Source organism: Crocodylus siamensis, chromosome 2 (assembly GCF_052110815.1).
Source record: "Crocodylus siamensis isolate JL-2025a chromosome 2, ASM5211081v1, whole genome shotgun sequence".
Lineage (NCBI taxonomy): Eukaryota > Metazoa > Chordata > Crocodylia > Crocodylidae > Crocodylus > Crocodylus siamensis.
In genome coordinates, this window is record NC_143396.1 from 82,127,868 (window position 1) to 82,704,583 (window position 576,716).

General features: G+C 41.8%; 2 protein-coding genes and 2 long non-coding RNA genes across 8 annotated transcripts; 3 read left to right on the forward strand and 1 right to left on the reverse strand.

Moving 5' to 3' along the window:
* Window positions 1-44,877: 44,877 nt before the first annotated feature.
* LOC149870445 (uncharacterized) lies at window positions 44,878-65,923 on the forward strand. Its single transcript, XR_016440448.1, has 4 exons — window positions 44,878-45,044; window positions 54,486-54,551; window positions 58,547-58,786; window positions 63,686-65,923. It is a non-coding gene; the product is annotated as an uncharacterized LOC149870445 (long non-coding RNA).
* Window positions 65,924-81,493: 15,570 nt separating this feature from the next.
* Window positions 81,494-324,324, reverse strand: TLL1 (tolloid like 1). Of its 5 annotated transcripts, none has more exons than XM_090036240.1 (22): window positions 323,856-324,324; window positions 214,849-214,959; window positions 209,663-209,698; window positions 208,137-208,289; window positions 206,090-206,207; window positions 186,178-186,356; window positions 183,126-183,231; window positions 178,111-178,235; window positions 156,941-157,056; window positions 148,757-148,859; window positions 144,883-144,999; window positions 143,569-143,714; window positions 135,766-135,961; window positions 134,127-134,252; window positions 129,581-129,741; window positions 124,923-125,103; window positions 114,570-114,692; window positions 112,000-112,125; window positions 109,776-109,903; window positions 96,205-96,418; window positions 87,544-87,794; window positions 81,494-83,536 (listed from the first exon to the last, which is right to left on the reverse strand). In XM_090036240.1, the coding sequence occupies exons 1-22, from the start codon at window positions 323,995-323,997 to the stop codon at window positions 83,402-83,404; spliced, it is 3,093 nt and encodes a 1,030-aa protein (XP_089892366.1). In that variant the 5' UTR covers window positions 323,998-324,324; the 3' UTR covers window positions 81,494-83,401. The 5 variants fall into 5 exon arrangements, with proteins under 5 accessions (XP_089892366.1, XP_089892364.1, XP_089892369.1 ...); XM_090036238.1 differs by having other exon boundaries at window positions 209,618-209,698; window positions 323,856-324,323; XM_090036243.1 differs by having other exon boundaries at window positions 214,849-214,898; window positions 323,856-323,973.
* A 237-nt stretch (window positions 324,325-324,561) lies between these two features.
* LOC149870447 (uncharacterized) lies at window positions 324,562-328,098 on the forward strand. The gene is made up of 3 exons (XR_016440757.1): window positions 324,562-324,926; window positions 326,755-326,971; window positions 327,705-328,098. It is a non-coding gene; the product is annotated as an uncharacterized LOC149870447 (long non-coding RNA).
* Window positions 328,099-457,612: 129,514 nt separating this feature from the next.
* LOC149870448 (general transcription factor II-I repeat domain-containing protein 2B-like) lies at window positions 457,613-458,455 on the forward strand. Its single transcript, XM_090034513.1, has one exon. It carries the CDS (start codon window positions 457,613-457,615, stop codon window positions 458,453-458,455), a length of 843 nt encoding a protein of 280 aa, XP_089890639.1.
* The last annotated feature ends 118,261 nt before the right edge of the window (window positions 458,456-576,716 follow it).

Here is a 576,716-nt window from a genome sequence, read left to right on the forward strand (position 1 = left end):
GAGAACAGGTGGTGGGATTGCCTTGTATGACAAGAATGCATACAATTGTTCCCTGGTTCAGGAGGAAAAAGACAGAAAAGCAAAATTCATTTGGGTGCATTTACAATAGGTCAACTGCTAACAAGCAGAAGGTGCAAAGAAGGCAGTGCTACTCAACAGCTACTTTCCCTCAGTGTTCACAAAAAAAAAAACACAACCTGCAGTCAGGTACCTCAGGATTTATTTGGAGAAGAAAGGGAACAAGCTGAAGGATGAGATAACAAAAGAAATGGTCAGAGAGCTTTTGATGGGTCTGAATGGATTCAAGTCAGCAGGACTTTCATCCCAGGGTCCTGAAGGAACTGGCAGAGATTTCACAGCTCCTGGCAATGATCTTTATGAAGTCATGGGAGAGAGACAAGGTGCCAGAAGAATGGAAAGAGACCCACATAGTGCCCCTCTTTTAAAAAACAAACAAACAAGGACTCAGGGAGCTACAGACCAGTTAGCCTCACCTCAATACCTGGGAAGTTACTGCAGCATATTCTAAGAAATGCCATTTGGAAGCATCTGGAGAACAAGCAGCCAGCATGGATCTACAAAAAACAAATCACATCAAACAGACTTGATCTCCTCCTTTGACAAAGTAACTATTTGGGTGGTAGTAGGGAATACTGTAAAGTGCATGTGGACTTCAGCAAAGCTTTTGACAAGGTCCCACATGAAGTTCCATAAACAAATTGGAGAAATGTGGGCTAAATGAAACTACTATAAGGTGGATAGATAACTGTCACAATAACCACAAGCAAAGGGCCTAATATAATAATTATTATATTAAGAGGTCCACATCAGAATGGCAGGAGTTTTTTTCCTGGGCCCAGTGCTGTTCAATGTGTTCATTAAGAATTTGGATGTGGTAAAGACAGCTTTTTGGGGAATTTTTTTGGACAACATGGAACTATGAAGGCTTGTGAACATATTGGAGGATGGGAGTGCTATTCAGAAGGGTCTCAACAGATTGAAAAGGTGGGCTACAGCTAACAGGATAAAGTTCGATGTGGAGAAATGCAAGGTACACAAATATAATATGGGAGACTCTTGGCTGGATAGCAGCACTATGGAAAAAGGTCTGGTGGTCCTGGTCAATCACGGGCTCAATATTAGTCTGCATTGTGATGAAGCTGCACAAAATAAGAATGTGATTTTAGGATGCATCAACAAAAACATTAAGTGCAAGACATAGAAGGTGACAGTGCCTCTATATGGCATTGATTAGGCCTCATCTGGAGTATTTTGTGCAGTTCTGGGTCTAGAGATGGCCAGAGATGATCAAGGCTTGGGAAGCAAACCACAGAGGGAGAGGCTGAAGGAGCTAGGCATGTTCAGCTTAAGAGGGGACACGACAGTAGTCTTTAAATACTTGAAGTGCTGCCATAAAGAAGGAAAGCACTTTTGTTCTCTTGATGCAGAGAGGAGGACACACACCAAAGGCTTGTAGTTGCAGCAAATTAAGTATAGATTGGATATCAGGAAAAACTTCTACACTGTTAAAACAGAGAGGCAGTGGCATAAACTGCCTGTGGAAGTTGTGAAGTCTCCATTGCTAGATGTATTCAAGAAGACATTGGACATCTACTGGTCAGGGATTATCTACGTCAGGGGTCAGCACATTTTTGGGCTCAGTACCAAAAAACCCTGCAACCTTGACTTGTAAGATGTTGGAATGCTAGGGAGTGGATGGTGGGGGAGCTGTGAAGGGCCTGATTCTTGTTGAGATAGTACAGCCCCAGCCCCTTTCCCACCACCTGCCCCAAGGCATGTGTATATCCGCCACCTGCTGTGCACAGCTCTGGTTCCAGGACAGCTGTGACATACCAAGCAAAATGGCTTCATGTGCCATGCTCTGGTGGCACATGAGGGGTTTCTGACTCCTGATCTGGGTATAGCTATGTCTGTTATACTACAGATATTTCCCATGCTTCTAGACTTTGCTGGTTGCCACCCCCCCCCCACACACACACACACCTCCTTTATTTTCTACTCCATGTGTCAGAGTATTTTTAAGCCTCCCTTAGAGGCATTGGGTGTTGGCAACAGCCAGGGCTTGGAATTTTGACTGGAGTGCGTTAATGCTCCTGCTGGAAACAAAGATAAAGGTTCCTGGCTAGAGGGTCTTACCCCTCTGCTCAGGGTCAGATTGATCCCCCAGGAATTAATTTTACCCTAAGATCAAATTGGTATGGACTTTGAGGGTTTTTGTCTTCCTCTGCAGCAGGGGTCATGGGGTCCTTTACCCAGGATATATTGAGCTTTTATAGAAGCAGGACATTGCTTGCCATGGTTTCCCTGCTTTCCCTGTGTCAGGTTAGGGTGTTATGTCTGTATTGTGTCAGCATTGATGGTAATCTTGCATAGAATTTAGGTTATGGGTTGTATAGAATGGTTTGGATAGGGATGATCCTGTCTCAGGCAGGAGGTTAGACAGGATGACCTCTGTAGGCCCCTTCCAGCCCTACTTCTCTATGATTCTATGATTTCCTGGAGGGGCAAGGGAGCAGGGCATGCCACGATGCTGGAAGGTATCCCTGGGCCCTCAAACATTTGGGTTTGTGTTTAAGTATTCCTTCAATTGATTAGCACTTCAACCATGTCTGACGTGGTGATTTCCACCACATTGGCCATTTTTTAAAAGGTTGAAGTTCTGTGAACACTTGCAAACGAAGCATTTAAACCAGTAGAACCGTGATTCCACCAGTTGAAATGTAATATTTATATTCATATTTCAACGTGCTACTTTACCCTGTCTTCTGCCAATAGGAAAAATGAAGAGGACTTCAGAGAGGGATTTAAGAATCTCAGTTCTCAGTATGTTAGGCTGGAGTGTGTGATAAGCCTTGAAGAACAATATATAATAAAAACAGTCAGAAAGAGGGGAAAGATAGGTACGGGAAAACATTTGTGTAAGGTCAGCATAGCACTGAGGTGATACTTGAATGTTTTTCAAGAGATAAATCCCCATAGTAGATCTTTTGTTAAAAGATAAAGACAGAGATAAAATGGGAGAGGGGGAGGGGGAGCAGAAGAAAACAAAGAATAGAGTCATGGTGACCTTAGCGGAGAGTAAGTACATATAGATTGATCTATATATAGATCTAGATAGATAGATAAAACTAGACCTATAGATAGATCTATATTAGTGTATTGGGGTAAGTGCACTTACAGCAATGAATCTATATTAGTGTATTGGGGTAAGTGCACTTAGAGCAACTCTGATATATCTACATCTAGATATAACAGAGTTTGTTTTCATTTTATCAGGAAATTAATAAAGTGTACGTACACCAATATCACAGTGAGATCACAGATGGACATAAAGTGAGATGGCATGGGAAAGTCTATGGAAAATCTTTATGTCGGGGACCAGCCCCAAGGTCACGGTGGGCCGAGGGTTCGGATTGGATCAGGCAGGATTAGCGGCGAGGAGTCTGAGCGGTATGGGACATGTGTGGTTTCAAAAACAGATAACTTTTATTTTCACTTACGCTACAAGATGATGACGCGTAGGTAGCAGACTTGCTTGTTCAGTTACAGTATTGACAAACAAACAAATAAACAAAGGTGTCTGTCGGTTCATGGGGTTCCCTAGCCGAGCCCTTGCTTTCTAGCCCAGAGGTTAGGTGCAGCTGCCCGACTCCATAGTCCCAGAACTGGTTGACAGCTCATAAAAGGGAACAACGAACAACTGTAACGCGTCATCGGTGATGGATGAACGACGAACCAGGTAAGGTGAATGGTCGATGGGATGAACGAGGAGAGAATGTAGGTGAAGCTGAGTCGGTGATAACAATGCCGAGGATAAGCCGGGTGCGTACTCAGTGAGGTTGGAATAAAGGTCAGTACCAGGTAAACAATCTGAAGATGAAATCGATCAGTCGAAGATAAGCTGTAAAGCCACAGCACGGAGAGACCAGCGGAGCCTTGGCAGATGAACCAGGGCTCTAGGCCTAGGAGGCTCTCCTGAGGAGCAGTCTCTGCAGCTGCAGTCTCTGCTCTCAGGTCGGGTCTGGTCTCCCCCCGTGGGCGGGTTCTTACAAGCCTTAAATATAATTTTTGTGGCCAATCAGGTAACTCTCTTCACAGAAATTTCTGGTCGAATAAGACTGAGCATGCTCAGGGTGTCAGTTTAGATTGCCTCATGGCAGAGCCATGATTGACAAACCAGAGGTCGCACAGGGGACACGTGCTGGGCATGCTTGTCCGCCCTCTGGGGATTTTCCATGGCCTGTCTATGCACGTCAACACTTTAACTCTGTTGTATCCAGCATTACATACAAATTTGGTTTTGACCCTTTACAAAAGCCTATATCAGAAAATCTTAATATGGAACTTTCTCATTAAAAATCTCAAGCTTTTACCACAGAAAGCAGTTGTTTTAACAGACATTTTCATTAAACTGAAAACCTGAAAACCCAATTTTCCATTAAAAAACAAACAAACAAAATTACATTTGTACTACCAGCCTCATCTAACAGAAAGAACTGACAAGAAGAAATGTTCTACAGAACAGAGAGCAGAGGACTGTGTCAGTACTTAAGTTTGTTCATGTATATTCCACTAAGCAGATGTGTAACCTTGTCATATCTGAGTTTACTTCCCCCCTCAGAGAATACCAAAGCACTTAGATATATAAATGAAAGCATTATGAACCAATCTTAAGGTCCATACTGCCTATTCTGAGGGATTTGGGGGTTTGGCCTCCTGCTCACTGTTGGTCTTGGTGTTCAAGCTGCACGTGGTCAGGGTGATCTGAGAGGCAGTTGCTCTCAGATGCAGTTGGAGTCATGTTCAGTGGTGACCATTCAGATAGGTTTAATGTCTTTCTGAGGACAGTAGCTAACAGGTCTGCATAGCAATCAGCCCAGCTCAGCAAAACTGCCCAGACAATGGTAAGCAACTCAATGCATGCACAGGCACCTGCTAAGCTGCTAAAAAAGGGCAAGAATTGCAACCCCTGTATTTTATAGCCTAGATGCTGCCACTACATGGAAAGGTTTTTCTCTCTGAGATGTCCCTCTTTACTTGTCTCTTGGCCAAGTCCACACATCTGCAGATCATTCCTTGCCAACTGCAGCTCCCCCCTTCCTTCCAAGTTCAGGCATCTAGAGGTGGCTTCCTGTTGAATTTGGGCTTTTCTAGCTCATTCCCTTACTGAATTTGGGTATATTGTTTATTCTTGCTGAGTATGGCTCTCCTCTTCTTATCTCTACTTAAGCAAGTTCTAACTTTGTACTCCCCAACTTCTTAAGCTATTGTTTCCTACTTTGAACGACTGTTTTCACTAACTGCATCTTTTATCAGGTCATCCAGGGGTCAGTGAAGCCTGTTACTCCCAAGGTCCTTTGTGGTGTCTAAGTTTAAATACAGTTTACTGTAAGTACAGCTGCGCTTAGTCAAAACTGCTACAAATATCAGCAAGCGTTTTCATCTCACTGAAAATGGAATTTAGTGAAAATTCATTACAGACTTTGGCCTAATAAAGTATTAGGCTTTTTAAATTCAAGCTATGTTTGCAATTTCCTGGTGAAATATGTTAAATAAAGAAAGAACAAAAAGAGGGAGCAGGGGAGTGAATGTCAAGTATGTTAGTACTATTTTAAGAGATTAGCCTCCAACAATCAGTATTAAAACATCATGGAAATTCTCTTTCCATTTTATCCTTTAAATATTGATCAAATAATAGCATAAAGGAATATGTCATTTCATTTACGTGTAGCCTGGGTGTACACGGGTTTGTACTCCCCTCTCCAATTCAGGGAATTACTGGCAGGGCAGTGTGCTGCGGAGGGACACAACAACCCAGCGGTTGCCTCAATCCCCTATAGAGTCAGGTCCAGTCAATTACTTAACTATATACAGATTTATTATTACAACAAAACCATTAAAGGGTAAGGACATAAATTATACATATAAGTACAAATTTACAGAACAATAAACCCTATACCATGTACACACACACACACACACACATATACACACAACCAATTATTATTTAAAAATACAGATGAACAATAGAACAACCCAGAACAAAGAATATTGATTGGGCAACCTTATAACTCTATTAATATACAAACTATTACTTCAACTTATTCACATAAACTATAAGGCATAGTCTACAAATATAACCAGCAGTCCTTAGACTACCTGGGTGCCTTCCAGGGCAGGGGCCCCATTCCCAAGGTACCACTACAGGAAAGGAGGTGGGGGGAAAGAAAAGGAGAGGGAGACCCCAAAGACTCCTAAGCTCCCCCACTATCACCCAGAAATGGCCCATGTGGTGCCCCTTCACAAACCTGGGGGTCCCTCCCCTGTGGGGATCCTGTCTCTAGGGCAACTTACTACTTCCACAGTCCCAGAGGGTTGCCTTCCATTCTCTAGGTCACGCTCTGTTCCCTGCTCCGCTTTCCTACCACCTGACTCTGCTGCCACCAGCCTGGCATAGGGGCACATGCACTGCTGTGTGTAGTGGGCGATTTGCCTTGTGCTCGAGGTTGGAGGCCTGGACAACCTTGTGCAGCACCGGGGCTTGGTCTGCTCCTGGACCCTCCGAGCAGCATCGTCTGCACTGAGCTGCTGGCCAGAGCCAACTCAAGTGGCTCCCAGGGTGTCTCAGATTCTGTGCAGTGCCTCCTGCACTGAGCTCCCAACCTCATGCTGAGGGTTGTGGATCTGAGCCACCCAAGGGGCTCCAAAGATCCTGCTCCATGCACCAGCCTGTATACTGTGTCTTTGGCTGCACACCAGATGTTGAGGTGTGCTTCATGCAGCGCCGTGAGCTGGGCTGCACACTGAGAGCCTAACCACTGGAGCCGTCCACCACTCCCCACCAATAGAAGTCTTCAGGGACTCTTCCTGGGCTACTGCTTCACCCTGCTGAGCAGCTCTCCTCAGCTCTTCTAAGCCCTGCTCTTCTCTCTTCTCTGTCCACAGTGCATCTCCCCCATGCTGGACACACAGCTCCTTTTATACACTCCAGGACTCCAACCCTGAAGTCTTCCAGACCTAACAGTGTTGCAGTCTTCAATCAGGTCCAAAGGAGCTCTTCACCCCTTCCCCTCAGGAAATGGGTGTGCCTTTATTTCTCTTGCTGCCTCCTGATTGGTGGATGGGCTCCACCAATCAAAACAGCAGGAACTCAAGCCTGGTACTCAACCCAAGCTGTGAAAAGTAAACCCACTACATATGAAAAGTATGGAAGCAACTGAAGTGGCAACAGTGCTTTGTCTGCTACTACTACTGTGCTGAAGTTTTCTGCAATGGCAAGGTTTTTGTTTGTTTGTTTCTTTCTTTCTTTTTCCACAGGCAAGGTGTACAGCTATCTGATAAATGATGATACCTAGTTTAAATATATGCCACTCACTTCCAGACTGACTATCTGTAGAAGATAATGCTTCTAAACAAACTGGCTAGCAGATTTCCCATAAGGAAAGGTTGGGACAGCATCCCTCAGTTCCAGATGTACTGAAAAATAAATAGAGAGGTAATTAGTAAGGGTGTGTGAAACGTGCTGTATTCGATTCGAATTTGGTCCAAATCATAGAATCATAGAAGTAGGGTCGGAAGGGACCTTGTAGATCTTCAAGTCTGACCCCCCGCTTGGGCGGGAGAAAAAACTGACTCAAATGAGTCCAGCCAGGTAGTCATCAAGCCTCTTCTTAAAGATCCCTAGGGTAGAAGCCAGCACCACTTCCCTAGGAAGTTGGTTCCAGCTCCTAGCTGCCCTAACTGTGAAGTAGTTCTTGAAGATGTCTAATCTAAACCTACTCTCCAACAATTTGTGTCCATTGTTCCTTGTCATGCCAGGGGGCGCTAGGGGAAACAGTGTCTACCCCAAACCCTTCTGGTCCCCCCTAGTGAGTTTATAGACAGTGGGACACAAATCAGGGATAGTGATTTGATTCATTGATTTGGATTACTGTCCCCAATTTGATTTGGCCAAATCCAGATCTGAAGATTCGATGCCGATTCGAAGAATCAGCAATTCAGCCATAGACACAATTTATAATGCTTTTTCTACATACCTCAAGGTACCAGGCATGGCTCATGAACCTTGTGATGCTGGGGCAGATGGAGCATTCCACATTTAAAGCTGTGTCTATGGCTGAATTGCTGATTCTCTGAACCAGCATTGAATCTTCAGATTTGGATTTGGCTGAATCGAATTGAGACAGCGATCCAAATCAATGAATCAATCACCATCCCCGAAATCGGGCCAAATCTGAATCCAAATCAAATATGGCCCATTTTGCATACCCCTAGTAACTAGCTGTGATAGACAGAAGGCAAGGCAGAGTGCAGCCTTATAAACTTACTTGTTCATGTGCTTTTGGCATGAGCTTTTGTAGACTACAGCCTACGCTGTTATATGGTATGGACTTGCAGCTAGCAGGGGTTCTAAATAGAAAGAAATACATGCATCTGTGCCTTGCCTTCTGCAAACAAAGTGTCAGCTTAAAATAAGACATTCCTCAAAACAAATCAATCTAATAGGTTAGCAAATGCAAATATTTTGAATAAACTTGTTTATGAGTGAAAAGAAGCAACTTTAATGAGAAGAATTTTTTAGCACTCTAGGAAATTATGCACATTCATTTTCCCCAACTTTTTTTTTCCTTGGGGCTTATATGATTTTTTGCTGCCCTCATTCCAGGGGTCTTGCAGATCTTCTACTACAATCTTTCTTCTTAAAATATAGTGAAAAAATGTACAATAAAAATGAATGGGGTTTTTTGGGCAGAAAAATCATATTATTATACAACAAGACAGTGATACAAGGCAGAAACCTAGGAGAAGTAGCATATTCAAATCTTCAGTTAGCATCAATATTAAATAGGGCTTAATGTGCAGCTGTTTCTTTCAGCTTTAATTTAATTTTATTTTGGTTAGAGCAGACACTCCATAGCTGTAACCCCAAAATGCCATCTTTAATTATTATCTATTTATACTTTTTCCACTGCAGATGCCTGGTTTCAAATCAGTACCTTTTACATATTTGAAACAGTTACATTTTTTTCTCCCTTTCCCTCTGTTCTTCCTCCATTCCCAGAACTCATAGCCATTTTGGTGTGACATGCTAAATATTATATTTCAGATATAAGGTGCATGAAGCATTAAGACATCAGTCGTGAGCTGGAAATCCAGCACTAGCCAAACCATCAATGTTTACCCAAACTTTCGACCTATTTGTAGTGTGTAAGGATTAGACATGAGAGTTGTTAGTATGCAAGTCACAGTGATAGAAAGCTATGACTTAGTGTTCAGATACTCGTGGATACGCAACAATTATTTTGTTATTCTCATTAATTGATTGGTTTAATTGTAAAATAGTACTTTAAAGACACCTTCTGTGTTGTAATCTCTTTTCTTTGTTGCTTATTGTGTCAAAGAAACTCACTTCTATGGTTTTTTCCCCCTCCTAAACACCCATTCTCCCCCTCAATGATTTCACGCTTCTTTCAAGGAATTTAAACTTTTACTTCACTGAAATCAAAAGGAGTTTTGTCACTGATCTTAAACTTACCAAAATTTGGCCATATATGTTTTAACACAGACTGTAACGAAAGCCCTTTCAGCATAGAGTTTTTCCATATTGTAGTAGTACTAGCTCAGAACCAAATAACCACATGCATTGCTTAAAACCCAGAAAATAGATGGCACAAAAATGTTTAACCATTGCATACCAACTATAAGTATGGAAACCAAGCCAGCTGTTAGAACTGGTGTTCCCTCTAAGCTGTGTGGCATGCATGGTCGCACAGGTGCACCTGGCAGCATGGCATGAGCTTGCCTGAATGGCTGTGTATGCTGCACAGCTTAGACGGAACGCTAGTTAGAACCTGCATGATAATCATTTCACTATTGCTGAAATGAATTCCTATACGGAAAAGCAACCTAAAACGTATGCTTCAAATAAGCCCTTCTAAGTGGAATCTGAGTGGGTCATAGGCCTTGTTGCACAGATATTCTACTGTTCAACTTAATTCTAAAATAAAATTCCTTGTGTATCATTGTTTTGTTCCATTACGCAGAGCTAGGGGGTTTTGGTTGTGGCCGTGTTGGTCTAAGGACGTAAGCAGAAAAGGTTCTTTGAATAAATGTGATCTCTCTTATGGAAAAATTGATCTTTGCAAGCTTTCAGGCACAAACCTTTCTTCACGCATAGGGAGAGTTTGATGTTGTTTTGTGCTTTCCGGGATGGAATAGAAGCCAATATGCAAAATGCAGGTCTGTGAAAATGCAAACGTGTGGCAGTGAGGATCAGAAGCCATGGGAAACCATAGGTGTGAGACAGGTAGATTGGGGCAGGGAAAGAGTGGGGAATATGTAGCTGGTAAATGTATCACCTGGTGATATGTAGCTGGTAAAATGTAGAAAGGTTACCTGGGGTTATCAGATGGCAGGCAAGTTATAATGTGCCATAAATCCAATGTCTATATTTAGTCCATGTTTTTTTGGATTCAGTAGATCTATGAAGAGAAGTTCATAGGCTCATCTATGAAAGGTGTTTTGTAAATTCCCTTTGCAGATTAGAACTGAGAGGTCAGAGAGAGAGATTGTTTTTTTTGTGAGAAGTGTGCACGCACAGGTAATTGGGTATTTTTGTCTTTGATAGATTTTTGGTGTGTGTTCATTCTGGTAAGCAGTTGTTTAGTTTCTCCTACATATTTTTCATCACCTTGCCATGGAAGAGGAGTGGGGGAAGGAGAAGGGGGACAGAGGGGAAAGGGGGAAGGAGAAAGAGAGATGAGACGAGAGAGAGAGTGTGAAAAGGAGATAGAGAGAGAGGCAGATCTGGCACCAAATAGGTTCCCAAAATACATTAAGTGGCCCTCAATCTAAAATAATTGCCTACCCCTGCCATAAATACAATTTTGAACAGCAATTGGGCACCTACTTATAGGTAGTATAAACTATGAATGATATTAGTCCAAGACCAAAGGTTCATGATTTACCACACAGTTCATTGGGCTGGGCCCCACCAGAGACAACAGCATTTCAAGCCACAAGTGACACCACACCTCAGCACTAACCAGTATATATGTGTACTTCAGATGCCCACCATGTGCTAATTAGCCACCGCTCATGACTGAAACCAGTCATTCTTGTTATAAGTACTGGGATGCTTCAAAAATGTATATGCAATGAGGCACGGGGCAGCCTGATCCAGCTTCACCTTATAGTGGGCAGGGCCATATTATTCACATGCACCAGGCTGAGAGAGGGGCAAGAGAGGGATTCCAAATGAACTTTTCAGAACCCTGTTTGGTGACATTTGCCAGGAATTTCAGGCTGGTGAAGAAACAGGAACAAAATTGAAAATAGAAAGAAGTGGGAGTGAAAAGGAGGTCAAAATGTATGCAATAAAGTGGTTAACCATTTTAAGGAAAGTAAGCCTGATAAAAACTCCATATAATTTCTTTAATCAGGTTGCAAGTCTGGTTGGTAAAAGTCCTATGTTGACATAATGTATCTAATTGTTTTACAGCATTTCCCTTATTTCTTCATGACATTCTGATAAAAATAACACAACATAATTTATTAGAACCAAATTAAATGGATTAAAATTATTAACAAATAGATGTCAAAATATAATTGTAACGGAGAATTATCAAGCAGGGAGGTGTTGTTATCCTTGTAGACAGCATTAGTAAGATCATAATATGAATTCTATGTTTGCTTCTGGTGTCAACACAAGATATATGTTGAAAAAAAAGTGGGGAATGCTTATATGACTTAGAGGCCTGGAGAACATGTCCTATTAGACTTTAGAAGTTATGTTTAGTAAGTTTAGTAAGTTTTTATCTTGGAGAAATGAAAGCTTTCTGAAGTGCATGAGGAAGAAATATCTTACAATAGGGTAGAATATGTAGAAAAAGGCAGCACAAGATCAAATGGTTGGAAGCTAATGGTAGGCCAATTCTGATGGGAAATAAGCTACACGTTAAATGAGTAATTAGCCATCAAACTTACCGAGGAGCACAGTGGATTTACCATCACCTGAAGTCTTTGACTGAATGTTTTTCTAACAGCTATAACTGAAACAGAAATATGGGCTTGAACCAGAAATTACTGGAGACAGTCTATATTGATAGACCTTAAAGTTGCTGCCATTCAGTTCCACCTCTTCCTTGTCAATAAACTTCTTAAGTTTAAAGTTGCAACACGTAACACCATGATAACAAAAGGTGGAAGACATTGGTCCTGATTTCTCTTGTTGTACAAGTCATCCATGCCACTGCTGATGATCAGTGACTCTGTTCCTCCTGCCGTCCTGATCCCCATCACTCTCCCTAGATTTTCCAGGGCTTCTATATTGAGAGAGGCTGTTGCTCTTTGCTTCCCCCACACTACTTCCTTCTGGCTCAGCAGACCCTTTCATCTCCATTTCTGATGTACCGTTCCCCCCAGTGTCACTTCTCCCCTTTTCCATCTTCCCCTTTTCCACGACTGTGACAGCCTTTGTTTCTTCCTTTTCCCTAGCCATGGCTCTGCCCCTTTCCATTTCTTTAAAGCAGAATTTGCTTCTCAGTCAAATCTCCAGGATTTCTTTCTCTACTTCTGGTTTCATGCTTGTGCTTCCACAGCCCTCCTCCTCTTCCCTCTCCTCCTCTAGTTGTTGTGCTGCTACCACAACACTCATTCCACCCGTTTCCACCCCTGATGTTTCTTCCACCAGTGTTTCCTCTCCCAAATCCATTATGACCTCCCCACCTGTTCTTCTCCTCACTCATCTGATAGAAGTCACTTCGAGGTCATGCTCTGTTAAAGAAAGAATCTGGGCATCTCTTTTGCATGTGCCCTTCCTCCTGACATACCTCACAGTTCAGCACTTCCAGGCATGCATGGGCTCTGTGCCCTTTTCCACCACACTGGTAGCAAATGCTTAGGCTACAATAGGCCATCAAATACCCTTCCTGCCTGCATTTGCTAGATTGATGGGGCTGCTCATGGTATACAACGTAGTCCTGGTGCCCTCCTATATGAATAACTGATGGCAGGTGCTGCACCTCTCCCAAACTCTCCTCCCTTAGAATCACTTGTGCCCAAAATGCCTCAGTTCACACATTATATTTGCCTCTCACTTTTTGCACAAGCAGCACTCTCTGGACTCTCTCCTCCAACCACCTCTCCACATCCATTTCCTCAAAGATGTCCGAATACAATTTGACAATGATCATTTGCTCCCTTGACTTTTGTTCAGCAGCAAAAATCAGTCCTTGCAGTTTGTAGTTTCTCCAGAACTGCTCATAGGACCCTCTGGGCCAGAAGGTGAAACCCCATGACCTCTCATTTGGGTAGACCGTCATGCATTGCAAGTACTCAGGGTTCACTTTCAAAATGTCAGTCAAAATCCAGTTGAAAAAGTCATACCTCCCCATGGTCTGTTTCTCCTGTGCTTTCTCCCTAGTCATTGTCACATATATCCTGAGCCTCGAAGTCTCTCTTGGTTCCTTGTTCCTGTCTTCCCAGCTCTGTTCACCTTCTTCTTCTGGATTCTGTCATCCAGCTCCCTCTCTCCATTCTTCTTCAGCATTCTTGTTCCTGCTGTTGCTTTCCCTGGTCTGGCTGCTCTCTGTTCTCCTGTCGCTCTTCTGGCTTGCTCTTTCCTGCACAGTTTCAGCTGCTTTCACTTTCATCTTCATGCATTGCTGCCCAAGCTGCCAGTCAGATTCCAGCTGTCAGTCCAAATCTCCATACTCATGACTCCATTCCACCTGGTCTCTCTTTTCTCCTTCTTCGATCTTTGGTTCTCTGCTCTCAGCTCACCAGCATCCACAGCTGTCAACATTTTGCAGCTCTGGTTCTGCCCCCTGGGTCATCAACAAAGGCTGCAGAGCAGAAGATGGGCTTCCACCTGGCTGCTACACTTGATCTGAGCCCACAAGAGGTGAAGAAACAATATGCTGATGAGAACCTACCACAAGGATAGCTGAGTGAAGCTCATCTGAATAAGATACGTGGCACAGTTCATTAAGCACAGTTCCTTTCACCACCAACACTTTTTCAAGATCATATTATGATCTTACTAATGCTGTCTACAAGGATAACAACACCTCCCTGCTTGATAATTCTCTGTTACAATTATATTTTGACATCTATTTGTTAATAATTTTAATCCATTTAATTTGGTTCTAATAAATTATGTTGTGTTATTTTTTATCAGAATGTCATGAAGAAATAAGGGAAATGCTGTAAAACAATTAGATACATTATGTCAACATAGGACTTTTACCAACCAGACTTGCAACCTGATTAAAGAAATTATATGGAGTTTTTATTAGGCTTACTTTCCTTAAAATCATGTGGATTAGCATTAATTATACTACCAACATTTAATTCTTTATACACTGCATACCACACCAGCCTATGATTTTCTTCTAAAATCCTTGATTGCCTATTTATGCTCACTGCATTTTCCCATTTGTTATATATTGATTAAAAATAATTACTACTTTCACATCTCTTATTACCCAGAATGTATTTTTTAAACAGAACATGACTAGTATGTGGTTGCAGAATTGTGGATTTTTTTTATATATATAATGCAGCATTGTTAAATGACTGAATTCTGAATTACTGCCTGAATTATATTTTGTTTGCAGGTAAGAAATGAAAGCATACAATAATGATTTTCATCGTCATTGACTGATTAATCTTTGTCCATTGGAAATCTAGTATAGAATGAAACCAAACTGATTGCAGTACTTTTTTTGTTAGAAAGTTATCACCTATGAACTTAGAAACTCCACAGGTATTTTACTAGTAACAATGTGAGATATCCAGGCCATCCTTAGATTGGTACCCCCTAACACTTTTTTCCTTCACTGTATAGATAGTTTTATGAAACACTGCTTAACTGGGCTCTTGTCTAATTTAGAGGTTTACAATAGACCATTACCATTAACCTATTTTGTGATTTGTCATATAGAATTTCATCCAGAAAAACTGCAGATTGTAGCTTTCTGACTTGTCATGACCTGTGAATGAACAGCAGTCTCTTCAATGTCAAGTGACACTCCCTCTCATTTGGTCCACTCTTTTTTCCCTTAAAAACATTATGTATACCAAACTGACATTCAAGAAATGTGATCAGAAAAATCCATTCTATAACATTTATTAGTAATAAATGAGCACTTCTAATTCCCCCTATTCATTTTTCAGACTTCTAGCAATGTCATACAGGCAAGTGAAGAATTTCTTCCTAGTCCTTTAATGCCTAGGGGTGTGTGTAGACAAAATGGGGCCCCTAAATTGAAGCAGTGGGTTTTAAAAAACACCACTTCAATTTAAGGCTGATTAAAGCCCTGTGTTGTGCACACACCCTGCTGATTTACCTGTTTCTCCAACAGGTAGAGCAGGGCGAGCTGCTGGTGGGTGAAGCAGTCCCTGGCATGCGGGGGGGAGGGGCTGGTGCTTCCCTCCATGGCAGTGATGGCCCTCCCTTGCCTAGACAGCACCTGCCCACAGGCACCCAGCTCAGGCAGTCCCTGGGGGGCACTGTAGCCACAGAGGGAAGCACTGGGCCCCTGCACAGCTCAGGCAGGCAGGCAGGCTCCATGGGGGGTGTGGAGGAGGTCAGGTTCTCCCTTTTCTTGGACAAAGCCTGCTTTCCCAGGCTGCTGTCAGGCTGCCTGCAGGGCTCCCTGCGGAGCCATAGAGCTGCACAGAGCTCAATGCTTCACTCTGCAGCTGTAGGGGCAGTAAACTAAGACTCCTCAAAGGAGTTCTAGTTTGCTGTGCCCCAAGTCATTTAAGGCGCATTACGCTGCTGAATTTTCTACAGCGGCTGGAATTAATGCGCAATATGCTGCCAAGGTGTGCAAACAGTGACACCATTAAAGCAATTCAAAAGCATTTAGCCCACTTTGAAATGGCATGCACACATGCCTCTCATTTCATCTACACACAGCCTAGGTTCCAGTCATTGTTGGACCATAAGAACAAAATCAGCCCATTTAACACCTCTACTTTGAAATGCAGGTTTTAAATCCTCCTGGCTACTCCAGCTCTAATCATTCACCTAGTGGATTGGTTCCCCTTCTACCATGTTGAAAATGCTCTAAGCCATGTATCCTTTTATGGAAAGTGGTCCAACACTGTATGACAACTCTCTGCTTTATATGACTTACCTTGTCAAAGGTTTGCACTCAGCATCTTCTGTCTGTCTTCCTCTCATAGAACAGAAGGATATTCCAGAAAATCACTTACACTTTCTCCCTTTCAGTTCCCTTGTAGCATCTGTGAAGCTGTAATGATCTCTGAAGCATCCTTGGAATCAAAGTAATTTATATCATTGTTTATCATTAAAAAACTGTGTGCTTTGGTTTAGTTTTCAGAATTTCACTCAATCTTTCAATGGCACGCTTTATTTGTATCTGGGAAGGTGCTGCATAGTCCTGTTGTCATTTTGAAATATGGATCCAGAAAGATATTCAAAGCTTGGGTGTGTTTGAGTCTATGGGGTTTATTTGGACCTAGAGGTAGCATGTTAAGTCTTCACTGACAATCAGAACTGGAGCTATACAGATACCTGCATGAATACAATAGAGCTCTGATCATTTTAAGTGGGTTGCAAGCCACCTGGAAAAATTAACAGCAGGTTTTCAAATTAAGGATGAGCCACTCAGCTTTTTACTGCAAAAGGCACTCCTTCTCCACTCAGCCAGAACTCATCACCTGTCCTGTACAGCTAATGAGAGAAGCAGCACCTTTTGAAATAAAAGTGCCACAGTAAGCAGTTGGAAGACCTCTACAATCTCATCCAGCTGTTTGTTGTGGCTATATATAGTCCCAGCTAGTAGGCAAATCCTCATCTTCACAGTAAGGAAACTAACCTGAAAAGTATTCAGGTTCTACAATATATAACCAGTCACAAATTTATTTTCAAAGTAAGGGGCTTGAGGAAATAGGTCATTAGTTTTCCTACTAAGCTAAAGTAGCAACTCATATTAGTGACACAAGAAACTTGGCATTCAGCTCTTCATAAAATACCAATGTACAGAAACAAGGCTAAATCTTTCATCAAGGTCTCAGTGTCTGGGAGGGAATTATATCTGAAACTTACCTGCTATGCCATTTCAGGATTCCACTATGAACCTGATAAAAAGACAAGGGGAACTTAGTAATAGACTGATTATCATTTAAAATTAAACTTTCAGTCATTTTGAAATACTATGTAGCTTTGGCATATATACATGAATATCTGAACTAATCTTTAGAAATAAAAGTGTAAATTAACTTTGCAAATCACCTTCCTATGGTATAGATTGAATGAGGTAATAATCTGGGGATTGCATTTGTCTTAATTTACATTAAAATTTGAAATAATTTTAAAATGTGGAGGATTAACTTAATCCCTGTTATAAGAGCTGAAAATTTTCATTGGGAACTTCCTTGTAATTATGTAGTTTAAAAAAAGCCCTCCATCCACTCTGTAATTTAAGTCTTTTGATGCCAATTTTTTAATTAAACTTTTTCAGTTTGGCCACACATATATGCAACCTAACACCTATCATGTCCTTCAAAATTCTCAGTTTTAGCATTCTTCCCATTTAGTGCATTTTCACTACCTTAAAAGTTAAAAGTCCAACCTTTGAACAAAAAGAGCAACTACTTTCCACATTTTCCATTGTCACACCCTGACAAAATTAAAACAAAGATGTTTTACTTACTTTTAGCTCACATTAAATGTGTTTAAATACTACAGTAATAATGTTGGTAGTTGGTCTCTTTCTATGACCAGGTAACAAAGAGCTTAGATAGGAAGGAGGAAGTCAATGTCATCTTCTTGGACTTCCAGAAGGCCTTCGACACAGTGTCTCACCCAATTCTGGTGGGCAAGCTGAGGGACTGCAGCATTGACTAATGCATGGTCACATGGGTGGCAAACTGGCTCCAGGGGTGAACCCAGAGGGTGGTGGTGGATGGGTCGATGTCAACCTGGGAGGGTGTGGGCAGCGGAGTCCCCCAAGGCTCGGTCCTTGGGCCGGTGCTGTTCAACATCTTCATTAGCAACCTGGACGAGGGTGTGGAGAGCACCGTTCAAGTTTGCTGATGACACCAAGCTGTGGGGTAAAGTGAATACACCGGCAGGTAGGGACCGCATCCAGGCAGACCTGGATAAGTTAGAGAACTGGGCAGATCTGAACAGGATGTGGTTCAACAAGGACAAGTGCAGGGTGCTGCACCTGGGAGAGGGAACCAGCATTATGGTTATAGGTTAGGGGCTGACCCCCTTGGCAGCACAGAGGCAGAGAGGGATCTTGGAGTCAGGATTGACTCCGGGATGAATATGAGTCACCAATGCGAGGAAGCAATAGGCAGAGCCAACCGCACCCTGTCGTGCATCAACAGGGGCATCGCTAACAGGTCCAGAGAGGTCTTGCTCCCCGCTCTATGTGGCGCTGGTCAGGCCACAGAAGTACTATGTCCAGTTCTGGGCGCTGCAATTCAAGAAGGATGTGGACAACCTGGAGAGGGTCCCGAGGAGGCCACTCATATGGTTGAGGGCCTCCGTGGCCAGCCCTATGAGGAGAGGCTGAGGGACCTGAATCTCTTCAGTCTCCGCAAGAGGAGACTGAGGGGGGATCTTGTGACTGCCTACAACTTTATCAGGGGCCACCAGCAGGGACTCGGGGAAAGTCTGTTCCTGGTGACCCCCCTTGGAGTCACCAGGAACAGTGGCCACAAGCTGAGGGAGGGTAGGTTTAGGTTAGATATTAGGAAGAACTACTTCACTGTAAGGGTGGCCAGAGCCTGGAATAGGCTTCCCAGGGAGGTGGTGCTCTCACCTTCCCTGGAAATCTTCAAGAGGAGACTGGATAGGCACCTGGCTGGGGTCTTATGACCCCTCCCACTCCCAGTGCTCCTTCCTGCCCATGGCAGGGGGTCGGACTAGATGATCTGTCTAGGTCCCTTCCGACCCATTGATTCTATGAATGTTTGTTTACACCATTTCTACCATTATTTTCTTTACTTCTATTTTTTCTTTGCTTTTGCTATATCTCACCCATTATATATAATTCATATTGTCACCAGAGTTACCATGGCAAATGTTTAGACCCATACCAATACAGCTCCTCATATCTTGCAGCAAAACATTTATTAGCTTTTTCTGTCTGGCAAGCCTGTGGTCCCTTGTATTATGTGGCCTGAATTTACAACTTCCAAACCTGGGCCTGCTTGCATAACAATTGAAAAATCATCTCTGCTAAAAATCATGTGACAAAACACACCAGTGGTCACTATAGGGCTAGAGACAAAAATTACTCATAAACTGGCATAAGTGATCAGAAACTGATCTAAACCTGTAACAGAACAGGAGTTCAGTGCACAGACTGGTTTTAAAATGGCAGAACCTGATTTAGGATATACCTAGATGGATGTAGTATCAAGATGTATTCAGTTTAGGTTACAACAGGCTATTGGATTTCTGTCCCAGATCCCCTCCCGACTCAAGTTAAGTTACACTATGCCAGTATGCCAGGGTGCTTTGGAATCACTGCTAGGCCACACTCCCAGGGCAGTGTGTTGGAACATGGCTCATGCTCTGCTGCTCCAGCCTAGCGCCCAGCTGACCCTGACCCTGGGCTGCCTGTCACACAGCCCAAAGTCAAAAAAAGCCCTTGCTTGCCCAACATGCAGCCTGCAGCTGGAGCTGGAGCTGGAGCTGCAGAGGTGGGGGATGGGGGAAGTCAACAATGGGCGCTTCCCACAGGGTCAAAGAAATCCCCAGCTTGGCCAGAGCTGGTGGGGAGGTGGATGGAGCTAACACAGAGCCTTCCCTTGGGATCTACACATGCCCTAGCTCAGCCAGCATGCAGCCCAGAGCTGGCAGGGAACCAACACGAAAGTTTCCCTCGGGTCAAAAAAAGCCCCTGCTCAACCAGCATGCAACCCACTCTGGAAATGTAGGACTTGGTGTTGGGGGGGAGGGTGTGCAGTGACAACAGGGTGTTGGGGCATGTGCCCCACAGCCAATCAGGGATGCTCCTGGCTCAGCAGAGCTCAGCTGCTCTTGGCAATATCCAGTGGAAGGTGTGTAGAAGTGTCCCTCGCCTTCTGGCCTTCGTCATCGCAGGCATCTGTTTTTCCCCAACCCCACTGAAGGAACATGAGTTCCCCTCTCTCCCAATCCAATCTATGCAGCTTAGAGAAACCCACATAGATAGGATCAATTTTCCCTGGGGCTTTTTGACTGTCTGTATTTAGCCTAGATGAACAGCATAAAACGAAATGGGGATGAGTAGTAAGTACATTAAAAGATTGATGAAACTTTATTAAAGAATTGTTCCTGTTAAAACAATAGAAGGATAGAGAGAGGCTTCTGAAAATGAAAAATGCATACAAAGTCTCCCTCTATCCCTCTGCCCTATGTTGCCTTTTTTTAACATCATAAATTGCTTAGAATCTGAATATAGTAGCATTGTAATGCAAAGATCCTCAGAGCCGTGTAGTAGCTCATATAAATTTGTACCACTTTAATGGACTTTAGTGAGAGCTACATGTACATACCCAAAGCTGGAATATTGGCTAGGTGCAGACATTCAAATACCCTGAGTTCGAATTCTTTTAAGTTACATGGTTTTCTGTAAGCAACATAATTTAAATAGGTACCAAACAGAATGTGTTCACCCTCTGGTGGGGTGGCCAATCTTAGACTGGGTTCCACCATTTTTAAGCCAGTTTCTGTGTGCTGTCGTTCTGGTCCATTGCAGGTATAGACTGGTTTTGTATGCCAAACTTCCCTTCTGTTACAGGTATAGACCAGTTTCGGATCATTTATACAGGTAAAAGTGCAATGCATGTACCTGGCCTCTATCTTCTTTACAGGTCTGGATGGGTCAATTAGAAAAACCAGTGCAGAATTTGTGAGTCCTGCCCTGAATAATGAATTCCCAATTTGGTATTTTAAACTCAAGATATGTAAAGTGAACTACTTCAAACATGTGTGCCTGGCCCTTGAACCATATTCGCACACTAGTGAATACCAACTCTCCTCCACCCTTTCTGTAGACCTGCTGAACTCCACACTCGGTATGAGGAGAGGAAACAAAGCTAATGAAGGTGCCAGCTTTAGGAGGCTGCACAAGCAGCAGTGTTCAACTCAACTTCTACTTTCACCCCTCCTTTCCTAGACTCATATCTGTCTGTCATTCTACCTCCTTAGCTCCTCCCCATGTCCAAATATCAGCTATGTGGCATATCTAACATTTGCTGGATTAGAGTTCTCCTTTATCTTAGCCTTCATTTGTGAAAAGGTTTTAGATGACATAAGGATAGGATAAACTAATAGAATCGTAGGGCTGGAATGGATTTCATTAGTCCTCTAGTCCAAGTCCCAGCACAGATGCAGAATGCTTGAACTTAATAGGCTTCATTTGTATCAACCTTGAAACAGATGGATTTGTCCACAGAATACTGGAGTAGCATTATAGCAAAATGTTTAGTCCACAAGGCTGAGTTCAAGCCTCAACTCTGTTAACCTTTTATTACATATGCAAGTTAAACTTCTTGCACATTCTACCACACACTAGTGGTAAAATAGGAGCAGTGTCATTTACACTGTCAAAATAGAAAGTATAATAATGATAACTAAACATGTCAGAGTAAATAGAGGAAGAGGCTGGGGTAACCAGATACAGGATAAGGAAATCAATATTTTTGTTACTGTTCTTGTTGTTCTATAGTGCCTGTGAATCCTATTTGAGGTCCAATATCCCATTGGTCTTGTGTGGTTTGTAAACAGGAACAAAAAAAGATGCTCCCTGATTCAGAGATCTTACAGCCTAAGCATAAAACAAGAGACAACAGATTGCTACAGACAAATTAACAGAGGAGTACAAGGAAAGAGTGAATTAACTTGATAGGCAGGGGTCTCAGCACATCAGGGGCTTCTGCCAAGTTTGGTGTAAGAAAGCTTTACGGAGGCATTTAAAAGAAGGTTATGAAGTGACTTTGCCAATCTCTATGGGATGCCTCTCCCAGACAGGAGGGAAAGGTGTGCTGCTTGAAAACGTAACAAGATGGAGATGCAGGCTGGCATCACAACATCAATGACATCAAAGAAAGAGAAGCCTCTCGTTTTATACTGAGTGCTTTTGGTGCAATGTAAATATGACTATAGAACTATTTCCTGCCACTGAAAGGAAAGTTTCTGCTTGACAAAATCCACCTCCCTGCTGTGTATCCTTTCTATTTTTATAAATAAACAAGAACATTTCTTATCCTGGTTAAATGTTCCTTCTCAAAGATTACATGTTCTTAACAGCATGTACAATACATTACTGATTGACTAAGAAATACGTTCACCTTCTACTTTGTAAGTCATTTTAAAAAAAACAACAAAAAACAGACTTTCTTTTCAGTTTGTAGCATACAGGGAAGCTTTCTTACTGTATTTTCTACCTCCTTGATTTTTTTTTCCTGCTATTTAACAAGGAAAAGGCTGAAGTACTGGTTCTCATTTATTCTGCTATTAGGCTACCCCCTCCCCTCGTCTGCTATGCACACATTTAACAAACAGCATATTTCTCAAGAGAATTAAATTTAATAGGCAAAAAGTACACAGTGCCACTGCTGAGCCCCACACACATTGAAGAGCTTGTGTTTAGACAATATCACCATTATCAATTAGCACTTTGACAATTAGCCAAGTACAGGACTCAGGCTTCCTGCAGTAGGTGATGCAGAACTTTCAATTAAATCTTTCCATTTCCCACAGCTCAGCAATGCATTAGTAATTCACTCAAGAAACTCTGGTGGCAGCAGCTATAGAAGCAAAGATATGGATTAGGTTTACTAATGAAAAGGTTAGTGTGCAAGGGAAAACTTCTGGGGAACAACAAAACAGGAAAACACACGCCAGAAATTACAGGAGTTTCTCATGGCACAAAGCTGGCTCTAAGATGTATGTGGGCCTTTGGAAACAAAACTAACCTGGGTAAAACTTATACCTCAACTTTACTTATAGTTCCCATGGGCAGGTCCCCATGTGCAGGGGCATACAGCTGGTGGTGCCACAAACTGCACATGGGAATGTGAAAATATGCACTATGTGCAGTGCAATGGCAAAATTTGCTAGCAAGGAAAAACTCTGGGAAAAAAGCGGGACAGAGTATGCATCAGTAGTGTGCGTTAGAACAAACAGGGCTGGCCATCCAGAGCTATGCTCTGGCAGCCAGCCAGGCTCTGTGCTGTCAGATCTGCACCCAGATACACCAGGACACCAGGTAATAGTGCTGGAGCCAGCACAAGTGGCCCCAGTCTCTCCTACCCCTACTCAAGACAATTTGCTGCGTGCTGAAGCATGCATGCAGGGGTGTAAGATGGGGCATAAAACAGCGGCACAAATTGTGCCACTGTTATTTGTGCCTATATAAGTTCACACCTTTGCACATGAGGACCCACCCCATGAGATCAATGCCATTATAGTCAACATACTTGCAAGTTCCTGGTTTGCATGGGCATATATGGTTATATGCACACAAAGAAGGCGTGTATTCTTCGACTGAATACATTAGCTTCTCCAGGGCCTGGCTGTCAGTTAATGTTACAGTAAACATTTTGCTGTGATCACCTTTTCTGCTGTTACAGTACAGCTAGTTTTGGTCCCTTGAGTAAGAGCCAAGGTGATGAGCCAAGGTGATGCTGCTCTTCAAGGCCTTTGCACACAACCCTAAGGTTATAAATGATTAGTAAGTACAAGGTCACCTTTCTGTTGTTTAATCTGGACATCAGGTCTGTGCATTCTATGGGGATTTAGCACACAATCTTCTTTTCTCATAAATAAAACAGTGATGGAGCCCTCAGGAAAAATGAAGTCGAGAAATATCCTGATTGAATTGGCTATCTCAGGTTCATTTCCTTGCCCTGGGATTTCCCTTGGCTGTCCTGGTGACCATTTGACCCTGCCTGTACCTGTGAAATCAGCCTTCTAAGGGAATGGGTCAATGAATATTTTTGTTCTTTTATTCTTCGTGTAACTTGAGATGTCTGGGCTTCCCAAACCTTTCTGATTACTATGAATATTACAAATACTAGCCCATCAGCAGCAAACCAATTATATACAGCCATTCATATTTTGTCTTTGGAATAGACTGGAATTTTTAATTGCAGGCATCATTTTACAGCTAAAAGTTTACTGATTCCACCAATTTGGGTAGCATACTGCTTTACTAAAAAGACTGGGTGGAGGACAGGAAAAAAAATAAAGGAATGCATACATCTCCCTATGTTTTTTGTGGTCTGCACTGTATTTATGCATCTCTTGTAAAACAAATTCATTGAGACATTTTCTGAGTGGTACAAAGATTAGATGAAGTGACACCATGGAATGGGCTTCCCACTGCAATATAATTAATTCAATAAGTAATATCAGTAGTGTTCTCCATGAAATGAGAGTACTTATGTTACAAGTTAATGACAAGCCCTTAAAAACTCTGGAAATGGAGCAAACAATTCCACTCATTCAAAAAGCTGTACTCCTGTACTATTCAAAATAGTTCTGTTTCTTTGGGCAAGCAGGCAGTTCATTTCCTGCCATATTCTATGTACACACAAAGGCACAAGCCACAAATCTGAGTCATAATACCACCACCAATAATAAATAAAGGTTAAAAAGGGTAATGTCAGTACCCTCAGTTCTCTATGCCTTCTCCACTGGCAACTTGTAACAACCAGACAACTGAATTAGAAACAAAAAAATTAAATGGGAAAACCCACCACCATGGAGAAGCCTGTTGTCAATGAGAAGGATGTTAGTGAAGTTGCAAAAAAGCTACAAAATCAGATGTTCCCAAGACTAGATCAGCTTCATAATCAGTGTAGAAAGTATCTGGAGTGCCTACAATATACGCTGGAATGATAAATACCAGAATTTTCTAAAAGAAAAACACATGCTGCCAAAATGTATGATATAAGATATCACATTTTGAAGCCAAAATTACCAGACATAAGCAAGCCAAAGGATTTGAGATCCATGACATGTATACCAAATACCAGCAAAAACTTTACTAACTTCTCAGTCAAAAAGATGAAACTAGCTACCAGAATTGTCTGATCACTGGAATAAAGTGTTTGCAATCAGACCTCAAAAGGAAGTAAGAAGGTACTATCAATTAACTGACAAAGCTTCCAAAACTAAATGCCTTGGGACACAGCAGCTATCATATACTCTTCCACACCACATAATGATGGACCTATCTAAATTGCAGTGAGAAAAAAGGATTTTTCTCACTTGCAGCATTGCAAGTGGTCCACTTGCAGCATTGTAGAGACAATTTTGTGGTCTTCTTGTAGCAGTCCCCCACCCTTTTGCTACTGATTGGCCAAGGGGCCCCAGCAGCCCTGCCCCTCACTGCTGATTGGTTGGTAGGAAAAATATGTGGCATAATTAAATAATAAAGTCTACAGAAACATCAAATAAAGTACTGCATTATTATAAATCTAAGTATTCAATTTAAAACTAAATTGAAATATATGTGTATGAATACACATTTATACACAATATGAATCGTAACTAATATCATCATAATGTATTACTAGTGTTCTACAAAAAGTGTAGTACTACTAAATAATGCTAGCCTTGATAGAAACAATTCAAGTGAGTTATTGAACACTAGCATGCAGCATTCACCAGCAGTTGCAGCTGACATCCTCTGTCTCTGTGGTGTGAACGCTTGCCTATACACTGATATTGCATGTTCTTGGTTGGAGTGCTTAAGCAGATTTTTGCCAAGTTGTAGAGTTGTGAAAACCTATTAGAAACAGACTTCCAAAACCCAGTTACAGTCACAGGCATCTGGCACTCTTTGACAAAGTTCATGTAAGCAGAACATTCCTTGTCACATTCTTTCTGCCATCTAGGGATTGATTTCACTACCTGAGGGCCAAAACTCAAAAAAGGCACCTGATTGGGGTAAAAAATGTGAACAAAAAAGGAGGAAGACATTTGTTTAAACTCTGGTAGTAGTGGCTGATCATACTTGTAGTATTGATTCAATTTCACAGCTATTGCCAGGAACAGTTCTTGTCTCCACTAGTTTTCACATTAACAGTTTGAAAGTTGTGATGCCATGGCTTCAGCCAACTTATCAAATCCAACAGCTTGTTGTGTGCTTGATGGCCTGCCAACATTCAAACTACATTTGAAGTACCATGAACTGGATCTCATTTTTAGCCACAACTTGATTTTCAATGTTGTCCTGTCTTAAGAAATTGCGTAGTTTAAGTATGCAGTCTGTGCTGGGTGTGTTTTCAAGCTCCTCGCACACAAATTTCTAGTAGTACTTCATATTTTTTTATCCGTTCCACCGACCGCACCCTCCAGCATAGGTTGGGCAACCCCTAGACTGAGCTCCCTCCACTCCCTTCCCCCACTCCTATTCTAAAGAGCTACAGGACTGACTCTTCAGCCTGGAAAAGCATAGGCTCAGGGGGGACCTGGTGGCTGACTATAAGTATATAAGGGGTGTGACACCAGGATCTGGAGGAATGCCTAAAGGATGACAAGGTCAAACTGTCACAAACTCCTCCATGACCATTTCAGGCTGGACAAAAGGAAGAACTTCTTTACTGTCCAAGCCCCCAAGGCCTGGAACAGACTGCCTCCAGAGGTGGTGCAAGCACCTACTCTGGACACCTTTAAGAGACATTTAGACGTTTATCTTGCTGGGATCCTGAATCTACATCACTAGCTCAGCCTCTCAGAAGCTTTCTCTCAAACCACATTCTCTATGGCTGCAGGGATTGCTGCACTTCCTTTGTATTCCAGTAAGCTTTAATTTTTTGGTTTTGGGGGGATGATGCTGCACAAAATCATGGGAAATGTCAGTTTCCGCAGTTTCTGCAAAAATCACAAAACCGTGATGTAAGTAGTTCCCTACACATAATTGACCAGACATCTGTGCTGTGAATGAAGGTCAAAAGAGCACTATTCATCAAGGTTTGCATTATAATAGATGGCAATATACAGTGCACGAAAGGGGAAAATCAGGTAAGCACCACAACTGGACCACAGAAATAAAAGCAATTTCCTACCTTGTGAAGTCACATATGACCTCAGTCAATACTGTCCATGAATTAAGGTCCAGATCATGCTGCCACAGATATATTTACAGTCTACCATATTCTGTGTGTGCACCAGAACATACACTGAACCTAGAATATAGCAATAGTAATAAAGGTATATTCTCTTTTCTATGAACTTTTATCTCCTTTAGCAATGATATATTTTACTTAAGTTTTCATTCAGGCAACTATATTGGTGAGATCTCCCATTTTGCCATCCATGTTGCCCCATGTTGCATTGTAACATGGAGCAGCAGGTGGCTATGAAGAACATGACTAATACAAGACTGCATATGTACAATTATACGATTGTGAAATGTTAACAATGGGCAGTATAGCAGGGCGAAGCAATAACTAATTCTGTTTGCTATGCTATTCTTTATTTCAATAGTCTTAATCTCCTAGTGGACTCCAAGATGAACCCGAGTCATCAGTGTGATGAAGTCATCAGCAAAGCTAACTGCACTTTGTCGTGCACCACCAGATGCATGACAAACAGAAGGAAGGAGGTGATACTTCCCCTCTATTGGGCACTGGTCAGACCGCAGTTGGAATACTGCGTCCAGTTTTGGGTGCTGCACTTCAAGAGGGATGTGGATAACCTGGAAAGAGTCTGGAGAAGGGCCACTCATCTGGTTAAGGGCTTGCAGGCCAAGCCCTATGAAGAGAGACTAAGGCACCTGGACCTCTTCAGCCTCTGCAAGAGAAGGTTGAGAGGAGACTTTGTGGCTGCCTATAAATTCATCATGGGGGGACAGAAGGAAACTGCTGAGACTCTACTCACCAAGGCACCCCTGGGGGTTACAAGAAATAATGGCCATAAGCTAGCAGGGAGCAGATTTAGACTGGACATTAGGAAGAACTTCTTCATGGTTAGAGTGGCCAAATCTGGAATGGGCTCCCAAGGGAGGTGATGCTCTTCCCTACCCTAGGGGTATTCAAGAGGAGGTTAGATAGGCATCTGGCTGGGGTCATCTGCCTATGCAGGGGGTCGGACTCGATCTATTGAGGTCCCTTCTGACCCTAACATCTATGAATCTATGGTTTTCTGCCTTAAGTACTGGATTGAGGTAAATCCCTGTATCATAGAAAACAAACATAATGAAAAAAGAAAAAAAATAACTATAGGAATCTGGCCATAGACCCTCCTAAGTATTCTGTTCTCCTAGCTGTTGTAGGTTCTTTTGGCTCAGCAACCAAATCCAAGTAAAACCTTATGGTAGAATTTTTCACTGTCATATCAGCAGCAGCAGCAATCTCTCACATTTGAGGATTATTGTCTTCCATGACTGTTGTATCTGTGGATCTGAAGATGACTGACAAGGCCTACCTAGGACTGACAGACTCTGTTGCAGTTCAGGCACATTTCCATGTGAGATGGATGGTTTTGGGTTCTTGGTTTGTCCGTGACAGTGTTTCTGCTGCTTCCATTTTTCTGTTTCCTGTTGTCATTATGAAGTCTCAGAGTACTGAGATCCTTGCAGCAGATGCTTCCTCCATTGAGGGTGGTCCTGGGCAATAGTCTCTCAAGAATTTATACCAACATTGCATTTTTTCAAGTTGACCTTGAAGACATACTTGAAGTGTTTCTCTTCCCTCCTCTTAAGCATCCATCTTGACTGAGCTGGGAGAATAAAACTTGCTTTAGGAGTCTGGAGTCAGACATCTGGATGACATGTCTGGCCAGTAAAGTTGATGTCAGATGATAAACACCTTGATGCTCATGGTGCTTGCTTGTGAGAAGATGTTGATGTTGGTGAGTTGTTGCTAATGTTGGTGCCTATTCATTAGATTCAAGGATCTTCCACAGGCAGCACTGATGGTACTTCTCCAGTGACTTGAGGTGTCTCCTATATGTTGTCTATATCTCAGCTCCATACAATAAGGTGGGGATCACAACTGCCTGATAAACCATGAGCTTAGTTTAGGATCTGATGTTGCAATCTTCAAACAACCATTTCCTCAGGTATCTGAAAGCTGAACTTGCAGTTACACTTGCCTGCTTCACAACAGTATGTAAGTGGTGGTTCTCAATAGTGAATTTAATCATAGATCCCTTTGAGGTTAAGGTGGGAGTTAAGCAAGGGTGCATCATCACTCCAGCACTCTTATCAATATTCCTTACTATAATGCTACACCTGACACCAGCAAGTTTTCAGCTGGAGGGGAGCTAAACTACTAAATGGATGGTAAACTGTTTAATCTCAGTAGATTCTGAGTCAAACCCAAGCCTATCCCAACCTCAGTCATTGAGCTCAGTATGCTGAAGATGCTGTAGCATGTGGTCACTCAGAAGCAGACCTTCAGGTGATCACCAGCATCTTTACCAAGGCATACAAGAAAATGGGGCTGATGTTTAATATTAATATACAGAAGACTAAGGTCTCCATTAACAAGCTCTTAATTAGCAGACACCAGCTCTGGCAATTCAGATTCAAGGTGAGACTCTGGAGAACACTGAATATTTCTCATACCTCAGAAACCATCTCTCACACAAGACTGACATTGATAAAGAAATCCAACATTGCCACTGTCATATATTATTACTCTGTCTTCCTTTGTGCTAAACTGTTCTACTGGAAGACCAAGAGCTGCTGTCCAGAAGACAAAAGTAAATACCTAAATAAACAGAAATGAGTACGTGTCAAATAGGCTAGTAAAAATGTAGTAGTCACAGATCTTGTTGCACTTGTTCCATTTCTAAAGACTCTTCAGTCTACTGACAGCTTGGGGAACTGTTCTTCCCTACAGAATAGAGCAGACAAACTCAATCTGCTTTTGAACTGGGGTGTAATATTTAGCCACTGTGGCTAAATATTCAAGAAGAGACTATATGTTCGAGACGAGACTTTTATCTATCTAGGTGTAATAGAAGACGTTCAGCACCTTCGTACATGAACATACAGCACATTTTATATCCAGCATATATTTTAAGCACGTTTATGTTCTGCTGGTCTGTTAGAAGTCCTTAAGTGACAATCAAGGTTACACACACTCATTCATTTAAAGCAGCATCGCAGTTAGCCAAGAAGTCAGAACTCTGGATTGGACAAACAAATCTAGCTCCGATTCTATATTGACCGTTTCTCGACCTACCTGCAAGGATACGCCTCTTTTGTTAGTATTGCAACAGGTTTGGCATTTGTTAATTGAAAATGCAATACATTCTATGTACATCCCTTAAGTATTGTTTTATAGCTAAGAATCAAATTATATCAGGCTTTCCTAAGAGTTACTTTAAATGCAGTGTAAAAGTAAGCTTGATCTATCATAAAATTACAATGCATATCAATAAGGAGAAATTATCACCAAATGAGTGGACCCTGTTTATACTATGTGATTCAAGCCAGTCTGCCTCCTTAGGTGAATTTCAAACAATTCTTATGTTAAGGGATATATTATTCATTTATCAGAGACTTGTTTTTTATTTACTCTTCGCAATAGAGTGTACTTTAAATCTGGAAATAGCTTTATTTTATTTACTTCCCTTCTTCAGCAATGGATTCTATTTATTTGTCCCATCCTCTTTTATTTGCTGAAATTAGGGCTGTGTGATGCTTTGGTTGCTGATTCGATTTGGTGGAGATTTGGCCAGATTCGGCAGCTGAATCTTTGAATCCGAATAGAATCAGGAGACCCTTTAATCTCTCCAAATTGAATTGAAACCCTCCAAATCAATTCAGAGAGAGTCAAAGAGATTTGATGATTCAGACGGACACAGCTTTAAATGGTTTTTCTACAGACCTCAAGATACCAGGTGACTTGTGAAAGCTGAGATGGTGGGGCAGTTGGAGTATCCCATGGGAGCACAGGCAGGTCCCCAGAGCACTCGGCAGCAGACCAGAAAGTGCACCAGAAGCACTTCCAGTCCACTGCCAGGCCCACTGTGGAGCATGCAGGGGGCCCTCTCCGCCCCCTGGCTTAGTGACTGGTACCTCCTGGGTCTGGGAGGGCACCCAGGGTCCCCCCTCGGCTGATCACCAAGCCGGAGCGGCATGGAGGGAACCCCCACATGCTTGGCAGTGGACCTGGAAGTGGACTGAAAATACTTCTGGTCTACTTCCGAGTCCACCACCGATCATGTGGAGTGCCCCCCTGCCCACACTCCTGTGGGATGCTTCACCCACCCCACCATCTCAGGGTTCATGAGCCACGCCTGGTACCTTGAGGTACATAGAAAAAATATTTAAAGCTGTGCCTCTGGCCAAATCACTGATTCTCTGAATCAGCATCGAATCTTCAGATTCAGATTCAGCTGAATCAAATCGGGACAGTGATCTGAACCGACTAATCAAATCACAGTCCCCTGAATCAGGCTGACTCCGAATCAAATACGGCCCACTTTGCACACCCCTACTGGAAGTATGATTTAGACTATTGTCCTCCTTTGTGTCCTGATGCGTATACCATTTGGTATCTCCACAAAAAGGAAGGAAATACATGTTTTGCAATGTATACATGCAGCTAAACTTCCTACTGATGACTATGATTATTCTGTTCAGAAAGTAATGGATCCAAGGCAGTACAGGCCCTGAAAAATATAATCAGAAAACAGTGTAATTTTAAATTGTATGTAATTTGGATGTTAAAATAGCATCCTTTATACTTGATGGCAGATACTAGTATTTGACCAAAGAAACTAGTACTACTAGCTGATGGTGGTATTTCCTTTTTAAGCAGTTATACATGCTAAAATAATTGCAGTATACACAGGAATTTTAAGTGGGCTGGAGTGGATTGGACTGAAAGCTCCTTAGTGCCATCTTGTCTAGGAATCTGCAAATAATTTTAAAAATAAAAGTCTATGTCTAGTCCAAAAATGGCTGACCTAACCAAGTAAAAATATACCCTCTGGCTTTTGCTTTGTGCACTCAGCTGGCTACATAAAATACAAACTACTTGCATGAACTGATTTTTTTGATGTTTTGAACCTACTGCTCAGAATCTACATCAGAAGAAAGATTAATTTAATTCACTGCAGCTAGTTATTGTTCAGGATAATTGCTACTGTGGAATAATACCTCTGGGATGTGCATGTAGAGATAGCTGTCTTTCTCTCTATGAATGCAATTCCTTAGCTTATACAGTAAAAGAAGGAAAAAGTTCTTAAATGACTAGATCATGAAACTTTAATTGTGAAAGAGTCATTCCAAATTAAAGGACCAGTCAAACAATTCACTGTGACCTCTGCTGCAATTTTGGTCAATACACATTATGTTACCATATTTGCTATTTTTGTTTGTGAAGATTAAGGAGCTGTTTTATCTGGTGACTACATCCCAAGGATCCTGAAAACTCAATTTTCCAGATGACAGTGGAGCATCTAACATAAAACATCACCCTGATCCTGCCTCTATTTTGGCTAAAGGTACCCTTATTTACATAGCTTTTCTTGTTTAGCGGGAAGCAAATGGTTCCCCAAGACAAGCATCCTACATATACATAAGAAAAAATATTGTTTTGCATTGCTCATTTCCTTTACTTAGCATCCATTCTAGAGGTACTGTCGACAGTTTTGCTTGCTTGAAATGTAACAAGATGGTACATTTAAATAACAATTGTGTGAGCTTGAAGCAACTCAGTGAGTAATTTAACTTCCCCTTTTTAGGGACTGAATGTGGACACCCACTTATTGAGAGTGACAAAAATCAGAAATCCCAAATGCTGGGACTTCTGAGGCAGTTAACTCAAAACTCTGCTTCTGAAGGAGAAGAATTTCCAAGGAAATACTAGTCAGATGACAGAACAAGGAGCAACAGTCTCAAGTTGTAGCAAGGAAAGTTTAAGTTAGATATTAGGAAGAATGTTCTCACAAGGAAGGTAGCAAAACACTGGAAAATGTTGCCCAGAGAGGTGGTGGAAGCTCCATCCTTAAAGGTTTTCAAAACCCAGCTAGACAAAGCTTTGGCTGGGATCATCTTGTTGGGGATGGTCCTACTTTGAGTAGGAGGTTGAACTAAATGACCTTCTGAGGTCCCTTCCAACCCTAACTTGCTATGATTCTATGCTGGTAATGCCCCGCCAAACATGGCTGAGAGAAGAACTAAAATATATCAGCTCGACACAGCAGATAAAACAACCAAAAACAAATTTGGAAAGGGAAATCAAGAAATTCCACAAAGAAGTGGAAGAAATAACAGGTTGTCTTAGCAGTCCAGAGGGAGATCAAAGAAGCTATTTTTTTTTTTCCAAAAGACAATACGCCAGTTTGTTTGAATTGGTGGCAGGACAAACTGCTTCCTATAACTATTCTTGCAGTAAAAGGATGAGGGTTGGAAGCAGGAGAGCCTCAAATGTTTTCTCAGTTCAACAGTAATCTGAGCAATCAGTAATGTTTGCTCAGATATGGAGTCCCTCCTTCAGGATAGGTGGGAGCCCACTCTGGTACATATGCTAGCCAACAAAGAAAGCTATTCATGTCCATGGAATTTCCTCCCCCTCAAAAACATTTTCAGTCTTAAAAAAAACTGTTGCTTAATGCATACCTCATAAAACCAAAGTTATTTCTCAAGTAAATTGAAGCATTGTTCCCCCAGTTCTGCCATCTACCATCTTATGCAAACACACTTAGAATGGTTACTCTAATACAGAACAATTGATACTATTCACCTATTAGTAGCCTCATTGATATTATGGTTTTTATTTCTTTTGTCTTTCTACAGTTATTCACTAAATGGCAATTTGAAGCTCAGCTTTTACCTTCCTTTAGTTCATGGAAGGCTCACCTTTGGCTTGCTGCCATAGGTGGCATGGGCAACCTCTGTGTATGGCATGCAGCAGACTGGGGTGGAGGACAGATAGCACAGTGGCAGATAGTACAGGGAGCAGAAAACAGAGCAGAAGATTGGGCAGAGAATACTTGGCAGGAAGCAGAAAGTAGAGCAGCCGATTGGGCACGGAAAGGGGCTCGCAGTGGCATTTCGGGAGATGTGGGACTAGTTTGCCAGTGCAAACACAGCAGCTCACAGTTCATAGCTGTTCTTTTTCCTCTAAAAGGAGATTAGCTTTAAAAGTGTTTGTGATCACAAAGATTAGGGCATCTTTGTGCCCATATAGATTAATTCCTTTCCAGTGTTATATATAGGTGGAATGGTCCTGATGCAAACTATGCTTCTAGGGAAAAAAATACATCTTATATTAAATGCTTACTCGGTGGTGTGTCAGTTGAGAAACAGTTTTTCAGGCTGAATAAAGTATAATTTAGCAGTGCCAAGAGATAGCCACATTATTTTCAGAAGGACAATAATGACATCTAGTGTAACAGAGCTGCATAGCAAGGTTTGAAATTTTCTTCCTGAAACCCATGCTATTTATTCTATTGCAGAGACTGATGGGGTACTAAAAAGCAACAAGCACAACTTTGTTGAGGGAAGATCATGCCTGATGCGCTTTGTGTCCTTGTACGACTAGGTAACTAACTATCTGGACAAGGGACACAAGGTTAACATCATCTATTTAGACTTCAGTAAAGCCTTTGACTCTATCTCCCACAGGATTCTTTCCAACAAACTGGAGGGTACTGGACTGGACCAGTTTACAGTGAAGTGGGTGGGCAACTGGCTTAATGGGATGGCCTCATCCTGGAGGGCCGTCTCCAGTGGTGTCCCCCAGGGATCGGTGCTTGAACCCATGCTATTCAATATATTCATCCATGACTTGATGAGGGGGTGAGAAGCTCAATGATTAAGTTTGCAGAAGATACCAAGTTGTGGGGAAACACAGGCACACCACAGCATAGGGCAAAGATTCCGGGTGACTTTGACAATCTGGATACATGGCAGAATGAAATCAGATGAGGCTTAACAGGGAGAAGTGCAAGGTCCTTCACCTAGATAAGGAGAACCCCCACCACAACTATACACTGGCACTAACTGGCACAGCATCTGAACAAGACCTGGAGTCATGAGTGCTGGAAGATGAATATGAGCCAACAGTGCAATGAGGCTGCTGGAAGGGCAAATAAAACTCTGGTGTACATCAGTTGATGTGTGGCCAATAGATCCAGGGAGGTGCTTCTCCCTCTCTACTCAGCATTGGTGAAGCCTCAGTTGGAGTACTGTGCCCAGTTATGGGCACCACACTTCAAGAAGGATGTGAATAAGTTCAAGAGAGTACAAAGAAGGGCCACCCATATGGTTAAGGGCATGGATGAGTCTCCCTATGAGGAGAGACTCCAGGAACTGGACCTGTTCAGTCTGAGTAAGAGAAAGCTGAGAAGTGACTTGATACCCACCTACAAGTCAGGGGGGAACATCAATAATGAGGAGTGCAATTTTTCAGGGGGGGCACCTCAGGGGAGGATGAGGACCAATGGGCATAAACTAATAGAATGTAAATTCAGGCTAGACATAAGGAAAACCTTTTTCTCTGTAAGGGTCCCAGCAAAGGTGGTGCAGTCACCCTCCTTGGAGGTATTCAAAATGCAGCTGGACTGGTACCTAGTTGAGCTCATCTGAGCCCAATAACTTCCTGCCCACAGTAGGAGTCTGGACTTAATGATCTTACAGGTCCCTTCTGGTTCTATGTTTCTATGATTCAAAGAAAATACTGCTGATGGTGGGTATTCAAGATATGATCTTAAAACACCTTTTTGACAGTGGATATAGAAACACAAGTATTAAAACTCCTTAGGCTTCTAAGAGAAAGGAAAGCTGAAAAAATGCAGGAGTAGATAGGACATTGACAACTAATGCACCCCATCATTCTTTGGGGGAACTCTCTATTATCCCCTACTCTCTCTCATAACCATTATTTATCATTTCCAATTTTTTTCTGAAAGGAAAACAAATTAAAAGCACTGTAGGTGGAATATCACAAGGAGAAACAGAGATCATTGCAAAGTAGTAGAATAAACATCTGGAAGCTGTGTTACCAGGAAAGGAGGACAAAATAGGGGGCACACCCCTATATATTCTACTACTAAACAGTTGAGAACCAAAAAGATCACTGCTGTGGGAAGTTTTTATCAAAAAAGACAATAGCTATTTCATCTGATGGTTAGCTGGTTTTGAAGACCTGTTAGTATCAATACAGGTAAGGAATGACTAGACAAAAACATACTCTGCTAAGTCACAAGATTAACGGCCACATGTAAGACCCATGTGAGAAACATATACATGGCATAGAAAGCCACCATCTGGAAAACACAGTGGTGTAGGAGACCACCACTGACACCTCACAGATAGGCTGAAAGAGGGAGAGGATATTGCACCTCAAGGAAGGGGAAGGACAGAGCTAGTAATGAAAAGAGTTTGTGGTTATAATGGTAAAATTACAGTTAAGTAATGTTGTAATGACAGGAGAACAGCTAAGGTCCAAAAAGGAACAAAATAGATACTAATAAAATCTGTGTTACATTGTCAGGCACAGTCTGGGATTTTAAATAAATTTACTCCAGTAAATTTACTTCTACCATCGCCACCATTAAAAATCATTTCTTATTCCAATTTCTTTAATAAGAAGTCAAAAAGAGTTAATATGTGAACCAGCTAAGGGAAGAAGGGAAATATTTAAACTGAAATGTCTGCTCAAACCTTTGGAACTTAGAGCCTTTTAAAGGGAGAAAAAATCCTTCTCTGATATGAAAGCCTTACTTAAAGCATCTGGAAACTAGAGCATTTGAGATGGAAAAAAGCAGAATTTATTAGTGATTTGCAGGTCTTGGGCAGGTGGAGGGAAATGCTACTAAAGATGGGGGGTTGGGGGTTTTTTGTTTGTTGGTTTGTTTTAGGAAAAGTTGCTTTAGTTGCTCTTGAGCTGGTACAAGTTGTGAACCCTTTTAAGGCAAAACACAATAAACACATTCAAAGGAGTGAAAGGAATAGCAAAGATTTAAAAAATGTAGCTTCTGCCTCTGTTGCCAATTTACACTTGTATCCTTGCTTTTGAAGAAAGATAGGTCCAGCATAGCGGCTTATTGCCTGCATTTACCATCATGGCTAGGGATTACACATAAACTGGTTTAAGTGATCCAAAACTGGATTAAACCTGTAACAGAACAGATGCTCAGCGCATATAAACCAGTTTGAAAATGGCTAAAACCACTTTGAGATAAACCTGGTTGAATGTAGTATCAGAGCTAACTGATTTGGGTCAAACTGGTTTATACAATGTCTGTTCCAGACCCCTTGCTGGTTTAAATCAGAGTCTCTCTGCATCCCGGCATGCTCTCTTGACTTGGCAGGGCTCTCTTCTCCACAGCAGGGCTGGCCCCTCCCTGGCCAGAGCTCCAGCAGAGACTTACAGGCACAGCAGGGTCTGCTGGCTTCTTTGTGCCCCCCTCCCTCCACCACCTCACCACTCACTGCTTAAGCAGGGATCCCTTCCTCCTTTCTGCTGCAGCACAGACCACAGCCAGCATGTGGTATGCTAGCTAATGCTATTTAAGGCTCCAGCAGAGACTACAGATTCAGCAGTGTCTGCCTGGCTTCTCCCTACCCTACCCTCTGCCCTGCTGCTCAAGCAGGAAATGCACCTCCACTCCTATCTCCCATAGAACAGACCCCAGCCCCATGGATCCTAGGCATGTGTTATGTTGCTAATGCCGAGAGGTGTCTGTGTCTCTCTCTCCAATTTCACTGGGGCAGGTAAACAAAAAACTGACCACTTAGGGCTTTTGGAGCTAATCAACATGTCAGTTGCTCAGCTGTTTAAGAAGTTTGAAGTAATAGAGAGGCTATTGTTTTGCTAATCAGGTGATAAAGACCACGATCACTATCATCCCCCAGCTGGTTTGCTTTCCTGTCAGTTTGCTGTAGAGAGTATGATGAAGCAGGGAGGGAGCTTGATACAGAGCTTTTCATCAACAGATGCATGTACTGCACCCTGCTCCCCCTTTGCCTCAGAGTTGCTGAGGGCTGGGGGCTGGCAACACTCCCACCCCTTGAACAGCCAGTGGGGAACAGCCTGGGACCATACAGGCAGACCTCCCTAATGGGAGTCCTACCGGGGCCTCCTCAGCTCAGCTCCCTGCAGAAGGGAAGAGAGGGCTGCTCTAGAGCCCCCTGGCTTCTAGCCTGAGCCACTGCAGGCATGTGCCTGAATTTCCTCAGTCCAGAGGGTATGTCTGTTCAGTTTCAAGCCAATTCAGCCTAGGCAGGGTAGGCTAACCTGCAAAGATTGAATCAATTCAGGCTCAAGCTTTTCGAATGTCTGTCCCTAGCTGTTTAAGTCATCGCTTTTAATTGCCTCTTGGACTCACAGCACTGATATGCAAGTTGAAGTTGTCTTGGCAGTTAAGCGAGACTCTGTTAGACAGAAAAGCAAAAGAAGAGAGACAGAAATAACACAATAACATGAGGTATAGGGTGGCACTAAAATCCAAGTCTTGCATCCTATGGAGTTAGCCACATGGATTTAGCACCAAAGTAATGGCAGTAAACCAAGCCTCAGAAGATCTGGGTTCAATTCTTTTCATGACTGGGCAAGTCACATAATCACTTTGTGCCTCATCCCTGCATTTCTAAGTTTTGGGACTGCACTCCCATTCCAACACCCTTGTCTTGTTTGTCAAACTCTTTAAAGCAGGGAATGTTTCTTATTATGTGTCTGTATAACAACTAACATAGACTGCAATTCCAGGCCCAGCTGGGGCTTTTACGCATTACTGTAATAGTCAAGATGAAATTTCAGGCTAGGTACAGTTAGTCAAAAAGCTTGAGGCTGAACCAATTCAGTCTTTACTGGTTAGTCTAAACTGCACAGATTAAATTGAAGCAGAAGTGAACAGACATTTACTTTTGATATAGGAAACACAGCCACAGGCCTGCAGTGACTCAGTCCAGAAACTGAGGGGTGCCAGAGCATTCCTCTTCCTGCTGCCCCCAAGGTCCCTGAGATTTGCAGTCCTGAATGACAGCAGCAGGACTCTGCAGGGTTGCTCATCCCTTTTCTTCCTATTTCCAGGTGCCTCTGGGATTTGTAGTCCACAGTTGCAGCCAGCAGTAAGTTTGAGCTGGGGAAGGGATGTTTAATGTCCCTCTTCCACGCCCCCCCCCCCCAGCCCGACACACACATATGCACACCCTGGCCCCAGACAGGGTTTGCCTGGAGGGGACAGTACCCCCTTGCAGACTGGGCTGCATGCCCAGGTGGGCTTCCCCCAGCCCCTTGTCAGCCAGCCCTCAATGCTATTAGGAAGCAGAGGAGCGGGGTAAGCCCTGCTCTCTGGAGCAGATAGCACAGCCCAGCCCAGGGCTGGAAAGCATGCTGAGATGCTGGGGGACTGTAATTTAACTTGAACCTGAAAGGGATCTGGGACAGAACTTTCATAAATTGGTTTGACCGAAGTCTGTTAAGTCTGATATACTACATTCAACCAGGTTTATCTTAACCCAATTTCAGCCATTTTGAAACTGGTTTATATGCACTGAGCTTCTGTTCTGTTACAGGTTTAAACCAGTTTCTGATCTCTTAAACCACTTTATGTGCAACTTCTATCCCTAGCCTTTATGACAGCAGAAAAACATTTCCAGATTTTTCATTCAAAGTGGCAATATAATTTTCCTTGCCAATTACTCAAAGTGAGGATGATCTGGGGCCTAGAGTTCATTTGAGCAGGTAGATCTAGATGGGTTGTATAAGCCACTGGCAGCAATGCTTCAGCAGAAGGAACTGGTTCATAAACTAGGGAACCTCTCTCTTCAGCCAATTGCTCAATCAGGTGCTCTGGGAAGAAAGAGAAGATCAGAGCTCCTTCCCGCCACTCATTTTTAACCTGATGTATTTTTTTTATTATTAGAATATCATGTCTACAGCTTTTCTATAAAGGTTGCAGTATCTCATGCATCTCCTTACCAAATACTCTCCAATATAAGTAACTCTGCTAGTGCCAGAGCACAGAAGCTACCCTTGCTTTTCCATTCAGTTCCCAGAACATAGGCAGCTTGGCCTCAACTGATGTACAGACAATGTGCCTAGTGTAAGGGTTCCTTGATCATTCTAAAATGCACTCCAGGCTAGCAAGAAACCCATGAGAAAAGTTATTATTTCTAGTGATACATGCCAATTTTGTCCAGTGCTCATGTTTTGTGAGAATCTCAGATATTAAGACTGTGTTAGTCTTGCCATCCTTATTTTGAATTCTTAATTATTTTACAACTGACAAAGCCATTATGTTATGACCTAGGTTATGAGAAAAGGACAGGGAAGTAACGAGAAGAATTGGATTTCAAAGTGTGGGTGCCCCTGGTGATTTGCCATCACCTGAGAAATAGGGAAATGAAGAAAGTAAACTGGAGAACTGAATGATGTAAGGTAATGAGGACAGAAGAGCAGTAACAGAAGCCATGTGAGGGAGTGATATTGCAAAGAGAAAAGGAAAACAAGGGATGCAAGAAAGTATGAGAAGGCAGGAACATTTATAAACCAGGGAAACAAAGGCAGTGGAAAAAAGGGAGACAAGGAACAAAAATATAGTGGGAAAATACACTGAAAAAAGGAGGACAAGAGACCCCAAGATACAAAGTAGTCAAGAAAGCAGAATAAAATAATGGAAGTAGGAGAGGATGAGAGAAAGGAAGGGACACATGATAGTTTTCATTGTTTAATGACAAAACATTGCAGTCAAATGTACATACATGTATGTACACTAGAATCCTCATCTCTGTTCAGGTCTCTACCCTTGCATAAGTGGGTTACAATGTAACAAAGGGACCTCAGAAAGTCAGGGTTGTAGTTCCCAAGCGCTGTAGAGGCTGCTGAAAGATTACTTTGTCAACACAAGCTCCAACACGGAGGAATGTTTGTTGGGTAGGAAGGGAAATTTTCAGTCATAAATAAAACTGTAAAATGATTTTAAAAGAGAGGAGAAAATCCGTCTTGAAAAATCGCAATAAATACAACAGATGAAGGGAGGGAAAAAACCACACTTTGACCTTGATGAATAGTGAGGGGTATATTAATGCCAAGAATAATGAGGTGAAAAATCCTTTTATGTTCAATGCTGTATTTCTTGTTTATGCTGCTTGCTTCTGCAGTTTTTATGCTGAGAGGAGTGTCCATCAAAGTTTTACCTTTCAGGCTAAAAACTTTCAGTTTACACCTCTGCCTAAACATGGTAAATTTGAAAAAAAAAAGTTAAATATTTTTAAAAGGGAAAGTGAAGAATGGCCCTGTCTTACTATATGAGGAATGCATGTTATTTTTTAATAGCTTTAAAAACAAAGCTGGGAAGGAAAATTGAAACTTTGGTGGTGCAAAACTGTCTTTGAAGTGATAGGCTCTTTGGTGTTCTAATTAAAACAGTTTAGGTAAGTGGTGCTCACCTTCCAGCCCTGATGATGAGCTGCACAGGGTCTGCTGGATGGATCTTGCTGGTGAGCTTGTTGCATGGACCAGGTCAATGTCAGGCCCCATGTGCTGGATCTGGCCACAGTGCAACCCCACATGCCAGCCCAGCCCCACACATGGGGCCATGTCCTCTATCTGTCTGGAAATTTGGCAGTGAGGAGTGATGGTGGCAGAGTTCATTAATGCAGGTTCCGGGGTTGGGGCAATTAATGCTGCCACCAATCCCCCATCACAAAATTTCCAGCTGCATAGGGAGCCCCATGGGCCACATGAGACAGCTCTGTAGGCTGGATTCAGGCTGCAGGCCAGAGGTTGAGCCCTACTGGTTTAGATTTTACTGAGTGATGAGCAGAGGTGTATTCAGAAGTTGTCTTGAAGTTGGTATTGGGACTGGGGGAAGAGAGATGCCCTCTGAGCAGTTTCATGACAAGATTTCTAGGTTTGATGAGTATGGAGTAGAAGTAGATGCTGAGACATGCTACATTTCCAAAGGGTGTATTTTTATCATGGGCTATCCAGCTTGTATTAGATATTCTGTTATAAAAACAGAAGTGAAGACATGGCATCCTAGTTTTATTCTGAGCTCAACCGTTGTATTGACTTACCTACCTATATAGCACTGAACACAACAAGTGCCTTGTCCCCACTTAGGATTTTCCAACATATTAATTATCTCACTGAAGAAACCTGACCTTTTTGCTGGTGAAGACAAAGCCTTAGTCAAGAACAGATTTATTTTTATTAGTGAATGTTATACAGGAAGTTACAAAGTTGAAAGTCAGAATCACAGAATCATAGAAAATTGGGGTTTAAAGAGACCTCAGAAAGTCATCTAGTCCAACCCCCTGCTCAAAGCAGGACCATCCCCAACTAGATCATCCCAGCCACAGCTTTGTCTAGCCAGGTCTTAAGAACCTCCAAGCGGTTTAGTGCACCACCTCTCTGGATAACCGGTTCCAGTGTTTAACCACCCTCCTAGTGAGAAAGTTTTTCCTAATATCTAACCTAAACGTCCTTCGCTGCAACTTGACACCATTGCTCCTTGTTCTGTTATCTGCCACCACTGAGAACAGCCCAGCTCCATCCTGTTTGGAACCGCCCTTCAGGTAGTTGAAGGCTGTTGTTAAATCCCTTCTCAGTTGTCTCTTCTCCAAACTGAATGAGCCCAGTTCTCTCAGCCTCTCCTCATGTGTTTCTGGTCACTAACTATTTGTGTTGCCCTCTGCTGGACTCTCTCCAATTTGTCCACATCCTTTCTGTAGTAGGAGTCCAAAACTGGACGCAGTCCTCCAGCTGTGGCCTCACCAGTGCTGAACAGAGGGAAATAATCACTTCCCTTCATTGACCTTGATTGATCTACATTGATCTAAGATCTCATTGATCTAAGCTAATCTTAGCCAAAAGGCCAAGAAGTGAAAGACTTGTGTTTGCTTGAAATACCCTACACTGTTAGGAAGCACTGATCCTCCTTCATAAAAATCCACTAGATCTTCCTGGCTCAGTGAAATGGATGGCCCATTATCTTATCTAAATATAAGGGGAAAGGGTAACTAGAAAGGATCTAAATTGTGGGCTGACCAGTCTTGCGGCCAGCTCAAAAATGTCTTACAAATCTGGGAAGAAATCTTGAATTACCTTCTTCTGAATGCCTTTACTAATAAAGATGCTACTCAATCAAACCCCAGTGTGAGCATAAATTATGACAGCACCATGTGCACTTGAAAATGCATAACCACAAACAGAAAGAAGAAAGCATTCTACAGACTGCAGGAGCCCTTAGTTCATTTTATTCCGTCATAAAGAAAGAACAACACATACATGTAATACCATATGTAAGCCATTAAGAATTCCTAAAGAACATAACAGTAAGGCTTCTTTCCACAGAGGCTGTCATGTACAACAAGATGGCTTTCTGTTTCTAGTGATCACTCATCTCAATAAACATAATGCAAAAATGGAAAGGGCCCAAAGATGAGTGCGTAAAGTAATACAGAGAAATGGGGAATTTTTTTTTTTACCTCAGGCGAGATATAAAAGATCAGAAGGGCTTAATCAAGACTAGATATTTCCTTTAATCTAAAGAGAAAAACCTATGGAGGAACTAGAAGACAGGAGGGTGATCCAGGCTGACCTGGACAGGCTCAGCAAATGGGCGGATGAGAACCTGATGGTGTTTAACACCGAAAAATGCAAGGTTCTCCACCTTGGGAGGAAAAACCTGCAGCATCCTTATAGGCTTGGCAGTGCTACACTGGTTAGCACTACAGATGGAAGGGACTTGGGGGTCATGATTGACCACAAGATGAACATGAGCCTCCAATGTGATGCTGCAGCTAGTAAAGCAACCAAAACGCTGGCTTGCATCCATGGATGCTTCTCAAGAAAATCCCAGGACGTCATTCTCCCCTTGGACTCGGCCTTGGTGAGGCCACAGCTGGAGTACTGCATCCAGTTTTGGGCTCCACAATTAAAAAAGGATGTGGAAAAGCTTGAGAGAGTCCAGAGAAGAGCCACACGCATGATCAGAGGACAGGAAAACAGACTGTATGACCCATGACTCTCTTTAGCCTGCAAAAGCGCAGGCTCAGGGGTGACCTGATGGCCACCTATAAGTTTATCAGGGGTGACCACCAGTATCTGGGGGAACGTTTGTTCACCAGAGTGCCCCAAGGGATGATGAGGTTGAACAGTCATAAACTACTGCAAGACCGATTCGGGCTGGACATGAGGAAGAATTTCTTTACTGTCCGAGCCCCCAAGGTCTGGAATAGCCTGTCATCGGAGGTGGTTCAAGCACCCACATTGAACACCTTCAAGAGTAAATCGGATGCTTATCTTGCTGGGACCCTATGACCCCAGCTGACTTCCTGTCCTTTGGATGGGGGGCTGGACTCGATGATCTCCCGAGGTCCCTTCCAGCCCTAATGTCTATGAAATCTATGAAACTAAAGAGATTGACAGAAGTATTCAAGTACATGAGAAAAATGGGGAGTTTCTCCCTGTGGTTTCATAATAAAAGAACAAAAGGATATTAATCAGAATTAACCTTAAAAAGGGCACTTGGGTAGTGTGAGTGTTAAAGCACATGGTTGACAGCCCAGAAGTTGCAAATTTGAGGCCATAGCAAAAGCACTCATGGTGGGGCACTGTCAGATGTCAATAAACTGGCAAATTTTGCTAAATACTTATCAAACAAGGACACAGAAAAGGAAATCCTTGAAAAGTCTGATCTAAACACAAAGAGATATTGGGAGCAAAAAAGCTAATAAACCTTTGGATTTTACTAGTCTGACAAGTTGGCCTCAATAGCTGTTAAAGACCTCTGTTCCAAGCCAGAAGACTCAAAGCACACTTCCTGCTTTTAACAAAGCAGTAAGTTATAAATCACAGGTTTAGCAAACCCCTGATAAGTGTTTCCTTCAGTTGTGTCCAAGGTTCCCTCCACACATGCTTGCCAGCTGGTCAGTAACCCTTCCTCTTAATCACAACCTTCCTGCTTCACAGAATTTTAAATTAAATCATCAGCATCCTTTTACTGAATTCACCACAGCAGCTGCCTTTCCCTGTTCCTGACTTGTGAAAGAGGCTCTCAGCAGGAAGCAAGGTGGACAGACAGAAACTTTGAATAGGAGCCACCACTTTCAATATGTGTAAGCCTTTATGATTTTTTTTCTTTTTTATACAACTGATTGTTTAAAACTTTAACTTTTCAGTCCAGCCGTGTCTAAGATTCCAACTTTTAAATGTAAGCTCTCTTATCAAGCTTGGAATGTGCTAATGGTGGAGGTTATCAACATCGCTGCCGCAGAGAATTCACAAAACCATTTTCATGTAATCTCTTTTTCATCCTTTGACATCTCTGCCTTTCTCCATACAAACCATGCTCACAACTAGAGAGCTTATTTAACTAGACGTGTTGTTTGATTCCTCTGTCATATCTCTTAGCTTAATGCCGTCTACTTCATTTCTGCCACAGATTCCTTATCCACAACCACATCATTTACTGTTGCAGCTACAGCCTCCTCAGATTTTTATGGGCTCCCCATATCTCATTTGGTCCTTTCCATTGTGCAGTACACAGCTTTGTGCAGCTAAATTCCAGAGCCTTTTTCCATTATTCTGATCCTACCACTCTCCTCCATGACTTTCTCTCTCCTTCATTAAATTTAATCTTCTCATCTCTTTGCAGAGCAATACAGCCCTGTAGCTCTGCTCATAGTTCCTTTGGTCTTCTGGCTTCACCTCTCACTTCTTGTTCACCTTCTTTTCTTTCCTTCCCTCATACTTTTTTCCATGCTGTCTCCTGTATCCAGACTAGTGTCCCTTTCTCCATGAAGCCTTAGAGAATATACATTGGAAAATATAATGAGGATCCTACTTTCCCTTCATATTTTTGGTCGTATTTTCAGTATTGTCCAAGAACAAAGGAGTATTCTGAGATACGCTCAAAATGGACTCTTTAAAAAAAAAAAAAAAAGACATTGCCACTTTTTGTCACTCTTGTTGTAGAGCAATGAACAGCATTTTATGTGCATTAATAATTCTGCTATAACTGAAACCATTACCGTTGAATCTCCATTATTTGAAGATTTTTGGTGCAGCTTAGATACAAACTTGGCTAGGATTTAGACAAGGGCTGTGTACACACATTCATATAATCTGGCAGAATTCTTGCAGGTTTGTTTTCCTAGCAGAAAAAAAAACTTTCCTGGAGATGTCTGAACAGACAGTTGAACGCTGAATCCCTGAAGAGTAGATTGCACTGATGACATAGTCTATTATTAACTTAAATGTCTATTAGTGGACTGAAAGCTTCAAATTAGAGCTGAAATAAACACACTTTATATTCATTTAGTTTTCATTTGACAAATACTACTTGTACTCAGATTACCTCCAGTCTAGCCATGACTATGGGGGAAAAAAGACTATGTATTAAGGTAGCTTTGTCCCCCTGGAGCAGCACAAAGTTGTCCCACCACTCTGCGAAATCAAGCTCTCAGAGTTTTAAAAGCAGTTTTAATCCATAAGTAAATACAGGATTTTTTTCTCAATGTAGTTGTTATAACCAGTTGTTTGTATCTGATGAAGGAAAATAAATTACTATTCAGAATAAGTGAAAGAAATAATTTAAAAGTGTGTCTATGAAACAAGATATATTTGTTCCAGTTTTGCAGATCCACTCATGCCCTATTCTGCTTTCACATGCTAACAGAACTCTGCTCATTTCCAGTAATTCTATTCTCCATCATTAAGAGAAATCTCAAATTTCACATTCAACATTCAATAAACTTGGAGGAGGGGAAGGGGAGAGGCAACTTTTCAAAAGTTGATTTGAGCATAATTTTTCACATATCATAATCTGACTGCTAGATGTTGCTTTCTATGTGCAAAGCACAATACAGAGGCATGAAAAAAATTGCGTGTCAAATATAAACATGAAAAATTGCAGTCTCCGGGCTTGTTTAAAGTACTTTGGAAGTTTGGGTAAGAAAATGTGTTTTAAAAAAAAAAACTTAACCCATATGCAAGAACGTGGTAGGCAACTATAATTTCATGGATGTTATTGTACCACATACCACATCCATTTGGTACACTTGAAGTAGCATTTGCCCCAAATAATACTGTTTCAGAAAAACCCTTATTAAAGTAATATTAATATCTCAAAATGACTGTTAAAAGCACGTGGATATTTATCTTACGGTTCTTTAAAATGATATGTTGATGACTGGGACTGGTGAGTTATTATATGCACACAGTAAGCCTAAAAAGAATAAAAGTAAGGAGAACAAGACAGGCAAAATAATCTGAATAATGTCTCTAGTAACCAATAATTCTGACACATTTGGTTATGTTTCTCATTCTCATCTAACCATAAGAAACTTGAATACATCTCATTCACTTAATAGGAACAGATGGATGCGTTATTCTTGAATATCATCTACAACAACAAATTGTATTCCAATCTCATTGACATACAGTTTGCATCATTTTTCATTTTGTTTGGTGCACATATTTTACAAAAAATGCCCACAAGAAGTAACAGTGGCATATTAAAAGCTACTTCAGGGAAAGGTCAGCCCTTCCCACCTGTTCCAGCTTTTATGAGTGTCCTCAATCTCTCGAAGCCTTTGGGCTGACTACTACAAACCCTGCAGAATAAACAAATGTTTCAATGTTGCAAAACCAAGAACACGCTTGGGTGCCCTAGTAATTTGCTCTGCTCCATTTATTTTTAAATCAAGTCAGGAAGGTCATCATCAACATGAAAAATGTGAACAAACCTTCATATCTTAAACAAACAACAAAGACATTTTCTGGGGATTTTTCCCTTTCTCTTCCTAACATTCTCTTTCTTTGGGTGCTTGTTTTCCTTCTTTTAAAACAAAGCAGAGTACATTTACTGGGTTTTAGTTGTGAATGGTCCAAAATATATATGGGCCTGATTGAAACTTCCAGATTCAACTACTCCAGAATTATGTATCTGGAACGTGGAAATCTGGCTTCACAAAAGCTAATGATAAAATTGTCATTCAGTTTAGCATAGTCAGGATTTCAATCCTAGATCCTGACACCTTTGACAAAACTACTGTTCCAAATAAGTACCCAAGGTGAAGCCTTGTATTAAATGCAGTTTAGGTCCCTAAAATCAAAGACAAATTATCTATGAGCTGGCTATCCTAGAGTTCTTCCTATCCTGGAGATGTAACTCTTTAGCTTCGCTTGTTCTCTTCCCAAGTCATCACCTCCAAAACTCAGTTCCTTGTCTTGAAGTATAGGAGTAAAGTTATTTTCTAAGTGTATGTGGAAAGGAAGTGAAAAAAAAACAAACGCATTTGTTTCCTCATCTGGATTGATTCTGGACACCAGCACCTTTTCCTTTCTCCATGACTCTTCCCAACTTTTCCTCTCTTTCTATCTATGGTGGAAAAAGAAGCAAAAAAAAGACAGAAGACAAGAATGTTCCCCAAGAGAAAGAAACTCTATTAATCAAAATGTCACTCAAACTCTGCACCCTGAGAGGTGGAGGATAGGGTATAGAGATAGCCAGTCACAGACCCTCCAGAATCAGTTCCTCATCTCTCAGACTCAAAACATTTAAGATCCACTCCATTGGACACATGGTCCCTTACCACTAAGCAGCTCTTTCTCATAATTGGTGTAATAATTAAAGTGGGGAAAGTGTTTCCTATTTTCAATTTTCCACAACTCATAAATATGTGAATAGATTGTCCCCAAAATAACTGCGCCAATGAAACAGGACCACTTTCAGACCCAAGGAGGAAAGTTTTAAAAGTGATGGAACATGAAAGCTACAAAAGAGCTCTATATCATTACATGGAGAGTGAACTATAAAAAGACAGTGATAGGATGTTGGGTGGCAGGCTATTTATTAGCACCTATTTATCCTGCGCAACTCAAAAGGTTAAGTCTCAAATGAACTATGCAAGACATTGCCAACAAAGTCTGACAAAACCTTTTATCTTCCCATCTATCATATCATCCATTCTGTACATGCCACAAATTATAAATATTATAGGCAGGTTTGGAGCTAGTAAGACCATCCCCTATAAACACTGCCTGTTGTTTTGTATTACAAAATCCATTTGCTAATATCTTTGCTAAACTTTGACTGTTTGGGAAGAATTTTTTCCTTTTGTCTACAAAATGCTTAGTCAATGCAAAAAGGAATAGCTTTAATAGCAGGGAGTAAAACAGTCCTGGCCCAGAATACTTTCTATTCTAAGGCTTAAACTATTTACTGTGTGTTTGAAGATTTGAGTTCAAAACTCTGTATACAGAGGAACATACTGTCTCCAGCATACTGGTCTAACCATGGAACTATTCAGGAAAAGTAGAAGGGGTATCACCACTAGCAGCAGCAGCAGTAGTTCTCTAGGTAGGGCCCAATCCAGTAGCTCAGGATGAGGCTCTCAGGCAAGATATGCAAGGGAATGCCTTGCGTGCGAATCCCAAAGTGTAGAAAGCTAGCTGCTCAGGATTTAGTTCTGAGCAACTTTTAGGTATCAAAGGCACATTAGTAATTGAAATGTAGGGACCTATAGACTTTAGATGATTCCAAGGTTAGGAGACATCTAAGCATGGGTTTTGTGCATCTAAATTTTGTACTAAGGCTCCTACAGAGGCAGTTTGTGTTTCTGTGGATCTGGCTTAATACCAGTAATATTCATCAAACATATTATTGAATGAGAAGCATAAAAAAGTAGGAACTCAATGATTCTGTCTTCAGAGGTGAATTTGAAAATGTGAACTGAATAAGGAACAGGGCCACACTTTAAACACCAAAGTGAAAATAAAATACCAAATACCTGCTTATGTACAAGAAATCCTAATTCTGACATTTCCTAACTTCTGAGAGTTTTATTTTGCCATCTTAATGCTTTGATGGTATTTTTTTTTTACATGATATACATTTATATTAGAAACCGGTTAATTCTTTAGAATCCTACCCTTCCTTGGAAGCACAGCAAAAGTATGGCAATGAGTTTCAAATATAACAAAAAAAAAAAATCATATTTTTTTCATTCATACTGTCCTCCAGATTTTAAAGTTTTTATGTTGAGACTGAAGGAATAGAAGGAAACCTATAGAAGGTGACATTAAAATGCCCCCCCCACCCCGTGGCTTTAAAATTACTACCTCTTCAAAGTTAAAGATTAGGAATATTAGCAAAAATCAATTAATGGACAGAAAGTAAGTGAGGGAACAAGTACATAATATATACAGTGTACTTTATATACTATATAGACAGGATAAGTTAAACATTCTTATTATACATTACAATTACATTCTTATGGTACAGTAAAGGATGATACATTCTAATTTGAACATGGCTTGAAATTTCATATTGTTGTGAAGGCCTTTAACAGCTGAACTGCAGCTTACCTAAAAGGCTTTAAGCCAAAGACAGTCTATTATAGTGTTGCCTATGGAGCAGCTTAGGACATTTAAGTGCTCTTCCTGGTATTCCTTCTGCTCTGAGGGAAGGCATGAGCGGTGCAGCCTATAGACTCAATTTAGTATAATACTCCCTGATGCATGGGCATAGCTACACCCTTGGCCTACAGTAGGGATGGACCTGTCACTCCAAATCCTACCCACTTTGTGTCAGGAGGTGAAGGGTGCAACCTCTGAACCACCCTCGGACTTCTGACATGGGTACTTCATGTAACAGGCAGCTTTAGCCATGTCAAACTAGTTGAGCTACATTTACTCCTAATTACAATTTTTCTTTAGGCACCACTGTCAAAATTGTATTATCATACCTAATTGACTGTGTCTGTTGTTAGGCTTCTGTAAGTTGGAGATGCACCTTTTTCAGCAAGATGCCTACAACGAGCTGAAAGTTAAGCAGTGGCACGTCTTCAAAAATATACATTTTAAATCCTGTGAACAAATGGACACCAACTATTCTCTCTTACACTCAAGCAGACCTTAACTTCAATTTGTTTGAAGAATAAATTTGATATTCAAGTGAGACAATGCTCCCTTCGTTATGTGAGCTATTAGAATATGGAGCTGTGAAAATGTGGGGAAGAGTGCTCCTGCTTTGCAAGTAAGCACTGCCACTTTTGTAACCATGCCATAAAAAAAATTGGGATCAAATTCTGCATTCCATTACTAATGCATGGCTTCATTCAAAGTTATTGAAATAAGACCTCTTCTCTTTCCTTTTTTAAAAAACCAATATCAAACCATTTATTTAAATATCACAGTCTTAAAGGAACTCCAGGCAACTTCAATATTTGCCCAATTACAATACTTAAAATATTGGAACAAAACTCCTTATTTATTCAGAAAGGAATGGAGGAATGATTTCCTCATAGGCAAATACACCATGTGATTAAAAGTGATCGGTATGAATATGCATCTTGATAACCAAGCTATTGAGCCAAATAAAAATTAGGTGTGACATGATGCGGTCTACTAGTCTTAAAATCTTACCATGCTGACTTGGAACAACTATTCAGTTCATTTACTACTGATGAAACTTTTTTCTTTCTAACCAGGTAGTTTTACTACAAAACATATTTTAATACATTTATTTTTATACGTTACTGTTATGCAAAGCCTTTTTATTTAACTAATAAAAATATATTTAAATGTTTGGAATTCTGATTTCCAGACAAAGAATCATAGAACCATAGAAATTAGTATTGGAAGGGACCTCAGGAGGTCATCTAGTACAACCTCCTGTTCAAAGCAGGGCTGTCTCCAACTAGATCATTCCAGCCAGGGCTTTGTTGAGTTAAAAACAAAGCCTTATAAAGCTCCAAGAATGGAGATTCCACCACCTCTCTAGGTAACTTATTCCAGTGCTTCCCCACCTTCCTAATGAGAAAGTTCTTTTCTAATATTCAACCTAAACCTCCCTTGCTGCAATGTGAGGCCATTGCTCCTTGTTCTATAAACTGTCACCACTGAGAAGTCCAGCTCCATCCTCTTTGGAACCATCCTTCAGGTAATTAAAGGCTGCTATCAAATCCCCCCTCAGTCTTCTCTTCTGCAGACTAAATAAGCCCAGTCCCCTCAGCCTCTCATCAAAAGTCTTATGCCCCAGCCCCCTAACCATTTTTTTGGTGCCCTCTGCTGGACTTTCTCCAACTTGTCCACATCTTTTCTACAGTGTAGGGCCCAAAACTGGACACAGTACCCTAGATGTGGCCTCACCAGTGCTGAATAGAGGGGAATAATTACTTTCCTTGATCTGCTAGCAAGGCTCCTACTAATGCAGCCCAGTGCGCTGCTAGCCTTCTTGGCAACAAAGCCACACCGATGACTCATATCCATCTTAGTGTCTACTCTAACCCCCAGGTCCTTTTCTGCAAAGCTGCTGCTTAGCCAGGTGGTCCCAAGCTTATACCAGTGCATGGGATTCTTCCATCCTAAGTGCATGACTTTGCATTTGTCCATATTGAACCTCATAAAATTTATTTTGGCCCAATCTCTCAATTTGTCTAGGTTACTCTGATTCCTATTCCTACCCTCCAGTGCATCTACTACACGCTCCAGCTTGGAGTCTTTCACAAACTCACTTAGGGTGCAATCTATCCCATCTTCTAGACTGTCAATGAAGATAATAAACAAAATCAGCCCTGAGACCGATCCTTGGGGCACTCCCCATTCAGTAAGGGGCCCATACTTTCCCTGCCCTTCCTCTTGTTGCTGACATACTTGTAGAAACCCTTCTTGTTACCCTTCACATCCATTGCTAGCTGCAAATCTAATTGCGCTTTGGCCTTCCTGATTTAATTCCTGCATGCCTGAGCAATGTTCTTATACTCCTCCCTAATCATCTGTCCAAGCTTCCACTTCTTGTAAGCTTCCTTTTTGTATTTAAGCTCTTTGAAGAGTTCTCTGCTCAAGCCTAGCTGTTCACCTGCCATATTTGCTCTTCTTCCTTCACTCTTAATAAGGTTTCTTTAAAATACAACCAGCTCTCCTGGACTCCATCCCCCTCAGACTGGCCTTCTAGGGGATCGAGCCCATCAGTTCCCTTACCAAGTCAAAGTCTGCTTTTCTGAAGTCCAGGGTCCATAGTATGCTGCTCTCCTTTCTTCCTTTTGTCAGTATCCTGAACTTGATCATCTCATGGTCACTGCTACCCACATTGCTATCCACTTCTATATCCCCCACTAATTCTTTACCATTTGTGAGCAGCAGAGCAAAAGGAAAATAGCTCCTAGTTGGTCTCTTTAACACTTGCACCAGGAAGTTGCCTCCAATGCTTTCCAAAAACTTTCTGGATTTCCTGTGCACTGTTGCATTGCCCTCCCACCAGATGTCAGGGTGATTGAAGGTCTCCATGAGACCAGGGCCTGTCATCTGGAAATGCCTGCTAGCTGTTTAAAGAAAGCCTCATTCACCACTTCCTCCTGGTCTGGTGGTCTGTAGCAGACCCCCACCATGACATCACCCTTGTTGTTCTCCCCTCTAACCTTAACCCAGAGACTTTCAGCAGGCCTATCTCCAGTTTCATACTGGAGCTCTGAGCAATCATATAGCTCTTTTTCATACAGCACAACCCCTCTTCCTCCTCTTCTCCCCTGCCTGTCCTTCCTGAACAGTTTATATCTATCCATGACAGTGCTCCAGTCATGTGAGCTATGCCACCAAGTCTCTGTTATTCCAATCACGTCAAAGTTCCTTAACCATGGGAGGACATCCAATTCCTCCTGCTTGTTTCCCAGGCTCCATGCATTTGTGTACAGACACCTGAGGTAACTAGCTGATTCTTCTTATTTTCTCATGTAGAATGAGGAGGCCTCCCCCTGTTGCTCCCTCTATCCTTGCACTTCCTTCAGGTCTCCCACTCCCCCACTTCCCTCAGGGCTTTGTTTTCCATGCCCCTGCAATCCTAATTTAAAAGTCTCCTCACAGGTTAGCAAGCCTGTTTGGAAAGATGCTTTTCCTTCTTGTTGTCAGCTGGATCCCATATCTTCCTAGCCATCCTTCTTCTTGCAACAACATCCCATGTTTGAAGAAGCTGAATCTCTGCTGGAAACACTACCTGCACAGCCATGCATTGATCTGCAGGATGTGTCTGCTCCTGCCTGGGCCCTTTCCCTTGACAGGAAGGATCGAGGGCACCACCTGTGCCCCCATCCCCTCTTCACCTTTCTAACCAGAGCCCTGTAGTCATTCTTGATTTGGTCAGGGTCACCCCTGGCAGTGTCATTGGTGTCCAGTCAAGTGAAGCTCATGAGAAGAGGTAAAGTATCAATAATCAATCATTTATTAAATGTATTATAATAAAAATGTAGAAATGAAGAAACTGAGAAAGGGTATGCTAAGCTGTAGACTTATGTAAATTAAGATTTATAGCCACAATTTATATCCTTCTAGTTTGCAAAGAAAGTAATTGTAAACTGGTTGTTACATTTTGTTGCAAATCAACTCATTTTAATGGTTAGCAACCAAAAAGAATCAATGTTTCTTCAGGAAAATAATTAATATAGAAATACTAAACAACATTAAACTCATTGATTTGAATTAAGATTTCCAATTTGTTGATTTCAATCATAATTACAACTGGTGAGTTAAAGCACTGAAATAGTACTTTTGTTTTGAAGAGCGAGGAGCAACCTCTAATTCTCAAGAATTTCAGCTACAAATGTTTGAGAATACTAATAAAACTGGTGAGTATCATAAATTCTGGCACAGTTTAAATCTCCCCCCACTTCCCAATACCTTTTCTATCTTTGCCATGCTTATGGGAGCTGGCTCTGTTAATAATTCTTAATCCAGATGGCCTTGCCAGCCGATCCGTGATGTGTTGAAAGTAAAATCCCTCAGCTACTACTTTAGCAACTTGCTCTGCTTTCCTGAAAATCCCTTGATTAACCCTGCCCCCATGGAAAACAATTAGACATAAACAAAAGGGCATTCAGGATAATTGGACACCATCCAATGCAGCCTCATGTAGAAATAGGAAGAAATAGCTGTATCAATTTTAAGACTAGCTGCCTCAAAGATGACAACAAAATGCTTGTTATCTGAAAGCTGTCAGCATAAATAATGAAGAGAAATGGGAAGTTATAGCACCCTCTGAAACTGGATTGGGTAATCTGTAGTCTTTCACTGCTAAGGAAGAAATGCATTCCAAAGTTATTTAAACAACACATGCAGCTTAAGCCCGATGTGATTATTTATGTATTTGTAATAGCATTACACGGAGGATTACGAGTTAAGTAGTTAACAGATGGAAGGGCTGCAAGTTCTTTTGTTAGAAACAGTTTAGTTATTCCTTCTCAACTTACAAAGGGAACACTTATTTAAAAAAAAAAAAAAAAAGACTTACCTCGGGCCTACCCTGTAGTCTCCTCAAGTCAAGCCAGAACTTTAGCATGCCTACCAAATATGTAAAAGTATACATACCAGAAACAAGCACCTTGGAACTGCTTAGAGGTTTTATTAAAAAGTTCATACCTTGACTTAAACCATCTCCACTGATGCCTATGGAAAAAAAATTTTACTGGCTTTCAATAAGCCTGTTTCATTTACATAAACATTTCCCATGTCAATTAAGACTTTTCATAGTTTCATAGTTTGTAGGGTCGGAAGGGACCTGAGCAGATCATCTAGTCTGACCCCCTGCCATGGCAGGAAAGAATACTGGGGTCAAATGACCCCAGCAAGATGTTCATCTAACCTCCTCTTAAACACCCCCAGGGTAAGAGCCTGCACCACTTCTCTTGGAAGCTGGTTCCAGATCCTAGCCGCCCTGACCGTGAAGTAGCACCTCCTGATATCTAACCTAAACCTACCCTCTGCCAGCCTGTGACCGTTATTCCTGGTCACTCCTGGCAGTGCTCAGGGGAACAGGGACTCCCCCAATGCCTGCTGATCCCCCCCCAACTAGTTTATAACAGGCCACAAGATCCCCCCTCAGCCTTCTCTTTTGGAGCCTGAACAGGTTCAGGTCCCGCAGCCTGTCCTCATAGGGCCTGCCTTGTTGTCCCCTGATCATACGAGTGGCCCTCCTCTGGACCCTCTCCATGCTGTCCACATCCCTCTTGAAGTGCGGCACCCAGAATTGGACACAATACTCCAGCTGCGGCCTGACCAGTGCCACGTAGAGGGGGAGGATCACCTCTTTGGATCTGCTCGAGATGCATCTGTGGATGCATGCCAAGGTGCGGTTGGCCTTCCTTACTGCCTCTCCACACTGCCGGCCCATGTGCATCTTGGAGTCAATGATAACCCCCAGATCCCTTTCCGCCTCTGTGCTGACATGAGGGGAGTTCCCTAACCTGTAGGTATGGTGCCGGTTGTTCCTCCCCAGGTGCATCACCTTGCACTTGTCTGTGTTGAAACCCACCCTATTCTCATCCGCCCACCCTTGTAACCTGTCTAGGTCTGATTGTAGCCTGTTGCATCCTTCCAATGTGCCCACGTCCCCCCACATCTTAGTGTCATCAGCAAATTTGAACAGGGTGCTTTTTACCCCCTCATCCAAATCGCTGATGAAGATGTTGAACAGCGCAGGCCCGAGGACCGAGCCCTGAGGAACCCCACTGCCCACGTCCTTCCAGGTTGAGAAGGACCCATCCACTACCACCCTCTGGGTGTGGCCCACCAGCCAGTTGGTGACCCATTTGACTGTGTGGGTATCTACACCACAGCCCCCCAGTTTCTTAATGAGAACAGGGTGAGAGACAGTGTCAAAAGCCTTCCGGAAGTCCAGGAAGATTATATCCACTGCTACCCCTGCGTCTAATGATCTGGTGATCTGATCGTAAAAGGCCACCAGGTTGGTCTGACAGGACCTTCCACTGATGAACCCATGTTGCTGGCCCCTAAGCATGCAGTTTCCTGCTGGCCCCTCCTGGATGTGTGCCAGCATTATTTTCTCGAACAGCTTGCCTAGGATCGAGGTGAGACTAACCGGCCTATAGTTTCCTGGGTCCTCCTTCCTGCCTTAAATTAATTGTATTTTAGAATAAACAGTTTACTGATGGGTTTTCCTTATAAGTGTGGATGTTTTCAGAGGGTAACCTCAGAGATTACATTTTTACTAAGAAGTCAATTACAATGTTGCTATTTCATATAATGAAAAATGAAAATTGCAGCTTTCAATTCTTCGAAAATCTCAATAAAAGTATCTTCTTCAAATAATTTCATTGAATTACATGGGAAGTAAATAATGGTACAAGAATGACTAAAAATAAGTGTGTTGGTAGATATAAGTAATAGTTCTTGGGATTATTCTGCAAGATAGCAGTGGTTTGTTCTAAACTGTGTGTGATGCTAGAGCATGTGAGATCAATATGAATCCTCCACCATATACATGCTTTGTGCTTGAATATGAGCCTGCAGCACACAGAATACAATTGCACGGAATGATTCTGAACAAAGTCTCAGTGCAGAGAAGCTAGGTGAATTTACAATTGTTTAAAAAGTTGTGAGAGCCAGATGATGAAAGATACCCAGAAATTATTCTTATACAGCTTTTGACAAATCTCAACCTTCAGTTTTTTACAGTGGATTTAAGAATCTGAAGGCAACGTTCTAACATTATATTACAGTTTCTTACACAGTTTTAAAAATATTCTTCCTCCTCTTCCCCCTCCTCCCTTGCCCCCTGCCTTTTTTAGTTTTTAGGAAAGTAAGTGTAAAGGAACAAACATAGGGAACACATAAAAGTAACTGCTCTTATAGGGAAAAAGGCTTCTCATATAGTTCTCAATGATATAGCTAAGCAAATGGCTCTCCAGAGAATTAGTTATTGCTTCACAAAGAAGGACCCATTGAATTTTGAAATTCTAAAATTACACGTTTACAAACAAAGCTAGTCATTATTACAGGAAATTAACTGCCTTCTTCCACTAACTATCTGCTTGACCTAGGAAAAATCCCCACCTATGCATGTATTGGGGATCTTGATGGAGAGAGATCTCTTAGGGCCATTGCTAGACTGAATTAATTCATACAAGAAAGACACTGCCAGATCCCCAAAAATGGTTCTATGGCTGCTAACTGCAATTCCCATTTTTCCCTGTCCTGAGCTGGAGGAGACTAAGGTATGTAGGCCTGAATCAGAACCATTATATCATTCACAGCAGAGATGGTTTTTACTCTGCAACCAAAGTATCCATATCCCAGCCCTTCCTGCCTCTATTATTTTGCATAGGCAAATAGATATCCATGGACATCTCATCACAAACATTTTTGAAAGACATGCTCACTGCTTTTTCTTTTTCAGTGAGAATATAGTGAAAGGAATCAGCTGGTTAAAGGGAGCCCAAGTCCAAAAGAATGCTGTTTTTAGTGACTTTCTTTATGGGAAAAATAGGCTGGAAGAAACTGAAGACAAGTTATTGCCTCTTCCCCCTATTTTCAATGCTGTCCTGCTTGCCACAGAAGAGATCCTATACAACATGATTAATGAATGTCTAGCAGGATATGTTCTGGAGCTCTTCAACAAATGACAGGTTACTTTGTGAGTATCAGGTGTTGTAGCACCACAGTGGCTACTGAGGCATGTAATTGCTGTACTGAAGTATGGCTATTGGAAAAATATTTCAATTTGTACCTGTGCACAGAAGGAAAATTAAAAGCAAAAACCAGTGCACACCGGATACTAGTCATGAACAATGGTCCTACTTTCTTTCTTCGTTCTTATCTCTTTCAGGGCAAGTACAGGTGCCAATTGCATTGGCTCTCAGCTGGGATTCCTGTACAATGACAAATGAGTGTCTCATGGTCACATACAGCCTATGTGAAGCACTGAGCCCCATCTGGATTTGATCAACACGTATGATGGACAGTGACTTCAGGGTTTTCTGTGATACTTTTGAACATTTGTAATGTTATATGATGGTTGTACCACTGCAGGAACACTAACTTGCCCAAAATCCTAACAGAAAATATTGTAAGTGGAGCACATGAATAGAAGCTACGTTTAGAACATTCCTGATTTTGCTCTATAGCTGATGACAGCATGGCTCCTGTATATTATTTGGAACAATGAGACCAGTTTGAAAATGCTGTCTCATAAGGGATGCTTGTGAGGACAGAGAAAGGAATAGGGGTGCAGACTGATCCAGCAATTGGGAAATAGCAAGGATGCAAAGCTGACTTGCAGGTCCCTAAAATAATTTGAGAGTCAAGACTCTCAGACATAACCAGATGTGGGCGGGAAAGCATTTTCAAGACTGAAAATCAGAATTAGTGCTTGCTTGGCAAGGTTATGATCAGTGTTATGGATATTGCTGGCAGTCTTCATGAAGTTAGGAATGAACCAACACGGACTGACCCTGTGCTGCAAAGTGAAGGAAACATAAAAACTTACATGTTCATTTATATGTGGCAGGCTGAAGAATCACCCTTAATGAAGAGAGTGTTTGGAGTTCAGGAGATCTATATACTCTCCCCAGCTTGACATGGATGCAGGGAAATAGTCCAAGCAGAGGAGACTAATTTGCACCTTTGAAAAGCCAGCCAAGAGCTAAATAATTCACCTACTTAGCAGAGGCAAACGAACAGTGATTCTGCCCCCAAAACAAAATTTTTACATTCTGCAGTGATTCAGAGTTGACATGCCAGCTAGCCATTGTCAGAATTTCTGCATTTTCTTTCAGTAATTATTCTTTAACAGCAAGGCCATCAACCAAATTCAGGCAGAGAAAAATAGTTTTAGGCAGGCTGGTTACCACTCCATGGTTATTAAGAAGATATGTCTTTTCTTTAGGCTTTCTCTAGTGACAGAGGTACTCCTGAAAGAGGTTGCTTTGTAACAGAGGTCATCTTGTGTTGCTGTTAGTGTCCATTAGCAGGAGTGGGTGGGAACATAACCAGGATGCTAAAAGGAATTTGGCTGACAAGCCAGCCTTTAGAAAGTAGCTTTGGCCAGATCATAAGTTCTCAGGATTTTTTAAGAGAAATCAGCCCCAGGGAAGGAAACACTGGGGCTCTACTAGCAGCCAGGTGGTGAGCGTGTGTTTAATACAGTTTTTGCAATATGTCATGCATTTAAAAACATCTTTCTTCAGCAGCCATTTCTTATCCTGCTGCTGTCCCAGTCTACATTATACTTAGCCAGAAGTTTGAGGACTTTTTTTTTTTATTAAAAGTTATCCTCTCAAGCACAGGCAGTAGATTCTCAACAGTTGTCCCATTACAACACTTAGTTGAACACTGGCCAAAATTGCTGCTTTGTGTGTAGGTGTAAGCAGATGTTTCACTCCATAACTAGTGTCTTTGAGACTTCTAATTAATTTTTCCTCTTCCTGTTGGATAGGATTTGTCATAGCCTCTCTCTCTCTTATCCATCCAAGAATATTAGAGAAGCAGCCCCTAAAGCATCCTGTCCAGCATAGTTCAAGCCTTCCAGAGGTATTCATCAGTCAGCTTTGAAAGGATGACAGCTTTGGTGATGGCAAGGGTATGACATAAGAATCCCGGCTGAGCCCTCTGAACCCTCACTCTAACTTTCCCTGCACCGGAAAATCAGTCCCCAACCCCTGTGGACTGGGGTAGAATTGCATGAGGGTGAACACATCCCCTAAAACTGCCTCATAGCATCCACCAAAAGCAGAAGAGTGTCCTATCATCTAGGACAAACACCACCTGGAGGACAGTAGGCCAAGCCTTACAGGAGCAACACAGTGCCTCTCTCTCAATATGCAAAGGAGTTGCAAGCATGAACTCCTAAAGGAACTGAAAGCTGTGGACTATATGAGTAATTCCTGGACAAGAGGAGCTGGCACTCACTAGGTGAATGTAGACTATTCAGAATGGAGTGGCCAGCCCCCCCGGTCACTCTGGCAAAGGCCATTGACTAATGTGGGCAACTCTGTAATGGTATCTATAGGAATCCACTGTTAATTTAGAGGCAAGATGTGTACAGCCCAAAACGCTGCCCAAAGCCAAGAAACACATCCAAGTGTACAGCTGCACAAATCAGAATCTTTCATTTTTACATACAAGACATTATGCTTTAAACAAACTCCCACCCAGCTCTTTTTATTCATCAATCTTCCCCTTACTGTCTAAGGGGCAGTTAAGCACACTTTGAACGCCAGGGGATGACTCTTGCAGAAAAGTAAGAAGAAGGAGAGAGTTCAATTATACAGATGAAAGGGGGAAAAAAGGGAAATTGTGTTGGCTAGGCAAACATTTCCCAATATAAGATCACAGATTATTCTCAGATTGTTGGACACACGAGTTAGTTGCCCCAAAGTAAGACATATGAATTTACTGTGAATGTAAATCAGCTTCTCTATGTTAAGGGCTTTTACCCCATAGTAAATGCAATGGAAACACAGCAAGCTACTTTGCATTTACAAGAGGATAAGAGCATAGGCAACTGGTGTCACCTGAGTCGGGGGGGGCATATGCCCCGCCGTGGCTGACAGCACTGAACAAGGGTGGGGGGGTCTCCCCTTGGCCAAATGCACTGACCAGGAAGCATGAGCGGCATTCCTGGAAGCAGCTGTAGTGCTCTGGGAAATGCCAGTGATGCTTCATCTGGCGCCCCCGCCCCCGTGCTCACAGGACGGGCACCAGTGGTCCTGCCTGCCCCCGCCACCCATTGCCTAAGCGGGAAGTGTTGCCTATCAGGGGGTACACCAGTGCTCTCAGGGGGTTCATATGTACCCCCTACATGTCACCGCTGGTTAAAAGCATACTTATAGCACTTAAAAGGGATTAGCAGATGCATAAATTCATACCCTAGCCAATTTCCTGGCAACTTGTGTGCTGTGATCATACCTTGACTCTACTAACATTCTAATATGTGCTTCTGCTTCTCGAAAATGAATTAGATTTTTTCCTTTTTGACATTTAAAGATTCACTGAATGTCAGAGATATTTATGATTTGATCTGGGATGCTGAATACAAGCAGATAAATACCCACAGAAGTTCTTCAATTCAGGAAAGATGCTGGAAGGCAGAGTTAAGGGTCAACTGTACAACCCATTAGACCTTAGCTCAGAATTGCACTTCTACAGCTGTAAAGCAACTGGGAGAACTGATTTCCTCACTATTCACAGAGACACAGAGTGTTCGACAGGCACATACATAGGGAAAAGAATTCTAAGAAACATGGACTATATATGAATTAGAGGAAATGAAAAACACAGAAGGGCCGTTCACAGTCTAAGTGAAGTGCAAACTAAACACTAAAAGGAAAAACAGTAATAAATCTTTAGATTAAATGAATAGTTGAAGGAAGGAATAAGAGTTAATAAATTACTAAATCTCTTGTTCTGCCATCTGGATTTGGAATGAAAGTTCTTCAGACAAGAACATAGATTTTTTTCTGAAAATTGGGTTTCAGTAAAATCATAGAAAGTCTGTCAGTGAGAAAAAATACATCACGTCTTTGTTTTGAAGATAATAATAGATATGCTGTATCTTGGGAGGCACAGGGAGTGAAAAGGAAAGGGGGAGGGCAACATTCTTAAAACAGAAAGTCAATTTTGAAATAAAACCTCAGGCTTGAGATTAATAATTATTTATTAATTTTGTGCGCATCTACATGTGCACTTTACTACAGAGTTGACTGATTAACTGTGCAGTAAAGCATCACTGTATCTATGTGTGCTAGTATTAGGGCACAGTAAATTGACTAACTCCTCCATAAAATGGTACTGTTGGGGATAGTACTATCTTACACTGGAGTCTGTTACTGCACTGAAATGCATATGTAAACAGTGATAGGGGCTGGCTGGAGCACAAGGGTGCTAAAGTGCTGCTGCACAGCTCCACACTTTAGCCCTCTTGTGCCCTAGCCCTTTCGCCACCCAATGCTGCTATTTGGAGCCCAGGGATGACTCCCTGAGCCTACTTCCAGCCCAGAGCTGCTCTACCCTGGGCTCAAACTGCTGCAGCCCTAAACCATGTGTAAATGCTGCGCCCAGGAGCAGTTAACTCTGGAGCAAACTGTGCTGGAGTTTATCATGTCACCTTAATGGCACATGTAGATGTACTCTTTGCTTCTTTGTCTATGTGCCAAAAACTACTGCTTTTTTATCACAGGAGCTTTAAAGAAAAAGTAGGGTGGCAAGGAAAGGCATAAGAGAGATTTCTTTTTTGAGCACCCATCAAAAAAATTTAAAAATAAATCCCTGCCAATGAATAGTCTCACACCAGGCAAACTAAAATACATTAATGAAAGAAATTACTGATTTTTTTTTTTACTGGCACATATGCAAATATGGAAGAATGAGCTCTTATAAAAAATTCACAAGGTCCAAGATTCAGTATTCCATTCTTTTAAATAAAGATTTTGAAGAGAGAAAGACTGGATACCCTGATGTCTAAAAGACATTTAATGATTGATTTTGTTGCCTGTTTTTGTTTGTTTTAGTCTGACTTCACCATGTCTGGTTTTCTTCAGTAAATTTGAAGAATGGCAGATACCCAGTATGGGAGTATCCCATGTAATTTATTCTTTACATATTTTGTTCCATTGTTAATATTCCCAAGATCCCTACAAACCATTTTTCTAGCTCTGGGGAATTGTTTAGTTTCTAGTTGGCTGCAATTTAACAACCAATGGCACATAGTGAATGTAAACTTAATGTCATATTTTTTAGATTAAATTTTCCTTTTAAGGGACAGAATCAAAGTTCCACATGAGCCCTGGGTTAATTCTACCACATATGGAAAAATGAGCCAACACCACCAGCTTACAACGAGCAGTATTTCTGCCATTGTTATCTACTTTATACACAGGAACAAGATACTTAAATTATTCTATTTAGTAACAGCATATATACTTGAAGCAGCACCTCCATAATATATTTGTAACTATTCTTTTTTCAGGACTTCTCCGGTGTTGTGCATCTCCTGGAATCACCTGAAGAACAGCCTTCAGAATAACCACAGTAGACTAGGGCTACACTCGTGGTGTTTGCAATTGTATTGCTAATGAGGAAGTTGGCAGCATATTATGAAATCCCTTTACTCATAGTTCGTGATAAATAATCATTTTAAACACTATAACTCAGAATTGACTTCCTTATGTAAATCATATGCTTTTAAAAAGATGACATATGGCCTTGGCACAGACCATCAGAGGGTGGAATATATTTGTTGCCTTCATAAGATCATCTAGGGAAGTTTGAATATGCTCAATTTAGGACAAATGTGAATAAGTATGTGATAATAAAGTTTGAGTTTTAAGTTCTGGCAGACTTTGCCACCTATTCATCAAAGCATAAAAGATTTAGAAAAAGGTGATATATAATGAATGTCTTGGGAAGAGAATGAAAAAAAAAAATAGTGTGTCTGCTTTCCAAAATCCTTCTGTAAAACTGAATGTCACTGCAGCTTTGTGGGAAGACAGCCCATGCAGGAAGGAGCATGAATGAGTACACTGGATTTTTTTTGACATTCCTAAAATAAATCCTGGTAAATTTTTCCCTGCTGCATAGTCACTAGGATGCTCTTTTTGAGTCCGACCTTAATATATTTGTATGCATTACTTATTTGAGTTTCACTAAACTACAATCACCATTTCAAGTTGCCAGCTTACTGGCAGTTCCCTGGTACAAAAATCTGTTTCTCTTCATGGCCCAGTTCTGGGCCATAACTTCCCAAGTACTTCCCTAGTACTTTAAGCACCCCTTTTACCAGAAGCACTGTGGATGCACAATACAAACAATAAATAACCCATGATCCTTCTTACTATACGTAAGTTCAGAATTGAGTCATTTTCCTAGTAGAACACAATAAATCTTTAAATAGCACAAGATATAGATAGATATAGACAATAATTATATGTGTGTGTACATTTCTCTGCTTCAGTTCCTTCATTCCTGAAATGTTCTTTGGGTTTCCTTAGAACCTTTAAAAAAATCCAGAAACCTCAACTTTTCCTCCCTCCTAAACATGGGGTCTCTTGTGGTCAGCTTTTCCTGTTCTCTCTTAAATTGCCGATAGAAGACACTATTGGTTTACCAGTTTTACCAGTGCCCCTTGTTTAATGACTCATTGATTAAATAACTGAAGTCCTACACAACTGCTCAGTTAACTCCCGATTCACTGTTCAGACCTTGGTTCCATTTTCACTCTTCAAGACATTGTTTGGATCATACCAATATCTTTGTCCCACAGCACTCCATTTCAACAGACAATCACCAAGCCTTAACAACCCTCATTATTAGCCCTTTGTCAGGTGTAAAAACATCTACTCCCTCCATATGGAGGAAGAAAACCTCAAAAAAACCCAACAAATGACTAGTTGTTTGCAATTTGATACGGCTATGTCCCCAGTATCAAACAGAATCAATAAAACATATGCAGACAGAATCCTAATCATCCTATCAGACTGTTTCAAAGTAAAAAGAGTCTTGCTGATGGGGAGAAAAGGTAGATTAGCTATTTAAAATGTCCATCAAATCTATGCCATATCAGAATACTAGAAGTGCAAGACTGACCTGTCATTAATAGCTTTTGCATGTATAAATATATGCAACCTATCAACTCTAGCTGGATTTTAATGTCAATTAGACAGCAGTTCAGCACATCTGTTAACTTGCATTACAGCACCTAATACAAAAAAAAGTTCCCCTACAAGTTAAACACTTCATACAATTCCTACAAAAAAAGGCAGAATAATCAGTCAAGCCTTGTGGTACGATACAGATTTCAAGAAAATGGATTCTCTTAGGACTGAAAGCGAGTTGCACAGAAATGGCCTGTCCACTCTTGAAGAGAGAGATCACAAAGAGAGGGGGAGAGATTGTATGTAAAGTACACTGGATCAAGGTAGTAAAAAGGCTTCCGTAGCTCAACATCTTGATTTACTAAATCCTTAAGTGCTTAAAGTTGAAAGGTGTGCATAACATTTATGCAAGGGCAGGACATGGTTATGCAAAAGTCATGTGCACTGAAACTTATATGACAAGAAAAAACAGAATGAAAACAGCAATGTGACGCTAATGAAATAAGATGAAGCCACAAACTGGCATAAAACTAACTTGTATTCAGTGAATCTATCTTGAAAACACTCTTTGAATCATACATCATTTTTTAAAAGCCCTTAGGGAAATAAACAGAAGAAATAAAGCCAAAAAAACCATGCTACCTACTGTAATTTTTGTTCAGGGTTAAGCCATTTTCTCTGTGTAAACAAAATCTTTCATTTCCCCAAACCCACTTGCATACAATTAAGTACAGCTGCACAGAAGAGATCATCTCACTCAAAGATATTTCTAATGGGGAAAATAAAACTAAGTTAAAAATCAAAACGCCAAATGCTTTTCTTTGTGGATTTTTAATTAATAAAAAAATCTGTCACAATACTAATTAACGAGAGGTGGAGATACAATACTGAAGACCCCTGAAAAAAACATAATTTGTTTCAGTATGCATGCCTGATTGTATGTTGCGATACATTTTACTGAAAACTTGCCCCAACTTTCTTCTCCTTATATATATATATATATATATATATATATATATATATATATATATATATATATATATATATATATATAAAAAAAAGGAAACCTAACCACAACATTTTAAGTATTCTCCGGCTGATCTGTTTTAGAACCATGAGTATTTAATGAGGGCCATAGGAGGCCTATATATAAGGTCTTCTTTCTGAAAAGACATCAGGCTCTAAGGGTATTGGCAATGGTAGACATTTTTCATTTGAACACTATTTCCAAAGACTATTTTTCACTTGAAACAATCCATCTCACTTAGGATGCACACAGCTGTTCTTCATTCAATGGCTTCCCCCCACCAAAGGGATTTTTGAGCATGCATTTGGGATATTTTCTATGATCGTAAAGCAATGAAAAGCATGACAAAAAGGGGAAAAAAGCTTCCTCTTGCTTTCTAGAATTGATAACATATTTAATATTTAATCACTGCTCTTACATTCTTTAGCTTTTTCTCAACAGCTCTTCTCCTCATTTTGAAATTCTCTTTTGACAATGTCAGCCTCCATTTGATAGTTTCATAGTTTCTAGGGTCAGAAGGGACCTGAGCAGATCATCTAGTCCGACCTGCGGCCTGACCAGTGCCGCATAGAGGGAGAGGATCACCTCCTTGGACCTACTCGAGATGCATCTGTGGATGCATGCCAAGGTGTGGTTGGCTTTCCTGACTGCCTCCCCACACTGCCGGCCCATGTTCATCTTGGAGTCAATGATGACCCCCAGATCCCTTTCCGCCTCCGTGCTGACAAGAGGGGAGTTCCCTAAACTGTAGGTATGGTGCCAGTTGTTCCTCCCGAGGTGCATCACCTTGCACTTGTCTGTGTTGAAACCCATCCTATTCTCGTCCTCCCACCCTTGTAACCTGTCTAGGTCTGATTGTAGCCTGTTGCATCCTTCCAATGTGCCCACGTCCTCCCACATCTTAGTGTCATCAGCAAATTTGAACAGGGTGCTTTTTACCCCATCCAAATCACTGATGAAGATGTTGAACAGCGCGGGCCCGAGGACCGAGCCCTGAGGAACCCCACTGCCCACGTCCTTCCAGGTTGAGAAGGACCCATCCACTACCACCCTCTGGGTGTGGCCCACCAGCCAGTTGGTGACCCATTTGACTGTGTGGGTATCTACACCACAGCCCCCCAGTTTCTTAATGAGAACAGGGTGAGAGACAGTGTCAAAAGCCTTCCGGAAGTCCAGGAAGATTATATCCACTGCTACCCCTGCATCTAATGATTTAGTGATCTGATCATAAAAGGCCACCAGGTTGGTCTGACAGGACCTGCCACTGATGAACCCATGTTGGTTGCCCCTAAGCATGCAGTCCCCTGCTGGCCTCTCCTGGATGTGTGCCAGCATTATTTTCTCGAACAGCTTGCCTAGGATCGAGGTGAGACTAACCGGCCTATAGTTTCCCAGGTCCTCCTTCCTGCCTTTTTTGAAGATGGGAACCACGCTGGCCCTCTTCCAGTCCTCCAGCACCACACCAGAACACCACGAGTGCTTGTAAAGCCGTGCAAGGGGACTTGCAATGACCTCCGCCAGTTCCTTTAGAACTCTAGGGTGGAGATCATCCAGGCCGGCTGACTTGAATACGTCCAACCCCTCCAGAAGCTCCCTAACTAAATCCTCGCTAACCCGTGGCCCAGGTGTGCCTCCCCCGGGACCCGAGGGGGGCCCAGCAGGGAGGTGGCTGTTCTGGTCCCTACTTAGGAAGACAGAGGCTAAGAAATCGTTAAACATGTTAGCTTTGCCGTCTGGTGTGACAACCAAGTTTCCTATGGCATCCTGCAAGGGCCCCACATTACCCGGGACCTTCTTTTTACCCCCTACGTATTTAAAAAAGGACTTCTTATTGTCCTTAATCTGGGAAGCTAGCCCCAGTTCCATCTCTGCCTTGGCCTTCCTAACTACCCCTCTACATCCCCGAGCAACTACAGAATAGTCCTCCCTGATGATGACCCCTTCTTTCCATTGGGTATAAGCCTCCTTTTTAGCAAGGAGACATTCCCGGATGCTTTTGGTGAGCCACGGAGGCTTGTGTGCTCTCCTGCTCCCTTTGAACCTCATTGGGATTACCTTCCTTTGGGCTTGGAGGATCGTCTCCTTAAGGAGCAACCACTCTCCTTGGACACCTGGCTCCCCTCCCCTCCCCTCCGGGACCTCAGCACTTCTCCAACTATCCTCCTTAGCTCGTTGAAGTCTGCCCTCCTAAAATCTAGGGCCGCTGCCTTACTGCATGCCTTTGCCACCTTGCACTGGATGGTGAATTCCAGCAGGCGGTGATCACTGTCGCCCAGGTGGTCGAGCACCCGCAATCCCCTCACCAGGTCATCACCCGTGGCCAGCACTAGGTCCAACAAGGCGTCCCCCCTGGTGGGGCTGTGCACCTCCTGGGTTAGATGGAGGTCCTGCACTCTGGCCAAGAACCTACATGAGCATTCAGACCTGGCTGACTGCTCTTCCCAGCAGATGTCCGGGAAATTCAGGTCCCCCATGAACCACATCCTTAGCCTTCACTACCTCTGTGAGCTGACCCAAGAACTCTTGGTCAAGCTCTTCTCCCTGGTTAGGAGGTCTGTAGTAGACTCCCACCGTTAAGTCCCGTTCCCCTCGACTGCCTTGTACTCTAACCCAAAGCACTTCAGAGTGCCCCTCCCCTGACTCTTTGCTAATTAATGAGGATGTGTATTCCTCCTGAATATAGATCACCACGCCCCCACCTCTCATTTTAAAGATATAACAAGAGAAATCCAAATAATGTATAACAGCAAAATATTAGAGACTAAAGAGTTGCTTTTTCTCTCCATTTCTTCTTTCAAAATCACTTGTTTTCAAATTTCAGATGAAAAAAATGACATAGTATATTCCCTAGTCAGACTCCTTTAGCCAGTGGAATATGTGCGATGTTTAAGAGAGGTGTCATAGGGTAAGCGCTTCCCTGTACATAGGATTCTTACTAATAAATGGAGCTACTTACAATAAACAGCTTCCTTCAAGAAAAACTCTGTTTCCAGTTGGTTACAATTTAACACCTTCAAGCATACAGTAAAGATAAACTTAATTCCATATGTTTAGGATACTCTCTGCCAGTTCAGCTGCAAAGCGCCTAACTTGAACTGGCCACTGATGATTTCAAGGTGCCCCTACAGCTGTTTAACAAAGGTACAACTCTTTTTTCCACATCTACACACCTGATAGCTGGCATAGAAAAGGTTGGAGGACAGAGTCATGTGGGTGTCTACTCTGTATAGAAAGTTATTTTCCTGCTGGGGATCCTCTTATGTCCGGTCTTAATGGCTTTAGAGCCGCTGGGTGTGTCTACATGAGAAACTTACTGCGCGTTAGCCTAATAACACTGTGGAGTAGCATGTCATGGCAAAAATGTGCTAATAGCCTGTTAACTGTACTAATAGCCTGCACAGTGTTATTAGGCTAGTGTGCAGTAAGCATCACTAAATAACTGCACCGACACGACTGAGCAGGAACTATTTACTGGACATTCATTTAGTAGTTCATTAAAGGAAGTACTAAACTAAATGCACAGTAATTAGGGCACATTAATGAACATGTAGATGCACCCACTGTGTACTAGTAGAGAAGGTTAAAGCTGCCTCAATGGTACAGAGCTATGCCAGCATATTATACCAAATGCTATTAACATTCATTGCCTCATACTTTTAATTACTTAAAGGAAACTGCATCCTATTTAAATAATACCACAAGCTAATATTCAGTGCTTAGATGGCAGTTGTTTCATTTGGAACCATGAATACAAATTTCAAGATGGATTAGCTATGGTATCTATGGGATATATATTGATGATATTTTATTCTTAGCTATTGATGCCCAATATATAAACATTGTATTGTTATCAGAACAAGTTTAATGTTTGAAAATTCTACAAACCAAAAGTGTCAAGCCATTATATATCATGAGAAATGCTTCCAGTGCATGTGAAACAATAACAATGCTTTGAAAGGGTGCAAACAAGCATTCACTGGACCTGGATTAGGTTTAGGCAGTTTAGTGTAAGCTGCCAAAACCTGAGTTGGGATTCTGTATGTGCGAGCATTTGCTGCTTGATGGGAGCAGACTTGGGCAGCCAGAGGTAAGCTGAGGGGGTTGACGGGTGGAGGTGTGGCATAATCAGGAAGGAGAAATAGCTTGGTCAGGGTCCTGGAGGTTAAAAAAGCACATCTCGGGAGAAGTGGTGAGTGCTTGGGCCCTCTCAGCACTGGGGCTGTCCTGTGAACATGTTCAGACATTCATTAGGCCAGGTTAACCCTCACTAGGTCACGTTAACCCTTTGCTGATCTAAAGTTAGTTCATTTCAAAGGTGAACACCATTTTTAGGGTGATCTAAGCCCTGTGAATGCTTGTACAATGTGGCATTTAGATCAGCCTAACCTTGGATAGGACAATCTAAATGTAATGGTTCTATATACCTAAAGGTGCTTTTATCTCCTACTTACCATATGGCCAGTTATTTTTATGGAGTTAATTCTGGTAACGTGTCTGATTTAATGGTATATGCTTGAAATATTTAAGAATGGAACATTCTGAAATTTCCCCGCAAATAGGTGGCAAGGTTCTTGGAGTAGAAGTGATATCTTTCATTAGACCAACCAAGTAAATAGCTTTAATTTATAACAATGCACTGAGAATTACTCTCCTAGAACACGAAAAAGAAAGAAAAAAAAGAGTAAACTAAGAGAAGAGGAATGTATACTTTATTCTGCTGTTCTCATTGAAAAGGTGTATATCTACAGGATTTCCTAAAAAGTGCTCTTAGACACCATTTTATAGCAAAAAGACTTTCCCCCTTGCTACAGTACAAATCTGAAGAGTTCTGGCAGATGCATCAGGCAGAAAGCTAGCATCTAGCACTCCTTTCTTTCTCTTTGCAACTCTTCTATAAATTCTTTTTAATCAGACATTCTTATATGGCCAAACAAACCTGGAAGCCTTTTCTTACTTTTTAATCAGACTCAGTAGAATATATTCTCCATTAGAACTTCCAGTTTGAACTCTTCGTGGGGCACACCATCACAGTAAAATTGAGTCCCTGCCCTAGAAAAAGAAATTAGCAAAATAAGATCCATACTACTTCCTTAAAATTAATCTTTTTTCCTGGTTCTAGACATTCTGAGACATCCAAGTACAGAATCTCACAGACAGCCCTGCTAGGAGAAAGAATAATGAACGAGTAATCTAAGCACAGAATTAAAAAATAAGGGATTTCAGATCTTGTACATTTTAGGGGAAAATGCATTAATGGTTAAGTAGTATGTATGTATGTGGAAAAACTTAAGTAGAAGAAAATAAAAATTACTTTGAGAAAACTGGGCCATAATATAATTAACTTATAATATTTACATATTTGAATGTTTATTTGTATTATGCAATACAAAGACCTTACTGAGACTAGGTCTATAGCAGTGACAGGCAGTTTCAGGGTCTTTCCTTTGAGAATAAAAATATTACTAAAAATTTTCTCAGCAAACTTTCAATGTGCTTATACATAAATATAATACAGATATGAACTTAAAAGGTGGAGTGTTTAGAAAATAGATTTTCAGCGCATGACAGCTGCAGTTATCGTAAGAACAGCTATTTACTAAGTCAAATCATAGGAACCTCGAGATCTGCATCTTGTCTCACACAGTAGCAAAGAGTTGATGCTAAAGGGGAAAAGTGACCAGGGCATGGCCAAAATTTCCACTCCTATCCAGTTCCCCTACCTGCTGTTCCTATCCCCGATTCTGATTCCAGTATTCAGAGGTTTATCCAAATACTTAAGTGGTTTATTCACTTATTAATGTCAATTAGTATGTAACTAAGACATCATATATAAAGCTAAAAATGTTCTTTAATGGAGAGATCCTCTTTATAACCTAAAATGGGGCATAGAAGCAGTGCAGGTGGGCAGCCCATTTTCCAAACATTTGTGAGCTCAGATCACCACCAAAGTGTGTAGATGAGTACATTATATACCAGAGGGCACATCCACACATGCAGGCATGTGTACTTGCAGCAGGTCAATTAGCAGTGGCACAAATTTATGCCAGAGATTTGTGCCTTAGCGCACATGCCTGAACATGCACTTTGGTGTGGGGCAAATTGTGCCACTTGGGACAAATTGACTTTGCCCACAGCTCCTCCTGGATCTTCAGCCAGAGGGAGCTAAAGGCTGGGGCCTCCCAACAGTAGCTCCATTCCAGCACCAGGACATGGGTCCAGCTGAAGCTGTCCCACCCAATTTTTGGCTTTGAGCAGTGCTGAGCCCAACCCTTACTGCTCTGCTTCTTGCACCTGTGCCAAGGCCCCAGCAATCTGCATGTCATTCCTGGGAAACCCTTGATTGGGGCTCAGGGACTGGGCAGGGCAAGTCTCTTCCAGGCCAGCCTCCCTTTGCACAAGCTGGTGTAGATGGTTGGGGCGGGGGGGGGGGGTCCAAGACCAGCTCTGGTGGCCTCTCCTACATGAAGTGCACTGTAATCCCCCACCCCCATCTCTCTTTCTCTCTGACACACACACACACTCCTGCTGCCACCCCTGGCCTATCACATGCACCCTAAGACTCTGCTGCCACCTCAATCCCCCTCAGCCCACCACCCACACCTGCTGCCATCTCCATCCCTTCCCCCAGCCCATCACACCCTCTGGGACCAGGAGCCCCCCCCCCGGCCACGGCTACATGTCCCAGCAACAGTATGGGCATGGGTCAGGACTGCAGTGTGGCAGTTGCTCCTACAGCTGTGGCTCCCACCAGCAGGTCCTGTCCCATCTTGCAGCTGGGCATGTGGGGGCTCAGATTTGTGAGGGCATGTGGGGTTTGGGATGGTGAAGGGGGGTGGGGGAGGTTGTGGAGGTTTGGGGGTTGATGTAGGGGTGGGTGTGGGATTTGTGAGGATGAGGTTTGTGGGGGGGTGGAGCTTGTGGGAAGGTTGTGGGGGTTGTGGGTGTGGGGTTTGTGGGTGGGTATGTGGGTAGGGGTGGGGGATTTGTGGGCATGGGGTTTGTGGGTGGATTGTGAGGGGGTTCATGGGTGTGGGGTTTGTGAGTGGGATTGTGGGTTAGATTGTGAGGGGTTCATGGGGGGACTGTGCAGGAGTGAGAGAGACTGTATGGGACGGGTGCGTCCCCTGCTTCCCCACCCCCCCACGGCACACAACCACCCGTCAGAGCAGCAGTAGCCAGCAAAGGGCCCTCCTGGCACTCACAGCCCATTGCAGGCAGAGCTCCCTGGCAGTGCATGGCACTGCCTGAGACCCAGGGGCTACATGTGGTACATGGAGCTGGCCAACCCTGCTGGTCCATGCCTTTAGGTAGGACTGTACTGGCTCCTGCCACCACCCAGGGCTCCTGGCACTGCAGACAGAAGCCATGCACCATCGAGCCAGGCCCGCTCCTGCCTCAATTTGACAGGCATATAGAGGTAAGAGCTGGCCTGGCCTGATGGTGCACAGCTCCTGCCTGCAGTACTGGGAGCCCTGGGAGGCAGTAGGAGCCAACTTGGTCCTGTCTGAAGGCATGCATCAATGGGCTGGGTTGGCTGTGTGCACCACATGTAGCTCCCAGGTCTCAGGCAACACGGTACACTGCCAGAGGACTCTGTCTGCAGTGAGCCATGAGTAATGTGAGGGCCCACTGCTGGGTGCTGCTGTTGTGGGGGTGGGGGACGGGATAGGAGACCCCCTCCAACAGTACCTCCCTACCCCCGCAGTCCCCGCACCCCCACATCTCTCCTTACTGGGGACCGAGCCTGGGTTCAGGCCACTGTTGCCAGCCTTGCCCCCCTTCTATTTCCTTCAGCACACTGAGGCAGCATGCTGGAGCACCAGAAGCATGCAGCAGGTATAGAGACACACTGGCTCGGTGCTAGAGCATCTCCTTGGGGGACCCAGCCTCCAGTTGCTTCAGGGCATGCTCTAGGAGCATTCCCTGAACTGCTTCTTTCTGCTTTTTCCTTTTGATAATGAGATTTCCTGGCATCAAACTTAGAATCTGCACTGCATATTTGCAGTGTAGGGAACATTTTTTCATTTGTGGTGTGCCTCCTGTGGTTTCTCAAACTGCTTTGAGATACCAGAACATGCATATGCTCACTCATGTGAACGTGGCCTAAGTGCCAATCTGACCAACCAAATGCAGGATTTGGCTAGCCCCTTATTTGGAAATGTGGTCCTACCTCCACCTGCAAACTTGTCACATCCTAAAAAGTGCTTTCAAAAAACTGATTTGTTGATGAAAATATATAGAACTCTTTTATTCATAGTTTCATAGTAGCTAGAGTCGGAAGGGACCTAGGTAGATCATCTAGTCCGACCCCCTGCCTTGGCAGGAAAGAGCACCGGGGTCAGATGACCCCGGCAATTCAATATCTTCATTATGTCACTCTCTTCACTGCCACCACATCACTGAATATTTCTAAGTGGGTAATAACAGAGATCTCAATTCGATCTTATGTTTATGACAAAGGCTATGGAAGGGAGTTTCCCTTATGAAAACTGTTTGTATAAAAATCATACACAACAGATATTACAAATATAAGGAGATGACTAAAATAGACATAAATTAAACAAGTTTCTATCCAAATTGCTCTTCATAGTAACTCAATCAGGACAAGCGCACTGTCATTAGCAATCATATACTAGCTAAATTTATTTCTGGAACATGTCTCGGATCATTTCTGGTTTTACCTAGGGCAGTAAATGCTTTTGAAACTTAACCAATTTCTCCTCACTTTAAACAGAAAAAACAGCCTTTTCAACAAGGGTTTCAATTAATTTATCAAATAGCATAACTATATATTTGATTACATTCAGCGATGGAAAGATCTCTTTAGGCAGGCAGTTCAGCTGTGCAAGATTCAGACTTTTTCCCTATTACCCAATATTTTGTACAACCTAGTGTTAAATGTCTGAAGTGATGGGGCTTACCCACTACCATCTCAGACACTGGAAATTTCAGCTTAAGTATGAACTAAGTGCATTTTTATTCCAAAATATATTTTCTTGGGATGCTTTAACCAATTCCATTCTTGGGATTCACACACTTCATAGCAGCTGAAGTGTACACAGCATCTCCTACTGCACATTCATTGTAACTCCTTGCCTCCATTTATTTTTATGGATTCTTGCAACGTGCCCTCAGAGTAACAAATCTAGCATAACCTAGGGTTTTTAGCACACTTTTGCATCTTGGAAACTCAATAGCTGAGTGAGCTATCAATGATACTTATTACTGCTATCTTGTGTTTTGGATGTACTCACTATTAGGGGTGTGCGAAGTGGGCAGTATTCAATTTGGATTTGGCCCAATTCAGGAGACAGCGATTCAATTCTGATTCAGATCACTGTCCTGATTCAATTCAGCCAAATCTGAAGATTTGATTCTGATTTAGAGAATCAGCAATTTGGTCATAGCCACAGCTTTACATGTTTTGCCTATGTACCCCAAGGTACCAGGCACAGCTCATGAACACTGAGGTGGTAGGGCAGATGGACCATCCCATGGGAGCGCAGGGGTTGGGTGTCCCCCAAGTGTTTGTACTTCTGGTCCACTTCCAGGTCCACTGCTGAGTGCATGGGGGACCCCCCCTCACCACTGGCTTGGTGATAGGCCACAGGGGACCCCAGGTGCCCCCCCCGACCAAGGAGGCACCAGTTGCCAAGTGGCAGGGGGTGTCCCCTGTGCTCTCCACAGCAGACCCAGAAGTGGACAGGAAGTACTTCTGGTCCAGTTCTGGGTCTGCTGCCAAGTGCATAGCCCCCACCCCCCGCACTCCCATGAGATGCTCCATCCACCCCACCATCTCAGCATTTATAAGTCTGGTACCTGGTACCTCAAGGTACATAGAAAAAACACAAAGCTGTTTCTATGGCTGTCATCAAATCTCTCCAAATCTCTTTGAATCAAATCAGAGGCTTCCAATTTGATTTGGAGAGATTAATGGGTCTCCTGATTAGATTCACATTCAGAAAGTCAGCTGCTGAATTGGGCCAAATCTCCTCCAAACTGAATCAACGACCAAAGCTTCACACAGCCTTTCTTGTCATGTCTTAAGTGATTTTTAAAATGCATATGAAAAGGAAATCATATAGGAAGAATAGCAGTATGCAACACAAGGAAAAATCATTAAAACTCACACACACAAATTGTCCTCCCTTAAATAAACAGGACCTGTTTTGTGGTAAGACTTGAGCTAAACAAGAGGGGTACAAGGGAAGGAAAAGACAGGGTGATGGTAACCAGTTGTTTAGACTGCCTCAAGAAGTTGAGATTTCAGCTCTTTGTTGTTTTCTTTATGTAGACCTTTTCAACCAGCTCTATTTGAATTATGCGTTGTGAGTGCAACACCTTGCTACCATCAGGAATTCAGAATTGTTGCCCAATATAAATGAGAAATTTGATTAAAATAGTTTCTTTGGTTTGATTAACTGATGTCTATGTTGAATTTGATACGTTTAATTTTTAAATTGGTATGACTTGGCTGCCTGTTTTTTATTAAAATTATCTTAATTACAAAATTCACAAAAGGCATACATTTTTCTCTATTTATATAGCAGCTAGGAGTTAAACCTGAGATCCCAAAGTAAAAAAAGTTGATGAATTATATTATGCCATTAATAAATGCTAGCAAGCAGGAAATTATTTAGGATAAGCTTTACTATTGTGTTTTGCTCCATAAAGATTGTGCTGTAAGGGATTTAGATCCTCAAAATGACCTGCACACAGATTGTTCTTAGGTTGCCTAGAGTTCATTGCAGTTCTGGAGATGATAATGTACTGACTAATCCATTTATCTAACTAATTACATAAGTCTTCCTTATCATAGATGGAAGCAATACAGTAGAAAGCATTTAATCATTATGAAAGATTAATTGGAGGATTAGCACATCTGCTGCACAAGAGTGTTTATTTTGCTGAGACTGATAATGAATGCATGTACTGTTTAAAATTAACTTCTAAAATACATCAGCCAAATTCCACCCTTCGTTATATCTGAAAGCCCTAGTGGCTTCAGTAAAAGTTAGAACCTTTGCTAGGGTATAACAGAGGGCAGAGCTTGGTTCACAGACATCTGTTGCTTTGTATGAATTTAGTATTTCTCTTTACTGCAGTATAATTATATTTTGAATCCTGCATACTGTGACTTTGCTTGGCTCATTCCTGTCATGTTTTCTGCTTACATTGCACCCTTCATTCTTGCATCCAATTTTACAAAATTGTAAGTGAAAAAATAGAGCAAGAACTTTTACTATAATCAGTTATTAACTTGTGCAACCTCACTGGCCTTTTATCACTCATTACTACAGAGTGGATTGTTATCCATGTTAAACCAAAGCTAGATAAAAGACAAGGGAAGGGTGGCACCTTAGTGTGTGTCCAGACAAGCATGCACTTGTGGCATACAGCACCACAGTCTTATTTGCAGCACCACAAATCACATGTGCCACACATGCAAGCATTCACCATGCTGCTAATTTGCAGTGTGGCAGGATTTTCTGATATCAGAAAATCCTAGTGTCTAAAAACCCACACCAGAAAAAAGCGGGGTGGCACATGTGAGGTACTGTGCACTGCCCGAAAACAGAGCTTGACAGCCAGAGACACACTCCAGCTGCCAGCCATACTCTGTATGCTGGATTGCTGCCACTGGAGCCCATGTCCTGGACCCAGCCTCCCATACCCCATCAGAGCAAATTGCTGTGCACCAGAGAGTGCATGCAAGAACATTTCCAGAGGACAAGTAGCAGCAGCACATGTATGTGCCGCTGCTTTTTGTCCCCAAGGAAACACATATGCACACTCATCTAGACATGTCCTTATAGACTAACTTCTATCAAAATGGAAAGTCTAATAAATAAAGTTAAGAAGCAGCCAAACTCTGGTGATTCTTGGTTAAAATGAGAAGATGAAGAACAGGCTGCAGGTGAGATCACCTATTTCAAGGGTTAGCACTGCATGCCTTCAAAGGCCAATAGCAATTTCTTCTATTGTATTAAAAAAAACAGAGGGTAGCCTTTGCTTTTCTAGCAAAGGGTGGTCCTCAGCATGTTTGCAACCAATTACTTACTTTGTTTGTAAAGATGTAAACTATCTGAAATAGAAAAATAATGTTATAAAAATATTAATAATCTGATGTCTTCTAACTCATCCTTAGTGCATGGTTCTCAGAACAATACAAGATCATAAGAAAACAGTGATGGAAGGGACTTCATAGGGTCATCTAGTGCAGCCCCTGCTCAAGGGAGGATCATCACTGACTAAACCACCCTACCCCATGTCCATCTAACCTGCTCTTGAAAACTTCCAAGAGCAGTTTGTACAATTGTATTGTACAATTTCTTTAAGTCACTTGCTTCAGTGCTTCACCACCTCTCACAGTCAGAAAGTTTTTCCTAATCTCCAACATAAGTTTCCCATGCTGAAGCTTGAGATTATTGATCTTAGTTCTGTCCTCTACAACCACAGAGAAAAGCCCATCTCCATAGAGATATACAATGAGCCCATCAGGTATTTGAAGACTGTTATCAAATCCTCCCCTCAGTCTTTTCTTCTCCAAGATAAATCACTCTAGTTCTTTCAGCCTTTCCTCATAAGTCTTGCTTCCCAGCTCCCTAATCCTTTTTGTTGCCTGAGCTGAACTCCTTCCAAACTGTATACGTCTTCAAGCATGGGGCCCAGAACTGGACAAAGGATTCCAGGTGAGGTCTCATATATTGCGAATAGAGCAGAAGAATAATTTCCCATGCTGTATAAGTAACACTCCTTTTAATACATCCCAGTACGTTGCTGGTTTTTTGGTTTTTTGCAGGGTTTTTTTGCACAGTAAGAGCACACTGTTGGCTCATATTCACCTTCAGGTCTACTGTAACCTCTTGGTCCTTCTCTGCAGTACTGTAGCCTAGTCACTTATTCCCCAGTCTGTATTTGTACATGCAATTATTCAGGCCCAAGTGCAGGACTTTGCACTGGTCTTTGTTGAAGCTCACCTGATTAACTGCAGATCATTCTCCAGTTTATTCTGGTCATTCTGGATCATAACCTTACTCTCTGGAGTACCTGCAACTCCAACCTACTTGGTGTTATCTGCATATTTGCTAAGCATGCACTCGATCCCATCACCCAAATCATTAATGAGTATATTAAACAGTACTGGACCCAGGACAGATCTTTGAGGAACTCCACTTGATATCTCTTCCTAACCAGACATTGGGCCCCCCAACTAGATGTTGAGATATACTCTAAGAAGCTGCAATATGGACAAAAAGACAAGCTGAGCACAGCATTTTATCCAAATCTACACAATATTTTGGTTTCAGCTGCTCCTTTGTAACTGAAGTAACAATGCTCTGAAATCAGTTGCCACTGACTTTTGTCCTTTTTCCATTATGAGGTTAAAAGTCTTTAAGGGATATAAATCTCTTACCTATCTGGACATGGTATTAGCTCAGTAGCATGGCCTATGGAACAGAATGGACCAATTGCAACTGCATTATGTTGGCCACTGGTAGGACAAGGCCCTGCTGTGCACATCAAATCCATTTAATACTAATCCATTTAATATTTCCTATAATTAATTATATTAGTTAACCTATTTTACCTACAAATCTCAAAGCATTTCACAAAATTGAGTACAAATGTTATCTCAACCTTACAGAGGGAATAACTGAGGTCAAAGGACTTACCTGAGATAACTGAGCTGGTGACAAGGCTGAGACTAAAATTTAGAGTGGTGATTTAGGGTAGAGAATCAGTGGAGATTTTGTCAATGATTTCAATAGTAGTAGGATTTAATTCTAGGTTTCCTAACACTTTTCACTGAAGCATTCACAGTACATTGTGAACGCTATTTTATACCTTTAAATACCACTTCAGCCATTTTGTAGATTTTTCTTTGAAGTCTTCCAAAAAGTTCACTACAATACATATTGTAGTTTTCAAGGTTTTATGGACAAAAATATAGTGTTTTTTAAAAACATTACTCATATTTCACTGTAAATATAAAGGACACTTTATCTCTGTAGCATGCGCCATGGAACAGAGAAACAGAAAACATTGAATAAGTAATTTTTGTAATGATTTTAAGCCAAAATGTCAAAGAATTATGAAGTGTTTCCATTTTGTTTAAATTAGTTTTCACAGCATACCACAAAAGTAGATAGAGTCACTGCATGAGAAGTTTTGGATAGCCAAAGTAACCACTGAAGATGAATTTTAATGTACCTTTACAAAGCCTAAGCACTTGGGCTCAATACTTGAAGAATAAAGACAGTACAAATCACTGTCAGTGAATATAGCAGCCCTTCTTTATGCTCAGTGCTGGAATACCAACTTCAGACCTACTGCAATGGGGGTGGAATAGAAGTCATTTATAGAGTGTACCTGCATGACAGCTCTGAGGGATTTGCCCTGGTGGTCTCTTCACTTGCGTCTTCAGCTTGGCTAGTCTATACTCTCTTCCTCAGCATGAAGCTGACTGGCCATTCTGACCATACATTTTTCATAGGAATGGGAGATTCATACATGAAAGGTCTTCTGTTTCCTACATGCACCTGGACAATCTTATTAAATAGTAATAACGGAGAGCCAAATTCTGTGGTCAGAATAAATATTAGTAGGAAATGGAGTACATTTACTAAGTGGAGGTAAAAGGATGAAATATTTTTCAGCGCAGTTTGGCTGAAAATTTTAAGGTGACACCAGAGCATAAAAGCCACTGAAAAAAGGGTAATGTGTCATGTTATATGGAAATAGTCCACAACCCTGTACCTTTTTACCTTCCCCAGGCACTCTCTAGCACTTTAAATATGCTATTGAAGGGTAAGTTTTCTTAAGCAGTGCTAGAATTAACATAAACTATGAAATTATATTGTGCATTAAAGTTAAAAAAGTTTTGTGCTACATCAAGTTTTATGATGGGATTTTGTAACCAAAGGATTTTGAGCAACAGTCTTTCCCTTATACAGTTTACGTCATTTGTTTCTTCCTGTTTATGTACCCTGAAAAACTGAAAGAAAATTATAGGGATGCAATATTATACAAGTCCAATTACATCCCCATGAGGAATATGATTCATTCTTTTGAACTTCATTTGCATACATAAGCTGGAAAGAAAAGGAATGATACAGAAATGTAAACTGGGTATTAATATAGCCAATGACACGCACACATCTATTTGGTTTATTTCAGTTAAAAAAACCCCAAAAATAAAAACAAAAAACAAACAAGAAAAAAACCCCAGATTTATTAGTGCCAGTGAATGTTCATAGTAAGGTAACAGAAACTAAGCTATTTTGAGTAGCAACCTACATCATAGGATATCAAAATAAAATTTCATTTTAACTTGGTTCTTGCTGACTAGAAGTCCTCATTGTCTGTGTATGAGACCGCTAAAGGAAAGTTGCTACAGTCGAACACGGTTCTGATAGAACTTGGCACATAAAGAAACAATTCAACATTTCATCCATACAGCACTTCCACCCTTCTAGAGCACTCATTCAAACATACTTACATAATGCATATACATCATGACTAAAACCATGTCTGGCTTAAAGCACATAGAATAGTTCATTCTAAAAGTAGCATATTTCTACATCAAAGCAGGTCAATGTATTTACAGCAGATGCTCTAACTCTGCAGATGGGTTTTGCTTGAAGTTCTCTTTCTTAGCATACATTAAAATGTTCAATTTGTCAAATTATTTATCAAATTAAAGATGTATCTACAGGAAGATCTGTTTGATCATGTGCAAGAATTCTAAGGCAATAGTAGTAGTTGTTCCACAGGACTAGTGCTGCCATTGCAATGATCTTTTCATAACACTTTTCGCTTAATAAGTCTTTATTCTTCAGATGCAGCCAGGCATAGTGAGACATTCATGATCCTTAAGTTGTTGGCTCAAAGGTCTAAACTTCTTGGTTTTGTTTTTTTGTTTTTAATGTTCATGGAATAGCACCATAGAAATTATCTTTCAACGACACATCCTGGGTTTTTGTATTGTTTTTATGGGGGTTTTTGCCATCACAGAAACTCTTATTCCCAGAAAACAAATGCTCCTGTTCTCTCAACTGTTTAGGAAGCCTTTCATTTCTTATCAGCTGAAACAGAGATATAGCTCCTTCATAAACTGGCCCAAAGAAATATAGGTTAGCAGCGGTTTCACTTTTACAACTGAAAATAAAATCAGTAAGTGGAGTTTCAGACGACTCTGATCACGATTATTTCTGTTTCCCAATGGACAAGCATTTTGTTATATAACAGGCTGATAAAATATGAACTCAGTCTCTTAGGTTCAGTGCAAGATAAGAGCACATCATCAGATATACCATACTTAATTAATAAACCCAATACTTTCATCCCTTTATGCTATCCAAATTCCAAGTATAATATGATGACGTATACAAACTTTCAGACATTTAAAGGTGTTAACACAAAAATGTTCTAAAGATCAATTATGTTTCAGAGATATGAGTTTTCCAGTTTCAACACACTGATAGGACGAATGAATTCCTAAAATTTACAGACCAACTTCAGAAGAGCCTCCCATTTCATAGCTTCATTTTTTTTTATCTTTGCATGCACTGTATCTTAGATACAAAGCCACAGCAATTAGTGTAAGATATAAAGACAGCATTTTGAGTATGTGACCTGAAGGAGCTTCTTTGTCTTCTAGACATCAGACAATTGTCAGAATGAAGAGCAGTCTGCAGGGTCACTTCCCCTGAATTTGGCTGATTGACTCTACAGGTATCTATGACAGATGTCAAACTATGAACAAAAGCTTTTATAGTCTCCCTGCAAGGATGCAATGCCCTTTCATCAGCTTTGTAGAGACAGTCAAGGATGGATTCCACACATTGTCATCATGTCCATTCCACTGGGATAGCTGAACGTTTCTTTGTGAACTGAGATGTTTCGGGTCTCATAAGATTTCCTTTCAACTGAACTCACGTAATATAAAATGTTTGTACTGATAAATTCCATCAAAAACAAACTAAACAAACATACACGTTTTCCTTTTTTCTATTATGTATTCTCTCTTCCTGTCTTATTTTCTGGAAATTAGGATCCTGCATTATTTTTTGATGTGAATGCTATCTTGGTATTTTATACTTTTGTATCGTATATGAAATCCTTTCTTGTTGATTGTATCATCCGTATGAAAGTGGAGTAAAACAGCATCCCCGGCTGAATAAATTTCTTCTGGGGGCTAAAATAAACAAGCAAATAAAATGTTTTTGTTTTTTTTCTTCCCCACACCAAGGTCTACTTGTTCTTGTTCAACCAAGACCTTTTCTTATGGGTATTTTATTTCTCATTAAACAATATAACTTAAATGTCAATGTGTCTAGAAATATCATCCATAGCTGACAGACAGTTTACTCCAACAGTTCAAGGTCTTGCTCTTACAATGCAAAAGTTAGAGGCACAACACTCATAAAAACATAAAACATTTTTAGAGGAATAATATAATATAAAATATAATCACATAGGACTGGCTATATTGGAATGGTTCCATAGTGTGCATTATCCACCATCACATCTTTGGCCAGAAAAAGTTATTTCAGAAGAAGGTGGAGGAAACCCAACAGCAAGTACAATTGAGAAAATCTCCTCCCACGTATAAAATACCTAATGAGGTCAGCCACATATTTTATAAACATATGCATAGAATATGGGGAGAAAGTAAGGAAAAGTGTCATAGGTCTTAATCACAGGAACTGTATGGTCTCCTGTTAGGAGTACAGGAAAACAGTGAATCAAGCAACAGTGAAGTTGGGAACCACAGAGAAGACGAAAGACATGTGTATACCTCTGAAGCAGCAAGTCCTGGCCAGGCACCCCCAAGTACACCCCATCCATCTACTCCTGACACACATGATCCAGACTAATGTTTATTTCTATAGCTGTTTTTGAAACCTTCCTCTTTTTAGGGGAGCATCTGAACTTCTGGGAGGCAGCCAATGCTGAAGCATCTTCACTGACATATTTCTGGATTTGGTGCATAAATATGGAAACCAAGGCACATTGATACCAGCAGACCAACCCCCAAATGCCTCTGAAATCTGCAAAAATGGTTTAAAATTAGGCTAAAGAGTCTGTCATTTTAAAATAAAATACCTTACTCTTCAGTAAAGAAAACTCATGGTAAGATAAATTTAAGGGCAGAAAAAATGTCATTTTAAACTGTTCTAAAAATGTTTTAAATCATTTTCTTAAACCAATTTTAATTATTCCTGTGATGATAGGTCAATTCAGTGGCTAGTGATCTCTTAAATGCTTCCACTGGCCCTTAAGATTTCTATGATAAAATTCTCAAATGGGAAAGAATGTATCTTCTTATAGCAGGTAATAGCAAGAATGGGTGAACTGATAGGCAAAAACCAAGAAGGATGTTAGCCAGATGCTAAAAAAGGCCATAATTATGATGTACCTGAGTTTATTTGTAAAGTTTACTCCTATTTAGTGTAAGGAAATTAGGCCCAGAGGTGTCACATAGTTGTGCCACTGCTACTTGTCCCAGGGAACATGTATGCACGCAAGCTCTAGTTAATGGCGAGTTGCCCCAGTCAGGGTAGGGGAGGCTAGGGCCACCACCTGGGTTGGCCCCACCAGCCTTATCTGGGGTCCTGGGGGTCTCCCAGGCATAGGAGGTGCGTAGTGGGGGCACATGCCCCCCTGAGACTGGCCACCACCAAAGCCACCACTGGCTGACGTGGGCAGCAGCATCTGCGGGAGGTCCCCACCACCACCAACACTGCCGGTGGCAGCTGTGGGCAGCCTCCACTCACTGCTCGCTGCTGCCAATACCGAAGCCGGTGGCTGCGGGTGGTGTCTGCTCACTGACATCAGTGGCTGTGGGTAGTCCCCACTTGCTGCCATGGTGCCCCTCCCAGTCTCAGGAGGCACCAGTTTTTCATGCTCCCAAGGGTCCAGCAGTAGCAATCTGGGTGCACAGGGCCTGCAGTGTGGCTCCAGCCAGCCAGATTCCAGTTTTGAGCAGTTCATATTGCCACCATGTGCACCACTGTTTTTTTCAGGTGTGGGTTGTTTTGACACTGGGATCTCCTGCTGTCAAAAAAAGCCTGCTCTGCTGCAAATCAGCATTGCAGCAAACACGTGCATGTGCAGTGTATTCAGTTTGCAGCTCCGCAGATGGGTCTGCAGCACTGCAAACCACATGTACACACTTGTCTGGATGCGCCCTGTGTTACAGTCCCATACCTTGCAGATCTCTCCCAGTTGTGTTGCTATTTAGTGTTCTTGAGACTGCAAGTTATTGTGGAGTCAACATCAGTTTACTGTTTGCCCTTCCCTACTGTAGTGCAGGTAATTTTTCTGTGGTGGTTTTGTATAAAGTCATACACACACACACACACACACACACAATATCAAGCGTAAAGAGCCATAGTTTAGGCTGAAGCGTTGGATGTATTGTCAAGACCCGCTAGATTTTATGAATCTGAATAAGATGTGTACATTTAATTCTAATAGCTTTTGATGACTATTTGCCTATTTCGTGTGTTTTTATAATAAGAAATACACATTTCAATAAAAGTATGCTTGTTTCAAGCTTATTTCAGATTTAAATTGAATAATGCCTAAGCATTTAGCATATTAGCAAACTTTTTAGTTTCATTTTAATTGGAGAAATAGAAGCATATGTTGTGTTATATGTAAGGACACGCTACACCATCTGCACCCCTCTTTTCAAAATCCTATATCTGCCCATGCCTCAGAAATTACTACATCTGGTCAGAGGAGAAATCATAGAAATCAGAGAGAAGTGGGTTGGAAGGGACCTCCATAGGTCATCTAGTCCAACACCCCCTGCCTGGGGCTGGATGATCCCTGTCCAATCCATGCTATACACATATAGTAAAAGTACCCTCAAACCCTGACACAACATAAGACATAACATCCTAACCTGCCACAGGTGAAGCAGGGGGACCATGGCAGCCAATATTCTGCTTCTGTAAATGGTTGTTAAAGAGATCCCAGGTAGAAGGCCAGGCCCCCTGCTACAGAGGCAGGCAAAAGCTCATGATACCCACCTCACCAATCTGAAAAGTATCATTGACCAGGAGGTAGCATAAGAATGATACTGTAGCCATAATGGTTCAGAAATTATGTGGGAGGCAAGGATTTTTTAGAGTGGTATCTTTTACTAGGTCAACTGTATAGCTGATATAGAGTTAGACAGGCTTCCCACTAAACAACAGACACCAAACCAAATGCAACCCTGTTCTAACTACAAATGCAAAACCTGGCAACATACCTCCACTGCCACCACACACTCACTCCCCTCAAAAACCTATCAGAATCCACTGATCATACATGTCTGTCACAGAATCTCATCCACATTCCTACATGTCCTATACATGTCTCATCAGTGCACCAAATGCCCTCATGGAAACTATCCACCAGAATAAACTATCACAGAAAAAAAATGTAAAGGACAGATGCAAACACTCCAGAACAACCACTCCTTTCTGACCCCACAATCCTTATATTCAAGGCAAATCTACAAAACAACTACAGAAGATGGGCTTGGAAACGGAAATTCATAACTTTGCTGAACACTGAAACATGTGGACTAAACACTGACAATGGCTTTATGGCTCACTGTAATCTACCTACTATATTTACTAATCTTCCTGCATTTCACAGGTAATAAAGACCCTTTTTGCCTTTTAAATGGTCTTGCTCTTCCACTGATTAGATTACCTACTCTGCTGTACTTTTCTTCTTTTGAAACACTCCTGATAATATCTTTGCCCCTACTTTACAGACTTTGTCTATTCCTTTAAGCAGACTGTTTTCATTTGCACATGGAGTTGTACACGTTATTATTTTATCTGATATTTAGCTAAAGCTGTGTCTGTTTCTATCCCAGACATGAAAAACTCAAGTTTATGCTTGAAAGCTTGTCTAACATCTCTCCTGACTACACAGTTGGTTCAGTAAAAGATATGACCAAAAAAACCTTTCACAAAGGCCAATATTTTTTGGTTGAAAATATTTCAATGGAAAAATTCTTAGTCACAGAAATATCTCTTTCCCTGATTTTGTTAAATACTTTTACTTATATATTTTTATAAACCTAAATTTTGGGTAAATTATTGGACAGTGTAACTATGATGATTTTTTTTTTTTAGTTTTGTATTTATTTATTTATTAGAGGGTAAAGAGAAGTTTCAGTAATTGACTACTTACCCCAGATCCACAAAATCGACCGAGTCTCATAGCTGTCGTATCATGGCCATCAAAGAGTTCAACATAGTCATAACCACAGTCTGCCTCTTCTTCTACTTCAAAAGTCTGAAAAGTTAACTCTACTCGATAGCCACGTTCTGACACCAGCAGCCACTCGCAATCCACTTGAACTGGATAATTATTATCACCAAACTGTGCATGAGAGTACAGATCTCTAGGCTTGGTTTCAGCTTTCAGTCGACCACCACACTCTGTAGGAACAACAACAACAAAAAAGAGAAATGAAAGACAAGCACAAGTAAACATTTCAGCACAATACTTTTCTTTGGGCTACTCACTGAATAAGGTACTACTTAATATGAATAAGTGTGGCTTATAATTTTATGATTTTTAAATAGTATGATGGGACACAAAAATACTGCCAATACAAGAGTCTCAAAATGCTCCAGAATGCATAGCTTTATTTCATTTAAATATTTTCTATAATTCATTTCCTATTAACAGTTTTAACCAAAAAAAGGGAAAGGACAGCAAACTTGTGAGGAATAATATAGTGAAAATGGTGTGATATCATGACATCATGAGACACAGAATGTCTTGCCTGTCAGTAATGGGATTTATTCAGCAAACAATGGGAAATGCCTCATTGATAATAACACAGTTTGTAGGAATCTGTTTCGGCTCCCATACTTCAAGAAAGATGTGGAGAGATTGGAAAGAGTTCAGCACAGATAAACAAAAATTAGGGCCTGGGAGGCAGGACTTATAGGAAAGGTTGAAAGAACAAGGGCTATAGTCTGGAGAAGAGAAGACTGTGGGGGATTTGATAACAATCTTCATATAGCTGAAGGGCAATTGTAAAGAGGAAGGAGATGGGCTATTCCTCTGTAGCGGTAGGGGACAGGATTATGAGCAAAGGCCCCAAGCTTCAGTAGATCAGAAGGAACTTTATGTCTAATGAGGTTGGTCAAGCATTGGCATAGACTACCTACAGAAACTGTGGAATCTCCATCTTTGGGAATTTTAAGAGCAAATTGGACAGTCAGCAATGATCCTGCCTTGAGCAGGGAGCTAGACTAGATGACCTTGTGACATCCCTTCCAGGCCTACTTTCCAACAATGTTCTAAGGACAGCTAAACCAGCTTAATCCTTTATTTCATTCCATTGTGTATTCCATTATTCTCACTATAAATCTCTATATGGGTTAATACAACTTTATTAAGAGGCATTCATTCATATTAGAGACTCAGTAACAAATTTGGTTTAAAAATTGGTTTAAATTGTATATATTTATTTTAATATTTTCCAAAACTCTATTTCAGAAATGATGAATTTCAAATCATGGAAATGAACATTAAAACCAATGTATTGGACTATAACCAGGTTGCTTAACAGAAGCAATAACTCCTGAAGATTTAAAAAACCCCAAAAGTCCAATTCACCACTCCCGTTGCAAATAGTTTAGCTACTATTGGTGATCATTTCCATTATGTTTAGCTTTCTATAAGAACTTAAAACTTCTACTGCATAAATGCTCTACATTAGTCACTTAAAGACATTATTCAAGGCCAGCTGTCAACAGATGGAAAATTGTATTTAGAACTATGTTTAAGGGGTGTGGGTGGGTGCTTTTCTTCTTCTTTACAACTAAGGAAACCTCAGTGAAAACATCAGAGTTTATTTTAGACGGTTGTTCTCTTCCTTGTTTCTCACCAAGAAATAGTCCTCTGCCTATGACACTTTTTCCACAGCAAGTGCAGATGGAACTAGCATCTGATATCTGTACACTCATAAGTTTATGTTAGGAATCAGTGAGGCTGTGTTATGTTTTTATATTGAGCTAAGCCAAATCCAACGATCCAAACACCTCTGAGCTATGTAAAAGAGAGGATCTGTATCTGAGCTTTGTGGATGAGGCCCAACTCTAAGACTGGCCAATTGTGATGTCATATGCTCAGCAGTCTGCATTCAGGTTGGAATTCATAACAGGAACTGCTGAATGCTTAAAATGGTGCCGTGCAGGATTCATAGATGTAAACCTAATAATACAGAAATGAGAAAGATCAAAGCAGCGGTATCACTAGGGAAGGTGACAGGGCAATTGCCTTCTGTGCAGACTTGGAAGATAGTGGGGGTGAAAAAAAAATCCAGCAACTGCTAGCAGATGTGTAATAGTGCTGGTGGTATGGTAGCAAGCAGACATGCTGCCCACAGGCATCTGGCCATGCCAATATGCTGCTTTATTTCTAATTGGCTTCACGACTTGGAGGCTGGATTTCTAATTTTGGATAAGATTTTGAAATTTTCTTAAAAAGCATGCATGGCTGACAAACTTGATATTCCCCCATAGCCCTCCGTAGCCACTCATTAGGCTCAATATGTTTGTATCTTTTTGTGCATTTTTTTCACTTTACAAATGTGTACAATCAACACCATAACATATGCAATCCATCACATACATTTATTTTGTTGCTGTTATTCTCATATACTAGCTTCTTCATTTTTTGTGAATTCAGTGATATATTTTCTTCTGACTGAAATATTCCCAGTTTTAAAGAGTCACATTCAGGACATAACACAGCCGTAAAAAGGAAAACTTTTAAGAACTTGCCTTGAGCATGCCTTGTTTGCTCCATACACACTATTATGTTTATGAGTTTAAAAGAGTGGTCCATCCATATTAACAGCTGCAGAAATTTTAAAGTTTACATATCAGGAAGATATTTTCACACTTGAAAAAGAGAACTGAAAACTGCTAAGTTATCTTGAGGAGTATGCAGGGCTTTTTTATTGGCAGTCATCCCAGTTTCAGTCAAGAGACTATATAGACACAATCTAAGTTTTTGTGAAAGTCGATTGAATTTAAGATCCTAAGAGTCTGAAGCTATAAACTATAAGGCAAACCTACTACCGGCCCGAAACTAATTAACCTGTCCCAAGTATGGTGGGGATGTAATTCCAATTATGAGACAGCCTGCCCAGAACAGCATAGCCCCCTTACAGGCAGCTCCAGTCAAACACAGTAAAAGTTTATCCTGAGACATGGCCAATATCACTTCTCAGGCTCTGTTAGAGGCTGAGAAGTTTTGTACAGGCTAAAAGGGGAAAAATATCTTAGCTCCTTCAAGGGCTAACTCTTAACCTTCCATTTCACATGGCTCTCTATCTAGTAATGGTCTTCTTTAACTGACCTGCTAGACAGAGATTACAGGCTAAGCCTATTGGTTTAACTACACCCAAGAAGAGGGCGCCAGCTCTTCTCCTGACAGAAAGCAGTTCTGTACCCTGAACAAAATCTCCCCAACTCTGGAGCAGAATGGGACCAGGTTTCTGAGCGTTGCTCTCAACGCTGTGTTACTTGCAACGTTCCCAGATTGAACTGGGCACTATGATTCTTTTTATGCTCCTCTCAGTAGCCCAGGAACCTGCAAAGGTGGTTAGGTTGTAAAATTCAAGTAGTCACAATGTTACAAGTGTTTAGTGCTGTTAATGATTCAATGCAAAGTACAGCATTGATAAGCCAGCATTGCACGTGGTTCAGACAAAGGGACCTCCTAAAGGAAGTGGGGAATGGGCTTGGGCCCCAGAATGTAAGGAGAAGATATCATTTAATCTCCTGCCATTTCATCCCATCTGACAGAAGGTCAGTGGGATGCCTGCAACAGAATTAAGACCAAATTAAGAGTGGAGGGATTAGGAGATTGATAGCAAATTTTCTCCTATATGGCAGAAATTATGGAGACAGGAAAATCTGTACTGTGTGAGTTATTGCTGGATAGTTTCCAGGTATGTTCTTTAATGAAGCTACAGGCTCAATAAACCATACTCCTAGTGTTTGTCTGCAGTCCCTGTAGGAGTGAGGCTTTTCACTTGGCCCATCTGAAAACTTTAGTCAAGAGCTCATCCATATTTGGGTCAGACCTGTGTTAGCAAAATTGGTTTGAAATATGTTTCAAAATCTATCCATTTTAATGCAATTAAAGCCATCTGTCCTGCCATATGAAATAATTAAAATAATTTAATAATAGCATTTACTATTATGTTAAAAGTATATTTTACTTTTTGAGGGTTATGAGCATTTGATATATGGCAAAAATTTGTCGGCATTATTCTCCTAATTATGGCGCACTAAAATAAATAAATAAAATATTATGCTTCATGCACAGAAATACATAATTTGAGACATTTTAGACTGACCCAGCGTTAAACTTTACTATAGTTTTATCTCTATAATCTAAATGTATTTAATTTAAATGAGAATTTCTGAGTTGGGATTCAAAGCCAAAAAGTGACACACTGCGAAATCATCTGAACCACAGAACCTGAGAGAGAGAGAGACAGAGAGAGAGAAAGACAGAGACAGAGAGAGAGAAAGAGAGAAAAGGCAGGCCAGCAATAGAATAAAAATGTGATCATGATTTAACAGACAAGATGACCTCACTGTTGAATGCTTAAAAATAATATTTAAACAATTTCAAATGTAGGGGATTATGATGTAGACTATAAACATTAAATGCATTAATTTTAGGTGAAAGACTTTTTTTTATGTTAGCTGCAGACATGGATTTAAAGACTCACTAAATAAATTAAAAATTGTAATCCTTTGGAATAGTTTAAGAACTGGAAGATACTTAGCCAGAGAAATACTATTCATTCTTTACGTGACTTCCAAAGTTTGACAAATGAAATTATTACAAGTAAAAATAAAATTCCTACTTTTTTGGAAACATGGTGTTAGCTCATACAGCTCAGAAAATCTGGGGGGAATGCAATGCACAGTGATGGAATTTTGGGCATAGCCTCTGGGGTCCATCCTTAAATTGAATCCATGAAGCTAAATGATTTTGTTGGTGCCAGGATGGAGGGGAATGAATATGTCAACTTTTCTCCCTGTGTCCTTGACCAGCTGTGCAGGGTTAGATGCATTCTAGTTTTTACTGTCACCTTGTACCCCTAAACTGAGTAATTATCATTGTTTATTTTTATTTCTGGAAATATATTTTTGAAAACTGCTAAATATTTTCATTAATGCAGTGCAGATAAAATATTTATTCAGTGACTATGCTTATAGCTAGATAACAATATCCTTATTCTGTACAGTATCTTTAACACTAAACACTTCATAACAAGAGTGACAAATAGCTTTACATTTTCTTTAAAAAATGTCGTGGAAAAACATGCATTGAATTATATGATCACAAGAATGGCTTTCTGTTTATCTTGCATTCAGAAAAAAAAAGAAGCAAATTTTATTTTTCAATGTTTCAAGAAAAATAATTCATTTACACTAAGGACATTTTTAAAGCCAAAGTATAGACCCCTATAAATATACATTTATAAGGGAAATTCCAGCAAACTGTTGGCTGTAACAATGAAAATGGTAATACTTAGGAGTACTCTGGGCACAGATTTTAACTTCTTCCATATAATATCTACTGCAGTTAAGTAAGTGGAAGGCTGACAATGATAAAGTCAGAAATGTTCTAACAGCTGTTTTTATCATCACTTTTGGCCTTTAATTGCTTAGTTATTTTAATGAGTACCTTTTATATCTAATTTTGTGAAAAGCATAAAGATATCAGATCATTGTGGTGAAGAAATCTGGAGCATAATACAGGCGTTTGCACACCAGGGCCTTTAACAGGATGGAAATGTAGACTAAATGACAGGGTGAAGAAACCTTTCATTTCCTAGGCTCAGACCACAAAGGGTGAAAAATAGGCTGGGTTCTGATCCGTGAAGTCTCTGCCAAAAGAAAATTAATCTAGCAACGTATTAAAGATTATGTACCAAAGACTAAAACGGAAAGATCTAGTTCGAATTTAAATATTTATGTACACTGAATTGTTAGTTGTAGACATATTTACTTTGAGCACTTTAGGCTATGTGAACACAGACCAAAAAAAATTACACATGCTGTAGCTCAAGATTATGCACTTTTTGTTTGTAAAACTTTACTATGGTAGAGATGATGATACCTACAGTGCCCCACACTGATATGGAAATTACAAAATAATGCATAAGTGAGAATATGCTGTACAAAGTGAGGACAGATATTATTACTACGTTTAAAACTTAGCAAAGATACTATTTTGTTCTACTGTCTAATGTTGTTGAATGACTCCACTTCTCTTTACACATACCATGCCTTGGAAATTGAAGTTATTAAAGTTGCCACTGGGGGTCACTATAAGTCAAGCAAATTCAAGATTCATGTTTCTAAAATAAAGCAGGTCTTAAGGAACCTTTTAATAAACTTTCAAAAATATTTTGAATGATAAATTATATAAACAAGGAGAGTAACTGCTACATCTGAAGATGATTCTTTTTCCCCAGAAAGTTTATGGATTTTAGCAAGGCTCTCAATATCGATTTGTGTGCGTTTACCTTTGCTTATCATCAGGGATCCTGGTTTTCACCAATTTAAAAAAAATCTCCAATTTTCAGTTAAAAAAAGTAACCCCAAATCCATATTTTTCCATGATTAAAATGATAAATCACACCCTCTCTCTCTCATTCATATATATATATGAGAGAGAGAGAGATCTCTAGAGATATATATCTATAGATCTGTATATCTAGAGAGATCTAGGCGGGGGAGAGAGAGAGATGTTTCATTTTAATCACGGAAAAATGTGAAGTTGGGGTTACTTTCTTTAACTGAAAATTGGAGATTTTTTTAAATCAGCGAAAACCAGGATCCCTGCTATCATTCTGTTCTGGCAACAGAGGAAATAGTATTAGTTGTTTAACCTATACCCCATATCCTATTTAAAAGTGAGAAGAGAAAAAACAGATAATATTGTGATATATCTAATCTTTAAGAATCTCCAGTACAAATAAAATTAGAAGTTATTGAATCTTTTCTAAACATAGCCACTGAAGCATCACCTCTAAATGTACTACTAAGGGTCTTCTTAGACATTACACTGTGAGCTGCACATATGTTGATCAGTGTTAGTGGTAGCAGTCACACTTGAGGACAGCAGGGGCCAGGAGGACCGAAAAGTAAGAATTCCCCCTCCCCCCTATTCTGGGCTTCTGTCCCAGGGTATCTCCAGTTCCACCCACCACCACTCCTGGGGCTCTCCCTGCTCCTTGGGGTTCCCCCCTCCCCTCCATCTCTCTGCTTACTTCTGGCTGTCCGCACTGTCTGTCCTAAGGGAAGCAAGCAAGGGAAGGTTGGCCAGCTGGCCTGCCTGGCTGCCACCATTGATCTTCTCCAGGCTGAGCCCAACCCAGAGAGCAACAGTAGGGGTGGCAGTGGCCAGGCAGGCAAGTTAATCTTTTCCTGCCTGATCCCCTTGACAGGGGAGATAGCCACAAGCAAAGGGGGTGCAGGTGGAGGGGTGTGGGGTTTCTTCTTCGTGTCTCTAATCCAACCTTTCTTTATGGCCTGCTCCCAATGTTCTGTACAGGCCACTGCTTCTGGTGTTGATGTTGCCAGATCTTGTGAGGAGCAGTGTGGTACCACAGGGAATCTCAGGAGATGATCCATGGTTTGCTGGGGGGGGGCAATGAGCAGGAATCTGGAATGCTGGGGAGGGTTGGGGGGGGGGGGGATTGGGCCTGATTCAGACCAGCAGGGGAGGGGGGGCAGGTTGCAAAAGATTAATCAAAGTATTTGAATACCCACTTACAATACAAAGGGGTCCACATCTCCATTCAAAATTTCCAAAGGGATCTGCACATCCATTTAAAAATTATAGGGGTCCGCAAATGAAAAAAGGTTGAAAAATCAATTCCTAGTGTGGCTACACCTTAATGTAACAGAAGCTGGGTGACACAGATCAGAGAAAATCCTGCCCTGGAGTGGCATAACTTTAAGCTGGCTAATGAGTGCTTAAAACTAGTTTCAGGTGTTAATGTGCAAACAGTCCAGGGGTTAAGACTGTCCAAAATTACCATGTAACAAGGCCCTAGACCAGGGGTCAGCAAGGCCATTTTGCTTGGCACACCACCACCAGCCTGGGGCTCTAAGCAGCTGCTGCCAGCCACGGAGCCCAGGCTGGTCCCAGCAGGTGGCTGGGAGGCTGCAAGCCCTGCTGCAAGCAGACCGGGCTCTGTGGGCTGGCTGCAACCGGGAGGCTGCAAACAGAGCAGCTGTTCTGGCATGTCGGCACTCCGGCATCTTCCAAGGTAGACACTGTGGTTTTTTCAGCACTCTGGCCAAAAAACGTTGCCTAACCCTGCCATAGACTGAAGATTCCTTTAAAATCTGTTTTCTAAATACAGAGACTTTCAAAATTAACAGTATGCCTTTGTTCAAGTTATTTGAACAGTGTCAAATAAGTCCTGCTCTTGCCATTGTCCTATTCTTGCTATTAGATGATCTTATTCCAAAGAAACCTATTTATTTATTTTACTTTCAGCTACATAATTAACATTAAAAATTCCAAATTTTTAAAAACAAAACAATCAAATATAAATGTGTTGGATGTTTTTTTAATGATAAAAATAGTTAGGCCTAGAATCCTGACAATGTTTCCTACATAATCAAGTTTAGATTTCTGTCTGCTGCCTTTAATTTTTTTTTTTTTAGATTAACTCATACCACACTTATTTATTAAATAATTCTGCTCACAAAGGGACAAAAATGAATGTCTGCATCTGAAACAGTTAAGAGAAGCTACCAGTAAATGACATCCTGCTTTTCTGACCTGTAGAGTGTGTGGCTTGGAAGCCTTTTCTCTGTACTGATGCATCAGAAACAAACCGAAGGAACATTTTGTTTCCAGTAGCAATGAGAGGATCTGGTATCTTATTGCCACATAAACGTCCCAGAATTGGTGACTTTTCAGTTTCTCCATCAAACACTTCCAAGTGGTCATAAGCACATTCCTGATGCTGCTCTATCTCAAACTCATTAAAGGTCTGGAAAAAAAAAGTTTAGTACTATTAAGATAAAGAATCCAATATACATTATTTTTTACACAATAACAAATGTCTTTTAAATATGCTTTCAACAGTCTGCAGTTAGTTAAGACAGCACATGTACTTGTGCTTCTGTTATAAAGCTTGGAATTTTGAATGACATGCTCATGCTGAGAAAGCCGAGTAATAATGAAGACAGTGAATTTTAAAGTTGGCAGGGAGCCCCTTCACATGAAAGGGATTAAAGCATTTATAGCCAATGAATATCCATGACAGAACAGAGCAAATCTGGAATACCGTGGTCGTTCCATTGAATTCATACAATTAGTTGACAGGATTATTCCATATTTCACAGAACATTCAAAACCAATCAGAAAGCAGAAAATCTATTGGTTCCTCTTAGAAGTGAGGCCCTGAAACATCTGTGAAACATACTGTGCTTTTATATATTTGCTTCTTCACTATTTGTAGGTAAAAACATACACAACATGGTCCTTTGAAAACTGTCATATAAACTCATTTTTATAATTACAGTATTATTGATATATAAGGCTGCACTCCACAAATGAAAACCATATTTCCTAAGGAAACTGGTCTGATAAAAAGGACAAAAAAGGGGTTTTGACTAACTTTGTAAATAAAACCCCAACATGACTCACTTTTAATTCCCCTCAATTTTCAGGGAGAAGAATTGTTGCAATGATCCAAACTTGATGATTGCAAGCTTTGCTTTCTTTTAGATCTATCTTAAGTTTAGTTTCCACACAATGGGTGCACGTACATGTGTGCTTTACTGCACAGTAGACTAAATTACTGCACTGTAAAGCATCAATGTCCACACGTGCACTGCAATTAGGGCACAGTAAATTCATTTACTCGAGTGTAGGATAGTCCTGTCAGACACAGGTACTATCCAAAGGTGAAGTAAATTACTATGCTTAAAGGCACTTGCAGATGGTGATGTTGGGATTAGTTTACTCCAGCTTAAATCGCACCAGAGTTCATTCAGCTGCATTAATTACATGTATAGATGCACCTGGTATTATTTATTCTAGTCTTTATCTGAATACGCAGAGACTCTTACAGCTCTTCCTAATGATGATGGAAGTTATGTATGAACACTGTGTTTATGAAAGATTCCAGATTCACAGTCCAGCAGAGTAAACTGTTTGTCCAGGATTTTAAAGGACTCAATTTTGGTACCCAAATGCATCCAACTTCATGAAAAATCAGGGAATTTTAAGTCTTTGGGTCTCATGGACAGATCTAATATTTTGAAAATGGGTTTGTAGTGGTGTATCATTGCATATAACACACATTTTTCTCCAGTTAGAAAGAAACTAGAAGATTTACTAATATACTAGAATCTCAGTGTTATATTATTAGTACAAGATCAAAACAAAAACAAATATAACTTCATTGGAAGGTGCACTAATTTACTGGTTTATATATTAAGATTAAAAACCACAACAAACTAGACAAAAATAGTCCAAAATGCTGTTTTGTTAGTCCTATAGTCTTTATGGTTAAAATTTTTATCTGTTAGTCAGATTCATAAAACGAAATCTAGCCTTCTCAAGCCTCCTGACAGTGCATCTAACACTTCACTGTCAATCATATCCACACCCAAGTTAATGTTCACTGGAGTTAATGTTACCATACCTGATTCAAGGTGTTCAGCTAGAACTAAAAAGAGTTTAGCTAGAACTAAACAGGGCTTTGAAATTGGAGAGAGATATTACCAGGAATAATTATCAGACAGCAACCTTGTGGAAGAAAGGATAATTTGATTAATGGTACATCAAGATCATTAAAACAGAGAGAAAGGGGCATTAACACCAGTAGAGAGATTAGCAGGAATCAGGTATATTAGAAGAAGCCATGAAGTCAGTTGACAACCTCACCATTGCCTGAACAGAAATGCTACTGCCTCTCTGGGGCAGTGAGTTTTAAAGTTTGGGTGGAGCAGGAATCAAAGGAGGATGCAACTGCACTACTGTACTCTCTATGGATCCACTATTGTTGGGTCCCATAAAATTAAAACATCCAAAATTACAAGCCACTTTTAAAATAACTAGGTCTACTGGTCTACAGTTATAGGAACTTGGGGAGCTTCATTTATAGCGGTCACCCAATTTAGAGGGATCACTTCTAGAAGCAAGAGGTAGTCCAGTCCACAGGTTTTCTTTGGCTTGTCGACTGGGACTGGCAACTAATATGTCACTTGAGGTCAATTAGACTCAAGTGCTTTGCCCTCATGTAAGCACTGAGAGGTCAAAACTCATATAAACCTGTCTTAACATTTGCACATTGAACCTACAATTGAAAGCTAATTCAATGTAAGTGATTTTTTAATAATCAATTTTATGGTTAAAATGTTATGCTATGATTAACATAATAAAAGCACTCTAAGAGTTAACAACTCCCAAAGCACTGAGGATTTCCAGCAAAGAGAGATGGAAGATTAAGAAGCAATATTTAAAAGGAATAAAACCAAACACAGTAAAATATTGAACAAACATAATAACTCTAGATTCCATCTTGTATACCAAAGCAAGTTTAATCGGCTGAATCCCTCATGGAAACCAGCCAATATAAAATGTGATGGTACTCAATATTAATAGCTGTCCAAAAGGAAATGCATATAGCTATAGCTACTGAAACTGAGAAAAGGCAAAGAAATTTCAAATGGTTCTGGTTCACAAAAAACTGAAGAGCAAAATGACGATGCCAGATACGCATTGTATTTTCAGGAAGCTTTCCAAGTAATGGAATGGAAGTACAGATCCCATAAAAACAACTGTTTAGTTATTTCTATTGCTACTCTTAGACCCTTTCTACACATTACAGGTATTGCACAATTAATTGGTTAATTGCATAATTATCTTGAGATCAGTTACACCTGCAAAGTACTTCCAATGCCATAAAAAGCTCCAACAGCTATAAAGTTAGACCTTGAAAATGTTTACCAACTTTCTGGCTGGTTGCTATCATGCTTTAATTTGCACGTGTAGCAGGGTCTGACCTACAGCTGGGAGCCCTGTCAGATGGGGGTCCCAGCTGCAACAGTGCACCATGTCCAGCAAAGGCTGGGAGCCTTCAGATAAGGGGACTATCAGCCCTACCAGCTTCTGACTCTCTCTCAGCAGCACCTGTAGCTGCTGGGACTCAGAGTTTGGCAGCTGTGGATGCTGGGTCCTGGAAGCATGCCTCTCAGTTCCAGGACCCAGCTGGGTCCCAGCAGCCAGGAGATGCAACTGCAGTCTCCCAGACCCAGGGGGTGGGGGCAGAAGGGGCAAGGCAGGAGCCTCTGGGGCTGGGAGATGACAGAAGCGTCAGACTTCCATCCTCAAGGGTGCATGAAGCCCCCAGGGCTAGATCACAGCTGCCATAATCTGTCAGGCCCAAGGATTTCATGCACCTACCCCTCAGGTCAAGGAAGCTGCATTTCCCAGCTGCAGGGGGAGCATGGGGTGACTCTGAAGCTGGGAGCCCCTCAATGGAGGAGACTACCAGATGTTAGAGCTTGCTGCTTGCCAATGTAGGGGGAGACTGGGATTAGGCTCCCCCTGCACTGGCAATAAGTTGCAATGGGATCTAATGCATGATTTCACTGTGACACCTCCTGCCAAGCTAGTGTGGCATGGCAAGAGGTGCAACTGTGTGTATGGTGCACTAAATCCCATTGTGCTTCTATCTGCAGTTTACAGTGGCCCTTAAACCTTAATCAAGTTCTAATTTTTATATGGCCAAATAAATGGCTGTCATTTGGACCACCAAAATATTCTATGGATTAAAAAAAAAAGGAGAAGCTGGAAGACAGGGTTAAATATAGTACTGAATATAGCCAATATGAAAGCCATTGGGAATAGAATATGTGATCTGAAGGCAGCCTCTAATCTTTAGTTCTGTTCCTAGTTTTAAAAGGAAATCTTCACTGCAGTTTATTCATCTCAAATGTCAGCAATTAAGAAATACTTTTTGCCAAGAATAAGGTGTGAAGGCTATTATTTTCAAAGTCTAAATTACCATTAGGATAATAAAGCTAGGACTCAACAATGGTTTTCTTTTTAAGGCACGTTATTTTGACATCTAAAATCACTGTTCTGTGCAAAGAGTATGCAAACAATTTCAAATCCATTTTAATAGTCATTAAACAATAGAATAGAACCAAGAAATTTAAGAAAAAAACAAGCCTTTGATATTAAACTATTTTAAACATTAAGCATTAAAACAAGTAATCTTTTTAAAACTAGTGTTGGAACATATTAGAAACTGGCTTATAGTCACATTCATAACATTCCCACATTTCCAGGGAAGGCTGGGAACACTGCTTTCCAGAAACATTTTTCATATGTAAGTTCAGTAATAAAAAATTAACATAAAAATGTTTCTTTTGCTTAATTTGAATCAAGATGAATATGGAATTTGATTCCGCTGATGGGTTGAGCATAATTATTTTAAATATTAATTTTTTACATTTTAATAATGTAATTCTAAAAGCAAAGCACCACAGCACAAAAGGATTATAATATTTATAGCTAATGAGCATTCATGATTAAACAGACCAAATCTGGAATATGATGGCTGTTCCATTGAATTTTAAATAAGTGTTCATTCTCTCTACTTCTTCTTTAGTAAGATGCATCTCTGGGTGCTTCGTCAGAAATAATCTCAAATTAAGCTTCATTTACACTAGTTTCCAAAACAGAAATGATGTAAGATAAGAACTATTTTAAAAAGCAGCAACATTATAAAAATAGTTTAAATATTGTTGATGTTGGGCAGAATTAAAAAGCCACACTCACCCAAGGAGTTAGGTACCTAAGTATTTATTCCTTAAAACCCTAAGAGGCACATAGCAGCAGTTCTAAGTATCCTATGTGCCAGTGGCAGTATGTAGGGCATGCACCCCATGTAGCCCCTGAAAGTGCTGGTATACCCCCTGACAAACCACGCTCCGCGCTTAGCTGATGGGTGGGGGGCTGGAGCGCCGGCGACCCCCCTGTGAGTGCTGGCTGGGGAGTAGGAGTGCCTGATGAAGCGCCGTAGCCACTTCAAGGTCAGCATGATCAGCCATGGGGATCCCCACTGCTGTCAGCAAGACTGGCCATAGGGGGATTCCTCCACAAGGTCACTGACTGGTGACTGTAGGGGGCACATGCCCCCCCCAACTAAGGTGGCACCAGTTGCCTATGCTACATGCCACCTCTAGTTTAAATATTGGGAAGAGATTTTTCTCTCAACAAGTCGGGGGGGAAAAAGGAGGTTATGTCTGCTTTAGACCTCCCCACTTCAGGATATAGGAGTACATGACCCAGGGGGAGGTATATGACCCAGGCAGGAACTGAACAGAAGTGCTGTAGAAGGGAGAAGGTTGGCAACAAACAGGGGGAGCAGTTTGCAGGCAGCTCACTGGTCAGTTCATGAGTCAGTTTGCCCCCTCCCCTGCTCCTTTGAGGAGGAGCCTTTATGCTTGGTGAGAAAAAGCAAGGAAAGAGGAACCTTTTGGGACCAGGGAAGAATAAACAGGCTAGTTTACAGGTTTACTTGGGAAGATGTGCTTGGAAGAAGGGCTGTAAGACAGAGAAGGCAGCTTAAGAGACCCATGGAAAAGGCTGGAGGATATTGCAATGCCAGAGCCACTGCCTCTGCTTGCACTTATGAGGTGTCTGTCCAGGCAGAACTGCTCACCATAGAGGCTTCCACCCAAGTCCAGGTTTGGCCTTGTGGAGATTGCTGCTTGCAAGGTCCTTCCGGTGACAGCTGGGTGGGGGAGTGCCTTCAAGGTGAGCAGTGCCTCCTGGTGGTATCTCTCAGGGAGTAGGCAAAAGAGCTACAGGAGGAGGTGGTGAGGCTCTGAAGCATCCTCCTCCATGAGGAACTGGTCAATTTGATGCTGGAGAAGACCTCCAGGACTGTGGAGGAAGAACTGTCAAAGGCAGCACTGGAGAAGGGAGAGAACATAGACTCTGAAGAAGGTGGAAGCTTGTGACCTCTCGCAGCAAGCAGAAATCTTTATTCCCACCTGCAGAAGTTCACCTGGAGAACAGATATGGAGCCCTAGCAACACAGGGGGAGAAGCACGTTCTATTGGTGGATGAGGACAGGCCAGACCTCCCCAAGGTGGGAAGGATCAAGACCACAACTACCAATAAGAAGTGATGGGTGGCAGTGGTTGAAGACTCTCTTCTGTGGGGGACAGAGGCATCCATCTGCTGGCCTTGCCTGGAGCCCGAATCTGAGATGTCATATTACAAGACTCATCCAGACCTCCCACTACCACCCCATACTGCTCATCATTGTGGGCACAAATGATACTGTCAGGGGAGACCCTGAGCGATCAAAAGTGACTACAGGGCTCTGGGGGCAAAGGTGAAGGGGATGGGGGCTCAGGATGCATTCTCCTTGATCCTTCTAGTTAAGGGGAAGGGTCCAGGCAGGAGCAAACACATCCTAAAGATCAATGAATGGCTGCACAGGTGGTGTCCCCAGCAGGGCTTTGACTTGTTTGATCATAGGATGATGTTCCAACAAGAAACATTCCTAGGAAGAGATAGGATCTATGTGCTCAATGCATTATTCTCCTCAGTCTTCACAGACAAGGTCAGCTCCCAACTACTGCACCTGGCAGCACTGTTTGGAGTGGAGGTGAGTAGCCAACAATGGTAAGAACAGGTTAGAAACCATTTTAAAAAGTTGGACATATACCAATCCAATTACAGACCAGTCAGCCTCACCTCAGTTGCTGGAAAACTCACGAAGCAGGTCCTCAATGAGTGCATTTCTAAGTACTTGGAGAAGAAGAAGGTGATCAGAAACAGTCAGCATGGATTCACCAAGGGCAAGTCATGCCTGACCAACCTGACTGCCTTGTATGATGAGATGTCTGGCTCTGTGAATGCAGGGAGACCAGTGGATGTGATATACCTTGACTTTAGCAAGGATTTTGATAGGGTCTCATACAACACTCTCACAGAGAAGCTCAGGAAGTATGAGCTGGATGAATGGACTGTAAGGTGAATAGAAAACTGCCTGGATAATCAGGCACAGAAGGTAGCAATCAATGGCTCTATATCTAGTTGACAGCCTGTATCAAGTAGTGACCTGGGGGGGCTGTGTCCTGGGGCCATTTTTGTTCAACATCTTCATCAATGACCTGGAAGATGAGATGGAGTGCACCCTAAGCAAGTCTGCAGATAACATCAAGCTGCAGGGAGTACTAGATATGCTGGAAGGTAGCGTTAGGTTTCAGAGACCAAAGGGAATCTCATGAGATTCAATAAGGATAAGTGCAAAGTCCTGCACTTAGGAAGGAAGAATCCCATGCACAGTAGAGACTAGGGACTGACTGGCTAAGCCGGAGCTCTGCAGAAAAGGACTTGGGAATTACAGTGGACAAGAGTTGAAGATAAGCCAACAGTGTGCCCTTGTTGCAAAAAAGTCTAATGGCATGCTGGGCTATATTGGTAGAGTGTTGCCAGCAGATCAAGGGGACTGATTATTCCTCTCTTTTCAGCATGGGTGAGGCCGCATCTGGAGCACAGTTTTGGGCCCCCCATTACAGAAAAGATGTGGACAAGTTCGAAAGAGTCCAACGGAGGGCAATGAAACACGCACACACAGACATGCACACATAGAAGCAGATGCATACAGATGCCCTGGCATGCGCACACAGATGAGCACACATGCACAGAGATGTACACACACACACACTCACGTGAAGATGCAGACACATACATATAGACACAGATGCAGACACAGACAGACAGACACACCCAGCCACATCCCTTCTCTTCCCAGGACCTCCCAACTCCCCCACTCTCCATCACACTGGGGCAGCCCCTTGCCCTCCTACCTCCCCCCACAGCTGCCCAGGTTCCCTCTTGCTCCTCTGGCCCCTGTTGCGCTGCCCAGAAGGGAGCTGCTGTCCTGCTGTGTCCCTGCAGCCATACACGTGCATGGCCTGAGCTGGCTCAGGCTGGGAGCCCCATGCCCCCTCATGTGGGTAGTGGTGCTGGGATGGGTGGCTCTGAAGGGTAAGGTGAATGCTGGGGGCCTCCCAGTGCCACTGCTAGCCTTGCTGCATTGCACAGCATGGCTCCTGGCCTGCCCCTCCTCACCCCCACTTCAGAAGGAACCTGGTTTCAAGTCTAACAGCCATTCTTCTGTAGCAGCAGTTCAGAACATCCGATTGTCATAGTTCATGTATTTGTGGTATTATTCTGTCTCAGCTTTGCTGAGGTCTTAAGTTTTGCAAAAAGGTGAAAAAAGTGTGCAACAGATAAATGCTACCTCTGCCTGAGTTTGGAACAGCTGGCAGAGGAAGAGCATTGAAAGTTTCATAGTTTCACAGTTTCATAGTGCTTAGGGTTGAAAGGGACCTAAACAGATCATCAGGTCTGGCCCCCTGCCCCAGGCAGGAATGGGTGCCACGGTCATATCACACCAGCCAAATATCTGTCCAGCCTCCTCTTGAAGACCCCCAAGGTAGGAGAGTACCACCTCACTTGGGAGCCCATTTCAGAGCCTGGCAGCTCTGACTGTAAAGTAATGTCTCCTGATGTCTAGCCTGAACCTTCTCTCTAACAATTTGTAGCCGTTATTCCTAGTAACCCCAGGTGGTGCCTGGGGGAACAGAGCCTCCCCCAATTCTCGCTGATTCTCCCTGGTGAGTTTGTAAATCGCCACCAGATCCCCTCTCAGCCTTCTCTTATGGAGACTGAATAGGTTCAGGCCCTTTAGCCTCTCCTCATAGGGCCTGCCCCACTGCCCCTTGGCCATACGAGTGGCCCTCCTCTGAACCCTCTCAATGCTAGCCACATCCCTCTTGAAGTGCGGTGCCCAGAACTGGATTTAGTACTCCAACTGCAACCTGACCAATGCTGCATATAGGGGAAGGATGAAACTATGAAATTGCTCCTTAATCCTAGGCACCTTTCTGGGACCAGACAGGAAAGAAGGACAACTAATGGCAGCCATCTCAAAAATGCTGGAGCTAGTAAATAATTACGCATGATCTTCACTCCATTATTAATTCCACGTAGCGTCTTCAGGTCAGTTAGTAAATTTGCAACCTACTTGCAAACCACTTCCTTTGCATCTTCCCTTTCATCTTGCTTAGTCAGGACAAGTATTTTAGAGAATTTGGCCCCAAATAGCTATAAAAAACCCCTTCTATTTACTGTTCATTTTATTGACAAAGTTTATTCTACATATTGTCTGGCCACTGAACAGTCAGTACTATCTGTAGTATTCTAATTAAGCACAAATATTTTGGTAGCCCTTATAGGGAGCTGGATGCACTGGGTATTTCAACCTCTCTCAGAAGTATCAAGTTGAAAAGCATATTAAAATTGCTCTCTCCCCCTCTCTGTGGTGCAAAGATATTTTCAAAGGCATTTTTTATTATTAGGACATAGAGTTCAAAAATTTCAGAGTGCATGTACATGCTTTCCTAGTCTCCTTGATTACACAGAATGCTTCAGTCTACTGTTACCAGGAAGAGTTTTTTCACTTATCATCAAACCTGAGAGCAGCCACAGGAAAAGATGAGGCACTGCACATTGAATGCAAAAATAATGCAGTTTCAGAACTCACTTTGTTTTCTTTCTAGTGTGCAGAAGTTTGTCCTTTCTGAGTTTCTTTAGGGTATGGTAAAAGTAGGAATAAAGTCAAACTTGATTTGGAAGCATAATAAGAAATATCTATATAAAATGGAAGTGTTGCATTATTAGTTGAATGCATTAATATACTGCCATATTCAATGTTCATGATTATTTTATTTCACAAGTGTGTTTACTGTATTAATGGATTGCATTCTTCCTCCATGCAAACATTTACAGTACTGAGCTTCCAGTGTCATAAATATCAACCCTCAAACATTTGACTTATTCTAAATGAGCATTCCACAATATTTAATTATCAGCCTTTCAAAAGGTCGTAAGAGTGTTAAGTGCCAAATTCCAATTACCTTTCAATGGATGAATGCTGAATGTTCTTAGGGTACAAATTTCTAAAATTGGAACAAACGGAAAAGACTTAAACTTCCCCTCCCCCCCTTCTTAGGGAAGAAAGAAAAATAATATTTCAATAAGGAAATTCAAATGCATAATTTTCCTACAGAGTTTATGAGCATTGAAAGGACTTTTATAAGAATACAGCTGTGCTTGTGGTTAGGTCTTGTACAAACAAAACAACATGGGAAGGGGTTCTTTTGTTGGAAGGAGCCAGCACAAACGCAATTCTCCTCATTTAAAACTACCCCATTCCACCCTGTGAATGGAGAGAAAATTTGCACAAGTACTACCCCCTTACTCTGTCCACGAGGCATAAATATTTTCTTATGGTGAATAGTTTAATAGACTTAAACCCACACCACCAATATCAACAAGTAGAGCCCAGTACACTCTGAGATGACAATATTTGGTGCTATTTGTCTTTTATTCCTGTTAAATTAGTCTGTTCTATTCTATTCTACAGCCTTTTTATGATTAGGAGCAATCAAGTCACTGGCAACTTACACAAGTCTAAATCCTGGAATATGTATGTAGAATGCTATCAGCAGGGATCTGGGTTTTCTGTTTCCCATGGAAAAATGGAGTAAAACATGGATTTCCCCCCTTACTGGATTAAAATGAAGATTTCTCATTTTAGCAGAGAAACCCACAGATTGTGAAATTTTATGAGCCCTCTGCAGGCTGGCAAAGTTACAATCTGCAAAGGGATGTGAGGGAATGGAAGGAGGGCGCTCAGGCAGGCAGCCTGGAGACAGCAGCTCCTGCAGGTAAGTGGGGGAACTGAGGCCCCCATAGGGAGGGAAACAGGGAGTTGACCAGGGCTGGGCTGGGTCAGTGGGGATTAGGATAGGGGTGTGGGTGGCTTGTTTAGGGGGCAGGGGTGGGGCTAGCTCCAGACTGCTGCACACATTCCCACGGGGCAGGCAGGACCTGCACCCCCCCGATCTGTGTTTCAGGTAGGGAGGGCACAAGCTGTTCAGGCTCCCACCCTGCTGCCCTCCTCCGAGGCCTCCACAGCCTGGTATGCATGACCCAACACTGCAGGGAATAGCTGAGCTGAACAGGAAAACTGTTTACTGCTGTGAGATCCATGCTGCCTTATTGATGCATCCCCTGTGTGCATGGGGCTGCAATGAGGGACACAACCCCACACTGCCGTCTCCACTGCCCCCACATGCACAGAGGATGTGTTGCCAGGGCAGCACTGAGCTTGCAGTGACAAGCAGCTTTCCTGTGCAGCTCCACTGTTCTCCGCAGTGCTCGGTAATGCCTGCTGGGCTGCAGAGGCCTTGAGGGAGGGCAGCAGGGCAGGAGCCCGAGGCCACTATGGGCAACCCACACCCGCCCCCACCCTGCACACAGATCTGGGGGGTGTAGCCCCCCCCGGCCCTCAGGACTGTGCACAGAGAAGGGGAGCCAGCCCTACCCCCTGCCCCCAGATGAGCCATCTGCACCCCACGTGGGTCCCCCTGCCCCACAGGAGTGTGCACAGCAGCAGGGAGCCAGGCCCACCCCTGCCTGAGCCCTCAGCAGGCATGGGGGTGGGAGAAGCCAGGCTAGTCTTCACTGCTGCAGCCACTGCCTTCTGTCAGGCACAGGAGATTTCAGGTCTGGCTCCATGAACCCATATCCCTGGCAGCTGTAGGTCCCTTCTGGCAGGGCAGGGGGGCAGGGGCTGTGAATGGGGGGTGAGGGGTACCAGCAAGGCTGGGGAAAGTGTGGGAGGGAGTGAGGGGCGCAAGCAGGACCATGGGGCTGTGGGGGGGAGGAAATGAGAGGCACAAGCAGAGCCATGGGGGGAGTGAAGGGCACCAGCAGGGCCAGGGAAGGGTGTGGGGGTCTTTTATTTTAATTACAGATTTGTGGTGAAGTTATCAGAAAATTTGTGGGGTTTTTTATATCAGGGAAAACCAGGATCCCTGGCTATCAGAGACTTCTGAGTATGTTACATGCTCTTTGTATAAAATATATTTAAATATGTGAACAAAAATACTCCCTTCCTTCCCAAATAGTCTGTTCTATTAAGACTGTAAACAAATAAGGACAAAGATTTTATTATACCTCTGTGCTTAGCCATAGGATCTTAATGTCAGTGTTCTTCTTCCCTGCTATTGTAAAATTAATGTTTATTGTTAGTGAAGATTTCTGGCAGAGCTTGGGCTGTAGGCTTATTACGTTACTGTTACCTTAGAATATTATATAAATTCTACCCTTAAAACATCTCCTCTGGTATTATTATTATTATCATCATCATCATCAAATGTACTATTGCAGTTAATTCTGAGTAGAGTCTTCAGTCCTGCTGTGGCCCATTTACTTAGCTGAGTAAAACAACTGGAGAAACAGAGTCCCTGAGAGTTCTGTAATTTGTCAGAGGATTACCCCTTACACATGCTGCAGAAGCTACTGCCTGAACACTTCCTTATTTACCAACCCTTAAATAAGGGTATATTGGGATTGGGAGAGCTCACAGCATGCAGAGCTGAGAAGATTTTAGACAGAAATGCATCATGGAGCCTACAGAGGCTACTATAACCTAAGTTTTGCAGGGGCCTTTTCAATCCCAAAAACATGCCAAGGAGGGTGCAAAGTAGCTAACAGACATCTTAGTTCCCCGCTTTCGAACTCAGGTTGTGATTTTGGTGTTCAACACCCTGAAGTCAAAAAACAATTCTAAGTCTATAACATTAGAGAATTCTGAGCACAGCTACAAAGAGCACTTACTCTGAGGATCTGGAATTTTAATGTGAATTGTGTATGTTTTTAAAACCATGAGAATAATGAAATATAAAACTCCAGATAAATCTTTGAACTAAAAAACAACTTTTAGCATTTTCATCTAAGTCACTGAATGTTCTTAGGCGTCTACTGATTACATTTCTTCTTATTCTTTAAAACACATTTTACAATGAATTATCTTATTTTAAAAATCAATCGGCTTTTGCTAAATGCTGCCACATTTAAGACCAAAAGCAACTGATATTTAACAACATTTAGTTACACATTCTAGAGGGAATAGTAAAAGCAGCAAAATCTGTAGAAATTATATGACAGTCCCACACAGATTCTGGTGGACCCTTGCTTTTAGGCTCTTTGCTAAACAGTATACACAGGATGCATAGGCAGTTAATTGTGCACCACATTTAAATGAATGGCTCCCATAATATTAAACAGGCGCTTTAGTCAGCAGTGGATAAAACTGAATTGTTTTAAAGGACCTATTTGACTGTTTCGTAATCAGTGAATGTAGTTCAACATGATTTTTCTATAACTGCCTTTCAGAACAATTGTTCCGTTAAGAAGGAGATTTGGTTAAAAAAAGATTTAGAGCAACTTACTAATTTCACTCTGTGACCAGGAGTAGCACTGATTTCCCATGTGCATTCCTTCCGACTTGGATACTTGTCTGGCCAGTTAGGACTTGTGATGATTCCATTTGGACTATGGATCTTCTGTTCACACTCAGCTGTGCCAAATAATGACAGTACCAGTTAGTTTGGAAATCTGTATTAAGATGTAACCAGAAAAGCAGGGTTTTTTAGGCCAGAAACTCATTAAATGGAAAGGATTTTCAGGAAGCTAACTAATCTCATCTTCAGTCCACTATCTTGTTCATCACCTTTGGCAAACACATTATGGAGATTAATCCAGTAATCCTTGTTTACTGATGGACATGAAGTTAACAGTGTTGTTTACAATGGATCACAGCACCTTATAAAAGCAAATAATATATATGGATAAGTCTAAACCATTTATCTAAATACAGTCGATATTTTGCCATTTCCTTTACTATGCCTTTGTCACAAAGTTCAAAAGGAAAATCCACAATAGAATTCCTATCAGAATATTTAATGGTATTTCTAACCTTTCATTAGGTTTTCTGTCTTCCCATAAAGCTATTATTAAATGATTTATTGAGACACTGAATGAACAATGACACTGAATTCTGGTTAGAAATGTGCTTTGTCACAGCTGAATTATCAGAAATGCCTCTACAAATAAATAAAACCATGAAGAATCTAAAAGACCCCAAGGATAAAACTGCCCCACCTGCTTTATCTCTCTTCTAATGTTCTCAAAACACTTTAGAAATATCAGAGATTTAAGCAGCACAATTACTCTGGAAGAAAGTAGGTATTAATCTTCCAAAATTACCGGTGAGACAACTGAATCACAGTTCATTAGCCATGTTGGTGTGCAGTCACCTGACTTGCAGAACTATCATCAACATATGGAACCACTCAGACGTAACAAAATTTTACCAAAAGGAAATCTCTGCATCTACCGATGAAGCCTAGGATGCTGTTATCTTTAAATCATTCTAAATCTGTGGAACGGTAGGCAGTGTCAAAGTTAGATTCAGAATTTCAGAGCAGTTGCAGGTTTAGGATTAGTGTCATTTCTGACTTGCACAACTGTGATTTGCCACTACTTGGCCTGGTGAGCAGGGGCCAGGACTCTACCCCTTCTTTGGAAGTGGAGCAAGGTGCGGTAATTATGGCAAAAGTAGGAAACCTGGGAAGGCATGCCTCTCTCGGGTCTATGCTCTCACTGCCCAGTGGCTCTGCTTCCAGTGCAGAGCTACTGGGAGTTAACCACAGAGATAGCATGAACTCAGGGAAAACATACTTCCCAGGAGGTTTGGTACTAGGCAGTACTCCCTACCCCACCCCACCATCCTCAAGAATAGCCACCTCTCCCCCAATTCTCCTGGCTAGAAGAGAGCCAAGTGCCACCCAGATGGGGGACAAAGGCTCTCTGAGGGGAGGGCAGTGCGCCTGACTCCCAGCCCAAGGTCCCAGAATAGGTCTCCTGGGCTCCTAGGAGCCAACAGTGTAGTGCCACGTGGGTTGGGGTCATACCTAATGTGGGTGGGTGGAATCTGGGATGGTGGAAAGCTTGCCATGGGTAGAGGGGCTGAGAGGCATGCATCCTGGGTTGCTGGATGACTTCAGATTCATCGCTATCTCTGTGGAGCAGACTAACAACACCCTAGTTAGAGTTAGGCAGAGCGGCTTAAAGATAACCCTCACCCAAAGTGGCATTACATTAAGTTGCACAGATGGGTACTTAGCACAGTTTAACACCCTTTAATGCATGGACTCCTTACTTAAGAGCCTTTAGAATAGTTTAAAGGTAGCCTGTAACACCACCCTAAGGTGCTGCCATCTGCCCTCAGCCTCCAGATTCATGGCATCTGACCATGACATTAAACACTTAATGTAAACAGGGGCTTTTATGTTTAACACTGCATAAAGGCACTATGCCTCAGCTACTTGAGACAAAATTAAAGTAGACCAGTCCTTGTTTACAGTGAGTACCCCTAACTTGTCAAGGTTGCATGCTAAAGTAACCTGATTTGTTAATCAAGGTATCCAGCCACATAGACAGGGCTCCTCTAGTCATCTTTGGGAAAGCCTGGAACAGAACACTTACCTCCCATTCTCTAATACTGTGCTTTAGCTACTTTTCTTTGTTCCTCACTTGCCTAGGAAAGATAGAAGATAACTGTCTAAGATAACTGCATTGCTTTATCTGCTATTCAAATACCCCAACACTTACCTTCTTTGCAATCGTGTTTGTTTTCATGTAGCACAAATCCATTGCGGCACTGACAAACATAGCTTCCTACAGTGTTGATGCATTCATGCTGGCAGCCACCATTGTCCTTAGAACACTCGTCCTTGTCTAAGAAATATACAACATGGTTCTGTGACCAGCACATCTATGCACAGTTTGTAGAAAAAAAAATTGCAAACCTTTATAGGAATGTTTAAGTCCAGATAAGGATAAACTAATTGCCATGCTTCTCATTACAGCAATATAATTGTACCCTTGGCTCTACCCATTCATTGTTCAACCTGAAAACTTGCACCATGACAGAGAAATTTGATTGGATATTTGATTCATTTATTGTTCTAGTCTTCAAAAAGGACAAAAAAGTGGCTTAAAACAAAAAGAAAAAAAAAAACTCTGTCAGTGTTTGTTCTTCCAACTGGATGTATTGATAAGAATGTCATCAGTATCTCAAGAATAGCTTTATTTCAGCAAACAAGGAGTTTTAATATCCTGTGTACTTCATATTGGCTTCTATGGTAGAAGGATGATGTAATAACAGTTCCATAGTTTAACAATAGTGATCAGGCCAAGCAAGGTTTCAGGCTCTGCACGCGTGGGTTATAAAAACATAAATTATTCAACAAAAACATTCTGAATAAGTTGATTTTTTTTTCCAGCAGAAAAACAAATACACTTCATTTTTAATGAACATGGACATTACCAAACACCTCAGAAGGCAAAATAGATTGTTAAGGAGCATACAGAAGAACCCAGTGTTAATTGTTTCAGGGAGATCTGCAGCTTAGCATACAGTTCTGTTTATTAATGAATAAACTTTTAAAAGAGCTTTGGGTGTGTTAGAAATAAAGCAGGGAATAGGAGAGGAAATATGAACTGCGTTTAACAGCTACCAAAATCATTACAAGGAAATAAGCCAAACTAGATTAACAGGCAGTCATTCCAGCAAAAGGCATCAGCTGCCACCACTCCTGTCATTCAGCTGTTGTAATTTTAGGTGGGGCAGGTCAATTAAATCAAAACTGGCAGACTGGTCCCGACACACACACATAATACCATATTGCACAAACTTCTGGCATTTTACCATGCGGGGATGGGGAAGCAGGTTATGGTTATAGAGGTAAGATTGATTCAGAGCATGCATCTGCTTTATCTTCCTGCTCCCTCCAATGTATTAATGGAAGTGTTGTATCATAATAAAATTAACATGCAATGGTTCAGATTTTGCTTGGTACGGTAGGGATTTCTACAGATACAAAAGTTTCCATGTACAATTTAGGTCTCTTGTTATTGCTTAACTCATATTATATTATTTCTTCCTACCTTTGCTGAAGTAATAGCACAGCAAAAGAAATCTGCTGTAAGAACTTGTACACATCAGAGCTTTACCCACCAACATGCAAGCAAAGTTTGACCAAATGACTTGTAAACTGTTCAATAAATGCAATTTGTACTTATAATACATTGGCTATACAGAAATAGGATGACGATGTAAATTTATAGGAAAATCTTGCAAGTCAAACCCAAGCTTCTACTGCATTTTCATATAAATCACACATCTGTTTGCACTGAGAATGCTCAAGCACTTCTTGCAGATGTAAACTGATCTGAACGTTAAGCAGCAGCTCAAAAAATGAAAATAGTTCAGAAAAATGCACATCCTAGGGTTTACATCTGTGATCATTTTGATTATGAAAGTAGTAAACATAACAGCTCCAAAGTATGCTATTTGCAGAACAATACAACCCAGGCAGTCAATATCATAAATCAATCTAAATTCAAACAAACATTTTAATCTTTCATATTTTCAAAAGCAAGCGCTAGTTAAGAAGGGGAGAGAGAAACACATGAGAAATTAGAAGACAATAGAAAATGAAACTCTACAGCTTTTTATCTTCTAAATATTAGTAGCTCTTTTCTATTAGAAAAAGAAATGGAAGGTTAAGAGCAATGCATTCAAAGTTAGACACTCCAATAAAGTTCAGTCAAACTAATCTAACTTGATAAATAAATAAAAGCCCTTTGCTTTTCCCCACCTGCCAAATTGTCTGAAAAAGAAACATTTGTATTAACATTAAATAAAGATGTATACTGTAGAATAATTTCTAAAGGGACAGGTGCCTTAAGAATGAGCATGTGCTGGACCCCTGCAGAGATCAACATTGTGCAAAACATTAATCACAAGGTAGGAGAAGTTCTGAAGCCTAGTGAAACTACAATGGAAATAATTATTTGCCCACAGTTAATGAAGGATGCATCGGTTGAACAAGCCTTACCCACATTTTACAAGTCACTATAGATTTTCCATCAGGTCTGTAGCCCAGTTTTAAAAAATTCAGGAAAAATTAGTCTATATTAGTTATAGAAACAAATGTTTTGCTGAGTAAAAACAAAACCATTTGTTACGCTGACAGATGGAAATCAGTCTCCCAGTTTTGAATGGATGCTTTCTTTATGTTGGGTCCCCCACCCTCTCCCCACAATATTCAGAACAGGGAAAGATCCATTCTTAACAAAATGTTAGATATAACCATTCAGAGGGCACGTGGTCATACCTCTGAGACTCTCAGAGGCCACCAGTCTGTGAATAATACGTACTCGGCCTGAAGAAACAACCTGTATCAAGTTCTTGCATGATTCAAAAACAAAAATTTTCTCTTTGCAGGAAGCTTTCTTGTCTGTGGGGAAAAAAATGTACCAGGATGGCACCAGAAGTGAATGTGTGCTCCAACACAAACCTGCTCAAGGGTAGAAACATTTCAGATTTTTCTCTTTAAACGCTCACTGAATAATCATCCACAATAGGACCCCAAGAAAAGTCATTTTAAAGTGCACTGAACGTAGTTACTGTTTTAAATAATCATGAAAATAATCATACTAATTTCAAACCACAAAAAATAGCCTTAGAGCTCATGATATATGGAATCATTTTAGCAACATGTAGTGCTTGGTGTTTAGTTTTCCTAACACTTACAAGCCTTATTTAAAGAAATGATTAGGGCTACTTTCAGGAAACCATCACTTTTTCTACAAAGAATGTTAAACATTGTTCCCCTCCTCCCTCCCTCCCGCCCCCCCAGAAGCAAGGTCATATTGCATGATTCAGAAGCCCACCATTCTCTACCATCTAAGTAGGTTAAAAACTAATTTATAGTTATACAACATTTGTTCTGCTATCAATCAAAAATCATCCTGAAACAGCCTCTGGTCCACCACATACAAATATACACAGATGTTCTTAGCTACATAAGTGTGCATTATGAAAATCTGGGTGGCAGTAGTGTAGTAAAGAGATAATAATGTATTATTAGAAAAAAATGGTCATGTTAATGGAATTCTGATTCATTTCTTCTGATCAACTAAAATGCACATTTCAGACCAAGTGTCCATCTTGGTTCTTTTTACAAGCCTCCACTTAGGTTTTAGTACGCACTCATTAAAACTATCATTCATGTTAGTCTTTGATATTAAGAGGTAGTTAGCCATATTAGTCTGAAGTCAGACAGAAGAAAAGCAGAAGAGCACCTTAGCGACTAACTTGTTCAGAAAGTAGCCTACTTTGTTAGAAGCTATGATGCTCCATTAGATGTATCCGATTAATTACCGTACTTAAGGGTGCATAGGTTGACACTGTGTATAGATCAAACCCCAGCTTTCTGATCTGAAAGGTAAGGATTTCCATAGGCACAGTGTATGTCAGAGCCAGGTCTGCTGCTTGGCTGGCATGGCCCCTTCCCATGTGAGCAGCGCTACCCACAGGGAACAAGGCCATGCCAGCCAAGCACTGAGACTGGCCAAGCCCAGCCCCATCCCAATCCCCATCCTCTACGAGTAGCACTGTGCTCGTAGAGGATGGAGCTGCTGAGAGAGTGGTGCTGCCAAGTGCTGAGCTGGTGCTGCTTGCAGGGAATGAGGCCACTCCATCCCCTGAGAGTGGCACAAGGCTTGGCATTTGGCAGCGCTACTTGTAGCAGACAGAGCCAGGCTTGAGGCTTGGTTGGCACGGCTGCATCCCCACTCGTAAGGGACACAGATGGGGCTGGGCTCAGTGCTCAGGTGATGTAGCCTCATCCCCTGCAACTGGCACCTTCAGCACCGCTCACAAGGGATAGGGACAAACCAGCCAAGTGCTGAACCCAGCCAAGCCCAGCCTCAGCCCCTATTTTTGATGTGGCATGTTATATAAGTTGAGTTTGATTTTTAAGACACAAAAATTGGCTTCAAAACTTGACTTACACACCCTGTGGGGCACACCTTGTGCTGCTGCTACTTGTCCCCAGGGAATGCTCATGCCACACACACACTGGTGCATGGCAGGTTATGCTGGGTAGGGTAGGAGAGGCTGGTGCCAGCAACTGTGGTGGCTGCAGCAGCCTTACCTGGAGTCCTAGGGGCCTCAGGAAGCTGCAGCTATGGCACTCCTGCAGCTGGGAACATGGTAAGCAGCCAGAGAGTGTGGCTACAGCTGGCCAGGCTCTGGTTTTGGTCAGCGTGCTGACAGCATTTGCACTACTGTGCTTTTTTATGGTGTGGGTCTCCCAGGGTCAAAAAAACTCTCCAGTGCTGCAAAGTAGCGGTGCAGGGCATGCCTACATATGCAGCATGTGGCTCCAGAGATGGGTCTGCTGCACCACATAATGCATGTCTGGATGCAATGTAAGGTGCCACCCTGCCCTGCCTTTTGCCAGTCTTTGATACTGAGAACTAACTATACAAAGATGAAATTCTATATTGGCACAATCCACAATGCCTGTATTCCTGGGTGGATAGTAACTTTGCAAGAATTGTTGAAGTGTTAGATTTGCCAAAATTGACTATATGAAATGTCTCATGCAGAAGGCACAGTCAATTATTTTTTAGACAATTTCTAGGAACATCAAGAGGGACACGGAGAACCTGGAGAGGGTCCAGAGGAGGGCCACCATATGGTTGAGGGCCTCCATGGCCAGCCCTATGAGGAGAGGCTGAGGGACCTGAATCTCTTCAGTCTCCACAAGAGGAGACTGAGGAGGGATCTTGTGGCTGCCTACAACCTTATTAGGGGTCACCAACAGAGACTCGGGGAAAATCTGTTCACCAGGGCCCCCCTTGGAGTCACCAGGAACAGTGACCACAAGCTGAGGGAGGATAGGTTTAGGTTAGATATTAGGAAGAACTACTTCACTGTAAGAGTGGCCAGAGCCTGGAATAGGCTTCCCAGAGAGGTGGTGCTCTCACCTTCCCTGGAAATCTTCAAGAGGAGACTGGATAGGCACCTGGCTGGGGTCTTATGACCCCTCCCACCCCCAGTGCTCATTCCTGCCCGTGGCGGGGGGGTCGGACTCGATGATGTGTCTAGGTCCCTTCCGACTCACTGATTCTATGATCATATTAAACAGACCGGTATCCTGTCTCCATCACTCCCCAAACCAAACACTAAACAGAAAATACTTGACCCAAAAGTTACCTACAAATCTTCCACAGAAATTGGCTTATGCCATAACAATTTAGGGACTATATCCTTTCCAAAGTCATTTCTAAGTTTTTACTATTCTAAAATTGTCTATTGCTATTAAATAAAAGTCCAAAAATTTTAATACTCCTTAACTTTACGCTGAGGCGATAATTTGTAGTAGTATGTTTTATAGGCTAATTATGGAAAAACATCAATTTGAATTTGCCATATTTCAAATTAACTGATCACTGGTGAATTTAAAAAGGAGTATAAGTCTTTAAGAAGTATTTCTCAAACAACTCATTTTGTATAAATTTATCATGTCTTTCCTGTTTACTCATCTATTCTCCAAGATCAACATCATCCATACCTTTCATCCTTGAAGGAATTGGGATGTTAAGCTTTGTAGTTTTGTTAATTTCTGGAAAGGAGATCTTATCCACTTACCTACATGCTTCATTAGATATATAGATTATGTGAAGCTGTAAAGCAAGGGCAAAGAGCCCTTTTTTACTCTTTAATAATCACATTGTATTTCGGCTACTGGACTGTCTAGCAGCTTCTATGAAAACCACGATTGGTAAAACTGAGGTGGTATTTCTTGCTTTTTTTCAGGGAGTATGATTATTATCTGTGAGACTGTTACAGAGCTTGTTCAGTTTGAGTTAACTTTAACCTGTACCTCTGCCTGGAGCTCAGTGTTTCACTGAGGGTTAGGATTGGTGATTATCGTTCCCATTTGAATGAATAATTCTGGCTGATGTAAACACCTTTTCTAGTCATATAAGAATTGGCATCTCCAAGTTATACTGCTGCAGCAAGGTCCTAATCTGGCTCCCTTCAAAATTCTAGAAGCTAAAAATATTGGAAAATATAGGTCCTTGTTTGCTCCCTTATATAATGCTTGGGAGCACATTATACCCAACTTTCTGCCAGAGGACATAAACCAATGTCTTCTTACTGAAATTTAAATCCTTCATAGCTCAGATTGCCTCCTGCCCTTGCTCCTATTCCAGCACCTATTGAACTTGGGTTCTACCAATATTGAGTTGGCAGGTTGCTAACTTTCATGGCTGAGCGACTTTGGTTATACAATTTCCTTCCAAGGGAAACTCAAAATAATATCTTAATTGTACTTATGGCATGTACCACCTTCCATTTATTCAGAACAGTTTATTTTTAAAAACGTCTTGGCTTCTCCCTTGTTTGGGTAAAGTACTGTGCTCTTGCTTAGCATTGCATGCACCTTTTGTTGGCATATGTATTGAAAGATGGATAGTTTGCTTCCCCATGGACTAAATGTTTTTGGTGGTTACAGACTGTATAATTAGGCTGGTTATGATTTAAGATCTTTTAATACATTTATTATGATTATTGTGTATATTCCTTAAATGTTTCCCAAGAGCTATTTAATACATTGAGAACCAGACATAAATTATGCTAGCATACTGTACTTTAACCTCTACTCTGCTAAACACTGTCTTGTAAGGCACAATTAAATAAGAAATACAGACCCAGATCCAAGTCAAATGATGAACAAATATCAGCTTCCAAAGGTCAAAATGAGTGCTGATAATTTCAGTCCATATTAAACTCCTGCTCCATGGATCAAAAGCATATGCTGCCCAGATCAAGGAATGTCTAGTGAGTTACCTGTCATTCCTTCTTTTAGCAGTAGTCTGAGTTGGGCAGCTAGGATTGTTGAACTACTCTGAGAACAAGGGAATGGCAAATTTGTTTTAACTAATTTCAAACAAGGGAATGGCAAACATCTCGGGCTCTAAAGTTTGATTCAGAGTTAAACAATATCTGGCTTTAGTTTTGCTTAGGAGAGCCTGTAAAAAAAAAAAAAAGGGGGGGGGGATAAAAATAGATCACATCAGAAGAAAACAATCCTAAATCACTATCTACACATGTGCCCATATTAGAGTGCAGTAAATTAACTCCACTATAAATAGTACTTGTCCTGGACAATACTATCCTATGGCGGAGTAATTTACACCACTACAACACACGTGCAGATGGTGACCAGGTCTGGATGAGAGAGTGGGGTGGGAGGTGCTGCCTGCCAGATAGTCCTGAACTATAGCACCTTTGTGCCCCAGCCAGCCCCTCTGCTGCCTGATGTTGGCACCCAGAGCCCAGAGGTGTTCTGAGGTGCCCCCTGCCAGCCAGGGGCTTCGCCACCCCAACTCAACATGCTGCATTCATGAGCACACATGGAAACGCTGTGCCTGGGAGAAATAAACTCTGGCACTGTCTGTACCAGAGTTTATTTCTTCACCCTAGTTGCACATGTAGATGATCCCAGAGACTATGAAAAAGGAGTTAAAAGAAATCTAATGAAAAATAAATGCATTATATAAGATATACAGAATACAAAATACTCATTTGGATTAGCCTAGCTTGTGACGGGTCAGAAATCACATCTACTCTTCCAAGGACACAATGCAGGTTTCCTAGCTAGAGACACATTTTAATTCAGATTCATTTCTTGGGTAAATTCCTGAAGATTTACTCCATAACAGACCATTAAGATTATGTGTAAACTACGTTAGTTTTCACACCTAGATAAGAAAAGAAAAAAGAAAAAAAGTAAAGCAGTCCCTGAAAATAATTTAACAAGGAAAAAAGGAAAAATAACAGTTCCTAAGGTTCGTAAGTCCTCTACTTACATTTCACGAACAACAACCCTACTCTCTTGATGATATAATCTAAGTTCTTTATAATACAAGACCAATTTGTAATATAAAAATCACTAGTAGTTTTAAAACATTTAAAATTCAAAGGTGTAAAAAATATTTCTTGAACACAATTCAGAATTTAAATTTTCAAACAGTCATTTTGAGGCTATGACTAATAAGAATATTGTAATTAATGTCAGGGCTACCCTTATTGATGGCTTAACTCCTTAGGTATCAAAACAATGGGCACATCCACACATGCAGGCACATGCGCTTGCAGCAGCTAAACAGGAGCGGCACAAATTTGTGCCAGGGATTTTTGCCTCATTAAACATGCCCAGATGTGCACTTCGTGTGTGGGGCAAGTTGTGCCAACTGTGCTGCCCTACCAATATAAAAACCTGCCCCTGTGCTGGCCCCTCATTAAAAATACCCAAAATAGTGTTCTTTCACTATTAAAATGAAATGCAACTATATAGAAAGAGATCAGTTGGGCAATGTTTTGATATATTTACAGATTTAAATCAATTTGGAAGCCTACTAGTGCCTCTATCATCATAAAATGGATTTTACATTGATATCTATACACTTTGGCATTTACTTTTGCTTTTTTTGTCATAGAAAAATCAGAGCTTCCCCTACCTCCTTCGCTCACCAGGATGTACGGCACTGAGCAGCACTGATATGTTAGTGCCCTGCCCCTGCCCCTCACAATCAGCCCACAGCATGCCCCACTCCTCAGTCCCCTCACTCCTGGCCCACAGCCCCTGCCTACCCCTACTAGCTCCCTCCCAGTCACAGTTCTGTCCCAGCACCAGAACATGAGTTCAACCGCAGCTGTCCCATCCGCTGCTTTGGGCTCTGAGCAGTGCCAGCCCTTGCTGTTCTGCTCCCTGCTCCATGCTATCCCTTGGAAACCCTTGATTGGGGATGAGGGACTGAGCTGGGCCCTTTCCTCCCAGGCCAGCCTCCTCCTGCACAGGCTGTTCTAGGAGGGCAGAGGGGCTCTAAACCTGGCTCTGGAGATCTTTCCTACCCTGAGCATTCCCCCACCCCAAACCCCATTTCTCTCTCACAACCCCCTGCCGCCACCTGCACCCTTCCCCCCATCACACTTCCCAAGTGATTTCTGGGATCAGGAGTCCCCCCAGGCTGGGGCCATGTGTCCCAGCACTGGTGTGAGCACAGGGCAGGGCTGCAGTGTGGCAGCTGCCCCTGCAGCCACTGCTCCCACCAGCAGTTCCCTTCCCATCCCATGTGGCTGGCTGGGCATGCAGGGTATGAGATTTGTGTGGGGGATGTAGGGTTTGTGGGTGTGAAGTTTGGGGGGGTATGGGGCTTGGGGTTTGTGGCTGTGTATGTGCGTGAATTGTGGGGGGAGTGTGGTTGTGAGGGGCTGCTCAGGAGGGGTGAGTCTACTGCCCCCCAAAAGGCACATCCCCCCTGCACAGCTCACTGACAGCTCCTCCCCACCCTTGCACGGTGCACATGCCCCTTCCACAACAGCAGCAGTCATCGGGTTGGTCAGAGCCCTCCTGGCACAGCCCCCCCATGATGCAGGGCAGTGCAAGACACCGCACCGTGACCCAAGCTGTCTGACACCCAGCGCTGCATGCGCAACATAACATGGGCCTGGCCTGGCCTGGGTCTATGCACCTTCGGGCAGGACCAGGCCCCTTGGGCTATCACCCAGGGCCTGGCACTGATTGCAGGGGCCACGTGTCATGCTGGGCCATGTCCTGCCTCCATGGATCCAGCCCAGCCTGATGGCACACGGGGCCTGTGGGAACAGGACCTGGCCCGGCATTAGACATAGTCCCTGGGAGTGGTGCCAGGCCCTGGGTTACAGCCCAAGTGTCTTGGTCTTGCCCGAAGGTGCACATCCCCACTCTGGGCCAGGCCAGGCCAGGGCGATGTGGCACAGGAAGTGCCAGGCAGCCCACACCACGCTGCAACGGGGTGGGGGGAGCTGTGCCAAGAGGGCACTGAGCACCCTGATGGCCGTTGCTGCTGTGGGATGGCTGTGGGCCCTGCAAGGGACAGGCAGGGAACCCAGCCCTCCACAGCTGCTACCCCAACACACACTGTCCCCCATACTCACACAGCCCCTGCTTCAGTCCCCTCCACCCCCACTCCCTACTTACCTAGGGGCAGAGCTGAGGTCCAGGTCGCTGCAGCCTGCACCACTCCTTGCCCCACACAGGCAGGCAGTGTGCTGCAGCACCGGGGCAAGGGGCAACCATAGAAATGCTCTGGCTGGCTACTAGAGCATCTCTTTGGAGGACCCCAGTCTCCGGGTGCACCTCAGGGCATGGTCCTGAACCGTGCCCTGCCCCGCTTTTTTTCTGTGGGTTTTTTGATACTTGGATTTCCAGGTATCAAATTTTAACCCCATGCTGCAAATATGCAGTGTGGGGAACATTATTTCATGTGCAATGTGCCTCTTGCAGCATCGGAAACTGGTTTGAAATGCTGCAAGAGGCACATGTGTTCTCATCTGGATGCACCCAATAAGGTTAAACTGGGAAACATGACTAATATATACCAACAGTGACTGTGCTCACTTTCACTCATGTAAGTAATCCTTTCTAATGTAACAGGTAGAATTATTGAGCTTGTGTATATAAAACAGGATTATTCACTGGTGGATGACACTCTTAAGCTGTATGCACATAGACATTTACTCTAGACATGCAGTTAAACTTAAAGCTTTACAATAATCTAAAATGATATTTTATAAGGAAAATAAAATCATTTGACTGCAAAGATACCATTTATACAAACCAGAAACTGATCTGAATGACTTTGCCCACAAGAATGTAATTACAAGCAAATACAATATATTTAAAGATTTCAAGAGGTAAAACACTTGCTAATTTTTTGTTTCCTTGTTTGGGAAACACCACTTCCTTTGCTCTTTCATCACTATTAGTATAAGCTATCTAAGGAGATACAAAAAAAACAAACTGCCTTTCAGGACTGCTACATTATAAGCATCTTATCCTTATAAATACAGCCTCAGATGGCTATTTTAACCACTTCATAAAAATTCTAGGCAATGTCATTTTATACAATACACTGCATCATACATTTAACTTGGTTGCAAAACTGTAGTCATTCATCATTTACTAGAGCAGAAATTTATTTCACTTAGACTTCTGCGCTATAACAAAATCGTAGTATTAATATATGCTAGGAAAACATTAAATGCTAAATATAACTAAATCTCTAGATTGCCAGAAGCTTAACTCTTAGAAAACTAGGGGTAAGATTCCAGATACTGTAACAAATTGTCTAGCGAAAGACGTTACACATAAACTGGTTTAAGTGATCAGAAATTGGTTTAAACCTGTAACAGAACAGATGTTCAGTGCATATAAACCAGTCTGAAAATGGCTGAAACCAGTTTATGCAATGTCCGCAGACCTCTTCCTGGTTTTAGTTAAACCAGAGTCCCCCAGCATCCCAGAGAGTTTGTAGCTCTGGGTAGGGCTCTCTGCTCCAGAGAACTGGGCTGGCTCCTCCCCTGCAGCTCTGACAGAGGCTGCAGGTATAGCAGTGTGTGCCTGGCTTTGCCCTGCTCCCCTTTCACCACTCGCTGCTCAAGAAGGGATTCCCCCCTCCCCTCTGCCTTACACAGACACCTCTCAGCACTAGCTAGCATACCACATGCTGGCTACAGTCTGTGCTATGAGAGACGGGACAAAGGCAGACAGGACAGTATTGGCACAGGGCTTTTTGGAGCTAATCAGCAGGTAGCTGGTAATGTCCCTCCATTCCTTCCTTGGTAAAAGTTGTTTAAAGAAGAGCTTGAACTAATGAGAGAGGCTTTGTTTTGTTTGATGGGCTGATAAATGTTAACGACTCCCTGTGTAACTCCCTGCTGTGTAACTAAATGCACTGTTATTAATTAGGGAGAACCCCTCCCTAATCAGAGCGTCCTGTAGGGGCCTGGCCACACCCCTCCCTCAGCTCAGCACTATGAAAGGGAAGGAAGGGCTGCTATGACGCCTCCAGCTTCTAGCCTGAGCCACTGCAGGCATGTGGCTGCATTTCTGGAATGAAGAGGGAATGTCTATCCACCTCCAAATTACTTCAAGCACTGCAGGTTAGACTAACCTGCAAAGATTGTATCAATCCAGGCTCAGGCTTTTTAAATTTCTGTCCCTAGCCCTTATTCTTAAATGAACCCGCACCAACCTAAGAATAATTCTATTGTTATCAATAGGGAACATCCTGCCACAAGAACAAATTATTATTATGTAGCCCTACGTACATACTTACTAAACCCCTCCCCCCCATATATCTGCTTATAGGCTTAACTTGACTCATGCAAGTAGTTCCACTGAGTCAATGATGCACATGTGCGGCTGGTGTAAACAGTTATAGCTACACTAAAGTCAGTGGAGTTATCACAGTTTCCATCAATGGATGATCTGTCTTGTACCAGTAAGATTAGCATATGATTAAACAAAAAAGGTAGTACTATAGAAATACAAATAAAAGTAGTATATCATTTGTATCACATTATGATTGGGATTAAAAAATAGAACAAAAATTGTGATAATGTTGGTCACACTTTGTGAGATTTTCCTATTATTGGCTTATGTTTCAATTCAAGACAATATAAGAAGAAAGAACAGCTATTTCTATTTTTTAATAGAAATTTTAAATGTTATAAGCAGAAGGAAAAAGGCATTTTATATTTATCACACATGAACAATATCCACTGCATCTAGACACTTTGTATTCAGAAGCATCTGTTAATACATAGGAGGGATTTTCAGTACCTGAAAAGAAATGGGCCTTGAAGCCTTTCTTTGAGACAGTGTTGTCAGATCTGAACTCAATTCTCATGTTGTTGTACTGTGATGTGATCACTTCAGGCACTTCCGTACCACAAAATTTACCATGCAGTTTAGAATCAGAAGAAAGGCCACTACGGATTTCCACATAATCATATTTGCAAACCTGAGAACAAAGATCTTTTTTTTAATCAAATGATCTTTCACTTAAAATGCATCATCTTTTATGTTACTTTGACATTAAGCCATCAATAAATAAAGTATTTAATAATATTATTAGCATCTTTTGCTGCAAATCTCAAATTCTTTTAGAGAGATTAGTGTTGATCTTATTGCAATATATTTGCAGGCACACTAAAACATATCTAGAAATTAGAAGTTTAAAAATTATGTCTTTTAGGACAAAGTTCATTCATACACACACACACACACACACACACACATATATAATCTAAATTTTAAAATGTTTAAGAATTCAGCCATTGAATTGAGAAGAAAAAAAGTAGTCTGAAGACATTGGGTTAAAACCTGTGAATGTCCACTTTGAAGAATAAAAACCGTCTTTCAGTTGATGAACAAGAATTCAAAAACTATAAACGTTAATATTGGACCCTATACCTCTAAACAAAATGTAATGCCTTTTATATGGAAATGGGACACACCAAGTTTATTTACTTATGAGAATATAAATCTTCAGTATTAATCCTAACACATTTTTTTTTAACAGTAGTGCATCTATAATGCAACAGGCTAATACATGCAATTTTCATTAAGCAGTTAAAAAAAAAAATCACCCCTTATGCAAGACCGACTCATGATAATACTTTCAGTGCATAATCCCTTGTCCATATAAAACCTTCCACCCAAAAAAAACTTCTAAGCTTCTTAAGCTCAACTATCAATCATTTAATCAAAAAATGCCCTGCTTGCCTGCAATTAATAGCTTAAGAGAAAACAGTAGCCTGAAGGATTCAGATAGGAAACAGATTGTGCATTAAATCTAAGTACACACATGCAAGATTATTTTGGTTTTTGTTGCTTATAAATTATTAATATACTTTTCCATGTTTCCCTATACTTTAATGCTTCCAAACTAATATTTGAAAAGTACTTATAATTAGAGATGTGGAAACACAGCTAATTCAGTCATGATTAGATGCAAGACTCTTAACAGAAACAATATTAACTTAACAGCTAAAGTTTATTTTTACTGATCTAGTTTTGAGCTAAATCTCATCTCAGTGCCATCGGATTTATAAATACAGGTTCCACTAATATTAATACATCTCAATATCCTTCTCTGTACAAAGATTATGTATTAAGGTGAATTGTGATGTTTTAGTGGGTTTTATTTTAAGTAGACCTTTATCCAAGTGTAGACTTTGTAGTTTAGTTTCCTTTATATAGCACCATATAAAACTTTGATAGAAGTACAAGCATATTAATTTTTTTATTAGCATAGTATTTACAGTTACTTGTAAATATAACCTAAGCCAATCTAAAAACTATTTATTCCACAAAAATAGTTTCCCAGTTTATGGAACCTCTCATAAAATGAATATGTATTTAGACCAAGGATGCTTAATACCTGGCCCACGGACAGATCCAGCGCCAGTGCCATGTCATCTAGTTTGCGACTCCAATGAGCCCATGAATTTGGCAGTTGGGGAACGTGACACCTGTTAAATGACTGGACCCATGGGAAAGTCTGGGCCCTTCACATGCCTTGACGGGGTTGGGAGGTTTTCAACAGCAAACTTGCCACTTGAGCAATCAGTTGCAGGCTTTCTGGCCCTACTGGCATCCTGTGACACAGGGCACCTTATGGACTGAGTTTGTAGCCTCCATCTGCACCTATAGCTATGCACATATCTTGCAGATTATATATGGCAGGGGTTGGCAACATTTTGGGACAGAGTGCCAAAAACACCTGCAACCTTGACTTGTAAGATGTTGGTGCACCGGGGTGGATGGGGAGCAGGGTGGAAACATGACAGGCCTGATCCTTATTGTGGCAGTGCAGCCCCAGCCCCTTCCCTGCTGTCTCCTCCAAGGGGCACACGCCAAGCAAAATGCCTTTGCTTATCACACGCTAATACCTATGCCAGGGGGTGCCTATCCATGGTATATGGTATAAATTTCAAGAGGCCACCCAGCTCTACTACAGTGCTTAGCCCCCTCAGCCCTCAAACCTTTGTTGGGGCTTCACCCTTTCCTTTGCCCCCTACCCTAGGCCCATTGACTTGGAACTCAGCTTCTGGGCCCTAGCCTCATCTTGCCCCTTTTCAGCCTCCAGGTCCTCAGCCCTGGTCTTGACCTTCTCAGGCTCTGGGTCCATAGCCCTGTCTTGCTCTCAGTTCCAGCCTCTGAGGTCACTGACCCAGGTAAGACTCTAAACTGGGTGTTCCTCAGGCACCCCTGTGGCCTCCATACTGCTCCTGTAGTAGACACATTGGGGCCTCCAGTTGTAAACTTAACTACAAAAAAATCCATACAAGCAGCCACTTTCAAACAAAAATCTCCACCACTCCAGGTAAAAGATATCTTGCCAGCGCTCCTCCCGTTGAAGCTATCACCTCTCAGAGTGGTTTGGTACCTGTTGGGTGGTCTCTTGCTGACCTTTTCTCCTGGGAGCTCTATTACCTGCAATGCACTGAGCCTGACTGACCTCCGCCTTCCAAGTGCTAGTTTTATATGCCCTGAAGCCCTGCCCCTTTTGGTCTGGTGACTCCCTAATCATGCAGAGGTTTTTCTTCTTTTGCCTAAGGGGCAGCTTGCCCCTCCCTGCTGCAAGCAGCTCAGCCACGCTGCTTGCAGCCTTTATCTTCAGGCTGTCTAGAAATCTACAACAGTATCCCAGCTAATCACTGTTCAGCTAGCCTTGGCCCAGCTGCCTGCCTATAGAGCCAGGCTAGCCTACTGTGTCTTCCCCTTAAGTAACACGGGCCTTTGGCTGCCAGAGGAATTGTATTTTCGTGTGTGTGTGTGTGTGTGTGTGTGTGTGTGTGTGTGTGTGTGTGTGTGTGTGTGTGTGTAATAGTTTTTGAAAATATGTTTGATTACTTCAGTCGAGACCCTGATTTAGCTGTACAAATTTCAGTACAAATAAAGATTAATGTTTTGCAAATGGTAATATTGGTGATGATATTTTAAACGTTTTATTGGTGGTGATATGTTGGACATTTTCAATCAATACGTGAAGCATACACAATTTAAGACGTCAGTAGTTTTCAGAAACAAATCTCTAAAATAGTGCCATAAACTCAAAGTCAGCCATTGAAGATTTACCTTTATTCTCCAATTTTATTCTGTGCCTTTTTTTGTGTCTATTTAAAATCTATGTTTACCTTGGGGGGAAAAACATGGAATTGTCTAACTTTCTGATCTACATGTGCAAAAACCTATTCGTGTACACAACTGAAATACTGAAACACACAAGTTTTTCATGCCTAGAATGAAAGCCAACAAACAAAATGTAGGGTTTTTTTTTTTCAAAATAAGGATATCATTTTCAAATAATAAAAATACAACTGAATGAAAATCACTGATTTCTCTCAAAGCTTAAAATATTATAGAGCTATTTGAAATAAATATAATTTTCAGGTAGTCAACCTGTAGAACATTACAAAAATGTTGAATGGAAATATTTTGTTCAAATGAGTATGGGGCAGTGGGGGACCTTTAATTAGAGTGGATCTAAGAGCCGCTCTAATTAAAGCATTCACAGCATCTCGTATATCAGTGTGCCCACATTTCAAAATGGTGTTGGGGGTGCTTTATCTAAAGCTTGTCAAGTGAGCTTTAGATAAAGTGCCCCAACTTTTAAATAAAGCACCCCTGCCACCATTTTGAAGTTCAGGGACACTGCTACATGAGATGCAGGAGGTTGCTGGAGCACAGTAATTCAAGTGGATCGGAGCAGCCTCACTGTTCATGTACAGGCACCAATTATGACCAAATGAAACTGAATGATTAAAGATGGCTGAATTGTTGCCTACAATAATATTAGAGTTGAGATATTATCATTTGTATAACATGTAAATATATTTTAGTAAACTATGTACTTTATAGATGAAGATGACATTTTTTCCTCTCAAGTATGCAGTACAGTTAATAATCTAGATTAACAGAGATTCAAAATATTCTGATGAGGTTAATTTCACAATTCAAGTAGTTCTCAACTTTAGGAAGTTTATTTTGATGTCCAGAATTTTTCTTTTTTATTTCATTCTATGGTGAATTATTATACTTCTTATACTACTCTAAAGTTTCTCTCTTTGCTTAATGTTCACACTCAATGTTAACAAGAATTTTTGCTTTTTCCTGAAGTCTCCAATTCAAAGTCTCATCAGCCATTTAGCTTGTTTAGTTTGTTGACAAGTCAGTTCCAGAAGAAAACATTTTTTAAGGCTTCCTTTAATAAGAACATACTTAGAAAAGAACAAAACCTTCCATTTTTATTCTAAAAGAATCTAGAAACAGTCCTCAAGTTCTGGTAAAATCAAAGAAAACAAGAATTTTGATGGAAAATGCCAGTATCCAAGGCAGTAATTGTTGTACGAGACAGTATCTACTTGTGAACAATCGTGCAACTGTTTACTATAGGATATTGTGTAAGTCACAGTTTGTGGTTGGTTACTTACTTCATTCCCTTCTAATTCGAAAAACTCAAACTTCATTGAAATTCTGTATTGAGTGGGAGCAACCACCTGCCACACACAGTTTTTGTTTGGAGGATATTCTTTGGGCCACCCTGGTGTGGTTATAGTTCCATTTAACTTTGTCAAAAGTCCTCCACAGGCAGCTGAAATGTAAAATAAAAAAAGGGAAAGCATCACTTATTTGCTGAAACCACATTTTCCTATGAGCAGAAGCATTTTTAAATAAAAGGTTCATCCCTGCCAGAAACAGGGCTCTACTGTACTGTGCATGATCTGAATACAAAGAAATACATAGTCTCTACCTTGAACGTCTTACAATCTGATGTAAAAAAGTGTGAATGAATTTCAGTGCTTCACAGCCACTTTATATCATAGACTCTGATTTCTCTTTCTTTTCAAATTCAGTCTTTAACCCTATTACTGTTGGCAGAGTTCGACTTCCTTCTCCTTTGAATATCACAGGATTATCAGAATATTCTTCCTTTCCCTTACTCCTTCTCCAAAATACCTTATCCAAAGTAGTCTTTTCTCCCTAGCTTATATAAATGTGCCTCTTCCTAACTGTAGTCCATCTTAGTTGCCCTTTACCCAGTGGTAGTAGCCAGATATTATTCATACATAAGAGTTAACTTTGTTAAAAATAAAAATATATCAATATAAACTTCCCAAATTCTATACTCTGTTATTCATGGTTCATTCTTAAATATTTGAATGGCCATTAGGCAATTTAAAAATGTTGTAAACACTAAAATCCTGAGTTTTTTTTAGAAGTGTATGTTGTTCTATTATTTGTCACTCATTTTCCTCTTTAAAAAAAAGCTATTTAGTCATATAGGAGAACAATATTATATCACCAAAAGTGCAACAGATAGTAGAGAATGAACAGTCTAAGTCAGTGAAGCCTAAGGGTATTCATCTGACAACCTGGCTTCATATTTTAAAAAGTCAAGGAGAGATGTTTAGTACTGCTCTGCTCCATCTATGGTACTCACAATGGCTGTGGTACTCTATTGGCATTACTAAGGCTGCTGATAGATATGAAAAATAAAAACCAAAACCTGCCTCATCCTTTACCAGTATGTTAGGTCAACTCGGCTCCGCAGCATCTATATATATCATGCACTTCAGAGGCGCTTTCGGGTGCTTTTATCTAAAGCTGATTCAATCAGCTATTATATAAAAGTGTCAAAAAAGCCCTGCTGAAGTGCATGATTTATACAGACATTGGGCAAGCTGGATCAAACACAATGCCTCTTCTGGGCATGCACGGTGCAATGTAGGGTGCATCTGCAGGCAGGTAAAGCTCAGGTACCTGCCCTGGGTTTGCAGATACCTAGAGGAAAATCTCTTTGTAAGGGATTTCCACCCATGCACTTGCAAACTGAGAGCGGGGAAATCACACTGGGGTCCCTCTGCAGATACACATCCCAAAGCCCTGACTTTCCCCACACCTCAGACATGTCTCTTAGGGGGATGGGCCTCAGTAGGCTGAAAACCAAGCCTGGCAATCCCAAGGCTTGAGGGGGTTGAATCTGCCCCTCAAACCCACAGAGCTCCTTCCCCCAGGCGTCAGGAGAGCCTGGGCAGCTTCACACAGCCCAAGTTCTTCTGCCATAAGCAGACAGATAAAGCGGCCAAATTTAATACCACTTTTTCTTGCAGTCACAAATTTAAGCACTTGTGGTATGACAGCAGGTATTTATATCTTTTTGCTCTCACTTTATACCACCACAAAATTTTTATGGCAGCACAAAGGTGATGTCTGTTTTCATCTAGTTTGTGCCAGTTCTCATAAGAACTGTGCCTCCAGCTAGTAAGCAAGTGGTAAGGTTCATAGGTTCACAGAAATTAGGGGCTGGAAGGGACCTCAGAGATCATCAGGTCCAGCCCCCCTGCTCCATGCAGGTAAGACTGCTGAGGTCAGATGACCCCAGCGAGGTGAGTGAGTATCCAGTCATCTTTTGAAAATCCCAGGGAAGATGACTGTACCACCTCTGGGGGGAGTCTATTCCAGATTACGGACACGTGAACTGTAAAGTAGTTTTTCCTAATGTCTGATCTGAAGCAACCCTCTATCACTTTATGACCATTATTCTTAGTCTTCTCCTGGGGTGCCTTGGTGAACAGGTGTTATCCTAGCCCCTGATGTTCATCCCTTATACTGTATGCTTAAAGGCTGCCAGCAAATCCCCCGATTCTTCTCTTTTCCAGGCTGAACAGCCCCAAGTCCCTCAGCCTCTCCTCATATGGTCTGCTCTCCAGACCTCTAATTATTCATGTGGCCCTCCTTTCAACTCGTTCCAGCTTCTTCACATGCCTCTTGAACTGCTGCACCCAGAACTGGACACAGTATTCCAGCTGAGGACTCACCAGTGCTGAGTAAAGCGGGAGGATGACATCTTTAGTCTTGCTGGCAATGCATTGGTTGATGCGTGCCACAATGCTATTCACTTTGCCAGCTATAGCATTGCACTGGTGACTTATGTTCATTTTATGGTTGATCATGACCCTCAGGTCCCTTTTGGCTGTGGTACTAGCTAATGTAGCACCACTCAGAAGTACTTCCTCCTAAATATCTTCCTTCCTCAAAGTCCCCTCTCCCTGCACAGGGTGGGCAGCTAGCTTTGGCCCAAGCTTTCTGCTCCAGCCAAGCAAAGAGGTGTGCTCTAGCACCTCCCAGCTTCTGGCCTTGGCAATTGCAGGCATGTGGCTGGATTTCTGGAATCAAAAGTGAACGTCTGTTCACTTTCTTGTTGTTTCAATCTACACAGTTTAGGACTAACCTGCAAAGATTAAATCAATTCAGCCTAAGGCGTTTTGACTGTCTGTACTTAGCCCTTGTCATAAGGAACTTTTGGAATACAGGCTCATTTTGATACACATTAAAAAAATTGAGAAAAAATCATGGTTTATGAACTACCAAATGTTTTCATTGTCAATGACCTAAAAGGAACTAAAATGCCTCATACATGCCTATTATTGTGGCAAGAAAAAGATGAGGGAACTAAACAGAAAATAACTGTTAAAACAGTGTCATAAATCTGTTCACATATCTAGAGAATTTAGAAATTGTAGTTTTAACTTCATGTAAAGGAAGTTGCACTTTTTCAGACATATTACAATATTCAGACAAAGATAAAATACAACACATTTGAATTGACTGGTGTTTCTGAACTCAATTCATATTATTCCTACTATTTTAATAAACAATAGTGCTGACCTTATATATTTTGATTTATATAAATATATTTTTTTTTATTTCCTTGTTTTTAATAGATAGTTTTGATGACAAATTATATTTTAAATAAGGGATCTTTTAAAAGAAAGTGTAGGTAGGAGCAAAGTTTAAAACCAAACATCAGAAACACATGGCAAACTACTGAATTTGGCAAATTAGTGCATGCAAACACATATCATAAATATATCATTATAACAATAAATAAATATTTCATGTAATTAGCACATGAAGCTTAGTTTTTATTTATTATGACACTCTGTAGTATATTAATGAACTAATGTCAGATAATTTTATAATAATAATGATGCCTTTGAAATATAATACCTCAATATATTGCTCTGTGAGTAAATCTTTGCTTACACATGGGAAAAGACTACACTGTTATGAAGTGAAATTACAGTGGATCAGTAAAGTACGAACTAGCCAGACTCCACTGTATATCATTGTACTGACGATAAAGCCTGAACAGGGTAAATTTACAATCAATGAATCAGACTATTATATATAGGCAGTAGTACATAATAGACATACTACTGTTTCCTAGCATGAAGCTATCTTACTGTTTTCCCAAGTAGATACTCATACCTAGACAAATTCCTGCTTAAATCACAGCACATGAAAAACATACTGTAAAATGTAATCTAGGACCTTAACAACTAGGTTAGGGACAGACATTACACATAAACTGGTTTAAGTGATCAGAAACTGATTTAAACCTGTAACAGAACAGATGCTCAGTGCATATAAACCACTTTGAAAATAACTGAAACTGGTTTGAGATAAACCTGGTTGAATGTTGTATCAGACTTAACTGATTTGGGTCAAACCGGTTTTGCAATGTCTGCCCCACACCCACTACTGGTTTAAGATGAACCAGACACCCCCAGCATCTCAGCATGCTCTCTGGCTGGAGCTCGACAGACACTGCGGGCTGCTTCCGCAGTAGAATCAACAGGCAGAATCAACAAGTAGCTGGTACTGTCCCTCTGTTGTTTTCTTAATTGGGTGATAAACACTGTTAACAACTCCCTGCTGGGCTAATTAGAGTTCCTGCCAGAGCCTGGCCATAGTTCTCAGCTCAGTCCTGTGGCAGGGAAGGGAGGGCTACTCTAGTGCCCTCCAGCTTCTAACCGGAGCCACTGCAGGCATGTGCCTGCATTTCTGGGATGTCTGTCTGGTTACAAAACTGATTTAGCCTAGCCAGGTTAGAGTAAGCTGCAAAGATTGAATCAATTCAGACTCAGGCTCAGATTTTTAATGTCTGTCCCTAGCCCTAGTGGCATACTGTACCTTCACAACTCTTTTTATCAGGTGCAAGTTCATACCCAGGATCACAAGCACACTGATAGCTGCCCAGAGTATTCACACACCGCTGTTCACAGCCTCCATTGTCAGGTTTGGCACATTCATCTTCCTCTATCAAGATAGAAAGGAATGGAAAAAGCTTAAGTAATAAGTCTTTACCTTTTTCACAGCTAACTAAATATCTCTCTAGCTTGTTGCATGCACACCATTGTAACTTGTACTAAATAACATATCATGTCTGCTGACTACAGTGTTTTTAAATTGTTATAGACCTGCAATGAGAAAATAAAGCTTATGTTCTCCTTTTTCACAACAATAGCAACTGACAGCTGCAGACCTCATTTATAAGCTTGCATTCAATAATTTAGGCTGCAGCAATCTAAAGGTTGTATAAAGTACTGAGAGAATGATTGGAAATCCACATCAGGGTCAGCTGAAGGGCACTTTATCTCCAACAGAATGAATTTGTACATTATCCTGTATTCATACTCAAAACCAGATTAATGGAATACTCAAATTCCAGGTTTTCATTCTCCTGATATTAAAAAGAACAAGATACAGCAGGAAAAAAGGAATACAATATTAACTCTTCTAGCTTTAAAATATGCTCATTATATTCAGGCCAAATATACCTGAGGTACAGAAATATGTCATTACACAGTGACAAACATGGAGAATGCTTTCTTCTGAAATTAAACAATATAACAAAAACAACCCTTTCTCTCCTACTTTTACATCTATAGCTTTCACTGTGCTAGTGCAGAGTTTAGACTGATGGTACAAGCTTAATTGTCACTAGCCCATTGTGACCACACAAGAGGATAAATGGCTGTCCCCTTACTTTTGTGCATGCACTTGCTGCACCATAGGCTGCCAAGTGGAGGGGAAGCCAGAGCCACATGCTTCACTTCCCCATCGTATCCAGGAAGGCAGGACAGGGTGCAGATTGGGTGGACCTTGCCACTATGCTTGCAGTGGGCTGACCAGTGTAGATGCATGTGGAATGACAACTGAAACATGCTAGACAAGGCACTGTCCCCCAAACCTCTTTGGAGTGTATGGAAGATATTAGGCATGTTTTACACATGCATTTAAGCATGCCTAAATTTGATACACATTCTCTTAATATGCATTAAGCAGGTTTACGCAGGTGTCTACATGTGCATGTATTAAAGCCCATTAGCGATGTCTGTGGACTGACTTGGGAATAAAGTTAGTCCCAAATCAGTCAACACACACAGCATTAATGTGCTTTAATGTATCTACATGGTTTGTTAATTTGCTTGAACTATTCTTGCCTAAATTTGATACCTGCATTTAATATCATTAACAGTTGTGGTAACTAAAATCAGCAGTAAGGGAAAAAGGGCAATGAGCAGCAGTGGCATTAACTCCCACCTTGCAAAAGTATACACAACTACAGTAATAATATGCAGGAAAAGGCCATGATGAATTAGGCAAATTCATTCTAATAGGAACAAAAATTAAAATTAATTTTAACTTGCACCCCTCCTAAGCTTTGTCTTTAATATCTATCATAGCATAACAGAATTTTTAAAAAATTCTTCTGCATTATGACTTGAGAGCCAGATTCCTCCTCCACAAACCCTATTTTAATAAATACCTTTAAAAAAGTTAGCAGCAAACCCTGCTTTGTTAACAGTTCCATCAGAAACAAACTTCATCCACAGGGTATTGGAGGTAGATCTAATATCATCTGGCTTATCATAGCCACAGAAATGGCCAATTAAAGGACTATTTTCACTGGTTCCATCTCGAACTTCTAAGTAGTCATAAGCACAGTTGTCATGTCTTTCAATCTGTAAAGACATCAAAAATATATTTTTAAACCATGGACATTACACATTCCTAAACACAAATCGCTTTCTGTTGATAACAGAATAAAAACTTTGATGAAGACTAGATCTCTGATCATGTTATGTAAAACTGCTTATTAATAATACTGTTTATTACTACATTGATTTTTTATAAGGAAAAGCATGATTTTAACATTAAAATATGATATAACAGCTCAGCTAAGATAAAGTATCCTTGGAATAGACAGTAAACAAAACTCTGTTTGTGAACCCCAAACGTTTGATCTAAATTCAATGGGAGGTCTCTATGCTTCTGTACATTTTAATGTGGAAGTCTAAAAAAATCAGGTGCTAGTTTTTAACAGACTAAGAAGTTTAAGTTTTATTGAGTTAAATATTAAATACATCATAATTTATAACATGTTCCTTTGTGTTGTTTATGTAGATACAAAATTAATGTATTTTATGCTCTCCCTCCATTTTCAAGGCAGTGCAAAATTTGTGTGGAAAATATATGTACTAAGGAGGGGATTAGGGAATGGATAATTAGTTTCAGGCCCCTTCACAGTGTGGGAAGGAGACTGGAATTAGAAATTCACTTCTAAAATGACTAGCAATGAAAGAAATAACTGAACTGATATTGAAATTGTCATTTCATTTTCAATCTGTTAAATGTCCCATTTATCCAAGTATTCAGATGATTAGCAGCATCAGAACTAGAGTTAGAATATGCAGTAAGAAAGGTCCAGATAATCTGGAGCACAGTCTTCCTAGTAATGGTTTGAACAGGAGTTGTGTGTATATAGCTAACATCATCAGAGGCATATGCCCAACTGAACATCCAAAAATCATAGAATCATAGAAAATTAAGGTTGGAAGGGACCTCAGGAGGTCATCCAGTCCAACCCCCTGCTCAAAGCAACTAGATCATCTAAGCCAAAGTTTGTCTAGCCAGGTCTTAAAAACCTCCAGGGATGAAGATTCCACAACCTCTCCAGGTAAACTGTTCCAGTACTTTCCTACCCTCCTTGTGAGGAAAATTTTCCTAATATCTAAACTAAACTTCCATTGCTGCAAATTGAGACCACTCCTCCTTGTTCTGTCACTGCCACCACAGAGAAGAGTCTAGATCCATCCTCTTGAAATCACATTGAAAACTGTTATTAAATCCCCTCTCAATCATCTCTTCTGCAAACCAAATAAGCCAAGTTCCCTCAGTCTCTCCTCTTAAATCACATGCCCCAGCCCTCAAACTGCTTTCATTGTCCTCTGCTAAACTTTCTTCAATTTGTCCAAACCCTTTCTGTAGTGGGGAGCCCTAAACTGAATACAGTACTCCAGATGTGCCCTAATCAATGCTGAATAGAGGGGAATAATCACCTCTCTCAATCTGCTGGCAATGCTCCTACCAGTGCAGCCCACTATGCCATTAGCCTTCTTGGCAACAAAGGCACACTGTTGGCTCATATTCAGCTCATAACCCCCAGGTCCTTTGCTACAGAGCTGCTGCTTAGTCAATCAGTCCCCAACCTGTACTGGTGCATGGGATTGTTCCATCCAAAGTACAGGACTTTGCACTTCTCCTTATTGAACCTCAAGACATTTCTTTTGATCCAATCCTCCAATTCGGCTAGGTCTCTCCGAATCCTAGCGCTATTCACCAGTGTATCTACTATTCCCCTCAGCTTTGTGTCACCTGAAAACTTACTGAGGATGCACTGCATCCTATCTTCCAGGTCAATGATGAAGATACTGAACAAGACAGACCTTAGGACTGGCCACTGGAGCACTGCACTTGATACCGGCTGCCCACTAACCAATGAGCCAGACACTTTTCTATACACTTTACAGTCCATTCATCCAAACTGTACTTCCTTAGCTTGTTTGCAAGAATGTTGTGGGAGACCATAGCAAAACCCTTGCTAAAGTCAAGATATAAATCCTATAAAATAACAGGCTTTAAGCTTTCTAAAGGGTATGTTTTAACCAGATCGCATCATATTCCAAATGTTAATATTAACCTTAGATTTTTGTCAATGATTACATTTAGTGTATGTACAACTTTTGCAAAATGTTATTAACACTGATACATAAAAAACCCACTGTTATAGTCAGATGTAGGGAGAAAAGTTCTATAAGCAATTGAAATCAATAGTATGATTGTAGGGTTTTCTTAACATCTTGGTTTTATTACAGCATAAAGGCATTTGACAAATCTTGTAATTTAACATCTTTTTCTGTGTTATTAGAACATTATTTGACTCAAAAAAGGGAGTTTAAATTTTTTTTTAATAGGCCAAATGCAGGTCTGAATTACATGTGCTCAACACACATTGAAAAATGCCTGAGTTTCCGTTCTAATGATCACTTGTCATTGTTGGCAGAGAAAGAAAGATAAAAATCTATTTTGGACAGTGGTAAATTGCTAAACATCTAAAAGTAAAAAAATCAACCAATTTATAAAGTGCTATTGATTTACACTAAAAAAAAAAAATCATGTAAGGTGATCACTTTACTATATTAATATTTTAGTTCAGTACTACTGCAAGTGATGCCAGTACTAACAATATTTAGAGATTAAGTAACAACACCCAAAAACATAAAAGAGGGGATAAATACAGCATTTTTGGAGAAGCAATAACTGATACTGAAATCTTTTGGCACCAAATAAGAGAGGATTTATTTGAAATGTTTTTTCCTAATCTGTACCTCAGACTTTTGGACATTATGATACTATGATATCTGGCAGTGCTGCTACACAAGAGTCTGCTACGATAGGCTGCAAAATTCTGTTTTGCTTCCCATTACAGGGTTTAAGAACCTATTTAAATTAGTACAATGATTCTTGCTGAGCTTAGTGGCAACTGGATTGGGGCTATAACTTTACTTATTAGAGAACTAAAAACCTCATTGTTTCAAATTACATGTGGGTGAAAAAAATCATGAAAACTGTTCACAAATAAAACACGCTTTTTAGAAACAAGGCTGTAACTGTGTTAGCAGTATAAATCATCTGTTGCTGAAGGCTCCTGAGGAAACCCAGAAGAGAAACATGACAGGACTGGGGTAAAGGAAAAAAAAAGCTAGAGAAATCCCTAAGATAGAGACATTTGCAGTAATAACCAGAAAGAACATGCAAGGTGAAATGATGTCAAGTGACTGTGGGAATTAGAGAAAGGGGCTGATGTGGCTCAGACCATGGCATCAGTGTCAGAAAATTCACTTTGCCTCATATACCAATATTAAAATAACCTATTGCATGCATTTACCCCATTCTTCTGACACCTTAAATCTCAAGAAGATCTAAAGAATAAGTGATATAAGCAGAGAACAAGTTCAGATCAGCTTTCTGACATACAATCCTTCTGTCATATAGAGAAGAGTAAAGATCAAGCATTCCAAGATTCCTAACTTTCCACCTTCACCTGCGGATTGTATCTAGCTTTGAAAGTATTGTATCCAGCCTCTGAAAGTTCTTCTGCATGTCAGAACAGCCAAATAAGTTTCCATTTGTTTTAACTATGCATAGGTTTGCTAAGGATAGCACAAAAATTTTCCTGTGGAAAAAAATTACACTGCATATTTGGAAAATTTTACTCTATGGACTAGTTTCCCTATTTGGAAAATAGGATAAAAATACTTGTAGCACTTTGCCCATATCACAGGAATGTTGTGGCTGTTAAATAATAATAATAATATAGCACTTTTCCCATGAAGTCTCAAAGCATTTTAAAAGGGAGTTCAGCATCATCATCACCATGGTATAAGGGCATTAGCAGAGCTAGCAATAGCAGTCAAAACCAAGTCTCAGTATAGTGCTCTATTGTGGGGCCACATTGATTTCATGTGTTTATTTATCAGCATGACCATATCAGGGCACATATACTATTAAAATACAGATTCCATTAAAAGCTAGACGATTACTACTAACTAGAGTAACAAATTTATCACATTATTTAGCATTTCCCTTTCAAATCACAAATAATGATAAAGGCATGTATTGTAAAGATGCATTTAAATGATGGTCAATGTATAATAATAACCTGTAACTACCATTAATCGCATACATTCTAATCTCATAGAACGCTTATAATTTTAGCATCTTGTGTGTTATATACTGTTTAGTGTAACAGGCTGGTAATGTCTGCCGTATCAGCTGATGGTAATCCCGAGGAAAAATTAGGTGGGGTTTATGGACTCACTGAGGCAAGCAACCTGTTTCTTGGAATGCCAAGAAAACAAAATCTCTAACTTTTCTGGACTAAAATAAAACTTTTCATAGGGTTTTCCCCCAAACATTAAATAAATAAGTAAATAAAAACCCCACAGAAACCTGCCAGAATACTTAATAGACTCATGGTGCAGCACTCAGCTGAGGTAACAGGGATCCAGTCCCAGTCTTCTCTTCTGTATTCACTTTGATTTAGGAAGAGCAGGGACTTGAACCTGGTTCTACTCATACCCCCTGCAAGTGCCCCAACAGTGGGATAAAGAGCATTTAGGGTTAGTAATGGGGGGGGGGAAACACACCCTGAATATCTGAAACCTTGAGAAAGGCATCATTTACATGTATGGTTCCATGGATAGCTGTAGCTTGTCAAAAAATTCTTGACCACCTTTACTTATTGCCTTATCTGAATTCATAAAGAAAGTAAGGAGCACACTGATCAGTCTTGATACAGGAAATCCACAGTCAGCTGTATTTCCAGAGAAGATTTGAACAGAATTTTATTCTGGACTGGAATTTTATTCTGGACTGGAATCCAGAACCTTGAGTTAGGCTCCCCAAACTATGGTGAGAGTTAGGCACTTCAGAATGGGATCAAAAAGCAACCAGGTATTCAGTTGGAAGATACCCATAGCTATTCAGTAGGACATTCTGATCAGAGGGGCTCAGTCTGGCCAAAGCCCCATCCATATTTCCTTACTCATATACCTGAATAAAACTTAAGTGACTTAGGTGACTTGCTTAAAAAATGGGGAAGGACTTAAAACTGGTCACTCACTTGAGTGAGTGCCTTGTGGTTACGACACTCGCTCAGGATGTGGGGTACATATGATTTGCTCTTTCCTCTGCCTTTAGAGAGTCAACTACTCTTCCTTTCCCATCTCTCTTTCTCCCTCCTGAGGATACACCAACATTGAACAAACATTGGGTAAAATATGTAAGCAGTCCTTGGAGTGGGGATGGGAATATAGGTCTCCATCCTTCCACACATGTGCATTAATCAGTAAGACAGAAAATCATATTCCTTCCTTCTCTCACAACGTCTCTTTTTTGCAGAGTGGAACAGTTTCAAAAGGAGGTTGAGGGAGTACCACTCTTTCCTTGACAAGACTCCATTCCAGAATAGCCTTTTGTCGTGTGTAGGACATCCTTGAAGGAGGTAAAAGATCCGTGTTCGAATACTACAGGAGGTGAGAAAATGGGACTCCCACATCTCGGGTGAGCATACTAACTATAAACCTATTTGATAAGTAGGGGCAACACCCCCACTACTTTTAAGAGAAAGAAGCAACCTCCACTGCATTTTTGTCTGTCACAGCGACCCAAAAAAGCATGTGTCAAGTCTCCTCTGAGAAAGCCTACTAGATTGAGCCCTTCAAAGGAGGTATTTCGAGGCATGCCTTTTTCTTTAATCCCAGTCAGGTTTAAACATGACTCCACTAGTGAGGAGGTGCTCAGTTCTGTTAAAATTAAGGTCCTTATAGGCATGAGTAGAAGCAGAAATTTAAGCCTGGGGAACAAGAAGAAAAAAAAATGCGTCTCCAGGGCTAGGTGGCAACTTTTCAAGATTTCAGGTTTTGACTCAGTTATCTCAGCCCCACATGGATGCCTCAATCTGTATTTCAGCCTGGCCTTACAGATATAAAAAGAATGTGCCTTTGGCTACAGATTTAATATAATTTTCTTAATTAGTAGTGGATACATATACATGCCTGAAACCTGACTGCCTGTCATTAGGAACAAAGTGAAAATAGGTGAGGAATTGCAACAAGCTCTTAACATGAGTACAGCTGTGAAGAGGGTTTTATTTGAAACAGAAGGGAATCCAGAATTCATTTAATTTCTTTGTTTCATCACTTATGTATCTTTATTTCTTTTCCCAAAACTTCCTGCATCAAACCCTTGAGCACATGAAGAAAGTAAAACAAAAATTCTTGAAACAAGAGGCAACACTAACCCCATAAATGGTTTGAGAAGCAATACTCTAAATAAAACCACTGACTTCTATATAGCTTATTTACTTTATACATAGTAAATATCTTGTCTTGGCTTTGTCTTGTCAAAACCAGCAAACTGATTCATCTTAGGTTATAATAAAAACCAAAATTGCCACTCTATCCCTTAGCATGACTATTGATAGAAAGGCTTTGCTTGACTGTATAGAATAATCTTGTGTAATACTTATACCATAGTGCTACCCTGATCCATACTAATAATAACAGACTTATAATTATAACTCTTCATTATTAGAAGGATATCATTAAGACTTGTACAGCTGCAGAAAATACAGACTGCTTAGAAGTGTTCAAAAGGCAGATATGGACATGTTAGTTTGGGTAACTGTGAATATCAGGCCACAGGAAACCTAACTGGTCTGTGAAAGGATCATTGGGGAAAAAAAGGGAAATCCTGGCCTTTGCAGTATGGGACCTTCATTTTAAGACATGGCAAAGATAAGGGGCTGCAGTTATGAAAACCTCTTCTTGGGTAAAGTTTATGTTCATCACTGCTGGTAAATTCACTCATGTAAGGCTTAACTCCAGTTCCACTCCACAAACTTGCAGCAGTTTTACAAGGTGTTACATGGTCTTATAGGCTGCAAGATCAGGATTATATAAGGATCATGAATATTGTATGTTGAAAAAAAAAAAAGATGATAAAGAAAGATGCATGTTGTTTTTAAAGTCAAGTCAATAATATTGTGAAATATTTGAACAAAAAACAAGTAGAAACAAGAGCATTACTCAATTTAACTGAAGCCTCCAAACTAGTATAGACACGATGCATAGGGGTTGTCTGAAATATCACTTGTCCTCGTTACAGGTAAGTTTACTGGCCTGTGTAATTCCATAGCAACACAGAGATGCATTCATACAGAGAGAGAAATACTTCATAGATATTAAAATTTGAATTGCCACAGTATTATTTCTCTAAACATGTGCTGCTAGACCACTTTTAAGGATCGGCTTTTTTAAAAAGAAAATCAGAGTACATAATACAGGCAGAAATAGTGGTTTATTTGCAGAAAGACAGCTCCCCCCCATCCCAACCTGCACAATTAGATTTAGGAAAGAAATAACAGCCCTTTTATTTAATGGATCCTTAAAGCAACCTAGCAGGACAGGATTATACATTTTGTGAAAAGAATCTATTGTCAGTGCTTAAACTTTCCAATTCAAATAGCACAGATAATATAAAACCCTTTTAATCTTCTTGAAAATTTCTGCAACAGGGAAGGTTTCAAGAACAGGAAAATTTGACTTCAGAGGTTATTTTTCTTACAGAATTCTTTGTTTCTTCATTGGTTTAATGAGGATTCCCTTAACATGCCACTGTCATTTATCCACTAGATGGTTTGCTGAGATCAGTTAAAAGGCTTTACCTCAAATGCCTGGAAGGTTAATCCGACATTGTAGTTCCCTGACACGGTTATTTTCCACACACATTCCTTCATTGGTCTGTAGTCATCAGGATAATTAGGAGACTGGATCTGGCCTTCATTTCTGTGGATCTCACCTCCACAAATTGCTGAGGAAAGCATAAAATTCAATCTAAGTATATGGTCGATACTGACATTTTTCCCTCTTGGGCTGATATTTTTTGTATTTGCTGTAAAGTTGGTGATGGGGTTATACTAGGAAAAATGCTACCAAGGTCAAATTGTTGAAACCAAGGTCAACTAAGCTACTGAACATTTTACAGGGAGTTTTTTAGGGGCTCTGTATTTTAAAACATTCATAAAGATCTTAAGAATATCAAAACAGTTACGCTATTGTACTTTTTATTTGCCTTTTACTACATCCTGATTTGGAACTTACCATAAGAAAAGAGAAGACTGAGGCAGAAGCTTCATTTTCTACAGTAATCTATGAGTATTTACCTGAGTCTGAGTCCAGTTAAACAACTAACATGAGTAGAGGTACACAAAAACATATGTTCAGAATCAGGACCTATAAACAAATTCATAGGGTCATAGAAAAGTAAGGGGCCTCTGGAGACTATCTAGTCCAAGTTCTGGCTTAAGGCAGGATCATCCCTATTCAAACCATCCCATACAAGTCTTTGTCTAATCTATTCCTAAAACTATACAATTGACCCTGTTGTACTGCAGACTCCATTAAAACTACAACATTTGCCACCAAATTTTTACCTTATAATAAATGGGTTCCATTTTATTTCATTGGGGTGATTCTAAACTTTTGCTACAGTACATGGAGGATAAACGCCAGATTTCTGAGAACAATGATACAGAACAATGCATATAAAATATTTTCTCTTCTTTAAACAGGATGCCCAACAAGAAATATGTAAAAACTGCTCTTCTCCAATATTCACATGAGATAGTGCTAACCATATTAAGGATTTACCAAAATATACGCAACACAACTGAACAAAGACAAATAAAAATGTCCTTATATGCTGTAATCTCCATGTAGAAATTTTGGCATGGGCTAAAGAACAGGACTCAAGAAAGCTAAAGTGAGTTTCAAATATGATGACTGATATCACTACAAAAGAAGATCTCTGTTATATAGTTATACTGACAATTAAAAAAGAATATTAAATTACTACTACAAAAATATTTCAATATTAAGAAATGTTTTCATATTAATGGTCCATAAGATATATATTAAAATATTTTTTCCTTATCTTTATCCATACAATTCTATCTTCTTTATTATTCAAAGTGACTTGCCTTCATAAACTGCTGCAAAACCTTTTCCTACCCAATTACTGCTGCTACGGAATTCTATCCACATCCTGCTGTCAGTAGATGCAAGGACTTCAGGCAGTTTATCACCACAGAACCTACCTAAAAACAAGCAACAAGTAAGTGCATTTTATATCAACTTTAAAGCCCCAGTCCTGCAAACACTTGTACACATTTATAAACAAGAGCTATCTGAATGCCTTCAATGGAATTACTCACATGCTTAAAGTTAAGCACACGTTTCTGCAGTTTAGTGCTTAAATATTAATATACCCTTCCCCTGATCTTATTATAATAGAATTATCTTTTATAATTCTTGGTTTCTTTTAGTATTAGGCCACCTTCAAAGCTCTTAAAGGGTTTGCCAAGGAGTATTGCATTTTACAGTTTCCATATTTATAAAGTTATTAATTTTAAAAGAGCAAAAGCAAGTATTATGCTGTCTGCAGTCACTTCAGCACTGTCCAACAACATAGCATGCAAGTGCAAAAAAGTTAAGAGACAAAATCACTAATTTTCCTTTCCACTCCTTCTGAGGAGTAGGTGCAATTTCTGTTTGATGGTTTTTATTTTATTCCTTTCTACGTTCCTTCCCCCCACTTATTACTATTGACTTGCATTTCCTTTTTTGTCCTGACTATACCTACTCCATCTCTTTTGTCCTTTTTTTTTTTGTTTACTGATTTTTTCTGTTGTCGTTGTGAGAACAGAAAGCTAAGAAGCTTTATCATATATTCTATAAGTCCTGAAGCAGATGTTCCACTACTAAACTGATAATCATTTATTCTTAATAGTGAAAGGTTCTTGTTTCTAGCCATAGTAGGTCATAAAATGCCAGTCTTTAAGTCCATCACTGTTCCAAGAATGAACATAATGCACAGTGGCGCATGACTGCAATGCCAAAGGACTGTGTTGGGAAGTAGTCCAAGGAGGCATGGCACACCTACTCCATGAACTTTATACCTCACAAAGATAAAATTAATGCTGGGCATATGTCAATAAATACACATGAGAGAGAGTTTATGGCATGCACTTAGTGCTGCACTGAAAAGGCACGTACACTGAATACTTTTGAAGGAGGAGGGTGTTCTGGAGACAAAGCAGATATCTTCATCGCAGTGTAATGTTAGACCTAAAGCTTTGCCAGAAGTGCCTCAGTTTTGATACAGTGGACTAAGTCATTACCTAGCTAATGCCTAAACCCTACCAGGGTATAAGGTAGAATAAGGCGTTCTTCCACTTATCTCCCCTGAGAGACCAAGTTCTGGTAGACATTCTGAGAGGAGTAACAATTCCAATTTGGTCAGATACAATGTTTATCTGACATACCTTAAATATAAAAAAGGTAAGGTTTGATATAGTAATTATCAAAGACTTTTCATTAGTGGCTAGGCCACAAATGATGTCAAAATCTGATATATGCTATTTATAAGACAGACATAAATACTGCTGTCATATATGTGGCAATGTAAATTATTATACACTGACATATATATGGATGTATTTGTATACATTTGTAAATATACACTCCGAGTAAGTAGTTCTGGGTATCAGTGCATCTGTTTCTACATATGTTTAATTACATCCAGTGAAATATACTAAAAACCATACATTAAATTTCAGTCAAATATCTGTGTCTAATTCCACAGTTAAAATTTGGTTTGAATTGTATTAGTTGAAAGAGCAAAAATGTAATGTCTCAGATTTCTTCTAGTTTAAAAACAACATTGTTCTATACTGGAATGTAGCCTGAACCAAAAGGCCAGGAGTGGAGGCATATACTATAGAGACTACTGGTCACAAAACTTGATATAAACTAAAAGTTCCTTTGTCCTAACAACAACAGAAAAGCTACAAACAAAGCTATGAAATAGAACTTTATATCTCCTATCCTAGTCAAAAGAAGTTCATTACCAATAATGCACACTGAGAGCACATGCTCTTCTGTGTTGGCAAAAAAGTATTCCTATATTTCTATCCCCAAACCTAACAGCTTAGTAAGTTAATATGCAGAAATACTGCAGTAGACATTTATTCTTAAAACATCTATTTTGCAGGTCTTCTTTTTCATATTTAAAGTATCTACTTAAGAACTTCTGTTTCCACTCATATATTTATACAAATTAGCCATAATTTGTGGACTAAATTACTGACTTGCAAGCAACTTTCATTGGGGTCAGGTCCATTATTACACAAACTAAAGTTGCTCTCCTGAAAAGCTAGAGACAGAGCTGTGAACCAGAACTTTATACCCACTCACAGGTGTAACAATCATGCACACTAGCAGCACGGTCTTAGGACAGGTTTATTTATCTATTTTAGATACTTCTGAAGGGCCAGATATAGACATTACTCTTTCACTGGTATAAGTGATCAAAAATCAGTCTACACCTGTAACAGAACAGAACTTTGGCACACGTAGACTGGCATAAAAATGGCAGAATCTGGTCTAAGATAGACCTGGATCAATGTACCCTCAAACTTAATTGATTTAGGTTAGATTAATGCATTGAACTTCTGTACCAGATCCCCTATCAATTCAGGTTAGGTTGCTGCCTGTCAGCACTCCAGGCTCCTTTGCAGGCCCCCGCTAGCCCTGTGCTCAGCTCCTCTGGCTGAGAGCCCAGCAGACTCTCCCTGGGCTGTCACAGAGCTGAATCAGTACAGACCCTTTCCTCAGCCTTGCCTCCAGGCAACTCTCAGCTGCAGGCAGGCAGAGGGTGGAGGTATGCTCACCTGTGCCCTGCAGCCTGGTTAGGCTCCAGCTTCATGGGATTGTGCCCAGTCACAGAGGCATGAGGGTTCCTGGATAGCTGTGAGGGAGCCCTGGGCACCTGTACACATACAGTGAGGCTGCTCTGACGTGCTGTAATTACAGCATGTTGCAGCAGACTCAATTAATCGAGTCTGCTGGAGCATAGTAATTGCTGTGCTCCAGCAGAATCCAGCATAATGTGCATCAGCATCCCTGTGCTTTAACTTAGTACGGGGACACTGACACATATAATGCTCCAGACACTTTAATTGGAACAACTTGTGGAGCCACTCTAATTAAAGCTCCACCCCCGCTCCCAGAGCACATGTATAAATGCCCCCTATGTTCCTGTTAGCAGGCACAGTCCCACAGAGCTGAAGGCAGAGCCCAACCAGGCTGCAGGATACTGGCAAGCACACCTTCCCCTGCTGCCTGCCTGCAGCTGACAGGTGCTTGTGGCTGACATGACATGGCAGTGAGTGGAGGCATGCTCAGCTGTGCCCTGCAGGCCATTTGGCCTCTGATTCTGCCTCCAGCTCCAGAGGGGTGTGCCCACTCATGAAGGAATGGGGGTCCCTGGATGGGTTCCTGCACACCCACCCAGGGACCTTCATTTCCCTGCGAGTAGGCACAGGTCCATGAAGCCAGAGCCCGACTCAGCTGCAGGGAATGTGCAAACATGCCTTCCCCCGCTGCCGTGTCATGTCAGCCACAGGCGCAGCAGGAGGAAATGTTTTTACATGTGCTCCATACCTGATCAGGAGTGGACCAGCCACTGGTGGTGCTCACCATTCTCCAGCTGCCCAGAGAGCCCATGGGACAGGCTGGGAGACATCTTGAGTGCCCCCAACCTACTGCCCTTAGCCAGTACAGGCAGCCTGCATGCCCCCCTGCCCCACCTCCAGGATATTCTCTTCACTCCCAATCTAACCTATGCTACTTACAGAAACCCACATGTTTGATCAATTCCGCCCTGGGCTTTTTGAACATCTGTACTTAGCCAAAAAAAGCAAAGATAGTGCAAGGATCAAGATAGGAATCTAGTTTTCATCTTGTAGCTGTACATTGAGGAAAAAAAACTGCAATGGGGAAACAGTTTCCTACCGAGCAGAGGTGATTTTCTCCAGTAGCCATCTCTTACTTCAATATAGTCATACCAGCAGAGACTGCTCTTGTACAGGTCCATTGTAGTAAAGTTTAACACAATCTGCAATGCAGAGGACAACAGCAGGCCATATAATTCAGTAAGCAGCATTGGAATAAGGTCAGGCTTACTGCCATTGCTACAAAACTGAAGCCACAAAGGTCGTGTTTAATGTTTTGCCAATCATTTAAGTAATATGTAAGTTCTCCTGAGCCATTTGCAATATTTGGGTTTTTTACAGTATTTTCTATCATAAATGGAAAAAGATGCAAGGGAATATTACATATTCTAAGTTAATGTTCCATGTTTAACACAAATTTAGGGGTTACCACTTTATCTTAATAGTTCCTGGGGGAAGGGAAATTATGACATCCAAATATGATAATGATACAATACAGCATACTACAGTAACATGTTATTCTAATGTATTATCTGATAAAACTATTAAAGGGATTTTGTTGGATGCTACTAATCCTTAAACACTGTTCCATTTATTGTACAGGGCTTTTGCTTGTTTGGGATATCTACAGCTATAACTGACATTCATAGATATAACAATGTCGTTTCCTCTTCCTTACTTTCAAAAATCATGTGTTATACATTGTTTGAGGGTATAAGCATGAGCAATGATGTGAAATCATCATGAATGAACTTTTAATAATGAATTTCTTATACAAAAATCAGAACTTTCTATATTACTGAAACTTTGGAACTTGTATTGTCCTATGCAGGCTGAAATCAGCTGAGTGCATTCATAAATAGACAATACCAGATCTGTTGCAAAAGCATTCTGATGCATACACAAAATTGTTTTTGGTTTTTGAATTTCCTTATGTTATAATGCGAGAGGCAAGGATTTCTTAGGGTGATATATTTTATTGGACCAGCTATGTAGTTGAAAAGTTACAAAAGCCTTTGAATGCAAGATAATCTCCATCAGCTGTCCCTGACAAAATGCCTTGCATTCAAAAGTTTGTCCAACTATATAGGTGGTCCAATAAAGGATGTCAGCCTAAGAAATCTTTGCCTCTTAACATAATTTCTGGACCACAGAATCATACAGAAGCAGGGCTGGAAGGAACCTCCAGAAGTCATCTAGTCCAACCCCCTGCCTGAGACAGGATCATTCCTATCCAAGCCAACCTAAGCAAACCATAATCTGCCATCAACCCTGACACAACACAGTCCTACCACCCTAATCTGCCACTGCTTGAGCCATGGCAGCCAATATCCTGCATCTATGAAATGGTGCGGACAACAGGCAAATATACAGTGTTGGTTTCACCAATAAGAACAAGATTGGCAGCCGAATGACCAAATTCCCCGTTGGCATTAACGAGTGCCTCGTGACTCTCCACCCCCAACTGACCAACAATTTATTTCCTACCATCATTAGTGCACATGTCCCAAAACTTTATGCCAAGAAGGAACAGAAAGAACAGTTTTATGCTGACTAATGTAATCCTGACTATCATTCCAAAAGAAGATAACACACATGTCATGAGTGGAGCCAATGCCTACTAGACCGATCACTGTTTAGTGAGATCAATCACATCCATTAGGGTTGTACTGAAACATTGAAAGCAACCCATCGTAGGAAGATTCTCACACAAATTTTGCTGAACTGACTGCTCCCTCTTGCAGAGAAAGTCCTTCCCAAGTCTCAGTCTGACTTCAGACCACTGAGAGGCACCATGGACATGATTTTTCCAGCCCAACAGCTCATGAAAAAATGCCAAGAACACCAGGAACTATATATGGTCTTTATCGATTTGACCAAAGCCTTCAACTCTGTTAACCATGAGGTTCTATGGAAGACTGAAGTTTGGCTGCCTAGGGAAATTTTTCACCATCCTAAGACTCTTTCATGACCAGATGACTGCCTCTATCCTGTGCAGTAGCTCTGCTACAGAGCTCTTTGCGATTCAAACTGGCGTCAATTAGGGCTGCGTGATTGCACCAATTTTGTTTTCCATCTTTCTTGCGGTCTTCAAGATGCTCATCCAAGATCATCTGCCACATTGCACCAGCACTAAGTACAGGATGGACAGCGACCTTTTCAATCTCTTCCACCTTCATGCCTCCAAAGTTACTTTGGCTTCAACTGTGGAACTTCAGTACACCGACGATTGTGTTGTCATTGCACATATAGAGGAAGACAACAAACGGCCTTTAACTGCTTCTCTCAGGCACACCAGTGTCTAAGACTGACCCTTAACATCAGAAAAACAAAGGTGCTTCACAAGCCTGCTCCAGGCCAATCAGCTCCCCTGGCAAAAATCCTCAATGATGGACAAGAGCTGGAGAATGTTGAACACTGCATACCTCAGGAGCCATCTCTCAAAAAAGGCCAATATTGATGAATAAATCCAGTATAGGGTCCAATGTGCCAGCTCTGCCTTCAAAAGACTGAATCATTGTGCGTTCAGTGATCACAACATCAGGACTTGAACAAAGCCCTACTATATAGGGCTGTAGCAATCCTAACTTTAGCCTATGACTGTGGAGCTTGGGTGACCTACAGGGACCACCTGAAAAGCCTGGAATGCCATCACCTGCGCTACTTCTGGAAGACCCCTGACAAAATGGGAGGATCATGACACAAATGCCAGTGTCCTTGCCACTGCTAACACCACTGGTAAAGAAGCATTGATTACTCAACATCAGCTGCAGTGGACAGGGCACTGTGTGTGCATACCTGATGTATATTTACCAAAACAACTGCTATATTCCCAACTCAGCCAAGGACAAGGGACACACAGGGGCTAAAGGAAAAGGAAATACTTCAAGGACACCCTCAAGGTGAACATTAACAAGTGTGGCATTGCCACCACAAATTCGGAAAAACTAGCCTGGGACTGGGCTACATAATGATGCCTTGTGAGAGATGGTACATCTTACTTTGAGGAAAAATGTCTCACCTTAGAGATAGAAAAATGACAGAAACGGAAAGAAAGGAAACAAGACTAAGAAATTCACGGTCTGACCTTCCCTTTAGCCAGCACCTGTGGTATCAGCCAGAGAGTCTAGAGCTCTAGAATTGGCTCTTTAGCCATCAGTGGACTCATTTATAACCCTTTACTTGACCTGTGGAAGTGATCATTCTTGACTGTGAGGGATCACTGATGCCAACTATTTGTCTGCATTGAACCATCACATCTACAACATCACTCTTAGACTACTTTATGCTATAATGTCATAACATACAGTTTCTCAATATAAGGAAGTTTAACTGAGCCTACATATTTACAGTCACAAGTTCATCTGTAGTTGGTCTCATTGTCTTAGTGTTCTGGTCCAGCGTATGCCTTCATCCGTATACTACCATCCTTGCAGTAGAGTCATTGAGAGTAACTGCACAGGAGTTGTAAATGACTGAAGCAGTCACTGCCAACATTCACTGGCTCATAGCCAATGCTTGCAACAATTACACTAGTAACATGCTACAGGCAACATCATACTTTGCTCTCCCTGTCAACTTCAGTTTTAACTTTTTAATTTCCTATAGCTGCCAACAGCACAAGAAGATGTCATGGGCAATTTGTTGTCTGCAAGGCATGGTTTGGGTACCATTGACCTAATGTTTAAGGAAGATTAAAATAAATTGCTATGTGTCTGTTTATCTGAATTTTATTTTATTGTGAACATAACACTCTCTGTGATGGATAAAAATAAAATCACAATCATGCCACAATGGCATTTACAACAGGAACAGTTATCAAGTAGTTGCAATATTTTAAAGTGGATTCAGTGATTCATGTGCTTTCATTAGCTTTGAATTTTCTCCTTTGCCCATTGTTTTAAGCTGAAAACTTTGTTATGAATATAAAACAAGACTGTGAACAGTTCTCTAACTATATACCTGCAACTTTTACTGAGTTCAGTGGAGATGTAGATACATAAATGAAGACAGAATCTCTTCATTTATGTCTCTAATCTGTAATAGGGAAAGCAGGTTCATTTGCCCTCTTACAACTGTATTCTAGTTAAAATATAACAAGTTTTTTCCTGACTATTCTTCTTTGTTCATTGTAGCTTGCCAAATACTTAATAAGACTGATCCTAAATTGAATTCTATAATACACTGCAACTTAAGACTTAGTGCTACAGGCCTCTGTCAGTTTAATTTTATTTTAATACTGGGTACCCCCAAAATTTAAATCTGTTTCTATAGCAGAAACATTTGCTATTGAGCAGTAATTTAAATTTCACACTGCAACACCGTATTCCCATGGAAGCCACTGTACCAGCTGTACGTGTCAGTTAAAACTGTTAAGGAACTTATTCTTTACTCCAGCTGTGTTGAGGAAATATAACACTATAATTGGAACAAAGGGCCCAAATAGTCACTTTATAGCTTTCTCCCATCATTCTTTCTGCTGTAATATAAGATTCTTTTAAAAAAATATATAACACTGTATTTAGCAACAAACCCCCAATTATAGAACTGAAAAAAGAAACAGATATTGTTCAAAATCTCATTGGTAGTAAACATATAGCTCAGTTGTCTGGCTATTCAGGCAGGATACGGGAAATCCAGCTTCAAGTAAGAGCATCAAACCAGGCAGACCAAGAACTTGAATCTGTTTTTTATCACAGCTGCAGTGAGTGCCCTAACATATGAGCTCTTGGGAGTCTGTTGTCTCTCGATTTTCACAAGAATTTTCAAGCATCATTTTAGTACCAGGGAGGACAAACATTTTTGGAAATCTCATAAACCATTGCCTATGCAGCTCTATTTTTCAATGCTGTAAACCTTAGGCACTGGTGGTAGAAAATTAGACAGGGACTCATTTAAAATACTCTTCTTCTGGCAAGAAAATGAAACAATGTTTTGCAAAACCGAACTAATTATACTGGTCATGCAAAAAGAATACTGTATTTTTAATTACTTTAGATGCATCCCTACACTGGGTAATACAAAACACTGCTGCAGGATGAGTGTCAAAAGGTATTTTCACAAAGCTCCCTTGCATGCTGTAGGAAATACATACCCCTGGCCCCTTTAACAAATATGGTAGTACTTTATGCAATCCTTCTGTATGGCAGTTTGAAAGTGGAGGCAAAATCTGTCTACTCTCCCATTCACCAGCTCTGGACTTCCTTAGTGTGCAGGGATAATAATAATTCTAGCATGCCTTATATCAGCTTTTTCTGCTTCTTCCACCCCTGTAAGGTCATGTAATAGAAGTGAGAATTTATCCTTAAATTATCAAAACTGCAAGCAAGAAATTGAATATTTTCACTCCAGGAAATTTGATATATTTGGAAAATACACAGCAGTTAAGTTTTATTTAGTTCTCTCATAAATTAGGAGTTGTGAGAAACCTGAGTTGTAATTATTTCAGAAACCATGATCCATAATTACAGAATATTAATTAAATTATAATGTAGACTTCAATCCTGAGCTGAAAGATCAGAGCAGACTGTTTTAAAACTACTTACAATTGTTCCTAAGCCTGCTACATAATCTTCTTTCTTTGCTTATGGAGACATTATTTTCACTGAAAGGTATAAGTTCATATTTTAAATGTTAATCTTCTCTTCATTTTTCCACTTTTACAAACTGAATTTTAATGTCCAGCAAATACAATCTTCATGGAAAGTAATTTTAAAAACAATCTCTGTTGTTTACTGTGATCATGAGAAAGGATTCAGGATGCATTTATACATGTGTAATTGAAAGAGATAAGTATTTTAACTTCTATTTACAAAATGCATGAGAGGACAAAGAGTCTTGTTATAGAAAATGTGCAGTATCAGAGCTCTGGCCTCTTAAAATGAGGTCTGGCTAGGAATTTTCCAAGTAAATATTGTTTTAATAGAAATAAAATATTTTCACCAGATAGTCACTGTTTTGACAGAGGTTTCATCACCAGAATTTCTCAAGTCAAACCCAGAGGGAAAGCAAAGTACACAGAACAGCCTAATGGTTAGTATTTTTACTTCCCTGATTCAGAGTGGGAATTTAAAATTTCAATGTCTCCTATTTTTTGGTGAAAAAGTCTTGAACCTGTCTCCTAATCTAGCAGTGCCTTAACCAATAAACTATAGAGTCTTTGGCTCTCAGAGTGAATATATATATTTTTTTTTTACACTGTTGAGCAATGCCAGCAGAAGAGAGATACTACCCAAGTAGGCAGTCAAGGCACTAACCTGAGATGTGGGTAACATGGTCCAAGTCTCTTGTTGCAGCAAGCAGACATGGGTCTGCCATATCCCTTAAAGTAAGCTCCCTGAACTCCAGGATTACTGACTATTCTTAAGTAGCACCCTGCTTTGTCATCAAGAATATCAAAATGAAGAAAGAAAAAAAAATGTGAACTCCTAAAATATCTGTAGGATTGAACAACCATCCAAGTTCTACTTACATTTCATATTCAGAATTACTGGCTATTGCATATCCAACTTTAAAAACTGGCATGCATCACCAGGGTGTTGTGTTTGGGTCTCATTACACTTCACACACATGTTTTTATGCTTCCTTTAGTTGAAGAGGCTGCAGTCCACTCCCTTTGACCTCTCTGTCCCTTACTCCTTCACAGAAATGTCTATTTGGTTTTAGGTCCCTAAGACCAAGGTGGTCTGTATATCTTAAGTACACTCTGTCCCAGAACCCCAACCTTGCGCACACTCTGTGTTTACAATTTATTTCTTCAGGGACATGTAATAATTGAAGTTAACAAATGCACAAATACTGCCAGGTGGAACTGTTCCACATGCCTCTGCTTCTAGAAAGTGTGTGTGGGACCAGATTGAGAAGCCTATTGCAAGAGATGTTCTTACCTGCATTATGGTTATTAGATAAACAGCAACAAATTCCCAAAGTAACACCCTAAAACCCATTGACTAAGAAGGCATCAGACAAGCACCATTGTTCTTATTTCCCCATACTACCGAGTTTCTGTGCTCAGGCACCTCTTAGGGGGACCAACCAGAAGAATAAGAATGCAAGTCACCCATGCATGCCGATTTCAGCTTCTGACTTTATGCTGAGGCTACCAATATGAGCATGTGAGCACATCTCTCTTCTTAGAATTGGACTGCAACCGTAAACTTATTTCATGTGAACTTCCACTGGATGGGAGTGAACTTGAGTTTCCAGTAACACAGGGCAAAGTCAAACCAGTTCATTAGCACACAGAGGTAGTAAGCTATGTTAGTTTGAAAACTGGCAGAAGGCAGGATAGATTTGTGTCTTAAGCCACGTGTAGACGAAACAAGAGGTGTGTATACACGACACTTTAAAGCGGGCTAAATGCTTCTGCACCACTTTAATAGTGTCAGTGGTTGCATGCCTTGGCAATGTATTGTGCCTTAATTCCAGCTGCTGTAGAAAATTCGGCAGCATAATGTACCTTAAATGACATGGGAGACAGCAAACTAAAATTCTTTCGAGGAGTTTTAGTTTGCTGCCCCTACAGCTGTGGAGTGAAGCACCCGGTTCTGTGCAGCTCCATAGCTCTGCAGCAAGCACTGTAGGCAGCCTGGCAGCAGCCCAGGAAAATAGGCTCTGCCCAAGAAAAGTGGCAAGTCTGATCTCTCCCACCCCCCTCCCCCAGAGCCTGCCTGCCTGCCTGAGCTGCGCAGGGGCCTGGTGCTTCCCTCCGCAGCTGTGGTGTCCCCCAGGACCACTTGAACCAGGTGCCTATGGGTGGGTGCTGTCTGGTGGGGAGGCATGGAGGGAAGCACCAGACCCTGCCCTGTAACCCAAGGACCACTCCACCTGCTGGCAGCTGACCCACCCCTCCCCACCACAGAGGCAGGTAAGTCAATGGGGTGTGTGCACAACATGGGGGTTTAATCAGCTCTAAATTGAAGTGGTGTTTTTTAAAACCATCTGCTTCAATTTAGGGCCCCTATTTCATCTACTCAAGACCTTATAGACTAACTAAATCAGTGTCATACAGCATAAGCTTTTATGCTATATGCCTCTGATTCAAGGTGAAAATCTACCCTGCCTTCTGCCTATATTTCATGATCAAATGCAAAGTCTGGATATTAGGATATAATCAATTTGTGATATTACGAAATCTTAAAAAAAACCCAAACCCCTAAATAAGGAGGAAAGAGTCTTAAAAAAAGGAAGAGGAGATGCTTGTATTTATTTCAGGAAAGGGGGTGCTAAAATAATGTTAAAATACCTTCTCCCCTGGAGTTACAGAGATTCTCCATATACAGTGGGTATAGGAAGGATAGCCATTTGGAAATCCTGGAGATGAAAAGTTGCCTGTAGATTCTTGCAGAGTTTCTCCACATGCTGCAAGAAACAAAATAGAGTAAAAATGGTAATTTCATGTGATTTACAAGGGGAAAAAAAAGAGTCTTCTTTAAAATACCTATGTAGAATTTATTTCACTTAATGCAGGCAGAATGAAAAATAGTTTGGCATGTTACAATGTATTCAAAGTAATGTTTATAAATATGTGCACCATGAATATTGTTTTTACACAAGATTTTTCCCCATGAACCCTTTAATTTACATGCTGCCTACTGACTTAACCAAAATTATAGCAGTCTTAAAAATGTAATTGCTGTCAGTCTGGCAGAAAATTATACACTGAACTTTATTTCCATAAGGGCTTAAAAGTTACCCTTAAGTCAAATCATTTAAAAAGAACTAACACAAAATGCAGGTATTCAGTGACTGACATGATAATAGAAATTAATCGTTAGTTGCATTCTATATTTTATGTCATCTAGTATCAAAGCTAAATTTGAACTGATAACACCCATTCATATTAGAATAGGAGATTTAAATCCTATTTTCAACAAAATTTCTCCTGCAAAATATGATTCTTGGACACATTAATAATGAAACAAAGAAAATGTAAAGTCCCCAGAATACCAAAGTCTTTGATACTTGATATTACTGAAGCCTTGATCGGTCATATCTTACCTGTCAATCATACTTCTAGCTGCTGGGTGACTAATTAATAATTCTTCTTTCCCACTGAGCTATATCACCATAAGCTGCTGCCATTCTCTACCTTAAAGATGATTTGACTAGATCTCCTACACCACAGTCACTCATCTTTATGACCTTCAATCAGCAAGTTGTCTTTGCTGATTTTTTAAGGTGTGATCTGATGGATATGAATTTGAGAATACTGCCCTGTGACTGGCAGGGTAATCAGACCTTCAATACTTTCAAATTACAGAGCTACAGCTGCTAGCAGGTAAATCACTGTATCATTAAAATCTCAATTAATTATAAATGACCTGGAAAATCTTCAGATAAAGGGGGAGATTGTGTATGTTGAAGATAATGCAGCTATATAGGTAGATGGCTGTCTTGTTAAAATGTGTCCAGCACTTAATCTGACAATTGAACTGTAGCATCCGGCTTAAGCTGAATTCAAGGTACTACGTGTGCTATCTGAAGCTTCAATGGTGATTGTGATGAAAAGAAAGAGATTGGTGCTTCATGGAAAATGGTCAGGCAATAGTGGCATGCTAATATATTCCTTACCAACCAAAAGGAAATACATTTTTACTGGCTTCATTGTGTTTTTATCTTTTTTTAATTTATGGCAATTATATCAAATGACATGTATACAAAAACTATTCAAGTGTTAACTACTTACATATGAGTCATTTCTAATGAAAATCCTACTCCCATAATTAACATAAGTTTATTTTTAACTCGGTAATGAATGAAAGCTCAAAGAAATTGCAGAGTACCATACTGGTTTTCCCTAATGCTGACCCCTATGAAACTAAAGCTGTATTGTAACTTTGCCTGAAGCATTTTAAAGCAACTTCAGAGTACAATAATAGTGTTACAAATGAGAAGAAACACAGCCAGAAAGAGGACATTCTGCATAAAAGAACCATGAGACAGTCAGGAGATCCATTAAAAGCAAAGGCCCTGCAGACTGTCCCTGGGCCTTACTGTTGCTACTCCACAAAAACTTCTCTTCTCTTCCAAGGTGCCCTCTATTGCATTACACTGCCAAGGCTCTTATTAGTTGTTACTCCATCTGGAAACTCTCTCAAAGGAGGGAAAGTGGTATTCTTGCATGATAGAGAGTACACATGAAAGGTAATACAGATTCAGAAAGTAATACCTTTACCATCCAATCTGTCTAGATGATTAGGTGGCCCTAATCAACACAATAACTAAGTATTCTTTCCACAAATTATTCATGAGATAGTTGGGAGGATAACATACGTGTTGCGTCTTCTGCCCTTTCTATCCAAAACCTCACAACTCTCCAGAATCTCTCACCAGTTGCAAACCGTGATCCTGTGAAACCCCCGTATAAATACAATGAGGCCCAGGAAGCAATCAATCATTTCTTTAATGCAAACAGGAATTTTCTATGGAAGACTCTCTGTCTTTTATAGTGAGTTACCAAACTGCATATTATTCACCTGAGAAACATACACAGCTCTCCTCCAATACATATTTCCTCAGTGAATCTAACAGTGCTAGTCTCTCCTGTTTTCTGTGTTTATTAATGCTATATACTATTAGCTTAAAGTGTTGTTAAGTTCATTTGAATGAATATATAACAGGACAAATAAAACTGAAAATACCCAAGTACAACTATACTTTGAAATAACCAATTATAGTGTTTATCAAATTACTAGCCAATTGCCCATTAGGAATTATGGGGGGGGGGGGGAGGGGGAGAGTGTGCGGGGATGGAGTCCCGCCCCCACCCCCCTCTGCACAAGCCCTCTTCCCCTTTACCTCCTGCTGCTTGGGGTCCGGGCCTGCTTCTCCCCTCCCCGTTGCAGCATGTTTTCTCCCCAAAAGGTAGGCGTGTTTTCTCTTCCAGGTTGCCTGAACTCATACCGCCATATGAGTTCAGCCAACCCTAGCTTGAAACTAGATTCATCAGGCGATGGGGATGCAGAGGTGCAGGGGGACACTTTGACATCAAGCCAGGTGACAAAAGCAGGAACAACCCAGGTAAGTGACAAGGGCCCAGACAAGCTTGAGAACAAGAATGCAGCACAAACACCCACAGGAGGTCTCAATTGTCTCTACACAAATGCTAGAGTATGTGGAATAAGCAGGAGGAACTTTCCCTCCTGCTAGCTAGCAAAAACCCAGACCTAGTTGGGTTTACAGAAACCTGATGCGATTCTACCCATGACTGGGCAGAAGACATTGAGAGCTATAGGTTGTATAGACAGGATAGAATAGGGAAAAAGTGGGGGGTGTAGCACTCTATGTTAAAGAGGAGTATGGTAATCAGTATGGGTTCAGAAGAGGAGCAAACTGAGGCGCTCTGGGTTAGAATGCAAGGGGTTCATGGGGAAAGGGACTTGATAGTGAGTGTCTACTACAGACCGCCTCACCAGGGAGATGAGCTGGACCTGGAATTTTAGGTCAGCTCACAGAGGCTGTAAGAACAAGGGATCTGGTTGGCATGGGTGACCTAAACTACCAAGACATCTGTTGGGAGGATCAGTCAGCCAGGTCTGAACATTCATGTAGGATTTTAGCCTGCATACAGGACCTCCAGCTAACCCAAGAGGTACACAATCCCACCAGAGGAAATGCCTTGCTGGACTTGGTCCTTGCCCTGGTGAGGGATCTGCAGGTGTTCGACTACCTAGATGTTAGCAACCATCATCTGCTGGAATTTACTATCCAGCGCAGAGTGCTGAAAACAAGCAGTAAAGCAAAAGTATTTGACTTCAGGAGGGCTGACTTGAATGAGCTGAGATTAGTAAGAGAGACACTGGGGACTTGGAGCCTCAATGAGATGGCCATCCAGGATGGGTGGTTGTTCCTTAAGGAGACAATCCTCTGAGCTCAGAGGGACTCAGTCCCAACATAAACCAAAAGGGTCAAGAGTGCTAAAAAGACCCCTTGGCTCAGTAAAGGCATCCACGAGGGCCTAAGGGTGAAGAAGGTGGCATACAATCAGTGGAAGCAAGGGGCTATCACCAAGAAGGATTACACGTCCGTTGCTCATGATTGCAGGGAGCCGGTTAGGAAAGCCAAGGCAGAGATGGAAAGAACTAGGGCTGGTGACCAGAATTAAGGACAACAAAAAGTCCTTCTTCAAATACATAGGAAGTAAGAAGGCACCAGGTAATGTGGGGCCCCTGCAGGACAGATCTGGCAACCTGGTGATTGCAGCAAAGGAAAAAGCTGATGTCTTCAATGGTTCTTTGCCTCCATATTTCTGAGCATGGACCAGAACATCTCCCCGACTAGGATTATGGACAGGCTCAAGGGACATGATGCCATGCCTAGGGTCAGGGACTATCTAGTTAGGGAACTCTTGGAGGGGCTGGATGTGTTTAAATCAGCAGGTCCAGATGCTCTTCATCCAAGGGTACTGGAGGAATTGGCAGAGCCCTTGGCATGGCTGTATGAACGCTCGTGGTACTCGGGCCAGGTCCCAGAGTACTGGAAAACGGCCAAGGTGATCCCCATTTACAAGAAGGGGAGAAGGGAGGACCCGGCTAACTATAGGGCAGTTGGTCTCATCTTGGTCCCTGGGAAGACCTTTGAGAAAATTCATAGTTTCATAGTTTCTAGGGTTGAAAGGGATCTGAGTAGATCATCTAGTCCAACCCCCTGCCATGGCAGGAAAGAGTACTGGAGTCAAACGACTCCAGCAAGGTGTTCATCTAACCTCCTCTTAAAAACCCCCAGGCTAGGAGCCTGCACCACTTCTCTTGGAAGTTGGTTCCAGACCCTAGCCGCCCTGACCGTGAAGTAGCGCCTCCTGATATCTAACCTAAACCTACCCTCTGCCAGCTTGTGACCGTTATTCCTGGTCACTCCTGGCAGTGCTCGGGGGAACAGGGACTCCCCCAATGCCTGCTGATCCCCTCTGACTAGTTTATAACAGGCCACTAAATCCCCCCTCAGCCTTCTCTTGTGGAAGCTGAACAGGTTCAGGTCCCGTAGCCTCTCCTCATAGGGCCTGCCCTGCTGTCCCCTGATCATGCGAGTGGCCCGCCTCTGGACCTTCTCCATGTTGTCCACACCCCTCTTGAAGTGCGGCGCCCAGAACTGGATGCAGTACTCCAGCTGCGGCCTGACCAGTGCCACATAGAGGGGGAGGATCACCTCTTTGGACCTGCTCAAGATGCATCTGTGGATGCCTGACAAGGTACAGTTGGCCTTCCTGACTGCTTCCCCACGCTGCCGGCCCATGTTCATCTTGGAGTCAATAATGACCCCAAGATCCTTTTCCGCCTCTGTGCTGACAAGAGGGGAGTTCCCCAACCTGTAGGTATGGTGCCGGTTATTCCACCCCAGGTGCATCACTGTGCACTTGTCTGTGTTGAATCCCATCCTATTCTCATCCGTCCACCCTTGTAACCTGTCCAGGTCCGATTGTAGCCTATTGCTTCCTTCTAGTGTGTCCACATCCCCCCACATCTTAGTGTCATCAGCAAATTTGAACAGGGTGCTTTTTACCCCCTTGTCCAAGTCACTGATGAAGATGTTGAACAGTGCGGGCCCGAGGACCGAGCCCTGCGGAACCCCACTGCCCACGTTCTACAAGGTTGAGTAGGACCCATCCACTACCACCCTCTGGGTGCAGCCCTCCAGCCAGGTGGCAACCCAATTGACTGTGTGGGCATCGACACCACAGTCCCCCAGTTTCTTAATGACAACGGGGTGAGAGACAGTGTCGAAAGCCTTCCAGAAGTCCAGGAGGACTATGTCCACTGCTACCCCTGCATCTAATGATTTAGTGATCTGATCGTAAAAGGCCACCAGGTTGGTCTGACAGGACCTGCCACTGATGAACCCGTGTTGGTTGCCCCTAAGCATGCAGTCCCCTGCAAGCCCCTCGTGGATGTATGCCAGAAAAATTTTCTCAAACAGCTTGCCTAGGATCGAGGTAAGACTAACTGGCCTATAGTTTCCCGGGTCCTACTTTTTCCCCTTTTTGAAGATGGGAACCACGTTGGCCCTCTTCCAGTCCTCCAGCACCACACCAGAGCACCACGAGTGCTCATAACGCCGTGCCAGGGGTCCTGCAATGACCTCAGCCAATTCCTTTAGAACTCTAGGGTGGAGATCGTCCGAGCCGGCTGACTTGAATATGTCCAGTCCCTCCAGAAGTTCCCTAGGTCGTTCCTCACTAACCCTTGGCCCAGGTGTGCCTGCCCTGGGGCCCGAGGGGAGCCCAGCAGGGAGGTGACTGTTCTGGTCCCTACTTAGGAAGACGGAGGCAAAGAAATCATTAAACATGTTACTTTGTCGTCTGGTGTGACGACCAAATTCCCCAACGCCTCCTGCAGGGGCCCCACATCACTCGGAATCTTCTTTCCCCTCCCCCTATGTATTTGAAGAAGGACTTACTATCCTTAATCCGGGAAGCTAGCCCTAATTCCATCTCTGCCTTGGCCCTCCTGACTGCTCCCCTACATCTCCAGTATAGTTATCAGGAAACACATCTGCAGAGGCCCAGCATGGGCGGTAATGCTCAGGGGCAACCAACATGGGTTCATTGTAGTAGGATCCTGCCTGACTAACCTTGTTTCCTTTTATGACCAGGTCACAAAGTACTTGGATGCAGGCATTGAGGTGGATGTTGTGGCAGAAGGCCAGCTCTGTTTCTCCCCCAAAACTCTGCTCTGTGACAATTTGGTTAGGATGGGCCCAGCAGAGGATACACACCTTACCCTATCTCTTTAGGTAACCTGAGCTGGATACATTCCTCAGGAAGGGGGGGAAACCTGCTCCCTCTGCCTATGTGACTGGCATCACATACCTGGGTGAGGGGCTTAGGCTACCTGGAGAGCTAAGAACTGCCAGTCTGCCCAGCAACTAGTGATTCATTTCAAATTGGCTGGCTGACAGCCAACAGGTGCTGGTCTCCATTGGACCAGGTAAACGAGATCACACGGGCTACATAAGTTAAGGACTGCCCAGGAGGAGGGGGCAGCAGCCATGAGGAAGACTCAGAGAGAGAGAAGAGCTGAACCATCTGAAACTTGCTCTCTCTCAAAATCCATTATCGAGGAACTGCCTGCCTCCAGAGGGAATCTCTGCCTGCCTCTGGATGATAGTTGGGAGTAAGCTACCTGAGATCTAACTAGATAGCTTGAAGTAACTCAGATGCATGATCAAAGGCTACCCATGCCAGTTTGCTCTATGGGATTTCTCTGATACTGCTCTACCTGTACCCTTTTCCAACCCTACCCCTTGTAACCAATAAATTTCTGCTTTGTACTTAGTGTGGGAAACATACTGGGTGTGGGTCTAGATCAGGAGTTAGCAACCTTTGGCATGCGTGCCAAGCATGGCACACAAGACTATTTTGCTTGGCACACCACTGCCAGCCCAAGCTCTAAGCGGCTGCCACCAGCTGCTGCCAGCTCCAGCATGTTGGCATGTTGGCAATGTCTACCTTCCAAGGTAGACCTTGTGTTTTTTTTGACACTCCGGCCAAAAAGCGTTGCCTACCCCTGGTCTAGATTATGCCTTGGGGTCCCCTTGGTTCGGCTGACTAAGGGAGACCACTACTTGTGCTTCCAACTGATAGAAGCACCCCCAAGTGCTTAAAGTGTGTCAAGTACCCTTGAGGGCTACTAGGCCTGTGTTTCCCAGGGTACACAGAGCCAGAATAAAGCCCAGCCCTGGGTGGTGGCACTGTTACTCCCAGGCTAGCAGGTGTGCTCAGGAAGGGGGTCAGCCAGATGTGAGGTACTCCCAGGGAGGCACTTAGAGCCTGGAAGGTGGTTGGGCACAGTGAGGTGGGTGGCTCAATGCAGGAGCGCCCCCTACTGGTCTGCCACAGATGTTATCTACCTGGACTTTAAGAAGGCCTTTGACACTGTTTCTCACCCTGTTCTCACAAAAAAAATTAGGCAACTGCAGTATTGATGCCTACAGAGTCAGATGGGTGGCAAATTGATGGTCACACCCAGAGAGTGGTGGTGGATAGGTCATTTTTGACCTGGAGGGATGTGGGTAGTGGAGTGCTCTAGGGCTCAGGCCTCAGGCCTGTGCTATTGAACACCTTTATCAGTGACTTGGAGGTGGGCATGGAAAGCACGCTGTCCAAATTTGCTGATGACACAAAGATATGGGGAGAAGTGAGCACACTGGAGGGACAGAATTCAACTAGATCTAGGCAGGCTATAGAAGTGCGTGGATGAGAATAGAATGGAATTCAGTGCAGACAAGTGCAAGGTGCTGCACTAAGGGAGAAGAAACCTGAAACATATCTATAGGCTCAGGAACACCCTTCTCAACAACGCTGTGGCTGAAAGTGATCTTGGAGTCATTGCTGACTCCAGGATGGACACAAGCTGCCAATACAATGAAGTGGTCGGGAAGGCTAACCACACCTTGTCATGATCTACAGCAGGCAGGGAGGTGATCCTTCCCCTCTATTTGGCCACAGTTGGAGTACTGCATCCAGTTCTGGGCACCACACTTCAAGAGGAATGTGACTAACCTTGAGAGGGTCCGGAGGAGGGCCACTCGCATGGTCAGGGGGCACCAGGCCAGGCCCTAAGAAGATACACTAAAGAGCCTGAATTTATTCAGCCTCCACAAGAGAAGACTGAGAGGGCATCTGGTAGCTGTCTATAAACTCACTAGGGGTGACCAAGGGAAAATAGGTGAGGTGCTGTTCCCCCAGGCACCGCCTGGGATAACAAGAATAACAGCCACAAGTTGATTGACAGTAGGTTCAGGGCAGACCCAGCAGCAGTCGGGGAACAGGAAGAGCAGGCTCGGAGCCAAAGCCAGGGAGGACAGGGGTTAGGGGAGGACAGGGCCTCGGCCCAAGTGGGGGAAGAAGGCCTGAGCCAGGGCAGAAGCCAGCCTGCTGCAGTGGTGGGGGGAAGCAGTGGTCCTGGCCTCCTCCCCTTCCCCCACCATCATTGTCACCGTGGCACGTCCACTATTCCCTCCACTTGCATGGGGCCCGTTCCTCCCCACACAGTCACCACCTCATCCCACATTGGGCCCTGCAAGCAGCAATGACAGAAGGGTGGAGGGGCAGCCCAAAGCCAGAGCCATGGCCTGCCCCCACCTCCCATGGCATACTGACTCCGCTTTGCCCCCCGCAAGCTGCGACTGCTGTCACCAGCAAGGAGTAAGGGGGCAGGGGGCAAGGCCAGCTCTGGTGGCCTCTCCTCCCACCCCTCTGCTCCATCACTGAAATCTGCAGGGAGCAGGGCTCCGTTGCCCCCATCCACTCTGTTGCCTCTGCCTCCAGGGAGGCCCCCACCTCTGTTGCTCCTGCCTCCATCATCACCATTGTGGTGGTGCTCCACTGCTGCCAGCTCCTGTTTGAATGCTTGTCTGCACTCTGATTGGCTATTTATGAGCCAATCAAAGTGCAAATAAAACATTATGGCCAAACATACAGACTTAGGTTTTTATAATATTAAAATGTATTAATCTACATCCATATCCATATGAATACACACACATGTATACACACATGTGTGTGTGTGTATACATATGGATGTCACATGATATTGATATTACATATCAATATTATCAGTATGTTGATGTATGGATCAAAATATCGAAATTTCAGCTTTGATTTCTGAATTTCTGATCCAAATTTCAGATTTGATTTTATTCTCTGTTCCATAAACATTAACATGGTGTAAGCAGAGAAAAGGGAACATAAAGTAACCTAAGCTTGATCCTGTAAATTCCCCTATAGGACAAAATCTCCAGCAGCATAAACCTGGCTGCCCCTGCAATTTTAACTACACCAGCCCAGACGGGTGAATACAGACACCAAACAGTGGGTTGAACCAAAATATCCCTATTAAAACATTCCAAAACGCAGGGTGAAGGGACAGGACAGAGTTTAAAACTAGATCCTTTCCAGTAAAAATTAATGCAATTGGAGTTTAAAACTACTGTCCTATGACATATCTCTCAGTAATTACAAGTGCAAGTGAAATCTTCTCATCTCCCAAGGAAAAAAAAATGATTAATTTATTTTCAGTTGCTTATCATATTATTTATTCATTTGATCATATTTTTCTCTGAAACCTGAATTAGTTTAATTATATAATAATGAATATGCTATAGGGGAAAGGCCAATCTGCATTCTATAGCCAAGCTGAGAGCTCCCCAGGGGCAGATCCAGGAGAATTGAACTGGTCCATGTGCACCTACCTTTGATTACTGATCCACCCATGGTTTAAAACCAACTGCCTGGGAGTGGCTGCAGCATTTCTAGTTGGGCAGTGCTGAGGGAGTCAAATGACTTCATTGCTCATTATAATCTACCTGATCCCTTCTAAACTCTTTATTCCAAAGGGGCTAACAACTTTCTCTTCTTTCCAATGGTCTTGATGTTCTACCAATCAAGCCATTCTTTGTTCTGCAATTCTGTTGTCTCTTAGCTGCTCCTGGGAATAATGTTCCTATTTCACAGCCCTGCAGATTATTCTTAACTTATTCCAATAAAGTTATATTTGTTTTTGCTTTAATCTTAAACTAAATCATACATCCTAGGCTTCTGACGTACTAGCAAAGCTTCTAATTTATTTTTAACTGGAGAAAAATGTGTTGTTTTACACATAGTTATAAACCTCACCCCCTTTTCAAAATTCTAGATCCACCCATGGTGCTTCCCACCCCCAAAATTATACATTATGGCAACATCCCTAAAGACACCCTGCAGGAGGAAGAGGACCATCTGGACCTATATAACATCCCATGTTAAAGAAGAGCAGTAATTCTATATGTCACTCAAATCAGGCTGAGCCCTTAAGCTCCCAGCTAGTTACCAGGGCTGCCCTTGATTGGGTAATAGTTGGGTACCCCTTGTTTAGAAGTGAATTTCTTTGCAATGGTTCAGTGGTTTTTGAAGCAGTTATTTAAAATTCTAGCACAAGAGAACTCAAGGGGTCTCTCTCCATAATTGAACTGCCAACAATTATATTATTTGTGATTAGGTTTATGAAATGGAGCACTATAAACAGTTTCATTGTGCGTCACAGTCCATTAGCAATGGGCTCCACTATTAAAAGGAAATGTGAATATATAATTAAATTTATAGCAACTTATTTACATTTCCTAAGAACCAATTTTAGCATATTTCATGCCAGAATAAACTAATTACCACCTCACTGTTATACACCTCTGCTTTTACTAAGATCATTTTTACTCCCTTGTTAAAGGTTAACACAGCTGGTATTTCCTCCATTGCCTAGCTTTTCTAAATGTTATGCCCTATATCATTTTCATTAAGATAGTCAAATAGTGGAAACAAAACTGCAGTTCTCCAGGTTTGGATTTGTAATAGCACTAATAGCAAACCAGAGACTTCTGTCAGTGTGTAGTGAGGAGGAGGAAATTATTTCTACTTCTGCCTTTTGAAGATCAGCAGTGTGTACAGATAGCATCTAGATATATGGACACGAAAACCTCCACATGTACCCTAGTGCACACACATATAAAGCAACTGCCTTCAGTTCAATTTGTTATCTGTTCATCCTTTGTATATACCACGTGTGAAATTTTTCTGACCAGACACAACTAAATCTTCACGTTCCACTGGTGTCTTTTGTTTTAAGTACAAAATAAATTTTTGAAGTTAGAAGGCTCAGATATTCAACAACATTTAAGCATCTAACTCCTAACTTCTCTATAAACACTGTATCAATGATCACTCACAATTTAGTAGGAGTTAAGCACCAAAATACCTTCAATCTGAATATTATTTACATGTACAAGACAGTGATAGTTGCTTTAAAGGTAGCTTATGCGGTGATATTTAAACTCCTGTTACAAAAAAACATGTTACTTAACCTATAGCCAACAGGCCATATCTAGCCAATAAAGCTATGTTATTTGGCCTGTGACTCTACCCATGGTCCATAAAGTTGGCGGTAGGGGAGCAGTTAATTGCTGTGGCTCTGGGAACTACAACAATGAATGCTGATACCACTCCCCCATCACAAAATTTACAGACCTGGAGGGGAGCCCCATGGGTCAAATTATGGGGCCTGCATTGGATTGGGCTGGAATGTGTGGAGTGATCCTGCATGCAGGGCCAATTTGGCATGTGATCCTGCACCAAGGGGCTGATTTGGTCCATCCTGGCATGCCATATGCAGGCGTGGACTAAACCAAAATGTTGGCTCTGGCTACAGACCAACACTGTGTGCCTACATTATGCAAAGGATCTGGACCACAGACTGGTTTTGCAGGGTCAGATAAGTTTGAGCACCACTTCACTTAACAATTCAACATTTGTCACAGCTACTACTTGAAGAACTGCAGTTACTTCCTTTTTATTTATCTAAAGAAACGCAACACCGCTATACAATGTAAGGGTATATAAAGGTTGATTTTTTATTGGTGATTGGTCAACTCAGATTTAAATAGTTTAGGTCTGAGAAATAGCAAGAATAATAACCTGAACTGAATCTGATATATGGAGGGTAATTTAGATGCTGTATTTAATCCTGCAGAGGTAAGGATCCAAAAATTAGGGAACGCCAAAATGAATTCATGTACAACCTTGTTTCATCTTCCTTGTACATAGGCATTGTGATAGAATCTTTAATTACAAAATCACATACAGTGTTTTTCCTATGAGAGTCCTACTTATGCAGTGCACAGGATAAACCATGCTTGCTGAATGGTTGTTATTCACTATTTCAATTTTATCCTTATCATTCAGTGTGGCCTCATTGCATTTTTATTGCATGTTACTTTAAATTTTGCTGTAGATACAATTATTATTTTCTATGACCTTTCTATGACATTTACTGTAGAACATGAATGGTTCACAAACATTAATCAACGTATCACTGCAATACCCCACGAGGTAAGATGATATTAAATATTTGAAAATAGGAACTTGTGGTACAACAAGATTAAAACTAAAATGTGTAGTGGACTAAGTCTGCATCATCAATCTGAGATGTCTGATTTTTGTTAACACCTTTAAAATACTTAAATGTTCAAATCTATGCTCCCGTTGACTTCAGTTACACCTCTGAGTGTTCCACAATTTACATATCATAACTCAGGTGTTTTGCATCAAGTACTTTACAAATAAAAGGGGAGGGAAGGCGGGGGTGTAGTTATGGGTTATTTGTTATATGGTTTCCCAAGTTCCTATAGGACCTTTGTCAGATACCCTTCTTCTAATGCCCCCTGGGTGGCTATTTTGTTTTAATGATGAAACCAGCCTTTATCTTCTTTCCTTACGTCCTACATGTAACTTCTACAACAAAAGAGGCAGAGGAATGGTACAGACAAACTCAGACACCACATAACTGTGAATAATTCCCAGACATCATGCAACCTAAGCATTGAATGTTAAGTAGCTTTGTGGGAATGGCACATGTGCAGTTTGCCACATCTGAGCTGTGTACATGAATAGCGCATGAATCTTGCAAGAATAATGCCACAGCTTCAAATATATCTCTATTAAACATGTGAGAAATGTGATCTTCTAGAGCCTTGGAACATGACCAAATTTGGAAAGTAGTTTTTATGAACATAGTAAAAGGCATCTTTCTGATGCTAAGCTGACCCACTTTGGCAAATGTCAAATTTCTGACTTCAGAAAATTAGGGTATTACATTTTTTCACTGAAATGTTTGCACAAATGTTTAGCATATACAAGACAGTCTCTTTTTCCTTCCCCCTTTCTTGGACATTGCTGAATAGTTTTATTGAAATCTTTCCAAATACTGTATTTGCTCAAACAGATGATGACCCTGATTACAAGATGATCCACACCAATAATTAGGTTATATATAAAGCAGAGAGCAAAGGGCTACCTGACTCCCCAGATTTTATTTTTTATATATGGAAAATTTATAAACTTGCTAAAATTTTCCTGGTATAAAATCTAATTATTGGAGGTTTGCCTTCATTTTGTCCCCCTGACACTGCTCCAGCAGGAAAAAATAAATCTGGGGAGTCAGGTAGCCCTTTGCTCTCTGCTTTCCCACAACTTTTTTTTCCTGGCAGCCCTTCCCTCTCTCCTTACTGTCAGACCCTGCTCTCCCTGACCACATGGAAACAAGGGACAAATTTAAAAACAATAACCTTGCAACTAAAGATGGAAGTAACAATCTGCATACAGCACAACCCTGCATTTTGTTTACCCAGAATCGATGCATGCTACCTTTTTTTGAAACTGCTGAAAGTTTTAACACAGGTACTCCATAAACACGCTCTTGAACAGCACTTTGGCACCTACTTATGTATAGGACAAACTATGCATGATATTACTCCAAAGCCAAAGGCTCATGATTTACCACACTGTTCATTGGGTCAAGCCACGGTGACCCCACAGCTCATCACTGCTCAGTATGGTTAAGTACAGACAATCAAAAAGCCAGAGGCTGAATCAGTTCAAACTAGGCAGGCTTCCTTTAAACTGTGTAGGTTGAAGCAAAAACCAACTCAACTGACATCCAGTTTTCAATTGGGAAAAGCAAGGGGTGGTCTGCACTGACCCAAGCCTGTAGGCGGGGAGTGCTAGAGGAGATCTCCCAGCCTGCTGGCCATTGCCAGCCCAGACAAGTGTCCCCAGACCTCTGCTGTCCCTCCACAGGGGGTTCAGGAGCCCCCAATCCAGGTGCCAGCCCATATTGGGGGAGCCCCCTGCCCAGGAGTTTCCCCCAGCCTGGGTTCTCCAGCCCCAGGTAGCCTTAAGGAGCACCTCCCCTTTCCCAACTACTGATTGCTTCAGCCGCTGATGCAGGAGCAAGGGAGATGGAGTCCTGCTGGCCAGGTGCCTGCTCCTGCAACCCAGCCTTGGGGGCTTTCTCCTCCCCCAGCCCAGGGACCCTTTGGAGCAACTAAGGCGAAACCAGCTGTGCAGGAGCAGGAGGATTTCCCTCCACTCCCTCAAGCTGTCTGAGACTGGCAGGGGCTGAGGCAAGGTTCTAAGCTAAGATTTGGGAAGGAAATAATTCCCTCAGCTCCTGGGGCTGCCCTGGGCTGGGGGGCTCTGGGCTGGGCAGGGGGGCAAAGCCCCCCCCCAGGTGGGGGCTCCCTGCTGTCCCCAGGCTGGGCTGCAGGGGCAGGCACCCGACTGGGAGGACTCCTTCTCTCTTCCTTCTGTAGCAGCCGTTCAAGCAATCAGCAGCTGGGAAGGGGGAGGAGGAAAGGGAGAAGGCTGAGAGGATCTGAACAGCCCACACCACATGGACTTTCCCTCCCTCCATGTGCTGTGTAGATCATGCCTAGCAGGCCCTGGGGGGTGGGGTCTATTCCCCTGTCCTCTCCCCCACCCCTGTTATCCCTATGGGCTGCCAAACACAGGCAGGAAGCAGGTTAAGGAGGAGAGGTGTGAGGCAGTCCCTGATCCACTGGAGCAGGCAGCATAGCCCAGGGCAGCAAAGTATCCTGGGATGCTGGGAGACTGAGCCAGGAAGGGATGTGGGACAGAAGTTCCATAAACCAGTTTGACCTAAATCAGTTAAGTCTGATACTCCATCCAACCTGGTTTTGGTTATTTTGAAAGTGGTTTATGTGTACTGAACTTCTGTTATGTTATAGGTTTAAACCAGTTTTTGATCACTTAAACCAGTTTGTGTAGGGCTGTGAGAAATGGCTATATTTTGATTTGGTTTCAGATTCAGCCATTTCAGAGGGAAAGTGATTTGTTTCAGGGTTTTGAATCACTGTTCTGGTTCAATTCGGCCAAATCTGTTTTGGAGTTTTGACGCCGTTTCGGTGATTCAACCATAGGCTATAATGGGGAATCACTAAAATGCATATAACTTTGTCATTTATTGCCTTATCTGAATGGAATTTGCAGGACTGGTAGCCCCTTCTAAGGGCATGGGGTCTGCCAAGTTTCAAGGAGATTGGTGCAGGGGTTCCTGTGAAACTGCACCTCAAACTGTAAAGCAAAACTCATATCACTTGCCAGCAGCACCAGCCACCTGTCATCCCAGGGATCCGGGACACAGATCCCAGGGCTGTTCCCCCTGAGAGGGTTGCAGGGCTGTGCCAGACTCCTCCCAGGGGGAATGGGCCCCCAGATCGGCACATGGGATGCCATCAGGCTGCCGCTGCCAGCTGGTGCTAGTGCCAGTGCCAGCACTGGGTTCTTTCCAGGCTCAGAGCAGGCTGCGCCAAGCAGACTTGGGTGCTGGCGCTGGACCCGCTGGCAGCAGCAACATACTGTCATCCTGCACGCAGATCCAGGGGCCCATGCCCCCTGGGAGGGCTTCGGGGCTGTGCCAGACTCCTCCCAAGGGGCATGGGCCTGGATCTGCATGCGGGATGACAGCAGGCTGCTGTCCCTCCCCCAGAGCACTGGGATTGGAAGGGACCTCAGGGACAGATCACAGACACTGGCCAGCTACAGCTGTCAATATCAGAGCACTCCTTCCCCCACTTTTTCCCCCTCCCTCTTCTTAGTTTCTGTTTCCCTGCAAGCCTGGCTCTGAAACTGCAAAATTTTCCAAAACGTTTTGGATGCTTTTGTTTAATTTCGGAGATGTTTTAGAACCTTCTTTTTAGTTTCAGATTTGATGTTTCGGGTGCTGAAATGGGCCGAAACACATCCAAGATAAAACAGCTGCCAAAGTTTCATGCAGCCCTAGTAACTTCTGTCCTTAACCTATGTGTGTGTACTTGAGATACCTGCCACAAAGGATCTATGTGCTAATTAGTTCCCACTCATGACTGGAATGCTCCAAAAATTTATATGCAGATGAGGCACAGGGCAACCTAGCCCAGCTTCACCTCATGGAAGGTGGGGGCCACACTAATCATGTGGGTCAGACTGAGAAAGGGGGTGACAGATGGATTCTGGGTGAGCTGTATGCAATTCTGTGCCTCATGATGAATTGGAAAAGAATCAGTAGTGGGGGGGCTATGCTTAACGGGCACTCCCATATATCTATGCTACCAGATGTGCTATGCTAGCCTATCCTTCCTTGGTTCCTGTCAGTATGTGTGCCCAATGTGGGCCATGCATTTTATAGTCATGCTCAGCATTGGCTGGTTTTAATCAGCTTCACAGTTAGTTTCCATTGCTGAGTGTACAAAGGCAGCAGTTTAATGACAGACAATGTATTTCGTGAGATTTCCTTGTATATGATTATAAGACAAGGGGCTTTCTTCCCCATGCTAATTGGGAGGAAAAACATTGTCTTGTATTCAAGTAAATATGGTAGCTTCGTCATGAAGCAGATGCCCAGCATGGATAACATGCGTCTGCATGGTTAAAAGTCAGCAAAGTAAAACCAACTGAAAACAGTGTCTTATAATGAGACGTGTCAGAAAACTTTAAACTATAGGTTAAACAACTGTCATTCAGTATTGTGTACCAAAGTTATTCTCAGTAATTTTTTTAAAGAAAACTATAAAGATTTAAGACAACAATTAAAATTGCCTAAGTAACATTTTAACTAACTGGGCCTAGCTTTTCTGTTTCTACGTGTTTATTTTGAGGGAAAGCCTTCCCCAGGGTTATTAGGTCACAGCCAGCATTCCCTCTAAGCTGTGTGCCATGCACGGCTGCACAGATGTGCTCATGCTGAGCTGCCACACACACCTACATGGCTGCATGCACCATACAGCTTAGAGGGCAGCCTCTCTTCCCCCCTCTCTACTATCTAATCTAAAGGACCAGACCTTAGGAGGAGTAGACACTTTTTTGTCACTGGCAGTGGAAAAAGGAAAAGCCTAGCTGGATTTCTTTGCCCTACACTCCCACTCCTCTATCCTCCAAGCTAGACCCTCCTAGACTCTGTACACTAGTGATGTCATGAGACTGTTCCTACTTCAAAGTCTTCAGATTGGTTATTTGCCCAACTGCTTCCCACTGTCTTTTCCTTTGCTGCCTGAATGCTCTACTGCCAAGCTTCCCTCTTTTCCATTTTTTCCTTGCCTCCTTTCTACACTTTTTTCCTGCTAATCCTACTCCTAAGTCTCCCTACTTTTCAGGGTCACTCTTCCCCACATTCATTTTCCCCACTTCCTTGTTCCATAATCAAATCTATAAAATAATACATTATCAATAAATAGAATTTGAAAGCCCAGGGCCTGCAGATGTGAGCAAAACAGAGTAAAAAGGACAAAGCTCTGCGTTTATTACCCTTTCCTCCCATTCTCAATATGAAATGTTATTCTAATATTAGAAGTAACAGTTCCAAATCAGTAACTGTTTCTGTTGACAGAGTTCATATTAGTCCACAAACCAAACTAAAAAGTAAAAGCAGATCAGACTCCTCTTCTATAAGCTTAACAGTCCTGGAACCTACCTCCTTGGTAAAAGGCAGGTCATTCTATCAGGTCACCCAGCCTTCCCTAAGCTCAAATATTTCTCTTGGCATATGTAACCTAGGGTATGACCACTTGTTCTGTCTAGCTAAAAAACTAGTGAGGCTCTACTGTTTTCCCACAGCCCAGACAAGCTAGAGAAAGAGAAACGCTCACCCAGCAAGTTTCTCAGGAACCTTCAGTGCACGTCCCTGCTCCTGATCATGATCCAATAAAAATGTACTTCATTCTCCACAGAAGCAGTATCTGACTTCCTGGATAGCCACTGTTTATATGAATTACTGAAGTTTGCCCCATATGGAAACTTCCATATGAAGAGTATTCAGAACTTGAAGATTTTTTTTATTAATCCCCAAAAGACAAGTGCATCCCACTGAAATAATTAATTAGTATTCCTCTGCTCTTAATACCAAAATATACAAACACAAACAGTACTAACAACAAAGAATACTGTTTTTCCATAGGCAGACAGTTTGATTAATATCTTCTCCCCAGGATAGGAAATAGAGAACACCTCCAAAAACAACAAAATATCCGGCCTTCAGAGTATGATGATCCCAAGCTATTTTTCACAAAATGGGAAGCTAAGTGTCACTCAAGTCTTAATACGCCTTATATGCTGCAGTGAAACACAATTTAGTCATCAAGTGCAAGCTTCTGAGAATTATTTTCTTTATAACTGGAAGTCCATTCTTGAAGACGGCTATGCGCTTTGGAAATTAAGGACTCTTACCTAACCAGATTTGCCAACCTGTAGAAATTGAACATTTTGAAATAAATAACAACACTGTTTTGTAATGTTGGGGCTGACCTGCCATACTTGCATGTATTATCTCACTCATTTTAATGTTACGAAGTCACATGAGTATAGGCTATAAACCAAGTTCTTTCATCTCAAAATTTGCAACTCTTATTAATTCAAACTATCTCCCCACTTCAATGTGTTTAATTCCATTAGTGCTTCCACAGGAGAAAAACATTATTTTCCAAAGTACAATACTATAAAACAGAAGCATTATACGTCATTGTGAAGCCAGGTCACTGGAAGAATCCTTGTAGAATAAAACATTCACAGAACTTCATAACTGTGAACTATTATGAAGAATATAAACAGATGACTTTCCCCTATGCATTTGTTTTCTAATTTGTTCAGGAGCCTGATATCTTTTTCACAAAATGATTGAAAAACCAGATGCACATCCGGCATATTATATGCAAGTACTACCTATTGCCAAAACATGATGAGCTGTTTACTTTACCCAATATGATTACAAAAATACTGATCAAACACACTAGATTACTGATTTTACAGACTAATTTCACCCTCAAGGTTTCTGTTATCAGCAAGAGTATGCAGTTCTTACAGAAGAATCAGATTTCTGTTCTGTACATTTTACTCTTTAGCAAACTATTGAGCAGTGTATTTATTCAAAGATTATATACAAAAATATTTTTAAATACTTTTAAAAGGCCATTTGGATTGCTTAAATAATTATATTTGATTATTAGATACCATTCTATTGGTTGACACATTGACATGCTCAGGATACATGGAAGAACTTCTTCCTAATTGATCAGATGTGTATGTAATAGTGTCCAGCATCTGATGACTCTGAAGTTTATTTAAATTCAATATTTATGAGGTATATTTATGCCAGTTTTGATGTGCTATGGGGCTGCAAGTGATTGAGCTGATACCAGTGATGCTATTGGAGTAACCATAGGTCAATGGTTCTCAAACTCTAGCCTATGGAACCATGTCATCCAGCCTGTGATATAATCTATCCCCACAGGTCCAGAAATTTGGCAGCAGGGTAGTGGTGTCAGTGTTAATTGCCATTCCTTTGCTGCCAAATTTCCAGCCCCATGAGGAGCCCCACAGGCTGGATAACATGGTTCTGCACACTAGATCACACTGGTGTGTGGTTGGGCCAGCACACTGGATTATACCTGTGGACCAACCCCACATGGCAACCCTGTGCCATTCATTCAATCCATGGGTCTAGAAGTTTGGTGACCACTGCCCTGGGCTTTTCTCTACCTCTTTACCCACTCCCAATGTCTATATTGATTAGATGGGTTAAAGAGTCCACCACATACTTGACTTAAATAGTTATCAAGTCAACTTTGTGTGGAATCGCATCCCTTCCAGTCCTTCAGTGGGGGCATGTTGATGGTGGCAGTCCAGATATGCAACACTCTAGCAAATTATGGCTGATAGAAGGCTAAGGGAGCAATCTGCTGGGTGTCCTACATCACCACTGCCTCCTATCTACATCCAGGAAGGGGAAGCCACTGTTTTACTGTGCCTCCTGTGCCTCTGCCCAACACCAGAGAAATGAGTAATTAAATTCCAAAGTTTCTAGTGAGCTATTTTGGATTTACATCAGCTCAGACAAGCAGTATATCCTTTACTTTAAACCATTTTAAAATGCTAGTGTCACTAGACTGATGACATCCAAATACTGATTGAAACAAATGTACAGTGTATGGATAAGTTTATAGCTTATCAGTGAATACCCAAATATAATACAAATAAGTCAGGTTATTTGTAGACCTGAGTTGTAATTTTTCAAATCCTGAAGTCAAAAATTGTCTAAAAGATTTAACTGTTCACTACACAACAATCTGCTTGTTGACAGATGTAATTTCCTCACTCCATTCAAACTTGTGTGGAACAAAAACTGTTCAGAATGATTTTCTGAACTTGTAGTACCAGTGGTAATGTACATTAAGTACGTTACCAGTAGTAATGTACATTAAGAATTTTTCATATCTCTAAACAGGGATCTGGTTTTAGACTACAATAGGTATATAGGAATTGACATAAAGGACTGTGTTGTTCTTTTTTGTCATTGAACAACACGAACAACAACAACAAAGCAAGAGTTGAAATGCTGCAGAAGTATACCTTTCTGGCAGCTTATCTGAACTTAAGTGCTTTGCATTCCGGAGTCCTCACCTACAACGTTTTTATGATCTGATTCTTGAATTGTTTACGTCACTTGCCAGCATGGAAACAGACTCATAAGCACCTGACTCAAAAGGTTTATTGTTTCATTTGCTTAATATAGTAAGCCATGCTTGCTGGGGTGTGCATGTATGTGTGTATTTGTGGTGCAATACCTGGACATCTATACAGCTTTCTTGCCTGTGCAATATCTCCTTTACTTAGACGAGTACGCTGACCAATGGCAGGTCGTATACCATTATCATCACGGGAAGGAAGAATAGTATCCAGAAACATGCCCCTATAACAAAAAAGAAAGACCCCCAAAACTTATAAGTTTTCCATCAATAAATAATCCTGGTATTTGTAATATAAAATATTCATTCATTCTGCAATATATAGTAATTAAGTTTACCATTATTATGAAGGCAATATTACCAAAAAAAAGAATGCAAAAGAAAAATTGTATGTCAGAAAAAAATGGCCAGTCATAACGATGATAACTGAAAATAGTCTTGTTTTAATATGCTAACACAACTACTTTTGGTTTTCTGACACCAACATTAAAGGCTTTTCTTATTAAAATGTAAAATGTAACAAAAAGTTAAAAAGTACTATTGTTTAGGCAGGCACGTGGCTAGGGTGGTTTAATTGGGGATGATCCTGCCTTGAGCAAGTGGCAGCAATAGAAATCCATGCTAACCTATTTGCCATCAGAAGAATTCTCAATTATATTAGTATAACAGAGAGCCTTTTTTGGTGAGAATAATGCTTAATTTAGAATTTGCCTGGCCTCAGGTGGTTAATATTTAAATAAATAATCTTTTTGAGTTGGGTATATTAATATTACATTAGTATTATAAACTACAGAAAAGTGGGTGTTGGCTCTTTAAGATAGAAATCTCTTTAAGATAAGAAACCCTTAAGTCTGAAACTTTTTTAAACCTATGTTTAGGTCATGTCAGTTAGCTCATTTCTATATGCTCTGCTTTATTTTTGATACTCATTTATAATTGCAAGACATGCACTGAATATTAAAATCTTGAACTGCCATTTATCCGTATGGGCTAGAATAATGAATATAGAGTAGAAATCTTAGTAGTCAGAGTTACACTTATGAATAGGGATAAACCATAATTTCTCAACCTGTGGTACGCATACCCCGGGGCATGCGAGACAGGCAGGGGGTACACAGGTACCCCAACACACTCTCTCTCACACCTTCTTTTCCTCTCTCTCATCCCTTCCTTCTTTCAAAACTACAGCAAAAAATTTGGTATACCACATACTGTGCGGTGCTTTAAGTTCCCCAGTAATAATTTGGCGTTCAGCCCTCCTAGCTTTAGCCAACATCACCTCTAGACCAGGTACATACTCAAGTTGTGCACCCCTGGTGTAAAAGGTGGCAACCCTACCCACACCAGATCAGACATCTGTCATATCACAGCCTTATATAGACAGCCCTTCTTCCAACATGCAGCACACATTAGTCTGTAAATCTAAAATCATCTGGAAAATTGAGTGTTGGGGTACTTATTAAAATTTTCAGAAGTTAGGGGGTACCTGCTACTTAAAAGGTTGAGAAACACTGTTTTAAACTATAAAGCTAGAGACAGACATTCAAAAATGCAGAATCTGAATTAATTCAAAATGTGCAGGTTAGTCTAACCTGCCCAAATTGAACCAATTTGCAAGTGAACAGACATTCCCTTTTGACTCAGGAAAAACACATGCCTGCAGTGGCTCAGGCCAGAAGCTGGTGGGAACTACATCATGCCCTCAGTTGCAGGGAAGCTGTGCTAGAGGCGGGGTGAGGGGGAACATGGCCAGGTCCCAGCAGTAACCTAAAGTGAACTGGCCAGGGAAGGGGTTTAATTGCCCCCTCCCTGTCCCACCAGCACAAACCCTGGGTGGGATCTGCCTGGTGCTCCCCCCTCATTGCTGCAGTGGCAGGGGCGAGGGAAGGGGTGTGCCTAGCCCCCTGCAGCAAAGGGGGTAGGGAGGGGGTTTATTCCATCCTCTGCCCCCTCAAGAGCGCAGCTAGGGTCTGCAGCTCCAGCTGCCACCGCTGCTGATCGCTCCCTGCATGGAGCAAGTGATGGTATAAGCCCCCTCCCTGCCCTCTTCACCAGATGCCAGAGGGAGCGGGGAAATAAATCTCCTCCCTGCCCCCTTCCCCTAAGGGGCCCATGCCCTGCCACTGGAGTAGTGAGGGGGAGTGACTCTCATGGGGCAGCAGCCCAGCAGCCCCTGTCATGGTACCCTGGGAGCACAAGCCTCTTCCTGGAGGGTGCTGTGCTGCATGCAGGACTGGGGTGGGCAGGGCTGCCACAGACTACATGGGGCATGGGATTTATTTCCCCCCTCTCTCTGGCATCTGGAAAAGGGGGCAGGTAGGGTACTTGTTCTGCCACTCACCCCACACAAAGAGAGATCAGCAGAGGTGGCAGACAGGGCTGGCAGACTCCAGCTGTGGTCCCTGGGGAGAGAGGGGACAGAGGGAAGAATTAACCCCCTCCCTGTCCCCTTTGCCTTAACAGGGCCGTGCCAGCCAGCATCTGGCGATGCCCCTATCTCTGCCACTGGAGTAACAAGGGGAGGGAGAGAGGAGGGAAGATAAAGTAGGATTTTTTTTTAACACCACAGGTGTGTCCTGAAGATGACCAAATGAATGTAATTAAAACTTGCAAAACAAGAAATCGTTCTTCTTCCAATACCCCTTAAATGCTGTGTACTTTGGGGACAGTGAAAGGCTATTAATAATCTTACTATTTCACTAATAGCCTTATCTGTTTGTGAATACTACCTCATGATCGATTTTGGTTTTTGTTATTTGTCCAAGAGTCTAATAACTAATAGTTGGCAAAGTTCAACAATTCATAGAGCACCTCCTTTGAAGTTAATGCAACCCTCGCCTGATATTGTGGGCTTCTTTAAATGGCATACCACAATATTGTTCCCATGGGCAGAATATACCTTCCTATAGTTTGTCAGCCTGGAGCCTGAGACGAAAACTAGAAACCAAATCTCCACAGAGTAGTCATTGCTACCTAGCCATCATTATTCTAGTCTATTTTATACAGATTCTTGTACCTTTTCAATGTAATGTCTGAGCCCCTTGCAATGATGCATTAGGTGATGTCACTAACAAAAATTAAATGTGGCTTCTTTTTTCTCATCCTCTTTCACAGGATACTGTTTTTGAAGATTTTTAACATAGATACTGTCCTGTGTTTATATTACAGCAGAGGTATAACCAGCAAGTTTTGCACTGGGCTGAGCCCTGCCGGAGAATGAGGTTTGGGGAAAAGGGGCTGGGTTCAAACCACCTCTGCATGAGGGACTAGAACCTGGGTCTCCTACTCCCTAGGCCAGGGGTTCCCAACCTTGGGTCATGACCCAAATGAGGTTCATGGGGGCACTGCCGGTGGCCCTGCACACAAAGGATGAGCCGCGCCACATGCCAGGAGCTCCCCCACTCCCCCCGCTGCCCTCCATTCCCAGGAGTGGGTCACAGCACAACAAGGTTGGGAACCACTGCCCTAGGCAATCTTCCAATTTTCAGGCCATTAGGCTAAAACACAGCAAGGCCTCTTCTTCCAGAGTTATAAAAACTCAATAATTGTAACTTTTCTGTGACTAAAGCCTTGGATCTTACCTGGCATTACATATATTCTATTCCCCTTAGGTGCCTGCAGCCTACTAAGCATATTATGTGGAGTTTAAACACGGCAATAATGCCAAAAAGTATAGTCACATGGCTGTGTAAAAGAGAAAGTATTTAACCCTAAGAAGGTAGAATGATTTATCCACAGGTCACATAGGAACTGGGCCTTGAACATAATTCTTAATGTACACATGAGCTTTACCCAAGTTTTTAATTGCCTTGGTAATATTTTTATAAGGTAGATAGCATCTGAACTACAAAGTAATGCAGTATGAAATATAATAAGTATTATGATTATTACTATATCTCCCCCTCACTTGCACACTGTAGTAAGACCGTATAAAGAAACAACCAGTTTAGCGGTGGTGTAGCAGCACTCTGAATCTTCTGAAAGTTTCAGAAGGAATCTTTGTATCATCCATATGTTCACAGTCAGGGAAACTGGCAACAGGGCAACCAATACTAACCAGCACAGGCCAGAGGAAGAACAACAGGAATCATGACTATGTTTCTAAGGACAGTAACAACATGTACAAACAGCGAAGAATGGACTTCAAACTCCATTCAGGTCAACTGGCTGCAGCCTTCTGCAATGTCCTCATTAAAAAGTTATATTTACCTGACGAGCATTTTTAATACTTTACATCAACATAAAGCGCAGACTTTATGAGCATATCCAGCTGAGTGTTCACGTGCATTTCCTACACAGTTGTGCCACTGCTACTTGTCCCTGGGGAACGCCTGTTCATGTGCACTATGGAGAACAGCAAGTTGCCCTGCATGGGGTAAGGGAGGCTGGGGCAAGCACCTAGGCTCACCACAACAGCCTTAGGCTCCTGGGGGCTCCAACAATGGTGATCCAAGCGTGTGCAGTCTGGCCAGCAGCCCAAGTGTGGCTCCATCTGGCCAGGTTCCAGGTTTGGATGGTGCATGCTTCTACCACATGTGCTGCCCCACTTCTTTGGTGCAGGTATTTTTTGACACTGAAATCTCCCAGTGTCAAAAAAACCTTCTGTGCTGCTAATTAGCAATGCAGCAAGCATCTGCATGTGTGGTGTGTGCAGTTTGCGGGGCCACAGCCAAGTCTACAGTGCCACAAACTGCATGTGTACGTTTGTCTGGACGCGTCCTAAATGTTGAAGCAGACTGCATCCTGATAGAAAAGTTCAAAATGCAAATAAAATTTAACTTATTTGATGCTTCTGGCTTTATTTATTTTTTATAGAAAAAGAGTTACAGAAAATATATGACTATCTTTATCTTAACATTAAATCTAAGTAACTGAAACAACAGAAAAAGAAGGCTTTGAGACTGAGAGGAAATTACGCAGTGTCTTTTAAAATAGAATCAACTTACTCTACTTGGTCCAATTAAAACAAAAGGTGTGTTTTGACTCCTGTTAGGAACACAAACTAGTGAGGGACTGTAATGTTTTAAAGTCATTCTGGAAATGTTATTGATAAAATTAGTATTCACGTGGAAGAATGGAATTAAAAGTCAAAAGGTATAACCTGAGACTCCAACCTTGAGAAAGTGTTCCTGGCATAGTGCATAATGCTGTCAAAATCATAGGGTTCCCCAAGGGAGTTAACCTCTCCTGGCTCCATCTTCAGGAAGTTGTATTCCTGACCTACAAGCAATTCATAAACAATATCTCAGATGAACCATGTGATAAAAAGGAAAAGAAAGAAAAATACCACCAACAGAGATACAATAATCATTCACAGACATTTTTAGTTTAGTGACTTCTAACCTCCAAAGTAGTTAAGTGCTTTTATTAATTATAGTGAACGAGGATGCATGAACTCCATAAACCCATGACTAGGTTATTTACATGTAATTTAGCCGTTTCATTTACATTGACACTATAAGCAATTAAGACATCATACACCAAAAATCAAGGTAAGTGTGGAGTCCACCACATTTACCAATTTAGCTATCAACTGCAAGAGTAATCTGATTGTACAAGACGGTTACCAGAATTATCTTATTTAAGTAGAAACTACCTTTTACAAAACTTATCTACTCACAACAGTAATTTGGTCCAGGTTCTAGTGGCCTGCACTACTAACTTCATGAAAATGCTTCAGCTTCAGAAGAGAATTGCAGCAATCTGTTTAAGAAAAGAGAAGCTGCCTTCCAGGCCTGAAATCCACCAGAGATCTGGTCCTCATTGGTATATAAACTGGCCCTTACTGAAGCCCCAAATCATACTGAAGTCCAGCCAAAGTTTTTTACTTTAATATTAAACATCAAACCACCAACTCTAGCCAAACCTGCAGCAGCTAAGAGAATGCTCTTAGAACATGTATCAATTTCACCCTGACAGAAATGCTTTCCTGTTGCCAATTAGTGATGGGCAAGGCCACATGACACCACAAGAAATGGTATTAACAAGCAAGTTCAAGCAAAAAACCATGGAGGTAGGATAGAAGCATGCAGGGTGGTTCACCTTTACCTGGGATGAAGCGAAATACTTATTTACATAAAGGGCAAGAAATTAGCAAACCACCTTGTGGCTTGTGAATCCATCAGAGGCAAACAGTAGTTGCTGAATCCAACAATGCTTAGCACACAGAAGAGTTCAAGGAAGTGTGTATGTGGAAGCCTTGGATACAGAAGATAGAGCCTAAACCACCCCCTACACCTCCAGACTGGGATCCAAACTAATGCCTAATACCTGTACATCCTGTCCAAAGTCCCATCTGAGGTGACATAGCTTTATTGTATCCCAAATGAATTTCTTTAAACATGAGTTTCATATTAAGAAACTATAAAATGTCTTAGGCGTACAGACTTGAACTCTTTTCAAATTAAATCAAGGTTATAGAGTCTAATACTGAAAATATAATTAGACCAATGTAGTCTAATGGTATTTTATATTATGTTTTGCAGTTTTAAGAATTATGATACTTAGGTTTTTGCTGCATCTAGACCATCTGGTAAAATAAAGCACCAAAAGGAAAATAAAACCCTGCTGTGCAAACATTGAGTAACTGGCTAAAAGAAAGTATTTCTAAAAATAAATAAAACTAGAAAAAACCATATGCTTAAATAGAAGTGTTATAGATTTTGTCCTGAGAAGTTATTCACTTCGTGGAATTCTAACATATTGGTTAAACACGTTGGTTTAAACCATTCTAACAGAATGGTTTAAATTTTACTTTCATAGTTATTTTCATAAAGAAGGGTTTAAAAGGGATTTAGGTTGCTTAAGTGCTACAATTTTCCATATAATATACACAGGATGTTTCTAACAACAGCAATCACTTTGTACCCTCACAAGTATTTAGCATTTGTTGAGAGGAAAAGGTAATTCATCAAAATCAAAAGAGTTCAAAGATGTAGTTTAATTACAAAGTTGAAAGCCATTCCATGCCTGCTTTCCTGCCAACATCACCAGCTGGCTCCATTGCGGCCTAGGTTTCAAGGTTCCCAGCTCATAGAGAGTACATCCGGTGGGCTGACCGGGAGACTGGCATGTTGAAATTTTGGTATTCCTAGTTCCTGAACTCTTAAGACAATTCCATAGCTCCCTTGGCAGCCTGCCTCAGGCAAAAACATCCATGTTCCTGGTGTCTGAAGGAGCTGGTAGCTTAGAAACCTTGGCAGTTCTGGCTTCTCAGACTTGAAACGACCACCTGAATCAAAGCTTCAAGCCAACCAGATGACATTAAATAAAACTGGGACCCAAACTGCCAGTCTTGTAGCTTCTCCACAGCTAGCTTGATCAGGGTCTGCTGCTCCAGGGCAAGTAACCAAGTAAAATGTTAGTACCAGTGTCATTTTCCAAGCTTCAATATAATTTTATTCATGTCTCATATAGGGTCAGGAATACAGTATTCTGACTAAAGTATGACAATGAAAAAGTCTGATGGCTCTTTTCCATAGCAATAGGAGTTTTTTCTTGAGTCTCTAAAGGCCATAAATAAAGATGTGCTCCCTCCTCTATGTTTATTTGATATTTACATGTTAGCTCTTGTCAACACCAGATGCAACTGCAACTTAGAAGTACTATATAATCAGTATATAGTTTTCAGTCACTCTGGAATCCATCCAGATAAGAGAAATGGTATAAATGAGTTAATTTCTGTTGTAATATTACAAGCTGAATTTAAGAAATAATAAAATTCTGAATGATAATTATTTTGGTTATGAATTATAAATTAACTAATGACAAGAGTCACCAAAAAGTATAAAAATGCAATCTTCAAGCCAAATCAAAAAGATCCATGAAAAGATCCATAGTCATCCAACCATTGGTCTGGCATGGTTAAGGCACATCAGTTTCTGTAGACAATGGCACATGAGGGATTGATGTACCTAGCATCACATTCAGTCACCTGTTTTGATTGGTTAGTTTGAATGATCAGCTACCCATTTACAACTGGGTTTGCTGAGAGTCCTTTTTGGTACAAATCCAAAGTTAAGCTCAACAATCATTCATCAGGAGCTTTAGCAAAGAAAGCCTTAACTTCACTACATTGTTTTACAATCATAAACAGACACATCAAAATGAACCTAACACTAGCAGAGATTTTTTTTAAATCTAAGAGTGCTTATCAAATTATCTCACCTGGCTGAATGTTTTCTCTAATGATGGTTACATGGTCATCTCGGTCAGGTCGTGTATGTTCGTGCCAAAAGCCTATCACATGACCCAGTTCATGAACAACTATTCCAAATTTATCACAGTTCTTGCCAATTGATATAGCCTGGGGGCCATTACCCCTTCGACCCACGTAAGAACAGCACCTGCAATGAGAATATAAACCAAGAGAAAAGGTTTTGTGATGTATGCACATATCAGTAAATTTACAGGAAAGCAACCTCCAGCCTGCTAGTGAATAACATTTAAACATTAGATCATCAATAATATACAATGCAGGATCAAGGCAGTTTTGCAAGCTTTACATTGTATCATTTAAATAAGATGAACATAGCATTTAGTAGTACTTAATAATGCACGTAAATTCCTGAAACAAATGTATTTATCCAAGGTCTTAATTGGTGTCATTTGTGGCCCATCAAACTGTTCTTTATGCCCCTGTGCCTGTCTGGAACAAAATAAGTTTCCAAATACATAGTACATTTCCAGAATAAATCATAAAACAGACTGTGATCTCTTGCACGGATGTCTTGAACATGAGACATGCCATCACCAGCTGAGCAGGTTAAGTGACTGGTACTTTGTTGCTGTCTTTGAACACCATATTCCCTCCCCTTCCCCAACCATTTCTGACTTTTTCTTTCCCTCTCTATTCCCTATAGATAAGTATAAGTTAAGCTAAGATGTAGGATAAGCTTTAACATTTTATTTTAGGTAGTAAGTTTTATTTTTCTCTTCCCTCTTCGCAAATAAGTTCCCTGCTATTTTGATATTGATGCCCACTGTTTTATAAGTGATAATTATTATGTTTGTACTGCTTTTATATTGTGTGATTACTGTTTTAGGCCTATATATGTAAGTTAGCATAAGTCATGTCAAGTTTCCATTTTGTATGTCAAGCCTCCATCTTGTATCCTCTGCCTGGGCATCCCCTGTGTTGCAACTGTATGATTCATGTGCCCTTCCCATGTAAATTGGTTCCCGGATGAATGAGAGTGATTGGGAATGATTGAAATACATTGGTAGCAGGCCTCTACTGAATGGCCTGTAATGACCAGGCCATCACCTCGCATTGATTCATCCAGGAACCATGGACCTCACCCAGGAACAGAGACAAGAACCCAGCATTTCAAAGACAAAAGACCTTGCAGAACCAGCAACTCTACCATAGTAGCCCACCATTACAGCCACCCGAAACTGCACATCCCTGCATGGAGCACACATGCTCAGTACACTGGGGGCTGACCCTTGCCTGGGCAGGCCTCCTGTCACTAAGATCACACAAGGTCTGCTCCTATAAAAAGGGCAGTGAAGACACCCTGTGGGACGCCCTCTCCATCTGGACCAGCACCATGCCACACCACCTATCCACCCAGAGGCCCTGCCGGCATCCCCCCTCTAGACAACACCTACTGGAGAAGGACCCCTTTTCAGCCTGGATAGGTAGCTATCACCTCCCACCCCCTCTTCAACCAAGGACTTGGACTCTGCTTCTCTTCCCTACCTGGACTGCAACCCTTCCACTGAGTCTCTTTCTCCTGCTGCCATTGTGAATGCATGTGTGTGTGCATGCACGCGCATGTGCCTGTGCATGTGAACCGATAACTTCATGAGGCTGTGTAGTGTGTTGTCTAATAAAACTGTTATTTGGACACCTAAGTCAGGTTTTGCTTTACTATGGTTTGGCCCTCCTCCAATCTCTGCTCCTTGCCTCTCTAATTTCTGTCTCATTTCTCCCTCTCCTGTTTCTGGCACACTACCACCTCCAACACCTGTCCTGAGCTCCTCTCTGCCTCTATGCCTCTAACCCCCCTGTTTCTTTGCCACTGTCTTATCCCCACTGCCTTTTCCTTTTCCCCTGAGCAACCAGGTTTCTGCCTCAGTTTCTTTCCTGGCTGTCTCCTCCTTGCCACCACTTACCTGCCCGCCCCCCCAATATCTCAGCTGTCTGCCTCAGTTTCCAGCCCCAGTCTACCTTAAGGAAACCTAAGCCTCAGTTCCTCAGCCAGCTTCTCTGTAGTCCACTGGTTTTAATCCCAGTTCTGGCAACTTTCACTCCCTACACTTTTACTCTCTCTCTCTCTCACCTGAATCTTCTCCCAGGTACCCCAAGCACACACATACACACTGTACCATCCAAGTTAGGAACTCACCTGTGTGTATGTGTAGGTGGGTTGTATGTGTGTTAACTGGTGTGTGTGTGTGTAATGCCATTGTATGCATAATATATGAATTAGTGATCTATGTCTAACTTTAGGGGTGTATAGTGTATGTGCTTGAATTGGTGATAGGTATGCATGTGCCTAGGCTGGTTTGGATGTGTATGTGCCTGAGTTAGTTTTGTGTGTGTGTGTGTGTGTGTGTGTGTGTGTGTGTGTGTACCTAATTCATTAGTGTGTTTGTATATGTTCAATTGTGTCACACCCTCCTGTCTAACAGCGCAATATTGAGATCCTGAGAGATGGCCTGATCCCACAGGGCAACAACAAGGGAGTGCTACCATCAAATTTTGAAAACTCCTCTCCCTTGTTTTCTGAGTAGGGACCTACTGAAAACTGTCACGGAGCGGGGCGCAAGAGTGGCCGTGATCTCTCTAGCGCCCCCTGCCATGCCAAGTAGGTGATTCAGCACCCTCTTTCTCGCCCGCCACATCTTGTTGTTATATGGTTCTAGAAGGGAGGCTGCCTCCTGTTGCCTTGGACACTGTGCTATGCTTATACTGTCCCCCTTTCCATATGGGGTGACCTGATGCACCCCAGCCTTATGGGCTCTGCGTGCCTCCAACCTCCCCTTTAGCACGCCCCAAACCTTGCAGATGTACCGGACGTTATCTGGTCAGTTTCCTGTATGCGCCCTTCACTGGTGACCCTGGGCTTATAGATTCATAGATTCATAGATGCTAGGGTCGGAAGGGACCTCAATAGATCGAGTCCGACCCCCTGCATAAGCAGGAAAGAGTGCTGGGCCTACATTACCCCAGCTAGATACACATCCAACCTTCTCTTGAATACCCCCAGGGTAGGGGAGAGCACCACCTCCCTTGGGAGCCCGTTCCAGACCTTGGCCACTCGAACTGTGAAGAAGTTCCTCCTAATATCCAATCTAAATCTGCTCTCCTCTAGCTTGTGGCCATTATTTCTTGTAACCCCCGGGGGCGCCTTGGTGAATAAATACTCACCAATTCCCTTCTGTGCCCCCCTGACGAACTTATAGGCAGCCACCAGGTCGCCTCTCAACCTTCTCTTGCGGAGGCTGAAAAGGTCCAGTTTCTCTAATCTCTCCTCGTAGGGCTTGGCCTGCAGGCCCTTAACCATACGAGTGGCCCTTCTCTGGACCCTCTCCAGGTTATCCGCATCCTTCTTGAAGTGCGGCGCCCAGAATTGCACGCAGTACTCCAGCTGCGGTCTGACCAGCGCCCGATAGAGGGGAAGTATCACCTCCTTGGACCTATTTGTCATGCATCTGCTGATGCACGATAAAGTGCCATTGGCTTTTCTGATGGTTTCGTCACACTGCCGACTCATGTTCATCTTGGAGTCCACTAGGACTCCAAGATCCCTTTCCACTTCCGTGCCACCCAGCAGGTCATTTCCTAGGCTGTAGGTGTGCTGGACATTCTTCCTCCCTAGATGCAGCACTTTGCATTTCTCCTTGTTGAACTGCATTCTGTTGTTTTCTGCCCACTTGTCTAACCTGTGCAGGTCTGCTTGCAGCTGTTCCCTGCCCTCCGGCGTGTCCACTTCGCCCCATAGCTTAGTGTCATCTGCAAACTTGGACAGAGTACATTTCACCCCCTCGTCCAAGTCGCTGATGAAGACATTAAAGAGTATCGGTCCAAGCACCGAGCCCTGCGGGACCCCACTGCCCACACTCTTCCAGGTCGAAACTGACCCATCCACCACAACTCTCTGGGTGCAACCCTCCAGCCAATTCTCCACCCACCAGACTGTGCAGTAATCCAAGTCACAGCCCCTTAACTTGTTCACCAGTATGGGGTGGGATACCGTATCAAAGGCCTTCCTGAAGTCCAAGTATACGACATCCACCCCTCCTCCTGCGTCGAGGCGTTTTGTGACCTGGTCATAAAAAGAGACTAGATTGGTCAGGCACGGTCTACCTGCCACGAACCCGTGCTGGTTTCCCCTCAGCTTGTAATGCAACCGGCACCCCTGGCCCCCAAAAACCTCATTGCCCCTTCTCAGGGCTGGGGTATTGTACCTTGAACTACAGTGCCCTCACCAGCACTTTGCACCTTGTCAGGGCTGGGGTAGTACACCCCTACTACGGTGCCCTAGTGGTTTCCCACCATTGTGGAGCCCTTCTGGGACTCTTCCCAAATGGGGATCAGGCGGCCCTCGCCTTACCTGGCCCCCTTGACCCCTTTCTCTGGGTCCTGCCCCCTGGGGCTTCTACCTACGCCCACGCTGGGCTTCCTCTCACTAAACGTGCCCTCCCCGGGCTCCTCAATCTGTTCACCCCTTCTGGGGCTGGGGTCTAGATGCCCCGCAATACAGCACCTCTTTCTGGTGCTGGGAGCACCCCACCTCCCTGGGGAGTTCCTGATGAGGCCTCCTCCACCCCTACAGCCTCACCCAGTCCTCCGGTATAACAATAACTAAACAGAACCATAAGCCAATCCGCTGTAATGCAACAATAAAGCCTCCTGGCTATAACATAGGATCTAGGCCCACCTGGCTCTCTTGCAAAGGCCTCCCAGTCAGGGTTCTCTCCACCCTTACCATGGTGCAGCCCCTTGGGTGTTCAGGCTGCACCACTCATCTCTGCTCTGCTTGGCTCTCCTGCAGAGCTCCTGTACCTCAGGCTGCCAGAAGGGAACTGCTGCTAGGCTTTGGCCTGGGCTGTTTATAAAGGCCCAGCCCTGCCCCCTTCTGGTCATGTGATCAGCCTGGCTGCTCCAGCAACCAACACCTGTGCTGTCTCAGGGAGCTTCAGCAGCCCTTATTCCTTCATAGGAACAGGGCACCCAAGTGCTCCTGTGACAAAAACATATCTGCCCTACTCTAACTCCACCCATTCACAAAAGAGACAACAGTGTACTGTAAAAATCCCCCCACATCTTCATGACTTCAGGAAGACAGGTAGCCAACATTTCCACTAGTTCTTCATGAGGCTACAGAGTGAAATACCACAGGGGCTCTGTAACAAATAATCCCTTCCAGTGAGCAAATAGTCAAATGCGTCTTTTTCACATCTAAAAACAAAATTTAGATGAGAAGCAAACAAACAAGCAAGAGGTAAAAGCACCAAACTACAGTAAATTCTGCTTGACTGAACTTATTTTAGACCTAATTAGACCTGATTTTAGACATATTAGACTGGATTCTTCCCTCATAAGTAAAAATCTACCTTTATACCATTGTAACGCTATTGCTATCGATTTCACTAGGACTATTCCTATATTGAAAACTAATCTCCTAATTAAGAGTTTTGCTAAACCACTCTCTAAAATATATCTGAAATGGAATTACAAAACCATTGTATATACATTTATTTCTTCAGACTTTTAAAGCCAGGCTTTACAATCTCTGTAAAACACCTTTCCCCTAAAAGGCTTAGATTTAGACAATAAACTACTCTTCTGTAACAGTCTTGCTGTATTCCTGACTTGATCCAAGTGGTGGCTGAAACTGCAAAGTCTTCTATCCCTAGCAGGAATGGTAAAGCTCTAAGTTTGGTCCCAACCCCTCAAATTTTTTTCCACATTTTCATAAACATGGGGATGAAAAGAGAGGGAGTGGCCTGAATAAGCAGAAAGGAGAGGAGAAGATATTTGCTATAGTCTATCTCTGGTACAAATCTTGCCAACATTCATCTAAATGTCATGATCACTCAAGTCCAGTTAGTTACCAGATAGGTTTGTTTTCATTTTGCTATGAAAACTCACATTACTTTATTAATTATGGTAACAAGGGTTTTAAAAATAGTAAATATTTTAGCGAAGCTTTTGAACATTCATCTAATATCTGTTAACATACAGAATAAAGCACACAAGAGAAATTAAAATTTGTAGAAAATGTGGAAATAGTTTTTAAAAAAGAGATGTGGAATTCCATAATGCCCCCACACTTGAATAAACAGAAGCAGAATATTTCTTTCTTTCCCTGGAGTTTTTTCTGAGCATGTGAAATATATAATGCAGCCCCCAAAAGTAATATATTAATACTTAGCAACTAATATATTAATAATGGTTCACCCAGAAATCAGGATGAATTTTCCTAGCAACCCCCTCTTGGATAAAGAATCTTGTTTATGGCGAGTTATAGTCTCTCAGATGGAAAGGATTTCTTCAATTGCTCACACATTCCATTCCTGTTTTCTGGCCCTTTCATGATTTCAATGTAAACTAATGGGAGTGAGCCCTTTTGTAGACTCTCACTATTTATTCAGAGGTATCTGCTTTGCTGAAATGACTGAAATGCCAATAATATTAAGTTCCTGAGCTAGCGAATGATTTCTTCTTTGTACTCTTGGGCTTCAGTCCTAGCATTTTTAGAAATACTTTGTAATTCTGTGTCCAGTTAAATGAAACAGGATTGTAAAAAAAGATCCTGGGTTTTCAAGATTAGGGACAGAAATTACACATTAACACAGTAACACAACAGAAGTTCAGCCAATATAAACCACTTTCAAAATGGTAATGGCCAAACCCATTACCAAAACTGGTTTAAGATAAACCTAGTTGGATGTAGTATCAGACTGAACTGGTTTAGGATAAAACCGTTTATTGAAATTCTGTGCAGATTCCCTCCAGTTTCAAGTTAACTCACAGTCCCTCAGCATCCCAGGATGCTTTGTAACTCCCCCACAAGTCCTCCTTCACAGTGCGCTAGCCCTGGCCCAAGCCATCTGCTCCAGCAGAGCAGTGAGGCCTGCTCTAGCACTCCCATGCTTCTGGCCTGGGCCACTGCAGGCATGTGGCTACATTTCTGGAATGAAAAGTGGATATCTGTTCACTTGTTTATTGGTTCAATCTATACAGTTAAGATTAACATAGGAAGATGGAATCAATTCAGACTTCAGGGTTTTTGACTGCCTGTACTTAGCCCAAAAGAACACAATTAGCTAGACAAGGACTTAAAAAAAAATACTACAAGCTTATCCAACAGCTGTACTTTCTGGATTCAACTTTTATATAGTAAAATCACACTTGGTCCTTAAGGAGGTCTATGTCACTGTGGAACATGCTCTTGTACTTTGTAAGTGTATACAATGGAGAACACTTGTGAAAGTATTATATATTGAAAAAAGACTAAGCTATCGGGGTCACAAACATTTTCCTCCTCATCTCTTTCAGTTTTTTGTGGCTACAAAGGGATGGGTTGTTTACGTTGTTAGTTTGTTTTGGATGTTTTGGTTATATTTTGTATTGTTTCATAGTTTCATAGTTTCTAGGGTCGGAAGGGACCTGAGCAGATCATCTAGTCCGACCCCCTGCCATGGCAGGAAAGAGTACTGGGGTCAAACAACCCCAGCAAGATGTTCATCTAACCTCCTCTTAAACACCCCCAGGGTAGGAGCCTGCACCACTTCTCTTGGAAGCTGGTTCCAGACCCTAGCTGGCCTGACCGTGGAGTAGCGCCTCCTGATATCTAACCTAAACCTACCCTCTGCCAGCTTGTGACCATTATTCCTGGTCACTCCTGGCAGTGCTTGGGGGAACAGTGACTCCCCCAATGCCTGCTGATCCCCCCTGACTAGTTTATAACAGGCCACAAGATCCCCCCTCAGCCTTCTCTTTTGGAGGCTGAACAGGCTCAGGTCCCATAGACTCTCCTCATAGGGCCTGCCCTGTTGTCCCCTGATCATACGATGTCTTTGTTTAATAGACTGGAAGTTAAAATAAAACATACACAGGTATGGTAGATAAATTCATATAAATTTTCTCAGCTTGTAAAACCTGTATTCAATAAATGTATTACTATTAAATAATAAGGATACATCTTGTCTAATAAATTCAGAGTAAAAAACTTATTGCAAGAATAAGGAAAAAACATTAGAACTGAACAACATGATGGTGGTTTTGGAAATTTTCTAATTCTTTTGAAAAAATTGCCAGATTACTATTATAATACAAGACCCTAAGGCTAGGTACAGACCTTCAAAAAGCCCAAGGGAGAATCAATCTAAGTTATGCGGTTTTCTGTAAGTGGCATCATTTAGATCAGTAGGGAACAGAATACACATTCACCCTTATGAGGTGGGGAGAGCAAATCTTAGACCAGGCTCCACAATTTTTAAACCAGTCTATGTGTGCCAAACTTTTCTTCTGTTATGGGTATCGAGTGGTTTCCAATTCCTTATACTGGTAAAAGTGCAATGCCTATACTTAGCCTAAACTGAATTTAAGATGACGGGCATAAATACACAACTATTTCTGTCCCAGAGTAATTTAATTCTTTTGTCTTTGGTTTGGATAATTATTTATTACCAATTCTTAGTTCACCATTATATAGATTTCATAGACATTAGGGCTGGAAGGGACCTCGGAAGATCGAGTCCAGCCCCCTGCCCAAAGGGCAGGAAGTCAGCTGGGGTCATAGGATTAAGCTGAGTTCATGGAGGGCTCCATGTGCATGAGTTGGTGTTTTCCTATTTCCCTTCTAAACAGCTTTCAGAAACCTCTTTTGTTCAAAGTCTTCCATGTTTCTCTTCAGAGTAGGAACATAAAAGCTGATCATGATCAAGATTCTGATCTAAAATTGTGTGTTACCAGTTGAGTGATCCAGGCCCATAAATTCATTTATAGTATCTGCTAACATTTTATATCAGGGTGAAAGAAAATGAGGAAAATATTTTCCCCATTTTCAAGTATCCTAAATTGTGCCCTAGATTATAGTGTCTATAGTATTAAAAGATATCAAAGCAGCAGCATATAGCAAAAATAAAACCAGAATCAGAATTTCGATTAATAGCAGGATTATCAGGTGCAAAAAGATTCCATTGTGAACCTCATCTTCATACACTTCCTGACAGTGTTTTGCTTTACATAATTTCAGAACATGCATCTTAGAGAATATGTATGAATGAAGGCTGTACAGAAAAATTGCAAATGTATTTAAAGTATTGTAGGCACTTTCCACATTCTGTTCTTTATCGGCACTTGCCCCTCACTGGGCATGTCTACACAAGACGTTTACTGCAGTTGCCTAGCAAGCTGCATGATAAATGTTTTGCATCTGTATGTGCAGTGCTATTAGGCCACAGGAAACTAATTCACTCTGCAGCCAGTTAGGACTTGTATTTACAAGTACTACCCCACTGTGGAATTTTTTACTCCACAGAAACACACATGTAAATGCTGGTGGGGCTAGCTGAGGCACAAAGGAGCTTCACTGCAGGCTAGCCCTGCATTTGGGCACCCTCGTACCCCATCCATCCCCCTCCACAGCATGTTCAGCTGATCAGAGCAGCCCCAAGCTGCAGGGCCAATTAACGCATACGCAAACTAGGTAGAAACCTAGGGCTTCAACTGAAGAAAAGGCCCAATTGCGCTTATTTTACACATTAAAATCACTAAGTGAAAAAAAATAGGGGTCCATGAGTTTGTTTGCTTAACACTAAAGGGTTATTCCAGCCCTGCCAGGCTAGCAGGCTAACCCCACCAGGCCCGTTGTCAGCTGGGGCTACTCCAAGCTGGCTCAACATGCTGCATAGGGGTTGGTTGGGGCACAAAGGTGTAGGACTAGCCAATAATGAAACATCTTCATGCCCCAGCCAGGCCCCCCAGCATCTACATATGCATTGCTGCTGAGTAAGACTCCACTGCAAGGTAGCACTTGTATTTACAAGTCCTAACCTGCTGTGGTGTTAATTAGTTTCCTCTGCCCTAACAACCCTGCACATATACACAAGATGTTTACTGAAGAGCTAATTACGCAATTCCACAGTAAACATCTCATATAGATGTGCCCAGTGTAAATGGTGTTGCCAGTACAAATGGCATGGCCAGGAGCAATGAACTCTGATGTGAAACGTGCCAGAGTTTATTGCTTTGTGTTAACTGCACATGTAGATTTCCCCACTCATGCTAATAGTAGTTGAGTTCCTGTAGTGGTTCATACACACATTCAGGTAGCCAGAGCACAACAGACTCACTGTAATAAAGGAGAGTTATTCACATTTGCAAACAACTACAACAAGTCCCTCATTTTGTAACAGTTTAAATACTTTTTTGCAAGCCTACAGTGATCCAGGCATTGTGTGGGGAATAAATTAATGTACAATTCAGAAAAACTTCTGGTAGATCAACAAAATACTCAGATAAGTAACTGAAGCCAGCCACTCTCCCTTCTTCCTCCCTTGGAAGTGTAGAGCACTGTGGGTTACTGAGGATCCTACCAACCGTCTATGCACCATTTATATCTGGACGGGCATTTCACATGACACTAGAAAACAGTGACATTTCTGCTTAAAAAGGCTAATGGATTGTGGTGGAAGGACAAGGTTCTTTTCTGCCACAAACTGCATGCTCACTCTTTGTGTCAGGAAAAAGGCACTTTCCCTGACAAGTATAATACCTATTCATGGTCTCTGACACAAAACTGAGAGAACTACTGAAAAGAAATTTGGATTTACATTATATTTAGAATAACAAAAAAATATATATGTAGTGCATCCTTATGGGGTGTATTTCATTGTTCTTCTCCACTTTTTAAGCTTATATCAGCCACATTGCAAGCAAATACATAAACAGGTGAATGAACGCTTCAAAGTATGGATCATATTTTAATGAAGTGGTAGTCTAGTGGACCATGGTTCCCTCCCATTCACATACTATTTATATGAAGATGTTTAGGAAGAAGAATAATACCCCAAAAGTTTTAGGTCTTTGTAGCTTTTCTGTAGTACTGTACGAATAGTTAACATTTGTGCTTAATTTACTCTTCATTTCCCCATGTATTCTGTTCCACTTTACTGCTCCAGAAGCTCTTCTGATGCTTCATTCCATTCTCATGCTTCCCACTCTCCCTGTCATCTTTTCCTGTTCCCCTAAACATCATGTCAGCTATGTATGCCCTTTTATATGACCCTTGGCTTTCGGTGGTAGCTTGCTGCTCCAGTCTCACTCATGATTCTGATCCTGGCTTATCCCTTAGTACAGACAGGTAGGCCTAATTCTACAGGACCTCTTGGGATGGGGGGGAATGACGACAGGCTAAGAGCTACAAGGCTGTTTAGCCTGGAAAAGCACAGGCTCAGGGGTGATCTGATGGCCACCTATAAGTTTATCAGGGGTGACCACCAGTATCTGGGGGAATGTTTGTTCACCAGAGCGCCCCAAGGGATGACGAGGTTGAATGGTCATAAACTCCTGCACGACCATTTCAGGCTGGACATAAGGAAGAATTTCTTTACTGTCCGAGCCTCCAAAGTCTGGAATAGCCTGCTGCCGGAGGTGGTTCAAGCACCTACATTGAACACCTTCAAGAGTAAATTGGATGCTTATCTTGCTGGGATCCTATGACCCCAGCTGACTTCCTGCCCTTCGGGGCTGGACTCTATGATCTTCCAAGGTCCCTTCCAGCCCTAATGTCTAGGAAACCTATGAAATCTATGAAGTTTCTTACCTGTTTCAGGGACTTTAAAAAAAACTTCCCTACTGCTGCTGCCATGGCATGGTTTGCCCATCCAGTTGGAGGGGGCGCAGGGGAGGAGTCTGGGAGTGACTGGTATGCCAGGACCAAACTGACACATGGCTCCAGACCCACTGGGAAACGGCTCAGCTCTCTAGCTACTGTTATTCCGTAAGATTTTTTTTTTCCCCACTTCAGGCTGCCTTTCAAGAACAGGGTATTATATACAGTAGTGCACTGTATGCAGGAAAATTTTGTTTTAGAGAAAAATGTATTTTTAGGAATAATAAAACACAGAGGGCGTGTCTACACAAGACGTCTGAATGCACAGTGGACTTTTCTACAGTACATTAGCACATTATGGCAAAAAACATGCCAATACACTAATACACACTAGAATTAGTCTACTGTGCATTAAGCATCACTAAGCATCATTAAGCATCAAAACCATTTGCCTTTACTACTGAGCATTAGCGCAGCTACTGTGCCTTTGTCTAGTACCACACACTCAAGGAACTAAATTTAATGCACAGTAGCAAGGGCACATTAATGAACATTTAGATGCACCCAGGGGCTGGAAATTTTAATTGGAGCTCAATCCTTTGACTAATGCATCACCAGTTTCATGCCTTACATCCCACTATCAATGACTTGCTCAAACCATAAGGGAATAGATTCAGCTACAGTCAATATCCTTCCCTGCTTTTTTTTTTTTTTTTTTAATCTGGCTGAAAGGGCATGAAGTAACCTTTCAAGATTCTGCATTATTACTTGGAAAAGGTCAGGCAATAGATGCACTCTGATTTCAAAACAATAAAACACCCAGCATAACACACAATCACCAAGAGACACAGTATCTTATTTTAAAAAGGTGAAAGTTAGAAGTGGAAAACAAAGTCTTGTTACCGCCTTTGACAAATATTAGTATGTAATAAAGAGTTGAAAGGTTTAGAATTTATACTACTACTGAAGTAGATTTCTACAGTATATTCCTTGATGTTCTGACTATTTGCTGCTGTTTCCATTAAAACCAGATAACATGGCTGTCAGTGGTCATTCAAAAGTCAGTAGTGATTTTGGGTGTCCAACCTGAGACAGAACACAGTACTTTTTGAAAGTTGCCTCCCTTGAAGCATTTCTAGTTGTATATATGTAACGAAAAGTCCAGGGACACTAGCTATTTGAAAGTCTTCGTGTGTGTGTGTGTGTGTGCGTGTGTGTGTGTGTGCATGTGTGTGCAGTGATTATCTTAAGTGTGTGCATACGTATTCACACACACACACACACACACACACACACACACACACACACACATATATACCCTATGATTCTATAGTAAAATTTTGTTTGCAGAATTGTTTTAAAACTATATTTTTTTAATTATTTACAGCACACCTCGGCGATATAGCAATCACGTGGGTCTACACATGATCGGCAGCTATGTTGCCAAAGTGGCACCATTACAGTGACATAACAGAGAAATCTAACCATGTTTCACGTGCACAGGCAATAACTACCCATATTGTGCCATGCTTTAGCATTTCCTTTTGGAAGTAGCAAACCTTGTGTAGACGCACCCTATGAGTACTAGATTGAGTTAAAGTATATCACATAGATCATGGATATTTTTTTTTTTTTTTTTTGCATTTAACAGAAAACTAGCAGTCACCAACAGTGATTCTTAAACTAACAAGAGTAGTATACTGTACTCTGGGTCATTAGGATTTACAGCCCTTAGCACTCTGCCAAGCTCACGTCAGATACATCCAATTAAGTGACAAGATTCTGATCAGTCAGACAACAGCATTTAGCCATAGGGTCAAGAACACTAAAGAAGTGATACATCAAAGGCATAGATTTGAAATACCTTTGCTGTGACCACATCTCTAGGTGTGCTTGGCTCAAGGCCCAGACATCTCTACAGCATGAGCACTTGTCATCCTCCTCAAACTGAGCCAACAGGCAGACTTTAAAGCTCCTGACCTCTTTAATCTTTATTGCACCAGACAGCAGTTGAAGACGAGCACTATTTATGAAACACTAATTCCATTTAATCAGCCTAGGTGATCAATAATGATGAGCAAAAAGAAACAATTGACAAGAATGAAGTAATCAGAGTATACACTACAGCTATTCCCAGGGAAATAGAGTCACATAGGGCCCTACAGATTTACTATAAAATGGTCCTTCAATTAATGAGGGGGAAGGGAGAAACAATAAAAATCAAAGCCATGGATTTTTTTAAAATAGCTTAACACCTCAAAATGTGATACATTAAGCACTTTATGGATTGATAAACAGCAACTTACTATAGCATTAACTGTATGTTTTTGTGAATGAAAATGGTGCAGAACTCTGCAAACCCACATTTTTAGTTCTGAGCTACCTAGAGGACAGCAATCCAATTCAAAACAGAAAAACTCACAGAAAAGCAATTTTGTTAATCAAGCTTCTGGTAAAAAAAAGACAGCTCACCCTTTAACAGCCATACTTACTTACTGGTAAAGTGGAAATTGGTTTTGCCCTCATAGAAATGAGGTTAGAAATAGGGTTCTGCCTCTGAGGACTTAATCAGGAACAAAATTGACAGGCAAATTGTTACTGGCTCCCTTTTCTACATTTGACTTTTGACAAAGATCTTGTAGTCACAAACATATTCTTTCCTTTCACATTTCAGTTTAGATTTACACTTACTATTTAGTTCCATTTGCAGTAGCTCTTTTATTTATTCCCAGATTAATGTCTAAAATGACATGGGAATAGACCTGGCAAGTATTTGTAGTAACCAATTTATTTGATTAATTTAAACCTTTCTATCATGCTCACAAATAGACTGGCCATTAATAAACTAAGTTTTCTTTTTCTCTGATAGCAGAATTGTGCTGTGAATACTTTACAAGAACTAAATTCAGCCTACTCATTGTTTAGAAGCTTCTCACAATGAGTATCCATTTGATTACTGAATATTCAAAGTTCACATTTTCAGCTACACATTTAATCACCTTAAAATACTGGGCCAGATTCTACTCTATCCATTAGGCACATAGTGGACTTAGGACTGAACTTTAAGCCTGCATCATGAAAAAATCCCCATTGACAAGGAGGAGGACCATGTACTTTTTTGCAATAACTCTTCCTCAGGAAGGAAGAGGAAAGAACTGCATGCTAGCACCTACGTCTACTTGTATGTCAAATCTGTGGAATAGAATCAGGCCTTTTGGTCTTAGCATATTTCTTGACTTAATTGTTTATCCTTATAAACTGCTCCTGTTTTAGCCATAAATAATTTGTATTAGAAAAAATATATATATTCAGTCTTCATTAACATTCAAACGATATCAACACAATTTTGCTTCTGAGCTGCAAATAAGAATAAGAACTTCTGAAAAGCAAAAGTAGGAGTATGGAGTATAGATATGACTGAACTGAAATGTAATTCAGAATTCACAGAAAAATTGAGGGAAAATTTTCTCCTGCTCTTCACCTACATACAGCTTCCACCAGTCCAAAAGTAAATAACGAAAGCTTCAATAACAATATATTTTTTTATTTCAGGATCAATTTCAATGTCATTACTAATATCAGAAAATATCCAGGTTTTCATTTGCCATTATTACAGCCTTTTTGAATTACTTGGTCATCTGCTTAAATCGACCATCATTTCCACTTACAAAAAGAAATAAAAACTAGTAAAATAATACCATTAAGCATAAATATATATTAAAGGCTAAATATAACTGTTTCACTCAGTTTTGAATTTTTGCTTGTAATACCTACTAAGCATATATTTATGTTAAACAGCTTTTTGAACATTTGGGGCTCATCCAGATGAGCGCTCATGTGCATTTCCCCAGGGGCAAAAAGCAACGGCAAATAGTTGTGCTTCTGCTACTTGTCCCTAGGGAAAGTCCCTGCACATGTGCTGTGGCATGCAGCATATTACCCTAGGTAAGGGCAGCACCTGAGCTGGTCCCACCAGCCTTACCAGAGGTTCTGGGGGCCTCCCATGGCTGCACTGGTGGCAATCTGAGCACACGGAGCCTGGCAGGTAGTCAAATTGTGGCTCTGGCTGGCCAGGCTCCAGTTCCGGGCAGTGCATGCCATGCCACTTTCATTTTTGCCTTTTTTTTTTTGATACTCAGAGTTTACTGTATCTAAATATGCCTCCATGTTGCAAATATGCAGCATGGAGAACCTATTCACACGCACCACATGCATTTTGTGGCAACTCAAAAACCTTAGAGGTGTCACAAAGCACACATCCACACTCTTCTGGATGTGCCCTTGGAATCTATACAGACCAGAAGCAGGACATGAAAGAGAACTGAGTTCTCTTAACTTCAGCCTCTTTGTCACACATTCATACAGATGAAAATCAACACTGATCGTTATAAATTATATAAAATGTGTCATAAAAAATACTTAAATGTTCTGATGAATAACCAAAAAAATGCCACAAAGTCAAATTAAAAACATGGTGTGATGCCAGAATATTGTGACTGTTCTATTTCAGATTCATCACATACAAGATTGGCTTGATCTTTTTCTCGGTATTACTTTTGTGAGCATGTGACCAAGTGCCATTTGGGGTAGCTGAGCCCTTTTGCAGCTTTCACATACAACACAATATAGTGATTAAGTCTCCAAGCTTCCAGATAAAAAGTTCCATATAACAAATATCAAGATTACAGCTAGCATCAAGAAACCATGAGCAACAAGCAGTCCTTTAAAGAATATTACTTAGTGCAGTAGGCAGCTAATGGTTGATGCAATATGCGTTGAATCTGTTCACAGATGATAATGTTGTGGGTGTTTAATATGCATTTGAAGTGGACATAAATATTATCGCCAATGGCCAATAACAACGTGTGTTGTTTTAGCAGTAGAAACATAAACCATGCATTGCAAATCAATACCATTTGTTTTACTTCTTGCAGCCAGTGATTACAAATGATCATCATATATCAATTACAGAATTTTAATTCTTCACTGTTTTGCTTTCCAGTTGCAATAACTGAATAAATGATATCCAGGTCTCTTCCTGAGGAGTGGGTTGACTAAATAACATACAAAGAAAAAGAATTATAGTGCTAAATTGAAACTAATAAAGCCTACTGATGAGGAAGGGTGGTATGATCAGTTGATAATCAAAACCAAAATGATTGTAAAATGAGAAACAAGTAGTAATCAAAGCTTTCAGTTACTCAGACATGAAAAAACAGAAAATATAAATAGAGATTAGGAAATTACAAAACTTTTAACTAAGTTTCTTAGAGTACTAAATAAGAGATGGAAAAGAATATTGATGAATATCGGCAGAGAAGCTGAGGAATCTGGCACATGGTAAATGGCATTAAATAAGATAAACAGTAAGAACAAAAGAAGAAAATGCAAAGAGCCAAAAAAATGCATATAAAAACCATGCACAGTGATGTTGGATACAACCCCTATAAATTTTCTAAAACCAAACAATTTATGTTTAATATATTCTGAATGAACCTACAACTTTTTTTTTTGTACTCTCAGCTCACTGTACAAGGTAAGGTGGAAGCTACTTTAATCCACAACTCCAAATTCATTTGGAAAAAGAGAAGGCCTAGAGAACGATGGGCATGAGAACTGAATAATAAGGTCTAAATTCTGTTTTCTCCTTTTTCTCCTGTTTTCTCAAAACTCTTTGGGACAGGAAATGTCTTTTTGTCCTGTCCTTGTACAGCGTGTATAGTACAATGGAGTTCACCTTATCCATGATTAGGGCTCCCGGCCCTCAATCCAGGATCCCAATTACTATGGCTCCAAACAAAAAATGACACCAGTGTGCTGACAAACTAACACAGCAGGTGCCATGGGAAAGGACTAACGTTGATTTCCTTTTGTCAGTCCCTGTGTGAAAAGTGAACACAGATGGTTTCATGTCACAGTTTTGGCTGTCCTTTCCGTGGAAAAACCTGTGTCAAACAGAAGATGAGAGTGGGTTTGTGCATACCGCTACTTATTTTTCCAGGAAGGCTATCCCCTTATTTATCTGGCAAAGTGACAACTTTCTTTACATAACTTATGGCTTGAAGTCTGTAAGGATCATTCATTGCAAATTCCTCACACCAATCTCATTTGGAATTTGTTCAGCATGCAGCAGCACTTTTGCTCATTCATTAGGGTAACTGGAAGCACACTGCAGCCTCCCTACACTCTTTACAATTACCTACTAAAAAATGATAGACTAGTTATGAACTGTTAGTGTTGGCTTAGAAATGTTTTAACAGGGCAGGCACTGGTAATATTCCAGCTTCATTCAACAAGTTACTGATGTCTCACAGCACCAACCTTTTTGGACTCCCATTTAGACTAGCAAATATTTTCCTCCTTTGCTATGGAAGGCTGTGGATTGTAAACCTCATTTCCTACAAAATTGATCTTTGTCCACATTTCACCATTTCTCAAATACACCTAAAATATTCATACTCACTCCAAGTGGGGTTTTGTTCTATTCTGGGATGGTATTTTTAATTTTGGAATTCCATTACTCTACAATTAGTTACAATTAGTATGTTAAACTTAGAGCTGGAAGGAACTTCAGGAGGTCATCTGTCCAACCTCATGCTCAAGACAGAATCACCCCTGACTAAACCATCCCAGGCAAGTCTCTCTCTAACTTGCAATTAAAAATTCCTAAGGATGCAGATTCCACAATCTCCATGGGTAGCCTAAGGGAGAACGTTTTTCCTAATATCCAACCTAAATTTCTCTTACTGCAATTTAAGACCATTGTTCCCTCTTCTGTCCTGTGTTTCCCCTGAGACTAGCCTATCAGGCTAGCAGGTAATTAGTGTTATTAAATTCCCCCTCAATCTTCTCTTCTCCAGATGAAAAACCCCCAGTTCTTTCAGCCTTTCCTTGTAGTTATGTCTCAGATCTCTAATCATTTTTGTTGCTTTCTGCACGAATTTTTGCTGAAATAATTTGACACATCCTTCTTGAAGTGCAGGGCTCAAAACTCAAAAAAAGTACTTCAGGTGAGACCCAGTACCAAAATAACTGATTCTGAATATAGAAGAAACATCACTTCCTTAAATTTGATTAATTTTAGTTAAAATAAGTTTTTCTTACAATATTTCTGGAACTTTGCCATTTCTCTCATGGCTTGAAAAATAAACATTCCAGAGAGTTTTGGAAAGGATATTTTAGGCATGTATGTCATACAAGATGCAACGGAGGATTTCAGCGAGACTACAGTCTTAATCTCATGTCCTCATTCCATCAGCATTAACCACTAGACAGTAGCATTGAATGGTAAGCATAGAAGGTAGGAAGGTAGCAAGCTGTACTCAAAATCCTGAAGAGTAACAACTGTGAAACTACATAGTTTGTCTACATGTTAAAAGGGGAATGTAAATTTCCTCAAAGTCTACCCAAAAAAAAAAAAAATTCAATACAAATCAGTCCTCTAGACGGAGAACGAAGTACATGTGTTAAGTTCACCGACTGATTTCTAAAGTCAAGAACTCTTCATCACAAACTGTGGTAAAATCAAGGACATTTGTGAACAGAAACATTTCTGTTCAGTGACTGATGAAGAGTCCTAATGATTAAGTAATAAAACCATTTTGTTCACTTTATACATCACTGACCTGGAAGAAGGAATGTGCAGAAAGGTCAGTAAGTTTGCTAATTAAACAAAACCAGAGTAAAGGCAGTCAATACAAAGGAAGAGTTAAAATTCATAATAATTAGGGTGGATTAGAAACAGAGGAGAAGTGTCTTATGTAATTCAGCCTGCAGACATGTGACATCAATAGGGTTAAGAATACATGAATAAACTATATGAAATGTTTAAGGTTTATATATCACAAGTACAAGAAAAATCCAAATGCAGCAGTAGAAAAATATTGAATATATGTATCATATCCACACATTTATTAGATGCATGTATTTTAAACTACAAAAATCCAGAAACACAATGACATCTTAATATTTTATACAAGGCAATTTATTAAAGATCAGACTGAAAAAAGAAAAGGAAGAATACAATTAAAATTCTTCTGGCCATCATGCACGTTTTTTTTCAAGAGCCAAAGGAGTAAATTTTTATTTACCAAATAACTAGAGCCAACTCAAACTTGCATGGGACTCAGACTCCACTGAGCCATTTAATACACTGTTTTGCTATAAAAAGTCAAGTTGAGCAAGAAATGATGCTTATTTAGAGAACTTTCAAAAGTGTTGTTTAATCACTGGCATTCACACCTACTGGGAATAAATGCTCCTTTGCACATGTTCCTACTTACCCACAAGGTCTGTATGTAAACACAATGTAGCTTTCTTCATCACTGCGTTCAATAAATGTAACACACGTGTGTTTTTCCCAGTGTCGCATTGCCTGTTTGAACATTGCTCGCTGGCTGCCTAGAAGAATTGTATGACATGAAATAGACAAGGTTTTTAAATTGACATCCTACTTCTTGGTATCTGACACTGATGCACACTCCCAGAAATGAGTTATTTTGAAAACAAAGAAAACTTTTAACTCTGGTTTTCAAAACTAAATGATACAGGAATTGGTTTTCAAATATTTTGCTTTGTAAACTTATATGCTTCTTTAAACCATATGAAAAAGACTTTTTTATTTCATTTTTTTTAAATCAGACCCGGATTTTACATTCAAAATCACTGAATGAAGAAACAGAGTGTTTGTAAAAGAAGGATATATCAGAAGATACATGCAAATATTTCCCACATTTAATCTTTTAAAGATTGAAGATTTTAATTTTTTATGCTTGGAATGCAGACTGCGCTTTAATAATCTATATACAGTTTGTGTTATTTATGTGAGGTATGTTCCTTTTTTACCTTAGTGCATATGACAGTAAAGTGTTAGTGAGAGACAATTCAGAGTACCCACCAAAAGGTTATGGATATTTGATAAGGGACTGCACTGTATGAAACGACTCCATTAAAATCAATGGAAGTTCAACACCGACCTCACTGAGATCAGAGTAAAACCCAATGCACTCTTGAAAACCCCATATTCTGTAGAATCAGTCCAACATAACAAAGACTACCTGGATAACAGATGTGCACAATTCCTCCCCCAACATCTCTCTACAGTGTCTAAACCCTGACCTCAGTGAACTAGATTGTGAGAAGACAGGTCACCATTCACTTTATTAAATCCTTACCCTCTTTGAGGCATTGCCAACAAGATTGCAAATTACAGTCAGTTGTGGTAGCAGGGGCTTTTTGCTTTGTTTTGTCCAATGGGAAGATTTTTAAACTAACAAAGCTTTAGAAACCCATCATATGGTAGTAATTTTTGGCCACTATAATTGGGTTGAATTCAAGTCAGTGCCTCAAGGATGAAAAAATTAACATGGTTCCTGTCTTCCCAATTTGTTTCATTTGCAAAAGCTTGGGGATTTACCTTTCACTATGAAAGGGGTGTGAAATTTCACATTACATGTTTTCATTTGTTTGTTCCACTTTCTTTTTGATCCTGCTTCTTCTAAAACAAAAGGTCATGTTCAGTATGGTGTTGTATAAATATCCATGCTGCAGGTTTGACCTTCAGTTCTCAGTTTTGCGGTGACTTATCTAAATTTCTGTGAGCCTTTCTTATATTTCTTTCCCAAAGCTCTTTTGGTTTTCTTTATTCCCTTCAGGCACAATTAAAAAGAACTTAGTGCATATCCAGTAGACATCATTTTCATTGTACTCTTGGCTTTATATTTATTCTTTTCCTTCTCATTATCCTATTCTTATTATTATTAAAATTTTCCCCTTCCACTATTTTACTGTTTATTTGTTTGCAGTTTTATTGGGTAATATTTATTTTGTACTTCTATTATACTGTATTTTTAAATCTTATTATTTTGAAATCATTCTTCCCTACAACTTTTTATAGTCCATAACTATTGTAAATATCTGCATATACTCTTAAAAGTGTAATATGTTACAGGAAAAATTAATTTGACCCAGTTTGTTGCCTGCAGCTAGGATTCACAGAAATTTTAATTCCTGAATTTAAAAGAATTGACCCTCAAATCACAAACATCAGTTATAACCATATACTACATACCCTACAGCAATTTAAACAGATTTATTTATACTCTGTTATTTGGGCTTTTACAACAAAACACAACAAAAATATCAAACAACGAAAAATGTGCTCTCCCTAAAATACAATAGCCTAAAAAGACTAAAAATCTTACTGATCCAAAGAAGCCTGATCCAGAGCCTCAGAAGGCAACAAAAACCATGCAACTGACTTGTGAGGACTGGGCCAGGGTCTTCGCAAACCTGCTGCATCAACTTCCCATTTTAAATCACATATCTTACCAGTAAAATTTCCACCAATTAGATATGGAATGACACCTCCTGGCCATACTCTCTCTGTCCGTGATGTAGCAGCCCTGGGATATCGATTTTTCTCATTTTTTCCTGAAAAATTTACATTTGCTCTTGCCTTACTTGTATTATTTTGCTCAAAGCCTGCAACGACATTTAAAATCCTGTATAAGACCAAAGAGATCACAAAGTAAAACATGTATTTTATGCTTTTATCCATTTTTCTTTATGCACTCTAATAACTGAGTCTAATTTTTACACATGCAATTTGTATTTTCAATGTGATATATAACAATAATTTATGTGTTTAGTTATGGAAAGACTCACCATCCTCAGTATAAGAATTTATACAAGACAGGACCAAAAAAACAAAGAAATACTTTATCACCCTTAATAGACTGCCAATATAATTGGTTCTAGATTATTTTAATTTGGCCAAAACACCTATATCTATGTTAAGCAAAAATAATTTAAAATTTCACTTCCCCAGAATAACTTCAATCTTTTGACATTAAACTCATAGTGTATAATTATATTTTAATATTCTTCAGGTGTTAGATTGCAAGATAAATGTAGACTCCATATAGATATATGTAGTATGTAATTATTATTGAATCGTCTGGTATGGCATGGACATCCTACCCTTATCAGCTGTTTAGGGTTAGAAGCAGGTACACATTTATACAAAACTGAGTGCCAATAACTATTACACAATTATTTTTGTAAAATTAAGGAAGAACCAAATTCTTATATCAAGAATACAGAGGTGCCACCACACGTTTGCAGTCAGTTGCTGTGCTGTGGCAAATCTTACAATAAATGCCATGATGTATGTACGCGCGCGTGCGCACATACACACACACACTTGTGATTAAAATATATTTTTATATATTTTCCTGAAAATGTGTTGGTTTTCACTGTATTAAAACTAATATACTGCATCAAACAGTGGATAAATTCATTCAGTATTAATATGGATTTCCAAGAAACAGCCTTCTGAATTTATACTAGAAAACATATGACTATTTTTCAAATGTTTTCAACTCAATGTAAGACATAAGTGTTCAAGAGGCAATGGCTTAGGGTCCCCAAAAATCTGCACCATTAGACATTATATGCAAGTTTCCATCAATGAATCAGACATGCAAACAGAGTATAGCAATCGCACTGGAAATGCATCACATTGATATTAGGTGAAATAATAATTATGAGTACTATTGTAATGAACATTCATGAAAAAATTTAAAACAAAGTATTTTATATTCCAAATATAGCCCTCAAAGTGCTTACACAAATATAACTACTCTAACAAAATGCAGATAGGCAAAAAGCTAATCTCTTCATTATTTTTGTTTTAATAATTTATAATAATACTTATATAGAATGGGTTTAAGGTGTTAAAGTACTATCATTATCAATGTTTTAACTTCACATTACATCAGGCAGCCTTCTAACTTAAACAGTGAAAATACCAGAGCCAAATCTTCTTATCTTGTCTATAAGCTGATAAAGGGCACCTCGTTTTTTTGACATCCCACGCTCTCCGAAGCCACCTTAAAAAAGAAGAAGAAATATTATGGAACTTAACAATACAATATGTTAAATACATAGTTAACATCTTATTGAGAAAGATTAGGAATTACCTTTTTGGAATTGCAATGTATCTTTAAGGAAGTTTAAAATTCTTTAATGACCCACATACAAATTCTTTAAGTATTCTTGACAATGAAACAAAACCACTTTGTAGATGAAAGATCTTCAGACTTACATTCCAGAATGCAAGCCAACATGTCTTTGTTATTCAGACATGTCATGACAATTACATCATCTAATTATTATTTGAAGCTTTTTTCTTCCTGGTGACCTTGGCATCCTCAGTGTCACATCGATTGACAGCTAGAAGCCCTGCTCTCTCAGAAATTTCCTGAATGCATACCACAATTTTTCCATTTCCAAAGAGGAAGGAGAGAGACTGTTACTACCCCAAGGTCATTACAAAAATTAGAAAAAGAACAGAAAAAAGGAAAAATGGTTGACTTTCTCCCAAAAGATACTGGGTGCTCCAGCTTTCTACTGTATATATGGTTAACGTGAATCTGCTGAATACTTCTTACAAATTAGTTTTGTGAATATAATCACAATCACTTTTAACAGGGTTAGTGAGAAAAAAAGAACACCATGATGTGCATTGAATACCTGGAATAGATAAAGTTGTTTCAGATAACTTTATAAAATACCTGTAAGTTCTTTTGTAAGAAGCAAAAATTACTACGAAACATTAGTGTTTTTAAGCTACTGTAATAGGAGAAGAATGGTAGGACTAAAAAGACTGCAGGACCCATAATTATCTGTAGGTGTGAATCCTCCAACATTTCCTCAAAGCCTTTCTCCTCCTAGATTTCTTTTTCAGAATAACAGTATAGTGACATTACTTATTAAGAGCAAATTTACTAAGTGGCAGTTTAAAAAGCAAATTAAAAACCAGACAACTCCATGTAAGGCAAGCAAGAAAGTGTGCCTGCTCAGTGAATAACACTGTGCCTAATTATTTGGATTATACTGTCACATAGCTGCTGGATCCCTTGAGAAAGATTTTCTAAATTTTTTAAAACATTTTAGGGAGATGAGGTAATACTCAATACATTCCTTCCCAAGAAGTTATTTGGTTAACCACAATATATTTTGTAAAACATACACATATTCTGTATTGCCTATTATCAATGCATTATATCTCATGTTAACATTTATTTTGTAAAATATTACATACACAGTAAAAGAATTCAGATAATTGTGAGAAAAAAAATCTTTAGAAAACAGAATCTATAGAAAACAGGCAAATGTCAAAAGAGACACCGTAAATCAGAGGAAGCCATGGTTTTATCATATTAGGAAGACATACCCCCTTAATTATTTACAAAATATTAAAATAGAAATAAGGAGCAAGTTTTCTACCAGATTGTTATTTTGTGTTAACACACACAATTTATTGCATTTAATGAGCAAAGGGCCTCCTCGAAGACAAGAAATAAATAAAAGGAACATAAACTTTTGGCAGACATGTTAATAAACTAGACATGGTAGCTTTCTTCCTGCTGCTGCTGCTGTTACTTTTACATTATGTGGATGCATTTTGTTTTATAGACAAAATAAAAGATCTGTGCCTCAAAAGGTCAATATCTAATATTGCAAATTCACATAAATAATCCTCATTGAAGTTCCATCATTTGAGTCCAGTTTGCAAAATCATGCCCTACATTTATTATTTGCAATGCAAGAGCCAGATCCTGCAACCAGTATCTTAGTAACTGAACTCCCAAACATATCATTTTCTTCTCATGAAAATCAAATGGTCTTCAGTGGAAATCTACACAGAAGCAACTATACTTAAGGAACGTAACTTGTGAATTCGGTCTGAAATTACGTTTTTTTCCTAATTGTGTCAACTATCTGCATCCACAGTAAAAATGGCAATTTTTTAAACAAAAAGTATAATTTGAGTTTAGATCAGGTGGTGATTTTTTTCCCCCTCTTTAATAATTACTTGTATTTTCTTTTCTTATCTACTGTGCCATGTTGTTTTATAAGTAGATGGTGGAAGAAAAAGGTATAAGCATTGGCTCTAATTTGGCATTGCATATAAATGTATGCTTAAATGTAAGCACTCACTCAAATGCCACTGAAATCAATGGGATTTACCTCTAGGTTTAAGTGTTTTGCTAAACTTGGGTCAAAGTACCAGTCTTTATAGTGTAAGTGCAATCAGAATTTTCAAGGTAAATACCCCAGCTATTAAAAAGGATCACTTCACTTGAGGACCAGTTTAAGTTCCATCGACTTCAGAAGCACTTATTTAAGGACTCTGCAGCCCAGACTGCCTTTCATTATTCTAAGCAGGGTCGGGGGCGTGTTTAAGCTGTGCTGTGCCAGGGAATATGCAAGAAGCAAAGTTTGTTTGGTGATATCTTTTATTGGACCAATATGTAATTAGGAGAGATGTTAGACAAGCTTTCAGGCATAAAATGTCCGTCAGTTTTTGGGAAAGATGCAGGTCTGGCCTAAACTATATATATATACACACACACACACATATATATATATACACACACACACATATATATATATATACACACACACACATATATATAAACCTTAGGTTGTATTTGCCTCTTTCCAGACCCAGGGATGGAATTTTCCCCTTTCCAGACCCAGGGATGGCATTTTGTACTTGATAACTTTTCTAACATTTGCTACTCAAAAACCACATTGTTCAAAGGTTCAAAGGCTATTTGGTAAGTCAGGCTGATGGAATATCTCTGAGAATTTTCTCACGTGTTAGGAATAATGCACATATCTCAATATGGGCAAAAAAAAATTAAATGATAAGACATCAAATACAAAAAAAAAAAAGCTTGAACAATGTAAAGTGCATCTCTGATAACCAACAGAAAGTATTGTCATAACTTTCAAAAAAAGAAATTTAAAAAGAAAAACAAAGCTCTTAAGGCCAAATAAATCACTCATCCACATTGACTTTAATGGGAAACTACTGACCTTGATTTCTTCATTTTGTCAGCAAAACTAGGGCCTGAAGTACTTCAAAGCAAATTAAAAGTATTTGTTTGAGAAAAATTCACTGACAATTAACATTTGAAATCCAATCTTGATCTAGAAAAGATCAAAGATGATCCTGCCTAGAACAAACAGGTAACGTAAAAAGTAGATAAAAGAAAATACTGGGGTAATAGAAAATATTTAAAATTACTAGATCTAATTACAAAGAAAAAAATGAAATGTAATTATAAGAACCAGTAGCAATTAAATGCAAAACTGCCATCTTCATTTGAAATAACCCTTCAGTCATATAATCTGTCAATTCACCCTGCTGTTGCAACATGTATAAGAAAACACGCAACTGAGGTTGGCTAGGTCAACAGGCAAATGGGGCTTACTAGAATGTATTTTATCTGAATAAAAGCAAATGTATATATTTGCTTGTTTTTCTATTTTATACCTTTGCTAAATTACTAGCCTTTTAAGAACTATATCCTACAAGAAGCACATATATAGGACGGCACCTAACAAAATAGGGAATTTAATTCTGATTGCAGCCTCTGCAACTACTGCGATATCTTTATTACTACCTGTCTAGTAAGTACATAGTTAAACCTACCCCTACCATTGAACACTGAAATTATGAATTTTAGAATGAGTGAACTGAAAAAACAGGGCACAAGGAATTTGCCATTAATGAACAATCTAGCATGCAAGTCATACTGTGAGTTGGTGGACTTAAATGACACAAGTTGTTTTGAGCAAGGGCATAACATGGTCCAGGCCAGCCATCAAGCAACCTTTACGTGACCCTGAGCAGGAGAAGGGCGGGGCCTGTGATTTTCATGGTATGTCTACATTGCCTCAATTCTATGCCAGGAAGTGCTACCACAAAGTTGTGCCTCTCATCACCCTACTACAAGCACATGCTCAAACTACTCTAAGGCCATTACATTGCCTCATTTTCAGAATTTGTAATGATCTAGAGTGTGGGCAGGGAGTACTTCAGGGCAGCACTCCTTGGTGTAATGCAGAGGTAGAGCAGACATGCCCATTGACTCATAGGGCCAAATTAGAATCAATCTTGTAGGCACCTCAAAAAGACTTTGACAAAATTTAGGCACCTAAGATACAAGACACAGGCCAGATCGACCCCACTGAAACAAGTGCAAATGAGGTAGGTACCTATGAACATGAGGTGTCTTATTTCCACCTAAAAAGATTCCAAGGACAGTAGATATGGACTATAGTGCATGCTCTCAAGGGACTGAGATAGGCCATCTAGGCCACTAACTCCCTCCTAGACTCTGTTGCTTCCTAACATCAGTGTGGGTTGCATCTAAGTTCACCTACATTCCTGATTCCCTAGGCATGGACAGAGCATAGCCGACAACTATTTAATTCTGAAAACAAGTAATGCATTATGAAACCCAGGTGGCAGATGAAAAAGGCAAATGCCCAATAGCCTCGTAGTTAAAGCACTCACCCAGAAAATGGAAGATCTTGGTTATCAGGTCCTCTTGTTCTGAGGAGTCTAAAATCTGCGTCCTCAGTTTAGAAGACTGGCCTCACCATAAAACTGTGGGTTAGTTTGACTAAGGGCACCACTCATCACTGGCAAAAGAACAAGAATCACAGGGCCAGAAGGATGCAAGCATGAGGAAAACTGATTTTGCAGCCTAGTGAGGAAGGTGCTCTCCTTAGGGGGGGGTATAACTTATATTCCTGTACCTGCTCCTAAAGATATTTTTGCTTTTTAGGTTAATGACCATCTAATATAAAATGCATAAAGGAATATGGTAGTGGGGATCAGAAATCAGTTCATTTGCAGAGAAGCTTTACACATTTGAATTGCTACATAAGATGGGTGAAAACTTGGCCCTATGTGAATAAAAGACACTGTTTTTATGTTCTATAAAAAGAACTTTTTTCAGAAGCTGCATAAAGCATAACGCATACATATGTTCCGTCTCTTATTGCACTTAGGAATCAAATTTCTTTGTTGTAGTTAAATGATTTTAAACTGTACTTAGATAATGTTAGATCTTTACATATATTTTACATACTTTCACATAAAAACCATTTTGTGAACAAATATGAAAAGGTTAAAATGAAATTAAAATCAAGTAAAATCAAGTAATAAGAATCATACCTGTGTTATGTCCAAGTCTTTCATTTGAATGCTGCGTAAGGTCAATTGTCCTGTCAATTTGAAAGATTTTTAAGTCTTCATCATCTAAGGCAATATCTCCCCAAAAGACAGCTTTAAACAAAAAAGAGCTGAATTTAATTAAAGAATTTACTTAAACATTAAAACCAATCTGAAGAATATATTGTGACTTCACAACTAATGGAAAAAATATATGCACATAAATGTTTTAAACTATTTATTTAGTAGGTCTGTGTGAAGCAGCTAGTATTTGCTTTGGATTCGGCTGATTTGGGGGACAGTGATTTGATTCAGTGATTCAAATCACTGTCCCAAATCAGTCTGGCTGAATCTGATTCACAGATTCAACCATTGCCGAATTGGCTGAATCTCCTAATTGGACAGGCTCCATCCCCCATCCGCTCTCACAGCCCTGTCACTGGCTGTCCCTCCTGGTTATTTAAGAAACTAAAAAAAAAAAACCTGGCATTCACTGGCTACTGCCAGGCAGGGGGGCAATCGCCACCGGCCTCCGCCATGTAAGGGGCTCTGCCATAAGCCCCCTGACCATTCTCCCAGCCCCACCCCAGCTGTCCCCCCCCAGCCCCAGCTCCCAGTTCTTAAAAAAAAAAAAAAGCAAAAGCCCCAAACACACCAGCTCCTGCCAGGCGGGGGGCAATCTCCGCTGCCCCACATTGCCTCATGCTGCCACAAGTGCCCAGAAGCCCTGATGGCCACTGCAGGAGCTGGTGAGACCAGGGCTTTATTTTTTTTTAATTTTTTTAAAAGAACCAGGAGCTGGGGCTGGGTAGGGCAGCCATTGAGGGATGGGATTGGGAGAGCGGGCAGGGAATGGGGACCCATGACAGAGCCCTCCACACAGCATGGGGCAGTGGAGATCTCCTCCCCACCTGCCAGCAGCCAGGGAGTGGGGGCTTTTTAAAAAAGCTGGGAGCTAGGGCCAGACAGGGCAGCCATGAGGGGGTGCTGGGAGAGTGGGCGGGGGTTAGGGGGCAGGGAGAGCAGGCAGGGGATGAGACCTGGCAGTCCCCTCCTCCCTCCTTGAGCCACCCCCTCCCCTTACTTACCAGCACGGAGTCCAGATCCAGCTCCCTGCAGTGGCGAGCAGGGACTGCCCGGATCTCTAATGTTCTCCGAATCTTTTCCAAATCGATTCAGAGAACTTCGAATTGATTTGGACCTTTTTATTGGTCTCCTAATTTGATTCAGATTTGGAGATTTGTTCAGCGAATTGGGCCAAAACTCCTATGAATTGAATCAGCACCCAAAACTTCACACAGCCATATTATTTAGTTTAAATAACAACCTAGAACATATTCATTTGTCCCAATATTTTCCCATTAATATTCCTATTCAGTGTAATCACACAAACAACACAGTAATGTATTAGCTAATCCCCAACAAATCCTTTGATTTTTTTTCTACATGTGAACATAACCCCCCTTCAAAAAAAAAAAAAAAAAAAAAACCTAAACCACTGTGAATTTAAGTAATCATTTTTCACAAAAATTACAATGTTCCAGATGATATTGTTAAAAACATATTCCTTTCCCATCACCTGTGGTCATGTTACTCCCCTGAGTGATTTCCTTCGCTGCCTTTTTCTTGCTTTAAGGATTATATTTTCCTTTGTTAATTCATGTTATGTTCACTGTTATTTAATCACATTTGTATTATATAAAGTTTTACTTATATATAGCTGGGGAAATCCTGTGGATTGCATAGCCATCCCCTATATTCATAGCACTTGTTTTGGAACACAAGGCCATAAGAAAGAAAAACTGCATTGTGGGCATGATTCATTCTCTTTTTTAAAAGAATGCCCACTTAGAGCAGAGATGGCTACCAATGCAGAGCATACCTGCCAGAAGTGGCACTAGAAGCCACTATGTATGACACACAAAACCTGGGCTCTCAGCAAAGGAAGGACTAGAATGGAGGCAACTTCTAGAGATGATGTCAAGAGTCACTGTGAAGAGTCAGGTTAATCCTTCCCTGGCCCTGCAGCCATTGCCAGTTCAGGAATTTGGATCCATATAAAACTGCAGTGGGGCCAGAAAAGGGAGGCAGTGACATTTCTCACAGCAGCGTCCTGCCCCCACTTCATGTAGCCAGAGGTTCAAGTCCTTCTGCTTCCATTCTAGCATCCAACAGGGTAAACCCCTGCGAGACAAGGAACCAAAGAGGCACCTAGGGAGGGCTGGGACTTAACTTATGACAAGCCTAACAAAAAGGTTAGTTAGCCATCACTGACTTAGACGAAGAATCATTATGCAACACATGTAGATATATATATTTGTGTGTGTGTGTGTAAATAAAAAAAATACACACACACACACACACACACACACACACACACACTAAATACACAAAAATAAATGCACATATACATACACACATTATATTTTTTTATTTATATATTATATATATGATATATATTTTATATGTCAGTTAATTTGCACGCATTGTTTTTACTACAACAAAAATAATAGATTAATTTTACTGTTGCAAAGAACTCAGACTGCAACAAGTCAGAATATGTTTAATACTAAGAATTCACCTTTGAAGTCTTTGAGTTAATCTTGTGAATCATGTCTGCACGCTCACCTGTGCAATTTTTCTGTGGCACTTTGTGGCATCCTTGAAAGGACCACCAAGTTAAGTATCCCTGATACATGCAATGTAAAGGCATAACGTCTTTACCAATTTAAAAAATATGAAATAAAAAATAAAGGGCAGTTAAGCCAAGCAATATAAACTAAAAAGTAGGGCTGTAAAATGATTTTAAAATCTGATCATGATTACTTGCATGATTAACAAAAATAGTCAAAATTAATCATGATTTTAAATCGCAGAGCTGACAACTCAAAATTATGCACTGAACTCAAAATTATACAAAATTATGCAGGTACTTTCTATGGTTGGAGAGCTGTTGATGTGTGTGTGGATTTTGAAGCTCAGGTGGGGGGAGCCCGCGGGTGGGGGGTCTGGAGCCCAGGCAGAGGGGATCCCCACACATTCTGGCAGGATGTGGGGTAGTGTGGGTCAGGAATGAGGTAGTAGCAGGGCACAGGCATATCATTGCCTCCCCATAATCATATTGCCACTTCCCCCCTGCCCACAGATGCCTTCTTTTTTGAAACTGAAAATATGGTAACCCTACAGGAATGCAGTCCAGCTGCATGTAGAACAGCACTTAGCATGTACGTCAGTGGAGGGGAAGGGATGGGGCACGAAGCAAAGGGGTGGGGGGCCAGATAGAGGCCCCATGGTGAGAAAGGTTGTGGGGCAGGGGCTGAGGTGAATGGGGTGAATGGGGCTCTGGGGCAGGGGCAGGTCGTGAAGTTACGGGAGGCTCATCCAGGGTCATGGTGGGGGTACAGCTCCCTGGAGCAGCACACAACTTTGGGGCAGGCATGGGGGAATATGCCCACCATATTTGCGTGTGCAGCAGAGGTGGGCTGCCCACTGCCGGCTCTGTGCCCTGCTGCCTTTGCCCTGGGAGTCATGTGATGTCATGCTGTGCCTCCAGTTGTTATGTGGGCTGGGGATGTGCAGCTTCTGGGGCAAAGGCAGCAGGGCACAGAGCCCCTGTCTGCCTTCCTCCATTGACAAATCTGGGGGGCATATTCCCCCCATGCCTTTCCTGGGGGTGTGCACAGTGGTGGGGAGTTGCACCCCCTCACACACCCCATGGCGCCATGACCTGCCCCAGCCCTGGGATCCCATTCACTGATCTGCACCTCCCACCCCTTCCCTCTCCCCCACCCCTTCCCCTCCACAGACTTACCTACTGATCACTTCTCTATATGTAGCCAGGCTGTGTTCCTGGCTGCATATATGCTGTGGCTGCTCATGTGTCTGTGCCTATGCCTATGCACATGCCCCCCTGTACTGCTGCAGCCCAGAGCCCATACCCAGGCTGCCCTGCAGGCCTCTGCACTACCACTGCTGCCCCACTGGGAGGTCAAGAGGCAATGGTGATGGCAGTAGAGTGGAGCCCAGGTACAGACTCCAAAACCACATCCGCCTTAACACATTAAAAAAATTAATGCAAAAACCAATTAGTGTGTTAAATGTGCACACTAATTGTGCATAATTGGCAGCCCCACTATAAAATGAAACACCTTTCTAGCAGTAAACCATTTCTTTTATAGTACTTAATTCAAAATTGGGAGCTCAAACAAAAGCCTCATCTTGGTGGCTCTGCAGGCATGGTGAATTACTTCTTTTATTCTTTAGGGAAAAAAATGCCAACATAGCCACTGTACAAGGTAGCAAGATGCAAATAAACTTAGTTAAAAATGTTTCATGACCTTATGAGTAATGTTTTTCTAAATATAAGCAGTTCTATATTTTCCATAAAAATATCAATAGTGTTCTGAAAACAGCAAGCATTTGGAATGTACTCAAATGCATTATCTGAACTATTCAGTCACTCCACACAGTTACTCTAAACATTTTCTTCCCAACAGTCACTAATTCAGCAGTAACATCCCATACAATTCATATCACCAGCAGCATACACTGTGAACAGGAATCATTTTCCCACTGCCCTCTTCCTGTGACTATGACCCACTACTGCAGTCCTATAGAATTATTTTTATCATTGTACTAGTAGGTTAGAGTAGTGGCAGTTCATGACGTTTCTCATACTGATTTTTGTGAAACCTTCCAACATCTACACCTTCACCAGAAATATATAATCACTACAATATATTACAAGAGGGGTAATATCTTTTTCTGACTGCAGATTCTATCCCCCAATATATTAATTCTTGAAGAAAAAGTTTTGCAGTGTCCTGAAGAGAAGGCGTCTCCTTCAATTAATCTACAGCCAAACGCTCAGTGAACTCATCAGAAACCTTGCTAAAAAATGTAAAGGATATAGCCAGTCCTTAGTAAAACCAACCAGAAACTTTCTACCGTAAATTTCTGGAAATTCAAGACCCGAGATACTGTGGAACCAATTCAGTATGCGTTTCCCTCCTTCAGTCTTAAGTGTCTTGGGGTTCAAAACTATCAGAACAAGGCAGATTGTATGCTTTCATATTGTAGAACACCAATCTCATTTTACAGATGGTGAGCCAAGGACTAATTAGCTGTAGTTGTAGTAGTAGTAGTTTATTTACAGCCTTCACTAAAACAAGACAGTTGGATTATGTGAACTATAAGGTCAGAGATCATGTGCTTAGTAGATAGAGGGTTAAGAATTCTGTCAACTCCTTTCTGAAACTACTGACAAAATAGACCTGTTTGGATACGTACACCCATTACTCCCAGGAAAAGATAACCTCTTTGAAGAAGAAAGCAAGAATCTGATAGCTAGATCATTTAACATTCCAAAACAAAAATTAAATGGGTGAAAGAGCCTTAAAAACAAGGCCAAAAATGGAAGACAGGGCAGTATGTGTACTGAAAGATTTTCTCAATTTACCCTAATTTCAGATCTTGTTTATCTGCTCTGCACAGAAAGGGGACTCTAAAAATTTGCTCTTTTCAACTAATCTGCTTGCTTCATGTGCAAACGTAATGCTGAAGTTAGATTTAGACAATAAACTAATATATTGCATCTGGAACAACTATGACAATAGAAAAAAATATTTCCTTCCACTATCTTGCATTACTAACACCTTTTTAATGTAATCAGTTTCCATAAGTTCAGCCAAACTCTCATATTTTGAAGAGAGATATAGTATCTGTTTGATAAAAGGAAGATCCTGATTGCATTAGATCTAGTGCAATATATCATTTATTTTTATGAAGTTTGGATTTAAGGCTGTACTTAGCCCTAATTCTTATTGTAAAAGAAAGTTTATATACTGTCTACACAAACCTGATTGATGGAGACCAGACACATACACACTTGATTGGTTGATGGGGCCAAGCATACACAAGTCCGTCTGATAAGGGTAGGCACAAACTAAACTTCCTCCATTAAAAGTCACGCTTTTCTGGCAGTGGAAAAGGGCTTGTGCACAGCTGCTGTTGGATAAGATATTCTTCATCAGCATATACATCCCCACATATCTTCATTTGGCCAATTGTTTTTTAAAAAAGCTTTAAAACACTGATGGAGTTAATACACACAAAGACTCTTTGTGAAGCAATTAGTTTCTATCAAAACCAGACTCAAATCCACAAAAGCAAAGAAAAAGCAAATTTAAGCAACCTGACAGAACAGGTCCTCTGTGCACAGACACATTTTAACAGTGCTGCACCTTACACATACCATCAGCCAGGTGCGTGAATGTTAATTTTGTCCAATTTTGTCTAAGCTATGTAGATTGAACTGATAAGCAAGTGAAGAGACATTCACTTTTGATTCAAGAAATGCAGCCACATGCCTGCAGTGGCCCTGGCCAGAAGCTAGAGGGCTGTAGAGCATGCTTCCCTGCTCAGCTAGACCACACAACTTGGGCCAAGGTTAGTCCATCCTCCTTGTGAGTTTTTGTAAGAGGAGCAAAGCATCCTGGGATGCTGGGGGACTGTGAGTGAACCTGAATTTGGAGGGGAACTTGAATCTGGGGCAGGAGTTCAATAAACTGATTTAACCTAAATCAGTTAAATTTGATACTACATCCACCCAGGTTTATCTTAAAACAATTTCCACCGTTTCTAAAATGGTTTATGTGCACTGAACTTCTGTTGCGTCACATATCTAAACTGGTTTTGATCACTTATACCAGATTGTGTAATTTCTGTCACTAGTTAAGGGGAACAGTTAACATTGTGACATGGGGTAGTAACCCCATGTGTTACATATGTGTGTACACACCATATTAATCAATACATAGGCCCAAAAAGACATAGAATACATGTTGCAGTTTAATCACAAGTTACAGCTCAAAATAGAATTTCAGCAACTGATTTTTATGAGGAATATTATGCAGGAGGTATAGTAAGCATGATGGCAGCCCCTTCCAGTATTAAAAATCCATGAATCTATAAACAGAATCAGCATTGGCAGTTTTCATCTGAATACCAAAACTACCTGATGTTAACCTTTTTTGTTATCATGTTGATATGTATGCGATCTATTATGTGGTAAATAAAAATAATGTATTATAATTCCTTCATTTTGTAACAAAAAACTGTATTTCTGATAATATGAATACCGAACTCTGTAAGGTTGTTGGTATTTGGCCCTTAAATAGACTTCAGTACACCAAAACTAACACTACCTTGGGACACTGCAATAGGCACACACTTAGCTACCAAGGACAGCTCTAAAAGGGTGGTACTGTTAAATTTCATTGCAACTTGACATGTGTTTGAACAAAACTAGATGCTGTCAGAACTGCTAGGTGAGCTAGCAAAACAGTGCACTCAGAAGGTTCTTATGTTCAAACAGTTATGCTGAAAACAGGATTACAGAAGCTGAAGTGGCCGTGTACCAAAAATACAACTAGCAATTCTCTCTCAAACAAGGCTATAAACAAATTACATTGCTAATGAAGGAAAAAAGTGCATAAATTGAAATGTAAATTATGATTGGCCCATGGGCATTTCTTTATTATAAAAAAAATATCCAGAAATTTGACAGGGGATTAGATTCCTAAATTATATTGAAAAAATGCCAGTGAGAGGATTAAAGACATTTTACAAGACATTTTAAAATCCTGATATCTGCTGAGTTAGTGTAGTGGTAGGAAGCAAAGGGAGCTTCTCATCATTTTACAGCAGCTGTGAAGGATTGTAACCTATTGTTCAGGGAAAGACAGGCTTCAAAAAATGATGTCTTGACCAGAGAACAGTCTGATTTTTAGGGGCATAATGAGGCTCCTCAATTCTATAACCCTATATATTAGGCAAGAGCCCATCATCAGAATTAGAAGACACTGGGCTCATCTACATGAGACACTAAACATGCAGTAGCCTAATAACATTGTGCAGTAGCGTATCAGGCAAAAACCACGCTAATAGCTACTGAGCAGTAAGTGTCATTAAAAACCCATGCGCTGGTGCTACTGCACAGTAGTATGAGTTACTGCACATTGACTTAGTACTTGGTTAGCCAAGTACTAAATTTAATGCGCAGTAACTATGGTGCATTAATGAATATGTAAATGCACCCACTAAGCATCTTGTAGGATGGGATGATAATCAGCAGATGCTAACCACAGCTAATAACTTTTTTCTTTCAAAGACAGCTAATGTCTTTGGCCACAAAGAGGTGTTCATTTTCAGTAGTGAAAATTTCTAAGAAATAGCTGAGAAATTTCCATTGACAGAAATAGTTTCAGGACAGGGAGCAATACCAACATTCAGCATTCAGACACTCCTTTCTCCTCCTCTCTGCACCATCCCCAGACCTGAGGAAGGTATGGAAAGCAGTAGTTGCTCTACTCCTCTCAGCTTCTGGAGAGTACATTGGTGTGGAAAGATGCCCAGTACCTTCTGCAGACTGGGGGAAGAAAACAGCTTCCTCTGTCCCACTCCCAGTCTCCAAGAACAGGGTAGAGGGAGCAATGGGACAAATTCAACCAACAAAGCAGTTCCTGGCCTAGGCAAGAGGTGGGGAGCACTGCCCTGCTGCTCCCTGCCCATGCCCTTCCAGACCAGGAGAGGGGAGAAGCTGGACAAAGCCCCCAGCTGACTCCCCAAACCAGGCAGTCCATAGTTCAGGAAAGAGGCAGGGAGCAGGGCAGATGCTGAAGGGTAGGGAAGCAGCAAGACTGCTCAGACTAGGGACCCAAGTTTGAGAAGCAAGTAAGTGGGCTTTGCTCCAATGGTCCTCAATGATCCAGAGGGGACTGGAGCAGTGGGCAAAGCTCCCCGTGTCTGCTCCTCTGACCAGGGACCCTAAGAAGCCTAAGAAGCAGACAGAGAGAAAGGACTGGCTACAACTCTCCTCTGCTCCTGGTCACCAAAAGCAGAGAACAGAGGGAACAGCAGGGCAAACCTCCTGCCCACTCCTCAAACTGGGGATCCTAGTTTGGTAAACAGATACAAGTCTTTAATGAAAAAATCAAATAAGCACTTGCAAAAATTAGTCTAAAATATTTGTCATTAATGAAAACATTATCTGAAAAACTAGCTGAAAAACCACAGTTTAACTTCATAGAGGTAGCAGGATACTTTATACAAGTTAGACAGTGAGGAATTTCAAGCATGCCATTCATTTTTAAACACAGTGGTAAGGAAATCTCCTTAGTTATTTAAATTACATAAGAAAAACCACCCATTAAGAATCCTTTTAACAACAACTAATCTTACTTCAATTTTCTCATTCAAATATCTCCATGGAACAACTTATAAACTTCAGTGCTTATAAAACTAGACCTTTGGCTACAGAACCATGAACAGTGATCAGTCTCTTATTTTTAACCATGCATCTTCATATACAGCGTCATGAAGCAGCTGTACAATGCACAATGCACAATGGATTAATATGGAATCAAAATGTTTATCAAGAAACTTGAGTTGACTCTAAAAAACTGATGCCAAATTTTACACAGGTAGACACTCACATATGAAATCTCATCAAACATACTAAGTCTAGCAAAACTCACCATCTTCATTTGTTCATTCTATGGTATGCCAGAGTAGAAAAAGGGAAGGGAAAAGTGGAAGCAGTGCTTTTAGTTTAACTAAAAAAAGTTAAGCTTTTAATCTCAGAATTTCCCCAAAAAACCATGCTGTCATTACTGGTGGTTATGTTTATATATAGCTAAGGATGTCAGGAAAACTAACAGATCCACTCTGAAGAGATAAGAGAGAATATTAAGAAAAGATATAGACTTAGTGTAACTATGTTACTCAGTGGCCATATCTACATGAGATATTGACTGGGCATGTCTACACATGCATTTACACTGGCTTAAATTTACTGTGCAGTAAGCAAGAATAGCCTGCCAGCTACATGTTCAGGGGTTAAAGTCCATTACCATTGTGTGTGTAGACTGACTAAAGATAGTTCCAAGTCAAGCCACATGGGCATGCACATGTAGATGCATGCTCATACTGCACAGTAATTTTGGTTACTGTGCAGTAAATGAGCATGTGTAGATTCACCCATGTGCAGTAGCCCAAGACTACTGTGCGGTAGTGTCACACAGCAGAACCCATGACAAGGTGCTGCTGTGCTGTAGTCTTGGGGCTCCTGCACAGTAGCATCACGAAAAAGCCATTTGTCAGTTCTACTGTGCAGTAACTCAGGTTAATGCACAGTCAGTTAGTACTTGTTTATACAAATAGTCAACTAAACGACTGTGCAGTTAATGACTGCACAGCCAGCATCTTGTATAGATGTGGCCAGTATTTTCCTGGACACAACCTGGGACTAGATTTTGTGGGTGTGTCCAGGGCAATGGAAACCCATAATCAAATACACAAAGCTATCAGCTGCATAAATAAAGTTTTCAAAACTAGCAAAAAAGATAAATAATAATTACTGAACAATCAAGTCAATGCACCAAAAAAATCTACAATATAATAATATTCCTGCATCAACTTTCTGTCAGCCACAAAGCAGCAGGAATGTGAAAAGAAACCATGGAAAAGATAGGAATCTTGTGGCTATTACAGGCCAGATAATAGCTATTTCTAGTTACATACAATACATTTAACAAGTCCAGGCATAATTCACTGTGAACTTGAATTGCCTCTTAGGATGGAAGCTTTTGGAACTCATTAGACTGAAATTAAAAAATTGCCTGAACTAAAATGTATAGGAAAAAAGGTTCCAAAGAAATTTGACATCAGGATAGTAAGAATTTGTCTGTGTCACTTAAATTAAGGAAGCAATGGGGGTTTATGCATTAAAGCATAACAAAAAACAATAAAGCATTAAAACCCATAATAATTTTAATATTGAATCTGGATTTTTAAAACTGTTTTAAAATCTATTCTAACCACAAATGTTTCAATTTAGTATTTTAGCAATCAAGCAATGGCTTTCTTAAAGCTAACTCAAATACTTACAGGGCTTGGCCTCAGATTAGATGAGTTTCCTTGCAGTTGTACTACTAGTAAAGGTCATCAACCTGAAGTTGAGTCAAAGCTATTTTAGTTCTTAAAATTACTGGATTCAAGACTGACTCTCTAATCGTCTTCTCAAGAGTGTAATTCCTGAGAAAAATCTATTAAGACAGTTTTCCTGTGCTTCTGTGAAACAAAACCATGCAGTCTGTAAAATTCAATTGTTTTCACCCTTGCAGTTTCACTTGCACATACTTTGTGTGCAATTACCTCAGGTCCAGTATTCAACTTTAAGTACATGCACACATAAAGCACTTTCTCTCACTCCTGTTCCTCCAGCTCCAAGGATCTGCCATTTCCTTTGACTCCTTCCTCCCTACTGATCTCACATACATTCTCCTCTACAGTTTCCTTTTCTATCCTGGTTCCCCACATTTACTTTCCTCTTTATTTCATTCACAGTTTACTACCCATTTCATTCTTCCTTCTCTCATAACACACTTCATCCATCTGTAACCCTCTGTGCCGCTTGCTCCCCATGGAATCTTGATTCAACATATTTTTTTAAGGTTGCTTACTAACACATAATTATCCTTTCATTCCCCATAGCCTCTTTCCCAGCACTATTATATTGTCCAGTCCTAAACCAATAAAGGATGATGCAAGGGACACCGTATTTGTGTCCCTGAGCATTGCTGACTTGAGACAATGGACAACTTAGCTCAGGACAGCCTTGATACAACTTTCAAATATTACTTGCCCATTATTGCCATAATGCTAAAGTCGGATATGGGCGTCTCATCACGTGAACAGTACTATGTGTTAGTGGTCAAATTGGTAAAGTCTTTTAGAGATAGAAGCAAAAATCAGAAATTTATTAAAGCATTTAAAATAACTACAAATATTGATCGTTAGGCAGGGATAAACACCAAGAACAGTTTTTTTCCAAAGAAAAGTTAATAGAAAAAGGAGACCTCCATGGGACCCAAAATGAATCTTCTCCTGTTATGGAGACTACAATTCATGCAACTGCCTGAAGGAGGAGGCTGTGTGGCCTATGGCATAGGGTACTAGACCGTGACCCTTGATAGCTGGGCTTTTCACCCAGTTTTGTGCTGAACTTCATTCAGCATTGCTGACCTTAGACAGGCCTTTTTCTACCATACAATTCAGTTTTCATATGGGTAAAATGAAAACAGTAATACTGAGGCCTCCACCCTTTTAAAATGATACTTTATGATCTATGAATGAAGAGCACTATGCAAGAGCTAGGGCGTGTGTAGACAAAATGGGGGCCCTAAATTGTGTGACAGCTGAAAATTATGTCTGTGTGATAAAGGTGTTTGCTGAAGGCTCTATGAAGATTAGACCAAGTTTTTTTTTCTGTCATTTGTTCAGATATTAAGGTATAAGTTGTTGCTAAGAGCCTAATTAAAGTCTAAGATGTAGTAAGGCCTCGTATGAAGTAAGACGTAGTGAATTTACCAAAGCCTTATAGAACTGATGGTAGGCCCTGTGGCATAGTTAAAATTAACCTTATCAGAAGAATGCAAGGCTTGTACTGCTATTGGTCAGTCTAAGGACAGTTGAAGTAAAAATAATCTGAATGGCTGTAAGTTATCAGCATAGTTCAGAAGTTATAAATTGCCTGGTACATCTGGAAATCATTTAGAAAGAAGATACAGCTCTGTGAAAGGAACTACTAATTAGCTGCTGACCTGGATCAGTGGGCCCATGGATCTCGAAGAGCCCAAGGACTGAATACCAGGGTCCCTCACAGTACCCCTTGGACAGCGCTGATTAGGGACGCCTGACTTCGCTGAGCTTTGTAGAAAGAGAAACTTGTCTTACATCAGGCAGAGGGGACTGCCGATAAGTTGCCAACGCAAATTATTATCGTCTGTCATTATCTGTCTTAATATACTACGCATAGTCATGTTTTTGTTAAGTCAATAAACCTTTCTTACCTTTCTACCCTCGACCACACTCTCAATCCCAAACCCTCTGCAGGTGGCTGGGACAAATTGAAGTGGTGGGTTTTTAAAAACACCACTTCAATTCAAGGACAATTAAACCCCTACATCTTACACAAACTTGACTTAACTGCCTCTCTGGTGGCAGGGAGGGAAGGGTGAGCTGCCAGTAGGTAGAGCAGTCCATGGGCTGCAGCAGGGGGGTTGGTGCTTCCCTTTGCAGCAGCAACAGCAGCAGCAGCAGCAGCAGCATGTCCCTCCCCAATGGCACCTGTCCACAGGCACCCAACTGGGGCAGTCCCAGGGGGCACCACAGCCAGAGGGGAAGCACTGGGCCCCCACACAGCTCAGGGAGACAAGCTTCTGGGGTGGGGGGGAAGGGAGGGAAGATTAGGCTCAACATTTTTTTCCCTCTCTTAGGCAGAGTCTGCCTTTCCAGGCTGCTGCCAGGTTGCCTGCAGGGCTTTTTGCAGAGCCCCTGAGCTGCACAAACCCCAGTGCTTTGCTCCGCAGCTGGTAGGGCAGCAAACTAAAACTCTTTGGAGGAGTTTTATTTTCCTGCGCCCCAAGTCATTTAAGGCACATTATGCCACCAAATATGCTACAGCAGCTGTAATTAATGCACAATATGCCATCAAGGCATGCAAACACTGACACCATTAAAGCAATGCAAAAGCATTTAGCCTACTTTAAAGTGCTGTGCACACCTGCCCCTATATATCAATACTATATTTATGGTCTCAGTGGCCTTTCCCTAAATGTGAAAGTCCCACAGAAGATCAGAGTTGCTATGCAGACAACCTTTGACCCTCAAACACCCATTAAAACAATGCATCCAGAGTATTCCTTTGGCAACAAATTCCTCACAATGTCAGGGTAATCAAGTTGGGAAAGCTTAAAAAAAGATAATACTATATAATATGTTTTGACTGCATCCACAAGGTCACATGCAGGACAATTCTTGTCCTTTCACAGTGTGCCCAAGTCCAGTTTCCAGACCACATGAAGGGCTCTAAAAAGTTGTCAGTTTTAGCTGAACTACACTGCAAACAGGGAAGAACTGACACACTATTGATCAACTCTGATTATGAAAATAATGGGGGTGAAATGACTAAGTAGACAGCAGTATTTGTAACAAAAATAATCATCCATATATATTAATGATTGCATGTATTGGCCTAACTAAAACCTTAAATATAAAAAAAGTTATCCTAAAATCGTATCTGCCAAAAGAAATAATGTTTCCTAAATTGACATTGATATTGAAATGAAATTAAATGAAACATTTTACAAGACTTTCTTCTGAGAAATATAATATTGTTTATTCCCCTTCCTTGTAGGGTTTTTTTTGAACATTTATTGCCAGGAAAAAATAAAAAACAGAAAGCTTCAGAAACAGCTGAGTGTAGATGGATCTGATTCTGGGTTGGGATGAGGAGACACTACCTTCTCATTACTTCAAATGATTAAAGGAATGAGAAAGAACACCACCTCTGGTACCTTCTGAATTTAAACAGCAAACCATAGGGTTTCACTGGAAGCAAGAGCATTGAGCATTTAAAAGTACTATGGAAACAGGTCATTCACCCTATTTCCTTATTGCGGGCCGTCAGCTCCATGGTCAGGTTTAGAGACTATTTATTTTACATGGGCACAGTAAAAGAAAAAGAACAAAAATGTAAGTATGCAAACTGCAAACAAATGAGCAAATAAATCCCAAAACCTGTGTTTTTTTTCTTCAGACCCTGGGAGGCATTACTCAGGCTCACTGCACCTCCTCCCTTCCCTTCGCTCCAGGAACATTTAACTCCCTCTCTGGGTCCACTCTCACCCAGGGGTCATCACCTGCAGCTGTTCCCAGCCTTCCAGCCAGGCACACTCCTAACTGTTTAGTACCTATAGTCTCAGGCTGAGCACCTCAACACATAAAAAAGGTGAGCATTAATTAAAACTAGTTTGGATATTAAAAAAAAATAAGTCCTTAAAGTATAACTAATAAAATAATAATAGAAAATAGCAAGTTCTTCAAAAACAGGCAAGAAGTAAAAATTATTTTTACTAAATATATGCTGTGATTAAATATTACTAAAATTCAGTTATGCAGATAAATATAACACTACACTGTATGTCACATGCAGTTCATTTATCCTAAATGTAACTAACAGAAAACCGCTGTAGCAAGGAACTGAACAGTTTCTCTTATCAGCATGTCTTACCCGCTAGTGACTACAATGACCACAGCTTATATACTCAAATCCAAGTTGGCTTAAAATAGCTAGTTTGGGGACGGCTACATTCAGGGCAAGGATATCAGTGCAAACTAACCATCCCTGAATTTCCCCAGCTTTCCAGAATGGGTTTGGCAGTCTGCTCAGATTTCCATGTCGCTATGGCCACATTGCTAGCATACCTCAAAGAAAGTTGAAGACTGTGGCTGTATGACCTGCAGTCGTTACAATATAGCCATATCTTCAAATCTACAGACTTTAACCACTAACTGAGATGAAGTTACCAGAAGTCACCACAGCCTTTGCCTAGTCCCGGTAAGAATGCTAGCTTTCCCCACATTTCCCACTATCGGACATTTCCCACTTTCTTCCTACCACCTTTTATTATATTTAATTGATGGATGCTGGAAGGTTGGTGACTGAACTGGGACAAGGTTGTCAGGCACTGTCTGTGATGTATGATTATGAAGATCCCTCTAGGCAAGATATATACCCTAACTTTTTATTTTGGGGGGCGGGGTGGCAGTATTAGACGCTTTCTGTGAGTGTGCTGCATTCAGATAAATTGAAGTGCTACAAAATGATTTATGACTTTCCAACTTTTACTTGTAAAGAAATCTCTGTAATGCAAAGATTGCCTTCATGAAAAAAGGGATCCCTGTGAAAGTACCTAACCAGTATAGGAGTTTTTCCTATACAAAGAGGTATTTTATTTAAAATCTTGCTCTTTATGAAAGTTGCCTTTTCTTTACTGAAGATATTTCTTTATGGCAACAGAAATTCTGATGCCCTCCTAATATTTTTGAGGAGGGAGCTAAATTAATTTTTTACTATATTTTCATTCTCATGGCAAATGTTTCTTCTAAAATAAATGTTTTTATGATGTTCAGATTTTTCTCAAAAAAAATCAACTTTCTCCACCATTTTTCATTTTCTTTGCTGCTTTCCAGTTCTCACATTCCTCTAGTAAGTAAAGAAAAGGGCCTTCAACAAAACACTGTCTACTTCCTTGAAAACAAAGATCTTAATTAAAGGCTAATCTCTACTCACCAATCTGCTGGACAGTTTCATAGGGAATTGGATCTTTGATGAAGATTTTCATTAGACTGCTCAGCCAATTCAGGCTAAACATTTCCACAAAGATCCTGATCTTCAATGAAATAACCATTTTTTTCAAGGATATTCACCAACCAACACTGCACAAATACATTGGATTAGTAAAATCTACTGTGCATGAACTGGGTTAGTCACCAGTTTTAAATATAAGGAACACTACTGGGAGCATGTTATTTTCTACCTAAACTGTCCAAAAAGATTTCTTCAATTCACACCAGAAAAGGAAATTAGCTAACAAAAAAATCCTTGTTCTCCTATAACCAACAATTGAAAGAAGAGAATTTGCTTATGATGAACTGTGAAAAAATGAACAAAATAATTATCCAGGGAGGCCCAGGTCCCTAAACTCTCACGGTACACTTTTCTCAGGCTTTCTACTGTCAGAAGTTTTTAAACAAAAGATGAACCAAAAATAAATAAATAAATAAATAAAAAATCACAAGACTTGAAATGGGACCTTTTCTTAGGGCTACTTGTTATTTGCTTAGAAATCACCAAATTATTGGAATACTCAGAGGATGGTATCACACATTTGTTAAACGAAAACATCTTAAATATGATCTAATTCCCACTCTTCCTTAAAATAGGCACATACTTCAAGTGGACTGCTGGGCTCAGTTTATAAGGTGGTTGGAGAAACAGCTCCACTTTAAACCCTAAGGGTGGCAACATAAAATATCCATATTAAGGGGACAGAAACACATTGCTAGCATTCTATCTATATAAAAAAGTAAGAACATCAATACAGTGAAAAAAAATTCTGAGATAAGTCCACCAGCTAGCTGGGTGGGTAAAATATTATGGTTTTCAGAGTGAAGTTAACCATGACATCCCAATTAGTCCTATATAAATAACATGATGTGATAATTCATATCTTCAATTAATTTTGAAACTTTACCACCTCAGTTGGCAGTCTTGAGGCTGGAGCCTGAAAAATGCCTTACTTTTGTCAGTAAGACCAGACTCCATGTGGATACATTTATTTTTCTGATTAAGAGAATAGGCTCTGCATAAAAAAGTTCTTGTATTTAAAACAAAATATTATTTTCAGATAAACTAAAACTACAGCAGGAATAAAAAACCACTTGTGCTTTAAGTTTTCCAAATACATGAAACAGCTGCTAATGCTGAGAGACAGACAAGGCAGCTGCTGCAAGGCTCACTTAGGATGCAAGATGCAGACATTTTTCATTAGCACAACCCCCCCCACCCCCCTGAAAACATCACCAAATCAATCAAACCAATGTCAAATCAAGTGTAACTAAACAATACAAGGTAAATGAGTAAATAAAAAGTTCTTAGTTATTGTTTTGTGGGCACAATGCTCATACTCAGCTATAAAAATGGGGAGGCATCTAATCTGTGTGGAATCTGAATAGAGTGTGGTGATCTATTTTCTAATACTACTTAAAACTGCAAAATTCAGAATTTCTCAGAGTTTCCAAAAATAGACTGTAGATCATTTAAATAAAATACTTTGTCTTATATGTAGTGCATAACCTAAACCATGTGTTCCCCAAGCCTAATATATTATTTGGCATTTTTAAAAATAATATTTGCATCACAAAACAATTGTCCAAAAAGCTAAAATGTGGCTGCAACATGTAACAGAGTATCATAAAATTTGTATTTTATCCTTTTTATAATTTTTACACATTTTTTCCCTTCCAACCTATATACAAGATACTATCCTTGTGCAAACCAGTCAATGAGATTTATAGTACAGTGAAGACTACATGAGATGATGCATGTGTAACTTATCAATGAATGACTGATTACAATTTCTTAAACTGTATTAGCAATACAACTTTATTAAATGTTTTAACAATCTCAATAAAGATGACTTCCCTGCATCAAAAACGAATACAGTCAGCTTGGCATTGTTACTGAAAGAAGGTAAAAATCTCCTTCTTTTGCTTGGCAACTTTCAGACTTTATTTTCCTTCTACCTAAAAGGCAAAACAGAAACTAGATATACACTTACATACAAATATATATACACATGTGCATTTTGCTCTGTCTCAAATATTTCTGTTCATGGCCAAAGGCATCACTAAATTCTTTGCGAGTTATTTCAGATATACGCAATTCTATTTGCTGACAACTATGAACTATAATTATGATGCATAATCAGAGAGGATAAAGAAGGTAAGATCACTGTCCCAAAGGAATTATAGAAAAAAAAAACTCTAGCAAGACAGTGGTGTGTGACTGCAAATAAGTTATGTTGGTGAATTCTTGTCTTCTTGGGGTCTTGGTCTGACACATTTTTGTGGAAATTGAGCAGACGGTTTAGGGCTGTAAATCCATGTTAACAATGTTAAGTAAAGTTGAGTTAGGCATCCACAGGCCAGGCAGCTGCAAAGTAGGAAATTACAAAGGCATTCTAAGAGGAAGAAACTTTAGTGTTTGCACCCTGACAGGTCACAAGTATACAAACTCTCATCAAGTAAACATAAATGTTAAAAAGAATGGATACCAAGGAAACAAAAGTGATCTGAAGTGGAAGTTGTGAAATGTTCATTTTTGAACAAAGACCAGCAGGACTACATTTGTATCAAGTGCTGGTTGGCCTATCTCTAAGAAAAGGCATAGAGGTTCTAACAGTAGCTGAAAGAACAAGAATGAACCAAGGAAATTAAATTAAATGAAGCATAATGAAAGAAACTATCAAGGACGTTACAAACTAAGATAATGGATGCGAGTTAAGAGCAGCAAAAGGAGGTGAAAGAATGTGGCAACTAGGAAGAACAGTAACCAAACAGAATGCAAATATTTATGGAACATTTTATTCTAACCACCAATGATAAGCATTCTAGTCTCAGAAGCAAAAGAGGTTCAAAAGCAGACCAGGAATTACTCTGGTTATTAGATGAGGGATCAAGGTAAGTGGAATGAAATGGAGCCACCAGCAAGAAAGAGACAACAAATAATACCCACTGGTGGAGGTAATCCTTCATTTTGGGCAAACTGGACAGAAACTTCTGACACTCAGATCTTAAAGTTGTTATCTCTGCAGTGCAAGGTGCAATGATTTCACAATAAGTGTATACAATATTCTCAATAATACTGAATAATTCTCATTTACTGTATTTACTCAAATAGAAGACAATGTTTCCTCATTAAATACATTATCTGTCACCAACCAGCTGTCAAAAACAGAATGCACCCAGTAATGGAAACCAACTATGAAACTGATTAAATGCAGCCAATACTGAGCATGCCTGTAAAACACATGGCCATATTGGGCAAACATATTGATGGGAACCTACCACAAGGAAAAGTTAATGCAACCCTTCTGATAAGATATGTGGTAGTGCCCTCATCTCACTCAGTCCTCCTCAGTGATGATTCTTTTTCCAAGTCGTTATAAATCACTGTATTAAATACAGTTTGACTTCTTCATTCCCACAGCTGAGCTGTGCCTTTCTTTCCCAATTCCAATGATTCCTGTTTCTTCACCAGCCTTAAATGTATGACAAACCCCACCAAATGAGGCCCCAAACAGTTCATCCAAAATCCCTCTGATGCCCCACCTCTCATCTTTTCTTTGCGCATGATTAGTGTGGCTCCAGCATCCATGAGGTGGAGCCAGACCAGGTTGCCCTGAGCCTCATCTGCATATAAATTTCTGGAGGATCCCAAGACTCATGACAAGAACACAGCAGGTGGTAATTCTCACATAAGTCCTCTGGTGGGAGAGGAAGGAGGGTGTATCTGAAGTATATACACATATTGATCAGTGCTGAGCTATGGGGGTCACCATGGTTTGAAACACTGTTGACTCTGCTGGGGCCCAGCCCAACAAACTATGTAGTAAATCACAAGCTGTTTTACTTTGGACTTCTATAATGTATAGTTTGTAAGTAGGTGTGAAAGTGCTGCCTAAAAATATGCTCATGAAATACCTCTGCTAAAACTTGCAGCAGCTTCAAAAACAGGTAAAATGCATCAATTGTAGATGAACCAAGTCTATCAGTACCCAAAATAATTTTCCTATATATAATTTACTATAAGTATTTTTTATTTCAAAGTCAGTAGCTGCATCTACACATGCACTTAAGCTGAATAAATAAACTCTGGAGCAGTTTGAGCCATAGTAAACTACTCCTGGGTACTGTGTCTACATGTGTGCCCTGAACAGCAGCAATTTGAGCTGGGGCAGAGCAGGCCCAGGTTGACTAGGAAAACGGCAGTTAACCCAAGGCTGTGGGTGGTGGCATCAGGTGGTGGAGGGGCTGGCTAGGGCATGAGGGTGTTGAAAGTGTAAAGCCATGTGGCTAACCATCAGGCAAGAGTCTGGCCCACAGCTGGCTGGGCTAACCAGGCACAATTTACACCCTGGTCAGCATCTACAATGTGTTTAATCACAGTAAATTACCCCAGCGTAAAATAGTACTGTCTGTGACAGTACCATTTTATATCAACATAAATCAGTTTACTGAGGCCTAATTCCGTTGCCCTTATAGACAGTGACACCTTATTCCACAGCTAATTAGTCTACTCTGCAGTAAAGTGCACATGTAGACATGGCTAGTGTTTTCAAGTTTGCCCCTCATTTCCATGTGTTCAGGGAGTGCAGGGTCTGACAGTAAGGGTGGAGGGAAAGAGGCTGTAGGAAGAAGAAGGGGACCACCTGACCCCCACAAAAGTTATTTTCCCTGCTGTAGCAGTGGAAGAGAAATGGATTCAAGGCAAACCTACATGAATTAGATTTTATACCTGAAAAGTTGTAACATATTTATAAATTTTCCATATATAGAATCTACTGATTGGGGGTTGTCTAATGTTCAAGTGCATATGGTATTTTAAACTTCAGAGAAACAAGATGCTATCTGGTGAAGGAAGGTGTGATTTACTACAGAATGGCTAGGGACAGACATTCAAAAAGCCTGATCCTGAATTGATTCACTTTTTGCAGATTAGTCTGAACTGTGAAGCTTAAACTGATTAATAACTGAACAGACATTCTCTGTTAAATTAGGAAATGCAGGCACATGCCTGCAGTGGCTCAAGCCAGAAGCCAAGGGACACTACAGTATGCTTCCAGCCACTGCCAAAGGGGAGGGAAGAGACATGCCCTCCAAGGCTCTCAGTGGAGTGGAGGGGGCATGGCCAGGCACCATCCAAAACTAGCAGGACCTGTGAGTGGTGGCGGGGAGCGGGGGGGGGAGCTGCTGCCAGACTGATGAATGGGGATGAGAAAATAACTCCTTTCTCTGAAGCAAGCATATGTTCCTTTCTCTGAACACAACAATTTGCAAAGCATACAACAGAGAACTACCAAAAATCCTCACCTAAGCTAAGATACAGCCCAGTAAAACACAGCAGACAACTTAGTTTAACTCAAAATGTAAAGCAGGAAGACAAGAGAAAGCCTTGCATAAGTCTTACTAATCCCAAAGGCAAAGTGTCTCCTTACAGCCAGGCATTCAGTAAGGCTTTGTTCAGGTTTTACAGGTTCTGCTTTATAATGTATAATGCTTTCTGCATTCTTTGGTCTGCAACTCCCAGCCAGAAGCTATCTGCAACTTCCCTTAACTCCATCTCCAGCACATGTGTGATGATTGTGAGGTCTTTGCCAATACTTTCCACCTCTCTCTCTGGTCCTGTGGGTCTTAGCTCTGGGCTCACAGGTGCAGGTCTTGCCTCTTTCGCCCCACCAGGACTGCTGTGGAATTAATCCCCTCCCTGGCTGCAGGCAAGCTGCTGGACAGAGGGAAGAATTAACTCTGTCTCTACCTGCCTGTCTGAAAGCCATGGAGGTCCTCAGGGGATGGGGAGAGGAGACAGAGGGAGGAATTTGCCTCAAAGGACATAGCAGGCCAGCATCTGGCCACACCTCACTCCTGCAGATGGGAGGGGCCAGCCCTGCTGTGGAGTAGAGAGCCCCACCCAGCCCAGAGAGCATACCAGGATGCTAGGGGTCTCTGATTTAACTTAAACCAGCAAGGGATCTGGGACAGACATTGCATAATTGAGCCAAATCAGTTAAGTCTGATACTACTACATTCAAGCAAGTTTATCTCAAACCAGTTTCATCCATTTTCAACCAGGTTTATGTGCACTGAAATTCTGTTCTGTTACAGGTTTAAACCAGTTTCTGATCATTTAAACCAGTTTATGTGTAATGTCTGTCCCTAGCCAGTTGGTTCAGGACTTAAGCAACACATTTCATGGCTCTTCTGGTGTCTTGTGTGACAGAAGTAATAAAAGCTGAAAGAGTTCCAGGTTGTCTGATTGATACAGGCATTTGGGACTGTAGCACAGAAAAATAAAAGTCTTCTGTGATTAGTAAAAGGGTGACAATAGCCAGAAATTTAAATGTGATTGTAGTAAGATATGGCTGCAGAAAAAACAAAGGTAATTTGGGGCACTGCACACAACAGATCATATCACGTAACACGGAGTTAATAGTCTCAACATGTTTTCCATCTACCACCCATACTATAATATATTTTATTCTAAGTCCTTCCTGGTTAGAAAGACATGGACAAATTGTAAGAAGTTGAAAGAAGAATATAATCCATTCCAAAGATAGAGTTACTTGGAGAATTAAGAGCTGAATACATTTAGTTTAGCTAAACAGACACTGAGCTAGGACATAACCACACGGTTTATTTAATTTCCTGGGATTCTGTGGCCATGTTTAAGTATAGGGTTGAAATGAATAGTTTTGATCATCTAAAGTTGAAAGGGGAAAATATCAGTCCAAATTCCTTCCATAACTATTGTTTACAAGAAATATATTTTAAAACTCCCAAATATTAATATTTGAACAATGCAAAAAGGCAAAAGTGGAAGCTAGATGGGATACTGAAGGAGTGGACATATAAGGAACATGATGCAAATAAGTAAAGGAAAAGGTAGATACAATATATAAAGAGAAACTTCTGGATAATAATTTTATTAGTGTTATTATTTCAAAACCAAAGACCCGCTAGCAGGAAAATTCAAGCCAAAATTGAATAAATCATCAGAAGATCTACTATAGGGTACAGGCAGGGTATATTTTAGATTAGAGATTATCAACTTGTTGAGTGCCTCAGTGAGATTACAAACAGCTGTTAGGAAATGACAACCAGCTCACCCTTCCTATGATGCTAAATAGGAATGGTTATATGGTTATTGGTTTGGAAACACTGCACATGGACAACCAGTGCACAACACCTAATAAGGTTTTCCCGTATTTAATTAACATGATTCAATTAAAATAACAGACCACATATTTTAAAAATATTTTCATTGAAACTTGTCATTAGAGTTCAATAGAGGGGAAAATTAACAATATTGATCATCAGTACCAACACAGATGGCTGTTCTTTTAAATAAATAAATAAATAAATAAATAAAAGGAAAATGTTGATAGTCACAGAGAAATGGAAATCATTTATTTAATTCTCCCTCAGTTTTAGGCAGTTTAAGCAGCTGCCTAAAACTCTCTCTAAAAGAGAGAATCCCTAAATAATCATTAAATGGAACCAAAGAATTATACAAAAGCCAAATGACACAGAAAGGAAAATGCATTTCTAAGGGATAATCTGGCATTCAAGATCACAGTTCTCATCCTAACACATGAAATAACTGTTGCCCTATTTACGCTGCATTAAATTTAGCCATGTAGAATTATTCAATGATATCTAAACAAAACCTTATGTTCACTTCAGAAAGTGATTTCTATTACCACTTAAAGCTTCTTCTTACAGTAACTTTTGTCGCATCCCTCACTTAAATAATTCCATATTACTTTTAAAAACATCATTCTACCACACTGACTTTAAAGAAAGGGCAAAGAAATCAACTCATAATAATGCTTTCTTGGCACTGGCCCTAGGCTTAATACTCAATTTTGGATCAGTGTAATTTTTTTTTTATCCCTGTCTGCATATTCAGCAGATGTTTCCAATATTATTTTCTTGTAACTGAGGCACAATTCTGATCTACATAGTTAAGTAGTTGAAGTATGAATGCTGTGTTCTGTATCATCCAATTTATGTTATGGTTAAAAATGGCATTGATGAATCCCATTCCTCAGAACTGTTTGGCTTGCTCATTCCTGATTACTGATAGATTTTTTTTTCCAACATTTGTAATGTAAGTCCACCTTCTCCCTCCCCCACCAGATCTTCCACTCCTGGAACTCTGCATAGCTACTCACTGGTTTTTGGACATGGATGATCAAAAAAGAAATCTTTTAAATTTTCTGATTTTTTTTTTCTTTTTATCCAGAAAATAGTAAACAAAAAACTGTTAGTCTGAAAAGCTACTGGGGTTTCTAAAGTCCAGTTCTGAATTAACCACAAGGGCTAAAAAATGAATGCTATACAAATCTCAGCTTTACTTAAATTTATAGCATTTATTCTTGCTTATTGTGGTTCAAAGGATCTCAAATCTTTAATTATATAATTATAGCATTTTGCCGCCTCTTCCATATACATTTCAATTCTGACCTCATTTTCAGTTTTGTTGCTTTCAAGAATCCTTACTTTGCTGCAACTGTTATAGTGTATTATCTGAAAACTTTGCAATCACAGTTTAAAAATGCTTTAGAGTGGTAAACCTCTCCTTTTCATTAGTAGATAGATTTCCCTTCCTGTTTAAGAAGAATTTACACACATTTTGTGTAGTCCATATTTACCTCCTTCCCGAGATTTGGCTTTGCATAGCATATAAAACATAGCCTAAGCTTTCTTACTGAATTTAGTTATGCCTATCAAAACCTTCTCAGTGCCAGACACCTAATGCTTCAACTTCTACTATATTATTGACATGTTGCTGCTAATAAGCTATGCCTGCCGCTCTCTCAGAGAAGCAGTTGCATTGAATTTTATGTGTATATAAAACTCCAGAGTGAATGAGCTCTGTGTCCTTAGGTAGGGTCTTAAGGTCTGTGACCATTTTAAAACCAAATATTAGAACTCAGCTGAGGTACTAAAACAAATGTAAAGAGAAAAGCTGTATGATAATCTGCATAGCCTGATTATGATTGTCACCTATTTTATTAAGATCTATTTACTGTATGACTAGTATATGACAGTTCAAGAATAGCCTATTTCATAAATGTATAGAATAAAGAAATCCATAGAAAAATCAAATCATAAGTAAAGCAGGGGAACCACAGCAGTTAATGTCCTGTTGCCATTAAATGTTGTCAATACACGCTCAACACATCCCAGGTAGAGGGCAATGCTCCCTGCTACTGAAGGCACAAACCCCCACAGTCCATATCAGTATGACCATGGGTTAAAATTCCTTCCTGACCCCAAAAATGGCAACTGGTCTGACCCTGAGTGGAGAGACAAGATCTTCTAGCCAAGAACTTCCAGCTTGGATCCCAGCAGAAGCACTGGCAAACCCCAGCGAAAGTCCCCAGCTTTGGCTATAGCCAACACTCAACACCTCTAGGGAAGCTTAAAAACATGTAGCAGAAAGGCAGAGGGAGCAGAGGCAACCAGCAAAGCCAAGAACCATGGGAAATACCCATGGTAGAAAATAAGCGTAGCTACACCTACATCATCCCTGAGCAGTGGCTGTCCATCCAGTTCTTGAACACCACCAGGGATGAAGAGTCCACAATTTACCTTGCCAATCTATTCCCAAGACTTACTCTCAAGTTAACCATCACCTTCACATCCTCCATCAGTTGCTCCCTGTTGTTCAGGACAAGGTCCAAGACGGATGATTCCCTAATGTATATTCTCCACTTTCTGAAAGAGAAAGTTGTCCTCCACACAAATTAGGAACTGGCTTCACACAATGTTTGGCTGCATTGTGCTTCCAACAGATATCCAGAAAACTGAATTCTCACATCAATACCATTCCATGGCTTTTTGATAAATTTGTCACCTGCATGCACCTCTTCTTCCTCATTAGGCAGCCTATAATATAATGTTGGAGCTTTATGGTGCCATGTCTTTCACTCTTTATCTTCACCCAAATGCATTCATTCTGCTTTGCTGTCTTCTTCCTCCTGAACCAAGGAACAACGTATGTGTTTTTGACGTGAAAGGCAACACTGCCACCTTCTCTCCTGTCCTTCTGAAACACAGTTTTTAATCCTTTATGTTCACATTCCAGTCATAAGAAGTGTCGCACCAGGTCTCAGTGACACCTATGACAGCGTACTTTTTTCCACAGGCTGAAGCTTCCAGCCCATCTTGTTTATTCCTCATATTTGGAAGATGGAAAGAAAGAAACAGCAGGGTCTCCAAAGGATCTGTGTTGGGACCAGTGCTATTTAATATTCGTTAATGATCTGGAAAAGGGGGAGAGTAGCAAGGTGGCCAAATTCGCAGACGACACAAAATTGTTCAAAGTGCTAAAAACCAGGGCCAATTCTGAGGAACTACAGAATGGTCTGACCTGATTGAGCAAGTGGGCAACTAAATAGCTGATGAAAATCAATATAGACAAGTGTAAAATGATGCACATGGAAAAAACTAACCCAAATTATACCTACACAATGATGGGCTCTACATTAATTATTACCACACAGAAAAGAGATCTGGGAGTCATTGTTGACAGTTCACTAAAAACATCAGCTCAGTGCTCAGCAGTCATCAAAAAGGCAAACCAAATGTTACAGGTTATTAAGAAGGGAATTGTAAATAAAACCATAAGTATCATTATGTCCCTTTATAAATTCATGATGTAGCCACACCTTGAATACCATGTCCAGTTTTGGTCCCCACATCTCAAAAAGAATATGGAACAACTAGAGAAGGTACAGAGAAAGACAACAAGGATGATTAGTGGTATGGAGGGGCTTCCATATGACAAGAGATTAAAGAGCATAGGCCTATTCAGTTTAGAAAAAAGATGTCCAAGGGGAAACATAATAAGTTTTTACAAAATTCTAAATTGGGAAGAGAAAGGAAATAGGGATTATTTACTATCCCTCACAATACAAGAACTAGGGGTCACAAAATGAAACTAGTAGGTAGTAAGTTTAAAACTAACAAGAAGAAGTCTTTTTCACATAGCACGTTATTAAAGTCATTGCCATAAGATGTTGTGGAAGACTGTTTAGCCAGATTCAGAAAAGGAATGGACAGATATTAATAACTATTGGGCATGGGAGTTAGGGGTATGGTCTCTAAATCAGAACTTCCTAGACCTTAATGCTGGAGGCTCCAAGTGAGAGGGGAACAGTGGAAAAAACACTAGTCAAACTCAGCTCACTCTCCCTTTCAACCACGTTCTGCCACTGCGACGCAGAATATTAGGTAAGATGGACTTATGGTCTGATCAAGCAAATGGCAATTCTGATGTAGATACCTGTCCTGGATGTGTATAGAAGGAAACATGGATCTTTGGGAGCCTCTACCTTGGTGCTTCTACCATGTCTACTGGGTAAGAAACATTTCCTATGCTGGCTCAGAATCAAGTTGTGGTAAAACCAAACCATCACGTAATACCCCTAAGGACAGTTCTGTGTAAGAATAAACAATGTTAATCACAGGAAGGTACAGTAAGTGAAAAATCAGATTATGAAGTAAATGTCCAATATGTTTTGTGTCTAAAACCCTCTCAGATGAATGAAAGTCAAGAAACATAAAGCAGTTCAGTCCCTAAAATATCTAAGGATACACTTACCCATAGAAGGCAACCAAAGCAAATCAATTAGAACAGCTGTTCTTAAAATAGGCTCCAAGCCCCAACCTCCAAATAATGAAGAACTTGGAAGATACCATTAGGTGCAATGCTGAACAGTACCACCTTAAATGAGAGGGTGGTCTTTATGTCAGGCTTCCTTGGAAAGACAAATAGAAGAAAAAAAGAGGAAAATCACTTATCGGAGGGAAGTATGAATGAATAATTGAGATCACTTAAAAATGTTTAAAAAAAAAAAAAAAGGAAATTTGTGTTGACTTCAAAAGACAGTTCAAGATAGTTATCTACCTCCCATACTAACACAACCTGAATAAAATATCAGGAGCAAAAAAACATTTTAAGGGCTTTTGTTTGTAATCTGGATAACATCAGATAAAAATAGCACCTGAAGAGCAAGACACAACTGCCTCTGTAACATCCTAGGAACTGTTTAAAGTCTGCAGAATGCCTTTCAGATTCATAAACCCTCCTGCAATGTTCAGTTTCTGAAATAAATGGTCAAATCCAAGTTTTGAGAACTGAAAATATCTTCCTGTACTCAGACGACTTAAATTAATTCCGTAATATATGAGAAGAACATATGAAAAGAGAAGACTGAGTTCAAAACTTTTTGAAAGGAGTCAGATCCCCTCCTTTGGTAGGAAATAAACAGTGATTTGTGAGACGCCATATTACTTCCCTGGGATATCTAAGTCAGTGAGGATGTGTGGAAGCCTCTCCCCCAGAAAATGAGTAATATAAACTGAAGGAGTTACAGGGCTCTGTAGATTCTATAAAAAGCCTGTACAAAATTTCACAGAGAGGGCAATGCCATTATGCCATCAAACTAATAGCAACTTCTTTGGTAGCAAGGAACACCAAACAACTTTTTTAAGTCACTAACAGAAGGACTTCTAAACCATGATGTGCTTTGTTTCTTAGATTTCTTTCATCCCTTCCTTCTGTGTGATGCTTCACAGTGTCCTCCCAGATTTGCACCAAACCAACTGATGAATATGGCAGGTGCAGAGTGGTTTTGGATGGTCACAATTAAATCAGAGGGAAACTGGGTATTTAGCTACAGAATGAGAATGTCTGGCTCCTTGTGGAGTCCCTCAATGCTTAAAATGCTTTTCAATAGGTAGATAATTCTCATGGACCATGGTGAAGCCATGGCTTCTCCCTCCCCTCTGTCTTACACAGACACATCTCAGCATTAGCTAAAATACCACATGCTGGCTATGGTCCATGCTGTGGGGGATGGGACAAAGGCAGACAGTACTGTGTCAGCTTAAGGCTTTTTGGAGCTAATCAACAGGTAGCTGGTAAGGTCCCTCCATTCCTTCCTTGTAAAAAGTTGTTTAAGAGCTTGAACTAATGAGAAAAGCTTTTGTTTTCTTAATGGGCTGATAAACACTGTGTTATCAATTTCCTGCTGTTCTGGTCAGAGCATCCTGCTGGGGCCTAGCCATCCCCTCCCCCTTCAGCTCAATACTATAGAAGTGAAGGAAGGCCCGCTCTAGCACCCCTCAGCTTCTAGCCTGAGCTACTTCAGGCATGTGCCTGCATTTCTTCAGTTCAGAGGGGATGTATGTGAGACACCAGACTTGCAACTTCTGGGTGTCAACCATGTGCCTTAGTGTCCACATCACCCAAAGACAGTTGATCCTTTTTCAGAGTGGACCGTATGCAGTAATTAGAAAATTAAACTGACCTTTGCTGCTTAAAAAAAAATAATCAGGAATGCATCCTCCATAGTGCATCAAGAACTGATACACAGATTCTCTGACACATTGAAGAAACTCATACGCCATCCCAGAAAGCTATGGAGAATTTAGAAGTGGGTTCCTACACCTTGTCATGAAAGACTGTCTAGGAGAAATTAGCTATAATGTCTTCACAACGTGCTACACTCTTTAACAGATAGTTTGCCCAAAACAGCCAACTTAACCTGGAGGGGGAACTATCATGAGACCTACTTTCATGAAGAGGCAGAGGAAAGCAGTGTCCAAGAGAAAAAAAACAACCGGAATTGGCCCTAGCCGCTAAACATCCCTTTGTCACACGTTAAGTCTCCTAAATGGCTCAGTAAAAGCCCCCATCCAAACTAAAATAAAAGTCACTTAAAAACAGACTTGAGAACTAATATAATTTAAAATATTAAGCTTTAAACATTAAAATTGCAGTCTATCATGTATTTGCTGATCCAGTGAACTTCAAATTCCTGGCACCTTTATGAATAAATTACAAATGACTTATAAATCATAACCTAAACACCATTAGCTATCAAACATAATGCCGTAAGATACCACACCAGTGCCAAAATCATAGTCAGTTGCACCACCATACTTCTAACAGTTATATAACTCCCATTTAAATAATTTTTTGCATCAAGTTGAGTTCTTACCTCTTGGGTGCATCTAGATGTGACATTATGGCGACGTACCATCAGCAGGCAAATACCGTGACACCGCAGCTGTCACCATAGCAACGTGCTCCCTCGTTATAATGTGTTACTATGGAGACATAATGCCTAAAAATAACCATGTGCGGTATGCAGGGTGCAGTACACGCTGTTACTATGTCATCTTTTAGTACTTCCAAAACAAAGTACTAATGACAGTACAAGAACAATGGCACCATAGAGACACATGTAGACATGACCCTTGATAGGTAAAATTTTATCCTTCATCTCTCAGTTTCAATTTTAACTTTCAGTCTTCTAAGGTAACAGTTGGCAGCTCTTTTTAGGCTGTGGGCCAGAATGACTTAGCTTGTGTCAGAAGTTCATGGGAAAGTAGCCACTAGGATTGAAATATTTCTTTCCACAGTGCTAAGCGGAAGGCACCAAAGCCTGTCACCACTGAATGCCTTTGATGCCCCATACCTACAGGCCAGATGAAATAGCTCAGTGGGCCAGATCTGGCCTGCAGGACATAGGTTGCTGACTCCTGTCCTGAAGTATAATTTAACCAAGAAATAAAAAAGCACCTCTATGTACCACATTCTTTGTACCACTCCTTTGAATTTGTTAATCACTGTCAAAAATACCTTTAATAATAGCAAGGAGATGACAGTGGTATAGTGACAGTGTATTTCTTACAACCTCTATTATCGGCTTTAGTTTGGTCTGATTTTTAACCCAAAATATAAGCAAGATATTGTCTGAACACAGTACATCAATGAAGCTTTTTCACTCCAATCTCTTGATCGCATAGGAACAAGAATTATACATAAACTAGTATAAGTGATTGGAAACCAGTTTAAACCTTTAGCAGAATGGAAGTTCAGTACACGTAGACCAGTTTCAAAATGGTAGAACCCAATTTAAGATAGACCTGGATGGAGGTAGTATCATATTGAATCAGTTTAGGTTAGACCGGTCTATAAAACCTCTGTTTCAGATTCCCTCCCAGCTCCAGCTAGGTCGCAGTACCTTGGAATCCCAGGATGCTTAGCAGTCCCCACAAAACCCACCCCTCAGGGTGGGTGGGCTAACCTCTAACAGTGCGCTTCTGCTCCAGCCAAGCTGGGGCATCCCTGCCCCTGGGCTGTCACAAAGTTGAGGCAGCAACGCCTCTGCTCCCCAGCCCATCTCACAGGGGGCATAGGGGCCAGCAAGAAGGGGAACAGAGCCCCTGGCCCCGGCCTCCCCACAGCTGGGATCTGTACAATGAGGAGGGCCCCCAGGAACAAGGGCCTTCCCCCCCCCCGCACCACAGCTCAGTTCTGCCACCACCTCAGGCCTGCCCTCCCAAATCCAGCCTCTCAGCTGCAGGGAGGGAGGGAGGGAGGGGGGAGGATGAAAACAAAGCCCCTTGCCCTTCCCCCAGAAGGGGTCTGCACAGCAGGGGGGTTCTCCCCCCCCCACCTACAGCCTGGATTTCTCCCCTACAGCTGGATAATCACCCTAGCCCCACCTGCATGCCAAACCCATCCTGTGGCAACTTTTGCCTTCCCAAAAGCCCAGTTGGGCTTCATTCTCACCACCCACCTACCTCCTCGTCTGCCTTCACCCCCGCAACCCCAACATGGCAGCCAGCTCTGGAAGCCTACAGCTGGACAAAGGGGAGGGTCTATAATGACAGTAGGGGATTGGAGGCATGTGCCCAACAGCCCATCAGGGATGGTCTTGCTCAGCTGGGCTTGCCTGATCTCGATAATATTCAGCACACTGGGAGGCATGCAAGAGCATTCCCTGCCTTCTGACCTGGCCAGTGCAGGCATTTGCCTGCCTCACTGCACCCCTTCCCCACCACCATCCACCCAAAGCAAACATGAGTTCCCTTTGCTCTGAATTCAATTTCCACAGCCTAGAGAAACCCACAACAGCTGGACTGATTTTACCTCAGGCCTTTTCACTGTCTACTTAACCATTGTGGCTTTGGCTGATCATGTTTTTCTCCTTCAGTGACTAGACCAAGAAAATGGTATCTTAGGCATTTTTCTGTCAAAGTCTAATCCTTATTTTTCAGAGATAAGAAATTCCTTTTTGATTTTTGGTGGAGACTTTATATCTTTCCTCACTGCTTTTGATGCACTTTTTCAAAACACTCTTGTTGTTTTCTCATTCTACGCCTCAGTATCTTTTATCTGTGTATCACTTCCTGGTTTGTATCTTCTGTGTGAAAGGCAATTTTATTTCTACTGGCACACTCATAATCAGCCCTCCTCCTATTTGAATGCCTATCTAGATCCTTTCAGCTCCCTGTCATTGACTGCTTCAGTCATCTAAACCTGCTTGGCTCTCAGATTCTTCCTCCTAATTATATTCATACTTTCATATGAAGAACTGCACTTCCACCTTCTGAAAATTTAACTCCTTTTTAAAAATACTGAATGAAACCATTAGTTCAGAAGGTGTTATGCAGCATAAGGAGAGCTTTGATGCACAGAAGGTGTATCTATATGTGTAAAGTGTTACTGCCTACACGTGCACTGGTAAAAAGGCTCCATGAACTAATTAACTCAGCAGTAAGATAGTACTATCTTACAGCAAAGTAAATTGCTGTACTGAAATGCACATGTAGATGCTGGCCATGGGAGTAAATTGTATCTGGTCATCCCAGCCAGCCAGGGACCTACTCTGCCCCAGCTCAAATTGCTGCTGTCCTGAGTACGTGTAGACTCTCTGCCCCGGAGCAGTTTACTCCAGCTCAATCTGCTCCAGAGTTTATTGTTTCACATTAAATGCACATATAGATGTACCAAGAGTGTAGCTTTCTCCCTCTAGTATTCCTGGCTTGCTGATAGCCTGTTATAGAGAAAATACAAAACATTGGTCAGAATTCATATTTGCCTTCTTATATGAGGTACAGCCTTACAGCACAGAGAAAGAACAGTCCTGATTCTTGAGTATGGAAACTACAATCACCATCCCTTCATTTTTCCATGCAAAGGCCAGGGAATTAGGCCATAGACAAATTGGAGCAATATTAGGCTTTGTGACAGTTTACTGTGGTAAGCATAGCTGTAGATCTTGGTGCAGGCTGAGCTGCAGCTCTATTCCCAGCAGACTGTTCAGGAACTGACTGCTTTTGCTTCCCCCTCTTTTTGGATGATGGGGGAAGGGGGAATTTTCCTTCAAGCAGGAACATAGTTTCATAGTTTCTAGGGTCGGAAGGGACCTGAGTAGATCATCTAGTCCGACTCCTGCCATGGCAGGAAACAATACTGGGGTCATAAAACCCCAGCAAGATGTTCATCCAACCTCCTCTTAAAAAACCCCAGGGTAGGAGCCAGGACCACCTCTCTTGGAAGTTGGTTCCAGATCCTAGCCGCCCTGACTGTGAAGTAGTGCTTCCTGATATCTAGCCTAAACCTGCCCTCTGCCAGCTTGTGACCGTTATTCCTGGTCACTCCTGGCAGTGCTCGGGGGAACAGTGACTCCCCCAATGCCCACTGATCCCCCCCGACTAGTTTATAACAGGCCACTAGATCCCCCCTCAGCCTTCTCTTTTGGAGGCTGAACACGTTCAGGTCCCGTAGCCTCTCCTCATAGGGCCTGCCCTACTGTCCCCTGATCATGTGAGTGGCCCTCCTCTGGACCCTCTCCATGCTGTCCACATCCCTCTTGAAGTGTGGCACCCAGAACTGGACGCAGTACTCCAGTTGTGGCCTGACCAGTGCCGCATAGAGGGGGAGGATCACCTCTTTGGACCTGCTCGAGATGCATCTGTGGATGCATGACAAGGTACGGGTGGCCTTCCTGACTGCTTTCCCACACTGCCGGCCCATGTTCATCTTGGAGTCAATTATGACTCCAAGATCCTTTTCCGCCTCCGTGCTGACAAGAGGGGAGTTCCCCAATCTGTAGGTATGGTGCCAGTTGTTCCTCCCCAGGTGCATCACCTTGTACTTGTCTGTGTTGAATGCCATCCTATTCACATCCGCCCACACTCGTAGCCTGTCTAAGTCTGATTGAAGCCTGATGCTACCTTCTAGTGTGCCCACATCCCCGTGTCATCAGCAAATTTGAACAGGGTGCTTTTTACCCCTTTGTCCAAATCACTGATGAAGGTGTTGAACAGTGAGGGCCTGAGGACCGAGCCCTGCGGAACATCACTGCCCACGTCCTTCCAGGTTGAGAAGGACCCATCCACTACCACCCTCTAGGTGCCGCCCTTCAGCCAGTTGGTGACCCATTTGGCTGTGTGGGTGTCTACACCACAGTCCCCCAGTTTCTTGATGAGAATGGGGTGAGAGACAGTGTCAAAAGCCTTCCGGAAGTCCAGGAAGACTATGCCCACTGCTACCCCTGCATCTAATGATTTGGTGATCTGATTGTTAAAGGCCACCAGGTTGGTCTGACAGGTCCTGCCACTGATGAACCCATGTTGGTTGCCCCTAAGCATGCAGTCCCCTGCTGGCCCCTCCTGGATGTGTGCCAGCATAATTTTCTCAAACAGCTTGCCTAGGATTGAGGTAAGACCAACTGGCCTATAGTTTCCTGGATCCTTCTTCCTCCCCTTTTAAAAGATTGGAACCACGTTGGCCAGTCCTCTGGGACCACACCAGAGCACGAGTGCTCATAGAACCGTGCCAGGGGTCCTGCAATAACCTCGGTCAATTCCTTAAGGACTCTAGGGTGGAGATCGTCTGGGCCGGCTGACAAACACGTCCAGCCCCTCCAGAAGCCCCCTAACTAGTTCCACACTAGCCTTTGGCCCAGGTGTGCCTCCCCTGGGGCCCAAGGGGGGCCCAGCAGGGAGGTGGCTGCTCTGGTCCCTACTTAGGAAGACGGAGGCAAAGAAATCGTTAAACATGTTAGCTTTGTCATCTGGTGCGACGACCAAATTTCCCAATGCGTCCTGCCCCACATTACCCGGGACCTTCTTTTTTCCCCCTATGTATTTAAAAAAGGACTTCTTATTGTCCTTAATCTGAGAAGCTAGTCCTAATTCCATCTTTGCCTTGGCCTTCCTAACTGCCCCCCTACAACTCCGAGCAACTGCAGAATAGTCATCCCTGGTGATGACCCCTTCCTTCCACTGGGTATACGCCTCCTTTTTAGCAAGGAGACCTTCTCGGATGTTTTTGGTGAGCCATGGAGGCCTGTGTGCTCTCCTGCTCCCTTTGATCCTTATTGGGATTACCTTCCTTTGTGCTTGGAAGATCGCCCCCTTAAGAAGCAACCACTCTCCTTGGACACCTGGCTCCCCTCCCCTCTGGGACCTCAGCGCATCCCCAACTATCCTCCTTAGCTCGCTGAAGTTTGTTCTTCTAAAGTCTAGGGCCACTACCTTACTGCATGCCCTTGCCACCTTGCGCTGGATGGTGAATTCCAGCAGGCAACGATCGCTGTCGCCCAAGTGGTCGAGCTCCCGCAGCCCCCTCACCAGGTCATCACCCATGGCCAGCACTAGGTCCAACAAGGCGTCCCCCCTGGTGGGGCTGTGCACCTCTTGGGTTAGATGGAGGTCCTACACTCTAAGAACCTACATGAGCGTTCAGACCTGGCTGACTGCTCCTCCCAGCAGATATCCGGGAAGTTCAGGTCCCCCATGACTACCACATTTTTAGCCTTCTCTACCCTCTGTGAGCTGACCTAAGAATTCCTCGTCATGCTCTACTTCCTGGTTGGGAGGTCTGTAGTAGACCCCCACCGTTAAATCTCTCACCCCTTGACTGCCTTGTACTCTAACCCAAAGCACCTCAGAGTGCCCCTCCTCTGACACCTTGCTAATTAACGAGGATGTGTATTCCTCCTTGATATAGAGTGCCATGCCCCCACCTCTCCTTCCTATCCTGTCCCTCCTGTACAACCTATAGCCCTTGACATTCACTGCCCAGTCATTTCTGTAGGCTGTGCACCATTTTTGTATCACTACAAGGGATGTGCACATTTGCCCTTCAACTTTCATAGTGGTCTTCACCCCTGCATAAAAGTTCTATTTGACTCATACCTTAGCAGTCCTAAACAAAAAAATCATCTACGTCATTGTGTTAAAGCCTTTCCTTTTAGCTTATTTTTTTACTTAGTCTTAGTCAAGACTTGGGTATGACTGGGCACAATAGTCACAATACCAAAACCTTGTATAACACAAACATAATATGGGAGAACTAGAAAAATAATGTTGTTTTTTTTTTTATAACATATGATCCAGTGTTATTCATTCCAGCAGAGAAGTACAAATATAACCTTTACTCCTACTCAGTATATTCTTTTTGAGTTGGCAAACTGATATTTCGTCTTTATTTGTTTTGAATGGTAGTGAAATTAACAAGAGTATTTTATCTTATTGATTTTACCTTTCATACAACTCCCAAAACATGACCATTGAGTTCGTGCAGACATGAATTATGAAACATTGCAAATGATAAACCTAATCACCCAAAACTAATACACCTGTTATTTTTTTCCCCAAGGCGATGTCAAGTTTTTCTTTGCTACCCCGCAAAAGGTAATCAAAGGTCAATGGCATATCTAATCAAATAGAAAGACTACTGGGGTCAAATAACCCAAGCAAGGTGCGAGTCCAGTCTCCTTTTAAAGATCTCCAAGGTAGGTGCCTGCACTGCCCCCACTGAGACTCTCTTTAGGTTAAAGAGGTTTTGCCATACCCAGTTAAATCAATTACCTATTTACTATTAATAACATTCACAAACATTCATAATCACCCTTTAGGTATGCAAAGTCTATTATCATATTCCTTCTCAGCCTTTCCTTCTCCACACCAAATATCCCCTTCTCTTTCAGCCTTTCCTGAACATTTAATATAGCTAGTAAAAGCAGTTCAAATCAGTTCAAATGAATAAAAATTGAGGCTAGAACATTTCATGTGTAAATAAGGTACATATTTATTACAAAGTTGATTATCCAATCGAACTGCTAATCAAAGTGCTTAGTTCCACACGATTCTTTAAATCAAGACTGCAAATCTTCCAAAAAGGTATGCATTAGCTCACCCATAATCTATTAAACTTAAAATATGAGTAACTACACAAAATTCAATGGCCTTTTTTCTTAAGGAAGCCAGGGCAGAATTCCAAAAAGGCAGCCAGCTCCAGTGGCCAGAGGAGCTACCAGTCTGACAGGAAAAGGCAGAGAAACAAATAAGTAATGAATCTAGTCCGATTTTGTAAACCATGACTATCCATTCAACTTGCATATCATATCCTTCCCCTACCTAATTCTAATCTATTCAGATTGCAAATTCATTGGGGAAGGGATTTTATTTTTAGATTTGATCTTATACACAGCATTGTCTTAAATATTAAACAGCAGATGAAGGTACAACCATTGAACCACACTGATAAAATTATCAATTGTGAGAATACTTAAGGCAAAGAAAGAATAAAGACCTACAGTACCAGATGTTGTAAAATCAGAGAGTATTAAGTTCCCCCTGGCCATCTAAATACATAAAACAAACACAAGTTAAAGGACTAGATACAAAATGGAAATAGAATGAATTATGGGATGGAACTATGTTTTATTTCATGGTTTATTTGTACAGGACAACAATTTAGGAGGACATAAATGAAAAAGAAAGAAAAGAGAAAGAAGAGAGGAAACAGAGAAAGGGCAGGTTAGAAAAGAAGAGGCGGAACAGGTATGTAATCAAAATTGTAGTGAAAGAAGCTAATTGGGAGAGAGATGGAGAAAGATCTGTCAAAACTACAAAGATATCTGAATGGCCTACTTTGGATGGCTTCCTCAGATGCTTCTAGCAAAGGTATAATCTGTCTGGCTGCAGTCTGAACTTTTTCCCATTGCCAAATGGTGTGAGCAGGGAGACCTCCCCAGTGTCCTACAGTCCACACAGCAAGGGGAAGAGAAACCTCCCCTGCACAGTTCCATGTTAAAGAAGGTGTCACAGGAATGGAAAGTATTGGTGGACCTTAATTTTCTTAATGATTTTCTTAATTTTCTTAATGCTTTGGTTAATCTGTAACTGCCCTGTGAAATAACGAATTTCATGGCCCATATTGTTTATTTAAAGTAATCTGGGACACTAACCTGCCTTACTCCTCACATATTACCTCACATCCAGAAAACTGGCTGGGTCATCAAGCTCAAAGTGTAGTCAATTGATGGCTCAATGCCTAGTAGACAGCTCTTATCAAGTGCAGTGCACCAGGGGTTAGTTCTAGGGTCAGCTTTGTTTAATAATCTCATTGATGACCAGGAAGATGGGACAGAGCATAATCTCATTAAGTTTGCAGGTAACACCAAGATGCGGGGCAGGACTAATATTCAGTGAAACCTAGACAAATTGAAGGATTGGACCAAAAGAAATACAATGGTGTTCAATAAGTAGTGCAAACTTTCAGAAAGGAAAGCTTGCACTTAGGATGGAACAATTCCATGTACTAGTACAGGCTGGGGACTCACTGGCTAAGCAACAACTGCAGAAAAAGATCTGGGGTTCATAGATTTCATAGACATTCAGGCTGGAAGGGACCCCAGAGGATCATTGAGTCCAGCACCCTGCCCCATGGGGCAGAAAGTCAGCAGGGATCATAGGATCCCAGCAAGATAAGCATCCAAATGTGTTTTGAAGGCATTCAAAGTGGGCACTTGAACCGTCTCAGGTAGCAGTCTTTTCCAAACCTTGGGGGCTCAGACAGTGAAGAAGCTCTTTCTTAGGTCCAGCCTGAATTGGTCACAGTGGAGTTTGTGACCGTTCGATCTTGTCATCCCTTGGGGCACTCTGGTGAACAGTCGTTCCCCCAGATCCTGATGAGCACCCCGATAAGCTTATAGGTGGCCACCAGATCACCTATGAGCCTGTGCTTTTCCAGGCTGAATAGCCCCATTGCTCTCAGCCTCTCATACAAAAGTCTGTTTTCCTGCCCTCTGATCATGCACCTGGCTCTCCTCCGCAACCTCTCAAGCTTCTCCACATCCTTTTTGAATTGCGGAACCCAAAACTGGATGCAATACTCCAGCTGCGGCCTCACCAAGGCCGAGTACACCTGGAGAATGACATCCCGGGATCTACTTAAGAAGCATCTATGGATGCAAGCTAGCATTTTGCTCACTTTATTAGCTGCAGCATCACACTGAAGGCTCATGTTCATCTTGTGGTCAACCATGACCCCCAAGTCCCTTTCATCTGTAGAGCTAAGCAGCATAGCACTACCGAGCCTATATGCATGGTGCAGGTTTTCCCTTCCAAGGTGGAAAAACTTGCATTTTTCAGTGTTGAACACCATCAGGTTCTCATCCACCTATTTCATGAGTCTTTCCAAATCCACCTGGATCACCCTCCTATCCTTAGGTATGGCTGCTTTACCCCAAAGTTTGGTGTCATCGGCAAACCTGGCCAGTCCGCTTCTGACACCAATGTCCACATCATTGATGTAATTGTTAAACAGTATAGGCCCTAGGACAGAGCCCTGTGGGACCCCACTGGTCATAGCACACCAAGATGATTGGCTCCCGCTGACCACCACCCTCTGGGTCCTACCACAGAACCAGTTCCCCAGCCAGCGGATCATGGTTACGTCAAGGCCGCACTTAGCCAGTTTAACCAAGAGGTGATCATGAGATACCAGATCGAAGTCTTTTTAAAAGTTGAGGTACATGACATTGATCTCTTCCCCTTTGTCCAGGTGATAGGTCACCTGGTCATAAAAGGAAATGAGATTGGTCAAGCAAGATCCACCTGCAACAAACCCATGCTGGCTATCCCTCAGGATATTGCCTTCAGCTAGTCTGTTAAGGATGGCCTTCTTAATAATCTTTTCCAAAACTTTCCCCAGGATAGAGGTCAGGCTGATGAGCCTGTAGTTTGCCGGATCTACTTTGCTCCCTTTCTTGAAGATAGGGACCACATTGGCCCTCTTCCAATCATCAGGCACTTCACCAGAGCACCAACAACTCTCAAAGATCAGGGCCAGCTGACTTGAAGCTGGTGTTCCTTCCTATCGAGGTGTTCCTTCATGAGGTCAGTTTCAATGGAGGGCAAGGAATCTCTCTCACCCAGGCCTCCCTGACACATAGTAGGAACAGCCATCCCATGGGGCTGATGGAAAACTGACGCAAAGTACCTATTTAGCAAGTTCACTTTTTCCTGGGCATCAATTGTCAGTTGCCCCATCTGGTTTAGCAGGGGTCCCATGTTGCCCTTGTTTTTCCTCTGGCTCCCCACATATCTAAAAAAGAACTTTTTATTTGCCTTGATATCTGTAGCTAGCTGGAGTTCCATTACAGCCTTGGCTTTCCTGATTTGCTGTTTGCAAGTCTGGGTTAGAGTGGATAAAAAGCTAGAAATAAGCCAACAGTGTGCCCTTGTTACAAAGACGGCTAACTGGGCTCCATTAGTAGGAATGTTGCCAGCAGATTGAGGGAAGTGATTATTCCTCTCTATTTGGCACTGTTGAGACCACAGCCAGAATACTGTGTTCAATTTTGTCCCCCTCCCCCCCACTACAGAAAGAATGTGGACAAACGGGAGAGAGTCAAGCGGAGGGCAACAATAATGGTTAGAGAGCTCAGGAACATGACTCAGGAGGAGAGGCTGAGGGAACTGGCTTATTTAATCTGGAGAAAAGAAGACTAAGGTGGGAACACTGACGTACCAGCCTTCAGCTACCTGAAGGGTGGTTACAAAGAGGATAGACCTAAACCATTCTCAGATATCACCATAGCAGATGGCAGAACAAGAAACAATGGTCTCAAGCTGCAGCAAGGGAAGTTTAGGTAGGATGTCAGGAAAAACTCTTTCATTAGGCGGGCAGTGAAACACTGGTACAGGCTACCCAGAAATGTTGTAGAATCTCTTCCCATAGAAGTTTCTATGACCCAGGTAGATAAAGCCTTGGTTGGGATAACATAGATGGGGATGCTTTGGGCAGGGGGTTGTACTAAATGACCTCCTGAGACATCTTCCAATTCTAATTTTCTAAAATTCTATGATGCTATTTGTGTCAGTAGTCTAGGCAACATGAGAATAAAACTTAATTTAATCTCTAGGACTGTGAGCCTTAACAAAATGTAAACATATATTCCCATAGTAAATAAGAAATTTACACAAATTATGCACCGTTTCATATATATCTGTAATTAGATGGCACCTATAATTTCCAGACAGTAAGTTTCTGGGGAAAAAGTCACATTTCTAAAGCTGCTAAGGCATCAAAATGTTGCATCAATATGTCAGCAGGTAAAGTATTACTAGAGGAGCATGGCTCAAGGTTGTTCTGCCAGAGGGGCAGGCTCTTTAAACCTTAGTACAGTGATTCTCAATCAGGCTGCCACAGCAGATCCTTTTAACAGTAACACAGAATGTCATGCAATATTAGCACTGTTAGGTGTATGAACACGTGATTCACAAGATAAACCCACAGTGCCTGTATACATGCCCAGTGACTACTCCAACATGTTCTAATTAGAACACATCAGAGCAGACTCAATTAATCAAGTCTCCTAGAGTGCTGTAATTAGGATGCTCCAGCATTCTTGCCATCATGTGTATTCAGTGACCCCATGCTTCAAAATGAGCTTTAGTTAAAGCTCCCCTGCCACCATTTTGAAGCATGGGACATGAATGAATACATGAGATGCTGTGGGCCTTTAATTAGAGTGGTTCCTGTGAGCCATTCAAATTAAATCGTCCCCACCCTGGAAAATGGGTAAAAATGCCCACAGATTTCAAATAGGATTTCATAGCATCAAAAGCATTCTGACCTCTTGGTGGTCTAAGTTCTTTACAACAGAAGAAATTCTCTATTATTTTTCCTTGGGTAAAACCTGAGAACTGGCATTTTCCTACAGGTGCCTTGAGTCTATAGAAGTTGATTAAGAACTACTTCTTTAATGTGTAAATTATTTTTAGTGGTGTTCTAGGGAGGGGTGGGGTGAAGAAAATATGTTGAGAGGCCAATGGATTTGTCACTGTTCAGACCATCTGATCATTCCCTTAGCCGAGAGGGGCTATTGAAAACTTAGGCTTCCAACATTAACCTCAAAACATTTCAACCAATGTTCCACAGCTCAAGAATAAAACCTAGTTCCAAACCCAAGGATCTATTATGAACAAAATCCACAGAAGAAAGTGCCTTATCAGCTTTACTGGCCATATTTTTAATAGTAAATTATTTAATAAAAATCAATCTGTGAAACTTATGTCTAACCAAAGAAACAGAAAGGCTGGAAGCTAGAAGTGGAGGTTTGGTTGTTTGATAGCATCACGAAAAAGAAATTCAGTGTAAAAAAATCTCTTTCTACAGCCTTGTTATCACCATTACAAACTGTTAGAATCCAGCCAGTACTAATACCAAGTTACTACAGGGGAAGAAACAAACTGATTTAACTCAGTAGACCCAGCAGACCATAAAAGATCAAAGACACTGACTGAAGATGGTACGGTGCCACAAACCAAAGTACTCTATAGCAGAGAGAGGTAGCAGAGGAGACCAAAACATTTATATAAGGTTACCATAAATGACAGCTCTACAAAACTCCTTTCTGAAGGCTTCCTTTCTTTCAGTCCAAGGAGCAACTGTAGTAGTAGTTAACTACCCAGCGGTTTCAGAAAACCCTTGGGTAGTTAAAAACAATACATGATAGCACTGTTTTTAACTATCCAAGAGCTTTCTGAAATGTTAGGAAGGTTGGAAATAGAGTCCACACCTGGAAAAGATAAAATTGCAAGATGTGACTGTTGTATCCATCTTGTATCCTGAAAGAAGCACAAGTCCTCTGTTTTCTTAGAAGAGGTCATCTTGAACAAGTAAACATTGAGGGACTCTTAGTATTACTTTGTATTGTATAAATTTCTTTTGTTAGCTTATAGAATTTGGTGGAACTACAGAGGGAAAACATCCTATTATATCTTCTACCTAATACAGAGGTGTACCAGAGGCTGCACCCTGGGTGTCAGCAGCAACTGGGACAGGAACAGTGGTAGCTGTTATTCTTCTACCCCTTTAACTGTGCTCCTGAGGATGGTGCCCCAGTCACCCATCCCTTATTACACTACTGACCTAATAAAAGTAAACAAAAACCAGAAAAAGCATAGAAGATGACATTGTCTCTGTGGGCAATACTCACCACTGAGCCACTGCTTAAGACTAAGCGGGCCTTTACTAGCTTCTGTGGTCTGTAGGGGAAAGAACTATATGGAGGAAGAGAAGTTCTTTTTCACTTCTTTGGATCTAGAAGTAAGATATCTGTTAGTTGGTACCTGTCCCCTACATGCATCGGAAGAACTCAGTATCACCCTTAGTCAGCACTGGTGGCAGCCGAACCACATAGAAACAGGTAGCACATTTCACAAGAAAAACTGACTGACATAAGATGTCACAATACCAGATCCACTTTTTAAACCAAAGTTTCAATACAACTGTTTTTAACATTCTTCTGCTGCTACACAATACATGCATACACTTATCTAAGGAGAGAAGATATTACTAAAACAAACTGCAAAATTTGTGCTTTAAAGCAGGGGTCAGCAACCTACAGCTCGCAAGCCAGAAGTGGTCTGCAAAGCCATTTGATCCAGCCTGCAGACATGTGGCGGCTTCCAACAGCAGTCACTCTCCCACACCACTGTGGGGAGAAGCACAAATGGTGAATGTTCTCCTAGTACCACCAAAGGAAAAAGAGGGAGCAGCAATAACTGGGTCCTAGCACTGCCCACCTATGACCCAAACTGAATCAGTCCAGCCTGCAACCTAAAAAAGTTGCCAACCACAGGTCTGGGGTATGTTCTTAACAATTATTTTAGTTTTATTTCTGCAAATTCTTCAGCACAACTATATGTTATTCTGCTATTCTGCAGAGCATATGATACATAGAAGCTTAAATTTGACAAACCATTTATTTAAGGAAACTGCAAATAGAATGATAGAAATCAGAGAAAATTAGGGTCATCTTTTTGCCACTGTCAGCTGCTCACCTTCTTCCCAACCTGTGCTGCCAAGTAAAGTAGTTTGGCAGCTGACTTGCCTGTGAAGACCAAGGTAAAATTGAGTATTTCAGCCTCTTCCTCATCATCTGCCATTAGGCTGCCTCCCCCATTCAGTAAGGGACCTACACTTTCCTTGACCTTCCTCTTGTTGCCGACATACTTGTAGAAACCCTTCTTGTTACCTTTCATGTCCCTTGCTAGCTGCAACTTCAATTGCGCTTTGACCTTCCTGATTTAATCTCTGCATGCCTAAGCAATATTCTTATATTCCTCCGTAATCACCTGTCAACCTTCCACTTTGTATAAGCTTCCTTTTTGTGTTTTAGCTCACCAAATAGTTATCTGCTAAATCAAGCTGGTTGCCTGCCATATTTGCTATTCTTCCTATACATTGGGAAGGTTTGTTCCTGCGTCCTCAGTAAGGGAGTTCTTTAAAATACAACCAACTATCCTGGACTTTTTTCCCCCCTCAGACTGGCCTCGCAGGGGATCTGGCCCATCAGTTCCCTAAAGGAGTCAAAGTCTCCTTTTTTCAAGTCCAGGGTCCATACTCTGCATATTCTTCCTTTTGTCTGGATCCTGAACTCAATCATCTCGTGGTCACCCCTGCCCAATTTGCTATCCACTACTACAACCCCCACCAGTTCCTCCCTATTTGTGAGCAGCAGGTCAAGAAAAGCCTGGCCCCTAGTTAGTCTCTTCAACACTTGCACCAGGAAGTTGTCTCCAACACTCTCCAAAAACTTCCTAGATTACCTATGTACTGCTGTATTGCCCTCCCAGGAGATGTCAGAGTGATTGAAGTCCCCCATGAGAACCAGGGCTTGTGATCTAGAAACTTGTGCTGGTTGTCTGAAGAAAGTCTCATCTACCTCAGCCTTCTGGTCAGGTGGTCTATAGCAGACATCCACCACAATGTAACCCTTGTTGTTCTCCCCTCTAACCTTAACACAGACTTTCAACAGGCCTATCTCCAGTTTAATACTGGAGCTTTGAGCAATCATACAGCTCTTCTCCATACACTGCAACTCCTTCTCCCTTGCCTGTTCTCTCTGAACAGTTTGTACCCATCCATAACAGTACTCCAGTCATTGCAAGATATCCCACCAAGTTTCTGTTATTCCAACAAAGCAAAATGGCAACATGCAACAGGAATAAGGAAAGTACAAGACTATGCTTACATCTCCTTGTCAGAGAAAAAAAAGAAGCAGCTTTTTAAAAAGAAGGTTCTTGACAGTAATTACCATATTTGCTTGTATACAATACGCAACTTTCCCCAAAAAGATCAGCCCCCCAAAACTGAGGTGCATATATCAAGTAGGAATGCTGATTTTCTGGCCAGGGTTTAAAATACTCTAGTTTGATTCCAGCTTACAGTGCAGCAGCTGTGCTATTGCTATCTAGTCAGGCTGTGTGAACTTTTGCTGGGTGTTTTGTTTCACAGCAGTGGCAGCCTCCTGTCATCCCATGCACACATCCAGGAACCTGCACCCCCGGGAGAAGTCTGGCACAGCCCCGCAGCCCTCCCAGGGGTACTGATCCCCAGATCTGTGCACAGGATGACAGGAGGCTGCCACTGCCGGCATGTGATACAAGTTTTCCTTTCAATTGTTTGAGGTGCAGTTTCCCAGAAACCTCTGTATCTATGTCTTTGAAACTTGGCAGGCATCATGCCCTCAGAAGGGGCTACCATCCCTGCAATTTTCATCTGACTCAGGCAAAAAATTACAAAGTTTTAGGCATTTTCATGATTCCCCATTATAGCCTATGAGCAAAACGTTGAAACACGTGTACACAGCGAAACTGTTTCAACGAAACAAAATGGAACAGCACTTTGAAACTAAACAAAATGATGAAATGAAAAACTGTCCCTTCAAAATGGTGAAACAGAAGTTGAAACAAAATGGTGCTGTTTCACACAGCCCTACTATCTTGGCAGCTGAGGGAATCAATTAACTTAATGGCTCATTGCTCTTCACTCTATAGTTGTTAAAAACAGTCTCTCCTTTTTAATCGTCTTGATGCTCCACTAGTCGAATTAGCCTTTTTTAGAGCAATTTTGCTATCTGCTACCTGCTCTTGGTCTCTGTTTCACAGCCTCTTTACCTCATACTCGTTATCTATTTAGCACAGACTTTTTAGCTCTTTTCAGAATCATAGATCCACTCATGGAATCTTTAACAGCAACTAAGGATTCAGCTTTAGTTATGAGTCACCTGAAGATTAGGCTTTGCCCCTCCTCTATGCAGCCTTAACTCTGAAAAAATTTCTTCCCTTTATTCTGCCTTTCAAAAACAAGGTGTGCATTATGTCTGGGGGTGCACTGTATGCATGCTATAGTATGCCAGCGGGAAAACTTGAGAGTAGGTATGAAATATAACAACGTTTAGTAGCAAATAGGTAAATGATTGCATGTTATCAGTAAATTTAGATAGCTTACAGTAAGCAACTCTCCCATGACAAAATCAATCATGTTAGTAGACATTTTAGCACTTAATCACATGCAAAGAACTAATATTAGGGGGCTGGACTTGATGAGGGGGCTAGACTCAATGATCTTCTGAGGTCTCTTCCAGCCCTAATGTCTATGAATACACAGGCATGATGATCTACTATACTGATTTCTGTTCCTTTTCTACTACTTCCAATCTATTTTACTAATTAAAGCATATTCTTTTATTTTTATTAAAGTATAATATGAACAGATTCAATTTGAATATCAATGACTAGAGTTAAGTAGCATAAAACTGAATGTAGCATTGCATTACACAAATTAAATGAGAAGGAATATAGTCCTCCCTGAAATATGTTTTAAAGAGTAAAATTTTTTCCATTGTTCCATGAAAGATTATTCACTAGTACCAATGTTTAGGATACACTTAATTAATTTTTCCTGTGCACACTTGCATATTTCTGTATACAATTTTAATAAAAATAACTATTAGTAGGATGAATGAACAAGAGTGTGTGACATTTCCAGCTAAGTGGCAGGATGCAGACTACCAGGAAGAGATAACTAACTCAATGGTAAGTGCCTGCAAAATGTAAGCAAGTTTGGCAGAACCCAATACTGTACTGCATTCGGGAAACTAGATAACAAAAGGTTGGCAATGTGCACTCTGCTCTTTAATAGAAAAGATTATATCAGATAAGCAAACAGCCAAATATTCACATCATGTCTTTCCTAACAATAACATGGACAGGAATACCTGGCAGTGCTAAAATTTCATGATATTTTGTTTGGAATAAAAGCTACTTTAAACATTTGTATGCTATGATGAACTTTTGTTTATTCAAAGTTAATTTAAAAAAAAAAAAAAAAAAAAAAAAGAAGAAATCCTCAACAAAACAGCCAGCACAACTAATTAAAAGTACTTTTTTAACAAAATCATTTACTTAGAAATGGCATATACACATCTTTCCATCTTAATATTTAAGTACTATCCATTGTTAAAAATGAAATAGTTTTATGAATAAAAATATTCTCCTTTGGCCAATAAAATTAAACTACTTTATTTGAGAAGCAGACATAGCAATAAGACCCTATATATAGCACTAAGCCTCCAAGCACGTCTATGGCAATATTCATTTTTCCATTTATTCCAAAATTTACTTTGTTTCATTGTGAATTTTAAATAGTACTTCTGGTATATTTGCAGCTTATTTATATATTTATTTGCAGCAAATATATATATATTTATATATATTTTTATATATATATTTGCAGCACTCTGATGCAGAATCTCTCCCCCAGATATCTCCCAAAGGATATTATATGCAGGTGGATAAGGTAAAAAGAAAACTAAGCGTGTTTACAGGCTGAAGCACTGCTACTTGTTCTGGGCACTTAATTTTCACTTATGTGCTAAGAAATAAAAATAATTATCCTGACTGCATATACAATTATATATTTTATAAAATACAGAGCTGCTATTTTCGTTACAACATTAAGTCTTTCCCCTTGCAAATCCGCTTTGTACTGAATAAGATGGGTGTCCTGTGGAATAAATAATACAGTATCAGATCATTAAAACTGAATTACGATGTATACAAGGGGATAGAAATAGGACCACACCAACTTTCAAGTCCACAGTTTTCCAATTTCAGTAAAATATCTTTAATATAGTTTTTTTTATATAATTTCCCAGACTTTAAAAAAAAGGTACATACAACTGTAACTATCTTCCATATCTACATCATGAGCAGGGTTTATACTTTGAAACTGCACCACTGCAACACAGATGTCTGGAAGCAGAAGAAAGCTGTTAGCCCAAAGGAGGGGAATGACCTCTGGCACTATGGGCTGGATGAAAGGTGATCCAGGAGGCATGGCTCAACTCATGTCTCTTTCTTCTTGTTGGACATGGGACTCATGACACACATTTATATGCCTAACAGAGGGGATAAAATGCTGGGGTCATATGCTAAGTTTATAGGCCTAACCCAGCTGTTTCTCTCTCTCCCAACTATTCCAGGACTTGTGGGAGTTCTTTTGGTCTTCTCATGATCCCACAAGTCATTACAGGGGTCTGATCAGAACTAGGAGGCAAGGCTGGCCTATCCTTCTTTCCTCTCACCCACTTTGCTATGTTGTAAAGTGTTCTGCTGTTTTGGTGGCCATATACGAACATCTTTTTACTATGTTTATATTCAGTTATTATTTGGGGAGGCTGCCACAATATTCAGGATGACAAAGAAACTCAACAAAGATAATTTTAACAGACTAAAAGTCAACTAAACCTGCATGGATTTTAGAGAGACAAAAGGAAAGGTATTCTTCCAGCCCCAGGGGTTTCTCTGCCAGATTCCAAAGGTCTGCTAAAAGCAAGAATGATATAACAGGTTCCCCAAAAAATCAGAAGAATGGTTAATACTAGGAAGTGCTAGGACACCTAAATACAGGTGTCACTATACACTCGGTTTATAATATGATATAAAATGCATTCTGGGACAAGACTGGGATGATTTCTTTAGATCTGCACTAAAGCAAAGATGGGGTTGAAGAATTAATATGGCACAAAGTAGGACACTTGAAAATCAAGGGATTTTACCTGGCATACTAAAAGACTTTACCCTGCATGTCAGCAGCTCAACATCAGACTAGGCCAGTAATGAATGAAAGGGGTTACTATTTAACGGCTACTTAGAAGTCTATAAGAATCGATTTTGCTAGGTTCAGTCCAATTTCCAGGAGATAAGTGTTCTCATAGGAGAGATTGGTACCTTACTGGTAATTTCAGCAGAGAGATATAAAAGGACAGCTGTTGAAATACCTTCTCTCCCTTTACCATACCAGCTTTAAAGGATCAGGAAAACTTCATAAATCTATGCCTATTCAATGGATACGTTTAGTTCAACCTTCTGATCCAGCAGTCTTACAATTTTAAAAAATAATATATTTTTAAACGTATATTTAATAACAACATAGGAAGATACCTAGATTGCTCCCCACCACAAAAATAAAATATTACTGGATTTATTTTTTTATAAAGTCCTATACTGAAGCATGTTTACTCACATTAATTAAATTTTCGGATGAGGTCAAATGCTTCAGAAATTGGATCCTTACTCATTTCACCTACTCCCCTTTTGTCAGTTTAATGTTCCTTTGCAGCAAGTCAGAAGGAGAAATAAAGAGATCTTGAGCCATTTAATGCTAATTAGAGTACTTTTCACTGCAGTTTTTAATAATATCTATATTCAAAAATACTATAAAATTATACACAGTATCATTACTTGTGTTCCCATATAAGTATACATCCTCTCCAAAAATGTTCTGAATTACATGCATGTTTCATAGTTTCTAGGGTCGGAAGGGACCTGAACAGATCATCTAGTCCGACCCCCTGCCATGGCAGGAAAGAGTACTGGGGTCAAACGACCCCAGCAAGGTGTTCATCTAACCTCCTCTTAAAGACCCCCAGGGTAGGAGCCTGCACCACTTCACTTGGAAGTTGGTTCCAGATCCTAGCCGCCCTGACTGTGAAGTAGCGCCTCCTGCTATCTAGCCTAAATCTACCCTCTGCCAGCTTGTGACCGTTATTCCCGGTCACTCCTGGCAGTGCTCAGGGGGAACAGTGACTCCCCCAATGCCTGCTGATCCCCCTGACTAGTTTATAACAGGCCACAAGATCCCCCCTCAGCCTTCTCTTTTGGAGGCTGAACACCCTCTCCTCAAAGGGCCTGCCCTGCTGTCCCCTGATCATGTGAGTGGCCCTCCTCTGGACCCTCTCCATGCTGTCCACATCCCTCTTGAAGTGTGGCGCCCAGAACTGGACGCAATACTCCAGCTGCGGCCTGACCAGTGCCGCGTAGAGGGGGAGGATCACCTCTTTGGACCTGCTCGAGATGCATCTGTGGATGTATGACATGTTAATAGAGTTCAAAATTAAAGTTTGGGGTTTTTTTAATTGTACTTGCTCTTAATTTACCTAGTGGATACTTAATAAAAATATTAAAATGGGTATAGGGGCAAAAACAATATTTCATAGACATTTTGGCTGGAAGGGACCCCAGAGGATCATTGAGTCCAGCCCCCGCCCCAGGGGCAGGAAATCAGCAGGAATCATAGGATCCCAGCAAGATAAGCATCCAAATGCGTCTTGAAGGCATTCAAACTGGGTGCTTGAACTGCCTCCGGTGACTGTCTATAACAAACCTTGGGGGCTTGGACAGCGAAGAAATTTTTTCTTATGTCCAGCCTGAATTGGTTGCAGCGAAGTTTGTGGCCATTCGACCTTGTCGTAACTTGGGGTGCTCTGGTGAACAATTGTTCCCCCAGATCCTGATAAGCACCCCTGATAAACTTATAGGTGGCCACCAGATCACCCCAAGCCTGCGCTTTTCCAGGCTGAAGAGTCCCATGGCTCTCAGCCTCTCATCATAAGGGCCTGTTTTCCTGACCTCTGATCATGTGTGGCTCTCCTCTGCACTCTCTCAAGCTTCTCCACATCCTTTTTGAATTGTGAAGCCCAAAACTGGATGCAATACTCCAGCTACACCCTCACCAAGGCTGAGTACAAAGGAAAAATGATGTCCTGGGATCTGCTTGAGAAGCATCTATGGATGCAAGCCAGAGTTCTGCTCACTTCAGTAGCTGCAGCATCACACTGAAGGCTCATGTTCATCTTGTGGTCAATCATGACCCCCAAGTCCCTTTCATCTGTAGTGCTAACCAGCATAGCATTACAGAGCCTATAAGCATGCTACAGGTTTTTCCTTCCAAGGTGGAGAACCTTGCATTTTTTGGTGTTGAACACCATCAGGGTCTCATCCGCCCATTTCATGAACCTGTCAAGATCCACCTGGATCAAACTCCTGTCCTCAGGTATGGATACTTTACCCAAGAGTTTGGTGTCGTCGGCTAATTTGGCCAGTCCACTTCTTCATTAATGATGTGGACATTGGTGTCAGATGTTAAACAGTATAGGCCCTACGACAGAGCCTTGTGGGACCCCACTGGTCACAGTGCACCAAGACGATTGGCTCTTGTCGACCACCACCCTCTGGGTCCTAACGCGGAGCCAATTCCCCAGCCAGTGGATCGTGGTGAGGTCAAGGTCGCAGTTAGCCAGTTTAGCCAAGAGGTTATTGTGGGATACCAGATCAAAGGCTTTTTTAAAGTCAAGATATACAACGCTGATCTCTTCCTCCTTGTCCAGGTGATAAGTTACCTGGTCAGAAAAGGAAATGAGATTGGTCAAGCAAGAGCTACCTGCAACAAACCCATGCTAGCTATCCCTCAGGATATTGCCTTCAGCTAGTCTGTTACAGATTACCTCCTTGATAATCTTTTCTAAGACCTTCCCCAGGATAGAGGTCAGGCTCATGGGCCTATAGTTTTCTGGATCTACTTTCCTCCCTTTCTTGAAAACAGGCACCACATTGGCCCTCTTCCAATCATCGGGCTCTTCACCAGAGCACCAAGAGCTCTCAAAGATCTGTGCCAGGGGCTGAGCTATGTTGCTCGCCAGCTCCCTGAATACCCTTGAGTGTAATCCATCAGAGCCAGCTGACTTGAAGGTATCCAGCCTGTCGAGGTGTTCCTTCATGAGGTCAGCTTTGATGGAGGGCAAGGAATCTCCCTCACCTGGGCCTCCCTGACCCATAGTGGGCAGGACCGTCCCAACAAGTCTATTCACCAGGGCCCCCCTTGGAGTCACTAGGAACAATGGCCACAAGCTGAGGGAGGATAGGTTTAGGTTAGATATTAGGAAGAACTACTTCACTGTAAGGGTGGCCAGAGCCTGGAATACGCTTCCCAGAGAGGTGGTGCTCTCACCTTCCCTGGAAATCTTCAAGAGGAGACTTGATAGGCACACGCTGGGATCTTATGACCCCTCCCATCCCCAGTGCTCATTCCTGCCCATGGCAGGGGGTGAGACTCGATGATCTGTCTAGGTCCCTTCCGACTCATTGATTCTATGATTCCATGGGACTGGTGAAAAACTGACGCAAAGTACCCATTTAGCAAATTTGTTTTTTCCTGGGCATCGGTTGTTAGTTGACCCATCTGGTTTAACAGGGGTTCAATGTTGCCCTTGCTTTTCCTCCAGTACCCTATGTATCCAAAAAAGGACTTTTTATTGTTCTTGATATTTGTAGCTAGCTGGAGTTCCATCATAGCCTTGGCTTTCCTGGTTTGCTCTCTGCAGGTCAGGACCAGAGCAGAGTATTCCTCCTTGGTAGTGGTTCCAGTCCTCCATCCTTTGTAGGCCTTCCTTGATATATACTATACTGTAATCAAAAATCTGAAGAATAATTTAGAATACCATGAAGTACATATTAAGTGCAACTGTTGTACACTGCTGACATCCCTGACAAAATCTTATGCTAAAAAGTGGGTGCATATTCCTCCTCATGGCCCTTTTGTAGCTCCATCTTAAGAGTTAAATAATGGTATATTACAATAGTAGATGCAATATTGCTGTTCAGGGGCTTGAAGACAGTAGAACAAAACTGCACTTAGGTGCTTAAATACACTTAATTGTCCTGCAGCTGTTATTTCCCTCTATCCTCCAATTCATTCAGACAAGACAAATGTGTTAAACTTCTTGAGTGAAAGTGACTGTAACTTGCTGCGTCTGTCCCAATCTCCCTTCTTAGGCTTTTCTAGTCACCCAGAACTAACCACAGTCCTCCGGGACAACAGTTTGCCCCGGCACCAGTTACTCAGACTACCAATGCTTCTCGCCTGCCACGTCTTTGATGGAATTTTAGTCTTGCGGATTGCTGTTACTGCCACCTCAATGGTGTCCTGCTAGGGCCACTAGTTAATGCTAGGACACTGGGGCTCCATCTCCCCTACACTCCACCTAGTGCCAACCCATTGTTTTTCTGGTATCGCACAGACAGAGTGTTTAACCAGTCGGTGCATTCATCCTCTCTTGTAGGTCCACTACTGTCCTTTCTCCACTCTCCATGGCCGTATTTCCACGTCTCCTCTCTAGGTAAGTGCACTGACTCCACTGAGTCAGTCCATGGGGGCAGCTCCCCACTCAGAACCTGCCACCAGCTGTCTCCCTTGTGATCTCCACCTTGGCCGCAGCCTTCCCTCACCTTCCAGTCCCCTCATCAGACTAGAACGCAGAGCTTTAATCTCTTCCCCCCTGCCCCTGCCAGCAAATTGGCACCAGCACGCAGTTACAAAGCGAATCCACGCTGGCACTGGCTTCTTTTCTGCGCCCCGTCTCCTGGCTCCTGTTGGCTGTGGCATGGGATGTTGCAGCGCTGCTGGTAGGTCTTGTGGCATGGTGAACCCATCACTTCCACCGTGCTCATAAGACGTGGCAGGCTTCATTGCCCCCAGTGGGGTTTGTGGCGGGGCAATACCATTCTTGCTGACCCATTCCCATGGCTCAGCATGTTGCTGGGTCACCAACAGTGCATGTAGCACAGTGCTCCTGCCTCCGCTGCCATGCTTCTGCAGTTCAGCATGCCGTGGTGTTGCTGGTGAGCTCTGTGCCATGGGGCTCTCACCATTGCCACTGGGTACCCTTGCCCCTGTCACAGTGACTTTGGATCATACTTATCAAAATCAATTCTTTTAAACAAAAAATTTTCTAAGTTTCCTAAATATGCTTTAGAGCTACGACCTTAACTATTCACATTAAAGATCACTTAGTACAGGACATACAGGGAAATGGAGTTGATATAAACACCAGACTTCACGTATGAATTTGCTGCATGATACTTCTCCACACTTCTCCCTTCCCATAGACAAGTTAGAGGCATTAGGAAGAAAGAGCAGCCTGCTGCAAGACGCTAGATCATCATTTGCCTTGGAAAGTACCATCCAACTCTTAGCTATCTTTAGAGAGTTTTATTGTTTTTGGCCATGAGTAACTTAAAGAGCAACTGATTATCAGACTTTTTTTACTGCATTCTACATGGAGAAATAAACTGACAATGGTTTTTCAGATTACTTCCATCTAAAAGGGACTGGAGAAACTTGTCTTCCTGCTTTCCCATACATATATAACTTCAGAATACTCATAACATATTTAGCTGCTGTAGGTCCAAGGATATTTCTGGAAGATTCTTCAAATCTCATGCAGAACTTTGATACCTTACTGAAGTCTACCTTATTAAGTCTACCTTCTTCTACATGATGAAGAGAAAAGATCTCTTAAAGCATTTCACTTCTCTCTACTTCACAAAAAATATCCTCAGATACTACTGATGAGGAGCATTCATCACACAAAGTTTTCCCAACTGTATGCCAGGGTCCTGGTTTCAAGTAGCAGAGCTAGCTTTGAAGACTTGAATCTAGACTAGATATGAAATTCATCATTCATAATCTTTAGCCACTGAAGGAGAAATTGCCTTTAAGAGTCTTCACCTAGATTCATGAGTGGAGAAAAAGTACAGATACTCAATAAGAAATAAAGATCTTGAAGAAAAGACAAACAGATGCTGCTATTTCCAATGGCAAATAGCCATATGCCATGAAGAAAAGCATACAACAGGGCTAGGGACAGGCATTCCAAAAGCCTGAGCCTGAATTGATTCAATCTTTGCAGGTTAGTTTTACCTGGCTGGGCTGAATCAGTTTTTAACCACATAGACATCCCCTGTAGACTGAAGAAAAGCAAGTACATGCCTTCAGTGGCTCAGGCTAGAAGCTGGGGGTGCTAGAGCAGCCCTCCCTTTCGTTCCATAGTGCTGAGCTGAGAGGGGACATGGCAAGGCCCCAGCAGGATGGTCTAATTAAGGAGCGGTCCTCCTGCCCTCACTGCTCCTGACCAGCCCAGCAGGAAGTTAATAACAGAGCATTTAGCACCCCATCAAGAAAACTAAAGCCTCTCTCACTAGTTCAAGCTCTTCTTAAACAACTTTTTCCAAGGAACAAATGGAGGGACATTACTAGCTGACCTGCTGATTAGCTCCAAAAAGCCCTAAGTGGACAGTGTCCTGTCTGCCTTACACAGACACCTCTCAGCATTTGCTAGCATACCACATGCTGGCTACGGTCAGTGCTGTGGGAAGGGGGCAGGGGGAATCCCTGCTCAAGTAGGGAGTGGGGGGGGGGAGCAAACAGAAGCCAGGCAGACCCTGCTGTGCCTCCCAACTGTGCCAGAGCTCCAGTCAGGGAGCAGGGGAACAGGGCCAGCCCATCTGCCTGTGGAACAGACAGCCCTGCCCAGAGCTGCAAATCATCAAGGATGCTGGGGGACTCTGGTTTAACTTAAAACAGCAAGGAGTCTGGGACAGACAGTGCATAAACTGCTTTGACCCAAATCTGTTACATCTGATACTACATTCAACCAGGTTTATCTCAAAATAGTTTCAGCCATTTTCACACTGGTTTATGTGCACTGAACATCTGCTCTGTTACAAGTTTAAACCACTTTCTGATTACATAAACCAGTTTGTGTGTAATGTCTGTCCTAAACCCAAAAGTCTGATACCTTATAAACGTCTGGAGCACTACAAAGTTGATAGAAATATTGAACAATTGGTTTTTTTCTGCTTCTTAGGATCCAGTTTTCAATTGTAAAACTTAAAAAACTTCAAAGGCAGACTTGAATTACACAGAATCAGTAAACAATCATCAAAAGCCATTATTTCAGTGAAAAAATAGCTGAGCACCAGCATCTCAGAACTGCTTCCACTTAACAGCTACAAAATGGAGAGGGATCAATAATGCTATTTCAGGCAACTTAACTAAAAACTAGTCAACTAAATCACAAGAAAGGAAGAAGCAAGCAAAAAAGGAAAAGAAAAGATGAAAACCTCAACCCAGGTTTGCTGTGCACTGAACTAGGAGGGCAGCGGGTGGAGGGGGTGAGGAACGGGTAAGGAGGGAGACACCTTAGATGAATTGAAGCTGTCCCCATGAGCAAAGAGAACGTAAAAATCCTCACCGCTAGCTATCTGGGTGATGTGGGAGAAGTTGCTAATACCAGACATACACATTAAGGGAATGCCAGTTTTAGGTGCAACTGACTTAAAATAGTGAAAAAAATTACTTTGCCTTCATACAGCTCAAAAAGTGTCAGAAGATGGTGTTCTATATGATGACTCATAAAAATAAGACCTATCTATGCATTTCTAATTCATCCATCATCATGGTACCTGGGCATTTGCATGAATATGCACAGGGTCTACTTCTTAAAATATTTCCCTACAAATAATATGGAACAATATAACACAAGGAAAAACATAATGATCACTTAGTTTTATTTGCTTGTTTATACGTATTTACCTTATTTAACATTTGTCATGACAGTGAATAATAAACTTACACAAAATTTCAAAAGATGAAGATATGATTTGGCTACAAAGATACATATAACCCTGTGTTCTGGATATAATCTTTATTTTACATTTCAGTGTGTTATATAAATAATAAAAGAATATACATTCCAAAATAATACAGGATTTAAGAAGAAGGCTTACGAAGAATTTAAAATACAAGCCTAAAATTAAAACTGTATTTCAGCTTTAAGCACAAGCAGAAAAGTAACAAAAAAAATATAAAGGGAAATGTATTTACACTAAATTCAGATGTTATATGTGAAATATTGTAAAGTAGGGTCATGCATAATAATCCTTGTCTTCATAGGAAAGTTTTGCCAGTTATTCCTGTAGTTCAACTGGTACAGCTATTCTAATATTATAAAAGCATTAGTCTGTCTGTCTGTCTGTCCATAACACTTTATTTGCACTCTGATTGGTTGTCTTAAACAATCTGAGTGCTCCACGAGTATTCTGGACAGGAGGTGGTGGCAACAGTGTGCTGGAGTGCCACCATGACAGTGGAGACCGAGTGGTCAGAGCAGGCAGGCACTGGCGGCACAGGGTGCTGGCCAAGGTAGGCAGAGGGGATGGGGGGGCAACCTTCCCTCCCATCCCTGCTCCTAGGAGCCCCCTTCCCCCCAACATTCCCAATGGGCAGTTGGCTGGTAATACCATAATCCTCTGTGGGGACCTGTTTAGTCCTATGTATTTGCACTCTATCAATGTAGAAGGGGATCTACCAGTAAATTAAAACAACTCCTAGTCTGTCAAGTGGAAGGTGGATGAAGATTACAGTAGGCATCCAATACCTCTTTGTGTTGGTATATGTGAGAAAGGGGAATCCACTGTTGATTTAAGCAGAGCCTAGAAATTAGGAACATAGAGTTTCTTTCTGGGTTCATTTCTAGCTGATTATAAATAAAGTTGTTTTGGTTCAGTTTCTGAAAAATGGGCATAACAGAATTAAATAGTTCTGAGGTGTATTGTGATGCCTAATTAACATTTACAAGATGTTCTAAGCTCCTTGAATGAAAATACATTATCTTGTGTAAGTGTAATTAGAGTGATTATGTCACACAGTCTCAGCTGGTACAACTCCAATTAATTTCAATTTGGAAAATATGAATAAGTAGCAACTTAACCTAGTTACTAAATTCCTAATTTGCCTATCAACAAGGAAAGAAGTAGTCACTCTCCCATCAACAGAATAAATATTTTCTACTGCCACATACTTATAGGTGAGAACAATTTAGTCTGAGTGGAAACTACCTTCAAAACTGTAATACTTCAAAGCAAACCACGAAAAAATTAGTATATAAGCTAGATTGGCCCCAGACCAGTAGACCAAAATTAAGTGTAAAAGCTAGAATCTGAAATACTTAATCCTCTTACATCTTTATTAATCCATTTTATTAAGAACAATGAGGTTTACACATAGCCATTTCCTTATAGACAGCAACTAGGAAAAAAGCTAGTATTTGATTTAAAATAGGCTCATTAAAACCACATTTTCGGGGAAGCGGGGGAATAACACCTATTTTCAATATTGCCTTAGGGAGCTAGGCTTAATCACATTTACTTAATCATCATTGTTAAGCTTGTTTAACAGTTCTTTTCCAACAACAAACATGTATTGTGAGAATCCTTAATTCAACAAAGTTGCAAAACACCAAGAAGAAACTAGTCAGGATGAAGTGCAAATAAACTACTACATAATTAGCAGAAATTCTGATGAAATTAGCTGACTTGCAGACTAGTAACACCTAAAACTCAAAAAGACAATGTTTTCATCCTAGCACCTTAAAGTGACAGGATATATTTAATATTAAAGCATGCAGGGGATTTCAAACAGCAAGGCGCTTACACAAAGAGATGTTTAATTGTAGACTGCCAGACAACACCAAAGAAAAAGAACACATGGTCATAAACATCAACAAACACAGAATCAAGGGCCCTAGAGTGGGCAGTAGGTTACATGTTAATACAACAAGAAACGCATTCAAGAGCAAATTAGAAAAATCATATGCCAATCAGGTACATTTCTATAGACTCTAAGTGGTTTGTTCTTCCTTTGATACGTTTTATTAAGTTCCATTAATGTCAGTAAGAAGTAGGCAGATAAAGGGGAAAAATAGCTCCTGAAAGGCAACTGTCAGTAGGACTCAGCCTGCCCACCAATTAGCAAAGAATGAGCACTGTGGTGGAGGCACCAGCTGTGAGGGAGAGAAGAGTTGAGAATATACATATATACACACAACCCAGAGAAAAATGGCAGTTCCCAGAACATGCATACAGTTTACCATGTCACTGGGGCCGAATCACACACACTGAAGGGTGAGCAAAAGAGAGCAGAGAAGAGACTGTCTGTAACACCTACAATAGAATAGGCAGTACATTAGAGAGACCAGAAACTAAAAACTGGTTAAATAGCAGAAAACAAGCTCTGCAAGTTTCCATTGTTTCAATTTCAGTGTTGATAAGGGTCAAAAATCAAGGAAAAATTCTTACTTTAAGCAATTATCTGTTCTGCAACAGGCAACTGGCAACATTTCCATCTATTGATATTTGATAACCTTTGATTATTTAATATGAAAGAAAACATAAATGAAAGTTTTGATTTGTTTAAGCCAAGTATATTAGAAAGGAAAGCAGATATTTTGCTTATTAAGAATTGATAAATATCTTCTCTTACTTATTCAAGATACCTATGAACTCAGATAGCAAGTTCCCAAACACTGAAGCCACCTAGAAATCATATATGGGTGTGTGCAACCATTACATTTAGGCTTGACCTAACTAGTTAGGTCACTCTAAATGCCACTCTGTGCAGACATCCAGGGAGGCTTAATCAGGCAAAAAACAGCTGTTCTCATTTAAAATTAGTTCCCCTGAGATAATGAACTAACTTAGATCAGGAACAAGTTAGCCCAATCTAGTTGTTGCATCCCTATGACACTTATACCAGGCAAGGAGACTAAAACACAGTTGTCCTAAACTATAAGTAAATGTATTGATCTTTAACAGATACAACTCTAAGCACAAAGATCAAAAGGCCTCTGGATCCCAACACAGTGAATGTTTGCACATGTTCAAATTTCAGCCACAGGGAAGGAAAAGCTCAGCTGCTCGCCTCAGGCCTAGGTCTTTACTCTTCCAATCCTTCCCCTCACACTGCCTGGGCTCTTTTTAGCCCAACTCTCCCACCCCCAGACAGACAACCCCTACCACAGACCTATCAACTCCTCCGCAGACCTGCCAGCTGCCCCCCAATCATGTCAACTCCCCAATAAACTAGCCCCTCTGCCTGCCCTAACTTGCTTACATTGGGTTCCCAGAGCAGCTCCCGGCACCAGCAAGCATCTTCACTCATTGCTCCCAATCTACAATCATATGGCTTACTTTAAGCCATGTAATCATAGACCAGATGCAGCAAATGTCTGCATGAGCCCAGTGCAGATTTATTTACCTACATACAAACAGATAGACAAGAGATGATCAGAGGTAAAATGTACCTCTGAGAAAAAATACTGTCCTTCAGCCATTCATTTCAAGTTCATCCCTCAGTGTACACTTCACTAGTGTTAGGAAGAGCAAAGGCCAGCATCTCTTCCCAGATGGAAACAATGGATCCTAACTTTTGACACACAGGTAGAAAGATAAACATAATATTTAGGAGTTCTTGTTACTTTTAGACTGTAATCAAGGGTAAATTTCATTCAAGCATGGCATATGTAGCAGTGTGATCCAAATTTATCTCTATTTAATTCTATCAATTGAATATTTATAGAGTATAAGTATAGAAACATGGCAATCAGCAGCCAAAAAATAAGACCCTTATTCTGTAGATGCTTCCTTGGAGTCTAGTGAGTCATAGTGGATAAATTTTACTATAACTTAACTAGCTAAAAATACTAGCTCTTTATGCTGACTATGCAAAACTAATTTGTATTTTTATAATATAGATTATTTTCTCTACACCATCTCTCTCCCTCTCCCCCCGCACACACACACCAATGAATACTGTGTTATTCATTGGCCCCACATCACTGACAGAAAAATTTATAGTTTGAAGCTCAATTTGTATATGGTTAAAATGTTATAACCACCTCTTGTTTTTCCTTTCTTAAATCATTTGAAGGATTTTAAATAGTTTGGCTATATCTGTACAAAATAATGGGTCAGATTTTAGCTGGTATAAATCACTACAGCTCTACTGGCTTCAATGGATTATTATAGAAGCTGACAGACTAAATCTGGGTATCCTAAATCTTAATTTAACAACTGTTACACATATGATACATGGAAGATAATGTGAACTTTATTTTATAAAGTATGTAAACTCTATTTTAATCTTACGTTATTCATTCTACAACTATATGAAAATAAACTCTGATCCTTCCAACACTGAGGCAGATGAGCATCCTAGTGAACTTAGCGTGAATTACCAGTTCCACTGAAGTCATTGCAATCCGTGATAAAACTCCCAGATGGCACCAGGATTTCATGCTCATAGTTGCTCATATGGTAGGTATTCATGAAATCAGACTTTTTCTGTATTGTGTATAATAACAAGGATTATAAATTCAAAGGAACTACCCATGGGAAGTAAATTACTCATATGCATAGTATTTGTATGCTTAAGACCTATTTACTAATTAAGACAATGCAACTAAATCAGCTGGTCAAAAATGGTAGAAAACTTTAAGTCATTATTTGCTTGTATCACATTGGATCTTAATAAATTTAACTGAAAAGAGTATTTTTTTTCTGCTCAAACAATAATGTAGGTTAATGGAAACTTGCTAACATCTTATCTTTATGTGCCCTTATTCATATGAATAGCAGCAAAAGCACTTCAACTGTAAAGAATTTAGATTTTTTTTTCAATTAAACTGGGTCAAACCTTTTTAATAACAAAAAAGTCTCACTGTAAAATAGTCTCACTAGGCAAAATAGCTTAGTGAGAGTCAGCCTTGTGCAATTTAAGGAATTAAATCTTTTGCTAATGCATACAGAATGTAGCTTTAATTTAGAACATGTGACCTTAGCCATAATATATAAAAGATTTCTTCGTATCCCAGTTATTTCAGCCTCAAACAACTTTGTGTCACAGGAACAAGCTGTTTTCAACAAATTCTATCCAACTGAGTAAAGCCCATTAAGATTTATTCATATTTTAAATACAGTAGAACACCTAGATTTCCTCTTCTACAGAGAAAGTGGGTCCTTGCTTCCACCCCCTGAAATTGTCTTTGATAAATATGTTCTCCTAAAACCCCAGTTTTGTGAGGCGTTCTTTGTAAACTGTACAAATTAATGCCATCTACTACTTAACAAATTTAAATCTCTGTAAAACTACTACCTATGTTATCCTATTCCTTTTTCTGTTAAACGAGGTCATCTCACTAGTATCAGTCATTCTTTCTCTCTGGATCTCTCCCAGAAAATGGGATGTCTATGCTAGTTGGTAGACAGTATGGTTGCTGGTGATGAAGCATGTCCAGGGGTTGTATTTCACAAAATCACCAAAAACTGACAAATGCTAAACACATTTCTTGCTGTAATTTACCTTTAGATGGTGCATGATGAGGTTGCCATTGCTCTTATCTGCTTAGCAAGAACTTCTGTATTCTAGGGGGGGGAAAAGTGTCTGTTAAGGCTTTTCAGAACTCTTTAGAGTTATTCGTTTCTCCAGGCTTACAGCACCCAGGAATAACATTTCAGTATGCGAAAAATAATCAGTATTTGGGCATTCACTTGTTTTCTCCATGCAGTGGATTATATTTAAATATATATTATGCAAACAAAATGTACAAATTATTTCCTTATATCTGCCCCTTTGGAAAATGCCTACCTACCTGTGACATAACCCAACTTTAATTAGTGTTCATTATTCTAGGCTCTTGTTGCTTTCCACTGTGTTGCATTTACTTGGATCTTCCACTTGACACATATATCAATAAAGGGTAAGTGACAAGTTTGTAAATCCAAACTGAGGAAAGTCAATTTGAGGGACATTTCCCTTCCTTTCTAATGCAACCTCCTCCTTTCAACCTTTACTCCATTGGCTGTTACTTTTAAGAGACCTCCTGCTTGAGAGAGATGCTTGCTGAAAGCAATAGAAGATTTAGAATCTGACACAATAGCCTGTTGTCTTCTCTACCACAGCAAGATGTATTAATTTAAATAAATTCCATTAGTTAATAAGACCTTCTTCTGTAGATGTTCTTAAGAGTATGGACAAAAGTGCACTGGGAGTAGTTTCAAAGCAGGAGGGAGAGCGGCTACTGGCACTTGGGAGTATGCAGTGGCTGCTGCATTGTTACAAGTTCATTTGCACAAGTCAGGAATGGTACCAATGTTGTCAAACTGTTCCAGCTTTAACTGTAGATGAAGCAGCAGTAACGTAACTATGAGGGAGGACAACTAGAAGGCTCCTTGGGGCACTGGGAGAAGGGGGAGGGGATGGGCACAAAAAATAACCACCACAGCAGCTGGTGGCCGACTGCACCGCTGCCCAACAGGCAGGGCTGTTCCATGTGCTGTTGCTGCCCAGGGTGCAGTCATGCTCTGTTACACTTCTGTGAAGACGCATTAAAAGTTGGAGCTGTTTTGCTACATGTATCACTCCTGTTCTGTGCACTCTTAACAACAATGTAACAACTGCTTCAGGGTCTAAAGCAACACCTCCCCTGCCCTTTTGAAACCACTCTAAACATATGCATGCCCATACCCCTATTATCAAATAAAAGTGACTCATGTCATTAGGCCAAAAGCTTAATGTAAATGAATATAAAGGGTGCTCAACCCCAAATAAGAGCATCTGTAACTATTTTCTTTAGTACATAGGCCTTTATGCAGCTGCAGTCTTAAAAAGGATCTAAGAATGGCATGAAAGCAAAATGCAATAAGTATAATTTATCTGAAACATGTTTCAGGTTAGATAGACTGCCCAGGATTTTCCTAACTACTCCCTCCTAACCAACTTGCCCTATTATTTACAACTGTTATGATTGCTAGATTTGCATGACAGAGAAGAAAACATTTTAATTCAGCAGGATACAGAATAAAGAGAAAAGCCATCTTTTTCCACTACACTGAAGCCGTGACAACTTAGGGGACCAGCAGCCAGATAAATTAAAAATTATCCAACATTTAGACAAACGAAAGAAAGGAAAGAAAAGAAAAAAGCCCACAATGTTAAAAAGGCATCATACAGCCAGAGATTCAAACAGGTCTAAAAGAGGTCTTGCCCATGCCTACATTTGTGAACAAAATAAACAAAAGGATTTCTTTGTGTAGGCAAGGTTCAAGTACCTACATAGCAGACTTTTTCCAATAACATTCTCCCATTCCTACATATGAAGATTTGGTTACTAGTGAACTTTTCACAATGCATACTCCTCTTACAATACCTTTGGGGGAGAATACAATTCACTGACACTGCATCCCACTTTAGGTCCTTCATAGACAGATCCCTAACAATCCCTGCACTGAAAGCTGTGGTTTCCTGTGGAACAAGAGTTAACACTATCATTGCCAACTACTGTGCAATCCTTTATAAGCAATTTTAATTAATCTATACATCTCTTAAGACTTTGTCTCCTAAGAACTCTCTCATTTCTACATCTCTTTCAGTATCACAAGCTCTTTCCCTTCAGATTGTTCCCTCTCTTTTTTCCTATCCCTTTGTAGCTTTCTACATTTTCCCTGTATTTTTGTATGATTGTATATAGTTTTAAGAGTGGCGTTTTTTTTTTAGGCCTGCCAGTTTTTCCCCGACTCTTTTCTTCTCCTGCTTTTATTTTCATCTCCTTTATACCATCTATGCTTTTGTTTACTTGTATTTCTTTTGGCATTTCTTCTGGTCTTTACACTTGCTATATTTATCTTTATTCTCTCTATTTCCTTTATTTACTATATTTCCTTTTCTCTGCAGTACATCACATGCTTAGCTCACTTGGAAGCAAGGGAAAAAGCCCACTAAGAAACAATGTATTAAGTAAAAGCCAAGGACAGATTTGAAATATGATTCAGCACCTCTGCAACAGACATATCTGAAAATCCCAATTTATAGCATAATTTTAGCGTGGGATAATCATGACTGTTACTAAAATCATGACTCTTCCTTCCTGGCCTGCTTCCTATCCTTATTCTTCTGCCTCTCTTGCAAACATTATTTAAGGGGCCACAGTCCTTCCCTCTGTGTATCGTACTATCAAAGTGAGAATGGAAAACAAAAATGGGGTTCAAAGAAGAGCTATATTTTTTTCTTCTGCCTTTTTCTGTAGAGTATCAAAGTATCTAATATCAGAGGTTCACCAGAGTATCTAAGTGTTCCAGAATTATGGCACAATTTTTACCTTTCTTGGTTCAGAATCTGACTGAAACCAAAGGAGAGGAAAGATTATCTAATGATTAGGATTTGGAAAGTTATTTGAAAATAGAGGATAATGCCTCAGACCTAGACACGTTATAATACGATCTGATGTGATTTTACACAATTATTCCTTTTTTAGCTCCTGTTAACCTGATTAAGTTCCAGTACTGAGCTAACCTAATGATATCAAACTAATGATATTTGTCTATTGCCATCTCCACATTGTCACTCATAGTTAGAAAAAAAGAGGACCAAAATATTTCTAGTCTTTTCTTCCAATATGCAAAATTGCATTAATACAAAATGTGCATTTCCCAATATCCATATCAGAGACTTAAGGAAGAATCCCAAGCAGAACTTAGTTCCTGATGGATACCTGAAACTCACTTACCTTGTTCACAGTTTTAGGTGAGCAGCAGGTCTCAGGAGCTGATCCCAACATTTCAAATCTCTTCAACATGGGGGGAAAAAAGCCTCATCTTAGAACTGAGTATGGGACTGTTCCAGCTAGCAGCTGTGGGGAGTGGTAGTTTACCTGGCTGATCTGGGTGCAGGGGGCACCCCAAAGCCACTCCTATCCCACACTGCAGGGAACAGCTGTGCAGGAAGCCATCCCAGCCAAGGACAACAGTGGTGATGCACAGGTTCCTCCTTCCAGCTCCTCTTCCCTGCCTACTCTACCGCCCTCAGCATCTCCTGTGTTGGCTAGGAGTCTACACTAGCAAAAAGAACCTGCACACTGCTACCACTGTCCCTGCACATATGTAGTGTATGGCAGAGCAGGTCAGGAGGGACTCAGAGGCTCCCTTTCATCCCATTCAGCCAGGGGTGAATTCAAGACTATCCTTCAATAAATTTATAACCATGTAGAGAATCCTAATTACTAGACACTGTCTTAATTTGAAGTCAACTTGGATTTAGGTTAATATGGTACTTGCCATTTTATTACTACTGGGTCAGATACAATGGCTACAAACTTTAGTCTATGCAAACAACCATACACTTACTTCAACGGGAGTTTGTCTGAGTACAGAAACAGTTTTGGGCTGATATTTATTTTATGTTCTGCCATAGCTGGGCACAGCACTTCATCGACAAAACATACTATCCCTGCCCTAAAGAGTTTAAAATATAGATTAGAACAGGCCAAGAGAACAAGCAGGAAAGGGGATTATCAAGAAAAGATTTTAAAATTCCTTGTTTTCACAATACATGTTTAACATTAGTGTGTTCATGCATGCATGTGATGCATTCACACATGTGCATGTGTGTGCACGTGCACATTCACAGAACAGGACAGCTGCATAATGTATGTCTGATCTTTAAGTAATTTTGGGAACATGGGATGCATTGTAGCAAGAACAGAGATATTTTAAGGACAGACACAGGAGAAAAAGATTCATTTGGAGAAAATAATCTTGAAATTTTGGGGTGAGTACAGTCAGTCAAAAAGCCCAAGGCTGAATTGATTCAGTCTTTGCAGATTAGTCTAAACTGCAAAGATTAAACCAATAAGCAAATGAACAGACATTCACTTTTGATTCAGGAAATGCAGCCACATATCTGCAGTGGCTCAAGCCAGAAGCCAGGGGGTGCCAGAACACAGCTCTCAGGCATAGCCAGCATGGACTGTATGTTCACTTTGTTTTCCTGCTGCCCAAAAGGTCTTTGGGATTTTCAGTCCACAATAACAACAGCAGGACTCTGCTGGGTTGCTCAGCACTTCCACTTCCTGCTTCCAGGTCCCTCTGTGATTGGTAGTCCACAGTTGCAGCCAGCACTAAGTAAACCAGCAGGGTAGGGCAGGGTCACTCTGTAATCAGGGAAAGGTGAGTTTGTCCCCACCTCTCTGGCCCCAGTTCCCAGCTGGGGTTTGCCAGGTCGTGGGGCAGTGAGCCAGCCAGTGAGGCCTGTGAGCTAACCCTCACTCCTCCAGCTAGGGAGCAGAGAGGCGGGGCCAGCCCTGCTCTCTGCAGCAGACAGCACAGCCCAGTCCAGGGCTGCAAAACATGCTGAGCTGCTGGGGGACTCTGATTTATCTTGAACCAGGAAGGGGCCTGGGACAGAAGTTTCTTAAACTAGTTAAGTCTGATACTACAGTCAACCAGGTTTATCTTAAACCAGTTTCACCCATTTTGAAACTGGTTTATGTGCACTGAACTTCTGTTCTGTTATAGGTTCAAACCAGTTTCTGATCACTTAAACTGGTTTATGTTTAACTTCTGTCCCTAGCCTTGAGCAACACTATTCTTCCCTTATTGGAGCGTCATTAAAAAGAAACAAACATATAATAAGTATCAAAGGTCAGCATTTGTAAAAGCAATCTTTTTTTAGCTCACTAAACTAACTGAAGAGCTACAATTAACATCAAATTTACAGGAATATATCATTTTCTCACTGCAACACTCTTTCTTATATTTGGTTGCATCATTACAGCACACAGTTCTTGAGCCAACTAAAATACTGTTTATTCTTTGCCCCAATATCTCAAAAAAAATGTTTCAGCCTTTCAAAAAGGTGTTATGTTTGTGGGTAGGAGTAGAGAGGTGGAAGAGTTTGTTTTAATTAAGTATACAGTAACAGTGACTTCTTTCACAGAAGTTTGCTTTTTAACCAAGAATTAGTATTGGAATGCAGCCACTGGAACTGTACAAATATTTTGCATTTATAGGACCAAATTTTCAAAATCAGCTTCTAATACTGAACCTAAAAAATGGTTACTATGATTTTATATACATGTAAGAACATCCACTTAATTATACAATGGACATCTGTCCATACAAATTGGGTACAAGCTATCAATGTGCATTTAATTTCTCATATTCAAGTATCCCTCTGCACAAACGCAGAATATTCTTTTTTCAGATGAAATATTATTTTGCAAGCTAAACTTGGCCAACAGAGTACATCCCATATTCCAAGAATTACACCACAAAAGTTGTAACTCCATTTCCATACTTGAATCTTTAAATGCTGTTCTTCGGTCCTTCACCTAAGTAGCTTCATTTGTTTCAGCAGCATTTCTTCACCTGGTAAATCCACTGCTGATAAATATCTCCTTAGAATGCCTTGGGTTCAGCCCAACCAGAAATATAAAGCTACCAATAGCAACTATCATTCTCTAATTTAAAAAAAAAGCAACACCCACAGACAGACTTCACAACCAGTGTATATCATTGTAAAATGATATTAAGTGTGTATCTGTAATGAAGGTAACAGGGAATATCATGAAGTTTTATACTGAGTCAAAATAAAAAGTATTTTACAGTTGCAAAAACACAATCGGTAACAGAGTGGGAAAAATATCATAAAGACAAATTATGGCTCTATAGAAGAAAATGGTGAAACTTCCATTGTATGGAGGAAGGATTGAGCATGTAATGTTCAATGACCCCTCACTAGTACTTCTGCTGATGTATTTGTCTAGAAGGAGCACTTAAAGCAGTAATAAAAGACAGCAAAGATATGCTGCTAACTTTTAAGCAAGGAGTTCCCCATAATGGTATCTAGGATTAAAGGGCAGGATTTTTCTTGTCCTCACCCTCCAACATTGATTATTTCCATTTTCTCTTCTAAAAGAAATTTAATTAATTCCAAAATCCACTAGCAGCCTGTGGAGGTCCCCCTCTTGGTGGGCTCTGTCCTTGGCAGTGTTTCCTCAAAGCAGCAGCAGTGCCAGTAGCAGATGGGTCACATTGCAGGACAGTAGTCCTGCAGGTAGAAATTGTGCAATAGAACAAATGCGGTATGATTGGCTGGGGGAAAAAAAGTTGCGGTAGAGTTGTGTACCTGGAAAATACAGCATCTCCAGTCAATGCTGGCAGTAACGAATTGAATGCAGAATTAGGGCAGGGAGCATGGTTTCTCATTCTTCTGTTGGGGTTCTGTCGGAGGAAGCCTAAAAGAAGCAGGTTCCAGACTATCTTGTAGAACAGATGCTTCAAACAACACACCCACTATCAGCCACCACAATGATAGTCATAATATTAGAAGTCTGGACTCTCAAGTACAGCAGGAGAAGATGTGAGCTACACATATTATTTTCTACTCATTGCAGCAGCTGACAGATCCATGTATGTGTGGAGACATCACGGTTATTCCCACATGCTGGGAAACAAAAGAAAAAAAAAAGAGTTCGATCCTCATGCGGCAGTGCCGTTAGATACACTTGCAGCTTGACAGCCACCTGAAACAGCTTAGTTCTAGTTTTAGAGAGCTATACAAATGTTAATAAGGCTAGTTAGTCAAAATGTTAGTCAAAGGGCTAAGACTGTAAACTATGCTGTACTTCCCTTCCCCAAATTCTTGTGTACTACAAGTGCATAACATCCTAAAATTTAATAGCTAGAGATGATCCTGTAACAAACTAGTTATAGTAATTGTTATCATTTTAGAAGAGTATGTGGGGAACTTTAGGATTCCTAACTTCTTTCTGCAGAAATGGGGCCAATTGATTATCAATCAATCAAATGGTATTACCCCATCACAGAAAGAAAAAGGGCTAAAGGCTGTAAGGCCTTTCCCCCACATGACGTATGGAGCACTAGGAATGATCTTGTTAAAAAGGGGGTAATATGGGTTCCAACAAGCTCATACATACAGAATATGCAGCAACAGTGGAATCAGAAAAAAAACATAGCTTGAAAGACACCAAGCTTATTAATGGGGTTAGCTGAACATCTTCCTTAAAGTATATAATCTGTTTATCCATTTTTTTTCTTTATTAAAATAAGTTTTAAAAGTTTACACAGGTTTACTTGCCATCACTTCATACACAACTGCTGTGAAGCTCAATGGAAGTTTTGTACAATAAGAAACACTAGTGTATTAAGTATCTTTCTACAACCGTCAAGCAAATTTTCACTGTGTCAGAAGCATACGTCAAAAAAGGTGAAAAAAAATGTATGCATGAATGGCATAGTAACTAAAGGAATTAAAAATACATTCATTCAGCAACAGGTTCTTTATGTTCTATTACATTTTTACCTTCAATTTATGCTTTATAGTAAGTTTATTATATAAAACTTTTCTATTCCCATCTTAAAGACAAACTTATTTTAAGATCATATAATGTCTTGTAGTAGTCAATTGCTAGTAGAAACTAAAATTGCAAACATTCAAAATTATAGAAAAATGTCAACTTAACTGTTCATAAGCTTTTCATATTTTCTCTCTATGAATAATTTAAGGACGGAGATTTATAGGTATGAACACTGGTGAAAAGAAAACCTTAAATCTGAATACCTAATGAAAGCAAATCTGCAAGGGCCTGAATATATATGCTGTTATCTGCAAAAATCATTCAATCAAGAAAAGAAAACAATACCACATAAGAATTAATTAATCAGCATATTATAAGTATTCCAGCAATTTGTGCACAAATCTGTAGAATACTTGCTTCTGAAGAATTTTACTAAATTCTTTAATATTTGTAATCCATTTCCTGACATCTCTTCAACATAAATATTTTACGTTTTTCAAACAAATTATCCATTGCAAAATTTTTGTTCATCTTTTGTGCAGAAGTGTTTCATTTTTAATTCAATACATTTTAAGATAATTAATTTCGACAGTTCTGGGTTAAGTCACCTTCAGTGAAAATAAAGACATGCAAAGGGTTTCCATCAGGGCTACTATCCATTTTGATCCTCCATGTGCGGGATAAAAAAATATAAATGTAAGATTTTGATGCAGATGCAATCTAAATCTGGGCTCCAAACTAGATGTCACTAAAGATTAGATAGAGTTTGTCCACTGACTTCATTTGATACTGAATGAGCCATAGTTAAGATTTTTTTTTAAAAAAAGAGCAAGATGGAACTTCCAAAAGACAAGATGGAAAAAAAACCTGTCAAGCTTGAGAGAGCAGAAATAGAAACAGGGCATGCCTATAAATTCTAAAAATAAGAAGACACCCCTGGTAATAACGGGGGGCAAATCTCATCAGTAAGTAGAATTATAAACGTCTATAAGATTTCCACCCTGTGCCGCCATATAGCACTTTTTTTTGCAAGTGAAATGGAGTATAAACTTTCTGACAAACAAAGTAACACAAAATGGAAAAAAAACCCCAAGAACAAAAACAAGTGCTGGAGTGGAACTTGTACACCTTGGAAAACAATACCAGACAATGCTGACAAAGGGAAAAACTGATATGTCAATCCAGTTTTGTAAAGTTAAGTAGTAGCTCTCAAATGAAAGCTATTTATCTGTTATTGTTTTATGGGGTGTGTGTTGTGCCAATAGCAAGCAAAAGTCACATCCACTCTTAAAAAACTTTAGCGTTGTTAAGAGTCAGACTTCTACTGCTGGGGCATAGGCTTCTAACAACCTTATGCCCTGAAGCAATGTGAGAAGTCATGTATTGCAGATTACTGCTGCTCTAAATGCAATGGTAACTTTTTGGGAAATATGTCTATGAAAAAACTGCTGGTCCAATACAGTCTTTCAAAGACTATTCAGGAATGTGATGTTGAAAAGTGCTTGCTCTGTAAAGAAATGGGTTTCCCCAAATCTCAGGTTGTTTAAAACAAAGTCAAAGACAGATCAGATTTTAGGGTTCTAGCCCAAGCAAAATCTAAAAGCATTAAGAATCGTTGTAGCTGAACAGGGGTCTGGATAAGAGTAAGAAGGATAGTAAGGAGAGAGAAATTCCTTAGAGCTGTTACCAATCACAGGTGCATCTACATGTGCAGTTTAATGCCGAGTTGACTGATTAGCTCTGCAGTAAAGCACCACTGTCCACATGCACACCAGTACTATGGCACAGTAACTTAATTAACTCCACGATGAGACAGTATTATGGGGAGCAGTACTATCTTATGGCAAAGTAATTAACTGCAATCAAAGACAATGACCGCTGGGTGGAAATCAGGTCCTCACCTTTTTATAGCTGGTCACATCCTGTTTCTGCAACCATTCGACTCTCTATTTCTCTGAGGGTTAGTAGGCTGGGGATACCTCTCTCCCCAACTTACCAGATGTTTTACATCTGGTAAAGTGCCCCAGTGCCTAGTGCCCAACTTCTTTAGCAGAAACTTCTCCCCCTCCCCAGTCCAGTTTTGCAGGGAATTTGAATCCCACTAGAACAAGTACCTGTGCAGGATACTTGCAACCAGGAAAGCCAACCATTAAGACTATTGGAGATGAAAAGTTAGAAGTAGATAGATAGCTCTCACAGTAAAGCCTTGGATGACATACAGCTTAAAAACAACCTAATGTTTCAATATTTTACACTGTATTGTAAAGCTAAATAAGTCAAACCAATTTGTTTCAGAGTTTGCTATCATTTACAACCATTGTCATGCAACTCAGTAGGTTCTGCAAGCATGTTTTCAGACACTTGTGCACAAAAAATATTTGATTGTTAAAAGTGGCCTTGATAATGTATCAGCAGTTTCTGCCCTCTTACAATACCAGCATGTGTGCACAAGTGCAATTTTGTAAAGAAGCTACATTTGAAAATGTAGCCTTCAAAAAATGTAGGTGTCTTGTTTCTTTTCAACTGTATCATTTTCCCCAAACACACATTTTTCTTATAAAATCTATATGACTACAGATTAGGCAGTAGTCTGGCACAATTACATGATATTAGCTTATACAAATATGGGATTTTGGTGGCACCCACATAATATACTTTGCTTTGAAAATGTGTCATCAAAATAAGGCACTGATATATTTATTTGGAAACATTTTTCATTTTTTTTATTATTAGACTGTCATATTTTGAATTTGGGTGAGCAGCTACAACTGGCAGCTTCTCTTTCTCTTGCAGTCATTTTGGCCTTATTCAAACTAATAGTGCAACAAAGCTCCAGGTCTGATTTTTTCAAATTGATATTAAGTCAACTTCCATTGACTTTTCACAATGCTGTAAGTAATATAAGAGAAGCTACTAATAAGAATATGTATGATTGCATTCTTTCTAAAAAATGGTTTAGAGGCAGTATATTTATGAAGCTAAATACGTTATACAATGTACTTGTCATTTTTATCAGGCATTTTCACTATTTACTTGCAGTCCTGTATGCCTTTTTTCACTATAACTAATTCCTACACCACAATCACATTTAAGTACAGTATTTGGAACAAAATAAAGACCTACTCTGTTTCCAGAAAAAATATGCATAATGCATACAGCAGAGAGATTTTAAAGACGTCTTCTTCAAACAGTAAAATGTCTGTAAGGCAGATTTTACTAATCTTATTTTAATAATGTTTGACTATTTTATACACCAATGAAATAGCTTGCAGACACCTCTCTCCAAGATATCAGGAATATCTGGTGACAGCAAATTCTCATTTTTCATTTATCTGACCAAATTTCACGTCTTCGTGATAAAAACGCAAATCTATGCCCTTCTGTTGTCTACAGATTATTTATCAACTGTTTCTACATAAACCTATACTGTAGCTATTTGTGCCAGAAGTCTCTAGGTTGTAAATCTCTTTCTGAGAATTGAGCCCTAAAGAGACTCATACAGCTAGATTGAAGCCTCACTTTGTAATAATATTATTCATTTGAACAGCATGGCTAGGGAAAAACATTACACATAAACCAGTTTAAGTGATCTGGTGTAAACCTTTAACAGAACAGATATTCAGTGCACATAAACCAGTCTGAAAATGGCTGAAACCAGCTGGAGATAAACCTGGTTGAATGTAGTATCAGACTTAACTGATTTGAGTCAAACGGGTTTATGCAATGTCTGTCCCAGACCCCTTGCCGGTTTAAGATAAATCAGACTCCCCCAGCATCCCATCATGCTCTTTTGGCTGGGCAGGGCTTTTTGTTCCATAGCAGGGCTGGTCCCTCCCATCTGCTCCCTAGCTGGAGCTCAGCAGAGACTGCAGGTTCAGCAGAGTCTGCCTGGCTTCCTCCTGCCCCCTCCCCCTTCACTGCTTGCTGGACGAGCAGGGATCCCCTCCCCACCTCCCTCTCTCCTATCTCCCACAGCATGGACCCCAGGCCCAGAGACCCGAAGCATGTGGTATGCTAGCTAATGCTGAGAGGTGTCTCTGTGTGCGAGTGTCTCCAATTTCACTGGACAGGAAGACAGAACAGTGACTGCTTGGGGCTTTTTTAAGCTAATTGCTGGTAACCTGCTTAAGAAGAGTTTGAACTAATGAAGAGAGGCTATTGTTTTGCTGATGAGGCAAACACCATTATCAGCTCCCTGCTGGCTTGCTTGCCTGTCAGTTTGCTGCAGACAGTATAAAGAAGCAGGGAGAGAGAGATTGAAAAGCTCCACATCATCAAAAGATGCATGCACTGCACTGGAATCCCCACTTCCCCACCCCTCCTTGTCTCAGAGCGCTACCATGGGGCTGGGGGCTGGCAACACTCCCACCCCTTGAGCAGCCAGTGGGAAAAAGCCTGGAATGGTGCAGACAGACCTCCTTAATCAGAGATCCTGCTGGGGCCTGGCTACAACCCCCTCAGCTCAGCTGCCTGCAGAAGGCTTCCTTCTAGCACCCTCCTCCCCCACTCCAGCATTTAGCCTGAGCCACTACAGGCCTGAATTTCCTCATTCCAGAGAGAATGCCTGTCCAGTTACAAACTAGTTCAACCTAGCCAGGTTAGACTAACCTGAAAGATTGAATCAATTCAGGCTCAGGCTTTTTGAATGTCTGTCCCTAGTGAAAGAGACATTTTACAATCAAGTATACGGATGTTTTTGTGTGATTTTTAAGTACCCTTATTCTAATCTGACTTAATCTAAAAAGCTTTAACAGACACAGAAGAAATAATATGTAGTTCAATTTATTCATGCAGCAATGCCCCTGCCCTCCATTAATGCTGACCTTGTGAAGGAACACCTTGAGAGGCTGGATACCTTCAAGTCAGCTGTTCCTGACAATCTATACCCCAGGGTACTCCAGGAGCTGGCAAGCATCATAGCCCAGCCTCTGGCACAGATCTTTGAAAACTCCTGGTGCTCTGGTGTAGTGCCCAACGACTGGAAGAAGGCCAATGTGGTGCCCATCTTCAAGAAAGGGAGGAAAGTGGATCCGGCAAACTATAGGCCCATCAGCCTGACTTCTATCCCGGGCAAGATCTTAGAAAAGTTTATTAAAGAGGCCATCCTTAATGGACTGGATGACGCCAAAATCCTAAGGGATAGCCATCACGGGTTTGTTGCAGGTAGGTCTTGCTTAACCAAACTCATTTCCTTCTACAACCAGGTGACCTATCACCTGGACAAGGGAGAAGAGATTGATGTCATACATCTTGACTTTAAAAAAGCTTTCGATCTGGTATCCCATGATCACCTCTTGGTCAATTGTCATGGTGCCCTGTGACCAGTGGGGTCCCCCAAGGCTCTGTCCTTGGCCCCATATTGTTCAACATCTTCATTAATGATGTGAACATTGGAGTCAGAAGCGGACTGGCCAAGTTCACCAAATGTTAGGGCAAGGCATACACACCAGAAGATAAGTGGGTGATCCAGGCTGACCTGGACAGGCTCAGCAAATGGGCAGATGAGAACCTGATGGTGTTTAACACCGAAAAATGCAAGGTTCTCCACCTGGGGAAGAAAAACCTGCAGCATCCCTATAGGCTCGGTAGTGCTACGCTGGCTAGCACTACGGAAGAAAGAGACTTGGGGGTCATCATTGACCACAAGATGAACATGAGCCTGCAGTGCGATGCTGCAGCTAGTAAAGTGACCAAAATGCTGGCTTACACCCATAGGTGCTTCTCAAGCAAATCCTGGGACGTCATTCTCCCCTTCTACTCGGCCCTGGTGAGGCTGCAGCTGCAGTACTGCGTCCAGTTTTGGGCTTCGCAAGCCAAAAAGGATGTAGAGAGCTTGAGAGAGTCCAGAGAAGAGCCATGCACATGATCAGAGGGCAGGAAAACAGACCTTACAAGAGGCTGAGAGCCATGGGGCTCTCCATCCAGGAAAAGCGCAGGCTCAGGGGTGATCTGGTGGCCACCTATAAGTTTATCAGGTGTGACCACCAGTATCTGGGGGAACGTTTGTTCACCAGAGCCCCCCAAGGGATGATGAGGTTGAACAGTCATAAACTACTACAAGAATGTTTCAGGCTGGACATAAGGAAGAACTTCTTTACTGTCCGAGCCCCCAAGGTCTGGAACAGTCTGCCATCAGAGGTGGTTCAAGCACCTACATTGAACACCTTCAGGAGCAAATTGGATGCTTATCTTGCTGGGATCCTATGACCCCAGGTGACTTCCTGCCCTTTGGATGGGGGGGCTGGACTCGATGATCTTCCGAGGTCCCTTCCAGCCCTAATGTCTATGAAATCTACGAAACGCAAAACATTTACACACATCAAAATTCTTGAAACTCTAGTCTTAACTTTCATACTGAATGCAAGCATCTTAACTCTCTTCTCATATCAAAATACCCACTTGTGACATAAGAATTCAAGCAAGTCATAACTAACAAAAAATACAAACGGAATTTGATGTTACACTGTAATTATATTACCATTGTATTAATGCCTAAATAAATCAAGTTTTAAGATGATGATTCTCTATATGCTTTCTCTTCATATAGCTTTGTTGAGCATGAAAAAAAATGGAAATACTATAGAACACATGCTACTCTTAAGCAAACTGGACTCTTGTAGAAACACAGAAGTCTACACTGAAGACAGTAGGAGTTCCGGGTGCTTCCAGTGAAACTGAATTTGGCCCTGCCTGCCTCTGTAAAACTTCATAGCATCATAGTGCTTAGGGTCAAAAGGGACCTAAACAGATCATCAGGTCTGAGCCCCTGCAGCGGGCAGGAATGGGTGCTGGGGTGATATCACCCCAGCCAAATATCTGTCCAGCTTCATCTCGAAGACCCCCAAGATAGGAGAGAGCACCACCCCACTTGGGATCCCATCCCAGAGCCTGGCAGCCCTAACTATTAAGTAAACTTATTCTAATTTATTCTTATTCCCTAACTTATTCTTGCTCCTTTGAATTGCAATGACATGAATAAAACAGTTACTTCATCTTTATAGCTCTACACTGCAGATGCTTTAATGCCACATTTTGTGTTATCTTCCCAGTTGTTGCCACATGTTATGCTATTCTTCCCACCTGTGGCATATTTGACAAAATTTATTTCCATGTCCACAGCTGAAAGCATAATATTGTTCTTATTCGTCCTTCAGCAGTTCTTTTAACTGCATGAATTATCAACTTCATAGCTTTAAAATTATATTCTTAAATATTTAAGTTCAAATAAGTTTCCCTTATCTCTTGCATATAAAGTATTTCTTCAAATACTAACCATGCAGACCAGTATGCTTAAAATGCAGGTACCATTTCCAGGAGGCTTCTTCCTCTGCTCATACACTTACATATACATACTGCATCTTGTTCATCATTTGAATCTTTGAACGTTCAGAAGCTTTAAGCAATGGCATGACTTTTTCACTCATAAGGTAATATATTGCTGGGGGGAAAATGACAGTATTGCCAGGTGAACTGTGCACATCATCATTCCCCCAGTAATATTGTCTAATCTTATACCTTTGTCACCTATGTTAGAGATTAATTCAAGCCAAGTTTCTGCACCTTCCTGTGCAACATTTTTGAATGAAGAGAAACAGACGTTAATTCCTCATTCAGTATCCCCATCAGTGGGAGCAGGTGGTAAGGAGTCAGGGGGCATGTCTACACATGCGATTTAATGTGCAGTAACCTATTTTATTATGCATTAAAGCATAGAGTAAAAAAGTGCTATTATGCTAATGCACAGTAAAATAGGATAATGAGCATTAACCATCATTTAAAAAGCAATCTCTGATTGATTTCCATCAGAAATTCATCACCACCCCTCCATCAGACACATCTCTTGAATACTCCAGCACCAACATCTCCTTTTTAGACACGATGATCACGATCCAGAATGGTAAAATACAGACCACAATATACAAGAAGCCCACAGACCAACATATATATCAGCACAGAACCACCAAATCACCCTAAACACATCAAGAAAGCTGTAATATACAGCCAAGCCCTCATATACTACCAAATTTGCACTGAAGAGGACACCCATGACAGCCACACCACAAATCTCAAAACGGCTTTCACTCAACAAGGACACTCTGCTAGAGAAATAGATCACACTTTTGAAAGAGCCACCTGGATACCACGTAAACAACTGCTGCAGTACAAAAAGAAAATCCCATGAATCGCACACCACTGGTTATGACATATCACCCCTCCTCCCTGGCATCTATATGGAAAATCCTCAAATAAATGCAATCCATACTAGAAGAAGACCCAATTCTTAAAGGGATCTTCCCAGAACCACCCATTCTAGCCTTTAAACAAGCACCAAACCTCATTAAACTCATCACCAGAGGCAAACTTCCTATGGCCCAAAACACACCAAATGGATCCAGACTATGCCATGGCAAGAAATGCAAAACCTGCCAACATGTGTTCAACACCCCCACAATTACTAAACCTCACAACAGCGCCATGAGAATTCCTGGATCTTACAGCTACACCTCCAGAAATATAATACATCTCATCCAATGCACCATATTCCCCAATGGAAAATATGTAGGAGAAACCAAACAACAACGGTGCACCAGAACACACGCACACTGGAAATCTATCAAGAGAAGAATACCCAATTACCGGAGGGGGCACATTTCTCACAAGAAAAATCACTCTCTCTCCAATCTCTTAATTCTAATCCTCAAAGGGAATTTACAAAACACCTTTCACAGACGAACCTATTAACTTCACTTCATCAACCTACTGGATATAAAAAATCATGGACTAAATATAGACATTGGATTAATGATACATTATAACCTGCCTGACATCCGATTCCCAAGGTAGCCTGTCTACTACCTACCAGGTACATTCATTCCCCTTCCCCCATCCCCCAATCTGTCTCTCACCCACTGACTTCTCAATTTACATCTTCACTGACTGCCTTCCTTGCATGCATACCAGCCTCTGGCTCCTTTACTATTCATTCCATCCAGGAAGAGCACACACCAACTGCAGATGCTTCCTCAGCCTGACAAAGGACGTTTGTGCCTGAAAGCTTGGTAAGAAAAACTTGTTTCCAACTATTTGAGTTGGTCCAATAAAAGATATCATATCTATGCAAAGAACCTAAAAAGCATGTATTTGTGAGCAGGGCAGTCTAATGCACATTAATTTAGTACCTCAGTCCACTTCTACACATGCTCCAGGGGTTGGGGGGCAGTGCTTTAGTTAGAGCGGCTCTTGGAACCACTCTAATTAAAGCAACACAGGATCTTGTTATCAGTATCCCTGCACTTCAAAATGGCAGTTGGGGCACTTGAACTAAATATAGTTTTTCATTTTGGATGCCATTGTGAAGCATGAGGATGCTGATACACAAGGTGTGGAGGCTGGCTGGAGCATGGCAATTACCATGCTTCAGCAGACTCTATTAATCCAACCATGCTCCAGCCAGCCTCCACGTCTTGTGTACAGGCACCATATCATCGTAGATACTAAATGTTATGTGAATTAGAAAAAGCACATTAATGTACATGCAGATGCTCCCAGGGTTGAGAAAACTTTCCTAAGAACTTAGCATAACTCTACTAGAAAAGAAGGTCAGCAAGGAAGCAGAATCCTTCTGGATCTAACTTCACTCTCCTAATGTGTCTTTTGCAATACAGTCCCACTAAAAGTACCTTAACAGAGTTACTTGAACTGAATGTTCGGTTCTGTGGTTTGACTTTGATTTCCAGCTGAGTTTTATTTACCACTAATGCTTGACTAATTTATTTACAGATGCTGAGAAAAGAGTTTTGGAAAGAGATATTCAGAAGGAGACCAGGTAAAAATTCTGCAGAAAGTATTAAGAAAAATTAAGTTCTTCTTAGAGGGGGTTTTTATCACACACATTTATTGCTAGTTATCTTAACCATAACATAAGAGCATAATATATTCTAAGAATATTTTCTTTAAATGCTTCATCACTGTTTCATAAAACAACCCGTATTATTTTTTATAATGCTAGAGCAATTTCTCTGATATAAAAATGCCATACTTTAGAATCATAAAAGATTGAACACAAGATTATGTGATGGATCTATAAAGTTGAAAATTCACTGGTCTCACTGAACTGAGATCCCTTCCTTGCTGTAAAACAAGACAAAGCAAAGCAGAAGAAAACCAATAAAAACAAAAACCCCTACTGTACCATGGGACACAAGACATTACAGCCCAGAGCCCTGAGGTATGATGGATGAACCTGCCTTCCCACCTCCCAAATCTCATTCTCTAGCAAGTTAAACTACATGAAGAACTCTCCAGACTCATGGGGGAGCTGCAGGATTTATCCCAAAGTACAGTGGGGAGCACAACTGACTGAATGCAGCCAAAAGGGTAATTCAACAACTTGCCAGCCAAGCAGGAAAGTATTCCCTTTCTTTTGCCATTCACTGAAGTCTACAAGGAAACTGAGACAGGAAGGCAGATAATAGGAGCATTCCTAATGATGTACCTTGGCTCTCAACTTAAAACAGTTCCTCTATGCTTAGCCTTGTTACACACCTCCTTTTTATACCATTCCCTGGAGTTAGGATAAATGGTCCACATTAATAGTGAAAAAGTATTTAAAATAGTAAATTGTGATTTTTGCGAGACAATTGTAAAAGAGTATATAAACAAACTATCTCAACTGCCACATGCAATTTTTATTTTAACTGCCTCATATAACCATGGAGTTCACAATTAATTCAGCAGTTACTGAACACAGTGGTATATTCCCCTGAAGATTAAGCTCTTAATCTCGGAAAATAAAATATTCTTAGTTTGAGGTCATTTAAGGAGTTGATGTGAGAGTCTCCCTTTGCAATACTAATATTTTTATTTCATAAATTCACAAACCACAGGAAAACTGGTTTCAAGGAAGATAAGAGATGACTGTGCTGCTGACATGCAGAAACACTCTAGACAACAATATCCTCTAGTAACTCCACTAACTCCGAAAATGCATAAGAGTGAATTTGGCAATCTTAAAACAGTCAGTGAATCAAATTCTTCCTCCACTTCAATTTCTGCTTCCAGTGACAGAGTTGTCTTAACGTGGTTAAGAGCAGCATAGGGCACTCTGTAGGATTTCAATGGCACAACTGGAAGGAGAACTTGTTCCACTATCTTGAACACCTGCAATGGGCAGCAACCTACAACCCTTTATTTATTATGTTAATACCTTCAAGTAATATTTGAAATATGATAAAATAATCAGTTTTAAGAAGCGTACTATTATGTTATAATGGGGGGGGGAATCTCTTTTCAGATCATTTCACAGCAAAAAACTCTTCTCCACAACTACACCCCAGTTCAACTATGGTACTCTGGAGCCATAGGCATACCATGGTTTGTGGTCTCCTATGGCCCTTCCTCTGGCAAGGTAGGAGAAGTAGTATGAAGTTGTCTGCTCCTCTTTTTGAAGTGGCTGAGGTGGGAACAGGGACCCTTTCGCACCGAATGCATCTGCTAGGTTGGGTGTACCAGATCAGCACTGCTATATTTACTAAACACCTCACAGGGAAATTTCTAGATGGTTGCTGTATTGTCTTAAAACTCAGGCAAATGACATTTCAACAGTTATACTCAAGGTCGCATCTTCAAAGTTTTCATCAAAACCACAAAAGTTAGTAAATTACACTTTAAAATAAATGAAGCAGTTATTTTGGTACAGTGCCATGATGCTAGTAGTATTAGGTATGAATCTACAATGTACCTGAATCCAACCTGATATACAAGCATGCTGTATGCAGAATGAGTAAGATGACAAATATTCAGCAGTTAACACATTAAAACTAAAACATACAAGTGCCATGCTACTAACACATTGGGTGCATCTACACATGACATTAATGCGATTCAATAAATGCCGGTGTATATCGTGCCAGATTTTATTGCACCTGGGTGCCCCATTCACATATGTAAACCCAGGGCACCCAGGAGCCCATAGTCTGCTATCAGTACTTAAGTTGGTTGGTTTACAGATGCTACACTCTGCTTTTCCCTGTCCCATCAGGAACCTAACTGGAGCACACTGATGTACAGGAATAAGCCTGTGCCCCCTTAGTGATTTTCTTGAAAGCTAGCTGTCAGCTAAGGAAGTTGTTTGAAGGAATAAGTTTAAAAATTAAGGAAAGCATGATTGGCAAAATAACTAAAAGGAATTAGAAAATATTAGCACATAGGTGTAGAAGCCCTGGGGTCAGCCTACCAGCCTGGGCCTGCTCTGACCTAGCTCAACATGCTGCAGAGTGGCTGACTGGGGCACAAGGGTGCCAGCAGGCAGCCCTGCACTGAAGCACCCTCATGTGCTAGCCAATCCCATCAGCGTCTACGTGTGCATTGTTGTGCACCAAAGAACACCGCCATAGGATAGTACTTGTGTTTGCAAGTATTAATCTATGGTGGAGTGAATTAGTTTACTGAAGCCAAATAGGGGTGTATGTGTAGATACTAAGACTTTACTGCCGTGCTAATTAGGCAGCACCATGACATGTAAACATCTCATGTAGATGTACCTATTGTGTAATTAAATGTTGAAATCTTTATTTTGATTTAGTTTAAAATAAGTTAATCTTACCTTAGCATGTGGATAAAAGAAAATTCATCAATCTCTGGCTATAATAAAAAGGCAAAGCAGCTCATAATTTTGGATAAATAGGATCAACTATCAGTGGGAAAAAACAAAACAAAACAAAAACAACTTCTAACTTTGCAAATAAGTCTGATTTAAACTGAAAGTCACAGATACTGACTACATTAGTGGTCCTCAACCTCTGGCCTGTGGTCCAGATCCAACCTGTAAGTCCAACCTGACTCAGCAGACTCCCACACATCCAGAAATTTGGCAGAAGTGGGTGGTAGCAATGTTAATTGCCGCTCCCCTGCTGCCACATTTCCAGATCTGTGCTGAGCCCCAAGTGCCAGATTGCATTAGCATGCTGGGTCACTGCAACCGGATCTGGATTATGCCCATGAACCAATCCCACACAGCAGTACTGTGCTTGATCTGGTCCATGGACCAGCTCCACACCACTCCTCTGGCCCACTGGGATGGAAGTTTGAACACCACTGGACTACATGTGCAATGAAGACTGCAGCATAGTGTAAACTATGCCAACTGTCTGTAAACTAGCCAACTTAAGTACTAATAGCAGACTTTCTATGGCAGTACAGAGCTCAGTGCAGGCTAACTGACTATGTGAAATATAAGATACCACTAGGAAAACGTCTATTTAGAATACAGAGCAAGGGACTCCATGCTGCCACAGCTACTTCATTTGTAGCTATTTTGGGTATCTCCAAATTATACTGTGGTCTGCAGTGTAGTCATATCTATTATTTGCTTCATACATCCAGGTTGTAGAACTACTTAGGAAAGCTCCCAATACAGAAAAGTTCGTCTTAGTCAAACAAGCCAACGAAAACAGTGTGTGTAGGTATCACATTGGTAGCAAGTTGGGGTGCTACACTCTGCTTTTCCCTGTCCCATCAGGAACCTAACTGGAGCACACTGATATATGGGAATAAGCCTGTGCCTCTTTAGTGATTTTCTTGAAAGCCAACTGTCAGCTAAGGAAGTTGTTTGAAGGAATAAGTTTAAAAATTAAGGCAAGCGTGATTGGCAAAATAACTAAAAGGAATTAGAAAATATTAGCACGTAGGTGTAGAAGGAAGTTGCTTTGTTCTTTCGCACATGTAAGTATCGTCTTAAATCTTGTCTAGATTTTTGCTGATTCTTATTTTTAGAAAAAAAGGAACAAATTCTTTGCTGGTGTAAACTGCCATAACTTCCCTGAAATCCATGACAGTTTGTCAGGTCAACTGAGCAGAGAATTTCGCCCAGCCTTTCTCCACACAGCCAACTTTGCTTTCTCTAGAAACCTTTTCACTTAGAATTCCATACTGTATTTATGTTAAATTTGTTGTTTTCCCTCATGGCCTTTAAACCGAGTCTTTTCATGTTCAGGAAAAATGTAAAAAATGGTTTACATTTTATAAGCGAGTCTTTCCAAATAATTCAGGAAGCCTTTGGAGTTCTTGCACATACCTAGACACAGTATGAATATCCTGAAAAGTCAGGATAAGCAGACTATATATGACTAAGAGTTTATATCATACTGCAAAGTAACCTAAAGAGTATTTGCCATTTTGATACAAAAATTAAGACAAAGAAGAATTTAACGACATTTAGCTAGCCCAAGCTAAAAAGTCACCATGAATGTTAATGGTCTCCCCCTCCCCCTATTACTGACTGAAACCACTGTAAAACATGTTTTTCCTCCAATCAGAGTTCTCTCTTTCATGAACCACATATGTGGCTGCACATATGCCAATTATGGTGGAAGTGGGTCTCAGCAGTTTGCCTCTATAATGCGGAGTAGGGCTGTCCAACTTCTGAGTGGTCAAGGAACCACACACCCCCCAGCCTCTGGCTGCATGCAGGCAGCTCCCACATGGTTTGTGATGGACACCCCTTTCCCACTACGCCAGCCAGTGCCCCTGCCTCCTGCACATGGCATCCCCCTACTACACCATGCCATGGTCATGCACTACCACACAGAGTCTTTGAATCCTCCAAGTCCCCTGACCACAGGCTACCTTGGCCACTCTACACCACACTGTGCCATCCCATCCCCATGAGTGGAGGCAAGCAGCAGAAACTAGGGGAGGGAGGAGGAGGTAACAACCCCAACAGCAGCAGCTGGAGTAACTGGGGCAGCATCTTCAGACCCACAAGCCCAGGAGCCATAACTTTACCCTTTGGCCACATGCCATCTACAGGGCACTGGCTGGACAGTCCTGGTACAGAGAATCTTATCTCACAGGCAACCTTTGTACCAGGTTTTGGTGCAGCGGGCTGTGGTTCAGGCACCAGACATGATTCATTATATTTGACATCCAAGCTAACTACTACCAGCTGAAGGTGAAATGAGACAAAATTTTCAAATTGGCCTCAGCCCAGTCTCTGAATCTGTATGTACCTTTTTTGTGAAAGATGTCATCTAGAAAGTCTGCATAAATTAAAATTCAAAATGTAGCCCACAAAAATTAAAATACTATATATCAGAGGATCCATGTGTTCTGGATGAAGACAAACTTATTTGCTCCCCTGAGGGTAACTCTTATACCGGTGATTCTCAACTAGTGTGCTTTGGCACCATGGGGTGTCTTGAGATCCTTTCAAGGATACTGTAGGGCACCACACAATTTTGACACTGTTAAGTGTGCAAACTTGAGTCACAATGAACCCAGAGAGTTAGATAGTTAGGCAAGGTTCTTTGGACCATCTAATAAAAGATATTGAATTTACCCAAAGAATGCTGCCTGCCTATGTCCTTAAACCAACATAGCTACAACCTCTACCTCTGAGATTTCAAATAGGAATTCACAGTGCTAACAGAAATCTTCATCACTGTGGTCTTTCTGGCTATGTACAGACAGTCAAGAAGCCCAAGGAGGAACTGCTCCAATCTTTGCAGGTTTCTCTAACTGATAGCTGAATGCACAGTCAATTTTCACTTGAGAAAGGCAGGTGGAGGCCTGCAGTGGCCCAGACCAGAAGGCAGAGGTGCTCAAGCACCATCTCCCAGCCTGCCAGCCATTGCTGAATCCAAACCAACCAGATGGGGGCCATTGCTGACTGGCTGCCCAGCACATACCTCCAACCCCCTGTTGTCCCCCTGTGGGGGGGGGGGGTGAAGGAGGGGGTTGCCAAGTGATGGCTCCCCTGAACCAGGCATCTGGCGATTGGTGGGGAGCCCCACACCTCAGGGGCTTCCTCTGGCCCAGCCCAGGGGCCCACAGCCTGGGGCTACCCTGCCATGGGGAGCCCCATGCCAAGAAAAAAAACCCTAGCACTCCCCTGCATGGCTGGGCAGTTGCTCAGCTCAGCTGCTGCCACAAGAGGGAGAAGGGCAATAAAACATTACCCTGGGCTGTGCTCCTGCCGTCTAACCTGGGTTCCCCCAGGCTGGGGCTGCCCTGCCCCATGGAGCTGAGAGCAATCCCCGCCTCCCCATCCCCTGCCGATCCAGGTGGTGAACGCCGTCTTCAGCACGGGGCTCAGTCCTGGGCGGGGGGACCCAGGCTGGGCCAGGCCAGGGACAGGTGGGAGTGGAGGGGAGTTTCTCCTTGGCTCCATGGGGCAGGGCAGCCTCAAGCTCGGGGATCCCAAGCTAGTCCAGAGGAAGCAATCTGAGACATGGGGCTCCCCCTGTGGCCCCATACCCAGCTGCACAGGCATGCACCCAAGCCAGGGATTGCCCCCCCCCCCCCCCACCTGCAGCAGTGGCAGAGACAAGCAGCCACTGAGCCACACTCGGGGGAGAGGAAGAGGAGGTATCCTTGGCTCAGTGGTCTGGGCTCAGCAGGAGGGCTCTGCTTCCCTTCCCCCACCTGCTACCCCACAGGATGACAAGTTCAGGCAGGATACAGTCTGGGGAGCAGAGGAAGAGGTTTTGTTGCCTCGGCTCTGTGACACCCTGTGGGCAGGGCCAGCTAGGCACTGGATAGGAGCAACTGAGTGAGCCGGCGATACTACTGACATAAATAAACATTTTTTTGTTTGTTTTGCATTTCACACGCATGCCTCTTCCCTGCTCTAGCCCTTGATGAGGAAGGTGGTAACCACCTTACATCCCCCCCTTGCCCACAGCTCCAACCTGCAGACCTGCTCTCCATGAGCCCGTACTGCCGTCCCAGGTGAATGGGGCAGACTGTCGCACAGACAGCAGTGCCGAGCATGTTTGGAGCCCAAGAGCATGCTGCTGCCTCAGTGCCAGCTGGTGCTGCACAGTTGAGCTCCCTTGGCTGCGGGAGAGAAGCCGCTTTTGCAAAAGTGCCCAGTGCCCAGCACAGCAGAATGTCCCTTGCATGGCGCCTTACCTGCCCATGTGCAGCGCAACGTCTCCGTGACAGCCCCAGTGTTCAGACCCCTGCTGCGTGCATGGTGTCCCCATGGCAGAGGCAGCAGCAGCAGGAGCCAGTAACAGTCCCTTTGCTGGTGAGCACAACACCCTGTGACCAGTCCCTAAAATACCTTCCCCCTCCCACTGCTTGCCAAGACCTGTAGTCTGTCACAGGCTTAGGTGGGCCACAGGGTGCAGGGACTAGATTACAATCACCAGGGTGCCCCAGGCACTCAGCCATAATTATCATCTGCAATAACCCCCAAAAGCCAAAAGCTGATAATGTCATCTTCCCTTTAATCGGTGCTGATCTGATAGCCAACCGATATATTGGTGCACCCCTAATTTGGGAAGAAATTCAATAGACCAGTCTAACACAGACTGATCAAATCTAATACTACATCCATCCAGATTTATCTTAAATCAGTTCACTAAATTTCTGTTCTGTTACAGGTTTAAATCAGTTTCTGATCAGTTATACCAGTCTGTGTGTAATTTCTGTCCCTAGCCTCTGAGTTCTTTGCTATGGAAGAATTGCTCTGTTGTCCTGTAGTCAAAATGAGTGAAGACTAAGTGCTGGTGCTTTCCAAGGAGTGCTTTTAGCCTAACAAGGGTGCCTCAAGCCTAAAAAGATTGAGAACCACTGTGCACATGTACATGCACACACACATCTCAGGAAAATTCCACTAGGAAAGATAGAGTATTTCCTTCACAGGCATCTTCCCTTTATGCCCCTTTTGTTTATGGGTGTTTCTTACCTAGCAAGAACCACAAAGTCTGATTATATTTAAGAAAGTGTTTGTAAGTAAGTACATAGGGAAGCAAACAGGAGCCTGAGAAAAACAGACTATCAGGCTAAGAGTAGGGTTTTGAAGTTAGTAGACTGTCATGCAAAATTACATCATGTCTGTGCTGCAACCTGGAGTTTTTGCAAACTGAGCCAAAAAGGAACGTTATATGTACTTACAAAATTACCCTATCTTCTGTTTCTCTCTTATTGTCTAACTTGAAAGACATGGAAAATGTATTATTCTTTCACCTATGAAATAGAGTGCAAATAAACAAACCTAGGTAATTTTCATATTTATCCCGCTTCTTAGGTATCTAAGAGCAACCCATCTTTTATTTGACTGCCAGTAGACTGAGGTAAGAAATTTCTTTATTTTGGTGTACTATACATTATTGAATCCAGTTGCAGTGTTCACCAAGTAATCAATAATGATGCATGATCTGGCGGATGGTATTACAAAATATACTGCCACAAGAGCCCAAATGGTAGTTGTTCTTTTCTGCCTATTCGTTTCTTGAAACTATACAGTTATCTAACCAAAGACACTTTATAAATATTAAAAACATTTCCCTAAGTAGTTCTTTTAGATAAATATTTCTGTATAACTACTTACAAAGAATAAAAAAGTAAAGGAACTGAAAATGCAATTGTAACAGCCTCCTCCACTGGCCATTCATAACACTGTACAACGAATAAAGTACTCAGCCATAACAAGAACATCTCTCAAAAGACCAAGAAAAGATTACAGTAATCTAAATTCAGACTTATGCTGGGGCTACTTGTAAGCAAAATGTGACACTCTCACAAGTTGCCGAATTACATTCACACCTCCATCCAGCAAGAAAGAACCTGGGATCACAAGGTCCAAAAATGTAAGATTTCATGATACACTTGCTTTCAGTGATGACAACTTTAGAAATATTTGGGCAGATCTCCAGCTGTCTTCATTAACGTGCCTGAAAAATGGGTGAGCACATGAATATTAATGAGCAATAGTTCAAATATACGCAAGTGAACAAGGCAGTAGTCTGCTCAATTAATATCGATCCAAAAAAAAAAAAAAAAAAAAATACAGAAAAGAAGCCCTATAACTTCAATGGGAGGCCGGTCTTCAGAAGCAGGTTATGGGGTCCTCCATAGCCAAAAAAAAACTTGTCACAACCTTTTGTATGCAAATTCAGAGTCCTACAAGAAAGCCTGACCTTTTTAAATTACTCAGTATTTCATTTCATAGATATTAGGGCCGGAAGGAACCCCATAAGATCATCAGATCCAGCCCCCTGCCCAAGGGGCGGTATTGCTTCCATACTATTTTCAATGTTAATTCATGTGGCATGCTCGTGCTTTTAAAGTTAACTATGTGTTTAAGTGTTTTGTCAAATTGTGACCCTGATGTGATATAAAATCCTAAATGCATTACATTGTGACCAGTGCAGGCCACAGGGCTAGTAGAAGGGCTAGAAATTCAAGGGAAGGGCAAGTGGGGGTGGAGCCTACAGCCTATATCTAGGGCACAGAGTCCCATGTGCTAGAAGAAAGGCTATGTTAACCCTGATACTGTTGCTTCCCCTATGACTGCTGCCACTACTGGCCTTGCCATCACCACTTGTCCTGCCCTTGCATTCAGATTCGGCCCCACAGACTGGACCTGGACGAGGGCGCAAGGTTAAGTGCGACACCCCTGCCTTAAAAAGCTAGATATGTGCACAGTGATCTTTGCAGATCCCTTATGAAATATTATTGCCTCTGGCATGTATTATAAGCATATGCAAGGGTTTCTAGACTTTGACATTCACTCCTTCAGCTTTGTCAAAACAGCTTACATTTGTTGATTTTCCAGGCAAACTGCAAGGTCCAAGATTTTGAGCAACTTTGGGAATAAGAACAACAAATTAAGATCAAATCCAATGTCCATCCATCCACTGTCTTATTTCTGATAGTAGCCAACAGCAGATGTTTCAGATAAAGAAAAAAGACCTAGGTAAGTAGGCACATGAGAAATTCTCTGCTCTTTATACAACTTCCAGTGCTGATCTCTTCTGGTTAGAGATTAGCTTAAACTCTAAAGCTTGAGGTTTGATATGCCTTCAAACATGTTTACTGTCACCACTTATAACAGCTCTGGGCATTCTTGATATTTATGGAAATGTCACGCTCCCTTTTGAATCTAGTCTCAACATGACCCTGAAGCAATAATTTTCTATCAAGATACAAGTTGCATTGGCTTTGAATATTTTCACTTTTCGATTTCATTGAATGTTGCCTTACTCTTCTGTCCTGCAGCAGAGAGAACAGAAGATTTTGATCTCTCTCCTCTACCTCATTCACTATTTTCTGTGCTTTTAACAAAGCTGCTGTTATTCATCTCTATTATAAATAATCCAAACATATTTTTCTTCTCTCTTTCTTCATGAGCCCCTGTCATTTTTACCACCTTTCTCTGAACTCCCCTCTCATCTTTGACGAGGTAGCTTCTTTTCCATCTTCTTGTGTAGAACCTTAGCAAAGGTCCAAATATATCTTTGCAGGTCTAAATAAATCATATCTATTGTATCTTCTGTATAAAATATATTCTTGGAATGGACAAAAAACATAAGGGACTAATGAAACAATTTTTCTATACAGAAACAGTGAAGGTTAGAGCATATCATATTATGATTTTCTAGGTGTTTTTCAAGCTACTCTTAATTATTGTTTCAACCAGTTTGTCAAGCATAGGCACACAGACTTCTGATCTGCAATTGCCTGGAACAGCAGCTATATGTAGCAGCTGTTTAGGGATTAAAAAGCCAATGATATTTTCTTTTAAAATATGTTTTTGTTAGCCAGTAATAGTACAGGGGAGTACTCTGGTATTTTGGTTTTGTGAAGATTATTCTATTGTATTTTTAATTTTTAGCCTATCCCCAGTCATTGGGACTTAGGGCACCTCAATACCTTTGAAGGAATAGGTCCTTGTTAGTACAGACTTTACTTCAATACTTAAACAGGGCCTGAAATTAAGTGATGTTAAGACACATTGTGTGTTTAAGTAAAGAACTAACGTACTTATCCAAGACCAGATTCTTATACAGTCAACAGTACATCAGTCAAGGGCAGGTCCACTGATTTCAAGAGAAGTTAATGGAGTAATCTAATTTGGCCCTCAATAGCTGTGTACATCTTGCTCAGTAACCCCCCGGCCACCAACACACACACACACACCAAAAAGAAGGAAAAAAGAGGGTTCTTACTCAAGTGAAAACTTTAATTTTTACTGGTTTTCACAAAATATGCTTCATTAGGGCATATAAATTTACTAAAAAACAGCTTCAGGATTTAACCCACAGTGTGTATTGGCTGAAACGTTCATGTTTTAGGAAAGAAATAACCTTTTCGTCAACGCTAAGGTATATTATATTTAAACACTAGCAGTAAAAGTATAAAATCACGGAAAAATGACTGAGTCTCTGGAATGCACTGATTCTGTCAGCCTCAACATATACCAGCTTCTCAGCTGCTGTTGATCCTTTCAAGAAAGGGTTAAGAGAGATCCCCCAACAATAAAACTCAAATAGTCTATTTTACCAGTTTGTATTGCAGTACCTTCCACTGCTTAGGAAAATACCTAATGGATTATTATTCATGGAAACATTTAAAAATTCATTACTTACTAGCTTAATTATTCCATAAATAACATTGAGCCAAAGCATAAATTGACAGAATCAACTGTGAGCAAGAAAAAACATTCAATATGATGGGTGGATACGAAAACAAAAATGTATGCAAATTTCTTATAAATGTAGCAGAATTTTACCAGATGGAGAAATTGGGCAGTTCATCATCATGTTCTCACACCCGCCGAGTTGTTCTAAAACTACCTTTCCTGAAACCAAATATAAGTGGCTTTTATAAGTAAACTACTTAAATAAATCTTGATGTTATGTAAGGACCATCTGAAATTCGTTTTCTTGATTATTTGAGGACATAATGTTGGAATATATATGGAGTTTTGCAACTTGGATGTCACTGCTGACATTACTATGCCATATTCCAAATTATGCTGTTTTGTATTGACTCACTTTCAGTAGGCAATAGGAAAACAATGCAGGTCCTGCTGGTTCACACAGAGAAAGAATTCTCATTAATTTCACTCCAGGATTTGGCCTTATTGATACCTAAAAGATTTTAAAATACTGTTCAACTGATTTCACTAACAAACTAAATTTTTGTTTGATCAGAATTAGCCATTAATTGGAGGATTACTTACTTTTATTCCTAATATTAGAATGTTTCCTTTAGCAGGAGTGATTAGTTTGCATTATTCCTTAAGCATATTCTGCTAATTCAGTGTCTGTCATGCATCATGTCTTCCCTAATCAGATATTTTAAACTACTACCTAAGACCCAACCCTTCAAAGACAGCCTCTCTTGGTAGAGTTCCACTGTCTTCATCTCAATGCAGTGATCAATCTGTGGAGTTCAATTTTATCAGGATTAGGGTCAATATTTGCCTTTAAGGCAGAAAAAGACCAGCGTTTTAAAGAGTTATATATTGTTTTGTTTTAATTGTATAGATGTTTTAAATAACCTTATTTCCTTTATTTTTGTATTTCTAGAAGTAATGTTTTGAGGTTTCTTTCCTGATTAGGCAAGATTTTCAATTACTATTATTTATTTTTTAAAGGACAGAATTTATCAATAACATGTCAGAATACTGACCTTTAAAAAAAACAAGTCTGAAAAACTGAATCCTCAAGAGGCATGAAAATACAGATACCTTGTCACAACTTAGAACTGACAGTGATAATCATGATGTGTGAAAAGTATTTTCTTTCCCCAGGTAGTGTCATTTTTTTTAAGTCTGGTTTATATCTATTTTGAAATTAAAACCTACATATAATTTACATATAACAAGCAACTGTCTTTAAAAATAGACAGTTCTAAGGTCTAATTCCAATAGGTGCTTCAAATGACACAAGAATTGTTGTTAAGACCATGTCTACATGTAAAGGATATAGAGAATCTCTCAAAACAGCCCTGAAACTTGTAAAATCAAAATTGTTGTAACATAATTTGCAATTGCCAAGGCTAACAAAAACATTTCAAAATCAATTTTTGGTCCTCTTGTCAACAGACTTAGTCTTATCATAAAGTGTGCAAAATAGCTGGTTAAATGCTGTGCATCCCCTGAGGCATCATTTTTCACATACCTCAAGAACAGCAGATTCCAGGAGCTATTTTAGAGCAAAATTGATATTTGGCTGTTTTAATCCTAATGATCTCCATTTCTGAATATTGAAGGAGAAAACCACAAACCAGCATTTTGGTAGGCTTTGCTCTGTGTGTACTATCTGCTTGTGCTCAAATGCTCACTGTTCTTGCACGTATCATGTATGTCTGAGGCTCAGAGCCATGTATTTACATAAACACTCAAAACTGAATCCTGCAAGCTTTTATGAATGCAAACAGTCTTGCTAAACTAAATAGGACCATTTGTACAGGTAGGGACTGTGTACATAAGATTTTGCAAGATGAAGCAGTCACTGAGATGTTCCCATCTGTATGGAAGCCCATTTTTACACATTTAGACACGCTACGTTTTCAGTGCCATGGTTGTCTATGTAAACAGAGGATTGCCCAATGATGATCTAAGTTTTTATATACAATGCCTTCATGATCCACCAATTTAAATTGAGTTAATTCTATCTATACAAAAAGACTGGGTACAGAATCAGGCTTCTGATATTTAGGGCCATATTTCCCAACCCCCATTGATTATTTTTGAAAAAAACTATATTATATATAGTAGAAGTCATTTTCAAGGTCTAATAACCAGCGATCCATGGATCAGCAGTCATTAGAGGTACACTGATACATCGGTTTGATATAGATACCAATATAAAAAACACTGGCTGTATCAGATATTGGCCCAATGAAGCCAATAATTTGGCTGACAAATGCTCGTGCTGTATGCAGCCCTCAGGCAGTAAGGAGCACAGCTGGCAGCGTGGAGAGCTGCTTCCAGCTGCTAAGTCCAGTGTGATGTAAGGGGAGAGGGAGGGAAGGGGCATGGGGGGGGAGATCAACTTTCCCCCATGTGGAGGGATGGGTCAAGGGCAGGCACTGCCCAGGTTGGGGGGGAGGGGGGGGGAGGGGGGAAGCTACTGCTGCCACTGCTTGCACCCTAGGACGGCCCGGGAGGGTGGTACCCACAGAGCTGCACAGGGCAAGGCAGGACTATTCTTGGCAGGGGCTGGGCTCAGAGCAGGCAATGGCAGCACTGGGAAGATGCTGCATCCACCTCAGATTTCACCACCAGTCTCTTCCCAGCTCAGCCCCAGCTCTTCCCAGCACATGGATGGAGGCAGGGCATTAAGCCGGGGCTGCACAGGGAAGCTGGTGATGGCAACACTGGGAGCAGAGCAGCGGCAAAATTTGAGGTGGATGCAATATCTTCCCAGTGCCACAAGCTCCCACTCTAAGCCCAGCCCCCGCCAACCCCAAGAAGAGCCTCACACAGCCCCAGCTGCAGCCTGCCCCACCCCGTGCAGATCCAGAGGTATATGCCACCACCCCCCATGCCCTCCCAGGGTGTAAGCAGAAGTGGGAGTCACCACTCACCGAGCCACACCCTGCCCCCTCCCTCACTACGTGGGGTGTTGATCTTCTCCCCCATGCTTCTTCCCTCCCCTTCCACCACACCAGACTTACCAGCTGGAGGCAGCTGTATCAGAAATCGGATCAGTATCAGCTGATAAGCCTCCTTAAATATCCACTATCGGTATTGGCCCCAAAAATCTCTATTGGTGCACCCCTAGCAGTCATCAAAATTGTTCTCACAGAGAAGGCTGGTCAATGAGGAAGAGGTACTAACTCCTCTTTCTTGTTTCCAGCTCCAGGTTCTTCATTGGAAAAAAAACAAGGTTATCAGGACTGTAAGCCAAACACCCAGTTCTAGGGAAGCAATGTTGCATAAGGGGTGGGGAAGGAAATTGCGAAAAGGGATGCTAACCTCAAACAGGAGAGGCGGAGCATGTCAAAGGAAACAAGGAGAAAAGAGGACAAGGTGTTTGGGCATCATTTACAGGGGGAAGTTGGAAGGGAAATCTGTAGAAAGGGACAGAAGGATCAGGCAAGAGGGAAGTTTGTGCAGGAGAGTAATGTGAGGGGGAGTAACAGAACAGATGGGAGGTGGATGTGAAATGAAGAGCAAACGTACACAATGTGATTAACTTTCTTAGGAAAGGAAAAAACATTTATTAAACCAAAAGACAGAGCTAAAAATACCAAAATACTTTCCTGGTATGACTTTTCTATGTAAGCAGTTGCTATAGTTGCAACAGGGATGCAAAACAAATGGGAAAGGAGGTTCTCTGCAGATGTACAATCTTGTATAGTTCTCTGTGGGACAAGACAGGCCTTCAAGAGGCTACCAGATGCTGTTTAAACTATAAGAAAGGTTAAGAACCCCTAACTTGGATTCTCTCCCCCACCAAAGAAACTAGAAAAGGAAGACAAATTAATAAGACTAAAGCAGACACCAAGCATCATTTTTTCCTCAAACAGGTTAAATAGATTTGCTCCTGCAATCCTTCACCTTGAAGTTCACTATGACACAATGTACCACAAATCATATTTTTCAGCAGTCTATAACTAAACTTTGAAAAAATAATGTTGGCTAAAGAATGAGCATTCAGTATCTCAACAAAGAAGATAATTTTCTTGTTTGTTTAGTTTAGTTATTGTTATAAACGGTTATGTGTATTCAAAAACAGCTATTCTTCTTCAGGAAATTCTCAGAGACCATCAAAACCACTAACTGGCCATTTCATTTTAGAACCTTTCTATGAACACCCCACAACAGTGAGAAGATCCTTCCATCCAAAAACAGCAAGTGGGACTGCCATGAGCTGATCAATACTATTCTGCTGTTTTCCAGGGGAAGAGGAAGAGCAATCTCAGGCATACCTCCAGGTCTGATCGCTGGATGTGGTGCAAGTTTTCTATAGCTAGCCCAGGGACCTTATCCAGCATTCCCTTAAACTTGTTTCACAGTGATGTAACACTGCTTGTTCCAATGGGCTAAGTATAGACCGTCAAAAAGCCTGAGGCTGAACAGCCTTTGCAGGTTAGTCTAAGCGGTGTAGACTGAACCAATAAGCAAGTAAACAGACATTCGCTCTTGATTCTAGAAATGCAGCCACATGCCTGCAGTGGCTCAGGCCAGAATGTTGGAGGTGCTACAGCATGCCTCCCTGATCAGCTGGAGCAGACAGCTTGAGCCAAGGTTAGGTTGACCATGCTGAGAGGGGGAATTTGCGGAGGAGGTGCAAAGTATCCTGGGATGCTGGTGGACTGAGTTAATGTGAATCTGCAGAAGAACTGAGACCAAACTTTCATAAACTGATTTAAACTAAATCAGTTCTGTCTAATACTACATCCATGAAGGTCTATCTTAAACCTGTTTCGATCATTTTGAAAATGATTTATGTGCACTGAACTTCTGTTGTGTTACAGATTTGAACTGGTTTCCACTTATACCAGTTTATGTATAATTTCTGTGGTTATACTGGTAACTAGTTATACCAGCTTATGTGCCAGCCACCTAGCCGTGGTGCCATTCTTGATTTGCACCAACAAAAGCATACTCAGTCAAGTCCTTAAGAAAAGTGATCTGAGACTAAGCTTTTTCAGGAATGTCACATAATAAAATGTTAAACCTAACATTTTAGCCTACCTTTCAAACAATACTGGTAGAAAAATGCACTGCTATGTAAGGGATGGAGAGAAATAAAGAGAAAGAGAGAACATATTTAGCAGAAGGTAGGGTAGAGATGCACCTTAAAGATTAACTGAATCAATGATGCATAAGCTTTTGCGAGCAACAGTTCACTCCTGCTAACACAGCTAACTGTGTTAGCTCTCTCCACTAACTACCTCTGTCCACTAATATGTCTGTAAATTGTTGCTGAGATACAACAACAATGCAACATTTCAGAAACAAATATTATTTTTAAAAGAAGATTTCTAATCAGTCGAACTTACCCTCAGGGCTAGGGACAGAAGTCACACATAAACCAGTTTAAGTCATCAGAAAAGCATTTAAAACCGTAATAGAATAGAAGTTCAATGCACATAAACCACGTTCAAAATGGCTGAAATGTAGACTTAACTCATTTGAGTCAATCTAGTTTATGAACCTTCTGTCCCAGTCCTGTTCCTGGTTCAAGGTAAATCACAATCCTCCAGCATCCCAGCATGTTTTGCAGCCCTGGGCTGGGCTGATCTATCAGCTCCAGCGCAGAAGGGTTGGGGTGGAAGCAGGGACTGCCCCCCAAGCAAACCCTGGCTAGGTTCTGGGGCCAGGGAGGGGGATTAGGTTAACCCCCCCTCCCACTAAGTACAGGACTGCCCTGCCTTGCTAAATTTACTGCTGGCTGTGACTGTGTACTACAATCCTAAAGGAACCTAGAACCAGGAAGAGAAAGTGATGACTATCCCTGCGGAGTCCTTCTGCCATGATTCTGGACTGCAAATCCCAGAAACCTCGGGGGCAGCAGGAAGAGGAAGCAAACACACAGCTAATGCTGGATACATGCCAGAGAGCCATATTCTAGCACCACCACTCACCCCCCCCCGACCCCCCGGCCTCTGACCTAAGCTGCTGCAGGCATGTGGCTGCTTTTCCTTAATCAAAAGTAAATGTGTGTTCCATTGTTTCTCAGTTTAATCTCTGAAGCTTAGACTAACCTGCAGAGACTGAATCCATTCAACCTGAGGCTTTTTGACTGTCTGTACTTAGCATAAAAGTCCAGATCAAAGTTAAGGCCCATGAATGAGACCAGGTGATTAAGCTTGCTATGGTTTCTACTGCCTCTGGTATATCTGGTCTCTGGATAAATAAAGGACTTTAGACTCTAATTCTATCTGGCCTGTTAGGAGCATTACATTTTCTAAATACAATATTTAAAATCGTGCTATATGGCACATCTCTCATAGTATTACATGGAATGAATCCTAACTGTATAAATTACAAAACGGATTCAAATGTGTGATCGGAAGTTTTAAAAAAAATCTTCAATTACCCAAGAGCATATTGGATTGTTTACAGTACTTGAAAAATAAAAAGACATATATGCCAGAACACAAAACACAACCCTGAAATAGTCTTCTATCCATACTTTGTTGCACAAACTAAAACAGAAAAGCAAAAAAAAAATCCATTCCTGTCACAGAAGGTTGATGATATGACTTCAGCAAATAAAAGTTAGATTGCAGATATACAGATGGCACTTTATAACAAAAGTAATCATATGCAACTCTTACATAGAGCTGTTCATGTTCAAACACTGCACAAACACTATACCATTATTAGTGAGGTAAGAAGCATTATTGTCTCCATCAACAAATTGGAGGATTGGACCAAAAGAAATCTCATGAGGTTCAAGAAGGACAAGTGCAAAGTCCTGCAGTTAGGATGGAACAATCCCATGCACCAGTACAGGCTGCGGTGTGACTGGCTGGACAGCAGGTCTGCAGAAAAGGACCTGGGGGTACAGTGCACAAAAAGCTGAATGAGCCAGCAGGGTGCTCTTGTTGCCAAGAAGGCTAATGGTATACTGGGTTGTATTAATAGGAGCGTTCCCAGTAGGTCAAGGGAAGTGATTAGTCCCCTCTATTCAGCACTGGTGAGGCCACATCTGGAGTGCCATGTTCAGTTTTGGGACCCCACTACAGAAAGGATGAGGACAAATTGGAGATAGTCCAGTGGAGGGCAGAAAGGATGTGAACATCCAATGGAAGGCAACAAAAATGGCTGGGGAACATGACTTGTGGGGAGATGCTAAGGGAACTGGGCTTATTTAGTTTGGAGAACAGAAGACTGAGGGAGAATTTAATCAACTTCAACTACCTGAAGGGTGATTTGAAAGATGATGGACCAATATTGTTCTCAGTGGTGGCTGATGACAGACCAAGGAGCAACAGTCTCAAGTTGCAGCAAGAGGAGATTTGGTTAGACATCAAAAAGAATTGTCTTACTAGGAGGTTAGTAAAACACTAGAACAGGCTACCCAGAGAGGTTGTGGACTCTCCCATCCTTGGAAGTTTTAAAGACCTGGTTAGACAAAGCCACGGTTAAGATGATCTAGTTGGGGATGGTTCTGCTTTGAGCAAGGGTTTGAACTAGATGACCTCCTGAGGTCCTTTCCAACCCTTAATTTTCTACAATTCTATGATTTCAAAAAGCTCAGCCACCTCCCAATAGTTTGCATGCCAAGATGGATACGGAACTGAACCATCTAGAAAGAGAGGTCATACTTTCAAAAGTAGCCTATAGACATGCTCCACTCACTCCAGCGCCAACTGGAAAAAAAATAAATAAATAAATAATTTGGTGTAGTAAGCGTATGTGGGGAATTTAAAGTAAACCCTGTACTGGAAGTTGATAAATACCCCTACCTCCAACTGAAGATATATTTGCCACAGTAGCATAGGGGCAGAGATTTAGCAAAACTGATTTAGCACAATCTTACTTACAGATGGAAGTAGAAGATTCAAAGGGTTACCATAAATATGTAAAAGGGGTTATACCAGTACAATAAATTAGTGTTTGATATTGCCTCCACTCCTGCTATATAACAACAAGCAATAGATCAACTGTTACAAGCCATTCCAAAAACACAACGTTATTTGGATGCCATTACTGTAGCTGATTAAAATGATGAATACCTGAGAAGTCTGAAGAGAGTATTAGAACATCTAGAAAAATATGAGTTGCAAGCAAATCATGCAAAATGCAATTTTTTCAGGAAGTCAGTTGCTTATTGTTCATGTTATTCATGTTCAAGTCTTCATATAAATCTCAAGAATAGATTAAAGCAGTTTTAGAAGTCCCACAGCCAAAAGATGTTTTACAACTTAGATCTTTTCTAGGATTTATTATTTAATATAAGAGGATTTTAGCAAACCTATCAGTGGTGGCGTATCCTTTAAAATTCCTTGCTGCAAATGGGTATGGTCACATTACTGTCAGAAATCTCTTACAAGCAAAGACTTTGGTGACATCACATAAGCCATTTGTTCATGTTCACGTTAACTCATCATTGCTTGTCAAGCTAGCATGTGATGCAACCAGAGCCAACTGTAAAAAATAATAAATAATTGGGACTGTTAAGTTATATCACATACTATGGTACTGAACGGTGCATAACATTTGCATTTTAAATCACAGTAGCAGAATGGAATTATGCACAGATGGACGAAAAAGCTTTAAGTCTGGTGTGTGGAATGAAGAAATGTAATCTATACCTACGTGGGAGAAAGTTTACCAACCCTTAGTCCAGATCACCAACCCTTAGTCCAGGGGTGGGCAAAATCTGGCCCGCGAGCTGCATCCGACCCACCAGCCCATTCTATCCAGCCTGAGGGGCCTCTAAACATTTTAGAAAATAAATTTTGATCTGCCCCTGGCTGCCTGTCAGAGATGGGAGGCAGCCAGCAGCAGCAGGACCCAGTGGGAGCCTGTGGCTGACCAGCAAGGGTGGCCTGGCTCCACCCCACTCTCAGCCCCCCCATCCCCCCTCCCACCCTCAGCCCCCAACTGGAAGCCTCTATGGCTTTTGGCCTCACAGCCCTGGAGCAGTTCCCCCCCTCCCTTCGTCCAAGTGAAAATTAAGGTAAGATTGGATGGAACAAGGTGGGGGGAACCACTGCAAACAGCCCAGCAGCCAGGAGCCCTGTGGTACTTCCTGGGACAGGCTAGAGCCAGAGCTGGAAGCAGCGGTGGGGGGGTGGGGGTAGAGGGAAGCGGCTGCAGCAGAAGAGCCATGAGAAGTGGCAGGGGCTTCTGGGAGTGGCATAGCAGCAGGGGAGGGGGGCTTCAGAGAGCAGCGTGGGAAGTGGCAGCAGCAAAGCAAGTGGAGGGGGCTGTGGGGAAGTGGTGGGGGCCACAACGAACAGTGGTCTGCAGGAAGTGGTCCAAGAAGCAGTGGGGGCTATGGGGAGCAGTGTGGGAAGCAGCAGGGGCCGCAGGGAGTGGTGGAAGCCACAGGGAGCAGCATGGCGAGGGGCAGGGGCTGCAGGAGCCACAGGGAGCAGCGCGCCAAGTGGTGGGGACTGCAGAGAGCAGCAGGAGCCATGGGGAATGGCACAGCAAGTGGCGGGGGAAGTGATGGGGACCACAGGGAATGGTGGGAGCCATGGATAGCAGTGCAGTGAGTGGCAGGAACCACGGGGAGCAGCAGGCAAGCATGCAGGAGGGAATCCAAGGAAACACAAGTAGCAGGTGGGAGCATGAAGCTCATGCAGGTGCCTTGAGGGCAGGGACCCAGGGTTGGGTAGCAGGAGCGCAGAGCCTGGGCACAGGGTCTGCCTGGCTGTGTCGCATGAGGCTCACATGCAGTCTGCTAGAGCCACCCACAATGGAGCCAGCAGCCTGGCCCCATCTCCCTTTCTCCCAATCACCCACCATAACCCCACACTCCCACTGTTCCCACCCCAACCACATACCCGACAACCACCTGCCATACCCACACCCCATCACATACACCCCTTTACTGCTCAGACACAACATATAGTAGGACTGCATTTTGAGCTATTATGAAGTCACCTCTACATAGACTTTTAAAACAAATAAATCAAATTGTAAATAAAATTAAAATAACTTATAGTAGAAGTTTTATTTTTTAGTATATAATTTGAGGGGGGTTCTGGTTTCAAGACTGCAGCACCCTTCATCCCAAAAGGAGTACTTCCAGGGCAGAAGGAGAGACTTCCAGTGGCAAAGGTCAGGAGCTAGGGCCAGGACTTCCAGTCCCAATATGGCAATCGGGGCAGGGCCGGTGTCAAGGGGCAGGGCAACCTATGAGGCCCTCAACAGCTCCCCAAAACTCAGTAAGTGGCACTTCACCCAAAATAATTGCCTGCCCCTGCCTTAGCCTCAATTTTTTGGTGAAGAAAGGAATGCCCAGGACAAGTGCAGCACATATGCAACAGTGGTCTCTCTTTTTGGTCGGTTACACCTATGACATAGTATACAAAAGAATGTAGGCACATGGAAATGCTGATGGATTCTCACTTACCTATAAGAACCTTCTGTAATTAGGGGTGCACTGATAGAGATTTTCTGGGCCAATACCAGTGGCTGATTTTTAAGGAGCCATATCAGCCAATACCTACCCAATTCTGATATGCAGCTGGGCAGCTTGAAAACCAGCGTTGGGCTGGTAAGTCCGGTGTGAGGGGAGGGGTTTGGGGAGGGAAGAGGCAGGGGGAACAGATTGAGGCCCCTACGGTAAGGGAGGGAGTGAGGCTGGGGCAGGGGCAGTCACTGCTCATCTGGGGCAGGGGGAAGTTGGCGTGGGCGGGAGCTGTGAGCACCTGGAAGCCCCACTGAGCAGTGCCTGCATCAGCCCCACTCCCTCCCTCCCCCTGGGGTCTCGATCTGCCCTCCCCACCCCCTTCCCCGACACCAGACTTACCAGCCAGATGCTGGTCTCCAAGCTGCTGGCCCCATGCATGCCGCAGCTGTGCACGTGCAGGAGGAATTAAATTGGCCACATTATCAGCCACATCAGGCAAAAAAAGCCAATTTCCGATGCTTTCAATTTTCCCTATATCGGTCCCAATCCAATATGGGAACGATGTATTTGTGCACCTCCATCTGTAATGGAAATAGAATCTACTGAAACTGTTAACTTATTTCAGCTGGAATATGCCCCAGTGACCTGCAGTATGATTGGGCAAGAAACCAAGAAATATCCCACGCTGGCACACACATGTATGAAGCTACCCTGAAAGGCTAGAAATATACAGACAGTCCTAATTTAGCATCCTTTTATGCACATAAAGAACTTGCTATACATCAAGTATGTCACATGGGGCAGGCGCAGGGGAGATTTGTCTTGTTATACCTAGCAAACTGCACACAAGAATTTTAGAAGAGCTATATGTAGGGTATCTAGGAGTTGTGAAAATGGAGGCATTAGCCAGAAACTTTGTATGGTGGCCAGTTATTGATCAACAATAGAACGCCTTGGGAAGAGAATGTATGGGATGCCAACACATATAGAAGATGACCAAACCGGCACCATTACACCCATGGGAATGACCATCCCTTCCCTGGCAATGGTTCTGTATTGATTCTGCAGGACCATTTTTAGGGTTGATGTACCTAATGGCAGTGCATGACTACTCCAAATGGCTGAACGTTTTCTGCATGAAAACCATTACAGCAGCAGACAGTAAAAACTGTGAAGCTATTTATAAAGGACAGGATTGCCAGAACAAGCTGTAACTGACAATGGCCCACAATTCAGTCTGGATGGTTCATGAGGAAAAAAGGCATCCAGCATATCACTTCTGCACCATACCATTTGTGGCTGCACCCAGCCACAAATCAGCTGGCTGAACAATTTTAAAGATGCCTTGCTTTCCATGAAAGAAGAGGAGGGGTCAGGACAGCAGACGATGGCCCTCTTTTTTGGTAAGATGTCAGAATGTAGTATGTGTTACAACAAATAAGATGCCAGGAATACGGTTTACGGGCCACAATCTCAGGTTACGATTGGACTTAACAGTAACAAGTTAGAAATTGCCAGATAATTCAGGCTATGACAAGGACCTCTCAACAACTACTTGCAGGCCAAGAGTTATCGGCCTGTGATTACCAGGGTTTAAAGAAATGGCAGCCTGCAGTTGTGACTGCACAAAACTGTTCCTTTGTCCTACGCAGTGCAAGTGACACCTAATATTGTTTGCCACCGTCACATCAACCAATTCTGAGATACAGGCATGAGTACTGAATAGAGCAGAGCAACAACAGCTGGAGCTCCATCAGCTTTGCAATCTACAGCAGCAAACTTAAATTCTACAAAGCTAAGTAGACAGGACTTAATAATGTTGAGCTACCTGCATCTATTAAGGAGACATCTGAATCAGACATGGATGAAGGCAGGCCATCTCCTCTGGACTATGTTCTAGGGAATGATAGCCATTACACAGAAAGGAAATGTAAACATGACCCCAACTTAGTACTCGGTGCAGCACATTCTCAGGAAAGTGATAAAAGAAAGTGATCGTGATTAGCCAGAAAAGAAACACAAGCCACTTAAGAAGACTACATTCTGTGTGTTAATCCACTGTGTGTTAAGTCATTTCTAAAGGTGGGGATAAGATGTGATACATGTGAATGTGTTGAATCTACATGGGTGAATCAAAAAATACTTTTTGTTCAATCTGCTAATGCCAATGCATGCATAGTTCTACTTCACGTTTACAATATATTCTGTATCTGCCAGTCTGGTAGCACACTTTCCTACACTTATGGCTGGCGTCATTAATTTATGAATACCTTAGACAAAGCTAACAGAACTGGGAATACCAACCAGGATTCTTCATCTTCCTACTTACATTACTAGACTGCCCCTCCTCCTACTTACTGTCTCTTATTCACATACCATTTTTAATAAAACACTGTCACATTTATTAACCCCACAAATAATCAACATGTGAAAATGATAACTATCTATTATTATTCTTTGAAGATTATTATTTCTTGCTGTGTTTATGGGCAAAACAAACAACCTCTTGGGTGCCCAAACCAAAGCAAGCCTTACATGTAGTTTTGGAATTATCAGTGAAAAGACTCATCATCTGAAAAAGCTAATTCTTCAAAACTGCAACTCGTTGTCAGAACACATGAAGTTTAATGCAACTTTCTTTGGGAAAGGCATCTTGGGTTCCAGATGGACTCTGGTGAAAATGAAAGCAAAACCCATTCCAGAAAATGGCACTTAGGTGGTATGTTAGAAACTTAGGTTCAAGTCCATACTACAAAAACAAAAACAACAACAACAATAATAAATACATACATACTATAGCTTTTCCCTGCCCACCTTTACCCTTACTGCAAGTCCTTAGAACTCTCTTAATGCATGTACCTATATTTCTAGGAAATCAGAAAATGCTATATTTTGCTTTATAGGAATTTTCGTGTGCCAGATACTAGCATTTAGTACCACATTAACAACCTAGTAAAACAACCTGCAAGCCAGAGTTACCTAAGACCCTAAACCAGCGATTCTGAATCAGGGTGCCTTGAGACCTTTTCAAGGATGTCACAAAGTGCCACGCTGTTAGATTTACAAACATGATTCACCAGATAAATCCAGAGATTTCAAACAGAAATTCATAGCTGGTCTTTCTGAGTTTTTTTGCAACAGAAAAACTGCACTGTTATTTTCCATAAGCAAAAAAATGAACACTAAGAGCTGACACTTTCCAAGGGATGCCTGAAATCTACCCAGGGGTGCCTTGAGTCTAAAAAGGTTGAGAAGCACTGCCTTAAACAGATTAATTAATAGTAACTTCTTTAAACACCATTCTCCATACTCCTTAGAAAGAAAGACTATTCAAATGTGTACAAGCACCCCTAAAATTCATAGTGACCACTGGGTAGTATGTTCTGGTAAATTCCTCCAAGCCATCCTTACTAGGATGTGCTCCCCTACCTGAAATGTAGTGCACATGACTTACTGAAGCTACAATTTGCTCCAGCTGGGAATCTGCCACATGACAGACTATGCATTAGAGCATAAACATTTTGGAAAGTCTCATATACATTCTATGGTATATACACTGAACAGTAACCTGCAGCATGGCAGCAAGGTAAGCAGATGATCTGGGGAAAAGCAGAATGGAAATGACTTTTCATACATGTAAGTCCACCTTGCATACGACTGCATCTGAGGGATTCTTACTTAACATAGAAGCTTTCTGGGACAAGTTAAGTCCCTGTAATCAGTATGCATTCCAGCTGAAAACTATTGTAAAATGTTTTTGCATAGAAGAACCTGATCTAAATCTCTTCACTCTTTACAGAAGGAACTCCCACATTTTTCATTCACCCTCTGTCCTTCAAATTACAATAGGTTACCAGACAGGCTTCTAAATCTATCTAAATCTCCTGAACACTTGAAAAACATTGTCTTGTAGGGTAAAATTAGTTTTATGGTGTTTCTTCATGCAGAACACTGGGTAGAAACTCATATATATCTAGTATAATTTTTCCTCATCCTGTAAATTTACATAAAATAATTGCAGACCCTCTGCACAGTCCCTGAAGGTCTAGCAAAAAAAGCTAACACTGACCTTAGCATACCAATTCTGTTGGCAGTGAATACATTTCCTAAATGGGGACCTCTCATGTCATCCTGTTGCTTCACATTTGGCACATCTAAACAAATCTGAGCATGAGAGTCTCACACTTCTATGTGCATAGTCTGTGTCACTGGTCCTCACATCAGACCCCAACACAATGACACATGGAAGTGAAGAACTCAACAGAAAGAAGGGAGATAGAATCAGACCAAGAGAGAACAAATGTTTACAATATAATTGTAAGAGGTACAGAGCACCTGTAATTACTCTTTAGCAACTAGGGGAACTGCAGACACTAGCTGTCTCAAAGTATAAATATGATCTTAGGGTTTGGGGAGAGTCAGATAATTACTCATCTGTAAGGAAGGATCTCCATCTTTCCTTATAACCCTCATGCATAGAACAAATCTAATGCGCAATGGCATATATATGATGCAGCTGGGATTTTGCAAAGCTAAAAGGGGCTTATTCAATGGACAGCATGGGGACTCATTAAGGCAAACAGGAACTTTAACATAGGTAAAGGTGTTGGGGGCTTACATATCACTTTGCTGTAGTTATCTGAGCACTTAGAAGAGAATAAGATCCTGCATAGGAGCATTACTCACTTCTAGTTAGTATAAGTGAAGAAGATTCACTCATGGCTGATCTTACACAAAATACTGAAATTAGACCAAATTAGTTGCCGCCTTCCTGCATTCTCAGAAGTAAAACAAAAGGGTGGAGAAACACATTCAATCAGGTCTCTTACATTCTTACCTTTTGTTCTTTCCTACACATTATATTTCCTTTCTTGAAGCAGATACATGCAAACATTTTTAAATGAAAAGTTTTGCACAAAGTAATTCAATAAATGTAGACAAAAGCACTACCTACAAACTAAACAAAGAAAATAAAAAAGAGGGGTAGAGATTCTCACTGCACCAGAAAACACCCAAAAAGCCCAAATAGGTGACAGATCAGAGACAACTTTTTGGGGAAGGAAAAAGAAAAAAATTAAGCTCCTTGCATGTTTTTAATGGGAGCAAATTAACAGTTTGCAGTTGTTTCTACTCTTTTTGAACTTGTGCATTCCTCAGTGGTAAGCAAAGAATACTTAGCAATTCACACTTAGGAAATGAATATTTTTGTGATTAGGAAAACGTAGCATCTGCATATTTGGCATATACGTTCACCACATTCTCCACAATAAATTAAACAAATATACATACACATACAGAAGACAGCCTTTGGCTGAACTACATTTCAGAGTAAAAAAATAACTAAGCTAATTAATGAACAGAAGACATCTACATAACTAAAGCGCTTGCTTTACACCAAGACTGTTATGAATGGACCACCAGTGCTTAGAGAAGCCAGCCCATGACAAATTTGGCCAGAAAAAAAAGTGACAACTACATTCACTGAAGTAACTGTCAACCTTTCATTTCCACCCAGGAGAACTTTTACAATCTTTTTTCTCTGATGCCTGAAGAAGGGTGTTTGTCCCTGAAAGCTTGCAATTAAAGATATTTTTTTCTTTTGCAAAAATCTAGTTGGTCTAATAAAAGATATCATCTCTACCATGGGTCCCAGTTGCTTTTTCTTCTAGAGCAATGCGGCTACAACCTGGATTCCTGGTCCCAAGGAAGTCAATGCAAGTTTTGCCATTACCATGAATGGATGCAGAACCAGACCCTCTGCCAAACCTATCAACCCAAAACCAATTTTTACAAACCAACAGAGACTCTAGAAAGGCAATTATTCCCTTGGCAAGGAAAATGTGTCAGGACAGTTTCACTCTCCTCCAACTGGAAATAAAGAGGATAATATTTCATTGTCTTAGACAAAGGCAATATAAACAGCCCTTAATACACTAGATAAGGCCACAAACGTTAGTCCAGGGGTGGGCAATTATTTTGGGCAGAGGACCGCTTACTGAGTTGTGGCAAGCCATCAAGGGCTGCATGACAGGCAGCAAGAGGCAGATAAATATTAATTTTCTAATTTTTTTAGGGGCCCCACAAGCCGGATAGAACGGCCTAGCGGGCCGGCCATCGGCCCCCGGGCCGCATTTTGCCCACCCCTGCGTTAGTCTGATGTGGTTTTAAATGCAATCCTGTGCTGGTCTCCCCCCTGTACCCACATGCACAAACTCAGAGTGGAGTTGAAAGTGTAACTCTTGTGTACAGAGTTGCTTAGTATTCATTTACATAGTTATATGAGCAGATAATTATACCAAGCATTGGGAAACCTGTCTGAAGCCAGTGCCCACTGGACCAAAGTCAACACAGCAAAAGAGATGCCAGGGTGCTGGAAGTCCAGCACAGTTGCAACGGAGACTGTCAAGTGGCATCCGAGGATGGGCCAAGGGGGGGGATCTCCAGGGCAAGCCAGGGAGCTAGAGACCCTCTGGAGAGCGGGCTGCTCTCTCAGGGCGAAGTGCTGCGAACTGAGTAAGTGGCCACGATTCAAGAAGCAGGTTGCAAGGGAAGGTGGCGGGGGGAGGAGGAGAGCTGGCAGAGGGAGAGGAGAGAAGGGGGGGGGGGCACAGGAACTCCTCTCACGTGGTGGCAGCACCCAGCACGTGCGAGCAGCAGCCGGGCTTGCGCGGGGCCGGGGCAGACCCCCGGCTCTCCCGCCTGCCCGGGGCCGCAGGAGGCCGCGGCGCTGCCCGGGCGGGGGAGCGGGGCACCGCGTCCCGCACGTTGCGGGCTCCGAGCACGACCGGCCCCGGCCGCGGCTTTGTGGGAGCGGCGAAGCAAGGTCCCCAAGTCCAAGTCCACTTGCTGCTGCCCCCGGGCCCCAGGGGAGCAGCAGGTGAGCTCCGGGGGGGAGCATCCCACTTACCGGCTTTACAAGGGTCCTTGTAATCGATCCCCTCGGCGGGGTCCTCCTCGCTCAGCCCGTACGGGTAGTCGTAGTCGGGGGGCAGCTCCCGGGCGCACGCCGTCCAGCCGGCCAGCCACAGGGCCACCCGCCAGCCCAGCATGTTGATGCTCCGGGGGGTGCGGGGATGCGGCGGGGCTCCTCCGGCCCCGGGAGGTAGCCGCGCTCCGCGGGTGGCAGCGGGAGAGGGCGGCTGCCTCCCCCCCTCGCACGACACAAGTTGCCGGGGGGCAGGCGGCGACCCCCCGCCTCTGTCAAGCGCCGGGGAGAAACTTTGGCGCTGCCCGCTGCCGCCAGGGCTCCGCGGCCGAGCCGTGTGCCGGCTGCCCGCCACCGCCCCCGCCGCGGGAAGGTGGAGCCGGGCTGCACATCAGCCAGGGGCAGCGAGAGGGAGAGCGAGCGCCGCCGCCGCCGCCGCCTCGGCCCCCTTCAACTCCGCGGCACCTGGAGCCGAGCCGGCAGCATGCTGCCCGCCGCCCCCGCCCCCGCCCGAGGGGCCGGCCCGGCCGCCCCCCGCTCCATGCCCCTGCCCCTGCCCCTGCTCCTGCGCCGGGGGAGCCCCGGGTGCTTTAAAGAGGGAAGGAGACGTCCATCGCTCGCCCGAGTCGCGCGGAAAATGAAAGCGAAGGAGGCTGGGGTTCGGGGGGGATCAAATATAAGGGGGGGGGCGGGGATCAAGCAATGAGAAAGCAACGCAGCGGCCGGCCGGGCTCTCCTGCCTTCGCGCGGAGCCGCTCCAAGGGTTAAGCTCTCCCCTGCAAAGTTTCCGGGGAAGCTGCGGCAGCCCCCGGCTTGTCCTGCCCCAGCTGGCGGCTGCTGCTGGGTTTGGGGGCCGTTGTCTTGTTTGGTTGGGGGTTTTTTTTTTCTAAGCCAGCAGCGGACCAGCGCGCAAAGCCGCCGCCGAGCAACCTGGGGCAGCGCGGCGAGCCGGCGGAGGGACAAAGCTCCCGCTCGCCCCCCGGCCCGGCCCGGCCCGGCCCCCCTGGAGGAATTCCGCTCTTGCACTAAAGCCTCAAACTGTTTCAAACCAAGGTGAGACTTTAGCAGCCCTCCTCCTCCTCTTACAAGTTTCCCTGGGAAGCGGGTGTGGTGGGGGGCGGGGAAGAGTAGGTAGCTGGGACTTGCTGCTGCTGCTCCGATTCCCTCCGGGTGTCACATTTAACACTGCCTTTTGAAGCCGCTGTGAAGTTGCCAAGCCTTTATTCGACATCAGAGCCTCCCCAGATCTGCTGTCCCCTGAGAACTTCCTAGACCCCTTCCTCTTCTTTGGCATGGGGGGAAGGGAAAAAAGGGAGAAGAGAGAGAGCCTAATCCTCATGACTGTGCCCACAGGCATCTACACCTCTAGGGCTGCAGCCAAGGGCAGCCTCATAATAAAATACAATCAGATTAGCCTGACCCCCATATACGCACTTCGTATTTCATTTTAGGAGACACCAAGCTTAACTATTTTGCATGCTGGGCATCAGGTTTCAGCTCTCCTGATTTCTGACATCCTCCCCCGCCCCACACACACAACTCCAGTGTTGAGGTGTGTGATCTGCCCTCACCCTGCTGCTTTCCATTTATGGTCTGAAGTGGCCTGAAGGTGGACATATGGAGAAGGGTGGCGGGGGAGGGAGGAATGAAGTGGAGTCGGTAGATGCGGTTGTTAAAGCCTCTGAAAGAGCTTGTAGTCTTCATCAGGGTTATTAATGTCTCTCCTGTCACCAAATCATCATGACTACTGGAACAGCGGGGGAAGGGAGTGTGTAGATAAGTCTAGCAGTTCATAACCCAGATTACGCCCTATTTTATCTAAATCCATCAGTGTGAGAGTCATTTACCTCCTCTAAAATGATTGCTGGCTGTTGCTGTGGTTCAAGACTAGCAATTAAATAACCTCACAGGTTAAAGGAATTCAAAGCGGGGAAGAGCTGGGCATTTCAGCTTGCTATCCAACACTATATTAGCATGTCATGCCTGAGATAAGGCCAGCCTTGTCAAAAAAAATGGTCTAAATTTTACCTGCCGAGTTTGAGAAATGCTCTGCCTTCTTTGCAGAAGTGCTGAGAGCCCACGGTTCAATATTTGATCCCAAGTGAGTCACCCCAAAGCTGAGACCCAAAATGAGAAAACTGTACTAAAATGAGGCAGAAGCGTTTCTTAAAAGAGGTAGTTTACCAGCATTTCAGTTGGCAGCTTGCAAATAGTATCATACATAGACTCACAAACAAGCCTGCAAAACTTAATGGACATGTCCCCCCTTTTCTTAATGTCGTTTCCATAACCAACAGTCCTAATAATTCTGAATACTTGCAACTGACTTCCAAGATGGATCAGATAACCCTCCTGTTAAAACCATCAGAAAAATGCTAACATAATGACCTGTCTACTTGTATGGTATATTGTACTGATAATCATTTGCCCGTATGTTGTCCTACAGTGGGAGTTTGTGTCTCTCAGCCCCAAACCTAACTTAACACTATTTTTGATATGCACAGATGTGATATTTTGATCTAAAGAAATTCACAGATCACTTGCTTAGTTTAAATCTTTGACTTCAGTTAGTTTATCACTGCATGAAATAGATTTTGTTGATTGATCTGTTAAGCAAATCTGGTTCTGTATACAGGAACATATATACCTACCTTTCCAGCATTAATTTTCCCTGAAGTGGTTATGGACAATGAACAAAATAGATCCTTATAAAACATACCTTTACAGACACATACTTGTATTAAAAGTAGTAGGATGTACCAGTTGTTTTTTAACCACAGAAGACAACTACAAAATATGATTCCAACATGCCAGTCTCCCGAGTGAGATGATTATTAAATGTTTGTTCTCTCTCTCTCTCTCTCTCTCTCTCTCTCTCCAGTAGGAGATTAACTCTCCCAGCAAGGTACACGCTGACGTCACCCTTAGCCTCCAGCCAGCAATCTGCCCCCGACCTCAGGATCACCATCAGCATCAAAACAGCATCAGCCATGGCAGGCTTCAAGACAGCTGGCCTTGCAGAACTCTGACCAAGATAAGGAGTCCCAAAGACAGTGCTGCGAAAGACAATAGAGGGGAACGCCACATAAATATATAAGGTGTGAACGTAAGCAGAGAATCAATTAAATGTGTTTTTACAAATTCAGGAAGAGATCTGTTTTGTGTTTCTGATCCAGAGTTGCTACAAATTAAATGAACTTTCAGATTTCAATATAGAGGCTCAGCAATTTATTGTCACTCTATACCATTTGGATGCAGTAGTATGAGTGTTGTAGGGGGAAAAAAACAAGCTAAGAATGCCTGCAACAGAAAGAAACTAGCACCTCCAACAGTCACTTAAAAAATTCTTGTTTTCATTAAAAAATATATTTTCCCCAGTCTCATTAATTAAATCACATCCTTTATGAATAAACTTCACAAAAGTGAAAGCTTTCCAGTATTCAGAGCTGGTCATATTCTTTCAGGTTGCAGAGTTTAATAAGATATGGGTAAGAATTTGTTTTTTCATCTCACACATTCATGTCTACCATTCCAAAATGCTCACAACTCTGACAGTCCATCTGACAACACAGTCAATCAAACTCCATCCTACGGCCGTTTCCAAAGAAACCAACACACAGCCAGAGAGACAGACTGCATAAGCTGGAAGGAAACCAACCAAAAGGAACACAACAGCAACACCAACAAAAAACCCAACGTGCATCATTTTTGCTTTCCCCCAAATTTCTGAATTCTTGAATAATTTATCATGAAATCAATATTGGAAACTGTTGTAATATACAAAACAAGTGGTAATGGCATATTTTTTTTTTCCATCTTGTCTCATTACAGGACTAACTTGAGGCGCTTCCACTCTCACAAAATGCATTAAACAAAAACATGCCTCACCAGTTATGGAACTCAAGTGTTTACACCTTCTCCTCATCCTTTGTCCATAAGACTCCTGCTTAGGATTTAGTCTTGCACTCTCTCCTATGTAGGTAGATCTCTATACTTTTACAGAATGCAATATGGTCTTTTTGAGAAGAATGAGATTACTCGTAAACTCTAAATTGAGCATATTCCTAAATCTTTGCATACACAAGGATCCTCCAGACTGGGATCTTGGCTGGAATTTTCAAGAGAGGCTAGAGGAACAAAATTCAGAGGATGGTAAACTGCTTCCCTTAATTTGAAAATCCCAGTACTTTTGAAGCAATACAAATAATAAATTATATTAAATGAATGTTGTTCTCTTATTTCTTCTTTCACTGATAAGACAGTGAGGTTGAAGGTAAAACAGCACTGCCACACAACAAACAAACACAGACATATATGCACATATAAACAAGAACTATACTTAAAGAACAATAAGGTTGCCAATTCAAGCATTCAAAAATAAGAAAATGCCAGAATTAAGATTACTCTCGTGTCCTTAATTTGCAACCCTCCAATTTCTGCACACAAGCCTTATGAAACAGTTTTTAATTCATGTTCACATGCAAGTTTTATACAGGACTCCTCTATATAGAATATATGGTACTCACTTGATGAATGGTTCTTCAATATTGTATTTTGTCTTCTCTTTATTGTGTGCTGCCTTCCCTTGTTCACTGCATAAATATTCATATACAGAATGACTTTCTTGTGAGCTGTTAAATGATCTTCATCCCTACTGTATTTGAATACTTTTCAAATATTAACCTAGTTTCATTATACAATTTTAGATGAGAGGATATTGTCCCTATAATACAGGTAGGGAATGGAAACAGGGATGAATTAAAAGTAACCACTAATTTTGGATAATTGGGAAACCTAGGCTTGAGTAAGAGATTTCAGCATTTATGGAGCCACATATATTATGAACGTAGCTCCCATTAATTTTTGCTGGCAATTTTGTCAGTTCACAGCTCAGCGTTTCTTTAAAATCATACTGAAGGGTTTCAGATCAGGCACCCAGATAATGAGAAGCGAATTAGTTAAAAGGTATAGTCTATGACTCAACTAAGAATTCTGTGGTACAAGAAAAGATAGAACCCAGGCCTGCTTTCCACCATTAAACTGTCCCTTTCTCTTCCTACAGTCACCTCCTTGTTTATCTCACACTTCTCAGTTTCTACAGCAAATGAGCATGGGGTCCCACAGGCAACATACCATCGGTTCATCTCCAGAACAGATTTATGCTGCTGAATGAAACAGGTTCTGTGGAAAAATGATTACACAAAGTTATAGATCATGAAGTTAAAGCTTCAAGATAATGCATACACATAAGGGAGTTAAGATGTCACACATCAACTATAATACTTGTATTTCCTAATTTTTTAGTTGACTGTCATTTTAGTATTTTAGAATCATAGAAAATTAGGATTGGAAGGGACCTCATGAGGTTATCTAATCCAACCTGCTGATCAAAGCAGGACCATACCCAACTATTTCATCCCAGCCAAGGCTTTGTCTACCCAGGTCTTAAAAGCCTCCAAGGATGGAGATTCCACAACCTCTCTGGGTGGCCCATTCCAGTGCTTTAATACCCTCAGTGCAAAAGTTTTTTATAATGTCTAACTTAAACTTCACTTGCCACACCTTGAAACCATTGCTCCTTGTTCTGTTATTTGCCAGCACTGAGAACAATCTAGCTCCATCTTCTTTGCAACCACCCCTCAGGTAGTTAAAGGCTCCTATTAAATCCCCTTCCAGTCTTCTTTTCTCCAAAAGCCCAGTTCCCTCAGCCTCTCCTCACAAGTCATGTTCCCCAACCCTTTAACCATTTTTGTTTCCCTCCACTGGACTCTCTCCAATTTGTCCTTTCTGTAGTGGTGGGCCCAAAATTGGACACAGTCTTCTAGCTGTGGCCTCACCCGTGCCAAACAGAGGAATAATCATTTCCCGCAATCTACTGGCAAAGGTCCTACACAAATTCAGTCCACTATGCCATTAGCTTTCTTGGCAACAAAGGCATATTTTTGGCTCATATTCAACTTATTGTCCACTGTAACCTCCAGATCCTTTTCTGCAGACCTGCTTTTTAGTCAGTCAGTCTCCAACCTGTACTGGTGCATGGGATTGTTTCATCTAAAGTGCAGGACTTTGCACTTCTCCTTATTGAAATTCATGAAATTTCTTTTGGTCGAATCCTACAATTTGTCTAGGTCTTTCTGAACCCTAGGCCTCCTCTCCAGCACATCTATTTACCCACCCAGCTTGGTGTCATCCTGACACCATTCCTGAGGGTGCACTCCAACATCTTCATCAACCATCTGGAAGACTGGATGAACAAAACCAGCCCCAGGACCGAACCATGGGGCACTCCACTTGATGCCACCTGCAAACTAGATATGGAGCCACTGATTACTATTCTTTGAGTCTGATGATCTAGCCAGTTTTCTACCTTACAGTTCATTCATCTGTCCCGTATTTCCTTAGCTGGCTTGTGAGAATGTTGTGGGAGATCATACCAAAAGCCTTGCTGAAATCAAGGTACACTCTCTCCACATGCATAGAGCCAGTCATCTCATCATAGAAGTCCATCAGATTGGTCAGGTATGACTGGCCCTTGGTGAACACATGCTGACTCTTCCTAATCACCCCCTTCTCCTTCAAGTGCTTAAAAATAAATTCCTTGAGGACTGCTCCCTGATTTTTCCAGGGACTGAGGTAAGGTTGACCAATCTATAGTTCCCTGAATCCTCCTCTTGCCCTTTCTTAAAGATGGGCACTGTATTTGCCTTTTTCCAATCATCAGAGACTTCTCCAGCCACCATGACTTTTCAAAGGTAATAGCCAGCAGCTCTGCAATCACATCAACCAATTCCCTCCGCATCTTCAGATGCATCCTGCCTGGCTCCATGGGTTTGTACACACACCATATTTACTCAGATATAAAATGAGGTCCCCCCACCCCGTCAGCATGGGGAAAAGTCCTTCATGTTATAACCACATGCAAAGTAGAGGGAGGGGGCAGGCAGCTGCCATAGCTCTGACTCTGGCCCTAACCTGGATCACAACCAGAGTCAGACCCACAGCAGTCCCCTCCCCTGCCTCTGCAGCTTCTGCCCTCCCCACCCGCCCACCCATTCCAGCACTGCTGCATGTCCAGGTAAGAACCGAGTTTCCATATGCAGTGGTCAAGAGCAGCTTGAACAACATCTGACAGTAAGGGCAGGAGGGTGGTGAGAAGAGAAGAGGCAGAGACTGGGGAGTTGACGGGGAAGGGTCAGAGGCTGAGGGAGGAGGGGCAGAAGCTGTGGAGAACTGGGGAGGGGGGAGTTCAGGTGGTGGCGGGGGGACAAGAAAGCTATAGAGGGAAAGAAGTGGATGAGACAGAGGGCCACCTGATACCCCCAGCCACTGTTTTCCCTGCTATAGCAGTGGGATTCAAGACATCCCTCCAATACCTATATTCTATATCTGGGAAGTTAAAACAATTTTTAAAATGTTCCACATATCGAATCTGATTATGGGAGGGTTCATCTTATATTCAGGGTTATTTTGTAATCAAGTAAATATGGTAGCCCCTCACCTGTTCTTTCACCACCATCTGCTGCTCACCTTCTCTCCAAACCGTGCTACCAGGTTCAGTCGTCTGGTATCTGACACTTCCTGTGAAAACTAAGGCAAAAAAGAATTTGAGTGCTTCAGCTTTTTCTGCATCATATATCAACTAGGTTGCCTCCCCGATTCAGTGAAGGACCCACATTTTTTCTGGTCTTCCTCTTCCCTACGTGAGTCAAAGTCTGTTTTCCTGAAGTCCAGGGTCCTAACTTTGCTGTTCTCTTCCTCCTTTTCCCCAGAATCCTGAACTCAATTATCTCATGGTCACTACTGCTCAAGTTGCTATCCACTATTATTTTCCCCACCAATTCTTCCTGGTTTGTGAGCAACAGATCAAAAAGAGCACTGCCTCTAATGGCCTCTCCAACACTGGCACCAGAAAGTTGACCCTAATACACTCCAAAAACTTCCTGGATTGCCCGTCCACTGCTGTATTTCCCTCCAAGCAGATGTCAAGGTGATTGAAGTCCCCCATGAGAACCAGGGCCTGTGACCTGGAAATTTCCACTAGCTGTTTGATGCCTCTTCCACCTCATCCTGCTGGTCTGGTGGTCTATAGCAGATACTCATGACAACATCACCTTTGTTGTTCTCCCATCTGACCCCAACCCAGAGACTTTCAACAGGCCTATCTCTAGTTTTAATGTCATTTTATGTACAGTTGCTAAGTTCTGAAAGAAAGGAAACTGAAAAAAAAAAAAATCACAAACACCATCATGTAGCTTCATACTGACATCCACACGATTCATCTCCAGGAGCTGAAATTTCAGATTTGCTAAGTACAGCTGTGCCACTTGAGCTAACAGAGAAACTGAAAGCTGGTGGGTAGCAGCTCTAAAAGGGGCAGAGATGGCCAGTATTTGCCAGCCACAGAGAAATGGCAGGAGCCAGAGTCTTGGTTCCATTCCAAGCTCCGGAGGTAGCATCCAGGGTGGGCACAGATTCATTGGCATATGCCTACCCATTTTGCCTCATTATCTTCAGCCTGTCCTTCTCCTACTCCTGGCTCCCCATCTATCAAGTCTCCTTATCTACTTGACACTGTTCTCATTCCAGTCCCAGTCTCCTTGTCCAGCAAATCTTAGTATCAGCCTTCAGGACTTACCACCAGCTCAGTCACTCACATTCAGCTCTTCATGCAGCTCTTCTCACCCCTCTACCCACCCTAGTCCATTCAGCTATAGCCGTGAACGCCACGTGTCTCCGGTGGCTGGGGGGGCACAGTGAGCTCCTGCAGGTGGCAGTCATGCTGTCAGAGGCAGGAGTGTGGTGGAGGTAAGTGGGGAGCTGCCACAGGCAGCCACAGTGCTGCCAGCAGCCAAGGCGGGGGACAGGAGTGGCAAGCGCTGACCAGTGGTCAGCGACCACCCACAAACACCACCGGTAGCAGCAGCAGCCAGCAGTGATCATGGACTGCTTACAGACACCACCAGCAGTGTCGGTGGCAAGGGGTGGGGTGGCAAGCAGCGACTACCTGCAGGCACTGCTGACAGTGTCAGCAGCGGCTTTTCGCAGGGGGTGCATCATCATGTTCAGAGGGTTCGGTTCGTGTGCACCCATGTGCACCCCCTACATGTCGCCAATGGCTTCAGCCTTCTCATCCAACCAGGTCCAGCATCCCACAACATAGTCCAACACCCATTCTCAGTTTTCCCTCTCTCCATTTTGCTAGCTTCCAGCACACACCTAGGCTCATAGCCCCAATCACCTCTCCTCCGTGTTCATTTCTTGTGCTCTTCCCACTCCTGTCAGAAAGCTTACTTTTGCATGTTCCCTGGCTCAACAGTGTGGGAAGAAGAACTGAGAGCACAGATGTGAATCTCTCCTCTCACTGCCAGGTGGCCAGACCTGGCTCTGCCATAGACAGCAGCCCAGACCTACAGTTACAGAGGAAGCTCTGCTCAACATGAGGTGGGAGCATGACTCTTGATGAAACTGAGTGGCTGAAATCTATTAAGTCCCTGCTGAACACCTGCAAAAGAATCTTTTGAAGGTTTGTGATTTGATGACACTGGGGCAGATTTTCACAAGGAATGAGATAAGAAATGGTACATGCTTGAAAAGCCATAAGGGCCTCCTTCAAAGTCTGATAGAGATGCTCAATGAAACTGTCACTAGCCATTTTTAACATAGACCAAAGTCTTCCTCTTTAACTTGCACTACAAATGATGATTTTACCAGCTAATATGAAAAAAACCCCGAACAAAACCCAAACACATGCACCACAGAAACAGGCAAAAGCAGACACCCAGCACAGAAGCCTCAGGAAAAATAGTTAAAGTTTAACTACTACTCAAGTTATAAGTAACTGGAAACACAGCCTTAAATGAGAAACGTCAGGCAATCTTAGTAATAGTAATAGCTGTTGCTAGTTGCTCTGCCTATAGGAATATGTATGTGTGCATATGTGCATGCAAATACCCAGAAGTGCTTATGCACCCCCCTCCCCATTTCATATCATTACAGAAACTGTAAGAGTAAACCTATGATTGCCTTTAAAACTTGTGTTAATGGTAAGACAAAACCAAACGAAAGGAAACAAAGCATAAAACAGATTCAGTTCAGTACAGATACCTAAATTAGAAACTGCCATTCTCTGGTGTTTGCTCAGCATCCCTGACCCTCATCAGGGAATAAATCAATTTGCAGCAGCTGTGGACAGCTATTTAAATCTAGGGCCAGAAGAGCTTAATTGGAGAATCACTGTTCAAAGTTAAAGGGGTCAGATGATGTTAAGTATACATTTGTCTGAAACAAACTCATAGGTCTACACTCCAAGTCATAGGAGGCATCCTGCTATGCTTATAGTTAATAAACAGTGTGCATAAGCCCTGATCTTTGCTGATTTGTGGCTCTTCATTCTGTTTCTGTCTCTGAAAAGAAATGCAGACTGCCAGATAAGGAAACTAAAACTAAATATTTGGCAAATGGATTTAATATGTTTAACAACAGCGGTTAGTAGCTGATATCTATTATTTTAATCTGACACAAACACACACAAGCCAATCCTTGCTTACCTAGAAGTGCACAGGACTAGTTGTAAGAGCAAGCAGGATTTAGCCCTCAAATTTTATCTGGACCCGTTTCCACTGAAGTCAATAGCAAAACTTCCACTCACCTAAATAGCAGCAATACCCTTTACTTTGTGAGTTTGGTAGGTTCTTTTCTGAATAAAATAAACATTCTTTTATTACTTGTAAAAATAGAGAACTAAAATGGTAACATGAATCATATTTCCTACTTGTATATCCCCAGCACTATAGTCCTTAAAATATATATATATATATTTAAGTTTTTCATTTAGATGGGGACAAAAATAAGTTTTGAAACCTGGTTCTAATAACAATTCTAATGTCATTAGTTCTAATATCTTTGTCCAACAATATCAATACTAAACTATTAAATGCCAAAATGTTAACCTTGACTAAGTCTGAACTGAAAAAACCTCCATGTTGTTAGCATTTAATTAGTACTTAATGATATACCACCTTCAAACACTTAATATATAATCTACAATACTACCAATAGTTTGAAGTAGTCACTGACAGCCTAATGGCTTAAATACAAAAAAACAGTTTGAGTCAACTTCACGCCTAGTCAAATTTTTGTGCAAATCATTTACAACATATGCTGAATTTTAGCATTTTCCCACAGAATATATAGGGCTTCAAATTCCCCCATTTGTGAAATATCAAGCATACAAACATCACTTACTAAATAATAATAATTATAGATCTGTTTCTGTTTTAACGAGGAAGATCTGCATCCTTTTACTTGCATTCATTAGCACCAAAAGGAATAGTTCTGTTGATTTCACTGAAGCTTTTTGCATAAATAAGTGATGTTTTAAATGAGCGAAGGCCTATTGAGAATAAGAAAATATATGGCATTACTGTGAGGCCTATCAGGGTTCTGTTAAGTGACCCCAGGATAACTTCAAATCAAATTGGTACAAAAAGACCACTGCTCTATGGAGTTATAATTTAAATTCTCTTCATCTCGTACCTATAAACAAGAACTGTTATTGGGCTGATTGGAAATAGACAAGGTCAGTCCTACCATATTGTCACATCTCTTAGAAAATTAAACTTAGAAAGCTATTATTTGGCAGGATAAAACCTATATTGGGCTTATACTAAGCAGCCATAACTTCCCTTCTTTTCCTGGGAGATGAGAATGCTCAGAACCTTGAGAATGGGATCCACTGTTTTAAGCAATATGCATTTAAGGGAAATCCTCTAACTTGGCTCATATGGCATCTCTCCATATTTGTCTACCCTTTTGGATATTAAAACAGATTATTAATACATTCTTTGTTAACAATTCTAAGATAGAAGGCTGGGCAAGGTAGCACCTTATACACCAATTCTTTCAGAGACATGAGCTTTTCATAAGGTATACCCTACATTGCCAGATTCTATAAATGCTATTCTAAGGCATGAACCTAACCAATGATGTAAAATATTTCCCACCAATAGATTTCATAGTTGGAAAAATTATTAATTAAAATACTCAAGGCAAAAATGAGGAAGGAAAGAATCTTTTAAACATAATCTGGCAGTGATGTATGGCATCAGGGAGATTTTCTCTCCAGCTGAATGAAGATGAAAACCTCAATATATGGGGAAGCTTTATTATAAACAAACCCTATATAAACAACAACCAAAAAAACCTCTCAAAATTCTGGGTCACTAAAAGTCACTCCTCAAGAAAGGAAGATTGCCTATTTTTTAATGGTTAAGAAAATTAGCCATACATATTATCAATATGGTTAGCAGTGTTGTTTTACCTGCTTTGATATTTACCTGAGGTTTCTTTACATTACATCTCTTCATTACAATCTCCTTCTGGCCTCAAATGCAGAAAAAATTACTTGGACACACAGTTGATTAATGAAAGTGGCGTGATGCCAGCAAGGTTTCAAAATGCAGTGTTAGGAGAATCTTGCTCCAGAAAAGCATCACGTGCATAAATGTACTTAAATGGTACTCCTTTTGGATCTGCAATGCTGTAAAAGCATGAATGATCATTTTACTCATAATATCAAGTTGCTCTTCAAAACTACTTCTATTGTAGTTATTACCGTTCTGTTTTGTTACTATAGACTGCTTTCCTGGATTGTGCAACATAAGCTTCTTTTACGAACTACTGATATGCCTGGTAGCAATAATTAATAACCTCGACCTGGAAGGATGTGGGCAGTGGGGTTCCGCAGGGCTCGGTCCTCGGGCCCGCACTGTTCAACATCTTCATCAGTGACTTGGATGAGGGGGTAGAAAGCACCCTGTTCAAGTTTGCTGATGACACTAAGATGTGGGGGGATGTGGGTGCACTAGAAGGGTGCAATAGGCTACAAGCTGACCTTGACAGGTTGCAACGGTGGGCGGAGGAGAATAGGATGGGGTTTAACACTGATAAGTGCAAGGTGTTGCACATGGGGAAGAAGAACCGGCACCACACTTACAGGTTGGGGAACTCTCCTCTTGCCAGCACGGAGACGGAAAAGGATCTTGGAGTCGTCATTGACTCCACGATGAACATGGGCCGGCAGTGTGGGGAGGCAGTCAAGAAGGCCAATCGTACCCTATCATGCATCCACAGATGCATCTCGAGCAGGTCCAGGGAGGTGATCCTCCCCCTCTATGCGGCACTGGTCAGGCCGCAGCTGGAGTACTGCGTCCAGTTCTGGGCGCCACACTTCAAGAGGGACGTGGACAATATGGAAAGAGTTCAGAGGAGGGCCACTCGTATGATCAGGGGTCAGCAGGGCAGGCCTTATGAGGATAGGCTACGGGACCTGAACCTGTTTAGCCTACACAAGAGAAGGCTAAGGGGGGACCTTGTGGCCTGCTACAAACTGGTCAGGGGGGATCAGCAGGTATTGGGGGAGTCCCTGTTCCCCCGTGCGCTGCCAGGAGTGACCAGGAATAACGGTCACAAACTGGCGGAGGGTAAGTTTAGATTAGATATTAGGAGGCGCTACTTCACAGTCAGGGTGGCTAGGGCCTGGAACCAGCTTCCAGGGGAAGTGGTGCAGGCTCCGAGCCTGGGGATTTTTAAAAGGAAGTTAGATGAGCACCTTGCCGGGGTCATCTGACCCCGGTGCTCTTTCCTGCTAAGGCAGGGGGTCGGACTAGATGATCTACCTAGGTCCCTTCCGACTCTAGCTACTATGAAACTATGAAACTATGTAGATAATATAACTTTGTACCCCAAAGGATGAATGCTTTTTCAGCCACCAAAGCAATCATTTTGTGCTATAAACCCAACTATGAATCAACTATTTCGTATAAATACATATTTTATAATAATTATACATATATTATCTATGTAGTATATGCATAAAGTTCACAAGTTGAGCCTAGTTCAGTAGCTATTCTATTGCGTGTAACTTCTACTTAATACACCTGCAGAACTGAGCCCATAGGTACCTAAACATGAGCCGGGAGGCTGACTTGATTAATCCAGTTCTGCTGGAACAGATGGTAACTACAGTGCTCCAATCAGCCTCCCTCCATGTCTCATGTATCAGCATCCCCATGCTTCAAAATGGTGCAGGGGTGCTTTAATTAAAGTTTGTTCTCTGCCCCCCCCCAAAGTACATGTAAAAACATTAGTTTTTAGTAAAGCTCAAGGAGAAATAGGGGTAGGAAAAAGCTTCTGTATGCTGACAGAACAAACAAGATAGAAGTTTCCGTATGGGGGGTGGGGAGAAACTGACGTAGGGTATAATAGTCAGATCGAGCGAAAACATTTACTCTTCTCTCACAATATTTGAACCAGGACAAACACAATAAAATTATTAGGAAGTGGATTTTAAAAACAAACCAAAGGAACTATGTTAGTTTGTTTTCACATAGTGTGCAATGAACTTGTGGAACTCATTGAGACGTGTAATTTAGCCAACTTCAAAAGACAATTGAAAAAACTCATCAAGGATAGGTCAATCACTGGGTATTAAACATTAACTTATGGTAATAACCCACAGAATAGGACTTCCTAGGCCTCTAAACCCTGGAAGCTGTAAGGGAAGAGAGTCAGGAACAGATCAGTCTGGTCAAGTCCTGCAGAAATGCTCTTCCTCTTAGCCAGTCTCTGCCACTGTGAAATACAGAATACTGCCTTCAATGAACCTGTGGTCTGACCTAATACTGTACTTCTTACATTCTTAAGCATTTTTTTTTAAGTTTGCTTTTCACCTTCCTACAAAATTAAATTTTTTTTGTGGTACTAGAGATGACAAAGAAATAGAGATAACTAATGTTAATAAAATATTCAAACGGTTATGGGCCCAGACCAAGACTGGAAATCCAAGCACTTCCAAAGATTTAATATTTTTTGCACTTGAGCTTATCATTCTGTCAAACAAAAATAAGAATAATAGAAAAAAAGTGTTGAAAAGAGACCATACAGGGTCATTTAGTAGCTTAGAGCAGGATCATCCTCATCTAAACCCTTCCAGTTTGTCTAACTTACTCCTATAAACTTCCAGTGATGGAAACAATCTAACTAAGAGATCTGTTCTGGTGTTTAACCACCCCCATAGTTAGAACATGTCTTCATGTATTAACAAAATCTTCTTTGTTGCAGCTTAAACCCATTTCTCCTGTCCCTGGTGGGTCTAGAGAAAAAATAATTGCTGTCTTCATTGTAACAACCCTTTTGTAGTCAAAATCCTATCAGATACCTCCTTTAGTATTTTCTTCTTTAGGAACAGTCCCAATTCCCAATTGCATAATCCCAATTCCTCCAGGTTTTTATCATATGTCATGTTTTGTAGACTTCTAATAATTTTTGTTACTCTCCAGTCTGCCCATATCTTTCTTAAAGAACTGGGCATAGTAATTTAGGTGGGGCCTCCTACAGCTTGACTAGAACAGCAGAATTATTTTCTATGGCCTATAAATGACACTCTTGTTAATACACGCCATAATATATGATTCAGGGATCAGATCCCAGGGATTCACTTAACTACTAAACTCCAAATGTATGTATCTGTTTATACTGAAAGTGAATCAAAACCAGAAAAACTTCCTTTTCATTCACTGTGATGATTAAGCAGCTATATTTAAGTGTAACCTTTCCTTACACTGCAATAATTAAAACACAATTGTACACTTGTATAACTATATTTGGTCCATTCCAGACATAAAACTTGTGTCTTAATGAATATTACAAGAACAAGACATGAGTTGCCAGTAGCATTTTACAAGACAGGCCACACACAAATGTGATCAGACATCATATCAGAAACTAATGCAAGATACTGTACATTCTAACATGAAATCCCAAATCTGACATGCATTACACAAGCTATATTCAAAGCAGAGAAGTTAAGACATATTCTTGCTGTTAGTGGATAACCTTGCGAATTCTGACACTCTTTAAATCATATTTAACCTGTAAAAAAAATCTCATATTCCTATTATACTTCTATCCACACATACAGATATGTTTAGATTGCTATTTTTCTCTTATCTCTCTTCGGAATCCAAGCTGTCTGTCACTGTTTTTTCACTTATGTTTAAAAATGAAAGTGAATGCAATTAGTTCATAATACCAAAATACATTTACTGAATATAATCATGGTGTACATTGATATTTAATTTAACTCAGAACAGGGTAATGTGATGTCTTTAGAAGATAAGAAAAAAAGAAAAAAAGGCCAATTGGTGAATTTGCATCTAGTTTTTCTTGTATGTTTTCCTCTCTATCCAGTACTTTCAACAGTCCCCATCACCACAACAACTAAGCAGTTGTTTCTCCAAGACATGAGAAAAGCAAGCTGAACTACACCTGTTTCTAAAATCTTGGTGCTGGAGCATAGAGGAAAAAAAATCAACAAAAGGTTTGTTTTAAAAGTAGTAAAACAGTAATATAAAACTAGTTTAATTTAAACTCTTTGAGAGTCTAAACTGAACATGTGTTTTAATATCAATACTTTAAAAGAAAAGTGTTTAGTTATCCAGCTAGTCAGATACTACACACTACATAGTGGAAGGACAAGCATGCTTTTCAGAAGTGCAGAAATAGCTACAGTGGCATCTTTGGAAATGACTTGTTTTTAAGAGAAAGACACTTGCAGTTATGAACCAAATGTGTCATTCATTTACAACAGTGTATGCTGCTAGTTTCTAAAAATGATATGGAAAATACGGAGTCTGGCCAAGTGTTAAATGCATTATTAAAATATATTCTCTTTCCTTTGTGTCAACCTCCGGCCTTTCCTATAGCAGATCTTCAGCATATTTGTTAAGAATTAGATGCTTTCCAAGATACAAGGCTAATATTATGCTTATTCTTGGCTTCAACTGGAACCCAATGCTACCAGGATATAAGGCAATATGTGGCCTTAATTTGTTTAGGAATTGCTGTCCTAATTTGTGTGCTTTCCAAGGAATACTCTTAATTTGCAAATGATTGCACTGAAGCTGATTTGCACAGAGTTTGGCATCTTTGTCCTTGCTGGCAGATTGATTTTTTGACATCCTGCGACCCCTAGTGAGAACCAAAGGTTGTCAACATCAGCAGGCTCTTCCCCTCTGGCCTCTGCGCCTATTGGACCTGCCAGAGGACTTCACAGGGAGCTGGCAAGCAGCGAGGTCCTTGCAATGCATTAACTATTTCCAGGTTACAGCTAGGAAACAGGCAACAAACGCACTTCAAGGATTCCCTTTTCTCCAATCCTAGACTGCAAGCCATATTTTCCACTGGTAAGATCAGGATTGATTCCATCAATATGAATCACATCATATCTGCTACAGACTGAGGCAAATGTTCAAAATGGAACAAAATTGCTCATGGATAGAAAACCACAACTGAAAATTTAAGCATTAAAAGTAAAAACAAAAGTAAAAATGTCCTTCAGTTACCATACTTGAACCAACTGCATATGTTTAGGATTTTTTTTCTTGATTATTACATATGCATACATTTGTATGGTCTAATATACATGCACAGCCATAGAAATACACATTGCATGCTGAGCATATATGGTTGCCTATACACACCACACACATGGGTTTAAAATTAATGTAGTTAAATCACTACGCACATATATCATATATACTCTGAGGTTTGGAAAAAATACTGAATTTGTCCCTGGACGAGTTGTGCCTGTGTTTGTCTTGGAACAGAAATATCTTGGCTTGGCATGTATTGTACACACATCAGCTTTCTAATGAGCGTTTAGTGAGTAGCTGAATGCACTGCTGCTTTTTTGCCATTGATTCAATGGTGCAATTGCAAGGTAACTGTTCATATTCACTTTGTGATGTCCTGGGATAAAGTGTTAGTACTTCTTACCCTATGAATCCTAGGATAGATCCCAGAATGGACACAGATATCTAAATAATTGAACTTTGTCCTGGGATCAAGGTTTATCCCAGGAAAAATGTGACATCTCTTTGTAGACTAAGCAACCTCATTAAAAGACCATTGTAAGAAACCAAATATTCACATGGCTAAAGGAAGTTTCAGAGGCATTTGTAGCCAGAAAGAGATACACAGTTTTGCAATCTATGGTATTTGGTGCACCAATTACCTGCTCAAAATCTGGACATCTACATTATTTGGGCATCTGAACAGTTTAACATTTTTTTATTTTGAAAGAAGCAGGAAGTGTCTGCCTCGTTTAATTTCTACAGTTAAAAAAATCTAAGGTTTCTTGCTCATCACTATAGGTTTAGGCACCTGTTTGAACTGTCTCTGCAGTCCCATTAAATAGCTCTGCAAACTTATACCACTAGCACTGTAACACTGTACAAGTCATTCAGAACACCACTATCTAACTGATAACTGCTTCGGGGGACATTTGAACCTGAATATGTGCCTATGCAAAAACTTTAGATCATATGCAGATATTACAGTCACCAAGAAGGCTCAAAGACATACTCCTAGAGGGCTCAAAGCCATGCTTCTCAACATCAAAATCACAGGCATCTATAAAAGGCAGCTGGTAGCTCCTTTAGCTATGAATTACAATAAGTATGACACATACACATCCTTGGGCACATGAGAAACAGAACAAACAAGCAAGACCTCTGTGAGGAATATTATTGGCACAGTCCCTTCTAGCATTATTCGCAATACTCCAAGGCTTGATTTGCTTAATGCAGGATGGGAGTAACTTCCCTTAGCTTCAGTTGGAAGTAATCATAAGTTGCAGCAGGAGAATACAGCCCTAGTTTTGCAAGTATGAAGCAGCAGAGCAGTCTCTCTTTCACTCTGTTCCCCTGCGAATTACAGGGAACTGTGATCTGAAGTCTTTTCAGAGGATGGGAAAAAATAGCCAACTGGATACATCTTTTAATAATGAATATAAAAAAGGAATCATGTACAATGCATGTTGATTATTCCAAGTCATTCGCTTTTTCTAATTGAGCATTTAAGAGAAAGTATGTTATTTTCCAGGAGAGAAGCCTCCGAGCTATCTGCTTTTTAAATAAAATTATGGTTAAGTGAAAATTTCTAAGGAGAAAGGCCAATGTTCTCTTCAATGAAGGTAATGGCTGAACTCTGACTGGGAGTGGACTTGAGCCAAGAATACAGAATCTTAAACCTCCTGCAGCAATGCAGCTTGCTTTCATGATGTGATTTCCCCTTTTGATTTGCAGATCTCTACACAGCAGACCTAAAGTCTAGTTTTATCCAATTCTAGTCTCCAGTTTTCTCTCACAACTAGAGTTGGATCTAAGTCATATCTGCAGCCAGAATGAGAGACTCAAAGAAAAATCCACTCTTTCAGATTTTGCATTTTATGTTGGATTTATTTCTATTTTGAACTTTCACAAACAAAATGTCTTTTAAGAGTTAGATAGTGATCCATGTTAGCCTGATGTCAGAGAGAAGGCAGGGTAGATTTGTACCTTACAGACAAGCTACACAGAGATGTATAGCAGGAGCTTTTGTGAGCCTGAGCTTACTATCAAATGCTGCTCACTGTTTCAGATGCTGGCTGCATCTACTCAAGATGCTGACTGCCCAGTAGCCCCACATGGCAAAAACTGTGACACAGTGCTATTGCGCAGTAGTCTTAATCTACTGTGCAGTCAGAGTCATGAAGAAGCCGTTCATTGGTGCTATTAGTATCTCAGGTTACTGTGCAGTCATTTAGTACTGGTTTATACCAGTATAAACTAGTACTAAAAATGACTGTGCAGTAACGACTGTGCAGTCAGTGTCTTGTGCAGACACGGCCACAGTGTCTCAAGAAGTGGGCTCAAGCTCATGAAAGATTATGCTACATCTCTTACTTATTTAGTTTATAGGGTGAAATTTTGAATTTCTCCTGAATTTCCTTTCACAAAAAACTGTGAAATGTCACCATTTATATCTATTACTTCCTCAAAAACCTTTAGTTCTCTTTTTACAGCTCTCAGATCTCCTTTATATGTACCCATTTTCTCACCTCCCTCAGCTATCCCACCAAGTTTTCTCTTTGAACAGTCAGTGATTTCCCAGTGACAAGCCAGAAAAAGGACAACTATCCGCTTTCTCTTGCAAAAGCCTTTATCTGAAAAGCTCTTTGCTAGTCATAATTCTTTGTATACATTTCAGACATTTATGTGAATAGATACATTCTCTTCTGCTTATTTCAGTCCAGTTTGACTGAAAGAAGGGGTTGATTTTTTAAAATCATCACAGCAAACATCCCAGCATGCATAGCACAGTGTTGATAAAATGACTATTCTGTCATCTTTATTAATACAAGGGGGCAATTTCAAAGAATTTTTTCTTCCACTTTGCTCAGAGTGTTAGGATTCATAGATTTCACAGATGCCATAGACATTAGGGCTGGAAGGGACCTCTGGAGATCATCAAGTCCAGCCCTCAGCCCCAGGGGCCAGAAGTCAGGTGGGGTCAAAGGATCCCAGCAGATAAACGTCCAAATGTCTTTTAAAGGAGTCCATAGTAGGTGCTTGCATCACCTTAGTAAATGGAAATTCCTACATCTATCTTCTGTAGAGAACAAAACCAGTATGGTTCTTATGCATGGGAACCCCCATGAAACAGAAATCTGTACATGCCCTGAATGCAAGCTTGGAGCTTTAGGACAAAGCTGGAAATGTGTAAAAAACCTTCCGTACAGAAGGCAACGATGACAATTCTATATGTTATTACAACCCTATCAACAGTATCATTTCCATTAGCACTGCTATTTCTGTCATTGAGTTAGGTGGAATACTTCATCCCACCCATCACAGGATACCTGAGCAAATCACATTTCATCTCAGGGAAAAACAAGATCCATAACGATAACTGGAATATTAATCTTCTGCCAAAGAAAACTTTTGTTGAAAGGAAATGATAAAGTGTTATTTTTAATAGCTATGAATCTGAATACACTAGATCGAGCCAATGATTGACCTGAGTAGATGGTAGTGAAATAATATTTTTTAAAGATTTTATATAACAAGCAACATTAGAATGTTGCTTTGCAATAATTCTTTACCTAGCCACAGAAAATATGCAAATTATAAATTGATATTTGCATATATTCTCTGTAGGTGTCAGCATTGCTTTACATTGCTATGTTGAATTGTGGTTTTTTCCCCATGTCAAAAAACATGCAATTGTTACATTTAGCAAATTAAAGGTAATTTTCTGCTGACAGTTTGTCATTTATTACATGTTTAAAAAACATTGGTGTCTATGCCATGTCCACTAGTAGTAAGTTGAGGGAAAAGAGAGAGGGAGCACATACGCATATTTTTTTTTAGTAATTAAATTCCATTTAAAATTATTTTCCATATAAAGTGTCTTATTTATCATTATAAACACAATGATGTAAAAGAATAGCAAGATACCAGCCTGGCTGAAGAGTGAACTTTCAATGGCTTGAAAGTTTGGGTTTTTTTAAAAAAGTCTCAGAAAAAAGTAGAAACTTGGTTTTTTGAGACCGAATATAAGGATATAGCAAATTAATATAAGTAGAAAAAAATCAAGAAGGCCAAGGCATAAGTAGAAATACAGTTAGCAAAGAACAAAACATGTTGGAAGTAAGAGGAAAACCAAGGGAAGTTTAGATCCCATATTGAATGGGGAAGGGAATCTAATTATGGATGATGTAGAGAAGGCTGAAGTATTTAATGTTGTTTTTATTTCAGTTTTAAAAACGTCATTGTTACATCATAAGCACAGTTAGCAGCAAAGATAAGGGAGTGGATGACTATTGAAGTTGAGAAGTGTCAGTTTAAAGTAGGGAAGTACCAGTTTAAAGATTACTTACACAAGCTGCAAATAAAATTCTTGGAGTATTCAGGGAATTGGCTAAGGTAATTGCAGAGCCAAACTTTTAGGAAAGAACAGAAATTACACACTGGTCAGTTTAAGATTGATATCTGGAAAGAATTCGGAGCATAATCGACAAGGAATCTATTTCTAAGACCCTAGAGGAGAATAAGATGATCAGGAACAGCCAACTCAGGTTTTTCGAAAGTAAGTCAAGTCTTACTAATTCATTTTTTTTTTATACAAAATGACAGGCTTCATGGATGGGGAGAGAGCAGGAGGTGTAACATACCTCAACTTCAAAAAGCCTTTTAGCACCATCTTCCATGATATTTTCACTAGAAAATTAAGAGGGGTAGTTAGCTGTGTTAACCTGAAGTCAGGCAGAATGGGGGGCAGGGTGGGACCTTGATGACTACTGGACTGGGAAAGGGTGGATCCAGAGGGGGTGCAATGGCATGACCGGACCCTGCACCTTTGTGGATTGGAGCACACTGCAGGAGCCTCCTGGGATTTTTTTATGTCCCTAATGCAGATGAAACTCTCTCTCCCGTCCTCTTGGTGCACAGAAGCACATTCTCTTCCCCTGCTCCCACACCAGCTGGGAAATGCAGCCACCCCTGCAATGCGGGGTGCTGCTCCTATACCCCGCTTTGGAAAATCATGACTCTTTCCTGGACCAGATATATCTAGAGTGATCTGTCTCCTGTTCAATGCCCTCCCTGGCACCCACCACTATTAGTTTAGAGCGTTAAAAGAAACATCTCCAATCATTCTGTTCAGTTCAATAGCCATGAGTAGATTTATTGTCCATGAATTTATGTAGTCCCTTTTTGAACCTGGCTATGTTATCTGCATCCACTGCCCAATCAATTCCACAAGTTAACTGTGTTGTGTAAAAAAAGTACTTTCTCTTGTTAGTTTTAAATCTGTCACCTACTAATTTCAGTAGGTGAATACTCTTGTTCAAGTATTCTGGGACTTGGTGAACAAGTTCCCAGTACACTTGGTTGAAAGCCCTCATGATTTTGTAGACCTCTATCACATCCCATCCCCCACCTCCCAAGAGTCGTGGACTTTCTAGTCTTTCCTGGTATGGCCACTGCTCCATACCCCTGATTGTTTGGGCTGACCTTCTCTATATCTTTTCCAATTTACTACATTCCTGTTCAGATATGGGAAGTACAGTCCTACTTGCTCCCATTATTCTTATCTCATTTTAAAATGTTGCCCAATTGGTTTATAATTTGATGGTCATTGATAACCAGGGACTATAATCCGTGACTCAAGGACTCCCTAATATTCCTATGACTTTGAAGTGTTGTAAAGGGGGTGGGGAGCATTACAATTTTGTCTTGTATATATTATTAATAGGGGACAGAATCCAAATGCAATCTGTGATTTATGACAATTGATTAAGGTCAGATTCGGCAACCCATTCACTGAACATATTGGGAGGAGGAGCAGGTCAGAGACATTTCACAGTAGTAGCCTCAGAATTTCTTTACACTGGAATTACCATTATTCTCTACAGGTGCCAAGCTGTGTACTGCAGGGAGACTCCACAATTTTGGCTGGCTCAGGACCAACATTTCAAATTTCTGAATTTCAGTTCAAATATAACTGTCACACTTGACCTATATTTGAATATGCATCTTATTTAGAAAATGTTATTTTTAAGTTTGTTTAGACTTGAAACATTTAACCTTTTTTTGTTCTCTCTCTGATAACTGTATCTATAAAATGTTATGAGCTGTACAGATTTATTTTTAGGTTCTCAGAAGTACTTAGAAGCTCCTATTAATGGTACAGTAGAACACTGAGTTTTCTGTGGCTGCAGAATCTTGTCTCTATCACAGATTTGCCCTTGGGCTAGAGCATAAACAAAAAAGTATTTATAGCCATCCCCGTACAAACACACTTGATCATTCAGAATGAAGGCAATGAATTACATGGTACTTTATGTATCTCTCCAGACTTGTTTCTAACATTACTGTCAAGAAGGCTGATGTCAACTAACCTATCACAATCTGTGCTCTTATATATCTGTGGTGAGGAATGGGGGATGATTATAATTGAGCCAGAAAGGTTAAATATTATTTTTGCTTTTATTTACTTGATTTTTTTTCCTTGTCTTGACAGATTTAGGAATATTCTCTCCCATTTAAATTATACTGGTCTTGCTGTTGTTGATGTAGAGTCACCAAACAGGAAAGTCAGAGAAACCACTTCTAATGGGTTTGGTCCAATTTGAAGTATTTTAAAGGGCCACAGAATGCTTTTTTTGATTCAAGAAGATGCTTACACAGTGGTCTCACAATAATAGATACCGGGGATCGAGAACACTAGCGTTAGATTATCTAATCTAACTAATATTTCAGTGCAGGGTTGCATTTTGTGCATATTTTTAATAGGTAGTTTGGGTTTTATTTTAAAGGTAGACTGAACTATAGTACAGTTGTTAAAGCTTAAAAGACACGGTCCCACTCATCTAGGGGATGAACTAAATCCCTTGACAGGTCTTTCCTAAATCTATTTTTTGTGCTTTAAATCCAGAGTCCTAGCTCAAGGCCAGGCAGTGATCTTTAGCTACAACCTACACTTGGGAGTGCAGTGTGGCTTTCCTGCAGTGGGAGACTCTGGCTGGATTTCTCACGGACTCAGCTGGACTTCCTCCCTGGTATCTCAGGGTGTGCACTGTGCATACTGCAGGGGCAGTTCTACTACACTTTCAATTTATGCTGAATACACCCTCCCTTCCATCCTATCCATGCTCAGCCAGCTTGGCCTTCCCTCGTTCCCCTTTAAGCACCTGGTATTAAGCACAACAGGACTGTACCTGCCCCTGTGCAGGGTTCAAAGTAACCAATCAAGGCTTGAAAATGACTTCCATTTGCACCTCAGACCTGGGTAATTTGGAAGAAAAAATGTTCACATTTGGGAAATCTCTCTTTACCCTTTACTTGAGTGTACTGCACAGTGACAATACAGTCTTGGTTAGGCTTCAGTGATGTTATTCCATATTTAGAGGGTAAGAGGATGTCAGGGAAAAAAAACACAAATGCATGCACTTGCTTGAATTACACTGAGAAGATAATGACTATGCCAGGTGTGAGAGGTATGTGTGAAAACAGATATAGGTTATATCTGAGGTGTTTGTTTTGGTTTTGTTTTTTAATTTCTTTAAGGCTCAATGTATGCTAGATAAAGTTTCTTTTCTATTCATTTGAAAGCCAAAGTTCTTTGTTGGTGTAGTTTGATACATGGTGGATTCTGCAGCAAGAAATATGAGTGTGCACTAAACGTTAAATATAATTGTTCGTAGCAATATAGGAAACCTGCAATTACAGTCAGTTCCCCTGGACTATGGTGTTCTGTAACCAACAATTTTGAAAACTAGCTTATCATGATTACTAAATGTATTCATTTGCTTAGTGATAATGTACATATAGTCGCCATATAAAAAAGGAAAGGAAGTTAAGATATTACAAACTCACATACTCAAAACCTCACATACCTCAATTTGACCCCTTTGTGCACCTGCATAATTTATACAGTCCTTAATTACATGATCACATGCTATCTTTTCTCACAGGACCCCAGCCTCATATATTGCCCTCTGCTCTTTCAGTTATTCAATAGGGTTTTTTTATTCTCATTGTCCAATCATTAGCCTCATGCCCTATTTACTGTACATTCTTTAAGCCCTGTTCTGAAAACAAAATAATTAACTTGTATATGGGCTTTCCTACAAAGCTCATCATTATAGTATGTGAACTATTTTTAACAATTAGTGAGTCTATTGAGGTTATATGCAGATGGGTAATTGGAACAAAGAAATTAAACTCAAAATTTTCCACTGATTTGGGGGCCCACTTGGAAGTGTCTATGTTGTGTCACTTTCATTTTTCATAGCAGAAATCATTTACTTCACCCACAGTTAACAGTGAAAAAATCAGACTAAAGTGTTTAAAGTTGGACCCTGCCAGAAAGTAAGGATTACACAAGTAGGGTGTGTCCACATAAGCATGCACGTGCCTCTTGCCCCGCCTCAAACCCCTTTGGGGTGGGGCAACAGGCATGTGCGGGAACAAAAAAGTGTTCCCTCACTACAAACCTGCAGCACGGAGAGAAAATTAGACCCCTGGATAGCCAGGGGTCTAAAAAAAACAAAGTATAAAAAAAGGGCACAGGACATGGTCCCTGACCATGCCCTGAGGCAACCAGAGGCTGGGTCCTCCGTAGAGATGCACTGGCTACCAGATCGTCTCTGTGGTTACCCCTCCCCCTGGTGCTGAAACACGTGGCTGGCCAGGCTGCGTGTTTCAGGATATACTGGTGAATAAGGGATTGGGGAGCTGGAGAAGGGGGAAAAGGACTTTGGGGGGGACCACTGACAACCCCACCCACTCTCCCAGCCACCCTGACCCCCGCCAGCCCCCCCGAGTCATAGATTTCATAGACATTAGGGCTGGAAGGGACCTCGGGAGATCATCGAGTCCAGCCCCCTGCCCAAAGGGCAGGAAGTCAGCTGGGGTCATAGGATCCCAGCAAGATAAGCATCCAATTTACTCTTGAAGGTGTTCAATGTAGGTGCTTGAACCACCTCCGCTGGCAGACTGTTCCAGACCTTGGGGCTTGGACAGTAAAGAAATTCTTCCTTATGTCCAGCCTGAAACGGTCTTGCAGGAGTTTGTCCCCCAAGCCCTGCCACGGACAGCCCCTCCCTCAGCCAGCCCCTCCAAGCCCTCCAAGCCCTCCAACCCCTGCCCTGTCTGGCCCTATTCCCCTCAAACCTCCCCATCCCTGCCCCCTCCTATACTTTAAAAAAAAACATAAAACCCGGCACTTACTGCAGCTGCCATCTGGCTGCCTGGGGACCCATCTGCACAGTGTGGAGCAGGCTGACATCCCCAGCATCCCCACCCTGAGCCCTCCTGCCCCTCTGCTGTCCTGTGCTGCCTGGGGTGCTCTGCCAGGAAGCCCTGGAGCCCCACCCCCACCCCTGCTTCTCAGGTAAGCAGAGGCACTATTTTTCTGTTCTTTTTCTGTTTTGTTTTTTTAAAGTGATGGTACCTTGGGTTGTGGGGGGTCACCTTGGGGGGCCTGGTGGTGCAAGTTCAGGGGTGAGGCTGGGTGGGGAAGCCAATGGGGGGTCTGGGGGAGTGGGGCAGTGGGGCTGGGTGGGGCAGCAATCAGGGGGCTGGGGTGGGGCATGTGGGCCTTGCGGGGGGGTGGTATCCCCTGTTGGAGGGGCGTATCCCTTGTGACAGTACTGAACCCCCTGTTGGGGTTCTGAAACCCTTTTGGGGGCTGAACCCTTTGTGTGGGGGCTGAATCCCATGCTGGGGGGTGTAGCCCTTGTTTGGGGGCTGAAACCCTTGTGTGGGGGCTGAACCCTGTGTTGCAGGGCCATAACCCTTGTGTAGGGGACCAATCCCTTGTGTGGGGGTCATCGCCTTGTGGGAGGGCTGCAAAATATGTATTTATGAATTCATGAAACCTGTATTTAGAGTTCACGTTCTTATTATGATAAGAGACTTGCTTTAACACTGTAGATATATCAATAAAACATTATCCAACTAATCACTATCTCTGTCTCACTCTCTCTCTCTTTATAGTGGTCTCTTTTTTTCCTTGTGGAGGAACATGGATTTAGGGGTATCTTACAGAGTGATTTTGGGATTTTTTTTTTTTTTTTAATCAGGGATTTTTCAGTTTGCCAATAGGGAACATCAGAATTCCTATTAGGGAGGCCAGTGGCAGGCCCCTGCCTGCTCAGAGCTGGCACCTTGGGCCCATCTGGCTGTGGCTGACCTCCTGGCCAAATGGGGCCAGGAGCACATGCTTTGATAGTTCAAAGCAGGCCACCACACCCAGAACATCTTCCAGGTGATAGCTGCCCAGATGGCCAGGCAAAGGCACACATAGCAGTAGTGCCGCACAAAGGCCAACCCTGTTACTGCAGCCCACTGGCAGCTGGCCTAGAGGGGCAGATGCCTCTACTGGCTCTGCAGTCCCCATCTGAGTCTGGCAGGTGGCAGCAGATCACAGCAAGGCAGCAGCCCCCACTGCCAGACTGCTGCAGTGGATAGAGCGTGCAGGGAACTCTCAGGGCTGCTTCAGCAGTCCAGCTGGCACAAGGGGTAGTGTCCACAGGTACCTTGGCTGGGCCTCAGAAGCTCCTGAGCTAGTAGCCCTGAGATACTTGCCAGGGCAGCTTTTTATACTGCTGGGGACAGCACAGGTGCTGGCCCCAGGCTCTAGCTCCCCCTGGCTGAAGTTCTGGGAGGAGCCAGACAGGGTTATTTTGCCCCTAGTGGCACAGTTTGCTCCACAATATGTCCAAGCATGTGTGCTGAGGCAAAAAGCCCTGGCTCAAATTTGCACCGCTTCTATTTGAGCTGCTGCAAGCACATGTTCTTGCATGTGTGGACGCGCCCATAATGATTAAGGTGCCCAGGTGAATTACTCAATAACAGATAGATATTCAGAGTCTGAGGCTGTAATAGAATCCAGTTATCTAGGAGAACATTTTTTTGCTTCAACCATGAGACTATTTTTTCTTGTCCCTTCATCCCACTTACCCTCCAACTTCTGCATCAAATGCGATGAGTCATTGTATCCGATTCCTTCCTTAAACACTTATCCTGGAACCCAGATGAAGCAGATTTTGTAGAAAAGTGAAGTATGTGATTGCATATTAATTATAATGTATATTCCCTACAAGTCTGAATTATGATGACACTAGCAAAATTAATTTTGGCATTTTATACCTTCTCAATGTCTGACTTTGCCAATTTTTGTACTTTTATTTTGTTTGTTACCTAGTGCAATCTTAAATGAACAAGCTAAAGAAAAAATTATTGTCTGGAACCATCCTGACTTCCACATCAGCAGAATTGTGACTAGAACTTTTTGGAAACATTTTGATATTTTGCTCTAACCTTTCTATCTAAAATGCTGATTTACTGAAACTGAAATGTTTCTGAATTTCAAGAAAATTGTCTTAAAATACAAAGCATAATTTTGATGGTTTCCTACCAATTCTCCTGCCAGGCTCCTCAGCAAGTACAGGCCAACAACCTGTGGCCTGCAAACTGCAGCCAAAACATGGATGTGGGTCTTTGGCAGCATTTGGCAGCAGGGGACTTTGGCTGCAGGGACTCTCCCCATGCTGCCATAGAGAGAAACAGAAGCAGTGGCCAAGTCCTAGTGCATCACCCACCTCTGATCCAGGGTAGGTCTTTTCAGCCCACCGCTTGAAAAGGTTCCCTACCCCTGTTATATGCTGCTTGGGAGTTTGGGCTTCCTACTTCCTAACTCCACAGTGGTTTACCTGACAAACTTACAACAAACATGAAATACCTAGGAGCCCCTCCTTACAGGTTTACAACTCCTCAAACTCATCAGTTAGGAAAGAAAAGTATTTCTGTTCCAAGAGAACTTCAAAACAAGAGAGGAAGGGTTCTTAACATACTTTCCCCCAGCCTTGTTCTCAGAAAAGGACAAATAATTTTTAATAAAAGTTTGGAAACAAATTCAGCCAGAGGCAAACACCTGGAATGGAAAGCTTCTAATGAAACAACTAAAGTTTAGAACATTGAAAGCAACTGAAAACAGGGTCTTAAAATACAGCATTTCAGACCAAGGGAAAACCTGAACAATGAATATCACTGCAAGAAGCACCTTTAATTCTATGTGGGTAGTTAATACTAAAATGGAGATAAACAAGGTTATGTAAAAAGAACTGGAACTTGACCCAGCTTGGTGTTTGTGAAGGCAAAAATGGTGGGGAAAAATTCTGCAATTAAGATGAATCATGTTAAAGGAAATAAACAGGTGAGAAATATATTAATAACATGGAGACAATATTGGCTGCAAACTGAGGATGAAAGCTTGATTAGTTCCTCCTACTACTAAAAGGCAATCATATCTTGACTGAAACAGATGCTGACTGACACTCACAACAATAATTTGAAGCATATGGTAGAGAAGAAAGCCATATGCAGCTGAAGCCTTAGGGGGAAGGTAGGGTGCAGATGCTCATGCTGTGCCAGGACACCAGCACTAGCAAGACTAGGAAAAAATGCTAAAGGACCTTTCATGCTCACAAGTGATCGTGGCCTCCGTTTTACTTCCATCCAAACAGTACTGTGTGAGTTCTCATTTTCAGCTAGCCCTTTTGCCTTCCTTAACCAGAGCTGAGAAGTCAGGATTCCTGTAGTCTTTTTTGTTACCTGCAGCTATTATAGTCACCCTTTGCATTATTTTTTCCATTCTACCCCAGTTCAAGAGCTGTACAGGGACAAGCAAAGGTACAGTCAAAGTGCAGTGAACTAGCTGGTATAGGATCCATTGGTGTCTTTAGAAAAAGAGACATAAGAAGCTGTTTTGGCACTGTTTAGGACAATACATATCTACCATGAGAATTATGTAGCTATGACCAGTCATATCAGCCACCTATCACTGAGTCCCTTTTGTATGGAAAAATGTAATTAATTATCTTCATTACCCCAATACCCATTACACATTTCAGGATATCAATCAAGAACCAATTTACAGGGAAGAATGCTACTTACTGTATCACCATTGCTAACTCAAGGATATGTGCAGGCATTATATTTAGACTGACATAACCAGGGTTAGGCCAACCTAAAGCCCAATTGAACAGGCATTCAGAGGGCTTAAGTCACCTGAAAAATTGCCCCTGAGTAGCTGCACTAGCTTGAGATGGAGTTAACCTGGTCTAAGAAAGGGTTAACCCAATCTCAAGAACACCTGTACGTATTTACGGAGAAGCCCATAGAGAGGCTATGAAAGTCCAGTCACTTGCCCCCACCCTGGAACTGCATTATTCCATCCCCTGACCCCGAGTGGACTATTTTTAGCCCCCCCCAACCCCCATACCCAGACTAACACCCATTCCCTGTGGACCCCTCCCAGACCCACCAACCCCTTTCCCCCCAACTGATGAGGTAGTTCCCACTGATCCCACCCACCCTCCCCTCACCCCAAATTACTTGCACTGGTTTCATCACACAAATCCTGGGAATGAAGAATGGCTGTCCAGTAAGCCAGTTAGACCTTGAAATAAGCCACCTAGATTGATTGCAGCAAATGCTGGTTCACACCCCAAATCGCTCAAAGACGTACTAATTGGTTCCAACCCTGGTTAGGTTCGACTATAATGTGTTAATATTACAAAGATTACAGTGTTTCCATGCAGTTAAAGCAATGCTAATTGCCTAAGGAAGTATGCTTATCAGAATATTTGCACATCTCATAGTTATCAACGTGGCTATTTCCCAAATAAGTATAAACATTGCATATTCTAATTTAAAAATAGCATAATTAGAGTTCAAACATACTTTTCCATACAAAAATAGGTCAAGATCACCTCCTATATAAGAATGCACAGCCACGGTAAAATACAGTCTGATACATGGGATATCTAAATATTGAGTCTGGGGCAAGGGCATTAATGTGATTGGGAACAATGGGGCTTTTTAGGCAAAGAGGATTTGAAATAAATGTTCCCAGCTTTGATGCACTTTTCCCATGCTTCAAGATATGACTAAAATCACTAAAGAATACAAAGGTTTCCATTGTTCTTTTTCTATAAAGCGGCTGATTCCCAGAAAGTGTCAATGTTCTAGTAATTGAGTACTGATTCTAGAAAATGGCAGAAGCAGGCTCAAATGAGTGTATAAGTCAAGCAAAAGATGAACATATCAGATGGATAAGAATATAATGGACAAATTTGTGATGGAGGGAAAGAATAAGAAATTTTGTTTTCCTAATAAGTTTGGGGATTTAAGGTGTTATTGGTCAGCATGGTCATTAATTTTCTGTTGTACTATACTTATGCTTGGATGCGTGTTTATTTTGAAAAAAATAAAATATTGTTTGAAAAAATAAGAGAATTCAAATGAATACATTGAATCCTGCAAACTGGTGTTTTACATTCACACCTGTATACAGAGCTGGTCTATGCATTTCTTGGCAATTTTGCACTTTCAGACCCCTTCAATTGTATAGATCTGTGACAGTAAAGGAAACTAAACTTCCTACAAACTTGTAGATCTCTAACTGGGAAGAAGTAAAATGCTAATATATTGAATTTCTTCACAAGACTTATTTCAAGCCCCATCAGTAGCTTGTTCTGGGGTCTTTCCATTTGGAAAGCTTGCCACAAAACCCCCTGCTGGTGATTTTTTGGAACCCTTTACTTTCTTCTATAGTAACATAGGTGTGCATTTATTCATGAAATATTTGAGATCACAGCTGTCTGGCAAACTTGAGAATGTCAGAAATGAACCAGCTGTCTTTATAGTTTATGGGTCTCTGCCATTTTATAAAGGCGGTTATACAATATAAACTCCTTCCTTTCATGGTTTGTATCACACTGCTAGTTTTAAATAGTTTCAAATAGCTACACACCCTTTACATTTCTAGTTTCAAAGCATAGGCACATCCCAGTTCTACCAAATGAGACACTAATTATCATATACCTAGAAATGTTGTCTCGTATCAGTATGCATCACAGGAGTTGACAACACCATCCATACAGTGAAGTTCTTTTCACCTGACTTAATTTAGCCTCACTGGTTATTCTAGGTACAGTCTTTTTGTTTGGGTTGGTTGCTACAACCTTAACCATAAAAGAGAACAGCAATATGAATAAAAGGATAGATACTGGAATACAGTTTATCTGCATGGTACTGGTAGCCAGAGTTCACAAAGAGAATGTGGGATCACAGCCCATTTTCTCTTCTGTGTTCAAGTATGGATGGAAGCCAAAAGGTAATGAGCTGAATGTCCTTTCCTGCATAAGACGTACTGCATTGTACAGATTCATTTGAACTTCCAGCAAGTTTGTAAAATGTGTATTTCATCATGGGCTTATTTTATAGGAGAGAGAACAATACATTTTATCCACAGTGTTAACAGGAGGAATAAAACCACTGAAATATATTTAGAGAGGAACAGCCAGGGACTACAGTCAAGGGCCCATTCTGCAAAGTGAAAGTAATAAGGGGTGATTAAATGCAATGCCCCACAGATGCAAAAAGTAGGATTAAGCTTCTATTTTCAATGGCTTCTCATTAGAGCTGCCATTTCAATGACTCCAACAGTAAGCTGGAGTCACAATAATTTAGCAGTTACTTCATTCCTAGTTAAACCACCCCACTGCAGCTTCTACTTACTATGGGACAGAAAAAGTATGCAAAACAGTTACAGCAGGCCAGCTGAGACATGGTCACAAGCAGCAAGTCTCAACCCTTTTAATTTGGTATGACTTTTTACATCTGTTCATACCCTTAGCTACCAAGTAGAACCAGTCTTCTTGCTTGCCAATCATATTTAGCATATTTATTATTTGACTGGGTCAACCAAGGCACTACAACCAGTTAACAGTCCACTGACTCAACACAGAAAAATAAATGCCACTTCATTTCCTTAGAACAACATGTATAAAATAAGAACACCAAACAGGTAAATTGTTCATAGATTCCACAAGTCAGAAATATGTTATACGGATAACAAGAATATATAGAGTTTTAACCATAAACTCTGAAAAGATATTAGAAGAGAGATAAACCTCCTTCTCTTTACTCTGGAGTGTTGTCCACAGAAACATCTCATATTAACCACAGCTACAGCTGTGATACTTGGTTAAAAGGATCACAGGTCTGATCCAATATGGCAATTCCTATATTTTCAGAAAAAAACAAAAGCCTCTGTACATAAGCTTTCTTTCAAAGTCCTTCGTCTGCTATCAGGGAATCTTTGTGGCACCTCTGCTGGCCCAGCTCCTGCTTCCAGTTTCTTCCATAAATGCCTGCCCTAACATGTATTGCTTTACAAAACAATTTCTGCATCCTAATACATCTATCAAACATTTGAGTTTAGGGAGCACAGTTACAGCTGTCTGAATAATTATTTCATTTGGTGACTGGACAAACAGAGACGCATTCATGTCATTTGATTTTAAAGTCAACACAAAAGGAAGCACTCCTGGAATACAGTCGGTGAATCAAGATAATTCATTTAGCTTTTAACTGTTTTTACTTGATCCAAAGTGAACTATTTTGTTTTTCCTTATGTTATTCTTAATAAAAGCAAAGGATTACATTCTGAAAACCAGGAAGGAGATGATGGTGCGTTCCCTTTTATACAATTTCAGAGTACTCACCTGGGTGTGTGATGCTTCTGTTCGGATTCCCTCTTGGCTAGAGGCAGGAAAAGAGTGCTCTAACCACCAGGCTATAAGCTACTTGGAAAGGAGGAAAGTGAACTTACACATTACACTTAGGCCATACTAAGGGCATTTAAAATGTAAGTGTCCACATGTTAAAGCTCACTACTAAGTGTTCTCTGAACATCTCCAAGTTACACCACTTCAGACAAGAATTAACTCTGATCTGTGCTAAGATGACTTCAATGTGCTCTACAGAGATAAAATGAGCAATATGCAGTCCTTCAATATCCCAGGATACATTGCTCCTTATCTCTTCCTCTACCCACAGCAGAAAAAGAGCCCAGCTGCCCTGACTTCTAGCCATGACTCTGCTCATCAGCCCTCTAGTGGCAAGTCATAGTGGAACAGGCAAGAAATAATTAACCCTTAACATGCAGCTACTCACAGCATGCTCCAACTTTAACACTGCTTAATATTCCATAAATTTAGTATGGTCTAAGTGTAACATATCACTTTACCTGCATGTGAGAGACCAAGATAATCACATCTGTAAAAGCTGTTACACTTCTTATACAATCCTTGAATATTCATTGAAGCAGGGACTACAGAGCCACTCTCTCACTTGCTAATACAATTTTTTTTTAAATAATCATCCTAAGTTTTTAGCCTGCATTCTTCCAAACCAGAAAAGCTTCAAACAGAAAAGCTTCACAAAAGCTCTTGTTGAAAGCAGGTGGTTAGAGCATTTGCCTGTGAGTGGGAGATGTTAGTTCAAATCCCGCCTCGAAAATCTGCCAGATTTTGGAGATCAAAGAAATAAACTTTGATCATGCACATCCCAGACAAGTGTCCTAACTACTTGCCTACTTCCTTGCAGAAATCATGAATCTGGTTTTAGAAATGCTGAAACAGTATGGATGATTTTGATTTTTTTCCTTTGGCAGAAAGTGTTTCCTAACTTTGACCCATATTTGTAAATAATTTGAAGTAAATGAAACTGTATTAAAAATAAAAATGATAATAATTTAGCCCTGCCTGCATTCATATTCATAGTCCTAGAAATGAGTATCACATTGCCATTCCTCTCCATCAGGCTACCTACTCTGGTTCAATTAATTAATATAAAGTATTCCCATATGGTCACCAGTGCATGATCACTCACCATTTTAGACAAACCTCATAAATATGTTGTATTTACACTAATGATTATTCACCCTTGGGATTCTTTCAAGGGTGATGGGGGGTGCCACACAGTGTTAGCATTGTTAGGTGTACCAACATGGTTCACAAGATAAACCCTGAGATTTCAAACAGGAATCCATAATATTAAAAACATTCTGACCTGTTGTGGTCTTTTGTGTTCTTTACAATAAAAAGTTCTGCTCTTTTATTTTTCTATCATAAAAAAAATGAGGTGAAAACTAAGATCTGGCATTTTCTGAGCAGTGCCTTCAGTCTAACAAGGGGCACCTTGAATCTAATGGAGGGGTGCCTCAAGTCTGAAGAGGCTGAGAACTACTGATTTATACGCACACTCTTACACATTAAAGAGTCTGTAATATCATACAATTAATGCATCAGAAATAGAACCTTTGCCCTTTAGCTACAGAAACATTGGAAGCTATCACCTGAGATGGAGAAGCTTTACTTGCTTTTGATTTCAATACTTTTATTCTCTTGTTAAACAAGGAAACAGAGGGTAGTAGGCTAACTGGAATAACACCCAGTATACTGTACATTTTGCATATGAAAATCTAAAACCAGGTTAAATTATTTGATACTCCAGGATGCATATAAAGTGACCAAGCATGTCCAAGCAGTCTACATTGTTTTCTAGAGGAAGAGGGGATGGGGGGAAGCAGTTGTCTTTATATCTCAATTCATGACATCCTTAGAAGCAGCTGGCTGGTCCCACTACAAAAAATCCTTCTGCTGTCTTGCAATCTGTGACACCATAGACTTTGATGATCAGTCATCAATCAGCCTGTACATCCAGGCAAAAAACCAAAAGCGCAGTTTATTACACTGGAATAGACTCTCAGGGAAGTGTTAGAAATTCCATCATCTGAGTCATTTTAAATTAGAGTGGACAAAACAATCAAGAATATACTATTGGAAATAGTCCTCACAGGGGAGGACAAAACAAGTCTTTCCATACCTCTATGAGTCAAGAATAATGGTAAACCAACCACTACACTTTTAAAACATTAAGAGCAAAATGTACGCTTAGGCTGGATGAATATTATTTTAGATAAAATAATAGCAAAAAAGTAAGAACAAATCACTCTTCATCTGACAGAGAAAGCGAGCAAATGAATACAATGTGTGCTTCCTGCACCTCCAGCCCCCTTCAAGAAAGCAACTTTAAATTATGACAATTTAAATTTACTGATTTAAATCATTTTGTTTTCTAAATTATTGTCCCTAGTAATCATAAAAAAATTATGGCAATGCAAAGACAACACCTGTTTGCACCCTAAGTCTGTCACTGGATGAAAACAGTGGAATGAGGTAGGTAAGGAGTTGATTGATTAAGAGAATAAGTTACTTCTCCAGGGTTTCAGCTGGAGAGGTCAAGAAGAGAAAGGTCAGAAAAATGCAATATCTGGTCAAAGGCTAAATATCCTAAGTGTCATGCCATGTCCCTGTTCCATAAGTGCTAAAGGCCTTATGGAGGCAAGATTTTTCTCTCCAAACTGTTAAAGGTTTTGAATAGAAAATAAAATTTTCAAGGAATAGTACAGTGGAATTTTGAAGCAGCTAAAGCTATTTGAAAAAATGGGCTCAAATTCAGGGCATAGTTTCAGGCACAATAAATAAATACATCAAAAATTTTGTTTCAATATGTTCCAAATGAAATGAAAACCTCATTTCTCATTTAAAACTCAACCTAAATGTTGGAATATGGTCATGAGGCTGTGTTTAGGATCCATCCCCTTACCCCTCCCCATACTTGTTCTCAGAAAGCTGGTATTTTTGAGAGCAGCCACTGGATACAACCACAGATCAGTCTCACCAGAGTATATCTGCATTTGGAGCTTGGAGGTGGCTGCGACATACTACTAAACTCTGAGGACTCTCTGCTAAACGATCTGTAGACATTCTGTTGTTTTCTTATGCATTTTTCCCCACAGTCCCCTATAAAGTTACACTGGTACATTTACACACAGCATCTAACAGCTTAATATACAGCAACTTCACACTCCTGACTGTTATTCTTGTATGATTAAGTAGCAGCTCAACAGCCACTATAGTAATCAAAAGTAATGGGATTGTAGCAAAAGAGTGTAGGTAAGTACCAATCATTGTAAACCCATCCTCTCTTTTTACTGATGATAACAGGGATTCTGTATTCATTAAATTTGACTGAGCTAAAAGGATGTCATTAGATGAGCTAGAACAGCCAGCCAGTATCTCAGCTTTATATCGCTATGCAGTATCAGTATCAAGGAAACCTTTTTTTTAAATACAGACCATGGCATAGCTTTGACTAGCTTGGATCACCATCACAGAACCAAACTAAGAGTGCTCAACAGGCAGTTACTACATTGGTCTACATGATCAAATGTGTAAAACAGTTCTTTGACTATACAATGATGAAAGAAAAGGATATGATAAGTTTAATACCCATCTTTCTCCTGGGCCCTCTTCTGCATTTTTATCTTGCATTTTCTAATTTGCAACAGTTTCATAATATTGCTTATAATCTCTCTTGGTTAAAAACTCTGGCTAATAGCCATAACCCTCTTTCCCCCCAAAAATAGTTTAAAGAAGTCTCAGAGTCACTATAAAAAATCAATTTCTAAATATTCCACCTTTTCGCTTTTATTCCTTAATCTAAAAAAGCAGCGGCTACTGTTGGCAGTGTTATTTTTCACTACTTTCATTCAACTTCAGAGAATTTACTGGCAAAATGAAACCCACAGTGTTACTAATGGCTCTTCACATACCTAGGGACTACATGTTTCGGGCACTGGAATGACTGTACTATTATCGTCTTGATAAAAGCAAATCTTCACAACTTAATCAAGATTAAAAGCACAAGACAAACTTCATAAATATTTATGATATGTTTATACAATCTTAGTTTATTGCCTTTAAGCCCAAGTAAGTAAAAAGTGCTCACGATGCCAATAGAAGTCTCTTCCTATTGTAGCTAGATATTTATTTTTACAAGAAGTTGCCTCACCTGCAACTGAAACGCAGACATGCCTGGGGTGGAAAATGGTGGCTATTTAATAGACTGCAGCATGGTATAACAATAGTTTAAGACACAAATTGACCACTATCAGACTCAGTTAAAACTGAAGGGGATGTTAAATACATTCCAGTTTGGATTAGTTTTATCACATGTATTTTAGAGGATAACATGGTACAAGAATCCATTTTTCACATCTCTTATGACAGTCTGATGCTTATGTATAATATTAGGAAAGTGTCCCGATTAACTGCAATTTAACATAGATAACAACCTATAGAATTATATTTTTGCCAAGACTATGTGTATTTCATCAATGAAGTTATTTTAAAAAAGTACCAACTAAATATGGGTGACAAATGGGAATTAAACAGGATATTAAGATTAGATTAAATGGATAGATCACTTAAATTACAGTTTAAACCTGAAGAGCAATAGTTATACTGTGGTCATCTTCATCATGACTTCTTACATCCTATTCAAATTACATTAAAGTTTTCAGACCAGTGAATTGTACGGCAATGCTTTAAAACCTCAGAAAAACAGACAGGTTAGGATAATCTCATTTTATGAGTGAATTTATGTAAAAAATGCTGTTTCTCTGAAGCAAAGATAAATAGTTTCCCAAATAAATTCCTCCCCTCCCACTAACACCATGCCCTGACTCCCATGGAGATTTAAACTCAGGACCTTCAGAACAGATGGCAAAGACCTTATCTCCTTTCCTATCACAGCATGAAGCAATGTAAGTGTCTGATAATGTGCTCACAGGGGAAAAAATGTTTCTTTAGCTGTCAATTTATCTAGATCCTTCAAACAGCTGTTTTTATTAGTGATCAAATTTAACTTTGATCTTTGTGAACTAATATACAGAACAGTTTGCATTGTATATCAGACATCATACCTTAACATAAATCATGTTTTGGTTTCATTACTTTGACCTGAATGCATTTTTTAAATATTTGGCACTTTTCTTCTCTGCTGAATTTGAGAAGTGTCTCTTTTAGTGTTACCTTTATATTGTTTCAATGGTCACTCTGCATTTCCTTTATTCCCATTTTCTTTTCATAATTATATTTTAATTATACTGTAGGCCTCTCACTGCTTTAGAACATACTTAAAAATGCACCCATCTTGAATGTAAACAGCTTAATTCTCCTGCTGCCCACAATCCCACAGCATTTTTTCTATGTTAATCTGCGAAACATTTACCCCAAAGATTACTAAAGCAAAAACATAATAAAACCTATTCTGAAAAACCTGTAACAAATGTTCAGATTAAACCCCCCCCAAAAAACCAGCTTTTATCTCTCAAGCAGAATCCTTCTCCTTTCCAAAATACTGAGATATTGGCCACTGCTATGCAGTTTCTCTTTCACTGTGGCCTGTTATTTCAATGCAAGTCTCAAAAGTAGGTATAGTCTCAAACAGTAGTGCATATTTCAAATTTGCTTTTAATATTCTCTTCTAAATGTATGCAGTTATAATTATTAGAAATCTTCCAAGACAGTGGAATTAAATGTGTATGTGCAAGGTGTTTTGAAGGGAACATTTTTAGTGACTTATTTTTAATTTGACTAAATATGATTATAGAGAAAATCTTTTAAAGTAGTAAAGAGCAAAAACACCATTTTTTACTTGCCAATAGCAATAGCAGGACCAGGCGAGGGGAGGGGGGAGGATGAGTGGGGTACCAGCTCCAGATGCAGATTGTTAGGGGTGCCAGAACCCCCCTCATCAGGAGGCTTGCCACAGCAGGGGCAGTCCTACACTGTTTGACCATAGGAGCCAGGCAGCAGAGTCCCCACCTAGCAATGCATGTAAGGGGTAGGGGAGAGCAGAATGGTGTCCCACCCCCTGCCCAGCAAATCTTTGCCACAGCAGGAGCAGCCCACCCAATAGCATATCTGGAGGGAAACAAATAGGGAATCAGGTTGCAGCTCCCAGGGAGCTTGTACCACTGGATTGATGCCATTGAAGCTACCCTTGTTGCAGCAGAAACAGAGATAGTGGCAACAGCTGACTTCAGTGTGTAGAAAGCCTGGGCAGGTAAGACTTCTTCTTATTCCCGCTGTCTATGGTGATTGACATAATGCCCCCAGCACTGAATGAGCTCACTATGCCTCTGATCAATAGGGATCTGATGACTATTATCTGGCCCACATGAAATGGATTAACAGGCTCACTCCTGTTCCTAACGAAAAACTAATTATATAACAAACCTCATAAAATTACTTCTAACTGTTCTCCTTGCTGGAATTCTCCAGGAGGCCATAGATATTCTCATTCTACAAAGCCAAGTAGCCAAATAAAGCCAATCCATTTTAAATAGTTCATTACATTTTCTTAAAACATTTTCTTCCAAATATATACAAGAGTATTGTTAGCAATGTTTTTGTTATTTGAACAGCAGGAGCAACTAGAGCCGTAGCTGAAGCATACAAAAATTGTTCTGACAGATGCACATTACTTCCAGAGATGACAAACGCAGCATCTACATCCACCCAACCACCCAACGGCCACCTGTCCAATCTAGCATATTTCTAGGGCTTCCCTTACAATAATTTCTCCATGTGTATTTAAATATGGGCATTCACCTGGTTAGGGCATTCACAATAAAAATAATCAGCAGAAAGCTTGGAGAATCCTCCCTTTTATACGTAGTCTGTTTTTTACAATATCTGAAATCTAATCAAAATAATTTCATGTACTTATAAAACTAAAGGGAACATTGTTGAGTAGACTAGGAGGTGAGAAGAATTAATTGATATCTCCATCACACAAACCTCTTTACTGTATTACTTAAATTATCTAAGTAACTGGCAGGAGGAAAAGCTCCTGTTTATGCGTAGCAACATTTTTTCTCTTGCTTGTGCCTACATAATCTCAAACCAGAGATCATTATGCCATTTCAGCCTATTACTTTCCCTGACAGTTCTTCCTCTTTTTCCTGTAGCACTGTTTCACTTTATACTCGCATCAAGCAGTCCCATTTTTACTAATCAACATAGGTTCTTATGGAATTCACACCTCCACAGAGGCCCAAAAATAGATCCAAGAAAGAAAAAAATCCATATGAACGAAATCCATCAGTTCCAAGTCCAACAAAGCCAATAAGTTCATCTGAGAACATGTTTGCATAGGATCCTATTTAAAAGCCCATTCAGTGCAAATAAATAGTTCAGAATCAGGAATGATTCTAGAAGACAAGGGATCACACCTCAGTGCAATGTAGAAATGTCCAAATTACTTTTAAACAAATTAGCTCAAAGTTAACCATGGTTGGAAGGAATTCAGCATGGGGTAATCTAGCCCTGTAGACAAACTGCATGACAAAGGTTTTACATAACCAAACTGTAACCTAAAGTTCTTGAACTGACAGACTGTAGACTTCCAAAACTATCAACAAAACTGTCTCAGAAATGTGGCGTACAGCCATGCTCTACCGCTGTTGCTGCTGCTGTTTTCCACAGTTTGGCATCTGGGTACTGAATGTGATTGACATGAAATAAAGACAATGTGGTGGCGATGGTGAATAGCAGTCTGTCATGTAGCTATTTTTACAAATGTTTTTAGAAAATTTTTGATCATGTGTAACTTTGGAGAAGGAATTAGCATAGGCTGCGGCTAGATGGCATGTTCTGAAGCAAACAGGGATGTTCTTACTTAGGACTATTATTTTAATGTCTCATTTGTGCTTGTTCTCACGTAAGTGCAGGGGCTCTATAGTGATGTTATACATATGGCCTCAGTTCCACTTTCTGCCTAATGCTTTAAATACTACTACTCCTCCTCCCCACTTTCCACCTTTAATGTACTATATAAACCTCATTAATCTCCACGGCAGTTTTATGTTTAAAGGAAGGCAGTACTGTTTTAGTTTTAACGATTAAACAGACAAGAAAAAGATGCAAAGGTCAGATCCCTCTGTGAGGTAAACAACACTGCTGGAAGTAGTGTGATTACACTAGGAATTAACGTGGCCCAGAGAAATGTATAAGATTATGTTAAAGAGTATCTACCAGGCGTAAAGCACTCTTTGGGGAACACCAGGGCGAAATGGTTTTTTAACACTATAAGAATTGTGAAAATTTGGCTCGTACTCTGATATGCCAGCTATAGCAGAAGGCCTAGAAACCAGGGTTTTGTAAAACACAGCTACCATACAGTACTCTGATAGCCACCTACAACTGTATCCACTTTTTAGTAAAAGTAAATGGATCCCCATACAATGTTATGAGGACCCAAGCACTAACAGGGAAGCCAGTTGGGTCCATGTAATCAACAGTGCATAATACAAAGATCTCCAAAGACATTAAAAAATTCTAAGGCCACTTGAATAGGCAGAAGGCTATCTCATCTTAATCTGACTGGGTGCAAAAGAAATGTTGCCAGTCCTGTGCCCAGATAGAAATGGAGCTATGAAACCCCAGAAGGACTAGAGGAACTTGAGCATAACTAACAGCTGTTCTAGTAATTCCCCAGCAAGATTAAGTGTATGCTGAGTCACTGTTGGATACCACAGTGTTGGATGTATCCACGCAGGTTTTGGAAATACTTGTTCTTATTATATAAATGAAGTATATACATGTTATTATACTGTAAATAAGACAGAGGTGCTAGTGGACAGTGCATTGAATCCGGGAGACCTGTGTTTTGTTCAAGATTCTGCCACAAAGCAGTATCGTTAGGCTGATCAATTTTCTTCATCTCAGTTTTCCCTATTTGTGAAATGGAGAGAATGCTATTCAGGAAAGAGAATAAATGCGAACCAGTGTCTCCTGGCTCTAACTCCCTTGTTAAGACCATTACAGCATTGTATCAGTAAGATACATTTTATACATTGGAAACATAGCTATTAAAGTAGGTCCCCTACTATAGTTTTAAGTAAAAAGAGTAATATTCTAGAACACGATTCTTGCAGAGGATGCAGGATGGAATGTAAAAAAAAAAAGCAAGACAAGTCCTCGATATTTTCTTAGAGATGCATGTGTTTCTGGCACTGGTTCAGCACCTGGTGTGGTCACCCCACTCGCCCCCCCCTTGCTATGGCACTGCACATCCCCCAACCACCTCTCCTCCCTCCCCTCACCCATAGCAGGTTCCCAGGACCTAGCACCCAGGCAACCCATCTCTCCCATAGCATGTCCCCACCAATGCTGCATCTAGGGGAAGGATCACCCCTCTGGACCTGCTTGTGATGCATCTGTAGATGCACGACAATGTATGGTTAGCCTTACTGACTGCTTCCTCGCATTGGCTCATGTTCATCCTGGAGTCAGCAATGACTCCAAGACCCCTGGATTCCATTCAGGCTGAGATCAGTTGGGTTGCATGAAGTTTTAGCTTAGGGTCACTGTAGTTTGCTATGCTGAAAATGGTATACCTGTTAAGATTTTACTAGTGTTCAAGGGAGTTCACTTATGTATGCAAAAACAGGTAAGAAACATGCAATATAGTGAAACACACTTAATATCCCTTCAAAGAGATTGCATGGGTTTGCCTTCATAAGTTAACCACAGTAGCTTCCTACTTACAAACTATGAAAGACTCATCCTCTTGAGGCTGGGGGGTATGGCGACTGCCTGTAGGCAGCAGTGGTTGTGTTGTCAGCAGGGGCATGGCAACGGCAAGCAGGGACCACCTGCAGATGGGTGACTTCAGCAGCGAGGGTGGGCTGAGTGGGGACCGCCCACAGGCAACTGCAGCAGTGTGGGCAGAGGGGAGGTGGCAGCGTCGCCAGTGGCTAATCTCAGAGGGGTCATGTGCCCTGTGTCCCCCTATGTGTTGCCTATGTTACAAGCAACATAAACAGTCAAAATATGTACTTAAAATAAAGAAGTTACTGATGGTTTTCTTTGTCTTGCTGTCCCCCAAAGTGTGAAATTGCTTGTTGCTAGTTGTATTTCTCTGATGATGCTATTTTTGGAGGTTCTACTTGTCTTTCAGCAGCTTGTCATAGAATGCAGTACAATCCTGATCAAAATTAACTCACACAGACAATATAACCTTCATGGTGGAGACATTCAGACATGATTTTTCAGGAGGGTACATATTACTCATTATAGAAAAGACATGTTTAAAAGGGCTGTGTTGCCTCGCCAACAACACAGATTCCACAGCCTTAACTAGATCTCCATATTATACTGCCTTGCCCATCTCTTGAACCTGGTGTTCTCTGATGGTTCCAGTCAGAATGATGAGAGATGACTGATTTTTGCATTGGCCCACTCATCAAAAAGACAATTCACATCCAAGGCTCTTTGAGTAGATATGATAGCTTTTATTAGACTGACTCAGTAGTTGGGAAAAAGTTTTTTGCAAGCTTTTGGGTGCAATCAGCCTTCTTCAGGCATAGGAAGTCTCTGCTGTTCTGAGCATCCAAGGAATGAAAGAAGCTAATTGTGTGACAGGATGTCAGCAAGAGTGTAAATAGGTGGAAATTAGGAGGAAAAAAAAGGTATGGAAGGGAGGGGAGAAACAAGGAAAAAGCCAAAGATAAGCAAGGGAAAGTTTTCCAAGGTAGATAAGAGAAAAGAGGCTGTCTGTGAAAAAGTAAATAGCTGGAAAAATTGCGTCAAAAAAAGGGATTTTTTTCAGCAATTTCCTTTTTCAGACAGTCTCTTTTCTACCTTGGGCCTTCCCACAGCTAGCGGCAAGGGTCAACCACTCCAGCAAAGGAGGATGCCCCACCCAACCCATCATTGGAGATGAGCCTAACTCTCCAAAAGCTGCGGGAGTCATGAGTCACCTGGGAAGGGGATTTCCACAAGGGAGGAGGAGCCCTCCCCACCGCGGACAATCAATGGAAAGCCCCTGACAAGAGGGGACGATTTGGCCTGGGACAGAGAGAGGAGTCTAGGACCCCGTATGTTAAGGGTGGTTTCCTGCTCATGGGCCTCTCCAAATGAGTAAACTAGGAGAGGGTAATAATGTTATGTTGGTTAACAGGATTCTTTCCCGAGTGCTATTTTTTCTTTGGACGCAGCTGCTGTGCCACTGGTGTGGTCTGTTTTCTTATGCCACTGGGATTCTGGTTGTAAACTCTGCATCCTTATTATTGTAACAGGAGAAGATTGTAAGCTTTTTTATATTTGAACTCATTTTATATGGGTTATCTGTCTGTCTATCTATCTATCTATCTATCTATCTATCAGGACTCATTTGATGTAACCTGATTGTGTATGTATAATTATTGTCCCATCATTGCCAGATATTCTTGTCATCGTTTTGTTGATTAATTTGTGTTTTATCATTAAGTGCTCTTTTGCTTGCTGCCTGGAAGGGGCCTGTCAAGGGGGACAGAGGCTGCAGACTAATCAGAAGGCTACAGAGGACTAGGTCTTTGCCTGAGTCAAGGGGTTAAGAAAAGCTGCTATCAGCTGTGAAAACCTATTTCTATGAATAACGTGTGTGTGTCTACAGATAGATATCTATAAACATATATATGCAAGTTCATAGTTGCAAGTTCTATATAATGCTGTATCATTAAATCTGTAAATAATTAAATATCACTGGGTGTTCTTGGTCTCTGATCTGCTCTGTAAGAAAAGGAGATGATCTGGCCTGCAGCTAGGCATCCACATGCCCCACAGTATACATGCACCCACTGAATCCCTTCAACTGGAGAGGGGGTACTTGCCATGTACCACCTGGGTTACATTTTGTTTTCCTAATTTCCACCTATTTACATTCTCACTGACATCCTGTCACACTTTGAGCTTCTTTCATTCCTTGGAGGCTCAGAACAGCAGAGACTTCTTATGCCTGAAGAAGGGTGATTGCACCCGAAAGCTTGCAGAGAACTTTTTTTCCAACTACTCAGTTAGTCTAAAACCTTCATGGCTACAACGCAAACCCCAATTCTCATCCAACATACTTAAGGTAGGAATTTTAGTGTAGCTTGTAGCAAAGCTGTTTTGTATTTCATTCCACACTGGCATATTCTTCAGCAGGGCCCACTCAAGTTTTTTGCTGCACTCAAAAGTAGGTTTCTAGTGTTCTAAGTAGGACAGGCATGTTGTGTAAAAATTGTCAAGTGCATTGTAAAGTTCTTCTTCCTTCATTTGCCCACCATCTATAAGAGACCTGCAGTAGGTTCTTTGTTTCTGTTGTGACGAATCTTTCTCTAAACCTCTATGCTGAAAGATCCTGCAGGGAATGTATCTTCAACATAATGTCTGTCACTGACAAATCATTTTTCTCTGTCACCTCTACAGTCTTATGAAACGTGGCCGCTTGTTTACTGGCAAAGGTAGGCCACAATTTAGTGCTAGGGTCATTAAAGACTTTCTTTAGTAGTGTGGGCATTTGTTTTGAGAAAGAAAATATGCTTTAAGCTCATTGAAAAATCAACAAAATTCTGTCCAACACTGGTTCCAGTGACCAGAATCGTGTGTTGCCATGCTCTAGTACTTTAAAATACTCGAGATGGACAAATAGGCAGAAGTCTTTCAGCATTTTGACATGTACAGTGTAAACATAAAAGTATTTATAAACCTTTGAGAGTTTGCTGTAAGTCCACGGGAAAACAGTTGAATGCAGTTTGGAAGTAGTTATGTACAATATGAGCACCTCAACCAATACCAAAAATCTATTTTTCTGGTTTGGCTTGGAGTTTTTGCCACAAATTTGGTTTTTTTCCAGCACATCTGGCACCAACAAAATTAACTCTGGTGTTGTCTGCACAAATTCCAACAAGCTTGGCACTAAGAGTACTTCTCAGCCACTGGCTGGAGAAATGTACACTGCACATCAGATGTTCCACCCAGTAGAAAAGAAAACTGGATAATTTTGTATGAACACTGCTAATTGGAGGAAAACAGTGTATAAGAACAAGAAATAGCATTTGCTCCTTTTTGATGCATCCACACTAAGTGTAATAAATAAACACTTCTTCAATCACAATGTACTGCTGTTGATAAAGGAGCTAATATGTTGCAAATTATTGCCTTAGATTTTGTGTGAGCAGATGAAAACATGGGTTGGTAGAGTTTCTTAATTACTTGTGATGTACAATCACTCAACCTGAAAATGTATCTGTGATGCACAGGATGATAAGCAAACAGACCCTCACTAGTAAAAATTTGATCCGTTTCTGTGTTTTGCTTAACAAAAAATTCTGAAACACTTGGAGTTCACATGTACTTCTTTTGTCCTCTTTGTGGTTTTCTTTGTCTCAAAATGCTGAGTAATGTCACAGTGGACACCAAGCCAAGAGCAACTGAAAAATGTGCTCCACAAGTCTGGCATACAACTTGACTGTTATCAGCGGCTGTGTTTTTGTTTGTTTTTTTAAAAAAACCTTAAATTGATTTTGTAGGTCTTCATTAGAGGACCATACCCATTTTTGTGACATTTTATACCAAACACTACTGATAACTTCAGTAACCTCATGCAGAGGAGCTGACAATGTATTGCATGTGCACTTCATGTTACCCCTCTTTTTTTTTTTATTCCTGTATCATTATCTGGAGCCTTTTTCTATTGCTTCGTACTTCTTTAGGAACTGCTCTGAGAAGCATTTGCTTCTCTCCAAATACTTACCTTTCAAATATTAACCAATCACCTCTTTTTAATAAAGTTTTACGTAGGTAACACAATATTATAAATTGTTGCTTACTTTGGGAACTTCTTAGCTCTGGCAATTTTCTCATAACCAAGAATGAATTCTCTTCCCCAGTAACACAGTCCCTTGTATTACTGTCTATACATTATGTGTGTTCAAATACAATACTTAGAGATAAATGTAGCATACCTCTCCTTTACTTGCTTTCTAATTGCAGCATACAGTTTCCCCAGAAAATTCTGGTCACCAAATGGTATCTCTTAAGATCTGCAGAGCTCTTAAGTGGAAGAATGGAAGTTCATTATTTATTAGAGGGAATGACTAGGTTCACTGTGAATACAGCTACATTACCCGTAATTCACAGGCCAAAAGCAGATTGCTGAGAGCAAATAAGAGGTCAGTTGGAGCCAGACTATAGATTTTCACAATTCATCATTATCAGCTTCTATTTTTCACATACTGTAAAATCCAGTGGATTATTTTGGGATTAGTTCTGGTAGTACTGTGAATATTATTTCATAGATTTCATAGATTTCATAGACATCAGGGCTGGAAGGGACCTTGGGAGATCATCGAGTCCAGCCCCCTGCCCAAAGGGCAGGAAGTCAGCTGGGGTCATAGGATCCCAGCAAGATAAGCATCCAGTTTACTCTTGAAGGTGTTCAATGTAGGTGCTTGAACCACCTCCGCTGGCAGACTGTTCCAGACCTTGGGGGCTCGGACAGTAAAGAAATTCTTCCTTATGTCCAGCCTGAAACGGTCTTGCAGGAGTTTGTGACGGTTCAACCTCGTCATCCCTTGGGGCGCTCTGGTGAACAGACGTTCCCCCAGATCCTGATGGTCACCCCTGATAAACTTATAGGTGGCCATCAGATCATCCCTGAGCCTGCGCTTTTCCAGGCTAAACAGTCCCATGGCTCTCAGCCTATCATCGTAAGATCTGTTTTCCTGACCTTTTGTTTATATCATTCTTTGGATAACATGTTTAAGGGCTGTAATGAAGAGAGGGCAAGGTTGCCTTAGCTCAAACAGTCTCAAAAAGGTTAAATGGTTGATTTCATCAAGAGCCAGTGTTCAAATGAGAAATGAATTCAGCAGGAGACTGACTTATTTTTAGGGCTCAGAATCACTTCACACTAACATCAAACTCTCACTGTCTGTCATAGGGCCAGGAACTCTGTCAGTAAAGAACAACTTCTTGACTTTAAAAAAGCTGACTTCAATAAGCTAAGGACGTTAGTGAATAATGCCCTACAGGATCATGGGCTGCAGGGAAAGAGTGTAGATGAAGAGTGCCTGCACCACTTCTGGAGGGAGTCTATTCCAGGCCTTGGAGGCTCAGACAGTAAAGAATTTTTTTCTTATATCCAGCCTAATACAGTCTTGGAGGAGTTTATGACCATTGGTCCTTGTTATCCCTTGGGTTGCTCTGGTGAACAGACTTTCCACCAGATCCTGATGTATACCCCTTATATACTTATAGGCAGCCACCAGGTCCCCCCCGGAGCCTGCACTTTTCCAGGCTGAAGAGTGCCATGGCTCTCAGCCTCTCTTCATAAGACCTATTCTCTTGCCCTCTGATCATGTGCCTGGCTGTTCTCTGGACTCTCTCAAGCTTCTTGAAATCCTTCTTGATGAGGGAGCCCAGAATTGGATGCAGTACTCCAGCTGTGGCCTCACCAAGGCCAAGTACAGCGGGAGGATGACATCCTGAGATTTACTTGAGAAGCATCTGTGGATGTAAGCCAGAGTCTGGTTTGCTTTACCAGCTGTGACATCACATTGGTGCCTCATGTTCATCTTCTAGCCAATTATTACCCCCAAGTCTCTTTCAGCTGTGGTGCTAGCGAGCGTAGCATTGCTGAGCCTATAAACATACTGTGGGGTTCCCCCCCCACTTCAAGGTGGAGTACCTTGCATTTATCCGTGTTGACTGTCATGAGATTTGTATCCACCTACTTACTAAGCTTATCCAAGTCAAACCTGGATCATTAGCCTATCCTCAGGTGTGGAGGCTATGCCCCAAAGATTAGTGTCATTGGCAAACTTGGCCAGTGTGCTTCTGACACCAATGTCCACATAGTTGATAAAGATGTTGAAGAGAACCAGTCCAAGGATAGAGCCTTGGGGGACACCACTGGTCACTGAGTGCCACAATGATTCACTACCACTGACTACTACTCTCTGGGTCTGACCTCAAAGCCAATTTCCGAGCCCTCGGACTATAGTGTAGCTGAGGCCACAATTGGCCACTTTTTCCATGAGGAGTTCATGGGACACTGGATCAAATGCTTTTTTAAAGTCCAGATATATGATGTCAATCTCTTCTCCCTTGTCCAGGTGGTATGTCACCTGGTAATAGAAGGAAATGAGATTGGTCAGGCAAGACCTACCCGTGACAAACCCGTGCTGGCTGTCCCTCAGGATGTTGCTCTCAGCCAGCTTATGAAGAAGGGTCTCTTTGATAATTTTCTCCAGAATCTTACTGGGATTGAGGGCAAACTTATTGGCCTGTAATTCCTGAGATCTACTTCCTGCCCTTTCTTGAAGAAGGGTACCACATTGGCGTTCTTCCAGTCTTCAGGTATTTCACCTGAGCACCACGAGTTTTCAAATATTTTTGCCAATGCTTGGGCTATGACACTTGCCAGCTCCTTGAGTACCCTAGGGTGTAATCTGTCAGGACCAGATGACTTGAAGGTGTCCAGCATCTGAAGGTGTTCCTTTACAAGGTCTGCACCAATGCTGGGTATAAATATGCGCTCACCCTGGCCGTCCTGCATCATGCTAGGCAGGATGGTCCCTTTGGGATGATGAAAGACTGACACAAAGTACCCATTAAGCAGGTTGGCTTTTTCCTGGGTGTCAGTTATGAGTTGTAACATTTGGTTCAGCAGGGTTCCAATGCTACCCTTGCTTTTTTCCAACTCCCTACATATCTGAAAAAGGACTTTTTATTATCCTTGATAAGTGAAGCCAGATGGAGTTTGGTTCCAGCCTTGGCTTTCCTGATCCTCTCCCTGCAGGCACGGACCTGTGCTGAGTACTCCTCCTTGGTGGTGATTCCAGCCTTCCAGCCTTTATAAGTCTCTCTTTTTAGGCATAGGAGGTGCTCAAGTTCCCTGCTGAGCCAAGGGGGTTGCTGTTGCCTTTTGCTACCCTTCCTCCTGGATGGAATGGCTATCCCTTGTGCTGTCAGGATCGCTCCCTTGAGGAGCAGCCACTCCTCTTGGATTCCTCTTCCTGTCGAGTCATGGTCCCTTAGGGCCTCAACAATGAGCCTCCTGAGCTTGTCAAAATCAGCTTTCCTAAAGTCAAGCACTTCTGTACTGCTGACTGACTTGCCAGCTTTGCAATGGATAGTAAAGGTGATCAGCTCGTGGTCACTATCACTCAGCTTTCCATTGATTCTTAGATCACTGACTAAATCTTCCCTTTTAGTCAGTACCAGGTCCAGCAACACTTTACCTCTTGTTGGCCTGTAGACTTCTTGAGTTATATAGAGCTCATCCACGCATGTGAAGAAGTTTTGCAACCCCTTGCATTTGGCCGAGTGCTCTTCCCATGAGATGTCCGGGTAGTTAAAGTCTCTCATGACAACCATGCACTGAGAGCATGCAGCCAGTTCCCTGGTGAATTCCTGGTCCAGCTCTTGTTTCTGATTAGGAGGTCTGTAGTAGACTCCCACCATGGTGTTCCCTGAGCCACATTCCCCACATATTTTAACCCAGAGGGACTCCAGTCATCCTCCTTGGGTGCCTATGTCAATTTGCAGGGACGTGTAGCTTTCCTTGACATGGAGAGCTACACCCCCACCCCTTTTATCTGCCCAGTCTCTCCTGTACAGGGTATAACCAGCTATACCTGTGGCCCAAGCATAGGTGGAGTCCCACCAGGTCTCTGATATCCCTATGAGATCATAGTATTTCTTGCTTAGAAGGAGGACCAGTTCCTCCTGTTTGTTTCCCAAGCTCCTGGCACTGGTGTACAGACTTATAAGTGTCCCATTAGAAGCCCTAGGTGTCTTCCTCACACTGCCAGGTAGACAACATTCCAGGGCTGGGGTAGGTGTGGATCCCCTTGGGTGCCCTAACCTGGTTGCTATGCAGTAGTTGCCTAGTGGGCTTGCATTGGTGGTTTTCTACCCATTCCCCAGTGGGCTTAGTTTAAATCCTGGTCGAACTGGTCAGCCATTCTGGCTGAGAAGATCCTCCTCCCCAGTGGAGTGGCAGAAAAAAAAAAGCAATGTTGGTGACTGAATTTAACTTACCACCCAAAATCAAGGACAATAAGAAGTCCTTCTATGGGTACGTAATCTGAAGAAAACCAGTGGAAACACAGGACCACTGCTCAGTGCATCTGGACATCTGGTCACCAGGGATCCTGGTTTTCTGTGATTTAAAAAAAAATTTAAATCACTAATGCTCTGATAAAAAATTGCAAATTCTCTGATTTTAAAAATCACAAAATCCATGGTTAAAATTAAATGCCCCCCACTGCCCTGCTGGTGTCCCTCACTTCCCCCCACAGCCCTCCATCCCTGCTTGTGCCCCTTGCCTCTGCCTCCCAGCCCTGCTGGAAGGGGTCCCCATCTGCCAGGGGTATGGGGCCAGGGACCCAGATCCACAGGCCCCTGCCCCCCAACAGATGCTACAGCAGGAGCACGTGCCGGCTCACCCCCTTCTGCCTGCCTGCTGCAGACTCAGGCAGGGCCAGCTCCCAGTGACAGCATGCACTCCTGGGGGCAGGAGCAAACCTGTGCCCCCAAGGTCTGTGGGGGTGATGGGGGCAGGGCGGGTGTACACTGCCCTCAAGCACATGAGAAGTTTGGCCAGGACAGTGTGGAGCTTGCAGCAGCAGGCAGCTTTCACACATGGCCCCACTGTGCCCTGCCACACCAGTCGCACACACTACACTCAAGAGGGCCTGGGGAGGGCAGCAGAGTTGGAAGCACAGCGTTTGCAACTCAGGGTTTGCAGCTAGCCAGGCACTCCGGCTGGGGGACGGGGTGTTTGCCATCTCCCTGCTTCAGGCCGGGGTGCCTGGCCGGCTACCAACCCCCCTCCCAGCCAGAAAGTGTCCAAGCTGGCTGGGGTCTGAGGGAGCAGGGGAGGCTGCAACCCCCCCCCGCCACCACCCTTCCAGCTGAAGTGCCTGGCAAGCCACAAAACTGCCCGCTCCCTCATCCCTCAGCCAGCTTGGGCACTCCAGTCAGGAGGTGGGGGTTTGCAGCTGGCTGGGAGCAGTGTGAGTTTGCAGCAGGCCAAGCACTCTGGCCAGGAGTAGGCAGGCTACAAACCCTCTCCTGGCCGGAGTGTCCAGCCAGGGAGTGCCCAAGCTGGCTGGGGGCTGAGGAAGTGAAGAGGTTTGCAGCCAGCCTCCCAGTTGGGAGCAGACAGGCTGCAAACCCCCTGCAAACCTCCCCACTTCTCAGCCCCTGGCCAGCTTCCCCATCCCCAGTCCAGTCCCACAGCCTCCAAGCCCCACTTACCTCCAGCAACAGGAGTGAGCCTGAAGCTGCCTCTGATAAGTCTGAGTGTTGGGGCCTGCACTTCCTACTCTCCCTTCCCCTCCCAGCAGGGTTGAGAGTTTCCCTGCCCCTTTTCCAAACAGGTCTTGTAGGGTGGAACTCAGCCAGCCTGCAGAGCTCTTTGCAAAAGGGGGAAATCCATGGGTTTATATTCTAAAAGGGAAAATCCGTGTTTTCTCTAATAAAAATGGGAAATTCATGGTTTTCTCTGCTTTTCTGTGAGAAATGGAAAACCTGGATCACTGGCACCAAGGAGAAAACTGAACTCCTGAATGAGTACTTTCCATCTGTATTCCACCAGTCTAAGAGTAATAGCCTGGCAAATGCAAATATGACACAGAATAGTCACAATAGGAATGATCACCTACCAACAGTCAATGTACAGCTGGTGAAAGAACAGCTAGAGAAGCTGAATATCTCTAAGTCATCAGGACCACATGAACTCCATCTGAGAGTGCTAAACGAACTAGCAGAAATCACAGGATGGCTGGTGAACTTCTTTGAGAGTTCCTCGTGCTCATGAGAGGCCCCAGAAGACTGGAAGAAGGCCAATGTTGTGCCCATCTTCAAGAAGGGGTGGAGAGAGGACCCAGAGAACTACAGCTGATCAGCCTGACCTCAATCCCTGGAAAAATCCTCAAAAAAATTCTCAAGGAGTCCAGATGTGATAAGCTAGTAGAAACCAAAATTCAGAATGACAGCCAGCATGGTTTTGTCATGGGTAGGTCATGTCTGACTAATCTTATCTCCTTCTATGACCAGGTTACTCACCACCTGGATAAGGGAGATGAGATTGACGTCATTTACTTGGACTTTAGCAAGGCCTTTGACTTGATGTCCCATGAGGCTCTCAAGGTAAAAGCAAAGGACTATGGGATCAATAATTCAACAGTCAGATGGATTGGAAACTGGCTGGGGGGGTCAGATCCAGACAGAACTAATAGATGGATCTGTGTTGACCTAGCAGAAGGTAGCCACTGGGGTTTGGTACTTTGACCAGTACTTTTCAACATCTTCATCAATGATGTGGATATGGCGGTGAAAAGCACACTGGAAAAGTTCACCAATGACACTAAGCTATGGGGAAGTGTTGCCATGCATTAGGATAGACGATCCAGGTGGATCTAGACAAATTTGTTAGATAGGTGGACCAGAACCAGATGCAGTCCAACACTGAGAAATGTAAAGTGCTCCATCTGGAGAGAAAAAGTCCACACTTAACAGAGTAAACAACACACTGGCGTGAATAAACAAATGCATCTCATGCAAAACTAAGGAAGTTATTCTCCCACTCTACGCAACATTGGTGAGGTCACAGTTGGAGTACTGCATCCAGTTCTCAGTGCCACACTTCAAGAAGGATGTGAAGAAGCTTGAGAGAGTCCAGAAAAGAGGCACTCATATGATTAAAGACCCAAAGAGCAAGCCATACAACGAAAGGCTGACAGATATGGGACTATTCAGCCTAGAAAAGAAAAGACTTTGGAGGGATTTGGTGGCAGCTTACAAATATATCATGGGTGAGCATCAGGGGCTAGGTAGACAACTATTCACCAAAGCACCCCAGGGAAAAACCAGGAGCAACAGTCATAAACTCCTAGAAGAAAGTTTCAGACTAGATATAAGGAAAATCTTCTTTACAGTTTGTGTGACCAAACTCTGGAATAGACTCCCAGTGGGAGTCTGTGATTAAAAAGGCACCTACCCTGGAGATCTTCAAAAAGAGACTGGACACACCTTGTTGGGTTTATTTGACCCCAGTAGTCTTTTCTGCTCAGATCAAGGGGGTTGGATCCAATGATCTCATAAGGTCCCTTCCAGTCCTAAACTTCTGTAACTGTGAAAGTCCAAATCTTCTGGACTTGAACACTGATGGAAGGAATTAAATAAAATTAAAATATCAAAACAGGAAGTATCCTCCATTGTAAAAATGATTGTTAAACAAAACAGGTATATTTTTGAAGCTTTATGCCCATCTAAATTTTAGAATTCTACAGTATTAGAATACAGCTGTGTGAATTCTAATCCTGTCATAATGACAGCCTGAGGGAAATTATTGAAGTTAGGCTTTAAAGGATACATCTTCCTGGATACTTGAATAAATTCAAATTTGATATACTAAAATTACTGAATTCACTTATTCAGAATGGGCCTTTTTAATAATAACATTTATAATCTTCCAGACACATCATTTTTCCTGCTTTGAGACTTTACTGTCTAAAATGTAACACTAAAAGAAATAAGGAACCCATGCTCAGTAACTACTTTCTAAAAATTAGCTAACTAGCATACTTCAAACTGCATCCTCCCTCCCCACCCCTGCCCTTGTTGTGGAATCCCAAAGAGGTGTTGGTGCTGTCTTATGCGTTGCCAGTGCCAAGTACATGAAGTTGCCCTGTTACACCTCCCTTAACTATTTTGATTTGTTTCAGACAAGTTTTGTTACAACTGAATGGTAACTTTCACTATGAGAATCACAATGTGTTCAATTAAATTACTGTGCATATGTATGTAGGCATACTCTGGTCTAGTCTTCAGTTATTTTGTTGGAGAATTTAAAGATATTTTTCATAGTTTACAGTCATTCTGGTACAGGAAGCTACTGGCTTTGCCTTTCTAGTTTTCTTCCAGTCATTTAAATTGACAATAATTAAAATATAAAAAGTTAGCAGTGGTTAACAGAACAGATGAAGTTGTCTGTCTTTGTGGTGGAAATATATTTTTAGTAGTTCTAGATTCAACACTGTTCTCTGTTACTACAACAATCCTTGCTGAAAGAGGGGAGAAGGACATGGGCTGATGAACTGCAGCTTCCATCATCAGAGAGCTCAGCCAGCCAGCCACATGGAATTTCTGGCTGCTTTTCTTAAATTAAAGGACATTAGTAACCATGTAAACCAATTTGCCTTTCTTCCCCCTCCTCTTCTAAAAATGGCAGGGAAGTAGCTTATTTTAATGACTAAATTCCATGGCAATCAAATACAAGACAAATTCTTGATTTCCTGTGTCTGTCATGTTGTCTCATGTAACCATGGTTATTCTTTGGGTATCTTCTAAAAGTATGTAGTGTCCAAGATGTAATAATTTTAATTTCATCCCAATATTTTTATTTTTTTCAGATGAAATTTCAACCCTGTCCTACCCATTGGGAGATTTGTCATTGACTTGATAGAGGTGGGAATGTTACACTTTCATACATGCAATGAGCACAAAATACAGCTTAGAAAGTAGACCTTCAGGCAATCATTGACATATTTACTGAGGCATACAAGAAAATGGGGCTGACGTGTAACATTCAGAAGACCAAAGTCCTCCATCAACAAGTTTTTAATGAGCAGTCCCCAGCTCTGGTAATTCAGATTCATGGTGAGACTTTGGAGAACATTAAGCATTTCCTGTACCTTGAAAGTCATCTCTCACAGAAGGCTGACACGAATGAAGAAATCCAACATTGCCTCAAATGTGCAAGTGCAGCCTTTGGATGCCTGAGAAAATGGGTGTTCAAAGATTGCGACGTCAGATCCAAAACCAAGCTTGTGGTTTATCAAGCAGTTGTAATCTCCACTTTACTGTATGGAGCTGAGACGTGGACAACATACAGAAGACATCTCAAACCCCTGGGGATGTACCATCGATGCTGCCTGTAGAAGATCCTTCAAATCCAGTAGAAAGACAGACACACCAATGTTATTATCCTCTCACAAGCAAACACCACAAGCATCAAGGTGATGATCATCCAACATGAACTTCACTGGGCCAGCCATGACATGCAGATATCTGGCTCCATATTCTCAAAGCAAGTTCTATTATCCTAGCTCAGTCAAGGCATATGGTCAACAGGATGGCAGAAAAAGCATTGCAAAGACATCCTCAAATGCAATATGAAAAAATGCAACATCAACATCAGCTTGTGGGAGACTCTTGGCCAGGCCTGCCCCAAATGAAGGAAGAGTCTACTGCAAGCATCTCAGTACTTTAAAATCTTATAACAACAGGAGACAGAAAAGGGGGAGTGACAGAAACAGTGTGTCACAGACTGAACCAAGAACTCAGAGCCATACACCTTGCACAGAAACACGTGCCCAAGCTGCAACAGAGTTTGTCAATCCTGGATAGGCCTCATCAGCCATCTTCAGACCCACAGATAAGACAATCATGGAAGACAATCCTCGACTGCAAAGGATTGTCAATGATGATGATGATGATGATGATACAAGTTATATCCCATTTTAGGGTCATATCTCACAGACTTATAGACATGACTAGCATCATACAGGAACAGTCCTGTTTGAGCCCAATGGAACTAATAATGTGCTGAAACATTTGGTAACTTCTAACACTAAAGAAGCATGGTCATAACATAGTCAACACACAGAAGTTACATTTTAGAAATTATTTCCATTATTTAAATTTAGCCTTGAAAATTAAAAGCTATGCAACCAGACAAAAGAATCATGCTTCTTGCTTGGTTGTTGCTGCAGATACTAGTAACATACTGCTTTTTTTCTACTTTCATCTACCTTACTAATGCCACTGGAGTTTTTCTTGAAATGTCAGGCCACTGGTCCTTATACTACTTTTATATATGTCAATAACACTTTGCAAGGTGGATCATTGTGGCTAGGTAGCCAAATGTCCTGATATGGTGCCACAAGCCATGAGTTTTAAACATCACTCTGAAGTTACACAGAAGATAGTTGCCAGTCAAAAAGGGTATACCTGGGGAACCAAAGGCAGCCAGACATGATTCTAGCCACATCTCTCCGTTGTGTGTCACTCACTATAGAAACTAGGATGCCTTAATCAAGCTAGCTCAATGGACCTTTTGACTCCACTGGAACCCTGACTTGGTAACCATGCCAAAAATAAATAAATAAATCAAGCCACGGGCTACATCTGGGGGGTGGAATTCTTACGCCTTTGAAGTCTAACAATACCAAGCATTCACACAATTTAAAATACATACCTTATCAACCTCTCCATGGCAAAGATCTAGTCTACGTGTCTTATATAATTCTCAGTTGTCAATCAGTTCCTCAGATCTTCAGGGTATGTTTCAAGACTGAGCAAATGATTTATAGGTAGCAACAAGCTGGAGTTACAAGATTCAGTGAGCTACATTCTGCATAATCAGGACCAGATTATTAGACTAGTAATTAGATTATTAGTAACCAAAAATCAGGATTATTGTCTTAATACAAGAGGCATTTAAAATGTCACTCACATGCTCATAGTTACAGTGTTTTGGGAGACTAGATAAGCTCACCAACTGGGCTGTATCCCAGTACTCAGTTCTCTTCACACTTCTTTACCTAGTTCATTCACACGGCTGCTTCCCTGAATTTTAAATCCTGGAATCACATGCTCAATGGGAAAGGCAGTTTACATGTACCATCTCAGTAGAGTTTTTTGTTAAGCAAAAGGATCTGGATTCCAAGAAAACACAGTGTGTGTCATGTGGAAGTGTTCTTGCCATGCTTTAACTGACAAAATTATTTAATTTTTAGTATTTGAATTTTTAAGACTTATAACACAAAATCCTAGTTACCCCTATCGTTCCCCTTTTTTATTTTATTCTGCTTCTTTTTGAACTTTTCCTTCACTGCTCATCCTCATTCTCTCTCTCACTCCCCCTTCCCCCCAGCTGAACTTTTAAATCAGAAAAAAAACAAATGAGTCACTTAAACCCTGCTTCTTCCAGCCTTTCCACCATTCATTCATTTATATGAGTTAATAACCAAAGAAATATTTGGGGGGGTTTTTAAAAAACTTTTGATCCAGAGAAAATACTTTTTTTTTTTTGCAACGTGTAGTTAACTTGTAGAATTCATTGCCACAGGGCATGGTAGAGACCTATCCAAGTTCATAAAAAGAGACTGAATAAATTCATGGGTGATTAGGAGGTAGATCTTTCTAGAGCTTTGTAATCCAGTGCTCTCCCTCTATAGCATCCACTTCTGCCAGTGTCAAAGAATTGCCACTGCCATTTGTCTGACCATATGGCACTTCTTATATTCTTATTTTCTAACAAAAAGATCACTTAGCTTGCAACCATGATAATTTTATGAGATTATACAGTAGGGGCACTGCCCTCCCTTACTATTGAAGATAATGGGAGTTCTACCATTGGCTGCCATGAAACCAGGATCTGACCCCAAGAACTGAAACTGAGGCACCGATTGTTTCCATATGCCACATTTTTGCCTTATGACAATAGCTTCAATCACTACCAATACAGACTAAACTTAAAATGGAAAAAAAAATCACCTAAAAGAGGACAGTTTCATCCCTCTACTACCAGCTACCCAAAGTATTTTGTCTGTCTAAATTATTAAACAGAAATATACAAATCAGTAGAAATAACTTAATTCATACTGAGCTGTATGTTGTTTATTGAGCAGTGACTTAGTACTGTTTATCTATTGAAAGCATAATCATAATTCTTTCATGAATTTACTTTATTAAATATTTTTTCTAAAGTGTGTAAGCTACAATGATATGACTAACAAAATGTAGTTCACTGTTATACCTCAGCTGTTCTCACCCAGTCCTATTTATCCTACAAATAATAGAAGTTATCTAGAAAGTCTGTATAAAAGCAAGAAAAAGAAATCCTTTTCAATACAAAGCTTGGTTTCAACTTTGCTATGAATATATATATTTTAAATGACTTTTGAGATGAGTGGTAGTGTGATGTTGTAGCCATGATGGTCTAAGAATCATGGAAGAGGCAAGGATTTCTTGTGATACGGTTGGAATAAAGTTAGACAAGCTTTCAGATGCAAGATTCCTGCTGACATGGACATGCATTATACAGGGAAGCACATACTGCATCTGTCTGGGCAAAGTGGTGACCTTTTCTGCTGAGTTAAGTGGAAAGGCTGACTTTCGCTTTGCTGTGTGGTTGGGCTGCACACCAACTTTGCTGAAAAGCAAAACAGTCCTTTTTTTTTTTTTTAAAGAAAAATAAATACTAGTTTGTATAGCTCCTGTTATGTATTAATTTCTTGTGTAAAGTTATGGGACTGCTTTGATTGTTGAAATGAATCTAAGAGGACTGATTTCATTGTTGGTTTGATGTCTATTGACATGGCAAGGGCTCATCACAGCTATGTCAAATAAAAGACACAGGGGCAGAAGATGATTCACTGTTTGCAACACAAGATCTACATGAGCTTGGCCGTTTGTTTCCCTGAGGACAAATAGCAGTGGCACTCCTCCACTGCTACTTGTCCTCAGGGAACGTCCATGTCACGCACGCTCTGGCCCGCTGCTGGTTACCCTGGGTGGGGAATTGTCCTGGTCCCAGTAGCCTTACCTGTGGTCCTGGGGGCCTCAGGCTGTAGCAGCTGCGATGCTTCTGCAGCTGGGAGCCTGGCCAGGCTCTGGTTTTGGGCAGTTTGTGCTGCCACCATGTGCGTCGCTTTGCTTCTTTTTGGCATGTTTTGCTTTTTGGGGGGTTTTTTGACCCTGGGATATTCTTTCAAGGTAGCAGCATGGGGAATGCCTGCATGTGTGGTATGTGACATCTGTGGTGCCACAAACCACACATCCACACTTGTCTGGACACAGCCAGGAATAGTATCTTCCGTGCAAATAATGCTCATGCCCATGATGTCTGTCTCAGGCTCTGGGCAAGCTGTCACATACTGGCAATCTCTTTAAATCCAATAAAGAAGTCTTTCTCTTATGAACAAGACATGTAATGCCTATGTGTTATGTTACTCTGGAGTACCATAGACACATTATATATACCTATAGATACTGATATAGATATCCCCCATTTCTATAAATCCAGATTGTTTACTTAACATTTCAGTGATTAAAACTATTGTTTTGGTACATAGTCTGAAACTTTTGCAGCTGTCTTTTTGTCTTCCCATACAGACTATGTACTACAAACAGACATGTGGATATAATTACTAAAATAAAGTGCAGATGGCCTGATTTATGCTAAATTATATGACATGCTAGGAACCCAAGACAGAATGCTGAGGGGGTTTCACAAATGTCACAGATATGACAATAGTATATTGAAAATCAGTTCTTCCTGACCTAATGTGATCTTAGCTTTCCCTTTTGTTTCTTGTAGAGTTCATTGCATTGTATTATTGCACAGTACAAAGAAAATATCTTGTACACTCAGCTAAATCCAATGGGAAATACCACTACAGAGTATAATCCCCAACCTATAAATGTATTTGTATCCAGGAAAGCACAGATCAAAAAAATAATTGTTAGAAAAGTTACTGAATTTACACCCAGTTTTCAGGGTTTTATGAGAAATGAATGGCCTAAAATATACAGTGATCTACTCAATCCACATCTGAAATTTTCCCCTTTGGACTCCCTACTTCTTTAACTGCTACAACTCTGCCACGAGTTACAAGTGCACACCTCTGTAGCCCAAGTGGCATGGTCCAAAATAATGTGGTTCTGTTTCTTACCTCCCCTGCATCCATTTGATGACAGGATAATTCCCACTAAATCACAATGGAATTTTACTCCTGACTTAAAGAATAAATCTCACTCATAATCAGGATCCCTGGATCAAATTATTTCCTGGAGTTCCTTTACAATAACAAAGTTATGCTAACAAAGATTTTAACCCTATCCGTTGTCTGTGAAGAAATACAGATAAAAAAAGTACAAGAGTTATGTCCTATGGGAAATTATAAATCTCCAAAAACAATAAAGCTGAACAATTTAGTTTATTCTTATTATTTCATAAATGCTATTCACTGGCTTTCCAAAACATTTTAGTCAGGGTACATGTATTCTATGATATAAAATCCTGCCTATGAGCACATCTAGCTTCAATTATAGGCCTTACAAAAAAGGCAATGCTCTTTTTACATGATGAAAATATTTCAACATATTTTAGCATATATTATTTTAACATACTAGCACTTTGAATCAGAATTTGATCCCCCTATAACATTAACACTATAAGTAACAACACTCTGAAGCCAGCTCCAGATATAAAAGATTTCTCTGCCCTTTGTAAAGAAGAAAAATAACGAAACGTATGAAGTAAAAAGTTTGAAAAAAGTCTGACTCTCTAAAGCAGAAAAACGTGTCCTGTTTTTCAAAGGATATCCCTTGTGCTGACAGTCTTCCATGGCTTGATCTTGCTAGTGTCAAGTCAAGAGAACCAAGCTGGCCAAAAAAAACTCAGCTGATATTGCATTTTAGCAGGTCACTAAGTTTTTTAGTGAAAGAGAGAGGCTGTGAAGCTGATACAGATGAGATACCTAATCTCGTGTTTATGTTCCACTTTGATAACATCATTTCAGTCTAACAGTAATAATGAAGAGTCAGGAAACTTAAAAAAAAATGAAAGAACAAAAAAAAAAGGATTATTTGACTGTCTTTTTGTTTACCAGATACAGATGAAAAGCTAAAGGGCCATGAAGCCTGAGAAAAAGTTTCTGAATCAATGAAAATGCAATATTTCAGGATGAAAATGATAAAGCACATACTAAGTAGTGGGTAAGAATTGTCTGGAGAAAGACATCCAGTTCAGCACATGAAATACCAAAAGTAGCAACAATATCAAGGGGGGAAAATGTTGCCTGCTCTTTTGTCATCAGCTGAACATAGCATTCACATTGGTCTTACTTTGTCCTTGCACTTATAATTTCACTTTGATCTAACTTAAGTTATACTTTAACAGAGGCATAGCAAAGCTTCTGGGTGCTCTGGACAGAGTGCCGACCATGGGTACGTATGGGCAAAGACTTCTCTAGCTTGCCCTGCACTGTGGTAGCAGCTCCTGTGGCTGTTTTCGCATATGCTCACACTGCTACAGCTGAAGAAGAGGTTCAGCCAGGGGTACCAGAATAGTCCTCTCCAGCCCCCTTTGGGAGTCTTTGCTACAGCAGATACAGACCTGCACTGTACAACCATAGAAGCTGGGCAGACCTATATCCCATAGTGAATGGGGGAAGGGGTTTTGCCGTGGTAGATGCAACTCCACACCCAGCTGAGTACCTGGGCATGGTGGGGAGGGAGTGAACAGGGCACCAGGGGCATCCCACAGCAAGCCCACACTGTGGGGCTCATGCAGCATAGGTACAGGGAGCGTGCCACTCAGCTGCAACATTCCTACTGCAGTCCCAACACTACAGAGCACAGGGCTAGCTAGCTTTTATGGCTGAGCAGTTCAGGGCTATGCCTGACATAACAAAGGCACCCAGGGTAGAGGGAGGGAGGAATTCTGGCACCCGCTTTAAGTCAATGCCCAGGGCAAGCGCCCAATTTGCCTTGCCCTTGTTACACTATTGAGTGTTAAGAAGAGGCTTGATAAATCAAACTAGAAATAATAGGCCTATCTAGAAAGCATGTTTTACTAGGTTTGTATCACATAGATTCCAACACTGATATTTTGCTAGTAAATAAGGACTTTATTTACTAGCAATATCCTTCATCTACCAGGATCCTGTAGACTGTGATGCTGCATGCTATACGAATGCTATACAGAATGTTACAGGGGTGTAGGTTGTAGCAGCATTGGTCTAAAGACATATACCAACAACTGTAAGGTTCTTTGGGTAAATCTGATATCTTTTATTAGACAAACTCAAATAGTTGGACAAATTCTTCTTAGCAAGCTTTCAAGTTTAAATACCCTTTGTCAGGCTAAGGAAGCATCTGCAGTTGGTGTGTGCTCTTCCTAGATGGCATGAATAGTAAAGAAGCCAGAAACTGGTATGCATGCAAGAAAGCCAGTTAGTGAAGATGTAAATTGAGGAGTCAAAAGTCAGAATGCTATTTACTCCAAGTTCAGACTTGTGCTGCTCCCATATCAAAATGGTATAGTTTTACTTCTGCATTTGAAATTCCAATTAAGTTATATCACTTCTTAAAAATACAAGGCTACACTTCCTTAACATTGCTGAAAATCAGGTTAGTTCTTTTTGATACCTGTTACACACTTACACTGGTATTAAAAGTTGCACAAAAATAAGCCAATATTTTCAAGCATGGAGTATGTGTACACCAGAAAATAAGGTGATGAAGCTGTTATAAAGGCATCCCACTAATGCACTCCTTCCTCAAGCATACTGGAAACAGACCTTGGGACTGAAGGACAGCCCTCCCAGCAGTTTTTCTGTATCATTTCCAGGCTAAGCGGCAGGGAAATGGGAGTTGGTGGATTCTGTGTGCTTCTTGGTGCCAGTCCCGAGACCACCACAGAATCATTCTAGTCATGTCTATAGTTTGGCACCTAAATATATGGCTAAGATTTCTAACGAGAGTGACTTGATTGTCAGAAGTACTAATTTCTACAACCCCCAGTAGCTTCAATAGACTGCATGAAGAAGCACAGCTGTGCAAGACTATGAGAGGCACTAAAGCAGGGGTGGGCAAATGCAGCCCAGGGGCTGGATGTGGCCCACCAGGCCATTCTATCCAGCCCACGGGACTCCTAAAAAATTTAGAAAATTAATATTTATCTGCCCTGGGCCGCCTGTCATACAGCCCTCAACGGCTTGCCAAAACGCAGTAAGTGGCCCTCTGCCCAAAATAATTGCCTGCCCCTGCACTAAAGTATCCATAGCTCTTATTAGTCCAATATACAGGGACTGACACTTGGTGATGAGCAATTTAACAAGTTTAATATAAATCGATGAACAGTTAGAGAGCCTAGTGAGAGCTTCTGAAATGACCAGTTTAAACCAAATGGACAGAGCTGAGCCTGTATGAAGCTCTCCTAACATCACCAGAGCTCTGTAGTATCATTTCCCTTGCAGAGCTAAGGACTTAGTCCCCAGTGAAGAGGAGAGAGACATTAACTGCAATCACAATTACACTGACTATTGTTCACCCCACCTTTAATCAATTACAGTTCAATTGGTTAAATCTGTGAAACAATTACATGACCATGTGCCTAATCTCACAGATTAACAGCTAAGGGTTGTAAACATGCCCAAACCCTGAATAATGTTTAACAAGTTATTTATAATTTATACTTGCTTTTAATTATGGTTTAGGTTTTATGCTGTTTCCTTGCTTAAATGCTTTGCCAAACATAAGGAAATTCTATTTTGAAGGCTTTTTGGCATTTTCTGTATATTTGCATGTGGCAGAATCAAATGTGGAAATATTAAATCCAGTCCTTATACAACAGATTTGTTTTGCTGATTTTCTGTACTGTTTAAGAATATTTGAGTTCCAAGAGTTCCCTTTTTACTGATTTAGACCTGGGTGACTACTGCAAAGAAAGTACTCAGAAACATGGATTATAATGAAAACCATGAATTCACCTCAAATTCATTTTTTACTCTTTTTATTTATTTTCAGAAAACATACAAGTTTTTGTTAGCAAGAACAAAAGTGGAAAACACATGTCTCATGAGTATTCATGCAAATCTGTGTTTGTACAAATGCTCATGCCTAGGAAATGGCTCTACAGGCATCTTGAAACCTCTTATTTTCTTCCTTAAGACAGTTTGTTAGAGAGTGTGACTACACACTCATTAGTGCCACATGCTTACTGTGCATTCTGTTTAGCCCCTATAATAACAGGTACTAACTGAATATGCAGTAACTGGTGCTACTGCTCATTTATTTATAATAATAATCAGGAGCACTGGTGCACAGGTTTTTTGTGATGCTAATGTGCAGCATACTTATGCGCATTACATGTTTTTTGCCATGATGTGCTTAATACACAGTAGAATTAGTCTACTGTGCATTTAGTGTTTCATGTAGCTGCTCACAAAGAGTGGGGGGGGGAAATAAATCAGACAATGAATAATAAACAGCAAAAATTAATACCTGAAAAGAACAGTTCAAAATATTTCTTGTCTGAACTATGGCCAGTCCATAGTTGATCCAAGGACTACATGTTTGTAGTTTACAGAGAGTAAGTTGCTACATAGGAAGATAGTAGATACTTTCCCATTACAACTGCTGTAGGAATATTATTAGATTAAAAATGAGAAGACAGGTGTGTTTAGAAGAGTTAGTTTCTATTAAGTAGTCCACACTACAGGCAACTGAAAACTCACTTTGGTTCACTAAGCTCTTCTAGGTTGAAAAATAACTTTAAAAATACTTAATATACTACTACATTTTTACAGACACTTCACGAAATGCAAAAAGAGCTGCTTTGACTAAATAAACTGTTTGCTGCAAATAATTTGCTGAGTACTTTTATGATAAGGATAAAAGTCCTTTAAAATTATTAATTTCCAACAAAGGAAAGTAAAAATGGCAAGATGATGACTGGGAGTGGCTCATGAAGCCTGGCACAGTCAAAAAGGTTCAATCCCTTTTGTTCAAAAATTAAAAGCTTCATTCTGTTTACAACCTGACATCTATTTCCAATGTTCTTGGAAGAATTGATGTTGAAAGCATTTATAAATATGCCTTTCATGTTATAATTACATATTATTTCAATGAAATATGGCATTTGGGAAAAGGAGGATTGACTCATATAATTCAATTACAAAAGGGGGGAAAAAACCTTTTCAAATAGGGTAAATGATCCCAGTTAACTCACAAAAGGAAGGAAACTCAGTGCTGAAACTCCATCCACATTGTGCCAACAAGGTAATACAACACACATGGTATGTAAATTCATGATCTATTGCAATACTTACATAAACAAGGTTGTTTTAACCCTACTCAAAAAATTAAAAAATATAAACTATAAATTGTCCTTGGATCCATATAGTCTTTACTACTTCAGTTCAATTAATAGAATATTATAAATAGTTGACCCAACTCTATCCATGTTTTTACGTGCATACATGTGGACCAATCCCATATAAATATCCTGATGCACCCACTTTTACTTATTTACTCTTTGTTAACTGTTATACTTTATTGTGCTACAGTAAGTGGGATAACCAGACTAAAAATCAGGAAAATTTAAAATACATTTTGAAGGTGGTTTATGTTTGGTAAAGGAGAACAAATATACTAATCATGAGCATCTATACTTTAAGTTTACTACTGTAAATTTAAGAACCAGACAAATCTAATTTAAAGAAAAAAAATCAAATACAAATTTATTCCCAGTGGAAGTTTAGTATGTATTCCAACGTAGAGCTGAGGCTAAAGGTTATTGCCAAGTTGTAATAAATGCCAGAACACAAGAATTAGTCATGCAATAGCTGACAGACCTTTAACTCTAGTGGCAGAGTTTGATACTCCCATAATTATTATGCTGTGTGTTGATTTCTAAGATGCTCACACTGATTGAAAAAGTTCCTTTTAGTCATTAAATTAATATAGCACCATTTTCCCCCACTCCAGAAAAACGTGCTTCCATACTGAGAGTTTCAAACTATGAAACTGAAGATCAAAGAATATTTTGTACTATATATGAATCCAGCATTTTGAAAGTGCTAGAAATGTTACACATATGTTCACAAGAATCTAATAAATCAAGTATTTATATGGAGTGCTTTAAAAAGAACAGGTATTATTAGGCACCTAATTGGTAGGTCTGAGTGCAGATTCAGGTACAGAATGTGCACATGTATCACTCATGAGCAAGTTTTGCTACTAATGCAGTATTCACCAGCATCACTAGGAATGCAAAAACAGTGTGTATGAAAAAAGGGATATGAAGTTTTACCTAGCTGTAGCAGTCAATCTTTGGAAAAAAATCTTCAGCCATTCCAGCCTCTCTTCTGATAGTCCACCTTCTTGTTTTAGTTTTTCTTTTTGATCTTATCATTTGAGTATTCCAACTGTAGTTATTGTGTACCTCCTGTTTACAGAGCTACACGTTTTAACATTACTATTAGAGACATTTTAACATTTCACATTTTAACATTCCACAATAGAAACCAGGCAAGTGACATTAATAATCCTGTATTGGTATGGTATGTCTGAATGGGACTTTTCAATCACTAAAATCTGATTCAAATATTCTTCTAATATTTTTTTACAAGCCAGTCTCTTTATATTCAAACACAAGCATATTACAAACTAGCCGTCTTTCAGTGGAGGATTATGGATGCTAGTGTCATCATTGTGAAATTTCATTACGTATAAACCTAGACAAGTAAAAATCTTTCATTTTACCAAATGCAGAATTAGAAGAATTCTTGACTCTTAATGCTACAGTAGCAAGCATTGAATACATCATACATGTTGACATATATTTTCTCTTTTCCCAGGGTCACCACACTTCTTTCATGCTTTGGGGCAATTTAGAGATGAATAGTAAATTTTGTTTAACAAAATCTACTCTTTTCAGCACTATAAGAAACCAAATGGTTCTAGCAGGCAGGACATTAGGGGTCTTCTACACATATATTATTTAAAGCACTACAACAAAATGTACCCTTTAAAAAAATTATTCTGATCTCTCCTATTGCTTTTAAAATGGTGGAATCTCCACTACAGTAAAATTAATATGGATTTACACTGGCAAATTTACTGGAAATCAAAGGCAAATTGGGCCGTAATAATAGAAATGCTCCTTTTTGCTGGCTTTTTGGTAATCATCAGCATGTTTCCAAAGTCAAAGAAAAAGTGTTAAAGGATTTACAGGTCACATGGGTGATTGGCAGTGCTGAAAAACATCATTAATTCATATTAGGCTCATACAATTGTCTTTTTTAAAAGCTAGACCAAATGAGGAAGACGATAAACCTTATCCAAACTCTGCTTTAGAACACATCTTACAAATGAGATTTCACTTACTGTCCTTTTTCTTGTGAGCCCCTAGATGAATCTGGTCTCTTCTTAATGTCATATTTTTAACTGATAATTGGTGTTTGGCCCCAACAAGGCCCAAAATGTTCAAATTATTCTTAGACAGTCACCAAAAAGTTAAGGAACTTGTACAGCTCTTTGAAGATCCCTTATTGCTAATTAGAACAGTTTGAGTCAGAACAAAAGGCTGATACTAGAGACAAAGCCAGGATTTCCTTATGGTTTCGACTTTCTGCTGAAGCCATTTTGTTATAGAACATTTAAAAAATCAAGTTTGTCTCCAATATTATATGGAACAACCTATGAACCATGCTGTAAGATAGAACACATGTACAGTTACGAAATATAGCATTTAAGTGTGTAATTTGTGTTTCACTCAAGCTTTTAATCTCCTCATTGTATTAATGTATGTGCATACACTTCTCTGCTTCCTACACAAATCTTGTGTCAAACTTGGACTCAGAGTTACCAAAATATACTTTTTAATAAAAATTCAAACAGTAAAAACCACAAGGAATAATAAGTTAAGGCAGCTACACATAACACAATGCTATATTGCTTAATAAGGGCAATGCCCCATTTCACTGTTTTTGTTAGAACTACTATACATTCCTAACACTTAAATAATATTCAGTACAAGAATGCCCTCTTTCACATCTGCATTCAGTTTAGTAAAATACCATTTCCAACAAAGAACAGAGAACAAATAAAACAAATCCAATGCATAACCTTAACTCTGACCACACTTTTTTATTATTTCCAAAATGTAATACTGGTCTGAATTACTATAAAAATATTTTATAATTTTTATATATCAGAACCATAAGGTGAACATTATTTCTGTAAAGAGCGGGACCAATAGTTTGTGGAGCTGTTTGTGGATAATGCAGACCTAATTTATTTATTACACAATATTAAAGCCAGGAAGCTTTAATGGGGCCATAATTCTATCTAGAGGCTCTGTTAACTACTCAAACCTACTCAAGCTTTGGTTTATGGCTTTACCAGAACCTCTCAATAGAATTATATGCCTCTAAGTCAGAGTTGTCTGTGTTATATACATTATATGTAATCTATTTTATTGAGCTGAAATATGTTACAACTGTATTTTATAATACAAGACAAGGCATGGGAAAGAGAGAGGGAGAAAGATATTCAGGCAAATAAACATTCTATGCAATATTCTTAAGAAAAGCAGATAGAACAGCAGCTTGCTTGCAGAATCTGCCAGCAAAATTGATGATAAACAATTCAATTCATTTTTCATTAGCAAGTCCTAATGGGGTAACTCAGAAGAATATTTACAACCATAGAATAAGGAGGGTAGAAGAAAGAAACCATTTTCCTTCATTCTGGCTTGCTTTAATTCATATTATACTTGCACTTTTGGCCAACTTATGACAAAGAGATTTAAAAATTAATATAGTTCCAAAATGTACTGCACACTACATTCTATCTTATGTTCTGAAAATAAAAATATATTGTAGCTAATAGAAAAAAAGTGAAATGTGTATCGCTTATATAAGAAATCCCAAAAGTAAACAAATACCTTTAAAAATGAAACAAATTTTATATTTTTTCATGAAGTACTTTTATGTATTATTTGTAAATTATTTCAGTTTTAAAAGTATAATTTTTTTCTTTAAAAATTCACATTAGTGCAATAAAAATGATAAAGTAAAAATATCAAACATAGAATAATATTTTTCTTCATGAATAGTAGAGAACGTTTTCAGAAAGTCAGTACAATATCATCTGGGGAAAATTATTTTAAGATAGTGAGTAAACATTTCACCTTTCCCCCTCATTACTTCTTTTGGCATAATGACGAACTCTTAAATTAGACATATGCTTTATGTGTAGTTTGGGGAAAGAGGAAAACATGCTAGGAGCTACCAAAAACTGCAGTCTATTGTCTCTTGAATGATATTATTTGAATCCAATAGTAGAATGAAATGTCATTACTGTGCAAGGTCAATAAAGATAATAGTATCTCTCTTGGACCCTGACCTGCAAGTTCTTAAGCACATATGAGATGTCAGTAAGACTTCTCATGTGGACCCAGTTATACAAGTAAAGCAGTAAATTTTTTTGAAAAAGTGACAGTGTAGCTTTGCAAGGAATAACTTGTGACTTTGTGTAGGTAGAACATTATGGTAGTGATTTTATGCCCTTGCATGCTATTGCTACTTCTGTGCATGTCATTAAATTATGAAATTTTGGAAAGACAGAAAATTACATGGCCAAACTGTATACATAGAGTCACTATCATTTAGTACCTAATAGAAGTCTCTACCTGTGGGAACCTAAAAGAAGACCATCTTACACAAAACTCCAAAGATTATTCTGTAGCACACTGTACATTGTACTTTTATCCTGAAAAAAAGAGTTGGCTGGAATTCCAAGTCCTAATTAGTGACTGGATATAGTCAAATCCACACATCTGACCTGCCCTAAGCTGTGAACAGATGGCTAACAATATTCTAGGAAATCTAAGTGGTTCTGATGATTTGTCAGATTTCCAAACTGCGGTGATAAATACTCCCTTGACACCTGCTGCAACTCTGACTTCCAGTCTTGAATGTTATTGACATTTATCTAAGGTAATTTTTTTTCCAGAATGGTTTTAGTAAAGGGTGTTTCATGTGTCTATTCAAAGAAATTCTTTGTCTTTAGTAAGCATGTGGAGAAATATAATTGTGAATTACAAAATTATAAAATAGAATTTTGGAAAATGTTTTTAAGACCCCAAGCAAATCTACAGTCAACTCAGCCTGAATTCCCTAAGAGATCTGTTGCAGTTACAAATTAAAACTCTTTGGCACTTTTCCAGGGAATACTTTATCTTCCCTGGGTGAATCATTATATTTGCTTGGTTTAGATTATACTGTGCATTAGGAGGATAATTGTAAAACGTCTTGGTCCCCCAATCTCACTCTACAAGTTAACATTCATCATAGCTGGAACTGGTATAATAATTTAAAAATATATATTTTTCCTGTTAGCTAACAATTGAAATGAGAAAATTATTTGTATCAATTTCACATAATTGTTCAGAGAAACAATGTATAGGCAATTTTCATGCCCCCGCCCCCCGTCCTCCCTCCCTGCTTATTAAAACAACAGGTTTATCTTTCCAATCATAAGTGAAGAGTTAGCACTGTAGGAGCTGACCCTGATCCTCTCTTTATACTCTGTGCTTAAAGGACATAAGCAGGAAATGGTTGGCTTGAGGACACAATGAAAGGAAACACAGAAGCAAAGGTTCACTGATAACATGTGATTTGAAGTCAGTGAGCACATTCAGTCAGTCATCCAGCTGCTCAGGCCAAAGTCTATAGAGCACTCTGCTGACTCCAACAAGACTATGTCATGAAAGCACGTGGAAGACTAACACTTGACATAGCAGGCGGGGGAGGCAAACTGGTTTCACACCACTAAATTCTGTGGCTTGGTTATTATTTTATGGCAGAAACAAGGAAAATTACACTGTTACTGGCATTTAATTTTATAAGATTTAATTGTGCTAAATTTAGAAGTGATGATGATGTAAAACAATGTAAATTACAGATCAGTTAATGGGTGCGTGTAGGTGTAATAGAGCTCAGGTCAATTTATGCAAAAAAAAATTTCAACACCCATAACCAGGGACAGATTTTCAAGAGTATTAAACACCTCTCCAGGCCACAAAGTATGAGGCTAATTTTTTATTAAGTATTTATCATACTAGATGCTGAGTTCTTTGGAAAATATGACTAGAAGGAATTAGAAGAAGGCATACAGTAAATATTATTTTCACTTATATCCTCTTATTAGTTGCCTAAACTTTTTCTGTACCCCAATCTCCAAGCCCTTTGCATTAAAACTAATTCAAGTAGACTCAGAGAACTAAATTTGAAGGAGATAAGCAAGAAATATAAGTTGCAAGTATATGTGACTTTAAATCTATGATGGTATATTTTACATACCAAAGAGTCACTCAACTGAATTTGACTTGTTTCTGGTTTTGGCCTGCAGTATCTTTCTGGGAAATATGCATTTCTTTCAAAGTCTATTCCAAACTTGTAAGAGTTATCATCCTCTGCATTTTTGAGGCAGAAGAGACCAGAAAGAAAACAGACTGATTTTTTTTAATGTGAGGTAATATACAGATTACAGATAAAAAAACTAGAATGTGGCATGTCAGGGGTTGGAGTTTTTTTTAATAAAGACATCTTTCACTGTAAAATGCCAAGTCATCAAAACCAGCCTATCATATTGGTGGCAATGAAGTTGAATTGATTTCTGAAGTCAAGGATGGAATTTCCAGTCAACACCAGAAAAAATCACCTTAGCATAGCCAACAGTCTGCTACGATGCGATTCAGATTCTCAGAGACTAGCTATCTCACTTTCCAAGTCATTAACAGATGCGCCCAGCAGTAGTATAAAGTAAGAGTGTTCTTTTTCAAGGGTAGCAGAGCCTGTCCTTGCAAAAATTAATATTCCCAAGTGTCTCCCTGCTTTAGAAGAGTTTTGAATCACGACCAAAAGGGATTTGGGGGTCTTGATTGACCACAAGATGAATATGAACTTCCAATGTGATGCTGTGGCTGGCAAAGCTAATCAATTTCTGGCATGCATCCACCAATGCATCTCAAGCAAAACCAGGGAAGCCATCCTCCTGATTTACTCAGCCCTAGTGAAACTGCAGCTGGAGTACTGCATCCAGTATTGGGCCACCCACTCCAGGAAGGCTGTGGAGAAGCTTGAGAGAGTCCAGAGGAGAGCCACTTGTATGATACAAGGCCTGGAGGGAAGGCCATACAAGGAGGGGCTGAGGGACCTGAGATTCTTCAGTCTGTAGAAGAGAAGGCTCAGGGGGGACTTGGTGGCAGCCTACAGTTATATAAAAGGGGTATATCAGGACCTGGGAGAACAGCTGTTCACCAGAGCTCCCCAAGGGATAGCAAGGTCTAACGGCCATAAACTCTAGGAAGGCCAATTTAGACTAGATATAAGAAAAAAGTTCTTTACAGTGCATGTGTCCAGGGTCTAGAACAAACTCCCTCCAGAGGTGGTGCAAGCACCTACTGTGGACTCTTTCAGAAAACAGGTGGATATATTTCTTGCTGGGGTCACTTGATCCCAGCTAACTTTCTACCTATGGCAGTGGGCCAGGACCTGACTCATGAGGTCCCTTCCAGCCCCTAATATCTGTGAAAGCTATGAAATCTATGAATGATCATATTTTCATTTCAATATGGAGAAAAAAATAATTTTTAAAACCAGAGGGGGCATTGTTTTGGGGTGTGTTTTTTTTCGTAAACCAACTTCTTATTTTCTGAGACCATAACAGGCAACCCAGTCTGAACTAATTGCCTAGTGTGCCACACCTTCCTGGGGCTTTGACTGGCAACTAGTCCCAGTAAGGACTCCAGATGGCCCCTTCTGGGCCTTCTGATTAGCTGCTGGGACAGTATCTTTTCTGTTTATCTTCAGTTATGGCAACAGGCTCCAGGCTAGCCAACAGTTCTGACTATAGTCTGCCTTGGTAAGCTTCCCTAGTTCTGTGCCCTTTGGCTTTCCTGGTTCCTAATACACATTGTCTTGTATTCTTGAACAGCGGTTTGTGGATTTTTCCCTTGGTTTTCGCAGTTTGGCATCTGATTCCTGCCCCTGCTAACATATGTTCCTGTTAACATATGTTTCGGATTCTGCCCCTGAATTTCGTTCTAGATCTGGTAACTTGGTTTCAGCCTCCTGAACCTTGACCCTGCCTGCATTCTGGATTCTGCCCTACGGTTTGCCCCTCATATCTGGTAACTTAGCTCCCAAATCCTGACTCAGCTCATGTTTTAGACTATACCCTTGACTCCTGTCTTCTCTCAGTAAACTAACTATGAGGCCAGCTCTCCTACGATTCAGTCAATTACACCACCCATTTTTAAGGATATTTTTCTTACACAACTTTTCTCCAATGTAAGTGAAATACCAGTAGAATACAATGTTCTTTTTCTCCTATGGTAGTGTAAAAGTGATGTTGTAGGCATGATGATCCAGAAATTATGTGAGAGACAAGGATTTCTTAAGGTAATATCTTTTATTGGGCCTACTATGTAGTTGTGATAAAGTTAGACAAGCTTTTGAATGGAAGCCATTCTTTGTCAGGTCTCTTTTTTCCTATAGCAATTCTATCACTGTACATATTGTAACAAGTAATAGCAATTTCAAAATAAAACCATTTTGTGTGCAATGCAATGAGTGGGAAACTACACAAAAGTGAGGAACAATGATGGCAGCATTGTCAAATGCACCCATCATCTGTGACTATCTAGAGGTATGATATAAATCCGGTAAATGATTATTGCATACAAAATGGTTTTGTATCAAAATTGTCATTACTTTCTGAAGCACCCTTGTGTGTCTACTGTTCCATCAAAACTTCATGAAAAATAAATGCTAGTATTGTGTGTGTCCAAAAAGGTCTTTAAGGCCACATCCAGATGAGCATGGCTGTACGGTATGTGGCACCCCAGACATGTCTGCTGAGCCATCTACCACACCTTCTGTTGATATCTAGGGATCAAAGAAACTTGTGGAAAAAAAAGCCAGTGGTGCACACGGTGGCAGTGTGCTCTGCTCAAAAAGAAGCCTGTCCATGTTACACCTCTCCTGTTTCCACGTTACACTTTTCCTGTGTCCACATTACAAAAATCACCATTAAGTTAATGTGGATACACCAACATGATTTAGCTATCAGCTGATTTTATCATTTTAGAGGTTTTATTCATGGTAATTTAAAACACCTCTAACATGTATTCTTTTTTCCATGATGGTTTTTTTATTTTTTTAAATTTTAAATGTAGATCTGACTTATGCCAGAAAATGGGATTTTCCCTGATTTGCAACAATTTCACCACTAGGTGCCACTTGGGTTCACTCGGTAATCCATTGCATTTTTATTGCAATGCTGTAACAAGACTCCAGGGCTAATGTTGCAATTTTTTACTGGTGATTTAATTCAAAGTTCAGATTAATGAAAAATACAACTTTTTTGGATTTCAAAAAAAATTGTTTCCCATGTTTGCATGCATTTCATGGCAAAGATCAAATTGATATGGGCCAGGCAGTTCAAAACTCAGGTGAATTGCAATTACTTTATTGGACTAGGTTTTGGTTGTAGCAGCATTGGTTTAATGACATAGGCAGAGCCCTGGAGTTTTAACCTTGGTGCAGTTTTTGTCTCCCTGCAATTCAGGAGCTATGGGCCAGGAGTGAGGAGGACCAACAGGGCTAGAAGAGTAGAGGTAAATGTAACCTGGGTGGTACTCAGATGAAGTACCCCTCTCCAATTGAAGGGATTTAGTAGGTGTTAGTGTGCTATGGGAGGGATAGCCACTTATGGGGAGCAGCTCTCCTCCTATCCTCTATAGAGTAGAGCTGAGACCAATTGGAACTTAACCATATATGGGTTTAATAGGAAACGAACAGGATAGAATATAAACATATATGTGGGGGACAAGGGGACCTGGGAGATAATGGTAGCCCTGCTCTGGGTAGGGAGGGAGAGAAACCAGAGGAGCAAAAGCAGCCACTAGTACTTGAGCCAAGAACTGACCAAAAAGCCTAGACCCGTTTCCCTTAGGAAACAACCGTCGATAGGAAAAATCCAAAACAGATCTACAACAGACATCTGAAATGTCAGTGTTCTTTTATGGCTTGTAGTAATCCCTGACATCATTCTCCTTGCACATATTCTGCCAGCTGTGGGAGAATATATACTGGAAGCATTTCAACTGAAATTGATAGAGTCACACATTTTTCTTGAAAATATATCTTTTTGAGGCCAACATTAGCATGATCTAATTACCAACAAAATCTTAATCCCGTGACAATTCTGATATGTGGACTGCTGTCATGAAAGGGCCTCCCCAGGGATGGCTGTGCTATCCCTCAGGCACCATGACCATGCCAGCTCCACCCTATGGGTGCCTACTAGTCTCGAGAGGCTGCCCTCAAGTTGCTGCTTGGTCACAGTCCTAACAGACTCCTCTAAACCCTGTGGGTTGCTGGATCCCCCCTGTTATTGTTCAGTTGTACCTCAGGGGCTCATATTTATGTTTTTGTTTAATCCGGTGGACTGGGCTGATGCTACTGGGGAGGAGGAGGCCTCATTGGGGCAAACTGCAGTGTGGAGAGCACAGTGCCGGAGGGGCAAAGCAACAGAGGGATGCAGAGAACCCAGCACCGGAGGGGCACAGTTACTGAGGCTAAGGATCCAGTGACAACAAGAGGCCAAACTAGACAGGCCTCATCACAAGAGACAATGTCTCAATGCCATCTGTGAGGCATGAAAGGGCAATGGAAAGGGGCAGTTTTGGAGTTACACACCTAACTATAAGGGTTGAGGGTATTGTAAGGCATCTCCTGAGTGTGGGACCCTGGAGGCCACACTTTGCAAACTTTAAAAGCGCCAATTTCTCTGTCAGCAATTGTAGCAAAACCCCCACTTTTTCTTTATATATATATATATGCATTCCCTTCCCTTCCCCAATTATTTCTGGCTTTTCTTTCTCTCCCTCTCTATTACCTATAGGCAAGCATAAGCGAGCTCAGATTTGGATAAGCTTTAACATTTTTATTTTGGTAGCAAGTTTTTAGTTTTGGATATCCACTGTATTATATTGTATCATTATTAGGTTTGTATTGATTTTTACTGTTGTATTATTATCATTTTTGCATTGATTTGTATTGTTTCATATGGCTATTGTGTGGTTTAGGCCTGTGTTTGTAAGTGAACCAAAGTAATGTCAAGTTTCCATTTTGTGTTCTTTGCCCGGGCACCCCTGTGTTGCAACTGTATGAGTCATGTATCCCTTCCATATAAATTGGTTCCCGGATGAATGAGAGTGATTGGGAATGATTGAAATACAAAGGTAGCAGGCCTCTACTGAGCTCAGGGGCTCATATTTGTACCTCAGGGGCTCATAAGTATATTGTTGAATGGCCTGTAATGACCAGGCCATCACCTCACATTGATTTATCCAGGAACCACAGACCTCACCCAGGAACAGAGACAAGAACCCAGCATTTGAAAGACAAAAGACCCTGCAGAACCAGCAACTCTACCATTATACCACACCATTGCAGACACCTGAAACTGCACATGCCTGCATGGAGTGCGCATGCTCAGTACGCCACGGGCTGACCCTTGCCTGGGCATGCCTCCTGTCCCTAGGGTCACATAGGGTCTGCCCCTATAAAAAGGGCAGTGAAGACACCCTGTGGGATGCCCTCTCCATCTGGACCAGCACCATGCCACACCACCTATCCACCCAGAGGCCCTGCCGGCGACCCCCCTCTAGATAACACCTGCTGAGCAAGGACCCCTTTCCAGCCTGGGTAGGTAGCTATCACCCTCCCACCCCCACTTCAACCAAGGACTTGGACTCTGCTTCTCTTCCCTACCTGGACTCCAGCCCCTCCATTGAGTCTCTTTCTCCTACTGCCATTGTGAGTGCTTGTGGGTGTATGTGTGCGCGTGTGTGTGAACCAATAATTTCATGGGGCTGTGTAGTGTGTTTTCTGTGTAATAAAACTGCTATTCAGACCCCTAAGTTGGGTTTTGCTTTACTATAGTTTGACCCTGCTCCAATCTCTGTTCCTCACCCCTCTATCTTCTGTTTCATTTCTCCCTCTCCTGCTTCTGGCTCACTACCACCTTCAACACCTGTCCTTAGCTCCTCTCTGCCTCCAACCCCCCTGTTTCTTTGCCATTGTCTTATCCCCACTGCCTTTTCCTTTCCCCTAAGCAACCAGGTTTCTGCCTCAGTTTCTTTCCTGCCTGTCTCCTCCTTGCCACCACTTATCTGCCTCCCCCCAAAGATCTCAGCTGTCTGCATCAGTTTCCAGCCCCAGTCTACCTTAAGTAAACCCAAGCCTCAGCTCCTCAGCCAGCTTCTCTGTAGTCCAGCAGTTCTAATCCTGGTTCTGGCAACTTTCCCTGCATTTTAACTCTTTCTTACCTAAATCTTCCCCCAAGTATCCCAGGTACCCCAAGCACACACATACACACTGTACGATCCAAGTTAGGAACTTACCTGTGTATATGTGTAGGTGAATTGTATGTATGTGAACTGGTATGTATATACATACACATACATGTGTGTATATATATAGATGTCTTGTGTGCATGATATACAAATAAGTGATCTGTGTCTAACTTTTGGGGTGTATAGTGTATGTGCTTGAATTGGTGATAGGTATCTGCCTAGGCTGGTTTGGATGTGCATCTCCCTGACCTGGTAGTGTGTGTGTGTATGCACCTTATTGATTTGTGTGTTTGTATATGTTCAATTGTGTCACACCCCCCTGTCTAACAGCGCACTATTGAGATCCTGAGAGTTGGCCTGACCCCACAGAGCAATACAATGTGTGCCTCCTATCCCCAGGTACTTTAGGAGCTCCTAAAGCCCATTAGTTTTAGTTCAGCAGCAGGACAAGCAACCAATTATCTCCATGGAGCTTTTCTGCATGAACTCCTTCCCCCCTGCCTACTGCCAGAGCACTAATTGCCTCCACCCCCAGCCCTGGGGCTTATATGGGCCCAGGGTCCCACTGTCTTCCAGTCAGCTGATTGGGTGCAGGTGCAGGCTAACTCCCTCATTAGCCTGCTGTGGAGTTTCTGCCTGGCTCCTAGGGCCCTCTCTGTAGGCAGTTTCTGCCCTTAGAGAAGCAGACATACCTTAGTGGTCTGTGACAACTGCACATAGGACAAGGGGGTAGGGCTAAGCAGAGAGCTCACTATGAAACAGTGTTCCTTACTGGCCCCACTCTACTCCTATTGAGTAGCATTGGTTGCAACTCTATTCTTACAGTTTACTTTGGTTGCATTGAATACCAACAAATTGTAGACAAGGTTCTTAAATAATTTAGGAAAAAAGCACATTGAGTTACTGTAGGTTAGTTTTTAAAAGCTACCTCATAAGATAATTTAAGATGACAGTAATGAATCAAGTTACTTCATGAAAGCCATATACAGATAAAAAAGGAAATATTTACAGAAAGACTCGCAGAATTTGAGAAGAACTGACTGGCAATATTTAAAGAGAAGAGTACTCAAGGCTTGTATAATACTAACTCATTAACTGTAACTGTTAGTCCCTTTTTCCTGTCTTGCATAATGACTTTCTCCCATCCATTAAAGCCGCTAGGTATGGAAAATCAGATGGACAATAAGAGAGACTGTTGCAGTGTTTTGTGTAGGAGGGTGTTTGTTGTTTAATAAATTTAGGCTTTGCCTCAACTCTGCATTTGCCTACATGTATCATTATCTCTTCTTATGGGTTTCTATTCATTTCCCTTTCTTTCCTTTGCTAGCATGTATCATTCCCTGACTTTCTCACTCACCATCATCAGTATTTCAAATAGCATCCCTGTTATAATGCATCAAGTTGTCTCTGTCTCCTGCTCCAGCAATTTTTACAACGTCAATGTTCTTTAAAGCATGACTTTAAATAGCTAATCTTCACTCTCCACATCCTTGAAATGTAGAACACAATCTCAAAGTTATGATCTGATCCTGGCTTTGCCAGGGCCATGGGAAGTCCATCAGTACCCTCTTTCCCTAAAATCTACTCAACTTCCACTCAGTGGGGTCCATTTTTTTTTGTTTGGTTGTTTTTGGGGGGGGGGGAGGGGTTGAAATGCTACACAAGTTGTTCCTGTCCCCAATACTAGGGTTTTTTATTGTTTCTGCTATCCTTGAAGGAGAAGATTCTGTGCTACTGTCCTAGACAGACATCCTCCATTTGCTACTTTATTCACATGTAACCCAGGTACACCCAGGGTTGTGCCCTATTCTCAACTGAATGGGATAGGTAGGCAGGAGTGGGTGCTGTGAGAGGGATGCCAGAATTTCAAGCAGATCCTTCCTTCCTCTATAAAGTTAGCCCAAGCCCAAAGTTCTTAACTATATACAATTTATTAAGTTATAATATACATAAACATAAAACTAAATATAATATAAATATATTTACACAGTGAACACTAACTAATAACTAAGGTCAAACCCTAAATAACACTATTTACAACATCACAATGCAACATTTCAATTGCAAAATATAAGGCACAAACATGAACAATCTTAATAACATTTATTCCTTAATATAGTCCCTGGCCCATGGCAAGAGATAGTCCCCATTCCAATGGGGTCCCTTGGGGGATGTTCAGGAAGCACCAGGGGCCCCTCCCCTTAGGGCCTTGACTAGGCAGGGGGCTGCTCACTCAGCCCCTTCTCTGGATTAGCCTGCCCTAAATGTCTTTCCCCTGTGGGACCCAAGAACCCAATGATTCACATCCCCTCAGGTGGTGGTGGTGAGGGTGCAGCTTGATGGGGGTCTCCTCTGCTGGATTGCCTCTCCAGGCCTCTCCCACACTGCTGGGTTCCTTGCCATCCTGTGCCCCACTCTGGGCACCAAGGGTTCAGCTCCTCTCAGCTGCTGGCTCCTGGGCCTTACGACATAGCACTACCATTTCCCCATGCCCTGGCTCAGCACTGAGGGCTTTCTTAGCACAGACCAGGCCCTTCAGGCTCCGGCCAGCTATCCTCATGCTGGGTGGCTAACCCAAGCAGCCTCTGCTGCTCCCTGGCTCCCAAGTCTTGGATCCATGCGCTGCCCTGTGCACCATGCGACCTGGCCACTTGCCAGGAGATGGGGCCTGAGCCACCTCACTGTGGCCCCCAGTGCCCTCCCAGGGTTGCAGGCTCAAGCCGCCGCTTGCAGCTTCCAAAGCCTGGGCTCTGCGCACTGAACCATGCACCCTGATGGGCCCAAGCAGTCTCACACTACTCCCAGAGCCAGGTCTCTGCTCACCGTCCCCGTGCACTGTCAGCAACGCGAGCAGTCTCACACCATTCCCAAGGCTGCTCCTCCAGTGGGAGCTTCAGGAGCCTTGGGCCTATTGCCCACTGAGGGAAAGCTCCCCAGCTTTTCTTGGCTCTGCTCTTCTTGAGTCCCTCACTGCATCTGCCCCTCATGCTGGGCATGCAGCTCCTTCATAACCTCCACCCTTGAAGTCTTCTGGACCTGACAGTTTGCAGTCTTCAATCAGGTCCAGAGGATCTCTTCCCCACTCCCCTCAGGGAAGAGGTGTGATTTTATTTCTCCTGCTGCCTCCTGATTGGTGGATGGGCTCCACCAATCAAAACAGCAGGATCTCAAGCCTGGGACTCAACCCAGCTCTGAAAGGTGAGCCTGCTACACAAAAAAGATTCCATTATCTGGATGCCTCAAAATCCCAGAAAAGCCACTGTGACAGACAAGCTCTATCAGTGCAGCTGTCAGGGTGTGGTGATGCAGTCACTCTGTCTCAGTTTCCCTGCATGTTCTTCAGCCCACATTTATTTTGGATGAGATCTGGCCCTTCAGCCTCCCTTCAAAGTTGCAAAGTTCCTTAGATAAATTCCTACAAAATCACAAAACAAACATCTTTGGCCCATTAGAGCTTACAGCCGCAGCCATGGCAGACTGCCCCACCTTCCAGCTTAACTCAGTCAGTTCAACAATCCTAGCTAAACCTTTTCCCCACTATCAAGAGGTTCAGACAAGCACAGTCCCCAGATATATTTCAGTCAGGTTTCTTCACTAAAAAGAAAGAACTGCCCTTTGCTGCTCTCCTCCTTTTATGCCTATTAGTTATGGCTTCAGCTATATAGTAATTTACATGTAATTTACACTGCATATTTGCAGTGCAGACTCTAAATTTGATACTTGAAAATCCCAGTATCAAAAAACCAAACAAAACACCACACTGGGAAAAAGCAGTGCAGGGTGCACTCCTGGAAAGTGCTGGGAAGCAACCAGAGGCTGGGTCTTCCAGAGGCCTGCTGCATGCCCCTGCTGCTCCAGAATGCTGAGGCAGTGTGCTGGAGGAAATAGTAGAGGGCCAAGGCTGGCAGCAAGAGCCTGGGTCCAGTCTGTGTCCCTGGTAAGTAGGGATGTGGGGATGGGGCACTGAGTGTGTGGGTGGCGGGACTGCTTGGAAAGGCTGGGTTCCCTACCCACACCCCCACACAGTGCACACCATGCCACCCAGGCCATCAGGGCACTCACAGACCACTCCTGGCAGAGTCTCTGGCAGTGCACAGCACCACCTGAAACCCAAGGGCTCCACATGATGCAGAGAACCAGCCTGGTCTGTAGGGCTGTGCAAGGTTTTGGACCATGCTTCAGATCTGGAGAAGCTTTGGACACTTTGACATCTGAAGCAGCATGTCCGGATCGAAGCACTGGCTTTGTTAGGCTTTCCAAAGCAGTTCAGAGCTTCCGACACACTTCAGAAAAGCTTCAGAGCTGCTTCAGAGATCCAGCCATAGGGTATAATTGGGAATCAATGAAATATCTATAACTTCGTTGCTTTTTGCCTGATTTGGATTAAATGTTCAGAGGTGGTAGCATCTGCTGAGAGCACGAAGCCTGCCAAGTATCAAGAAGATCAGTGCAGGGGTTTGGGAGGCACTGCACCCCAACCTCTTGAAAGCAAAACTTGTGTCACACCTATGTGTTACAACACAGGGGGGTGAAAACTGCAGGGTTGAAAACTACAAAATCACAGACTAAGGAGAGGAAGGAATCAATACAGACAATCAACTGTCCAAGACAGCCACAGTCAGTTGCACAAGCACCCATGTCACGAGTTGCGTCTGTCAGCAGCTAGAGGTGCAGGGCCCTAGAACCCCTGCACCCATCTCCTCGATAGCTGGCAGCCTTTGTGGCCATAGCAGGGGCCACCACCCTTGCGGTATTCAGCCCGCTCTGCCTTAACACACACAGGGTCATCCGTGTCACAAGTTTTGCCTGTCAGCAGCTTGAAGTGCAATTCCCCCCCAACCCCCTGAACCGATCTTATTGAAACTTGGCAGGCTTTGTGGCCTCTCAAGGGGCCACCACTCCTGCAGTTTTCACCCCACTGTAGTGTAATACATACATGTGACATGAGTTTTTCTTTCAAGAATTTGGGGTACAGTTCCCCCCAAACCCCTGCACTGATATTCTTGAAACTTGGCAGGACTCATGCTTTCAGCAGGGCTACCATTCCTGCAAGTTTCATCAAAATCAGACAAAAAACAACAAAGTTTTAGATATTCCATTGATTCCCCATTATACCCTATGGCCGGATCTCCGAGGTGGCTCTGAAGCTTCCTGCCTGCTGCCCTGCTGCTAAGTGCCTGGCTGGCACAAAAAAACTGGTTAATCACAGAAGGCAGGCAATTTCTTACAAAATGTGTTTCAAAATAAAAAATAGTTTAGTAAAGATCCCTCCCCCACTCATACATAGCATCAGGGTTCAAAGCTTGCCCTATAGATTGGTTTCTTCTCTGACAATCAAAATAATCAGAAATCTCTATTCCATCTGCACTAGGTCAGATCTAGGTCAGGCTGCCCATGAAACTTCATACAGCCTAAAAGTCACATGTAAGGAATTTTCATTCCTCATGCTATCAATAAATATAACGTCCAAAACATTTGAGTTTACTCAGGATCATTATCAGAGCTGTCAGTGAAGCAAAAATCTGTGAGCACTCATCTGTAAGACAGCTTACAGCCTTGTGCCAGCGAAAGGATGGCAGATTTGTGGAATGAGAACATGATACCAGTGAAGGGCTGAATCCATCTTGGCTGTTTGCCTTGAAGTCCAGGGGTCTCAATGAGAAGACAAGGGAGAGGGAGTAAATACTGTAAATACAAATTGTACTCTGCTTCTTTAGGACAAATCCTTTTGTTTTGTACTGCTGTGTTAATTTAATGTTCATTTCACTCCCTTGATTGGTTGCTGTGTACTCAGGTCCAGCAACTGCTCAAAAACCTGTCATGTATACCATTCTCAATATGTTAGTTCAACATGGGTATAGGCTCCTATGTGATTTAGATGGCATATTCTTTGTAGAAAAATATCTTTCTTCTAAAGGTGAGAGAGAGGAGTAGGATAGCCCAAAAAGTTCAACATGGAAAAAAGGATTCCTCAGCATGCTATTTGAAGTCTATTCTAGTTTCATAATGGGAAAAAGTTGTTCCCCTCTATGTGTTGCTTGGTTTCCTATGGGAAAGGGAGTCATGGATGCCAGATATATGTAGCACATGAGGCAAAGACAGAAGTCTGATTTCTCCATGTATCAGGCTTGTTCAGACCAGTTAAGGGTATAACAAATTGAACGTCAGTACAACTTGTAAAGAAAATGACCTTGGCAAACTCTGCTGAATGAGCCTCTTCGCAATGGGTGTAGTAGGAGCTCCCTTAATGTCTTTTGCCCTGGCACACCATGTCAGGAAATCTCATTTCCTTGCTTCGGAGAACTGCTAGGTTACAAGATTATATCCGCCATCCATTTCAGGCAAGATCTGCTTTTTTAATACAAAGAAAAGCTCATCATACATTGTAATCATGGTCACCCTTGGTATAAACTGCAGCTTTTATGCTAAAAACTGATCAACTCCTGGCAAACCTGAACAGTTGCAACTTCTATCCATATATTCAGACAAATAAGTACAACTAACTTTTATGTTTGTGTTTGCTGAAATGTAACCTAGGTTTAGTTCTCCAATCTCTGGCAAATTGTCAATGTAAACATCAGTTCTACAATGTTTGGGAATGTCTCTGTTAAAAGACTACCTGGATTAAATTTATTATTTAAATGTTTTTCTTCAAACCACCTACTATACTATCACAAATGAATGGACATAAAAGATTTGAAGAGTTAACCTCTATGTAGGATCAAATCAAAGGCAAGTCTAAATTCAAAGGCTAATGTAAGAAAGTCCTAAAGGATCAATTTTAGAACAAGTCTAGTAACTCTATATTATATAATCTCTCTCAAGAAATGCTATATTTATAGTGCATTGGTACCTGAAGTCCAGGCTGGGCCTCATCATGCAAGATGCTGACCAAACATCTCCCCTAAAGAGTTTGCAGTCAAAAAGAGAAGACATAACAGATGGATGACAAACATTTAGGCTAGGGATAATAGCTAGAAGAGACCCTCATCACAGATGTGCATTTCTTAACTGATCCATGGTACTGATCACAAGACACCTCCTGCATTGCCAGGTTGCAGTTTTCTGGCTGCACGCTGGCAGAAATAAGTTTTGAGTTGGAACAACATGTCCACTAATGTCAACCTTTTTTCATAAATACTGCCTGAATTGGGCCCAATGAATTCCTTTGATAGTTAAGTCTGAAGCAATATGCTTCCTATACTAAGGGTCTACAAGAGATGGACATAGAAGTAGTACAAATGTAGATTAAAACAGTCATGCCTGATAGCAGTGCTCTGAAGCATGCTAGTGCTGCTTTGTCTGGGCTACCTCCTACACAAGAAGTAATGTAACTATGTTCAGCTAGGCTAATTAGCACTGTGTTAACACTGTATGAGTGACTGTACCGATTAGCCCACTTCTGTATTAATTAGTTTACCCTGTGACAGGGTAAGCTTCCAGGTTTGGTGCTAGCACCAGCCTACCTCCTGTCTATGGGCAAGGCCTGTCATGCCTTGTTGGTAAGTCATAAAGATAGTACTTAGACAGAAGGCTGCCCATTTTGAACCCCTGGTGTCTAGGGGTGATATCCACAGCTCCAAACCTACCCTACACTGCAGCCCAAGCCTCTCAGATAGCACCCATGATTATAAATGCTCCAACCAGAATCTAGGCCAAACTCTACCCCATATTGGGCCTCTTCCATTCACTCACTCATTCTGCCCCCTCTCACAGGGCCTCTTTCTTTCCACTACTCTTCTAGGCCTCCTCCACTCTGCCCTACTGCCCAAGAGCAACCTTCAGGCCATCAGGCTTACTCTCACTCACTCTGGGCAATCAACCCCATAGCCCTCTGGGTGCCTCTTGCAACCCGGCTCACAAGTGACAGTCCATGCCTAACCCTAGGCTGAATCTAGCCACTGGCCGCTTTCCAGGCACTCGGCTCTTTCTGCCACCTCTTGGGGCCACTCTCCATCCCTCCTTAGGTGTCACCTCTATGCCCCTCCTGGTTCCATGCTGCCCCCTCTAGGGCTCCATACTGCCTCTTCTCCAGGACTAACTCTATAACCCTTCTGGGCTTGGAGTGTTATATCCCCAGGGCTCAGGTGCCTTTCTTTGAGCATGCCTGGCCCCATATTTTGTATAGTCTCCAGTATATAGTGGGGGTTGAGGTTTTAAGGTGGCCCTACCCACCTTTCACAAGGGAGGTAACTGGCCTGGCATTTCCTGGGCTCTCCCACATCACTATGAGCCCCACCAGGCCACCCTTCCCCAGCAGGGTGCAGTTTCAAGTCATACCCAGGACCAGAAACCTCCAAACCATCTCCTGTACCTCCTACCCTTACCTCCAAGGTGGTCCAGGAGCAGCTCAGCCTGATATTACCTCCTTGATTGCTCAACACATACTGCTGCCTTTCTGGCCTAAGTTTGAAATTGGCTGCCACAAGAAGCCACCTGACAGCTCCCTGCTCCAGCCCTTAAAGTGACAGGTACCAAAGGAACTCTGTTATATACCCATAGTACCATAAAATGTAGTTATATGGCTTCTTGCTTAGGACAGTACCTACCTGGAGCATCATGGTCTGGTTGAAGATGCTGTTCCTGGGCATGCTAAGTGTATCATATAGAAATGGTAGGATTTACATTTAAGGTACCTTCCTCCTCAAGTCATCCCAATGAAATCACTAAAACAACTATTAACAAAATTGAATCCACAAACATATGCTTTAAATATAACTGATAATGAAGAGGATGGGCTATTGGAAATGGAGACAGTTTTGATTGGAACCAAAAACCAAAATGAACTACTGGCAAAACTGAAATTGTCCATGATATTTTTATTGATCCAGCTGTTTTAAATGCAAAATTGCTAACAGTATAAGTAAGAAAAAGTTAGCAAATTATTAAATCTTTCAGTTTCAGTACATAGACATGTGTGGATCATGTGCCAACAATATGGCCCTCGTAGATATTTATTTTCTTAATTATGAGGGGTTATCATATTTTTGTATTTTAAAATCTAGCAAAACCCTATAATAATTTTGTTTTGCAAAAAAACCCTGCTATTTTCTGACTCTTTCTAGGGCTGCATTTCAAGGCTCGGGACATATTTGCACCAGTATTCATAAAGCCAGTGGTCTAATTCAGAACTGTTCTGTGAATATGATAATCTTCCACTTCTGGAAAGAAGCGAAGGAGGAAAAATAATCCCTCTAGTGGACTATTGGTATAGTAGGTTTGTGGACATCTGTCATGATCCACCAAGCAGGATGGCTGTTGAGACATAATAAAGCATGACCTATAATATATGGGCATATTCTGTAACCCTGAACATAAATAAGTGTTATTTAACATGGGAAAGGGCTTTAATATTTGAAAATAAAAAAATGAAGCATTAATAATAAAAGCAAAAGACAATACTATACCCATGGTAGCACTGTTAAACAGGGTTGATCAGATAAATGGACCAATAGCAATTAACAGAGAAAGCACTGTTGAAATCTAGACAGTTACAAAACCATTTGATCAGAGCTTCACCCTAATGGATAGAAATCATAGCAGCACTAGCCAACATCTCACTATTAAGCTGAAAGAATTCAGACATCTTTTTCTTTGTAGTGTTCAAAATACGGGTCTTAATTTTGTATCTGGAGTGCATCTCTGAAGTCAAGTCCTTGTAGCGTTAATTTCTGTGCAGATGAAATTACAATGCATGAGAAAACTTTTTTTGTTTATGTATCATTGAATTGGTTCTTGATTCATGTTACATTGGAATGATTTGTTTTGTCTTGTAGAGAATAATTTGAAGGGTCATTTACTAGATTTAAGGGATATTTATAAGGAAGTGACTACTGCGCCATCATTTTGCTGTTGTCTTTAGCGGATGGGCTAGAACAGCAAAGGAACAACCTTTTTTGACAGGAGTGCCATAAATTAGCCTCAGGTATCCAGGTTGTAGCCTTATTGGTCTAGAGAAAAAGGCAATCAGGACTCATAACTAGACCAACAAGATAAATTAGCCTTGCACCCTCCCTGAGTGCCATTCCAATTTCCTTCTCCTGCCTGATCTACTATTCTGCTTGCTGTTCCCTGCCTGTGCACCCTGCTCAATCTGCTGCTCTGTCTTCTGTTCCTTATCTTATCTGCCAATGTGCTGCCATCCCCTTCATAACCTGCAGTATGCTACACAAAGAGGGTGTCTCTGTCAGGGGAACATCACAATGAGCACACACATGTGGTTTGTAGCATGTGCACTGCTAATTTGCAGTGTGGTGGGGTTTTTTAACACCAGGAGATTCTGGGGTTAAAAAACAACAACAACAACAACAACAACACTGCTATAAAAAGTGGTGCAGCACATGCTGCCAGAAACAAAGCATGGCCAGTCAGAGCCATACTCTGGCTGCTGGCCAGGCTCTGAGCAGCTGGCTTGGTGCCACTGCTGCCCCAGAGACCCCCAGGGCCTAAGATAAGGGTGCTGGGGCCAGAACAGGTGCCTCTGTTGCTTGTCCCATCAGACATGCATGCCCCTGGATGTGCATGCTCCTTAGGGCATGCCCAAGTTGGCTACCTCTGTGCTACTGGAAGGGAATTCTGCTAATCGTCTTGCTAATCCTCCTTCAAGTCACAGCTCTGCTAGTGATTTGCTTTAACCTAGTATTTGGTCTAGTCCAAATCCTATTAAAACCAGATGGGGCACTTCCATTGAATGAGCTTTATCAAGTCACCCTGAGATCTTTAAGGGAAGAGGCAAATGTATGAGTGGGAAATAGGAGGAAAACTCAATATTATGCCATTCAAATATTCCCTTAACATCTGCAAACCATAGTTTCCATATCTGTTACATAGGAAAACAATGCTTAACCACACTGCAAAGTATTTTGCAAACTACAGATGAGAAGTGTGATACAAGTGCAGTATTTTTAGGACTAGCATTTTATTATTCCCTCTCTTCTGAATTTATAGTCAAGGACCTCCTATTTCTAATTATAGCAAAATCTAAACAGTATGAATAAAACCCCTTTAAAATAATAAACCAGGTTTAAAGGTTTCATTTGGTTACTTAATTTTAGATATGATCTCCTGGTCTTCACAACCTGAGTATCATAAATATCAAAATATCTGGCACATCCATCATAATCTGACATACGGGTGCAATTAAGTTATGAGGTTGCCAGCAGCAATTCAGGCTGGGTGGCAATATTAGACACTGTACAGCCAGGTCTGTAACTGTTTCATTTTTAAACTTGGAGTTCAAACCATTGTGTCAGCATTAATTCAGTCTTGATTACAGCACTGCTTGTACTGCTTTTATTGCCAACTTCACAGTTCTCCTGCTGACCTGAAATATTGGACTCCTACAATTTCAGAATTTTGGGTTCCCTTTGCTATTGTATACCTTGAAGAGCCAAGATATAGCCCTGTGTAGGGGGTGCAGTAAAACAGTGGGCAGTGGCTATTCATACCTTATTGAATTAGGTTCCTGCCAAATGCTACTTATGAATATAGGGTCAGTCAATTGATAGCTGGAAAATTACATTTCCCCAAGCTCTTGTTTGAAATATGTGTTTATTTGAAACCACTCCACAGGCGACCATTCAATCAAATATATTGGAATTGGAGAGTTATGCAAAAACATTGTCATGTTTTGCAAATTAAGTCAGAAAATCTGTCTTTAAAATTGCTTTCCTACAAAAGCAAAGTGATGGAGTTCATTTGTATCAGTACCACTTTGAAACTTGTGTCTAGAGTACAGAGTTGGTTTTGCAAACGAACATTTCTGTTAAAGAAAGATCAAGGAAAGGGTGGAGACACAAGATAAAAGTTCAAATTGAGTTTCCTGTGTCATAATGTAGTGCCACATTTCTAGTGAGATAATTACTGTGCTATCTGGGAGTGTATTCAACTGTTCCTATAAACTGGTGGAAGTTTACCAATTTAGTTTGAGCAGCTGGAAGCCCTACCTGTGGAACCCTGTACAGGCATTTAAGGGGCTAGCTGAATGCTCTGCAGATAGTCTGTGGTACTGACAGCACCCAGCCATGGAAGCTCAAAGCATGAAGGCCAGCATGTTTTGTAGGCTCCCTACTGCCCGAAGATAGGTGGCAGCATCTGAAGGCACAGGTCAGGGCTGACAGACTGTTGGCCCCAAAAAGCCATGGCCCCCTTCCCCAAAACACGTCCTCCCTCCCTCTCAGCAGTCAGGCTGTAGGATGGATATATTTTTTTGGAGTTTAGACCTCTCATTTTTTATTTGTCAGTTTTATTTGCTCTTAGCCTTGTGGCTTTCAATTTTCATGGGTATCAGCACAGCCTGGGAAGTGTGTTCACATACTGACTTTCTGACAGTTATATCAACTTAACTTTTTAAAAATCAACTTAACTGTCAGACTGTACACATATATGTAGAGCAGAGTTGACTTAAATGCAGAGCAAGATAATACACCTCCAAGGTATATTATCTTAAGTTGCATCAGTTAGCAGGGGGAGGGTTCAAAAGATGGCTGCCAATATATCAAGGAGCTGTACATATGTAAACTGCAACATGGATTCACTTAAATCAACTTAGTTAAGTCGACTTAGTTAAGTTGCTTTATTTTAAATCAACTTAAATGCATGTATGCATTCCTGGATACCAGGCAGTACCTCACCTTGAGTGAAAGTTACTTTCCCCAGTAGCTGGTTCAGCTTCTTCTCCCTGTGGATGGCCAGCTGTAGATAATGGCAATGACCCTCATGTTCTTGTGGTCCTGAGTAGTGTTACTTGCCAACTCAAGAATTTAAGCAGTCAAATAGTCCAGCTACATTGTTTTGTGTCATTTTCTTTTTTTAAACCAAATATGTAAATAAGTAAGTAAAACAGATTTCAGAAGTCCCTTCCAGTTATCTGCCAACCCAGCTATAAGAGTTAAAAATCACTCTGTATGTGTAGGACTGGATCTAGCCAGAGGTAATATATTGTTTTTTGTAGGATCATAATAAATCTCAAAGGTATCAGGGTAGGACCAGGGTTTGGAGGGGAGCCAGGAAAGTTCGGGGGGGGGGGGGGGAGGGAAAGATGGTTCCTGTTGGTGGTTGCAAAGGAGAGGGAGGATGTCAGTGGCCTTTATTCCTGGAGGGAGCCATGCTGTTTGGCTATGGGAGTGTGGGTCTGACAGTCCTTGCATACCTAAACAGTCTGGCTTCCATCAGAAATGAAGCACACTGACCCCTCTACTACTGACAGGAACTGACCCTTCAGATTGGGTTGATGGGTGGGGGTTGGGGGAGCCCTAGACAGGGGTAGGACAGAGCAGGCTTTGTTTGCGAGGAGGGTGGGTCAGAGGGGCTCTAGGAATGGTGAAGGTGGACCAGCCTGGAACCACTGAAGGGGAGGTAGGAGGTTCTATAAGTGGTGGGGTAGAGGCAGGGGCAGGTGAGATCCCAGGATGGGTGCTGGAAGGTTGTGTTCTCCCTCCAGTTCTGGGAGACAGCTGTACAGCTCCAGATCTGTGGAGAAGGGCTGGGATAATAAGGGTTTACTCTATGTTTGGCCAGAGCAGTGGAGTCCAGTTGAGCCGCAGACTTTCCTGGAGAGGTGCATGGAGCAATGAATGCACTTTGGGCTTCTCCCAGAGAGGTATGACATACACGCATTTGTTTTTCCAGTCCAGGAGATGACTTCTACCTCATGGGATAAAGTTGAAGTTTCTACTAGACTCACCATCTTTCGTCTGGCAGAAACTGTTCAAATGTTTTTGCATTTATGGTTTCTACCAATGGAACTGCAATTCAGCAAATAGACATCCTTGTTAGAAATCTCTCAATTTGAGGACTATCTCTATCGTGGTTCATTGATAGGCCTTGAGGTGACATAAGAGTCCATTTCTTGAGCCACAGACCTGTCTTCAGAAGTTGCAGGTATTTCTGCAGGAAAGAGTAGGTCATAAGCTAGGATTTCTCTCTTTTTTATTCATCTGTTCTCTCTTCTCTGCTTCAAAGGCAAAGCACTTCACCTTGGAACAGGCTGCCACTTGGTTGAGGTTCCAGTGCCATTGGAGTCGGTCAATAACCAGTTCCTTCCAGCTCTTGTAAGTCTTCTGTAGTCTGATTAAGTGAATAAATCTTTCATTAAGAAAATAATCAATTACTAGAAGAAAGGGAAATTAACATATCTCAGGACATAAGGATATCACCTTAGATGTTACCTCTGAGTGGCAGGTAAGGTTTGAACAAAGCCCATTGGACAAAGTGAATTGAAAACTCCACTGAAGAACTAACTGCATCATTGCAGTAGGTACTTCAGCACTGTTGTACGTATGTTGGACACAATAGTTATGTTACGGGCTTGACAGAATTTCAGTGGCACAGGTAAAACCCAAATGCTCTAGTAAAAATAGACAGGGCAGGAAAAGATAAATGGGTTAAAGAACTGGGATTCAAGTGAACAGTAAAGTCTAATGGGTGCACTTCTTCTCAAACATTTATCCCCACCTCCTGACAGGTGCCCCACCCCTTGCTCTGCCACTTGGTCACCAACTTTGGACCAGAAATCCTGCCCCATAACATGGTCTGTAAATGGGTTAAAGAACTGGGATTCAAGTGAACAGTAAAGACTAATGGGTGCACTTCTTGTCAAACTTTTATCCCCACCCCCTGACAGGTGCCCTGCCACTTGGCCGCTAACTTGGGACCAAAAGTCTTGCCCCATCACAAGGTCTATAACATCATAAGTCCCACCCTCTGGCTGCCATATTGGCCTCCGTGATGGTTCCATAATCCCCTGTCACCCTGTCACATGGTCTGTGACATCAGAGGTCCTATGCCTAGGTTGCCATGCTAGCCACCATGTTGGCCCCAGAATCCGCTGCTGCCCCATCACATGCCCTGTGACAGAATTCCCACCCCCTTGTCCATCATGTTGGCCCCAGAGTCCCCTGCCTCCTTGAATGCCCCATGACATTAAAAGTCCCACCTTCCTGACCCCTATATTGAGTGCCATGTTGGTCCCAGAAACCCCTTCTGCTCCATCACATGCCCCTGTGACATCAGAAGGTCTGCCCCTTGACTTGGAAACATGGCTCCTCAGGCTACACAGCCCACCCTGGGACCCCAAAACTTCAGCCCTCCTAGGCTGTGAGGCACAGGCTACTACTTGCCCCACCCCCTCAACTAATTGGTAGGGGGAGTTTCAGGGGCATTGAACTTTCCCCCAAAACAGCACCCAACACATCAAAGCAAATATAGGGGTGGGACCTAGGCTGGAAGTCCCTGGCATGCCTCTATTTCAAATCCTGTTGGGAAACCCTCCAAACCAGGCCCTATGTTTTCTGAGAACATGCACACAGAAGCAAATATGGATTCTTACATGACACCTGTAATGTAAGACACCTCATTCGTGCTTTACCACAAAGTGTTGGCATCTGCCTGCCAAGAAAACACTACTGAAGTGATAGTTTTGAGGAGGGGGAGATTAAGCAGAGTAGCCCCCTAATCCAGTGGTCACTTGAGATGACAGATGCCCAGATGCCCAGAGTGGATGCTGAGGATTCTGGAAAGGAGGAGTGCCTCATGGTGGACACCAAGGAAGAAGATGAAACAATTACAAGACCCCAGCTCTGTTGCCTGTGGATACCTCTGTGTGTTTTTCCTGCACCTCTATAACAAGGGACTATCATAGTTTCATAGTTTCATAGTAGCTAGAGTCGAAAGGGACCTAGGTAGATCATCTAGTCTGACCCCCTGCCTTGGCAGGAAAGAGCACCGGGGTCAGATGACCCCGGCAAGGTGCTCATCTAACTTCCTTTTAAAAATCCCCAGGCTAGGAGCCTGCACCACTTCCCCTGGAAGCCGGTTCCAGGCCCTAGCCGCCCTGACTGTGAAGTAGCGCCTCCTAATATCTAATCTAAACTTACCCTCCGCCAGCTTGTGACCGTTATTCCTGGTCACTCCTGGCAGCGCACGGGGGAACAGGGACTCCCCCAATACCTGCTGATCCCCCCTGACCAGTTTGTAGCAGGCCACAAGGTCCCCCCTTAACCTTCTCTTGTGGAGGCTAAACAGGTTCAGGTCCCGTAGCCTCTCCTCATAAGGCCTGCCCTGCTGACCCCTGATCATACGAGTGGCCCTCCTCTGGACTCTTTCCATATCGTCCACGTCCCTCTTGAAGTGTGGCGCCCAGAACTGGACGCAGTACTCCAGCTGCGGCCTGACCAGTGCCGCATAGAGGGGGAGGATCACCTCCCTGGACCTGCTCGAGATGCATCTGTGGATGCATGACAGGGTACGGTTGGCCTTCTTGACTGCCTCCCCACACTGCCGGCCCATGTTCATCGTGGAGTCAATGACGACTCCAAGATCCTTTTCCGTCTCCGTGCTGGCAAGAGGGGAGTTCCCCAACCTGTAAGTGTGGTGCCGGTTCTTCCTCCCCATGTGCAACACCTTGCACTTATCAGTGTTAAACCCCATCCTATTCTCCTCCGCCCACCGTTGCAACCTGTCAAGGTCAGCTTGTAGCCTATTGCACCCTTCTAGTGCACCCACATCCCCCCACATCTTAGTGTCATCAGCAAACTTGAACAGGGTGCTTTCTACCCCCTCATCCAAGTCACTGATGAAGATGTTGAACAGTGCGGGCCCGAGGACCGAGCCCTGCGGAACCCCACTGCCCACGTCCTTCCAGGTCGAGAAGAACCCATCCACTACCACCCTCTGGGTGCGGCCCTCCAACCAGTTGGCGACCCATTTGACCGTGTGGGCATCGACACCACAGTCTCCCAGCTTTTTGATGAGGACAGGGTGAGAGACAGTGTCGAAAGCCTTCCGGAAGTCCAGAAAGACTACATCCACAGCAACCCCTGCGTCTAATGATTTGGTGACCTGATCGTAAAAGGCCACCAGGTTGGTCTGACAAGACCTGCCACTGATGAACCCATGTTGGTTGCCCCTGAGCATGCATTCCCCCGCAAGGCCCTCCTGGATGTGTGCCAGGATAATTTTTTCAAAGAGCTTACCCGGGATTGAGGTAAGACTAACTGGCCTGTAATTTCCCGGGTCCTCTTTTTTTCCCTTTTTGAAGATAGGGACCACATTGGCCCTCTTCCAGTCCTCCGGCACCTCGCCAGAGCACCACGAGTGCTCATAGAGCCGCGCCAGGGGTCCCGCAATGACCTCGGCCAATTCCTGTAGAACCCTAGGGTGAAGATTGTCCGGACCAGCGGACTTGAACATGTCCAGCCTCTCCAGAAGTACCCTAACTAACTCCTCGCTAACCCCTGGCCCAGGCGTGTCTCTCCCGGGGCCCGAGGGGCGCCCAGCAGGGAGGTGGCTGAACTGGTCCCTACTTAGGAAGACAGAGGCAAAGAAATTGTTAAATATGTTAGCTTTGTCATCTGGCGTGACGACTAAGCTGCCCATCATGTCCTGCAGGGGCCCCACATTACCCGGGACCCTCTTTTTACCCCTATGTATTTGAAGAAGGACTTCTTATTGTCCTTAATCTGGGAAGCTAGTCCTATCTCCATCTCTGCCTTGGCCCTCCTGACTGCCCCCCTACATCCTCGGGCGACTGTAACATAGTCCTTCTTGGTGATGACCCCATCTCTCCATTGGGTGTATGCCTCCCTTTTAGCAAGGAGACATTCCCGGATGCTCTTAGTGAGCCATGGGGGTTTATGTGCCCTCCTGCTCCCTTTGACCCTTGTTGGGATTACCTTCCTTTGGGCATGGAGGATCGTCTCCTTAAGGAGCAACCACTCACCTTCGACATCTGATTCCCTTCCCCTCTGGGTCCTCAGCGCTTCCCCAACGGTCCTCCTTAGCTTGTTGAAGTCAGCCCTCCTAAAGTCTAGGGCTGTTGCCTTGCTGCAGCCCTTTGCCACCTTACGCTGGATGGTGAATTCCAGCAAGCGATGATCACTGTCTCCCAGGTGGCCCATCACCCGCAGCCCCCTCACCAGGTCATCACCCGTGGCCAGCACCAGGTCCAACAAGGCGTCTCCCCTGGTGGGACTGTGCACCTCCTGGGTTAGATGGAGGTCCTGCACTCTGGCTAAGAACCGACGTGAGCGATCAGACTTGGCTGACTGCTCCTCCCAGCAGATGTCTGGGAAGTTCAGGTCCCCCATGATGACCACATCCTTAGCCCTCACTGCCTCTGTGAGCTGACCTAAGAATTCCTGGTTGAGCTCTTCTCCCTGGTTGGGAGGTCTATAGTAGACTCCCACCGTTAAGTCTCTCTCCCCTGGACTGCCTTTTATCATTTGAACACATTTTAAAATTGTATTCCAGTGATTTAGTACAAAATGACCACATGGTGATGTGGTTTGTAAAAAGAAATACAAGTCTTTCCACGTGACTGGACTTGTTCACTTGCTCAAAACATGTTTCAACATGCCCAGACGTGTGTCTCTTGCAATGACTTCCACAAAAGTGTTATTTAAATAAAGAACCCCACTGTTAGGTTTAAAAAAAGAAATGTCTGTGTGTTTTTCTTTTACCCCATACCACTTTTTAAAAAAACCAACCCAATATGTAGACAAAATTTTGAAGCAGCTAGAATAGTTGATTGCAGGTGTAAAATTTTACATGGTGATCCACTTGCTTTTAGAGACAATCTTTTGTTCCTTTTGTGGTGAGGCTCGTGTTTGCAGCAGATGCTTTCAGGTTTTCCAGATGATCCCAATTTTCAGCACTGCCCATAATAAAAGGTGCTGCATTCAGCTCGGCTATGGCTTTCATAAAGATGCCCCAACCTTTAGGTTTTTCAGAAGTGTAGGTTGTAGGTGTGTTGATCTAAGGACATAGGCAGACAAAGAACCTTATCTGCAAACCTTCAGGTGGACATTTACCAGAAGTGGTGTGAGTCTGAGGGGTCCCCCAGACTACGTTGAGCATGTTAGAACCCTTGATAAGCATTCCTTTGTATATAAACCCCCTTGATCACCCCAAAAAGGAATATGCTTGCGCTGACTCTGTTTGCTGAGCAACACTTTAGCATTTTTTCCTGTATTGCATATGCACGTTAACCAACACTTCCTGAATGGTGGGGTCAGGATTCATTGGCTTTTCTAGAAGTTTTGCCATTCTAGGGGATTCTGTTCTGGCATAAACAGAGTTAATTTCCCTCTGTCTAGGTCATCCTGCTTCGCACGCATCAAGTATTTTTGAAGCACAGTGGCATACCATTTAGCTTTATCATATTTGGCTAAACCCTGGCTTTGGAGAATGTCCCTCAGTTCAGCATCCAATAAGCAGGTTGCCTCAGTTCTGATACCTTCCTGACTAGGCACCAGGTACACTTTTTCCACATATTCCCCACTGCTTAGTCAAAAGTCCCATGATCAGAGGGACAGCAAAACTTAACAGGGGTCCAATAAAAACCTCAGACTCTTTCACCAACTTTTGGTTTTTTTTAAGAGAGAGTCTTTTATTACTTAGGCTTTTTATGATTCCACGTTTCTTTTTCAGCACATGGATTTGGTGGGGTGTCAAAGGGATGTTTCCTTTATAGGTGTTCAGAGCAATTTCTGAAATGGCTGCTACTAAATCATCAGAAGCCGAGCAGAGTATAGTTTTCCTTTGCTGGGGGGAGGACTGAATAAGCAATTTTAAGACAGCTAAATTTCTCTTCGTGCTGTTAGACATGTTCCCCTTCTACAGGTTCAGAAGCTAAAAAAGAGCCCACTGCTACCTCATCTCTTTTTATTTCCACCCATTGCTTTTTTCAAAGTGTAAACTGCTGGCTGGTTAGAAGGGAAAAGCCCAGTGCTTAATCTAAAAGTCTCTGGGGTGGAAGTGTTTAAGTCTATCACCAGATACCCATAAGGTTTTTTAGTGGCCACCTCAAAAGGTTCTAAAAAGAATTGGGTCTTACCTGTGTACATCTGCCTTGCCAGGGATACCACCTATAACTTATACCTGGGATTTTAAAACAGAACTATGTATTTTGTGTTGAGGGTAATGGCACAACTCTTTTTCCCCTGACAAAAAGCATTCTGAACTATATACATGACCCTAAGATTCCTGTGATGTACGTACTTGGTAAAGGCTTTCTCTATTTCACAGAGGCCATCAAATCATCCACCACAACAATATTTACATTGTTCAGAGGAAACAAGTGATCATCATTAAGACTGTCCAGCAGTCCCTCCACGAATTTGATAAAAGGATATTTACAAAGAAATTCTTTATATAAAGGTTGCCAACAGCTATAGCACCACGTGATATTCTCAGGCATAACGGACAACAATCTATCAGCATTATTCAGAAGGTTTTTATAAAGTAACTTTTACCACAGTTGCTAGGCCCTGTAAGAATCACAGAAAGGGGATATTTCCAGCACATATCCATGATCAAAAACTGTAGAGTGGGCTGATAAAAATGACTGTGCGTACTTGTCAGAAACAACTTTCTGCATTTTCTTAAGTCTTGGTGTCTTCTTTTTTCCTGACAATAGAGAGCTGTTGTACTGCAATATGTTTAGGGGTGTCCACATTGGGGTTTGCTCTGTAATCTAGAATGAGATCTCTCAAGCTCTCAAAGTTGACCTTTCCATAGTTGGGCAAATTCAGGATAATCTGTTGACCTTCAGGCAGGCCTTTCCTCCTCACAATTTGTACCCATAGGTTTTTGGGCCTGCTCATGAATGATTGGTGCCTCCCACAACTGGGGGGCACCATGGCGGTTAGCTGTGAGCAGGGACTGGTGTTGGTGCTGGTAAGCAGGGACTGCCTACAGCTGCTGCCCATGGTGTCAGCACCAGGAGGGGGTGGCAGGAGAGTGGAGAGTGGTGGGTGGTGAGCAGGGACCACCCACAGACACCAGTGGTTATGTCAGCAGTGGGGGGGGGATGGTGACTACCCACAGAAGCCAGTGGTGGCTTCAGCAGTGGCCAATCTCAGGAGGGCGTGCCCCCCTACGCATTGCCTGTGGGCCTGCTGACACAAACTCTGATGTGTTCATCTGATGGGATCTCACCTGTGAGCTCATCTAAGTAATCACCTAGCAGAGGGTTCCAGTCTCCCTCATAGCTCACAAATACCACAGAGTCTGTCATGGTGCAGACACTGACCTTGCAACCTGCCTAGCAGCTCATAGAGCTCTACGTGCACATAAGCAGAGGGGAAACAGGCTATAAGGACGTTAGTGTTACCCGAGAGCATGTATTGCTCTTTGGCATGCTTCCAAGATATGCAGACTGTCTCATCATCAATAAAGTCACAAAAAGAAATGTGATAAGCAGAAGAAAAAAGATAGCCAAAGAGTACTTTGGGGTCTCTCACAATGACGGTGTTGGGGAGATATGTCTCTGGCTGAATTTGCCCCACAAAGAATTTAGAAACAATTTTGCTATTTGTCGCTTTGCAGGGTTGAGTTTAATATGCCCTGGGTGTAAAGTCACACCTTCCTTCTGTTTGACATCGGAAACATATTTGTTTTTTCTTTATCAGTATACGAGGTGGGGTACCCCAAGTCTTCCTGTTTCTGTCAGAGGTGCAGACCCTGTTTTATGTATTCCAAAAACAGGGTGTTAGTGGTTTTGGGAAACTGCCAGACTTTATAGATTTTAGCCACATTGTACTCCTTTTCAACAGCTTTGTTCCATTTTGGTGTGCGCCAATTGCACAAGAGGGACCTCGCCTCACCAGTGTGGGTGCAATTTGGCTGTCTTGTTTCCATGCAGATGTGGCACAGAGGGAACATAAGTTTCCCCTTCACTCTGATGGGCAGCACATGGAAAAAAAAAGGCCCTTGGAGGGTGCAATTTTACCTTGGCCAATCCAAAATAGTTCAATAGGGGGCTGAAATTGTCACAAATGATCTCAAGGTGTCCAACAAGTTATTCCTTTGGTTTGTTTACAAAGGGATAGAGGCTAGTAAAATCAAAATAGTGTATTTGTTCACCAGGGTTAATTTTGTAATATAGACAGATGGCATTAGTTCTTTCCCCAGAGGGAGCATCCATAGGCAGCAGAGAAGGGGGCAACCGGATTCTGCTTAAGAACTATGATTTCTAGGGCTGTGCAAAATTTCGGCAGCCATTTCATTTCAGAGATGTTTTGGCCCATTTTGGCACCTAAAACACTGAATCTGAAATGAAATGGCAGACTCTGAAACATCTACAATCGCAGCCTTCCTTTTTAAGTGCCAGGAGGCTGGGACCAGGCAGGGGATGAAGCCAGGCAGGACAGCCATGGAGGTTTCTCCCATAGTTCCCCGCACTGGAGCAGAGGCAGGCATAGCTGGAGGAGCCACAAAGCCTGCTCCCCCGCAACATGGCTGCCCTGCCCAGCCCCAGCCCCTGCCCAGCCCCAGCCTCCTGGCACTTCAAAAAAAACGAAAGCAGAATTTGGGTCTTCAGCAAAAAAGATGTGGAGAAGCTCAAGAGTGTACAGAGAAGAGCCACGCGCATGATCAGAGGTCAGGGAAACAGACCTTATGATGAAAGGCTGAAAGCCATGGGACTCTTCAGCCTGCAAAAGCACAGGCTCAGGGGTGATCTGGTGGCCACCTGTAAGTTTATTAGGGGTAACCACCAGTACCTGGGGGAACATCCATTCACCAGAGCGCCCCAAGGGATGACAAAGTCGAATGGTCACAAACTCCTCCATGACCATTTCTGGCTGGACATAAGGAAGAATTTCTTTACTGTCCAAACCCCCAAGGTTTGGACTGGACTGCCACCGGAGGTGTTTCAAGCACCTACTTTTAACACCTTCAAGAGACAATTGGATGTTTATCTTGCTGGGATCCTATGATCCCTGCTGACTTCCTGCCCCTAGGGCAGGGGGCTGGACTCGATGGTCTTCCACAGTCCCTTCCAGCCCTAATGTTTATGAAATCTATGACTATGGTTTATAATCACCACACCTTGAGCTAAATGTTTCTCAGTGAAGCACAGACAATCTATCAACTACCCCCATGCAATAATGACATTTAGAAAACATTTCTTACACAGCTCAGTACAAGTACCTGAGTTGTCCTGTTTATAGCTTCATCTGTCAAATCCACACACTCATGGCTTCCTTATACTGGTGAAGCTAGGAGACAGCTTATGCAGTCTTCAAAAAGTTTCTTTCTCAAGCAATATGCCAAAAAAAAACCATGAATAAAAGATTTCATGAGGCTTTTACGTTCCTGCCATGAAACAAGGCTATTCATTCAATCCCTAGTTGTCTTCCAAAGGCTGCAGCATCTTTTTCTTCATATGAAGCACCAAGCCTCTGTTTATCACAAAAATAGTTTCTCTTTTCTAATACAAGGGTTACAAATCTGTCTGGTGTCATTAGAATTGTTTCATCAAGCTGCAGAGAAATTTCAAAGGAAAAACTCTAGTTAACTACTGTTTAAAGTGTTCATAGCTAATTCCTTCCCTACCAGGGTCCCCTCAAACCCCTACCACCAACTCCCCTAAGGGCTCCCCTACCCACGGATCAAATCTCTCACCAGTGCCTCTGCTCCCTCAGAGACATCTTCTCTCTCAGCATCCAGCACATCTTCTCCAGAATCCTGAGCATCTGCTCTGGGTGTCTGGGCATCAGGCATCTCAAACAATCCTTGAATTAGGGAGTTACTCTCCTTAATCTCTCCCTCCTCAGAACTATTGCTATGGTAGCATTTTTTCAGAAGGCAGATGCCATCCCTTTGTGGTAAAGCATGAATGAGGGACCTTACAGGGGTCATGTAAGAATCCATGTTTGCTTCTGTCTGTATTAGCATGGTCTCAGAAAGCACAGGGCCTGGTTTGGAGGGTTTCCCAACAGGACTTGGAAAAGAGGTAGGCCAGGGACTTCCAGCCTAGGTCCCACCCCTATATTTGCTCTGATTGGTTCAGCATCATTCTGGGGGGAGGTCTAATGCCCTGGAAACCCCCTTCTCCTTCTTGAGGGGCAGGGCAAGTTGTTAGAAGGGTCACAACCCCTCACTACCTGATAGCCTATGCCTGTGCCTCGCAGCCTAGGGGGCTGAACTTCTGCAGCTTGAGGGGGTGGTGTTTCCCAGTCAAGAGGCAGACCTTCTGATGTCACAGGGACACGTGATGGGGCAGCAGGAGTTTCTGGGACCAAGATGGTGCCCAACATGGTAGCCAGGAGGGTGGGACTTCTGATGTCATTGTCATGTGATGAGGCAGGGGATTTGAGGGCCAACATGGTAGATGGTAGGGGGGACTTCTGATGTCACGGGGCTCAACATGGGGACTTCTGATGTCACTAGGATCAACATGGTGGCCGACACGACAGCCAGCATGGTGGCCTGGAAGTGGGACTTCTGATGTCACACACCATGTCATGGGGTGGCAGGGAATTATGGGACCATTAAGTAAGTCTAATTCTTCAGTTTCTCCACAAAATGGGGAAAAAAATCCTGAAATTCAACCACCAACAAAAAAAAAGACGCAGGCTCTTTATTCCATGTACCAAAGTCCCAAAAGAATAAATTCATTGTAATAAATAAGTGAGGTAATGTAAAAATTAATGCACTGTGGTAAGTGTTGGAAGACACAATCCTTACGGCAAAAGAAAGGCAGAAGGGCCTAGAAAAGAGTCACACGGTCTCAGCTTCCAGAAGGCATGATCTCATGAGATAAGGGCTAGATACGATGTCATAGATGAGAACAGGTTGTAACTTGTTATTACATATACACTCTTTTTCTTTCCTTTGTAATCTAAATTTTCTGCTAATTTTGCTAAAATATGAATTTGGTAAACATTCCTTTGTTTTGTATTCATGTGTTTCTTCTACTGTATTGGGCCTTATTGCAGCCTTATAAATAATGTAACATAAATGCAAATATTTTTACTTGATTGTGTTTCAAGGGTGTTGACTTTTGGCACAGTTCTTGAAGGCTTGTTACCAAGCACATTTGATGTAGGCGGGTCTGTTTGTTCTCACTACTTGGAGTAAGCAAGAGATTTTTTAAATACAGCTCCAAGCTGAAATCCTGGCCTCTTTAAGGTCACTGAAAAATTCATATGGACAGGCTATCACTTACCCTTATCACCACCGTGTTAACTAGAATATTTTTCAAATGAAAAACTGAGGTGCAAAGAAATCTAGTGATTTGCTCAAGATCACACAATACATGTGTGGAAAAGCCAGGAATTTAAGCTAATTTCTTAGTCCCAATTCAATATGTGAAGTATTCTTTGCCTTTTAGTAATAAACACCATTAATAAGCACATGTACCAGGGCAATGAGTATAGTATAGGAAATTACTATTACCAACTCTATACCAGAATTTCTGGACCCATTTCCCAAACACTAAAAACTTATGTATTGTTGTAACTCTGTCATTCTCCTTTAGCCTTAACCTCCTGTAGCAGGCTTGCCTTCTGGAGCTTGGGTTGAGTTCCAGGCTTGAAATCTGGCTGTTTTGGTTGGTAGAGCTCATCCCCCCAATCAGGAAGCAACAAGAGGAGTTCAGCCACGCCCCTTTCCTGAAGGGAGGGGGAGAGGAGTTCCCGTTCCCCCCACCGTGGACCTCATTGAAGACTGCAACACTCAGGTCCAAATTACTTCGGGGTGGAGCCCTGGAGCACATAAAAGGAGCTGTGTGCCCAGCATGAGGGAACCACATCCAGGAACGAGAAGAGAGAAGAGCGGGGCTTAGAAGAGCTGAGGAGAGCTGCTCAGCAGGGCAAAGCTGTAGCCCAGAAGTGCCCCTGAAGACTTCTATCAGTGGGGAACGGCAGACGGCTCCAGCAGCTAGGCTGTCTGTGTGCAGCACGGCACATGGCATCCAGAATTTGGGAGCTGCGTGAGGCAGCTCAGGTCTGCAACCTCTGGTGTGCAGCTAGAGACATGGTGCACAGTCTGGTGCACAGAGTAGGACCTTTGGAGTACTTGAGCAGCTCAGGTCCTCAACCCCCGGAACAAGGCTGGGAGCTCAGTGCAGAAGGTGCTGCATGGCGGGTCTAGAAGCGGACCAAGCCTAGTGCTACACGAGGCAGCCCAGGCCTCCAACCCATAGCAAAAGGTTGAGTCCAGAAAGCCAGATAGTGATCAGGCTACTGAGCCAGCCGACAGGGCTAAGCCAGAGGCCCCAGAAGCCCTGCATAGCGGACCCCTGTTCCAAGGGACAGCAACCCCACTGCAGGTGAGAGAGCAGCCTGGCGCAGAGGACAAGGACCACCCTCCAGGCCTGGGAGCCATGAGTTGCAGGGAAAAGAGGATTCCCACAAGGGAGGGGAGTCCCCACCCTGGTTAATTAAGGGCTCCTGAAAGGGGAGGTCCCACTGAGGGAGCCCCTCTAAAGTTACCAGCTTCTTTGTAGGGCTTGGGAAAAGCCCAAGGACATTGGGGTTTCCCCTTGGGATTGAGTTTATTTTGGGGGTTTATCTGTTTCAGATCAAATACTTACCTGTATCTGAAGCACTGGTATAAGGTTTTATGTCATTTATTCAGAAGGTATTGTTTATGATACTGGTTTAGATATCTTATAAATATATATATATATACACACATTGTACATATGGTTTATATCCATGTTCCTTTCCCTTTTGATAAGTTAATGGAACTTAACTATATACACATTTATTTACCTGACTGTCCAGGCCTGGTTCTATAGGGATGGAGGGAAACTGAGCAGTCTGCAGTTCCTACCCCACAGCACACCTGCCAGCTAACAATCCCCTTCAATTGGAGAAGGGGAGTATAAACCCAAGTTACCCAGGCTACATTTCTTTTAAACTTTTTTTATTTTAACATCTAAATGCCCAACTAACTTTGACTGAAAACTATTCATGTGTTTTTGTTTTCTGTTTTTTTGGTTTTTGATGTGTTTTTTGGGGGGGTGAGAGGTTCCAGTATATTCAAATAATATTTTAACTTCATACTTTTCTGTTGGAATAAAATATATTTAAAAACACAATAAAATTGTGATGCAGCCAGATCATTAGCAAACTATCCATTAAAATATCTGAAAGAAGACAGAAGCTGAGAAACAAGACAAAGGAAACTGGTATTTGAATATTTCTTTGAGTGACTGTATGACTAGTCCATCACAGTTCATTATTTATAGGTCATTTTCCTGTCAGCTATAGGATTTCTGGCCTTAATCATGTGCGTCAACAACACACACTTCCGAATAAAAACTTCCAACATGATGCAGATAATTCTGAATGGGACAATAGATGCATTTCACCATGCTTTCCCCACCTTTTTTCTCTGATTAGGCCAAACTATTTCCTGTTAACTCCTTGGTATTGACTACCTCTTGTTAGACTCAAAGTGCCCCTCAGATAATTCTAGCTCCTTGCTTTCATTCATTTAAAGAAAAATAATAGAGCATTTCTTCTGTTGCAAAGAACTCAGAAAAACTGCAAGATGTTAGAATGACTTTAACACTGTCTATTCCTATTTGAAATTTCTAGGTTTATCTTGTGAATTGTGTGTAGGTGTTTCTATACTTAACAGTGCTAATATTGTGTAGCATCTTTAAAAAAATTTCCAGGCACCCTGGTTGAGAATCACTTAAGTATAGGTAAGAAGAACTGGTAGAATAAAACTGTGTGAAAAAGAAGGCCAATTCTTCTATCAAAGAAGAAAATGTACATTTTTAACATGAGGTCCAGAGTGAGAGCCTATGCATTTTTCCTCTTCCATCAGTTCTGTAAGAGAAAGGAAATGTATAAGAATCACACCAGTATCGCTGGATTATACAATGCACTCTCAGAGACAGATCCAGGAAACATGCAGCAATGCAATTACATCCTTCAACCCTTGCTGCCTAGCTGTAGGTCAGCCCACCTCACACCTACCCTCCTATGTAACTTGGTTACTGAATGAATGGGGGTGCCTGAGAGACAATGAGTGTCTAAAAATAGCTCCCTCTGAATGACCAAACCATCAACACCAATACCTGGAGCAGAGAGCCAGGACATCCAGTGATATTTAACTATGTACAGTTGTAATGATACAAAATAATATAAAATGCACACGCGCGCACACACGCGCACACACACACACACACACACACATAAGTTATTTACAAACATAGGTTTACACCAGCAATAGCTCTTTCAACCCTGAACTCTGGCACAGGCCTATCCCCTGTGGCCTTCTGATTAGACTGCAGCCCCTGCCCCTTGACAGAGCCCTCTAGCAGCAGGCAAAGGAGCACTTAAGGATAAAACAAAGGTTAATTAACAGTTCAACAAAAGGAACAACAAGCAGTAATGGGACAATAATTGAACATACACAATCAGGTTAGAGTCACTAACACATATATAGATAACTAATGCAATAGATTCAAACATAAACAGCTTACAATCCTCTTGTATAGCAACAATAGGGATGCAATATTACAAACAGAATCCCAGTGGCATAAATAACCAGACCACAACTATTGGCACAGTAGCTGGGCCCTAAGAAGAAATGGCAACCCAGAGAAAGATCATATTACCTAATAGAACATCATTACCCTCTCCCAGGTCACTCAACTAGGAGGGGGCCTGTAACCATGACATCACCCTTAATAAACAGGGGCCCTAGACTCCCTCCTCTGCCCAGGGGTGAATCCTCCTCACTCCTCAGGGGCTTCTCTTTGACCCCCTGCAGTGAAGAAGGCCCCTCCTTCTCTGTGGGAATCCCCTTTTCGGGTGGAGAACTCATGAATCCCAGCATCCTCCCCCACTGAGGGTTGTTGTCCCTGTGGTTGCTGTTCCTGGCAGGAAGGCCTGAGCTGCCTTGTGCAGCCACCAGGGCCTACCAGCCCTCTATCAGCCTGCTGCGCACTGCTTTGTGCACCAGGATCTGTGCAACCTCATGCAGCCGCAGCAACCTGTCAACTCTATGGCCCTGTGCACTGATCCATGTACTGATAGCCCAGCTCCTGCCTTGTGCAGGGCTGGGGACCTGGGCTACCTCATGCAGCTGTGGTGACCTGTCAGCTCTAGGGCCCTATGCACCTACCCATGCACCAATGGCATAGCTACTGGCTCTTGCAAGGCTGGGGAATTGTGCTGCCTTGTGCAGCTGCAGTGACCCATTAGCTCTAGGGCCCCGTGCAATGATCTGTGTGCTGATGGCCTGGCTCCTGCCTCATGCAGGGCTGGGGATCTGCACTGCCTTGTGCGGTCCCTTCGAGCTTTCCACCAGCCCCATGCACCGCTCTGTGCACTGAGGAGGCTGGCCTCATGCAGGTTTGGAGACCCATGCTGCCTCAGGCAGCCGCCGAGGTTCTGTCCACTACCGTTTCCTCCGTGCACTGAGCTGTGCACTGTCACTCCTGCCTCATGCGAAGTTGGAGACCCATGCTGTCTCATGCAGCCACCGAGTTCCCATCTGCTCCCAGACCCTCCATGCACCGTTGTTGTGGCTCCCTCCATGGCAGGGCAGGAACTCCGCCGCTTGCTGCTCTCCATTCAGTGAAGGCATCTTCAGGGTGCTTGTGAGGCAACTGCTCTGCCCCGCTGGTCAGCTCCACCAGCTCTTCCCAGCCCTTCTTTGTCATCACTTGTTGAAGCTGCCCATGTGCTCAATACATAGGCTTTTATTCTCTCTGGAGGCTCTGCCCCCAGATTGGGGATGGACGAATCAGGAAGCTTGATGGGTTAGTTCCCTTTCAGGTCCTCTCTCTCACTTTGCCTCTGCATCAGGGTGGGGCTGCCTTCTTTCTGCCTTTCCCTGATTGGATTGGTTGCCTATATGCATTTACATATATAATGCCCTTTCCTTACAAATGACTAACAGCTTCCATCATTTCATTTAAAACCCCAGAGGTTACAGGAGCATAAACACTGCAAACTGCCTAAGAAACAAGTGTCTGTTTAAACCAAATGCTATCATCAGAAAGAATTACATTTCTTGAATTTAATTTCTATGAGCAAGTTTAGCCAACAAGATAGCTAGGCATTATGGCCATTAAAAGCAGGGGCCATAGTGAAACTGTTGGCAAGCCTTTAACACCCTACAGACCAGTAACTGTTTGTAACAATCTTAGAATAATGCTTAACTTGCTGGTTGTCTAAGAGTGTTGCAACACGCATTAGAATATGTACCTACAGCACAGACTTTTGCTGACATACAGCTGTGATACCTAACGGAATAGCTTTTCCATCAGAAGCCCCTACTGCAGACACAGTTATACTGGCAAAACTGAACCTTTAACTGGAAAGGCGTGTTTGGATTTGGGTTTGGAGTTTGGGTTTGGTTTTACTTGCAGGCACTGGTTTTACTATGCCAAAAAAAAAAAAAAAAAGGTTATGTTATACCAGTAGGAGTGCTGTGCTGGTATAACGTACCAAGATTTCTATCTGCAAAGTGCTCCTAGTGAGGATACCTCCCCAGTCTCTTTGGCTAGGCACAGACATTATATTTTTACTGATCTAAGTGACTGGAAACCAGTCTAAACCTGTAACAGAACAGGAGCTCAGTGCACATATACTGGTCTAAAAATGGCCGAACCCAGTCTATAGACCTGAATGGATGTGCCCTCACTACCAGGTCTTCCCTCAATTCAAGTTAGGTCACTGTCCGCCACCATCCTAGGCTCCCTTGCAGCTCCTTGCTAGCCCCCCCTAACAAATTAGCAGTGGTCCCATGCTTAGCTGCTCCTGCCTAGCACCCAGCAGGCTCAACCCCCAAACTGTCACAGAACTGAGTCAGCACAGACCCTTTCTAGCACAGACCCCTTCCCTAGCCCTGCCTCCTGCCACTGGCCAGCTGTCAGCTGTAGGCAGGCAGTGCAGAGACAGGGGTGGGGGGTTAAGGAGGCAGCTGTGTCCCTGATTAACCCCATCATAAAAAAACCCAGACAGAACTGATATTGAGGCCAAGAGAAACCCTGCAAGTGGGCACAGTATCAAGGAACCTGACTGAGCTGCCAGGCATAGGCAAGCATTCCCCTCTCCCTCTGCCACATCAGCTGTCAGCCCAGGGAGCCTGTGGGGCCTGCTGGGCGGCCTGCAGGAGTGCCCCTAAACGGCTGGCCTCTGCCAGTGTGGGCGCAACAGGCGAGCATGTGTTCTGCTTGCTACCAATCTAACCTATGCCACTTATAGAAAACTACATAACTTAGATTGATTCTGCCTTGGGCTTTTGAGTGTCTGTACTTAGCCTTTGTCAGAATAGATAGGTCAGTCTGTGCTGAAGAGAATCTGTTCTGCAAGGCAGGTCTAAAAGCTGCTTGTGATTTTCCTTTTTCAAGCCTTCCCCTCCAAAGCAGCAAATGCTTACTTTGTTGTACTACCTTGATATTGAACATCAGAAATGCTGATGAGAAACTTGAACTTATGTGCATGTATCTGTCTCCCTACACGTCAGCTTTATTTTAAGCACATATATATGTGGTAAGCTTTGAAAGCTTAGTAACTGTTGAAATCCGACAGGCCTGAAGGAAACTTCGCAGTCAAATACTCAAACAGAATTGTTTTACATAAATAAATGACAGAAATTTAAGCACAGTTTATTCAGGAGAAGGGTTTGACCACACAAGCACTTGAACATAACAATAGGTAAATGTTTATTTTAAAAGATTTATTTGGCTTCAGTAATTATTGAAAGAAATCTTGATAGCCATCAAAGAGCTTCATAAAAAATAATCGTGTAGATGTTGTATTAACCATTTCCTTTGGAAAAAATGTATTAGCTATAGAAAGTCTTTAAGTGAAAAGAAAGATGTGTACAATGTTGACTTCAGCTTTATTAATTTATTAAGTTGCAGTTTAAGACCAGGCTTTTTCCTTTATCCTTTTATCAAGTTGTGAATGGTTTTAAGATAGGAAGTGGTGATTCAGAATAAGAGCAGATTTACCTGCCAAGTATAGGACTGAACTGATGCAGCTCTGTAACTGCTTACAAACACGCTACAAAATTCAAACATGGATATGTGTTAAGAAAAAGCAATATATCATAATCAAGAACAGCAGTTTAAATGATTAAACAGTTTTCCCTTTGGAGCTGTATGATTAGAACTCATTCTAAACCCTGATCAACTTGGTGAATAATGCCAATTACTTTTCACTCAAAGATAATAAATTGTTTCCAATTGATGTCAAATTAAGGTCTAAAGTTAGAGATGACATCTCCAGTTCCTGAATACAGTGTTAATCCTCAAAGCAAGCAAGAAAGAATAACAGGATGTAGTATGCTGTTCATAAAGTGAGCTTTCCATCTAATTCTTCTGCTGTATTTCCCCGCTATTCAGGAGTGCTGGCAGAGGAAAACACTGTTTATTCACTGACTTCCATACTAAGGCCCTGCTTCAGGAAAGCATTCACATTCAGAAATCCACTTAAAAGCATGTGCTCTAAGCATATGATCAAATCCCATTTGGCTTAAGTGTATATTTAAATGCTTACTTGAATCAGACCTAAAAGACTAAAACTTGTCCGGCCTGCCCTTCTCACAAATTAGAACCCTCCCCTTTGTCTACCAAAATAGTCAATAGCAACAGCGCTGATGTTCAGTTTCTATGTTCCCTATCTGCCCTAGTGTGGGCATTAAAAACTAACACTATGGGCTTGTGAGAACATATACACACCAGTGGTTGTTGTTACAAGAACGTAGTTCTGGGATTCATAACACTAAAGGGGAATAACACTAGAGAGAAATACTCACATTTTTATGGAGTTCTCTACTACTTTTAACAAAATAAATATTTGCACTCATAGATTGTTTAATACTAAATTTTAGGTTTAAACTAAGTTGATAATTCTCCTTTAAATATGAAGGAAACAGAAAATAAAACCATTCACAGGATCTCATGGAATAGAACTGTTACTGATTCTTAATTCGGATATTTAAAAATATTAATTTAGAAAAGATAAACCTAAATTTAAAATATTTAACTCACATTTAGAAAGGTTTAAAAGCCCAGCTTGAGCCAAGAGCTAATGTTTTGATCTAGTCACAACTGAAAGGTTTACAGCCTACTTGGATTTACTAATGATGATAGTGAGTCTGTTATATTCTGGATCAAAGCCAGGTTATGTTTTTTTAACAACTGATTTTTTCATAACAAAGACTTTCTCCATCTAGGGGGAGAAAAAGGATTGTATACATTAGTGTCACTTTCAAGGACATATATACAAGGTTATATTGTTGTAGAGAAAAGTAATAACATAAGTAAAGCCATCAAAGTTAAACAGTAGTGGAGATCCAGTATGAAGTCATTCATTACAATTTCCTGAAGTCCTTGCTACCACACATAAAGCAAACTACAAATATGGACCATGGCTGTAACACAAACACTTCTCAGTGGGCAAGTCTACATGAGATGCTCACTGTGGATCTGCCTAAGTAGCTCTGCAGTAAAGTCTCTGTGTCTATATGTGAAGCTCTATTAGACTGCAGTAAACTGATTAGATCCCCTCTAGGTTAGTACTTGAAAATACAAATACTGTCGTGCGATGGAGTTCTTTGCTGTGCACAGGGCTGATGGGACTGCCTGTTAGCCCCGCACTGAAGCACCTTTGTGCCCCAGCCAGCCCCTCATAAGCCAAAGTTTATTGTTTTACATTAATTTCACATATAAACATGCCTAGTTATATGAATTGGACTTAATTGGCCTCATTAACGTTTATGAGCAAAACTCAACCCTAACATAAGTGGTAAGTTGCAAGAATTTCAAATGGAAATGCATATTTTCATACCAAAATGGAGTTATACAGATCTGAAAAAAGATTTGCGCCTATGAATCAAAATGGTCACAATGGGGACTTTGGCTAAGTTAGGCAGGAAGGGACTTGGACCTATGAATGGCCCTGAGCTGAGGGCATTTTCCAAAAATATTAACATTGCTACTTCTTCAGTGATAATCCTGATATAAATAAAAAAAGATAACAAGGCTGCTTCTTACTTCAGTGTTTCCCCAGTTTTTCACAATGAAAATTTGCTACTTGGTAGCTGCCAACTAAATTTGATTTTGTTAAACAATAATTTTCTTCTAAAAAAATACATACCATATTTTAAAACTAAATCCAGGGTCCTGGTCTGTGTCAAATTGTATTTTGTAACAGAAGCACAATCACAATTCTTGGCAATTTCTGGAAACAGCAATAGGATACCGTCCTTGAAGAAGGATAGGAAACATATCCTTTCACTACTGAAAAACTGACATTTTAAGTCCTTCATTCAGTACTTAAGGTAGGTAAACTGGGCATTTGGGTTGTGAGCTACATGCAGATAAATAATTCACTCTCATATAATAATTCAAGGATGCTATAGGGAGAAGAAGATGGTACCGATACTGCCTGGGAACAGGCAGGAGCTGGGAAAGGAAAAGAGAGCTCCCTGGGAGCCGCATTTCCAGAGTTACTGTTCTGTGAAGTTAGAGCAGCCCTGGAAGGAGGAAGAGACAGTGAAGGACCTGGATGAAGAAAAAAGGAATGACGCCACATGGCAAGGAACCCGGGAAGATGGGTGGGAAGGCTGCAGCAGCAGTGAACCCACACCCAGCTGGCCGAGGGGCTCGGAAGAATTACTCTAAGCCCAGAAGCTGAAGATGCACCACTGGGAACATGGCGCCAGATCAGGGACAACTTGAAAGAGAGTGAAGGGTAGTCAGGAGAAGTCAGCTGAACCCCTTCAGAAACAGGTAAACAACTTTTCCTTTTAATTTCTATGGCTTAAAGGGCGAGCCAAGCTGATGACTACAGAGAACTACAGGTTCTAGAGAGTGAACCTCTGACGTAGTTAGTCAGGTTAAAGGTGGAAGAATGCCCTCTGCATGATTTGTATATCCCTAAGAGAGGGTTGGCTTGAGCAACCACAGCCAAGAATGGGCTTCTACTCATTTAGTTGTATATACTTATTTATTTTTCATATTTTATTCCTATTTATTTTTCCTATTTTTGATAAAGACTGGACATTGTACTTACCTGAGGCTGATCAAGCTGTCTGTTAGCATTTGGAGATGTACATTTGTTACTCTAAGCAGGGAGAGATCCAAGGTACCTAGAGGGCAAAAGAAAAATAATTTAATCAACAAAAGAGAATTAATAAAGAGAGAGAGCACTGTGAGTTTTAATAATAAGAGCTGCAGAATTTTCAGTGTCACTGAGTTGTGTTACAAGACAGTTTGAAGATACAAGAGAAAACAACGTTGGTCCTTAGTGGTGTTTAAAATTCAACCCTCCCAATATAAATCCTTTTACATCAAGATGTGGCAGGGAAGAGTTGGTATCACCAGTAAGATAACCCTCTAACTGAATGTTTTTTGTTACTTGAGACCTAATCTTGAAGGCTGTGGCTAGCTATACCTTTGAAAAATTAGTCTGACAACCACACAGGTGCTTTATTGAGTTGGTGTAATAAAAGATATCAGATTTACTCAAAGAACCTTGTCTGCCTGTGTCCTTAGACCAACATGGTTACAACTTACACCCCTGTCACTCTCATATAAGTAGTTCTATCCATTTCAGGAGATTATTTTAATAGAGATGGCATAATCAGACTTAAAGACATCAAACCTGCAGGCACAATGGGATTGCTTTCCTGTGTAAAATGTGTTGGCAGTATTGGAGTCTATGACTGTAAATATTCATTCTAACATCCTTATCGCTCTTGCCTTGCTTTTCTCCGATTACGCTTCCCTCTGATCTTCTATATGCCAGAATGCAGGGAGCAAGGTATCAAGAGGTATCAAGGTTGCATAGGATAGATACAGGCAAAATTGATACAGAAATGAAAAGACTGAAATATAAGTAAAGCCATGAACCTGATGAAGCAAGCTGTGGCAACACTCTGTTCTACCCTACATCCATTGTCAAGCTGATAGCTGGAATCAAAGAAAAAGAAAAATTTCTGATTTTCTACACTAGTTCCAGTGTAGGTCTCTGCCTAACTTTCCAACAGATAAATTTATATAGGTTTACTAGCTACAGTTTAACACTTGAACATTTATATAAAAGTGGTTTTTGCTTTTCCTCAAAGGAATAGTGTTTGAGCCATCAGTCAAACTCATGTGAAAATGACATTTCAATAACACTTCTATTAATGAGCTTTGGTCCTACAAGTTGTAATATGGCATAGCACAAAAACTTAAATACCGTCTTGGTCCAGAGCAGGTCAATACAATGATAATCATGCAATTTTGTAATCACCTACTGTGTAAAGTAGATTTTTGACTAAATTCTGATACATAAAATTGGTGACCTTAGCACATTTTTATTGCTCCCTTCCAACATCACCTTTCATGGAAGAAATTAATACAATTTGTGTAAAATGTTAACCCTAATATACAAGAAAGGGTACTTACAGGGTTGCAATCCAGTAAAAATACTTTGCTGTCTAAGCAGTGGGCAGCTGCACAATGCATTAGGATGTGTTTGATCACGGACTTTTAGAATGCTAATGGCAAAACATCAGTGAAGAAAAGTGACTCCATCCCACCCTCTGCCAATATATCACTTCCACACCTTTTTAAAGAGGATATTTGTAAATTTACATCTGCTAACTACAGTAGTTACGATACCACAGCCAAGGTAACTCAATGTCATTACCCTAAAATTATATGCCGAAAACTCTTCAATCCTTCATCTTGAAGGATTAAACAGAGAACACCCAGGACAAACAAAAATCATCAAAAAATAGTAATTTGACATAAACGCTCAGGAAAAATAATACACTAATTCTAAAGAAGAACTCAGGAAACTGATACATACAAACAATCAAACTGTCAGTATCGTAATGGATAGACACATCATTAAACAAATGAATATGTGTTTTACAGCTCTATCTAGCATTTCCCCAATGTACTTTTTCCTAGATGAAAAATGAGTAGACAGATTTAATGACAACACTAAAGTAAATACTGTATAAAGCTACTCATTCCCCCCAGCAGACATGGTATTCACTGCTAAGTCTTTAAAAGTCTGCTGGTAAGCAATTCAAATGCCAGCTTGCAGTTTTGTGAAAGGTATGGAAATGAATTCTTCTACCTGGGTGCATCTACACGTTCATTAATGCACCTTAGATACTGCACATTGAGTTTAATACTTCCTTAATAAAGTATTAACTAGACGTGTAGTACCTAGAGTTACTGCACAGTAGTGCTGATGCATGGTTATTTAGTGACACTTACTATTAGCCTAGATAAACCTTTGGCTGGGAGGTTTAGACAGGAACGATCCTGAGAAATAGGGAAAGATGGTCTTCTAAGCTCCCTTCCAGCCCTATTTTTCTACAATTGGTCTATCTACCAATATTTCAAATCTCAGCCCTTGAGGTTCTGTATTGTTTCAATCCATAACCAGATGGCATTATGCTACACTGATCATTGGGAGGCACCCTTCAGTTACAGATAAGGGAGTTCTAAGTAACTCAGTAAAAGTGCATTTGGAATGCTGTTCTCTCCATGGACAAACTGGAACCTAATTATATAAATATTGGAGGAAATGACAACGTATTTCATATTTTTTGGATATCCTAAGTAGGATAACTACAGTGAATCCAAATTAGTTTTGGTATATCCTTTGAGGGAGGCAACTTATTGCCATGTTTCATAGATTTCATAGACATTAGGGCTGGAAGGGACCTCGGGAGATCATCGAGTCCAGCCCCCTGCCCAAAGGGCAGGAAGTCAGCTGGGGTCATAGGATCCCAGCAAGATAAGCATCCAATTTGCTCTTGAAGGTGTTCAATGTAGGTGCTTGAACCACCTCCACTGGCAGACTGTTCCAGACCCTGGGGGCTCGGACAGTAAAGAAATTCTTCCTTATATCCAGCCTGAAACAGTCTTGCAGGAGTTTGTGACGGTTCGACCTCGTCATCCCTTGGGGCGCTCTAGTGAACAGACGTTCCCCCAGATCCTGGTGGTCACCCCGATAAACTTATAGGTGGCCATCAGATCACCCCTGAACCTGCGCTTTTCCAGGCTAAAGAGTCCCATGGCTCTCAGCCTGTCATCGTAAGATCTGTTTTCTTGACCTCTGATCATGTGTGTGGCTCTCCACTGGACTCTCTCAAGCTTCTCCACATCCTTTTTGAATTGTGGAGCCCAAAACTGGACGCAGTACTCCAGCTGTGGCCTCACCAAGGCCGAGTACAAGGGGAGAATGATGTCCCGGGATTTGCTCGAGAAGCATCTATGGATGCACGCCAGCATTTTGGTTGCTTTACTAGCCGCAGCATCGCATTGGAGGCTCATGTTCATCTTGTGGTCAATGATGACCCCCAAGTCTCTTTCTTCTGTAGTGCTAACTAACGTAGCACTGCCGAGCCTATAAGGGTGCTGCAGGTTTTTCCTCCCAAGGTGGAGAACCTTGCATTTTTCGGTGTTAAACACCATGAGGTTCTCGTCTGCCCATTTGCTGAGCTTGTCCAGGTCAGCCTGGATCACCCGCCTATCTTCTGGAGTGGATGCTTTGCCCCAAAGTTTGGTGTCATCGGCGAACTTGGCCAGTCCACTCCTGACTCCAATGTCCACATCGTTAATGAAGATGTTGAACAGTATGGGTCCCAGGACAGAGCCTTGAGGGACCCCACTGGTCACAGGGCACCATGATGAGTGACTGCCATCAATCACAACCCTCTGGGTCCGACCACGAAGCCAATTTCCCGGCCAGCGGATCATGGTGGAGCCAAGGCCACAACTGGGCAGTTTGGCCAAGAGGTGATCATGGGATACCAGATCAAAGGCTTTTTTTAAATCAAGATATATGACATCAATCTCTTCTCCCTTGTCCAGGTGATAGGTCACCTGGTCATAGAAGGAAATGAGATTGGTCAAACAAGACCTACCTGCAACAAACCCATGCTGGCTGTCCCTTAGAATGTTAGCCTGGGCCAGTCCATCAAGGATGGCCTCCTTAATAAACTTTTCTAAGATCTTCCCCAGGATAGAAGTCAGGCTAATGGGCCTGTAGTTAGCCGGATCCACTCTCCTCCCTTTCTTGAAGATCGGCACCACATTGGCCTTCTTCCAGTCTTCTGGCACTACACCAGAGCGCCAGAAGTTTTCAAAGATCCGTGCCAGGGGCTAGGCTATGACGCTCGCCAGCTCCTTGAGTACCCTGGGGTGCAGATTGTCAGGGCCAGCTGACTTGAAGGTATCCAGCTTCTCAAGGTGTTCCTTCACGAGGTCAGCATTGATGGAGGGTAGGGGATCCCCCTCACCCAGATTTCCCTGTCCCATAGCAGGCATGGGCATCCTGTGTGACTGATGAAAGACTGACGCAAAGTACCTATTTAATAGGTTGGCTTTTTCCTGGGCGTCAGTTGTCAGTTGCCCCATCTGGTTTAGCAGGGGTCCAACATTGCCCTTGCTTTTCCTCCGGCTCCCCACATATCTGAAAAAGGACTTTTTATTGTCCTTGATGCCTGAAGCTAGTTGGAGTTCAGTTGCAGCCTTGGCTTTCCTGGTTTGGTCCCTGCAGGACCGGACCAGCGCAGAGTAATCCTCCTTGGAGGTGAAACCCATCCTCCATCCTTTGTAGGCTTTCCTTTTTAGCCACAGGAGGTCCGCTAGGTCTCTGGAGAGCCAGGGGGGCTGCTGTGCCTTCTTGCTGCCTTTCCTCCGTGTTGGAATAGATTTAGCTTGTGCACTGAGGATCGCTTCCTTGAGAAGCAACCACTCTTCTTGAACTCCCATCTCCCTGGGGTCATGGTCCCTGAGGGCCTGACCGACTAGCCTTTTGAGCTTGTCAAAGTCGGCTTTTCTGAAGTCAAGGACTTCTGTGTTGCTGACTGACTTGCCAGCTTTATGGCGGATGGTGAAGGTGATCAGCTCGTGGTCGCTGTCACCCAACTTCCCATCAATCACTAGGTCGCCGATTAGGTCATCCCCCGTAGCCAGTACCAGGTCAAGCAGCGCTTTGCCTCTCGTTGGCCCATAGACTTCTTGAGTCAGGTAGAGGTCATCCACTCATGAGAGAAAGCTTTGCGCCCGCTCAGATTTAGCTGAGTGATCTTCCCACGAGATGTCCAGGTAATTGAAGTCACCCATGACAACCAAGGTCCTGGAGCAAGCGGCCTCAGTCAGTTCCTGGGCGAACTCCTGGTCAAGCTCGGGACTTTGAGTGGGAGGTCTGTAGTAGACTCCCACCGTTGTGTCCCCTGTGCTGAATTCCCCACGAATTTTTACCCAGAGGGTCTCTAGCTGTCCATGCTGTTTGCCAACATCAGCTTGCAGGGACATGTAGCTTTCCTTCACATAGAGAGCTACACCCCCGCCCCTTTTGTCAACACAATCCCTCCTGTATAGGGTATAGCCCTCTATACCCGTGGTCCAGTCATAGGTGGAGTCCCACCAGGTCTCTGTTATCCCAATGACATCATATTTCTTTGCACTGAGCAGGAGGACGAGCTCATCCTGCTTGTTGCCCAGGCTCCTGGCATTAGTGTACAGGCAGGCAAGTGTGCCCTTGGGGGCTCTTGCCTTGCCCACAGATTGTGCCAGGGCTGGGGCAGGGGTGGTCTCCCTTAAGTGCCTTGGTCTGCTGGCTTTGCAAGGGTCGCTCAGCAGGCCAGCAGTGGCAGTAGTCACCCCATCCCCCAGCGGGCTTAGTTTAAAGCCCGGTGGAGCAGGTCAGCCAGCCTGGCTGAGAAGAGCCTCCTCCCCAGGGGAGAGAGGTGGAGGCCATCTCTTACCAGCAGCTCACTGCCTCTCTCACCAAAGAGCGAGCTGTGGTCATGGAAGCCAAAGCCTTCCCGATGACACCAGCTTTGCAGTCTTTGGTTCACTGCATGGATCCTCCTCTCCCTCCTCAGCCCGTAGCCCGAGACTGGGAGGATCGACGAAAACACCACCTGAGCTCCCAGACCCCTAAGCTCCACTCCCAACTCCTTGTAGTGCCTCATGACCTGGCTGGGGGTGCTCCGAGCCCTGTCTTTGGTGCCCACATGAATAAGGAGCATGGGGTAGTGGTCTGTGGGCCGGAGGAGCTGCGGGATCCTCTCCACAATGTCTCGGATGCAGGCCCCCAGGAAGCAGCAGACTTCCCGGGCTAAGGGGTCGGGGCGGCAGATTGCCCCCTCAGTGCCCCGCAGGATGGAGTCTCCCACAACAAACACCTTTCACTTTGACTTGGGGAGGGCGGGGCCAGTAGCTGTGGTTGAGCCTGGGTTTCCTGCAGGAGCCGGCAACTGAGCAGGTGTGAACCTGTTGCTAAGCCATGACCACCTTGGTCCATGCCCCTGACTGGGCAGAGCGGGAGGTCCCAGAGTCCTCCTTAGTCGCGGAGGGAGACGGAGCTCTCCCCTGCGGCTCCCGGGGGAGAAGGGCCTGGCAGTAGGAGTCTATCTCCTGCTCGCAGTCCCTGATGGCACGCAGTCTCTGGACTGTGACCTGGAGCTCCTCCAGCTGGCACGCCAGAGACCCCAATAGGGAGCAGACCCCGCATGGGGAGGTGGCCATGCTCCCGGGCCCCAGGGCCTGAAAAAGGGTCAGGCAGTCCCCGCAGCCAAGAGCCAGGGGCTCCGTCTGCGTGGAGCCCGGAACCATAGGCCCCGTCTGGGTGGCCATCTATGAGGTGCCCAATGGGGGTGCTGCAGAGCCCGAGGGGACCCTCAGGGTGTGGCGCGTGCCCATCCGTGTCATGCCTCTGGTAGGCTGGCTACGGCTGGTGCTGACTACTCTGGGGGGTCGCAGGCAGGGTCTCGTGCCCTCCCACACCCTCTCCTGCGCAAACTCCGCACTAACTCGAGCACCTGTTTATGCAGCCTGTTCGTGCGGCTCCGGTCGCGAGGCTCCCTGGGGGGCTGGGCCAAGTAGGGTCCTGGGCGGGGGCTTGACCCAGCTGGCACCAGGCAGTGGCCTTCTCCCAGGGAGCGAGGAGTTAACCCCTTCCCACCCTGAGCCCGCTTACCTCCGGCTGTGCTGGGGGTCGGTGGGGGGCTCTGCGGCTGCTGAGGGGTGTCTGGGGGGCTTCGGGGGAGCGGGGGCACAGCAGGCTTCACCTGCGCATCTCTCACCGCTCCGGAGCCTAACTGAGCCTTTTTTTTTTTTCCCCCCTGTTTGGCGGGCCCTTTTAAACTGCGTGCATGTGCAGTGGGCCTGCTGTCGGGGAACGCTGGTTTCTCAGGCCAGGGGGGCCCTGCCTGGGATTTGGGGGGCCCTGCCCTACAGGAGGGGGACTGGTGAGTACCCCACTCTTTCTCTTGTCACTCCCTGGGGGGCTGAGCCAAGTAGGGGCTTGGGCGGGGGCTTGACCCGGCCGGCACCAGGCAGCGGCCTCCTCCCAGGGAGCGAGGAGTTAACCCCTTCCCACCACGAGCCCGCTTACCTCCGGTTTTGCTGGGGGTCAGCGGGGGGCTCTGCGGCTGCTGAGGGGGTGTCTAGGGGGCTTCAGGGGAGCGGGGGCGCAGCGGGCTGGAATTATGGGGAACTGCAATCACACTAGAGGATAGGCTGAGGATTCAGACTGACCTGGACAAGCTCACAAGGTGGGTAGATCAAAACCTGATGACATTCAACACAGAGAAATGCAAGGTGTTCCACCTCAGGAGAAAGAACCCACATCATACTTAGAGGCTCAGCAGTGCTACACTCACTAGCACCACAACTGAAAGAGACTGTGGGGTCATGAATGATCACAGGATGAACATGAGCCACCAATGCAATGCCACAGCTCACAAAAAAAATAAAAGTCTGGCTTGCATCTACCAATTCATCTCAAGCAAGACCCACTTTACTTGCCCCTGGTGAGGCCACAGCTGGAGTACTGCATCCAATTCTGGGCTCCACACTTTAGAAAGGATGTGGAGAAGCTTGAGAGAATCTGGAGGAGAGCCATGTACATGATTAGAGGTCAAGAGAGCTGGCCTTATGAGAAGAGGCCGAGAGGCATGGGGTTGTTCAGCCTGGAGAATAAAAGGGTCAGGGGGCTTGGTGGCTGCCTATATATATGTAAGGGGTGTGTGTGCAAGAACCCAGGGCCATCCCTGGGGTGGGGGGTGGCAAATTAGGACAACTGTCCTGGGGCCTGCATACTGCTCGGGTCACCTCTGCAAGCACCTACTCTGGATTCAGTCAAGAAATGCCCGGAGGCACACCTTGCTGGGGTCATCTGAACCCAGCTGACTTTCCTATCCTTTAGGCAAGGGACTGGACCCGATAATCTCACGAGGTCCCTCTCAGCCCTAATGTCTATGAAATCTATAAAATCTATAAATAGAATGTTTATATGTTGACCTTGAATGCTAACTCTTTAAATACATACTGTATTTTCTTACGTACAAAACACACCTACTCCCCAAAATCAGTCCCACCAAAGTTGAGGTGCATGTATTTAACAGGGAAGCTGATATTCTGCTCAGGGTAGAAGCATCCTAATAATCCCTGGTCCAGAGTTCAGAAGTGGTCATGTTAGTATTCAGACATCTGAAGGAATCAATTGACTTAATGGCCCATTATTCTTAACCCCACATGTGTTAATGGCCATTTCTCCTTTTTAATGGTTTAGTGTTCCACTGACTAAGCTTTCTTAGGGTAATTTTGCTGATTGCTAATAGCTCTGGTTTACAACCTATTTCACGGACAAGGAGACTGTTTAGTTCTTTTCAAAATCCCAGATCCGGTCATGGAGACCAATCTTCAACAGCAGCTAGAGTTTCAGGGAGGGTGAATGAGCTTAAGATTAGACTCTTAAATTATTACAAAACCATAACTTTGCAAAAATCTTTTTTCCCCTTCATTCTGCCTCTCAAAAACAAGGTGCCTATTATGTTATATGCAAGAAAATATGGTATCTAGGCACCCTTATAAGTGTCTCATTTTTAGTGGTGAGCATCCACTGCACCCAATCTTAATTTGGTATGATAAGGAGAAGAAAGAATAGCATGCATCAGCATAACCTCACATTCAGCAAGCTGTTAGAATGAAAAAAGATAGCAAGAGAAGAAAAGACTCTAAAATAATGACTCAGCATCTTCCTTGTGCACTTTTCTAGGAAAACAGAGCTTTGCTTTAAGAGGCTGTCTGGCAGCAAGAGAGTTGAACCTTTCTGTTCACATCCTTACACCTCTGTAAACCAGACAGCATTTATCTAATTACATTATTTAAACCAGGAAGTTTCCAGTCAAATAAGTCATTTAACTTCTTGGGATTTTCTACTATGTTACAGTTAAACAAATACGTTGTTTTTGATTCCTAAATGATAACAAGTATGAAAACTGTTTTTAACTATTAATTACAAGTTACAACATTGGATTGGACCGGCTTTTGTAAAATTAGGATAGCTTGACTGAAACCACTGGAATTACATTACTGTTACAGGATTGGGTTCTTTAGCCAAACACAGGTTTTAGAGCTGAAATTCATCAATGCTCAAACCAAAATTCTTCAAAATACTTTCTTAACACAGATCTGAACTTAAAGGCAAGTCTCAAAATTAGTGAAGTAATTGAACTGGATTTATTCAAAACAGTGCACAGAAGCTGTCTCCTGAAGTATATACCATTATATACCATTCTGAAAATATATACCATTCTAATTTCATTATTAATTAGTAAACCAGTGGTGTCCAACCTTTTTGCCCAGGGGGTAGTGCCCAGTCCATCTGTGGGCTGGATCTGGCTAGTGGTCCCAAGCCAACTCCTGGGATGGGTGTGATGGGTACTATGCTGTTGTGTGGAGAAGTCTGGGGGGCAAGCCATGCCCAATGTGGCCCCACAGGGGCAACAGGGGAAAGCAGATTGACCTGATCCCATGGGGGAAAAGGGGCATGGCCCAGCCCAAACCCAGTCCCACAGTGGAAAGGGGGCATGGCCTGGCCCCAGCCTATCCCCATAGGGAGGCATGGCCCGGCCCCAACCTGGCTTCATAGTGGGGAAGGTGGCATAGTTCAGCCACAATCCAGAAGCAGGACGACAGGAAGTAGGCCAACCGTGTGAGGGAAGGGGGCACATGGAGGGCCTGGGGCTCAGAAAGCATGGCCATATTAATAGCCACTGTACAATACAATTCCCTACCACATTTCAAGACCCATAGGAATCCCCACACTCCAGATAAGATGGCACCATGGGCCACATTTGGCCACAGGCTGGAAGTTAAGCACCCCAGTAGCATTACTATTTGGGTGCATGACATTCTGCAGACACTTCAGCTCCCTCACTGCACATGCACCATGTCATGGGCTGTGCCACCCTTTCCTCGGTGTCATGAAGCATAAGCTGAGGGAAGAAGGGAGGGAGAGAGCCCTAGAGACCATGGCTGTGGCAGCAGCTATAGCAATAAAGCAAGCAGCAGCTGTGTTGGAGCCCAAAGGCCATATATTAATGTCTCAGGGGCCACATGTGGCCTACAGGAGTCCGGTTGGGCAGCCCTGATACTTGCTTGCCACAAACAACTTTATACTACATATAGAAAAGTAAGTTGGGAGGGTTGCTAATATTTGTATTCACTAATTGTTTTGAAAAGAGAATATCATGCAAAAAAATGGTCACATTAGGCTACCATTCTTAGAGTGAATTCAAATAATACTGATCTCATACGCTTTCCCATCAGAACTTAAGCAGGAACTATCCACAGACAGGACATACAGGGTGCCTGTACATGAGTGGGGAGGCTGCTCTGACATACTGTAATTAGATTCATAGACATCAGGGGCTGGAAGGGACCTTGCAAAATCAAGTTCAGCCCCCCTGCCATAGGCAGGAAGTCTGCTGGGGTCAAATGACCCCTGCAACATAAGCATCCAAACACCATTTGAATGAGTCCAGAGTAGGTGCTTGCACCACCTCTAGGGGAGTCTATTCCAGACCCAGGACACTTGGACCATAAAAAAAAATTTCCTTAAAAAAAAAGGTTGGGGGGGAATTACAGCACATTGGAGCAGACTCAGTTAATCAACTCTGCTGGAGCATGGTAATTACCATGCTCCAGCAGATTCCTGCATCTCTTGTATTAGCATCCCTGAACTTAAAAACAGTAGCAGTGACACTTAAACTAAAGCTCATTCAAGAAGCTTTAGTTTAAGCTACCCCACCACCATTTTTAAGCATGGGGATGCTGATACACAAAATGCTAAGGCACTTTAATTAGAGTGGCTCTTGGAGCAGCTCTAATTAAAGTGCTGCCCCCCCCAACCCCCAGAGCATGTGTAAGAGTGTCTAAAAAGCCTATTTTTTGCATCGGATTCAGACTGACTATTCAGCAGGAAGTCCCACTGCAATAGGGGCACAAACTTACAATCAAGCTGGAAAAAGTACCTATATCTCCCTGGACGCATCTACATGACAACAGCGATGTAGTGACATGCTAGGCACACTGTACAGTGACTATGGCAACATAGAGATAACGTGTCTACAGGTGATCGCAAGCTATGTCACTGTAGTGGCACACTTCCTGGTTATAACGCACCTCTACAGAAATGTAGCAGCAAAATTTAGCCATGCACTGCATGCACAGCACAGTAACCACCCATACTGCACCATGCTAAAGCACAGTGCAGAAGCAACATCACTGTATGGTGACATGTAGACACACCCCTGGAAAGTATAACAGCACACATAGCTGCTTAATCTCATGTTACACTAGTAGATTTTGTTTTAAGGAGCTTTCTACTAATGCGACTGAGTTTGCATTTATGGATATATGTGAGGGTATTTGCCTTCCTGAGCATATTTGTTTATCATATAGTGAAACTGAGTTTACCCTTCTGTATTCCAATTCCATAGAAAAGGGGATAAGAGACCGAAAAGGCCAGCCTCTCCTCTCTACATAACTCCCTAGAGGGTGAGAAAATCATGAATATCATACTTGATTTCCCTCAACTAGATACAGGAGAATTCTGTGGTGGCTATTCTCCAATTATATGTAGACCTGACTGCCTCAAAATGTAACTGAAGTTATTGGTTACAATATTGTTTGAATGAGACCTACAACAGGAAACGACAACATTATCTACATAAAAATACTTACATCTTTGTATGATAATTGCTGATCATTTACAATGATAATACAGTTGGAATGTTGTTGTAGCTGTAGTGATCCAGGAAATATGTAAGGCAAAAGTTTCTTTAGGGGTGATAAATATTTTTTGGCCTAACTGGATAGTGGGGAGAAATGTTCAACAAGCTTTTGGGGACAAGTGTCCTTTTTTTGGTCTGAGAAAGTATTCAGGTTGCACTTGCTTCTTTCTGTTGATAAAGACAGAAGACAGATCACAGCATTAAAGACATTAAACCTTTTCTGACAGAATGCTTTTCCCATGGAAAATGCCAGTTCACGGAAAATAAACTTTTCCTCAGAAAAGGATCGATTCCAACAAAATTCCAGAACCTGCCAGATTTTCTGTGATTCCTACTACTCAGCAGTCCACCCGATGTAGACTTGGGAACCTGGAGGTGAAAAAAGTCACAGCATAAAGTTACACATTACGCTTATATCACATTCCATTTGTAGAAAGTTAAGCAATGTTAAAGTTAGACTGTGCTGTGAGCAGTTGCACGTTAAGGGCTAATACCATTTCTTGCCTGCACACCTCTGACTTGCCACTGGAAACCTGGTAAGCATGGTGTGAGGGCGTGGGGCCTAGGAGTGGCCGTGTACTCCCTAGCGCCCCTTACCGTCACTCAAGGTGATTCAGCACCCTCTGGTTCTCGCCCGCCACGTCTTTGATGACAATTAGTTCAGATGGGAGGCTGCCTTTATCCCCTGGTGAACGGTGTGAGTATTACTACCCCTATTCCATATGGGGTGCCTCAGCGCATCCCTGCCTTAAGGGCAATGCGTGCCTCCTACCTCCCCTTCAGCATGCCCCAAGCCTCACAGCTGTTCTCTGGACGTTGTTTGGGTCCCTTGCCCATCGGCACCCTCTCCGGCACCCCTTGGGCTCGTCCTGCCCTGGTGCCCCTCTCTGGCACCCCCGGGCTTGTCATCCACCTGGCGCCCCTGAGGCTTGTTACTCCCCGGCGCCCCTCTCCAATCTACCTGGGCCTACCACGCCACTGGCACCCCTCAACCGGCGCCCCTGGGTCTGTCACACGCCTGCCGCCCCTTTACCGGCGCCCCTGGGCCAGTTAAGCAACCTGCACCCCACTACCGGCGCCCCTGGGCTTGCCGTGCCCGCGCCTCTCGCGCCCGCTGCCCCACTCTGGGGCCCTGTGCCGCGCCTCTCGCGCCCACTGCCCCACTCTGGGGCCCTGTGCCGCGCCTCTCGCGCCCGCTGCCCCACTCTGGGGCCCTGTGCCGCGCCTCTCGCGCCCGCTGCCCCACTCTGGGGCCCTGTGCCGCGCCTCTCGCGCCCGCTGCCCCACTCTGGGGCCCTGTGCCGCGCCTCTCGCGCCCGCTGCCCCACTCTGGGGCCCTGTGCCGCGCCTCTCGCGCCCGCTGCCCCACTCTGGGGCCCTGTGCCGTGCCTCTCGCGCCCGCTGCCCCACTCTGGGGCCCTGTGTCGCGCCTCTCGCGCCCGCTGCCCCACTCTGGGGCCCTGTGCCGCGCCTCTCACGCCTGCTGCCCCACTCTGGGGCCCTGTGCCGCCCTCACGGGCTGGAGTCCGAGACCCCGCTCACCACGCCTCTCCGGCGCAAACCGCGGTGCCCCACTGGCACCACTCACTGTGCCCCACTGGGCACCGGGAACCCCCAAGCTATTGGGGAGCCCCTGTGAGGCCTCCTTGCACCCCTACAGCCTCACCCGGTCCTCCAGTCTAAGGATGTCTAAACCATGAAGCCAAGTGGCTCTAACCCACACCAGAAGCCTACCGGCTTACAATAGAATCATAAGCCCCGAGCTTATGAACCCAGCTCCTCTCATTGCTGGCTCTCTCCTACCTCTCACATCATTGCAGCTGGCCAAACTGCCACCATTGACTCTGCTGCTCAGCTCTCCCGCAGAGCTGTGGCTCCTACGGCTGCAAGAGGGGAACTGTTGGTCAGGCTCCGGCCTGGGCTGTTTATAAAGGCCCAGCCCTGCCCCTTCTGGCCACCTGACCCGCCTGGTTGCCCTGGCAACCAGCATCTGAGCTGCCCTGGTGATTGGCAGCTCTGTCCATTTCAATCCCAGTCATGGGGCACCTACATGACCCCGTGACACATGGATATGGCTAGGAGCTGGGATGCCAGGTCTCCATCTCTGTTCTGGGTGGGAGGAAGGGGGGAGGTTGGAATAGCGCATCCTGGGATGCTGGAGGACTGCAAATTGCTCAGCTTATCTCCATGGAGCAGACTGAACACAAGCTAGGTAGCACAGCCCTGAGTTAACCCTTGGCTAAAGTGGCATGACTTTGAGATGCTCAGAAGGCACTTAGCATGAGTTAACAGGCTTTAATGTTCAGAGGATTGGATTTGGTCTAAGCATAACATATAACTTCACCCAGCTTCTCAGTAGCCAGGACTCCCAGCTTGGGGAGATCCCATTAGCTGGGAATCTATGAGAAATTAAAAATCAAACAAACAAATCCCAGCCTGTTTTGTTCCATTTCAGACTAGATTCTTGTCTTGGAATTTTCCATGGAATAGGAATTCCAGTTTCTGCTGAATACTACAAACATAGGACTATATAGATAAGGATGGATTTAGTCCTCTAAGAAATCTATGGGCCTGAAAGACAATTTTGTGAGGTTTCAAAAACAGTATCAAAGTCCTTAGAGAAAGATAAAACTTATATCCAAAATTTGTTCATGGTTGACTGTATTATAAACATTTCCCATTATTCAAAATGACAATATAACAAAGCCCCGTGGCCTAAATCCAGATTGAAGCTGCAATAAAAAGTCAATGTTTATATCAGTTCTTGATAAGCACATTACTCAAGGATTCTTGACAATGTGTAGGAACACAGAAATAGGGAGCTAATTCAATGCAGATTTTATTTTTAATCACTGTCCATCTGCTATATATCATAGCAGTTTTCCATATACATAATACTGTCCCCTTTTGCTTCAGGAAAAAAAAATTACATAATGCACTCAGTGTGATATAAATTGAACATGCAGTTAGATAAAAATAAAAAGATCAATATTATCATTTCCCACATATTTATATGGATCTAAAAGTAATAGTTCTTTCAAAACTGGAATAGACTTCAATATCTTAAATCTTAAATGTCTACAAGTTATTATAAACCTCACTGGCTTGGGAGATATCGATTCAATGTAATTTTGTGTGTGTTTTCATGAATAATGTATAAACGTCTTGAGCTGTAATAGGGTATCTCTGAAAAATATAAGTAAATATAAGAAATAAATACATATAAAAAGACACAGAATCTTGAAGTGCAAATTTGGCACTGAGTGCATTTCGGAGGTTAGACATACTGATACAAAATAATCGCAAAGGTATATATTTTATGCAATATGTGCCTTTAATTAACATTATTAGCCTTTAATTAAAAAAACAAACCAAAACAAAAAGCCCAAAACCTAGTGCCATCAGGAAGTTTTTGTGCTATAGACAATCGTAATATATACTCATGGAGGTCCCTTCGAACCCCAATTTTTCTATGAACCAATTATAATAGTAATGGTTTTTATAATATCTGTGTGAAGAAAACATCCTCTATGGGAATTAAATGTTTCAGTCAGCCTAAGTAGATTCAGACTACTTTGAGCACTAATGCATTTAATAAAATTCAGTGCAGTTACTTTATCTGCAGCTAACATGACTCCACATTCATTACTTAAATATTAGAGCTTTGAATACCTGTCCTACCTACCACAGGATGTATATCTATACAGTACGATGCAGTTTGAGTATATTTACTTGACACTGTCTCAGATAGAAGAACAAATAAGGTCAATGTAGCAAGACACTCCAAACAGGCTAATATAACCTGTTTTTCTTCAGGTTTTAAGGAGATCTACTTCAGCTAGCTCTGCACGGTATTGCATCGTGCCACACAGGGTGCATCTACACGTGCAATTAGCTCATAGCAATAAACTCCAGTGCTGTTTTGTTTGCACCACTGACCAGCAAATAGTGCTTAGGGATCGTTAAAGCACAATTAACCCTTAAATGAAATGTGAAATACAAACACAGACAACTCAAGCGTCCTAAAATCAAAGTCTAACTTTATTAGAGCAAATATTATCTTAACAGTTTCTATATTCAGAGAGAGAAAAACACTTAGTACAATGATCTCACCCAATCCCAGATGTTACTTGGCTTCATAGAAAAGATGGCCACTCAGTTCCTGAAGCAAAGGCTGCATCGTTGGCTAGGATGATCCAGGCAGGTGTTGAAAGCTGGATTCATGATGAAAATGATGATGACACTTAACTTTCTTGCTTCCCCCTTTTACACTTTTCTTTACCTTGACTCCTTTGATGACTCCTAACTACCAGCAGAGTTAATTAATTTACTGCACCCTAATACAGGTGCACATGTAAATGCTGAAACTTTACTATGGAGCTAATTAGGTAGCTTGCAGTAAAGTGCATGTGTAGATGCACCCATAAACACGCCCTTTTATCCCATTCTGCTGCTGTAGTTCTTATTCCAAGTCTAAAAGGCACTGAAAAGGCCAATAAAGTTTCATCTTTGTAACCTCATTGTCACATTTCTCCTACTAAAGGCCAGATAAAAAGAAGATTAAGCAACTAAATGTGGGACTTCGGTGAAATCTAGGTGCAAAACTGCAATCCTGAAAACCCCTGCTCAGGTCCTACCTAGTCATGGAGTCCTCTGAACTCTTCAGAAGTTGCAGTTTTCAGTATTAAAGTTCCCTGGGATCCTAAGTTTTGTTTCTACACATGTGCAGAAGTGTTTCAATCTTGCCAGGGCTGGGCAGCATAAAAACAGTTTTTGTTGGAGTCCTTCCATGGATAAGGAGTTTGAAATGTTAAATAATTTTGCATCTTTTTTCCCGGTGCATATTCCATCATTGTGTTGTCACTTTCTGAAGGTACAGATTGAAAGCTGAATTCTGTGCCAGTAAAGTCAGATCCAGCTGAATATAAATGTAGCTTTGTGAGCCATGGAAGCTATAGTAAGCTGCAGAACTTGGCTCTGAGACAAGATGACCTACAAGATGAAATAACTCTGTTGTGCAATAAAGGGCAGGAACACTGGGCTTGACAGCAAGTCCTCTCTCAGATTTGTGTTTCAGATACTTCTCTCCTATGGGAGAGCTTCCTGTCCCTACTCCCACAATAAGATTGTTTGTCTCCTAACCATAAAAGTCCTGTATGAAAATGGACTCATTTTCAGAACATGGATGTCCTTTTTCCTTGTTTTGGACTAACCTACAACTAGGAGCTGTAAACCAGGGAATGGTGCAATGACCTTGTCTTGTACCCTCTAATATAACTTTTCCCGGTGGATTCACTTTCAAATCAGAAAAGAAAACATCACTTTTACAGTTTTATGAATCTTACAGAAGGGTAGGGTGAGGAAGTTAACCTTAGGCTTATGCCACACAGTCAAAGGGAAAAAGCATTCTTCAAAAAAGCTTATTTCAAAACTCTTTTTCAGAAAAATGGAGATTATCCTTGATTTCTTACTTCAGTAGTTTCCTCACAAGACTATAGGTTGCTTAGGGCACAGGCAAAGAGTATGTTCACCTTTTGAGGAGCCTGAAGATTACCCCATATGGTTAATAGCAATGACTGTCTCATGAACAAAGGAAGAGCAAGATCCAAAAGTCCTAAGGGCGAGTGTAGACGAAACAAGGGACACATGTGCACAACACTTTAAAGCAGGTTAAAAGCTTTTGCACCACTTTAATGGTGTTGGTATTTGCACACATTGCCCACGTATTGTGCATTAATTCCGGCTGCTTTAGCACATTCGGTGGTGTAATACTCCTTAAATGACTTTGGGGCACAGCAAACTAAAACACCTCCAAGGAGTTTTAGTTTGGTGCCCTACAGCTGTGCAGGAAAGCACCAGCCTCCATGCAGCTCAGGGGCTGTGCAGGCAGTCCACGTGGCAGCAGCCTAGGAAAGCAGGCTCCACAGAAGAAAAAAAAAAGCAGCAAGCTTGATCTTTTTTTTTTTTCTCTCCCTAGAGCAGGGGTCAGCAACATATAGCACACATGCTGAAAGTGGCACACAGCACAGGCTTGATTGGCACACAGATTGTTTCCTGCCCCAAGTGGCAGGAAGAGCCATGCCCAACAAGTAGCATGTGGCTGCCTGGGAACAGCCTTGCACTGCCACTGACCCCAGCAGAAGAGACTTGCCACGGCTGGACCCCAGCCCAGGAACAACCTTGCCGTGTTGCCAGCCCCAGCCGAGTGAGCACCTGGCCCAACCCTGCTTGGGCCTCAGGCCCAGAACAGCACCACCACCGGCCCCAGCCCCGCACTCCCGGTCACGTGCTGCAGGCAGGCCTGGCCCCAGCCAGCATGATCACTGCCATGGGCCCCAGCCCAGTGCCACTACCAGGCCAGAGCCATCACAGCAGCACCAGGAGGGCCAGGGCCATAGACCTGTGCAGGCCCTGGCCCCATCCCAGCACTGCCGATGGCCCTGGCCCTGGCCCTCGCCCTGGCCATGTGCTGCCAGTGCACCCAGTCCTGGCACCACAACTGCTGCAGGCCCGAAGCCAGTGCCAGCGCCAGGCTGGGGCTGGTGGCAGTGCTGGGATGGGGCCAGGGTCCAGGCCCTGTCCTGGCATTGTAGACAGGCTGCCGACAGGCCTGGCCCCTGCCCTCACCACTGCTGCTGCTGGTGGCTCCAGCCCAGTGCTGCTGCTAGGCTGGGGCCATTGGCAGCATCAGAATGGAGCTGGGGCTGTGGACCTGCATGGGCCCTGGCCCCATCCTGGCACTGCCGATAGACCTGGCCATGTGCTGCCAGTGGGCCTGGCTCCATCCAACACCACTGCCACCATCCACCCCAGCCCAATGCCGCCAGCACTGCTGCTGGGCTGGGGCCATTGGTAGCGTCAGGATGGTGCCAGGGCCAGGGTCCACATGGGGCTGGGGCTGTGGACCTGTCCGGGCCCCGGCCCCATCCTAGTGCTGCCGATGGCCCCAGCCCTGAAGTTGAAGGGTACATTTGACAAAATGTCAGCTCCTAAGAAAGCAAAGTTAGATGTCCAATCATTTCAGCCTTCTTGGACAGATGAATTTGGATTTATTCAAAAGAAGGATCATGCTGTTTGTGCTTTATGTTGTGAAAGTGTTGTTGGTCGCACATTGAGTGTTCAACAATATTTTCAAATGAAGCACGAGCAAACTTTTCTTAACAAAGCAGACAGAACTGAATCAATCAAAAAGGCAGTAGCAGGATACATGAAGCGAATCAGTGTTTTTAAACACTTGAGTATAAGTAAAAATCAAGCCACAGAAGGAAGTTACAAAATTGCACAGTGCATTGCAAAAAATGGAAAGCCATTTACAGATGGGGAATATATAAAAGAAGCTTTCCTCAGCATTTTGGAGGTTTTGTTCTATGATTTTCCGAATAAAGACATGATCCTATCTAGAATAAAAGAACTACCTACCTCTTCCAGAACAGGTGAGAGATGCGTGAGTAAAATGGCAGAAAACATAAGCAAAAAGCGGACAACTGCATTAAAAGACAGTGGTGTTTCACGTTGCACTTGATGAGGGTGTGGATATAAATGACATTCCATGTTTGGCAGCTGTGGCAAGATATTGTGCTTCTGATGAAATCCAAGAGGAACTTTGTTGCCTAAAACCCCTGCATGGCACAACAAAGTGGGAAGATATCATGAAAATATTTGTAAACCATTTTGAAGAACGAGGAGTCAACATCAGAAAAATATTTTGTGTGACAACAGATGGTGGTCCTGCCATGGCCAGAAAACAGAAGAGATCTGTAAAGTTACTTGAAGATCAAATCAGTCACCCAACACTCAAAATTTCACTGTATCATCCATCAAGAAAACCTGTGCACTAAAGTTTCTAATTCAGAGCTTAGTAATGTGATGAATACAGTGGTGTGAATTGTCAGTTTCCTTGTTGCTGGATCTGCTTTGAATCACAGACAGTTTCAAGCACTGTTAGAAGAGATGGACAGTGCATATAACAACATTCCACTTCACAGCAACATCAAGTGGCTAAGTTGTGGCAAGGTTTTGATGTGCTTTGTAAGCTGTTTTGATGCAATCAAGGCCTTTTGGTCAGAAAAAGGGCAAAGCTACCCTGAACTGGATGATGGCAAATGGCTGTGTAAGCTCTGGTTCCTAGCTGACATTACCGCTCACCTAAGTGAACTCAACCTCTGTCTCCAGGGTGGAGGGCAAACAGTTCTGAATCTTTATGAAATCCGGAAGGCATTTCTTGCAAAACTAGCAGTTTTTTCTCAAGTTAGTCAAACTTCAACTTTCTGCTACTTACAACATATAAGTGTCAATGAGAATGGAATGTACATGCAAGAACTAGAATCAGAATTTTCTGACAGATTTCAAGATTTCCAGCAATTTGGCCCAAAGTTTTCTTTTCTAATTAAACCAGAAAACTTCAACAAAAGCGACTTGGATTTGTCTGTATTTCAGTGGATGGGTGTTGAAGATCTTGAAATGCAGCTCATTCAGTTAAGAAGCTCTGAATTATGGGCATCAAAGTTTAGAGATCTGCAGAGTGCACTTGAAGCTACCGAGAGAGCTCGTGGGGCCCCTAGTCTGTCCTGCTGGACATCCCTGCCAGTGAAATTTAACAGATTGAAGAAAATTGTATTCCAAATGCTTTCAGCATTTGGATCCACTTACCTATGTGAACAAGTATTTTCACACATGAAGGCAGTACTCTGTCCCTCTCAGAGCCAGTTAACAACTGATCACTCAGAAGGCCATGTGCAGCTTAAAGTATTCAAATATGACCTGGACTTTAGAAAACTCAGCAAGGAAAAATAAGGGCAAGGATCACACTAAACTGGTAGGAATTGCATTTTAATTTTAAATGACGTTTCTTAAGCATTTTAAAAACCTTATTTACTTTACATACAACAATATTTTAATTATATATAGAGAGAGACCTTATAACACTAATATGCAGTGCGTCCTGCTATGTACTCCTCTGCCTTCGTTTTGTTTTTCTAACATGCTGGCACTCCAGCACCTTCCAAGATAGACATTGGGGGTTTTTTGGCAATCCAGCCAAAAAATGTTGCCTACCCCTGCCCTAGAGCCTGCCTGCCTGCCTGCAAGAGCTGCATGGAGACCCGGTCCCGCCTCCATGGTTGCAGTGCCCCCTGGTATCACCCAAGCTGGGTGCTACCCAGGGGAAGCTGCTGCTCCTGCTGCTGCAGAGGGAAGCACCACCTACCACTCAACCCAGGGACCACTCCGCACATGAACAGCTCACCCTCTCCTCCACACCACCAGAGAGGCAAGTAAGACATGGGTGTACATAAGACAGGGGTTTACTTCGCCCTAAATTGAAGCGGCATTTTTAAAAATCCACCACTTCAATATAGGGTCCCTGTTTTGTCTAGGGTCATTGTGGGACAGAGTTAAAAGGAGCTTTTATGGGAAATGCCGTAAAAAAGATCAGAATGCTCTAAAGAAGTGTGGCGGCAAGACTCAGGAGTTTCTGATAATCTGGATACGCACACATATACACATATATACACACACAGGCAAAATTCTCGTGTAGTGGACCTTATTAATCTCTACTAACACTGTGAGTATTTCACCATATAACTTGTACTTGTGGATTAGGTACTAAATTGCCGTACTATACCTTAAGGCACTGACAGGGTGATGTTTTGTCATGTGATCAGCCCCCTGAAAGCACTCTACAGCCATGCCCGGACAGAAATGTATGGCTGCAGAATGTTTCAAAAGTGCCCAATCACACAACAAATTAACTCTCATTACCTGAAAATTCAGATGAAGGCGTTCCAAAGCAGAGCACCTTCATTAACTTCTGCCAGGCCCTGCCCAGGAGCAGGGCTCTGTTGATGCAATTTAGCCCCACCCTGGATGCTGTCTTCAGTATGGGAGGAGGTGTAAGTGAGGGGAGGGAGCTCAGTCTGGAGTTTGCCCAGCCTTTGTTGGAGGCAGGTAGATTAGAGCCCCCCCGAGATGGTCTCCAACCCACCCTCCTCCTCAGTGAAGGCTGGACAAACCCCAAACCAATCTCCTTTCCCTCACTTTTCTTCCCTCCCATCCTGAAGACAGCAATGGAATTGGGAGGTGGGGAGGCAGGGCTAGGGGAAAGAGGCTGTAGACATTCATCTTGCTCCAAAGTGGAGCTCAATACTCTTCCCCCCCACCCAACAGAGAATATCTGTTGGGTGGGGGGGGTCACTGTAACTCATGGCACTTTATTTGAAGCACCATGAGTTACAGCAAGGAGCTGCACATGTCAGCACCCTTAGTTACATCAGGATAGAAATTATATTTATACATTTTACCCACAGTACTAGAACAGGGGAGATGGGCAATCTTTTTTACCCTTTGTATATATGAAAAGAAATAAAATAATATTTGTTAATAAAAAAATCTGTTAGATTCCGGAGCAGCAAGAGATGCACGGGTGAAAGCCCGCCATGCCCCCACTCCCCCGAAGCCCCCCAGAGACCCCCCTCAAAGTTACGAAGCCCCCTGCTGACCCCCAGCACAGCCGGAGGCAAGCAGGGCCCAGGGTGGCAGCTAGGCTGGGTCAAGCCCCACCCAGGCCCCTACTTCGCTGAACCCCCAGGAAGCCACATGACCAGAACTGTGCGAACAGACTGTGCAAACTGGCACGCTTGTCTGCTGGCACGTGAGTAAGCACGGAGTTCGTGCAGGAGGGCGTGTGGGAGGGCCCGAGACCCTACCTGCGAACCCCCCCAGGGTAGACAGTCCCAGCCATAGCCAGCCTACCAGAGGCATGACAAAGATGGGCGTGCATCGCACCCCAAGGGTCCCCTCGGGCTCTGTGGCCCCCCCCGGCACCTCAGAGATGGCCACCCAGATGGAGCCCACGGTTCCAGGCTCCACAGATGGAGCCCCTGGCTCTCGGCTGTGCAGGCTTCCTGTCCCTTTTTCAGGCTCTGGGGCCCGGGAGCATGGCCACCTCCCCGTGTGGGGTCTGCTCCCTTTTGGGGTCTCTGGTGCACCAGCTGGAGGAGCTCCAGGCCACAGTCCAGAAACTACGTGCCATCAGGGAATGTGAGCAGGAGATAGACTCCTACTGCCAGGCCCTTCTCCCAGGAGACAAAGTGTAGACCACAGTCTCCCTCCAGGACAAAGGAGGACTCCAGGACCTCCCACTCTGTCCAGTGAGGGGCATGGACCAAGGTGGTCAAGGGCCCCAAGGCCCGCTGCACCAAGGCCCCTGCCCCGTCACAGCTTAGCAACAGGCACGCACCTCTTGCTGCTCCAGCAGAGCCTGCTGAGTTGTCAGGTCCCACAGGCAACACAGGCTCAACTGCATCTACCGCCCACGGTCTCCCCAAGACAAAAAGTAAGGTGTTTGCTGTGGGAGACTACATCCTGAGGGGGACTGAGGGGCAATCTGCATCTCCGACCCCTTAGCCTGGGAAGTCTCCTGCTTCCTGGGGGCCCACATCTGGGACATTGCAGAGAAGATCCTGAAGCTCCTCTGGCCCACACACCACTATCCTATGCTCCTTATTCATGAGGGCACCAATGACACAGCTCAGAGCGCTCCCAGCCAGGTCATGAGGTGCTACAGGGATTTGGGAGCAGGGATTAAGAGCCTGGGGGTGCAGGTGCTGTTTTCTTCAATCATCCCAGTCTCTGGCTATGGGCTGAGGAGGGAGAGGAGGATCCACATAGTCAACCAAAGACTGTGGCGTTGGTGTCATTGGGAAGGCTTTGGCTTCCATGACCTCAGCCCATTCTTTGGTGAGAGAGGCAGCAAGCTGCTGGGAAGAGATGGCCTCCACCTCTCTCCCCTGGGGAGGAGGCTCTTCTCAGACAGACTGGCTGACCTGCCAGGCTGGGCTTTAACCTAAGCCCGCTGGGGGGCAGGGGGGACTACCACCACTGCTGGCCCGCTGAGCAACCATTGCAAAGCCAGCAGGCCAAGGCACTTAAGGGAGCCCACCCCTGCCCAAGCCCTGGTACAATCTGTGGGCAAGGCAAGAGCCCACAAGGGGACACTTGCCTGCCTGTACATAAAAGTCAGGAGCTTGGGGAACAAGCAGGAGGAGCTCATCCTCCTGCTCAATACAAATAATTATGATGTCGTAGGGATAATGGAGACCTGGTGGGACTCCACTCATGACTGGACCTTGGGTATAGATGGCTATACCCTGTACAGGAGGGATCAAGTAGATAAAAGAGGCAAGGGTGTAGCTTTCTATGTTAAGGAAAGCTACTCATCTCTGCAAGCTGAAATTGGTGACCAGGGTGGATGACTAGAAACCCTCTGGGTTAAAATCCATGGGGAACATGGCACAGGGGACACAATGGTGGGAGTCTACTACAGACCTCCCACCCAAAGTCCTGAGCTTGACCGGGACTTCACCCAGGAACTGGCTGAGGCCGCATGCTGCAGGACCATGGTGGTCATGAGTGACTTCAATTACCTGGACATCTCATGGGAGGATCACTCAGCAAAATCCAAGTGGTCGCAAAGCTTCCTCTCTACCTGACTCAAGAAGTCTATGGGCCAACAAGAGGCAAAGCGCTGCTCGACCTGGTACTAGCTACTGGGGATGACCTAATTGGCGACCTAGTGATCGATGGGAAGCTGGGTGACAGCGACCATGAGCTGATCACCTTCACCATCCATCATAAAGCTGGCAAGGCAGTCAGCAACACAGAAATCCTTGACTTCAGGAAAGCCGACTTTGACAAACTCAAGAGGCTTGTCAGTCAAGCCTTAAGGGCCCATGACCCCAGGGAGAGGGGAGTTCAAGAAGAGTGGTTGCTCCTCAAGGGAGCAATCCTCAATGCACAAGCTAAGTGTATTCCATCTCAGACGAAAGGCAGCAAGAGGGCACAGCAGCCACCCCCCCCCCCCCGGCTCTCCAGGGACCCAGCAGACCTCCTGAGGTGAACAAGAAATCACCATCTAGCACAGGGTGTCAAGGGCCTGCAGCAGGGCAGTAGCCCTAGACTTCAAGAGGGCCAACTTCAACGAGTTGAGATTAGTGGGATAGGCACTGGAGTTCGACAGCAGGGGAGCTCAGTGCCCAAGATGAGTGGTCATTCCTTAAGGAGTCGATACTCCAGGCCCAAGGGGTGACCATCCCAACAAGAAGCAAGGGGGGCAGAAGTGCCCGTAAGCCCCCCTGACTCACCAAGGGAATGCCTGATTGCCAAAAAGGCGGCATACAACTGGTGGAAGGGGGGTGCTATCTTCAAAGAGAAGTATACCTCCTATGCTCGGGCCTGTAGGGGGGCTGTCAGGAAAGCTGAGGCGAACATAGAGCTAGGACTTGCGTCCAAAAACAAAGATAACAAAAAGTCCTTTTTCAAATATATAGGGAGGATGAAGAAGGCACCGGGAAATGTGGGGCCCCTGCAAGGTCCTCTGGGCAATCTGGTGGTTGTGCCAGAGGAGAAAGCAGACTTCTTTAACCAATTCTTCACCTCCATTTTCTTGGGCAGGGACCAGGACTTCCCCATCGTGATGCAAGATGGACTCAAGGGGAACAACTCCAGACCTCAGGTTGGGGAGGACTGGGTTAGAGAGCTTCTGGAGGGGCTGGACGTGTTCAAATCAGTGGGTCCAGATGCTCTCCACCCCGGGGTGCTGAGGGAGCTAGCAGGGGTTATTGCAGGGCCCTTGGCAAAGCTTTATGACCACTCATGGTGTTCAGGCCAAGTGCCACATAATTGGAAGATAGCCAACATGGTCTCCATCTTTAAAAAAGGGAGGAGGGAGGACCTGAGCAACTACAGACCCATCAGTCTTACCTCAATCCTAGGGAAACTCTTTGAGAAGATCATCATGGAGCACATCTGCAATGGACCAGCCTCAGGGATGATGCTCAAGGGCAACCAGAACAGTTTCATTAGAGGCAGGTCATGTCAGACCAACCTGATTGCCTTTTATGATCAGGTCACAAAAGCCTTGGATGCAAGTGTTGCCATGGATGTAGTCCTTCTGGACTTCAGCAAGGCCTTTGACACCATCTCCCACCCCATCCTCATTAAAACATTGGGTGACGGATGCCTACACAGTCAGATGGACTGCAGATTGGCTGAAGGGTTGCACTCAGAGGGTAGTGGTGGATGGGTCATATTTGACCTGGGGAGAAGTGGGCAGCAGAGTCCCCCAGGGCTCGGTCCTTGGGCCCACGCTGTTCAATTTCTTTATCAGCAATTTGGACAACGGGGTGAAAAGCAACCTGTTTAAATTCACCAACAATAATACCAACATTTGGGGTGAGGTGAGCATGCTAGTAGGGAGGGAAAGACTGCAGCAAGCCCTGGATAGGTTACAGGGGTGGGCTAGCAAAAACAGGATGCGCTTCAATGCTGTCAAGTGCACAGTGCTGCACTTGGGCAGTAGTAACCAGCAGCACACTTATAAAATGGGAAACTCCCTTCCTGAGAGCATGGAGGCAGATAGGGATCTTGGAGTCATTACTGACTCTAAGATGAACAAGGGCCGACAATGCGAGGTCATGGTTGGCAGGGTTAACCGCACCTTGTCGTGCATCCACAGGTGCATCTCTAGCAGGGACAAGGAGGTGATCCTCCCCCTCTATGCAATACTGGTCAGGCCACAGCTGGAGTATTGTGTCCAGTTCTGTGCGCCCCACTTCAGGAGGGATGTGAACAACATTGAGAGGGTCCAGAGGAGGGCCACCCACATGATCCGGGGACTAGAACGCAGACCCTACAATGAGAGACTGTGGAACCTGAACCTGTTCAGCCTTCACAAGAGAAGGCTGAGGGGGGACCTGGTGACATTCTGTAAACTCACTAGGGGGGACCAGAAGGGTTTGGGAGAGATCTTGTTTCCCCTAGCGCCCCCTGGCATAAGAAGGAATAACGGCCACAAGTTGTTGGAGAGTAGGTTTAGATTAGACATCCATAAGAACTACTTCACAGTTAGGGCAGCTAGGATCTGGAGCCAACTTCCAAGGAAAGTGGTGCTGGTTCCAACCCTAGAGGTCTTTAAGAGGAAGCTTGATGCCTACCTAGCTGGGATCAGTTTTTTCTCCTGCCCAGGCAGGGGGTCAGAGTTGAAGATCTACAAGGTCCCTTCTGACCCTACTTCTATGATTCTATGAAAGGCCTACAAAGGATGGAGGATGGCATTCACCTCCAAGGAGGAATATTCTGCACTGGTCCAGTCCTGCAGGGAGCAAACCAGGAAAGCCAAGGCCGCAACTGAACTCCAACTAGCTTCGAGCATCAAAGGCAATAAAAAGTCCTTTTTCAGATATGTGGGGAGCTGGAGGAAAAGCAGGGCAACATTGGACCCCTGCTGAACCAGATGGGACAACTGACCACTGATGCCCAGTAAAAAGCCAACCTATTAAATAGGTACTTTGCGTCAGTCTTTCATCAGTTCCATGGGACGCCCATGCCCACTACAGGACAGGGAGGTCCAGGTGAGGGAGATCCCCTGCCCTCTATTAATGCTGACCTTGTGAAGGAACATCTTGAGAAGCTGGATACCTTTAACTCAGCTGGCCCTGACAATCTACACCCCAGGGTACTTAAGGAGCTGGCAAGCATCGTAGCCCAGCCTCTGGCACAGATCTTTGAAAACTCCTGGCGCTCTGGTGTAGTGCCCGAAGACTGGAAGAAGGCCAATGTGGTGCCTATCTTCAAGAAGTGGAGGAAAGTGGATCCAGCAAACTATAGGCCCCATCAGCCTGACTTCTGTCCCGGGGAAGATCTTAGAAAAGTTTATTAAAGAGGCCAACCTTAATGGACTGGACGACACCATCATCCTAAGGGATAGCCAGCATGGGTTTGTTGCAGGTAGGTCTTGCTTGACCAATCTCATTTCCTTCTATGACCAGGTGACCTATCACCTGGACAAGGGAGAGGAGATTGATGTCATATACCTTGACTTCAAAAAAGCCTCCAATCTGGAATCCCATAATCATCTCTTGGTGAAACTAGCCAACTATGGCCTTGGGTCCACCATGATCCACTGGCTGGGAAATTGGCTCCATGGTCAGACCCAGAGGGTAGTAATTGATGGAAGTCAATCATTATGGTGTCCTGAGACCAGTGTGGTCCCCCAAGGCTCTGTCCTTGGACCCATATTGTTCAACATCTTCATTAATGATGTGGACATTGGAGTTAGGAGTGGACTGGACAAGTTCTCTGATGACACCAAACTTTGGGGCAAAGCATCCACGCCAGAAGACAGGCGGGTGATCCAGGCAGACCTGGACAGGCTCAGCAAATGGGCAGACGAGATCCTGATGGTGTTTAACACCAAAAAATGCAAGGTTCTTCACCTTGGGGAAAAAAAACTTGCAGCATCCTTATAAGCTCAGCAGTGCTATGCTGGCTAGCACTATGGAAGAAAGAGACTTGGGGGTCATCACTGACCACAAGATGAACATGAGCCTGCAATGTGATGCTGCGGCTAACAAAGTGACCAGAACGCTGGCTTGCATCCATAGATGCCTCTCAAGCAAATTCCAGGATGTCCTTCTCCCCTTGTACTCGGCCTTGGTGAGGCTGCAGCTGGAGTACTGCGTCCAGTTTTTGGCTCCACAATTCAAAAAGCATGTGGAGAAGCTTGAGAGAGTCCAGAGAAGAGCCACGCTCATGATCAGAGGTCAGGAAAGCAGGCTTTACAATGACAGGCTGAGAGCCATGGGGCTCTTTAGCCTGGAAAAGCACAGGCTCAGGGGTGATCTGATGGCCACCTATAAGTTTATCAGGGGTGACCACCAGGATCTGGGGGAACGTTTGTTCACCAGAGCGCCCCAAGGGATGACAAGGTTGAACCGTCATAAACTACTACAAGACCGTTTCAGCCTGGACATAAGAAAGAATTTCTTTACTGTCTGAGCCCCCAAGGTCTGGAACAGCCTGCCATCAGAGGTGATTCAAGCACCTACATTGAACACCTTCAAGAGCAAATTGGATGTTTATCTTGCTGGGATCCTATGACCCCAGCTGACTTCCTGCCCTTTGGGCAGGGGGCTGGACTCAATGATCTTCTGAGGTCCCTTCCAGCCCTAATGTCTATGAAATCTATGAAATAAAATAAAAAAACTTGGATTTTCAACATAAATCCTCTATATATAAACTGATACCCTTCTAAAAATACTGTATGTTCTGTAGGAAGCGGAATTTATTATGGTGGCAAACTTGACATTACTACACAAATTCCCGAACTCCATAATATGAATTACCTGTATTCAAAATTTGAACATTTCTTCTGAAAAACAAAGGACAATGCAATACCTATTTGTTTATGTTACAAAACTTTCTTTGGCATTGAAAATAAAGAAACCATCTATTTAAAAATTATACATAACAAAAAGCTTTAGATGACCAAAAAACATTCTGAAGCATAGAAAAATGTTCTATTAGATCATTGCTAGATTTGTTTTAATTCATGTATAACCAATCCATATTCTTTTTGGATATGTTCAGCTGAAAGGAATATGAAAACCATCTTATACACTACTTACAAAAGTATGTTGTAATGAAAATGCCAACAAACCTTGAATTAGTTGGTACTCTTCCTGTAACAGGGACTCAGGCAGGAGCCCTGTTACTTAGGCAAGGTTGGGCCAGACTGACCCAACGATGCCTGCCAGGTGGGGAGAATTACACACCCGAGACAAGACTGGGTGATTAGCCTGCCAAAACCAGCGGGACACAGATTGATTGTCTTCAGGCACCAGAAGACAAAGGAGGAGGGACGGAAATATCTGAGAAGAAAGAAGAAGCCATACCTGCATATAGAAGGACACCTGGGGAGCAAAACTTCAAGATACACAGCAGGTCAGCTGTGAACGATATTACCTCCCTATGAATCCCCATGGCACTGGTGAGTGCGGGGAGATACGGAGGCGCTAAGAGGTGGATCCACTGGTGGCTTAAAGGAAGAGGGATTGCACCCCTCAGATAAGAGAAGAGTTGGAGCTCGCTCCAAGACCGGACTCTGTTGGGACTGTTTATTTAGAAGGTGGGGAGGCAGACTGATAGAGAAAGCAGCAGGAGGCTAGTCTCAGTAGCATGCACCCACGGACAGTGAGCGATGCAGAGAGCATGCGCTGCTAACAAGGCAATTAGTGGTGATAACCTTTGAATCAAAATATCTACAAAGTATCAAGCATGGGGATTTCTTCACTATAACACAAACTACCCTCACAAATGAAGTAATTGGCAAGGATACTGTATCTATACCACTGTTAAGGAGAAAATAAACTAACAATGTGAGCAATTGACATCAGGGTGTCATTTATCTGTCTCACAGCCACAAAGAGCACTGATCTCCTTTCTTTTCGTTACAATCCAAGTCATGGCAGGAGAGTATAAAGGAGGGACAAAGATTAGATCATCCATCCCGCTCACACTTCCAGCTAATGAACACCGTCCTGCATTTTTGTAGTTATACCTATTGACTAGATTAATTATTGGTCACATTCTAACTCAGGGATGAGCAAAATATGTCCTGCAGACTATACATGGCCCATTGAAAGATTTTATCTGGCCTGCGGTGGGTCCATTTGTCCCACCCAGCCCAGGCACAGGGGACAGCGTGGGCTGTGGTGCATACAGCCAGTCCTGCCACCCCCACATGCATAGCAGGGCTGGGGCAGCAGAGCAGCTGGACTCCATTGCCTATCCCTGTCAGTGGTGGCTTCTTTTGGCTGCCACAGCTGCTGGACCCAACTCCACTGCCAGATATCGGACCCATCTGCCTTGTACTTACTGCCAGGGGTGGGACCCACATACACAGGGTACTTAACTGGACAGATGAGATAAGGCCACAGGGTGGCAGGGAATGGCCTCCAGAAGCAAGATGGGCAGGCAAGGCCAGGGAGACCCTGGGATCTTGTGGCAGTGACCACACAGGGCTCAGGCCCAGGGCAGAGCCACAATCTCCTGCTCACATGCCCTTTCAATGGATGTGGGTTCCACAGGCAGGGAAATGCAGAGAGCAAATCATTGCTGTGCTCCAGCCCTAGCCCTGGGCCTAGTCCCATGCTGTCACTGCCCTGCGACCCTGACCTTGCCCACCCATCCCACTCCTGAACACTTCTCCCCAAACACCTGTAATTCCATCCCACATAGGAAGTTTTGGTGACTTGTTGCATGGGTGGGGAAAGGGGTGGGGTGCGGAGTTGTACTGACTTGGCCTGTGACAGCTTGGCAAAATTTCCTATGTGGCCCCCAGGCCCAACTAATTGCCCACCCCATTCAAGCTGCTAAACCTATTCTGGAGTACAGACAGAGTCCAATAGTAAGCCTTTAATGTCAAACATGCACTTGCCATCATAAGAGTGATCAAGTTGGAAACAGTACCTAGCTCTCTGAAGTGCAATACTGCACATAGATGCTTAACCTCATGTCACAGGAACAGATCTTGCTTCAAGGAACTTTCTATTAAGGTGACCAAGTTCTGAATTTTCATTTACGTGTGTATATGGGGTATATGCCTACCCTACCACATTTATTTGTTTAGCCTACAGTGAAATCAAGTTTACTTTTCTGTACCCTAGAGGCATTTTTTCTAGGATTTTTTTTTCAGCTTTGCCTCCCAACAAGATATATATATAGCACACTGAAATAGCTCAAATTCAAGTTCCCAACTCTAGATATCATATTTTATAATAGGCATGAGCACAGTAATTCTGTTTGGGGCATCCATAGCTATGAAATTGCTTTAGAAGTGACATTCATTTTTTTTAGCAAATGGAGGAAAAGTTAAGAGTTCTGTTCTATTTTGTGTGGATGCTTACACAGCCCTCATCACCACTATCTAAGAAACATTCAGATTAGCAACAGGAAGAATTTCTTTACTGTCTGAGCCCCCAAGGGCTGGAACAGTCTGCCAGCGGAGATGGTTCAAGCACCTACATTGAACACCTTCAAGAGTAAATTGGATGCTTATCTTGTTGGGATCCTATGACCCCAGCTGACTTCCTGCCCTTTGGGCAGGGGGCTGGACTCGATGATCTCCCGAGGTCCCTTCCAGCCCTAATGTCTATGAAATCTATGACTAACATTTGTCATAGGTGTGTGTCTCATCCATTCCCAATAAGGAAAGTGTTTTTTGGAGTGTTTTGTTTTGACTTAGAAGTATGTATTACATGCACATAAACTCAAACATGGGTTGCTATGTCAAAGGCCAGGTCAAAACAAAGCTTTTTGAACATAGAGCAGTCAGTAGTGAAATTTGCAATAGTCCTTAGTTCTAGTGGAAGTTGGACAGACTTGAACCAGCATGGGAGAAAGTTATGCCACATACAAATGTAGAAAATGTAGAAATTTTGATTGTGTCAAAGGAGCAAAGTTGTCATTCAGGATCTCCATCCAAAGTGCCAGTTGACCTTTAGGATACTTTAAGCCTCATCCTTTACAGTAAATTTCAAGACCTTAACCTTGATTCAATATTCTATGAGAAGCCTGTAATAGAGAACTGCATTTATGTATTCATGATAGCCTGTTTTGCGGAGAAGTTAGCTGCTGACTTCTGTACCAATTGAAGTTTCCAAAGACCTGAATTCTTTATATTCATGGCTATTGATTTGCTGTAGTTCAGCTTAAAGGGTGCCTCTACATCTCATGTATTCAGCACCCCCACACTTCAAAATGGTGGTGGAGGCACTTTAACTGATCCTTATCCAATGACTTTTAGTTAAAAGTTGCTAACAGTTACAAACTCCTCCAAGACCATTTTAGGCTGAACATAAGAGAAAAGTTCTCTTCCCAAGTCCCCAAGGCCTGGAATAGTCTCCCTCCAGAAGTGGTACAAGGACCTTGCGACCACCAGGTTTCAAATAGCCGCTCTCGGGCAGCTTTCGCTCTGGTGGTAGACGCCAAGTGCCTTACGGACTCGCGTTGTTGCCTGAGTAGATGTCTTCCCCTCGAGTCTCCAACCCCATACTCTCCTGCCACAACTGTTTGTTGAGTGCACTTGGTGGCCCGTAGTTCACCCGGTGGTCACTCACAGAGCTCCACCACCCCTACACCCAGGCCTCACTCCTTCTTCAGTGTTGCATTCGTCTGTCGGTCTTTTACCTCCCCATGGAGTAACACCTTCTGACTTAGTGTTTGGGCATCTGTAGCCTATCGCCATGCTCACCCGTAGGGGCCTGCCCCTAGGCCCCCTTCGCCTTTGCCCCTCCTTCAGGGAACATATTAAAAAAAAAAAAAAAGGAACAGTAAACCCTCCGAGACTTTCCTACAGCCTTGCTCCTTGAGGGGAACCTGCACCCTTCCCCTATGTCCCTTCATCCAAGGTAACTAAATACTCAACTAAAAAAATACGGGGCAACCCAACACTTCCTGTTCCCTTTCTATCATTCTCTGGGCTCTAACTATGTGAGCTACTTTCTTCCTGACCCGTCACCTTCAGTAGACCCTCTCGTCAGCTATCAATCCAGTTGGGGTCCAGTGGTGATACCCACCCTAACTGTAAACTCCCTCCAGCTTGCCTGGGGTCTTCTTCCCCCTGACATGGCTTCCTCCATGCCCCGTCATCCCCACACTCCCACCTGGGGTCAGCTCTGTCTCCGGGTGCCGCTCCAGCAATGCTTCTGGCCGGCATGCCCGCTGTTCCTTTGCTGTCCCATGAGGGCTCCCGCTGGGGTGCGCCACCCGGTCCTGTCAGCATCTGTCCCTGCTTTCCTGGCTCCACAGGTCCCGCAGGGAGAGTCCCTTCTGTTGCCGGCATTGACTGCAACTCCTTCCCCGTACCATCTGCCCCCTCTGTGGCATCGGCTGCCATTTTTATCCCTGCCAGCCGGTGTCTGATGCTGACATCACCGGCCAGCTGTAATTGAATAAAAAGGCGGCTGATGAGCCATGCAGGCTCTTCCTTCCACCCCTCGCATACCGTGCCCTGAGCTGCCAGTAAGCATCTCCCATTACTTCATCTCCTGGGACACACTTACTCTGGATTCTTTTAAGAAATGTTTGGACACTTATCTTGCTGGGATCCTTTGACCCTAAGCTGACTTCCTGCCTTTAGATGATCTTCTGAGGTCCCTTCCAGTCCTAATGTCATGAAATCTATTAAATAAAGCAGCCCCACCACTATTTTCAAGTGTGGGATTCTGAATACATGAGAAGTTGCAGGGACTTTAGTTACAGTGCCTCTCAGTGCTGCTCTAATTAAAGGACCCCTATCCCTGGAGCATATGTAAAAATGCTCATGGATGACAAAAAAGCCATAAAAAAAAAAAGAGTTCATATTTATTGGAAGATGGAGACTCCCAATTAACCAGAGACAAAAGAAATCTTTATTCATAGATATTGCTATATGAGAATGTAGCATCAGTGAGGAATCCAGTCCAGAAGTTTTCCCTAACTATAGGTTGAACTAAGCCCTCATGGGTATAGACACTTAACCAAAGCAGACTGCAGTGTTCAGAATGCTTTTCTCTGCCACTATGTTAATCACTGTCTTGTCTGGATTCAGGTTATACTGTTTGATATCAGCATAGTAATGAAAAAAAAAAACAATGGGTCATATGGAGGACAGTGTTATGATAGTTTTTGGTAAAGAATGTAAAATGCAGATACCCGAGTCCTGATTATCAGGTCATTTACTTAGAAGCTGCATGTAAACACTGAATAGGATCAGAGATGGAACTAATTCTTGTAGAATTTCACAAGTGAGAAGTCTAATAGTGGCTGTGTGGTTCCCCATCACAACTTTTCAGGTAAATCATTGCAGAAAGGATCCAAATAATTTTAATGGATTACCCTTAACTCATGTTCTCTCATGTGAAATAGAAATATCCTGTGTTTACTAGGGTCAACTATCATAGAGATTTCTGCCCTTTCCTTATGAGTAGGCCTGTAACAGAGCACAGAGTGTGCTCTGTTACTCCTAGGGGTGAGGGCAGCAACAAAGCAGACTGCACCTGGCTATTCTCCCCAGTTAGGCCTAATCACCTGATAGGGAATGGAGCCCAGATATTCACTATAAGAGCAGGTCCCTGAACAACAATGCCAGCAGTCTGCTGCCAGCAACTGAGAGAACACCACCCAGCTGGAACTGCTCCTCATGACAACTTGGAGGTCCAGTGGCAGTCTCCAGGAAATGCCACACCTGTGCCTCCCCAGTGAAGGGCGAGTACAGGGTGCCAGAAAGCCTCAGCACCCACTGCCTTGAGAGTGACCCCATGGAAAGCGAAGGCTAGGGCAGCACACCCCAAAAGGACAAAACAAGGGCCCAGACTGACCGTGAGTTCTGAGACAATGTCCTGGCCAGTTGAAGAGGCCAGAGACAGCACCCAGACTCACGGTGAAATCTGAGACTGCATTAAGGGAGCCAGGAATGAGGCTCCAGGGGGTGGGGCCCTGACCCTATGAGGAGCTATGCTAGAACCTCCTGGGGTGAAGGGATAAAGGGATTATAGCCCAGTGTAGGGTAGGGGATAAGGCCCAGTGTAGGGTAGGGGATGGGGCTTGGAGCCTGGTGTTGAGAATGGGCTTGGCCAGTGCTAGAGCACAGGGGCTATGAAATCCAGTGGTGAGTGAGAATCCCATGTGAGACTCTGGAGCTCAGGTCCCAGTGTGAGGCACTGGAGGAACATGGATGCCATCTGCAAGGCATGGGACATGGTATAAGGGAAGGTTCAGAGCCATGTACATAGGCCCTTGGGATCAGGGCAAGTAAACGGGTAACGTCCTGCCTGACTGACACCTCTTAAATCTTTATCATCAGGGCATGACAGGTGAGGTAGGCAGGTGGTTTGCCCTGAAGCAAATGGATGGGCCTACGTTTAGACCGGCCATGGGACGCCCACTTGTGACAAGATCCATCACCACAGAAACCTACAATTTACAACCATGCCATCCAAGCACAATAGCTGATCTCTTCAGCTGCACACTGGCTAACTTAACCAGAAAATGAATTGAAACTCAGAGAAGAATCCTATAGAAAGCAGAAACTTGGTCATAGTACTAGGGAAGAGTAGAGAACTATCACACGGGCATGCAGGGAAAAAATTAAGAAGGCCTAGGCACAATTTGAGATGCAGCTAAAAAGGGACATAAAAGACTATTTAAAAAGTTCTGTAAGTATATAAAAAGTAAGAAAAACAACAGACAAACTATAGGATACTTACAGGATGTAGAAGAAAATCTTGTTATATAGATGATGCAGAGAAGGCTGAAATATTTAAGGACTTTAGTTACATCTTCACAAACAGGAGCAGCTACCAGATGATGTGTGCTATTGGCAGAAAAGGTAGGAAAGGAGACAAATAGTACAAGAACAAGTTAGGGGTTATTTAGAGAAACTAGATGCTTTCAAATCAGCATGGCTGAGTGAAAAATCAGCCTAGGGTACTGAAGGAACTGGCTGATGTAGTTTTGAAGCCATTAGCTATCCTCTTTGAGGACTCCTGGAAATCAAGTGAGGTTCTAGATGATTGGAAAAGGGCAAATACATCTTTAAGAAAAAACAATCCAGAAAAATACAGGCCAGTCAGCCTGATCTTAATACCTGAACAAACCACAGAGGAGGTCCTCAAGGAATTCATTGTGAAGCACCTAGAGGTAAACAAAGTGATCAAGAACAACCAGGATGAATTCACCAAGAGCAAGTCATGCTTGACCAACTTAATTTACTCATATGATAAGGTGACAGGCATTGTGAAAGACGGAAGAGCTTGATTTTAGCAAGGCTTTTAACGAGGCTCTCTCTTATAACATTCTCATTAACAAGTTAAGGAAATACAGACTTGCTGAAAATACAGTAAGGTGGATACGTTAACTGGTTGGATCAACAAATAGTCATCAATGGCTTAAATTCTAGTTGGGAGGAGGTAGCGGGGGGGTTCCCAGGGGTCTGTCCTGGGTCCAGTATTGTTCAACATGTTTGTTAATGATTTGGATGATGAGATTGAGTGCATACATACCAAATTTGTGAAGAATGCCAAGTTGGGTAGAGTTTCAGACACTCTGGAGGGAAGAGTTAGGATCCAGAATTACTTAGTCTGGAAAAATAGTCTGCAGTCTATCAGATGAGAGTCAACAAGAAAGGCAAAATCTTTCACTTTGGAAGGAATAATAGCACACACAAATACAAACTAGGGAATGACTAGGTAGGTTACAGTACTGCAGAGAAGGACCTGAGCATTACAGTGGACCGTAAGCTGAATACAACCTACAAAATGCCTTTGTTGCAAAAAAGCCAAGAGCATACTGGGTTGTATCAACAGGAATGTCACTTACAAATGAAGGGAAAGGATTGATGCACTGGTGAAGTATGGAGTACTATGTCCAGTTTTGGGCCTTACACTTCAAGATGGATCTGATCAGTTTGGAAGAAGACCAACATAGAACAAGAAAAAAATCATTAGGGGCCTGAGAAGAAAGACTTATGAGGAAAGGCTGAAATAATGGGGGTGTGAAGGAGCAAGACAGAATGTACAGCATGGAGGGCCAACAGGGCTGCAGGTGCAGCCCAGAAAGGAAGGAAAATACCCACCCAATTTCCAGAGCAGCATCTCGCTCAGGATTGGCAGAGGGAGGCCGCTTAAAGCTATTTCCATCCCCAGAGAGGGGCACAGGGGTGTCAGTTCCCAGCAGGCCACAGGGAGAGAGGAGTGGCTGAGTGTCTCAGCAGGTAGAAACTGCAGAGCGTGCCTGAAGAACACTGCGGGAGTGACCCTGAGGCAGGTGGAGGCCTGCAAATGAGTGGCTAGGGGGAATCTCCAGAGCGGAGGCGCAGCTGAGGATCTGGAGCAAGGGAGTTCACAAGGCCAGAGTGAATCTCCAGAGTGCAGTTTTTCCAGCAGAGGATCCAGGGGAGGGCCTGAAGGGAAAAAAATCTACAGTCACAGGTAGAGCCTTCCTGCACAGGGAAGGAGACCCTGAAAGACTGTGAATGTTCATAGGGGTACAGAGCAGGCTCACACAGCAGAGAATGGACTAAGGGATTTGTTTTGGGAACAATGCCAGAGCCTGACAAGAAGGCTGAGAAGCATCTGGGGCGGAGGAGGGGCGTCTCTGTGATTTCTTTTGCTGTCTTTTTTTTTTAGCATAGGCCAAGACTGGCCCCTGGAAGGGTATACCCAAAAGAGGCACTAAGACACCCTGGGGTGCAGAGAAGCTTACAACAGGCAGCACTGTAACCTGGCTGCGAAAGAACATTGTAAGACACCATCTGGAGAGGTTAGGCTGGGATAAAGGGGAGATTTGGAGCCCCACCGAAGACACAGGGATCAAGACCAGGCAGGATCACTGTGGGCATTGCCTCCCGGGAATACAAAGGTCAAAGTCATAGCAGGAAAGAAAAACATAAGATCCATTTCCTGGTAGACCTGGTGATCCAGAGCCAAGATCTACCCTGTTGCTACCTGTAGGCAAACGAGCACAGGGCAGTACTAGCAAGCCCTATAATACCTACAGACATCATAGGGGGTTACTTAGTCTGGAGAAGGGGGTCTGAAGGGCAATTATAGAGAGTATGGAGATGCATTTTTCTCCTTGGCTCCATGGGACAGGACTAAGAGCAACTGCCTCAAGCTTCAGCAGAGAAAATTTAGGTTGGAGATTAGGAGGACCTTTCTGACAATGGGGGTGGGCCGGCATTGGAACACCCTACCTAGAGAAGTTGTGGAATTTCCATCCTCGGAAGTTTTCAAGAGCAGGTTAGACAGACACTTGGACAGGATAGTTTAGTCAAGGATGATGCTGCCTTGAGCAGACTCTGGTCTAGATGACTTCATGAGGTCCTTTCCAGCCCTACTGTCAGTCTTATTATTCCATGAAAATTAGTGTTAAAGTAGGTGGCACTCTCCTACATGTTGTCTTTGGTCTCCGGCTCACTTCTTGCTTTTCTGTCTTGGCAGTTCAACATACTGATTCCACATCGTCCAGTACTTTTATTAGTCTATTTCTTTATTTGCACATCAAGGAAATAAACTAAGCTATTTACAGAGAGGAAGAAAAGTAAAACAACGTTGTGTCGAACCCAAATAGCACGGTCAGTAACAGACAAACTAACCAGTATCACTTTTTTTGTTTGTTTGTTTTTTATTTTTTAGACTATCTCTCAAAGTTTTTGCTTATAAAAACTGCACTTTGTGCTTCATGTGTTGGACCATAATCACAACTTTATTTGCACAAGTGCTCCCAATAAAACTCTTAAGTCTATATTCACAATAGCAGCCAATAAATTAACAACACACCAAAAGTTTTTGTGATTTCTATAGTGCATTAGGGCTATAAACTTAGCTTTAAGCAGCTTATGCCAATGCAGATATGGGAAAGAAAACAGGCATAAGACATTATGATCAAACATTGAAAAAGAACTGCCAGCGACTAGCACATCCCAGTGTGTCTGCATGTGTGGGTAAGGGTAACAGAGAGGCACCATCAAAGCTAGTTTGTCTCATTTAGGCAGAACACACAGTTACTCGCTAAAAGTCACTCCAGATGGGATTCCATAATGGGAAAACCTGGATTGACACAATACTTAGATACTCAAATGAAATGAATTTGCAGTCAAAAAAGGAAAAGCTTCTCAAAGGGGAAAGTTCAACATACTGATGCACTTGAGGTTAAAAGTAACATTGAAATCAAACTCTTAAGAGTTCAGTCATCATAATACATCCTGTTGGTTTCCCACTTCTGATCATACAATGTACTGTAGGAAGTGGGATTGAATTGGATGGTGAGCTACGCATTTTTTCCCATTTATTGTGGCTTTGGTAAAATATGGCAGGAATCATGTAATAAGGTTCCTTCTCAGAGAATTGTTATTAGTATACTAGGATTAAGAATCACACATCGAACACTCCTGGTATTTCTGCAGAAAAAAAGTATACTGAAGTAGTACCATAAAGTGTTACATGGGATAGCCTAATAGTCTGGCCAAGCTGGTTTTTGGTCTGGGTCTCTTTCTCCCACCTAATCTGTGTCACTAATATTAATTTAAAACAGACTCATGAGTACTTACCATGTAAAGCAGGAACACATGCAAGATACTTCAAAAAGCTCCACTCAACAATCCAATATTTATTTTAATCAGTTCAACACTGATATATAGAGATCAATGGCAAAGTTATGGATGTTGTTGAAGGAATACCAAAATGTTCTTTTCTGCTACAGTCTGAATCCCCATTAGTAAACATTAATTGCAACAAACCTCATCGTCTTCCCCCATCTTTCTCCCTACGGAGCAATACGCATTTTTTTAAAAGCTCTCATTTAAAAAGTAATATGTTGATAACATGTTCCTCATAGAAGGCTATTAGAATAATATAATTAGCTTAAGTCATCTAAGATTGGAACATGCTACAAATATTTATATTGATGGCAGCTGGCATATATAGCAATATATTACAGAGAGTGAGTCTGTGTATTTGTACTGTTTCCCTCTCCCTCAAAATTTCTAAACACCAAATTCTGCAATCCCATCACATCAGTTGAACTGTAACAAGAAACAGGAAAGGGGTCAGGACACAGGTAGGACTGAGACAGAAAGAGGACTTGCCAGCTCACAGATATTCTATTTTCTCTGCAAGAAGATCTACATCAACCACAGGCTTATGGTGAGCCTGGAAAAGCTTCTGCAAAGCTGTGGGGCTAGTCAGTAGCCCATCAGAAACAATTCCTTCCTCCTTCTACATCTGGATGTTCAAGTTAAACACATAGCAATCGACTTTATCCTTAACACTGAAATTCTTAGAACAGTAAATTTTGAAGAATCCCTGGACAAATTCCTATATTTTCAGATGGCAAATTACATCTATTCATACACACAAGTTTACTCAAAAAGAACAAAAAAGAGGGGAAAAAACAAAGAGAAAGAAGGTTTTTTACACAACTGCAACAAGTTGTGTAAAAAGGCTTGACCTACAGATACAAAACTAACTGTCAGAAACCAAATGCTAAATGTAAAATCTGTTAGAAGGGAGATTATTATTTTCTCTTTTAGTTTCATTTACTTTTTTTGGTTTCTTTCCTTTGAGAACATGGGAGCTCCATTGCTCTCATGCCCCTTGTGAGTTTACTATCCAATTACCTATCATCACCTACCAGTGATTCACACCCTGAAGTTAGATTTAGTGGTTTAAAAATTCACTTCCAGCATAGTTCAAATGAAACAGGTCAAAGGGACACATCACTGGTAATTCTGAGTGCACAGATGTTTAAGAGAGACAAGTTTAGATCTCAGTTTGGCAATACTGTAGCATTTATACTCACAACAGAATTTAGCCTGTTGAGCAACAAGTATCCATGACAAATTCAATTTCAGCAGTTTGTTCTGTACCACTTAAATCAATGCAACTGTTATTTTAAACCCCCTCAGAATTTACTTTGGAGGAAAAAAACCACAGAACATTAGCTTATTAGTCCCTGCAGACTATTACTTGAGACATATTTGAAAGGTGGAATAATACAAAGCACTTAGACTGTTTTTCCACGTCAAAGTGTTTAACAAAGTTTAATTAAGAATACATAGGACCCCTGTAGCATTGTCAGAGTTGTGTGCTATTTCCATTTTTATAAGGAGAACTAAGGCAGAAAAGTTAAATGATTTACCTAAAGTCAACAAAGGATTTGTGTCAGGTTCAGGATTCAAACTGAAAAACGTTAACTGTTAGAAACAGAAATTACTCCCAGTGTGATAGCACCCAATTTCCTCATAAAGAGACATAAGGAAGGGGTCATATTGTGTTGACTGAGGGGTACAGTACAGGCACATAAACCTTATAGTTATCTCCCAGCCTTTTATTTATGAGAATACCTAGCACTAAGAAAGACAATCTGGACATAGAAGCACAGACTTAGGACTCTAAGGACTGAGCCTTAGCTCCAAACTTTACCAAATATTTATTCCATGACTGTGGGTTAGTCCTTGGCCCTCAGATTATTCACTTATAAAACTGGGCCAGGTACAGACATTACATTTTTACTTGTATAAGTGATTGGAAACTGGTCTATGCCCATACCAGAATAGAAGCTTGGCACACAGACTGGTTTAAAAATGGCAGAACTCAGTTTAAGATTTCCCCCCACCACCACCAAAGGGTGAATGCGAGTTATCCAGTGTAAACTATGCTGCTTACAGAAAAAAAATCACATAATTTAGAGCAATTCCACCTTGGACTTTTAGAATGTTTATACCTAGCCTGGGATGCAGTATGTGCCTACGTCAGAGAGGTGTTTCAAGATTAAATTAATCAGTGCTTGGGAAGAAGCTTGAGATCTTTTTCTGTAATGTTATAATGAGTTAAAAACATTTAGGAAGCAATTTAATAAGACTTAGAAAACTTAGTCAAAGAGAGAGAGCCAAGTATCTACAACTGAAAGCAATGGAAAATGGCCCTGCCAAAACAGCATGTAGACACTATAATAAATAGTCTTTCCGAAACCTAACATTTTCATCAAGAATGAAAGATTCTTAAATTTAAAAAAAAAAATCAAAGCTACTATTTATTCTGCATATTAAAATGATCTGGGTTAATATAGGAGATCTGCTATTACCTTGGCTTTCTCTAATTAAAAACATGTTACTATGCCATTCACATGGCAGGTTAAAAAGACTGCCACTTTATTTCACAAAATTTATTCCAAACAGCTTTAAAAAAGGACTTGGCCAGACATTAATGACAAATGGAAAACCCTGTAACTTGCTACAAAAATTACTTCTGAATGTTCTGGTTTTTGATCCATTCTGCTTCCCAGAAGCTGTCTACACGGGACGCTGGCTATGCAGTCATTACTGCTCAGTCATTTTGTACTTATATAAACAAGCATGAACAACTACTAAAGGACAGCACAGTAACCAGAGTTACTGTGCAGTCATGCTGAGGAACAGCTTTTTGTGACACTGACTGCACAGTAGCATTGTGTCATACTTCCTGCCATGTGATGCTACTGCATAGTAGTCACGGGCTACTGTGCAGTTAGCGTCTCGTGTAGAATGCTTAAAATTTTACCATCAATTCCAATAGAAAAAACACAAACACAACTAAGAGTATAAATGAGAAAAATGGGCCATTACATCTCTCTCTTTTTAGTTCCCTTCCAATGAAACTTAAAGTTGCAGACTTCAGACTCACCCCACTTTCTGAAAAGCATGTGGCCATAGGCATCCTGAGGTTGGACCTTGCCTGCCAGCCTCAGGTACTTGGCCCATTCCTTTAGAGTGGGGAAGTCCACCACTGGCCAGGCTGTCCTGGATGTTTGTGGGGGTCATCCGGGTTGACCAGGTCATTTGAGTGACAGACCCTGAGGGTGGTGGTGGCAGGGTTTAGGGCCCTTGAATTCCACAACTTTGTTGGGATGCTCATTAGGACACACATCAACATCCTCTGCCCCTCCTCCCCCTGCGGAGAGTGGCAGTACATCGACTGGTATGGTGCCCACTTGGTGCTTGAAGTGGTCATAGAGCATCATGGCCACTTCATCGACATTTACACTGGGTGGGTTGTAAGCACCCATGACACCCTTGTGCTGTACTTTCACCACTTTCAGGAGTGATGGAGGTAAGGATCTTGGCCCCAAGAATCCATGACCAGATCATTAGGGATGTTGCCATCCCACCAATGATCATGGCAGATGCTGTAAACCTGCTCCTCCCCTGGCTGATGCGCCCTTTTTGGGGCACCTGGATGCTCAGCAGCAGCACTACAAAAGAGCCCTTGTCTGCTGCCAATGCACCATTGAACAGACATTTGGCTGGGGGAAAGGGTGCTGGTGGAGCCGCGACAGCTGCCTAGAGGCAGTGCTGCACCACACACACCACATCATAACAAGTGTCTGTCCTTCATAATGTGTGCGAGTCCTGGGGAAAGGTCTTTGAGTCCCAGTGGATGGAAGAGGCTCATGGTATATCATGACACATCCAGTGACAGCAGCAGCAGAGCCAGCCAGCCATTGTCACAGGTGAGGACCACCCCCTCCAACGGTGGAACATGGGACCAGAGTGTGTGAGGCCATCACCGCCCATCTGCAGACCTACCCCCTGAATAGGGCACCAGCCTTCTCACCATCTGCACCAGGCCACCTGCTCCAGGGGCCTCCATCCCTGCCCACTGCCAGGATGGCAACAACTTAGGCTGTGTGGCTGTTGTGAAGGAAAAATCAGTGCTATTCCCCTTCCTTCTCCCCAAAACTTCCCCAATACCAACAGGACAATTTTGCAATAGTATCCCACACAAGACCCTCCACAACCACACCACAATTTACCTAGTCCCCCCTGTGCACAAACCTATTCAAATCCAGAAATACACTGCAAGTATTTACACTTTAACCAGAGGGAAGAGAGAGGATCCTTAGGGGTGGAGGAAATGCCAGGAAAAGAGGCACAAGGAAGAGGGAATCGGGGTTGGTGTTCCCTCAGCCTGGAGCCTTACCTTGGCTCTGAATGCCACCACCCTCAACATGGCCAGGACCCCAACTACTCTGGGGAGGGGGGCTGGTGCTCCTCCTCAGACATAGACACTGTAGTTAGGCCCAGGACTGGGAAGGAGGAAGGCAGGAGTGGTGCCCCTCAATGGCCACTGAGCCACTAGCCAGGCAAAATGTTTTCAGCTGAGCCATCTTCCTGGTGCTGGGGGTGCAGGTTGGCCAGGGGAGCTAGGCACCTGTGCTGGGGTTGGTGCAGGCTGGAGCACAGTGGCAAGAGTGGCTGGGGTAGGGATGGTAGTCAGGAGCTGCTGCAACACCCTGCACTCCTCCTGAATGGCAGTGTTAATGAAGGCCTGCAGTTGCCTCAGCTCCTTATAGCTGCTTCAGAACAGCTGTTTCTTCTCCTTTATCCCTGTCACCAGCTGCTGCAGTGCCATTGTCCTGGTCCACACCTTCTACAGAACAAGGGCCTCGTCACGATGGGAGCAGCAGAACTTGGCCAGGACCTGCTGGCAGTACTCCTGGACCTCCCAAAGGAGCACCTACTGTATCTGGAGCGGCTCCTTCTGGATGCTCCTGGCATAGGTGGCACATCCAGATGGCCTCTGGGGTACCTGAGAGTGAGTGGGTGGCTAACAGGCCCTGGATGGAGGCCTTTTCTCTGGCAGATGGGCTGTCTGTAGAGAGAGAAAATGGAGGGTCATCTTCAGCTACAGCAACATGGCATGGGGCAAGAACAGGCCTCAGCAAGGGTCCCCAGGAAGTAGCTTCACTCTCAGCCCAGAGCCAGGCAGACAGTCCCCAAGTCTTCTGGCTTGTGGAGCCATGAGCTTGGCAAGGACTGCAGCCAACCTGGGGTCTGCTCATCCCCTCCTACTGCGTGTCCAGGTGGTCACTGCCCAAAGGTGCCCCCACCTTGCTCATGGCCTCCACAGGGACCCACCTGGATGGACCCTCCTGGGGACAAGCATCACAGCTGGCCCAGCCTGCAGAGCCCAGCATCTACTAGGATAGATGCATTGTTCCACAACCCTCAGGCCCTCAGCCACCAGCTCCAGCAGATGCAGAGCTGTAGCCTGATGGCCATGGGGCTTTGGCAATGCCACCCGCCCCACGCCTTCATAACCAGGACCAGCTTCTTCCAGCTGGGAGTTCTGGCCAGGGAGAAGGCTGTCCTGCCACTGCTAGGAAGGGGACCCCTGCATGGCAGACAAGTGGAGGCCAGAAGAAGAGGGAGGAAGGTGGCAGAAATGGACTTGGGGTGCACAGAAGGCACAAGAAGAAGTGGCCCAGGGGAGAAAGGAGGGGAAGGTAGATGGTGGGGAGAGGCTCCCAATTCCCCACAGCCTGTGTGGCACTTACCAAGCTGTGGTGACTGGCAGTCACTGTGGCCAAGAAACTTCAGTTCCTGGGCCCTGTGTTGGGTGGGAGGAGCCAGAGCCAGATGTGGCCTCAGATGGGGCTGAGGTCTGGCAGTGAGGCTACCAGGGTGTTGCCTTCACCAACATGTGTGACACCCCAACCCATTTCTCATGCTCCTCCCTACTCCCACTGGTGTCACACAGGAGCCAGTGGCCTAGCCATCCAGCATAACCTCAGGCCTGGCTGTGGCATGAGTCTCTCCTGGCCATTGCTCCTGATAGCAATCCCAGTAGCAAATTTTGACCCTGCACTCCACTCCAAATTACTCCAAATTAACAGCACACCAAACATTTTAACATGCGAGGTGTGCAGTTTGTGACACCGCTATGAGGTATGTGCCACCACAAACCACATGCACCTGCATGTGTAGATGCAGCCCCATGGTAACATGTGGTGGATGTTGTATAATTTTCCCAAGAGATATTGCAGCCTATAGTGGTTGTCTCTTGGGGTTGCCTTTTTTAGAAAACTTATGGAAAGTTAGTCACATGAGTGTTTCCTTCCATATATAACAGAAAGGTAAAGGTGACCGGTCATGTTTTTAACTATTTGTTAAATACAGTTTCATCTTTTGGTTTGCTTGGTAATTCCAAATATTTTATTTTATATTATCATTATTAATCATAATTCTTATGATTAATTATAATAATATAAAATAATATCATTATTGTATTATTATTAATCCTTATATATATGATTAATAATAATGTTTGGAGTAAACTCAAAACTCGTAAGTTCGGGGTTTTGGGAAATTGAACAAAAAATCAAATTTAGGTTTCAACTAAAGAAGAAAAAAACAAAATTCAGATGGGGACTTAACACACCATTCACAAAAACAAAGCAGAGGAGCAGACAATGGTGCTGGTGGCAGCATTCTTCTTCCCAGATGCTCAGGCACTAACTTCAAAATGCAGATGTGTGGGCTAAAGTACCCCCTTGACCTGACTTAGAGAACAGACATGAACTACACTTGCCCACCTCTCCAGTAAATTCCCTAAGCAGCTGCTTATAAGGTGCTTTGGTTGGGTCATTGTCTCCTATTGAAGCTGATTGAGTTTGTCTAAATAACCATTCATTAAGCCAGAGAGAAAATTACCATGTAGACTAGTGTTCATGACACTTCCCTTGGTAGAAGGAGAATTGGATCCTGGTCCTAGCAACTCTAAGAATGACAGAGCCAGTAGAATATCACATGGGTAGTGCATTTGCCTCTGATTCTGGAGTAAATTTCCTGTTTTAAATCAGGCAGATATGACATTTGACATCAGGCTTCCTCTATCCTGATTTAAGTCCCTAACCACTGGACTCTCATGCAAGAGAGTTACTGGTTTTGTGAAGTTCTTCTTACAACATTTCCAAGTTTTCTGGCCCTCCCCTGCCACTACCCTATTTTTATATTTTGGGTAAAACTATTCACCAAAAATTACCCAAATTCTTAGAGAGGTTTGGTTGTCTTGGAACTGCATTTTTTGGCAAACACATTTTACTCAGTTTTAGCAAGTGGCATGATATAGACATGGGCATATAGTCAAATATAAATACAGCTTATGAGTGAAATGTGTCCTTGTTTTACAGAAGCAAGTGCATGTTAGTAATGAAAGGGTGGTTCTGTACATGAGGCTTCAAAATCCTAAGCTTCCACTGTGGATATTGCAGTTTCAGTATGACTACAAGTTTTTGTTCCTCTCAGAGGAAGGAATTAGAAGTAGTTTTATTCTTTAAAGATGCAAATATTTAATTTTTGCCCTGCCATGAAGTTTTGTCAGATTTGTTTCCAGAGCTGAAAATGTATATTGCTTAAAAGAAACGTAAGTGTATCTGAGCATTGCCCTTCACCAATTTCTGTGGGTTGACATTTAAACATGCCAAACTTTTCTGGAAATTAATTTCTAAAAGATATTAATTAGCATGTATCTTATTTCCCAGAAGGTTAATATAAGCAGAAAATTGCAAATATATTCATTTAAATATTGTTCTTAAAAAGAATAATATTTTCAAACACAGCAAAAGAATATTAAGAAACACAGTACAAGCCAAAGAGGGTCTCATCCAGTCAAAACTCAGTTGTGGCCTATAACCAATAAAAACTTCTTGAGATGTGCTTCTATAATGGCTACTTTATAGTCTAAAGAACAAATCTCTCCTACAGCTCAACAATTAATTATCCCACATTATTCTTCCCTCAGTATGAATGTTATGATCAACCAAGTATGGACATCAAACTCTTGGAAACAAATGCTTGTATAAAGTTAAACTGAAATACAAACTGTCTGTGGTGGTTTGGTATCCCACAAGACAAAAGGCAAGATTACAAATACGAAACTGCAATGACAAAATATTTTTCTTCTTTGAATTTCCAATCTTGAGAAAGAATGAAAAAAAATGAACTTCCACTGATTTAAAGAAAACTTAAACCACTCAACACCTTGCAAGATTGCTCTCCACTGCTGTTCACACAGTGCTCATTTATAATATATGAAATATAAATGTTAAGCTACATAAACATCTTACAACATCACTAAAAGCACAAATATACAAAAGGAGAAAAAAATTAAGCTAAATGCTCTTCAAATATTTATATTTATGTTAATATATTCACCTACTTAGGTGAATGTAACAGGGGGCCTGCTCAGGGCCGATCTACCAATGCCCCCACCCACCTGTTTCTGGGCCAATGCCCACCTTCTCTCCTGCCATGCCTTGATGTTAATTAATTAATTGTTGTTAATTAAGTGGAAGGCTGCCCATTTCCTTGCCCCGATGCCAGGGGGTGCTATCCGTGGCTCCATACCTCCCCTACACTGCATCCCATGCCTCGCAGATGGCATCCACTGATGTTACTCTCACAGGCCCCACACTGGGCCCTAGAATCATCCAGTTTAGACCCCAACTGCATCCCTCCACTCAGGCAACTTACCCACCCTCATTCAGGGCTGCTTAGCTCCCTGAACCAGTTCCCCTCTCGGGTGTGGTCCCCCTCCGGGACCTTTGGCCACACAGGCTCTGGCCTCACCTCCAAGGTCAGTCGGAAACCCCAGGTCCTTCCTAGCTCTGGGCATCCCTCACCGTGGGTCCCTAGCCCTTTTGACCAATTTGGTCTTGGCCCCAGCCCAGGTCGGTCAAGGGTACTCTATAATCAGGCCTCCAAGCCTCTAGCCCCACTCTCTCTTGTGGGTCTGCCTTCTGGCCCCTACTAGCGGTTAACCCACCTGGTTGTGGGGGCTGGGGTTAAGGTGCCCCGACCCGCATTTCCTGGGGGCTCCCACACCACTGAGAGCCCCACCAGGCCACCCACTCCTGGCCCACTCTTGGCAAGGTGCAGTTTTAGGTCATGCCCAGGACCATGAGCCTCCTGACCATCCCCTACAGCTCCTCCCTTACCTCCAGGATGTTCCAAGAAGCCTCACAGCCAGGCGATATTGCTGCCTCCCTGCCAGCAGCAAAATGCCCTGCTTATATAGGCAGCTCTGAATCTAAAATGGCTGGCTTAATCAGGCCAAAGGTTAGGTGACAATTTCTTTCTACAAGGCATGGAAAATCATTGTAAAGAAGAAGATCCATGAAAGCAAGTAAATAAGCTCAGTGAAGAGCTACCAAAGAAACAAAGGAAAGGGGTTCAAATCAAATGCCATCCTGTACTCTAAAGGTTCCCCCAGATTGGGATTGAGCTCAGGACATTTATTCATGGAATTAACACCTATAGTACCTGTTTTTTCCCTTCAATTCAGCCCTAAAACAAGGTCTCACAGTTCCTCTCCCATTTATCCAATAGCTACTTTGTTCACCTCCCAGATGAATTTGGGCAGACTAATTAGCCCACCTAAAGCACCACACAAATAGGACCACAATATATCTTATATGGGGGGTGACATATGTGAAGCTGAATGGAGTTTTTGAAAGTGCAGCTGGTTGGCAAACATTGTTTGACCTGAAACAAAATATTTGGTTTAATTTCAGGAGATATTTTCCATGCCTTTTCAATTTAGGTCAATTTTCCATTTCAATTTAGGTCAGTTTTTAAGGGGAAAAAATGTCATTTTGAAAATAAAAGTTTTGGTTTCAAATATTTCAGTATTTCTTAAATGATCTCAAATTGAATGTTTTGACTTTTTGTCCATTTCTTCTTTTTGGCTGAAAATATTTGCAAAATACAATCACATTCATGAACAATTTCAGTTCTTTTGAAATTATATTTTTGACAAATGTCCTATTCATTGAAAAAAGTTTTCCCATCTCTAGTTAAGATATTAGAATCTATGCCTGCAAATTTCACAGGTCCAAATTGTTTTATTTTGCAAACTGGACAAGAGGTCAACAATATTCAAATGGTCAACAACAACAAAAAAATCAATAACTAAAACATGGCCACATCTATGAAAATATTCTGTCAATTTCACAAAACATAATGAAATAGCTTAATTTTAATTGAAGCATGTAAACCCCTATGGGTTTTATTAATACATTTGATTAACCAAATGGATAATTATTTTGGTTTAATTCAAGTAACCAAATTAATCAAATAGATAATTATAGAAATTCCCCAAATGACTAGTCAAAAGAGGGACCCTATCATAGTAGGAGACAGTCACTGCCTCAACTACATAAGAGTTATCTGACTGAAGTGAAACCAAAGATTCCAGCAAGCTTTCAGCTGGAGAACAACATGGAAACAACAGCTGATGAGAATATGAAAAAATAAAGAATATTAGAAATAAAATTTACAGAAAAGGAACTAAATTAAAAATGCAAATACATTTTACTGGAAATGTTCACCAAGACTTACAGTTTTAAAAAAGGGGCTATCTATTGAAAGGGGTAGAATTCTGCCCTTTCTAAAGTCCATAGCAAAACTTCAGTTGACTTCATAGAAGCCACAATATCACTCAAGGTCCTGAGGGCAGCCTCCACTATTCTGCATATACTATAATGTGCAATTGTCATTTCCATGTTGGAAACCTTTTTGTAATGACTCACGGTACACCAAAACTAAAGTTTCATGCAACTTCACTACTGACAGTAAATGATTTGAACTTTTCCCAAACAAGAACTTTATCCTGAAAACAAACATTAACTTCTGACCTTTATAATTAATCACACTTTTAAACTCTGGTAGTGGAGACATGCTTAAGAAAATATATTCCTTTCATCTCTGTGTGGCAGTGTAAGATAGCTTTTCCTGCCTATGTTGGCAAGTTCTGACTCTCTTATATTTATGAGAAAGACTCTGAGTAGGCAACTTCTAGCACTCGTTCTCAGCATTATATTTCCTTCTCTACTGAAAATAAGGAAGTACATTACGCAAGAAAACAACAAAAGATGAATAACTTATTGCCCTTTTGAGTAGCCCAATGTATTTACAAATTGACATCCTTGCTGAAGCAGTAAAAAACACAAACTTTTCAAGACTGGTAATTTATCTTGCCTTGCTGGTCCAAAGCATTCTTTCTTTTAGATATTTGATTTATCTACAACTGGTAAAACTGCAAATATGAACACCTTTTCTCCATTAATCCATCTCTCATCCATAGGCAGAAAGGTAAACTTCACAATTAGACTTCCGATATTCAGTCTTTAGTTCATGGAAGCCAATCAATTGTGACATATCTAGTGATATAACTGAAAAGTTTCAGGTGTTATTTTATAAAGGGATACTGTCCAAAAATATGTTCAGAAATCTTAGCATTACTCCTTTCCTTCAGAGATAATTTTGTTTCTGTGTATGTTGAGAATATTATGGACATTTAAGGAAACTGAATTCTCTGCCTTTCTATGCTCTTTACATTTGTTCTTTAGCTTCCATTTTTTTCAGCAATGCTGCCTCCTGTTACTGGTGTTTAATGCTTTCTTGTAGCCTCAGCTTCTGGGAGCATAGAACTTGTGTGACAATCTGGGCTTTTGTATTAAAAAAGTGTTTCTATCACTTGTGAGTAAAGAAAAAATCTTCAGATTGTAATTATGAAAGGCTCAGATAACAAAAGTATCTAAATTCTTACTTTACCAAGATCCTAAAATAAAATAGGTCTGTTTCATGACTTTTTGGCAATTCTATTCTCTTTAGTATATGATGGAGCAAAATATACATGATAGCTGGTTTTTCTTCATGAAGAATATAACAAATCAAAAATGCATCTTTATTCTAAAGTGAAGGGAGTGTCCAAGGGGAGCAATATAGGGCACTGGGGGTGCATCTACACATGAGTTTTACTGTGCAGTAGACCAATTAGCTCTGCAGTAATGTCACCATCTACATGTGTGCCAGTATTAGGGTGCAGTAAATTAATTAACTCTATTGGAAAATAGTACTGTTGGGGACACAGTACTATCATATGGCTGAGAAATTTACTGCACTGAAATACATGTGACAATGGTAACAGACACATGTAAATTCCACCCAGTCATCCCAGGCAGCCTACCAGCTAGCCACATGGCTCCTGGTAGGGTAGTGCATTTTGGGCACAGCTAGTGCATGTTGGGCACTCTCATGCCCCAGCCAGCTTTTCCACTGTCCTCTGATGCTATCCAGAGCCCAGAGTTAAGCCCCCCACACCCTGCCTCCTCCCCGCTTCTGCCCCCCATGAGCCTACTGCCAGCCCAGGTCTGCTCCACCCTGGCTCAAAGTGCTGCTGCCCCACACGCATGTGTAGACACTGCACCTGGAAGCAGCATAATTAAAGGGCTCTGGAGTTTGTCACATTACATTAATTTCACGTGTAGAAAATGGGTGTCCCCTGAAGTCCATTCCCAGTCCTGTCACTGACCCAATAATACTAAAGACATAATTCCCCCCACCCCCCACCCGAGCTTGCTCATCTGTGCATTGGATATCATATTTTCCCATTAAAATCTATAAGGTTGCTGTGAGTTTTAAATAACATTGTGTTTTAGAAATAGATCTTTAAATAAAACATGCTTCAAAAATGTAAAGTATTATTCTTATGGGAATAGCTAGAAAAAGACAAAACAGTAATAAAGATTTCACAGGAATCATTTCAGCTTCATTTATTTCAACAATATATTTACTGGTTAAGGAACTGAAACTCCAAGGTGCGTTCATTTTATAGACTTTAAATTAGAGTGTAGCTTTCAAGTTGCAGACCTATGCACAACACTAACTTTCACTAAAATGAAATTATAGAGAATTTTGGATAAAGGAAAATAGGCACTTTCCTTTTAGAATCAGGTTTTTCAATTACTTTTGAGCAAAAATAAATCAAAAGCAAAATCCTCTTCTAAATAACCAAGTTTTTCTAACTAAATTCATGCTAATGAAACTATTGGAATCATTTTATATTTGCAGCGCAATCACAATCTGGAATTCCTTCAAGTAACTCATATAACAACATGAACAGGACCAAAACAAAGAGTTTACCAACAATAAGTGTGCACATATATAATAGCATGGCCTTTGTAATTACTGGTGAAGGTTATGTTGTTTTTTACTGTTCCAGAAGTGAGCAAGAAAGTAGCACAAGAGCATTTCCTTAGTTTACAGGCCTTGTTAAATCCTAAAACTTGCTCTAGTTAAAGAGAGGAAAAAGGGTAAAGGCAACAAAATTCTGATTAATTTTTCTAAGTGTGCCAAAATCCTACATATTCAGACAATAAAAGGAATAATAGCTAATCACAAAATTGAAATTCACTAATATAAAAGTAAAGGCTCCCATTATCAATGGGGAACAGCATGGGACAGATAGAGCTATATTGGCTCAGTTCTACAGTCTATCACCAAAATACTCATATTTGCATCTTTAAAAGATGTAATCTAACAATAGCCTATAGTTCACTTAGGAAACCCTTTGTTCCCTATCCAGCATATACCAGCCAATGCACACTCGGCTGTGTGCATGTTTGAATAAAATCTTCTTTTTATTCATGTATTCAAAAAGAAAATGAAAGGTTGCATTTACAGTTCTGATGCAAGTACCTACCACAAAGTTTCTGCTGTCTAACTCGCTGAAACAGTGCCCTAGAAACATTAACAAAAGCATTTCAAGAGACTCTTAGAAATGAAGAAAAACATGCCAATACTGAGTATTTCTTGTACAGATTGTTTTAGTATTAAAATGTAGAACAAATCCTTCTATAACAAAATTTCCCTTAGTGGTAGTTACCATTAAGCATACAAATAGGAGAGAGAGTCTTTTAATAGAAAAGTATCTTAGTGACTTTGAGGCTTATTTGCATGAGCATAACTGTTTCAGTGGAGTTGCTTCTAGTTACACTAACAGAAGTTAATCAGAATGTCAGAGTTAGTATTCCAGAAGAAATAATTCGTATTTTTAATTCATCATTTAAATTGAACACAACCAGAATATGGTCACAGTAGTAATACTGGGAGTCTCTTACAAAGGATTATGCATATTTTTTTCTTCAAAGATAGTTATGAATTCTAATTGTACATGTCATATTTTATCATGATCTCCAGCAGCATGAATGGAAAAAGCTACACATCTTCAACAGAATCACATGATAACCTATGCAGTCTCCACTGGTTTGCAAGTATGATTAGCTCCTAAATATTTCTTTTAGCAGGTTCATGCATCTTTTTCACTAATTAGTATTTTCCCAGGTTGGCTCATATTGGGTTTGTTTTGCTTTGCTTTGCTAACAAAAGCAACCCCATATTACTCGTCTATGTTCCATAATTGTTTCCCAATAGAAACATCTGATTTTCTTCCTATTATGGTAAGTTAAAATATTATTAAATTTACCGATATAAGAGGCCTAGGAAACTGGAGACAATAAGCTTCCATTAGTGTGGTAGACTTACAAGTAATGTGGACTTTTAGGTGTACCAGTGTAGGACAGATACTTGAGGCTTTAACTTTCTGGCTATTGAAAGAAGTTACACATAAACTAGTTCATTTAGTCAGAAACTGGTTTAAACTTGTAACAGAACAGAAATTCAGTGCACATAAACCAGTTCCAAAATGGCTGAAACTGGTTTAAGATAAACCTGGTTGAATACAGTATCAGACTTAACTGATTTGGGTCAAACCAGTTTATGAAACTTCTGCCCCAGCCCCCTTCCTGCTTCAAGTTACATCTGAGCCCCACAGCATGCTTTGCATCCCTGGGCTGGGTTCTCTGCCCCAGCAGAGAAGGGTTGGGGGGACAGGGGGAAAGAGCGGCAGAGACTGCCCCACTCAGGAAAACCTTGGCTGGGGTCTAAGCCCAGGGAGGGAGGTTAAATCCCCCTTCCCCCAAATACAGAGCTGCCCTGCTAACCCTACTGAAAGTTACTGCTAGCTGCAACTGTGGACTACAGATCCCAGAGCCACCTGGAAGCAGGAAGAGAAAGTGATGAGCAACCCTGCAGAGTCCTGCTGCTGTAATTCTGTACTGCAAATCCCAGAGTCCTTCAGGGCAGCAGGAAGAGGACGTGCCAAAAAGCAGTGCTCTAGCACTCCCCAGCTTCTGGCCTGAGCCACTGCAGGCACATGACTGCATTTCTTAAATCAAAGGTGAATGTGTCCAGTTGTTTCTCAGTCTAATCTTTACAGCTTAGACTAACCTGCAAAAACTGAATTGATTCAGCCTCAGGCTTTTTGACTGTTTGTACTTAGCCTCTAAGTCTTTTCCATCTTTCATTTCTAACATTTTTCTGGTTTCTCTAATTTATGGACTTGGGGCCAATATGCTAAACACTGATGACCCACAATCCTAATACATTCAAATGCCCTTTAGGAAACAGCTGCATTTCTAAGGTGTATTGTTTCACTCTTTGACACACTTATCAGGCAGCACGATAAGGTGGTTAGTTAATAGTGCCAGATAGACCCAGAGGGACTGATGCTCGATGAATACATGGTATTAAATTCATTTAAGCTGTAAGGAAACTAGTAAGTAGAAACTAATTATAGGCATGGTTTGCTTCTCTCCTCTGAATTAATACGTTTACCTGAGGTAAGCTGTACAGGTGCATTATCCAGGCAGTAACAAACACTGCAAGTAGTCTAAGTTCCAGGAGAACTCCATCTTGAATAAGATAGTGGAGGCTGACTAGCCAGAACTTACTGTGGGAGGAGCAAAGACTCCATAAAGCCTCTTCTAGACTTGAAAGATCAATTCAGCTTGATTATCAGGTTTAGATAGAGATCTGCTCCAGCCAGTTTAGCCTGGCAAAGGCCCAAGTTATCAGGGGCAAGGGGAAGAGAAATTTTATTCCATCTGGATAGAGGATTTTTCTAACTCTGGGGTTATTTCTCTTCAGCTGGCAACTGTATGGTTGTGAATTTGCTATGGGGATTTTTTAAATTACATGAATTTCAGTTGCTATTTGCACATATATATATATTCCTCTACATTTTATTATTCCAGAATCTTTTTTCTTCCTGGCATCCAAGTCTGCCACAGTGTGAATGCTGGGTGGCACTCAGGCCCCCTCTACATTTTACAGGTATTTTATAATTAACTAGTTAATTGCACAATTACCTGGAGACCTGGAGATTACATGTGCAAAGTAGCTGTCACATGATAAAATGTTCCAACCAGCTAGAAAGTTAGACCTTAAAATGTATACTAACTTGATAGCTGGTTGCTACTGAGTTTTAATTTTCATGTGTTACAGGGTCCCTCTGTAGCTGAGAGCCCAGTCAGCTAATGGTACTCCCAGGCTCCCAGTCATAGGGGTATATTGTGCCCCCAAGCCCTAGGGATATCAGATCCTGCAATCCCCAGGGTCTGGAGATTTCTGACACGCCTGAACCCAGAGGTTTGAACCATGAGATTCTGTGAATCGCACATTAGAAACCATCACGCCTTTAGCATCATGTGTACAGAGGGCCTCAAACGTCAACCTTTTCCATTTTTATTGCTTGTTTGAATTTGAATTTTCTCTGGGGTCTGATAGTGGGTGTTTATACCAGTGATCTCCAAAGTGGGGTGTGCAAGACAATCCATTGCGTGCAGGAAGAAAATATTAGAACTTCTATTTATATAAATATACATATATTGGGGGTGCGTGCTCAAAAATTTTTTACTGATAGGGGTGTGTGATCAAAAAAGTTTGGAGACCACTGGTTTATACCATAGATGCAAATGATTCCCTACCCGGAAGGAGTTACTTGGTGTAGGTGTAAGGCCTGTGGTAAGTAGAAGTCAAGACTAGGAAATTCTAATGGCTTCTTAAAATTCATTATTATTTTTTTATGGCCTATTTCATTCTGATCCAGTCATTCAAGATTCAAATGGGTAAGACTGCTGAAGAACCATTTTCATAGCTTTAACTTTGGGTTTGATTGTTTGGGAATGAATTAAACTAGTTTCGTCCCTCAGTTACTCTGACAAGCTAAATTGCTACTAATATAGCTTAGCAATCAGTTGTGTTAACTGAATTCTAGCCTTGGTCAAAAAAAAAAAATGTACAAACAACTAAATTTCTCCTCTCGGATGTAAACAATGAGGTTAAATGTATATGGAGAACTTTCTTTAATCATAATGAAGAAAAAGGTCAAAATCAAAGCAGCATTTCTGAAACTAAACCACATGAGTGAAGCAGCTTCTAGGCCACAGAAAATAAAATAATACCAAGCAAAAAGAAACCAGTGTCACAAGAAGGACAGAAGAAGTCATTTGACATTTTTTCATTATTCATGATTTTCTATAATTTATAACTGATAGACATGTGAATGATTGCATTCTTCCTTGCAAGCAATGATCAGTATAGTAGTAAATTTGATGTATTAATTATACAAGAAATGATGTTCCCCTGCCTTTAAAAAGTATTGGGGATCTTTGAAAACCACTATGGAAATGCAGGCATTAGTAATTTGGTGATGTGAAGCAAAGAGCAATGCTGTGTCAGGAACATGATCTGCTATGATAAAGTCCATATGTTGAAAAAGTGACATAAAAAGGCAGAATATAAAGCAATGTGAACAAAGAAAGTAGGAATTGTATTAGATTCACTGGATTGTGTAAAGATACCAAGACACATGTTTTTCCTGTCATTTTGTCTTCTATCCTTGCTGGCCATTTCTGCAAAACACGTAATAGAATAAAAGGAGAGGGGGTCCACTATTCTACAGTCAGCAAATGAACCGGCCTTCACAATCAGATTGCATATCTACTCAGTGTTTTAAAAGTCTTTTATCTAGAGATGTATGAACACTATAAATATAACTTGAACAAAAGCCATGAGCTCATGTTTGTTGATTTCACCTTTCCTTTGTGTATAAATTCAATAATTTTGAGTACAGGAGTGTTCAAAGAAACCTAAAGTCTTGCAAACTCATTCATACACTGCAGTTATTTATTCAGCCAACTTGAAATCTCTGATTTGCCCCTTGCTTATGAAAATTTATTTTTGCTACCTCAATTAGATAAACAAATGTCACATGACATAACGTTAAGAAACGTATGATAACATTTTTATGCATATGAATTTACATCTGAGATCAAACAATGTGCCAACAATGCATATGGATTACTTTTGTCCTTTGTAAAAAAAGATTTTGTCTTGTGTGTCTAGTTTTTAGTTTGAGATTAGTAATGAAAATATAGCATTAATTTTAAGTTAAATTAATTTCTTGGCTTTTAAGTGCTTACATTATGTGAGCAGTGAGCAAAAAACCTCTTTGCTTTAGGAATGGTAGATTCTTACATTTTTTCGCATAATTTTTTTCTGCCGTGATGGCAAATCTTTTCTTTTCCTTTTTTCTTTCACTTATTTTCAGGTCACGTGTTAGGCCATTGAGTTAAAAATCATGGTTTCTGATGTGCCTAATCACTGGAGCACCGTCTCTGTCTCCCTGTCTATTGTTCTGTCTCTTGAATGTTGTAAGGAGGACTAAATTTGAGGGAGAACAATGGAAAAAAAGTCTGACTGTATGCACCTGTCACAGGGGCACTCTGGTGCCCTGTGACTATGATGAGAGAACAGGTGTTGGTCGCCACGGCAACCGCAGTGGGTCAGCTGACCAGAAGGGGGCTGGGCTTGGCCTTTATAAACAGCCCAGGCTGAAGCCTGGCTGGCAGTTCCCTTCTGGCAGCCTGAGGAGCCAGAGCCCTGCAGCCGAGTCGAGCAGAGCAGCCCAAGCACCCGAGTGGCTGCACCATGGTATGGGGTGAGAGAACCCTGACTGGAAGGTCTGGCAGGAAAGCTGGGTGGGCCTAGATTGTATGTTATAGCCAGGAGACTTATTGTTGTGTTACAGCCAATTGGCTTATGGTTCTGTTTAGTTATGGTTACACTGGAGGACTGGGTGAGGCTGTAGGGGTGGAGGAGGCCTCATTAGGAGCTCCCCAGTCCCAGTGCTGGAGAGGGCACTGCATTTTGGGGGTGTCCTGACCCCAACACAGAGAGATAGTATCAGGAAAGCTCAGTAGGGCTCCACAGTGGTGGAGGCCCTGGTGCCAGCAGGGCACCATAGTTAGGGGCACACTGCCCCAACCCTGAGAAGGGGAACAGACAATTTTGGAGGGGCCAGGCACAGCTAAGGCCACCTGAGCCCCAATTGCGAAGAGCACTAGCGTGGACACCAGCCAGACGCCCGGAGGGTGTTCATGTTAAGACCCAGGAGGCATACGTGAATCGAAACCCAGGGCGAGGTGCTGTTATAAAGATGAGCCCGGTGAGGGCGAGTGCGTGGTCAGAAAGCCTGGGGAGGATGAGTGCGTGGAGAGACAGGACCCCGGGGGGCACCATCTGTATGCGGAGGAGCCCCAGGGAGGGGCAAGCATATTGAGAGGGGCAGACTTATTGAGCAGGCCCGAGAGGGCTAACAAGCCTAGGGGCGCCAGTCAGGGTGCCGGTTGCATGACAAGCCTAGGGGTGCCATTCAGGGTGCCAGTTGCATGACAAGCCCAGGGCGCCAGTCAGGGCACAGAAAGCCCAGGGGCGCCGGTTGCGTGACAAGCCCAGGGGCGCCAGTTGCGTGACAAGCCTAGGGGCGCCAGTCTGGGCGCCGGTTGCGTGACAAGCCTAGGGGCGCCAGTCTGGGCGCAGGAAGGAAACTGACCAGACAACGTCCGGTACATCGGCGAGGCTTGGGGCGTGCTACAGGGGTGGTTAGAGGCACGCATAGCCCATAAGGCTGGGGTGCACCCGTCACTCCATATAGAACAGGGGACAGGATTAGCATAGCACTGTGTCCAAGAGGACAAAGGGCAGCCTCCTTTATAAAATTTAGATAACATCAAAGACGTGGCAGGTGAGAAAAAGGGTGCTGAATTGCCTACTTGGCACGGTAGGGGGCGGGAGGGAGGTCACAGCCGCTCCTAGGTCCCCGCGCCATGACAGTACCAGAGAGGGGTCATCAGGCACCAATTCCCATCTATGAAATACAGCTCCTGTCTGAATGAGAGAACAAATGACATTTTAATTATGCTGTTCTTTCTTTAGTAATTGATTTAATGTTTGTTCTACACATATTTATCCAGTGGCATGAGAATTCTGATCCCGTTTCAAGCATCCTGAATTTGTAGTTCAAGTGCACAGTTGGCTGCCTGCTTCACATGCAAGGTTCTGAACAGTTTGAGATTCACCTCTGGCAACTATACTCACTGATATTTTAAACTTCTATTATGACCTTAAGAGCCATTAACACACTTTTAAAATTCCATTTCCAGGATACGGAATTCTAAATATTTTGCTCCATTGTTAACCGTATTCTAATGTTCACTGCTCAGAAACCTACGATTACATAAGACTTGCAATATTTGGTTTACAGTAAATCCGGTCTTGTGCTAGTAAATTAAAATGACTCGTTGTCCACAGTAATCGTATTCCTGGGGAAATTTGATACTTGATTAACCAACTTGTTCCGACTGTATGATATGCTCAATCATGAGATTTATGAGGCTTGCCAGCATACAAAAAAACTGGCATGTGGCAGTCTGATAGGTGAAGGGCTTATGCTGAGCCTCAGGCAACAAAAACAGTAAGAGAAACCAATCAGTCTAAGATTTATTCAAGTGTTCATGGTAACAAATCAGAACTGCATGCATCTCTTGGGCAGGTAATTAAGGTGGGAAAAGTTAGCTAGTGGGCAAAGCCAAGGATCCGGTTTTAAAAGGCTAAACTTCATTTTTGCCAAATAAGAACATGGTATTTAAGCTTTCCCTGTTCAATTTGGTTTGTACCTAAACAATATGAATATGAGATGTTGTAAATATCCCTTTTAATTTTTGAGGTACTTAACAATAGCATTCAAAATTTCTAGTTGTTCCTTTCACCACTTACAGCAACTAAGAACGGAGTAAGGCAGTAAAAGGAATAAAAGCAAAGACAGCCCAGCTACAGCCTGGTCTCTTGCCCAATGACATGGGTGGAAAGGTTCCCATGAATTTAAACAAAGTGTTTTAGGAAAACATCATATCTGCCGTTGGCTATATTTAGGCACATCTAATGACTGCTAGAGATCATTATGAAACAAAATACTTCATTGAAAGGAAGCTGGCTTATGGAACAACTGATTTATGATTAAAAGAATCTTCTTGATAAATAAACAGCTCAATCTAAATGTTCAGCATTTGTTTTTAAATCACTAAATTAACAGGTTAATCATCTACACTATAGGAAACTAGGAGCAGGTATCTGAAGTCTTGTTGGAATGGTACTACTATCCAGCCTGTTAATAACTGTATTTGCCTATAAAGGTGACAAGTCATTCAGCATCTTTCTTGGGTTTTTTTCAAGTTTACGTCTGAATTTTGCAAGAAATAAACATACAGAAAATAGTAGTTTGCTTGCATTGTGATGTATTTCCCAGTATTGTCTTGGGGACCATAACTTGATACCTAATTGGCCATGACATTATTTATCACAGTGGTTTAGGTTTACTGTGGGTAAACAAAGATCTAGTAGCAGCGTGAAAACATAACTATAGACACACAAATTTAAACAGGCTTAAATTTAATGTGCATTAAATTAATGAGGATTAAGCAGGTTTTGGCAGGTGTCTACACATGGTGGAACTTGGGACTAACTTTAGTAACATGTAGACATGGGCCCCTAATGCAGCTTAAAATTGGGTTAATCCATATTAAATGACCATGTGTAGACATACCCAGTATCTCTAAATTCAGTCTTAGGGTTAGATTATCCTCTAATGCTGATGCTAATCGTTAAAATCACCCCATTGTAAAATAAGTATGAAAGAAAGTTTGGGTGATAAGGAAGCCCAAATATACACATGAACTAATAGAGCTCAATATTAACATCAACTGAGCACAACAGAGAACTTAAGTGTTGCAGTTCAAATGCTATGCTCCTTTTCTCAGGTGCAATTTCAGTTTCAAGTATTCCATTAATGAGATTGACAGAAGAGTGAGACCCACTATGTTCAAAGTGACAGATATATCATATCACTGTGACATTCAGAGACCAAGGAGATGAATATGAAAGGCATCAATTCTGCAATGATTGTGTTCAATGCAACATACATCTATATAGTTATATGTTGCATTGAACACAATCATTGCAGTGTGTATGTATATATGTATATATGTATATATATGTATGTATATATGTATATATGTATGTATATATGTATGTATATGTATGTATATATGTATGTATATGTATATAAAGAGACAGAGAGAAGTGTATGTGTATGAACGGCATTTCATTCAAGTCATGGAAAAATGTGGATTTTGGTGTTACTTTTTTAAAAAATCAGAAAATGTCGGGGGCAGGGCATTGATTGGAGAAAACCAGGATCTCTGTTAATGAGGTTACCCATGTATTAAAAGTTAAATCTTTTTGGATCCAGGCCATAGCATCTGTCCAATGGAACTGTTCAGTAACTGCACTCCTTGAAATACAATTTTCTGTAAAATTGTGAATGAGCTTTCGGTGCAGAATGACACCTACAGGAAGTATCCTGACTGATCTAACTAAAAAGGGACAGGAGGACTGAGTCACATCAAGCAAAATTTCATGGGAGTTTTATGATTAACCACTGTACCCACCTGAAAATAAAACTCCAGAAGCAGTATGAGATTGAGAACCTCTTAGGTAATGTCTGCACTACAGGCACTAAAGTGATTGCAGTGTAATCTAGAATTAGGTTTCAACTAGCTAGCTTGCTTTTTAGCAAGATAAACTAGTCCACATTTTTTTTCTGTGTTCTCATAACCTGCTACCTACATAATTTAGGTTTCTATACATACACTGAAGTCGCTGACTGCTAGGATTCAATATATACATATTCTTAGTGTCAAACTCATATTTTAGTATCAATCATTTAGCATGAAAGGGCTATTTGGCCCATTCCTAATGCATCACAGGTAAGCATTTTTATTAAATTATATTATGTACTCGATAATAGTTCCCTCTCATGTCTTTTGCAATTAACTTTTCCTGAATTGTTTTATTTTGTGCCAAAAGACCATTCAGATCAGATACAATAAAGGGGCCTTCTTTCAAAGCTTAAGTTCAATAACGTCAAAATTTGTTATCTTCAATTTTCACAGATATGATAACATCTTACATGTAAGCAAGAACCTTCTGTGTCAAATAATTTGGTGTATTAGACAAAACTATATATTTTAAGATACTTAAAACAGGCGAGCTTTAGTTGAATCCCATTGAATCCATGCCATAAATAAAATCAGTTAACAGATGTATTAAGCCATCTAGATGTCATTTAATTCCATTTCCGATGGTAGCATAAATAGGGAAGGACTGTCATCCCAGGCATTGACTCAGGAAGGAAGGGGCTCGGGAAAGGGGGCAGAAAAATATCAGCTACCACTGCAGCCACATAATGGTAGTGGCAGCCAGAAGTCGCCATTGACCCCCACCCCACCCCAGCCCCATGCATCCCACTGCCCTAGACATCCAGCTGTTTTATGTCTCTGGTTTTAGAAGTATTAGGCAGAGCTGTGTAACTCAGGAAATTGTATTCAAAACCTCCTTCTGGACTATGCTTTTTTTTCCTGTTAATATTATCACTCATTCCCTACAAGAAAGGGAGAGAATTCGAAGATATAAAGTAATATTTTCATCTACCACCCTACCATCAGGGTGGTGCACGACAACCCAACAATTTTAGGGCAGATAGTGCAAAATACCTGTTCAATTCACACTGCAGAACAATTTTAAGTAAGCAGAATTTAGTTACCCACACAGGAATTTTCCCAGCAACTTTTTATAAAAAGTGCTAAAGCTCCACAAGTTTGACAACTGTTCCAACAAAAAGGCATGCTTCTAGTACCATACTGAGTTTAATGCTGATTTAAAAGTGTTTTTAATGAATACATGCCATCATTTCCTATAGCGCCTTGATATTTTTAGGATTTCCTATCCAGTACTGACCTAGCTCAAGCCTATTTAGCATATGACATCCTGTAAGTGAAACCAGCCTGGAACCTCACCCCACTTTCAACCTTGACTAGGTAATGGAAACCACACAGAGAGCAGATACAGGTTCTTTTAGTCTTCTTTGACTCAGATTAGACAGCTACTTGGAATCTGATATCTACCTTTGTTCTACTACAGTCTTTATATAGGACAAAAAGAGCAGAGTTGCCAGTGCCTCAGATAACATTAAACAGCAACATTAAAAAGTTAAAACAGATTCATCACTTTAGACTTCCTATTACTTTCAGGAAGAAAGAAGTGAGCTCAAACTGGATCAAAGATGTGACTGAAGAGCACAGAGTTTTAGTCTACATTCAGCTTTTTTAGTCTACAATTACTTTTATATTTGCTCACCAATTACTTTTTGCTTAAGCCAGAGAAAATAAGCAGGGTCATTAAACACTACTTATTTTCTCAATACATTCTTCAAGGCCAAGCCTATTAAGTTTTTAGCAAGTACAGAACATCCAGAAAGTAACTAGCACAAATTATGCCAGGCAAAACATGGTAACAGCTCAGGCTTCTTTCCTGAATAAGTTATTTTCCAAACTATTCTTTCTAAGAATGTCTTATAATTGAAAAGAAGGATGCCCTTACCATAGGGAGCTTGCAATCTGACCTAAGGGTTTTAAACAATAAGAAGAGAGTGCTGCCACTAAGTGCTTATTCTGAAGTTGTGTTAAGTCTAGATACAGACCCTGAAGATAAATAGCTCAAATTTAGAAACCAAACTGCTAAGCGATAAGAATCAAACATCAAGTATGCTTTGGTACAGTCACCACATCTGTTTTCCTCTTCATGATGGTACCAGTTCATTGTCATGATAATATGTGCACAAATGAATTTCTTTACATCAAAACCTTTCCCACATGAACTAAAGTGGTGACTGAAAGGTCTGATATACAAGTACATGCCCTAAAACAACAGCATGAAAACTAGAGAAGGCCGTGGAATTCTCACTGACATGCTTCAGATGATAAAATAACTTCATGTCACAGATTTATATTAAGTTCACAGACTTCCGCCATCAGTATTATACTTATTTATAATGCTTCTGTAATTTAACCAGAACTAACGCAGTCATAAATGACAACTGAAACAAAACGATGTTTGGCTCAGTTAAATAAGTACATTTCTTCCTGGTGAGAAAAACGTCTTAACTTTTTAATGTACAGTTTCCTATGTAAAGCAAAACAATTTTTCACTCATACTTGGAACCTGCTAGTCTCCTTTGTATATGGCAGGCAGTCAAAAGACAGTGTGAGGGGAATCATGGTCTACTCCTATTTGTTAAATAAAATAGTAAAGAAACACGTTGCTTTGTGTGAATCAAATAGAACAGCCATCAAAAGCCAAATTAAAAAGCAAGCCATCAACTAGATGCTGCTTCACTACATGGAATACAGTGGAGGTTTGTTGACCATAGTACTTCTTATCTCTGTTTAAATGAATGGAACAAAGAAACAAAACCATTAAGAAAATGGCACATAGCAAAGGGAACACATTTCTATCCTAAACGCTACCTGAATGGAATGCTAAAACTGAGAAAATCTCAGAAGAGTCAAGAAATCCAGAGAGAAAAGTTGCTTCATGCTAATTCCTCTTATATTTCCCTCCCGTTCATTAGCTCTCCATTCATCTCAGTCCTTTTCAAAAAGTAAGAGGAGAGAAAAGGTAGAGTAGAGACTCTACATTTTACACAAAATTATAGAGAGTTCTATCTTTTTCTGTAGGTTGAACACTACTCACCATATGATAACAACTCTGAATGTGCATGTTTCCACTTTGACACCTGTTTGTGAAAAGCTCCTAGCCAAAATAAAGAGTGAATGAATGTGTCCATCCCAAGAAAAAGAAATAAAATGATTCTGAAGAGTGGAATTTTTTGCAGACCAGAAAAGAAGGGCAGTAGCCAAGCAAACATCAGGTGATGGATTTTTCTACACTTAGCTTATTATCATACCGTGCAAGACCATGCAAGCCAGTGGACAAGAGGAAAAGCTGAGGGGGTGGAAGTTCAGAAACCAAATAAAAATATCACCTTGATTTTTTGAAACTGAAAAAAACCCATAGTAATTTATGTACAGAAATATTTTTCATTTCAGTATTTCTCATAGAAAAAACAAAACGTATACAACTTCTCACTCCCCTCCTTTCAAGACAGCAAACACAAAAAAATTCAGTCGCCTCTAATATGAGGCAAGACTTTGAGGCCAGAAAAAAAAATGGAGAGAATAAGAAAGGCAAACATTTATTGTCTTCAGTGACAAGGCACGTCATTACTGGAACACAGCTTTTTGTGACCTAAAAAAAATGAATTGTGGCCTTTCTGAACACAAAGAATAAAACACAGGATTGAAAAATACCGTAACTGGTTAAAACAAAACCCTTGCCCTAAATACTGTCAGCTTTCAGTGGTCAAAATCAAAATCTGTAGGAGGAACTACTATAGAGAATTGTTCCATCTTTGTGATCTCCATTTATTTGTATTTACCAGTCTCTTGCTTCTGAGACTTTAGTTGTAGCTTTCTTTGTAGGGGGTACAATTTTTTTGTCTGTGTTTGCACAGGTTGTAGCACAATGGACTCCTAGTCCATAATTAATAGCATGTCTACATTAACAAAAGACTATGCTAATGAGGACCACAGTGAAGCACAGCATACCTACTCCCTACACTCTATCCCAAAAACAGCCCTGCATGCACAGAAATAAGCGGGCCCAACACACTGAAAGGTGGCTGTATTATATCTGTTACATGGTGCTGTTTGTGTGCAGTAACATCACACCTTAATATGATCTGGAAGCAGTTTAGCCATGCTCTAAGACATACTCGGTGCCACTACACTATAAATTAATAAAGTATCATTACAACCCAGACAAGGTTCAGAACCAGGATTTTGATTCTGTCTGTAAGGTATTAATATCTAAGTAAAGAGCCTCACTGCACATGTTAAAATACCAATAACTGTAAAGGCTTCTTCCCTCCCCTCAAGAAAACCTCTAGTTAATGCACTTGGATCACATTCAGTTCTAATTACTTTCAAAGTCTGGATTTTAAAAGCAAAGCTTTCTTGTGCTGCATATGTGCCAAGAAAGTCTGATCGTCTCAAGACTGTCTACGACTTTGTACCCTAACTACTACAATATTACAAAGCAATTTGATGCTAGGAGAGAGTCAATCTCTACTCTGCCCTGAGGCTTTAAAATGTCCAAATTGAGCAAAATATGGCAGAATGGCACAAAACAATAAAATGGAGCTGTCTGTACTGAAAACCAATGGTATGAGATTTGTTTTGGGGGCATTTATACAACTGCTAAAAGGAACAAAGTAGAATCTTCTTCAAACAAAGCTGTGCATCAGGACCTTGCTTTGACAAAGTAAATTCACCGCTGCTTTTGACCATTTTTATTCTTAGTAGTATTTGGCAAACTTGTCAAATACAGTGATGAGTTTGGAAATTCAGAGGTCATTACAACCATCACCTCAGTGGAGACTGCCAATGTAGTTATCACTACCATCACTGCACACTGGGATTTACCATTGCAGTTTCGCAGTTGCTTTTTTTCCCCCTGGAAAATAAGCAGTCCTGGCAGCCAAAGCAAAAAGATGGCATTGCCATTTCCATGTCTGTTTCCCAAAATCTGAATCTAAGGCTTCTGTATGTTCCCAACACCTGAAATATTAATGCACTTCTATGATATACCTTCTATTTTCCTTTTTTTTTTGTCCAGTAAGCCTCTGATTTAATCAGCCAGTCCAAATCTATCCTTGCAAAACTTGTCTGTAACCACTTCGGTGAGCTAAGTCATACCAGACAGCCCAATCCACAATGAAAAGCTTATTTCCCACCAACCAGCAGAGACAATGTAGCTCAACATTTAGTAAGGTAAGAGTCTCAGAGTGGTTAATTTGGTAACAGGTACCTTTGTCCTGTCCTTCAACTATCTGAACAAAATCCCAGAAAGAAAAAGGAACTTTAACAGCAAAAACTAAAATGGCTACCACTTAAAATGGCCTTTTCTACACCTGTTCCCCACCAACCACAGCATTTGATACACTAGGAGAGATCATCAAGCAAGATGTTTTCTTCTAAAAACTGTACAAATACAGTGGGTGCATCTACATGAGACAGTTACTTTGCAGTAGCCTAATAACACTGCACAGTAGCAAACCAGTCAAAAAACATGCTAATACAATACTGTGCAGTTCTTAGGCTACTGCACAGTAAGTATCACAAAAACTCCATACACTGGCACTACTGCACAGTAAAGGTAATTACTGTCCATTCAGTTAGTACTTCATTAAGAAAGTACTATACTAAATACTATACTAAATGCGCAGAAACTACGCGGCATTAATGAACATGTAGAATGAAAGTTAGTATGAAATTAAGACATTGCTCGTCTGAATAGTTGCTTGGTCTTTTGAGTTTAACTATTGTATTTTCTCCTCACATTATATGTATTTAATAACTGTATTGCTTGATGATGATGACACACAACTAGCAGACCTAGGACCCTAGCAACAAGATCTTACATAATCCTCAACAGAGAAGGAACCTATTTTAGCCTCAAAATTGAACTGAAAAATTAGACTTGTCATGAAAGTTCTAGCATTCATATCTATAAGCAATATCAGGAACACAATGCTATGACAAGAATACTACTGTGTATGTTCATGGTAGCCTACTACATAATGGCAAATCCTTTGTACAGATAGAGAAGTTACTTACCAGTAAGCATAGTTCTTCAGAGTCATCTCTATATTCAGCTGTCTATACACCTTTTGAGGGCTTTCTGGTTAGGAGAAGGAACTGATATCGTGAAAGGTGTTTCCTTTATAGAGAGTATGATGATGCTGTGACCTTTTTGTGAGATGTCTAATGTATCCCATACAAATATTACAGCTCTGAAGCTTTATACCAGGTGCACAACATCAAAGGCAAATTAAACAAAAGCCCTCAAAATGGAAACAAGTCTTCCATAAAGAGCTCACATCCCAAGTGTTTACTGGCACATAATTAATATAAACAGGGTTTAAACAAGCAAGCTCCAACAGGCTCCAGATTTTATAATCTGGAGTCTCAAAATTGAGTCATTTTTTAAAAAACCTTTCATGATCATCAGTAGGAGTAACTTTATGATTTTGGGTCATTATTCGTTTCCATATCCTTTGTTTAAATGGAAGAGAAGTCAGGCTGCTTTCAAGTACAATGGCTACAGTTTCCTCTGAGGAATTGATAACTGGAAGTAGAGCTGTCTTTAATTCCAGTAGGGTTGAAACAGAGTTTTGCCCACTTACAATGGCAATCCCATTATGGATGGCCATCATAACTGTACAAGGAAGGACACTGAGAGATGCACTAGGCAAATATCTAGACATGGAAAAGAAAGGAAGAAGGTAAAATAATGTGATGCAAGGAGACAGAGGGAAGGAAATGGAAAGGTTGGAATAAGAGACTGAGGAAACTGGTTGGATGGACATAATAGTTAAAGGGGAAAAGGACCAAGAGGAAAGGAGGGTAGGATAACAGGATTTTCCTTTTTGGAACAGTAATATCTTACCTAATAGTATAAAGGTTGCTAGTTGTAAATGCATACATAACCCTGATGTGAATGAGTTAAGTCATAAACTTTAAGTTAGACACATGCTTAATTGCCCTCTTGAAACAGAACCATAGTTAATCACCTCACTGGCTAGAAAGTATGACATAGGCTAGGGATAGACATTACACATAAACAAGTTTAAGTTACTGGACACTGATTTAAACCTGTAACAGAACAAATTTTCAGTGTGCATAAGCCGGTTTCAAAATGGCCCAAACTGGTTCAAGACAGACTTGGATGGAGGGGTGCAGTATCAGTCTCAACTGATTTAGGTTAAACCAGTCTATCGAATTACTTACCCCGTCCCCCCCGACTCAAGTCACCTCACTGTCTTCCAGCATCCCATGATCCTTTGCATGCCCACGCTGTCTGCTCCATGGAGCCAGGGCTGTCACATTGCTGAGGCCACAAAGCCTCTGCTCCCCAGCCCTGTATCCTGCCTGCACCTGCCAGTGATAGGGAAGCAGGCAAGGGAGTGGAGGCCCCCCACCATGCAGGCTCCCCACCCAGCTGTGCTTGCTTGGGTCTGGGGGGGAGGGGTAAGGCCAGGCCTTGGGATGCTGGCTTCTGCTCTCCAGCCCCTGGTGCTGCCTGGCTCAGCTGACAGCCTGCATGGATCTCAGCCCTGCCTGGCAGGGCAGAGGTAAGGGTGGGAGGCTGAAGGCTCCCCACAGCTGTGCTTGCTCAGATCTGTTCACCCCACAAAGGTGAGCATGCAGTCTGTTCACTCCCAGTTCAGTCTACACAGTGAAACCTGGGTAGATTGAATTGGTTCCACCTCAGGCTTTTTGAATGTCTGGACTTAGCCATAATGCTTCACTCTTGCTTCTCCTTAAAACCTGTTCACCAAACTAATTGCATAACCATTTTTAAACCATTTTATTGTTCCTCAAAGAATCAGTACTTTGACACTGCTGTAAAAACACTGCAGTTCTTGCTTTGATTAAGGCTTTTCTTAGAAAATGTAAGACAGACTTAAACACACATCAGAAGGTTTTCAATAATAGAGGTTAAATTCCTCCATTATCCCTTTCCTAAACTATAATGTATTATTAAACACTTAAGATACTGCTGAGAGAATATATTGTATTAATGGCATTACTGGGAAAAAGTTCTACAGGTTTCTTCAGGATAATTTATTCTATGCTGGGCCAATTGGAAAGCTTTTCAAAGACTATCAATATCATTAGCTCTTTTCTTTTGAAGCAAAAGCAAGGACATTGGATGCATATTGATCTAGTGTTATTCCAAGACTGGACAAGATTTAGAATTGGACGCTTTTGTGCACCCAAGAAAATATTCATAAGTTTCTTATCCAAACTTTGATGGCAATTCAAGTATGGACTTCTCATCAGCAAAATTCTATTGCTTTCTTGGTATTATCCAGTTATCTGGGTGCAAACAGGGAAAGAAAAAATACAAAGAGGAGAGTGTAATATTAACATAATTTTATTCATAATTATGTATAGAACCCTCATGCATATTCATATGCACCGATTTTTAATTGCCCCCCATTAAATTATTGAAATAATTAGAATTACTGAAATAATTAGAATTACAATTTGCATGTGAAAACACTACACTTACCTTCCATTCTAAACATGCAATTATATTGGGTCGACTCATTCAAATTCCCATGAATAGAAATTATCCATATGCATGTTAGCGGCAGTCAGTAAAGAGAAATTATTAATTGCTCATCGGCATGATTATTAAACTTTAAGCACCTAGATGACACATATGGAGGTGTCCAATTGCAGTTTTGGCACTTACAAAGTTTTGGATTCTGATTCACTATGGGGTGAAACAAAATAGCTCTGCACATATGTGACTGAAGGAAGAAAAATGAGATTTCCTATGATATAGCCCAAGACCAGGTACAGACTTCACATTTTTACTGGTATAAGTGATCAGAAACCAGTCTATACTCAGAACAGAAGTTCAACACACAAAATTGGTCTATACCCATAATGGAACAACAGTTCAGCACACACAGACTGGTTTAAAAATGGAAAAAACTGGTCTAAGATTTGTCCCCCACCACCAAAGGGTGAGTGTTCTGTTCACTACCGATCTAAACTATATTGCTTACAGGAAACCACTTAACTTAGATTGATTCTTCCTCAGGATTTTTGAATATCTGTATCTAGTCTAACACTACAGTCTTGGGCAGAAGTCCCAGAGGGCTTTGAACCTTCATGTGCTGGTTCCTGGTAAGATGTCCTAATCGCCAGGCCACAGGTTTGTCACTGTCCAAGACCTTCTTTAGCTCTTCTCCAGATGCTCAGCCATTGTGTCTTATCCTTGCATCGAACACTTTGAAAGCAGTGTGGAAATTTCTGCCCCACTGGGAGCAAGCACCCAGGACCCATTCTCATCTAGGCACTATCCATTTTACCTAGCTACACACTTTCACACTTTCCTACCTCCACATATTGTACTCTCTCAGCTGCCCAGTGAGACAGATTCAAAAGGATGGGTGAACAGGGATGCCTGCTACACTGTTAACACGCTTTGCAGAGATGCAGATTCAAACTCCCCCTGAGGGACAGGTGCCTAGAACTTGGATCTCCCATTCTCCAGTCATGTGTGCTAACCACTAGGATGTTGGATTAAAACATAAATCATTTATCTTCACTGTACCCCTGGTATCTAATACTCAGTAGCTGTGGCTTTTGGCTCAGGTAAAATTTCAGAACTTGCCTTGCTTTACATTCGCTTCTTACATTGCATACTTGCTCAGCCAGATTGCAGCCCTACTGCATGCATGCAGTACTTGCACAACTGCTCACTCAGTATATGAAATAGTATTTAGCTTTTTGCATTTGAAATTTTCAAATGACTTGATCAATTTAAGTCAGCATCATCATTTCCCTTTTGTAGCGGGGGGGGGAATGAATGGGCAAAGAAGTCACACATCCAAAGTACTAGTTCCCCAATATGAGTAAGAGCAGTGCAGAATCGGGGCCCCAGTTCACATAAGAAAATATGATATTAGCATAGTCAATCAGATGGGCTCATGAGTGACTAAGTTTTGTAAGGTGCTGTACCTGCTTTCTCTCATTTAGCAGTGTTTAATGAAATGGAAAGTTTAATTTTAAGCACTTACATAGTCCTAGCGATATCATCTGAACCATATTTATCTTTCAAGTTAAGCATGAAATGTCAAAGCTTTGCAAGATCCAGACCATGCACACAGCAGCATTGAGTCCAGACAGCAGACACAAAAGGCACATTGAAAATTTGATCTAAAACATGGATGTGACTCTGAGCCACACAAGTGTGCATGTAAAAAAGGTTGAAGTTCAGTTATATATTGTGAAAACTAGTCAACCTTTAACTGCTCACACTTAGATAATCATGCCCATTCTAAATATTGTTACTTTTCAGATGTGCTGCTGAGTATGGCTGCAGCATTAATTTATGCTTTCAGTTATCCCAAGGGTAAGCTTTTCCCCTTTCTTAAATCTCCTATCCATCAGAAATTCAGAAGATGTGATTCGTTTCATATACAGCAAAAAACTCATGTGTAAGATTTTGGAGGAGCTTCAGAACTGGCAAGCAACTTAGTACAGCTTTAACTGATTTACGCATTTTGTTGAACATGTCAAAACAACGAAGGTCTGAATCCTTCAGGCCATTTCGAGGAGAGCATTAGGGAAATACATGGAGACTGTTATTCTATGGAATCTGTGGCTAAGTGAGACTTTAATAACTAGATCATAACTTCCCTTAGGCCAAACTCTTTCCAAATTGTCAGCTTAGTAACCCTACAGATTCATCCATTTTGCATGCATAAAGCCCCTGTAGGCATAGAGAAAAGATGTGATCTGAAGCCCACTGACTTCATTGCACTTTGGATAAGGCAGCTGAAAATGTAGCAAACCCAATTAAGGTTGCCAAGCTAAAAAAAGTTAGCTCAAAGGGGTTATAGTTTAAATTTCTCAAAGTAGTTAGGACAATGGTCAATTAGGTCCCTATATGACACATTACACTTGCTCTACTGTGGTTCAGTAACTGTATAGAGCCTCAATAACTCTTAAATAGTAATAAAAATGTATAATGTTTATATGCTGCCACCCATAAGCATAGCACATGCAAGGCAAGTATGAAGAAGTGGTGAAAACATGGCTCCACTTAAGTCTTGGGCATCTTTCATTTCAATGGGTCCAAATTTTACCTAAGGTCCCTGGGTTTTTTCCTCATAACAAAAGGATTGCAGACACAATGCTGTGGAAGACCAAGTGAAAGGGATGAAGTCCTCTTGTTGGGGGTGAGAGGCTCTGTTCCTCAGACAGAAACAGAGGCAAAAGCTGGTAGTATATATTACTCATGATTTACATTCCAATAAAAATGTTCAAAACTGTTGATCCTGGATCAGGAGTTGGAAAAATATGGCCCACAGGCCGAATCCAGCCCGCCAGGCACTTTCATCCAGGCCACAGCACCCACCAACAAATTGTACCCCTCCCAGCCCTTACACCCAGGATGGGAACAAAGCACCCATGTACACACACCCCACCAACATACTGTATTGTGCCCTGTTCCCAGCCTCATGGGCAGAAGGGCTTGGCCCAGCCAGTCCAACAGCAGCTTTCAGGTGGGGCTGCTGCTACCACTGCTACAGCTGCCCCTGGGACTTACTCTGCTTCCCCAATATCCCACTTGCTCTGGACACCAGGTAGGGATGCAGCAGGGGTGAGGGAGGAGCATGGGGTTGGGGCTGGCAGCAGTGCAGAGTCTGTGCCCAGTGGGGCGGTGGCAGCGCAGAGCTCGGGTGGGCAGAGTGCAAGTGTGAGAGAGAGTGGGGGAGGTTTGGGCACCCCTCCCCACACTCCACAGACTACAAGCAGCCCAAGCAGGCAGCAGTGGCGGCAGCAGCACCAGCAGGTGGGGGCACTCAGGGCACTCATGCTTGACACAGGTGCTGGTGGTCAGCGATGCGCAGCTTTTGCCAGCACTACATATCGTGGCAAGGAGTGCAGCCCTCACTGGGCCTCCTCTATTGCCGGCACTCCCTGCTATGCATGCACAACCCCTGCATTCGTGTGGCATGGGAGGGAAGCCCCACACCCTGAAGCTGTCTGCCTTCCCCACCCTCTGCATTGCAGGTCCCCAGACTCTGCCAGAATTGGGAGGGGGCCCAGCCCCTGCTTCCCCATGGAGTCCTGGGATTTCCACGGTATGGAGCAGCAAAGGCAGCCGGCTCCAGTGCGTGGGGCTTCCTGCCCATAGCATGTGCAAGTGCGGGGGCTGCACATGCACAGTGAGGAGTGCTGGTGATAGAGATGGCATGGCCAGACTGTGCTCCTCACCATGATGTGCAGAGCTGTCTGGAGCTGTGCACTGCCAGATGCCAATACCTGCGCCAGACAAGAGCACCCTGAGTACCCCCCACCTGCTACTTCTGCGCCATACCAGGAATGTGAGGGAGTCCCCACAGCCACCCTCCGCTCTCCCTCACACCCCACAAATGTCACACACCCAGCCCCTGCCCCCACAAACCCCCATATATACACCCCCAATATGTCCTCCCACACAACCACACCCCTTCACAAACCCATCACACACATCCCCCACACGCCACCATACACACACACACATATCCACACCACATACACCCCCACACCCCACCATACACACACACCCCATACCCCGTGCACTCCACCATACACATACACCCACAACCACCCTCCCACCTAATATACAAGGCCAAGAATTTATTTCTGAGCTATTATGCAATCATCTCTATATACAGCACACAAACACAAATCATGACAAAAATACTTTTTGTAACAAAGTAGGTCTTTGACTTTTAGTGTATGATTTGGCTGTTTCTGGTTCTAAGATGGCAACCCCACCCCCAAAGGAGTATTTCCAGGAGTCAAGGGGGGGGACTTCCAGTGGCAAAGGTCAAGGGTTAGGGGCAGGACTTCTAGTCCCATGGTAACCAGGGGGTGGGACAACTGTCAAGGAACACTGCTACCCATGCCACCCTTGAAAGCTCACTGAACCTCATTAAATGGCCCTCCACCCAAAATAATTGCTCCCCATCCTAAATTAAATTAATGAATTCCTTAAGTTATATATTAAATATATCAAAAGTTATACATTAAATGCCATTTGGCCATCAGAAACAATTGAATTGAGTTTTTACATGTGTGTGATAAGATATGAATACATATAGCATTACATATTGCGAATTTAATATTCTTACTAAGAAAGAGATTTAAAAATATATAAACCCAGTTCACTATGCATAACAGATACTTATTGCCTCCCAGCTGCAAATGCAAAGTCCTTTAAAGGTAATAGGAACCTTTTGGGTAGGTACAGACATGCAAAAAGCCAAGGCAGAATTGATTTAAGCTACACAGTTTTCTTTAAGCAGTGTAGTTTAGATCTGTAAACATATATTCATCCTTTGGTGGGGGGGCGGGAAGGGAAAGGAATCTTAGACCGGGTTTTACCATTTTTAAACCAGTCTGTGTGTGCTGAACTTCTGTGCTGTTATGGGTATAGACTGGTTTCCAATCATTTACACCGGTAAAAGTGTAATGTCTGTACCTGTCCTTTATTAGTTCAGCAGGCTTCGGATTATAGGATTTTGTGCCCTTGGACATACTATGTCTGAATATCTCCTTATCCAAGAACAAACCAAAGTAGATTAACTAGATTACGTGAACTGGGTCAAAAATAGTTCCTGATGTTATGGAACTAAAACAACATGACAAATGTGGTCTTATAAATGACTATTCCCTGAACCATAGTACGTGTAATTAGTAAAATCATTCACTTCGGTATGCTGTATGGGGATAAAAAGTATTTCATAAACAGTAATGCACTACAACAGATATGTTGTCAATTAAATAATGTTATCTTTCTTGCTGACCAAGTGACTTTATGAGGACTATTCAACAGATAAGCAGAAAATGTATTATGAATACAATCTTGATTAACTTAAAGCAAATACATGAATTGTCAGAGAGGCATTATTTAGGCCTAGGAATAGAAAAGAAAATAGAAACAAGCAGAAAGAAAAATAGATGACAAAATGTTTGCATGGATTGTTAGGCTTTTGGATATGCCAATATGCTGTTGCTTCCTTATTCAGCACGATGTGCTTGAGTGGTCTGCTAGTAGTTCTGTTAAAAAAAACCCCACAATAAATAACAATTAAGAATATATTTTTGAAGGACAATCACAGGATATTTCCTAGGGTTTAAGATTAGATGAATGAATTGATGGCTATATGCCTGAGACCATTAAAGTCCAGCAGGAGTGAACCACAGCAAATGCTCTGGGACAAGATTGTTGTATTTTATTATGTTGCCAACATATTATTGTTAACTAAAATGTTTTTAAATGCCTTGATGGGTTTTGCCATTTCTCTGACTTCTGATGCAAAAGAAAGGTCACTGTGACACATGCACTGCCACATGTTTGCTCTTCAAGGCATGACTAGAGTATAAATGTTCATTTGATTCCCCTATCACAGTCTACTATTTGTTTGGCAGTACAGACTTCTGCTTATATTTAATAATAAATAAATAAACAAAACTGCCTGTGAAAGCCTCACAGCTGGCCCTTCACACATCCAAAATGCCAACAACCATTTTGCATTTCATTTACACTTAAGTGAGAAAAATCCAGATGTTTGGGTCACTCTGTAATTTTTAATTTTAGAAATATGGTTTTAATCAGACTTTATTAAAGAAAGACTCAAATTACTAGTATAAACACCAACTTTAAATTTCAAAACATATCTGGGAAAAGGGTAAAATTGGCTTTGCTAAAGTTTTCCATAGAACTGACACCCCTGAAAACATTTCTATTACCAACCCAAGCAGTTTGCAAAGCAAAAACCAGTACGTTGCTGATCTATTTCAGCCAAAAGTTTGCACCTTGAGCATTTTTTTCCAGAAAAAATGCTTTGCAGACCCATAAACTGAACAATGTTATCATGCTTTGAAATGCAAAGTCAACCTAATTACTAACTTACTCCAAAAAAAGGTTATACAGGTCCTATTAAGGTTACTAGGACCTGGCTTGAAAGTTTCTATTCTTTTATATCTTTCATCAAACACGTTGATGAGCTTTCACATTTGCTTATTTTCAAAACCTTCTTTGCAGTCCTTCAGTTCCCTCTCCATGGGATCTGAAATCTAAGTTAATTAGAAGCCTGACAGGTACAACAATTGTGTTTGATCTTCACCCTTCTAACATAATATCCAATATCCCTTTGAAAACATATTGTCCTAAAGACCTCTTCACTCCCCCCTGCTAATTCATTCATAATCACCACTAAATGTTCTGCTACACAAATTATCCTAGTCATGAGAGATCATGTCAAGAACATGGAATAATTTTGGATGAGACACCCACTATGTTGGCAGCTGGTATAAGACTATACAGTTGTGTATATGGTGATACTTCTGATTAGGTTTTGGGAGGTTTTGCAGAACCCCCAGCACGTGGACATATGCATAGAGAGAAAGCAGGCACACAGAGGAACAAGAGGAAGAAAAGCAGGGACCCTTTTGAAATCAAAGCATAAACAGGAAGGAAATAGGAAAGTGAGACAAGATACAAGAGTAAATGGAGACAACAAAAGAGAAGAGAAAAGAGAAGAAAGAAGACAGGTAATCAGAAACCATTAAGGCAGGCAGAGATATCATGTACCAGCTTTGGAAGAGCTGATTCAAGCAGAAGCCAGCAGAAGTGGCCTGAATCATCTGATGGCATGATGAAAAGGAACGTAAAAGACAAATTAGGGGAAGGGGGACAAAAGGATATGAATCATAGTATTTGGATGTAAACTGGCTTAAGAGTTCTGGGACAGAGCAACTTTCCAAACTGGTTTCAAGAGCATCTGAGGAACTTTGAAAAATACAACTTATCACAACAATACAGAAGTCTACACACTGTTCAAGCTGCATTCAGATGGAGAAGTGAGATTAGGATGTTAAGTGTGGACACAATGGTCCTCATTTAGGGTGAGCAACATGTGGCCTGCAGGCCAGTTCCTGCCCTTGGAGCCATTGGATCCAGTCTGCAATGTCAGGGGGGGTTGTCTCCACTGTGGCCAGGCGGCAGAGAGAAGCAACAGCAGCAGTGGCTGGGTTCGAGGCACCAGCTTGCTTACAGACATGAGTTGGGTTGATTTGTCCTCCTGCTGTGAAACCTTGCTGGCTGCTGCTTATGGAAGATCAAACACAGTGGGATATGTTCATTCTCTGATCCGTCATATGCCATACCTCGATATGCCTCTTATTTCTCTAACCATTATGCAGGAAGCATGGATTTAGCCAGCTGAAGGCCAATATGTCACTTAAACTGCCTTTGCCTGACTGAACCACCTGCCCCTTTGTTTCTCAGGAATTGTGCTGTTCCTTATTCTCCACTTGCAGCCATAATGGATATTGAAAGAATGAGCATTCAGAAGGAAGGCAAGCAAAAACAAATGAGAAAGGTGACCATTCAAAATGTTGAAAAACAAAGGAAACATGCAAGTTGGTGCACAACAGAGCATGGCATGCATGTGTATACAACAAAAAATGCAAAAAAAAGTCCCAATTTGTCCATTCACACCAGGGGTTGAACTGGTCACAGATTGGGTGTGCACTTAAAGTCTTCACACTTCTAGAAGGTCACACTTAATTCATACTTCATACAATGGATCCATAAATCATTTCCTTAAAATCGCTCATAACTTTGAGTATCCTTGTATTTTTTCACTTGTTTCTCATGTGCCATGGAAGCTTCCAGCAGTTCTGAGACTGTCTTTAGCACAGTCACCCAATCACTGTAGTTTGCAAAATGTTTAATTGATATTGGCCTTAGTGCTTTGAAGGTCATCCAACCACTTATGCAGAGTATCTGCATTCTGATTAATCAGACAAGAGAGCCACAGTAGCAAGATAGGAGCAGCAGGAAGAAGTACTGTGTGGGTGGCACTGTACCAACCCTAACTCCTGACACAGCAGCAGCTTCAGACCAGGCTAAGTCCTTTGCAGGACTGCTTTGCTTTTTTTTTTTTTTTTTTTTTTACTTTCATGACACAATAAAAGTTTAAAATTTAAAAATAAGGGGAGGTGGGTAGGAAGGGAGAATGGAGAATAAAGGAGAAGGAACGTATGTGCAGCATTTGCAAGCAGATGGGAAAAATCAAGTCAGGATCAATATTCAGAAGACAAAGAACAGCAAAATAAACTGGAGCTCTCCTTGCTCCTGTGTGCTGACAAGATTTTCCCATGTGGCTCCCTTCCAGGCACCTGCCATTGTAAACCTGCTCTTTGCAGAGTACAAGTTCCCCAGTTGAACTGTGCAAACTGACAAGCAAGAGCCTGTGAATTTCAGACCAAAACCAAATTTGCAAGAAAGCAGTAAATAAGGGAGAAGATTAAGTGGCTGGAGGTAAGCATCTATGGCCCCAGCCTTGAAAAACATTAAGACAGGTAACAATAGAAATGTTTGTGGGATGCAGAGCTTTTGCAAGTATTAGCAAAGTTTCAGACATGCCTCGCGAGGCATCTGTTTTAATCCAATTTAGAAATTGGGGAAATTAAATCACAGTCAAGTGAAGTGAGGTAGGAATCCGAACCCAGAGCCCTTTTGTACAAGTCCACACCCTGTAAATTATGTAATACTTATTTTAGCAACATAGACAAAAAATTAACTATTTACATAACCGGGGAAATAAAGGGGAAATAAAAGTTATAAAAAGTTATTTATAAAAGTTATAAATAAAAGTTATAGAAAAGTGATAAAGACTTTCAGTCTTCTTACTTCAGGAGAAAAAATGATCACCAGTTATGGGCACCCTAGAGTTTTCCATTGACTGCTGTCACAGAAAGATTCTTTATAGGCACTATTGATCTATTCATTAAACTGACTTTCACCTTTTCTTTTTATTCTACCCACATTCACGTTACACCAGTTTCCATTGTTTAGATTTGGTTTTCAGCTCTCAGGAAAAACATGGTCAAGGCTGCTTGCATCAGCTTTTCTTAGTCAGACACTCACCCATGAGATTGTTGTAGAAGATATTACTTGTACAAAATGCTTTCAAGGTAGTCGGGATTAAAGGCAACAGCAGAATCATCTCAATTCTTCCACTCTAAAAAAGAATCTATTTCATATAAACAGAAAGCAATCTAGAGGGTAACTTTTTCTTTGTCTTCTTTTTTTCTTTAAAAGAAATGTATCCTGAGACTCTGATGATGCTTACTTGCTTAATATATATATTAAGGGCCTATATATACATATAGGACAGCTCTAGTACAGGTCATCATAGAAGCAGTTTCCATAGCAACTGTAACCATGCCATTTGAATAACAGATTGTCTGAAGTACTTTTGAAGTACTCACTGTATGCTATGTATTATCAAAGTTACCATGTCAAAAGGCATGTCAAATTGAATGTTCCTAGTGACCTCTAGGATATGGGCACCTGCTTATAGGAATGATGTAAAAAAGTCATCCTGAGGAAATGTGAAATGCCACCTCACCACAAGCATGCTCTATTGCAGCAGTTCTTAACCAGGGATCTGCAATCCCTTGGGCAAGGGCTGCCTTGGCCCCCCCAGAGCTGAGGTGAGTCCTGAGGAAGGGGCCAGTTCACCCTGTCCAGCCCCACAGCCTGCATCTTGCAGTCGGCACTGTGGGCAAGTGGGCAGCCAGGCAGGCGCGGCCCTGCGGTGCCGCTGCTCAGGTGAGTGGGGCCCTGAGACCCGCCTGCTGCACCCGGAACCATGGAAGCAAGGTTGGTGAGCTGGGCAGTTATGGCACAGGTGGGTGATGAAGTTTTATAGCATGCTAGGGGGACCTCAGGAAGAAACAAGTTGAGAACCCCTGCTCTACTGCATGGTCAAATGGTTTGAAGAGCACAGTGACTCCCATTGAGGCAGAAGGGCAACTTGCACTGAATGAAATTGAAAATATCATTTAGCAATGCACTGGAAACCTTACAGAGGAATCCAAAAACTATGAACAGGGGCCACAATTACAAAGAGATTTAAGGAAATAAGAATACCTGTGATGGATCTATGGTGGTAAGATTATTGAAGCAAATAAATTCTTAGGGACTGATTACCAGATGCAACGTCTACTATAGTTCTCCCATTTCAGGCTCTGTTGCACATCATTTAGGTACCTGGGGGACAATTCATCTTGCTGCTACATACCTTTGGTGAAATTTGTCCCTTTATCCAGTGAATTAATTAGGATATACTATCTGCACTTAGATATTATCTTAAGAGAATTATTCATGTTCCTGAGTCTTCAAACACTTTTGCTACCACCCCAGTCACTCCCGCAGACTTGCATGGAAAACAAAAGGATCAATGAATATTCACTATACTTTAATTATAAAGTATTGAGCTGAAGGTGTTTTGTTTTAACTGGCACCAGATACAATTTGTTAGTTTTAAGATATCAAATTTCTATAAAAATAAACAGTTGGCAGTATTAGACACCACTAGCATTAGACACCATTTTCTTTTTTTCTAATAAAAAGGCAGTCCTACAATGGGTAGGGATAATCCAGTGAATTAATTACTAGGATATCCTATCTCCACCTAGATATCATCTTAAGGGAATTATTCATATTCCTGAGTCATGTTCCTTATGATGGAAGAATGCACCCAGAAGCACAAGTCCAAGACCTGCTCTGCACTCATGACAAAAGCTGCCCCAGTTGATCCCAACTGTAAATGGGCACCTGGTCACTCATGTCAAAGGTAGCAGAATGTGATGCTAGCCATATCACTGCCTCATGTATCATTAGTTAAGGAACTGGTATGCCATAACCATGCTATCCCAATCTGCCATTATGTTCAGATGTACCTTCTTTCCTATGAGGAGATAAGTGCTCCAATATCTACTGTGCAGTCAGCATCTTGCAAGAAAAACGTACATCAAGGACTGGACCCTTACAGTCACATGCAGGAACTATCAAAGTAGCAACTGCATGGTAGATACCTCCAGCAGAATATTTCCACCAAGCTTTTGCAGAGCTCTGGTGGTTTTCTGTGGAGTTTACTTCGTATCCATGACACCAGTTGCAATGTCTATGACTGGTATCAAGGAGGTACTCCACATGCTCCTGCCCCACAACCAATCAGAGAGACCTGTGGAGATGGATCATGCATCTGTAAACCATTATATGACACTCACAAATCTAATTTCCTGACCTCCTTCCCATATACAGTGTAAACAAACCATTTCAGTTTCTATGGTACTTCCACAGCCGATGAAATGGAGTTTAAATTTTCCGCAGGGGAGAAAGCATTTAAATGAAAATTTAAAACCCCTCAAAATACCCACTCAGATATATCAAATGCATTGATAAAACTGGCCTGCTGATTACATTTTAACAGTTTTATTTTATATTTGTGCTTGGACTTCAGTACTCCCTGTAAAAAGAAGAACAAGTGTGGCAATCAGTTTTCCTATGTGACAAGGCAAAGCAGACGAAATGGAAAAGCATATAACAAAAATGCAGTGTTTCCAATAATTGCTAGGAAACTAAAAGTGTCAATATTGAGTCTAATAGCATCTTTGAGAAGCTCCTTTGAGAAGTAGCACTATTATGGAAGGACCCAGAGCATCTGCTTACAGAATAAAAAAAAACTTTACAAACTCTCATCTGAGGGAAAAATGTCATATTGACTTCTTCAAAGGTCATCCCTACAGAGCTTGTTATTAACTGACAGCTTTCTAAAAATAATACAACAGCTAGTATCACTATCAGACATTTCATCTTTCTGAGACAGATAGAAAATAATCCTGATGTTAGTCCATCCTACTCCAAAATCCAAATTTACAATGTAGTTAGAGTTTCACAAAAAAAAAAAGGAAAGAAAGAAAGGAAAATAAAAACAAACATGAATCTGGCAGGCAATTTATATTTGTCTACTAGCCAATTGCCCATCAGGAATGATGGAGGCAGGAGCATGGAAATGGAGCCCCGTGCCCCATCACCCCCATCCAGGCCCACTCCCCCTTTACCTCCTGCTGCTTGGGGTCTGGGCCCACTCCCCTCCTCCCTGCCTCAGTGGTGGGGGAAGGGGAGGAGTGGGCCCAGGCCTGATGCAGGGGAGGACCGGGCCTGAGGGTGGGGAGAAGCCAGCCCACTGAGGGAGGGAGAGCAGTGGGCCTGGGCCAACCCAGCAGTGGCAGGGGAACAGGAGGAGTGGGCTCAGAGCCAACTGGGGTGGGAGGAGGGGTTGAGAAGGAGTGGGCTTGGGCCTGAGGGGGGAAGGAAGGAGGCTGCATTGGGTCGGGAGTGCTGTTCCCCCCCGCTGCCACAGTGAGCCAGCTTCTCCCCCAGCTCAGGCTCAGTCCTCCTCCCCCCACCGCGTCAGGCCCAGGCCCACTCTTCCCCTCCCCCCACCACTGCCTCCACAGCATGCTCACTATTCCTCCAACCCACATCAGGCCCACTCCTCCCCCCACCGCTGCCCTGTCGTCCTGTGTTGGGCCCTGCAGCAGCGATGACAGAAGGGGGAGGGGCAGGTTAGGGCCAGAGCTGGTGGCCTTTCCCCTTCACAGCATCCTGATGCCACTCCCCACCCCATGCCACCAATGCCATCACCTGCAAGGAGTATGGGGGGGGGCAAGGCCAGCTCTGGTGGCCTCACGCCCCCTGCTTCATTGTTACCACCTGCAGGGAGTAGGGCCTTGCCCCCTATGGTCTGTCCACTCCATTGCCCCCACCTCCAGGGAGCAGGGTGGGGGGCATGAGGCCAGCTGTGCTGCCAGCTCCACCACACCCCCAGCTCCTGTTCAAATGCTTGTTCGCACTCTGATTGGCTGTTTGTCAGCCAATCAGAGTGCAAATAAAGTGTTACAGACAAACAGACTTAGGTTTTTATAATATTAGAATATGTTCATTCTGCACAGGTACAGACCATTGTACTAGGTCACCTTCCTTCTAACTAGAATAGTGTACATTTGTGACTATTAACAAAGTTGATTTCAGCTGAGCTGCTAAGTTTCTCTTCTTTTTTGATTGCGCTGATTATCTAAATTTAACCAAATTCAAAACATAAAATATTAAGGAAATAGTAATGGTCTTTTATGCCATATGTTTTCTCTTTGCTACCTGCAGTATATTTAATTCTAGTTCTAGTTTAACCTACACAAGGAGCGTTCCTTGTATGCTTTCCTCCCAAACTATTTTGGAGTTGAGAAAATTAGCATTATGAAGTTTATGAGATAAGAATAATTTTCTATAAAGTGTGGACACACAGGAGGGGTTTCCAAATGCTGTCCCACAGGAAAACTGCATTGATCAGCTCCCCAAACACAGATTCAATAATCATCATCCCTCCTCAAACTATCTCTTGAATACTCCAGCCCCAACATCTCCTTTTTAGACACTGTGATAAATACCTAGAATGGTAAAATACAAACAACAATATACAACAAAATGAGAGATCTTTCCAGAACCACCCATCCTAGCCTTTAAACAAGCTCTGAACCTTGCTAACCTCATCACCAGAACCAAACTTCTAAGGCCCAAACCACATCAAATTGATCCAGACCATGCCAGGATAAGAAATGTAAGACCTGCCAACAGAACCATCACCATCTCTTTGATCTTATACCTTCACCTCCAGAAATGTAATATATCTCATTTAGTGCATCAAATGCCATGATGGAAAATATTTAGGAGAAACCAAACAACAACTGCATACCAGAATGAATGCACACTGGAAACATATCAAAGACAAGAATACCCAACTACCTGTGGTGCGTACTTTTCACTAGATAACGAATGGAATTATCTCCAGTCTCTCAGTTCTAATCCTGAAAGGGAATTTACAAAATACCCTTCATAGATGAGCATACGAACTTCACTTCATAGAACTACTGGATACAAAATATCATGGACTAAATATAGACATTGGAAGTATGGCACTGTCTGCTATCTGAGAACCTCAGGTATCCTCTCTACAGTTGACTAGCTATATTCTTTCACAAGATCAACATCCCACCTTCCTCCCACCCCCAGCTACTGTCTACCATGCATTTGCATTTCACAGATCTGCATTTTTTAATATTGGTTTCTAATCTACCTAGGAGAGCACCTAAACTAACAGGAAACTCTCTCCAACTCTTGAAGAAAGCTTGTGCCCAAAAGCTTGCAAAAAAATTTTTTTCCAATTATTTAGTTAGTCTAATAAAAGATATCACATTTACCCAAAGAACTGTGTCAAGCTTTAAAAACAAAATTTTAGGTTGTCTCTTTTGAACTTGTAGGCCCTATTACATAGGGAGATGGCTATATTACACAAGGCAGCTATTTCACAGAAAATAAGCTCTTTTATATCAGTGCTCAGAGGATTAGGCATGGATTCATTAAAAGGCCTTTTCTTAAACCTGCACTTGCTAGAAATAAAGTTGGAAAAATAATTCTAATGACGAAGGGCACACTGCCCACACCCTCACATAGAAAACATGGGATCCTAAACATAGTTTCCATGGAATCAGTGAAACCTACTGATGTAGGAAATAAAACTAAGTTCCAAAAAATAAAGTCATCTCACCCAAGATCATCATAGGCTTAACAAATGCCAAAGAATATGAGGAGGTGATGAACACACGATTCTAAGAAGTCCTGAATAAGGATATTGTATCAAGTGATAAGACTGCTAGTAAGATTGAAATGCAATATTTAAGATTGCACAGGCTCTTCATTCCCATGAATCGCAGAAGAGTTTATTTGTTATCGGTGATAACAGCTTTACTCTTGGAGAGAAGAGAGAGATACAGGAAGCATATGCTCCAGGCTGTTTCTGAGGATGTTGCCAGAAAATGGTGTAACATTTTGAACATGGTGACCTGAACCTCCAGGCCATAGCTGCATGTGAAAGGAAAATTAAACAAATGGGACTGTATTGGAAGGGAAAAAAGGAAAATATAATCAATATAATGTCAATATAGAGTAGCTTTTTTTTTGCTGCCAAATTCAGCATTTTCTTCCCCTGGCCTCCAAGAACATGAATTTTGGCAGCAGAAAAGTGAGATGAAAGTCCATGTGCCCCCAACCTCAAACCAGCAGCAGTAAACTCCACTGTTGCCAGCTATGATTCCCAGAACACTTTGCAATCCATGGCATTGCAAGACAGGAGTGGAGGGAAGGGTGAGATATGGATGCATTTTTTCCATTCTATGACTCAGATCTTTAAGGTAGTATGTACATAGTTCCCAGTTAAATGAGACACAAATTACTTGCGACACAGTATTTACCATATGCCCCCTTTTTCCTTGCTCTGTGTTCCTATGAGTCTTTTTGGTTTTGGTTGAAGTCAAGAGCTAAGGGTTCTCCTACCACTTGTGGAGAATGTCTATGTTTATTTTACAGTTAAACTTTGGCATCTCACCTCCATTCTGCCCAAACAGTGAATGAGAACTTTTTTTAAGTCAAGGTTCCTAAAAACAGATGAATTTTGATTTCCAAATATTAAGCATTTTCTTTCTTGCTCAGATGTAAATGATTTTTCTTTCACTCCATATCAACTATGAGCAAAATTTTTAAAAATACATATAAGAGAGCTTGAAAGATTCTAAATTGTAAGATAAAAAGAACTTTAACAAGTTATGCAAGTTACCAAGGATATTTATTTCACTTGATGCACTCTGTGCAGAACTGCAACCAAAATTCTCATTCATCTGTTTTTTCCATACAACTTATTTGATTACCAGTCAAAAGTCATATTCTGTGCAAATCAAATAAAAAATTACTTTGTTTATTCCCAGCCAGTTGAAATTTCTGGTTGGTCACCCAGACCAGGTACAGACATAATACTTTTATTGGTATATGTGATCAGAAATCGATCTATACCTGTAACAGAACAGAAATTCAGCACATAAAACCAGACTATACCTATAACAGAACACAAGTCTGGCCCACATACCACATAGACTGGTTTAAAAATGGCACAACCTGGTCTAAGTTTTGCTCCCCTACCAAAGTGGGGGGGGGGCGGAATGTGTGTTCTCTTCACTACTAATCTAAAAAACACCGCTTACAGAAAACTGCATAACTTAGGTCAATTCCACCTCCAGCTTTTTAATGTCTACGTCCAGCCACAGTCTTCTTCATGGAAAGAAAGGTTTTCTATACACAAATACGTCAAGCACAAATAACTGAATAAAACCATAAATAGTACTGATAAGGTATTTAGTGATAAGAAACTCTATGCTGGGCATTTCTATACAAGATGTTTACTATGGAGCCATTAATTAGCTCCATTATAAAGTCTCCACATCTACACGTGAGGCCCTATTTGGTCACATTAAACTAATAAACACTCCTGTAAGTTAGTACTTGTAAATACAAGTACTAATCTGTGGCAACGTTATTTACTGCACAGGAATGCACATGTAGACCCTGACAGGTCTGGCTGAGGCACAAGGTTGCTTCAGTGCTGGGGCTGCCAGTTGGCTAGCCCCATTCTGAAGCACCTTCGTGCCCCAGCAAGCCCCTTCACAGTACATTGAGCCTGGTCAGAGCAGGCCCCGGGCTGACAAGCTAACCCCCGGGGCCCCCTGCCAGCCAGGTCTGCTCTGAGCTGGCTCAATGTGCTGCTGTCCTGGGCACATATGTAAACACAGCACCCTAGAGGAATAAACTCCAGTGCAATGTGCACTGGAGTTTATTTCTTTGCATTAACTGCGTGTGTAGATGCACCCGATGAGTCCTTAATTTACTTAGTATGTCAGAAAAAATAGAATTTAATTTTTTCTTAACTACTCTGAGCCATGAATAACTTTTCAGTCAGTACTAAGAGTGTAGGAGGATACAACAACAAAATAGTCCGGAGACTGAAATATAAAACATGATTAAACATATGTAACTGCAATACCCATATGATTTATTATAGAATCATAATATCATAGAAAATTAGGCTTGGAAAAGAACCCAGCAGATCATCTAGTCCAACCCCATGCTTAAAGCAGAACCTTCCCCAACTAGATCATTCTTCAGGGCTTTGTCGAGCCAGGCCTTAAAAACCTCCAAAGATGAAGATTCCACTATCTATCTAGGTAACCCATTCCAGTGCTTCACCAACTTCCTAGTGAGAAAGATTTTCCTAATATCCAAGCTAAATTTCCTTTGCTGCAACTTGAGACCATTGCTTCATGTTCAGTCATTTGCCATCACTAACAACAGTTTAGCTCCATCCTCTTTGGAACCCCACTTCAGGTAGCTGAAGGCTGCTATCAAATCCACCTTAGTCTTCTCTTCTGAAGACTAAATAAGCCCAGTTCCCTCAGCCTATCCTAATAAGTCATGTGCTCCAACCCCCTAACCCTAATCATTTTTGTTGCCCTTCTCAGGACTCTGTCCAATTTGTCCACATCCTTTCTGTAGTGGAGGGTCCAAAACTGGACACAGTACTCCAGATGTGGCCTCACCAGTGCAGAATAGAAGGGAATAATTACTTTCCTCAATCTGCTGGCAATGCTTCTACTAATACAGCCAAGGATGCTTTTAGCCTTCTTGGCAACAGGGGCATACTGTTAGCACATATTCAACTTACTGTCCACTGTAACCCCCAGGTCCTTTTCTGCAGAGCTGCTGCTTAGCCAGTTGGTAGGATTCTTCCATCCTAAATACAGGACTTTGCATTTGACCTTATTGAACTTTATGAGATTTCTTATAGCCCAACCCTCCAATTTCTCTAAGTCACTCTGAATCCTAGTCCTACTCTCAAGCATTTCTACTACTCCCCCCAAGCTTGGTGTCATCTGCAAGCCTATCTTCTATACTGTTAATGAAAATATTGAACAACACCAGCCCCAGGACCAAACCCTGGGGCACTCCACTTTTTAAAATTTAAATTTTCCCTTCTTCATGTATAATAGGCCATTAACTAGTAAACGCTGTTGGCTTTTTTTAATTAGCTGCTTTAAAGTTGAAAGTCATGACCCAAAATTCCATTAAATTCAATAGAGGCCTTGCCATTGATTGAAGTGGATTTTGGATCAGCTCTTAAGCAAATTCGTTTTCTGTCATCAGACTTCATTGTGTTGCAATTTCAGTTTCAAAACTCTCCTGTTGCTTATAACCCCTCTTGCTCTGACTTCATGCCTTTCTCCAACCTTTTTTTCCTCCAAATCCCTTTTCTAGTGACTTTTTTTTCTAATAGAGGTTAGACCTATCTCTTAATAGCTGCCGAAACTCATTTTCCAGGACAGTTCTGCTTCTCTAGTGAAAGGTCCCTATACCTCCTAAGAAATTATCCTGGAATATCTGTTTAAACTACATTTCCATATAATAAATATAAGTTACACTTTAAATCCTCTTTATGCTCCCAGCACATAAAGAAACAAATAACAGTCTGCTATTATGGATACAGTGGCTGGCCTAGAACTATAGGTACTATTCCTGATTGTATACAGTGGCCTGATAGGTGATCTAGATATGGAATCACCTCTCTGCACACCAGTTTGTCCATTTATAAAATGTGGATGATAAGACTTACTTCCATTATTAAGCTCCTTGAGATCTACAGATTAAAAGCAGTATGTAAGAATTAGTCAGAATTATTATTATCAGTGTAAAAATCAGGACAAATCAATTTTAAATTAAGAACAGCTCTGATTACAGGACTCAGGTCAGACCAGAAGGAATGAATACCTAAGAATAAATTCTGACATTATGATTCCCTATAAATCTTTTTACAGTAAGGCAAGAGTTACTGCAGTTGCTTCAACCTAAGAAGGATTAAGATGAGTATACACCAATTGTTTTCTTAGGATATTGCCCAAGAAAAAAAATTAAGCATTTTGATAGTTTATCCTTAAGCAAGAAATTCTGGATTAAATAGTGTTTTTCAAAGGTTAAATGCAAAGTACAAAAGCACAGTTATGCATTCATTTTTAGGCTATCTCTGATCTCTCAATGGTGTTCAACCTTTGCTACAAAAGCAAGCTTTGTCAATTTTTTTTAAATTATTGTTTTTCTCTCCTCAGGGAAATTCATCTGATACCTTCTTATGGGTGACTGAATACAGTCCATACTATGACATCACTAATAGTAGTGGTGGAACCTCTCATATTCATGATGTTACTTTCTGATTAACAGGTCCCCTTTAAAGAAGGGGGAAAAACAATGCATAAAAAGAGATTATCTGAAACATTTTGGTGTTGAATGCTGTAACAGGATGCACTGACACTTACCTGTTCTGCCCATAGGGAGGTTACCCTTGCAGGTTGCTTGCTTGGTTGGACCCCAGATTGCAGCAGATGAGAGTTGGATGAGAAAAAACACCTAGGGGAGAACTATGATGCCTGGTTCCATGTTTCACACGTTTCTGTATCAGGACTTCATTGGTCCAGGAAAATTCTGGGAGGGAAAAAAACATGCAGGGCCGGAGTGTATGTGCGTATGCATGTGTGTGTGTGTGTGCATTGTGGGGGAGGTGGGGGGGTCAAGAACAAGGGGAACAGGCAGGTCTGAGTAAGGGACGACTGCAAAGAGTTACACGGAGTCAGGGAGGAAAGCCTCCGAGGAGCAGAGAGCCAAGGCACATGGCAGAGGGTGTAGGCAGAGGCAAACCCAGAGCTGCCATGCAGTACTGAGGAGAGTAGAAACAGGGAGGATGCACAAAGTAGTGTACCAAGGCATGTGGTAAGCCAAAAGCCACAGTATATTTTTCCCTATTTTTTTTCTGTTCTTCCTCATGTTTCTTGCAGAGTTTATTAAGCACCTTAATTGATGAGTAGCCCAGATCAACTGCTTTCACATCCATACAGAGGAGTGGACTTTAGTTTTCAACTGAAGTTCATGAGTTAATGGATTTTGGTTATTTGATTTAGATAAGACTTTCCTCTTCTCAGTGAATATTCATAGATCAGTAATTGATTTTTCTTGGACTAAGATGCTGAGCCCCACAAATCCTTAGTTTCTAAACTGAGGTGTAATAAATGACTGAGTGATACCCTTTCAGGAGTGGTAGTTAGCTGATGGTTAATGGATCTTGCTGAGTGGCCACAGACCCTTATGTGGTGGGATGAGGTAATAGGTTCTCCACCGTGAATAGGCCACCATATTGACTGAGCTTAATTGATAAACTGAGAATTGCAGGTCTCTACCAGGGACAAGATGCTGATGTTGGTAATTGACTGAATGTCAAAGTAAGAAAGCAAGGTGATACCACTAGACAACATAACAGGTTTAGCCACTGACACTTTGGGAGGAAAGGGCAGGGTGTAGGGGTGGAAGAGCCCTGTAAAATCACCTGTCTAGGTTGAAAATAGTCCACCTTCTTCTGCATGATTTTCACCCTTCCATTTCTACATATATATCAAGACGTGGCAAGTGAGACTGGGGGAGAGTGCAGAGAGTAAACCCTTACACCAGACAAGTTGATATGAGTGAACAGAACCCTCTCAACAATGCCAACAAATCCTGATGACTCAGCACAGAAATATCAAATTCAGTTTCATTTTTTGATATTCAATTCATCTGTAAGTTTTAGCTTCACTAAATGTGTTTTATATTTTCACTAATAAAAAAGGATAGAGTTTATGTTCAGACCGCAGTTTCTTTGTGCTGAATTCTGCTCCTGCTGAAGCCAACTGGAGTTTCACCACAGACTGAAACAGGAGATTAATGGTGCTGTAAATCAACCTTGTCTGAAACATAACCCAGCATTTTCAAAAATATCCCCTTGATTTTTTTTCAGCCTTTTCTGTAACATCTTTACTAGAATGTAAATCAAAAGAGTTCTTTTTGTTGTTTTTAAATGGTATGTTTTCCCGAGGAAAAAAAATACCAGTAATTTAACATGAGAGTTTATAAGAACATCATTGACATAAAAAAGACGTATAGACACGTTTTTCTTTGGAACACAAGACTAAGGTGGTCTTCAGTATTCTCTGATTTTCCCACTGTATGTGGAGTGACTCATTCAGACTTTGGCAGTGTTCACTATTTTCCTGCTGTTTGAAAAAAAAGAAAGAAAAGTGAGTCTAGAGGGGCCAATACAGACTGGCTCCATCTGTGCTTCCTCACTGACTCCTAAGCTGTCAGAATGTCAAGGACAGCCAACACTCCTGATGTTCCAATATCACCCTTTATGGCCCATTGTTTCCCTAAACTTCATTATTGTTTTAGGCTGTCATATAAAGTAGGCATTATATGCATGGTTCTACTTTAGGTCACAGTAATGCCGTAGTAGTAGAATGTCTATTAAATGTACTGCAAGGTGTGTTTTGTTAATATACCTATAAACTGCATTTAAAAGATTTTTTTTAAAGACATCCTTTCACCTTGCTAGCAGTAGGCTTTAAATATCACCTTACTGTTACACCCTAAATAAGTAAAGCTCATGCTGTCACCCTTACCACAGTCAAAGAATATCTTTGAAAATAAATCACATTTAATATCTGAAGTTCAAAGGCATTCAAGGCTGCTGCCATACTTTTGTAGGATTCTGCTTGAGTAGTTCCATGTGCAGGAACCAACCAAAGCAAAGAAATTTGTAGAATTATTTAATGCTTTATTGTCTAATTACAATTCTCACTGACAGGCCATGGACAGACAGACATTACACATAACCATTACACATAAACCAGTTTAAACCTGTAACAGAACAGAAGTTCAGTGCACATAAACTGGTTTCAAAATGACCAAAACTGGTTTAAGATAGACCTGAATAAATGTAGTATCAAACTTAACTGATTTAGGTTAAATCAGTCTCTTGAACTTCTGTCTCATATCCCGTCCTGACTCAAGTTAACTCACAGGTCCCCAGCATCCCAGGTTGCTTTGCACCTCCCATTCAAGCCCCCCCTCCTCCCCAGGGCTAGCATTGGCCCAAACTGTCTGCTCTGGCCAAACCTTCCTGTCTGTGCCTGTCAGCCCAATATGCCTCAGTGAGGGCTCCCCAATCCTGGGCAGGGTTCCCTGATCCCTGCCACTAGTACAGAAGGAATATTCCCCCTTTCATCCTGAAGCATGATCCGGTGATGGCTTAGCACTGCCCAAGCAGATGTGGGAAGAAACAGTCCCTCCATCCTGGGATGAGCTGGAGTGGTGGGAAGGGGGCATTCCCCTTCTGCATTGACAGTAGGGCTTGAGGAACACTCTCAGGGGTGAGGAATCAAACGGGCTGATGTGGGGCACCGGCTCATCCCTGGGCTAGAGACACTGTCCCTCCTCCCCCTCCCCCTGTGAGGGGCACAACAAGTGGTTGAGGGGTATGTACTGGGTAGCCCATCAGGGATGAGCCTTACTTGGCTGCATTTGGATGCTTTTGACAGGCTGAGGTGTGGTCTAGTGCCCCCTGGTTTCCAATCCTGGACCACTGCAGTCATCTAGCCAGATTCAAAAGTGAATGTCAGTTCACTTCATTATCAGTTCAATCTACACAGCTTAGAGAAACCTCCAAAGTTTGAAACAATTCAGCCTCAGGCTTTTTCATTGTCTGTACTTAGCCACAGTTCTCAGTAATTTGTATATTGTGTGGTTAGTAAAAAAAGCCATACTTTCATTAGGGAACACAGATCCACTTATCCAGTGTAAAGAATTGCATAACCTAAAAAACAACTGTACAGATATGAGTCAGTAATTATACATGCATCCCTTTGATTTTATTGACTCAGTTTGACTTGAGTATCACTGAGGCTATTGATGTTTTTTGAATGAAGCAGTTCCAGATAACATATAATTTATAATGCCTATGGAGAAAATAACATGCAGTTATTTCTAAAGTTTAAGGATTTTTAAATAAATATAGAGAATATTATAAAGGAAGATAAAAAAAAGACCACTATCTATAGCCTGGCATAATATAAATGGCGAACATATTTTTTTTAAGAACATAATTGTGCATTTCCAAAATTACAGTTTTGTGAATTGTTCTTCAGATTTTGCAGCAATTATCCAACTTCCTTATTATACTAGGTTTTTACAGAGGTATCTTTGCAAGTTACTAGGGCACAGAGCAAGACAGTAATCTAGGCTCATTACCCAAGGTTCTCTGCAGCTGTGGAGCACTTGGTATGCCTATTTCATTTTTTCCTTTCAATATATGTCCAATAAAAATATATACATGAATTTATAAGACATTACATTCAAAATCAGAACAATAATATTAACATCTTTTCCTTAGATACTCACAGGAAGCCATCAATAATAGCCTGTAGGCTCATTTTGAAGAACTATTAAAGGAGGCCACAATTTGACTGAGGGTGAAAAAAATTATTCACTGCACCTGGTCTAGATATAGGTGGTTTACTTTAAGGTAGAGCAGGTGCATGCAACAGTTTGTGCTTTTAGAAACAGCATTAGCCACTTCTGGCCCACACAGGGAAACTGGTGCAAGTAACTCAGGGTGGGGTGATCTGCATGGGGGAGTTGTCCTGTTGGGGGGGACCAAAAATAGCCCAAGGGAGTTAGGATTAGTTCATCCCAGCCCCAGGGCTGTGCAACTGAGCTCTCCCAGCCTTTGGCTGCACTGCAAATGTGTGCAGACATGTCTGACATCAGGTTAATCCTTTCTTAGATTGGATTAACCCAATCTCAATCTAAGTTAGTGACCCTACTCAGGTGAAATAACTTAAATTAGGTACACCATTTTTTGCCTGATTCAACTCCTCTGAACACCTGCACTTTACATTTAGATCAGCCTAATGCAGTTATGTGCCATGAAAATCTGTCATTGATTTCAGAAGGGTTAGAAATAGGCCTGATCTAAATCAGAGTAAGCCATTTCTGTAGAGAGCTCAAAATGCAATTGGCTGGCAACCGGTTCACATGGGGAAGCAACATTGCTTTTCTATGGATTTCTTTTTGTTTCTAGCTGTCTCTTGCAAACACCTCAGTCCCTTCTGTCCACAACCATTTCTTGCCCAATTGTATGAAAAAGAGATACGAGTACAACTTTCAACACTGTGCCAAAGAGCTAGATTACTTTCACAGGAGACACTTTTGCCATTAGATATAAAGTGTCAAGATAAAAATCACCAGCAGTGTTCTCATTTAGCATTAGGGCTATGTGAAATTTCACTGGCTGTTTCAATTCAACACTGTTTTGATTCATTTCGAGCTTGAAACAGCAAAATCTAATTCACTCTAAACAGCCTCAAAACAAAATGAGGCAGCCAGCAGCCAGGTGGTGGGAGACAGGAGAGAACCATGGCTGCGGTCCCAGCAGCAGCCAGGAGCACAGCCCTGGCTCTCCCCGCCTCCTGTGGCTGAGCTGCAGGAAGCCAAATCACAGCACAGGGGAAGCGCTGCAATTGGGTTGGGCAAGGGAATTAAGCCTGATCGCTCAGTTCCCCTCCCCAGCCCTGGGGAAGAGAACTCAGCCCAGCTGAACTGACTTCCCATCCCCAGCACTACGATCAAGCTGGGGAAGGGAAGAAAGCGCAGCTGGGATGACTTCCCATCCCCAGTCCGATCCTAGCACTGGGGATGGGAACTGAGCCCAGTTGGGCTGAGTTCCTTTCCCCAGCCTGATCTAGTGCTGGGGAGGGGAACTGAGCAATCGGTCTCAGTTCCCTTCCCCAGCTCCCCGGTCCCAGGAAGCAGCACCCAGCTTCCCTCCCTCATCTGGCAGGAAGATCAGGGGCCCACAGCCCCAGAAGGACTGGCACAGCCCCCACAGGTTTGCATGCCCCCATCTGCCTGCCAGATGTGTGAAGCCGTTTCAAGCTTCCCCATTACAGCAAATGGGCGAAATGTTGAAACAGCGCCGAAACAGCCTTCCTATTTTGACAAAGCAAAACAGAACAGCTGTTTTGAAAGAAAGTGAAATTCAAAATGAAACACCATTCCATCAAAACCTTCACATTCAAGTCAAAACAGAATAGTGCCATTTTGCACGGTCCTATTTAGCATGCTTGATTTTGTAGTCAGACATGCAATTCTGATGAAGATTTAACTTGCATGAGCTACCTATGTACACAGATATGGCAAGCACATAAAAGCCTCAAAACTTTGTTTGAACAGAAAAGGCTAATAGGAAATTGTTACATTTAAAGTGAAGATAGAACATTTATTAATGATATTCTTAAGAAGACTTACCATTGACTTTTTGTACTATTGACTCAGAGTGATTAAATTAAAATAACGGAGTGAAATTGTTTGAAAATACTCTGTGTGATTACCAAACAAAATTCCCAATGACCCTTCACCAGTTATAATTCACATTGGATTATTGTTTTTATTAAGAGCACATGCAAGCGAAAGCCAGTTTTGAAGAACAAATAATGGACTGCGGTAACTCATTTTCATTTTCAGACATTTTTATTTCCAGACACTAACTACTTGAACTACTTGTAGTATGGGGATATTTAGGGCCCTATGCTCTGCTCTGATTTGATGTACAAGGAACAAATGCAGTAAATGAGAGAAGAAAAAGCTATGGAACTTGCAGAAGTAGAGAATAGATGGAGCCAGGAAATTCCTTTGTATTTACACTGTATATGCAGAGATAAGATCTGGGAAGGGGGAGCCAGTGTGCCCATAAATCAGTTGTTCCCCTCAAATTGTTGTTCTTACCTCATATCATTTAATGGGACAGTCTCCTCACACTTATTCTCCTGCATTTATGAAGGTACAAATAAAAGGTAATAAAGCTACCTCCTATTATTTGTACATGTGAATGAAACACTTTACATGCTAATTTATATATGCCTTGATCTCCCTGCTTTTGTGTTATATTTACTCATATTGCATCATGTAAAAAGACGTTGATCTCCATGGTGGGGATCGTTTGTTTGTTATGTGCTCACTCAATGGGGCCCAATCCCCTGAACAGAACTTCTCATAACTTCCTCAAGAAATTTGGAAAAAACCAACAACTTGTTTTTCATTTTTTAACTAGGAAAAATGCCATTGGTATGATTTTAGAAAATAATATGAATTGAGAGAGAGAAAGAAATGACCCTTTATAGACTGTTAATGCAAAAATCACTTCAACATGCATGTTGCACCTCTGAACCACAAAGACCCACATGTAGAATATAACTGATTGAAGCATAACTAGAAAAACAGTGCCTGAGAGTAGGGGAAGCTGGGGAGTTGCCAGGGGCTAGAATGGTGAAGAAGTGGGGGAGGGGGGATGACGGGGTTAGTCTTACCCATCCCAGGGATTGAAAGTCTGCAGTTGCTGGTGCTGTTGCTGTGTGGATTCCCTGGAGAAGGGAACTTTGATGGTTCATATTGGCACCTGGGGCTAGTTCCCTATTCACCCACTCTTAGCTACACTATTATTTTTGTGTCTAAAATGAGAGAGACAAAAATTATGCTGGTAAATTGAACTGTTGTGCACTTCATTCCCTTACTATAAGCACCTTTCCAACACCTTTTTTCGTATACTATGTAAGTGTCCAATACATCACATTATCTAGATCAGGCACTATAGGCTGGATGAAAGGCATAGGCCTGGTCCATGGGCTACATCAGACCTGCAGACTGGCACACAGGGTCAAATGTGTGGGGCTGGCCCAGTGAGGGTGCCACATGCAGCAAGTGCCCTAGACAGCCATGCACGCCGCATACAGTACACTCCAGACTAGCTCCATATACCACAGGCAGCATGCAAAGCCTGTGGCAAAGCCAGGGCATGCCATGTTCAGTACTCAAGCCAGCCCAGAGCATGTAGTCTGAGCATCCAAACCAAGACCCATGGGCAATATCGGGGGGCCACATGATAGGTCTGGGGCCACATGATAGGTCTGCAGTCTGGATCTAGCCCATGGGTCATATCTAGATCAGGGGTGTCAAAGATACTACACTAGAATTAAAGTTAACGCGATGTTGTTCATCTCTGAATATCAACCACAATTCAGGAATTCAGAGAGGAAATACTTAATGACCATATGAAAAGGAAGCTTGTGAAGCAATGAGACACAGATGGCCAGAATTCAAGCCTGAAACACCACAGGAGTCAAACAGTACTCAGGCTGAGATGGGTTTTATCTGCATACTGGTCTGCTCTGCAAAGGACAAAAGAGCAATTGTGCCTATGACAGAGAAAAAGGAAATGTTAGAATGGCTAAGTACAGCAGTTTTAGGAATGGAGATATGCCAGGAGAAGGTTCAAAATGTGTTTCTCTTGCCAATAGGGAGCAAGAAGATTAAAATCTATGGATTAAAACATGCAATCTATCAGGAGTTAAAAATGAAAATCAACAAAGTATGGTAGTCAAAGTAGATTGGGGTCCAAGAGAAATCAATATGATATTTGGTGTTTTATGCATACCATTGGTACTATTTTAATATTCTTTCTAAGTTGCTAAACTCAATACAATTCACCTTTTGCATGTTCTGTTCAATCTACCATATTTTCCAAGTAGAATGAGGGTTTTGTGAAGGAGGCACTGGACTGAGCCTTACAAACACGAGGGTTTTTTTCCAAGCTCTGCTACAGAAATGCTGTGTGACACTCAGCTAGTCACTGAAGCTCTCTAGGGTCAGTGCCCCTTATGTACAACACGAAACAATATTTCTAATCTCCTGCCCTCTATTGTGTCATTCATGTCTTGAATACAGATAATGTTAGTGTCTATATGCAAGTACAGCATCAACTTGTATTCAGTTGAGACTTTTCAGGGTAAGTTTATTCCAGTCCTAGGGCGCTTCTGAGAAGACCACCTAGACTTCTGGCCATGCTTACCAGCTCCCAGTCCACATGCCAAACCCAGAAATGAATAAGAGTGCCCTGAGGAGACAAACAGATCCCTATCACTCACAAGCATCCTAGCAACAGAGACCTTGAAGCAACAGGTAGGAAACACCTTGAGCAATGCATTGCCTATTTTCTGTGTCTAGGGCATTCAGAGCAGGGGGTCAGGGGTCATGGGTCATGATTCTTGGGAGTGCTGCAAAAACAGCAAAATACTACACAATTCCAATAATATGAAGTATTATTGTAGGCACATCCTTGCTGGTTCTTTAAGAGGCAGAAAGAGAAATTAGTTTAAATAGTAAAAGAATGCAACAATAATGACATTAGGAGTCTACAAAATTGGCTCATATTGAGGTACACCCATTTTTTCCACATGATTCCCACCACAGCACTTTTAAAGAGTATTGTGAATTCTGGTGCAACATATTTGATCTTATGGTGCAGAGGAACTATTCATCTTCAATGAGACACTACAGAATATAGAAGTCAAAACCAATTCTGTCTTTTCAACAGTATACTGAAAGGTCATGTCATTAAAAGATCTCTTGAAATCAATGCTGAGCAAGTTTTCCCAGCCCTAAAACTTGAACACTATGGTTTATTAAAGTACAATTTCTGCTGCTTTAGAAGGAAAGATATTGTCCTTTGATGTCATTCTGTGTTATTGTACTCTGCTTTTAAACTATGATCAGCGAAATAAGGTCTGAAGCAGGCACAGCAGAACTGGTGTATTTACTTAGAAACAGAGAAGTAGAGACAATATGAAGTGTATGAACAAGCACTTTTGAGTCGTGGTCTGTTACAACTACCATCAGCACATTTTCAAATGTATTCCTGAACAATGGAAGATGTTACATTGTCACAAGTTATCTACACAGGATATGGCAAGAAGTACCTATATCAAATAAACACTGGCCTGACATTTATTTAAAAATTACTTTTTCTTCCTCTACTAGACAGAGGAGAAAACTATCATAGTGCCAAATAGATAGGCATCTACAGCCAAGACATCTATAAAAAGAGGGTGCCATTGTAAAGAATTTTAATTACAGTGCTAGTCTCTTTGTTAAATGAGACAAAAGCCTTCAAAACTTCCTTGTCATTTCTGTCTAGAAATTATCCCATAGACAAAGATCTACAACAAGCAGTTCAAAATTATGACTGCATGTATAGGTCTCTGAAATTCATTGCTTTCTCTATTGCAGTCAAGCAGTTTTTACCATTTCAATTCAAATTTAGGTCCAGTGTAATGTAGAAGTTGAAGATTATTAAGATTTCATGGAATCCTTTAAGTTAAGCTCCACTCTTCTCTATAAAAAGAAATTGAACACAAGCAGTAATGAAACATGAAGTCAATCCTCTAATCCATATTTGATTAGAGAAAACGTCTTGTAATACTTTTAGTCATCGGTTTGAGCCTTCGAAAGCCAACCTATCCAATGCAGGGAAGGATGGGGGGAATTATAAAGCCTTTAAATATCAAAATACTTCTGCCTAAATCAATGGGGAGTGAATAAATTTTAGGATCTAACACAAGGGCTAAGTCAAAGCACAGTGAAATCTATAACTTAGAATCAGGCCTATCCTGGTCAAGCCACCAAACCAGACAGTTCATTCTTATGGCCAATGAATAATAAGCAGCCTGAAACCTTTCTTCTCAGCTTTTTATCCCGTCAACAGACCAATATTCCCCAAAACATTTCTGTCTGATGCTCCAGAAGAGTGGTCCCTCACAGTTTAGGGATCTCCCAGGAAAGTGGAAGCTGGAACCTTGTGACCTCTGGCAGCAAGCAGAAATCTTCATTTCCACCTGCCACAGTTCATCTGGAGAATGGATACAGAGCCTTAGGAAAAGAGGAAGAGGTTTCCATTGGTACTATGGCATGCTTGGAATAACAGAGACTTGCTGGGATAGCTTGCAGGACTGGAGCATGTGATGGATGCATATAAACTGTTTGGGAAGGACAGGCAGGGAAAAGAGGAGTTGTTCCACTTTATTTAAAAGAGCCATATGATTGCTTGGAGCTCCAGAATGAAACTGGATAGGCCTGTCAAAAGTATCTGGGTTAGGGTCAGAGGAGAGAGCAATGGGGGCAATGTCACGGTGGGGGTCTGCTACAGACCACCAGACCAGGAGGAAGTGGTGGATAAAGCTTTCTTCAAACAGCTAGCAGAAGTTTTCCCAATCACAGGCCTCTCTGTCGTATATATATAACACTGTGAAAAATAACATATCTGTATTTATAGCAACCTGCTGAGATGTTTACTAACAGGTTAACTACTTTGCAGGCTCCCTTCCACATCCCCTCAGGAAGAAGCTTCAGGTAACCAGCAGGACCAATGACTGAACTTTCTCTTTGGCCTATTTTCAGCCTCAGGTGCACTCATCAGATGAGTTTGGCAAGTGAAAGATGTCTCAGCATGTGGACTGAGAAACAAAAGGGCCTACCTAAATTTGAAACCACAGACTCCCTAAAGCTCAGGGGAGAAAGGAGTCTCTTAAAAGAAAAAGACTATGTTTGTCCCCAATGTTGGGATGTGTGCGATAAGAGAGGCCTACCAAGGCTGTTGAGTAAGTCCAAAGGTCTTGTTACACTTTGCACTTGGAGCTGCTCGTGTTGATTGGTGTTAGCGCTAGCTCATGTTTGGAGCAGTCATACCGTAAGTCTAAAAACCTTCTCTGACTGTCCCTTGCACAGCTGTGACTTGCCATTAGAGGGCTGGCAAGCAGGGGCCTGACTGGAAGCTACATCTGTGAGTTGCCACTATACAACTAGTGAGCCAGGACAGGCTTCTACCCTGTTCTAGGTTGGGGTGTAGGAGATGTGGGTTAAGGCGTTGGGAACATGAAGCTGGGAGGCAGAGAGCTCATGGGATGAGGATGGGTAATGAAATTGGAAGTGGAAAGGAAATAGTGTTGGGGGGAGGGTGGTGAAATGAAGGGAGTCAAAAGTTTAAAAAAAATAAAGAGGAAGCAAAGACAGATCTCATGCTTTAATAAATTGGGATTTGAAGTATGGGGGGTGCTGGTTGTAGTTCCTGGGGTGGCTGGAAGGTGGGAACTGTGCTTTTGGTGGAACTACTTCCTGCCCCAGGAAGGAAGCCCCAGCTCATGATCTAGCCCCAGATCTAGTCGCCTACCTTGTTTCCTTCCCACCTCCTTTAGACTCCTCTCCTGGACCCAACCATACCCTGTAACCTGGCTAGCTTGCATGTGCTCTGCAGGCTGTTTGCGCAGGGTTGCAGCCCTGGGGTAGGAAGATCAGATCCCTGGGAGTGGGAAGGGGATTTGGCTTGGTGCCAGAACCATCCCCAAGGCAGTAGAGTTCAGGGGGTGGGAAGTTTGTCCACAAAGAACAGGAGGGTAGAGGAGGGGATGCTGTATCCTGGGATGCTGGAGGACTGCAACTTGGGTGGGTCACCTGTGAGGAGTAGCCACACATTAACTGGGTAGCACAGATCAGAGATAAACCTGCCTTGGACTGGTATAACTTTAAGCCACCTAATATGTACTTAAAGCTAGTTTCAGGTGTTAATGTGTGAACAATCCAGGGGTTAACAGTTCCAAGAATGACCTAAAACTAAAGTGTAACAAGGCCCTCATACATTTAGTTCTTCTGTGCCACAGGCTTATCTAAGTATCTCCCTGTCAGCTGCATGGTTGGGACGTACTTAGATTTTTGAATGCCATGCAGCTGGTCCAATAAAAGATATCACCCCAAAAAATCCTTGCCTCTATTATATTTCCTGGACCATCATGGCTGCAACATAACCCTTTAGTCTGTCTAGTTTTTTAACCAGTTCCTCCCCTTTTCCTGTGGAAGATATAGATAGCTATAGAGGATAGATATAGATACAGATTAAAACTCAAGGGACAAAGACCAAGGCATTCATTAATCCAGGATACAGTCAACAGGGTTTGCTTGCACATTATTACTTTGATAAAACACTGTATTTGGCTACTAGAAATCTGTCTTATCCTTGGGATTCTCTGTTATCGTCTCTTCAGCAAACATAGCCAGCTCAAGCTCTGACACCCATTATATTTAGACTAAGATATTTTTATTATTATTTTTCTCTTCTACTATATTTCTTGTCTTGGAGCAAGATCCTAGTCATCACCACCCACTAAAAACAACTATTTTGAAATCCGTACCTGATGTTCAGCAGGGTGACAAAATGAGGAATCCAGCCAAGATGAGATAAGAAGTTTACATGAGGAAGTTTGTATCAGTGGGTGGTCACTTCCTACAAAAATCAGGCATCAGCCATTACATGAACTATCATTTTAATTTTAAATGAAAATATAATTGTCCAAAAATGTTTTGATTCAGGCTTATGGCTAGTCATCTCTCATGCTGTCATTTCTAGGCTTGCGCTCTCAGCATTTTTTTAAGAAGAGGAAATGTCACTACATTTGTGATTATATCACTGAGATTTTGATAAGAGAAATACATTGGCACATCTTGAAAATCCTCAGAAAGTTCATTGTTTGAGTGGCTTCAGCTCTTGAACAAAACATCAGATATTTTGCCCCAAACTCCACTGATCAAATTATGAAGTTTACTCTGCCAAGCCTTTCCATGAAAATCAATTAATACTTTTTAGTGTACAGATCAAGCTTTAGTATAGTCTTTAAACACTGGCATCCATATTTTTTATTATTCTCTGAGATATGGCTCAGATGCTGAAAATGTCCTGAAGGCAGATTCACTAACATGCAATAACACTTCTGTCAGAGCAAAATTTTGAGTATATGCTGCCAACACAGAAGAGCTGGACTGACGTGCGCGGTTTGACTCTGAGTGGAAAGTTCCAAGGCTCACCCTTGCCCCCTGGGCGACCTGCGGACCTGTCAATCATTGTTGACCTACTTTCCCCACAGAGCATGCTCAGTCAGAACCTGACATGAGGTAATCTGACTCGAAATTTCTCTGCGGAGAGGGTTCTGATTGGCTACCAAATTCATATAAAAGTTCAGTGAACCCCTCCCTCGGGGGGAGATCGCGTTAGCTGAGGACAGAGGCTGCTGCTGCAGGGACTGTCTCTCAGTCAGGCTTTAGGGCCTATAGATCTCCTCCTTCGCCTCCTTCGCTTGGCATTTCGTATTACTTACTGTATTTCGGCTTTGACTCCGCTCACCTGGCTTCCGACTTACCTTGGCACTGACTACAGACTACGATTCCGGATCATCCCTTTCAGACTTTGTTTGCCATCTCGGCTCGACTCACCTGGTTTCGACTTCGGCTTCCGACATCACCTCTTCTCACCGTTGTCCTGCGGGACTGGCGTCACACGACTCACCGTATACATCAAGTTACAGTTTTCGTTTTATTGTTTGTATTCCCCATTAATGAGCTGTTGACGAGCCCTGGGACTAGGTCTTCGGACTGAACCTCATGGGCCAACAGACCCCTTCGTTGTTTATTGTTGTAACTGTAACTGAAGACATCGCTGCCTATGCCTGAAGCGTAAGTTGAAATAAATCCATCTTCATTTCAATCCGCTCCGGGTCCGTATCTCCTGACTCTATGCCAATAATCCCACATGTCCGTATCTGATTGCCACCCTGGCCCAACGAGCCATTCAGTTCGGTTTTCCCCGACAACTTCTAGACAAGTTATTCTAAACTACAAATTAGATAGATCTGCATGTTCATTAATGCTCCCTAAATACTGTGCATTTAGTTTAGTACTTGCTTAATAAAGTACTAACTAAACGCCCAGTAACTAGAGTTACTCCACAGTAGCGTCCACACACACTTATTTTGTGATGTTTACTGCACATTAGCCTAATAAACACTGTGCAGTAGGCTATCAGCATGGTTTTTAAGCACCACACTACTGCATAGTATTATTAAGCTAATGCATAGTAAGCATCTTAGTAGATGAACCCACTTTGAATCACAAGTCAAAGCCCTCTCAACCCTAATGGCTCATAGATGTAGTACATTTAGGGCAAGCAAGTTCCTGGAGGCAATGAGACACAAAAAAGTTATGTCCTTGAATAAACTCTGGATACGCAGCAGGAATTGTGGGAAATCAACAAGGTTTCACTCAGCTGCAGAAGTATTAGCATTGCAATGCAAATAATTATGCAAGATATATCAATACCTGTTATTTCCTTCCAGACAGCTTTCAGCCTCTTCTTAAAAAGCACTTAAAGAAGGAAAATACGCTGACAAATATTCAGAGAAGAGGCGGGACTTTCAAATAATGTTAACAAGGGGTTAATTTGCAGCACTCAGGCTATCACATAGCTGCCCCTCCTGTCATTTCTCCAGCTGCAGCAGTAGCCGGGATATCTGGGCTCCTCCTCCATCCCCCAAGCTTCCACTTGCTATGTCCATCCAAGGGAGTGGGGCAGTGTGATACAGCAAAGCCTGCAGGGATAGGAGAGCCCATGGTCCAGGGTATCCATACATTACAGTGCAGCAGGGAAGCCTGTAGACATGGAGCTGTTGATGACAATGATGTACCCTCATTTATGGGGCAGCAAAGAGTAGCCGTATGGGATTCAGTGGGGAGGGTGCACATAGACATATGGTGCAGCAGAGGGGGAAGCAGCCCAGAGTGCCATGGATCATGCTGACACAGCCCACACAGGGTGCCGCCCATGGTAGCTTAGAGGTAGACAGCCCTGGTTTAAAGCTTTATAGACAAAAATAAATCTGATTAGTTGGGCTATAAGTTTATTAATAATAAGTTATCATGTTCAATTTCCTACTTTTAACAAGCCTAAACTTTTCCAGCATTATTGCGTTGCTTTCCAAGTTCCTCCCCTCCAACTGAATATTTTGCCCCCTCATACTCTGTACTCTTTTTATCTTTCTTTCCTGGGTTGCCTGGTAATTACATCTCTGATTCTATCTGTTAAAAGTTACTGGGAGCTTTGTCATTGACTTCACTGAACCCAGGAGCAAACCCACTGCCATGAATCTTCTAAGTAAGCCACAACAACTTTTTGCTTCTTTTTCTTTCTAGCTATCCCCCCATTCCTTTTTACTTATGTTTTCTGTCTGTTACTTCATCCACTTTCTGTTCATACTATTCTATAGGTCTGTCTTCACCAGTGATGTGGCTCGAGTTCTATAGCTGGAATTAGCAGGAGAGTGTGAACTTACTTTGTAGAACTGTTACTTTCCATGCTGTCAAAATTATGTCACTGAATCACAGAATAGGAGCCCAAAATGGCATTCAATTCTTCTCTGTGCCTCTTGATCTGAATTTAGCTTTAAGTCGCACTTGGAAAATTATCATTTGGTAATTTTTTTTTCTAAAGGCGCTCAACCTGAGGGTTAAATCTTTGCTATTTGTTAAAGTCAGGCTTTCCCCTTCTCAGTGAACATAACAATTTTACATTATTTCTGCCAAAACGTTTCCATATAAAAACACTAGCAGTTCTTTATCCCTGTGCCAAATCTTATCATGGATTTCCAATCTTCACAATTTTAATTAAAATTGTCTCTGCTAGAAGCAGCTATTTAAGCACAGAAGTAATTGAAATGATCTTAGAAAAATGGATAGTTCCAGATGTGGAATAGTCACCAAGCATGAATGTGAAGACATCTGTTTTGAAAAATCTTTGTTGAAAATATAAAATATTGATTAAACAGGAAGCAGCCATTAACTGGTCATTGAATCAAAACTTGCTGCTCTGTTTCTTTTGTCCATACTGTCATTTGTTCATGTCTTTCATTTGTTGTGCAAATGTAATCTGCTACCTTATCTCCAAATGCACCATAGGGCACATAATAGCTGAAAGAGCATCCTTTATTTGGCTTACTGTGACCTTCACTCTATTAGCAGTGATACATTGTTCAGTGATGTAATTAATGGATACTCTAGGTGTTGTAAACATTTTGATGTTTGCTATAAACTACTCCTTGATTTTTGCAATATATTACTATGATTTCTACTATAATTTGTTCTATTGAATTCAGTTTTGTGCCTCTGCAGCTTTTAACCTTCATACATTCCCATGGGGTAATTTCCTACCCCGGATGCATATTTTGTGTAGTATCTTAAAGATAATTAATTATATATATATATTTTTAGGACATTGTCAAAAACCCTTTGTCACACCCAAATCTCTCTCTGCTCTCTTTTCTCATGGCAAAATTCCACCTCTACCGCCCCTTTCATAACATACAAGCTAGTTTACCCTGCCTTTGTTGGAAGTGAGGACAAGAAGCAAAAGGACAGCAGAGAAGGACTATAACATCATATTGCAATTCAGCGTGCATTATGGAGTCCCCTTCAACAATAAGGGCTTGACACCCACCATGCCCCTTTTACCTGCTCTTAATAAGCCTCTGTATGTGTGGTTTCCAAACAGCAGCCACCCACATTTGGCTTGCCTGCAAAGGGTGGATGCTGGTCTCTGGCTTCTCTGCCCAGGAGGACAGGTACTACCTGCGCTGCCATAGGGCAGGACAGAATTGCTTCTGTGACAGCATAGGTGGACAGGCTTGTCTTTGATTGTTATTTATATGCATTCAACAGTAATCAATTTTTTCTTTTTTTCTGCAGTCCAGGATGGGAAGGCAGTGCATATGCAGTGCTGAAGCCTGTCTTGCACAGGTAACTAGGAATGACAGCAACACAGCCACTACTGAAACCTTATCCCAAGGCAGCAAGGATGCTGACTTTGTTCCAGACATGGGAAATTGTTCAGAGCAAGAAGACCATGTGTCTATGGAAGCTGCTTCCAGCTCAGATGAGGAGGAGTTGGTGCCACAAGCAGAAGTGATGCCAACACTTCCAGTGGGAAAGGGAAGAGGACCAGCCTGGGGCCACTGTGGAAGATCAATGAGAGCTACAGCAGGACATGGAGCAGAACCGCTGCCACCACCCCCAGAAAACATTGCAGATGATGACACCTTTAGAGGAAGGAATGGCTGAGTATGGGGAAAAAGTCCACAGCTAATACATCATTGGAAAACAGCCAAGGACATAGTCCATGAAAGTGCTGGGCCAACAAGAGAAAGTAATAAAGACAGTGGTAGAAATGTTCTACCTGTTTCTCTCACAAGATATCCTGACTGTTATCATAAAAGAAACAAACAGAGAGGCAGAAAGAAGATTCATGGAGTGGAATGATAGTCATCCTGAAAAAAGAAAGGAGTTGAAAAAGGTGGACGAAACTGAGCTGAAAGCCTACATTGGCCTCCTACTGCTGAGTGGTCTATACCATGGTGGTCACGAAGCACTGGAAGCGGAGGCAACCCAAGCAGGGTACGGGTCTTGGGGCAAATCAGCCCATGTGGGGCCCCACCCCCACAGGCCCTGGACCTGAAGAAGCTGCTGCCACTATCAGCAGTGACAGCAGGTGGGGGTAGTGAGCAGCTGGACATGGAGCCGCCGCTCTGCCCAGCTCTTTGCCACCGCTGCTCCTCTGGCTCCACAGGGCCCCAAAGCACAAGGCCTGGGGCGGTCACCCTGATTCACCTCCACCCCCCAGGGACAGCCCTGACTGGAGGAGTTGTAGGAGCAACATACTGGGTATGCTTGCTTCTATGCCACCATGAGTTTAAAACAATTCTGTTAAATCACCAGCTACCTGAGATCTGAAAACAAGTTGACACGTGAAGAAAGGAGAGCTGTGGACAAGCTTGCTGCCTTCAGAGATATTTGGACACAATTTGTGGAGCAGTTCAGGAAATAGTATATTCCAGGAATATACCTAATGGTTGATGAGCAGCTCATTGTGTTCAGGGGTCGCTGTCTCTTCAGAAAGTATATGCCCAGCAAGCCTGCCAAATATGGCTTGAAAATTTGGTGGTGCTGTAACATCATTCCCCCTGTCTGGAGACATCTACCTGCACAAGCAACCAGAAGCTCCATGCTGAGGTAATCTTGGTACCCAGGTCATTGAAAAACTGGTTCATCCCTGGTACAAGACAGGAAGGAATATTTTGGGTGACAATTTCTTCACAAGTAGTGACCTATCAGAAAGACTCCTGTAGCAGGACTTGACCTATGTGGGTACAATTCAGAAAAAAGTCTGATATCCCAAATGAAATGCAAGCAAATTAAAGGGAAACTTTTTCATCCATTTTTGCTTTTGATTCAGGAACTCATCTTAGTTTCCTATGTTCCAAAGAAGTCCAAAGTCGTGCTGTTGCTGTCAAGTATGCACCATGATCTGTCAGTGGGTGGAGAACAAAGAAAGCCAGAGATCATCTATGACTACAATAAAAACAAGGGTGGGGTGGATAACCTTGACCAGTTAGTCCATATGACCACCTAAAGATGGAAAATCAACAGGTAGTCAATGACGTTATTTTTCAATATGCTGGATGTAGCTGCTATTGCCAGCCTCATCATTTGGCTAGGCCACAACGCACACTGGAAGCAAAGATCACATTTAAGAAGATAGCAGGGGGTTTTGCAGGAGCTTGGAGGGGAGTTGATCAATGGACAAATAAAACAAAGAATGATGGATATACATAATCTGTCTAAGTCCGTCAAGTCTGGTATGACCGCCCTAAATTACAAGTTGCCACACCGCAGCCCAGTAGAACCTTCTGCAAGCATGAGTGGACATTGTGCTTTTTGTCCATGGACAGATGACCGCAAAACCCAGAAATAATCCAAAGATTGTAAGCGATTTGCTTGTGTCCACCACAGTACATCACTGCTGCTTTGTGAGGAATACAATATTTAGTTAACACACTTAGGAAATGTATTTGGAAGTAATTGTTAGTTTGAAAACAGCGTGAACTGTAGACTTAGCCAATTGTTCATTCATGTTTTGAAACTCTTTAAAAAGTTTAAATTTTGTTCATAGTTCTAGTTAAATAATATTTTGGGTTCAAGTCATCATAAATACTCTTTCAAACAATCTGTATGTTAATAAATAGTTTTTATACTGTTATCACTGGTTTCATTTGGTTCTTGTGGGTGGGGTAACAAGTTACCCCATGAGACCAACAACGTTGAATTGAGATAACAAGTTACCCCATAAGAACAATGATGGTTACGGTTTCATGAGAATGGATGAAGGTTAAGATGCAAGATTCTCTTTTTCACTTTTCCTGTAGTTCTCTTGGGTAACAAATCTAAAGTAGTATATGTAGAGTTGGATATACATTATCTACAGTGCCAGCTTTGGATAAAATGCTGCCTGATTTTTGCTGTAAGATAAGTGGTTATTTAAAAAGGTAGTATAGAGTAGGATATTTCCCTATAATACCTTTGAAACTGGGCACTTATTCTTTTGCTACATTCTCCTGGATATAAAACTCAGACGTAATGAACAAAGCTATAAGGGAAAAACAAAGCAGACACTGTAGGAAAATGGTAATCAAGTCCAGTCTCCTGCGGTTGAACCAGCAACCACATCATGCAATTCTTTTTCATAAAATGTTCAAGAACCATCTTACAACTAGCTAAGGTTTTTTGCCCTCCCTGCTTCTACTGAAAAGCTGTTCCAGAACATCACTCCTCTGATAGTTATGAGACTTTTTTTTTTAATTTCTAGCCTAAATGCATGTACGGATAGTTGATATCTATTTGTTCTTGTGTCAGCTTTACTTGAAATAACTCCTCACCTTCCTGGCTGTTTACCCCACAATGTATTTATAAGGAAGAATCATATCCTTTGTTTTGTTATGTGAAGCAAGCCAATCTCTTTTAGGATAGATGCTCTACTCCTTGATCAACCTAGTAGCCTTGAGCACTATTTTTCTCCATTTTTTAAGTATTGGCACTACTGCTGTTTTCCAGCTATAGATCTCAACTGCATAGATGTATTAAAAACCCCTCCTACTAGACTTGTGATGCTAGGTGTTCTTTGGTAAGAACATTAAATGGTCCCCCATGTGAAGGTTTGGCTAGGGCATGGGAGGCCGGGCCTGTGGGTAGGCCCCTGGGGAGCAACTGGGGGCGGTCAGCAAGGCAGGTTACTGGAGTGTCAGGTCAGTGTCTAGATTGGAGAGACTGAGGACATGCGGACCCAGTTCCTGGAAAGCAGAGAGGGAAAATCTGAGAGACCTTTTCTGAGAAGCAAGCCAAGATCAGGAACTAGGCGTCAGAGAGCCCCCTAGTTCCAGGGGAGATTCAAAGCCAGGGTCAAGAAAAGCCAAAGCTGAGCCAGGAGAACCAGAGAGAACAGTGGACGTGAGGCTCGCTGGAACAGACTGAGACTGTTCGGTGAGGCTGCAGGCATTCTTCAGAGGGGTGAGTTGCATCTCCAGCAGCCAATCTGGTTGCAGGGAATTGGGGCAGTCACATAAGCCAGAAATCAAGGGTAGGTGTGATAACTGAAGTGCTTGGCCCAGCTGAGCATGCTTCATCAGAAGCCTTGACACCCCATATCTGAAATCCTTGAGCAATATTGAGTTTTTCTTACACTTCAGATATGATCATTTCCATTTCCATAATACCATTCTCTCTCTCCTTAGCTGTCCTGTACATGCCTTTCCCTATCTAATAGCACTAGTCATTTGATTAAAGATATGCACCTGCTCAAGTACCTTGCTGAACTGGTATATTATTACATGCAGAACAGAAGATTCTTTTGCAGATGCTCAGATTTGAATTCTGACACTGCACTATGTAGAAAGCAGGGTAAAGATGCAACTTATAGACTAACTGAATCAGAGATGTGTATGCTTTCATCCAATGTTATGAAAAGAGGACAATCCCTACTTGAAAGAATGAGGAAACACAGATCTGAAACATAGTCCAAAGGCCTGTGTCAGAACACTTTAACCTTTGTGGAGAGTCCATTGCTGACCTCAAAACACCAAAACTTTGAAAGCCAGCTTAAACACAAAATTACAAAACAAGAAATCATCCACAGACTGGATTGTGTTAAGTATGGTCTGAACAGGGGCTACAGATCCTTATCCTGTTACCTAGATTAGCTTTTTGTGGTCCCTTTGTCCCTATTGCTTCTTTGTTTCTCTCAACACTGCCTCCCTTCTCCATTCCTCCCCCCCACCACCACCCATGTCAACCTCTTCTCTTCCTCCCTTACTTCTCTGCCTTGTGTATTCAACTCTCCCTCTATCTGATAGTCTGCTCTGTGCATGTCCTTTCATAACATCTTATAAAGTGAGCTCTTGCTCACAAAGGCTTATGCACCTCTGTTACAGTCTATAAGGTCAACATCACTCTACCTTACCTTTCACCTAACACACCTAACTCTCTATTCTGAATGTCGTTTTTTTCTGTACATCTTCTAATATTTCATAAAATAGTAATTTATTAGTATATAATACTCTAAGCATTTATTTACTTGACACTATTTTTGTTATTGACTATGACAGTCTGTTTATGCCATGGAGTTGCTGCTTTTATAGCTATGTTGGCAGAACCCCCTAGTGAAGATAGAGAAGATGTTGACAGAAAGGACTTTACTGCCAGTTCTTACACCACCTCCTCAAACTACATAAGCCAAGCCAACAACAACCGTCTCCTTCAGTATAACTGCATACACACCATAGGTTTTATCACCATATATTAGTTAACAGATGTGATCTTTTCACATCTCAGTTCAACATAGATATTCAGACTACATTTTGAGGTGTAGAACTGGCCTGATGCTCCGTTATGAATGATGCCAAGTGGCAGACACTTTAGATGTAACAGAATGACCAGGCAGATCTTTGCTGCGTCAGCTGCAAGTCTATTCCATCCATTCAGCACTCTGTAAAACTGTACCTATTTAAAATGTTCTTGCAGATGTTCACTCTTAAAATCAAGGTCCCAACTATTGTAATGGAATTCACTGTAGAAACAGTAGACTGGGGCAAACTAATAGCCAAGCAGTAAAATAAGACAAAAGCCAGGGTTACAGTAATGCCATTTACTTTAGTATAAACTGCAGCTGCATAAGACCCATGTTGCACACTGATGTAATTACAAAAGTGAGAATTGGTTTTGTGTAGACAGGACATAAATACCCTAATAAATTAATTAGTATGATTATGTAAACAGTTCCACAGTAAATGTGCATAGATAAGGCAATACATTTGAATGATTGGTAGTGCAAATGCTTCAGCAAGATCAAAAGCCTGAGAATGCTACAAGCTTGCTAATCACCAGTCCTGGCAATGCAATTAACCACCCTCTGTAAATGCTCTGTCAGCCTTCTTTGTTGGATATTTTCCACTTCTTTATGTTCTAAATCATTTTGAGTTCAATGCAGCCTAATCAGATACAGGCCCCTGAAGCACAAGAAGCATGAGGCTGGTAAACAACAATGCACTCTCTTAGATATAGGCAATTTTGCACTCTCTTAGATATAGGCAATTTTGCCCAAGGGCTCAGTGAGAGTTTTCTAATCCCAGCTTCACACTGCTACACATTTTCATGTCTCTTATTGGGGTGCTAGCGAGGTGTTTCAAGCAACTCTAGGACAAACTGCTGTTGAGCAGAATTCCTTGATGCTGTAGCATTCCTTATGTTCGTAATGACATAAACAGTAATGTTCTAAGGGACACAGCATTTCATAATGGCATGCGCCTCTTCTCACCCAGCTCAGCTCTTCCCTTCCAATACCCTCATGCTCTTGTCCTCATCTGTCGTTCCTCCCTAACTCCTTTCTCCATGCTTCCATGTTTCTAATTTCTCCTCTCTTCTATCAGACACTCTGAGGAAGGGTACCTGATGCCCAAAAGCTTGTCCAACCTTTCTCCCAACTATACAGTTGGTCCAATGGAAGACACCACAAAAAGCCATGCCTTTTGATATTTCTTTGATGATCACAACTACAACAGTACTTCAACCCTACTGTCAGACAATCCTCATACTTTCCTCCCTCTCCCCACTCCTCCTCTCTCTCTCTACTCCAAAAGTCCCTTTAGTAAAAGAATTAAGCTACTTGCTTGGTCTGCCTGTACCTTTCATGAAGCAACCATCTTTAGCTTCACTTTGCTACATTACAAAATCTTTACCTATTTTCTTCTTTTACCAGCCCAGATATCCTATCCTTTAGGTGAAACCACCTCTGTTTAGACCCATTTTTACTTCTCCTCCTACAGAGGCCTTCCAGTGAAGCAATCATTTGAATACAATATTACTTATGAGTCATAATGTACTTTACAATAATTTACAGCTTCTTTCTAAATCAAACGACTACAAAAATGTCCAATGGTCAGCTAAGTGTCACATTTTCAGGTCTGAAGATGCAGGTTAAGGAATTTTGTAAAGTGCTTTTCTCCATTGAAAAGCTGCCCCTAAAGCCATAGCCAGCAAGCTTGAAAAATGAAACAATTAAAAAAAAAATCCAATCAGAAACAATCTTTTAAATTTTATTTTTTCATACTCATTGTTCCAAAGCAGCTGATTTTAATGAGTGATAAGATACACCAATGATGATCCATTGTAGCCTACCATATATTCTATGGTGTCAGTGATGTCATTCTAATAGACAGATACTTCAACCTTTAATAGCCATTATTCTCAAGGGTCCTATTAGCCTAACTGTGACGTGAAGCCAAAAGGTAGAATTACTCACAGGCAGAAGGCTGAAAGATTTCCAGATACTCCTTTTAATTTACAAATCAAACTTCTCAGGATTTTTAACGGAGAAAATAGTTATTATTACCAAATAAAAAAGGCAGAGAGGGACTGAAGGGGGGTGGGTAAGAGACAGAAGCAGTTGTATACTAATGTCCTAAATAAAAATGTTCAGGTTTTTTGAGACAGAATGGTTATTTCACTCCTAAATCACATTATTACCCTAAAAAAAAAAAAAAAGTATCAGTATACAACTGCTTCTCTCTCTCTTCTCTCCCCTCCCCGTCGTTTTGCTCCCTCTCTGTCTCTTTTTCTTTGGCAATATTTTAAATGGCTTCTTTGTTTTTTAAACTTTTAGGAGGGCCTTTGCAGATCCCTTTTCCACCAAGTTGTCTGTTGTTAGGTTGGCCAAGGTTTGCACAAATCCCACAATTGGCACACTCTTCTCTAGGAAACAATAAAAGCAGATGCACAAAGGGGCTGAAGTGGAGATTTTAACTGTTTGAAAGGAAAAATCTGAAATCATTTGGCCAGATACAAGGTGATTTTAACCAGGATTAGTTTACATAAATATTTAGGTTTTTACCACTTTTACACATATAGTTTAAGCTTTAAAGGGAAAGGAAAATCTTTTAATACACAAACCCACCTTTTAAAGAAAAATAAACACTCTACCTAGAGCATTACAGGCTAATAAAATCCATACTGACTTCTTTGGTTCTAAAGAAGTTACTTCAAATATACACCAGTGCGCCCAGTATCCTATTCCACTATGTGTCTAATTTAAAGAAGAACAGAAAAAAGCAAGCCACAAGAGACATGTTGCTCTGTTTCACATAATGATTTGGAATAGCAGAGTAATGAGAACAAAAATTCAGACAGAAATCATAGGGGAGTAACAGGATGCGATTTCTGCAGAGGCTTGTAACTGTAGCATAGCCCCAAGCTGTCTTGAATTCCACTGCAAAACAACTAGATGTTTTATAATTCCAACCATCCAGAACTAAATAGAAGTTTCTGGATGTGTCTACACATGCAATAAACTCCAGAGCAGTTTGAGCTGGAGTAAACAATTACCAGGTGCAGCATCTTCACATGCAGCCAAGACAGCAGCAAATTTCATGCCTTGCTCTGTCCCAGGTTCTGGGTAGCAGCGTCAGGAAACAGAGGGGCTGGCTGGGGCACAAGGGTGCTGAAAGTGTGAAGCCATGTGACTAGAAGTCTGGCCCCTACTGGCTGGGCTAACCAGGAGTAATATATGCCTGTATTCAGCATCTACACTTGCATTTAATTACAGTTAATTATTCCACCATAGGATAGTAGTGTCCCTGAATACCATCTTACAGCGTTAATTAGTTTACTGTGATCTAATACTGTTGCATGTGTAGATGGCAACATTTTACTCTGCAGGTAATTGGTCTACTATTCAGTAAAGTGCACATGTAGCTACAGCCACTATTTCTAATTTGTGTTGGTGTAATTGTAGTCAAAGAAGAACATATGCATTCATGTTTTGGTTCTGCTCCGCAAGTCAACCCTTTTTTTTTTGGAGGAAAATCAATGTAGCACAAGAACAAATTTTTCCATCCCCATACAATTATGCATGGAATCTCCTTTGGAAAGTTTCTCAATAAGAACCAATGAAAATTATTTACATTAAATTGTCGCCCCTATGCTGAAGCCAAACTTAGTACTTTTCTCTCCTTTAGCTAACCTTTGTTAACACAAAATGATAAAAGATCATCTACTTTTTTGTCAACATTTGTAATTACAATCTCTCTTAAAAGCACAATCTTCCTATTTTAAATGATCTCTATTCTTGTTACTATATCATACTTTGTGCCATCAAGCAAACAAGGTTGCACATGCTTAGTTTTCTTACTGAAGACAAAGTTTTATTTCTTAACATTAAAAAAATATTTTAAAGGTCAGTAGCACCAAAGTGAAAATGAAACCAAGTTATGCCCAGAATTATGTGGAAAAATATCTCTCTAATCAGGCTGGAAAAGGCAAACACATTTTAATAAACCTTTAAAAAATCCTCTTTTTCCCCCCCATCAACTTTTTTGGTTTGTCGACAGCAAGACACAAGAAAAACATCACAAATACCAAAAATCTCATTACAGTCAATCTTTGGTATTTACAGTGTTGCAAATGGTTGCGTTCTAGGATGCTTTCAGCAGATCAGAAAACTCTAAAGTGATTTCGGTGAACTTCACCTGAGACCATACTCTGTAGTTAGTGGGAGCATTTAGCATATTTTACCAGCTTAATTCAATTTCCATTTTGTCTTTTTGTTTTAAAAAAATAAAGTTAACCATATTGCAATGCACTGCACAGGGAGATACAGCATGGTATTTTTGCAAGATATTAACATGACAGATACATAGGCAAGCTTCTAGGAAAATTGGAGAAGTATCAATAATATTTAACAGCATTTATGTTAGGTCCTGCCAAAAGATGCGAGGAATTAGGAAGTAAATACCAGACTTTGAACAATACTAATAATAGGTTGGTAGCAAAGCTGAGACATTAGAGTCAGGGAGAGCAGCATGTCAGAAGTAGCCTGTGTACACAGCAGGGGTGTGCAAAACCAGGAGTATTCAATTCAGATTTAGCCAGAACTGGGGACAGTGACTTGATCTGTTGATTCGGGTCACTGTCCCGATTTGATTTGGCTGAATCCAAATCTGAAGATTCAATGCTGATTTGAAGAATCAGTGATTCAATCACAGACACAGCTTTAAATGTTTTCTCTACATACCTCGAAGTACCAGGCGTGGCTCATGAATGCTGCGATGGTGGGGCGGATAGACCATCTCACAAGAGCACAGGGGCCCACGTGCTCGGCAGTGGACCCAGAAGTGGACTGGGAGTATTTACAGTCCACTTCCGGCTCTGCCACCAAGGATGTGCCTCTGGTTGATATTATGTCAACTGTTGATTAGATATCTGAATATGTGTCCTGGTGCAAATATGACACTTTGGCATGTGGGATAATTGACAATGTTTATACAAGTAGGAAGAGATGTCTATGATTCTGTGAACCATTGAATGGAATGGGTATATTGCAGAGCCAACAGGATAAGGCTGTGTAAATCCCGTAGAATCCATGTTTGTGTGCGCTGGCTGAACCAAAGTCTGTGGACCTTTGTACATACTCACTGGTAAATTAATTAAATTGACCCATGCCAGTTTGCAATAGGGATTCATGTTCCTCTAGAATTTAGCTGCTATAATCAACAGTAAGAGCATGGCCTTACCTTGAGTTGAAATTAGTAAAGAAGTATGGGTCAGTAAGTTTTCATTATACTAGGAATCAACAAGCAATAACAATGGTTCAGATAGGTCTGTCAGCAGATTTAGTTACTGGGATCCAAAGCTACGCAAGATATTATAAGCTTCCATCTGTTCAGGTACATTCTTGAAGAAACAAATGTCCTGTTGATCCCACATGACAGACAAACTACAGAAATAAGGAGTCATCCCATTTCCTCCTACAGCCACACCAAGACTTGAAAGAAGAAAATAAGTCTAAATTCTTTTCTAGGCTCCTATAAGTCAAGCTGATATATAAGCTCCTGGTTCCTGTGAATAAGTTACATACAGAAGCCAATAGGGAGGAAGGAAGAAGTAGCTAAAATAAGCAGCTGGATGGACAGGACGGAAATAATAAACAGTGAAAGAGACTTCTCTGGTGAGAAAATACTGAAAGAATTAATCTGAGACAGAAAAAGTGAACACGTGGAAAGAAAAGCTAAAGTTGCAAAGTGGAATAGGATGCATAAGGGTGCACTTTTTAAAGTTTGGGGGAATTAGTGCCTGCCTCATGTTACACTATTACTTTATACCTGCAGCAAAATAAAACAGTGACTTTTCTTTTTCCTTTACTGAAAGCAAGTTCAAAATTCAAAGTACTATTTCTCTGAGTAAAGAGAGATTTATATATAGATCATGAAGTAAAAATGTTCCACATGGAAATAATATGCACTGAAACAAAAGAATATGAGAAGTCCATATTCTGTGTATACATCTTATGATTTAAAAATGTATATTTTTTAGCTCGTAATACAAGATCTGCCTTGACTGATACATTTTAATTTGACAAACCTCTTTTCAATACTGGGACAATAACCAATGACTCAGCTGTAAACAGTTTTTTGTATAATGTCACTTACAGCAAATATTGTTAAAACCAGAAAAAACAGGCATCAAAGAACTTCTAAATGTATTATAAAGTAATCTTTTTTTCCCTCTCAAATACTTGTTATAACATTCAGTCAATTGAGCATCACAGTTATCTGAACAGTGTAATAGGCGAGGCATGAATTGTGCTTCATACCAGCTTTTTGTCGTGAGATCAGGGCCAAATCCTCAAAACTACCACGAAGCCTGAGAAAAAGAGGGGCAGACCTAAAGTATCCAGGACACATAACAACTTTCTATGTCCAAATGTACTATGCTATTAAGAAGACCTGAACTCATTGGTAAAGAGGAAATGAAAAGGGAACATCTGTGATGTATAAAAGATTCTAAAGGGAATACACAGGAAGGATGTTACAAAACGATTTGAGTTAGTGTCAAATAGCAATAAGGGAATAAAAACTAAAAGGACTTGAAGCTGGAATTCTGCCTGCCAATATAATTGAATATATGGAATGAGCTTTTGAAAGCTACAATAGGAATTATTAGAGTGGAAACAGGTCTAGAAGGATCAACCAGCTTGTTAGATAGTCCTGAAAAGAATCAATCAAATTGGACCACGTTAACGATTGCATAAAAAACTGGAGTTGCATTGGTATGGATTTATCCTATGCTATAGAGCACTCTGAAAGTACTAGCTAGAATCTACCTGAAAGAGAATTTGTGGCCATTGTTGAAGTCAGTAGTAATTTCTTTGTGGAGGTATTATATTGCCATCTAGTGAACACAATGTATATTGTTAAAGTTTAGGATTTATATGTGTGTTGGTGTATGTATACATAAGAGCTGAATGTCCAATAACCTGCAGACTTCAGTGCCCTTTTATCTTAACAACCACGTTGATTGAGACATTATTTCTTCCAGCTGTTCAGTTCCACTTATCTCAAACTCTTCTGGGATATATACATGCAATGTAATAAATGGCCTTTTAAAGCTAAGTTTCATGCTGACCAAAAGAGAAGTTAACCTTTGAATTTTATGGCACCCAGATAGATAGATCTGTATATCTATATCTATATTGATATAACGCTTGGTCACCTTTTTCAGGAACTGAAATTCCTTCTTATAAAGATGCGGTACAAAGACATAAGTAAGCATGGTCTCAGTCCTGGAGAAACAACTGAATTTGAAACAGGACCAAGGGCATGCAATTTTATTGTTTACAATTATTTTTCTAAATGGTCCAGGCTGGAGTCATCTGCATACCCGAGTGAAAATCTCAACTTTTCCCTAGATGTAAATAGATCTTTAATTTTCATGATTGCAGAGAAAAATTACTTTTGTGTACCCTAAAAGCTCAAAGAAAGGGAAAATAAATAAATAAATAAATAGGGTATTTTTTTTATATATGTGTGTGTGTGTGTGTGTGTAATATCATGGTTTAAGTCAATTTTATGATTTTGAGGGTCTTGACTCATGGTCTTCTTAACATTAAGCATTTTGTGAATGTGGCAAACAATAAAGGGAAGGTGAAGATCGAGCAGTCAGCTGATGGAAGATTCTGTGAATTCCATTTTTAGATGCCTAATGACCAAAGCCACTCTAGACAAGTGATTATAGCATTATTCCAAACTGTGGGTCACCTGGACTGAACTCCCTCTGCTGCCTGGGGTGATCTGAACAATCTCCCACCTTCCAAGAGGCTAGTGGTTATGTCTCTAAGGCGAGTGATTATGTCACTTACCTGGCTTCTAGTTCTTTTTTCCACATGCATTTAAATACGTTATAAAAAAAATGCAACAGCTTCAACAGGGGAGTGAGAAAACCCCACTCAGCTTCATATAGTGGGGTGGCTAGAGAAATCTCTTGACACTTTATAACCTGCCTAATATCTGACTCCCCAGGTACCTCTCCACTATTTACCAGCTACATTCACTCCCTTCCTCCTCTCCCCCCAGCCTGTCTCTCACCCACTGATGCCTCAATTTACATTTTCACTGATTGCCATCCTTGCATACATACCAGCCTCTGGCCTCTTACTATTCATTCCATCCAAAAAGAGCACACACCAACTGCAGATGCTCCCTCAGCCTGACGAAGGGCATTTGTACCTGAAAGCTTGCAAAGAAGAATTTTTCCAACTATTTGAGATGGTCTAATAAAAGATCTCATATTTCCCCAGACAACCTTGTCTGAAGTGATTTATGTGTTTAAATATCTTGCTGAATCAATTCATGGGGGGAAAAAAACAAATATTTACCATTACTAATGAAACAAAGGGCCTTGCAAATGGTTAGTTGGTTAAATACAATAACTGCGTGTTTTAGGGAAATGAATCCAGACACTGAGGGAAAAGTATAACTGCAAATAGTGACAATCAGTGCAAATTTGTCCTATTTTTTGCTAAAAGAAAAATGTGCAGTTTCCTAGAAAGACAGTTAATCCAAACCATACAGACTATGTGTAAATTAGGGCTTGGTAAGCAGGTGTTTTTAAATTGTAAACAAAGGGATCATATGAAGTCATAATAAAATGCTGAAATAACTAGCAGTATGGAAATTTCAGAATCGTTTGCATAACAACTCTGTAGCAGCTTATAAAATGACCTGCATTTTTCAGGATTAAAAGTCTCCCCTTTTTTAGAACTTAGAAATAACTGTTTATAAAGATATAATTACATATATTCTCTATGACTTACAACATACAGGTGACTGTTGCAGAACTGTATCAACAAGATAAGAATTGTGACTCTCGCACACATTGCGAATTGTAGTAGTATTAGTATTAGCAGGGTAGGAACTGTTTAATGTTTTGAGACAAAATATGAAATGAAAATAGGCTCTAAGCACATATTCATGGGGCCACTTCCAGGCCCCAATACTCTCCTTCACCGGAGTGAAAAAAGCATATTCTCAGCCTATACATGCATATCTGCACTTGACAGAACCATCTAATTTTTATTTTATGTGGAAAAATATGTGCTACAAGAACATGCATATCAGTTATCACCTACATAGCTTTTCATGGTGAAAATATACTGACATTCTTATGTTCATACATTTGTCCCACACATAAATAGGTCAATTTCAGAAGGAAAGCGCTATTTACTGTGATCCACTATATGAAAGATAACATTTCCAGAGAATCCAGCAGATAGAGAAATGGGCCCTTAACTGGAAAAGCAGTCTTACATTGAAATAGAACAATCTTCACCTATTTAAAAATTACCTTTACCTTTATAAAAAAAAATCTATAGTGTTCTAATTTCTAGTCCTAAAAGCAACATCTTGGTCTATGCTTCTTCAGCATTTTACATATTTACTATATTGTATCTCCTTTATTAAGGAAACTACAAACTATTTGAGGCAAAACAGGATTGTAGTTAAGAAAGCCCAAGAGTATAACTGTTACTGTGGCAGGGTAACTTCTGATAACCAGATGTAGCTCTTCCAAACATTTCAGGTATGTGGCTTTTTCACAACATGGCACATTAGACCAAGTATGCACGAATAAGAGGAAACAGGTATCATAGAATCATAGAATCCATGAGTCGGAAGGGACCTAGACAGATCATCTAGTCCAACCCCCTGCCATGGGCAGGAAGGAGTACTGGGGATGGCAGGGGTCATAAGACCCCAGCCAGGTGCCTATCCAGTCTCCTCTTGAAGATTTCCAGGGAAGGTGAGAGCACCACCTCTCTGGGAAGCCTATTCCAGGCTCTGGACACCCTTACAGTGAAGTAGTTCTTCCTAATATCTAACCTAAACCTATCCTCCCTCAGCTTGTGGCCGTTGTTCCTGGTGACTCCAAGGGGGCCCCTGGTGAACAGACTTTCCCCAAGTCCCTGCTACTGGCCCCTGATAAGGTTGTAGGCAGCCACAAGATCCCCCCCTCCGTTTCCTCTTGCAGAGACTGAAGAGATTCAGGTCCCTCAGCCTCTTCTCATAGGGCTGGCCACAGAGGCCCCCAACCATATGAGTGGCCCTCCTCTGGACCCTCCCCAGGTTCTCCACGTCCCTCTTGAAGTGCGGCGCCCAGAACTGAACACAGTACTCCAGCTGCAGCCTGACCAGCGCTGCACAGAGGGGGAGCAAGATCTCTCTGGACCTGTTAGTGGTGCCCCTGCTGATGCATGACAGGGTGCGGTTGGCTCTGCCTATTGCTTCGTCGCATTGGCGACTCATATCCATCCTGGAGTCAATCATGACTCCAAGATCCCTCTCTGCCTCTGTGCTGCCAAGAGTAACTGTGAGTGAAGGATGAAGTATCAGTGTGCGCCAAATTTCCATCACTAATAATATCAGAAAATAGGGATGGGGTATCATGGGAAAGAAAAATGGTAACACAAAAATCACTTCTTACATTCTGTTACGGCATTGTTAATCCAGAGTAATTTTACTGAAGTTAAGAGATCTAACTGAGTGCAATTTTGATGGGTGCTTAATTGAGACAAAAGGGTGAGATCTTGTGACAAGCTGAGTCTTACTTTTATTTTATTTTTACTTTTAAAAATTGAAAACATAAATCTGAAGAACCTGAATATATCAAAGAGGTTATGGTAAACTCAAAAACTGGTATTTGATGAGTCTATCCTATATTAAGGCATTTGTCAAATACTGTGATGTTAGCAGTTACTGCTAAAACCACCATATTAGCACTTCTCATTTGTACAAGTACTCCTCACTTAACGTTGTCCCAGTTAATGTTCTTTCATTATTTTATTGCTGATCTATTAGACAGCATACTTGTTTAAAGTTGGACAATGTTTGGTAATAACATTGTTTGGCTGCCACCTGCTAGTAGGTAACCACTGTGATGTAACTGGATGCACTTAACATTGTTTCGCTTAAAGTCACATTTTTCAAAAATGTAACTACAACACTAAGCGAGGAGTAACTGTCCTGGGATCCTCCTCCCTTCTGTGAAATGAGGAAGTTTCTATCTTCTGACTGGCTCTTACACTAACTTCCAGACCCTCCTGCAAGACAGTGTGGCAGGCCAGTAGGGGGTACTCCTGTACGGAGCCATCTGCCTCACTGTGCCCTACCACTGTGCTCTAAGTGCTTCCCCTGGGGCGCCTCACATCTGGCTGACCCCTTTCCTGGAGCACATTCACAAGCCTGAGGTAACCACCGCCACCACTCGGGGTCTGGTCATTGCATGGGCCTTGTGCCCACTAGGGTACACATGCCCTGTAGACCTTGTGATTTTTGGGTGCTTCTATTAACAGGAAGTATTCACCATCAGCCTCTCAGGTGGGAGGAGAGTAAAATAGCCGAGCCCACCTTAGTAGGACCCTTCCCTCTTAAACCCAGTGAGGCATGCTAAAACAGATAGATTTATTGATTAAAGACAGATGGGAAGGGGAGGAATACCAATAGCAAAATATAGAAAGAAAACCAGCTTGAGCAAATCTGAGTGGCTTGTCTGCCTTTACAATTAACTAAATTCCTAGTTAGGTTTCTGGTAAGTTACTCACTTCCAGATCCTGAGTATGAGAGAGGACTTCTGAAGTCCAGGCTGCTCAGTGTGTGTCTTAAAATGTCTTCCCCTTTCTTCCTGGAAGGGACCTCTTAAATAGCTCTTCTGACCTCACCTCTAGCTCCAATCAAGGCCAGGTGTTTTTTTATGCCAACCAATAAATTTGAAAAGCAGCACACCTTGACCTAGGCTCAAGCCCCTGCCCCCAGGTCATGAGGCTAGGTCTACTCCCTCTTATCTGAAGTCAGTCATGTAGACAACAAGTTCATAACTGGGGTGATAGACATGCTGGGGGAGAGCAGACTACCCCCAAAGAGAAGGAGGAGGCTGGAAGGGGATTCTTTCACAGAGGGGTAAAGAATTTCTCTAATTCTCCCCAAACTCACACCTAGGTGTAAAGGTAAGAAAAATATAGAACCTGGTTCTGTCACTTCTTGGGTGAACAAATCTAAAGTAACCTGTAGACTTCCCTGTAAAACCTGGACTTCCCTGTATTAGCAGCACCTTCTTCTCCAGTGAGGAAAGTAAATATGACTTCTATGCTTTGTGCTAAACTCACTGATGTTGGTTTGTGTTCGAGACACTGAAAGATGATTGATGGATTCAGGTATCTCAAGGGACTTCAGCCTAGCTCATGAATCCCAAATGAGCTTATTCACAGATTCATAGATGTTAGGGTCAGAAAGGACCTCAATAGATCATCGAGTTCAACCCCCTGCATAGGCAGGAAAGAGTGCTGGGTTCAGATGACCCCGGCCAGATGCGATCTAACCTCTTCTTGAAGACCCCCAGGGTAGGGGAGAGCACCACCTCCCTTGGGAGCTCATTCCAGATTTTGGCCACTCTAACTGTGAAGAAGTTCTTCCTAATATCCAGTCTAAATCTGCTCACTGCTAGCTTATGGCCATTATTTCTTGTAACTCCCAGGGGCGCCTTGGTGAGTAGAGCCTCACCAATTCCCTTCTGTGCCCCCACGATGAATATATAGGCAGCCACAAGGCAGCCTCTTGTGGAGGCTGAAGAGGTCCAGGTGTCCTAGTCTCTCCTCATAGGGCTTGGCCTGCAAGCTCTTAACCACATGAGTGGCCCTTTGCTGGACCCTCTCTAGGTTATCCACATCCCTCTTAAAGTGTGGTGTCCAAAACTGGATGCAGTATTCCAACTGCGGTCTGACCAGTGCCTGATAGAGGGGAAGTATCACCTCCTTGGTTCTGTTTGTCATGCATCTGCTGATGCATGATAAAGTGGCGTTAGCTTTGCTGATGACTTCATCACACTGATGTCTCATGTTCATCTTGGAGTCCACTAGGACTCCTAGATCCCTTTCCACTTCCATGCTGTCGAGCAGGTCATTTTCTAGGCAGTAGGTGTGTTGGATATTTTTCCTCCCTAGGTGCAGCACTTTGCATTTCTCCTTGTTAAATCACATTCTATTGTTTTCTGCCCGTTTGTCCAACCTGTCCAGGTCTGCCTGTAGTTGTTCCCTGTCCACTTCTCCCCACAGTTTTGTATCACCCACAAACTTGGACAGAGTACACTTCACTCCCTTGTCCAAGTCACTGATGAAAACGCCGAAAAGTATCGGTCCAAGGACCGAGCTCTGCGGGACCCCACTGCCCACATCCTTCCAGGTCAATACCGACCCGTCCACCACCACTCTCTGGGTATGACCCTCTAGCCAATTTGCCACCAACGAACTGTGTAATCATCCAAGTCACAGCTTCTTAATTTGTTCACCAGTATGAGGTGGGATACCTTATCAAAGGCCTTCCTGAGTCTAAGTAAATGATATCTACCCCTACTCCTACATCCAGGTGCTTTGTAACCTGGTCATAAAAAGAGACTAGATTAGTCAGGCATGATATACTTGCTACAAACCCATGCTGGTTTCCCCACAGCATAATTTTTCCTGCTGGGCCCTCACATACATGAGTCTTAATAATCTTTTCAAAGACTTTAGCAAGGATGGAGGTGAGACTGACTGGCCTCTAGTTGCCTGGATCCTCCTTCCTCCCATTCTTGGAAATACGGTGCAACTCTCCTAGGCCTAAGCAGTAGCAGCACTGTAGATAACTAGGGAACTTTACTAGTAAACACTTAGGCCCAAATCATATTTGCATAAGTAATTCTTAGGTGCTTAAGTGCTATCCTGCCACACCCTACATGAGTGCCCATAAAAACAACAACACAAAAATTGGGTAGATTCTTCTCCTTTCTACCTTCTGTGACTCAGCCTTAAGGCTAAGATGAAGGGGCATCATAACAATGGAAATGTTCATGTTAAATACAGGATTTGGATGTTAGGATATATCCATACTATTTAGCTATGGTGCATGTAGGCACACCCTACCACTCTACGTATCACTCCCTAAGCCAGATATAGTGTAGTATAGCAATGGGCACATTGGCTCTGCTTCTAGGAAAGAGCCAACTGGCATGTTCCTAGTGCCACACTAAGGTGGCTACACTGCTTCTAGTTCATGAAGTACAGAGAAGATATGTCAGTGCAGCACTTCCCAGTGCTACACAGATGCCTATGCAGATATTTTTACATGCCTATGTCCTTTCTTTACATGGCTTGTCTACACCTATGCAGTAGCAGGTCTCAGCACTAAGGCCTAGGCACAATGTTTATGTCCCACCCAGGCCCTGCTCCTTTACACCCACATGGTCCAAACCCAAAAGTACGTAAGTGAGACTACTCCAGGCTTGTTCTTTTATGCTTGTTCTCAGCCACTCTGGAGATTGAGGCAGGCCCAGAAAAGTGAACCTGGAGCAGCCTTGCTCAGCACACTGCCAGATCTGTACCTTGCCTGCTGGTAGTGTATAAAGGGTATGGGAAGGGTGCACTCAGATCCACAAGGGTTGTCACCCACTGCCAGTATGGGGTGGACAAGTCTCAACCATATAAGCAGGATCTTCCTGAGCTGCACTTCAAGAGGCAGAGGCCCCTGCTACATGATGTATATTAGGCAATTAACTGGTTAACTAAGCAATAAAATTTAAACTGACCACACGTGCAAATTAAGAACAGCCACACATGCAAAGTAATTATCACACAAAAATAATGATGATTATCCAGCTATAAGGAGCCAACTAGCTATAAAATGTCATGCTTAAAACTGTGCAACCAACTCTATAACTGGTTTCTATCCAGCTTTAATTTAAATGCGTAGCAGGGCCCTAAATCTCTTTGTGTAAGTTAGCTATAAGCCTTTTCCCACTTGGCCTGTACATGCACTATTAAGAACAATGAAAGCTAAAACCATGTATGGAAACATCAGGCTCTCATTCAACATAACATTTATCTTTTTTTCCCATTTGAACAACTTTTAGCAGTGTATTTATAGAATTCTGAAATCACAGTTAAAAAAACGGCATATACACCTCAGGTACTAAAGCAACTAAAGAAACATCATTATTCTTCATGAGACTATGAAGGCACAAGACCTGGTCAGCAGACTGTAATACTTCTCTGTAAATGACTTTACCCTAATAAAAAGTTTTACAACTGTACAGTGCAATAAACTTTTTGTAAGGGACCAAGGGAAGAGAAGAGAAATGCCACATGGCTGTTGAATTTCACCCTGAGGGATATTTAGAGATCTGCACTATCAAATGACCATGCTACAGAACACCACAGTGGAAACCAGCATGTCCACTGTGTGCATGATACCCTACCAAAGCACAGAATATAGCTGCCTTTAGGGAAGCACCTGAAACAGAGCTTTTGGCATGCACTTACTTACCTCTGAGGCCAGCTATATTACATCCTTTAGGCTCACCAAGCACACAGAACAGACTTGCCATACTTCTTTGCACCACTCCCTAGGGCAGGCGTGGGCAAAATGCGGCCCACAGAACAGATGTGGCCTGCCAGGCCATTCTAGGTGGCCTGCAGAGCCCCTAAAAAATTTAGAAAATGAATACTTATCTGCCTCTGGCTGCCTGTCATGCAGCTCTCAATGGCTTGCCAAAACTCAGTAAGCAGCCTTCTGCCCAAAATAATTGACCACCTCTGCCCTAGGGAGATCCTTTGATGATACCCTTACAGATTCTTGACAATAAAAAGGAGAATCCTCTTCAAAACAAGATAGTTTCTAGCTTCCTTTGAGCAGTATTTTAAAGAGAAAGAAAACTGAGTTAATACAAGCAAGCCCTGTATAGGCCGGGCTGGGTGAGCTCCAGCAGAAGCAGCTCCAGAAGGAGGTCTCAGGTGGAGGTGGGCAGAGTAAATATTTACACCTCTGTCAAAATTAAATGGGAGGGTTTGGGGAATACATAGCCACAGGCAGGAAGGAATGCATCTCCCTATATGCTAAAAGAAGATGAGTGGTCACTCATCTCTTCAAGGTTTGAGGAAGCAGCTGTTCTAAGCTACTATCTCCTTGGCTAATGCAGTGTGAGGTCCTCAGCTTTTTTTAGTTTTAACTACTGCCTGTAGTACAAAAGTGCTAAATAGATATGGTTCTGGTATAAAGAACCTCCTGGGTAGTGCAGAGGGAGAAGACAGCATGAGACCCGAGGTCTTAGCCAAAGGTAACTGGAGGAGCCAGTCATAGGAGTCCTAAATAACTTGCCACCTGCTAGAGTCCTCAGTGCTAGACATCCAGTACAGCGCATGGTGGCAGATGACTAAAACTGGGTTTAGAGAAACTGGGCCAGGATCCACAAAAGCTAGCCAGTAGGAAATGCCAAGGAGAGGGATTAGGTCTATAGTCACCTGTGATGTCTATTGTCACATTCCCACCCTGCCTACTCTGGAGTATATTACAGAAGAAAGCTTGGACCACCAAACTATTGGGTGCTCTAAATGTAGGCTTTTCTGCTGTAACTAATAAATTGTACATTAAGCCAGAAGCTTAACTCTAAGGCCTGAGGAGTAGGGCATTCTCCTGGGCTGTAGGAAAGTCAAGTCCAAATGCCTTCTTCAAATATTAAGAGGTGGGATTTGAAAATAGGTCCCCACAATCCTGGAGAGTAACCACCAGACTATGAAATGTAAAGACATGGATACCCTTAACAATCTCAGCTCAAATAGTTTATGTGAGAGGTCAACTGCAGTTGGCATACTCTGAAATCCCCTGCTGAATAGAGTCCTTCAGGCAGGGACAGACCTTATTTGACAGTCACACTTCAAGAATCAGATGGGACACCATGCTAAGCAGCACCAGGACTTAAGTGGTTTTGCACATACCCAAAGCAAAAAGGTAGATTCCTAGGATATTTTACCAACAGATACCTAAGTGCCTATTAGGACTGTGCAAAGCTTCGGTCCCTGATTCAATTTGGTGGATATTTGGCCTGATTAAGTGGCCAAATCCCCAAATTCTAATCAAATCAGAGGACCCTTTCATCTCTCTAATTCAAATCAGAACCCTCCAAATCGATTCAGAGACATTTGGAAAGATTCAGTGATTCAGACATAGACACAGCTTTAGATGTTTTTTCTATATACCTCTAGGTAGCAGGCGGCTTATGAATGCTGTGATGCTGGGGCTCCCCAACACACTCAGCAGCAGACCCAGAAGTGGACCAGAAGCACTTCCGGTCCACTTCTGGGTCCACCGAAGAGCACGCTGTTCCCCCCCCCCCGTACCTCCCTGGCTCGGCAACTAGTGCCTTCTGGGTCTGGGGGGGACCTGAGTCTGGAGGGGCATGTGGGGGACAGCCCTGTGCACTCCCCGGAGACCCATAAGTGGACTGGAAATACTTCCAGTCCACTTCCGCTTTCGCCGTTGAGCACATGCCCCCTCTCCCCCTGCACTCCTGTGGGATGGTCCATCTGCCCCAGCATCACAGTGTTCACGAGCTGCACTGGTATCTCAAGGTATGTAGAAAAAACATTTAAAGCTGTGTCTATGTCTGAATCGCTGATTCTCTGAGTCAGCATCAGATCTTCAGATTTGGATTTGGCCAAATCGAATCAGGGACAGTGATCCAAATCAACGAATTGAATCACTGTCCCCGATTCAGGCTGAATCCAAATCAAATAGGGCCCTCTTCACACACCCCTAGTGCCTATAGAGGTAGGCAGCAGCTGAGTGGTTGTTCTGAGATTCTCAGGGGCACAAAAATATTGGACTTCAGTGCCTACTTTTAGGTATGCAAATCTCCTTGTGAATTAATGGCACATTTACTACTGAGTCTTAAGGACCCTGCTCTATAAAAAACGGAAAGTTTTTCAGACGAAAAGGCATGAGAACTATGGTTGTAAAAGTCAGCTAATCCATATTCAATCCCTATGCTGTTATTCGGAATTTAAGTGGCATTTATTTCTTCTACTTTAATTCACTTTCAGAGTAGATTAAGCTAAACTCAATCAGGGCCATAAGGGTTCTATAGACGTGCAGGGAGCCTCCAACACACTGGAAATCTAATGCACCAGAGCAGACTCAATTAATCAAGCCTGCTGGAGCATGGAAATTGATGTGCTCCAGCTGCCTTCCATGTCACATGTATTGGCATCCTTGCACGTCCCAGGGCTGAAAAAAATGGCAGTTGGGTAAAATATGTTTGATAAGCTTTAGTTCAAAGCACCCTGCCACCATTTTTTCAGTGCAGGGAATGCTGATACGCGTGACGCATAGGCACTTTTAATTAGTGTGGCTCACTAATTAAAGCTCCCAGCACTGTGTCCCAGAGCACATATAAAAATGCCCATAATAGTTTCATGTGATTTAACACATTAGCTTTAAATCTTAGTTACTTTATCTTAGCTTTCCTGAGTGTCCCTGTGTAGACAAGTCCTAAATACTGCCATTGTATTATCTATTGGTATGGTAACAGTTGCTGTCAAGCCCAATAGAAAGGGTATAGGATGCTCACACTAGTTGTAAGAAAGCATTTAGGGTACCATTTAGCTTTAGAGAACCACTTAGGGAACCATTCAGTAGAAATATATAAGGGCATAAAGATCCTTTGTAGGAGTGAAGATTTGTAAAATTTATCCTTTGTCTTGGCCCTGATATCTTTCTTCAAAGGCTCAGATTTTACATTTCTTACACCCTTATAAAATAAGATTTGCAAATTCCTATTTAATTTTAGGTTTCTGGATATATTTCAAGCCAAAAATGAGTTAAACATTTAACTCACTATCAATTAATTCAAACTAAGTCCCTTATCACATTACAATTTCTGAGCAACAAAACAAAACAGATGATCCATCTCCTAACCTACCTACTTTGTTATAAACCCTGAATATGTATATATTCAAAATTAAGGCTCTGCTCTAAAAAGTTCCTACTCTAAGAAGTTTGGTTTTGTTTCTTGACTGCCAGCCCTGCCCAGTCATACAAGAATCTGAAAAAGCCTCGGCTCTTTGTTTCTTGACAGGATAGCTGCAATGTCCTACATACATCATGAAGATGCATACCTGTGGAGCTGCAAAACTGATGGTTTGCAAGGCATGGGCGATTCTCCTAACGATGCTCTCTGTTGGTTCTTCCTCTTCCGTAACTTTAATGGGATTGTAAGTCAGTGTTGGTTTGGGGCATGTGTGTTATTCAGAGGTGATATAGAAACTTTTTGTTTGCTTGTTTTGAACAACATTAACTTTCTGATTACATTGCTGCATAGTGGTTGTCATTTCTTATTTATGGTGTTTTCATTCTGTACAGAACCACAGAAGAGTTGACCTAGATCCACAGCTGATAGAAATATAACTATAGCTGCACTGACTTCTGAAGAGCAGTGTGTGTTTATAACAGCTGCAAGTCTTTAGCTATTGCTTTCAATGGCATATCAAAGAAATTCTCACATAAAAAAGAAAATACAGTCTAAAAAAATCTCCACATGGACTTTAAATTCATGGTGTCCATTATTGGAGTCTAAAGATCATGGAAAGTTCAAGTCCTCTGTAACTGAGAAGACAGGGTTTTTTTAGTATGCTCAAAAGCAGTCATGCTTTTTTAAGTGCTGGACTGCAGTTCATGCAACATCCCATATTATTTTCCCCGCTAATTACCTGTAAGTGTTGATCCAGTTCTTAGTACCCCAAAAGAAAGAGCATTTCAAACTCCTGGGAGAGACTGCTCCTCTTATAGTAAAATGAAGGAGGCCATTTTGAAAGGCTGGTAACTACCCTTTCTCTTTTTGTATATACATGACCTTCCTATAGAGGAACTACATATTATTTCTAGTTCTGAATTTATTCAGCTTTACCTTCCAGCTATTAGGCCTTGTTTTGCTTTCTTTGCTAAACTGAAATGCCGCCTTCTCCAGTTTACCAGGTTGAGAATTATTTCCTATTCATACAATGTAATAGGGAATTGTGGTAAACCTGGTAAACTTTGGAGCAAGTGTTTTAATTATAATCACTGGGTCTAACATTTGAAATCAACAAAAATATAATCATTCAAGGAACTAAGTTAAAGAAAAATGAGATGGCCTTTTTCAGACCTGTCCATTGATTCATTCAGCAGTCTTCTCTCCTACATTGGGTAAAAAGATAAAACATAGGGAAATGTTTCTGGCGAAGATTGATGATGATATTAGAGCCTAAGACCTTTGAGAATTATTTTGCTATGAAGTGAAAAATTTCAGAAGTGCTTACGTGATTTAGAAGCATTAACCATTTTTAAAGAATTTAAGTCACTAAAGAGTGCACATTTCACTGAGTTTCAATAATAGACACTTTAGTAAATACTTGCTTGGTTCTCTGATTACTTTGGACAATTGTACTCAATGTTCTGATTTTCATCTGTGTATTACTGTCCGTGCAGTACTTGCATATTGTTTTGATCTTGTCTAGTAATGTCTCCAATTTAAAGTAAGATTATAAAATGAAAATAATTTCAAAGGTCCTCATGAAAATGTTTTCTAGTTTAGCTACTTTTCAGCTAAAAACTTCCACTATATCAAGTTCTATATTCCTGTGATAATGCTTGCATTAAATGTATAGATGAATTCATAATTAATATTGAATATTAAATATATTTAATTTTGGTGGGTTTTGTTTCAGGCAACCATGTAGCTAAAAACTGCTGCAATGTAAAATGCCAGAAACTTATGTAAAATTATAACTAACAGTACTGAATACTTGCTTTATTAATTTAGATTTATCTTGGCATCTTGTACTATAATCCAGTGTACAGGTAAGCAAATATTCACTAAGCTAATTCAGAAAGTCTTCCAAATTTTGCTTTCTTTCAGTTGAGAAAATGCTTTAAAGCTATGTCTAACTTTAAGACATTACAAAATGATCAGAAGATTGTGCAAATCCTGCAACTATGATGACATATTATCATTGCAATAAAAGGGCATTTGATGCTACAGCTTGTAGTGTATATTTGTGTCAATGTGGAATGTGAAAGCAGAGAAGAGAGTCACTGTTTTCACTTGAGCAAGAATGCATCGTGTCCTGGTATGAGGTGGTTCAGCAGTAACTTCCCTCTTCATTCGGTTTTGCAATCTGCTGAAGAAGGCACAAGTATTTGGAAAATTCAAAACCAGTGCTTTATTATTCTTCCTATCTGGTCTCAGGTTGGGGATGAGAAACAGCCACATGCAGAAAGACTTAACAATACAAGCCAAATCAGAAGCTAGGACGCATTAATTTCTGCCTTTTCCAGACTACTATCACACCAGTCCACCAAAGCATTTTCCTAAATACAAGGCCTGTGCGAAAGTTCGATCGCTGATTCAATTCAGCAGAGATTCAGCCCAATTCAGCAGCCGAATCTCCAAATCCAGATTGAATCAGGAGACACTTTAATCTGTCTGAATCGAATTAGAACCCTCTGAATCGATTCGGAGAGATTCAGAAAGATTCGATGATTCGGACATGGACACAGCTTTAAATGTTTTTTCTACATACCTCAAGGTACCAGGCAACTTGTGAATGCTGAGATGCTGGGGTGGATGGAGCATCCCACAGGAGTGCAGAGGGGTCCCCAGTGCGCTTGGCAGTAGACCAGAAGCGCTTCTGGTCCACTTCCAGGTCCTCCAGAAAGCATGCAGGCTTGATGACTGGTGCCTCTTGGGTCTGCAGGGGCACCCAGGGTCCCCCCATGGCCAATTGCTGAGCTTGGGGGGCACTAGGGGGGTCCCCTTGCACTCCTGTGGGATACTCTATCCACCCCACCATCGCAGCATTCACTAACCGTGCCTGGTACCTCAAGGTATGTAGAAAAAATATTTAAAGCTGTGTCTATGGCCAAATCACTGATTCTCTGAATCAGCATTGAATCTTCAGATTCAGCCAAATTGAATTGGGACAGTGATCCGAATCAACAAATCGAATCACTGTCCCCAATTTGGGCCAAAGCCAAAGCCAAATCGAATACAGCCCATTTCACGCACCCGTACCAATACTTAACTTCAAGAAAATGACCGGCCATTTTGATGTCAGTGCATGTTGCTTGATTGGGAGTCTGTGAGACTGTGGAAATTGCACAAAGCATAGTTCATAAGGTTCTCCCACCACCATCACCACCATACTAAACAACTCTCAGTCTTATGATTCTTACTAACACCTGTACAATTTTAGAGCTAGCTCCAAGGAAGGACTGGGGATGCCTAGACCCTGGAATATAATCCAGAACCCCATGTTGGTAACCTAGGCTTCTGACACAATGTATGGGGAGAGCTAGGTGCCTCAGAATAGGATCCAAAACAGACTTTTCCAGACTCTGTGCACTGAGCACATTGCTGCCTGAAACTCTCCAGTGGGAAATGCTGTGCCTGAAATCCTGCCTGTGTCTCACTCAAAGCTGCAAAACAGTGAATCCATCCTCCCAGGTTCCATAGCATGAGGTTTTATTCCAAAGCAATGAGTAGGGACCTTGGTTCTTGTGGTTGTACTACTGATTTATTATATAGATTATTGCTTAGAGCTTTTGTCCAAGAAGTACAAAACTCTGGTTCAATGCTCTGCTCATTCACATCTCTCATCACCAAGGAAACTTTCCTAGCCACCAGGATATAGTCTCTTTGGAGGAAATATTTAAGATAAGAAATGGAAACAATCCTGGAAGTTGGCATTTCTGTCTCCCAGCTGAGTTTCTTCAGTTCTCAGCCACAGATTCATGCTCCACCCTGCGTGCTCTCCCTGATTTAATGAACCTTGAGCATTTTCAGGCAGTGTCACAAGACAGGTAAAGAAATTCCCCCATTCAGCATAGTTCATAGCCTAGGCACTCTTCATGGAGGTGAATGATGTGGGTTTGAATATCCTAAGGCAGAGGAAGAAATTGGAAAATACTCTAACCAGAAGACTAATATGTAAGGGACGATTTGATCATTTTTTCTTCCTCTGTTTTACAAGTAAACCCACTCAGTTTCTGAAAAAAAGTTTTAGGTACCCACCTTCAGGAAGCATTCAAGCTCCAGGTTCTTAACAACAAAAATCAGGCTCCTACAGTCCTTCACAGGGTGTTTGAGATTTAGGACCTAACCAAGGCCTCAACCTTTTTCTTACTGGCTAGCTCTAGCTCCTTACTGACTTTAGCTGGCTCCTGCTCAGTATGCTGATTGTTTTGGAACCACTTCCCTATGCACTATATAAGGATGAACCAAAACAGATCCAATCCAAAGGCCCAGAAATTAAGCATTGAAACACCTAACTTAGGCACTGAAATCCTGCATTTGGCCCTAAATTTGTCTGATTGAGCAAACTGAACACGTGCAAAGGCTCTGATTCAAGCTGCCTCTTAACTGCTTTCATCATATTCATTAATACCATATAACAAAATGATTTAAGGCATATTTCCCTTTGTGGTTTGCTGCACGTTTATGATAATTGCTGTATAGCACAAATGAATTCATCCTATCAACAGCCAGTGCCTGGTGTGGAGACATGGTTTCCCTGCTTCTTGGACTGTTTCTATATTTTATCCAATATACATTAAATGTCAAATATAAGAACAGTCCTGGGAGTAGGGACCTGAACACCAGTCTCCCAATCAAATGAGTGCATTAATTACTGGACTACAGCCATACTGCCTCTTGTTCTTACTCTCTGAACCAAGAATTCAATCATTAATCCTTTGCCTGTTATTGGCATTGCTTCAACAACAAGAAGGAGAGTAGTTCCCTTTCATTCATCCAAACCAATCTATTGCAGCCCTCCTACAGCACTCAGCGGGCATGTCTACATGCGTGCATTTATTGCACAGTAACCAAAATTAACCACATCTACATGTGCATGCCCATACTGTGCAGTAAATATTGTGATTTATGCCAACTGATTCCTGTGCACTTACCCAGAGGCCTCCTTGCTGGGTCTGCCCAGCCACTAGGGGGCTGGCTTGAGCCCAGCCCCAGGCTCCTGGCTGGCTGCCTCTCCTGGCTTCAACTTGGGACTAAACTTAGTCCCAAGTGCTGGCAGCCAGCTTTGGCTTCAACTTGGGACTAAATTTAGTCCCACGGGCTAGCAGCCACGTAACTGGAGGCTAGAGCCCCCACACTGACCACAGGGACACATGGCAGGCTGCTTTGACCTGGGACCAAATTTAGTCCCAGATTGCACATGTAGACACTGACAATTCCCACTTACTGTGCAGTAAATTTAAGCTGGCATAAATGCAAATGTACACATGCACAGTGATTACTACACTCCCTTGAAAGTTGGGTGATCTGGGTTTGAAACCATCGAGGCCTAAAAGTGAACTGAGCCTGGATCTTCACCTTCTTAAAATAAAGTTCTGTCGAAAAGAAAGGGCTGTATTTTGTGGGAAAACTTATGCTGTCAGTGGGCACATCTACGTAAGTTGTTTACTGTGGAGTAGACTAATTAGCTCCACAGTAAAATGTCTCCATTTACACGTAGAGCTGTCAGACCAGAGTAAACTAATTAACTCTGCCATAAGTTAGTGCTACCCGATACAAATACTATCCTGGCCCAAACTGCGCTGGAGTTTTATTTGGTCACATTAATTTCATGTGTGTCTTATGTGTACACTGAGCTTGCCTACTGAATCAGGCACCACAGATGACTTAGGTAAAAGGATATCCTTATCAGCTTTTGATAAGAGATGGCATCAAGGCACTCAGATTGGGACAGTAGGTAGGTAGATATGCAGGTACAGAGGGAACCTTAAACTGGAAAAAGAACCTTAAACTGGATCTTAGTTGCCTCACATATTGATGACAGCTGGGGATTCTTGGATCATCACTTTGGACTTAGATGCCTCAATTATGCATAAATCCTTAATTGGATTTAGCCCATAGGGTTTAACGTTTATTTAATTAAGATTTCTGACTATAGTTCTTAAAAGACTTGTGGAAGGCATGTGTTGATAATGTCCAGTATGTGTTGGATATTTAAACCACAGAATACACTTCACAGGAAACCTGGCAGCAAAACTGGAACTTAGCCTGTAATTTCCTCTCTGTCCAAGTGTTCTGATTTTATTTGCATTTCATGACTAGCATGTAACTATTCCTTTTTTCTTTTTTATACTACTCATTAGGTCGCTCCATAGTATAAGACAGCAGCAAGGGGGGCCAGAGGCATGCCTTTTATTATTGTCCATTTCTTCTAATAAAATGGAGTCCACTGGGTAAAGGTTACATGTGCACGTCTCAAGGCTGAGTTCTACTAGGTAGCATCCACGGGCTCCTTGGATATGTTCGAGGGAGCGTGGACACTGGCCTGTGTTCTCTGGTCAACGTCCCTCCTTTAAACCATCATTATAAAACTATGACCCTCACTCCCATCCTCCTATTTCATGTATTGTTCCCTTTAATCAGTAACTGCACACTTCACAGCTTCCCTTTGATTAAGAGAGGCTTATAGCTTCTGAGCAGGCCTGTGTAGTTACATCATCCCTGTGTCATTAATAGGCCTGTCAAGATGAGAGTGCCATTTTACTATCTGAGGTCTTTGTCTTCCAAAAGAAAACGAAACAACCCCAGGTTAGAAGATGTAGTCTGGTGGATGGTGCATGGGGTTTACAGCAGACAATCTTGTGTTCTAATCCCCATCCTCTGTAGCCTTATGAGGCTTCTTAAAATACAGCTGCATGGGGGTACAAGCCTCCGCCTGCTTCTGTTTATTGTTTGTACTGTGAATAGTATCATATTTTTATTTATCTGGGCTTTGGTACTTGACTGGAGATCTAAAGTACAAAATGATACTTCTGCTGTAATTCTGATCACCAAAGCTCTCACTAGTGCACCCATTTCTGGTATATCATGAAAAAACCATGGTGCAATTTCAGTCGGTAGAAGTTTTGACAGTGACTTCAGCGGGGCAGTGTCTCCCCCTAGTCTTTATGAGCTCCTCCTGAGGCAGTGCACTATCACAATGCCTCCAACTTGGGTGGGACCTTACCCTTGAGGCCCAGCCAAACCCTTAACTTTTCTGATCTGGTTTAAAAATGATATCTATCTGAGAGAGAAGGTGTAACAATAAACTAAAGTTTATAAAACCCAGAGGGTGGTAGTGGATGGGTTCTTCTCGACCTGGAAGGACGTGGGCAGTGGGGTTCCGCAGGGCTCGGTCCTCGGGCCCGCACTGTTCAACATCTTCATCAGTGACTTGGATGAGGGGGTAGAAAGCACCCTGTTCAAGTTTGCTGATGACACTAAGATGTGGGGGGATGTGGGTGCACTAGAAGGGTGCAATAGGCTACAAGCTGACCTTGACAGGTTGCAACGGTGGGCGGAGGAGAATAGGATGGGGTTTAACACTGATAA

Bases quoted from the DNA above. Each gene is read 5' to 3' on its own strand.
- LOC149870448 (XM_090034513.1), top strand. From the start codon at position 457,613: ATGGACAGTGCATATAACAACATTCCACTTCACAGCAACATCAAGTGG.
- TLL1 (XM_090036238.1), bottom strand. From the start codon at position 323,997: ATGCTGGGCTGGCGGGTGGCCCTGTGGCTGGCCGGCTGGACGGCGTGC. The intron at 96,419-109,775 runs GTAAGTTGCTCT...TTTTTTTTCCAG, and splicing joins CTGGTCACAGAGTGAAATTA to ACCTTTAATGAGTTTGAGAT. The intron at 83,537-87,543 runs GTAAGTAGTCAA...TGTTTATTTTAG, and splicing joins GTCGATTTTGTGGATCTGGG to CCCCCAGAAGAAATTTATTC.